At 40.6% G+C, this 470,017-nt stretch overlaps 8 protein-coding genes, 1 long non-coding RNA gene and 1 pseudogene across 18 annotated transcripts; 6 read left to right on the forward strand and 4 right to left on the reverse strand.

The window, feature by feature from the left end:
- Nucleotides 1-6,767: 6,767 nt before the first annotated feature.
- Nucleotides 6,768-24,730, reverse strand: PRPF38A (pre-mRNA processing factor 38A). Its single transcript, XM_014844293.3, has 10 exons — nucleotides 24,373-24,730; nucleotides 22,268-22,427; nucleotides 19,944-20,065; nucleotides 18,219-18,304; nucleotides 12,584-12,694; nucleotides 9,924-10,036; nucleotides 9,294-9,320; nucleotides 9,090-9,187; nucleotides 8,559-8,607; nucleotides 6,768-7,970 (listed from the first exon to the last, which is right to left on the reverse strand). The coding sequence occupies exons 1-10, from the start codon at nucleotides 24,500-24,502 to the stop codon at nucleotides 7,928-7,930; spliced, it is 939 nt and encodes a 312-aa protein (XP_014699779.1). The 5' UTR covers nucleotides 24,503-24,730; the 3' UTR covers nucleotides 6,768-7,927.
- Nucleotides 24,731-24,968: 238 nt separating this feature from the next.
- On the forward strand, nucleotides 24,969-59,779 carry ORC1 (origin recognition complex subunit 1). Its single transcript, XM_044770785.2, has 18 exons — nucleotides 24,969-25,082; nucleotides 28,202-28,274; nucleotides 30,063-30,162; nucleotides 30,809-30,936; nucleotides 32,851-33,029; nucleotides 34,475-34,793; nucleotides 38,501-38,873; nucleotides 40,047-40,151; nucleotides 40,961-41,153; nucleotides 50,118-50,215; nucleotides 50,821-50,922; nucleotides 51,355-51,526; nucleotides 52,141-52,248; nucleotides 52,530-52,679; nucleotides 53,647-53,766; nucleotides 56,882-57,051; nucleotides 57,606-57,693; nucleotides 59,385-59,779. Exons 3-18 carry the CDS (start codon nucleotides 30,089-30,091, stop codon nucleotides 59,577-59,579), a joined length of 2,574 nt encoding a protein of 857 aa, XP_044626720.2. The 5' UTR covers nucleotides 24,969-25,082; nucleotides 28,202-28,274; nucleotides 30,063-30,088; the 3' UTR covers nucleotides 59,580-59,779.
- A 1,133-nt stretch (nucleotides 59,780-60,912) lies between these two features.
- On the forward strand, nucleotides 60,913-75,399 carry CC2D1B (coiled-coil and C2 domain containing 1B). 2 transcript variants are annotated; one of them, XM_014844284.3, is made up of 24 exons: nucleotides 60,913-61,333; nucleotides 62,800-62,882; nucleotides 64,328-64,472; nucleotides 65,475-65,578; nucleotides 65,951-66,109; nucleotides 66,541-66,666; nucleotides 66,860-67,019; nucleotides 67,226-67,407; nucleotides 67,588-67,663; nucleotides 67,774-67,884; nucleotides 67,970-68,097; nucleotides 68,355-68,427; nucleotides 68,634-68,770; nucleotides 69,198-69,315; nucleotides 69,399-69,571; nucleotides 69,978-70,103; nucleotides 70,732-70,790; nucleotides 70,871-70,987; nucleotides 71,367-71,440; nucleotides 71,586-71,644; nucleotides 71,875-71,926; nucleotides 72,397-72,496; nucleotides 72,662-72,752; nucleotides 73,980-75,399. In XM_014844284.3, exons 2-24 carry the CDS (start codon nucleotides 62,817-62,819, stop codon nucleotides 74,106-74,108), a joined length of 2,565 nt encoding a protein of 854 aa, XP_014699770.3. In that variant the 5' UTR covers nucleotides 60,913-61,333; nucleotides 62,800-62,816; the 3' UTR covers nucleotides 74,109-75,399. The 2 variants fall into 2 exon arrangements, with proteins under 2 accessions (XP_014699770.3, XP_070366029.1); XM_070509928.1 differs by lacking the exons at nucleotides 60,913-61,333; nucleotides 62,800-62,882; nucleotides 64,328-64,472 and adding an exon at nucleotides 65,150-65,275.
- A 4,750-nt stretch (nucleotides 75,400-80,149) lies between these two features.
- Nucleotides 80,150-271,932, reverse strand: ZFYVE9 (zinc finger FYVE-type containing 9). 5 transcript variants are annotated; one of them, XM_070509924.1, is made up of 19 exons: nucleotides 271,587-271,932; nucleotides 213,816-213,920; nucleotides 192,339-192,441; nucleotides 179,319-181,390; nucleotides 146,558-146,657; nucleotides 143,923-144,099; nucleotides 142,113-142,282; nucleotides 137,742-137,862; nucleotides 134,488-134,610; nucleotides 132,518-132,673; nucleotides 120,489-120,713; nucleotides 118,359-118,441; nucleotides 105,038-105,142; nucleotides 92,435-92,585; nucleotides 90,211-90,291; nucleotides 87,734-87,896; nucleotides 84,302-84,407; nucleotides 81,809-81,985; nucleotides 80,150-80,371 (listed from the first exon to the last, which is right to left on the reverse strand). In XM_070509924.1, the coding sequence occupies exons 3-19, from the start codon at nucleotides 192,406-192,408 to the stop codon at nucleotides 80,210-80,212; spliced, it is 4,242 nt and encodes a 1,413-aa protein (XP_070366025.1). In that variant the 5' UTR covers nucleotides 192,409-192,441; nucleotides 213,816-213,920; nucleotides 271,587-271,932; the 3' UTR covers nucleotides 80,150-80,209. The 5 variants fall into 5 exon arrangements, 4 of the variants coding, with proteins under 4 accessions (XP_070366025.1, XP_070366027.1, XP_070366026.1 ...); XM_070509926.1 differs by lacking the exon at nucleotides 143,923-144,099; XM_070509925.1 differs by lacking the exon at nucleotides 213,816-213,920 and having other exon boundaries at nucleotides 271,587-271,906.
- Nucleotides 271,195-329,756, forward strand: LOC139045389 (collagen alpha-1(I) chain-like; annotated as a pseudogene).
- On the reverse strand, nucleotides 312,588-333,920 carry BTF3L4 (basic transcription factor 3 like 4). Of its 4 annotated transcripts, none has more exons than XM_014844280.3 (6): nucleotides 333,750-333,920; nucleotides 330,506-330,572; nucleotides 326,900-327,013; nucleotides 316,466-316,667; nucleotides 314,839-314,898; nucleotides 312,588-314,293 (listed from the first exon to the last, which is right to left on the reverse strand). In XM_014844280.3, the coding sequence occupies exons 2-6, from the start codon at nucleotides 330,557-330,559 to the stop codon at nucleotides 314,247-314,249; spliced, it is 477 nt and encodes a 158-aa protein (XP_014699766.1). In that variant the 5' UTR covers nucleotides 330,560-330,572; nucleotides 333,750-333,920; the 3' UTR covers nucleotides 312,588-314,246. The 4 variants fall into 4 exon arrangements, with proteins under 4 accessions (XP_014699766.1, XP_044626723.1, XP_070366031.1 ...); XM_044770788.2 differs by lacking the exon at nucleotides 330,506-330,572 and adding an exon at nucleotides 317,602-317,834 and having other exon boundaries at nucleotides 333,750-333,882; XM_070509930.1 differs by lacking the exon at nucleotides 333,750-333,920 and adding an exon at nucleotides 317,602-317,834.
- Nucleotides 333,921-334,907: 987 nt separating this feature from the next.
- TXNDC12 (thioredoxin domain containing 12) lies at nucleotides 334,908-375,269 on the forward strand. Of its 2 annotated transcripts, none has more exons than XM_044770789.2 (7): nucleotides 334,908-335,169; nucleotides 347,906-347,966; nucleotides 354,320-354,372; nucleotides 355,194-355,267; nucleotides 356,942-357,011; nucleotides 357,722-357,805; nucleotides 359,791-360,649. In XM_044770789.2, exons 1-7 carry the CDS (start codon nucleotides 335,073-335,075, stop codon nucleotides 359,868-359,870), a joined length of 519 nt encoding a protein of 172 aa, XP_044626724.1. In that variant the 5' UTR covers nucleotides 334,908-335,072; the 3' UTR covers nucleotides 359,871-360,649. The 2 variants fall into 2 exon arrangements, with proteins under 2 accessions (XP_044626724.1, XP_070366032.1); XM_070509931.1 differs by lacking the exon at nucleotides 359,791-360,649 and adding an exon at nucleotides 374,686-375,269 and having other exon boundaries at nucleotides 334,937-335,169.
- On the forward strand, nucleotides 349,145-351,206 carry KTI12 (KTI12 chromatin associated homolog). Its single transcript, XM_014844279.3, has one exon. It carries the CDS (start codon nucleotides 349,578-349,580, stop codon nucleotides 350,640-350,642), a length of 1,065 nt encoding a protein of 354 aa, XP_014699765.1. The 5' UTR covers nucleotides 349,145-349,577; the 3' UTR covers nucleotides 350,643-351,206.
- Nucleotides 375,270-381,521: 6,252 nt separating the features above from the next.
- RAB3B (RAB3B, member RAS oncogene family) lies at nucleotides 381,522-438,596 on the forward strand. Its single transcript, XM_044770776.2, has 5 exons — nucleotides 381,522-381,739; nucleotides 390,608-390,835; nucleotides 422,997-423,115; nucleotides 426,104-426,228; nucleotides 438,409-438,596. The coding sequence occupies exons 2-5, from the start codon at nucleotides 390,608-390,610 to the stop codon at nucleotides 438,594-438,596; spliced, it is 660 nt and encodes a 219-aa protein (XP_044626711.1). The 5' UTR covers nucleotides 381,522-381,739.
- LOC123285876 (uncharacterized) lies at nucleotides 415,919-438,526 on the reverse strand. The gene is made up of 3 exons (XR_011503393.1): nucleotides 438,386-438,526; nucleotides 416,685-416,760; nucleotides 415,919-416,376 (listed from the first exon to the last, which is right to left on the reverse strand). It is a non-coding gene; the product is annotated as an uncharacterized lncRNA (long non-coding RNA).
- Nucleotides 438,597-470,017: the final 31,421 nt, after the last annotated feature.

Here is a 470,017-nt window from a genome sequence, read left to right on the forward strand (position 1 = left end):
ATTTCATCTCCTTTCAGATCTTGGAGAACAGGTGATGAGGGGTACAGGGTGTTCATTTTACTCTTACACTTTTGTATATATTTGAAATTTTCATTAAAAAGAAAATCTGGGGGCTGGCCTGGTAGTGTAGTGGTTAAGTTTGCGTGCTCTGCTTCAGTGGCCTGGGGTTTGCCGGTTTGGATCCCAGGTGCGACCTAGCACTGCTTATCAAGCCATGCTATGGCAGGCCTCCCACATATCAAATAGAGGAAGAGGGGCAGAGATGTTAGCTCAGGGCCAGTCTTCCTCAAAAAAAAAAAAAAAGGAAAATCTGCAACAAGAGACTGCCTCCAGCTCAGCCTTCCTTCCTAAGGAAAGGCAGTTTATCACCTGGCAAAGGTATTTATGGAGCAAAACACCACAGTAACCTAGCTTTTACTTATATGGCAGTGTTATATGTAGTAATTTTCGGCATCTCACTTATCCCTCCTTCAGCAGTTGCCAGTGTTCAATAGCTGGTGCTCCAAGTTGAAAAATAGAATACTCTTACTTTGTAATTATACAGTAGTAGCTCAGTTTTATAAGTTTGTAAACTTTTCAAATAAGTTGTAAACTTAAAAAGGTTTTGATTATGAATTGAAATTCATTGTAGAGCAATTGAAAAGTGCAAAAAAATGATCAATCTTAAGCATAGAGAACATACACATTAAGATCATATTGTTTTGAAATGTTTTGTGTAATGTTTAATGACATGGAGAAATTAATATTTTTCCTTGCCATTAAAGATTATTCAAAAATACAAATATTAATGATGTACTAAACAATTTGTTCAGTCCCCTACAGATGGACATTTTTGTTGTTTCCAGTTTTTCTCATATATAAAAAATATATGTAAAATGAAGATGGGGTAAAGCTATATTTGTGTATATTTAATTATTCTATTATGGTGAATTCCTATAAATGGGATTATTAGGTTTTTAAAAAGGATAAAAATTCTAAGGTTTCTGCTAGGTACTGCGAAATAGCCCTCCAGAAAAGTGGTTAACAATTTGCACTCCCAACAAACAATATATACAGTGTGCTGGTACGCTTATTAAAAAGGTTTAAACTCCAAAACAACTCAATTTTCCTTATAAAGGATAATTTAATTGTGTTTATTAAAAAAGAAAAGGAGCATTAAATAAAAGAATAAAGTATTTAAAAAAATCACTCAAAAGTCTATCAACCAGAAACAAATACTATTAGTAGCTGGTAAACTTCATTCATTCCAACCATTTCTCTTAAATACACAAGGTTTTACAAAAGTAGGCTCATATGCTATATTTAGTAAATATATCAGAATAATTTTATTTGGATTTAACAGAAGGAAAATAATGTGAAAGTGAAGAAATGCTCAACTTAAACATTTTTTTCTTTAAGAGAATCTGGTTCTAAAAGATTCCTCCTAAAATAGAGGACAATTAGAGAAAACATTGAAGAGGCTGAAGACATTTTTGTCTATGCATGTATGAAGACATTTTTTCATGTATGTTTTAATTAGAGACAGTATATGACTCCTCTTATGAAAAATGAAACCATCTCACTTCAGAGTTCCTCTACTTCCTGGTTGTATTATTCCTATATAGACAATTTTCAAATATTTAATTTTAATCCTATAATCATTTCCCATTATTTTTATTTAAAGTTCCTAAAATGTTTACTACCACTCTTTTTACTGCTTCCTTTTCTCTAAGTCCTTAGTTTGATTCATTTCTTGTCAGATGAATTTCGTTATGAGACAGTTTTTTCCCAAGTGATTGTATACTTTTAAGTTCTTGCATATTTGAGAATGTTTGTTCTGTTTATTTTTTGCTGAGGAAGATTCACCCTGAACTAACATCTGTTGCCAATCTTCCTCTTTTTGTATGTGAGCCGCTGCCACAGCATGGCTACTGACGAGTGATGTAGGTCCATGCCCCAGGAACCAAACCTGCTGAAGTGGAGGGTCCCCAGCTTAACCACTAGGCCACCAGAGTTGGCTGTCCCTTTATATTTTAAAGACAACTTTGGCTGAGTATATAATTCCTGGCAACTTTATTTTCTTCAGACTTTGGAGCCTTTTGCTTCACTGCCTTATAAAGTTTGCTCTAAGATCTGAGACCATCTTGATCTTTTCCCTCACTATACATGACTTGATTTCTCTGCTTGGATGCCCATATAATTCTTTATTTCTTAAATTCATCAGGATATTTCTTGAGATTGCTTTTTATTACTTCAGGAAATTTTTATTTGAAATTTTTAGTGTGATTTGCTCAATTCTCTTCATCAGGAATGTCAATTATGCATATGCAGGGCTTTGTTTTCACATATTTTATTATCTCTGTGGCTTTTATTATTTTCCATTTTTTATTTCTTCCAGCCTGTTCTCTCTATGCCTTTTGTTTAGTTTATATTTTGTTTTCTTTTTTGAGGAAGATTAGCCCTGAGCTAACTGCTGCCAATCCTCCTCTTTTTGCTAAGGAAGACTGGCCCTGAGCTAACATCTGTGCCCATCTTGTTCTACTTTATATGTGGGACGCCTACCATGGCATGGTGTGCCAAGCAGCGCCATGTCCGCATCCAGGATTTGAACTGGTGAAGCCCGGGCTGCTGAAGCAGAACGTGCACACTTAACCGCTGCACCACTGGGCCAGCCCCGTATTTTTTTTTCTGATAAGGCTTTCATTTTTTCAAATCTTCATTTAAGTTCTGCCAAACTTATTTTCCATCTTTTAATCTCTTCTTTGAACTTGTATACTTGCATTTTTTAAGAGATCACTTTATCTGCTGTGTCTTTTTTGAGTCTGAGAACTTGTTACTTTAACGTTTTTTAGGGGAGTGGCCAGCATTTGTGATCATTCTTTTCTGATTAATGCTTAAAGTTAGGTCAGTCTACTGAAAATAACGGAAAGAGGCAAGGGGAAATGAGCTTTAAGTTGGGTTGTTATGTTGGAAGCCTCTCACCAAAACTATTGTGTATTTCTTTTGCCCCTGAGAACACATCTCCCTTCATTTCTTAGTATTTAAGAGGTCATTGTGCCCTATCGCAAAGCTTTTAAGGCAGTATAATCCAAATTGTGAGAAGTGAAATCAATTTAGTGGTTTGCACCCAATATCAAAAACTATATAGAGGGGAGATCTCTTCAAGATGGTGGCGTAAGCAGACTCTGAGCTCATCTCCTCCCACGAACACAACCAGGTTACAACTATTTTTGGAAAAACTACCCTGGATAGAAAATTGAAAACTGGATAAAAAGAACTCCCACAACAAGGGACAGTCCTGACTAAGGCAGAAGATGCAGAAATTCCTTCTGGAGAGAAAAAAAGCCACCTTCAAGAGAAGCAGAGGACCAGGTGAACTTGTGGGGCATTGGTGGAGAGGTGGGGACCTCTGCAGTGGGGAGTCAGGGTATGCTCCAGGGGATTGGGAAGTGTGCATGGACCAGGACTGTGTTGATGGTGTGTGTTGGGGTGAGGCTTATCAGTGGCAGAAGACCTGTGCTTCACAAATAGCCATAAAAAGGATCAGCCCCACCTTCTAAAACCTGAAACAAGTGAGCGCTCCCGTGCTTAGGGCCAGCCCCACTCAGCTGCCTCCTAAGAGAACTGACAACAGCCTTGTAGGCATGAGGCCTATCGCAACTGTAAACCCCTGAGCCTAGCAACCAGCACCCAATTAAGAGGAAAACTGCAACAGGAGTGTGTTGTTAGACCTTGTAGCCAACGGTGCTGAGGCTCGCCAAAACCAGATTTACAAACAGCTGGCCAGGGAATGAAAGACTAGACTCCCTGCGTACCTGCAGTGGGAGCAACCCTGCCATAGCAGGACACAAGTAGCCCACAAAGGCGTCACTCCTGGGTCATTTGGACTGGTGATGAGAGGGAAGCACACTGCTGGGCCTCAAAAGGTATCTCTTAAATAAGGCCACTTCTCCAAGATCAGGAGACATAGCTGACTCACCTAATACATGGATATAAGCATAGTGAAAGAGGTATAATGAGGAGACAAGGGAATACATTCTAAGAAAGCAAACAGGACAAAACCCCAGGAAAAGGACTCAATGAAAGAGAAATAAGCAACCTACCCGACAAAGAGTTCAAACAAAAACTCATAAGGATGCTCACAGATATTGGGAGGAGACTGGATGAACACAGCTCATCAACAAAGAATTGGAAAATATAAAAAAGAACCAATCAGAAATGAAGAATACAATACTGGAAATGAAAAATTCACTAGAGGGACTCAATAGCAGAATAGAGGCTACAGAACAGGTCAGTGAGCTAGACAAAAGATTAGAGGAAATCACCCAAGGTGAACAGAAAGAAAAAAGACAGAGTAAGAACAGTCTAAGGGAATGCGGGGACAATATCAAGCACACTAACATTCATATTATAGGTGTCCCAGAAGGAGAAGAGAGAGACAAAGGGGCAGAAAATTTATTTGAAGAAATAATGGCTGAAATTTTTCCTAACCTAAGGAAGGAAATAGACATCCAAGTACAAGAAGCACAGAGAGCTCCAAACAAGAGAAGCCGCAAGAGGCCCACACCAAGACACATTATAATTAAAATGTCCAAAATTAAAGAGAGAATCCTAAAAGCAGCAAGAGAAAGGCAACAAGTCACATAGAAAGCAAAGCCCATAAGGCTATCTATCAGTGGACTTCTCAGCCAAAACCCTACAGGTGAGAAGAGAATGGCATGACGTATTTAAAGTGCTAAAAGGTAAAAACCTACAGCCAAGAATACTCTATCCATCAAGGTTGTCATTCAGAATGGAAGGAGAGAGAAAGGGCCTCCTAGACAGGCAAAAATTAAAGGAGTTTATCACCAAGAAGCCAGGTCTACAAGAAATGCTGAAGGGACTTATTTAAGTGGGAAAGTGATGACCACAAATAGGAATAAAAAATTATAAAAAAAACCAAATCACTGGTAAAGCTAAAAATATGGTAAAGGTAGCAGATCAACCACCTGTGAAGATAATATGAAGGTTAAAAGACAAAAGTACTAAAATTGTCTATTTCAATGATAAGAGCGTAATGAATAGACACACAAAACAAGAGACTGGATATGATTTCAAAAGCAAAATGTGGGAGATGGGGAGTGAAAAAGAGCTTTTAGAAAGATAAAAACAAGAAACACTCACATAGCAATGGAGATTGGATTGGTGGTTACCATAGGGGAAGGGGGGAGGACAAAAGGGGTGATTAGGTTCACATGTGAGGTGATGGACTATTTTTTGTGGTGAACATGATGTAATCTACACAGAATTTGAAATATACTACAATGTACATCTGAAAGCTATACAATGTTATAATCCAATGTCACTGCAATAAAAAAAACTATATAGGAAATATTAGGGTGCATTTTGCCTAAGGAATAAGAATTTTTTCCTGAAATTTGTTTCAGTACAGAACATATACTGTGTATACAAAGGTAAGCTGTAAAAATATGTTTCTTAATATAGGCCAAAGTCAAAAGTTCCAAGGCCTAATACAGTAAGCTAGCACATAGATGACAGAAATGGCCCTTCAGCAAAGTTCATCCTTAAGCTCTGTCTCCTTTGCAATTCTTTATCAAAACACTCTCAAGAGTGGTGGTCAACATGTCCCACTATCATCTCTGTACTAATGAAAGAATGGGGACAATATACTTCCTACTATAGGTTGGCTGTGCTGCCCCAATTTGGTCCAGATTTCACCATATGCCTAAATAAGTAGGCTTTAAGTTTCTAGTTTGGGAGGTTTATTTCTGTTTAAATTGTTGGGGGTTTTTGCATCAGTTTTTAAGTTTGTGTTTTAAAGTATACTTTAAAAATAAAAATATACTTTTAAAATAAAAATTCTATTTTTAAAACAACTTTTTAAAGATTGGCACCTGAGCTAACATTTGTTGCCAATATATATATTTTTTCCTCCTTCTTCTTCTCAAAGCCCCCCCCCCCCCAAGTACATAGTTGTATATTCTTAGTTGCAGGTCCTTCGAGTTGTGCTATGTGGGAGGCCACCTCAGCATGGCTTCATGAGTGGTGTTAGGTCCACGCACAGGATCCAAACTGGGAAAACCCCTGGGCCACTGAAGCAGAGTGCACGAACCTAACCACTTGGCCATGGGGCCAGCCCCAATTTTATTTTATTTTAACAATATATTGGTTGACGACTAGGTTGGTCCATAGGTCATTTTAGCCAGAAGACATTTCTTTCCACCTGCATCACTGTGGCAAAGAAACAACTGCTAGGACTAAGAGATGTAGATAGAGGTGCTTATATTTAATTTTTAAAGGCACTCCTATATATAGTTGTATGGTAACCCATAATAGCTCTTATGGACTTTTATTAGCTCAAGTATTATCAGGAGAGGAATCACTGAAGAGTATGAAATCTCAAATATGATCCCAGAATGCCTTAATATTGCTCCAGAAGTCCTTGAGTTTAATAGCAGGCAATAGGATGTTTATCCTATGACCAGATATGGCTTCCCAAGAAACTGGATCCTGTGAGGCAGTTGGGTCTTCCCAATTCTTGCTGGAACCAGAGGTGTGGGAAGTCATTCAATCACTTTTCCCTTTTTAAAGGAGGAAAGGTAAGTACAGGTAGATGGAAATCTAGCAAAGATCCCATCACCCTCTTGCTGATCAACGCCCATGGACAGTTTTCAGTCTTGTTTTGCTTCTGCATCCTTGGCCCCTTGGCTGCTTTAACTTACTCTTTGCTAATGCTCCTACCTTTCTGAATGGTCCATTTCAGTTTTCAGTGATTGCACTTCTTCCTCTCCCTAGTGTTGGTGTTGCCTGTGATTCTCTTGTTGGCTTTTCCTACACACAAACACGTACACACACACACTCCTTGGGCAGTCTTCATTTAATTCTACATCTTCCGCGATTACCTAATCATTATCAATTCAGGGCTAGATCATTATTCTCAACTCCAGTCCCTATTTCCAACTGTCTGGGCTTTATCTAGATATACCATAGCTGTCTCAAATTAAACTTCAAGTTAAACTGATGCATCGTTTTTATTACCACCACAACTTTTAATACCTGCCCCCCTCTAAAACCTCCTCTCTTCTTGCTGTATTTTCTGGCTTTGTGAATGGCACTACTGTCCAGTAATTCAGGTCAAAACTCTAAGTGGTATAGATACTTTTCTCTCCTTCAAACCTTTTCAGTCTTTTTGCCCTAATACTACTGACTCGACTTGGACAATGTCAATGCCTGTAGGATAAAGGCTGAGCACCTTAACCTGTAATTTAAGGCTTGTGGGGAAGAAGAAACAATACTAAATAAGAATGCCATGTAAAAGGCATTCCAAGTTTTTTTTGTTGAACTGTTCAATGCAACTGGACTAAATGATCCAGAAGAAGCCTTACATTTAAATGTCTTCTTTTCTTACAAAGCTGCTGCTAAGCAGTCAGTTTTCATCTTTATTACCACTTGCTGCTGCTGGAGCTAATATGTTTTACTGATTTGATGTCTGAACGTAACAGCACCAGCACAAAACTCGGGATTCTCAGAACAGTTTCAACCTCGGAGCAAACCAAAAACTAAATCACAGAAGAATGGGAAATGGGTGTGTCAAATTTAATAACAAAAGGGTCACCAGGTGGCCACATCCTCTCCTTGTCATTCACATCCTCCACCCCTCAAATCCTTTCTACCCTCAGAAATTTGAGTACAGTCAAGGTGGGTTGTACAAAGAGGTCAAAAGCAGCCCTTGGGAAACATTCTCTCTCAAACGTGGATTATGATTCAAAAAGAGATACAAAACTCAGCACCTCTTTCATTAAAAAAAATGGAGAAACTTGGTAAAAAAAAAAAAAAAAACACTAAGATATTCTCATAGCTGCCTGGGTAGTAGATCTTAATCGTTTCATGTAGACAGAGGCCTTCATATCCACAGGAAGCCATTTGGACTAAAACCAAACTGAGTCCATTACTCATTTCCTCTCCGGCTCTTCTTGTGGCTTTTCTTAGATCTGAAACGGCAAAACATACAAATCATTAAATTTAACAGCTGTTCAAGGAGCTGGGCCAGAACTTTTGAGGAAGACTGGGGTATGCTGACACCAGTGTGGATGGAGATGATACCCAATATTCATTAAACGTGCTTGGTATTTTTATGTTTCAGAGCAATACTCTGAATCAGGCGTTACTATCCAAAATTTACCATTGGGGAAATGACCTCTGAGAAGTGGAGAGTGCACCTGACAGTGTATAGCATATAGAGGTTTCTAATGAAAGCTTATCAAACAAAAGTGACTTGTCCAATGTCATTCAACTGTTAAGTATTAAAAGTTGGGACTCAACCCCAGGTCTCCTGAGACCAAAGCTCATGCCCTTACCACTATCCAAAGCTGCAATCCTACAAGGAAAAACGACACAAAATGGATCAGTAATTCTAATAATTCTCAGGGCAGTAGGCCGATTTTGTCCTGTAATGAAGGAGAATTCCTAAATATTTGTATCAAAACAAGACTATTTCAGGTCCAATTTAATTGTGATTGGGACTTTAATTTCTGAATAAAGAGTGAAACTGTTAAGTCAAAATAGAGGTCAATCCATACCTTTCAGGAGACTTTGAGTGGCTCCTGTGTCTGTGACTACGGTGATGACCTGGTGGAAAAAGCACAATTCGATGAGTGAGACTCTACCCTCCTACTCCTCCACTGTCACTTTCACTTCACCCAGTCCCTTCTACTGGCTTAATTTTTTGGCCTATGCTAAGCACACCTCTCATTGGTGATAGCACCTCTCTGAACTGGTGTGGATGCATGGATGTGGGTGTGCATGCTGAGGAGAGGAGAACTTCACATGCATCCAGGGCTTTATGGCTCATTTCACAAACATCACACTGGGTAATTTACCAGTATTTTGTTACGTCTTATTCCTGTAAGTTCAGATGAAAAAACTGAAGCTCGTCATCTTATCAGCAAAGCTTGTGAGAGTCAAGATGTGAACTCTAATTTTCAAATTTTAAGTCCATTTCCTTTTTTTCTAGGCAATAAAACAGTCAGGCACTCCCGTACTGCAGGAGGCTAATTGCTTCTATTACATGTTTTTAAGACAACCAATAGCAAAAGGCCCAAATACTGTACCTGGGGACTTGGAGCGAGATCTGTGCCGTCTATCTCGGGACCTGCTGCGGTGACGTCTTGGACTCTTGCTCCGATGCCTTTCTCGGCGAGGGGAGGGGCTGTGGAAATAAGTGGTCAGACTCCCATATCTGTCTGACAGTATACTCACAACAGCAACCCTCTCCTCAAATCCCTGTCCTTTATCACAAATCACTGAAGGCTTACCTCCTCCTCTTGGGAGACCGACTCCGTCTATATGGAAAGAAGAGAGAAGAGCCTTAGTAAGTGCCCTAGATGTTGCAGATTGCAAAAACGACCCCAATTCTTCACCCATCTCTGTTATCCACGTCCTTTATCATGTAACTTTTTAGTACCCTCCCAATCCAAGTTGGATTGGCCATGTGACTTTCTTTGGCCATTGGGATATTTGCAGATGTGATACAAGCAGATACTGGAGAAATAATTGCATTGGGCTTGTTTGCTCTTGGATTCTGCCATTTCCATGAGAACATGCCTAACCTAGCCTAGAATGAGACACATAGAGAAGGGATGAGTTGCTCCAGTCATCCTAGCTAAGGCCACCCTATACTAGCCAACAGACAGCTGACTGTAAAACAGGTGAGTGAACCTAACTTATATTAAAAAAACTGCCTATCCTACCCCACCTTAAATCACTAACCACAGACTTGTGAACTAAACGTTGTTGCCTGCTACTGAGGTTTTGTGGGTGGTTGTTTTGCAGCAACTAATAAATTGGGCAAGCAAACATTCTCCATAGGCTGGCATTTTTCCTTCCCTGAAGTCCAGACTTCTGTGTTACAGTGCTAAAGTCTCTGGAAGAGGCCAAGGCCTGACCTTCTGGGAGACCGGCTCCTACTCCTCCTGTAGCGTAATGTGGGAGAGCGACGGGGCTTGTCCAAGTCTCGGTAGCTTCTCCGGCGATGATCAGGTGATGGCACTCTCTCCAACTGTAAATGAGATGGATGGGTCACTGATGAGCTCAGGCTATATTGCAGAGAGCCATCTAGGAACACTGCTTACAGTCTCCCCATCCTGTCCCAAATTCCACCTCCAAGTGACTTTATTTAAAAAACAGTAATTTGAATATATAGAGGGATAACCCTAAGAATGGAAAAAAATTATCCAAGAATTAAACTGTTTCTAATAATCTCATTATTGTTCTGGTGTTGGTACATTATTCTGAGATTGAGAGAGGAGAGAGAGAGAAGCAAGTAAATATGCCTACCTCCTTAAGAAGTTGGATTTCCAATGTGAAAGAGATACACATGTAAGATCGATAAGGTTAAACTACAAAGTCATAGAGTGGTTTAATCTTACAGAAAATTTTCCCCTAGCTCTGCCAACTGTAAAGGCCTAGAAACACCAAACGCCACAGCAATGAGCTCTTCAGGGGCAGAAGCTAACAAGACATAACTAGAATATAACTCCTATCAGAAAGCAAGGAGGCTGAGACTACTATAATTGTTATCACAAAGTCTTTCAACTCAAGTCGAGGGGTCCCTATTGGCCAAAGATGGGACAATTTGAGCATCAACAAGGATAATAATGGTTTGAAACACATCAAATATGCTTAAATCCATGAGTTCACAATGTTACCAAGGACAAAAGAGTATTCATCAACTTGGGAAGATCTATGGAATCAACTCATATTTTAAAAATTGATAACAAATGGAAATAAATATCTTGCCTTTCCTATATAAACTGTACCTATAAAACACTAAATATTGATTTAGATTTCTCTTTAGCAGTGTTACAGGTGAGAAATGATGAAGAAATAATTAGAATATCACCATTTTACAACCTCTAATGGATCTAGACAGAGATCATCAGTGGCTCCTAATATTACAAAAAGAGAGCCAGACTTTGCTCATCCTGGGGGGAAGTACACACTACTACCTATGAAGTAATGTTGCTCCACTCCAAAGGGGATAAAAACCCCAAATCTAATTAAGCCTTGAGATCTAAGAAGTAGTTTACAGGAAATACAAGGGACAAATGAACATGTTAAGAGAGACCACAGGGACACAATCAGAAAAACAGATTGTGAAAATCTGTATAGAATAATATAACCGGATATATTTAAAAATTGAGAGAGAAAAAAGAATGATGGAGGGAACTGACAGATTACAGATACTTAAGAGACAAAAAAGCCAATTAGAGTTTATGGACCTTATTTGAATACTAATTTGAACTAATAATATAGGACAATTGAGGAAATGTGAACACTGAATATTTGATGATATTAAGGAATTATTTTTGGGGAGGTGATGATAGTATCATGGTTATATTTAAAAACAGAGCCTTTATCTTTCCTGAAATATTATGGATGAAGTATATGATGGCCATGATCTGCTTCCAGATAATTGGTGGGGAGCAACTGGGTAGAGATGTAGAGGAAACAAAATGGCTACGAGCTGATCATTGTTGAAGCTAGGTGATGAGTAAATGGAGGCACACTCTCTCCACTTTGGTATGTGATTGAAATTTTCCATTTAAAAAAAAGAATGCCTACTTTTGGTTCACTCACCACATTAGAGTGCTTCAGTCTTGCACGGCTTTCAATTCATGAATGACTGTGCTTCTTTATACACCCCCTAGAGGGAGTCTGCTTGACTCAGAGCTACACTTCCATTTGCATAGTATCCATAAGCCAGCATTTCTTGTATTTCCCCCAACCTTTTTCTATACATAGTTACTTATTGTTTTAATCACAAATATTTTAGATCCTTCTTTTTTAACTCACCTTAAGCATTTCCACACGATCAGCTACTTTTCTTAACAGTTTTAATGGCTGCCTACTAGTCTGTTGAGGTGATATAAGAGTTTACCTGACTGCTCCAACTCTTGGCTGTTTTCAATTTTTCAGCATTATAACTAATAGTGAAAGAACATGACCATGCAGTAGGCATTTTTTTTTTTTAAACTAGGCTTACTTTGTCCGATAGGTTCACTTATGAACTGTAGTATTTTTGTCCCAAGTATTTACTTTAACAAATGTATGCTAAGGGCTTTATGTATGTGTATCGTCTCATTTAATACTTAGAACAGTCCTAAGAGAAAGATATCATTATCCTTGCTTTACAGAGGAGAAAACTTAGATGATGTAATTTCACAAAATTATACCACTAGTATATAGCAGAGCTGAGGTAGTAATCAAGGTCTATTTAACTCTAAAACCCATACTCTTAATGACTAAATACTGGGTTTTTTTGTTTGTTTTTGCTGAGGAAGATTCACCCTGAGCTAACATCTGTGCCAATCTTCCTCTGTTGTATCTGGGTCACCACCACAGCATGGCCGCAAACAAGTGGTGGTAGGTCTGAGCCTGGGAACTGAACCTGGACCACCAAAGTTGAGTGCACTGAATTTAACCACTGGCCACAGGGCCAGCCGCGCTAAATATTGTATTTTTTGGTTAAAGAAAATTAAAAAAGACCATTCTCAACCCCTATAACTAGACCCCCCTCCAACCTTTAAGTTCCCAGGTACCTGACCTTCTCATCCTCCTCTTCCTCCTCTTCACTGGACTCCACGTCATCCATGTCCTCTTCTAGAGCGCTAACTCGAGGCTCCAGCTGCTCAGCTTCCTCTAGCACATAGCGTTTCTACAGAGAACATAGTGAGAGGTAGGGAGCCTTGCTATCTCCTCTATGTCCTGAAGTCCCAACACTGGGCTTCTGGGATTGACAGAAAAACTGTGGAGCAACAGCTGAGGCAATTTCATTTCAAAGACATCCTAGACACCTTAAGATTTTCCTGAGGCGTTTAACATACTGGAATCTGTGTACTCTTTAAAGTTCCCTTGTAAACAGATACACACAAAGCTGAAGAGAACATCTTCATTTTCTACTGGCTCTGTTCCCTGTGATCTTATACTCTAAGGTCACTGAAATATCAACTAGTATAGGTGTAGCCTTTAATAAAAAAATGTAGGCGTCATATACAAGGGCCAATAAATATGTAGCTGAGACTGTGTTGGCTAGTATTTCTGCCAGAAGAGGCTCAGACCAGTCTACCCCAGGAGTGCCTTGGGTCCTGCTCCAGAGTAGCACCAACTCTCTACTAAACCCAGGATTTAGGGAGCTGTCTAGAGTCATGCATTTTGAAATCAGGCACAGGATATAAACAAACAATCCATCTCCTTGTTCCATTTTCTTTTGAGATGTGGCTTAGCAGTGCTTATCAAGTGACTAAGGATGTGAAAAGCAAAGGTGAGTTCAAAACTGCCAAATGGACTGGCTGGGTCATAAGACTCCTTACCATCTTCTTGTGTCAAGGACACAATGTTGGATAGCCCTAGAATAAACAGTAACATTTGTACGCTACTTAGCTCTCACTCTTCTGTAACAAAATTCTATGAACACTGGGAGAAATGAGACAAAGCTACCACTCAATGAAGTCAATCCCTTAGAGAAGGGCTTCTCAGAAAAAGGCTCTCCAGCCACAGGATCACCACAGTTTGGGATCTAGGACTGCATCAGACAGGGAGTCCAGAATCCCTAATGCGCACTAGAATAGGAAGTGTCTAATGTCAATAATTAATTCATAGTATTTGTGCTTGATGAAATTAGAATTCATTCCAGAGCAGCTCCTTGTCAATGTCGGGGCACATCAGAAGCTAAACTGGTAACCATGGGTTGTTTAATAAGAAAAGAATCAGAGCAAAATGTTGTCTTAAGGGTAACTAGGACATATAGAAGCCCACACCAAAACACACTGTTGGTCATAACGATAACATGTGTCAGTCAGATTTCAATTTGTCTCTCCTCAGTGAGGCTTGTTTTGTGGTCTTTCCTTCTAGACTCCATGCAGACCAACCTCATTTACATCAGTAGGCTTGCTTAGAGGTGACTGGGCTTTGGAACCCTTAGCGAAAACCTCATTGCATTTCAAAGTATGCCATTTCTTGCAGTATTCTAAAAATAGCAGCTAAGGATAATATAATAATAATAGCTAATGTAATCCACAATGGGTTAGTGTGAGAAATGGGCCCTGAAAGCAGGTTTTCAGACTTGAAATCTCATTCTCTTCACTACAGTCTACAGTAGCTAATATAGAACAGGAGAGAGAGACCACACTCATTTTCAGGATTTTTATTTTATTGGATTTCCTGTAATTGAGTCACTGTGGACGAACAGTTAGTTCATTGCATGTAGTTTACTAGTTCATTACCAGCTAGTTTACTGCCTTGAGCAAATTTATCTCACCCATTTACCAGGTATCTGCAATCTATTCTATTCCCTACTTTGAAGTTTTTCAGATCCGTCTGCTGTTTTTTATCGAGGTGAAATTCACATAACAATTAACCATTTTAAAGTGTACAATTCAGTGGCCTTTAGTGTATTTGCAATGCTATACAACCACCACATCTCACTAGTTTAAAACCTTTTCCATCATACCAGAAAAACACCCCATACCTATTAAGTAATCACTCCTCATTTTTCCCTCTCTACACCTCAGGGACTAACCACTAATCTGCTTTCTATCACTATGGATTTTCCTAGTCAGGATATATTATATAAAAATCACACACTATGTGACCTTTGATCTTTAAATTATCCCTTTTGGTTTATATCTAGCAAGGAACCAAGCACCTCAGACCAGGTGGTATACAGGAAACTGCTTCAGAATTATTGAGCTGCAGTACCATCACAAAGGAAACCTGAAGTAGTGGATCCTCCCAGTTGGGGTTTCTGTGGTGGTTAAAACATCTAAGAATCTGCTCCCACCCCCCATCTACATCACTGTCTCTGGGACCCACCAATTCTTACACAGACATACAGAATCAGAGAACAGTAGAGCACTAAGAGCCAGAGGCCCTTAGTCTACATCTATCCCAGTGATTTTTGCAACACTTTTTATAGTCTCATTGAGGTAGAGTTGACATATAATAAACCATACATCTTTAAAGTATACAATTTGATGAGTGTTGACGTGTATTATATACAACTGTAAAACCATTACATCAAGATAATGAATATATCCACCCTGCCTGAAAGTTCACTTGTGGTCCTTTGTCATCTCTCCTTCCCTCTCCTCCCCACTCCCTCCCTCTGCACGCAGGCAACCAATGATTTTTTTGTCACTAGTTTTCATTTATTAAAATTTTATATGAAGGGAATTGTACAGTACATAGTTTTTTGTCTTTTTTTACCCACCATAATTATTCTGTGATTCACCCATACTGCTGTGTATCAACAGTTCATTTTTACTGCTGAGTAGTACCATTGTATGAACATACCACAATTTGCTTATCCATTCACTTGATGAACATCTGGACTTTTTTGTCATTTCTGGCCATTACAAATAAAGCTGTTATGATTATTTGTGCATAAGTCTTTGTACTTTCATTTTTCAAGTAAATACCTACGAGTGGAATGGCCAGGTTTATGGTTACTTTCTAAGAAACTGCCAAATTTTTCCAAAGCACTTGTACTATTTTATATTGTTACCATTGGTGTATGGAGACTTGCACTTCTTCTACACCCTTGCCAACACTTGGTATGGTCGGTCTTCCTGATTTTAGACCTTCTCATAGGTATAGAGTGTACATTACTATGATTTTAATTTGCATTTCCCTGACGACTAATGGCATTGAGCATCTTTTTATGTGCTACTGATCAACTGTATATTTTCTCTGGTAAAATGCCTGTTAGAATTCTTTTGTTCATTTTCCCATTGGGTTGTCGTCTTGTTATTAAGCTCAAGAGTTTTTTATATATTCTAGATTCAAGACTTTTGTTGGATATATAGTCTTCCAGTCTATGGCTTGCCTTTTTACTTTGTAATAAGTGTCTTTTGAAAAGCAAGTTTATTGTTATAAAGGCTTATTTTTATTAAATAATTCATGCTTTTTATGTCCTATATAGAAATTTTTGTCAAACTCAAGGTCACTAAGATTTACTCCTGTGTTTTCTTTTACAAGTTTTATAATCTTAGCTTTTATAACTAAGTCTATTATCCCCTTCAAGTTAATTTTTATACATCATGTGAGCTAAGGATGGAGATTCATTTGTTTCCATAAGGCTATTCAATTGTTCCAGTACTATTTGTGGAAAAGATTATCATTTCTCACTAGTAATGCCCTGACATCTCTGTAGAAAACCAAGTGACCATATATATGTACATTTACTTCTGATCCCTTTATTTTGTTCCATTGATCCATTTGTCTACTTTTATGCCAATACAACACTGTCTTGGTTACTAGAGCCAAGTCTTGGAAACAGGTAGTGTTTGTTCTCCTACTTTGTTCTATTTCAAAGTTGTTTTGGATATGCTAGATCTTTTGCTCTTTCACATAAATTTTAGAATCACCCTGTCAAGTTCTACCAAAGTCTATTGGGATTTTGGTTGAACCTGAATTGAAACTTAGCTTAAGCTGGGAGAACTGACAATTCTGTCTTGGTATGAGATAGACTATGGATGTGGTATATCTTTCCATTTAGTTGTCTTCTTTAATTTCTCTCAGTAATGCAATGTTTTGTCATTTTAAGTGTGAGTCTTGCACATCTTTTGACAAAATCATCCTTAATTTATATTTTTGATGCTGTTGTAAACAGTATATTTTGAATAAAATTTCAAATTCCATTTGTTCATTGCTAGTGTATATAAATACAACTGACTTTTGTAGACTGACCTTGTATCCCACAATTCTGCAAAAACACATAAATGGGTAAACGAGTTGTGGTATATCCATACAATGGAATATTACTCAGCAATAAAATGAAACTATTGATACATGTAACAACATGCATGAATTTCAAAATAAGTATGCTGAGTGAAGACAGACAAAAAAGAGCATGTACTGTATTAATTCCAAAATGCAAACTAATCTATTGTGATAGATAGCACATCCATTGTTCCTTAGGGGTGAGGGAGAGAGGTGGGAGGGAGGGATTACACAAAAGGAAAGGAGGAAACTTTCTGGGGTGAGGAGTTATATTCACTTTTTTTTTTAAGATTGGTACCTGAGCTAATATCTGTTGCCAATCTTCTTTTTTGTCCTTCTTCTTCTCCCCAAAGCCCCCCAGAACATAGTTTTATATTCTAGTTGTAGGTCCTTCTGGCTCTGCTATGTAGGACGCCACCTCAGCATGGCTTGATGAGTGGTGTTAAGTCTGCACCCAGGATCCAAACCAGCAAAATCCAGGGCTGCCAAAGTGGAGTGCGCAAACTTAAACACTTCAGCCATGGAGCTGGCCCCTTATGTTCACTACTTTTGATTGTGATGACAGGTTCAAAGTTGTATACCATATGTCAAAACTTACCAAATACTTTAAATATACATAGTTTACTGTATGTCAATTATACCTTAATAAAGCCATTTAAAAGAAAAAAAGCCTTTGTTCAAATGAAATCTCATTCTCAAACCCAATATAGAACTTAGAGAAAAAAGGAGCTGCCCTGGTTGGAAAATATGGGGTTGTCTCCTTATTCTTCTCAGTAGCCTTAAAACAGTCCCACAGGGCAGCTTAAAGACCACTGAGGTAGTCTAATTTCCCCATTTTATAAATGGGAATATAAGACCAGGTCCCACTGCTAGTCAGCTGTAATAACAACCAAGAAACTAAGGTCTCCTACTTCCCTGTTTAGTCATCTCTCCACTATAGACTGTTCCTGTTCTGTTTAGGCTACCTACTATAACTGTTTTCTCTTTATATTTGCCACGGTAGTTTTAAAATTGTACTGTGTAAAACACATTCCTGAAAAGTGCTTCATGGATAATCATTTATCACTAGGAAAGGGAGGCGGGATGATAAAGGTGATATTTAAATCAGTCTCCTGCTCCTGACCCTCTTTTTATCTGTTTTATATCCTAGATTTTTATATGAAGACCAATTTGAAAAAAGCTGCTCATAAAGTTTAAAAACCTACTCTCTATCTACAATTTCCTTGATATAACATTTTAAAGAAGAAAGTTTTCTTGTGCTAATTATTCACTTTTAAAGCCCTACCCTTCAAATACTTTATCTGTTTTCTCCCCAGCCCCTATCCCTTTCATAGACATTAAGACTATTTATTAAGAGGACCCCTGAGATCCATGGGCTTCAGAGGTTTATTAAGTGTATCTGTCTGCTTGCCTGTTTTGGGGGGGAAGGGTGATTCTGATATGAGACCTTTATCTCTTACCTGTAACCGGGGCAGAATGATATCACAGACTCTCTCACTGTGCAGTAGTTCATCAATAAACTCATCGACATGCATCAGCTCAAACTCTGAAAGAAAAATCATAAGCACAACCAACTTGGAAATAAATTGAGATAGCCAAAAAGTAAAAGAAGTCTAAGATTCTATATTTAAAATAACCAAAAGAGTACTTGGTATAGAAAGTGTGAATTCTCTGCAGCTTCCCTTGCCCTGCACATTCACCAGGAAAGCTACTGTAGTGTGGCAATTATGCAGAAGGAACTATCGTCAAACCTGGGCTCAAACTACAGCACTTCATAGCCTTGTCATCAGCACCTATCTTCCTTTGTTCATCTCGCCTTTACTGAAGTCCTCTATGTGCCAGGCCTCTTCTAGGAGTTGGGGATAAAGGGATGAATGAAGCTGTCCCAATGAGCAGGAGAGACAAACCCAAAAGCAAGCACAAATAGTCCTGAATTGTACAGGGGTGATGTCCTTGGATAGATCAAATAACTAAAGTGCAATTTCGTATGTAAACCCACTATGTTTCTGAATATAGAACATGTATCTTATATGGTAAAGGGAGCAATAGCTTTTGAGAATTTCTACAGTAAACATTACCTTAGTTCAGGGGTGATTTTGCCCCTGACAACTGGGATCTAGTAGGAGAGGCCAGGGATGCTGCTAACTGTCCTACAATGCACAGGACAGCTCCTCACAGCAACAAATTATCTGGGCCATAGTGTCAATGGAGAAACCCTATCTAACATAACATAATCAGTAATTCCACGATGGTCATGGCAAAGATGACGTTGGCACTTAATAAGTATTTATTCAATAAGTGAATTAATAAGCTAATAAAAGTTTAAAGTATAATGCCAAATTCTTAACTTTCTACTGCTTAATGATACATGTAGAGGGGAAAGGCAAATGTTACTAATATTTTGTTACAACACTAAGTGAGAAAAGGTTTTGATGGCATTACCCCAAATTCCACTTTACCACAAAAAGTAACTCTCTGTAAAAGGTATGGAGCTGCCCCTTTTGGATATACTTGTTATTTTTCAGTGGGATTCCTACATAAGTATAAATACATTTAGTCTATATACTGTAGTGTGAACTACAGTACTAGAAGAGAGGCCACTAGAAAGAATGGTGAAGATGTAACATATGGAAAACTAACTTTGTGCAGGAGGTCTGGGGAAGGCTTTTATGGAGGTCATTCTGGAGCTGGATGTTGTGGGATGGAGCAAATGATACAAAACAGGGAATAATATAAGATGCTGGGGCTGGCCGGGTGGCCTAGTGGGTAAATTGGCATACTCTGCTTTGGCAGTCCAGGGTTTGCCGGTTCGGATCCTGGGTGCGGACCTATGCACTGTTCATTAAGCCATGCTGTGGTAGCATCCCACATAGAACTAGAATGACCTACAACTAGGATATACAACTATGTACTGGGGCTTTGGAGAGAAAAAAAATATATATATACATATACACATAAGATGCAGTTGGAAAGGTAGGCAGACGGGGGACCGGATAAGGCCAAGAGGAAGCTAGTAGTCTGATGGAGTACTCCCTGTGAAGGAGATGGAGGGGCCTGGATGAAGACAATAACAATACAGATGAAGAGGAGCACTCACAACGGACGCGGCAACGTGAGGGCACAGATACTGGTGAAATAAAAACTGGTTCAGGGATGAACGTCCAGTCACTTGATACCATACTCACCTCCATTTCGGTTCTGGCTCTTGATTTTCCGATAGTCGTTGTACAGAGGCTCCAAGTACTTGTAGCAATCAATTGCAGTGCCTGTCAGCCTCATGTAAAGTGCTCCCAACATGCGGACATACCTGACAGATAGATGACAGTGAAACTACAGGCCATTCGAGAAAGTTCCTGAGTTTTACAACTGGCTTTTCTCATGACAGTAGTGAATAAACAAGTTCTTTCTTCTCTCTGGCAGATGAGGAAGCTGCAATTTTAGAGGCAGCATGGGGCAGGAGAAAGATAGCTAAAATGTGGAGACTTGGGTGCAAGTTCGTATTCTACCTCTTACTGGTGGTGGCCACTTGGAACATGTTGCTCAACTTTTGGAGTCTATTATATCATCTGTAAAACTAAGTTAGAACCTATTCACCTCACAGGATTATTGTAAGAATCAAATGAGATACTGATTTTAATAACAGAAAGTATAACATCTATTTATTAACCATACACGAACTAATACACATAGAAGTAAATATATAAATTGTGGGTAGACAGCGGAATGCTGGTTCTGGATAAATGTCATCTGGGTTCAAAATTCTGATTCCATTATTTACTAACTTTGTAACACTGGGCAAGTTACTTGATTTCTCAATCCTTGTAAAATGGACAGAATAGTACCTAATCTGCTGGCTTGGTGTATTAAGTAAGAAATGTGTGTAAAGTGCTAAGTGCAGCATACAGCACATAGTGAAGTGCCTAATAAAAGTTAGCTATTTCTAGCCATTAATATTTTGTAAGATTCCTTCCTTTTCCCTTTATTCTATATCCAACTACCCACTAAATCTCCACTTGGATAACCACTAGGCATTTGAAACTCAACAGTTTCTTTTATGACTAACAGAAGAGAGTAGTGAAGAATACAGATTCTGAAGCCAGCTTTGCCACTTACTAGCTGTATAACCTTGGGGAAATTACTTAATCTCTCTGTGCCTAAATTTCCTCCCCTGTATACTGAGAATAATTTTACAGGGTTGTTGTGAAGGTTAAATAAATTATTATATGTAAATCCTTCAGACTAGAGGGTGGCACATAATAAGCTATGTCTGTCTCCTATACTTGTCTGCTCATTGAGAATGGATAGTAAAATAATATGAGCAGCAGACATTTTTGGGGTATTTACCATACAACAGCCTCTATGTTGTGAGACTTACCCTACTATCTCCTCTTCTCTTTGCTGAGGAAGATTTGCCCTGAGCTAACACCTGCTGCCAATCTTCCTCTTTTGTATGTGAGCTGCCACCACAGTATGGCCACTGACAGACAAGTAGTACAGGTCCACCAAAGTACTGGGCCACCAAAGTGGAGTGTGCCAAACTTAACTGGGGCTGGCCCTGTACGATCTTCTTCTGTTTTGGTGAGGAAGACTGGCCCTGAGCTAACATCTGTTGCCAATCTTCCTCTACTTTATGTGGGATGCAGCCAGAGCATGGCTTGATGAGCGGTGTGTAGGTGCATGCCCGGGATCTGAACCCGTGAACCCCAGGCCACCAAAGCAGAGCGTGCAAATTTAACTACTACGCCACCAAGCCAGACCCTGTACTATCTTCTTTCAACCCTCATGACAATCCTGAATCAGTATTAGTCTCTATTTTACAGCTAAAGAATGTAAAGCTTAGGAAATTAAGTAACTTTTCCAAGGTCACAGTAATAAGTAACAGGGTCTGGACATGAATCTACATCTAACACCAAAGTTTTCCCTCTAGTCTACCACATTCTGTTGTTTTCTTCATCCTTGAGTGCCCAGTGCTCCCAACATATTAGGCACTCACTTCTGCTTAAAATATGTTCAGTGAGGGGCTGGCCCGTGGCCAAGTGGTTAAGTTCACATGCTTTGCTTCAGTGGCCAACGGTTTCACTGGTTTGGATTCTGGGCGCAGACATGGCACCGCTCGTCAGGCCATGCTGAGGTGGCGTCCCACATGCCACAACTAGAAGGACCCACAACTAAAATACACAACTATGTACTGGGGAGATTTGGGGAGAAAAAGCAGGAAAAAAAAAAAAAGAAGACTGGGAACAGTTGTTAGCTCAGGTGCCAATCTTAAAAAAAAAAAAAATGTTCAGTGAGTTTGTGAAATACTTTTTTGGGGGAAAAGTTACCAGGACTGAGAAAGTAAAGAAGATCAATACAACCAAAACAGACAAAATACAAACTCAAGAGCAAGATCCTAGAGTGGAACTCTCTGTGCAAATGAGATAGATTGTTTTCACTCCTCTTAACCAAGGCCAAATTCTGGACCACCCAAAGTGAAGCTTTGATATTAGCTAGTCAACATTTCACTCACTTGAAATCTTCATTTTTGATAAACTCTACAATGATATCCTTCTCGGGCTGAATCTGAAGCATCTTCAAGGTCAAACACAGAAAGGGAGTTGGCTTTATGTTGCCACCATAGACTCCACCCACAAACCTTAACTCCATGGCTTTATCGACTACAAGTTCAGCTAAAAAAACAAAAACAAAAACAGAGTGGCATCTCAGACATATTAGGGCTAAGCTTTTCCCAGTCTGAAGTGGAGAGAAGTTAGTTCAAAGTCTGGTGCTCCTGAATAATCATCATCATCATCATCTCCTAATATGGAGAACAAGTGTGTATTAATAGTAATAGTAATAAGAATAAGAATAATGATAGCAGCTAATATACACTTAAGAACTACTATATGCCAGGTACTCTGGTAAGCATTTCATATTTTCTCATTTAATCTTCACAATAAGCCATGAGGCAAATTCTAGCACTGCCCTGTTTTCATCTAAGGCAAATGAGGGCTAAGAAAGGTTAAGTGACTTGCTCCAGGTCCACAGTCAGAGAGTAGCAGGGTCTGGATTTAAATCTAAGCAGTCTAACTTCAGAGTCCCCACTTGTCATCATCATGTTAGGGGAAAAACTGCCAGATTACGAGTCGAAAGAAACAAAACAATAATAACAACAAACAACCTTCAATAGCTACACAACCTTGAGCAAACCTCTTCTCATCTACAGAATGAGGATAAAAACCTTCCAACGTTTTTGTCAAAATCAAACCCTAGCTGGGTGAACTAGGGCAAGTCATTTCACCTCTCTTTGAGCCTGTCAGTTCAAATTTGAACAATAAAGGTACAAAGTTTAAGGGCTATAGTGAGAAATGAGACAATAAAAATAAATGCCAATACTACCTGTCATATAGCTAATAATAAATGTTAGCTACCATTAATGGGAAACTGTTTTATAAATCAGACTTCAAGTTCCTTTAGGATAAATTCTATACTAATTCATTCAACATTACAGTCAACAACTTATAGCTAGGTGCTGAGGTACTAAAGATACAGGTACAGGAATAAAGAAGAGGAACATCATTACTACTCTTAAGGAGTTCACAGTCTAGCAAGCTAGAACACATTCAAAAAATAATTGAAAGTGTGAGAAGTAGTACTAAGGAGAGGCAGAATGCAATGAAAATACACAAAGGAACGTAACCTAGTCTTGGGGGAAAAAAGAGGTCACGAGTTCACGTTTGGACACACTGAGTTGGCATTCTTGGAATTAGAGACAGATCTCAGGGAGAGATCTGGGCCAAAGAGACAAATTTGGAGGCATCTACATATAGGATGCAATGGTATGGAGGAGATCATCCAAGGAGAGAACTATAGAATCGGAAAAGGGCCAAAAGTAAACCTTATATGACTTCAAAATTTAATGGCGACTCAGAGAAACAATACTGCTCGTCCAGGGACACACAGCTAGCAGTGGTGGCAGCAGCAGTAACAGCACAGTAGTAGTTAACAGTGGTAACAACTAGCACCATCACTACCACTGATTACTGAGTACTTTTTATTAATAGGTATCTTTAACTATACCAAACACTTTTCACACATTATCGTATTTAATCCTTAGAACAACCCTTTGAGGTGGGTATTACACTCGTTTTACGATAAAGGAAGCCATGGTTCACTGGGGTAACAGAGCTACTAAACAGAGGAGCCGGAATTCAAACAAAGATCGAAAGACTAGCTGGAAGACTTTTTTGAAAAACTGGTATTTATATTAGGACGCGGACGTGGAAATACTGCAAACGGTCCAGATTTAGGGCTAGTAAGGTCACGAATTTGGTTGCTGGCATGTTGATGTTCCTTTAAGACCTTCAGGGTCCCTGAACTTAACACTGGAACCCAGCAAGTTATCATTAAACATGGACTCAACCCGACCGAGACATCCTTCCGAATAAGGCCCTATCAGATTCCTCTGTAACCCCAAAAGAACAAAACAAGCCTAGGCACATAGTAGGCGCTCAGATTTTCCTGAATGACTGACAGATTCCCCTCCAGTCTCAATCCCAAAGGCCCAGTGCTACCCGCGCCGTCAGCCGAACTGAGCCACCGGTCGGCCGGGGGGCGTCGCGCGCTCCCGCTCACCCGTAAGTCCAAAGCACTCCTCTTTCCAGTACTTGGACTCATAGATTCGCGTCCGAATGATCTTCTCCACCAGATACTGAGGGTTGGTGCCGTGGATGCTGTGCGCATCCTTCACCGTCCGGTTCGCCATTTTAGAACGCCTTCAGCTCTATTTCCGTCGGGCCCTTTAATGCGTCACATCCCGGTTAAGAAAACCCGAGAGGGACGGAGAACGGCGGAGGAAGTCTCACTAAATAGCTCAGGCGACCATCTTGAAATCGGAAACGCTGCCGCGTAATGCACTTCCTTCCGCGAACGGCGCCGGCGAGCGGATCAATGATGGCCGCCGCACGTCGGCGCACGCGCGTCACAGGTCCCCGCCCAGGGAGGCGGGGCGGGCGGTGACTGGCCGTGGAGGCCGCCTGGGGGCGGGGCAACGACGTTTGGCGCGAACTTTTCTTTTCTCCACCTCCTTTCCCGTCCTAGCGGGGAGCTGGCTTCGCCGCCGGCTTGCAGACGGTGCTGCAAGAGGAGCCCGACTGGGGCTGTTAGAGTTGCGGCAGCTCCACGAGCTCCTGAAGCGGAGGCGGCGGGAGCGGAGGGCTGCGCCTGCTCCAGGAAGCCTCGGCGCCCGGTGAGTGTGGCGCCCCGCGGGCTGGAGGGGTCCTGAGCCGCGGGCACGGGGGAGGTTGTTCTCTGTAGACTCACTCCGTCATGGATTCAATCAGCAGGTATTTACTAAGCGGCTGTTAAATGCCAGACACTGTTCTAAGCCCGTAAGGAGCATTACTCTTTTCCACATCCGGATTTCTCAAAGGCTTCCCGCTCCGCCAGGGACTTCGAGTTTGCAGTGGGGAAGCCGGAAGCCAACAGCAGAAAAGCGTGAACATTCCTGCTTTCGGCGCCGGGAGACCCTCGGTAACGAGCTTAACCATCTCTTCTGGCTGCACGGAGCTGTGAAGCATTTGCATCTTGTGCTCCTTTGAGCCGTAGTGTAGCAAGCACTACAGGGAAGCCGGAGCAGCAGAAGTTATTAGCCCATTTTACGGATGTAGCAAGTGCGCACAGAGAGAGATTTGTCGAGGTCGGTTTTTCTAACTATGCGGCCTGGGCTCCTTTTTCCAGATGAGCTGCTCTTTGCTGCTGGGCTCTCATTCATCCACCTTTCTAGGATAGAAGTCAAATGGCATCTCTTCTGTCTCCTCTGGTCTAACCCTAGAATGGAAGGGCTTTCTGTTTTGATGGTTGGAAAAAGCCCTGGATTTAAAGGCAGGAGATGCGAGATTCTTGTCCTGAGCTACTATCTGTGAAACTGCAATCATTAGATATGCCAGTTTTCTGTAATTTTAGTTGTCTGTAAAAATGGTACCCTCTTCTCTGCCATATTGGGTGCTTGTGAATGCCAATGGGGGTTCTGATGTGAGAGCATGGTTTTACTGAGTTCCTCTGCAACAGTTTTTAACTGTAACAGAGGGCAGTATGGACTTTAGAAAGTTGAAGAATCTCCTGAAATTGAAGGCAAAAATGTTGTATTTGAGTTTCATAACATTCACCAAATTCGTAAAAAAATAAAATAAAAAAATAAAACCACTATCCCTTCAAATAAATGCAAGGGATTAAGGGAGTAGGGAAGTGAATTTACCATTTTGCATTTCCTCACTTAATCCTTAGTAATCCCAGAATAGTGCCTGGAGCACAATGGATGATCAATAAATATTGGTTGAATAAAAGAAAGATTAATTATTATCCCCATTTTATGGGTAAGGAAATTGAGGCCCATTTGACCTCTCAGTCACTGGGAACCCTGAGTTATTGAATAAGCACACCAAAAGCAAGCTCTCTCCGGCATCTGTTAACATCCACTTTCACACAAGGTGCTGTAAGGTGAAGTGGTTACAAGCACAGCCATTGGAATCTGGCTGCTCAGGGTTCGAATTAAGGCTGTGCCATTCTGTGTAACACTGGGACAAGCTACCATTTTGAAGTGGTAACAGCATCCACCTTTCATTCGGCAAATATTTATTGTTGAGCACCTACTATGCACTTAGTGTGTTAGTGCTGTTCTAGGATTATTGCGAGGATTAAATGAGATAACTATATCAAAGATTTTGGCTCCAGCTTGTGTCATATTGGCTCAATAAATATCTGCTATCATTATTTTTACTGGGACTCTCTTATCTGTTTTCCTTGGATGTGGCCCCTGGACTGGATGGTGTGTATGATCCAGATTCCTGGTATCTGCAGCACTGAGAGCCTGTAGTGGGTATCTCCTGGAAGCCGAAGCTAGGCCAGGTCAGGTCTGCCTTTCTACCCGATTCGTCACCCTTCTTGGGGATTCTCTGTGCTGGTGGTAGATCGAGGATAAGAAAGGGGGGTAACGGTCCAAAGAGGCCTGACATCTGCTATGACTTCCTCATGCTGCCTCTTCAGAAGGACTCCTGATTAATTTTTTGAACTTTTTATTGAAAGATAACATACACAAAGAAAAGTGCACAAATCACAAATGTACAGCTCAATGAGTTTTCTTAAAGAGAACATACCCATGTAACCAGCATCCAGATCAAGTGACCAGCATCCCGGAAGCACCCATCTTCCCCACCATGCTCCCTTTCAGTCACCTTGGTTACCTTCTATTCTGACTTCTAACACCATAGGTTACTTTTACCTGGTTTTAAACTTTATAGAAATAGAATCAATACAGTATATGTTCTTTTGGTGTCTGATTTCTTTAGCTCATTGTTATTTTGTGCGATTTTTTTCCCCATGTTGTGTGTAGTTGTAGTTGGTTTTGTTTCATTGCTGCATAGTGCTGCTATGATTATTCGGGTTCATGCCTTTGATGATATGTGTGTTTTTCTGTAGGCTATGTTCTGTTGGAATTGCTAGGTCATAGGATATGTGTACATTCAGTTTTAGTAGATACTGCCCATTTTCCGAAGTAATTTTACCAATTTACTTGCCCTTCAGCAGTGTATGAGAATTCTGCCTGCGCTACATCCTTACCGCACTTGGTTATTGGCCTAATGTTTTTAAAACCTATTCATTCATTCATTTACCTATTATGTGTCAAATTCTAACCTAGGCCCTGGAGATGCAGTGATGAACAAGATAGACAAGGTCTCAAGATCCCTGCTCTTTTGGAAGTTAATATTCTAATGTGGGAAGCATAATAAATAAGAAAGTAATATAATGGTTATTGCTCTGATAATAGGGTGGTATAATGGAACATGACCCTGAGGGGCAGTATAAGGAGAGAGGGGGTAACTTGCCATTGGGTATCAATGAAGGCCTCTCTGATGAAGTTTCACTGGAGCTGAGACCCGAGCCCTCCTGGCAGAGATATGCAGGAAGAGACGACAGCAACTGCCTAAGTCTGAGGGCACGAACAACCGCCGTCTGTTTGAGGTTTGGAAAAGCAGGCCTGAAACAGAGTGATAGACTGAGAGGCGAGGCAGGTTATGCGGTCCAGGCCCAGATGGCCTTCCTCCCAATACCCCTGCCTCCTGGGCCTAGGGTGCATCACCCACCCTTGCACACATCTAAGCGTGTACTGGTATCATTGAACACAGCTCGTAATCTCCTGGAAAAGAGACATTTGATTTTATCTGGGCTTGGTTTTTGAAGGAGGACGCTGGCTTTAGTAAGCTAAAACATGGTCTGGATTTAAAAGAGTCGAGAGCATGGGTTTTGATGCCTTAGGTATACATGTGTGAAAGTTTGCTGGAGATACCAATTTGCTGTAATGCACTCTCAGTCCAATTTTTTTAATGATAGAGCTTAGTGAATATTGCAATTTACTTGCATCTTTTGTGTGTATCTCAGTAGCCTAATTTGCCTGATTTCATTGTAGAAAGGTGAAAAGTTCAAGTTTGCTTCTGACGGTTCCGTGTTACATCATCCATTAAAAGGCACATATATTGAAGGTAAGTTAATGTTATGTATTTCTTTGAAAATTTATTGAGATGCAAAACTTTCACTAATTTTTACCAAAAGATTATTAGATATTATAAATCCAAATTAATTTTAGATTGATTTTAATAGTACTATGTTGTGAATTCTACTCTTAATATTCTTTTTTTTTAAAGATTGGCACCTGGGCTAACAACTGTTGCCAATCTTCCTTTTTTTTGTTTTTTCAAAGATTGGAACCTGGGCTAACAACTGTTGCCAATCTTTTTTTTTTTTTTTTCCTGCTTTATCTCCCCCAACCCCCTCTGTACACAGTTGTATGTCTTAGTTGCACGTCCTTCTAGTTGTGGGATGTGGGATGCCGCCTCAACGTGGCCTGACGAGCGGTGCCATGTCGGTTGGTGCCCAGGATCCGAACCCTGGGCCGCTGCAGCGGAGTGCGTGAACTTAACCACTGGGCCACGGAGCCGGCCCCCTCTACTCTTAATATTCTTAATAGCAGTCATTCAGGCATCATTTGTAAGCTGTGTATTTACTCATGGCTTAATATCTTCTCTTCTTTCTGCTAATTAGTTTCCACAAAGTATACTAAAAAATACCTTTTTTAAAAGCAGAAAGTCTTATAGGTCAAAATGTCCCCAAGTAGAATGTAGGACATAATGCCACTGAACTTTAGGAAACCAGCTTATTTAATCAGGTTTTTAATATGCTATTCTAATTCTGTTCTCTTCAACATAGACAAATTATTGGTCCTCTATCAGTAATTTGGAGTAATTCTGTCAGACTGGATTTTAAAAAAAATTTGTACCCCAATTTTGTCAAATTTTAGCTCCATAAGAAGAGCACTGAATTTAGAGGAAAGATTTATTTTCTTAATTACTTAAACCTAAGATAATAGATTGTTAGGACTAGTTGATTGCAGTTTCCAAATTATAAACAGGATTGTCAGAAGTGTTTGGATTTTTCATTCACATTTCTGTTTTTGTCAGTAAAAATATCTTTTTTCCCATATGCTTTAATACAAGCATTTCTTTTCAGCTGTTCACAATACTTATATTTCGGACCTGTCAGCTTCAAAGAAAAACACCGTTTCCCACTGCCAGAGCAGTACAGATTAGTGACACTGGTTTTTTTGTTTAATGTAAGCAAAATGATATGATACACTTAATAAAACCCATTGCTATTCCTCTAAATGCTTCTTGCATGTTTTCCTCCATCCCTTGGAATCACTCATTTCATTTCATCTTATCAATAGCTGCTCATTATTCCCTACTCAGTTCAGGAAACCCCTGTAGGAAGCCCTTCCTCCCGAACAGCCGCAAGACCAGTCCTCTAACTTGCAGTAGTCTCTCTGGCTCTTTCTCTTGGTTCTTCATGCTATTAGTTGTCTTTAGTGCATTAATATTTATCCCTATCTAGATTTTAAGTGTTATGAACCACTGTATCGCCACTGTGTCTTTTACTTTCAGGTTGTTAGATGTTTCATACCTGTCATTGTGCCCTGTGCCTGATAGGTCCTTCTAAAGTACTTCTGACATTTATAGTTTCTTTTCTTATGTTTTGACCGTCTTGTTTACTTGGATAGGAAAAGATAAGGCATAGTACACAGACAATACTAAATTGCCTATGTTTGATCTTCATAGAGCTTGACATTTTGCTCCAAGAAAATGTTTTCTAACTTTAAAATGTGTGGGAGTGTAGCAGGGGCAGAAAAGAAGGCTGAACTCATTGAAGTCAGGGACTGTGTCCTAGAATCCATCAGAATGTTGTCCTGAGTCAGAATTAGTGACTTTTGCACACAGGAGCCCTGGCGTACTACTCTACAAGGATGAAGAGCAGACAGACTTATTCGTGGGTTGGCAGGCCATTGCTGGATCCAAAACTACACCACCAAACCTACAGGTGCGTGATGGGGTCCTTTGGTTGTCCTGGAAAAGTGGCTTCTCCGAGCTAAACTGTTAATAACTTGTATCCAGCCTGTTCTAGTTACTGCAGATTCAGGATTGAGGGACATTAAATAGGAATTGATTGTAAGGAGAGGTTTTGTTTGATATAAGAAAGCAATAGCGTAAATACAGCAGTTAGTGATAGAGGAAGAAGTTATTTGAGGTTAGTGAAATTTATTATGTATGATAATGCCATATCTATTTGAGGTGCGTTCTTTGTGGTTCTGCATGGTGACAGGGTAGGATTACATGTTCTTTTTATGTCCTTCCCAGCCCTAGAGACCTCTGAACAATTTGAAACTGTTATCCAGCAGCTTTCATGCCTCGGGAAAGCCTGTGTTGTTCTTTGTCAGTAACTGAGAGAAGTTAGGATTCATATTAAGGCCTCTGGATTAATCACTCATGCTAAAACAATTCATTCAACCCATTTCATGTACTCTTGCATATAACTGGGTGAACTGGCTTCCCAGTAGAATTGGTCAGCAGATGGAAACTATTTAGGGGATTTTCCAGTTGGAGAGTACTTTCCTCCGCGCCCAGAGTGTTTATAGAGCTTGGTCCCTCCAGGTGATTTCCTAACCCCTTTCTCTGTTACTTCCCAGAGAAATGAGTGTGAAGGTAGAAGGTTGCTCGACTGAGCTTCACATCCACGTTGGACAGTTCGTGCTGGTTGAAGGGAATGATGATGAAAATCCATATGTTGCTAAATTGGTTGAATTGTTTGAAGATGGTGAGTTTGGGGCTGGAATGGAAACCATTTCTTGTCATGAATGCTTGTGAGGTGCTAGGTGGTGGGGAAGAGAGGCAGTTGCTGATCCTTCTGTTCACAGCAGCGTATAGGGTGTGAACCCTGGATTCTGAGGTGGGGTGACTTAAGTGCTTGCTGTACCCTCTTCCATCTAGATAACTTTACTCACAAGAGCGGTATTGGGTAAAAATGGCATAGAGGGGCTCAAGAATTTAGCTTTTCTGTTATTTTTAGGAGTGGGTAAGAATAACCATCAAGGCAGGATTTTTGGAGTGGAGAGAAAGGATGAAACAGTGAAGAAGGGGGAAGAAAAAAATAGGTGATCTGCACTCTAATAGAGACATGTCTTTTAATTTTGATGTGAGGAAATGAGTAATGAATTTTGCAAATGCAGCTTCTTACTGAGGGCGGAGGTAAGTTGGATTGGGAAGGTGTGTCAGTTGATGTTCAGTCAAGAAAGCAAAAACACTTTAGTGTTTTACCCAGAGGGACTTGTGTGTAAGTGTTGAAAAGGCTGGAGCAACAAAGGTGGTGTTTCTCGGAGCTCAGTAGGCGCAAAGCCACTACTGGCCCTGAGGCTGGAGGAGCAAAGGGAAGGCAGTGTTGACCAGAGCTTGCAAGCCCACACTCACAGCCTCACTGATTTTTCTGAGCTTTTAACCCTCTGCAAGGCAGGGAAGAGTACAGAAAGGTGGGAATGGGGCAGAGCTCCAAAAGGAGGGTTAAGGGGAAAGATAGCATTTTGAAACAATGCAAAACTGTCTCTTCCAAGAGCTGGAAGCAGAATGACGTGGCAGTTAGTCATGTGGCAGTTTATCTGCCTAAAAGAAGGAACTGACAGAGCAAGTGGATAACGATGTTTCACATTACAAAGATAGGAAGGCTGTTTGACAGGTGTAGGGGAAAACCTCATCAAACCAACATTCACCAGGAGGAGCACGTCAGCACTATGGGCTTTTGTTTTAGAAACTTGGGCCTTTGTGTATAGAGTTTAGAATCTTTGTGTAGTGCTCCACTGGGTGGCTTCAGTTTTTCTCTGAAGAGAGCTAATGAAGAGAGATGCGATGATGATGATGATGGCGCTACTAAGTGTATGTCCCTTCACTTGGAGCTAATGCTGGTATTATAATGATAAAGCTAAAGAGTGCAAGCACACATTTGCCAGAAGTCATCTCAGTCACTGATGCTTGATTTTTTTTTTTTTTTTTGTGAGGAAGATAGGCCCTGAGCTAACATCCATTGCCTATCTTCCTCTTTTTGCTTGAGGAAGATTGTTGCTGAGCTAACATCTGTGCCAGTCCTCTATTTTATGTGGGATGCCGCCACAGCATGGCTTGATGAGTGGGGCTTGGTCTGCACCCAGGATCCAAACCTGTGAACTGCAGGCCACTGAAGTGGAGCCTGCGAACATAACTGCTACGCCACTGGGCCAACCCCATGATGCTCTGATTCTGGCTGGGGTTTTTGTTTTGCTGCTGTTTGAAGGCTTCTTTATAATCACTGTTTTGCAAGTTTTGTTCTGTGCCTGTGATTAGAATTGCTGCTCTTTTGTAGAATTGTAGAATTTAGAGCTGCTTTTTGTAGTTTCTTTGATGACTGATAGCACCTTTAGGAAGTGGAGCAAAGTGAAAAGAACATGGGTGCTGGGTAGAGTCAGATCATTGCTGGTTCGTCCTGTGACCTTTGACAAATTACTTAAGGTCCCTATAACTTGATTTCTTCACCTGTAAAAGGGAGATAGCCATAGTACCTACCTTGTGGGGTTATTGTGAGGATTAAAGATAATATGTTAACCAAGTATTATCAAGTGCTTAACACGGTGTCTAACACATCAGAAGTGCTTAATAAAATGTTCGCGAATTTTCTTAACCTTCCCTTTTCCACTATCCCACCTAGGTTCTGAGCCTCATTCCAGGAAGCGTGCTCGAGTACAGTGGTTTATCCGATTCTGTGAAGTCCCTGTCTGTAAACAGCATCTGCTGGGCCGGAAGCCTGCTGCCCAGGAGATATTCTGGTATGATTACCCTGCTTGTGACAGCAACATTAATGCCGAAACCATCATTGGCCCTGTGCAGGTAGGTGATGCTGTGATCCTCAGTTCTATCTTGAAGCTTATTTCTGGCTGCCTCCTAAACTGTATGACCTCAAAGATATTACTGGCTCTAATTTACCCCACAGAAATGAATTTTTTCATTTGTCATCTTCTCTGCTTGCCAATTTCATCTCAACAAATTTTTTTTTTGGAGGAAGATTAGCCATGAGCTAACTACTGCCACTCCTCCTCTTTTTGCTGAGGAAGACTGGCCCTGAGCTAACATCCATGCCCATCTTCCTCCATTTTTATATGTGGGATGCCTACCACAACATGGCTTGCCAAGCGGTGCCATGTCCACACCCAGGATCCAAACCGGCGAACCCCAGTCCGCCGAGAAGCGGAACGTGCGCACTTAACTGCTGTGCCACTGGGCTGGCCTCTCAACAAATATTTATTGAGAGCACTTACCATGTGTGAAGAGCCTCCTGAAGGAAGTGACATTCAGGTTGTGACCTGAGGGATGAGCAGGAATTAGCAAACGTATCTCAGTGGGAAATTATATTTAGCTCTGATTATGGCAGGCATAAAGCGTCGTGAGGCTGAATAGGCTTGCTTAAATGAGGACTTCAGCTTGTGTAAATCAGTGGAAAGAGTGTGAATTGGTACAGGCAAATTTGTGTTATGGGATTTTATGATAAGTCAGTTTCCTATGAGTTATGGATGAATTGAGACACTGGTTTGGAGACTAAGATATGAGTTATTTCTCAAGCTACTTCAGACTCCCCAAAATGGGATTAGACATGATGTGAAGTGTGGTCACATGGTGACTAGGTGACTGGCGTAATGGCAGTGCAGAGAGACTTGGGTCTCTCATCAGATTTCTCCAATCCGTGGGCCCAGCATAACACACACCACAAAGTAATTTATCTCTGAGTTAAATGAGTGAAGGAGTGAAAGGCAGATGTAGAAGTTGAAGCAGGAAGAGGAGTAGGTTCGGATAGGCAGAGACGGATGAGGGTGTTTAGGTAGGAGCACAGTGGTAGGAACGAGCAGGACTGTGACGAGCAACCTCGACTAGTGATGGAAGGTCGTTTCGAAGAGTGTGGAGCACTCGGGAGGTAAAGTGGGGCCAGATTTTAGAAGGCGTTGAAAATCAGTTTGAGTAATCTGATTTTACTGTAGTGGAGAGCCATTATAGACTGCTGAGGAGGGGGGCATGCTTAGAGAAGTTTCTGTGGGGAAATTTGGCGTGGGTGGATAGAATGGCCTGGAAAAGAAAGCAAGGTGGGGTATGGATACCAGTGAGGAGGAGTCTGGAAATATGCTATGACGTATTTCCAGATATATCTGTGCCTCTTTAGTTGGAAAAGTGACGTTCCAGGTAAGGATGCAGATGTAAATGCTTTTAATTGTGGCTCCCGTGGAACATTCTTTGACTCTTTTGTCTCCATTTCCTCCTATTCATCTATACTTCCTATTATTCAGGTAGTAGCTTTAGCCCCAGATGAAGTGCTACCTACGGATCTGAAAAATGAGAAGACGCTCTTTGTGAAACTATCTTGGAATGAGAAGAAGTTCAGCCCACTATCCCCAGAACTATTTGCACAATTGGAAAAGCTACAAGAAGGCAGCCCTAGATGCCAGAAGTCCGTGGAAGCCAAGACTAAGAACATAGAAAGCCCTTCTTGCACCACAGCAGAGCGTGCGGTCAAAAGGGTTGAATCGAGGCACTCCAGCTCCAAATCTCGCCCAGCTCCTACCCATCCTGTCACCCCCAGGGCGAGGAAGAGACTGGAGCTCAGCAGTAAGTGTGGAATGGGTCATGGTGGGCAACACTAAGGCTAAAGGAATAGGATATTATGAGATATGCATTCATGTACAGTGTTGAGGTATACAAAACATAAAATTTACCATTTTAATCATTTTTAAGTGTACAATTTAGTGGCATTAATTTAGTCACATTATCATACAACCATCGCCATCATTTTCCAACCATTAAATAATAACTCCCCAATCTCCCCTCCCCCATCCTCTTGCAACCACTATTCTACTTTCTGTCTTTGAATTTGACTGCTCTAGGTACCGCATATAAGCGGAATCATACAGTGTTTATCTTATCTGACTAGTTTATTTAAGTTAGCATAATGTCCTCAAGGTTCATCCATGTGTATTATGTGTCAAAATTTTCTTTCTTTTTATGGCTGAATAATAGTCCATTGTATGTATATACCACATTTTGTTTATCCATTCATCTGTGAATGGACACTTGGGTTGCTTCCACCTTTTGACTATTATGACTAATGCTGCTAGGAATATGGGTGTACAGATATCTGCTCAAGTCTCTGCTTTCATTTTGGGTATACACCCAGAAGTGAGATCGTTGGATCGTATGACGATTCCTTTTGTGTGTTTGTGTGTGAGGAAGATTGGCCCTGAGCTAACATCTGTTGCCAATCTTCCTCCTGTTGCTTGAGGAAGATTGTTGCTAACATCTGTTCCAGTCTTCCTCTATTTTGTATGTGGGATGCCACCACAGCATGGCTTGATGAGCGGTGTGTAGCTCTGCGCCCAGGATACAAACCTGTGAACCCCAGGCTGCCAAAGCAGAGTGCGTGAACTTAACTGCTATGTCAACCAGGCCGGCTTCAGTAATTCCATTTTTAATTTTTTGAGGAACCACCATACTCTTTTCCATAGCAGCTGTACCATTTTATGTTCCCACCAACAGTGTACAAGGGTTCTGATTTCTCGACATCCTCACCAACAATTGTTATTTTCTGATTTGGATTGTAGCCATCCTAATGAGTGTGAGAGGGTAGGTCATTGTTGCGTTTCCCTAAGGATTAGTGATGCTGAGCCTTGTAATCAGCTATTTCTTTAAGAGCTCTGAAACTAAGGGGACATTGCTTTTAGATCCCTAGTGGAAGAGCTAGGAAATAGTATTTTAAACTCTTGAATTCATACTGATTCTTCTAATCTATACCTCAGGGTTCCTCCCCTCCTTCCCATCTTCCATAACTGTATCTCCCTTCTCCAGGAAGAAGAACCCTGGTTCCCAAGAGCAATCCTGATGCACAAAAATAGCTTCACAATTGCTCTCCCAATACTGCTACTAGCAGTGAACTTAGCAGTAAAGTTCCACATTTATTTGCAGATCTTTATGCCTTTAGAATATATTCTACTAATAAAGTTCCTTTGATTAAATTTTTTCTTCTGATGGTTATATTATTGGTGATATACACTTAGGTTCTTTTATTTCTGTTTAATTTTAAGGCTTTTCCTATCTTTGATTTAATTTTTCAGACATGTGAAACATTAACATCGTTAAAGTGTCAAAACTATTTAACAAGTGTACTCAGAGAGGCACCATGCTTTCTTTACCCTAGCACCATTTCTACCACATCTTTTGTAGATAATCAATTTTATTAGTTTCTGGTTTATTTTTCCTGTGTTTTCTTTTTGCAAAGATCAGCAGATGTATGTAAATGCACACACTCAGGTATATATACACAAACATGCATATTACTTTATTTCCCATTCTTCCTTACCCAGTAGGGTAGCATCCTGGGTATGTTCTTTTCCATCTTACTTTTTTCACTTATAATGTATTTTAAAGCCACTCCATGGTTGTTCTGAGAGCTCATCCTCATCCTGTTATGTGTCATTAGTCTTTTTCTTTTTTTTTTTTGAGGAAGATTAGCACTGAGCTAACATCTGCTGCCAATCCTCCTCTTTTTGCTGAGGAAGACTGGCCCTGAGCTAATATCCATGCCCATCTTCCTCTACTTTATATGTGGGATGCCTACCACAGCATGGCTTGCCAAGCGGTGCCATGTCTACACCTGGGATCCGGTGAACCCCAGGCTGCTGAAGCGGAACATGTGAACTTAACCTCTGTGCCACCAGGCTGGCACCATGTCATTAGTCCTTTTGAATTTTTGTGTATGTGCCATGTTCGTTGGGTGTAAGTTATTTGTATTCTTGTTGGCTCCTTAGTACAATGTGTATTTAGGAGCTGAATATAGATATATAAGACATTTGGGAAATGCAGAAAGATTACTAAAGAAGTAATTTGTAATATTACCATTTAGAAATAATTGCAATTTTTGTGTGTGTGTGTGAGGAGGGTTGGCCCTGAGCTAATATCTGTTGCCAATCTTCTCTTTTTGGCTTGAGGAAGATTGTCGCTGAGCTAACCTCTGTGCCAACCTTCCTCTTTTTTTTATATGGGATGCCACCAGAGCACGGCTTGACAAGCAGTGCTAGGTCCGTGCCCAGGATCCAAAACTGAACCCTGGGCTGCCGAAGTGAAATGGGTGTGCTTAATCACTAGAGCACTGGGCTGGCCCCAATTGCAGTATTTTTTGACTGTTGATTTTGCAGGACCTTGAAAGTTAGGGTAAGAAATTTAGGCTTGACATAATTACATAATTACAGGAGGGAGGATATAATGAAAATATTTTGGGTGAATTGTTTTTGACAGAAAGATGGGACTATGAGCTATGAGGGAGACCAGGACATTGGGGCATTTTATGTTAATCTAGCCGTGAGTTGCCCTCATATTTACCACACAGGTGTGGATGGTCTTCTAGCCTTATCTGCAGCTCTTCCCCACATGCCATGCACTGTGACTAGAGTGAACTCCTCTGTGCCCGGTGCTTTCCTGCGTCATTCCTTAACTCACATTCATCTCATTGATTTTCCTCAATATCCCCATCCTTCCCCTTTCAACTCTGTTGAAACGTTGCCTTTCTTTCAAGGTCTTTCTCAGAAGCCATAGTTACAAGCACTTAGATACCTTGGGATAATTATTTTCCTTCATATTGTAAGTGTTCACGTGAATCATCTCCCCTTTTAGACCAGATGTCTCGTGTATGGGGACCAGGATGGAGTCTCGTTCACCTTTTGTTTCCTCCTGGCACGTGGCACATATCTTGCCATTTTAACAGCTCAGTTGATATCTGAATGAATGGCTGGGGTTCTTGGTGCCTTTGGTTGTGGCGAGAGAGGAGCAAATCCAGACGTGGTTCTGTGTATTCACAGCACCCAGGTGACTGCCCCCAGCAATCCATCTTCTCTCCATTGGTGGATATAATGTGGGTTGAGAAAAATCCAGGCCTTGGTGTTACTCAACAGAGCCACTGGTATACATTTTTTCAAATGCTACTGAATGGGGGCTGAGGGTGTGCAGTATCACCCCTGGTTGAGAACCACTGTTCTGGTAGATTACTTCAGGGAAGTCTAACTGCTGAACAGTTATCCACAAGAGCTGACCTAACAGTTCACTTATGGTTCTAATGAGGAAAATCAGCCACGGAATTTAGGAGAGAGACTAAAAATAATAAGAGCTACCTGGCCTGAGGAAAGAAAGCATGGAATCATTCAAAATGAGGATAACTCATGTCTTTGTATAACTTCAGTGAATGAATTTATTTATAAAGAGATGGGAGATGTGTGTAGTGCTAGTTATAAAATTCACACATTGTCTATGGTGATTTCTCTTGGGCTTAGGTTCCCCCAGGACACCTAACACCAGGATTTCCCGGCAGACTTCATGGGCCTCGCCGGATTCTCCCAGAAGAACTAAACGGAAAGCGGCCCTCTCTGAAATCACCTCACCTTCTAAGAGGTCTCAGCCTGATGGACTTCAGACCTCGTCTCCAGCTCGGAAAGCCCCCGAGAAAACTGGGGAGATTCAACGACGCTCTTGTGCCAAAGATGACAAGAAAGTTTCAGCTGAACGTCATATGACCCTGAGACCCCGAGTCCCAGCCTTGAAAACCACGGTGCTTAGTGAGGAAAGAAGACTTACCCCCACCAGAGGGCAACGGAGATCCTCCATGCTGCCTTCTGTGATTCTGATACCAGAAAACATCAGAAAGAGGTGACTGGGGACATTACCCTGTCCCCCGCAGAGCAGATTGAGATCCTCCACGTGATGTGAAGTGTGTGGGCCACAGTTGGTAAAGTTAGAGCAGTGGGTCACGAATCTGTGTCACAGAACCACTGGGGAGCTTTTCCAAAATACAGATTTCTGACATGCTTCTGGATGTAGTGACTCAATCGCAGTGTCAGGCCCAGGAATCTGCATTTTTGAAATGCTCGCTGGATGGTGCTGATATACCCAGTGGTTCGTTGGGGGTCACTGCTCCAGAAAATAGTTTCCCAGGGCTGAATTGTTCTACAGTCCTGGATTTCGTTACTTGCTGTGGATCTTTGCCACATTTTAACAGTCAGTTTCTTAGTTTTTTGTTTTCTTTCTTTTTTTTTTTTTTTTTTTAAGATTTTATTTTTCCTTTTTCTCCCAAAGCCCCCTGGTACACAGTTGTGTATTTTTAGTTGTGGGTCCTTCTAGTTGTGGCATGTGGGATGCTGCCTCAGCATGGCTTGATGAGCAGTGCCATGTCCACCACCAGGATTCAAACCAGCAAAACCCTGGGCCGCCGAAAGGGAGCATGTGAACTTAACCACTCGGCCATGGGGCTGGCCCCTTTTGTTTTCTTTTTTAAGTGGAAGCCATTTTCAAATATATACATATACAAGAAGATAGTGCATTTAGAACAAACTTTGCAGTTTGACACTAGATAATGTTTGCCAATAAGGAACTGCACAAATAAGGTGCCAAGCCAGAAATTACACATTTCAGTGTTTCCTGTTTGGAAACTCCAGCTCCTGGCCCATAATAGGTTTGCTTGATAAATACTTTGTATTGAATATATAGCTGCATTTCTGCTAACGTTGAGCCTGGGTGGGCAGTAAATTCGTAGATGGATCAGAAACCGAAAAGGATGAGAAACTCTGCCTGGGATTAGTATATTCTAGTCTCTAGTTGGGGAGGTGGTGAGACTGATTTAAATTATAAGCTTTAGGCAAACTTTGATTTCTGAGTTTGAGTCAAACGTCAATGATCACCTTTTTAGCAAAATGTGACTAGCTCCTTCCAAAGTAACTGTGAGAGGAATAGGAGCCAGTCAGGCCGCCTGACTATCTTCTAGTGCCTGCTGCTGGTCGCTAGTGCCCAGACTGCTGCCTATAACCTTTCTGTGATATCTTGCAGGGAGGCTGAAGAACCAGAAGCTCAGGATGAAGCTATCTTTAGTCGCCATCATACCAGCAGAAAGAGTTCCCTCTTGACTTTAAATCGGATTAAGCAGCAGCTTCGGTAAGACTGCTCGTTAGCAGACACAAAAGCATTTATCACTGCCGTCTATGATACCCATACTCTAATTTCTCCCTCTCTCTTTTTTTTTGGTGAGGAAGATTGGCCCTGAGCTAACATCTGTTGCTGATCTTTTTGCTTGAGGAAGATTGTTGCTGAACTAACATCTGTGCCAATCTTCCTCTATTTTTTTTGTGTGTGCGATGCCGCCACACCATGGTTTGATGAGTGGCATGTAGGTCCATGCCTGGGATCTCAACCTGCAAACCTCAGGTTGCCAAAGTGGAGTGTGCAAACCTAACCACTACACCACCAGGCTAGCCCCAACGATAATCCAATTTCTTAAAACCTCTTAATTTCTTGTCTATTATTTGCTAATCCACTGAATTCCACCTTTTACCTAGTATTCTGTAATTTATGTTACTTTCACATAAATGTCTTAGTTTGAAAGGGGCAAGAAATAGGCCCTGGGCTTAGGTGGCTCCCATAAGCATCACAGCCAGCAGGAATGTTAGTAGGGTGCCTAAGAGCATGAACTTTGATTCTGATAGACTTGGAATTGAACCTCAACTTTGTCATTTACTATCTGTGTAACCTTGGGAAGGTTACTTAACCTTTTTAAGCCTCAGTTTCCTCATCTGTAAAATGGGAATAATAATAGACAAGTCACAAAGTTGTTGAGGGGTTTAATGAGATAATATAAATGAAGCCCTTAGCAGAGCATCTCAGTAACAAGGGCCCAAGGAGGTGGGCGCATCCTATGTTGCTTGGTCGCAGGAAAGACTCTGCAGTATGTCTAATCCACCATTCAGGTTTTTAGGTAAGAGTGAAAGTGACTCAGAAGATGAAGAGTTTCTGCCAGCAGCAGAGATTCCAGACTCCAGCAGTGAAGAGGAAGAAGATTCCACGTCACCGCTTCCAAGGACACCCAGTGGTACGTCCAGGAACCTCCGCTCTTCCACGAAGCTGTCCTTACAGACCCCCTCCAAGACACCAAAGAAAACTGTAAGTTTCTTTTAGGCTTAGTGTCTTATTTTAAAAATTGTGATGGCCCTTAATTAAAATTTATAATTTTAATTTTAAAATTGTGATTGCTGAGGTCACACTATTAGTAACAACTGGATTCTGAGCACAGCTCTATCATGTTCAAATCTATTCCACTTGGAATATTCATGGAGGAAAGGATCCAGGTGAACTGTAGGACTGGAAATGAATCCAGTAGACAGTCTTTTTTGAGCCTTAAGATTTTTTTTAGATATAGGACCAAATGGCCGAGAGCTGAGCCTCCTGAGGGAAGGACAAGAACTGACTCCTCATCTGTGCATTTCCCACGACAGCTAGCAGAGTGCTGTGTGCATAATCAGTGCTCGGTGGGTACTGAGTCCAGGGCCCCCAGCCACGTTGGTGGTGGTGTTGTGCCACTTGATACACCTGAGAGACAGGGAGCACCACTAGAGATTGGTAGTGAACTGTGTAATGGTGAGAGGGAAGGGATAAATGGGCATCTCTTGTCTCCTGCGGAATTTTAGCAGGACGCTGAAAGCTGCTAAGAAAAGAGGGTCTTTCCATGTTCAGATGTGTTTGGGAAGTGTTTGGATTAAACAAAGTTAAACTCGTTTCATTATCACATGGCTTCTCAAGGACATTAATTTATTGTTATTGTGACCTTCCAAGAGAACATTAGTGCATGAGTCTTTGACCAGGAAACTTTTTCATGGAGCATCTTGTTCTTTGGAACACAGTTTGGAAATGCCTAATTAGGAGACTTTATCTAAAGCTGATCTCCATTTTTCCATATCAAGAAAAACGTGATTGGGCTTGAGTTGAAGTCAACAAAAGACCCATAGGGAAGGAAATCCAATAGGTTACATTTGGATAGAGGCAGTCATGCCTGGAGTGTCTTATTATACAAATAGCTCACCAGTGTTCTGGTTTGATTACATCTCCTGGGTCCCACCCAGAAGAAGACATATAGGGTGTTGGGGTTCTTTAGCATAATAAAAAAGAGCAAAAGTCCACCAAGTTTTTTGATACCTTCTCAGCAAGGTTTTGTTCTTCCTTTCCTGTTTTCTCCAAAGTTAATAGATGTAAAACCTCTAAGCAGACCAGGTCTGAGTGCTTTCTGTCTGAGGAAGAGGTGGCAAGATTACCACTCTACAGCTGGAAGTGGAGGGTGGGTGGGTGAAATGCCCCCACAGAAGGGAGTGCTTTGTGGAAACACCTTGAAGATGGGGTATCAGGCCTGCGCTAGTGAGATAGTAACAAGGGAAAAGAGAATAGGGCTGTTAGCCTAGGCTGAGGAGTGACCCTGGGTTTTGGTGTGGGAAAATCTGTTGAGGTTTTTCCAAGTATAGTCATGTGTCGCTTGATGAAGGGGCTATATTCTGAGAAATGCCTTCTTAGGTGATTTTGTTACCGCCTACAAACATAGGTTCTTTACCTGCCACACAAGAGGGGCCAGATAAAACCTGGAATGCCAGGCTTATGGCAAGGAAAGGATTTTTATTTCGGGTGATATCAGCCAGGAAACAAGAGTGAGCCCTCAAATTTATCTCGTTTTATCTCATCTACTCAAAAGAGGGTAGGTGAGGGGTTTTAAAGGTTTGAGAGGAATGTGGCTGCTTGTGGAGAGGTTGGGGGAGTGGTGGTCTTGCTGGTCAGACCTTTCCCGCCAGCCTGCGTTTGGCCTTGGGAGGCTGCTTACATGGAGGAGGAGGAGATGATATAGAATCCAGGTGGCTGTCCTTGGTTGTGTCTGTCTCCATGGCAGATAGTGGATTCTGGAGCCAGGGAGTAAGCAGGGAAAGAGTGCTTTGGTTTTAACCCCACATATGCTGGGTTTAATTTAGGGGAACTGATATCAGGGCCGGCATCAATTCCCCCCTCTTTTATGTTCATTTCTCAATCTTGAGGGATTTGGGGTGATGACCTATCTAGCTACTTCCTCCTGAATTGGGGCATAGGTTGTTTCATCTCATTGAACCAGTCTTTTAATAAGGCAGTGATGCAGGTGGGCTCCCAAAGTTGGGCCTGTACACGTAAGTAAGTAACCAGGTAGTTAATAAGAAGCATTTCTAGAGAAACAAAAAGAAAAGACAATGTTAATGGTTGGAGCAAATTATGAACCAGTTTCTGAGCCCAGGGGACAGCCAATCGAGATTCCTAGAAGTCAGGGTCAAAGCATCTTTTGCAGTTTGAATTGTCTCTGATGGTGTCATCAGGTACTCAGTTACCAATTTTGAGTGGCTTACACAGCAGCAGACATGAATCTCTCTTAAGTTTATATCAAGTTGTCCAGCTCCAGTTTGTAAGGCTTCAGGAAAAAGGGCAGATTTAGTTTTTAATGATTTCAAGTGAAAAGTATGGAAAAAACGGAAAACATTAGTTTGGAGATTTGTTATTTCAGATATTTAAGGAGACTAGAAGAATTCAGGATCTAGTTCAGTTTACAGATATAAAACAAAAACCTCAAAGACAATTGACAGAACCAAAATCCAATATTTATAAATATGCATTATAGTTTTTACTGAAGCATAATTTTTCTCTCTAAAATCACCCTCATTTTTACCAAAGCTAGACAAATTTAAGACCCACTGGTTTACAAAATAAGTCTAGTTTTAATAAACTTGGCCCAATTATTTACATACGTACAGCAAGAATAGCAACTGATCATATAGGCTCTTTTAAATCTGCTTTGCTTTTCCTTTTATAAGGAATATCAGATAGAACTTTAAGGGCCTCTCAAGACCAGGAAAGCCAGACCAAGAACTTGTCATTAGATTTTGCCTATAGTACCTACAGATTTGGGTGAATTCCTCTCTTTGCGAGATCCCCCAAATATCCTGGGGTTCTTTGCACCTGCCAGAGGGAGTGACATTCTTTACTCAACCATACCCGGTTACTGGGAACCATAATCAAGGTACCAGGCCAATATTTCCAAGTGGCTCTATTCCAGAAAGTCAACCTTTGTTCCTCAAAAGCTGTCTGGTCATATCTGAGGCTGTATTTTTTTTTTCAAATATTACATTCCAGTCAAAGCCTTGGTATTATAAGCAGTGTTTCCAGTTGTGTCCTGTTATAAGAACAGATTCTTATTGAACTTATGCAAACAACTATATAGCCATGAAAATAAGAATACTTATTCATCAGGAATTTTTAAATTCTGGAGAGATCAGATAGGGAGAAAAAGATAAATGTCTTAATTTTGTTTACAAATGTATAATTTTATTAAATTGTTATATGTCCTAGCATAAGAGAAAAGAGGAAAAGATTTCCTTAAACCTGACAAAAGAAAATATAAAACATTAAGAAATCAGCAATATTTTAAGCAAAAAGCCATAAAAATTATAATCATCCCTATCAGTTTATTCATTCCTATGTAATTGGTTCTTGATCTTAATCTTCTGTCAGCGGTTTTATGACGTCATCAGTTTTTCTGTTAGAGTTCTGCAATTTCTTACCCAGTGTAGTTTTATGATCTGAAAGTTTATCAGAAACCTGTACTTTAGAGTAAGCACCAAAGTCCTTTCCATGAATTTCTCTGAAGATGAAACATATTTGCAAAGATATCAGAGTAAAACAACTGTCTGTAAATAATAAAGTATTTTAAAATGGCAATTAGCAAAGACTTAACCATTCTTGTGACATATAATACCTTGAGATAATAACCAGAATTGTCGCTGACAATCAGAACAGATCAGAATTTTAGCAATGGTATACAATTTTTAAACATTTATATCAATAACATTTATCCATACAATATCATAGATCCCCATGAAGCAATGTTTAATTATCCCTTTAACCACCATGACAGCTAAAGAATTTTAGAGAATTAAATAGTTGTAAGAAAAGCTAGTGTCTGTGTTTAAGGACCTGATAAAAACAATATAGGAAATTTTATTTATTTATTTTTTGTAGCTTTTGGATGTACATCATATAGGAAATTTATTTTGATTAAACATAATCCTTATTCTGGTAGACTACTCAAAGAAAAAACCTTTTATAATTTTTTTTTTTTTTTATACCAAGAACAGACTAAAAGTTTAGGAAAGTTGTTTTTTTAAAAAAGAGAAGACCAGGGGCTGGCCCCGTGGCCGAGTGGTTAAGTCTGTGTGCTCCGCTGCAGGCGGCCCAGTGTTTCGTTGGTTCGAATCCTGGGCGCGGACATGGCACTGCTCATCAGACCACGCTGAGGCAGCGTCCCACATGTCACAACTAGAAGGACCCACAACGAAGAATATGCAACTATGTACTGGGGGGCTTTGGGGAGAAAAAGGAAAAAAATCTTTAAAAAAAAAAATTAAAAAAAAAAAAAAAGAGACAGAAGACCAAGTTTTAATTTTGTACCAGTTTACTTCTGACATTTAAAACTTATTTACTTAATTGGATTTACTTTAATCTTAGCCAACTTGACCAGGCATAAAACTCCTCAGAGTTTTACTTTCATAAAGCTTTGTAACTTACTTTTTTATATTTAGAATTTGTGCCAGGTTTCCTTTCTTCCCTTCTAGTACTTTAGGACAAATTTATTTTTCTTTAGCCCAACAAGTAAAAATACTTTTATTTTTTATAACTTCTAACTGAAAACATACATTTTACTTTCCTTGAATACAAAGATTTTCTTCTTAATTTTCAGTAGCTTTAATTACATATATTAATTAGAATCTTTAACCCTTAGAAACCTTAATTTCTAAGTAAAATCCAAGTAAGCAATTATAAACTTTTCTTTACATTAGCATTCTGTGGCTTGACAAATACCTTTTATAATTTTTAGAAACATGTTACTTTATAGTAATGAAACACAAGGTGTGTATATTAATAGATCCAAATACTTTAGTTTCTCTCTAATAAGAAGCCAAAGGTAGATAAACTTAGACAGGTTTAGCAATAATGTTTCAGTGTTCCATCCTATCCAAGAATTACCCAGATATTCAACAGGTTATGTCATTTAACTTAACTCAGTAAAACTATAGAGTTTCTTTCCAAAAAGATTTTGGAAGCTGTTTTTTAAGTACACAGACCATGAAACAATTATTGTTAAAAAGTTTCTCCAAAACCTTATCTTTTTACATTTATTTAGTTTACCTGTTCTCAACAATTAGATTTAGATCGTCTATAAAAACCTCATGAGACAATAAACAAAACCAGCTAATATTCTGAGTTATTCCTCTTGCTGACGAATTTTGTAACAGAGATGACGTGAACTCATTTGACCGGTAAACCCAGGCTGTATGTCTGCATCATAGCCAATGCTGATAAGCCTGTGGACATGCTTATTTTAAATCAAACCAGCAAACTTAAACAGGCTTTTATTTACCAAAGATTATTTTATATTATGTTAAATAACTTTGTCTTTTAGAAGGTCCTGTATATTAATTAAAGACTGGATTCAATTATGAGAGATTTTGAATCCTCTCTTTTAAGGGTGACCCTTAAGGTGGACTCATCTGAAACAGAGGTTCCCCAGAATGGCCATTAAAATTCCAAATTATCTCAAAAGTTTACTTATTTTCACTTGTTTAATTTTAGATCAGCAATTTTTGGGAGTTGAAGTGGCGAATCTCAGCAAGAGAAGAGAGAGAAGCAGCAGATTTGGCTTTGGCTGCTGGCATGTTTAATTACTCAATTATTTTTTCTTAAAGAGGCAGTAAAGTATTTCTGATTTGATTTAGAAGCCTGAAAAGATTAAAACAAACCTCCCGTTGTAACGCTTTTTCCAATTGCATACATCAGTTTGGGTAAACTGAAATTGCCCCATTTTGGCCATTCTAAAGTGAGATCTCCTTTAGCATGTTTAATTAACATTGCCTGAAGGGCAGATTTATATGATCTTACAATATCAGGCAGGGGAAACGTTCCCCAGTGAGACATAATGTTTATCCCCACAACATAATCTATAATACAGTGGGGCAAAAGAGATGTAATTATTTTACATAAAGCCCATTTAAATATACCAATTTTACAAAACTATATCTTAATTTTACCAACTCTTTTTTTTTAAAGATTGGCACCTGGTCTAACAACTGTTTCCAATCTTCCTTTTTTTTTTTTCTTTTCCCCCAAAGATTGGCACCTGGGCTAACAACTGTTGCCAATCTTTTTTTTTTTCCTGCTTTTATCTTCCCAAACCCGCCCTGTACACAGTTGTATATCTTAGGTGCACGTCCTTCTAGTTGTGGGATGTGAGACGCCACCTCAACATGGCCTGACAAGCAGTGCCATGTCCGTGCCCAGGATCCGAACCCTGGGCTGCCGCAGCAGAACACGCGAACTTAACCACTCGGCCATGGAGCCGGCCCCTAATTTTACCAACTCTTATGCTTTTAATTATAACATAGAATTCCATTAACAAGTTTCAGTACTACAGTATTATGTAGGGAAAGCATTCTCAGCCAGACATAAACATTTATTCCCCCAAAAAATTCAGGCAAAGTTGACATAACCTCTTCATGTAATATTAGCTTAAACACTTTAATCTTTATAGTTTTACTAACCTTAGCAGCGTAACTGTTGTAATAAACAATTGCTGGTCAGGTTTTTCACTGTGATTTCTGCTTTATGACCTTTTAAAATTTTTTCAAACTGGCATGAATAGAACAGGTTTGTCTGATGTCATTAAACGTTGGGGGACCATGGGGGGGGGCTCCTTTAGGCCCCTCTAACCTTAGGCACTGTTTTAATAAAACCTTTGTTTTAACTTTATTTATGTCTGTTCTAGTTATCCCATTTTCCTTTTTAATAACTAGTTAAAGATTTCCATCCTGTGGGGATGAGTCCTGTGACTCTTCCTTTTTTGATTTCTCTTTGTTAACTTAATGTTTTCATGAGCATCTGTAAAACCACAAGAAGAAGCTGGGACCCCAAGTTTGATTAAGTTTTTAAGACTAGTCATTGTATTTTCCTTTTAATTTGGTCTTTTCATAGGTACCAATAAAACAGCTGTTTATGACAAGAGCTCTCTAAAATTTTCCAACTTAAGAATCCATTGTTTGGCCATTTTCTCTCGGGAGTTTAAAGAATATGGCGGCCATGCAGTGTTACAAAAGAAAATCATCCCTTTTAGATTTTGGTTTATGACTATAATTAGACCATGTACTTGGAATCAGCTCCAGTGGGCTGTACTTGGGGACAGAAAGCATGTTTACCATGCCAATATACAGAGACAGATACACAGATCCAGACACAGAAAAGCCAGGTGCCAGTGAAACAGTTCCCAGATTGAGGGTAGAAAGCCCTACAACTGTTCCCATTCCGAATGCCCACCCAGATGACCCCTCCATGAACAGAAAGGACCCCAGATGGCCCCTCCAAGAATGGAAGGGACCCCAGAGGAGAGGAAGGAAATTCACGAGTGTCCCTGAGGTGACTTATCCTATTTCACAGTCCATCGATTCCGAGTCTGTTGACTCACCGGAAGGAAAAACAAACAAACAAATCTAGGACTTGTTTCCTTGCCATAGGAAAATGTGCCCAGGGTCAGCGGTGCCAGGCCAGACAGAAAGTACTGTGGACAGTCCCTAGGGCAAATCACCTGGGCAGCTGCTAGACTGCTTCCTAGGAAATCCCGGTCAGCCCGGGGGCCACGGAGCCACGGGCAAGAGCCTCCTGGCTGGCTTGCCAGATTGTTACTGCCTACAAACATAGGTTCTTTACTGACCACACAAGAGGGGCCAAATAAAAACTGGAACGTCAGGCTTATGGCAAGGAAAGGGTTTTTATTTTGGGTGATATCAGCCGGCAGATGAGAATGAGCCCTCAAATTTATCTCATTTCATCTCGTCTCCCAGAAAGAGGGAAGGCAAGGCGTTTTAAAGGTTTGTGAGGAATGTGGCTGCATGTAGAGAGGTGGAGGGAGTCAGTGGTCTTGCTGGTCGAGCTTTCCCACCAGCCTGCGTTCAGCCTTGGGACAGGGCTTGTAGGGAGGAAGAGGGGATGATAAGGAATCCAGGTGGCTGTCCTTGGCTGTGTCTGTCTCCATGGTGGAGAGTGGATTCTGGAGCCAGAGAGCCAGGGAGAAAGCAGAGAAAGAGTGCTTTGGTTTTAACTCCACATATGCTGGGTTTAATGTGTGGGAACTGATATCAGGGCTGGCATCAATTTCATCATTGTGCGAACATCATAGAGTGTACTTACACAAACCTGGATGGTACAGCCTACTACACAGCGAGGCTATATGGTGCTGATCTTATGGGACCACCATCGTATGTGCAGTCCGTCTTTGACTTGAAATGTCGTTGTGTGGTGAATGACTACTGTATTGTGGATTGCAGAAGTTCTGAGCTACAGTTTGACCGTATTTTCAAAGAAATCTAGAGGAGGATCCTGTGAATCAAACCCAGTTAATTCCTCCTAGTCTACCCTGGATTTGGGCAGAGTAGTTAGAATTACATAATTTCTTGTCTTTCTTTCAAGATAATATTTTATATTTAAATAATAGTTAATCCATACTTATATTCATTCTTTGCTCAGATTGACATTATTTTAAAATCCTAGTACTATATATAAATTAGAAATAAGAAGTCTTGTTTGGACTATGAACAAAGTGTATGTGTGATGTGAGGAGAGAAAGGGAGAATCTTGGTACTTTATACAGGAAGGAACTAAGAGGAATTCCCCACCTCTTTTTTTGAGGAAGATTAGCCCTGAGCTAACTACTGCCAATCCTCCTCTTTTTGCTGAGGAAGACTGGCCCTGAGCTAACATCCATGCCCATCTTCTTCTACTTTATATGTGGGACGCCTACCACAGCATGGCTTTTGCCAAGCAGTGCCATGTCCGCAGCCGGGATCCGAACCAGCGAACCCCGGGCTGCCAAGAAGCAGAGCATGCGAACTTAACTGCTGCACCACTGGGCTGGCCCCTCCTCACCTCTTTTTATCAGATCATCATGAATCAGATTTGCTGATGTGTTCTGAATGGGGTTTTGCTTTGTTTTTTCCTTCTGAAATATGTTCTCTTTTTTGAATACAGCCCAAGCCTAGAACACCACGTCATGCCACTCCACGGATCCGCAGCCGAAACCTGGCTGCCCAGGAGCCAGCCAGCGTGCTGGAGGAGGCCCGGCTAAGGTGACGCTGCTTGGGGCCCCTTTGAGACAGGCAGAAATGGGGCCTCTGCTTTCATTCACATGAAATGGGAGTAACTTGCAGTCATTCATGTACATAATAAAGGTAGAGAGTAAAATGAACATGTGCGTTTAGAAAGAAGAAACCTCTCAAGCAGTGTCTAGGTGAGCTACGTGGACAGGTTCTAGAAGGAGTAAGTTTCCAGACTACTGCCACCATCGTCTCAGGGATGGGAAGTGATTATCAGGACACTACTTCTCAGTTCTGGTACCCTTTAGAACTACGTGGGGACCTTTCAAAATGCATAAAGCCTAGATCCTGTCTGAACAACTGAGTCAGAGTCTCTTGTGAGATGAGGTCCACCCATGAGATTTGGGGACATCTCCCCAGGGGATATGTGCCCTTGGTTAGAACTACTGAGTTGGGTGATTTGGGTAGAGAAAGGGATTATGCGGGCAAATGAAGAGATTTGAGAATGAAGGCATTGCCTTGCTTTTGTGCTTTAGGTTCCGTATAGTAACTATAGATAAGTCTTTTCCATTTATTACTGAGTAGATGGTGAAATGCTCCTAAAGTCCTCCTTTTCCCTCATTTACCACCAACTGTAGGCTGCATGTTTCTGCGGTGCCTGAGTCTCTCCCCTGTCGGGAACAGGAATTCCAAGACATCTACAACTTTGTGGAAAGCAAACTCCTTGACCAGACTGGAGGGTGAGTCATGCTGAGGCAGGCAGCCTGGTCAGGGCAGAAGGCCCCTGCTGGTACACCGCCTCAGGTGCTGTAATTCAACCGAGGGGTCTGTCTCCAGTGTCAGGAGGACAGGTAAAATCATTCTGGAAGCCTGAAGCTTCTGAAGTAGCTTTTGTTGTCAAAGTAATTCTATGGGAACAAATTCTGTCGTTCAGAGAAAATGAAACTGGCCTTCTTTGGGTGGGCAGTTTGCACAGAGCATTGCTTGTGGAATGCATGATTCTATGTAAACAGGTCCTGCTCTAACCAGCTTCCAGGGTGGCCCTCACTGCCCCCACCTCACATGGCAGGGGTCCCAGTCCTTCCTTCAGCACACATTCCCACACTCCTGCCTGGTGATAGTGTGAGGCAGCTGGCACAGACCTAGCCCACAAGTCTTCCCTTCTTGCCTAGGTGCATGTACATCTCCGGGGTCCCTGGGACAGGAAAGACTGCCACTGTGCATGAGGTGATACGTGGCCTGCAGCAGGCCGCCCAAGCAAATGATGTTCCTCCCTTTCAATACGTTGAGGTCAATGGCATGAAGCTGACAGAGCCCCACCAAGTTTACGTGCAAATCTTGCAGGTAAGCAAAGCTGTTTGGGCTTTTTGGAAAATACGGTTTCTTGGTGGCACGTGAAAGGGAAACGTTTATTTAATTTTGTGCATATTACATGTTTACAACACGCCAGGCATTGCCCTTTGTGCAGAGGTAGCAAGGGCCAGGAAGGCAAAATTCCTACCCTCAAGGACCTTCAAGTCTAGAAGCTGGAAATGCGTTCTTGGAGGCCAGGACTTACCAACATGGTGAAAACCATTCGCACACAGGAGGCAGTGTGGCAAGCTGTGGAAAGAGGGTTAGAGGGAGGCCAGAGTGGGAACCTTGCCCTTCCAGTCGGTAGCTGTTATCTTGGAATGAGTAGTGTCCGGTTATAAATTGAGTCATGTAGCCATGGTTTGGGAGGGGTCTCTGGGGCTAGGCTGTGGCTCATTTGCATTTCAGACACAGACTTTTTTTTATCTTCTCTTTTGGTGCCTTCTCCTCTCCTTGCGGGGTAGGGTGAAGACTAGAGTGGAAGGCAGGGTAGAGGATACTGACGTCTTCACACCAAGTGGCTTCCTCTGTTTGCAGGTTTCACTTTAAGCCCAGGGGAGTAAAATCCTTACAGGTTACCATACCTTTTTTCCCTCCCAATGCAGAAGCTGACAGGCCAAAAGGCAACAGCTATCCATGCGGCAGAACTGCTAGCAAAGCGATTCCGCACCCAAGGGTCCTCTCAGGAAACCACCGTGCTGCTTGTGGATGAGGTAGGGAGGTGCCCCCGGGAGGACTGAAGAGGAAATGGGTAGGTCTTGACTGCAGTATTCTGGGAGCAAATACTGGGCAGGAGGGAAGTCCTGGCTGCCTTCTTCATTCATCTGGGCCGGTTCTCTGGTGGAGAGATGCCTGTGTCCATTGACTTCCTTGCTGCGTTGGTGGTGAGACCTGAGATGCGCATGCAGCTAAAGCAATAGTAACAGGTCTTCACTCTGGGGCTCTGGCTTGGTCTCTGTGGTGGACTCTGCATCTGTCTCCATTTCCCTGGCAGCTCGACCTTCTATGGACTCAGAAACAAGATGTAATGTACAATCTCTTTGACTGGCCCACTCACAAGGAGGCCCGGCTTGTGGTCCTAACCATTGCCAACACTATGGACCTGCCAGAACGCATCATGATGAACCGGGTGTCAAGCCGACTGGTAGGTCCTCAGGCTGTTTGCAAGCTGTTCTTACAAATTCTTAAGCTGGGCCAAGGAGTTCTGCAAAAATGAATATATAGGAAACTAAAATAAATGGGAAAGTAAGAAACATGATTTCTGAAATTTTTTTTTTTTTTTGAGGAAGATTAGCCCTGAGCTAACATCTACTGTCAATCCTCCTCTTTTTGCTGAGGAAGACTGGCCCACAGCTAACATCCATGCCCATCAGCTAACATCCGTGCCCATCTTCCTCCACTTTATATGTGGGACACCTACCACAGCATGGCATCCGAACTGGCAAAGCCCGGACTGCCGAAGCAGAATGTGCCCACTTAACTGCTGAGCCACTGGGCCAGCCCCTGAAATTCTTATAATATCTAAGTTGGAATTAACTGTCACCATTGCATGATTTTCTGGAAACATATCTTCTTGGTGTTCTGCTACCTGTGCGCTCTTAAACGGCACAGAGCCCTGGCGGTTTATTTATTTTTAAAATACTTAAGTACTTACCCTTGCCAGGCAGTGTGACGTGCATGGAGTATCGCAGTGAACAAGGCAGACGTGGTCTCTGCCCTTATGGACCTTGTGGTTCAGCTGGAAGCACAACATCAAGTACAAATAAACGAGGAGTAAAGTGAGGAGCTGAGCCTGCGCGTGGCGTAGAGCTGAAGATCCTCCCAGCCACCCTAATTAGAGCTCCTCTGCTTCTGTCTGCTTCCAGTGACTCTGGTGGAATAAAAGGTTCTTTTAAATGGAATGAATAATAGTTGAGAACTGCTGCCCTGCAGGATACCATTGTCAGTAACAGAAGGAGCTGAAAGCAGTGGTAGTCGACTACCTAGGGTGAAATGTGTAAATTGTTATATGGGTCTTAGAAATTGGGTCTGGGGACTCGCGGTGGCTTTCCACCAGGACTGTCAGAGTGGACAGTCCATGAACTTGTTCCTCTGTCATCTTGGCTTCCCAGGGTCTCACCAGGATGTCCTTCCAGCCCTACACTCACAGCCAACTGCAGCAGATCCTAGTGTCTCGACTCAAACATTTAAGGGCCTTTGAGGATGATGCCATCCAGTTCGTAGCCAGGAAGGTAAGTCACCCTCGGGAGCTCCTCGCCACACCTGCACAGCAGTCGGCGAGTCTTTGCTGAGCAGCACCTGTCGGTGTGACGCTCTGTGCTGGGTGCTCTGGGGATGAAGAGATATTCGGGAAGTCCTGTTAAAACAAATACAAAAAGTACAAATAAAATTCCTTAACCTTCTTATTGTATGATTAATTAGAAGGCCATGACTATGGTGGATTTAGATACAAATGAAGATTAATTGATTCAGGGAGCCAGCAGCTTTGTATAATGAAAAGGGCAGAACAGTCAGGTAGACAAACTTGATTTGAATTCTGGCTCTAATGCTTAAGAGGTATGGGGAAGGTTATAGGAAAGTTACTTAAAAACTTCCTGAGCCTCAGTTTTCTTCTCTGAAAAATGGGAATAAATCTCAGGTTTCCTGCCACGGTAGGAGAAGGATAATCTCCAGGGCAAAGGGTTTTATGAAACAGTACAAATTACCAAGACACAAAATTTTCTCACAGAGCCTTAAATGGTCCCTCAGTGCCTCTAATGTTTACCCAACAGCATGAAATGGGGGAAGATCTAGGGCAAGGGTCAGCAAACTTCTCTGTGAAGGGCCAGGTAGTAAATGTTTTAGACCTTGTGGGCCATAACGGTCTGTCACCACTATTCAGCTCTGCCCTTCCGTCCACAAAGCAGCCATGCGTGACTGTGAATGAATGTGCATAGCTGTGTTCCAAAAATGTGTGGCCCGTAGTTTGCTGACTCCTGATCTAGGGGATCAGTTTCTTAACTTTCAACCAGTCCCTCTTATTCTAGCCAAACACCCCCCTTTACCTCCAGTTCCAGTTCCAGTTCCACTAACTCCTGAGCAATTTGAAGATTTTTAATGTAACTTAGATTTGTTCTTGGATTCCTCATTACTGGCTTACGAATTGGCTTTCTCCAGTCTGCTAAGTCAACCACTACTCTGCCACCTCTTTCCAACTTGTAGAATTAGATTGTTTACTCCTCTCCTCTGGCTTCCCTTCCTTTAAGAGTTCTTATCTTCTTTGCTTGAGGAAGATTGGCCCTGAGCTAACTGGTGCCAGTCCTCCTCTTTTCGCTGAGGAAGACTGGCCCTGAGCTGACATCTGTGCCCATCTTCCTCTTTTTTGCATGTGGGATGCCACCACAGCATGGCTTGATGAGCAATGTAGGTCCATGCCAGAGATCTGAACCCTCGAACCTGGGCCACCAAGGCAGAGTGCACGAACTTCACTGCCACACCTCTGGGCCAGCCCCTAGGGTTCTTGTCTTTTAATAATGTTTCTGAAGGCATCAAATTTGGATGCTGTTATTACCCAAAACTCGACTGTAATTTCAAACATCTCTGTTGTTTCTTTGCATATAAAGAAATGTACCTATTTTATATTTTGAGTCTTATAATTACAATATCTGAAGTTTTTGTGGGTCTAATACATTGATTGCTGGGTCCTGTGCATTCATTGTTTCCTAGTTTTTGTGTCTCGATTTTGTTTTTTCAGGTTTTTTTTTTTTTAACTGTATGCTCATGTTCCTGTGAATTAACCGAGGCCTGGATTGAAATTGAGTTCATTTGGAGTTTTTTTTTTTGCTTTTGTCAGTTACCATGGGGCACTACCGACTGGGACCATTTTAAAACAAAATTCTCCACTTGAAGTTTTTAGTAGACACAACAGAAATTTGGGCTACAAATCCACGTGAAGGCCTGTTGTTGCAAAGACTGTGAGTTTTTTCACGCTGCATCACCTAGCACCCAGGACAAAACAGGCCATTTTTCTTGTCATCCCTGCTGCAGGATGGGTCTCTCATTTACCCTCTTCCTGAGGCTGTTGTGGAGGTCGGGTCCCAGTTTATGCAAAGTTTTCTCCCAGATTCCATGGTGGCTGGGTCCCAGCTTATTCCTCACCGCAGCTGCAGTCAGAAAGGTGCTTATGGTCCCCAGGGTTCACGATACCCTCGGGGCGAGAACTCTGGCTGTTTTCTCGCTTCCCAGGGCCCCCTGCTCACTGTGTTCTTAGGCCTGTGTAGTTACCCACTTCGCGTACTGCTTCACAAGGCAGTGGTAATGGTGATCAGAGGAAAGAAGGCATAGGGCGGAAACAGCCACAGGACGACCTTCCCCATTCGATGTGCGAGATTAGAGGAAGGAAAGAATATAAGCTGATACTCATGTTTCTGTCTTGGGTTACTGGAGAAGTGATTTCTGTTTTGAGTGTCTTAAATTTGAATTCTGAAAACAGAAATGGGCATAAAACATTTCAAAACTCCTATAATCCTACTTCCCAGAAATGACTACTTTTACTGTCTTGGTGTGTTGTGTATATACATGCCTATACAATTTGCTTTTAAGATTTAATGTAGATGCACTTTGGAAGGAAGTAATCGTTTTGGGATGTTGTCACTTGTGATGGTTGTCAGGCAAATGGTGGGGATTGCTGGCAACTACTGAGGATATATAAACAGAGATCTTTATAGGCCACAGTGACTGTAAGAATTCCCTCAGTGAAATTTGGGATGCAAGTGGCCTTTTAAGTCAGCTTTAGAGAGAGTAGGATTCATCTAACCACAGATTCCTCTGGGTCCTCCAGCTTTGTGGCTTCCTTCCCTCTTGATTCTGGTTTGTTTAGCCAATGATCAGGTGGTCTCCCAAATTCACCATGTGCTGTGAGGGAGGCTCGGGCTGTGGCTTTATCTCCAAAGTAGGCTCCACCTCAGCCTCTTGGCTTAGGCTGGCTGCTTCTGGGGGCACATTTCTGTCTTCATGCAAGGAACTAGACCCTTGTGTTTCCAGACGGTTCAACAATGATCTCGGGCCAAGGGTCTCTTCTTTTAGATTTCATTTCCCTAATATTAAGTAATTCTGAGAATTTGTGCCTTTTCCATTGTGGAGTTACCTGTAAAACCAAGACAAAGGTTTGGGCTCGGGGAAGAGTCCCAGGCACAGGAGAATAATTTATATCTGGACTTCCTGCTTCCCAGCCAGGCCTATGGACTTAACTTTAGGCGTAGGTCCATTCCTAGTACTACCTTTCCTTTTTAGCTGAAGATAAAATCTGTTTTTCTCCTGGGCTGAGTGGCAAGGGGACCTCAAGGAATAAAATGTGCCCTCTTGTAGGTAGCAGCCCTCTCTGGAGATGCACGACGCTGCCTGGACATTTGTAGGCGTGCCACAGACATCTGTGAGTTCTCCTGCCAGAAGCCCGGCTCTCCTGGCCTGGTGACTGTAGCCCACCTGCTGGAAGCAGTAGATGAGATGTTTTCATCGTCATACATCACCGCCATCAAGTAAGATGCTTCTGCTTCTGCTTCCTGACCCTGAACCTTCCTCGGAAGACAACTGGAGAGGGCCACAGTCTGGGAAGGCCATGGGAGCGTGTTTCCCTTTCCAACCTTCTACGCATTCAACCTGCATTTGCTGAACACACCGTCCTTTTTCTTAAGGGGCATAGTCTAGTCAGGAAGACAGAAATCTGAACCTAGAATAACAGGAGAGTAATTACCATGTCCTGAGCTACACTATGGGTGTTTAGTGAAATAAAATGCTGTGGCAACAAGAAGATGGAAGCAGCCACTTTTCTCACATGTAATGATATACTCGGCTCATTGAAATGGGGGTGCTGGGACTTCCAGATATAGTTGCTGTGTTCCCTCACTTCTTTTTTCCATATCATTTTGAGACTGGGGAGGGTAGGGGCTGCTTGCTGAATAATATGGGAGGAAGTATTCCTCAGTTTTTGCCTCTCTCTTCTCTAAAGATGCAGAAAAGCTTTTTTTTAGCTTTCCTCTAGGCTGGTGGTACAGCCACTTATGAAATTTCATATCTTCTCATTTTCTTTAAGAAATTCCTCCGTTCTGGAACAGAGCTTCCTAAGAGCCATCCTTGCAGAGTTCCGTCGATCAGGACTGGAGGAAGCAACATTTCAACAGGTGGTTGATCTTCTTTTTTCAAATCCTTCTAGATTTTGGTCTTGTGCCTCTAAGATATGTGGGAGGGGCTGGCCCAGTGGTGCAGCGGTTAAGTGGGCACATTCTGCTTTGGTGGCCCAGGGTTTGCTGGTTGGGATCCCCGGTGCGGACACAGCACCACTTGGCAAGCCATGTTGTGGCAGGCATCCCACATATAAAGTAGAGGAAGATGGGCACAGATGTGTGCTCAGGGCCAGTCTTCCTCAGCAAAAAGAGGAGGATGGTGGCAGATGTTAGCTCAGGGCTACTCTTCCTCAAAAAACAAAAAATAATAATAAAATAAAATGAAATATGTGGGAATTTCGATCACTTTGTAACAGTTTATCTCTATTTTGTGCCAAACTGATTACGCTAAAGAATATCAGAGCAGCACCTATTTTTATGTGATATTTTATTGACTTGCATGAGAAGATACCTTTAGCAACTAGTTTCTGCCTATTAGATTGAAGGTTTACTATGTGCCAGATCCTGTTCTAGGAGTGGGAGATTCCAAGATGAACAAGATAGAAGTTACTGCCCTAATATAGCTTATGGTGTAGTGGGGCCAAGGCTTTCAGAATGAGCTATGTTTAAAAAAAATCACAAAGATCAGTTTGAACACTCTTTGAGCATAGTTTCAGTTATATCAAGTAAAAGGAATCATTAGGGCTTGTGCCTTAGTGGTTTATTTAAAACTAGTATCCGTATATAACAGGTTGCCTTAGAAGATTAATTGTGTACCTGGGAGTATATTTGTTTGTGTCTGTGTATGTTTTAGATGTACAAATAGATCAGGAAAACATTTTCCATCTGTCTACTTTTTTACTTCCTACAGTTTTTCTTTACTTCTTTAAATTCTTTTTCAAATACTTAGTGGCTGGTCATGTTTCTTCTAGAGCCTGAGACAGCTCTTCTGCAGAGAGTGACTTTCATTTTAGTTTGTAAACATTTCCTGAACATCTGCAGTGTGCCATGAACTGTGATGCGTGCCAGGAGCCGGGAGCTGAATTGGTCAATATCCCTGCTCCTGACAAGCTCTCAGGCTAGTACAGGGAGGGGGGAGATAGACTTAGAATTGGAATCTAGAGTGACAGGGAAGTGCTACAGACTTGCCTGACCTTCCCAGGGGCTTTAGGAGTCTGTGTTCCCAGCTGCCCTCCTGCCTGTATTCAGTATTCTCTCTCAGCCTTTGTGCTTTTCTAAGGGTCATGCCTTGGCACCTGCACACTGTATCTGCTAAGGAAAATGCCCTTGTAGCAAAATTTGACTTGAATTATGACAATCTCAGTTGTAGAACTCAGCCCCTGGAGACTAGGGCTAGTTGTGTAACAGTGACAATTCCCAGATATTTTATAGCCATGAACTCATTAGGGATATTGTAGTACATTTAATACATAAAACAGAAGCTCAAAGAGCGAGACAACTTGCCCATGGTTACGTATTTAGGTAATTGGTAGAACCAGGATTGAGACCTGCTGTTCTCTGATTCTGAGATCACTACTGCATTCTGCCCCTGCATTTGTGCCCGAGTGGGGTTCCCATTGATGCCTTCCGGGCTATTGAGTATCCTGGACCAAAAAAGAAAGAAATTATATCAAACACAGACCCAGGACTACCTACCTGTGCTCTTAATCTTCCTAGTGGCTGACCTCATGTTTGCTGTTTGTTTCTAGGTATACAGTCAACATGTGGCACTCTGCAGGATGGAGGGGCTCCCGTACCCCACCATGACAGAGACCATGGCAGTGTGCTGTCAGCTGGGCTCCTGCCGCCTCCTGCTCGTGGAGCCCAGCAGGAACGACCTGCTCCTTCGTGTGCGGCTCAATGTCAGCCAGGATGATGTGCTGTATGCTCTAAAGGAAGAGTGAAGGGCTTCACAAGGAAGAACTGTGATCTGCTGGGGTTCTTTTGTTTTGGTTTGGGGTTTTGTTTTGTTTTGATTTGCTCTTTTTAAAGAGCCTGATGATGTTTTTCTAAGCACATGGAATTATTGTAGCAAAGTATACTGAATAGAAATCATTGTCACATATTTTGGAATTTTCCATTAAATAATTTGCTTTTTCCAGAATATTTGGGAAGTTTATAGTCATTACAAACAGATTGTAAAACTAAACCATGCTTCCTACAGTGGGCCCTCCCTCTGACATATATTTCTCTTAGTAGCCCTGCTATTTATTTAATGGTAACATATCATATATGTAAATATATGCACACAATTACTTGTGTCTATATAAAAGAGTTCTGGGAGAATATGTAACAAATGTGGGTGAAGCATATAAATAGGATTGAGTAGAAAAAGTTGAGGAATACATGCAGTGATACCAATAGTATAATGTTAAAGTTTGCAAAAAAATACTATGGATTGCTTAAGGATATATACATAAATAGAAATAGAAAGAAATGCTCAGGAGTAATAAACACCAAATTCAGGATAGTGGGTATCTCTTTGGGAAAGGGTTGCAGCATAAGAAGTGTACAGATGGCTTCAACTGTATTGTACTGTTTTTTTCTTAAACTTGTGGTAGGTGGCCATGTATTTATGTTAATTTACACTAGAAATAGGAACTATTTATTAAGTGCCCACTGTGTACCATGCACTGCTCTAGACACTGGAGATAACCTAGAGGACAAACAAAACTGCCTTTGTGGAGCTTGCATTCTGGCAAATGTGAAATATTCTATATCTTTGTGTATATCTTAAATATTATAAAATTAAAAAAAATTTTAATGAGAAAAAATATTAAGAGTGAAACTTCAATTTTTAAAATGGTAAAGTCGGTCTCTTTGGGAAATCACCGCAAAGCAATAAGGAGATGGAAAAGCTCTTTGTCCCAGGAAACTGGCAGATCTTTGAAACCGCTGAATACAAAACATAATGAGAATCTAGGAGTGTAGGAGGCAGGAGGAGTAAGGGGGCTGCCAGGCTTGCGGCAGGTGGGGTTCTCTTCCACGCCCGCCCCGCTCACGGCCCTGCGGCGGAGAGCGGTGAGAGCTCGCTGTCACACCCTCGACTGTCCTATCTTAAGTATTCAAACCGCCTTCTGACGGGAAAAAGGACATTCAGGTCTTGAGTGTTTACGAAAACGATGGTGACGCCCCGCCCACTGCCCTGGAGACTCCCGGTAAACAGCACGCTTACGGGGAGGGCGAAAGGTGGAGACGCCCCTCCTCCAGGGCGGAGCCTGCGCCAGCTCCGCCCCCACGCCGAGAGGGGCGGGGCGAGGGCGTGACGGGAGCTAGGCCGGGCGAGCGTGCGCCCGGGAGCCTCGAACTGAGAGAAGCGAACGCTTAAGAGCAGAGGCCCGCCTACTGCGTTTGCGCGAGCCGCGGAACACCCGCGGAACCGCCGAACGACCGTCTCGGCGAGCTTCGCGCTACCTGCCGAACGGCGCCTGCGCGCTGAGAACGCCCACCCTTGGAGTCACCTGTTGGAGCGCCACGCCCGCTTCGCTTTGGGCATGCGTGTTGCGCGCCGGACGGGCGGTGGAGTCACGTGTTAGGGCGCTAGCCGGCTCCCGCGGGGGCGCTTCCTGTGACGCCCGACGCCGCGGCCCTGGGGTGCGGGAGCCCTGGGCGGCGCCGGGCGGGAGAAGGCCTGGGTTGGTTTCGGATCCGCCGCGAGGTATGCAGCGTACCCGCCCCCCAGCGTGGGGAGATGTGGGGACGGCGAGGGAGATGGAGTCGGCTGGGGCAGGGCAGCGCGTCCCGCCGCGCGGGAGTGGGGTCCCCCGGCTTCGCCACCTCTGCGCGCTCCGCCGCCCACCTCTCCTGAGTCCAGGCCCGGGTCCAGCACCGATGCCCCAGCCCGGTGTCCCCGGAGCCGCAGATGTGGCGTGTCTGACCTCGTCTTTTCCCAGAGCCCGCTCCCTCCGTGTCCCCGCTCAGGTGACGGCCTGCCACTCACCCAAGTCACCGAAACCTGACGCCTGGAGTCACCCTGCGCGCCCCTCCTGTGCGCCACGTCCAGTAGCCTGGGAGCCCCGGTGGCTTTACCCCTAACCCCGGACTCCGTCCCCGGCGCCGCCCCGCCTACCCCGCTCGCCCCTTCGCCGGGACCGTCGCAAATGCTCCCTCCCGAGGCGGCTGCCGGCCTCCCCTCCGGAGGGACGTTTCTGAGTCGCTGACCCGACCCCGTCACGTCCGTTGCCCTCAGAGTTGCCCCAACTCCCTGAGGCTTGGAGGTTTTCTCTTTTGCCCCTTGCTCGCAGTTTCAGCTTCCCTTGTGCCGTTTCGTGTCTCACACTTTGTGCCCCGGGAGTCCCAGGTCTTCGCCCCAGCGCCGTTCTCAGGTGGTCCCCTCTGGAATCCTATTCCTCTCGCTGCCCCCAGCTGCTTCGTGACTCAGCACAGGCATCGCCTTCTCCGAGAACCTTTTTCTCTCGGCGCTGGATAAAGGGCCGCCCCTGGAGCAGCCCCGTGGGTTTCTGCCGGCTGCTGAGGCCCCCTCCCCCGTGAGGATGTCCTTTGAGGGCTGGGGCCGAGGCGGGTGCGTCCTGCTCCCCCGGGGCCTGACGCCCTGCAGGGCCTCCGAGTGCCGTGAGGTCCGGGGAAGCAGAACGCTGAGCCTGCTTCCTCCGGAGTAGACCTGTCCGGTGGAACTTTCTGCGGTGATGGAAGTGTTCAGTGTTTGTGCTGGCCAACGGTAGCCACTAGTTGAGGAACTGGAAATTTAATTTTAATTAATTTTACTTTGAAAGTAAATAGCCACATACGGCTACCGTATTTGACAGCACAGCTCTAGAGCCTTTCTGAATTCTACCCAGCCTTGTGCCCGCCCCCAGTCTGCCTTCCGAGGCCCCTCCACACTCACACCTCTTGGGTTCAATCCAGATTTGTCAATCAGTGCAGTAACTTTTTATGGTGTGTCCAAACTCCCCACTTCAACCCTTTAGCAGGTGGTCGCCATCCCTCCATCTCCCGTGTTGCCTGCTTCGGTGCCCTGATTCCAGCGTTAGCATCTCCTTCTTTGGTGTTAGGGTTGCCTTCTTTCTCTGAGTTGGGACTTTACTAGCCGCCTGCCCACAGGTAGCAGTGTCGGGGGCGGGGCTGTAGGCTGCTCCAGGCTGAATCTCTTCCGCTCCCCATCAGGTATCTTGGCTGCCAAGATGCCAGGGCCAAGACCTCGGAAGGGCGCTCAGGCTGGTGGCCAGGGTGTGGCAGTTGCCAAGCAGGTATGGATATAGCCTCCTTCACCTCTGGGCCAGTCTGAGGGTGGGAGGTCCCTAGACAGCTTGGGCAGACTGGGTCACCTGTGTGGTTTCCCCATTAGTCCGGAGACTTCGAGCAGTGCCTCCTGGAGTGGGCAGAGCCCTTAGAGTCCCTCTGACTAGCTCTTGCCGCACACTTGTGGGAAATGAGGCCTGAACTCTCCTGTGTTTCAACCCAGGCCTCTTTCTGTCATTGCCACCTGCATGTCAGTGATACAGAGGGTTCAGGAAACACCAAAGTTTAGGGTGTTCTGATGGGTTCCTCATTTAGGGCCATGACTTTGCTTGCCAGCCAAAGATGCCAGGGCTTGAGGGCTAAGGCCACTGGGAGAGCTTTGCTCCCTAGGGACAGAGGGCTGCGGCCCAAGTGGGAACCTGAGGGGCTCTCTCCTCTAATCTGCTCCCTTTATTTCTTCTGGGCCCAAGTCCTGAGATTTCTTAGTCCATTTTTATTGTCTTAAAAGAGGCAGGTAAGGGATGTGGTAGGCTATAGGGCAGACAGTCAAGTCACAAGACTTTATTTTAAATTCTAGCTTTGCTACTTAAAAGGCTGTCTCAGTTTCATCTGAACATGGAGATAAAAATAGGACCCACCTTAGTTTAAGAGCAGTCAGATTCGTAGGGACAGAAAGTAAAATGGTGGTGACCAGGTGCTAGGGAGAGGGGAGAGTGGGGAGTTGTTTAATGGGTGCAGAGTTTCGGTTTTGCAAGATGAACAGGGTTCTGTGGATGGATGGTGGTGATGGTTGCACAAGGGTGTGAATGTACTTAATGCCACTGAACTCTACACTTAAAATTGGTTAAGATGAGGGGCTGGCCTGGTGGCACAGCGGTTAAGTGCGTATGTTCCACTTCCGCGGCCTGAGGTTCGCTGGTTCAGATCCTGGGTGCGGACCTGGCACCGCTTGGCAAGCCGTGCTGTGGTAGGCGTCCCACGTGTAGAGGAAGATGGGCATGGATGTTAGCTCAGGGCCAGTCTTCCTCAGCAAAAAAGGAGGATTGGCAGCAGTTAGCTCAGGGCTAATCTTCCTCAAAAAAAAAAAAAGGTTAAGGTGATAAGTTTCATGTTATGTGTGTTTTACCACAATTAAAAAAACAAATAGGACCTACCTCTCAGGATTCTGAGAATTAACTAAGATGATCATGCAGAGAGCTAAATTGGCTCCTAGTGCTGTTAGTTTTGCTATAGTGCTGTTAGGCAGTATAGTGTTACTGGGTTGTTTGTAGAGTCACCAGGGAGGTAAGTGTCCCAAGGGGTAATGTTGCAGGCCTCAGTTTCCCTTCCCACACATTGGGCCTCACAGATGGTGAAGGAGCCACTGACCACTGACCGTAGGAGACTGGCTCTGGGGCTGGGCTCCACCCTCTGTCTCATTGTGTGGGGCCTAAGAAAGCTTCTCTGCTCTCAGCTGGGGCTCTTTGTGGAGTTGAGCCCAGAGGACATGCTGCTGGGGATGGAGGAGACGGAGGATGATGGAGACCTGGAGGCTGAGCTGCTGGCCCTCACTGGGGAAGCAGGGACCACAGGCAGGAAGCCAGCACCCAAGGAGCAGGGTGAGTTTGCAGCACTGGGCTGGGCTCAGCGCTGGGACCAGATGGGCTCAGGCAGGTGGTGGAGAGGGTCCTCTCCTCACAGCTGGGAGGAACCGGGCAGATCACCTCGTCCTTCTGATAGCCATGTGTCTTCTGCAGCACTCCCACCAAGAGGCCGTCTTGCCCTGCTCACACACCTGTGTGAGGGGGAGCTCACTCCTTCCCTGGACTGACCCCTCCCTATTGTGGACAGTCAGCAGTCTGATTCTCAGACTGACTCCGGTCCCTATCCTTTGCTCTAGCCAGGGCCTGATATAGAGTCGGGGCTCAGCAAAGGCTGAATTGGGCACATAAAAAGTGCACAGAAATTGTCAAGTAATAAGTGGAATCTCCCTCCCCAGCCTGGAAGGGTCAGGGGGTCTAAATCTTCCTCTCTTCTCACCAGGAACCCTCAAAGAGAACCACCCGCCATCCCTTGTGCCCCTGAGCTGAGGGTCTCATTGGTCGGGGAAAACCATGGCCCTCCCTTCTCTCTCATTCCAAACCTGCTTTGCGGTTAGACGAGTCTGGGTTTGAATCTTGGCTCTGCCACTTACTAGGTTTGCAATGTTAGGAACACTAACATTGGTAGTTCTTAGTTTACTCATATATAAAATGGAGATAATATTACCTATCTTGCAGAATTATTGTGAATCTGAAATGGCCGTTAAAAATGTTTACACATGTGAAAGGTGTGGCTAAGCCGAACGTGTGAATCTGTGTATGAATAGCCACTGCAGCAACAGTACCGAGAAGGGAGGAGCTTGCTGCCTGTGGAAGGCCAGGCAGGTTTCCCTGCTGAGGGTCTTTTGAGCTGGGTCATAAAGGAAGAGCAGGCGTTTCCCAGGTGTGAGTTTGGCTGTGGAAGGGAAGGATTTCTACCTGGGTGGAGAAACGTACAAGTACAGTGGGTTGAAGACCCTCTTTTCCACCTCGTGGACCTTCTCTGAGTTGCCCTGACCCTCTGTGACCCTCTTCCCCCAGCTCCCCTGCCTATGGCCCACATCGAGAAGCTGGCGGCGGACTGTATGCGGGATGTGGAGGAGGAGGAGGAGGAGGAAGGGCTGGAGGAGGACGCAGACTTGCTGGTGCGTCTGCCAGGCTGGTGTGTGAGGGCCCTGTGGTCAGGCCTGTGGAGGGGGCCTGGGGTTTGTGCCTCTGTGTGCTCTGGTGTGGAGTGAGTGCTTTGCCCTTCTTGGACCCGTTTTCCTGACTGTACAGTGTGAGACTGGTCTCCTTTGATGTCTGGTCTGAGCTCTGTACTTGGGTCTTCTCAGATTTCGAGTCTGCACTGTTTCGAGGTCAGCCTTGATCAGATTAAAGAAGTGTTTTGGTAAAGGGGATTTTCAGACACAGTGACTGATGTTGGGAAATAGTGCTGGGGGAGAGGGTCCTTTATTCTCAGATCCTACCATAGCTATGGCCATGAGGCTCCCAATCTGGGACTTGTGTCTCCCCAGACTGAACTGCAGGAGGTCCTGGGTGCAGATGAGGAGGCTGGGCCCCTGGATGGCAGTGAGACAGCCAGCCCAGGTGTCCCTGAGGAGGAGAAGGGACAGGAAAACATTGAACCCCCTGTGCAGACAGCTCTCCTAACAGCTTCAGTCCCAGCAGCTCAGGTAGGTTCTGGAGGGACCCTGTGTGCCTTTGATCGCCCTGCGTGTCCGTGTACTAACACGCATGTAGCCTGGCTTGCATAAGAAGGCTCAGTAACCCTTTCCAGGGCCCTCCTCTAGCAGCTGCCCCACGCAGAGACTGAGCATGAGAAACTCCTTGGTAGCTGGCCGCCTTCAAAGGCCTCTCTGTTCTCCCAGCCCACCCCCCGCAGCCATTTCCTGGCCACCACAGATTGTCTGGGCCTCTCTGTTTGCCTCCGATATGGCCTCTGGCCTCTCCAGTGAGTCTTTGCCTCCCACCCTGAGGCTCTTAGGCTCTTCCTTCTCCTTGAATCCAAGAGCTCCATTTTCTGGGGCAGCTTCCTTGCAGGGAGGGAGCAGCAAGGGCCTAGCTGGCCCTGGAGTGGCCAGGCCCTGAACTGAAGTATCTACAGGCTGGAGGGCCTCAGGGGCTGCAGGCTCTGCTGGAGGATCGGATCCACAACTACCGGGAGGCTGCGGCCAGTGCCAAGGAGGCCGGTGAAGCAGCCAAAGCCAGGCGCTGTGAGCGCGGCCTGAAGGTGGGTTGGGGCCAGCCGGGGAGCAGGGCTAGGAGGAGTGGGGCTGAGGGCGGTGGGTGAGGCAGCAGGAGGTTGGGCTGGTGGAGTAGAGGCCTCCCCATCAGCCTTGTGGAGCTAAAGGGCCCCTGGTCTGTATTCGAGCAGGGACCAGGCCAAGATGGCTGGCTGGGTTTCTGGTTCTCTTCTCCCTCAGACTCTGGAGTCTCAGCTGGCTGCTGTGAAGAAAGGCAGGAAGATCAATGAGGATGAGATTCCACCTCCAGTGGCCTTGGGCAAGAGGCCTCTGGCCCCCCAGAAAACAACCAACAGGAGCCCTGAGGCAGACTCCCCAGGTCCCCCCACTGTGGAGCCAGGTATCTGGAGACACTCGAGTCCTGTCTAGTTCCCAACGTCAGAGCCAGTGGCCTGCCTTCTCATCCTGTCACTGTCCATTGCCATCAGTCGCACCTCCCTTGAGAGGTCCTCGGGCCAACCAGACCTGTGGTTGCCGGGAACACAAAGCATGCACCTTCTTCTTTGAGCCTCATGCCCCCTCTGTGGGCTTTTTGTTTCTCCACAGACAACCCTTCCCAGCCTGAGACAAGCCTCTTGGGCAGCCCTCGCATTTCTGCCCCACCTGACTCAGACCCCAACCCCCGGGCCCTGTTGTTGGCCCGACAGAGAGAATACAAAACAGCTGCCCTGAATGCCAAGCGGGCTGGAGACCTCGACCGTGCCCGAGAGCTCATGAGGACGGGGAAGGTACAGCGCCGGGCTCAGGCCCTGTGTCTAACCTCTTGTTTCACAGATGCGGACAGTGACCTCCTCAAGGTCATGCAGCTAGACTGGGCTTGAGTGAAACTAGCCTGAGAGGGCGTTTTTCACCCCAGGCTCTTGGGGTTCCCTGGCTTATGCCCACACTTGCTTTTCTTTCTACTGCAGAAATTTGGTGCTGTCCTGGAGGCTCTGGAGAAGGGGCAGCCTGTGGACCTGAGTGCCATGCCCCCAGCACCTGAGGGTCAGTATGCGGATGGTGGGGGGAGCCTGCTCAGGCGAGGGTTGGGGAGGAGTTTTAGGGCTGGGGCTGGCCAGACATCCCCATCGACACCTCTGCTCTGGGTCCCCCAGACCTGAAGCTCCTCCCACAGGCTTCCAAGGCCCCCACAGCACCCTCAGTTGTATCCCCAGCAGTGGAGCGAGTGCAGCCATTGATGGCCCCTGACACCCCAGCAACCCCAGGTAGGATGGGATGGTGGGACTGTGGAGTGGCGACCTGGGGAGAAGCAGGCAGAGTTGACGCCATCTCCTTCTTCCTTTCAAACAGCCCCTACTGAGCCACAGACAGTGCTGGATGCACTGCAACAGAGGCTGAACAAGTACCGTGAGGCAGGCCTCCAGGCCCGGGGCAGTGGGGATGAGCGCAAGGCCCGGATGCACGAGCGCATTGCTAAGGTGGGCCCACAGCCACGCAGCCCCCTGCCCTGTGTGGGCCTCTCCCCCTGGCTGGCGGCGCTCTGTCTGTCTGCTCCTGCAGCTAGCCCTGGTCTTTGAGATCCCATCCCGTCTGTATCTCTCTCAGGAGCTCTTGCTGCTTCAGGGGCTCTTTTTCCTCCTGGGGCTGCTGTCTCCTTCTTCCTCTCCCTGTTTCTCCCCGTGTGGAGGCTGCAGACTGCTGCCCACCGTAAGTCCCTCCCTTCCTTCGCTTGCAGCAATATCAAGATGCCATTCGAGCACACCAAGCAGGACGGAAAGTTGACTTTGCTGAGTTGCCTGTTCCTCCAGGTGGGTGGGCCTTGGCCTAGGGGCTTTAGGAGGAGGTGTCTGAGCAAGACGGAGGAGGGGGAAATGATTTCTCATGGATCTGCCTCCACTCTTGTGGGACCCACCCATCCCAGCCATGTCCAAGAAGATACAGCCAGGGCCCACAGCAGCTTAGTGCTTCCCTGAGGCTCCCCTGCCCCTCTCCCAGCTGTCTCTCTCTTCCACAGGATTCCCCCCCATCCCTGGCCTGGAGTCCACCACGGTCACTGAGGAGGATGCAGTGGCAGCTACTTTAGCAGCTGCCCAGAAACTGGCTTCCTCAGAGGATGCAGCCCCAGCAGAGGAAGACGAGGATGAGAACGAGGTTTGGCTGAGGGCCCAGGTCTCCGGGGTTGGTGGGGGGAGACAGCAGATGAGAGGCAAACCCAGACCCTGTTGTTGCCCATACTAACAAACCCAGCAAGGGAGGTATTCTTTCTTCCGTTTTACAGACAAAAAACTTGGCCAAGGGCACCCAGCTAGGAGTTAGCAGAGCTAGATTCAAACCAAGGTCTTTCTGACTCCAGAGCCCAGGTTCAACCCTTTACCCTGCCGTCTCCTGTTGGGAAGGGTAGTTCAGAGCTTTGAGGCTGCTTGTAGCTCTGAGATTCTCTAGGGCCCATGAGGGGAAGCCGTTCATCTCAGGTCACACAGTGAGTTAGTGCAGCGTTAGGAAGACAGCCCAAGTCTGGGAGCGGGCATGGCTGGGGTGGGGAACAGATCGCCTGTGATAGCCTCTTGGGCACCTGCAGGATGAGTCCCCAGCTCAGGCCCCAGTGGCCAAGAAGCCAGTACAGCCTCTGGTTCCTTCATCCCGGTCCCTGCCTGAGCCCAAGGCCTCGAGTTCTAAGGAGTCACTGAGTCCCTCTGGTGAGTTGGGCAAAGAGGGATGGAGGAGTGAAGGCTCTGGTGAGGGGCATGCACGGCTCTAACCAGTGTCCCTCTCCCTTCAGTGCGGGAGCAGCTGGCAGTGCTAGAGACACGGAAACTGCAGTACCAGCGGGCTGCCCTGCAGGCCAAGCGTGGCCAGGACTTGGAGCAGGCCAAAGCTCACATGCGGGTGGCCAAGTGCCTTGAGGCTCAAATCGTCCAGGTCCGAGCTGGGCGACCCGTGGACCTCTCCAAGGTGAGTCCTACCTGGTTAAGCAGCAGGACTTCTCCGGCAGAGAAGGTGAGTGACAGGCTTGATGGGCAGGGCTATGAAGGAGGCACCTGCTTGGAGGAGGTGGGACTTGGGTAGGATGTGGTGACAGCTGAGAAAGAGCCTTTTGCTTATGCCTTTCTCTACCCCATGGCCCCAAGAGAGGCCAGGGGAAGGCCAGGTAGGCTGCCTGTGGTCAGAGATGACAAGGCAAGGCCAATGGGAGGCAGAGCATTGCAGCAGCCTGGGATAGAAGGGGAGGCAATGAGTTCTCACCACTGGAGGTTAGTAGAACCTGGAGAAACATTTAGTTTGGATTTCTGCATTTGTTAGGCTCAGTAGAGGAATAATCTGACTCTTGGGGCCCTGAGGGGCCTTGTGACCTGGCCAGGTGCCTTCACCCTTGACGGATGAGGAGGGTGATTTCATCCTCATTCATCATGAGGACCTGCGACTCTCCCAGAAGGCCGAGGAGGTGTATGCCCAGCTACAAAAAATGCTTTTGGAGCAACATGAGGTTGGTAGACTGCTTGTCTGTCCTCCCCTTTCAGTGCCCACAGCCTTCCTCTGGGGAAAGGCATGTGGCTCAGATGAGAGAGGCATGGATTCAAGTTCTAGCTCTTCCTCTTACTGCTTGTGTGACCTTGGGCTAGGCACTTCCCCTCTCTGAGCCACATTCTTCTCATCTGTAAAATAGGATGATTAATGCCCCTCTTTCAGGGTGGTTATGAAGTTCAGACAACAGAGTAGAGGGGGGAGAGTACTTTGAAGATGGGAGGAAGAAGTGTTAGGGGAGACAGATATATCAAAATATATATGTACATGTATATTTTGTATGTGTGTGTAACTGTCTGAAGTGCTGCCTGCAAGTCGGCCTTCTGAAGTGATGTTTTTATTAGGTTTTGAAGGAAGAATAGGAGTTTGCTAAGTGAATTTGGGGAAATGGCTATCCTCAAGAGAGGAAACAGCAAAAACTTAGGCAGAAAAGTGTGATTGGACTTGGAAACGATGACCTTGGGGTATCTGTTGGGGAAGCAGAGGGGTGAAGCTACAGAAAGTTGTAGCTTTCAGAAGTCAGGCCTCGAATGCCAACCTAGACAGGTCCTGCTCTGGGCTCTGGAGTCACTCTGGACCCCTATTTTCAGAAGTGTCTGCTGTACTCTAAGCAGTTCATGCACCAAGGCAATGTGACTGAGACTACCCGGTAAGTGAGGGGCTGGGGCTTGTTGGGTGGGGAGCAGAAATGAACCCCGCCATGCTGATGTGCGTGCCTGTCCCTATCAGGTTTGAGAAGCTTGCTCAGGACCGCAGGAAGCAGCTTGAAATCCTGCAGCTGGCCCAGGCCCAGGGCCTCGACCCTCCCAGCCACCACTTTGAGTTGAAGACATTCCAGACTGTGAGGTGCCGAAGCCTAAGGGAGACAATGGCTCCATGCAGGGATGGAGCAAGAGGCTGGGAGCCAAGGCTGGAGACTTAGGGCCCTTGAGTGAGGCTTCCCAGGCTTGGCCCTGCTCTAGGCACTGGGGCTGGGAGTGGAGGGTTGGGGAGAGGACATGACACCTGCCTGTGAGGAGCTCAGAGCTGTGGGTGGCTGGGGAAGGAGCTCTGGACTAGGGGTCAGAGCCCAAGGTCTTGTGTACCAGCTTTGCTGCTGCTAACCCAGACAAGCTTTGCCTCCCTGGGCCCCTCCCCTCCTGATTACCAGCCACCCAGCTGGCAGGCAGTCACTGGAAGAGGAGACCTTTCCCCACTGCTCTTTCTCCTTGCTTCCTGGCTGTAGGATCTTCTCAGAACTCAACAGCACAGAAATGCATCTGATCATTGTCCGGGGAATGAACCTCCCAGCACCTCCAGGTAGCCCTAAAGCCACCCTACTCCAGGAGGCTCTTGCCCAGACACTCCACCACAGGCCAATAGGGAAGCTTTGGCTCTCCCTCCACATCAAGCGCTGGGCTCCTGGCTAACCCTTCTGATCCTGACTCCCGTTTCTCTTTCATAGGGGTGACCCCTGATGACTTGGATGCTTTTGTGCGGTTTGAGTTCCACTACCCTAACTCGGTGAGGTTCAGGTAGAGGTAGGATCTTCTGAACCCCGTCTTCCATTCCAGGACCCTGTGCTCCATTTCTCTGCATCCCTGGGAGGTCTCCTATAGGGAGGGGTTTGAAGACCCTTGGGCCCATTCCCTACAGGGGTCCCTTCCCTCAACACAGACTTAGCCCAGAGTTCCTGGCCCTGGATACCTGTTTTTTTTCAAGCTGTCCTGACTTCTTCCTTCTTACTGCTTTAGGAGCAGGCTCAAAAAAGCAAAACAGCTGTGGTAAAGAACACAAACTCACCAGGTGAGGGCCACTTTCTCCTCCCTTCCTCTCTGTCTCCAGCACTTATGTTTCTAGAGTGCTTTCAGATCTATTATCTTACTTGGTCTACTCAACTTGGGAGATAAAGGCAGGTATTATCATCACTCCTCTAATATAGTTGGGGAAACAGGCTCAGGGAGGTAAAGGGTCCCGCCTGGGGCCTCATAGCAAGGAGGTGGTGGGAATGGGACTTGAATCCAGGAATCCGGACTCCAAATTCCAAGTCCTTCCCCCTTTGGTATAATCTGTGTCTAAAAGTATGAGAACTGTCCAGCTGGACTGCCAAGGCCAGGATCTCCATGCTCTACGTCCCTCTGGTGGCAGCCCCTCTGAATTGCGGGCAGAGAGATCAGGATGGGAGGCCAGCTCTAGCCCTCTGTTTCCTCAGGAAATCCCTGGGAGCCAAGTCCCTTCTTGTCTTCGCCCCTTCTTGTCTTCTCCCCTTCTTGCAGAATTTGATCAACTGTTCAAACTAAACATCAACCGAAACCACCGAGGCTTCAGGAGGGTGATTCAAAGCAAAGGAATCAAATTTGAAATCTTCCACAAAGGGTGAGGCCCCCGACCATCAGTCACACTGACTAGTTGGGCTGGAAGGAATGGCCTCCATTGCTGCTGCTCCTGCCCCTGCTACTACTCTTTTCCTGTGCTGGGCTTAGCTGGATCATTCCTGCCTTCCCTGCTCAGTTCAAGCCTCTCTAACTCTTGGCTCCCCAGATCCTTCTTCAGAAGTGACAAGCTGGTCGGCACAGCTCACCTGAAACTGGAGCGGCTGGAGAATGAGTGTGAGATCAGAGAGATTGTGGAGGTAGGGTGGGCGAACCAGAGGGCTTGGCAAGAGAAGAGCCAACAGTCATTGAACATCAGTCCCTTGTGTAGGCTTTTTTGCCCGTTAATTTAAAAATATCCACAAGTGTGCTGTAGAGTAGGTGCTATTCCCATTTCACAAATGAAGAGATTCAGAGGGTCTGAGAAAATGTCATAGTGCTACCCAGACAAGAAGTAGCTGTACTCCTTCCACAACACTCTGGGCCACTCAGGTTCCCAGATGGTGCATTAGAGGGGTGTGATCATTGCTGTCAACTTGGCACACAGCAATTTCTAGGTTTTAGGGGTGGAGTTATGGTTGGGGCAATTGTCTGGCAGCGTGATGAAGCAGAACAAACTCTGGACATAAAGTTGATAAAGTCTGGATCAGGGACCCACCAGAACGCACCTAGTGTTTGGAAATCAGCCCCACACTGCTCCTTAAGCTTCTGTGAACTCATCGAATTCACAGGCAGGGATTCTAAGAGCTTGCCTGATGGATGAGAAAACTAAGATCCAGAGAGGAGAAGGTGTTACATGAGCTCGTACAGTGTGTCCTGGGCAGAGCTCAGCCCAGAGCTTTGTTGATGCCTTTGTAGACTGGGGCTTCTCCCCCTATAGGGTGCCTGCCCTCCACCCACCCCGCCACCTGCTGGGGGGAGTCGTTCTTAAGTGGGGCCTGCTCTGTATTGGTCCCATTGAGAGTGGTCACACTTCTTGAGCCTGTAGGATTGCTTTGCACTCCAGCTGCCCCACCTCATACCCAGAAAGAGGGAAGCAGTGTGGGGGCTGGAAAGGAACCCTTGCTTGGCCTGGCTTCTAGTCCTGGCCTTGCCATACAGTGGCTATATAACTTTACCATCCACTTTCTCTGGGCCATTGTGAAGTGAGGGTTTGGGCTTAGTGGTTTTCAAGCTGTACCTTGAAGCCAGAGCATTTTTTCCAGGAGTTGCCTTGAGGAAACTGAGTGAGCAGAGCTCTAGGTTTCTAGGTGAGAGCATTGATGCTTATTTGGATTTATATAATACTTTGTTTATAAAACTTAACCTAAAACCATCCCCACCTGCACCAAAGAGCAGAAGGGCAGTGTTGTCATGAAATGTGACTTCTGTGTTGATACTGCAGGACGTTTTCTCTCTTCTCATTCTTTACCTGTGACAGAGGGAGCTGCCTGCTCCCAGCCCCTGCCCCCTTCAGTTACCATCTCCCCTTTCTGTGGTCTTCACAGGTCCTGGATGGAAGGAAGCCCACTGGGGGCAAGCTGGAGGTGAAGGTGAGGCTGCGGGAGCCTCTGAGTGGCCAGGACGTGCAGATAGTCACTGAGAACTGGCTGGTCCTGGAGCCCAGGGGCCTGTGAGGTGGGCAGCTCTCTGGGCCCCCTGCTCTCTGCCCAGGCCCCTTCCAGTACTCATATCTGGGGAGCAAGACTAAGAATTTCTCATCTGTGAGGATGATCAAGAGGCAAAACTGTTGGATAGGGCTCATGATCCTCAATAGACCTGAGGAGGGAAGTAAACCTTCCCAGGTCTATCTTTAGGAAGTCCTTTCTAAACTGTATTTGGATATTCACTGCAGTTTACACTCACTTCCCATGCTTTGTGCCCTTGTGCAGCAGATGGTCAGAGTCAGGCCAGCGATTGTGTGCAGGAGCATACTTTTCCCAGCTTTGCTGGCTACAGAACCCTTTGTACCTAAGGGAGATGCTGCTACACAAGCACCAAAGACCTGTTAAGTACGTGCATTACTGACCACCGTCCTGGTCTGTCTTTCCTGTTGCTGACCCCTCCCTGGCCTCCACCGAAGCAGGCAGGAATCCAGGAGTCCCCCTCCCCCTCCCTCTGAGTGAAGGCAAGGCCTCATTGCTCTGTGCCATGGAGTCTTGTAGCCCCGTAACCTTGTGAGCAACTGTGTGCAGCTTTCCCCAGCCCCCAGGTGCAGCATTCCTGGATGTGCCTTTAAAAGATGTAACTGTGAGGGATGGGAGAACTCGAGCGTGATCGGGAAGCCCCTGGCTTAGGGCGGGGCAGGGTTCCGTGACTCCAGTTGGTCAGTGGCAGCCCGTCCCATACAGCCCCGTTTACCCCGGCTCTGCCTGTGCCTTGGTTCCTCACGGCTGCTGCCCCAGCCTCCCTGCTTCCCAGAGCTCTCAGTGGAGGAGGGAGGTTATGTTCAGGACGTGTGGTGGGAAGTAAGGGCAAGTTTGTATCGTGGACTCAGTCCATGCACCTAAGACTAAAAGACTGTTAACTGAAGAAAAAAAATTATATATATATAATAATTTTAAGTAACTTTTTATTTAAGAAACTAGGTCTAAGTCATTACAAGGGTTTTATACTCTACACACAGAGTAACCATCAAAGTCCTAAACAAAAGCCCTGCTCCTTGTCACTTTTTAAAAGCCAGAGTAGCAGTAACATTTAATTGACAGGCACTGCAGCTATGGCTTCCTCTTCTGAGAGAGGGCAGGGGAAGCATCACCTCTTCAGGGGTTCACCCAGGGAAATCCCCCAGTTCTTTCCCAAGAAATTCTCCTTGGCTTTGTTATTCTGAATGGAGACATAGGAGGGATTTGTGGTTACAGTAGATTTAATATTCAAAAACAGCAATATTCTACATTTCTTAGAAATAAACTTTAACATCCCATCTTTTTTTTTTCTCCTTTTTTGAAGCATTAACTTCAGTTCAACACAGCATTCCTCAAGATCATTTTTTAAAGCCTCTAAGTGAAGCAAATACATTCAGCTTCCTTATTTCTCTCGTATTGCATAAGCACAGCTCAGGGTTGAGCTTTCGTGTGTGTCTTTTTCTGGGATAGGGCTGGACCATGCTTTCCTGCCCTTGAGAGAGAGCTTTTAGTGGGTAAGAGCAGGAATGCCAAGCAAATGACTTTTTTCCAAGCGCTTTCTGGCCAGTCTTACCTCTCAGAGTGAACTACCAAAATTTGTCCAGGTGGGAGACTAAACACTTAATTGCAGTCACACCTGTGTGTCAAGCAGTAATCTAGAATGAAAAGGAGGGTCGTAAGCCTCCATAAGGTGGCCTAGAACAAAGGGGTGGCCAGGAGGTTTCCTGACCCAACCTAGTCTTCCCCTCAGGGTTTGTACCCAATCCGGTGCTTACTAAGAGGGCTAGAAGGACAGCTGTTCTCCTTGAATGTTCCAGCCAGCCCTAGGAATTCCTAAACTCAGGCCTCTGCTGGAAATGCCCTATTCCAGTTTGATAGGAAGTTTTCCACGGCTCAAAGATTTGTCTGCTTCATTGCTCTTTGCTTTTTGGAAAACCACCTCCAGGCAGAGGGAAGCAAGACAAAGCCACCTACTGGACTTGGCGACTGAGGTTCTTAAAAGGCCTCTGTTGTAGTCAAGGCACACGGGGGTCAATGGTAGGGGGAGGAGCCTGCCCAGCCTCATCTTGTCCTAAGATTTGTCCAGATGCTGCAATCACACATCAGAGATTAGGGATGCGTGGGCAGCTGGGACCCAGCCCTCACCCAGGTAATTTTTAAATTTTAAATACTCTCTTTGATCTGGTGCAAGGCACACATTCTTCTGAATTAGTGAACTGAATAAAATAGGAAGAAACTTATCTTAGAAGCAGCAAGTCCTGCTTATAATTAAAGGGCAAACTATTTTGTGACTTTAACATTATTTTTCTTTCTTATAGTACCATTCTGAAGCCTGCATTGTTGCTTCCAAATTTTGAGAGCTTGTTTTCCAAATATTTCTGGGCAGCTCCTAAAAGATCTTCCCCCATAAGTAAAGGCAGCTCCTTTTAGGATGAAACTGGTAGGGGCAGCCCGGGGCGAAGCGGTTAAGTTCGCACATTCTGCTCCGGCGGCCTGGGGTCTGCCAGTTTGGATCCCAGGTGCGGACATGGTACCGCTCATCAAGTCATGGCTGTGGCAGGCGTCCCACATATAAAGTAGAGGCAGATGGGCACGGATGTTAGCTCATGGTCAGTCTTCCTCAGCAAAAAGAGGAAGATTGGCAGCAAATGTTAGCCCAGGGCTGATCTTCCTCCCCCCACTGCACCCCCCCCCAAAAAAGGATGAAACTGGTAGAGCCAGGGAGCTTGTGGGGGTCCAACTCCATCACATCACATGTTTCTATATAACAAGCGGATTGCTTGATTATTGTCTGAAATGCATTAAGTGTATAAATTATTCCCGAGATGACTAATTATGATAGAAGTAAATTCAGTTGTAAATTTTGGGCCCACCTGCATTCAGGAACCACTGAATGAGGAAAGACACTAGATGGGAATGTAACACAGGGCAGAGTCCCATTTTCCATAGCCCTGGAGTCTAGTAGGTGCTCAGAAGGTGCTGACAAAAATAAATGAGGGGCTGGCCCCGCGGCCCAGTGGTTGAGTTGGCGCGCTCCGCTTTGGCACCCCAGGGTTTTGCTGGTTCGAACCCTAGGCGTGGACATGGCACTGCTCATCAGGCCATGCTGAGGTGGCATCCCACAACTAGAAGGACCTACAACTAAAAATACAAAACTATGTACTGGGGGTATTTGGGGAGAAAAAGGAAAAGAAATCTTAAAAAAAAAAAAAAGGGAAACTATATTGCCTAGCATTTGGTAAGAATTCAAGAATTTAAAAAAATTTAATAAGTTACCAGAATGGCAATTCTATTCCTCTTTAGTTTATAAGGATCTCATATCTAAGTCTCTATATTTTACGTTTACATTCTAGAAAATTTTGACTGACTTAGAAATGTGATGTTTCAGCTCTCCGCTATATATAATTCTTACAATATATGCTGCATAAAAACAAAGAAGGAAAAAAGTAAACTAGCCTTGGGTATTTTATGCCTAATTCCACAAGAAGATTTTACTAAACATAAAGGACATTTTACACAATTGAGAATGGACCTGACTCTGTAGGGGCCAGAGTTTGTCCTTAGTGGGAGAATTAAAAAGCTTGCACTGATCCAGAAGTACGTACAGTTCCAAGATTATTTAGCTGAGTGAGAAGAAAGACAAACTTCTATAGGAAAATGGAACCAACTCCAAACTTCCGAGGTATATTTACACCAAGCTGGATGTTACACCCCAAATACCTGTTCCTGTTGGGTTTAGGGGGTGGCAGTCCCAGGGCTCAGTCCTTACAAGCTGTTGTTCTATGGGCATGTACTCTTGTTTTCCCTCAGAAGCCCCGAGTACCTCTGAGTCTATGAGAAGGTCAGTCACAGTTTTCTGTAACCACCATCAGCAAAGCCTATGGAGAGGCAGTTGTAGAATGTGGATACCCCACCCATCCCGAAGAGGGATACACCTAGCTAGCCACGCTTCAACGGTCAGGCTTTTGGGCCTCTGGAAAACAGCTGCTGCCCTATTGCCCTCAACAGTTCCACAGCCTGTACATGCCAAGCGCTAAGCCCACCTCTGGCCACTGAGGAGTAGCCTCTCACTGTCCCAGAGGCCTGCATTAGCTTCCAGGGGATTCTTGGAACTGTCCTTTTCCTGCAGAGGGACGCCTGCTTCGCCTGGGCTTTCAGAAGATGCCACTCACAAGGGAGGGAGTTGGCCTAACAGCAGTGTTTTTCAGACTGGGTTATGACATCCATTTGGTCTGTGACCAAAATAAGTTTTTACTGCAAGAGAAAATGATCAGAATGCATCACATATATGCAAACCAAATCTTGGTTCCTCATACCACTCTCACTAAAAGAAACCAGGGCTCCTTGGAGAAATGGCTGACTCCATGGCTGGGCCAGGGTAAGCACAAGATGATCCTGGAGCATCTTGTCAGGCCAGAAAAGAAAGTTTTCCATAACATGATAGGAGCATGTCACCAGGACGTAGGAACTAGCTTAAAAGGGCTTCCTCTGGCCAAATCAGACCATTTGAGCACCAAAATAATGAATTACAACCATTCAAAAAGTACTCTCTAAGCTCATAATGAAAATTAAGTTACAGTGCTAGAATTGGAAAACCATTTTGTAGCCATCATAGAAAAGATCAATTCAGACAAGAAACATCAGTGGACACTAAATCCAAGGGGAAATTGTGATGAGCAAGATATCTGCATAATCTGAAAGTGTCTCTACACATATTGGTTATTCGTTCCAAGGGGTAAAATATACAGTGAAAAAACTGAACAAGACCTTGACCAGGTCATCAAAATTTACCATAATTAATGAAGAGCACAGATGGCTATCAAGTGACCCCAGATAAGATGCCCTAAAAAGGATACAGCATCATTTAGGGAGGCTTCTGGCCAAGAATGCATAAACTGATTCTAATTATCAGGAAACACCAAATTCAAAATGAGGCATTTTCTACTTAAAAAATGGGGTGAGGGAATTCACTAAAAATATCGATGAAAGAGGACAGCTACTTGCCATGTCTGATCCCAGGCTGGAAGCTTTACTGGAGGGAAAAATGCTATGAAGGACATTGGACAGATGATAGCTTAAAGTATCAGGTCAATGCTACATGGACTCGAGAACTGTCTTGCAGTTAGGTAAGAGGATATCCTTATTTTTAGGAAATAAGCGTTAAAGCATTTAGGGGTAAAGGGCGATGATGCATGCGACTTACTTTCAAATGCCTCAGTTTTTATGGAGAGAGAGAAACAATGATGAAGCACATGAGACAAAATGTTAATACTTGAAAAATGGGTGAATCTAGGTAAGGCGTGCATAGGTTTTTTGGTACTTGCAACTTTCCTGGAAATTTAAATTATTTCTCAGTAAGAGAAATAGAGAAGAGGTTTTTAAAAATACCTCTAGTGTATATTATAACTAAAAACGTCTTGGGTGTATCCTGTCAGCTTTCCCAGAAAGCCCTTATTCAATACCCGCCATTCCCTGGGGCACATCTCCAGCAATCCTGAACTCAGCTCTGCCGTCCAAGTGACCTCGTTTACACCGAGCTGCCCTTCCTGGGCTAGACGAGAGACAGTCTGTTGGGTCTTTGATTCACTTCAATGAATAATGTGCTAAAAACAAAAATTTCTGTGTGACTTCTACCTGAAGTCACTGTGGTGTAACTGGGACAAGATCAGTATATCAATTCTGTACAAAGAGTGCAAGACTGATGCTTCATTTTTTATTTCCCCTCTGCCCTCCCACCCACCGTTGGTCATTGTTGTACCCATTGGAGCATTTCCGAGCACAAGACCGTAAGTAAGTCTTAAAACAGAGGAGCAGGATTCTTGTCTAAATAGTAACAGAAGGAGATTAGCTGCAAGGATAGCATAACTGCTGTGCAGTAACAGAAGCTGCCCAGATCTTCTTGGTGGACGATGCATAGAAGACTTAGAATTATGGAACCTCTGTCCCCCCAACCACCCTTTCCCACCCATGACCCCCAAACCCCCACTCCCTCCCCCCATCACCATTAATAGTGTTAACAAAAGCTTAATCTTCCAGTTCTAAAGTGCAAATGATTTGGGTATGACTGCTGTTGCAACAGGTCTGAACAGGAAAAAAAATGAAGTCCTCTCTGTCTATGCAATGTTTTCCAGAATATAAAAGATGAGTTCCATGACGATGGGGCCCTCATTGAGCTGGCAGGCCCCTCCATGGATCACCGGCACCAAAGCGCTGTCCAGATCGTTCATGTACTGCGAGGGAAGGGGCTGGCCATTGCTCCCTGCTTGATAGCCAACCTACACCGCAGAGAGAAGGGAATGACAGGTTACTGGACAAAGCTCTCTCCAGGGGGCTCAGGGCCAAAGAGGCTGAGCAGGAAAGGAGATGTCCTTCTTGGCCATGGGCTAGACACATGGCAGTGAACACAAATTTCTCCTTTTCTTCCCTTAATTGTCATTTATCATCCTGTCCTTTATTCATCCTGACCCTGCCACTTGGTAGCTGTGAGACCTTGGGCAAGACCCTAGTTTCCCAGGAAAGGAAAGGGTCGGGGGGAGTGGGGGAGAGGCATGGTGTAGGGAGGTATGGAATGTCAGAGATAATACAAGAAACTTTGGTTGTGAAAATTAAAATGAGAAACATACTAGGGACAATTCCCTAACATAGCAGGAACTGAACATCTGTTCTTCCATCCATCCACACACCATTTTATGAGCATGTACAAATACAAGGATTCAAAGATGAATGTAACAGGGCCCTTGCCCTCAAAAGGCTCAAACATTTAGCAGAAAAATGCTTGTTCTTTAGTTGTTTATATGAGGTAATTCTCTCCAGCCAGATTATCAGTACCATTCGAGAAAGGACCATGAAACCTCACTTGTATTACCCTGATATGCTTACTACGGCATTGGGCAAGACCTTAAACAGAAAATATATACTTGATGATGACCAGTCAGGAATGGAGCCAGATATATAACCTTTCACATTTTTCCTGATAATGACACAACTCTGCATCAAAGCAGGAGCACTGAGATATGTCACAGGATCCAAAATCCAAAGAAATGTAGAGAGATGAGAATGCTAAACCACAGGAGAGAGACAATGGAACAAGGAATTGGGGCGAGGGGCATGTTCTAAGACTGGATTGTTACTACAAACAGCATACAAAAAAGTTAAGACAGGGAAGGAAGCCTGGCCATAGGAGACCTGAGCTGACAGGAAAAGTAATGGAGAAATAGCTCAAGTCTTAGCCACCAACCAGCATGGAAACGTTGACAGTAAGAAAAATCTTAAGGAGTGGGAGCTGCAGAGCCCAGTCAGCAGAAGCCTGCTGTAGTTGGATTAAGAAAAAACAGGACATGGGACAGCTTAGGACCTGCTCTCTGAGGGAGGCAGAATGATTCCTGAAGGGTGGGACTGGGGGGTTCTCAAAGAGTAGCACTGATACTGTTCACACAGGGCTGGCAGGTCCCTCACACACACTTCCCCTCCTTACCCCACACTACAGACAGTCCTTGGAAGACATTCAGGTGAGGAAGACAAGGTTCAGATGGTTCAGACTCTGACCAACACATGCAGGTGTATTACTAATAGAGGGAAGGCCAGGTGACTTACATCTGGTCAAGCCAGAAGGTGCAGAGAATTAAGCTCTCTGGGTTGATGCAGGAAACCTCATGTCAGAAAATACAGACTGCCCAAGGCCAGCTTCAAAGGCTACCTGAGACTCTTCTTACCTGATCTGAGTCAAGCGTCACACGTAGTCCCAGTTTAGTCATTCCATCTTCCTTCAGAAGCTTCAGATGGGAACAGAGAGCAAGGCAAAAAGCCTTGGCAACGTGCTCAGTCAATCGACTATGATCTGCAGGATCACTCAGGCAATTGTGCTGGTCATCGCTTTCTAGGAAAAACACCTGTTCCCCACACAAAAGAGACTTAACCTTGCGCTCAGGAGATGTGGGAAGAAACAAGTGCATCAGCTCATTGTGTATGAGCACCCTCATCCTCTGAGATGTGCAAGAAGACCTGACCCGCCTATCTCCCTGCTCTTGGCCATGGTCATAATGGTATGTTTTACTCAGAACCCCAAAAGGCTTCCATTTTGCATTGTGCACTTCTAAGAGGTAATCCTTATATGTGAACAATTTTCTTAGAAAACGATCTTAGAGTCTCAGATTATGGCCCTTATAGATTATGTGACCCAACCCCTTTGTATTACAGATTACTCAGAGAAGAGAAGTGACTCACTCAAGAGCTAGAAGTACTTAGATGCAGGGCCAAGCCCAGATCCAAGTCTTCTGCTCCTCACACAGACAGAGCTTTCCCATCCATGGCCCTGCCACTGCTGAGGCCAGAGCTGTGTCAGTGTCCTGGCACCAAGCTGAGCACTGCACTGGGCACAGGCAGAAACACAGCAAACTTGGAACTGAGAGACCCAAGTCCTAGTCACATAGAGGAGGGTCAGGAGCAAGTCCTTTGACTTCTTCATGCCCAATTTGCCTTTGTAAAATGGAAAGCCCCTGTCCTCTCTGGTTATTGTAAAGAGAAAATAATATAAAAGCATTATATAAAAGAGATATGCAAATACACAATGCTTATAGATACCAACTCCTAGCTTACAGCTCAGTAAGGGGCTTATACTAAGAATACTACAAAGCGGGGAGCTCTGAAGTCCTGTGCCCGATGCACTAGTGAGAACGGCAGCACGAAATGATGGGAAGAGCTCTAGACTGGGAGCCAGGAGACCTCTGGCCCTGCTCTGCCAGTAACTAGTAACAGAAAAGTCACAGGGCCTCTCTGAGCCTGTTTTCTCATTATGCAAATAAGATGGGTTGCCTCCCTACTTTTGAGGGAATGGAGGTCAAACTATTTTGTAAGTGATAAAACCGTTTTATATGTTCCAGACCCTGCATTACTCAAAATGTGTCAAAGGGATAATCATTACAAAGCAAGCAGCTAAAAACACTGAGTTGCATATGAAAACACCAAGCCTGGTATGAAAGATAAGTTCCTTGGAACAAGAGCTCGAGAACTGGAGAACCAGGTTCTGGTCTCTTGCTATTAGGAACCAGTCATGTGAACTTAGGCAAGGCACTTAACCTCTCATGGCCTCAGTTACCTTGTGTATAAAATGGAAAAGCTAGACGTCACAGTACTTTTTTAAAAATTAAGACTTTTACATGTGGCATACATATACAATGGAATACTACTCAGCCATAAAAAAGACAAAATCATCCCGTTTGCAACAACACGGATGGACCTTGAGGGTATTATGTTAAGTGAAATAAGCCAGACAGAGAAAGACAAACTGTATAATTTCACTCATATGTGGAAGAAAAACACCAGGGACAAAGAGAACAGATTAGTGGTTACCAGAGGGTGAGGGGGTTGGGGTGGGGTCATAAGGGGTAAAGGGGCACATAAGTATGGTGACTGACAAATAATAATGTACAACTGAAATTTCACGTTATAAACTATTATGACCTCAATAAAATTTTAAAAAACAGAAAAAAAATAGGACTTTTAAAGCTAAAAGGAATCCTAGAGATTTTATAATTTAATGCTTTATTTTACAGATGAGTATAAATGAGGTTGAAAAGAAATTGAGACCCAGGACCTACCTGTTTATTCTCAGAGAATAAATTTTCTGATTTGTATGATATGTACACAGGGTGTCCCTGCTCGCTCCTCTCAGTTCCACGTAAGCCTCTAATACGGCTTTCAAATTAAGGAACAATAGTCTGGAAACAGCTTAGGCGTTGGCCAGATCTGGGTTTGAGTCAGGACTTTGCCATTACTTATTTACCCTGTAATCTTGGACAAGTTACTTAGTCTCTTTTTAGTTTTCTTCTTGGTGAAATAAGTTTATTTTTTAAAGACCGTGTTATCTAAGATAGTTTTATCTGTGAGTGCAGCATAACTAGCCCAGCTTTCTGAAGAAAACAGCAAAGATGGTATGTACCACTCAGAGATGCACCCTTCTTGAATTCCAATACAAACAAATCTCTAAAAGCTAGTGCATAGGAAGGAGGAGACGTCACACTGCTGCAGGCTGCAGTTGGTGGCTTTTCTCCCAGTGAGCTAAGATAGACCAGAAGGAACTGGTGTATAGAAGGTAAACAGAGAGATTTTTTTTTCTCATCCTCCAGAATCAGCCCAGAATGTGTCTCTGGGCCTAGCAAAAAATTGTGCTCAAAAGGGGTCAAGAATGCCAAGTTTCATTTGCTTACCTCTGTCCATCTGATGACTTTTCCATTTGCTTTATACTCTGATCCATGGAATATCTTCACGCTTGTTATAGATTCCATGGACTTCCCATCTATAGGACTTACGACACTAAAACAGAAGCAAAGGAAAGAGATGGAAGCACCTCTTGAAGTTAGGAGAACCCCTTCTCAAGTCTTGCTACTAATTACATTAGGTGCCTTGCTGAACATATCTGTGCAACACATCACAGCAACAATAAGCCACTGCACAAAAATGTATGTGAACAGAGCACAGGAAGGGCTGATGCACTGAAACAATTCGAAGAACACACACAGAAAAGGAGTCATGATTCCAGGAGCTGGTTCTTTTAACATAAAGAAACTGTTTACTCAAACTTGCTCTCTTCTTCCAGCCTTCCTTCAATGAACACATGGCCACCCACCCACTCTCCCTCTCCCCTCTGCTGTCACAGCACTCTGCTCCCGACTGTAGTAACACTCACCATGTTGTATTCTTCATATGTTTGTGAATCTGCCTTACAAATAAACTTGTGAAGGGAAGGGAATATAATATACTCACCCCTGTGTGCTATATTCCCAGTTCTGACACACTGCTTGGAACACAGAGCTTAATGTTTGTTGATTAAAAGAATTATTTGATCAAGTACGTTAATTATGACAGTGCTGGTGTGAACTGGTGAACGAGTATCTATATTATCTATCACAACGAATTCCCTTCAGTGCTAAATTATCATTCCTAGATTCCTAAATAGAATGGCCACTTGTTATAATCCTTTTCTCTCCAAAATATAGCAAGTATAAATATGTGAAGATACACACTCATTCTGACGAGGATTCAAATTAGTTGTCACAGAGTTTGCAAACTCTTCCTAAGTTTTCACACTTGTTTATGTTTTTGAATCTCTAGGTATAAAATATCAAATTTAACTTTAACTTCAGTATCAGGGATTCATTTCATTTGCTTGAATTAAAATTATTTAAACAATGTTAAGTTTAATTTCTAACTCATCAAACAACAATGTCAAAAAAAGGCAGCCTCAGTCGATTAGCACTCTTTTGAGAGAGGATACCCAGACGATGCGGGACCAGCTGGAAAACATTCAATTTATACACTACAGACTAAACTCCTGAGTTCAAGAGTCTGCCCTGAGGGGTCTTGTCCTCTCTTCTAAGATGCTGTCTCTGGCACCTGTTGTAGGAAGGGGCAACCTGCTTGCTGCTACCGATACCTTACAGTATCAGATTATCAATTTTTTGGTCCTAATAACCATTTTCACTTCCAGCTATAACAGAGAATTAAACACAAATTGATTTTGAAATTAAATTTTCCTGTGAAGTATGAGAAGATAAAGGATTATTTGTAATAAGCAAATGCACTCATTGATATAGAAATTGCTTCTTCTTGTTCAATAGCAAAAGTTTTAAAATCTTTGTTTTTCTTAAATCCGGTGTGCCGGGTTGTAAATGTCCTCCATCTGCCTTTGCTCCTGCTACTCCCTCAGACTGCAGTGCTGGCTCTGCCACAACTACGTGGCAAATACTCATCTCACCAGATTCAGCTCAAGCAGCAGCTGTTTCTCTATGAGTTGTTCTTGACCACTGCCCTACCACCTCTACCCAGTTCCTGCTTTCCTTTTTATCTTCAGTGTATCCTAATGAGTTTTCTATGAGCATCTTCCATACTTTGGTGCACTTATTTATAACTATCTTCAAAACCAGAGTGAGCCACTTGTTAGCAGGGACTGTGTGGAATTCATTTTTTGTATTTCCAGAGGCCTGCATGTAGAATGATTGCCTGAAGATGAATGGATGGATGGGAGAAAGCTTAATACAATGAAGTATGATATATTCCTTCAATCAATCAATTTTTTAAAGCACCTACTAGGTGCCAGGCAATATTTTAGGTGCTGGTGATACAGATGTAAATAAACCAGACAAAAGCCCTGCCCTCATGGAGCTTACATCCCAGGGGCAATAGAATCAAATAAGTAAGTAAAACTATATTGTATGTTAGAGAAGTATAAGTGCTCTTGAGAAATGTAATGCAGGAAGTATTGGAGGTGGGACGGAAGAAATGTGCATGAGAGGGTTGTGGGACGGAAGAAATGTGCATGAGAGGGTTATAATTTAGATAGGTTGGCCAGGGAAGATCTTACTAAGAAAATGACATTTAGAAAAAACTTGAAGGCAGTGAGGGGGTGACTCATTTGGCTATCTAGGGGCAGGGTATAAGCTGAGAGAACAGCAAGTGGCAAGGCCTGAGGACAGACATATAGCTGATGCGTTCAAACAAGAAGGCAAGCGTGGCTTCTGAGAAATAAGACGGTAGGCGGAGAGACACAGAGATTGTGTAAGGCCTTATAAGGTCATAAAAGACTTTGGCTTTTACCCTGAATGATAGTGGAAGCCAGTTAGGGGTTTTGAACAGAGAAGTGACATTACTCTGGCTGCTGCACTGGAAACAGATTAGGCTGGGGGGAGGGAGGAGGCCAAGACCAGAAACAAAGTACCCAATTAGGAGGCTACTGTAATAATCCACACCAAAGGAGGGTGGCAGTAGAAGCAGTGAGTAGTAGCACGATTCCGGTTATATTTTGAAGAAAAGCTAACAGGATTTACTGTTGGATTAGGTGTATGTGTGAGAGAAAGACAAGTGTCAAAGATGATTCCAAGTTTTGGCTTGAATCATCAGAATACAGCCGCCATATACTGGGCAAGAGTATAGGATTGAAGCCCAAGGAGGTGGTTTTAAGTCCTAGCCCTGCCATTTCCTAGCCTTGAGGAGTCATTTTGCCTTTTTGGTGCTTGTTCACTCCTCATCTGTATATGGGAATAACAACACTAGTTATTATATCAAATGAAATAATATTAGCAAAAGTGCTTTGAAAATGATAAAAGGCTTAGGTATTATTACTATTATTGCAGTAACTTTAGGATTGTTTTGTTTCATCAACTCCTTCCCTCCTCCTCCCTTCAAAAATATGCACAGAAACTCCTTCATAAATTAAGCCAAGAGGGGCCGGACCCGTGGCTGGAGTGGTTAAGTTCGTGCACTCCGCTTTGGCGGCCCAGGGTTTCACTAGTTCAGATCCTGGGTGTGGACATGGCACCGCTCATCAGGCCACGCTGGGGCAGCGCCCCACATAGCACAACCAGAACATACAACTATGTACTGGGGGACTTTGGGGAGGAGGAGGAGGAGAAGAAGAAGAAGAAAACGATTGGCAACAGATGTTAGCTCAGGTGCCAATCTTTACAAAAAATTAATTAATTAAGCCAAGAAACCAGAAATTTAAAATTCTATGTTATGTATACAACATATACATAACATATTTTTCTTAGGCAGGGCTTTCAGTTATAAAACACCAGTGTAGACAAAACCCAGAGCCTAGCCCCATAACTAAAAGCCACAAAGGGGAAGTTCACTGCATTTACCCCTTGTTGACATTCTTGTCGTCATCCACCCACTGGATGTGGATGTGCTCCTGGGGATCCTCGGCATCTGCCTTGCCACAGGTGATGGTGAAGTCCTTCATCTCCCGCAGCGCCTGTCTTAAGGCATCCATGTTCTCTGCCGTGATCTGGACCATAACTCCATCTGGGAATCAGCACCAAGACAGTACAGATAGAAACACCAAGCCAGGGAGAAGGGCAGATGAAACATGGTACCTGGCATCAGGCAACTCCCTCTAAGATTAAATGTAAAACTCTGCTCAGCTCTCTACAGCTGACAAAGAGGTTTTGTTCTCTGAGCTGAACCTCTTACTTATTGAAAGTGCTATGAGGGGCAAATGCAAGATGGGTTCTGCTTAAAACACCTGCTTGTTGACTTGACTTCAGACACAACTAAAAGTTTTTCCTGAGACTTCTCAAAGGGAAAACTTACACGTGGTAACATCCCTCTTTTGGACTCACACAGCATTTTGTTCCTCTTTCCACTCTTGCATTTAGCATGCTCTAATCATGTGTATTTGTTTGCATCTCAGTCTCTCTCACCTTACTAAGATTGCCTGGCATACAGTGAATGCCCAGAAAATGTTTGTTAAATAAATCACTGAATAAACAACAGTAGTGGGATAGGCGATAAATCTATTTACTAACTAGCAATAAGGCAAACCTACCATATGGGTTTCACATGGGCTACAGATGGTAACTGTTTCTGGGCTGCTACCTACCTGAGTCAAAGGCACACACTGAAACTGAAGGTGAAAGTTGTCACATGCTGAGCAATTACCCTGCTTCACTGACACAAAATTTTGTCAGTTGAAATAATTTCTAAAGAGTTTCAATGAAGATTTCATAAATAGGCTGCCAATTGCTCTACTGACATACACAGTGAAATGCAAGACCTAAGAAATTCCCAACCCAAAGACTAAACATAACTTTTAAACACATTGCCTAGCATTTATAAGGATCTGTGTCAGTCAATTTATCATTTTTGACAATATTTAAAGGGTGTTTTTAAATTATCTTGTAAAGACAATTTCAAAGGTAGTCCATACTCGATCACATAGGCATTAATCTGTCAGTTAAGACCAAATGACTGTTATCGCCTAGATTTCTTAATGATTTCTTAATAACATGTTTCTGTTTTGTAATCAGAGTTGTGAAATTTAGTTGTAAAATACTGGTATACTTTATTCTTCACTGCTGTTTTAAGTTTACCAATAAAGGAGATCAAACCCAATACCTATTAACTTGTGTAAGATTATCTATGCATTTCAATTAATACTCTGGAATCCACCCTCAGGAAGAACTGCTTTCAGACAGGGCCCTGCAGTAAGCCACTGTGGAAATGAAAACCTGCTGTCATGTGTGGCAGATTGTACTTTCCAAAGAAGACGACAATATCTCCTGTCTCACATGCTTTTCTACAATGCTACCCCCTCCCATTTCCCCATCAACAAGTGGAGTCTAATTCCTCTCTCCTTGAATCTGGGCAGGCTTATGACTACTTCCAACACGAGGGTATGGTAGAAGTGACACTGTGCAACTTTCAAGTCTGGGTCACAAAAAGCAATGTGGCTTCTGCCTTGTTGCTAAGACTACGCATGCTTAGATTCCTGAGACACCATGTAAGAAGTCCAACGAGGCTGCCATGCTAAGGAGTCCAATGTATAAGTACTCCAATCATTACTCCTAGTCTTTAAATCATCCTAGGGCAGGCCCCAGACATGTGAGTGAACAAACCTTCAGATAATTCTAGCTCCCAGCCATCAAGTAACCGCCAGCCTTCAAGTTATCCCAATTGAGGCCCTGGACATCATTAAGCAGGGTCAAGCCATCCCTGCATTGCCCTGTCAAGTGCAGACCAGAGGAATCAGTGAGCATGATAAAATAATTGTCTTAAGCCATTAAGTTCTGGCTTAATTTGTTATGCAACAAGAGTAACCAGATCCAAATACAGTGAAGAATAATTGACAAAGAAAATAAACAGTATGCTCATTAGCCTTTCATTAACTTTCATTTAATTAACTTTTGTCAGGATATGTGTCATGTCTAATTATAACGAACCAGCAGGAAACATATCCCATTCTGTACCCCAAACGATGATTACAGCATTCTTGTGCGTAAGAGGGACTGAACTTCATCCATATATTTACAGATCTGCACCCAGTGATATATTTGAACTCAGACTACATCCCTAAGGTCCCTTATCCCAGAGCTCTGAAAAGCCATCTCTTAATTTTTATGTCACTATCCCATGGTATCTCTACCACTTACTCCCCTCTTTGGAGAACTAAGCATCCTTATGACAGTTTTAATTAGCTGAAGAGTGAGACACTATTGAATGAATAAGAAGAGTCAGAAGTCAACGGCAACAGTGTCAAGGCTCCCTTTAATGTCCTAAGTTTTCAGTTGTACAATTAGGATTGAACTAATGCACACAAAGTAAGTAACTCATTCTTTACCTTCCACAATACTGGACTTGGCAAGATATCCTGAAGAGGATTTCAGAGCGCCACTGAACACAAAGAAACTGGCACCAGTCACTAAAATAGCAATAGAAATAGTTTAGTGAAGACATACCCTGAGATGGAGGGATTGAGAACAATAATGAAATGTTTGGTAGTTGAGAACTCCAACCATCATCATACAGAAAACAAAACATCAACTCTAGACACCACAATGTACAAGTAACCAATAATTTTGATGCTTATGATAGCTTTGGGAACGAGGTTTTAAGATATACTCTCCCATTTTGTTTTGCTCCTCTTCCAATCAAGAATCAAAGAATCTTACAAGCAAAGAAATCTTAGTGGTCAAGTCTAGGGCTTGGCCTGCAGCCTTTTTTTGTAAATAAAATTTTATTGGAACACAGCCATGTCCATTCGTTTACATACTGTCTATGGCAGTTTTTAAAGTACGATCCCAGAGTTGAGGTTGGTGACAAAGACCACAGGCCTGCAAAGCCTACAATATTTATCATCTAGCTATTCACAGAAGAAGTTTGCTGATCCCTGATCTTATTCATTGATTTCCAGGGTTTTTTTTTAGATCAAATGTATTTTGAATATGGAGATATGGTTGCCAACTATTTTATTTAACAAGTGGAGCTATTAAAAAAACAAACACGTATTTTTAAAAGACAAACACCTGTTACCAGTATCTCCTCATAAAAGAAAGGATATTTAATTATATTCAGCTTTATGGAAACTTCACTACACTATGTTTTTTCTCCATATCTTAAATGGAACTGAGCTATTCCAACTTCCTACCCAGTGGTCCTACAATAACTCTAACAGGTAGATCATTCAGCCTTTGTCAGAGACTCCTACTGACAGGGACCCCACAATAGCACAAGGCAGCCCATTCTACTTCTGGATAACTGTGTTACAGAATGTTCTCTCGAATTGAGCCCAAATCTAGATAGCTATAACTTTCACCCATTGGTACTGGTTTTGGCTTTTTGCAGCTATACAGAATAAGTTGAATTGTATTTCCACATAACAGAAAATTTTAGGAATAGAGACAGCTATTTTTCACCCTCTTCCAATCTATACTTTTCCAAATTAAACAATTATATTTTATTCAAGAGATCTTCCTTTGACCTAGTCCAGATTTCTCACAGGCCTTGAAACATCCTATGAAGACCCTCTAGTTTTAACAACATATATGATCAATTGCATTAATGACACCTGGAACTTATTCAAATATTTTAGATATGACTTTAATAGGGAGCATTGTGGACTTATCAGCTACCTTATTTTGGATATTGTATTTGAATATACATGTGCTAAGTATCTTTTATGCCTGTACTAAACAACTGATTTAAAAAATACACTGCAGACGGTGACCTAGAGTATGTCTACTAGAGAAGTGTTTGATAAAGCGTACGAAAGAAAGCTGGTTTTGGGAGGTATTCTGAGGGGAAAAAAAGATTCATGGTCAAGTAAATTTAGGAAGGGCTAGGCACTATCCTCCTTTTGGAAAATCACAATACACATAGTTTGTTAAAGGCTCTGAAAAGTCCTGTAGTAAAGAAATTTGTTTAAACCTGTTTAACTCAGGATTTCTCAGTTTAATGTATTAAGCAAGACTGACTTATTTACGTAAATATTTTTTAAAACCGTAGAACCTGATAAGACACTTTAGGAAATGCCACAGTGAGCAGCGCTTCTTAAATTCTAATGAGCACTGGAATCACACAACTTGTTAAAATGAGGATTCTGCTTTAGCACATCTGGGGTGTAGATTCTTCATTTCTAAAAATCTCCTAAGTGATGAGACCACATTCTGAGGACCACTGAACCTAGAAGCCTTCCTTCGGAATCCTGTCAACCTACTAATTTACGTTCTGTGGGCATGGTCATTCAACGAGCTCCAAAGCTCCCTAAGCGTATTCTCACCATGGGGCCTGGTCTCCTACCTTCCAATTCCAGTGCCAATGCCCTGTCAATATCCTGAGGCTGTATTTTCAAAATGTTCCCCTCAAAAACAGAGGTCCCACCTGCAACTGTGAGTCTGGCTACTTGGGGAGTCAACCTAATCCTGGAGAATAAGCTTGGAAAGGTTAATTTAATCAAATTGTTTGTGGTCGCCTATCTAGAAAGTGAGTGCTATGGGGCTGAGAGATCCAATTCTGCAAGTGCAGTACAATCTCCTATTCTAATGTCAATCGGCTCAAATACTCACCCTTCCTGGGCTGACTGTGAATACTGATAGCCTGGGTCTGATAGTTCCCATCATCGTTCTGTACACACACGAGATGAGAGTCTGCCTTGTCATTGAAGCAGGCACCTCCTGCCAGGACATGCTCATTGGACTTGTTCATGGCTTTCATCATCTGCAATCAAAGATTAGGGGTAACTTGCTTATTCTGCCAAGAATGGGCATTTTTTTGGTCTGACATGGCACAACTCTTTCACCTTCTCAAAACCAAAACAGAATATTATTTTTATTAAAGTGTCAAACTGGCTACCAAATAGTGAAAAATCAATCACCATTAGTAAAAAATCAACAGATACAAAAATTCCCTCTGTAGTTTATAGGTGATTTGTATTACAACCTAAGCACATAACAATTTTGCATTCATTTTTTGTCTTTTTATTGCTGCACTAAACTCAAGTAACAAAAATCAGTTTAGCTAATTACAGTAGTTTTTCCCATCCACTGGATTCTCTAAAGATACATACACTGAAATTCTAAGTCAAAAGAATGTCCCTTCTTTTTCCACATCCATACAAAGAAGTGAGGGTTTTCCTCTAGAAATATATGAACTCCATTCTTTCTCAGTTTTACTAACTTATGTTTGAGATCTTCAATAAAATTACTTACTAATATTTTGCTTTGTTCTTACCAAAAGATTTAAGATAATTCTGAACCTTACCTGAAAAAACTCACGGGCCACCAGTTTGCGTCTAGTAAACAAATCTGAACTTATATTATCTCAATGCTAAACTTTGACTTCTGGTTGAAATAAGCTAATAATAATTTGTTTTTATTTCCCATTTTTTCCTTCATGCCATCCCATTTGTCCAACTTTCTGATCCGCTCCTTGAAAATGGCTTTGATTTTTGGAAAATTGATTCCAAAACTTTTATTTTACTTTGTTTTACTTCCCTCTTCCTCCTATATTATAAACTGCAGTAGCACAGTGTGAAAAACACCAGATGAGTCTTCTGATACATTTTCTATTTCTGCATCAACTATTTTAAAGTGAACTATTCAGTGACATTCAGTACATTCACAATGTTGTGCAACCAGCACCTTTATGTAGTTCCAAAACATTCCATCACTCCAAAGTAAAACCCCTTACTCTGCTATTTTATGTTGTCATTGGTTTTTTACAGCTATCCGAGCAGGTGTGAACCTATCGCTGCAGTTTTCATTTGCATTTCCCTAATGACTAATGATGTTAAGCACCTGTTTTTATGTGCTTGTTGGCCATTTGTGTATCTTCTTTGGAGAAATGTCTGTTCAAGTCCTTTGCCCATTGTTTCATTGGCTTGTCTGTCTTTTGTCATTGAGTTATAAGAGTTCTTCATATATTCTAGATATCAGACCTGTATCAGATATATGATTTGCAAATATTTTCTCCCATTGTGTAGGTTGTCTTTTCACTTTCTTATTAATGTCTTTGGATGTGCAAGTTTTTAATTTTTATTAAGTTCAATTTATCTATTTTTTCTTTTGTTGTTTGTGCTTTTAGTTCCATATCTAACAATCCATTGCCAAATCCAAGGTCCTGAAAATTTACCCTCATGTTTTATTCCAAGACCTTTGTGGTTTTAGCTCTTATGTACAGGTCATTGATCCATTCTGAGTTAAGTTTTGTATACAGTGTGAAATAGGGGTACAACTTCATTCTTTGTACATGGCAATCCAGGTGTTCCAACACCATTTGTTGAAAACTATTCTTTCACTGTTGAATGGTCTTTGCACTCTTGTCAAAATGAACTGGCCATAAACATATGGATTTATTTCTGTATTCTTAATTCTATTCCATGGCAGAACCACACTGTTTTGATTACTGTAGCTATGCAGTAAGTTCTGAAATTGGGAAGTGTGAATCCTCCAATTTTGTTCTTTTACAAGATTATTTTGGCTCCAGGGCCCCTTGCAATTCCAAATGAGTATTGGCTTTTCCTTTCCTGCAAAAAAAGCCCATTAGAATTTAGATAGTGCTTGCACTGGATCTATAGATCACTCTTAAGTAGTACTGCCATCTTAATAATATTAAATCTTCTAATCCATGAACATGAGACATCTTCCCATTTATTTAGGTCTTCTTCAATCTCTTTTAGCAATGTTTTGTAGTTTTTAGGGTACAAGTCTTTTACCTCCTTGGTCAAATTTGTTCCTAGGTATCATATCAATACATTCTAAGGTAGCATCATCTATTGTCTTTACTCTAACTCTTGCAAAGTTAATATTTTAATATATTATTATATCACCACAGACATCCAAACAATAATTGAAAGTTCTTCTCACATTGACATTTATCAACCTCACTAATCCAAACCACTTCTATCAGGGTTTTCTGAAGATTACTTTTACATAAGTCCTTTGCAAACAGAGTAAGTCAGCTGGAAGATTCCTACTTAGTAAAGTCAACTGATAAACTAATTTAGGTTCTCATTTGCAATTTACATTTGTATCACAAGAAAGAAACTGACATGATCACATATAGCAATTTTAAAGATGTTATATCCATCATTTCTTCCAAATCATTAGGCTAAAGTCGTTTCTAATTTTGTCTACATTAAGCAGATTAAGAAATATTTTCAATTCAGATATTCTGAATCAATTAGCTAGCCTTTTAAGTAATTGTTTTCTTGGATGTCAATTTTAAGCCGAGTGATATAAACCAACTTCATATTTCTTTAGAAATGAATGAACTGATTTTTTTCTCTTAAAATCATGTTATTTACACCAAGAGAACAGTTTCCCAGATATTCAAAGGACCTTACTGACTATAAAATAAACTTACACTTGTCATATGATGACATAAATAACTTACTTTCCATTTTAGTTGTGTTATTTATCTGCTCTATCAATACAAATTCTGTAATATCTCTTGTATCTATCCCTATCTTCACCATAGCTCAGGACCTAATTACCTCTCTGGACACAACCACCTTACAACTGGCTTTTCTACAGTCAGTCTCTATCAGTTCTGATTCATTCCACACGCTGTTCCCATATTTACCAAAGCACAGCTCTGACCACATCACATCTTCTTCACCTTGTCCTCTACTCAAAACTGCAAGCTTCCTATGTTCCAGCCCCAAACCAGCTTTCCTGCCTTCCTTCCCTTCCTTCCATATCCTTATATGCAGGACTACTTCCTAATGCACTACCATTTACCACATCTGAGCTTTATTATATGCAGATATTTAGCCTCCCTTTTCTTCTCCCATACCCAAGCACCTGAAAAAGTTGCCCCCCAAATCAAGGCTTAGTAAGAATACCAATTCCTGCATGTAGCCTTCTTCAACTTCAGTCAGACAGCAATGTGACCATTGCCTTTGTTGAACTGCCATAGCACCTTATTTGTGTTCCTTATATGGCATCATCCACATTCAGTGTTGAATTATGATTAACAGCAAGGACTCAAGCCAGACTGCTTGTATTTCAATCCTGGCTTTGCTACTAACTGGTTGTGTGCCCTTGGGCAAGTTCCTCGATTTCTCTGTGTCTCAGTTTCCTCCTCTGTAAAACGGGATAATAAAAGTAATTATTTCATATAGTTATGAGGATTAAATTTATATTTATAAAGTGCTTAGAACAGCACCAAAAATGTAGTATCACTGATTAAATGTTTGTTATATAAAATCTGTATGCTTGTCTCCTCCACCCTGCTTACAAAATTGTAAAGCAACCTTCAAACCAGCAACAAATAATTCAAATGAATACCTCTTATGAGATAATGGGATTCAGACCCTTCCTAAGAGCTCAAAAATTAGTGACAATGACACATTGATAAAGGCAGGGGAACCACTGCTGTGACAACAGTATGTGCAAAACAGCTAACACCTGTAGAACGCCACTCATGAGCAAGGCACTGAGCTAAATGCCACATGCGTCTCATCTTGAAAGAACCATTTTAACCTACCAAGTACATAAGCTTTATCCTCCTGTGTTTCCCACCCCCAGAGTCTAACCATCCATGAAAATCATAAGAGCCAATTAAAAGCATACAGTTCTAGAATGAGTGCTGGGAGGAATGGGTGAGGAGTTATAACACCTAATTCACCTCTGAATTAACACACCATGCCCTTCAATTTCCTCTCTGAGATCTCACGTTAAAAAAGGACACTTCAGCCTTTTGATCTGAGTGGAAAGGACGTGCAGAGGAGGAGTTTAAGCAGGGCCTTGAGGAACATCTATAATTTGTATATAGTTTGCAAGGCTTAGCACAGGGCCTTGCTCATAGCAGGTACTCAATAAATATTTGCTGAACACATTAATTAGTAAACCATATAAGTAGGGATGGATTTGGAGGGTTTGTCTTATTCATGGAGTTATACTGAGAATAAGTGTTAGCACAATTTAAAAAAATTTTTTTGGTTCACTTATAATATCACATAGATTAGGTATTTAATAAAGTAAGTTTTAATGATTTAATCCCATAAACATTTATCAAGCGATTAACAATGACCATAGGTAGGAAGATCCATTGCAGAGGCATGGAAAAATCTATGAAAGTAAACCACTGCACCAGGGATTCAATGAAGAATAAAACACATGCTCTGCCCCCAAAGGGCTCAAAATTAAGAACAGGAAGGGATTCATACTCATCAGCTATACATGCTACACAAATAAAGGAAGCTGGGAAAACAGAAGAAAGAAAGATTGATATTGTCTGGGGGATGGAGAATTCTAGGGAGGTTTCTTAAAGGCATAACATTTGAATTGGCTTCGAAATCAGGAACAGAAGAAGAACACTCTGGATAAAGAGAAAAGCATGAGTGAAGGAAGAGAAACAGAACTTAGAAAGGAACACTGAGCAGGATAATGATGGAACAGGTAGAAAAATATCCGTTCCAGGAGATATTTAGGAAAAATATAAATATTAATTCTTCCAGGGGGCCAGCCCTGTGGCTGAGTGGTTAAGTTCTCGTGCTCCACTTTGGCAGCCCAGGGTTTCGCTGGTTCGGATCCTGGGCACAAACATGGCACCGCTCGTCAGGCCACGCTGAGGTGGCATCCCACATGCCACAACTAGAAGGACCCACAATTAAAATATACTACTATGTACCGGGGGGATTTGGGGAGAAAAACCAGAAAAAAATTTAAAAAATAATAATAATAATTCTTCCAGTTAGCTGTAGTTCACTTGCATTCAGAAGCTAACACCCACCTTTCCAGTCCTATGGGTGTACATATCTTCAATTATGAACCTTCACTCATTTGTTGAGCAAATACTTGTTGAGCATCTAATAAGTACCAGGACTATGTTCGTACTTGGTTTATTCAGTAGTGAATAAATCTCTTCCCTCATGGAATTTATATTCTTACGTGTGTATGAGGAGGAAATAAAAACAGTAAGTAAAATACATAAAATGTTAAACATTGATAACTGCTATACAGAAAAATAAAGCATGGACAAAGGACTAGGAGTACTGGGAGGCGCCATTTAAAATAGGATAGTCGGGGGGGCCCTTACTGAAAAGGGAGGGAAAAGTCATGGGAATATCTAGGGAAGAGCCTTACAGGCATTTAGAACAGCTGGTGCAATGGCCCTGTGGTGGCAGCATGGTGGCATGCCTGGCAGTTTCAAAGAAATTAAGGACAGTGTGGCTGTAGCTGAGCAACAGAAAGAGAAGAGATATAAGAAATTAGGTTAGAGAGATAATGGATTACGGAGTACAAATGGCATAGACAACTTCAGTCTTTATTTTGACTAGGATGAAAGATTTCTGGAGGACTCTGAGCAGAGGAGTGACATGATTTAACTTAGTTTTAATAGAATCACTAGGACTGCTGTGCTGAGAATAGGTTGACGGGAAAGGGTACCAACGGGACAACCAGTTAAGAGGCTACTGCACAAATCTAGGGCAGAGATGATGTTACCTTAAGCTAACATTGGTTCAAGGATTGAGAGGTGGTTGCATTCTAGATATATTTGTGAGGTAGAGACAGCAGAATTTCCTGGTAGGTTGGACATGGGATACAAAACAAAGAAGACTTAAAGATGATTTCAAAGTTTCGGGCCTGGTAACTGGAAGGCTGGCACTGCCACTAACTTAGGGAAGGCTGCCAGAGGAGCAGGTTTTGAGGGAAGATCAGGAAGTCAGAGTTGAACTTGCTAAGGTTGAAACACCTATACAAGAGAGATATCAAGTGGGCAGTGAAGACACTCAAGTCTACAAAACAAGGGAGAGACTCAGGCTGGAGGAAGACATCAGTATAGAGACAGTATTTAAAGCCAGAGGACTGGATAGATCATCAAGGAAATGGATCAAGACAAATAAAACATACAAGGACTGAGCCCTTGGGTTTTCCAAAATGAGTGAGAAATGAAGTCGGAAAGGGGGATGTAAAGAGAAATTAAATTGTGGGACATGAGGGATGCCCTAGGAGTCCAGGGCTTCTTGTGGTACTTGAACATAATGAGATTAGAGCTGGTGGTCTCAAGGCCAAAAGCGGCAGCAAGGCTGTGAGTGCTGGGAGATAGGGAAAGCTAGGGGGTTAGCTAGAAGCCACTGTTCACCCCCATTAATGGGCAAGGAGACAGTCTTACTCTAAGCACACAAAGTTCAGCAGTGACCTCCTCTTGCAGTCAGTGGAGGTATAGCAGCCAGGGCTGCTTCTTGGGGATCCTTGCATTTTAATTTATACCTGTGGTAAAATACTATCTTCTATGTTTAACACTAGGAAAACTATACCAATAATCAATGGAACATCACCTCCTTCCTCTGCACTATTCTCCAGAGCACCTTTCACCAACTCCTTTCATTCTTTTGAAAAGAGGACTATCACCTCTTCTTCCCTAAGAGAAGAGAAATGTATTCCTTGAAGGCCAGAAAATAAAACATTCCGCAAACAGACTTTAAGGCCATCTGTTCTTGCTAGCATTACAATGAACTTTTGAAATTATGCTTTTGTAATTTCACATTTCTCTGGAGAATATATGTAGCTTTGAATTAAAATAAACCAAAGCTCCTATTTTAGAATCTTAGAGTGGGAAAGAATCTCAAGAGGCCATTCAGCCTAAATTATACAAGATGGAGAATTGCACAGATACATGATTTCACAGATTCTTGTGTTATATCACAACCAGCATAACCTTTCCTACTCCTGTCTCTTTGGTTTTGAGCAAAGGGTTAATAAAACTTTGTTCCTTTTTGCTTGCAACTTTGACATTAGCTTAATTCTTTGACTCTATTCCCCCAGTGACCTGATAAAAGTTTGAATGTCCACTATATTATTAGAAAAAAAATGCTTTATTTTTTACAGTTATATTTAAAATAATTGACAAAATGTACATTTTCAAGTGTGCAATTTGATGAATTTTGACTTCTGTATACAACTTTAAAAGTAACACTCGAAATCACTCTACTCTGTTCCATTGATCTATATACATATACATTTTCACCAAAACAATACTGTCTTGATTAATCTACCTTTAAAATAAGCCTTAACATCAGGTAGTGTAAATCTTTCAATTATGTTCTTTTTCAAAGTTGTTTTGGCTATTCTAGGTTCTTCGCATCTCCACATAAATTTTAGAATCAGCATCTCAATTTCTACCAAAAAAGTCTGCGGGCATTTTGATTGCGATTGTGTTGAAGCTATGGGTCAATTTGGGAAGTACTGACATCCTAACAATATTGAGTCTTCCGATCCATAAACATAGCATTTCCCTTCATTTATTTGGTTCTTCTTTAATGTCTCTTAGCAATGTTTTGTAGCTTTCATTGTACAGGTATAGCAGATGATCTGTTAAATTTACCCCTAAGTATGTCATATTTTTCATGCTATTATATTGTTTTTAAATTCCAATTTCTGAACGTCTATTTCAGTATACAGAAATACAACTGATTGTTACACAATGACCTTGAAACTTTGCTAAATTCACTTATTAAATCTAGCAGCTATTTTGTAAATTCCTTAGAATTTCTTACATAAACAATTATATTATCCGTGAATGAAGACAATCTTATTTCTTCCAATTTGTATTCATCTTATTTTGTTTTCATGCTTTATTACATTGGCTAGAAGCTTCACTGAGATTTTGAATAGAAATAAGAGTAGACATCCTCTCCTTGTTGCTAATCCTAAAGAGGAGGTATTCAATCTGTCACCATTAGATATAACAATTCTAAGTTTTTTGTAGATGCTCTTCACTAGGTTGTGGAAGTTCTCTTCTATTCTCAGACTGCCAAGATACACACACACACACACACACACACACATATCTTGAATGGAAGTAGGATTTCATCAATGCTTTTGCTGCATCATCTGGTTTTCCTTTTTTATCCTGCTGATATGGTGAGTTACAGACTGACTTTTGAATGTTAAACCAACTAAGCATTCTTGGAATAAACCCCACTTAGTCATGATGTCCCTTATCATTTTGTGTGCCGTTGGACTGGATTTACTAAAAATTTGTTATGTATTGAGGCAACTATCTTCATGAGCGATATTGGTCTGTAGTTTTCATTTCTTTTTTTCTTCTTTTTTTCCTCCCCAGAGCCCCAGTGCATACCTGTATATTTTAAGTCCTTCTAAGTCTTCTATGTGAGCTGCTGCCACAGCACGGCTACCGACAGACAAGTGGTGTGGTTCCGTGACCAGGGACTGAACTCGGGCTGCTGAACAGTGAGAGTGCTGATCTTTAAGCACTAGGCCATCAGGGCTGGCTCTAGTTTTCATTTCTTGTAAATTTTTTTTCCTGATCTTGTTATGGCGTAATGCTGGCCTTATGGAATGAGATTCCTCTCTCATCTCTTCTCTGAGAGTGTTTGTACAAACTGGTGTTATTTTTCCCTTTGTTATTGGGTAAAAGTCACCAGGGAAACCATCTGGACCTGGACTTTTCTTTGTGGGAAGGTTTATAACAATAAATTCAATTATTTCAACAGATACAGGGCTATTCAGGTTATCTATTTCTTCTTGGGAGATACTGGAGAGCTTGATATTCAAGGAATTTGTCCATTTTGGACATGTACTGGCACAAACATGTCCATAATATACCCTTAGTGTCCTTTTTCCTGTCTATAGGACCTGTAATGATATCCCTCTCTCTCATATCTCATAATGGTAATTGTGTTTTCACTATCTATCTAAACACTCTGACTAGAAGTTTCTCAATTTTCTTGCTCTCAAGAACTAGCTTTTGGTCTCACTTTTCTTAATTGTTTTTCTGTCTTCTATTTCATGAATTGCTGGTCTCTATTATTTCCTTTCTTCTGTTTACTTGTGTTTCATTTGCTTTTCATTTTCTAATTTCCTAAGGTAAAAGAATAAGTCATTGATTTGAGATGTCTTTTTCCCTTAAATGTAAATGTTTAATCCTATCAATTTCTCTCTAATCACTGCTTTAGCTGAATCCTATAAGTTCTGATATGCCATGTTTTCACTTTCAATCAGCTCAAAATATTTTCTTATATTCCTTTAGGTTTCTTCTTTGACCCATGGGTTATTGAAAAGTGTGTATTTTGTTTCCAAATATTTGGGAATTTTCTAGAGATCTTTCTGGTATTGATTTCTAATTTAATCCTCTTGTGGTCAGACCTTATTCAGTATGATTTGAATCATTTTAAATTTATTAAGACTTCTTTTATACCACAGAATATGGTCTATCTTGTAAATGTTCCCTGTGCAATGGAAAAGAATGTGCATTCTGCTGTTGGGTAGAGTGTTCTATAAAAATCAATAAAGTCTAATTAGTTGACAGTGTTGTTCAAGTTTTCTACATCCTTGATGACTTTCTGTCTACTACTTCTATCAATTATTGAAGAAGCGTTATTGAAATCTCCAAATGTACTTGTGGATTTGTCTATTCATCCTTGTAGTTCTATCAGTTCTTCCTTCATGCATTTTGAAGCTCTGTTATTAGATGCATAAATGTTTGTTATATCCTTTTGATGAACTGATCCCCTTATAATTATGAAATGTGCCTCTTTATTGCTGGTAATATTGTTTATTCTGAAATACACTTTGATATTACCCTATCCACTTAAGCTTTCTTTTAATTTATTTATTTGGTGAGGAAGATTGTCTCTGAGCTAACATCTGTTGTCAATCTTCTTCTTTTTGCTTGAAGAAGATTGTGCCTGAGCTAAAATCTGTGCCAATCTTCTTCTATTTTGTATGTGGAATGCCACTACAGCATGGCTTCATGAGCAGTACGTAGGTCCACGCCCAGGACCCGAACCTGCGAACCCTGGGCCACCAAAGTGGAGTGCACAAACTTAACCACTATGCCACCAGGCCAGCCCCTCAAGCTTTCTTTTGATTAGTATTACTATGGTATAGCTATTTCCTTTCTTTTACATTTAAACTATTTGTGTCATATTTCAAGTGGTTTTCTTATTCACAGCATATAGTTGAATCTTCATTTACATTTACAGGACATTTATATTTACACGAACATTTACAAACATCTCCTCCATGGAACATGCTGCTCTGGCTGTTGAAAAGTGAAACATTTCTTACTGTTCTATTTATCAGAGCTCTTCCTTCTCTGAACCTTTAGTAAACTTGCAATAAATTTCAGCACTTATTTTCATATTGTTTTATCTATATTAGTTCTGTTTCATGTCTTCATTCAATAGATATTTCTTGTGCAACTACTCTATACTAGTTATTAAGTAAACAAGACAGACATAGTCTCTCACAGAAATAAAAGTCTAGTAGAGAAAATAGAAACTGAATGAGGAATTACAAATGTAATGAGTGTCACAGATAAGATATGTAGAATTCTAGGGATGTTTGTAACAGGGAGAGTTACCCCAGTTGGGAGTTAAAGGAAATCTTATCTGAGAAAATTGTCACTTAAGCTGACACTTGAAAAATGAGTGAGGGTTGGGCAGGTGAAGAACAGAGGAAGTGCACATCAATAAGGAAATAGCTTGTGCAAAGGGTATAGAGCAAAAGAGAACATAGTTTTGAAAATGAAAAGACAGACTATGGGCTATAAACAGAGAATAATGAATGAGAAGAAAGATAAAATACTATGGTGATTAAATGAAATAATGTATAAGAAATTACTTTTTCAACTATTAGACACAATTCAACTGTCCAAGACTGTGAGAGACGAAATTGAGTTGAGTTGAAATAAAAACTGAATTAGAAGAGAAGTCAGTCTGCTAAATCAGATTAAGAAAAATAAGTGATATTAATTGGTAAACTTTATTGAAAATGAAATGTAATAAATGACAAGAAATATAGTTATTGTTTTTAAACAAAGATTTCTGAACTAGCATAACCATAAACCTAGGAGGCAAAATTCAGATAAAGAAAGATAATATGAATGGCAGCTGTTGTCATGAATGTCCTCTGTCAGTAATGAAATAATTATGGAGGCCTCACAGCTTTCATAGATGTAACTGCATAAACAGATCCAACCTCCAAACACAAAGCACCGTCTTGCAAACACTGAGGATAGCAATGTATATTACCTGCTTGGGGATGACATCTGATTATCTTACTTGTAAGCTCCCAGAAGGCAAACATAATGTTCTTATTCATCTTTGTATTTGTAGGGCACAAATTACGTAAAAATAGTTCACTTTAAAGATTTGACTCTACCTAGTCTAGCCTATTACTGTTTGATATTCCAAGGTAAGACTATCTAACAACTAAGACCTGCTAACTGTATCCCAGAAAAAATTAAGCATATATTCTAGCTACTATTTTCTACTGTCCTGAAAAAAGACACTGCATGGAAAGCAATGAGTAAAGGCTTTCTTCACATAGGTCATTCTCATAACAACACTGAGCCCTGAGTTTTTAAGTCCAGCGAGACATTTATGTGATTCTAAGTGCATACCAAGTACAAAATGTTTACAGAATGAATGAGTAGGTGAATACATGGCTGAAGGAAGAAGGCAAAAAAGAAAGAAGGAAGACAGGGAAGGAGAAAATTATTTTATATCAAGAGATAGTGGAAGAAGTAATTAAGAAGTTACTACCCTGCCTAATGAAACAACACATTTTAACAATTCTTATATCAAACTAAGTTTTAAAATAAAATTTCTCTTTTAAACCACAAATGATTATTATGAGACATTTTAGAACTGATTTAAGAAAATTTTTAAATTCAAGAAAGACTTCACATGGCAAACAAGCAAAGAGTATTATTTACATAATTCTGTTAATATGTGCATAGTATACACAATTTCATTTTAGTTACAAAATACATCTTAATTCAAGATGCAATCATTTACTTTTGCAACCTTACATAAGAGCCATTTTGAGACTTACAGTGAGCTGTGCTTAAACATTAAGAACAGTCAAAAACAATATATACTTACAGTAAGAGGGAAAAATGAAAAGATTCTAGCACTAATGTTATAAAGTTAAGTTTATACCTTAACCGAAATGCAAATCTATCACTGATTATCATAGCATCAAAAGGTCAAAAAGCACAACCAATGACTAAATAAATCGCTAATTTAACGTCTTGCCTATTATGAAATTCCCCATGATTGATCTAAGTCATACACTATTATGAACTGATTTCACTGTCAATTAATTAAAAATAAGATTTATATGTAATCATGTATTTTTCATCTTCATTCATGTATTCAATTATGAAAAATAAGCCTTCATGGTAAATCTTACCTCATTGTATCTGTTGCTGGGAATTTTGATGCTGGTTTTCCGAACTTCCATATCAACCACCAAACCTTGAACTACTGGCAATGTATACTGGTAATTTCTGAAGTCCTGGGCAAAAGCAGATTGAAGTGAAATAAAGAATTCATCAATGGAAGGATATGATTTATAGTAATAAAACTAGCACAAATGGAAAGAATGTCAAAGTTTAAAGATCTTATTTGCTTAAATAATAAGCAAATGTGTAATGAAAGTCCCACTATGTGTATTCTAGCTCTCCAATTAGACTGTAACCTCTTATAAGTAGACCAAACAGTTTCATATACCCCTTATATCCAATATTAAGCAAATATGTGAATGCTTACCCTGTTTTATCACCACTTAACATTTTCTGTATTTATTTGTTAACTCCTCCCTCTGAGGTAAGCTCCAAGAGTGTTTTATTCTTGTTACATCTCAAATGCCTGGAGCATCCCAGGCACTCAACAAATTTAGGAGGGTAAAACACATACACACACACACACCACATCCAGTGTGGCTGAGGCAAAGTGAGTGAGAGTGGTTGGAGCAGAGGTCAAAGTGAGAGCACGCAGCTAGGCTTTGTAGGGTCCTGCAGGCCACCATAAGGATCTCTGCTTTTAATCTGAAAAGGCTTTTGACCTATTTTAACAGGTCTCTCTGACTTCCTGGTAAAGAAAGATAGTAAGGGAGCAAGGATAGAAGGAAGGAGATCAAATAAACATAATAAAAATAATCCAGGCAAGAGACAGTGATAAATTGGACCAAGATGTAAACAGTTCAAAAGGTGGTGAGAAGTGGTCAGATTCTAGATATATTCTGAAGGGAAAACTGACAATGTTTGCCACTGGACTGGATGTAGAATGTGGAAAAAAGATAAGAGCCAAAGATGATGCTGAATTTTATGGCGTAAGCCACTAGAAGACTGGAACTGCCATTTACCGAGATGTGGAATATAATGTGAAAGCGAAGGTGGCAAGTCAGAAGGCGGTAGGAGAAGAACCAAGAAAGAATGGTGTCCTAGATGCTAAGAAAAGAAAATATATAGATACCGGTAAGTGGTTGCATGGAACTTTGTGAAAATTGTCTTATGATTGTTTTATTTACTCAGGGAAATTGGGGTTAGGTTATCAGCTGAAAGGAAAGGAGAGGAAGTATCAGAAATTTGAGAAGAGATAATGTACAAATAGTCATCTAGGAGACAAGAATGTATTATGGAACAGGAAAGATTGCCAGGTAGGTCTGAGAGCTTCCTTAATGGTATTGGTCATGAATCTAAGTAAGGCCAGTGAGTACGCTACTCCTTTTGTCTTCACTCATATTCAGGCTTGAATATAATAACGAAGGAAGAATTAGATCACACAGGTATGGTCAAGTGACTTTTCTGGGGGGGCAAGGGGTGAGGAAGATTGGCCCTGAGCTAACATCCTTGCTCATCTTCCTCTAGTTTATTTGTGGGACACCTGCCACAGCATGGCGTGATAAGCAGTGTGTAGGTCCGCACCTGGGATCTGAAGTGGCAAACCCCAGGCCACCAAAGCGGAGTGCACGAACTTAACTGCTACACACCCAGGTTGGCCCCAGCCAATCTTCCTTTTTTTGCTTGAGGAAGTTTGTCACCGAACTAACATCCATGCGAACTTTCCTCTACTTTTTATGTGAGACGCTACCACAGCACTGCTTGATGAGCAGTGTGTAGGTCTGTTCCCAGGATCTGAACCTGTGAACTTGGGGCTGCTGAAGCAGAGCGTGCAAACTTAACGACTACGCAACTGGGCCTACCTCTCAAGAGACTTTTGATACAGGTGCAAAGGCAAATAAATGAAGAGGGGATAGTCTTTTTGACAATCATAGTGGAACATATGGATGTACAAATGGAAAAGAAAAAACTTCAAACAATACTTGACAATCATAGACAAAAATTAACTAACAATGAATCACAGACCTAAATATAAAACTATAAACTTTTTAGAAGAAAACATGGGAGAACACATCTGTGATGTGAGTTTAGTCAATAAGTTCATAGGTGATACAAAAAACAAGCCCCATTAAAAAATTAATAAATTGGACTTTAACAAAATTAGAAAGCTTTGTTCTCTGAAAGACACTGTTAAGAGAATAAAAAGATAAACCCCAGACTAGGAGATAATATTTACAAATGATACAAATCTACCAAAGGACTAGTATTCAGAATATACAAAAAACCCTCAAAATTCAATAATAAAACAACAATCAAATTATTTAAATGGGCAACAATCTGAACATTCTGAACATTCACTAAAATCTGAACAAAAATGTGAACATTCACTAAAGAAGATACAAAGAAGGCAAATAAGTACATGAAAAGATATTCAAAATCATTCATTATAAAAAACATACAAATTAAAATCACAAAAATTAAAACCACTAAAGTCCTATTGGAATGGCAAAAAATAAAAACAAAAAATAAGGGGGACAGTCCAGTGGTGCAGCAGTTAAGTTTGCACGTTCTGCTTCTCAGCAGCCTGGGGTTCGCTGGTTTGGATTCTGGGTGCGGACACGGCACCGCTTTGCAAAAAACTATGCTGTGGTAGGCACCCCACATATAAAGTAGAGGAAGATGGGCAGGGATGCTATCTCAGGGCCAGTCTTCCTCAGCAAAACGAGGAGGACTGGCAGTAGTTGGCTCAGGGCTAATCTTCCTCAAAAACAAAAAAAAAAAAAAAAAAAAAAGAAGAAGAAAACAAATGTAGGCAAAAAAAAAAAAAAGGTGTTCTTGTACTTTACTGATGAATGCAAAATACTGCAGGCATTTTGGAAACAGTTTCACAGTTCCTTATAATGTTACACATCAATTATGGCTCAACTATCCTACTCCTAGATATTTACCCAAGAGAAATGAAAACTAATGTTCATACAAAATTTCATATATGAATGTGTATAGCAGCTTTATTCATAGTCACCCAAAACTAGAAACAACCCAAATATCCATCACCAGGTGAATGAATAAACTGTGGTTCATACAAAGAACTGAACACTTCAGCAATAAAAATGAACGAACTATTGATACTAAAGGGTACCAGAATATGCCATCCCAAAATATGCCTCTTGTTAATCACTCTTTGGCCAATCTAATTTACAGGGCCCCAGGTGAAGAACCTAAGATGAGCAGAGGAAAAAGATTTTATTTCCTCCCCAACATACATATATCACCATAGATGAATTGCAAATGCATTATAAGTAAAAGAAGCGAGATCAAAAAGGCTACATACTGTATAACTCCAATTATATGACAGTCTGAAAAAGCTAAAACTATAAAGACAGAGGATCAACAGTTACCAGACAGTAGGGGTGCACCAACAAATTTTTTGGAGTGATGGGACTGTTCTGTATCTTGATTGTGACAGTAGTAGTAAGATAATTCTATACACTTGTCAAAACTCTTAGAAATGTACTTTAAAAAAGGTAAATTTTACTGTATATAAATTAAAAGAACACTTTTTTAAATAATGAGGAAGGTTTAACCAGGGTCTACATTTTGACAGGACACCACAAGAGAGGGCGAAAGAAACAAAGGAACTAGAATTATCTAAAAAAGTGACCTGAATGATGACACCATGGACGCTTAAGATAGGTAAAGAGAAAAGCAAGGGGAGGGGAGACATAGAAAGGTGTTGGAATCAATAGATTCCAATAGATTCTCTGGTAAGCCAGAGACAGAGAGGGTGGTAATGAGAGCACAATTCTTCAGCAGACAATTCAACATATGTTGTATAAATAAATCGACAGGGGCCATAAAAATCTTAGGCTTTGTTGCTAAATTATGGGATAAATACCTCCTTTTCATTCCAAAGCAGATTAAAGTCAGCAAGAAAAATTATCTTGTCAAAAACATGACTAAAGGAGTGACGTCAGTATCATGGCAGAGTGAGCTCTCCCAGTGATCTCTCCTCTCCACGGTACAACCAAAAAGACATTCATATTGCAACAGAAAACATCCACACAACACAAAAGACGTGTGAGAGACCCACGCAACCTACGTCAGAAGGTGGAGAGGCTGGAGCCCCCCTCCTCGGAGGTGGAATGGAGTAAGAGAAAGTGTTGCTCCCTCCCCAAAGACTGCGATCCGGGGACTGTGTGCAGCCTCCAAGAAGGAAGGAAGGGAGGAGAGTGTGCCCCTTCTCAGCAACATCAAAGATCCCCAAGGTCCCTCGCAGCCTACAGGGAAAGCCCCTACCGAGGTGACTAGTTGTTGCAGGGCTGACCTCATCAAGCCAACACCCCAGGAGAGCAGATAGTGAGGGCAGAACGAGAAAACCCTGCGAGCACAGAGAAGAAAGTGCCCCTCCCCCAACCTGCCCAGTGCCAGCTCCAGCACCTGGGATCCTGGCAGAATGCAGAGAGCTCAGAATACACAGCTCTTGAACCCCACCCAGTAGCAATAGGTGGTAACTGCGACCAAATGACACCACAATGCTCAAAAATAGAGCCACGCCCTCTAGCAGTATCAAAAATTATATTAAATCTCCAGGCCAGAAGGAAAATGGTAAGTACCCATAAATCAATCCTGAAGACACAGAAATATATAATCTAAATGACAGAGAATTCAAAATAGCTATCATCAAGAAACTCAATGAGTTAAAAGAAAATGTAGAGAAACAATTCAACAAGTTCAGGAGGTATTTCAAAAAAGAGATTGAAACTATAAATAAGAATGAATCAGACATACTGGAGATGAAAGACACAATGGATGAGATAAAAAAAATATGGATTCCCTGAGTGCTCAAGTGGATATCATCAAGGAGCGAATCAGCATAATTGAGGACAGACATATTGAAATGCTCCAGATAGAGAAGGAAAACTAAGACTAAAAAGAAATGAATAAAGTCTGAGAAATAGCCAACTCAATTAGGAAATGCAACATAAGAATTATAGGTATTCAAGAAGAAAAGGAGAAGGAGAATGGAGCAGAAAGCTTATTAAAAGAAATAATAGCAGAGAACTTCCCAAACTTGGGGAAGGAGAAGGAAATCCACATGAAAGAGACTAGCAGATCTCCTAAATATGTCAATGTAAAAATATGGCAAGGCATATAGTAGTGAAACTGGCAAAAGTGAATGACAAAGAAAAAATACTAAGGGCAGCAAGACAGAAGAAAATAACCTACAAAGGAAGGCCTATCAGGCTTTTAGTGGATTTCTCTGCAGAAACCTTACAGGCTAGGAGAGACAGGAATGACATATTTAAATCTTTGAAGGACAAAAATTTTCAGCCAAGAATACTCTATCCAGCAAAAATATCCTTCAGATGTGATGGAGAAACAAAAACTTTCCCAGATAAACAAAAGCTAAGGGAGTTCCTAGCCACAAGACCTCCCCTACAAGAAATTCTCAAGGCCATCGTACTTGAAAAGAATAAAGGGAGAAAGGGGTTACAAAGCCCAGAGTAAGGAGATAAATAGGTAGACAAAACCAGAAAATTGTGGCTATACATCAGAACAGGTTGGTAAATACTCAAGAATAACATTAAACATAATGGGAAGGAAAACACCAAAAATAAAGATAATCTTGTCATTCTAACCACAAACTCACAAGAGAAGATGGAATAAGATGTGACAAAAACAACATAGGAGGGGAAGAGGAAGGGGACTGAATCGGTTTAGTCTAAGGAAATAAGAGGCAACAGAAACGGACTATCTTATCTATGAGATTTTGCATATAAACCTCATGGTAACCACCAAACAAAAAAGCAGAGCAGAGACACAAATAATAAATAAGGAGAAAACTAAGAAACTCAACATAAAAAGCTACATAACTCAATTGGTAGACCGAAATGCACAAGACGATAAATAAAGGAAATGCAGGAGAACTGGAAAACAAGTGATAAAATGGCAGCATTAAGCCCTCATATATCAATCAACAGCCTAAATGTAAATAGCTTGAATTTTCCAATAAAAAGACACAGAGTGGCGAGATGGATTAAAGAACAAGACCCAACAATATGCTGCCTCCAGGAAACACATCTCAGCTCCAATGGCAAACACAGGCTCTGAGTGAAGGAACAGAAGATGATACTCCAAGCTGATGGCAAACAAAAGAAACAGGTGTTGCAATACTTACAGCAGACAAAGTAGAACTCAAGATAAGACAGGTAAAGAGAGACAAACAGGGGCAGTATATCATGATCAAAGGGACACTCCACCAAGAAGACATAACACTTATAAATATCTATGGACCCAACACAGCAGCACCAAAGTACATAAAGCAACTATTAACAAACCTAAAAGGAGATATTAACAATAACACAATAATAGTAGGGGACCTCAATACTACCCTCACATCAATGGTTAGATCATCCAGACAGAAAGTCAACAAGGAAACAGTGCAATTAAATGAAAAGCTAGACCAGTTGGACTTAATATATGTACAAAAACAGCAGAATCCACATTCTTCTCAAGTGCGCGGGGAACATTCTCAAGGACAGACCATAAGCTGGGAAACAAGGCAGTCTCAATAAATTTAAGAAGATTGAAATAATAACAAGCATCTTTTCTAATCACAATGCTAGGAAACTAGAAATTAATTATAAGAAAAAAGCTGAGACAGGAACAAAGATATGGAGACTAAACAACATGCTATTGAACAACCAATGGATCATTGAAGAAATTAAAGGAGAAATCAAAAAATATCTGGAGACAAATGAAAATGAAAACATACCATACCAACTCATATAGGATGTAGCAAAAGCAGTATTAAGAGGTAAATTCATCACAATACAGGCTCACTTTAACACACAAGAAAAATCCCAAATAAGCAATCCCAACTACACCTAACTGAATAAGAAAAAGAAGAACAAACAAAACACAAAGTCAGCAGAAGGAGAGAAATGAAAAAAATCAGAGCAGAAATAAATGCAACTGAAATAAAAAAGGGAGTAGAAAGGATCAATGAAACAAAGAGCTAGTTCTTTGAGAAGATAAACAAAATTGACAAACTGCAAGTCAGACTTACAAAGAAAAAAAAGAGAAAGCTCGGATAAATAAAATTACAAATGAAACAGGTGAAATTACAACAGATATCACAGAAATACAAAGGATTATAAGAGAATACTATGAAAAGCCATATGTTGACAAATAGACAATCTAGAAGACATGGATAAATTCCTAGACTCTTACAACCTCCCAAAGCTGAATCAGGAAGAACTAGATAATCTGAATAGACCGATCACAAGTAAAGAGATTGAAACAGTAATCAAAAACATCCCAAAAAATAAAAGCCCAGGACCAGATGACTTCCCTGGAGAATTTTACCACACGTTCAGAGAAGATTTAATACCTATCCTTCTCAAGCTATTCCAAAAAATTAGGGAAGATGGAACACTTCCTAACACATTCTACGAGGCCAACAGTACTCTGAGACCAAAGCCTGACAAGGACAACATAAGAAAGGAAAACTACAGGCCAATATCTCTGATGGAGATACATGCAAAAATCCTCAACAAAATATTGGCAACCCAAAAACAGCAATACATGAAAAAGATCATAAACAAAGACCAAGTGGGATTTATACCAGGCACAAAGGGATGGTTCAACATCCACAAATCAATCAATGTGATACACCACATTAACAAAATGAGGAATAAAAACCACATGATCATCTCAATAGATGCAGAGAAAGCATTTGACAAGATCCAACAGACATTTTTGATAAAAACTCTGAAGAAAATGGGGATAGAAGGAAATTACCTCAACAGAATAAAAGCCATGTATGAAAAACCCACAGCCCACATCACACTCAGTGGAGAAAAACTAAACACCATCCCTCTGAGAACAGGAACAAGACAAGGGTGCCCACTCTCACTACTCTTATTCAACATAGTACTGGAGGTTTTGGCCAGAGCAAATAGGCAAGAGAAAGGGATAAAAAGAATCCAAATAGGAAATAAAGAAGTGAAACTCTTGCTGTGTGCAGATGACATGATCTCATATTTAGAAAACCCTTAGGAATCCATCAGAAAACTATTAAAAATAATCAACAACTACAGTAAAGTGGCAGGGTACAAAAGAAACTTACAAAAATCTGTTGCATTTCTGTACTCTAATGACGAACTTACAGAAAGAGAACTCAAGAATACAATTCCATTTACAATCACAACAAAAAGAATAAAACATCTAGGAATAAATTTAACCAAGGAGGTGAAGGACTTATACAATGAAAACTACAAGACATCATCGAAAGAAATAGCTGATGACATGAAGAAATGGAAAGAGATTCCATGTACATGGATCGGAAAAACAAACATAGTTAAAATGTCCATACTACCCAAAGCAATATACAGATTCAATGCAATCCCAATCAGAATCCCAATGACATCTTCACGGAAATAGAACAAAGAATCCTAAAATCCATATGGGGCAATCAAAGACCCCAAATTGCTAAAGTAATCCTGAGAAAAAGGAACAAAGCTGGAGGCATCACAATCCCTGACTTCAAAATGTACTACCAAAGCTATGGTAATCAAAACAGCATGGTACTGGTACAAAAACAGGCACACAGATCAATGGAACAGAACTGAAAGCCAAGAAATAAAATGGCACATCTACAGACAGCTAATCTTCAACAAAGGTGCCAAGAACATACAACGGAGAAAAGATAATCTCTTCAATAAATGGTGTTGGGAAATCTGGACAACTACTTGCAAAAGAATGTAAGTAGACCATCATCTCATGCCATACACAAAAATAAACTCAAAATGGATCAAAGACTTGAAGACAAGTCCTGAAACCACAAAACTTCTGGAAGAAAATATAGATAGTATACTCTTTGATTTCAAACTTAGGATCTTTTTGAATACCATGTCCTCTCAGACAAGGGAAACAAAAGAAAAAAATAAACAAGTGGGACTTCATCAGACTACAGAGCTTCTGCGAGTCAAAAGAATCTAGGATCAAAATCAAAAGACAGGGGCTGGCCCCGTGGCTGAGTGGCTAAGTTTGCATGCTCCACTTCGGCAGCCCAGGGTTTTGCCAGTTCGAATACTGGGCGCGGACACGGCACCACTCATCAAGCCATGCTGAGGCAGCATCCCACATGCCACAGCTAGAAGGACTCACAACTGAAAATACACAACTAGGGGGCTGGCCCAGTTGCTCAGTGGTTTAGTTCACATGTTCTGCTTCTCGGTGGCCCGGGCTTCACCAATTCAGATCCCGGGTGCGGACAAGGCACCACTTGGCAAGCCATGCTGTGGTAGGCGTCCCACATATAAAGTAGAGGAAGATGGGTACAGATGTTAGCTCAGGGCCAGGCTTCCTCAGCAAAAACAAAAAAAAAAAAAGAGGAGGACCGGCAGTAGTTAGCTCAGGGCTAATCTTCCTCAAAAAGATAGATAAATAAATAAATAAATAAATAAATAAATAAATAAATAAAAATACATAACTATGTACCCAGGGGCTTTGGGAGAAAAACAAAAATAAAATCTTAAAAAAAAAAACAAAATCAAAAGACAGCCATCAATTAGAAGAAAATATTTGCAAATCATATATCCGACAAGGGGTTAACCTCCAAAATATATAAAGAACTCACACAACTGAACTACCAAAAAAGCAAACAGCCCAATCAAAAAATGGACAGAGGATATGAACAGACATTTTTTCAAAGAAGACATACAGGTGGGCAATAAGCACATGAAAAGATGGTCAACATCACTAATCATCAAGGAAATGCAAATCAAAACTACACTAAGATATCATGTCACCCCTGTTAAAATGGCTATAGTCACTAAGACTAAAAATAACAAATGTTGGAGAGGTTGTGGAGAAAAGAGAACCGTTGTACACTGCTGGTGGGAATGCAAACTGGTGCGGCCACTATGGAAAAAAGTATGGAGATTCCTCAAAAAACTAAAAATAGAAATAGCATATGACCCAGCTATCCCACTACTGGATATCTATCCAAACAACTCTAAATGAACAATCCAAAGTGACCTGTGTACCCACCCCTATGTTCACTGCAGCACTATTCACAATAGCCGAGACATGGAAGCAACCCAAGTGCCCAATGACTGATGAGTGGATAAAGCAGATGTGGCATATACATACAGTAGACTACTACTAAGCCATAAAAAAAAGACAAAATCATCCCATTTGCAACAACATAGATGGACCTAGAGGGTATTATGTTAAGCGAAATAAGCCAGGTTGAGAAAGATAAACACCCTATGACTTCATTTTTATGTGGAAAATAAACACATGGACAAAGAAAACAGTTTGATGGTTACCAGGGGACAGGGGTGGGAGGTGGGCACAGGGGGTGAAGGGGAGCAGTTATATGGTGATGGACAAGAAACAGCGTACAACTGAAATTTCACAGTGATGTAAACTATTATGAACTCAGTAAAATAAAATGAATAAACACTAAAGTTACCAGGGAGGGACAAGGGGCCAGGGATTGGAGTAGAAGGAGAGAGAGAGATATATCTTATAGATTAAAATATAATTTTAAAATTTCCTTTCCACTTGTGGCTAAGATGGAGAAAAGGGACCCGATTTACCCTCTTGCCTGAAACAACCAAAAAACTGCACAAAACACATAAAACAATGATTTTCAAGACACTGAATCTCAGGCAACAAAGGAGAGTGATTCAATCAATCATGCCTAGTAAGGCAACTCCAGTAAAAACTTAGGACACAAGAGCTCAAGAGCTTACTCTGTGTATATTGTTACACATTGATATATCAGGAGGGTGACATGTCCCCGAGGACACAGAAGCTTCTTGTTTGGGACCCTCCCAGACACTGTACTATGTGTCTCCTCTTTTGGCTGCTCCTGCTTTGTGTCCCCTTTGTTATAATAAAATTGTCATCATAAGTATAGTGCTTTGCTGAGTTCTGTGAATTATTCTAGTGAATTATCAAACCCAAGGGGGTAGTGGGAACTCCGACATTTGTATCCAGTTAGTCAGAAGTAGTGGGTGACCTGGGAACCCTTTAGCTTGCAGCTGGCATCTCATGTATTGACAGCCTTGTGAAGGATTGTACTCTTACTCTGCAAAGTTTGGTTGAATTCTAAATAGTGCCAAAAATCATCATAAGCACTCAGAAGGGTCTTGCCTTAGTAGTGAGGGAAAACTAGTCCTATACTAAACACAACTTTGGTTTTACCCTACAAAGCTTAAAAGCAAGAGTTGAAAGGATCAAACTGTTTCTAGGTAAATTAATTGTGTTACTTATAACAGAACTCAAGAATATTTATAGAAACAAAAAATATCCAGCACCTAGCAAGGTAAAATCACAATGTCTGGCATCCAATAAAAAATTAAGAAATATCAAGCATGCCAAGAATCAGGAAAATACAACTCAAAATACAGGTGAAAAATAGAAACTAAGCCAGGACTGATACAGATGTTAGAATTACAAAACAAGGACATTATAACAGTTATTATAATTATATTCCAGATGTTCAAAAAGTTAAGTACAGGCATAGAAAATATAGAAAAAAGGCCAAAATAAAACTTCTAGAGATGAAAATTACAATGTCTGAGATTACAAAAAAAAAGAGATGGAATTAATGGCAGCTTAAACATACAAAATAAAAGATTAGTGAACTTAAAGATACAGCTAATAAAAACTGTCCAAAATGAAACATAGAGAGAAAGAAAGATCAAGCAGCCTAATATGTCTATAACATTAGAGTCCCTGAAGGAGAGAAGGGAGTAGACAGAAAAAGTATTTAATGAAACAAAAACCCCATAAATCTAAGAAGCTCAACAAACCCAAAACACAAGAAACGTGAAAAAAACTATACTAAAGCACAAAGTCAAATTTTCAAAAGCAGCAATAGAAAGAAAAATTTTAAAGCACCCAGAGAAGGAAAAAACATTATGGAGAGAGGAACAAAGACAAGAGGGAAAACAGACCTCATGTCTGAAACAACGCCAACTAAAAGACAGTAGAGCAACATCTTTAAAACACTCAAAGAATAAAACTGGCAAGCTAGAATTCTATATCCAGCAAAAATACCCTTCAAATACTAAGGTGAAATAAAGATGTTGTTAGAAATACAAATGCTGAAAGAATTCATCACTAGCAGACCCATACTACAAGAAATGTTACAGGAAATCTTTCAGGCAGAAGGAAAGTGACACCACATGGAAACACAGATTTACACAAAGGAATGAAGAGCACTGGAAATGGTAACTGTGGGCAAACCTACAAGAGTTCTTCCTACTGTTTTAATCTCTGTAAAAGGTAACTGGAACTATAACTACAATTGCATGACAGAGGGAGAAAGTAAACAAATGCAGTTCCCTAAAAGCAACTAAAAAGCTGGGTAAACAGTTTAAACAAAACCAAACATTTCAGTGCTCTGGAATTAGACCAAAAGCATATGACACACTGAGAAATGTTTATTCGTAAAAACTACTGACCTTCAAGTACATACAATAGTGTCGAGTCTGCAACCTTCTTGCCAGGGGCTGTCCCCTAGTCCTGTTAGGAAGTTCAATCAGGACAAGGTAGTTTGTGAAAACAATAAGCTTTGCTACTGAAGGATCATGATTTGGAGTATTGTCAGTTAAAGCGTTAACTTCAGCAGCTAGTGAAAATGGAGGGCCAGCAGCTCTATTAGTCTGAGTTGCTAGCCTGTTTGGGGCAGGTAACGGGTAGGCAGACTAGCCAGAAATTTAACAAGGAAGGTTCTGGGAGGTGAGATAGCCACAGGGAGCTTCATAAATTCTCCAAATATTAAGGATTGACCTTAGTCTGTGCACACGGGCAGCAGAGATCTTAGTGGACCCAAGCCAACCAACATCCTTGGTCAACAGAGTCAGAGCCTGTGCAAGCACAGAGGAGAGATGAAAGAGCCCAGCAGAAAGAAAAAGAAGGAAGTATGAATTCCAGTCCATACACAGAATCCATCAGCAAACAATGGAAGCCTTACTGGTTTGAGATATTTAAACAGAACCTGTGACCAATCTTTAGCTGAACAACAAGGTATACAGAAAGAGGGGACACCCCTAGGATGCCAGCTTTAAAATAAAAAAAGACATAATGATAGGAGTTTTAATTATACACAAACTCTAGTCCTCACAATAACCCCGCAGGGTCATTTAGACATTAAGTGTATAATCAGGGGCTGGAATCCTGTACTATTTCACTCCAAAGCTCCATATATTTTCCAAAGAACATATATGTTGCTCTTTTCCTCCAGCACATATCTTCACCTGCCTGAAGCTGCAGTGGCATTGCTATCAACAAAATAATAAAATCTTTATCTTCCTTCTCCCATACAAACCACAGTGAGGAAAAAGAAAATAAAAATTCTCAACTTACTGCAAGAAGATTCATGATGGTATGCCCCGTCTCTCCAAATAATGGCTTCCGAAATCTGACACTGAACAGTGGGCATGGATAAACTATGGAAATGAGAAATGATCAGACTAAGTACAGCAGCTTAAAATTCTGGTAAAAGAAACATCATGGTTGATACAGTTTTCAAAATATAATTGTAACGGCTCATTAGAACATATGAAACTTAGGGCTCAAAAGGTATTTAGAGGGGTTGGCACTGCGGCCTAGTGGTTAAGTTCAGTGTGCTCTGCTTCAGCAGCCCGGGTTCAATTTCTGGGTGAGGGCCTATACCACTCATTGGTGGCCATGCTGTGGCAGTGACCCACATACAAAACAGAGGAAGACTGGCACAGATATTAGCTAGGGGGCAAATCTTCCTCAGAAGAAAAAAAAAGGTATTTAGAAGAGTAGCATCACAAATCCTGAGCCTCCTACAAAACCACACCAGGGTAAGTCTTTTGATGACTAGAATAAACCTTTTTTTTTTTAAAGGTTGGCCCTGAGCTAACATCTGTTGCCAATTTTTTTTTTCTTCTTCTCCCCAAAGCCCCCCAGTACACAGTGGTATATTCTGGTTGTAGGTCCTTCTAGTTCTGCTATGTGGGATGCCACCTAAGCATGGCTTGATAAGCCGTGCTAGGTTCACACCCAGGATCTGAACCAGCAAAACTCTGGGTTGCCAAAGCAGAGTATGCAAACTTAACCACTTGGCCATGGGACTGGCCTCTAGAATAAGCCTTTTGATGCAGCTGTTTCAAAAATGACCAAAAGGTCTTAGGAAGCACTCTTCTTCAAACTGGATTAATATGATCCAGGAAACAAATATCTCCTGATTCCTCTGTGCTCAAGAAGTCTAAAAGAGTTCTCTCTTATACATCTCCCAACAAGGACCCTCTTTAAGATAGCTAAATACTGGGTGACCCTATATGCTGGCTCACTCCTTGACCTTTACGGTTTGAGCTGCCTGTTTAAGACAGGAAGATACACATGTTATTCCCTCTGCATACCATCCTTCTTTTCCCTCCTTCATTTACCTGATTCAAATGCCTCCTTTACAGTTCAGTCCAGAGGCACCTTGGTCCAAGAAATGTTTCTTATCCAATTCCTTCACTCTTGGTAAGTTAGAGCCCATCTTGGGGCTCCCAAAGAACTTCTGTTAACTTTGAGCATGTGTTTTAATACAACATACTACTATAATCACGATTTCTGTATGGCTTCCTTACAAAAGTTCCCAAGAGCCCATAAGCATGTCTTAGTCATTTCTGAATTCTCAGGATTCATGACACATTGTAGGCCTTTATTAAATTCTTGTTGAATTAAAGAATAAATAAGTGAAAGAATGAAGCTGACTTGATGAGCACACATATAGTTTTATGGTTTAGAAAATAATCTTCATTATCTCATTTGATCCTCTTAACAATCTTATATAATAGAAAAGGCAAGCATTTTGATCTCCAGTTGCAAAAGAAACTGAGAATCAGACAACGTGAGCGACTTGCCCAAAGTTACAGAGAAAGTAACAGAGTTAAGAACCTTATTCAAGTGGTCTGATTCCTAGACCAGGGCACTTTTAATTAGGTGAAGATACAAAGTTTAAAATAAAGCTTGCATTAAGCCCTTAACGTCTGAAAAAAAGGGACAACTTTGTTATACTGCTACAACCACGGGCAAGGTAGCTCTTCTGTTGCTCACCTTACCAACTGAGAATGATTTCTACACCACTAGTTTCCAGTATCTGTTATAGTATGTAAAATATTTGTCATAACTATTTTCCACGTAAGTGACAAAAAACATGCTCACTATATATAGATACTATAAAAAAAGTTACTTAAGTTCAAATTCATTCTTTTCTGAAGATGATTATCTATTTATTAATGTACTATAAAACCAGTAAGCTTACAAGGCAATAAATAATCACTAACTTTCTCATTTGATATTTTCAGTCCTTCCCATTATAGCCAAAATAAGTTGAGAAAATGAGCAAGTTTAGCTTAGCCATTTCAAAAGACTACTTCTGCTGAAGTGTACCACCAGGGGGGCTCTAAATACTTCAAGACTTTATTTAGTCATCATGTGTTGGTCATATGGGTTAGAAGATATTTTACTACTTACGTCGATATTCAGCTCCAAGTCTCAACATTAGTCGGATGGGAAATACTTTAGCCCAAGGAGTTTCCCATTTCTGGATGAGAATCCCAAACAAGTAAGGTGGGGTTGGGAGAAGTAGCTCTTGCAGTGACTGATATGTAGATGTCACATATAAGAACCCCCCATGTTCTTTACTGCCAAGGAAACTTTGACTGAAGAAGGAATGTCCCAAATTGCCCACAACATTCCCTAAAACAAAAAAGTTCATTATTACTTTCTATCAATAAATCAATCATATTTTTAGTAATCATTATCACTCAACACTGGGCCAGACACTACTAAACACTAATTCCCAACCTTTCACCATGAAAGAACCATGTTTATAAAGTTGTTTTTTAAATAAATGGCATTTATTAAATGAAAATTTGTTTTCCAATTTTATCCAGGGCTTGTGGTGATCATGACATAACTCGTATCATCACACTGTAGAAGTTTGTCTAGCTAAAAGCCAAAAATATTGATGCCTTCCTCAGTTAGACTGTCCCACTTTACTGTATGAATTACTACAGAGGTCTCAGGATAAGAATTATTGCCTCAAAGGTCATGAAAATGGTAAGATTAAGTACCTGCTCTCAGAGCTTACAATCTCATTGGGTGAACAAAGTCAATTCATGAACATAAAGAATTAAGACAGTAAGTACAGGTATGTATGAGACACTGAGGGAAGAAGAAAATTTATGGAGAAGGTAATAACACAGATAGGATTTATTCTTTGTAATTTTGGTTGAGACAAACATGAAATGTAAACAACTTAGGGCCTATTTAAATTCACATTAGGAAGGTTCTTTTTTCCTTTTAACTGCAAATGCTCTTTACTAAGCACCTTCTAATTCAAATTTTTTTTAATGAAACAGTAACAAATCAGCCCTTCATGAACGAAACATTATCCTTAGTTTAGAATTACAAAAGAACTTCCTGACAAGAGCTGTTCAACAACGGGACAGCAGATATGTTCGCTAGACATGTGCAAGCTTCCTTTGATATCTCTGAAAGAAGTAACACCAAATACAGAAATCCCCATCAGAGAAGTTAATGCTTACTTTCCTCAAAAACTAGAGGCTGTTCGCAGAGCACTTTAGTGAGGGGCCATAGAATCCTTGGGTCGAGTGAGAATCTACATTGACAGTAGGGTCCACAAGTAAAGGGAACACTCTCCACAAAATTCAGAGAAGCTTTGTGGCTAAGAGCCATGTTCACCTGGACATCATCATCTGCCAAACACATTTAGGGGTAATACTCTTGCCCCAGGATTAACCAAATCTGGCTGCACATTTAAGTGGCTGGGCCAGATCTATAAAAACAAAAAAATCCTCATATCAAGGAAGCACTACAAACTTTGAAAAAAATCACAGATTTTTGAATCACAGAGATAACGGCTTTGAATACCAGTTCGATCACTCACTATTGTGTGATTTTGGGGCAAGTTACTAAACATCTGTGAGCCTCAACATCCATGTAAAATGGGGGAGATTATACTAAATTTCAGGCGTGTTGTGAAGAACAAACAATAAAATATACGAAAAAAGCCTAACATGACCTGCCACACAATGTGTTCCCAAAAAAATGGAATTATTATGTTATAATGCAAATATACATATAATGATCAGCCAAACATCATAGGATTTTCTTTGCTTTATCAAAGATTTTAGAGTAAGGTTTGTATAAATGCTCTCCTTTTTACCTGGGACAGGGAGGGAAGGAGAGAATGAGAGATAGATTTCTTTCCCTCGACAATGGAGAGCACACAACAGCGTTCCTTTAAAGCTCCTAAAGATGGCATAATGTTTATGTTTCATAAGACTGCCCTAGCGAACACAGCTCAGAGGTGAAAACTAGGTTGGTTTGGTACTCAAGGCATTCATTCATTATTCCTTTGGGAGCTCCCTATTAGAGACTGGAGTCTATTACTGGTTATTTTCCCACAAATATTGATCACCTTTCTGTTTCTACCGCCTAACAACCCCCTCCCCATTGCAATAACATCTGGATTCTTCATTATGTCCCCTTACATTATAAAATATATCTTTTATTCTTTAAGGATTTGCTTTCTTAAAAATTAAGAAATCTCTATCAATCCTAATGAGTCATTTAATTTAGACTGTCATTTACCATCTTATCTACAAAAACGTAACACTCCATGGGGGTAGATATTGGCAAAAATAAAATACTGGGTATGAAAATTTGACAGGAAAAGCTTTTCTTTGAAGACTTAATCTGGGGCTCCTGGACTCATAAAGTCTGTTATGTGCTTATCTATAATACAGGCACTTATCTATGGGAACATTCAACACAATGAATCCACTGAATTAATTCTATATACCCCCAAACAACTGAAGAATCCATATAACTAAAATAGACACCAACTCTTGCTTCTGAGTTTAAATGACCTGGCAAGGACATCAAATGCTTTATATCAATAGTTTACAAAGCAATTTTACATGGCATTAATCAGGTAATCATCAGACCAGTGCAACTAGGTTAACAGAGCAGGTACCATTCCCCTGAATTTTGGGTGGTTTATTTTACAGATGAAGAAATTGAAGCTTAGGGGTAGAGGTGAAATGACTCCCAAAAGACACAGGGTAAGTAAGTGGCATAACAACATCTAGAAAGCAGATATTTCGATCTCCTAGTCTTTCCATATATCACATTCTTTAAAAAAACATATATATAGTAATTTGCAATCTTCCATCTTAAATTTGGAATTTAAACTTTGTTTTTAAAAGTACTTGCAAATAGCCATCTTTAAATTCAATTCAAATATGATTTAAATATCTATGTCACAATAGTTTCCTTTTGTTTCAAAGCATATTTATCAATCCTCACATTAACTCAAATGGAACAATTTCCAAGCAAATGGTTCATTTACGTCAAAAAAACAAATATTTTTAAACATTAAGATAACTAAATCTCAAGCCATCAGAAGAATTTAGATAGTCCCTTGGAGTTCTTTGTAATACAGTAAAGTGCAGGTAAGCAGGAGTACTCATATAAGGTAATTGCCTCAGTTTGGAGCATCTGTGAGATTTACCAGGTAACTTCAAAAAGCTCCAGAGGCAGTTTATCGCTTCTCATGGTTCAAAACATGGAATTTAGAGAAGACACAGCTGAATTAAAACCTGAGTTTAACCACTTACTAGCTATGTTTGTGATCTTGGGCAAGTTACTGATGCCCTCAGTGCCGCTCACTTTCCTCATATGTAAAATGGGAACAAGAACAGTATGAATCTCATAGAGTTGTAGTTAGTAGAAATGAAACACTGCGCGTAAAGCAATGAATACACTGCCTAGCATGCATAAGCGCTCAATAAATATTAGGCATTAGTCTTAAATCACGTCTTCATAAATAATTCCATATTATTTTCTCATCACTTGAAAAATTACTTTGCAAAGAAGCAATACCATGTCTCCTTTGCTCACAGAAAGACACAAAATAAATTTACCTAAAAGGTTCACACTTAATTGGAAAAATAAAATAAAAACCTGAGCCATGAGATAACATTCTTTAACTGGAAAAACAATACAAGAAAATTACTGATGATAGCGAAAACACCAATGAAGTTCCTCTTTCCCTGAAACACATTGGTTAGGAAACTTTTTCTTATTTTACAAATAAAAAAGTGACTTGCTTCAGAAATCAAAGATTATAAGCAGTGTGATTTTTGTTGCCATGAGAAATAATGGCAAGCTACTCAAATCTGAAACATCTGGGGCATGAATTGATCTAGCATTTACGATATGATATATACTGCGAGGTCATGATCCAAAAGAGATACACATATTAATAAAATATTTTCTAATACGCACAAAACTTGACTGACTGCTAGTCATTCCACAGATATTTACAGGATACCTATCATGTTTTTACAAATATCCTACCAATTGTTTGTGTATATTCTCTGAAAGGCTACTTTTTAAGAATCTTTTTTTCCCGTCTTCTAATTCACCTGTAGTTTTTCTTTTATATACATGTGAGGATAGAAAACGGGTAAGAGATGGTGGTTTAAAATATTCTAATAGTGAGTATGCACCTATATTCTTAGACTGAGATAAACTTCTACGTTAAAAAATGAAAGCTCAGACTCCACTGTCTTTGAGGTCTATAATTTTATTAGTAACTTTACAAAAATGGTTAATAAAAATAAAATTCAAAGAAGATGATTGCAATTTATTGATAACATACAGATCAGTAATATAGTGCTTTAAAGCTTTGCCTTTTGATAAATCTATGTAAGAAAGAAATTTAAATTAACTAAAAGTTCACCTGAGTTCACCCAAGTAGCCATGACTTAAAAGATAGAAAATAAGTAAGACTTTATAATGAGGGTAGGTAACAAAAAGAAATAGTAAAAACAAACAAGATCTTTCAAAGATCTGAAATTACAGAAACTTCCCAAGTGACCTGCTTGACTGACCAATGGTATTTCTTTCTCAGGGACCAGAGACACTGGGCCTCAAAAACACTCTTAGGGTGACCAAAATGCTATTTTCCCCTGTCTCCAAGTCCCAGCAGGAACAAGAAGTCAGGAGTAATAAGCACAAGCATTTTTATTAACACAAGTGTTCTCCCAGGACCCCTTTGCTCCAGGTGCTTTTCCACCAAATGACGAAAAAATGCTTCCTAGTGATATCACACCAATTTATTAATTCCTTCAATCTACAGGTTTTTTATTAAGCCTCTCCAATATGTCAGACTGTTTGTTCTAAGGGCTGGTACACAGTTGAGTCAGACAGATAAAAATCTTGTCCTCATAGAGCTTACATTCTAAAGGAGGAAGACAAATAATTTCAGGTGGTAAAGTTAGTGATAAATGCTTTGAAGAAAATAAAACAAAGAAGGTTACGTGACAGATTGATGAGGGCAGGGGAGAGAACACTTCTTGAGCTAAGAGGGTCAGGGCAAAGCCTCTGAGGAAGAAACATTTGAGAACAGACCAGAATGAAGAGAGAGCCAATAAAGAGCTTAAGGAATAGCATTCCAGGTATAGGAACAGCAAGTGCAAAGGCCATGAGTTGGAAATGAGTTCAAAGGTCAAAAAGATGATTAACACAGCTAAAGCAAATAGAGGAGGAGTAGGAGATAAGGTCAAAGGGATCTTTAGGGACTAGATCACATAGGACCTGGCAGGTCAAAGGAAGGAGTTTGGAGTTTATTCTAATCACAGTGGGAAGCCACTGGAAGGTTTAAGCAGCTTCAATTTTGTCATCATACCCATCACTATGCTATTATGCTACACAAATATGCTCTCAATTCACAAAGATTAGATTTGGGATACCCAAAGTTTGGTTGAGAGAAGATAAACACGTGTGCAAACATAGAATTGCAAATGACTGAAAGGGAACAACAGTAGTTTTCAAATTTAAAAATGATTTAACTTGCAAAGTCAATAATATTTATTTTCAGTGTTTATAATTATAATTGTCTTCTTGCTTTGTTCTGAACTTAAATCTAAAAGCTGAAAATCAATAAAAGTGTAAACTTTATTATGCCCATGTAAATATGAATTCACATTAATATTTATCTTGAATTAATAATTTTCTTGGAGAGATAAATATTAAATTGGAAGAATTCACTGAAGAACGTAACCTAGGATCCAGCACAGAAAGGCAAAGAGAAAAATTATACAAAAGAGCAATTAAGAGATATCAAAGATTGATTTCACAGGCTCCAACATCAAAAAGGAGTTCAAAAGAAGACAATGTTGGGAATGAAAGAGAAGTAATATTCAAAGAGATAATAGCCAAGAATTTTCCAAATTTTTAAAGAAAGAAATGTGTTTTCAGATCGAAAGTACACTTTGATACTCAGCACTAAAAATTGAAATCCACATATACATACACATATAGACCAATGGAACAGAATAGAGTCCAGAAACAGACCCATACATATAAGGTAAACTAAATTCAAAAGCAGTGCCAAGGTAATTCAATGGCGAAAGAATAGTCTTTTTAACAAATAGTGCTGTTAACAACTGGATATCCATAAGTGAAAAAAAAAAAAAAAGAAAAGAAAGAACTTCAAGACTTACCTCACTCTCTGTACAAAAATTAACTCAAAATGGACCATAGATCTATATATAAGAACTATAACTATAAAACTTCTACAAAAAAAATATAGAAGAAAATTTTTGTGACTTTGGATTAAGGGAAGGATTTCTTAGGAAACTAAAGTATAAACTATAAAAGAAAAACTGATAAACCGGACTTCATCAAAATAAGAAAATGAAAAGACAAGCCATGGACTAGAATATAATATTTACAAAACACACTATCTGATAAAGGACTTGTACCCCAAATTCATAAAGTACTAAAAACTCATTAAGAAAACAACTCAATTTTTAAATGGGCAAAAGAAGGGCTACAGAAGGCAAATAAGCACATGAAAAGATGCTCAGTATTGTTAGTCATTAGGGAAACGCAAACTGAAACCACAATGAGATACCACTATGCACTCATTAGAAAAACAAAAAGTAAAACAAAAAAAAGGCAATACCAGGTGCTGGCAAAGATCCAGAAAAATTGGAACTTTTCATACGTTGCAGGTGAATGGATAAACAAATTGTGGTACATACATGTACTTTTGTGTATAGCAAATTTTTTTTTAAAGATAATTAAGAGTTCAGAAGAAGAGATTACTTCTACCTGGGAAAGACTTCGTGGAAAAAGTGGTCTTTGACCGAGACTTAAGAGAAGTTGTAAGATTCAGATAGCTGGAACACTGAAAAATAGCACAGGGGGTGGGGCTCATGAGTAACGAAGTAGGAAATCATCAGAATATATAAAGAACCAAGAAATGTTTAGTTTGGCTACAATGGAAGTACAGGGAGACTACCTTCCAGTATGTATGCGGATCAGATTATGCAGATGCTGAATGTCAGAGTACGCAGTTTATTCTAAAGACAATAAGGAGCCAACAAAGGTTTTTGGTAAGAAAAAAACAATCAGAGATTAACTCTGGAAAAAATAATCTGGAAGATACAATTCTCATCTCATTCAAACACATGTTCTGAATGTTTGTTTGCAAATAAGTACAAAACGTGGAGGAAGAGAGAGGAGATAGGAAGAAATAATACACAATTTAGAATACTCCCATTGCACTACAATAACCAGAAGGCACCGTGGAACTCTCAAAATGTCACTTCTCACAAAATACAATTTTCCCCCTCACTGTGGAAAGCATAACTAAGAGTGACAAAAATAATTTTTATATCCTAAATAAGCACATATACACACACATATTATTAAATACACATAAACTCGTAGGAAACTATAAAGAAAGTTCATTCAAGGGCTTCTAAGGCTTTTTCAGTGATTTATGGCAGAGTGACCACTAAGCAAGTGATAGAGTATTCAGAGCTTTCACATTCAGGGGAAATTTAAGATACAATTTGTCAATTCTACACAGTGTGCCACACAGACGGAAAAAATAATGAACTAAAATTGTTTTAGAACACTTAAAATATGTTCCACTTATTAAAAAAATCATAGTGAAATAATATATCAAGCTACTACCTTGATTATCTAAAAACAGGATTCTTAACAAAACAGGCATAGCACATGATACTATGCTTATCTGTTTTTTAAAGACTGCTTTACTGGGGGTCAGCCCTGTAACCTAGTGGTTAGGTTCAGTGTGCTCCACTTTGGCAGCCTCAGCTTGGTTCCCAGGCACAGACCTACACCACTTGTTGGCAGCCATGCTGTGGCGGCGATCCAGGTACAAAATAGAGGAAGAATGGCACAGATGTTAGTTCAGGGCAAATCTTCCTCAAGCAAAAAGAGGAAGGTTGGCAACAGATGTTAGCTCAGGGTGAATCTTCCTTGGCAAAAACAAACAAACTGCTGTACTATTAATACACATACAGAGGCTACTGACATAATATAAAGAATACTGGTCTGGCTGCTTTGATTCTAATTCTGCCACCAACAAGTTCTGTGATTTAGGCAAGCTGTTAATACCTCTAGGTCTCATTTTCCTCATCTAAAAAATGAGGAGTTTGGGGCCAGCCCTGGTGGCCTAGTGCTGAAGTTTGGCGCATTCCACTTCAGCAGCCTGGGTTCAGTTCCCGAGCATGGGCCTATACCACTCATCTGTCGGTGGCCATGCTGTGGCAGTGGCTCACATAAAAAGGGGAAGATTGGCAACAGATGTTGGCTCAAGGCAAATCTTCCTCAGCAAAAAAATAAAAATAAAAAATGAAGAGTTTGTACTAAATGATCTAAGATATCTTCTATTCCCAATATTTTATGAGCTGTAAAATTATTCCGTTTCAAGGAAAGACTCTTATAGCTCACTCGCTTATGCTTTTGAAATGTTCTTTACTTAGATATACATGCACATGACTCTCATCCTATATTATAGATAATATTTAAGAGAATTTAGATGTATTATGGTCCAAACTTAGATTATCACCAGTTCCAAGTAATTTCTGTTGTAGAATTTTTCCATTTTTAATTTGATAGTTCAAAATGAACTGTGCTGATATAGAAGGATACTTTTTAAAAATGAATAACCATTTATGGTAAACATATATTTTAATGACTAATGTAATCATTCACATCCTTTGCTTGTTGGTATTTCTCAGAGTTCCACTCAAAGCTCTAGTCTTTTCACATCAGCCTATGCTATTCACAACCACAGTTTCAACTATCACATGAATGCTAGGTCTCCCAAATCTGCATTTCAGCTCAGATCTACCTCCTGAGGCCCATATCCATATATTCCTCTTCCATTTACATATCACCATCTGTTGTCATTATTTCAAATTTAATACACTGAACAAAGAACACATCACCCACTCCCCTGCCAAATCTGCTCCTCTTCTCTTCACTATCTCGGTGAACAAGAACAAAGTCTACTCAGGTGCCCAAGCCAGAAATCCAAAGCCAGCTTTGACTTGTCCTCTCTCACCCCTCACATCCTTAGTTAGCAAACCCAACTGAACTGAAGCATCACTATCTTCCATACCTCTTCAACACTCTTTATTCCCACTGCCATTACTTAAATCCTGATAATTTCTTAATTTCTTCCTGGATCCCTACAGTAGCTTTTTAAAAAATCAATTTTAAAATAACAAGTGTTGGCGAGGATATGGAGAAAACGGAACCCTTGTGCACTGCTGGTGTGAATGTAAATTGGCGCAGCCACTACAGAAAACAGTAGGAGTTTTCTCAAAAAATTAAAAATAGAACTACCATATGATCCTGCAAGTCTACTTCTGGGTATTTATGCGAAAGAAACAAAAATACTAACTTGAAAAGATTTCTACACCCCCATGTTCACTGCAGCATTATTTTCAATAGTCAAGACATGGAAACAACCTTAGTGGTCATTAATAGATGAATGGAAGAAGAAAATGTGGCACATATATACAGTGGAATATTATTCAGCCATAAAAAAGAAGGAATTCCCGCCATTTGTGACAACATGAATGGACCTTGAGGGCATTATGCTAAGTGAAATAAATCAGACAGAGAAAGAGAAATACTGTATGATCTCACTTATATGTAGAATCTGAAAATACTGAACTCATAGAAATAAAGATCAGATTGGGGGTTGCCAGAGGCTGGGGGTAGGGAGCGGTTGAAATGGGAGAAGGTAGTCAAAAACAAACTTCCAATTATCAGATAAATAAGTACTGAGGATGTAATGTACAGCATGGTGACTACAGTTAACAATACTATATTGTATATTTGAACGCTGCTAAGAGAGTAGATCTTAAAAGTTCTCACCATAAGAAAAAAAAATTTGTAACTGCGTGGTGATGGTTTCACAATATATACGTATACATAAATCATGTTGTATACCTGAAACTAAAATGTTATATATCAATATCTCAATAAAAAATTTAAGTCAACTTACAATTTATATATAACAGATTATATATAATTTGAGGTATTATGCATAAATTGAGGTATAATTTACATACAATAAAACCCACAGATTTTAGGTGTATATTTCAAAGGGTTTTGAGAAAGGTAAACACTCATGTACCCCCTATCCCAATCAAGATATAGGACATTTACATCATCCCAGAAAGTTCCCAGAGCCCCTCTGTACTCAAGTCCAGCACCTGCACCCCTCCCTCACCCCAGGTAACCATCAGTCTAATTTCTGTCATTACAGACTTCACTTTGCCTGTTCCAGAGTCATATAAACGGAATCAGGCAATATGTACTTTTTTGTGTCTGGCTTCTTTTGCTCAGCATAATGTCTGTGAGATTCATCCGTGCTGTTGTGTGTATCAGCAATTTGTTTATTCTTATTGTTGAGCAGTATTCTAGTGCTTATTCACTGTGACGTTTGCTCGTTTAGCCACTGCAACTGCTTTTTAACTGGTCTAGCTGCCACCAACACAGACTTTGATCCATTTTCATACTGCTTCTGGAGTCATCTTTCTAAAACGCAAATCTGATTATGTCATTCGTTTCTTTCAGTGACTCCTAAGTGCCTACAGAAGAAAGGATAAGCTCCTAATTAAGACATTCACAAACCTTCCATGCCTTAGTCCATGATGCCCTCTCAAAACAGACATGAACATAGTTACTTCGACCCCCAATGCCATTTCTCTGTTTAGAGTTTTTACACATGAATACATTGAAATTGAGGAGAAAAGTGAATGTTTGTCATTTCTGGAACTAAGTTTAGATCCAGGGTATTATATCACCTGAAGGCCCTAGATGACTTCAAATTAACCCCATACATTTAGAAACTGACACAGTAAATACTAAAGTGTATTTCACAGGTATCATGTGTTCAGTTGCAATGTATCACCTTGTCCTCATGTAATACTACACCTAATTATCATAGAGACTAATTAAGACATAAAAGCATAATCTTTTATGCATAAGCTACAATCACACTAAAGATGAAATTCTATATCCTGCTTTTGTACTTATTTCAAGAGCACTGTTACATTCTATTCATAAATGTTACTTCTAATGGCTAAAAAGTTCTTTAAAAGACGCATGCATCTAATAAGTGTAACAAAGTTAAACTTTCCACCTATAGCTGGGCATTTAGGTTGTCTTTTAATTTTTGTGCTAAATTTAAGTAATGCCACAATAAACACTTTCATGAACAAAGCATACTTCACATTTTACATAATTTCTTTGGCATAGAATCCCACAAGGGAAATTACTGCATTCACAAAGTATGAACAATTTATGGTTTTAATATATTTATAAAATATTATCAAATAATACATGAAAATAGTTTTAATACCCTGGCCACTCTCACCTCCCCTAAGCCTTGTTTCTCAGAGACAATCTTTTTGATTATTCATTTGTTTTAGTTTCGATCATTGTAATACTCTTTCTCTGTTTATCAACCATAGATATTATTTTTTACTTCCTTTTATGATAAATTAGAATTTAGCTCAATTACACCACTTTTTACCTCCTCTGTTAAATTATGGGGAAGTTAACTTTGTAATGTCAAATAATACACAAACATATTTCTTTCTCTCTCAACTTTTAATAGCATGTCTGGATAGTAGTAGCCTTGGTCTTCTCTAACTTCTAATAGCTATGCACTTACTTTTACATTGTTACAATTAATAACATTTACAATTTACTTTGAAACCATAAAAACGTTGTCCATGCTAGTCATTTTTGAAACTTGAAAATTAAGAATATTTACATTATGATTATATAAATATTGTTAACTGAAGAAACAAGTATTAAGTTATGATTATGCTTCCTTCTACCAGGGACCAATATCATGACCACTAAGCCACTCAAAGGAAAATATTCATACATCAAGGCCAATGGATTCTCTTACAACTCTGATTCCAGCCTTTGTAAAATAATCACCACCACACCAGGTGAAGTCCTAAAATTTAGAATTTCCTCAAACCATGGCAAGTTTTAACTTGCCACTAATACCAAAGTTCAATGCCAGGCTTCTAAATTTAAGACTATTATTTCGCATCTGAGTCCAAAAACTTTTATCATCTATAAAGGGTGCGGTCTAAGCCACACAGCATTCCTACCTGCCAGAGCATCCCGATAAAGCTGCACAAAATGATTAAAGATATCCTTTGGCAAACACTTTTCATCTGGCAGACACTGTAGAAGAATGACTATCTCAGACTGACCCACCGCATGCATTCCCTTGGTTGTGAAACACCAGCACTTCCTGTTCACATCTAAAGATGGAATAAAAATAGAAAAATAAAGACATTCCTCTCAATCTTTACCCTTAAAAAAAGGCACAGAAATCTATGTTACAATACAACAAAGAATAAAATAGATCATACTGAGTCTGAATAATTCAACTGTGAACTGCCACTGCATTGAGCCAAAGAACTATTGTAGAAAATAAAACATACCAATGCCTCTGATTCTAAGGAAACACTTAGAAAAACAATTGGAAGGGAAGTAAAAGAAGTAATAGTGAAAGAAAATTAAAACTTTTAACTCTATTATTAAAAGGAGTAATTATTAAAAGAAACAACATTTCCTTAAAGTAAAACTAAACTATGTATCCTAGGCTATAACGATTAAGATGTATTCTCCCAGCTTTATTTTAAAAAAAAAATCACTTTACCAAGGGAAATAATTACTTATGTAAGACTAGAAAAAACAATACAAGCCAATATTATACCTTTGGATTCAGGTTGTGGCCTGAAGAATATATTTTTGTACGTACACATTGAATTTAATCTGTGACTGAAAGATTCTAGCTATTTCAGTTACTACAGTCCTTTCTGAGAGAAAATTCTAGATAATCAGCAGCATAACTTTACTTGGTTTCACGCTGTAACAAGTGGTGAAAAAGATGGCTTATCTGGACTAGTCATTTCTACTTATTTACTTTAAGGCAATGTAGAGTCCCAATCGCACAAGCCATATGTAGTTAAAAATAATGTTCAATCTTTGGCACTTTTATCATTTGTACTCCAATACAATGGGATCCCCAAAGGAGTCAAAAAGGACTCAATTAAAATTATGGATACTAAGATGTAAATCAAAATTAATAAAAGAACCCTTTTTTCATTTTGGGGATTGTTACTATACACCTAAACAGGAGGTGCTCAATTTAACTGTATTAAGATGGTGTACACTTCAGGAATTCTAGGTTACCTGTTTTCTAAGTATGACTTATGAACTAGATATGGTAAATTGAAATTTCAAGCAAATTATTTTAAAATCTGATCCTAGAAGGAAAGGTGGCAAGCATTAACAACTGGCCAAATATACACAGGCGTGATTAGCAAGTAAACCAGAAACCTGCATTTCATTTATGTAGAACCTCTAAGGAAGTAAGGAAGTAGTATAAGGTCAAGTGAAAACAAGTACATAGTGGGAACCAGAAGACTGTTCCCCGGAGCTTCTGTCCTGTCTCTAAAACTCTGCTTATTAACACTCATCCAGAAAAAATGCATTCGCTATTTTCCAATACGTTTGGAATCAAGATTCTAAGTTAACTGTCCTCTCTCTTATTCTGATGCCCAAGACGCTAGCATCAAGAGTTGAGAAGTTCTTCTGAATCTTAACTGACGACGTATTGAAGTTTCTGTATGTTACTTTATTAACACTTCTCCCAAATATGGCTTTATACCATGATTAAGCTTTCTGAGATTTAAACCAGGCATGTAAATTGTTTGACCCTTCTGGATAATTTATCCACCTCCAGTCATTCTGGTGGTGAGTTGTGACTTAGCATACCCATCTCAGGAAGAACTTAACTTAGATCAGTTCAAGTTTTGTTTGGCTTTCCTCCATGGAGAATTCATCTATCTCACTCCTATGAGTAAAAGCAAGAGTTTCAGCTAGTCCCACAGTTGTCCTCTGGGATATATAATTTTATACAAACCAACTTCTTTAGTATCCAAGTTTTCAGTAAGATGTGGTTCTAAATAAAAATACTTGTGTATAATGAATTTGAAAGTTTTATTTACTATCTATGAGCCAGTAAAGTATCTCATTTTAATATCAAAAAACCAAATTTCTAACTTACAATTTACAATTTTAACCATTGACAACAAATTTGCATTTAAAACAAATACAAGTGGGTCAGGGCCACCATCCTCCAACTGCTGCATTACTGAAATCTGTGATGGTTTCTCTTCCACAGCATAGTCTGTAAGGGGAGAAAATAATGTAAGAGATTTGTTAAAAGGACAAATCAAGGAAAAAAATCTGATGAAGGAATGGGCTGATTATTCACAGGAAAGAGACAAGCATTTGATTTATAGAGAGGGTGAACATAGGTTTGTTTGTACCTGCTGTCTCAGTATCATGTTAATAGTGCCCCTTTCACTCTCCAAAGTAACCCAGTCCAGTTTGGATAAAATAGTTATCCTATGTACAGACTTCTCCACAAAATGGTTTGTGCCATAATCTAAAGACAGACCTTCTAGTTAACAAAAATTCTCCAATTATCCTAAAAAGAATTTCACATATTACATGTTCTAAGACCAACATTTAAATAATCTATGATATACAAGAAAGCGATAATATACCAGTTACCTCTGGAAATGTTATCTACGGGTTGAGGTAGAGGGGAATCCTACTTTTGACTCTAAACCCTTTTGTACAGTTTGAGATTTTTTAAAAATTACTTTAAGGGGCGGGCCCGGTGGCACAGTGGTTAAGTTTGTGCAATCCACTTTGGCGGCCTGGGGTTCGTCAGTTCAGATCCTGGGCACGGACCTACCCATTGCTTATCAAGCCATGCTGTGGCAGGCATCCCACATATAAAGTAGAGGAAGATGGGCACAGATGTTAGCTCAGGGCCAATCTTCCTCAGCAAAAAGGGAAGGATTGACAGCAGATGTTAGCTCAGGGCTAATCTTCCTCAAAACAAACAAACAAACAAACAAAAACAATTACTTTAAGAAATGCACCCAGAAAATAAACTAAAAGTATCATAAGTGACTGCTTTTATGAGACAATTCCTCTAAGTACAAGGGAAGAGTTCTGTACACACACATATCACCAAAATCATCAGTAAATCACACATTTCTGAACAGGGACAAGCTAATACTTGAGACTCTGAACAGAACCCTTCCCATTTAATCCCTGCAAGCACAGTATGTAAGATTCAGCCATCCCATTTCGAATGATGGTAGTCCTCTCAGTCAAAATCATGGGTATTAACCGCTGTCGAATCTAAAGCTATTGGAAAGAAACTGAAAACCTGACAGCTGAATGTTGTTTGGTTGGTCTTCTATAAACTGAATCATTAAGGAACAGCCAGGCAGAACAAAATAACATCATTTCCGACTGACCAATGGAAAACAAAAACTGTTTTTTTGGGGTGTAATGGGAAATGATGAAAATATTTATTGGACAGAGAAATACTAAGTGACTTTAGGAAAAAACGAAAAACTTTTTATGAAGTTCTTCCACTGGAACACAAAATTGCAAAATTCTGATGAAGAGATAGTAATATGGTTTAACTAAGCAAACATAGATAACTAGTTATTGTTTCTTGGTAGGAGAGGTTTTGACAATTAGATTTAATGGATGTGACATTTAATGAAAATGGAACCTGCAATCTTATTTTAACAATAGAGGAGGCCACTTTAATTTCTTATTAATCTAAGATTTATTAAAATAACAAAAAGTTGAAACCTAAGTAGCAATTTTACTAACAAAAGAATATTTTTAGGGAGTCCTGGTAAAGACACAAAGACATTACATAATCAAAAGCCTGCTTAACTTTATGTGAAAGATTATCATTGTGCTGTCTGGGATGCAGCTGGATTTCATGTATGATAGATTCAGCCAACGTTGCTGAGAGCCTGCTACCGGCCCAGCACCACGCTAGCAGCAGAAGACATAAACATGAACTAAGATTGAAGGAATGCATGGTCTAAGTGAGAGAATCAGACCTACACAACATCTGAACTACAATGAGAGAAGTATTAATGCAGTAACAATCTATAAGAATTTCTATTAGGACAAAGATAAGAAAGCAGAACACTAGTACTGAGGCAGCCTATGTAAGGATTCAGAGAAAATCCATTAGTCTGGATGTTGAAAGGTTGAGTTCTTCAAGGAGTCTAGAGTATAGAAGGGTATCCTAGGCAGAGAAAAGGAAGAAAAGGAAAATATTAATTACATGCCTACTTTGTTCCAGACTCCTTTCTTGCTATGTACCTTCAGGTATGAAATCTGATTTAATATTCACAATGACACTAAGTAGGTCTAGTCACCTACCTTTTAAAAAACAAAAAGACTAGAAAAAAGATTCAGAAAGGATAAATGACTTGCCCACTGGATCATACAGCTAGAATGGAATAGTACTGGTATTAAAACTCAGGTCTGTCCAGCACTCAAGTCCATTCTCTTCCCCCATAAGAAATTCCACAGCATAACAAAAAAGCATGGAAGTGTGAAAAGTGAATATTCATAAAACAGTAAATAACCTGTAGTACGTGTGTAAGGTACTGGGGTATTGGCTGGAAATAAAGTCAGAAAGGTAAGTTGAGATAAGATTATAAGGAACACCGTATGCTAAGTAATTTATACTAACGGTATTGGGACTCCATTGAATGTTTCTAAGCAAGTGTAATATATGAAAATACCTATATTTGAAAGATAATTGGCAACAACGTGTAAGGTAAAATAAAGGAGAGAAAGACTGAAGGCAAGGAGACCAGGTAAAAGGCTAGGATAAAACCGAGGAGAGATTATTGATAAACTATCTCCTAAAGATGTGCTGACTAGATGCTGATCTGGATACATCAGCAACAAACTTTCATATAAAGTTAAATATTCTTTTGATTGGATAGTAATTTTCCTTACCAGGACTCCCTAAAAATATTTTTTAACAGCAAAATCGCTATTTAAGTTCAGTGCTCTCCACTTATTATATGTACATTTCTGAATGTATATTATACTTCAAAACAAAAAGTTTATTAATGTACTGACATATCAAGTGGGCCAATCCTAGAACCATAAGTAACTCTTCAGAGTATCATGTGCTTTAAAATACAAAGGAAAAACTGCCAATGAAAATATACTGTATTGTAAACATATCACAATTAAAACTTCTATGTCCTTCCAATGAATGAAATGACATAATATAAAAACATAAACCTCTACTCTAAATCAATCAATAACAGCAACAATTGTTTTCACGGCACTGAAGAGTTGCTTTTTTGTTGGAGAAGGATGGTCATCACTCAAGTTCTATCTCCTCTTAATTAGAAGGCAACAACTGAGTATGTAATTATCCCTGTTTAAACACACACGTCCACATACCTCCTTTTACACCAGTGGAGATGAGAATGGGAGGAAGGCCATCTTCAGGAATAAGGTTCATTGCACTTCCAACAGGACTTCCAACCTGAGTTATATTCCCAGAGAACAGAGAAATATCCGTCTAGGAAAAGCAAATCAGTTAAGTGAACATCACAGAGAGTTCAAGACTTTGGCAGAATATAGTCAAGAATATAGGAATTTAAGTGAAAATTTGGAATTCATACTTTTTGAAAGATAGCACAAGATACTCATTAACCTGTGGTTTCCCAAAGGACTCGGCTTAACTATTAAAAATCTTTCTAATTCTACAGTTTCTCCTTCTGGCATCATCACACCATGATAGAGAGAAAAGGCCTTGCAGCGGGGTGAAAGCCTCCTTTACCTAGGTTTCTTTTGCCATATAAGAAAAATATTTTTAAAAACTGCACTGGCAACAGAAACAAAATTTCAATATTATCTAATAATTTCTGAACTTTTAATGCATTTGGGTCTACTTAAAATCTCATTTATATTGCTTTTGCAAATTAACATCAAGGATAGTGGTGATGGTTGTACAATAATGTGAATGTACTTAATGCCACTGGATTGTGCACTAAAAATGGCTAAAATGGTAAATTTTATGTCATATATATTTTACAATAAGAAGAAAAAAATTAACTTTGAGAAAGAAATCAAAATAGACAATTTTCCATTTATTATGCAATGAAATAAAATTTCAAATTCATTTTTCTTTGCATTAATATGCATATCACATTAGCTATACTTAATAAAGTATAATGTTGCAAAACACATTTTGGGCAGGGTTAAGTCCACTTAATTAACAATTTAATAGAATACGCTCAAAGATTAAAATGATGCTCTCTTCTCTACATTCTCCATAACTTAAGAAAAACAAGCTTTAAAAAAGTTAAAAGAAAAGCATTTAAAAACTGGTTTTTGATACATATAAGACTGTTCACAGCAGTCTTATTCATAACAGCCAAAGACTGGAAACAATCCAAATGTCCATTAACAGGAAAATAGATAAATTGTGGTAAATTCACATAATGGAATACTACTCAGCAATAAGAAATATTAATTTTTTGATGCACACAACATGGATAAATATTAGTTTGAGTTTAAGAAGCTAGGGACAAAACATTATATACTATATGTTTCCATTTATATGAAACACAAAAACAGACAAAATTAAGCCATGGCGATACAAGTCAGAATGATGGTTACCCTGGGGAAAGAAGCGCAGGTATTGACGGAAAAAGGGCAGGAGGGAGCCCTGCGGAGTAATGGAAATGCTCTGTATCTTCACCTAAGTGGTGGTTATATGGTTGCATGTGTGCGTGCGCCTGTGTTCACCAAGTTGTTTCCTAAAGATTAATGCTCTTCAAGTACTTTGCTATATATATTTTATTCTTGAATAAAGATTAAAACTATTTTTAAAAAATGCCCATGTCTTGCCATACTTTTGTCTATACTACCTATAAATTAAGACTATAAGCTTTTAGTAGGTATTTGCTAAAATTTTGCAATGTTCCCAGTAGCTCATCATATAAGAAGAAATTTGGAAAATTTTATTAGCAAACCATTATAAACTGATTCGAAGTTCCAGTATAGGAAATAAAGTAATCTATTCTTTCTAACTTGCTACTTAGTGACACATAAATCCACCTTATAATATCATGAGAAGTGGTCATTTGGCCTCTATTTAAACACCATCTGTGAAAATGAATTTATTTCATTTACTGGGCACTTATTAAGTGCCAGGCCATAAAGATGAAAAAAACATATTCCAGTCTGGCCTTAAAGAATTTGTTTTCCCTCATTTTACCAAATAAATATTAAAATAGTACGTGTGTAAGGTTCAACAATGTGAGAGCACAGAAATAAAATAACTAACTTGGTTTAGTTTCTCCTAACTGAGCTGAACCTTGTTTCCCTATAATATGCATTCACTAGAGCTTTCTCATTCATTCGAAAATATCTGTTTTGGGGCCGGCCCAGTGGCATAGCAGTTAAGTTTGCTTGTTCTGCTTCAGCGGCCTGGGTTTCGCAGGTTCGGATCCTGGGCGTGGACCTACACACCGCTTATTAAGCCATACTGTGGCAGAATCCCACATATAAAGTGGAGGAAGATGGGCACAGATGTTAGCTCAGGGCCAATCTTCCTCAGCAAAAAGAGGAGGATTGGTGGCACATGTTAGCTCAGGGCTAATCTTTCTCAAAAAATAAATTATGTTTTAAGAACCTATCATACAATCTAAGAAATGTAAAAGACATGTAAGAGAAACAAAAAATCATCACTGTATAAATACCATAATTATAACTGATTCAGGCAAGAATTGTCAAAGGGCAGGAAAATTATTGACTGAAAGACTGTTGAGAAACAGGACACTCACAGCCTCAAAGTATCACCCCTCATCTTACTTATTAATTGCAAAGAGGAAAAGCCACTTTTGAAGTGGAGAAATACAGGAGACATCAACCTAACCAATTATCAAACTGATATTGCTTGATGTGTTCCACTAAGAAATGACCATCACTTATGTAGTATTATTATTCTTGCCCAAATCTAATCACGAGGAAAAAATCAGACAAATACAAATTAAGGATATTATGTAAAACATGACGAATATGCATCAAAATATTAATGAAATGAAAGACCAAAAAAATGAAAAGTGAGAGAACGGTTCCAAATTAAAGAAATCCAAAGAAACATGATAACTCAATATAATTGTAACCCTGATGGGATCCTGATTTTAAAAAATATATTTTATTTAATAAAAAAATGTACATATATGCACATATGTGTACAAAAAAGCTATAAAGAACATTATTGGGACAATTGGGGAAACCTGAAAATAGACTATATATTAGATAATAGAATTATACGTTAAATTTCTTTCTCATTTGATAACTGTACTGTGCTTGGGTAAGAAAATGATTTGTTCTTAGGAGATACAAGCTCGAGTATTAAGTGATAAAGTGCAACTAATCCTCAAATGGTTCATTAAAAAAAAAAAGCATGTCTGTGAATGTGCACATGTGTTTAGGGGTAAAGCAAACGTGGCAAACACTAATGCCTGGTGAATATAGGTGAAGAGTATGTGGGTGTTCACTGGACTATTCTTGCAACTTTTCTGTGGGTTTGAAATTTTTCCAGATAAACAGCTGGGGGAAAAAAGAAACCTTCTTGACTTAGTAATTGTGCAGATACAAAGACTAAGACATAGTTCTGGCTCTCATCCTCTGCAGCCACAGAAAAGTCCCCAAAAGACCTGGAAATATCTGAAGACAGCTATGGTATGGTTTAATGTTCCTTCACCAAACATGAAATTTAGCTCTGTACAGCAATAACCCTAATCTTAACATCAAGCAATTTCAATTACAACCAAATCCATAAACTACGTAAATTTCTGAAAAAATATTACCGAACATAAACATAAATAAATAGTAACTAACAATTCTATGAAGACTTCAAGAGTAAAAACTTTATCCAAACTTTGATCTTATTTTATTGAAAAAAAAAAAAAAGGAAGCATATAGTTAGAATTAACAGCCTTATTATAACCTTGACCACCATATTCAAGAGGGCAATCAGCGACAGAAAGGGACCTACTGAAAAAAAAGGATCTTATGTATACACTTTCTAATTTTGGTCCTACGTGGCTGTTCTCTGACTGTCTCCAAAAAAAGTAGTTGGTATTTGTCCCCTTCTGAAAACTAGGGCCCAAGAGAATCCCATTAACCCCAAAACCATGACCAGCACATCCTATAGAGACAAGGTAGAGGTGCCAGCACAGTATGTGCTAGTTTCCTTAGGAAAATTATATAAATCTTCCATTCAATAAGTCAGTGATTTTCAACTTATTTTTAAGCTTTGGAATCCTTTTAAAAAAATCTTAAATGGAAACATAACTGGTAGAACAGAAAAAAGTAGACATGCTCAGGTTGAAGAGAAAGGAACAGAGGGATTCCTCAGCTGCCTCCATATTGCCTGGCCTTTCCTCACCACTGCACTCCCGAGAGGCCACTACAGAACCTGGGGAACATGGTTTGAAACCAATGTATCAAGGGCCAGGATTCCTTCTAACACCTCTAGCTACCGAAGTAGCCTGAGCTCACCTGAGAAGCTTCATAAGAATCTTTCTCCTGAACAAACCTCCAACTATAGAGCAGAAAAGGACAGATTTTGCCACAGTTACTTTAACCCTACAGACAAACACAGGCACACACATATATGCACACATACACTAAACTGTATCCGAAACCTATAGGGTTCCACAGAAAAGTCACTCAGCTTAGAAAAAAAGACAGAGGCAGCACAATGCTGAGTAAGGCGGGTACTCATTTTTACTTGCTGTTTTGTTTTCTTACCTCTGCTGGTAGAGGACTGGTAGCTGCTGGCTTGACTGGGTCATGTGACACAGCCAGGGTTCCTGCAGAGGAAGTTCCATTCATTGTTAATTTGGCTGCATCAGCAACTTCTCCATTAGGTAAGATCCCATCAGCAAACCAAACTCGCCTCTGCTCTCTGGGCTGAGCCACTTGAGGAGCCAGAAAAATAAAACAGGAATCAATGTGACATTGGTAGAGTTTCTAACATCAAAAAAGAGAAGGTCACCAATTCCAGATGTGCAAAGAAGTCAATATTTAGCATCTTATAATTACAAATATCAGAACTGTAACTGTGTATATAAGTGGTTATAAATTAATAAAAACACACATTTAAATATATTCTTTACTTCTATAACTTGTATGTAAAGATTTAAAACATTTTGCTTTAAAATACTGAGTTCTTAAATATATCTGTGATTATGCCGCACACTCTGTCCCATATCATTGACAGAGAAACTAAGGAAGGTGTTTTAAGTACCTATGAAATTTAATAGCAGGGAAAAATATCTAGCAATAGACATCCACATCTCCTAAATGTAGGAGGTTTCTACAGGAATTAAATATCTAGAAAAATGATAGGGTATTTTTAAAGGGCAGAGATGCCCTGAAGAATGTTGAAGAATTATTAATTAATAAAGGAAGAGTTGGCACAGATACGTAAGAATTGGGAAGCAAACTGACCAGATCTTTGGCTAAAGTGTAACTGAAGAAGAAAGACTGATCTGGCAGTGCAAAAGTAGTTTGTATTTTAGTAAAAGGACAGGGGAAAAGCTGGGAAACTGAATCTGATGAAATGATCTCTTTAAATCCGGTTTTGGAAATCAATTCAAACAGCCAAAACAAAGAGAGACTAGGGGAAGAATAACAAAAACGACAAATGAAGTAAAGAGAATAAAGATTTTGAGAAAGAAAGCCTGAACTCATAAAAATACAAGGAGTATGACTAAGGGATGATCTGAAAAGAGGGAAAATGGGGAAGAGTATGATAATGTCAATAGAAGTCTTTGCTCTTCAAAAGGGGAGGAGGGCTATTTAGCAAGGGGAAGGCAATATTACTAGACAAAAAGACAAAGTTAATGAAAGAAGATTGATTTAAATAATCAAGGGAAACTTCTTCACAAGATCATTTTAAGGAAATATATAATTGTTATTTTTACTATTCATAATCCCCTGAACTTACAAAGTGCCTTTGGTCTAACAATATCATAATCATAAAGACATAATAAACTAAAATAAATTGAGCCTATAATTTTCTACCTATGATATGATATAACCAGAATTAAAGTTCTGGATTTTATGAAGGTCTATGTACCTAACACAATATTTTCATATTCTTATACGGATAGATTCAAAATGAAAAGAGAAAATGGCAATGTATACTCTAAAAAGTAATACTAGAATGGACTGGTCAGAAGGAAGAATTCTCATTTTTATCACTTACTAAACTTCTACAAAGAGCATTATAGTAAGATGAGGCTAGGATTTTACAGGCTGACTTCAAATTCTGTATCTCTTTTCAAGTATCAGCAGTATAATTACTCCACTCTTAAGTTGGAGAGGGTATTGGGATATTTTTAGAGGTGCCTCCAAAATATCAGGCAACACAATATTATTCTTTACTTGCCCAGAAATAGTCTCGACACATTTCTCACCTTGTTCTTCCACTTTAATAACCACCCAAAGGGACTTATCTGCACTGTTATAAAGACTTGTGCCGTAAAATCACATCAGCACCTTTTTAGAGGAACTTGGTGAGGAAAAAGAGAGAGAATAGCACATGATCCCCTACCTTCTGCTCCAGGGTGCTTTAAAACTCCCACAGGTACCATCACAGTGGGAGGTGGAGAGCTCAGGGCTCCTGAGGCCTGAGCCTGCTGCAAGGGAGGGATAGTAGAACAGTATTCAGCAGGATTGTTAGGGTTAGGGCTCTGGCTTGAGGCACTCATCATGTTCTCCCAGGCTTGAGCTAAAGCAAATACAGACACAATCAATGTGAATGGATTGCAAAATATGGACATCAAGACCTCCACAATATTGGATAAATAATGTAGCTCCTCCTCAGTAACACTCATAGTATGTCTCTCTTCCAGCTAGTGAAGACAGTAAGGAGATATGTGATTTTATCCAATAAAGGAGACTATTTAGTTAAGTAAACTATCTGGATGCAACAAATAAGAACTACATGATAATTCTGATACAGACTGATCGATCAGTCTGAGGTTAATGACTTGGTCCCTGACTTCTTTAAAGGAGACCATACATTCCCTTAAGAGGGACCGAAACAACATCAAACTTATTAAGGATTTGCAACAGGGATAGCATTTAGACATTCGGCAGGGGAGGGGGTAGGGTATGTTTAATATTCAATGCACTTTATAAAGCTCTATAAAGAATCAAAATCGAGGGCTAAGATAGCATAACCCCATTGTATGATATTTTGTTTCATTTCTAGACTTTTAGGCTCTTCTTAGTTCAGGTAAAATCTCATTTAAAAAATTCTGAAGCCTAAAGCTCAGGAGAACACATCTCAACATTTTTGTGAATTCTGATTTTGTACAATCATAAACCTGTGTAAAAATATCCAACAAAAACAACCATTTCACATCTTTGGTGTGTCTCAAAAGCACAGGACCCATTTGAACATGAAAATGTGCCACTATCACATAAGTGCCATCAATCAATATGAATGATCACAAGTGTGTTAAGAATCTGTATACTCTATAATTTTACTAACTAAATACTAACATATTAACTATTGTCTTTAAAAGCAAATAGGATGAAAAATACTACAGAAACGAAAGACAGCAAATTTTATCTTCTAGATTCAGGTAATATCACATGCCCAGGAATAGAAACCACCCAATTTTTTAAGCATCTTTCTCATTCAACATCAAAGAACAATCCATAAGATTTTGAATATTTATTGCCTCAAAACTGCAAGGCAAGGCTAGAAACAAAAACTATGTTCTGTTTGAAAGCTCTGGCAGGAAGAGGGGAGGAAGAGAACAGGAGAAAGGAAAAGGGGATAGGTAACACTGAAAAGCATCAACTTAAATAGTCAGTAAAAGATCAGGCTAAGCCATGCGAGAGGAAAGACGCTGGAAAGACCAGGAAAAGTAGATTATTTCAGGATCCCCTGTTTAGGGCATCCTTGGTTTAATAAAAAGTAAGTATTCCATATGAATCCTCTGCCATTTCCTTCATCTTCAGCTATGCCAAGTTAGGAAAAAAAAAAAAGCTATCAAGTTGGAAGACCTCATCAAATAAAAGAGGTATTAGGTACTGTAACTAAGCAGCATGCTCTTATCTGTGCACATATGTCTTAAAATGAACGCAGGAATAAAAATCATCAATTGAGCAAGAGTGAAATAACCACCATCTAAAAAATGACCCTTAAGAGTAGAGAGAATGATTCATATTTGATCAAAATTATAAGAATTCAGAAATGGGAGGAAACTGAATAGATCAAAGGAGATTAGAACAGATCAGATTAACTGACATGCAATAGGTTAATAAGCCAGCAACAGGAAAACATCACTATGAGCAATGCAGACAGACAGAGCAGGAGGGGCCTCGAGCAGAAGTTCCAGCCTCCAGGAGGCACACTATTCCGGCACAGGCAGCAGTGGCATCCAAGTTTAACACTTTACTCCTATCAGTAATTGTTTTGACAACTGTACAAAGATGCCCTCAAAGAGAAAATACTATAGCCTGATCAATTTTTATTGTATCTCTTTACAAGAATACTCTGAGTTTTTTTCCTTATTTTTTTAACTAAAATGATCTTGTATTCATTTCCAGTCCCGCGAAAGATGAACACTACATAAGGTGTAATTACCTTCTCATGGCCATCTTCTTTTACCATGTAACTAAACTCAAAGCCATTATCATTATAAGAAATCTAAGTAGTATTAAGAAGATAACTGAGAGAAAAACACAATTTTCTACGTGATCCTAGATGCTAAAATATTTATTTTTAACAAGATGAACGGCATAAGGTGTTAAGAATATATTCTAAGTTATTAAGGTATTCCCTAGATGGAGATAACTTCCCTTGAAAGGAAAACCTCAGTCCAATTTTAATATTTCATCATTTAAGCGGTCAAAAGCCCCCCACTCCTACCCCCATCCCATTCCGGTCATTTCACAGGAATATTAACAGCCACCTATCACCTGATTTCCACAAGAACTTCCTGCAAAACTTACCTGACTTCAGCATTCGTTCATTAAATTATGCATAGGAATTCTGAGATGCTAAGATATTTTCAAAACATGGAACTTTAGTTCAACATTTTCAGTTGAAGTTACGACATTTGAGAAGGTGAGCAACTTGTAGAGAGAGGCAGGAAAAAATAGTAGCCTTTTCAGAGGAATTCTCTTGTTCTGTCTCAATAATTGTGAATTCAATCTGTTTTAATACTTACCATTCATTAGCACTGAATGGCAGATTACACATACTCTAGCTTCCTTTCTGTCCATATACAACAGCTTACATTTCAGGCTACAGCAGGAAGCACAAAAAACCTGCAGGAAAAAGAACATACTAAATTTACTTAGGATCACAGCATAAAGGGAGTAAATCAATACTGACCAACTGACAGGGAACCTTATTACTACAACATAAAAACTTCAAAGGAAAATGTAATTGAGGAAGCTGGGCACAAGACCCAATTCAAAAGTAAGAGTGAGATTACGTCTGTAAGCAATAAGGAAAGTGAAAGTGTTGGCTGAAAATAAAAATCTTAGCCAAGATCATACAGCAAATACACAGGAGAGAAAAAAATGTGAGCTGCCCTTAGGCAAAATTCCTATACACAATATCATATAACATGGGCATTTAAAGACAGTTATAGCCACTATTTCTGATTGGGGACTCTGGTTTTTAACTTCTTTTTTTACTATCCTTATGTATGGGATAATGATCATACCAGCTGTTTTCACTGGTTTGCTATGAAGGCCAGGAAAGATCAAAACATACAACTCGATTAAAAAAAGCACAGCCCCAGCTACAGAAAATCAGAGCAGGCAACCAAAATTGTTCATGCCAATTTCTAGCACCTTATTTCCACCTTCCAAAGAGAGTTCCTGATAATCTTACTTTCTTCTCCCTTCCACATCAAGCAACAAGAATCTCCTCAGCTCCCTGTTGATTTCTTTCTTTTTTCTTTTTTAAAGATTGGCCCTGAGCCAACATCTGTTGCCAATTTTCCTTTTTTTCCCCCTTCTCTTCTAAATCCCCCAGCACATGGCTGTATATTCCAGTTGTAGGTCTTTCTGGGTCTGATACGTGGGACGCTGCCTCAGCATGGCCTGATGAGCAGTGCTAGGTCCGCACCCAGGATCTGAACAGGCAAACCCTGGGCCACCGACGTGGAGCATGCAAACTTAACCACTTGGCCACGGGGCCGGCTCCAAGATTTACTTTCTTGAGAACTCAATTAGTCACTTATCTCAGAGAGCTTCATACAGGCAGAAAGTGGTTCCCATAAGGGAAAATTCTACTAATCCAGTTTTTATGACCAAGAAGTATCCTATAACTGCCGCTGCCAATCTCCCTCTTTTTGTATGTGAGCTGCCACCACAGCATGGCCACTGACCAATGACTGGTGGAGGTGAATGCACAGGAACCAAACTCGGGCTGCCGAAGTGGATTGTGCTGAACTTAACCACTAGGCCACTGGGCCTGGCCCTAATTTTGGTATTTTTAATAGAGCAATGGGAAATCACTTAAATGTTTTAATAGAAGAGAAAGACATGATCAGACATGCACAGCTACGGTAAGGGAAAAGAATGGAGGGGAGCAAGAACGGATTTGAGATGGTTCAACACACAAAATCAATCAATGTAATACATATTAACAGAATGAAGGAAAAAGCCCAAATGATCATCTCAGACGATGTAGAAAAAGCATTTGACAAAATTCAATACCCTTTCATAATAAAAACATTCAAAAAACTAGAAGTTGAAGGAAACTACCACGACACAATGAAAGCCATATATGAAAAACCCACAGCAAACATCATACTCAAAGTGAAAGACTGAAAGCTTTTCCTCTAAGATCAGGAACAAGGCAAGGATGCCTACTTTCACCATTTCTACTCAACATAGTACTGGAAGTTCTAGCCAGAGTAATTAGGCAACAAAAAGAAGGCATTTAAATTAGAAAGGAAGAAGTAAAATTATCTCTGTTTGCAGATGACATGATCTTATATGCAGAAAACCCTAAAGATTCCACAAAAAAAACTGTATGAGAAAATGAATTCAGCAAAGTAGCAGGATATAAATTCAACACACAAAAATCAGTTGCATTTCTATATGCTAAGAATGAACAATCTGAAAAGGAAATTATAAAAACAATTCCATTTACAATAGCATCAAAAAGAACAAAATAATAGACTGGATAAAATATTTGTATTACATAAAAATGGACAAAGGACTAAGATCCATAATATATAAAGAGCTTCAGTAAATGAGTAAGGAAAATACAAATACCTCCAAGGAAAAATAGGCAAAGAACTCACACACGTAAATTCACAGAAAAATTAATAAAGTGTCCAATAAATAAAAATATAATAAATATCACTCATGACAAAATTAAAATTAAAAGAATGAGATATTCCTTTTCTATTGTACAGGCAAAGATTCTTTTGGGGAAAAAAATCCTGATATTATCCAATGGTGGTGAGGATATAGAGTAAACAGGAACTTCCTCTCATACCCTCTTGGTGGTAGTATAATTTAGATTAATTTAACAATATTTTAAAAAATTTTAAGTGTTCATTCCCTTTGACTCAGCACTTAATTTTAATTTATCCTACAAAAAGCATCCACATGTGCAGAGATGTATACAAGAATTATCTCTATACAGTTTGCAATAGCCAAAAGTTGTAAACAACCCAAATATACATCAGTAGAGAAATGGTTAAACTGCAGTATAGCTATAAAATGCAACGTTGTTCAGTCTGTAAAAAGAATAAGATAGTTTACTAACTGACATGCAAAAGTAAAGTAAAATAGTCAAGTTGGAGGATGAGAGTTGGATGGAAATAGGGCCTTTTTCTTTCTCTTTTTAATTTATATATATTTTTTAGGTGTTAGATTGGGATATTTTAACTTTGGGTAGAGCTTTTTCTGTTTTTTTAAAAAAAAAAAACAGAAAAAAGAACATTAGTTGGTGTTACAGGTTGAACTGTGTTTCCCCCAAATTTAGATGTTGAAGTCTTAACCCCCAATACTTCAGAATGTGATCTCATTTGGAGATAAGGTCTTTACAGAGGTAATCAAGTTAAAATAGGTCAGTAGGGCGGGCTCCTAAACCGGTAAGACTGATGACCTTATAAAAGGGGAAATTTGGACACAGCACACATACAGGGAGAATACCATGTGAACATAAAGATGGCTATCTACAAGTGAGGGAAAGAGATATGGAACAGATCCTTCCTTCACAGCACTCAGAAGGAACCAACCCTGTCACCAACTTGATCTCAGACTTCTAGCCTCTGGAATTGTTATACAATATATTTCTCTTGTTTAAAGCACCCAGTTAGTGGTAGTTTTTGTTACAGCAGCCCTAGCAAACTAATGCAGTTGGAAACTTTCAGAAGTAGAGGACTTGCACTTTGGGAAAACAACCTCAACTAAGAATGAAAAAAAAATAAAAACCAAAACTGATTTTTTAAGGCCGTATATGAAAAACCCACAGCAAACATCATACTCAGTGGGGTAAAACTGGAATCCAGCCCTGTGAGAAAAGGAACAAGACAAGGATGCCCACTCTCACCACTCTTATTCTTATTCTGGAGGTTTTGGCTAGAGCAATTAGGCAAGAAAAAGAAATAAAAGGAATCCATATAGGCAATGAAGAAGTGAAACTCTCATTGTTTGCAGATGACATGATTTTATATATAGAAAACCATAAAGATCCCATCAGAAAACTATTAGAAATAATCAACACCTACAGCAAAGTTGTAGGGTACAAAGTCAATTTACAAAACTCAGTGGCATTCCTATACTCCAATAACGAACTAACAGAAAGAGAACTCAAGAATACAATCCCATTTACAATCACAACAAAAAGAATAAAATATCTAGGAATAAATTTACCAAGGAGGTGAAAGACCTATATAAGGAAAACTATAAGACATTATGGAAAGAAACAGGTGAGGACATAAAGAAATGGAAAGAGATTTCATGCACGTGGATTGGAAGGATGAACACAGTTAAAATGTCCATACTACCTAAAGCAATCTACAGATTCACTGCAATCCCAATCAGAATCCCAATGACATTCTTCACAGAAACAGAACAAAGAATCTTTAAATTCATATGGGGCAACCAAAGACATCCAATAGCTGAAGCAATCATGAGAAACAAAAACAAAGCTCGAGGCACCACAATCCCTGACTTCAAAATATACTATAAAGCTACAGTAATCAAAACAGCATGGTATCGCTACAAAAACAGGCACACAGATCAATGGAACAAAACTGAAAGACCAGAAATAAAACCACACATCTATGGACAGCTAATTTTCAACAGAGGTGCTAAGAACATACAATGGAGAAAGGAAAGTCTCTTCAATAAATGGTGTGGGAGAAACTGGACAGCCACATGCAAAAGACTGAAAGTAGACTGTTATCTTTCTCCATACACAAAAATAGACTCGAAATAGACCAAAGACTTGAAGGTAAGACCTGAAACCATAAAACTTCTAGAAAAAAATATAGGCAGTACACTCTTTAACATCAGTTTTAAAAGGATCTTTTCAAATACCATATCTACTCAGACAAGGGAAGCAAAAGAAACAATCAACAAGCGGGACTTCATCAGACTAAGGAGTTTCTGGAAGGCAAAGGAAACCAGGATCAAAACGAAAAGACAACCCACCAACTGGAAGAAAATATTTCCAGATCATATATCCAACAAGGGGTTAATCTCCATAATATAAAAAGAACTCATACAACTGAACTACAAAAAGACAAACAACCCGATCAAAAACTGGGCAGAGGATATGAACAGACATTTTTCCAAAGAAGATATACAGATGGCCGACAGGCACATGAAAAGATGCTCAATATCACTAATCATCAGGGAAATGCAAATCAAAACTACACGAAGGTATCACGTTACACCCGTTAGAATGGCTATAATCACAAAGACAAAAAATAACAAACAAGGGAGAGTTTGTGGAGAAAATGGAACCCTCATACACCACTGGTGGGAATGCAAACTGGTGCAGCCACTGTGGAAAACTGTATGGAGATTCCTCAAAAAATGAAAAATAGAAATACCTGACTATCCCACTACTGACCTGGCTATCCCACTACTGGGTATTTATCCAAAGAACCTGAAATCAACAATACAAAGAGACTTATGCACCCCTATGTTCAGTGCAGCATTATTCACAATAGCCAAGACGTGGAAGCAACCCAAGTGCCCACTGACTGACTGTTGGATAAAGAAGATGTGGTATATATATATACAATGGAACACTAGTCAGCCATGAAAAAAGACAAAATCATGCCATTCACAACAACATGGAGGGACCTTGAGTATATTAAGTGAAATAAGCCAGACAGTGAAAGACAAACACTGTAAGACTTCACTGATCTATGGAAGATAAACTTACGGACAAAGAGAACAGTTTAGCGGTTACTAGAGGGAAGGGTTTGGGGGTGGGCACAAGGGGTGAAGGGGCACATTTATATGGTGACTTGACAAATAATAAGGTACAACTGAAATTTCACAATGTTATAAACTATTATGGCCTCAGTTATAAAAAAAAAAGGAAATCTTTAGAAAGATCCATTTGTAACCACTGCCGTGTTCAGAAAAAATAATTCCAATTATGGAAAGAATGCAGATTCCTGTAAAACCTAAATGCAAAAGTGTACAGAGTAGAAGGTGACAGACCTAGGAATTCCAACAAAAAACTAAATAAATAAACATAGCCAACTACTTGACACTGAGCCTGGAGTTGAAGTGGCAACAGTGGAAGTGGAGTAGGTAGGAGTCATTTCTGGGGTGGACTTAGGACCGGATCCCATGAGGTGTGAAAGAAAATGAGCCCTGGAACCTAGGTGAGGGGCGATACCAGTTCCCAGCAGACAGGGTGTAAGAGAGGGATAAGATGGGGATGCAGAGAGGAAAAATAATCTTCCTTCTACCCTCTGAGTTCTTGGCTGAGACCCCTATAATAGAAGACAGGTCAAAAGAGAAAAACAAACAAAAACAAGTCTTTTCTAAAAAGCAAGTTAGGGGGAAGCATAACACAGTTAAACTGAAAGACACAAGAATACTCATCCTTCCCAGTATCCCATGGGCCTAGCAATAGTGTAGAGGGGATCCTTTATGTTTCCAATGGGACTACAGAAAGGCACAGAAGTTAGTTAGAAAAGTGGATGACTTGCCAGGAGACTACCTAGAATGGCAAGGAAATGGGAGACAGGCAAGGGATGCACTTCTGTGGATTCACTCATGCCAGAGAACTACATGGAATCGAATGTAACATACAATACAAAATTACCACTGGACAGTGCCTATGACTGACATAGATAGTGTACCACAATATAAAATAGAAGACACATCTTGAAACACTGGCCCTCATTCTCAAAAAGACAAAGACTGTGACGTAATAAGATCCTCAGGTCATCAGAATTAGTACCATGGAGAAGAGGCGCAGAATCTAAGAGATCTGAACCAACTAAGAGTAGGTTAATAACCCTGGATTTAACATTACTGAATAATACTGAGTTTGCCTGAAAAGAACAAGAGGAAGTTGTCTTCCATGAGCTAGGTTAGTCAATGTTTTTCAATAAGGGCACTCTTGGCATTTGGGGTGGGCCAATTCTTCAACTGGGCAGCACTGTCCTGTTTAACAAAGGATGTTTAGCAGCCCTGGTCCGAGCCTACTAAATGCCAGTAGCAACACCAGTCATTGTAACCACCAAAAGTATCCCACCACATTCCAAACATCATTTAAGTACCTTCCTCAGTTCTCTAAGCTAGAGGCCCAGAGCCAAAAATTAAAATCAGTTCTAGAAATAGAGTTACATATTTGTACATGAACTTAAATTATTATACTGCTGAAAGAGCATGCCATATGCCTTTATTATTACAACTAACAAGATCTATTGTAATCTATTGCATTTACTTAATTTATTCTCCATTTTCCCAAAACAGAATATAAACTCTGTGCAGCAATGAACTAAAGTACTAAAGTACTTTTAATACTGACATCACAGCGCTTGAAATAAAATAGGTACTTGATAAATGTTTATTGTTTCCTTGATTAGTAAACTATTGCACAAATGAATATATGAATGCAGAAACAATGTGCACTTATCTGGAAAGGGCTATGCCATACATGCCCAGATTCACAACTTCAACACGGCAAACACATTTTAAGCAGTTTATTAATACTAGTGACCTCAAGTTTTACAGGCCAAACGGCTATGGATGACCTTAACTGACAGGATCTATATGACCTGCCTTACAGTAGAGAGACAAATTATGATATTTATAATACATGTGCTATACAATATTCCAGATGAGTATTGGTTAAAATGCTCCACTCGTATGTTTACATGTAATTTTCTTTAATGTGGCACTTCTGGGTTCCAATCTCAACTTTATCATTCACTAGCCAAATGACTCTACGGGAATAATTTAAACTCTCGAGTCTCAGTTTTTCCTCATATGTAGAATTGAAATATTAATATCCTCCTCACAAGGCTTTTATGAGAATTAAATGATATAATACATCTAAAATTGGTAACACATAATAGGTACTGGATGTATGATAGTTTCCTTATTTCCCTTTCCTTTCCTTTTAAAATTTCCCACTCATGGCTTTCCATGTAACAAACCCTACTGCCAAATTTATGAACAGCTCTATACTCAAGTACCACTTTGTGCCTATTTATACACCCTTTACAGTGTGAATAACACATACTCCTTTGTAATTCTTGAAAATTCAAATCATCAAATGCTCACTTATTTCTTTCCAAATTAGAAAATGGAAAAAATGATGTCCCAGGTCTTCAAAAAGCCCTGTAATTACGACAAAAATAACTGCCTTTCAAGAACAAAAAACAGGAGAAGAAAATACTTGTGACCGACCAATATCCAGCTATTCACAAGGACCGACAGTAACAATTTGCAAAAATTCTTAAGTGCTGAACAGTACTTTCCCCTTGTTTATTAGCATATACCAAAATCAATGCAGTAAGAGCTAAAGCAGTTCAGTCAGATTCCAACCCTACCTCTGTCCAAACAACTGTTCCAACTTTACTGTTATTAATTGAAAATAATTATGAGAATAATTTTAAGAGTATATCACAGGAAAGGCTACAAAAGGTCTCTAATTTAACCTTTCAACACTATTTCCAAGTGGGGCTATACAAATAGAAAGATACAAGACCAGAATTGTAAGAAAATAATATTCAACATAAAACTTTAAACTTGCTTGAAGTTATCACTCATTTCCTTTAATACACAATGAATTAGTTTTTATATATCCTATTATTATCTTGTAAATAACACACATATTATGTTGTAGTAAGTTTCACGTGTGGGTTAAAAAGTGCTAATTTGTAAAAGGCAAGCAATTAAACATATCCCTATTTTTGTAACCATATTCTGGCCATTCTTCATTTTTTAAACTTTTTATTATAGAAATTTTCAAACATATAAAAGTAGACATAACAGCATAACAAACCCCCAAGTGCCCATCACCCAAGTGAAACAATTATCAAATCCAATCCTTACCCATTTCTCTCCCACTTAATCATTTTGAAATAAATCTCAGATATTATTTCATCATTAAATATTTCAGTATATAGCTCTGAAACATAAGGACTATTTTAACATAAGAATACCATTACCATACCTTAAGAAATTAAGTTTCTTAATATTAAATATCCAAGCAGTATTAACATTTTTAACAGTCTCATATACATATATATTTGTGTGTGTGAGGAAGATTGGCCCTGAACTAACATCTGTTGCCAATCTTCCTCTTTTTGCCTGAGGAAGATGGTCCCTGAGCTAATATTCATGCCAATCTTCCTCTACTTTGAATATGGGATGCTGCTACAGCATGGCTTGTTGAGGAGTGTGTAAGTCCACCCCTCAGGTTTTGAATCTGCAAACTCTGGGCCACCAAAGCGGAGTGCACGAACCTAACTACTATGTCACTGGGCCGGCCCCTCATTTATATATTTTAATAGAACTTATTTTATATAGATATATATATTTTTTAATAGACAATTTTTTAAAGCAGTTTTGGGTTCACAGCAAAATTAAGCAGAAGGTTATAGAGATTTTGGCACATACCCTGTCCCCACACATGCCTAGCTTCCCCCATTATCAACATCCCCTACCAGAGTGGTCCATTTGTTACAATCAATGAACCTACACTGACATACCATTATCACTCAAAGTCTACAGTTTACAGTAGAGTTCACTCTTTATGTTATATATTCCATGGGTTTGGACAAATGTATAATGACATGTATGCACCATTATCAGACAGAGTAATTTCACCACTCTGAAAATCTTCTGTGCTCTACCTACTCATTCCTCCCTCTCCACCAACCGCTATAATCACAGATCTTTTTTCACTGTCTCCATAGTCCTGCCTTTTCCAGAATATCATATAGTTGGGATCATACAGTACATAGCCTTTTCAGATTGGCTTCCTCCACTTAGTAATATGCATTTAAGATTCCTCCATGTCTTTTCACAGCTTCATAGCTCATTTCCTTTAAGCAGTGAATAATATTCTATTGTCTGTATGCACCACAGTTTATTTATACATTCACCTACTCAAGCACATCTTGGTTGCTTCCAAGTTTCGGCAATTATGAATAAAGCTGCTATAAACATTTGTGTGCAAGTTTTTGCAGGAACATAAGTTTTCAAGTTATTTATATAAATACCTTGGAGCATGATTGCTGTTTTTCTTTGTAATGAACTGCCAAACTGTTTTCCAAAGTGGCTGTATCATTTTGCATTCCCATCAGCACTGAATGAGAGTTCTGTCGCTCCACATTCTCACCAGTATCTGGTGTTGTCAGTGTTCTGAATTTTGGCCATTCTAATAGGTGTGTAGCGGTGTCTCATTTTTGCTTTAATTTGTATTTCCCTTATTTATCCTAGGATAAATCCTACTTGATCATGGTGTATAACTCTGTCTATACATTGTTGGATTCAATTTGCTAATATTTTGTTGAGGATTTTTGCATCTACATTCATGAGAGAAATTGACCTGTAGTTTTCTTGTAATGACTTTGGGTTTCGTATGAGGGCAATGCTGGCCTCATAGAATGAGTTGGGAAGTATTCTCTCTGGTTCTATCTTCTGAAAGAGGTTGTGGAGAACTGGTATAATTTCTTCCTTACATCTTTAGTAGAATTCAGCAGTGAACCCATCTGGACTTGGTGCTGTTTTGGAAAGTTATTAATTATTGATTCAATTTCTTTAATAGATATAAGACTATTCACATTGTCTACTTCTTCTTGTGAGAGTTTTGGCAAATCATATCTTTAATAGGATTAGTCCATTTCTTATAGGTTATCAAGTTTGTGTACATAGAGTTCTTCATAGTATTACTCTATTATCCTTTTAATGGGATGTGTAGTGATGTCCCTTCTTTCATTTCTGATATTAGTAACTTGTGTCCTCCTCCTCTTTTCGGCATTGGCCTGGCTAGAGGCTTGTCGATTTTATTGATCTTTTCAAAGAACCAGATTTTGGTTTCATTAATTTTCTCTACTCAGCTCCTGTTTTCAGTTTCATTGATTTGTGCTCTAATTTTTAATATTTTGTTCTTCTGCTTACTTTGGACTTAATTTGCTCTTTTTATTCTAGTTTGCCAAAGTGGAAGCTTAGACAGTTGACTTGGGATTTTTCTTCTTTTCTTTTTTTTCCTTCTTCTTCTTCCCCAGTTCACAGTTGTATATTCTAGTTGTGCTATGTGGGACAAAACCTCAGCATGGTCTGAGGAGCGGTGCCATGTCCGCGCCCAGGACTTGAACCTGAAAATCCCTGGGCCGCCGAAGCAGAGTGCATGAACTTGACCACTCAGCCATGGGGCCAGCCCTTCTTCTTTTCTAATATACACATTCAATGCTGTATTAGTCTTATATTTTTAATATAGCGTATTTTAATAAATTTTTATGAATATATATCAAAATTTTTATTTCATTTAGCTTTTTAACGTAATATTTGAATCAGGAATCAAATAAGGTCCATATGCTCTGATTGTCTTAAGTCTCTTTTATTATGTAGGTTCTCCTTCAAAAATATTTTATTGAAGAAGCTGAGTCCTGTACTTCCCCACAATGTGGATTTTCACTGATTGCCATCTTGTGGTGTTGTTTAATGTGTCTCTTGAACTCTGTATTTCCTATAAATTGATTGATAGATCTAGAAATTTGATCAGATTTGAGTTTGACTATTTTTGCAAGACTATTTCATAGACCTTGAATTGTTTTTAATTGAATCGATATTAAGAATCACTATAAGAATTAAAAACAAAAACGAAAAGAGAACAATTATCCAGAATTCCACCAATTAAAATTACTTGTTTTCAATTTCATATGTTTGCTTTAGGTATACTTGTTTTTATGCCCAAGAATAATTTTTATAATTATAAACAAAGCTTAACTATGAGATTGCATTTTATTTTATTCATATATCATAAGCACTTTTCATATTGCCTTATAATAAGTATTTTTAATGGCTGAATCAAATGTATATATATTTAACTTATTATCTAATTTGGACAGAAATTATTTCAAATGTACTTGCTATTTTAAGTAAAACTAAAATGAACATCTTTTTGTTTAAAGCTCTTTGAGAATTATTTCCCCAAAAAGGAATTATTAGTTCTAAGAATTGATACATATGGGTATTCTTTCTTTTTTATGATTCCCTTTGTTTTTTTTGAGGAAAATTAGCTCTGAGCTAACATCTGCCACCAAATCTCCTCTTTTTGCTGAGGAAGACTGGCCCTGAGCTAACATTTGTGCCCATCTTCCTCTACTTTATATGTGGGACACCTGCCACAGCATGGCTCGACAAGCAGCGCATAGGTCCACACCCAGGATCTGAACTGGCCAACTCTGGGCTGCCAAAGTGGAATGTGCGCACTTAATCACTGCATCACTGGGCTGGCCCCATATATATGGGTTTTTAAATGTATAAAGACACTGGTTTCAACTTAACATCACCTGCACTGAGTACCATCAACATTTTCTATTTTTTGATATGGATATAAATTTTTAATTTCTGCCTCTTCATAGCTAATAAATTGAAATATTTCTTCACTGTTTACTAACCCACTTAAATATCTCTTTTGCACATGTATATACTGAAAATGTGATGGTTTTAACAATTTGTATCGCTGCTTTATATAGCAATGACATTTTGTCAACTGACATTCTGTAACCAACTTCTGATTTGTTCTGTCAAAGGAAGCATTGATTTCAGACTCAATATTCTACTCAGTGATTTTCAAATAATTCTCTTCTGGTTTAAAAAAATTGTGACCAACCTAGATGAAATGGACAAATTCCTAGAAACACAAAACCTACAAAGTCTGAATCAGGAAGAAATAGAAAATATGAATAAACCTACAACTAGTAAAAAGACTGAATCAATAATCAAAAAAGTCCCAAGAAAGAAAAGCTCCAAATCAGATGGCCTCACTGGTAAATTCTACCAAACATTTAAAGAACACCAATATTTCTCAAACTCTTCCAAAAAAACTGACATGGAAGGAACACTTCCTAACTCATGCTATAAGGCCAGCATTACTTTGATATCAAAGCCAGATGAAGATACTACAAGAAAACTATAGACCAACATCCCTTATGAACACTGATACAAAAAAAATCCTCAATAAGATACTAGCAAACAAAATTCAGCAGCATATTCAAAGGACTATAAACCATGACCAAGTGGTATTTATTCCTTGAATGCAGGGATAGTTCAACATAGGAAAATCAATCAATGTGACACACCACATTAATAGAATGGGAAAAAAATCCACATGATCATTGATACACAAAAAGCACTTAAGAAAATTCAACATACTTACATGATAAAAACAATCAACAAACTAAAAATGGAAGTAAATTACCTCAAAATAATAAAGACCACATATAAAAAAACCCATAGCTTATATCATAAGAAACAGTGAAAGACTAAAAGCTTTTCCTCTAAGATAGGAACAACACAAGGACATGCTCTTTGGCCACTTCTATTCAAACTTACTATTTGAAGTTTAGCCAGAGAAATTAGGCAAGGAAAACAAAGGTCACTGAAACAGGAAATGAAGAAGTAAAATCATCTCTTTTCACAGATACATGATCCTATATGTGCAAAACTCTAAAGATTCCACACACAAAAACTGTGTAAGAACTAACAAGCAAATTCAGTAAAGTCGCAAGATACAAAGTCAACACAGAAAAATCAGCTGTCTTTCTATATACTAATAATGAATGAGCCAAAAATGAAATTAAGAAAACAATTCCAGCTCTCAGGACGTCAGCAACATGGCAGAGTGAGCTGTTCCCTTTGTTTCTTCCCCCCCCCGAACTACAACTAAACGGACATTCATGGATCAGTGGACGATACTCACACAGCACATCAGAATGCCTGAGAGATCTGTGCTGCCATACATGTGAAGGTGGATGGACTACCCCCGCAAAGGTGGTGGAGACAGGTGAGCATTCTCCGACCCCCAGGCAGCCCAGCACCCATGTGACTGCTCTCCTGGCTGAAGTGCTCAGAGCACCACAGTGGCCCCTGGGGTGGGTATGTACCTTGGTGCAACTGTGGAAACAGATGATGGCAGCCTTGAGCCCCCATGTGACCACATCCCCATCTGGTGGGAGAGTCCACAGGACCACAAGGTCCATAGGGAGTGGCTCAGGCACAGATACAGTTGGGAAGCCCCACCCACCAAGCACAAAGGCTGGCATGACCTAGGACCAGACAGCAGTGGAGCTGCAAGTCCAGGCAAACGAGCTCCTGGCTGCAGCCATAATATAGCTGCAGTCCCAAAGGGGCAAGCACACCTGAGCAGGACTGCGGGAGCAGCCAGTAACAGCCTGGAGCCCCCGTGTGATTCCTTTCTCATTTGTTGGGAGATCCCACAAGGCCATTACAACCCCAAGAAGTGGCCCAGGCACAGCTGATGGAGATCCTGGTGGGCTCAGATTACACAGCTCCTTCCCCCTTACCCCAATGGCAGCAGGTAGAAGCTGCAGCCAAACACTATCTCTATATGGAGACACAAATCCACAACCTCAAGTAGTATGAAAAAAATACATTAAATCTCCAGACCAGAAGGAAAATGACAAATACCCAGAAATCAATCCTGAAAGCACAAAAACTTATAATCCAAATGACAGAGAATTCAAAATAGCTATAATAAAAAAACTCAATGAGTTAAAAGAAGAGATAGGCAGTTCAACGAAATCAGGAACAAATTCTTCAAAAACGAGATTGAAACTATAAGGAATAACCAATCAGAAACGTTGGAGATGAAAAAGACACTGGACGAGATACAGAAAAATCTGGACTCCCTGAACAATAGGGCTGATATTATGGAGGAACGAATCAGCAGTCTTGAGGACAGAAATACAAGAATGCTTCAGATGGAGGAGGAGAGAGAACTAAGACTAAGAAGAAATGAAAAAATTCTCTGAGAATTATGCAACTCAACTAGGAAATGCAACATAAGGATTATAAGTATTCCAGAAGGAGAAAAGCAGGAGAACAGAGCAAAAATCTTGCTCAAAGAAATAGCAGCTGAGAACTTCCCAAACCTGGGGAAGGAGCTGGAAACACACATGACAGAAGCCAACAGATCTCCAAACTATATCAGCATAAAAGGACCTTCTCCAAGACATACAGTAGTAAAGCTGGCAAGAGCAAATGACAAAGAAAAAATATTAAGGGAGGCAAGGCAGAAGAAAATAACTTACAAAGGAACTTCTATCAGGCTTTCAGAAGATTTCTCAGCAGAAACTTTACAGGCTAGGATAGACTCGAAAGGATATATTCAAAATTCTGAAAGACAAAAATTTTCAGCCAAGAATACTGTATCCAGTGAAAATATCCTTCAGATATGATAGAGAAATAAAAACGTTCCCAGATAAACAAAAGCTAAGGGAGTTCATTGCCATAAGAGCCCCTCTTACAAGAAATGCTCATGAAGGCCCTCATATCTGGAAAAAAAGAAAAAGTAGGGGTTACAAAAGCCTGAGAAAGGAGATAAATAGATAGACAAAAATAGAAAGTTGCAGCTCTCTATCAGAACAGGTTAGCAAACAATTATAACATTGAAGATAAAGGGAAGGAAAACACCAAAAGTAAATATAACCTTGTCATTTTAACCACAAACTCACAACACAGGATGGAATAAGATGTGACAATATCAACTTAGATGGGGAAGAGGAAAGAGATGGAATCAGCTTAGTCTAAGGAAATAAGAGGTTATCAGAAAATGGACTATCTCATCTATGAGATTTTTTATGCAAACCTCATGGTAACCACTAAGCAAATAATTAGAAGAGAGACACAAATAACAAATAAGGAGAAAACTAAGAAAATCAGCATAGAAAACTACCTAAGCGAATTGATAGTCCAAAATACATGGGACAAGAAACAAAAGAAATGCAGAAGAACCAGAAAATGAACAATAAAATGGCAGCATTAAGCCCTCATATATCAATAATCACTCTAAATGTAAATGGACTGATTCTTCCAATCAAAAAACACAGAGTTGCTAGATGATTAAAAAATAAGACCCAAGAATATGCTGCCTCCAGGAAATACATCTCAACTCAAAAGACAAACACAGGCTCAGAGTGAAGGGATGGAAGACGATACTCCAAGCTAATGGCGAACAAAAGAAAGCAGGTGTTGCAATACTTACATCAGACAAAGAAGACTTCAAGATAAAACAGGTAAAGAGAGAAAAAGAGGAGCAGTACATAATGATAAAAGGGACACTCCACCAAGAAGACATAACACTGATAAATATTTATGCACCCAACACAGGAGCACCAAAGTAAATAAAGCAACTATTAACAAACCTAAAAGGAGATATTAACAACAACACAATAATAGTAGGGGACCTCAACACACCACTTACACCAATGGAGAGATCATCCAGGCAGAAAGTCAACAAGGAAATTGTGGATTTAAATGAAAAACTAGACCAGACGGTCTTAATAGACATATTCAGAACACTGCATCCCAAAACAGCAGATTACACATTCTTCTCAGGAGTGCATGGAACATTCTCAAGGATAGACCACATGTTGGGAAACAAGGCAAGCCTCAATAAATTTAAGAAGAGTGAAATAATATCAAGCATCTTATCTAACCATAAGGCTATGAAACTAGAAATCAACAACAACAACAACAACAAAAACGCTGGGAAAGGGAAAAAAGATGTGGAGACTAAACAACATACTACTGAACAACCAATGCATCACTGAAGAAATTAAAAGAGAAATCAAAAAATATCTGGAGACAAATGAAATGAAAATACACCATACTGACACATATGGGATGCAGCAAAAGTGGTCCTCTGAGGGAAATTCATTGCAATACAGGCTCACCTAAACAAATAAGAAAAATCTCAAAAAGCAATCTCAAACTACAACTAACAAAATTAGAAAAAGAAGAACAAACAAAGCCCAAAGTCAGTAGAAGGAAGGAAATAATAAAAATTAGAGCACAAATAAAAGAAATTGAAACAAAAAAAAAGTAGAAAGGATCCATGAAACAAAGATCTGGTTCTTTGAGAAAATAACAAAATTGACAAACCCTTAGCCAGACTCAGAGAGGAAAAAAGAGAGAAGACTCAAATAAATACGATTAGAAAGGAAAGAGGAGAAATGACAACGGACACCATAGAAATACAAAAGATTATAAGAGAATACTATGAAAAACTATAGCCAACAAATTGGACAATCTAGAAGAAATGGATAAATTCTTAGACTCTAATAACCTCCCACAACTGAACAAAGAAAAAATAAAGAATCTAAATACATCAATCACAAGTAAAGAGATTGAAACAGTATTCAAAAACCTCCCAAAAAATAACTCCAGGACCAGACAGCTTCTGGAGAATTCTACCAAAAATTCAAAGAAGATTTATTACCTATCCTTGTCAAACTATTCCAAAAAAGCGAGAAAGACAGAACACTTCCTAACACATTCTACAAGGCTAACACCACGCTGATCCCAAAGCCAGAGAAGGACAACACAAAGCAGGAAAATTACAGGTCAATATCACTGATGAATAGATGCAAAAATCCTCAACAAAATATTGGCAAACTGAATACAGCAATACATTAAGAAGATCATAAACTATGATCAAATGGGATTTATACAAGGGACACAGGGATAGTTCAACATCTGCAAATCAATCAATGTGATACACCGCAATAACAAAATGAGAGAAAAAACCCACATGATCATCTCAATAGATGCAGAGAAAGCATTTGACAATATCCAAAATTCATTTATGATATAAACTCTCAATAAAATGGGTGTAGAAGGAAAGTATCTCAAAAGAATAAAGGCCATATATGACACATCCACAGCCAACATAATACTCAATGGGGAAAAACTGAAATCCAGCCCTCTTCAAAAGGAATAAGACAAGGGTGCCCACTTTCATCACTCTTATTCAACATAGTACTGGAAGTTTAGGCCAGAGCAATTAGGCAAGAAAAAGAAATAAAAGGAATCCATATAGGCAATGAAGAAGTGAAACTCTCATTGTTTGCAGATGACATGATTTTATATATAGAAAACCATAAAGATCCCATCAGAAAACTATTAGAAATAATCAACACCTACAGCAAAGTTGTAGGGTACAAAATCAGTTTACAAAAATCAGTTGCATTTCCATACTCTAATAATGAACTAACAGAAAGAGAACTCAAGAATACAATCCCATTTACAATCACAACAAAAAGAATAAAATATCTAGGAATAAATTTACCAAGGAGGTGAAAGACCTATATAAGGAAAACTATAAGACATTACAGAAAGAAATAGGTGAGGACATAAAGAAATGGAAAGAGATTTCATGCACATGGATTGGAAGAATAAACATAGCTAACATGTCCACACTACCTAAAGCAATCTACAGATTCAATGCAATCCCAATCAATCTCAATGACATTCTTCACAGAAATAGAACAAAGAATCTTTAAATTCATATGGAGCAACCAAAGACATCCAACAGCTGAAGCAATCATGAGAAACAAAAACAAAGCTCGAGGCACCACAATCCCTGACTTCAAAATATACTATAAAGCTACAGTAATCAAAACAGCATGGTATCACTACAAAAACAGGCACACAGATCAATGGAACAGAACTGAAAGCCCAGAAGTAAAACCACATCTATGGACAGCTAATTTTCAACAGAGGTGCTAAGAACATACAATGGAGAACGGAAAGTCTCTTCAATAAATGGTGCTGGGAAAACTGGACAGCCACAAGCAAAAGAATGAAAGTAGACCATTATCTTACTCCATACACAAAAATAAACTCAAAATGGATCAAAGATGTGAAGGTAAGACCTGAAACCATAAAACTTCTAGAAGAAAATATAGGCAGTACACTCTGACATCAGTCTTAAAAGGATCTTTTCGAATACCATGTTTACTCAGACAAGGGAAACAAAAGACAAAATAAACAAGTGGGTCTTCATCAGACTAAAGAACCTCTGCAAGGCAAGGCAAACGAACATCAAAACAAAAAGACAAGCCAACAATTGGGAGAAAATATTTGTAAATCATATATCCAACAAGGGGTTAATCACTATAATATATAAAGAACTCACACAACTCAACAACAAACAAATAACTCAATCAAAAAATGGGCAGAGGATATAAACAGATATTTTTTCAAAGAAGATATTCAGATGGCCAATAGGCACATGAAAAGATGTTCAATGTCAGTGATCATGAAGGAAATGCAAATCAAAACTACACGAAGGTATCACCTTACACCCGTTAGAATAGCTATAACCATCAAGACAAAAAAATAACAGATGCTGGAGAGGTTGTGGAGAAAAGGGAACCCTAATATACTGCTAGTGGGAATGCAAACTGGTGCAGCCACTGTGGAAAACAGTATGGAGATGCCTCAAAAATTTAAAAATAGAAATATCATATGACCTGGCTATCCCACTACTGGGTATTTATCCAAAGAACTTGAAATCAACAATTCAAGAAAGCTTATGCACCCCCTATGTTCATTGCAGCACTATTCACAATAGCCAAGATGTGGAAACAACCAAGTGCCCATTGACTGATGATTGGATGAAGGAGATATGATATACATATACAATAGAAGACTACTCAGCCATAAAAAGAGACAGAATCATCCCATACACAACAACATAGATGGACCTTGAGGGTATTACGTTAAATGAAATAAGCCAGACAGAGAAAGTTGAAAACCATATGATTTCACTCATATGTGGAAAATAAACACACAAAGAGAACTGTTTAGTGGTTACCAGAGGGAAGGGTTTGGGGGTTGGGCACAAAGGGGATGGGACACTCTTATATGGTGACTGACAAATAATAATGTACAACTGAAAATTCACTATGTTCTAAACTATCATAACCTGAATAAAAAACAAAATTAAAAACCTCTCAAAAAAAAGTTCCATTTATGATAGCATCAAAAAGAATAAAATACTTAGGAAGTAACTTAACCAAGGAGGTAACAGACTTACACACTGAAAACAACAAAAGATTGCTGGAAAAAATTAAAGATGACATAAATCAATAGAAAGACATCCCATGTTCATGGATTGGAAGACTTAATATTGTTAAGATGTCAATACTACCCAAAGTGATCTACAGATTCAACATAATCCCTATCAAAACCCCAATGGTTTTTGCAGAAATAGAAAAATCCATTCTTAAATTCATATGGAACCTCATGGGATCCCAAATAGCCAAAATAATCTTGACAAAGTAGAACAAAGTTGGAAGATTCATACTTCATGGTTTCAAAATTTACTACGAAGCTACAGTAATCAAAACAGTGTGATACTAGCATAAACACAGATATAAAGAACAACAGGTGGGCCGGCCCAGTGGTGCAGTGGTTAAGTGTGCACGTTCTGCTTTGACAGCCCAGGGTTCGCTGGTTCGGATCCTGGGTGCAGACATGGCACTGCTTGGCACACCACACTGTGGTAGGCGTCCCACATATAAAGTAGAGGAAGATGGGCATGGATGTTAGCTCAGGGCCAGTCTTCCTCAGCAAAAAGAGGAGGACTGGCAGCAGTTAGCTCAGGGTTAATCTTCCTCAAAAAAAAAAAAAAAAAACAGAATAAAACAGAGAGCTCAGAAATAAACTCTCACATATACAGTCAAATGATTTTTGACACGGGTGCCAAGACAATTCAATGGGGAAAGAATAGGCTTTTTAACAGATAGTGCTGGGAAAACTATATATCCACATTTAAAAGAATGAAATTTGACTCTTACATTATACCATATACAAAAATGAATTCAAAGTGGATCAAAGACCTAAATGTAAGTACTAAAGTTATAAAACTCTTAGAAGAAAATACCTCAGAGATATGGCGGGTTCAGTTCCAGACCACTGCAATAAAGCAAATATCACAATAAAGTGAATCACACAAATTTTTAGTTTCCCAGTGCATATAAAAGTTATGTTTACACTGTACTGTAGTCTATTAATTGTGCAACAGCATTATGTCTAAAAAAGCAATGCATACATCTGAATTACAAAAATATTTTATTGCTGAAAAATGCTAAACATGGGACCGGCCCGGTGGCACAGTGGTTAAGTTCGCATCTTCCACTTCGGCGGCCCGGGGTTCACGGGTTCAGATCCCGAGTGTGGACATGGCACCACTTGGCATGCCATGCTGTGGTAGGCGTCCCACACATAAAGTAGAGGAAGATGGGCACGGATGTTAGCTCAGGGCCAGTCTTCCTCAGCAAAAAGAGGAGGACTGGTGGCAGATGTTAGCTCAGGGCTAATCTTCCTTAAAAAAAAAAAAAAAGCTAAACATCACTGAGCTTTCAGCAAGTTATAATATTTTTGCTGGTGGAAGGTAAAAATGCTGGTGGAATTATAAAAAACACAATTATCTGCAGAGCACAATAAAGTGAAGCATAATAAAACAAGGTGTGCCTATATAGGGAAAAAGTTCCATGACATTTCGTTTGCCAATGACTTCTTAGATATAAGACATAAAGCACATGCAATAAAAGAAAAAATAGATCAGTTGAACTTCATCAAAATTTAAAACTTTCACTATCAACAAAGTGAAAAGGCAACTCACAGAATGGGAGAAAACATCTGCAAATCAGATATCTGATAGAGGATTGATATGCAGAATATATAAAGAACTCTACAACTCACCAACAAGAAATACTTTATAAAGAAACAATACCCAATTTTCCATAGAGATATATTTGAAATAATGAACTACCAATTAATGACAATCCACTATGCAGTGCTAGGTAACACACTACTTCTAATACTTGTAATTCACTCATTCAATCAATTTTTATTATATACAATTGTGCAAGTTAAGTATTATTACCACCATTTTACAGATGATGAAAGTGCATTGCCCAAGATCATGAAGAAGCTAGTAAATGGCTACAAGGTCACTCTGAACCTAGGTTTGTTGAGAAATATTGATCTCTTTTGCTCTTTACAATGCTCTTAACACCACATTTCAACCAATGTTCAGTGTGAGAAATTACTACCTCTCTGCTTGCCAAGGAGCAAAACCAGAGCCCATATATTAGCAGAAGACAGACAAACCTTGAGAAAATTGATCTCCGAAGTTGTAAGCCAAAAGATTACCCTAATGTGCTTCTAATTCAGGGTCTTATGAAGGTTATTCTATATTCACTAACAAAATCCTCAAATGTTAAACAAAAATGACTGTAACTCAAGTTATTAAAAAATAAATTGCAAGTAATTTAACATATAACTTTATTTAAAATAAGAAATTGCCTTCTAATAAAATAAATTCCAGACATTTTTCACCTTTCTTTTTGAAGTAAGTGTAAAATTTACTTTGAAAACAGGGTGTAAATGCAGACATTCCTCTCAGGAATGCTAAGGAAAGAGAAATCACCACAAAACCTATTATTTTATTTTTATCCTCTCAACTATATTTACAGGAAAAGAGCATGAGTCATATAGCCAAGAAAACTTTAGTTGGTTCCTAGTTCCACCATCTCAGTTTCTCCAACTGTAAAACAGGGATGGTATCACCTTTCACATAGGTTTACTAGGAAGATCAAACTAGATAATAAACAAATCACAGACTACGTACGTACTAAACAAATGTTAGCTCCCTTCTGTTTCCCTCTTAGCTGGCTGCCCAGGAACTCTGTGGTCATAGTCCAGGTGTGGCTAGAGAAGTGGTCCTGTCAAGTACCTCAATTTCATCACTCTCTTATTCTTTTTTTACCTGAAACCACTGCACACGTTTTGGAGTGTGGGCTCTAGAAGTCAAAGTGCCTGAGTCTGAATCCTAACTCCACTTATTGGCTGCGTGATTTTGAACAAGTTACTTAATTTTTCTAGATCTATTTCATCACTTGTAAAATGAGCATTATAACACTAGCTACACCTCATAGGGTGTTACGTATTTTTAAATAAGATAAGCAGCATTTATAAACGTATTTGGCACATAGTAAACAAATATTCTCCTCACCACCACTACCACCATCAGCATCACCCCATTGCAGAGCATTCGATGCTTTGTCATTGCTTTGTTACTTGCTTCATATATTTAAGTTTGTCATCTACAGAAACATGAGCAGTATGTTTCAGTAGGGTGACCATTTTTCTACTTCTTTTGTACCTCTTTGGTTATAAAACAGAACACTAAGCAATAAGTAAATGCTCACTGAATCAATGAACGAACAAATAAATGAAATGGATGGATAGATGGTGCCATACATTGGCCCTTTAGAACTTTTCCTGCTTGCCCAATCCAAATTATCTGTATTGCAAAGATAACTAATAACTCAGAATGTCTCCAAAGACAAATACTAAGCCTATTCCATGAAACCAGGACTGGACTAGCATAAACTGACTGAAGGTTTAATACCAAATCTCACGGGGCTATCAAAATTTCAATTCTCTACTAGGCGTTACTTTCCCACTCCAAGATAACTATCCCTTTCTTCTCAAACCTTCATTATTTATATTTCACTTTCCTCAATATTTACATTTTCCATGTGAAGTATCAGCCAAGCAGATGTAAATTTCTTCATGCTTTCACTGCTAAACCCATAAACCTACTTCTGTCTGTTTTCACCTTCTCTTCCTTCCCCATTAAAGAGCAAACTCTCAACATGCGCATAGATCCCATCCCTTGTGCATTTTCAAGGATTTTTCTCTTCCTTTGATCAATCTCACTTTTCTCCTAAAACAACTTGTCTAGAGGATAATTCATGGCATTATATTAATAGAATAGTATTTCCTATCCTTAAAAAAATTCATCCATAACCCATTTTCATCTAATAATTGCTCCAATTTTTTTCTGTTCTCACGGCAAAACTTCTTGAAAAAGCCATCTCCAACTCCTCATCTTTATTCCATTTTCAACCCATTCCCCATTTTCAACATTCTGGCTTCTGTATCCACAGCTCTCCCAAGTCTGCTTTTATCAGACTTGGATCCCAGTGCAGCCAAGTCCAATGGTCCCTTTCCTATTCACATCTTATTGACCTCTCACCGGCATTTTACATAGGTGATAATCCCCTTCCTTTGACAAACTACATTCTTCTTTTGACTTCCAAGATACCACATTTTCTTGGTCTTCTGCCTACCTCTCTGGCTACTTCTTCTCAGTCACTTATACAGGATCCTTCTTCTCCACTTGACCTCATTGGCTCAGCCCTGGCACCCTTCCCTTCCCCCTGTATACTCTTCCCTAGGTGAGCTCATCCATTCCAACAGCTTCCCATCATACTCCTTACATGTCCTGCAAAGCCCAACATGATCTATTCCCTGACTTCCTCTCCAAGCTTTTTAGGTAACTCTTCCCTTACTCTCCATATCTTAACCACAATGAATTCCTTTCAGTTTCTTGAATAGGTGCTTTCCTACCTCAGAGGCTTTGTCCATGCTGTTAATTCCTCCTGAAGCAGTCTTCTCTGTTCTTTGAATGGCTGATTCCTCAACTTTCATGAGTCATCTAAAATGTCACTTCTCAGAGGACTTCCCAGACCTTCTTCCCCTCCCTATTTTTTATATTACCCCTCCTTGTTTATTTCCTTCATAGTCGGTATCACAATTTGTAATTATATGCTTGTCTGATTTTGGTTATTCCCACTAATATTTACATGAAGGTAAGTATTACAATGTCATCAGTGTAAACTCAGCACCAAGCACAGTGACAGACAAATAACAAGCACTCAATGTTTGTTGAATAAATTAATGATTTAGGACTCATTCATTCATTAACATTTATTGAAAAATTGGAGGTGATAGGTATTGTGCTAGATGCTGGGGATACGAAGATAAATCAAAACCAGTCTCAGGATCCTTATAGCCCAATGAGGGAGAAAGACAAAAATAATACTGTGTGATAAGTGCCACAACATAGGTGAGGCCGAATGTTAGCCAACACAGCCTTTTCAAGGTCTGAATGGAAAACTCTTCCCTAATTTCATTAGAGTCCATGTTTAATCCAAATGCTGATCCTGTTTTTATCATGCCAGAATAATTAAAATCATAATGTTAATAACAAGAGACAGGTTTTCAGGCAGAGTATGAGTGAAACTGTGAATTACCATGCAACATTCTAGTTAAAGCATCCATTTCTTACTCTTATATCTACTGGTTCTCATCAATAGGTAAGTAAATAGGAAATTAGGAAAATAAACTTGTTTTGATTTGAATCTGTCCTTAAATAGAAAAAACATATACAACTAATTTAAAATATTTTCCAAAGTTTATATCCACTATATTCTGAAGTTGATACTATCATCTAAAGACTCAAGGTGTTGCATAAAAAGATGTACTGCTGCATTAAGAGACAGTATTCACTCATTTCTTTGTTTATCCAACAAATATCTGGTGAGTACCCACTACATGCTAGGGCTGAGGATATAGCAGCAAGGCAGGCAGAAAAGATCCTTATCCCCATGGAGCTTTAGACATGAATTGGAGAGACAAACAATAAACAAGAAAACATGTAAATAAAATCATAATTGAAATCTCAATAGATCATTTCTAAAATTGATAATCAAGAAAACATCTAGGGGTCAGCCCGCTGGTGCAGCGGTAAGTTCTCATGTTCCGCTTCCACGGCCCGGGGTTTGCCAGTTTGGATCCCACGTATGGACATAGCACCACTTGGCAAGCCATGCTGTGGCAGGCATCCCACATATAAAGTAGAGGAAGATGGGCACAGATGTTAGCTCAGGGCCAGTCTTCCTCAGCAAAAAGAGGAGGATTGGCAGCAGACGTTAGCTCAGGGCTAACCTTCCTCAAAAAAATAAAAATAAAAATAATTTTAAAAATTTTTTAAAAAGAAAACATCTAAGTAATTCTATTGAAATGCATTATTTAGAAATGTGTTGTTAAATACTTAGAGATACTTCTAAAATAATTAAAAATGGATATCTAAGAGAATGAATGGACCACAGACCAGGAGAAAATATTTGCAAAAGATACATCTGACAAAAGAACTTGTATCTAAAATGTAAAAAGAACTCTTAAAACTCAGCAATAAGAAAACAAACAGGGGCCAACAGGTGGTGCAGAGGTTAATTTCACGTGCTCTGCTTCAGTGGCCCAGGGTTCACTGGTTCAGATGTTGGGTGCAGACCTACGCACTGCTTATCAAGCCATGCTGTGGAGGTGTCCTACATATAAAATAGAGGAAGATGGGCACAGATGTTAGCTCAGGGCCAATCTTCCTCAGCAAAAAGAGGAGGATTGGCAGTGGATGTTAGCTCAGGGCTAATCTTCCTCAAAACAGAAACAACAAAAAAAGAAAACAAACAACCTGATTAAAAAATGAGTGTCTGAATGGATACCTCACCAAAGAAGATACTACAGATGGTAAACAGGCATATGAATAGATGTTCAACATCGTATGTCATTAGGGAATTGCAAATATTTTTTAAAATGAGAAACTACGACATCTATTAGAATAGCTAAAATGCAAAACTGACAACACCAAGTGCTACCAAGGATGTAGAGCAACAAGAACTCTCATTCAATGCTGATGGGAATGCAAAATAGTACAGTCACTTTGGAAGACAAATGGGCAGTTTCTTACAAAGAAAACCACAGGCTTCCCATACAATCCAGCAATCATGCCCCTAGGTATCTATACAAATGAGCTGAAAACTTACATCCACACAAAAACCTGCACACAAATGTTTATAACAGCTTTATTTATTTATGATGGTCAAAAACTGGAAGCAATCAAGATATCTTGCAATAGCTGAATGAATAAACAAACTGTGGTACATTCATACAATAGAATATTATTCAGCAATAAAAAGAAATGAGTTATCAAGTCACAAAAAGACATGGAGCAAACCTAATGTATATTGCTAAATGAAAGAAGCCAGTCTGAAAAGGCTACATATTGTATGATCCCAACTATAAGACATTCTGGAAAAGGTAAAACAATAGGGACACTAAAAAGATCAATGGTTCAGGGAGAGGAAAGGGGAGATGCGTAGTTGGTACACAAAGGATTTTTAGGGTAGTGTAACTGTTATACATGATACTGTGATAGGATACATAATATGCATTTATCAAAACTCACAGAACTGTACAACACAAAGAGTGACCTCTAATGTACATTACAGTATATATTTCTTATATAGGACTTTAGTTAACAACACTGTGTCAGTACTGATTCATCAATTTTTTCTTTTTTTTAAAGACTGGCATCTGAGCTAACAACCATTGCCAATCTTCCTTTTTTTTCCTTCTGCTTTTTCTCCCGAAATCCCCCCAGTACATAGTTGCATATTTTAGCTGTGGGTCCTTCTAGTTGCAGTATGTGGGACACCGCCTCAACATAGCCTAACGAGCGGTGCCATGTACGCGCCCAGGATCCAGGGAACCCCTGGGCCACCAAAGTGGAGCACGTGAACTTAACCACTCGGCCACGGGGCTGGCCCCTGATTCATCAATTTTAACTAAAGTACCACACTAGTGCAAGACGTTATTTGGGTCAACCAGGAAGCGGGGGGGAGGTGGGGGAGGAACTCTGTACTTTCCGCTCGATTTTTCTACTCTAAAAAATAGTCTACTAATTTTTTTAAGTGAATATGTCTAGGACATTAGACTAGGGATATGTAGAAGCAGGAGGCTGCCTCTTCAAAGTATATATATTACTTGGTGTAAAAAAAAGAAAAATGGTACCGGGTCTCTCCATCCCTTCTCAAAATGTGTGTTTTATTCTCAATTTTAAATTTGAACAGTTATTTTTAATGTATTTTAATTCCTTAAAGTATTTTTTTCACTTAAACTAAAAATATGTTATAATGAATTAAATATCAAAATATTATTATATAGTTCTGTTATATACCTTTATAGATAAAATTACTCCTGATTTTACTGTGGAACACTAATTCAAATTAAAGGCATAGACGCTCACTATAGTTTGCCATTTTAAACATATACATATTATATAAATTATATAAATATAAACTTATGAAATATATATGTTATAAAATATATATATGTTATAAAAATATAAAATGTAACATTTTATAATTACATTTATAAATGTTAAATAAATGTAAAATATCTGTAACTTCAAGTGTCTGAAGGAGGAAACCCTTCTAGAACTATATTAAAAATTGATCTAGATCATTTTTCAATATGTCACTTTGACATTATGTATGTCATCAAGTTATTTTTTTTTAAACTGTAAGTGATTAAGATCTTGTGTGCCTAAAGGGATCTTGAAGAAATAAGTATTGGAAATGAAGAAAAAAGGAAACAGTGATTGTAAATAAACCTCTCAGTGTAGCCTCCTAAAACGGTACCCTGACAAAGAGCATTGCAGTCTAACTGAGATGATTTTCAAAAAACACTTTAAACACAGCACATTTCAAAATTAAACAAAATAAATGGTATACTCTTCCCACAAAGTGATCTCAGCTAATCAGTAAGTTTAGTAATAATTTTACAGAGATAAATCAGTGCTAACACAAATCTTTCCGGTCCTGTACTTTTTTTCAAACAAAGAAGTTCAAACACAGAAAGAACACAGCTCTTTCAGAGATGCAAAGAAGAGGGATAAAGTCTATTCTTTCCTTTTACAGAAGAGGAAACAGAAGCCCAGAGCTTTTTCATACCCATTCCAGTACTCTTTCCCAGACTATCTCTCCTACAGTTTCTAATCACTAATGCAGTAAAAACTCATCTATTTTGAATTATATTTTTTTAAGTCAACTACAGTGGAAAAATAGTGTGAGTAAACTGGAGCGGTATACATATATTACTGTGACTAAATCTCTCCTCATTCAATGAGTTGGCACCCATATTGTTCTTTTCCTACTTTGTAGTTCAAGACCTGATGGGAGAAGGAAAACCTAAAATCCTGCTAACTTTGATAGGTTCCCCATCACCTGATAGCACCACTCAACATTTTTGTCTTCCTTAAAAATTCAAATACTCAAATTCCCAATCCTTTACCACTGCCCAAAACGTATGTTCACCAAAAGACAATGACTTACATTTTTAGTAGGCAATTCTAGTAGATAAATTTTGTTGCTATGTCCAGTGTAGTAAAAAGAGCGTGGGGCTTTCGAGTCAGATCTGTCTTAAAATCCATACACTCTCATTTAGAAACTCTGAGAATTTAGGCAAATTACTTGAGGCGTACTTTTCTCGCTTGTAACTGTGTCTCAGAAAATCGTGATGTTAGACTAGACAAGCCTAGCATAAAGTGGGAGTGTTCAAAAATGGTATTCTATTCTCATCTTTCGCACCACTCCAAACAAATACAAAATATCTAAGTTATAAGTATAATTTCAAGAGGTTTTTCTTTTAAAGGCTATTTTTATGTCTACTTCTATCAAGTAGTAGACAGAACAGTTTACCAGCTGGCACCTAGTGAACAATAACTGGCCACATCAGTGACAGTAATCGATAAAGTGTGGCAAAGACTTGCAAATGACCAAATAAAAGACATCTTCTTTTCTTTTAGAAATTCTTCTCCGCTTTCAAAAAAACTCCTCTCTCTTTTACTCTTAAACTTAATGGCTTTCACAGCCCTTTGAAGTCAAAAGATCAAATAAAAAGGGATCAAAATATTTGTGGCAAATGGAGCCCAACAGAAGATAACCATGGTCTGCTGGAATCAGTGATTTCCATAGGCGATTAATAAGGATACAGAATAATGGTGATCATTTGAACCTAGAGGGTACCTTTTGAGGAAGGAGTTCTCTACACTCTATTCTCCAATTTATCACCTATCGTACAGGAGAAGTAAGGATGCTGCTATTTAAAGTCATTATCTAAATAATGTATGAAATAAAAAACTCACATTTGCTGAACATTTTAGAGAGTGTGACATGCTTTTCCAATTAACAATGAAGAATGGAATCCAGGAGTCTTGATCACCATTATAGCAATATAGGAAAAAGTGGCAATATTTCAACACTTTCATAAACTCTAGTGCAATTATTTTATATTTCACTTAATTACATTATACCAAGATGAATGCTATAACAATTATAATATCTACTACTTATCAAGAACTGAATATAAGCCCTATACTCTGTTAAATAATATTCCACATTTTCTATTAACTCCTTCTATATTCAAGTGTGTTTTTATCTTGACGCTACCGATGCTCCGCTGAGATCCCATTTTTCTCACATACTTTAGAACTTTGTTCCATAAATTATACCCACTTTTTTTATAGCTCCCTTTCCAAACAGTCTTTTTGTATCATGACTCCTAACTCCCTCTGCCATTCTTGGAAAAATTAAGCTCTCATTCCTCAATGATCCTAAAGTATTTTGTTCATACTGCTAATATGAATAAGGAGATATTCTAGGGGAAGTAGTATGACTGAAAGAAAGAGTACCAGCTTCAAAGTTGACTCTAGCATTTTCAAGCTGTGTGACCTTGGGCATATTCCTTGACCTCTCTGAGCCTCCGATTCTTGATCTGTCAAATAGGAAAAAATTAACAACCCATTCTACAAGACTGTGATAGAGATTAAATAAGAATGAATGAATATAAAGCACACATAACTGGTTCTTAATACACTGCATTATAATTTGTTGTGGGATGGTCTGTTTGTCTACTCAGATCAGTGGTTCACAGTTTTTTCAGGATTTTTGAAAAACTTCAAGAAATCCAAATATTCCTCGCCCCACTCACTGAAATTACTGCCCTTGATTATAAATTCCATGAGGTCATACCTCCCCATTTATGTATCTCTGAATCTGCAATACCTCGCCCAGAACCCTTCATATATTAGATGCTCAATATATGTTTGTGACGCTTAAGAGAATTTAGCTGTAGATGTTAAGTAGAGAAATTACTGGATATGCTTACTTTCTATTACAATTTAACAATTTCTTTTTTCAACAGTAAAAACTATTTTACAAAATCACATTTCCTGGAGTATTTTTCTAGCTACATTCCCAGTATAATCTGATTAATACCTAGAAAAAGTATACCTATGTTTATAAGCCCTTTCCTTCTGAGAAGCTCAAGGATTTTTATAGACATTATCTCATCAATCCTTAGAACATCACTGAGGTAACTGGAGATGGAAAGGTAAAAGATGGAATATGAATCCATAATCCATATGAATTCATAAATTCCACTTAGCAAAAATTCTATCTAATTTTTCAACTTATGTGCATTTGCCACCATTTTCTTCTTGAATCCATGTAAATTACCTATTTACTCATTGCATTTGGATATGCTGGTCTGGAGCAAAAGTGTTTTTACTATTTGCTTAAGAAAGCAAAATTTTCAGGAAATGTTAAAAGTAGTAAGTAAAACATAGAACAATATAAAAATGACATCTCTAATACCCCAACAGAAGACTGTTCAGGTTACCGACCATAGGTTTACTTCAGAGTGCAAAGTATTGAAGAATTAAACACATTATTTTCTTCAAACTTTAATAATTACAGATGAACAGCCCAGTCAAGCTTTAACTTCTTTCTGCTCCCCATCATTTGATTCTTTTGTGCTAGGACCCTACGGTAGGCCTTGCTGATTTCCCATCCAGGAGCCACGCTCCCCCTTTTCCTTCTTAACAGAATCCTACTTCTATTCAGGCAACACTGGGCTGAGCCCCCGGAGATGAATCATGATTGATCTTAGCCAATCGTGGTAGTTCTGCTCCCCTTTGTCAGTAACTGGTCTAAGATTGAACCTGTAGTCTAGAACTGGCCAATAAACGGACATTAGTTGCTGGGGATTCTTTCCTCCCAGATGAGAGGGCAGCAAGAGGAATGGGCTCTTTTGCCCCCAACCAGTTTCTTTGCACTTGGGAAGCTGCCAGGTTGGACCTGATGCTTAGAGTTGTGCCACTATATTGAGACCATGAGGGGAAGACCAAGAGGAGTTCAGTGATCTTGACTCTGTATCCAGACATAACAGGGTCTCTATCTTCAGGCTTCCTGTTATGTGAAATAAATGTTATTTTTGTCTGAGTCACTGAGGGTCAGGTACTCTGTTCCTTAAAGTTGAAAGCATCCTAAGTAATACAGACAGATCAATAAATCAAGCAAGAAGGGAAACAGAGGTTAATTATTGAGCACTTACTATAATCTCATTTAGTCTTCACAGCAGCCTAATAAAAATGATTAATATTTTTGTTTTGTTTTTATTAAAAACTAAGGCTTAATAAAGTTATATGGCTAACAGCAACAAAGCTGAAGTTCGAATCTAGATCTGACACCTAAGCTTGCATTCTTTTTAAAAATTCAAAATCTGGGGCTGATCCCCTGGCTGAGTGGTTAAGTTCATATGCTGTACTTTGGGGGCCCGAAGATCACAGGTTCGGATCCTGGGTGTGGACCTACACACTGCTCATCAAGCCATGCTGAGGCAGCATCCCACGTAGAAGAACTAGAGTGACCTACAACAGGATATACAACTATGTACTTGGGCTTTGGGGAGAGGAAAAAAAAGAGGAAGATTGGCAACAGATGTTAGCCCAGGGGCAGTCTTCCTCAACAACAACAACAACAACAACAACAAACAGCATTAAAAAAAAGCTGGCAATTTAAAAAAAATAAACACCGAAATCTCCCTTCCTCCTTGTTTCTTAAAAAACAAACAGCTAGTGACATACTGGTTGAGTTCACGTGCTCTACTTCAGCAGCCCAGGGTTCATGAGTTTGGATCCCAGGTGCAGACCTATATACTGCTCATCAAGCCATGCTGTGGCGGTGTCCCATATACAAAAAATAGAGGAAGATTGGCACAGATGTTAGCTCAGGGGCAATCTTCCTCACCAAAAAACAAAAACAACAAAAAGAACCAAACAAATAAACTGATGTGTTACTAGCTAACAGAATTTAGGGAGAGCTAAGGAATATCAACTCTTCTTATAACCTTGTTACAAGGATCTATAACCTTGAACTCTATTCTGTATCAAAGTTATATGAGGGAAAAGACAAAAATATGTGTGTGTGTACATATATAAAAAGTTCTAGAAAGTCTAGCGCAATGGCAAAAATCCTACACAAAAAACTGGCATGGATTCTAAGTGTAATATTCAATTTATCAAGAACTAAAAAATATGAAGTCAGTCACAAATATTTCTTAAACGGAGTGAGTAACCTCCTTATTTCAAACTATTTCATTAACCAAATATCTATCAATATAGAAACCACAAAGTTAACACTTCCTCAATTCTCATCTCTTCATGAAAACTGATTCAGCTTAAGTCTTGGCAACAAAAAAATCACATAAACACTAAGAATCAGCAAGCTCATTTTTTATTTAGAAATTTCCTAGCACTGGTTTTCAAAAGCTATTTATAAAGCCATCTCAACCAGAAGTATGTTCACCTGATATTGCCTTTATTAATTTCTAATTGAAAATTAGAGCATTACAAAATGGGCATGCCAGATTTCTGACCTGATACACACAACTTACCTTTCCACATGCTCTGCAGTGATGCCTCCTTTTGGTGAATGTAAACCTGGCTTCACATTTCATGCAATTTGGAGCCTGAGAATCCGGTACCCATACTGGAGCCACCTCACCCAGAGTGGTAAATGGCTTTCTGGCAGAAGTTCCAAACTGACCAGCTCTTAGATCATTATCTGGGCTATCTGGAGCTAATGCAAGGCACGGTCTACTGGATATCCCAGCCTCATAACTTTCTAAATGTTCCCCATTTGTGTCAGCAATAGAGATGTTTCCCAAAGAGGCATTGCATACATTGGTTGCTGAGTTGTCCCCTAATTTTGCTTTCCCAAGAACATCATTTTTGTTTTTAATGTTATTTCCATTGTTTGCAGGAAGGTCATTTTGTAAATGCTCTGATAATGGCTTTGGAATTTGAAGTTTAAGATTAGAAGGTTGCTTAGGTCTTGCACCACCAAAAGGAACACTGATAGACTGCAGGTTTGCCACTATCTTGGGTGAAGATTGCCCAAGCACTGATGGAACCTGACTACAGAAACTGTGTAAATAATTTTTCTTCATTAGGTCACCAGTGCTGTTTGAAAGTAGTCCACTCCCTTCAGTGGCTTCATTTCCTCTCTGTTCATAAATATTTGAGTAGCATTCTGACTTGCTCTCCTCTATTTCCTTTTCTTCCGTTACTGAATCTTCTTTGGAGGGTAAAGTCTTTGGAATAAAACAAACAACTGGGCTCTGCATTCCATAGGAATCACAACAATTAGATAGAGAATTTGCTGCTGGTGTATCCGTAACAGTGGAGAAATCACATCCTTCACTTTCATTCATACAAGTTCCTTTTAAATCTAGACCTGCTTCTGCCGTTCTATCACTCTCTCCTCCCCTATCATTGTAAGTGTCCTCAGGCTGATTCAACTGCAGGAACTTCTCATTTTCTTTATTTACCTGGCTGTCATTCATCTCATTTAGTTTAGTCAATTTCCAATTAGTCATCTCCTGAGATTCAGAGAAATGCTCTGTCATATTAAGAAGTTCTGTAGTGCCAAGAATTTCCACATGTTTAAAACTCTCATTTTCATCAGCTCTAACTTCAGTGGGCACAAGGCAATCTGAAAACTGTTCACAGCTATCATCCCTTCCAGACCCATTAGGCGTGTCTGGTTTGAGAAGCAAAGGTAAACCAGACTGCATGGATTCTTCAGTTGTTCTCTCCTCTGCTGGCTCTTTTTTCATGAAAATCGCCTCACTCAAGCAGGAAAAGGAATTTGGACTTTCCACATCTGTCCTAGGAGAGCCGTTTTTGCCAGTGAGAACCTCATCTGGTATATAGTTCTCTTGCTTTTTAACAGCAGGACTTCCATCTGTTCCCTGGGAAGAGATCACTGAATCAAATGCTAAACTTGTAATCGCAGACATGGAGGGGTCTCTACCTATATTTTCATCATCCTCTAATTGTGACGTGGAACAGACACTGGCTAGATTATCAGATGAAGTAGTACATACACGTTTAACAGGATCCTCCTCTGCATTTGGTCTATTCAACAGATCCATTTGTTTCTCTGAGTTTATATCTTTTTCAGTGGACCCATTTATACTAAAATTAAATTGATCAGTTTGTCTGTATTCGTCATCCAGTGAACAGCTAAAAGTATCCATGAGGGATTGACTATTATAATTATTACAATCCTGTAAATCGCTTTGTAATGTCCTTTTATCACAGTTATGCATGACGGCTACAACAAGAACATTCTTCTCTTCTGGCAGATAAGTTAGGTTCCCACATTTCTTCTCTCCTACTTCGACAGCACTGCATTGATCATCTCGACTACAGTTCCTTTTAATTAACTGATCTTCTGCAATAGCATTTTCATCAATCCACATCGTGGTGATCTCTGGATTTAGACTACAGTCCTGTCCATTAGCACAATGGTCCTCTCCCTCTGTAGTGAGAGTAACTGAATGAGCCAGGGAGAAGACTTTCAGTTGTGGCTGTGACTCATGAGAAACCGCAGGTTGGCGAGAAGGGGAATCTAGAATCTTATTCCACTTTGTATCCAATAAAATAGGAGAAACTGTTTCATCTGAAAAAATAAATAATTACAGTAAGATTACTGGTAATACTGGAAAAGCTAGGACTGAGTCAATCAACTACATTTGCAAATATACTCTGAAAATAAAATATTCCTAAGACATCTGAAAACAGAGTATTCTTAGGATATGAAGTTTCTAATTTTTAGCTAAGAATGAGAAAATATATTTGACTGTTCCCTGTATTATATGTCGTCAAATGGTAATATCCCAGAAGATTCCAAACAACCAAAGAATTCTACCCCAATCTAGTAACATAATTAAAGTGGCCCACAGGCTGTACTAGAGAGTGGGGGGCTGGAGGAGGGGGTGTCCAGCAATGTGGAAGGCCTTGGATTGGCCCAGCACAAGGCAGACTAGAAGCTAATCTAAGATAGAAAACAAGTCAGAACCGTGAAAACAATGTAGTAAATGAGCGGAGAGGAAAGCAAAGGAATTTTCTGTAGAAGTAGATAGATGCTCTATAATCTACATGATGACTAAGATGTGGGTTACGTGGCTATATCTATTTGTCAAAACCATATCGTTAAGATCTATACTTTTTAATGTATGTAAATTTTATCTTTAAAAAATATAAAAAAATAACAATGAAGCAGGGAATGAGGAGTGGCTGAAGATATATATGAAACAAAAATGACAGCATGTCAATCACTGCTAAAGCTGGGTACTGGGTACACTAGAGCTTATTATACTATTCTGTTTACTTTGTATGTATTTGAAATTTGTCCACACTAATAAGTTTAAAAACAAGTTTGCTATAGGATATGAAATTCTACTCATAACCATGTCATAACACATTATTAATTAGGTTCATATTTACATTATTATCTGAGGACATTTGGCAAAAAGTATTCATTGTCTTATTAAGTCAACCCACTTATATTCTATCTAAAACATAATTTCCCATAATGTTTCCATTTACTTTTTAACAGATCATGACTATGATGGTTATTTTTCCAAGTTACAGTGTTATGTGTATGTTTAATTAGAGAAATAAGAAATACTACACTTATTCCTTTTTCTGCTTTCTTCCTACAATAAATCTCATCTCCACAGTCCTGATATTATGCAAATATATTTTCCTCTCAGCAGTAACGTTAATCTTTAATGCTCCCTTAGCACACTGTTCCTATCTCTGTTAAAGCATCTGCTACACTGTAATGCAATGGCTTATTTACCTGACTCTTTCAGGCAGAAACCATTACTTTCCATCAATGTAAGTCCTCACTTTGCATAGTGCCTGGTACGGAGGAGGTACACAATAAATACATGCTAAGTGAGTATCTACCACAGTGAGTGTGAGGAACATGAAGATTAAATGATAGCTCTGGCCTCCGAGAAGTACATAATCTAGTTGGAAGAATAAGAAATAGATAGAATACACATGAATATCTAATTAGCAGTACAGGACAACATAAGTATTTGAAAACTGTTATGCAGTAGTAGAAAATAAATTCAGAGGAGAAGGATATTTTACAGGCTGAGGTAGCAAGCTTGAATTCATGGAGGCAGGAGGAAATGGGCTGGGCTTCAAAGACAATTTTATGTTAAGCTTGGAAAAGAGGGCATTCACAAGGAAGGGAACAAGGACAAGTATAATCCCAAAAACAACAATGTGAGAGAGCAATAAGTAAATCGGTTTGGGTTGAAAAAAATTAGTTTAAGGAAGTAGTTAAAAAAAAAGCTAGAAAGGGCAGACAGTAAAAGCTTTAAAACATCAGATTATGTGGAGATGAATTTAGTATACTCTGAGTGTTAAATCCCAAGTTTACCAAATTTGGGCTAGCAGAGACTTGAGATTTAGCAACATGTGCTTCCTTTAAAAAAAAATAGAAATCTTATTTCCAAGCTGGTTTCTAGAAACAAAAAGGAAAGAGTGCTTCTTACAACAATATTTAATAATATTCAAACAGGAATGCTCAGGTATTAAAAACTTCATTTTTAATTTTAATTTAATTTTAACTTTAATTTAATTTTAATTTTAATAAATTATTCAACTACCTGCTGTCTGGGCATAATGTTTATTATCTAGTGTCATCACAGTCTGTGTGTGGTATATTTTTCATTTAAAGGAGGAAATTAGGGGCCAGCCTGGTGGCACAGTGGTTAAGTTCGTGTGCTCTGCTTTGGCGGCCCCGCATTTACAGGTTCAGATCCCAGGCACAGACCTACACACTGCTCATCAAGCCATGCTGTGGAGGTGTCCCACAAACAAAATACAGGAAGATTGGCACAGATGTTAGCTCAGCGACAATCTTCCTCAAGCAAAAAGAGGAAGATTGGCAACAGATGTTAGCTCAGGGCCAATCTCCCTCACCAAAAAGAAAAGAGGAGGAAATTAACACAAAATGAGAAATCACTTTATTTAAAAAATACTTGCAAAGGCATCAGGCCAGAGGTGGTAGTTTTAATGCATCTGATACTGAGATTAAAAAAGAAAGTTACAAACAAGTAGCTGGCTTCCGAAATTTTTCTCCTTCTAAAGGAGTTATCTTTTTGTCAGCAAATGCTATATTTTCAAACTAAAATGACAATTTTAACTGATTCAACAAAACTGTATTGAAAATCAACTATATACAAAATCCCTTCCTAGAATCTACAGAAGTCACAAAGAGATTGATGTAATGAACTAAGTTTTATTAAGTAGAGTCAGTGGGACTCTAGCAGTATAGAATTCACATGATTAGATGTAGCACCTTTGTAAATATCTCATGACTTAAATAACTGTGATACATAGAGGGCCAACCCAAAGAAAGGATTGAGAAAATACTGGTATAAATGATCGAAACTCAGAGGAGAATACATCTTCCAAAGCCCACCTAGATAAAATAAAATCCCAAATGATTAGATTTCACATTTACACGAATCAGGAACGAGCCTGGGTTACAGGTAGCGTTGGGTCATCAATGGTAAACCATGAGAAGAAGAGGCCATTCCAGGGATCCTTCGTCTCCCTTTTCCCTACTACCTTCTCTTCAGGGCTTGCTCTATCATACACTTAAGACAACAAAATCAAAACTAATCTCTCTTCCCAACTGCCATCAAAGAACCACCTGAATCACTGTATATAATAAAGGTTTGGGGACCATTACTAAAATCATGGACTTTAGATGGAAATATATCACTTTGTAAACTTGTTCCATGCCATGCCATTTCCCATTAGAACAGAGAACACCAGGCAAGAGGGTAAAGTGAAAGACAGAGATTTAATTATGGCTTATCCATTCAAGCCATACCGAGAGGGGAATTTAAGGAAAAGCTTTACCTAAATGAAGTGAATTTTAAGCAGACACTTTTACACTGGGCCTTGAGAATGTGTAATTTAACAGTTTTAGAAGTTACTTAAAAATGTAGGATCCAAGATGGCGCCGTGAGTAGTCCTCTTTGTCTCTCCCCCTTCGAGTCTACAATTATTTGGACACTTATCGCTTAACAAAGGATATCCAGACAGCATCTCAGGACGTCTGAGATACCCACGCGACCATACATCGGAAGGCAGACGGACTTTCCTCTGGGAGGATGTGGAAATAGGTGAAAACTCTCCAACCCCGACCAAGCAGCCTAGTACCCGCAAGCGGCTTTCTTCCAACGGACGCCCCCAGAAGATCTACACACATCTAGGGCAGGAGCGAGCACACAACAGAGGAGCGATGGTGGAAACAGGTGACCAGAACCCTACCTAAACCCCCCGCAATTACTCCTAAACGCAGAGGGAAACTTTGGAGTTGCACACCTGGGCCCGCGGGGAGAGTCTCTCCCCGCCATTGGCGGGGAGATCCCACCTGGTGTTCGCGGCACCCGGAGGGTCCCAGAGAGAGTCGCTGAGGGTATGGAGGTCTCCCGGCTGCCACTGCCGGCACGGTGGGGCTAGGGATTGCCGGAGATCTCCGAGCGGACTGGGACTGGGTGAAGCTCCAAAGGCCGACTCCACGCCCCGGAGGGGAAGTTACAGAATACTGCCCAGGCAGCAGACAAAACTCTCTGTCTGCCATTGGCGGAGGAGCCACGCCCAGCACTCAACTCCGGGAAAGTCCCAGAGAGAAGCCCAGAGGGTGGGGCGACCCCCAGCTGCCGTTGCCCGCCCTGTGGGACTAGGGATTGCTGGAGATCTCAGAGAGGACTGGGGCTGGGGGAAGTTCCAAAGGCCGGCTCTGCGCCCCGGAGGGGAAACTCCGGAGTTCTGCCCGGGCAGCAGACAAAACTCTCTCTCTGCCTTTAGCAGAGGGGCAACGCCCAGCATTCAACTCCAGGAAAGTCCTGGAGAGAATCCCAGAGGGCGGGGCGACCTACAGCGGCCATTGCCCGCCCCATGGGGCTAGGGATTGCCGGAGATCTCGGAGAGGACTGAGGCTGGGGGAAGCTCCAGAGGCCCGCTCTGCGCCCCAGAGGGGAAGTTACAGAATTCTGCCCGGGCAGCAGACAGAGCTCTCTGTCTGCCATTGGCGGAGGGGCCACGCCAAGCACTCGGCTCTGGGAAAGTCCGGGAGAGAATCCCAGAGGGCGGGGCGACCCCCGGCTGCCGTTGCCCGCCCCGTGGGACTAGGGATTGCTGGGGATCTCGGAGAGGACTGGGGCTAGGGGAAGTTCCAGGGGCCGGCTCTGCGCCCCGGAGGGGAAGCTCCGGAGTTCTGCCTGAGTAGCAGACGGAACTCTCTGTCTGCCTTTAGCGGAGGGGCAACGCCCAGCATTCAACTCCGGGAAAGTCCCGGAGAGAAGCCCAGAGGGCAGGGCGACCTCCAGCTGCCATTGCCCGCCCCATGGGGCTAGGGATTGCCGGAGATCTCGGAGAGGACTGGGGCTGGGGGGAGTTCCAGAGACCCAGCTCCGTAGCCTAGGGGGAAACCCTACAGGCTCACAGCAGCCTTAGGGAAAGCCTCTGCACAGCACCAGTAGAAAGCACCCAGCCGGCAGCCACAAGGCTGGAAGACCCCAGGGCAAAAACAGCATAGCTAGGTGAACTAACCACAGACTGTAGAAGATGCCAATAGCTCTCCTGCGACCCATAGAGGACAAGTGAGATTTTGTGGGTGCCGACAGCAACGGAGCGACAAATATAAGTGATCCCACCCCTGGCCGCTGGAAAAGCCCATAACACCGTTGCAGACCCCAAGGAGGGAGCACATCTAGGTGGGCTGCAACAGTAGGCACCAGCAGCCTGAAGCCCCCCTGTGACAGCCCCCACAGCAGAGGAGGGAATCCAAAGGACCACTGTGACTACGAGGAGGGGCCCAGGCCCAGTTAGCCAACTGCAGACAGGGTTCCTGGTTGGTGCAGTATAAACAGCTGCTCCCCCACCGCAGCAGCTGAAACAAGTGAAAGGAGCAACTAAACTCTATCTCCATGCGGAGGCACAAATCAACAACATCAAGCAATATGAAAAAATACATTAAATCTCCAGAACAGAAAGAAAGTAACAAATACACAGAAAACAATCCCAAAGAAAATGAGATATATAACCTAAATGATGATGACTTCAAAACAGCCATCATTAAAATACTCAATGAGTTAAGAGAGAATTCTGACCGACAACTCAACGAGTTCAGGACCTATGTCACAAAAGAGTTTGATACGATAAAGAAGAACCAAACAGAAATATTGGAAATGAAGAACACAATAGAGGAGATTAAGAAAAATCTAGATGCTCTGAACAGTAGGGCCAATAATATGGAGGAAAGAATTAGCAATTTGGAAGATGGCAATATAGAATTGCTGCAGGCAGAGGAGGAGAGAGAAGCAAGACTAAAAAGAAATGAAGAAACTCTCCGAGAATTATCAGACACAATTAGGAGATGCAACGTAAGGATTATAGGTATACCAGAGGGAGAAGAGAAGGAGAAAGGGGCAGAAAGCCTATTCAAAGAAATAATGGCCGAGAACTTCCCAAATCTGGTGAGGGAGATGGATCTTCAGGTGACAGAAGCCAATAGATCTCCAAACTTTATCAATGCAAGAAGACCAACTCCACGGCATATAGTAGTGAAGCTAGCAAAAGTCAACGACAAGGAGAAAATACTAAGGACAGCCAGGCAAAAGAAACTAACCTACAAAGGAACCCCCATCAGGCTATCAGCAGATTTCTCAGCAGAAACTTTACAGGCTAGAAGAGAGTGGAATGATATATTCAAAAATCTGAAGGACAAAAATCTACAGCCGAGAATTCTCTACCCAGCGAAAATATCCTTCAAATATGATGGAGAAATAAAAACTTTCCCAGATAAACAAAAATTAAGGGAGTTCATTGCCACAAAACCTCCTCTACAGGAAATCCTCAGGAAAACCCTCATTCCTGAAAAATCCAAAAAAGGAAAGGGGCTACAAAACCAAGAGCACAGGAGATAAGTAGAAGGACAACAACAGAGAGTAGCAGCTCTACAGCAGAACAGATTAAACCATGGGACAAGTAACAAAGGAAATTGAAGAAAACTGGAAAACAAGACACAAAATGGTAGTGGTAGGCCCCCACATCTCAATAATCACTCTAAATGTAAATGGATTGAACTCCCCAATCAAAAGACACAGAGTGGCAGGATGGATCAAAGAACAAGATCCAACAATATGCTGCCTCCAGGAAACACACCTCAACCCCAAAGACAAACACAGACTCAGAGTGAAGGGATGGAGAACAATACTCCAAGCTAATAATGAACAAAAGAAAGCAGGTGTCGCTATACTAATATCAGACAAGGTAGATTTCAAAGCAAAACAGATAAAGAAAGATAAAGAGGGACAGTATATAATGATAAAAGGGACTCTCCACCAAGAAGACATAACACTTATAAATATATACGCACCCAACACAGTAGCACCAAGATTTGTAAAGCAACTCTTAATAGAACTAAAAGAAGACATCAACAACAATACAATAATAGTAGGGGACCTCAACACACCATTAATACCAATGGACAGAACATCCAGACAGAAAATCAACAAGGAAATAATAGAATTAAATGAAAAATTAGACCAGATGGACTTAATAGATATATATAGAACACTTCATCCAAAAACAGCAGGTTACACATTCTTCTCAAGTGCACATGGAACATTCTCAAGGATTGACCATATTTTGGGAACCAAAGCAAACATCAATAAATACAAGAGAGTTGAAATAATATCAAGCATCTTTTCTGATCATAATGCTATTAAACTAGAAATCAACTACAAGAAAAAAGCAGAGAAAGGTGCAAAAATGTGGAGACTAAACAACACGCTTCTCAACAAACAATGGATCATTGAAGAAATTAAAGAAGAAATCAAATTTTATCTGGAGACTAATGAAAATGAGAACACGACATACCAAATCATTTGGGATGCAGCAAAAGCAGTCCTAAGAGGGAAATTCATCGCAATACAGGCTCACCTCACTAAACAAGAAAAAGCTCACATAAGCAACCTCAAACGACACCTAACAGAACTAGAAAAAGAAGAACAAACAAAGCACAGAGTCAGTAGAAGGAGGGAAATAATAAAAATAAGAGCAGAAATAAACGATATTGAAACAAAAAAAACAATAGAAAGGATCAATGAAACAAAGAGTTGGTTCTTCGAAAGAATTAACAAAATTGACAAACCCCTAGCCAGACTCACCAAGAAAAGAAGAGAGAAATCACAAATTAATAAAATTAGGAATGACAGAGGAGAAATCACAACAGATACCAATGAAATACAAGAGATCATAAGAGAATACTATGAAAAACTATATGCCAACAAATTGAACAACCTGGAAGAAATGGACAAATTCCTAGACTCCTACAATCACCCCAAACTGAATCAGGAAGAAATGGAGAATCTGAATAGGTCAATCACAAGTAAGGAAATAGAAACGGTAATCAAAAACCTCCCCAAAAATAAGAGTCCAGGACCAGACGGCTTCTCTGGAGAATTCTACCAAACATTCAAAGAAGACTTAATACCTATTCTCCTCAAACTGTTCCAGAAAATTGAGAAAGATGGAGAACTCCCTAACACATTCTATGAAGCCAACATCACTCTGATCCCCAAACCTGACAAGGACAACACAAAGAAGGAGAACTACAGGCCGATATCACTGATGAACATAGATGCAAAAATCCTCAACAAAATTTTGGCAAAACGAATACAGCAATACATCAAAAAGATTATACACCACGATCAAGTGGGATTTATACCAGGGACACAGGGATGGTTCAACATCCGCAAGTCAATCAACGTGATACACTACATCAACAAAATGAAACAACCACATGATCATCTCAATAGATGCAGAGAAAGCATTCGACAAGATCCAACACCCATTTATGATAAAAACCCTCAGTAAAATGGGTACAGAAGGAAAGTACCTCAACATAATAAAGGCCATATATGACAGACCCACAGCCAACATCATACTCAATGGACAAAAACTGAAAGCCATCCCTCTGAGGACAGGAACAAGACAAGGGTGCCCACTTTCACCACTCCTATTCAACATAGTACTGGAGGTGCTGGCCAGAACAATTCGGCAGGAAAAAGAAATAAAAGGAATCCAAATAGGTAACGAAGAAGTAAAACTCTCGTTGTTTGCAGACGACATGATCTTATATATAGAAAACCCCAAAGAATCCATAGAAAAACTATTAGAAATAATCAACAACTACAGCAAAGTAGCAGGGTATAAAATTAACGTGCACAAATCAGTAGCATTTCTATACACTAACAATGAACTAACAGAAAAAGAACTCAAGAACTCAATCCCTATTCACAATCGCAATGAAAAGAATAAAATACCTTGGGATAAACTTAACCAAGGAAGTGAAGGATCTATACAATGAAAACTACAAGACTTTCTTGAAAGAAATTGACGATGACATAAAGAGATGGAAAGACATTCCATGCACATGGATTGGAAGAATAAACATAGTTAAAATGTCCATACTACCTAAAGCAATATACAGATTCAATGCTATCCCAATCAGAATCCCAAGAACATTCTTCACAGAAGTTGAACAAACAATCCTAAAATTCATATGGGGCAACAAAAGACCGCGAATTGCTAAAGCAATCCTGAGAAAGAAAAACAAAGCCGGCAGAATCACAATCCCCGATTTCAAAACATACTACAAAGCTACAGTGATCAAAACAGCATGGTACTGGTACAAAAACAGGTCCACAGATCAATGGAACAGAATTGAAAACCCAGAGATAAAACCACACATCTATGGACAGCTAATCTTCGACAAAGGAGCAGAGGGCCTACAATGGAGAAAAGAAAGTCTCTTCAACAAATGGTGCTGGGAAAACTGGACAGCCACATGCAAAAGATTGAAAATTGACCATTCTTTTTCACCACACACCAAAATAAACTCAAAATGGATCAAAGACCTAAAGATTACGCCTGAGACAATAAGTCTTTTGGAAGAGAATATAGGCAGTACACTCTTTGACATCAGTTTCAAAAGAATCTTTTCGGACACTATAACTCCTCAGTTGAGGGAAACAATAGAAAGAATAAACAAATGGGACTTCATCAGACTAAAGAGCTTCTTCAAGGCAAGGGAAAACAGGATTGAAACAAAAAAACAGCCCACTAATTGGGAAAAAATATTTACAAGCCACTTATCCGACAAAGGGTTAATCTCCATAATATACAAAGAACTCACACCGATTAACAACAAAAAAACAAACAACCCGATCAAAAAATGGGCAGAGGACATGAACAGACATTTCTCAAAAGAAGATATGAATATGGCCAATAGACACATGAAAAGATGTTCATCATCGCTAATTATCAGGGAAATGCAAATCAAAACTACACTAAGATATCACCTTACACCCGTTAGATTGGCAAAAACATCCAAAACCAAGAGTGACAAATGTTGGAGAGGTTGTGGAGAAAAAGGAACCCTCATACACTGTTGGTGGGAATGCAAACTGGTACAGCCACTATAGAAAACAGTATGGAGATTTCTCAAAAAGTTAAAAATGGAAATACCCTATGACCCAGCCATCCCATTACTGGGTATCTATCCTAAGAACCTGATATCAGAAATCTCAAGAGTCCGTTGCACCCCTATGTTCATCGCAGCATTATTTACAATAGCCAAGACGTGGAACCAGCCTACATGCCCAGAAACTGATGATTGGATAAAGAAGATGTGGTATATATACACAATGGAATACTACTCAGCCATAAAAAAAGACAAAATTGGCCCATTCACAACAACGTGGATGGACCTCGAGGGTATTACGTTAAGCGAAATAAGCCAGTCAGAGAAAGACGAACTCTATATGACTCCACTCATAGGTGGAAGTTAGTATATTGAAAAGGAGATCTGATCGGTGGTTACCAGGGAAAAGGGGGGGTGGGGGGAGGGCACAGAGGGGGAAGTGGTGTACCCACAACATGACTAACAAAAATGTACAACTGAAATCTCACAAGGTTGTAATCTATCATAACATTAATAAAAAAAAAAAAAACGTAAATCTTTTAAAATTAGGTTTAAAATGTATCTTTACTTTATTGGCCAATCAATACACAACAGGCTATTTTTCTTAGCTTAGGAAATACAACCACACATTCTAAAACTTTTCTTGACCATAAATTTGTTGTATAGAGTAGAGAGAGCTCATGCTCCACTATCATACTGCCTGGATTCTAATCCCAACACTTAGTAGCCAAGCCACTCTGGAGAAGTTGCTTAACCTCTCTGAACCTCTATTTTTATCTGTAAACTGTAGATAAGATCTACTTTCATTGGATTATTTTAAACATTAAATAATATAATCCATGTAAAAATGGTTTAGCGCAGTATCTAACACACAGTGCTAAAAAATGTTAGTTCTTCCTCTGGACATTATTATGTAATAGTTTTGTCATTAAATCATTGGCCCTGATTTTATTTTTCTTAAAGTACTGCATCCACTCATAACCCCACATTCTCCATATCATAAATACATTCAAAGAGATTCACCAAAGTAAATTCTCACCTTCGTTTTGTTCAAATTCATCTAACACCTTGTCCAGGTTGTAAGCTTCTGCTTGGAAGTAATTCTCCATCGGTGAGAAAACACCACTCAGAGACGTTTAAACCTAGAAAGTAGGTCAAATTTGTATTATACTTTCAATTATTAAAATATAATTTATACACATTACAACCGATACAACAGAAATACAAAGGATCATAAGAGACTACTATGAACAGTTATACGCCAACCAATTGGACGACCTAGATGAAATGAATAAATTCCTAGATACAAACAACCTACCAAGACTGAATCATGAAGAAACAGAAAATCTAAATGGATCAATTATTAATAAGGAGATTGAATTAGTAATTAAAAACCACCCAACAAAGAAAAGTCCAGGACCAGACGGCTTCACTGGTAAATTCTACCAAACATTTAAAGAAGAATAAATACCAACCCTTCTCAAACTCTTTCAAAGAACAGAAGAGTAGGGAACACTTCCAAATTCATTTTACAAGGCCAGCATCACTTTGACACTAAAACCAGATAAGGACACTACAAAAAAAGAAAATTATAGGCCAATATCTCTGATGAACAAAGATAAAAAATCCTCAACAAAATATTAGCAAACTGTGGGAGGTAAGGATGATTCAACATCCATAAATCAATCAATATGATATACTGCATTGACAAATGAAGGATAAAAATCATACGATCCTCTCAACAGATGCAGAGAATGCATCAGACAAAATTCAACATCCATTCATGATAAGAACTCTCAACAGAGTGCGTACAGAGACAACGTACCTCAACATAATAAAGCCATATGTGACAAGCCCACAGCTAACATCATACTCAACAGTGAAAAGATGAAAGCTTCTCCTCTAAGATCAGGAGTAAGACAAGGTTGCTCATTCTCACCACTTTTATTCACATAGTACTGGAAGTCTTAGCCAGAACAATCAGGCAAGAAAAAGAAATAAAATGTATCTGAATCAGAAAGGAAGAAGCAAAACTGTCTCTAGGCCAGGTGACATGATATTATAGTAGCAAACGCTAAAGATGCCACCAAAAAAACTGTTAGAACTAATAAATGAATTCAGTAAAGTTGCAGGATACAAAGTCAACACAAAAATCAGTTGCATTTCTATACACTAACAACAAACTATCGGAAAGCAAACAGTTCCATTTACAAGTGCATCAAAAAGAACAAAATACCTAGGAATAAATTTAATCAAGGAGGTGAAAGATCTGTACACTGAAAACTCTAAGACATTGATGAAATAAACTGAAGACACAAATAAATGGAAAGATATTCCATGCTCATGGATTGGAAGAAGTAATATTGTTAAAATGTCCATAATACCCAAAACTCAAATCTCCAGATTCAGTGCAATCCTTATCAAATTTCCAATAGCATTTTTCACAGAAATAAAAAATAATAAGGGGCCAGCCTGGCAGCACAGTGGTTAAGTTTGCATGTTCTGCTTCTGTGGCCCGGGATTTGCCGGTTTGGATCCCAGGTACAGACCTACACACCACTTGTCACGCCATGCTGTGGCAAGCATCCCACATATAAAGTAGAGAAAGATGGGCATGGATGTTAGCTCAGGGCCAGTCTTCCTCAGCAAAAAAGAGGACTGGCAGCAGATGTTAGCTCAGAGATAATCTTCCTCAAAAAGTAAAATAAAATAAATAATAAAATCCTAAAATTTATATGGAACCACAAAAGACACCAAATAGCCAAAGCAATTTTGAGAAAGAACAAGGCTGTAGCCATCACACTTCCCAATTTCAAACTACATTACAAAGCCATAGTAATCAAAACAGTATGGTACTGGCATAAAAACAGACACACAGATCAATGGAACAGAACAGAGAGCCCAGAAAAAAACCCACACATAAACAGTCAATTAATTTACAACAAAGGGGCCAAGAACACACAACGGGGAAAGGATATTCTCTTCAACAAATTGTGTGAAGAAAACTGGACAGCCGCATGCAAAAGAACGAAACTGGATACCTATCTTACGCCATACACAAAAATCAACTCAAATGGATTAAAGACTTGAACATAAGACCTGAAACCATAAACCTCCTGCAAGAAAATATAGGTGGTAAGTCCCTTGACATTGGTCTCGGTGATGATTTTTTAGATCTGACACCAAAGAAAGGGCAATAAAAGTAAAAACCAACAAGCGGGACTACATCAAACTAAAATGCTTCTGCTCAGCAAAGGAAACCATCAACAAAATGAAAAGGCAACCTAAAGAATGGGAGAAAATATTTTCAAATCATATATCTGACAAGGGGTTAATATCCAAAATATATAAAAAACTTATACAACTCAATAGCAGAAAAAAACAAAAAACACTGATTTTTTAAAATGGTCAGAGGAGTTAAACAGATATTTTTCCAAAAATGACACACAGATGGCCAACAGGTATACAAAAACCATCATTAATAATCAAATAAAGCAAATCAAAACTACAATGAGATATCATCTCACACCTGTCAGAACAGCCATTAGCAAAAAGACAAGAGATAAGTGTTGACAAGGATGTGGAGAAAAGGGAACATTTGCACACTGTTGGTGAGAATCCAAATTGGTGGAGACATGATGGAAAACAGTATGGAGATTCTCCAAAAAGTAAAACTAGAACTACCACATGATCCAATAACTCCACTTCTGGGTATAGATACCAAGGAAACAAAATCACTATCTCGAAAAGATATTGGCATCCCCATGTTCTTTGCAGCATTAAAGCATTAATATATAAAATATTACTCACCCATAAAAAGGAAAGAAACCTTGCCATTTGTAACGACATGAATGGGCCTTGAGGGCATTATGCTAAGTGAAATAAATCAGAGAAAGACAAATATCGTATGATCTCACTTATATATGGATTCTGAAAAAACTTCACTCAAGGAAACAAAGAAAAGATTGGTGGCTGCCAGAGGCAGAGAGTGGGGAGCGGGGGAAATGGATAAAGATGGTCAAAAGGTGCAAACTTCTGGTTATAAGATAAATAAGTTCTGGAGATACAAGGTACACCATGGTGACTATAGTTAACAATACTGTATTTTATATTTGAAAGTTGCTAAGAGAATAAATCTTAAAAGTTCTCATTACAAGAAAAAAAACTGTAACTATATGAGGTGATGGACGTCTTAACTAAACTTATTGTGGTAATCATTTCATAATATATACATATATTAAATCATTATGTTGTGCACCTTAAACTAATACAATATTTTATGTCAATTATATCTCAATAAATCTGGAAAAAGTGAAAAAAATACAAAGATTTAAGAATAAAATTTCTTATAAATCTACTCAGATCACGATAAACTATAAAACCTGACATCTCTATAAAATCTGTCACCACATTAGATATATTATAAGATCTTTAAGCTAATAAAGTCTAGAAACCTGTAAGCTGATAATCATTAAAATGTAACTAAATGTAGAAGGCAGACCCAGTGATCATTTCAATAGGACATGCCTCTAAAGATAAATTTCAAATGCTGAGAGAGGAATCACTTTCTTTGGGATAAAACTACCTTTCTACTAGAAAAGAAAGCCCACAGAATTTTTTTTTTTTTTTTTTGAGGAAGATTAACCCTGAGTTAACATCTGCCACCAAGCCTCCTCTTTTTGCTGAGGAAGACTGGCCCTGAGCCAACATCCGTGCCCATCTTCCTCTACTTTATATGTGGGACGCCTTCCACAGCATGGCTTGCCAAGTAGTGCCATGTCCGCACCTGGGATCCAAACCGGGGAACCCCAGGCCACTCAGGCGGAACGTGTGAACTTACCCACTGCGCCACCAGGCCGGCCCCTTACAGGATTTTTTTCAAATGGAAAATGACAAGAAAGTTCAAGCAAGCATGGGGGTCAGCGCTATTAGTTCCAAAATGCTCTGACTTGGTTATTCTTTCTAAACTTCTCCCTTTCGAACACCATTTCTATGTCTTTCTTGGTATTAATTGATGTATTCTGTGGGCATAAACACTAGATGTATCAACTATTTAATGGAACATCAAGAACACACAGTGGTTGTTGAATAAATTGTCCCATTTTTTCCCCTCCATTACCACGATCCTAATGCTCAGTAACGCCTTAATTTCTCGAAATTTTCCTTTCAAACTGAAAATTCTGCTTGGCTTCTTACTGGTATATATACAGGCAGATAGGATAGGAGACAAGATTACAATTCCCTCAACAAGTCTGAGTACGGAAAACATGAAGAAGAGAGAAAATCGAAAATGTAATATCCTGCTATTACAAAATTTAAGTCAAATATAAAAAGTGGTGAATTTTCTTTGACCTATGGCATTTCTTCTTCTCTGATGCATATAAAAGTATCAATATTGTTTCTCTCATTTTACTAATAAATACAAGCTCAGGAGATTTAACTGACTTATTCAAGTATTTCCCCATGATTATTAATTTAGTTAATGTTTATTTATTGACTGACTCCTGTTAGGCAATTTAAGTTTAGGTCAACAAATAGGCTACATAATCTATGAATGGTTTTTCTTAAATCTATCTTTTGTATCTAGTCATTTACAGTTCAAAATCATTTTCATATACATGCCATTTTACTTTGATAAAGACAACATATTTAGACCATCCAATGCTAAGAGCATAAAAGAAATTTCTCACAACACATAATCTAGCACATTTATTATACACCTCCAACACTTAGCATTCCATGGTCATTATATCTAAAATATTAGTAAACAAATAATCATATCAACTTATCTATTGTGCATAAATAAATGCAGGGTATTGTGATCAACTCAAGTCTCAGACATCATCCCTACCATAAAGCAGCTTATAATTTACTTAATGGTAAACAATGCTAAATAAGAAAATTTAATAATAATAAATTATTTTAATAACAACACAGCTCAAGAGACACACAGTACTTTGTCAGATAAAATTAAAAGGTAAGTGCACATAAAAGTTCAAGAAATGGGCCAGATCACAGTCTGGATGGTCGAGAAAGGCATTATTTATAGTTGAACTGGGTCTAGAGAATGGATAAAATTTTAACAGATATTCCAGATGGGAAAATGCAGAAGTAAAATTTCAAACACAGGGAGACATACAAGGAGTGATCTAGGGACCAGCAATTATTGAGGGATCAGAGAAATTGGAATAAGGATTTATTTACATGGATAACAAGAGGACACTGAAGAGGTGGACAGGCAGTACATTATGGAAGCCCTGGAACGCCAGTCTGAGAAAGGTATTGTATATACTTTAAGAAACGGGAAGTATTATTGTATGATGGATAAGAACATGAACTCTAGGACTAGACTGCCTAAATTCTAATCCTACTTCCTGCCACTTACTAACTATATGACCTTGGGGAAGTTAATTTACCTATACTTAAATTTTCATCTGTAAAACTAGGTAATAGTAGTATCTATCTCAAGATTAAATGAATTAATATAGGTAACATTTAAAACACTGCCTGGCACATAATAAGCAACTGTTTAGGTTTCTAAGCCTTGGAGTTGATCCTTTTATTATAAGATAATCCGGCAACAGTAATTACCAAGGCTAGTTTTCAGTTCCATCCTCCTTCTACTAACAGTTATTGAACACCTATTATAGTAGACACTATGCTGAGTGCCTGGACACTACTTGAATATACATTTTTTTCAATGTACCATGCTTTTTCCCTCTTCAGGACCTTCTACCTAACTGCCACCAACACCCTACTCCTTGCCCATATAACTCTACATCTTTCAGCTCTTAGCTCATATATTACTTTTACAGGGAAATCTTTCCTGAACTCCCCGAAAAGGTGAATTCTCCCCTTATAATCTCTCACAGCACTCCATTCTCTTCCTTTATAATAGTTATCACAATCTATAAGTAGACATCAGTGTGATTATTTGATTCATGTCAATCTCTTCCATCAGACTATAGGCACCACAAAGACACCAGCAGATGGTGTTCTGTGATTAGCACAGAACCTGATGTAGTACCTATTCAATAAATACCTGTGGAACAAGTAAATAAACAGTGTATAAAGAGCTGGTCAAGAAGCTGTACTGAACTCCAATTACAATTATTGATTCAGGCAAGCAACAAAAATGGACGCTAAAATCTTTAGGTAAAATGGTTATCAGGGAAGAAAATATTCACGGTGCCTCAAAGTATCATTCCACAGACAACTTATTAATTACAAAGGAGAAAATGTATGTTTACTGGGGAAAGATACGGTAAGCACTACCTTAACCAAAAGATCAAACTTAGCATTACCAATAATTTAACAAGCTGACATTATGCACCTCCTGATACAATGCAATGAGAAGTTTAAAATATCACCCATACAGTATTCTTGCCAAAACTGTTTAACCTGAATTGAATCATTAGGAAACAAGTAGAAAAATCTAAAATGTGAGGTATTCTATGAGACAACTGGCCTAAACGCTTCAAAAAGCTCAGTGTTAGGAAAAACAAGATCATTCTAAATTAAAAGATACTAAATAATCAAATGCCATACACGAACACTGGCTGGATCCCAGGTAAGAAAACACATATATACACATACACAGCAAAAAATGACATTTAGGAGTCAATCAGGGGAATTTGGACTATACATCAGGTGACACAATGAATTAATAATCATTTTCTTGGATGTGATACTGATATTTTGATTTTGTAGGAGAGTGTATTACTTTTAGGAGATGCCTGCTGAAGTGTTTAGGAAAGATGTGTTATCTGCAACTAACTTTCAAATAATTCAGAAAAAAAAAAAAGTATGTGAATGTGAGTGTAAGTGAGTGGGGAGAGGGGTGCTCAAAAAAAGGAGAAATGGTTAAAAATTGATGGATCTAGGGGAAGGATATATGGGTCTTATTTGTACTATTCTTTCAACTTTTTCAAAAGAAGAGAAAAACAAGTATACTGAGCTGGTAGTCGGAAGCATTCCTTCCCACTTTGAATATAGAAATTCCAGACAAAACAGATTATTTTAAAAGAATATAACAGTTAAATTCAGAAGCAAGAAAGAAGTATACAGATGCCATAAACCAAGAAGAAACCAAGTCACAGCAATGACTGAGAACTGAAGGATGGCAGTCCACAGGGGTTACAAAACTAGACAGCAATCTTCAGGCCTGAGATTTGAAAGAGAGTAGAAGGATGGGAATTAGTGGCTGCAAATTTAATGAAAGAAGTTTCTGCGCTGGAGGGGGCTCTAGGTTCTCTCCATTAAGCTAGGAGCTGGAAAAAAAATGCCCCCAAGTGGCCTCAAGACTCAGCAACAGAGCAGAACAGAAGAGAGTGCCAATAAAATAAATCTTCAGAGATCAGAATTCCCAGCCTGGCCCTCACTCAGGAGTGGGAATGATATTAAGTCTCCCCATTCATAAACATAACATGGTTTATCTCTATGCTTACTCAGCTTTTCCTCTTACAAGTTCTTGTGACTTGTAATAACGTTTTCAATTTTAAAAAGTCATTAAATACAGGATAATGGAGAGAGAAGGGTGCATATGGCTATAAAGGAGTAGCAGAAGGGAGATCTCTGTGGTGATAGAATTGTGCTGGATCTTAAATTGCAATGGTAGTTACACAAATCTACATGTGATAAATGGGAGAAAAATATATATACCTCCATGAATACGCTCACAGCAGCATTATTCTTAACAGCCAAAAGGTGGAAACAATCCAAGTATCTATCAACTGATGAACAGAATAACTAAAATATCAATTTCCTGGTTTTGATACTTTCTAAGGTTATATAAGATATAACCAATGAGGAAAAACTGGGTAAATGAGGGTACACAAGAACTCTCTATACAATTTTTGCTACTTCCTGTGAATCTATAATTACTTCAAAATAAAAAGTTGAAAAAAATTTAAATAAAAGTTAATTAAAAATTAAAAGTGAATCCCCACCTCAACTCCATGCAGCAATGAGGATACCTAGCACCACATTTGGTTTCTAAATATTGTTATCTACTAAAAGGAACCAGGGCTCCATGGAGAAATGGTTAATTCCAAAGCTGGAGTAGAAAAAAATACAAGAGCTTTGATGATAATACAGAGAAATATGAACCCTCACACATTGCTGGGGGGAAAGTAAAATGGTGTCGCACCTTTGGAATACAGTCTGACAGTTCCTCCAAAAGTTAGCCAGAGTTACCCTATGGTGTAGCTATTCCACTCATAGGTTTATACGCAAGAGAAATGAAAACAGACATTCATAGAAAGACTTATCCGTGACTGCTCCTAGCAGCATTATTCATAAAGCCAAACGGTGGAAACAATCTAAGTATCTATCAATTGATGAATAAATAAAATGTACTACGGTATACTGATAAAACAGAATAGTATATGACAAAAGTGGATGAAGTACTGCTATTTGCTACAACATGGATTATTCCTGGAAATATTATGGTAACTGAAAGTAGTAGACACAAAAGCCACATATTATATGACTCTATTTAGATGAAATGTCCAGAATAGGCAAATCCATAGAAACAGAAAGTAGATTAGTGGTTGCCAGAGGCTGGGGGGAATTGGAGGGAAACGGGGAATGACTACTAATGGATACAAGATTTCTCTTTGGTGTGATGAAATGTTCTGGAATCAGGTGGCGGTGATGATCGTCAACTCTGTAAGCCAGTGAACTATATACTTTAAAAGGGTGAATTTTATGCATATGAATTATATTTCAATTTTTAAAAAAAGGAAGAATCTTGAATATCTTGTGTACTGGAAAGCAAGGAAGTACTGCAAGAATGAGTGGATGTGTCAAAAAGACACAGACACCAGCTTGAAGGAGCTCCCACAGGCCAAATCAGACACAATTTGAGCACAAACACAAATGATAGCAATGGAGTACAACCCACTGAATAAAAAAGAAAATCATGAGCCCTTACAATATGAATGAATGAATCCCAAGTGTGATGAGGAATGAGATCTTCACACAGTTTCAAAGTTCCTCTCCACAAAAATATTAACTAATTATCAAAGAAAAAAGAGTAACTTCAGAGGCAAAGTCTGGCAGGCACCACCTTACAAAAGCGATCAAAGCAATCATCAGTAATGGAACAAACAGAAATCCATGCTCCCTGACGGGTTGCAATGAAAAGCCACAGCAATAGTGATACTGGAGGAGGTTCTGTGTGTGGTGGGGACAAGGGGATGTGCGAACCTCTTGTACTTTCTGCTCAATTTTTCCATGAACCTAAAACTACTCTAAAAAAATAAAATTTATTAAAGTCACGCATCACTTAACAATAGGGTTGTGTCCTGAGAAATGTGTCATTAGGCAATTTCGTCACTGTGTGAACATCATAGAGAGTACTTACACAAACCTAGATGGTAAAGCCTACTCTACATCTAGGTTATATAGTACAGCCCATCGCTCCTAGGCTACAAACCTGTACTGCATGTTACTGTACTGAATATTGTAGGCAATTCTAAGTATTTGCGTATCTAAACATAGAAAAGGTACAGTAAAAATACTGTATCAAAGATAAAAATGGTACACCTGTGTAGGGAACTTACCATCAATGGAGCCTGCAGGAACGGAAGTTGCTCTCGGCGAGCGAATGTGAAGGCCTAGAACATTACTGTACAGTAGACTTTATAAGCACCGTACACTTAGGCTACACCAAATTTATAAAAAAATTTTCTTTCTCCAATAAGAAATTAAGCTTAGCTTACTGTAACTTTTTTACTTTATAAACTTTTTAATTTTTAACTTTTTGACTCTTCTCTACTAACATAGCTTAAAACACAAACACATTACACAGCTGTTCAAAAATTTTCTTTCTTTATATCCTTATTCATTAGCTATTTAAATTTTTTTTATTGTTTTTACTCTTTAAACTTTTTTGTTAAAAACTAAGTGAGTGGCCCAATGGCATAGTGGTTAAGTTCACATGCTCCACTTTGGCAGCCCAGGGTTCGTGGGTTTGGATCCTGGGTGCAGACCTACCCACGGCTCATCAAGCCATGCCATGGTGGCGTCCCACATACAAAACAGAGGAAGAATGGCACAGATGTTAGCTCAAGGTCAATCTTCCTCAAGCAAAAAAAAAGAGGAAGATTAGCAACAGATGTTAGCTCAGGGCCAATCTTCCTCACCAAAAACAAAAAGCAAAAGAAAACTAAGACACAGAGCCAGCCCTAATGGCCTAGCAGTTAAAGTTCAGCCTGCTCTGCTTCAGCAGCCTGGGGTTCAGTTCACAGTTGTGGAACCACATCACTCATCTGTCAGTGGCCATGCTGTGGCGGCAGCTTGCATACAAGAACTAGAAGAATTTACAACTATACACAACGATGTACTGGGGTTTTGGGGGAGGGCAAGGAAGAAAAAGGAGGAAGATTGGCAACAAATATTGGCCTAGGGTAAGTCTTCTCCTGTGGAAAAAATAAACATACATATGTATTAGCCTAGGCCTACACAGGGTCAGGATCATCAATATCACTGTCTTCCACCTCCATATCTTGTCCCACTGGAAGGTCTTCAGGGGCAATAACATGCACGGAGCTGTCATCTCCTATTATATAACAATGCCTTTTTTCCGGAATATCTCCTGAAGGACCTGCCTAAGGCTCTTTTGAGGAAGTGTCACTCTTTTCAGAAATACGTCCATGGTGGTTTGCTTCGTTTGTTTCTTTTCTTCACAGATTTGCTTGTAAACATATAAGGCATCGTGAACACTCCTCTTTACTAATGAAAACCTTTCGGTGTTAGGGTCCACGTTTCCAAACTTCTCTTGCAGTTTCCTTTTCTCTTGACTCTTCTTCAGCTAGGCATTCCTGTTCCAGTTCCAACAACTCTTCATTAGTCAGTTCCTCAGGAACCATCTCTAAGAGTTCCTCAGTTTCATCCTCATCGACATCCAGGTTAAAGCTGTAGACCATCTCAACCATAGTCTTGTTGATTTTTGCATCTTCCTCATCCCTGGCAAATCTTTTGAAATCATGGATGAACCTCTTGAGTGTCTTCTTCCAGGTGCCACTCATACACTCCTTGGTGATATCACCCCAAGCCCAAGAAAGGTTCTTGATGCAGTCATAGACGTTGTAATCCTTCCAGAACTGCAACAGCGTCTTCTCGGTGTCTTCCTCAGTTGCAGCAACAGTGTGAGCAAAGGCCCTCCTCAGGTAGTAGGCCTTAAAAGCTGCTATAACTGCTTGATCCAACCAATGGGAGGGAGAAACACTGCTGTGATATTGGGATGAAAATCAACAACAAAAGGAGGATGTCTGCGAGCATTATTAACAATAAGCAAAATCTTGAAAGGTATGTTATTCTTCAAACAGTACTTCTCCATTTAGCTGGCACAGCAATTCAGGAGGGCATCTTGGAAGAGGAGCTGGGTCATCCAAGACTTCGTATTGCTCCTGTGGTATACAAGTAGTGTGTGTTTATTGACATGCTTGAAGATCCTGGGTTTCTCACTGTGCTTCAATTTGTGACCTGCAACACTGCTACCAAGCAAGACAGTTATCCTCTCCTTAAAAGCCTTGAAACCTGGCATTGACCTGGCCTCCGTACGAATGAAAGTCCTTTCAGGCATCCGTTTCCAGAATAAAGAGGTTTCATCCATAATAAATATTTGCTCTGGCAAGTAACTTTCCTCCACAATCAGCTTATCTCAAGTTTCCAAAAATTCTTCAGCTGTCTTCACTTCAGCACTCACAGACTCACACTCACTTCCACATTATGTAATGAATAATGATTCTTGAATCATTTAAATCACCCAGAGCTAGCAGTAAATTCAACATCATAGTTGAGTCCAGACTTTTCTTTTGACATCGCAAACAAACTTTTTGCTTTGCCCGTGATTGTCTTGGTGCTGAGAGGTATACATTTCTGTGTCTGGTCTTCAATCCAGGTCATTAGAAGTTTCTCCATGTCTGACATAGGCCCTTCTCAAATTTGTGTTGGTCTCGTTGCCTTCAATGAAGCAGATCCTTTAACAGCTTCCATCACTTTGTTCTTCTTCTTCAAAATCATAGCTATGGTGGAATGGGACACGCCTGACTGGTGAGCAATAACTATCAGTGATTTCCCACCTTCATATTCCTCAATCACTTTTAGTTTCGTTTCCAGGTCAATCACTCAACATGGCCTCTTTCTGGCAGCATTAACAGTGGATTTTGTACACTTAGGTGCCATGATGAACAAAACAACACAAGATTAAATCAAACACAAGAGAAAACAATGCAATCAAGAGATACAGTAAACACGAGATGTATGAGGCTGCTGCCGGCATAAACATGGCATACTGTTTTACAATAAACTTTTTTTTAATAAGTAGAAGAGTAACACTCTAAAATAATGATAAATAGTATATAAAATACATAAACCAGTAAAAGAGTCATTTATTATCAAATATTATGTACTGTACATAATTTTATGTGCTATACTTTTACACGACTAACAGCATAGTAGGTTTATTTACATCAGCATCACTACAAACATGTGGTAACACATTGTGCTACAATGTTACAACAGCTACAACACACTAGGCAACAGGAATTTTTCAGCTCCATTATAATCTTATGGGACCACTGTCATGTATGTGGTCCATTGTTGACCAAAATGTCATTATGCAGTGTGTGACTGTATTTAAAAAAAAAACAAAAACCTACCACCACTTTTGTGATATTCTCACTAAAAATGCATAACCTGAATCTAGTCATGAGGAAACTTCAGATAAACCAAAATTGAGGAACATTCTACAAAATAACTGGTCTGAAATCTTCAAAAGTGTCAAGGTCAAGAAAGTCGAAGACTACAGAACTGCTCAAGATGGAAGGAGACTAAAGAGACATGACAACTAAATGCAACATGGGATTCTAAACTAGATGCTTTTGGTATAAAGGACATTATTTGTACAATTGGCAAAACCTAAATAAGGTCTGAGCACTAGATTGTGGTAATGCGTCAATTTTAATTCCCTGATTTTGATGGCTTGTACTGTGGTTATGTAGGAAAATGCCCTTGTTTGTAGGAAACACACAGTTTCAAAGGTGATCGGGCATGCAGCTAGCAACATACTCTCAAAAGGTTCAGAGAAAAAATGTTCTTTGTACTATACTTGTGACTTTTTTATAAGTTTGAGATAGTTTTAAAATTTTTTAAAATGCACCAAAAGTGTCTATCATATTTTTAATTTCCAGAACACTTTCTTTTTCTGATCCTTTTTATGGCATCTTGATCTCATTTCATGGATATAATTTCGTCTCTTACCTCTTTGATGTAATTACAAACAGTTTGGGTTTTTTCTTTTTTTCAAACTTTCTTCTGTTTCCAATATTATTTCCTCAAAGTTCCTCCTTTGTACTTTTGTGTTTTGGTCTCTCTCATATTGAAGGCTTTCCCTAAAAGCGTATCTCCTGAACAAATAAGTAGTGCTAAAAACAAGACAAGAAGCTCAAAATGGAGTCACTTATGCTAAGCCCATATCACCAAACCAAGACTTAATTACAGTTTTGGCCTCTCCCAGGAATGAAATCTTAATCCAGTTAATCTGGAATTACCTGGTCAGCGTTAGTGAGGTAATCCATCTGATAAACCCCTGCCATTCCCTAAAGGAAAGCGACCTTGCCACAACCAAGCTGCTTTTGCTAGTATAACTTCTTTGTCCCGCTCCTCTGTCTATGTCTTTCATTTTGTATAGCTCCTCAGAGCTCCCTTCTATCTGCGATATGGGATGCTGCCCAATTCGTGAATCACTGAATAAAGCCAATAAGACCTTTAAAATTTACTCAGTTGAATTTTTTTAATAGTATCATATCGGTGGCAGTAGTGAGATCCAAAGGAAACTTCTAATGGTTTCTGGGACAGCAAGAAACACAGGCACTGGTACCAGTGAACCCTTTGAGTTCTCTTTCTTGTGGTTTCTGAGAGCCATGGGTAAGTTCCTCTTGGTTCTGAGCTCCACCCTCTTTGCATCAAGCTCCCAGTCTAACTGGCTTGCTAGTGCAAGCAGGTCGGCGTGAGCTAGCAGATGGTTCCACCTGGAACTCAGGCCCTTAGCCCTCAGTTCAGTCCGTAGATCCCCACTTGATGGGAATCCTGAGTCCTTGGTTTAGTCCCCAGATTCTGCCCTGGCAACGAACAGTGGTTCAGTCCGCAGTCCCCATTTGATTAGAATAGCTGTCTGCAGTCTCCATTTGTTGGGGTCTTCTGGTTCAGTCCTTTCCCCAGCCCCCAGTCCCACGCTAGGAATTGCTGGTGGTGCATACAAGGCCTTCTCTTGGCCTGGTTACCGTTGATTTCTGCTGGTAAATGCACATGAGGTAAAGGCTACTGCTAATGGGAATCTCAAAAGCCAAAAGCTACAAAATTGGTGGGCATGGTCGTGCATTTAACAGCTGTTAGAGCGCTCACCACCTAACTCTAACACTCCCATGTTAGGATAAGTTGGTCACAGAATGGGTTAGATTAACACCAGGTTCCCTGTCAACCTCAAGAAAATTTCCATGCAACAAAGTATACTGTAAAAACACCACACAGTCCCCAACCCAGAGGCATATTCCTCTTAGGTATTAATTTAGCTCCAAGAGACCCAAGGCTTAGCAAAAGAAATGGGATCCTTAAGTTTCAAAGAGTTGAGCATGCCACGTTCCAGCACATCTGCTTATTTTATGTCTAATAACTATGGTCCTGGAAGTGGTAGATATTTACAAAAATGGCAAAATCTTACTAAAGACAACCTAGAAGTACAATGGTCAGTATAGGGAACATTCCAATTAGATAAGATTATTCATTTAAGAAGTGCACTTGAAAGCAAGGGTTCCCAAATCAAACAAAAAGAATGGGATAACTAATTTAATTGGTATGCAGAAGCTTCCAAAAGGCTTTAATATTCCAAAATAGCTTCACTGAGTTATTCCTTGCAAAACACTATTGAAAAATTAAAGACAAGAGGTACCTAAATCGAAATACAGTAAGATTGACATGACTCCTACTGTTCCCCTCTATCCTCCTCTACCCGAGTACTCACATTCTACTCTCTGTCCGAATTGCCTTTCCACTCTAAAGAGACTACTAAACAGCTACCTTTTAAAATGAGACCATCCAAGACTTTAGGTGATCCTTTTCACCTCCTGGTTCAAAGACGGAACTAAGGATCATAGTTAAAGAATTTTCAAAACCCAGGGAGGATCCCCATACGTTTTTTGAAGAATTTAGAGTCCTCATCAGGGCCTATGATTCCAGGCTGCTAGAACTTTATCAGCTTGTGCACATGCCAGTAGGACCTGGTGAACCCCAAAAATGGAGCAGACTGGTGTAACGTGGAGGATGACGTTCAAGATCCTCAATCTTCAACATGGTCCCCTTATGGACCTGAAAAAGCTCACAAAATAGCAATCTTTTAAAAGCTATTCCCAGAGTCTTCCCTGGCAGCACACTGAGTGGTCTATTATTCAAACATGCAAACAAAAGAAAGATGAATCTTTGGCCGACTTTAAAGCCTGTCTGAAAGCTCCCTTCCCACGGCATTTTGGGTTCTATACAATACATGATGTCACACAACCTGCTCTAGCTGCCCTATTTGTAAACAGATTATCTTCCAAGATTAGTGGACGGATAAAAAGGCAGAAAATAGGATGAGAGGCCACTGGTCTGACTGAACTCGTGACCACAGCTGAGCACTTCGAAAGAACTTTGGAACAAGACCATAAACAAGTCACCAAGCTATAAGCCTTACAACTGCAACAGCTCCAAGATCAGAAACCTAAAAGAACACCTGGGGCTCCCCCATTGTACTCTCCTACAGATCCATCATCAAAACACTGGCCCAGGGATCAATGTGTCATCTGTAATAAACTGGAACACTGGAAAAAAGATTGTCGTCAAAGGTTTAATGCAAATCTTTCAATATCAACTCTACCGCTCCCGTCTCTACCCCAGAGGGAAGGACCCCAAATGGACCCGTCCCAGAGTTGACACGACTCTGAGGGATTCTCTGGTAAACTGCTACCAGTAATTCCCTTAAACAGCCAAAGGGAGACTAAAATTAAAATTAATTGGAAACCTCACCAAATTCTGGCAGATACCAGAACTACTCTCTCTACTTTAAACTCCGCTCTCATAGGATAACGAACCCTTTCCAGTGAAAAAGAAGTTTCTACAGTGAGGGTATCTAATACAACTCAGTTTCTAGCTCAACTAGTTCAAATGATTCTGGGACCTTTCTCTGAAAAACATTTCTTTTTGTTAAGTGATACAGCTCCAGTCAGTCTATTAGGTAAAGATCGTCTTTCTAAATTAAAAGGGCTAATACACTTGGCCTCTAAGGAAGATCTCACCTTAGAATTTCCTGACTAACCTGAACCTGATCTTTTATGTTCCTTACAATCTGTCCTTCATACAGAAGAGAAAGAATTCCAGCAAAAGATCCTTAATTTAATCAAAGTCCCAAAAATATACGGGCACCTCCAATACTGACAATGGAAGAATAAAAAGTGCTGAACCTATAAAAATTTAGATAGACATAACTAAACCTTTTCCCAAATTGTCTCAATATCCATTTAAGGCCCAAGTCATACGAGGCCTCACACCAACAGCAGAAGACCTAATCGTCCAGGAGCTAATCAGTCCCTGTAGCAGACCCTGCTACAGGCTGATCTCGCCAGTCTGGAAACCTAATGGGTGGAATGGCAATTTGTCCAGGACTTGAAAGCTGTTAACAAGATAAGTTATTCCCGGTTTCCTAGTTGTTCTAAACGCTAACACCCTTTTATCGAAGTTTCACCATGCTCAAAATAGTTCACTGTTGTGGACCTCCCTTTAGCCTTCCTCAGCATCCCTGCAGACCCCAACAGCCAGAATCTATTTGCCTTTACTTGGACCAATCAACAATATACCTGGACAGTCATGCCTCAAGGGTTCACTGAGGCCCCTTCTTATTTCTTCCAAGTGCTGCACCAAGATTTAAGCATGCTCCAGTTTCCCAGGAAATCAACCTTCTACAGTATGTAAATGACCTCTTGCTATGCTCAATTACCAATCAGGCGTCCATACAGGATTCATTTATTTGCTGCAACAGTTAGCTGAAAAAGGACAAAGTCTCTAAGGAAGAATTACAATTATATTTAGACATTGTTCATTACCTAGGTCATAATCTAAGCACTGAAGGAATCCAGCTATTTCCAACAAGAATTAAACTAATCCAAGAATTCCCTATGCTCACAACTAACAGACAGCTTCATGGATTCCCAGGTCTGGCTAGCTAATGTAGACTATGAAGTCTTAATTTTTCTCTGTTGGCTTCCCCACTCTATGAACTTACTAAAATTTCAGTCTTTGAGCCCTTTCCTTGGGAGGATTAACATAAGCAGGGCTTTATAAGACTAAAACAAGTGCTGCAGGAACTGCGGGCCCTAGGGCTACCTAACTATTCAAAGCCTCTCATCTTATTTGTTCATGAAAGAGATAACCAAGCCTCCAAGCATAAAAAGATCTCACCAGCAGCACCCATCTTTGCAAGGAATTTAGAACTCCTTATTTCAGGCTAGGAGATTTACTTCCTAAATGTGTTGAAAACAAACTGACCCCTAGCTTTAACAGGCAAATGCTACAATCCCTGCAAATGAATCTATTAACAGTGCCACCTCAGCAGAAGTGGTTTGTGCCCCGAGATGATTTACCTTTGTGGCGATTATCATTCTCCTTAGGCCTGTGAATGCCTAGAGAGCTGGTACATAACTGGACAAAGCCTCTCAGGTTATCTAACTGTTGCCTCTAACTGTCCACAATCAAACTGAGACACCTCATTGGTCAACTCCCCTGAATTTACGTTGTTGAGTTAGAAAGGACCAACAAGAGCCGGTCATGATGTAAACTTGCTTCCTGTGGCAGTTCCCTACTCCCCTGGCTAGGAGTAAGTGCAAATGAGGCTATGATCAGGAACTTCTCCTTAACTCTTAAAGATACTGCAGAATCTGCTGCTAAAGCAATAACTCCCCAACAAAAATTTCTAGACTTTCTCTGCCTAAAGTTATTCTTAATAATAGGATAGCCCTTGATTATCTTTTAGCTGAGCAAGGAGGTGCCAGTGCTATGGCCAACATCACTTGCCGCACAAGGATTAACACTTCTGGGGAGGCTGAAACTCAGCTACATAAGATAACTGAACAAGCCACTTGGCTTAAGAAAGTGACTACTTTGATGGACTCTTTCTTTGACTTACTTGATTTTGATTGCTTTGAGTATTGGGGACCATGGCTCCAAAGTGCACTCCAGACATTGGGAATTATCCTGCTCATATTCATCACAGTAATCTCCCTGGGGCACTATTTTCTCTCAAAAGCTTTAAATGCATGTTTGCAGCCACTAACCACCAACCAAATGATCTCCCTAAGACCAGAACGTCAGAAAAGGAACGAAGAGAATGAATGACTTAAAAAATGTGAACTTGAAGTTACGACCTGTGAATACCACACCGAGGATCAGAAAAAAATGTGAGAACTTCCGAGTGGTAGCCGGGAGTGGCACTAATGCCTTAAATTTTTATCACCTCTCTCAGGTTGAGAGTCTGATCAAAAAGGGGAAATTGTGAAAAACAAGACAACAAGCCCCAAATGGAAGCACTTATGCTAAGCCCCAGGTCACCAAACCGAGACTTAATACTTAATTACACTTTTGGCCTCTCCTGGGAATAGAATCTTAAATCAGTCAATCTGGAATTACCTGCTCAGCACTAATCAGGCAACGTGCCTGACAGACTCCTACCATCCTCTAAAGTAAAGCGACCTTGCCACAACCAATCCACTTTTTGCTAGTAAAACTTCCTTATCCTGTCCCCTCCTGCCTATAAGAGTCTTTCATTTTGTAGAGCTCCTCTGAGCTCTTTTCTATCTGCTAGATGGGATGCTACCTGATTCGTGAATCATTGAATAAAGCCAATAAGGTCTTTAAAGTTTACTCAGTTGAATCTTGTTTTTTAACAATACTAGAAGCCAATTGGAAGCTTGGTATGTGTGGCTTCTCTAGTGGGAGGCTTCCACTGCCTGGTGATTGGGTGGGAACACAGCTATTTCACTGGGAGATCTCCAGGTCAGTATATGTAGGTCTTTTCTTTGGACTCCAGAGAAGAATCATATAACCTCCTGTAAGGGGGTACAGAGATGTAATACCAGGCAGCCACTTTCTGAAAGAAGAGTAGAGGAAGGAGTGATGAGAAGAGTCTCAGTTGTCAATATATAGGATATCCCTCAATCCTCCTTGTTGCACTGTGGTGTCTCATCCCTGATCTGTTAATGTCTAATGTCCCCAAATCTTGAGCCTCTTCACTTTCATTTTCCAAAGTAGAACCTGTGGTCTTCTGAGGACTTGAGAGAGGGGCAGTCTTCTCACTGCTTAAGCTGGGCCTCTCAGAGGATTTAAACTTTATGTCAGAATTCTTTACTTATCTTCATATAAAAACATCCATCTCTTACTCAAAATAGAAGTCACTAAATATTATACATGTATACCTCAAAAAGGAATATAATTACTTAATTCAGTACAGTTTCTTCCTGAAGATCTCTTCTTTTGTCTTTGGACTTCCAGAACTCTTCCTTTTTATTCTATTAACCAGAGTCCTTTTGGACGCTCTCTTGAATCTCAGTCTTAGGGGGTCCCACTTTCACAGCACTGATCTGATTGCTCCTTTCATGTCTCCTTCACTGGCAATTCCTCTTTATGCCATACACCCTTGACAATGAAAATGTGCATATTCATGCTTCAAAGATTACTAAGCATCTACTATGTACCAGGCACCATCCTAGTCATTAAGTTACAAAGACACATAAGGCAGTGTCTTTGACCTAAAGATGCTCAATGTTTCATAGGGGAGATGGATGAGTAAACTCAAAAATATAAAACACTGTGATACGTACTAATCAATATATACACTGGGTGCTATGGAGCCAAAGAAGTGAATCCCAATCAGACTGACACAGGGGTATATTATTTGGGGTAAGGTAGGCTACTGTAGTAAATATTCCAATAATTTATTACTGCTGATTATTTATTATTATTATTATTTTTGAGGAAGATTAGCCCTGAGCTAATATCAGCTGCCAATCCTCCTCTTTTTGCTGAGGAAGACTGGGCCTGAGCTAACATCCGTGCCCACCTTCCTCTATTTTATATGTGGGACGCCTGCCACAGCATGGCTTGCCAAGTGGTGCCATGTCTGCACCCAGGAACCAAACTGGTGAACCCCGGGCCACTGAAGCGGAACATGCGAACTTAACCACTGTGCCACGGGGCCGGCCCCTATTTATTATTATTATTGATAGTCTTTGCAGTGGATTAAAAACTTCTCAGCGGCCCGGGTTCACCGGCTTGGATACTGGGTGTGGACATGGCACCGCTTGGCAAAAGCCATGCTGTGGTAGGAGTCCCACGCATAAAGTAGAGGAAGATAGGGCAAGAATATTAGCTCACGGCCAGTCTTCTTCAGCAAAAAGAAGAGGATTGGCAGTAGTTAGCTCAGGGCTAATCTTCCTCTAAATAAATAAATAAATAAATAATAAATAAAAAATAAAAACTTCCTATAGAGGTGATGCTTGAAGAATAAGATTTTACCAGGTGAAGGTAGAGAAGGACACTCCCTTCTCACACTCCCATGTATGAAGGCCAAGGCACAAGAAATACCTTGCCATCTGCAGGTCCAGAAGTTTTGGTGAGGACGGCACTACTGCTAAGTGTCTATGCTCCACTCTTAACTGAAGAAAAAAGGAGCTCAGTCTTCTGTCACACACTGTCAGACCCATGCCTCTATCCTTGAAGCTTACATGGAAAACCAGAGAACTCAGTCAGAGTATGCAACACTCCACTAGTGAGTGGCATAATTAGTTTCTGAAACCGATCCTGCCCACACACCCTCCACCCCCCACTGCCATCTTCTATCCCTTAAATAATCATAAGACCTGCAAGAAATCAGACATGACTCCTAGTCAGGAAAAAGTCAATGATTCTTGCTCTACAAAAACTAACAAAATACTTCCAATTTTCTGCTGGAAAATATTGCTCTTCACAACTGGTCTAAAAATACAAAATAAAATAATGTAATTAAATTTCTATTTCTGATTCCCTGCCCCAAATTAGCTTTGTTTAGCTCTTATATTATGACTAAGAAATATAAATGACATTAATTGAGTAGCGATATCACTATTTTCTCTTAACAATATTGCTCAAATTCATGTTCTCTTTCATGCTGAAATTAGCTCTCTATGCTCAAGGTAGAAATTGACTCTAAAAGAGAAGAGCCAAGCACTGGTAGAGAAATTAGCATTTTGACATAATTTAACAGTAATTTAAAAATACTCTTTTGCTCTAGATTTAAGTCAAATCTTTTTAAAAACTACACTCCTGATTTATCAAGAGGCAACGTTATAAATGAAGCAAGCAGCATATATGCACGAGCATTACTTTCTATAGTACTAGTTGTTTTCTTAAATTCAATCTCTAAGAGAAATAAGAACACTGGTTTTCCTACCTTTTCCTCTTACACACGTGCTAAGGAACAGACTTCTCTGTGCTTACTCATGATGCTTGCTGCACCACCAGCCAGTCCTGCTGACTCAGTATGCTCTGTTTGATCCTAAAGAAAAAACACATTGCTCATTACATTTACAAAAGCAATAAGCCCTAATTTTCTTCATATAAATCTATCATATCCAGACAAAGAAAAGCTATGGGGCTTAAATAATAAACTACATCTTCAGATTTAAAGACCTAGCCAGCATGGAATGCAGCAGCAGCCACATTTTATTGTACAAGAAGGCCAAAAGTTAAACGTTTCAAAGAACAGTTAAGAATTTTTCCACACTTCTTATTTTCAATGCATATACAAAGCGAAACATCAAAGGCAGGCACTTTCTACCCAATGTCTTTAAGTATGTCAATTCATAAAAATGCCACTTATTTTATACTACAATAGGCCCTCCAAGAATCCAAAGCTAACAAAACTGCCACTCCACAAGAATGTCCTGTCAAGTGTGATTTTTTTTCTATACATACAGCATTTTTGTGGGTGTGAGGAATACTAGCTTGGAGTGTTGAACATCTACTGCCAATCTTCCTCTTTTTACTTGAGGAAGATTGTCACTGAGCTAACATCTGTGCCAATCTTCCTCTATTTTGTATGTGGGACGCTGCCACAGCACAGCTTGATGAGCAGTGTGTAGGTCCACGCCCAGGATCCAGATCTGTGAACCCCAGGACACTAAAGCAGAGCACGCAAACTTAAACTACGCCACCAGGCCAGCCCCCACATGCAGCATTTTTAAATTGAAATACAAAAGCTTCCTGCAAAGATTTTTATTGCCACACAACTGTTTTTCCTCCAAACAGAGTCTCTTACAATTCCAGTCCTCCTCCACTGCTTAGAAGCAACCGATCTACTAACCCAATATTAACCTTTACTATCAGGGGTATGCAAGACAAAGCTTCCTCAAAAGTTATTTCCTTCTGAATATCTGACAATATCCTTCAAGCTACAGTAGTCCATTTAAATATCTCTGTAACGGCTCAGAGACAATCTGAAATTCTTTAAGAGCCTAATTTAGCCTTGAACAAGATTAGCAGTTGAAACTAATCAGAACAAAATTAAGAATCTCATATTATCTGTATATAATATCCAACATAATCACAGTATTTTCAGAACAAGAAAGTATCTTAGAGATGATCTAATGAACACTACTTAATTTTAAGGATAAACTGAGGTACTAAAAGAAATTTCCTGACATTATTACAAGTATAATTCCATTATCTGATGTGAAAATGACGTGCTTACTAAAAAATAAGAAAGTAAGAATAAGGCCTAAAATTCCAGTTTCCAGAGACCAATAAAAAATAAAGAATGAAAATCACTGGTGAAGGATTTCCCTGTCTTGAGAACTTGAAAAAATACATACATGCTATATACTCTAAATGAGAGGAGATGTTGATGCTAAGAAATAGACTTACATCTAACAAATAAAGGACAAAAATCATATGAGAAGTATGAAATAGCTGTATGGGGTACAAGTACCAAGGTCAAAATGAGGATGAACCAAAAGTAAGCTCCTCCCCTCTAATACCTACTTAATTGAAAAATTTTTTAAACAAATAAAATTAACTCTATAGATATTCAAAGTTAAATCCTGTATATGTGTATTTTAGTGTGTGAGGCAAGTCCAATAATATTATGTAACTGTCCCAGACATCACAGGTTTTTCTTCTGGAATTATATCTCTTTGACCTTCCAGCCTCAGCTGGCAAAGTCTCAAGCTTGGTTAAGTCCAACTGCCTATACCATCCACGCCCACAAGCAGCTTAAATATGGCTAGATGAAAATTACACAAGATGGTAACCGGTCTCAACTTTACATTTACGACTTCACACCACATTTTCCTTCGTCAATCTACTTTTAACTCCTCATCCCTACCTTCTGATATGCCTAGAATGTCAATCTCCCTCACTGGACAGTGAGTTCACTGAGAACAAGGGCTGTCTTCATTCTCTGTAACCCAGGGCATAGCGCATAGTGCTCAACAAATGTCTCATGAAGAAATAAACTGAATGAAATTAATAAAGTCCATATTTAAGTAATCAACCTTACAATGAAGATTTCTTCCTCCCCTAGGAATAAATATTCGTGTATGTGTGTGTGCTATTGAGGGACAGTAAGCAAATGCAAGAGAGAAACAAAAAACAGAAAAATTCTCTAGTGGGAGAGAAAAAAAGTGACAAGGATTTAAACAGTTGGGGAATTTTATCATTATTATATAAACATAGGCCCTTTGACATAATAATTACCCTTCTAGAGATTTATCTTAAGGAAATAATTGGATAAACAGAAGAGACTGAAATAAGTTAACTTGTTGGATTGACAGATTACTGGGGCCAGCCTGGTGGTGCAGCAGTTCACACGTTCTGCTTCAGCAGCCCGGGGTTCACTGGTTCAGATCCCAGGTGCAGACCTACACACCACTTGTCAAGCCATGCTGTGGCAGGCGTCCCACCTATAAAGTAGAGGAAGATGGGCATGGATGTTAGCTCAGGGCCAGTCTTCCACAGCAAAAAGAGGAGGATTGGTGGCAGATGTTAGCTCAGGGCTAACCTTCCTCAAAAAAAAAAAAAAGTAAAATACTGGGAAAAATCTAAATGTCAAATGAAAAGAGCAACTTACAAAAATGGTACAAATGGTAAGACTCCACATTGGGGAAAAAAACTTCAAAGTCTTAAAAAATATACACCAAAATATAATAGAGAATCTCTCAATAGTGTTTGAGTGATTTATATACTTTGTAAGCCTCTGTAGTCCTAATTTTTCTTAGGATGAATGTATATTATTCGTTAATAAAGGGAAAGAAAATTGAGGACACATGAATTTCAATTAATAAAAATCTAAGCTATTTAAATTTTTACTTTCAAATATGACAACTAAAAAAGGAAAGGAACAGGAAAGACAAGGATTTTAAAAGATTATCTCCCTAGGATGTGTAACAAGATTAAAATTTTAATTATAATATGGAGAAAGAGAAAGACTCATCATCTAAGAAATCAAGATTTAATTTTTTTAAAATAAACTTATAAAGAAAAATGACAGGCATAAAGACGATGTTTAAAATATAAAATGTAGGGGCCGGCCCCGTGGCTGGGCGGTTAAGTTCGCACACTCTGCTTCAGCGGCCCAGGGTTTCACCAGTTCAAATCCTGGGCGCGGACATGGCACCCTCGTTAAGCCATGTTGAGGCAGCGTCCCACATGCCACAACTAGAAGGACCCACAACTAAAAATACAGAACTATGTACTGGGGGGCTTTGGAGAAAAATGAAAAATTTTTAAAAATCTTTAAAATATAAAATGCAGGCAATTTAAAGGAATCTCTGATGTGGACATGTTTATAACAGAAGAGATTTATGAAGGTAATAATTTCCAAAATCCTGGCCATAGGTTAAAAGAAAAGAAAATAAGGAGGATAAACTAGAAAATATTCTCAATTAAATACTGTTTCCTTTCTTGGCTCCGATTAATACTATTCACCACAGAAATATTCCATATCAGCTTAGTAACCAACTTCTTAGTAACATTTCCACCAGGAAGTCTGACAAGGACTTAAACTCAATACGTACAAAACTGTATTCAATCTTCCAAAGTCCTCTTTCTTGGTTCCCTATCCTAGGCTGGGTGGGGTTCTCAAGGTAGGTGTGGCAGATTATACAGTCATGTGTTGCTTAATAACAGGGATATATTCTGAGAAATGTGTCCTTAGGCAATTTTGTCATTGTGCAAACATCAGGGTATACTTACACAAACCTAGATGGTATAGCTTACTATCTATACTTAGGCTCTATGGTATAGCCCTTTGCTCATAGGCTACAAATCTGTACAGCATGTTACTGTACTGAATATTGTAGACAATTGTAACACAATAATAAGTATTTGTGTATCTAAACATGGAAAAGGTACCGTAAAAAAATACTATCAAAGACAAAAAATGCTACACCTGTAGAGGGAACTTACCATGAGAGGAGCTTGCAGGACTGAAGTTGCTCTGGGTGAGTGAGTGAGTGAGAGGTGAGTGAATGTGATGCCCTAGAATGTTACTGTACAGTACTGTAGACTTTCTAAGCACTGAACACTTAGGCTACACTAAATTTATAAAAAATATTTTCTTTCTTCAAAAATAAATTAACCTTAGCTTACTGTGACTTTTTCTACTTTATAAAATTTTTAATTTTTTTAACGTTTTGACTCTTTTTGTAATAACACAGCTTAAAACACAAACATTGCATACCTGTTCAAAAATTCTTTTTTTATATCCTGATTCTATAAGCTTTTTCTATTTTTTATTTTTTTTTTTACTTTTTAAACTTTTTTTGTTAAAAACTAATATACAAACATACACATTAGCCTAGGTCTACACAGGGTCAGGATCACCAATATCACTGTCTTCCAACTCCACATCTTGTCCCACTGGAAGGTCTTCAGGGGCAATAACACACATGGAGCTGTCATCTCCTATGATAATAATGCCTTCTTCTGAAATACATCCCGAAGGTTTGTTTACACCAGCATCATCACAAATAGGTAAGTAATGCACTGCACTATGATGACATGAAGATGGCTACGATGTCACTAGGTGATACGAATTTTTCAGCTCCATTATAATCTTGTGGAGCTGTTGTCATATACACAGTCTGTAGTTGACCAAAATGTCGTTATGTGGTGCATGACTGTATTTCTAAAAACAGGGGCTATATTTCCTATCCCACATGATCTTCCTACAAGACTGGTGAAATCTTTGCCCCCTTCCTCTAAAACTGGGCAGACTTTCAGGACTTCAACTAATAGAGCAAAACAGGAGGGACACTATGGTAACTTCCAAGGTAGGTCATAAAAGGTAATACAGTTTCTGCCTGGTCTTCTTGGGACACTCAGTCTTGGAATCCAGTTATCATCTGGCCCATGTACCTTCACATATACGAATGAGCAAGCCTCAAGATGACTCTAGCCCTAGCCACTATCTGACTACAACTGCATGGAGACCCTAAGAGAGAACCACCTAGCAGGCCCAGTCAATCCCCAGAACCACAAGAGATAGTAATTAAGTTGTTTTAAGCCACTATGTTTTGGTGTAATTTATTACATAGCAATAGGTATATGTAACAGTAGGTTAGTAATTTGATACTCTTCAACCCAATCTTATATAAATATTCTAAAGAAAAAGGTAAGAACCATAAGAGGGACATGCCAAAAAAAAGACCCAGTGATGGCAGCCTCTCCTCTGTTGAGCTATTTAGCTCTGACTCCAAATTTGAATATCCCATTCAATAAAACAGCCTTTGGGCTTCTTAGAGTACAGTTTAGGAAACACTTCATACTCAAGCAAGAAGCCAGGTGAGGGAGGAGGTTTTACCTCCTTCTATAGTAGCTTATCAAATTTTCCTCTAAACAACGTACGGTACTCTACGAACAAGTAAAGAGTTCTGGTAAATGCATTTTTTCCCTGGTTAACTTTCCAGTACCATTTTAGTTCTTCTCATAGATTGGTACTCCAGGAACTCATCTAGCTAGCTAGCTCCTTAATGAGTCTATGCATCATCACCCACCTGGCTCAAAAGCTTGAGTGCCATTCTAGGTACTACCTCTCATTCTCCCCGCCTCTACATTCAATCTAAAACCAAGTCTTTGTCAACTTTGCCTTTTAAAACTCTCAAATCCATCCACTTCTCTCCATTCCTATTGCCATATCTCACATCACCAACATATTTCTGTTGCCTAGATTTTTGCAAGAATCCTCACTAGTCGCCCTGCCCCCGTTTTGTATCCATCTAGCCTATTCTCTACACAAACACAAAACACAAGTCTGATTATATTATTTTTGTATTTAACAGCATTCAATGGTATCCTATTGTCCTAAAGTCCACAGCTCTGTTTGATTTGGTTTCTGCTTACCTCTGAAGTATGACACCTTCTCTCTACTCTCAAATTCTTGCTCTATGTACTTGTCATCCTGATCAACTAAACTTTCAATTCTCAATCTTGCTCATCTCCACTCCTCAAAACAGACCCTGAAACTGATACATGCTACAACACGGATGAACCTTGAAAACATTAAGCTAAATGAAAAAAATCAGTCACAAAAGACCACATATCATATGGTTCTATTTATATGCAATGTCCAAAATAGGCAAATCCTTAGAGACAGAAATTAGACTAGAGGTTGCCAGGGGATAGGGAAAGGAGAGAACAGGCAATGACTGCTATTGAGTACAAGGGGATTTTTTTGGGGTGATGAAAATATTCTGGAATTAGATAGTCGTGATGGTTGCACAACTCGATACTGAAAACCACTGAACGCATCCTTTAAAAGAGTGAATTTTATGGTATGTAAATCATTTCTCAATAAAACTGTTGTAAAACAAAACAAAACAGGCCTTCATACATTATTATTTAGGCCTGGAATACTCTGCCCCTGTGACTGTTACTTGACTAATTCTTACTTATCCTCCCTTATCCTACCCTACACACCACATCTTTCGTGAAGCCCTTTTAATCTAGGTCTAGGACAGGTGCTCCTTTTTTCTCATGTATCTTTTACTTCCTCTATGATAGCACTTATCAGCTAAATTATGAATTTTTAACTGTTTGTCTCCCCCTTCCAGGCTACTGAGGTGTTTCAGGATAGAGACAGCTTCTGTCTTATTTATCATTGTATCCCTGGTATCCAGCACAATGTTTGGCACAGAGTAAGTCTACTCACTACTTGTGATACAAAGTACAATAACTAAACGACTAGCTTTCAAAGCACTTCCACCTAGGAAATTTTTCCCTACAAAGGATCCCAACAGTCGTGCTGAGACTGCTAAGACTCTAATGTACTTACTATTTCAAAGTTTATTAATGCCAATATATAATTATTAGTTTGTATACTGAAGAACAGTTCAAACTTAAACCATGTTTTATCACGGTTTTCCATCCATAATCAGAACTCTTCAGATAGTTCCTATTATATTTTGATAACTTGACTTAACTTTAAAGAAAGAAAAAATGTCACCTGAAAGTTATATACCGTTATAATCCAATGTTACTGCAATAAAAAAGAAAGAAAGAAAAAATGTGATTCAAGAGCATCTATGAATACAATCATGGGATATCTAACAAAACTGGGGTCAGAATTTCAAATCAACCATTACCAATATTTAAGATTTGCTTCTCTGATGTTTAATCCAAATGAACATTTTTTATAAATAGTCAGCAGAGTTTGGTGAAGGAGCACTGGCTCAGGACTCTGGCAAATCCAGGTTTGAATTCATGCTCTAGCATTTAACAGCTGTTGCTGCGTTGAACAAGTTACTTAAGCTTTCTGAGTCTCAGTTTCTTTATACTTTTTATGAAAGCTATACTTTGCAAGATAGTTTTAATGATGAAGAACCTGTTTATATAAAGTGCCTTGCTTAGGTATAATAATAAGTGCTCAATAAATGATAGCACCTATTATTTGTCAAAAAGCAATTTATTGTGGGGCCGGCCCGGTGGCACAGCGGTTGGGTTCGCACGTTCTGCTTCTCGGCGGCCCGGGGTTCGCTGGTTTGGATCCTGGGTGCGGACATGGCACTGCTTGGCAGCCATGCTGTGGTAGGCGTCCCACGTATAAACTAGAGGAAGATGGGCACGGATGTTAGCTCAGAGCCAGGCTTCCTCAGCAAAAAGAGGAGGACTGGCAGTAGTTAGCTGAGGGCTAATCTTCCTCCAAAAAAACAAAAACAAAAAAAAGCAATTTATTGTGAAAGAATTACAAGAGAAAGGCAGAGTGTGATTTGAATCATAAAACCAACCAGTAGTCTGGTTTATATATACAATTAATAATCCATCAAGGTCATCGGTCTTAAGTGACCAATTTAAGTCCAAACAATGAAAAGAAACCCAGGAACAAAAACGTAACCTGACTATTCAACTTTCTGAAGAGGTAAGCATCTCTGATTCTAAAAAAAACATGCTTTCAATAGGAACACCCTCACTCACAGTGGCAGAAAAAAGAAATGAGATAGTCTTTGAGAAGAGCTTTATTTCTGTAGTTCAAGACCAAAGTACATTAAGGGAGCAAGATCTGAGAAGCTGACATTGTTGCTACCCCATGTTCACAAAGGGCTTCAATTTCCAGGATATCAATCCAGCATCTTTCACAAACACTGAATTCTCAGTAAAGAGCTATTAGAACCAGGTGGTTGTTTTCATTTAGCACACACTAAACAAAAAGCACAGTTTAACAAACATTGGGAAACATGAAATCAGATGGATCAAATATACATATGCACTGAAACCTCTAGAACAGCAAGTGATCCGAGACTGGCACTAAAACAAGGAACATGTATAACTCTCATTTCTGAAGTAATAAGACTCAAGATTATATAAACAAATTTGTGTACACATAATATAGGTCCAGAGACTTTTCAGATATACAACATCTCTAAAGTAGTAAATAGATTATTTATCCATGACTAGAATCATAAATTAAGACTATATTAGCTTAAGTCCCTATCTTTAATTTCTAGAAAGTATATATCTATTGGATTATCTTTACCAACAGAATTCTAGAATTGCCCACCTCTTACCCCATACATACACATACTTTTCATTAATATTATTTTATTGAGGTCATAATGGCTTATAACACTGTGTACATTTTCAGGTGTACATTATTATATTTCAGTTTCTGTGTAGACTACATCGTATTCATCACCAATAGTCTAGTTTTTCTCCATCACCCTACATATATGCCCCTTTACCCCATTCTCTTTCCCCTCATCCACTTCCCCTCAGACAACCAGTAATCTCTTCTCCTTATCTATGTGTTTATCTTCCATATATGAGTGAAATCACACAGTATTTGTTTTTTCCTGACTTATTTCACTTCGCATAACACCCTCAAGGTCCATCCGCATTGCTGCAAATGGCATGATTTTGTCTTTTTTTATGGCTGAGTAGCATTCCATTGTGTATATAAACCACATCTTTTTTATCCATTCATCAATTGATGGGCACTTGGGTTGCTTCCACATCTTGGCTATTGTGAATAATGCTGCAATGAACATACGGGTACATACATCTTTTTTTTTTTTTTTTAAAGATTTTTATTTTTTTTTTCCTTTTTCTCCCCAAAGCCCCCGGTACATAGTTGTATATTCTTCGTTGTGGGTTCTTCTAGTTGTGGTATGTGGGACGCTGCCTCAGCGTGGTTTGATGAGCAGTACCATGTCCGCGCCCAGGATTCGAACCAACGAAACACTGGGCCGCCTGCAGTGGAGTGCGCGAACTTAACCACTCGGCCACGGGGCCAGCCCCCATACATCTTTTTGAATTATTGATTTCATGCTCTTTGGGAAAATACCCAGTAGTGCAATAGCTAGATCATACAGTATTTCTATTTTTAATTTTTTGAGAAATCTCCACACTGTTTTCCATAGTGGCTGCACCAGTTTGCATTCCCATCAGCAGTGGATGAAGGTTCCCTTTTCTCCACATCCTCTCTAACACTTGTTATTTCTTGTTAATTATAGCCATTCTGACAGGTATGAGATGATATCTCATTGTAGTTTCAATTTGCATTTCCCTAATGATTAACGATGTTGAACATCTTTTCATGTGCCTGCTGGTTATCCATATATCTTCTTTGGAAAAATGTCTGTTCAGATCCTCTGCTCATTTTTTGATTGCATTGTTCATTTTTTTGTTTAGCTGTATGAGTTCTTTATACATTTTGGAAATTAACCCCTTGTCGGATATATGATTTGCAAATATTTTCTCTCAGTTAGTGGTTGTCTTTTCGTTTTGTTCATGGTTACCTTTGCTGTGCAGAAGCTTTTTAGTCTGATGTAGTCTCATTTGTTTATTTTTTCTTTGGTTTCCCTTGCCTGAGTAGACATAGTATTTGAAAAGATACTGCTAAGACCAATGTCAAAGAGCATACTGCCCACGTTTTCTTCTAGGAGTTTTAAGGTTTCAGGTCTTACATTCACTCAAATCTTTAATCCATTTTGAGTTAATTTTTGTGTATGGTGTAAGATAATGGTCTACTTTCATTCTTTTGCTTGTGGTTGACCAGTTTTCCCAACACCATTTATTAAAGAGACTTTCCCGTCTCCACTGTATGTTCTTGGCTCCTTTGTCGAAGATTAGCTGTCCATAGATGTGTGGTTTTATTTCTGGGCTCTCAATTCTGTTCTATTGATCTGTGTGTTTGTTTTTGTGCCAGTACCATGCTTTTTTGATTACTACAGCTTTGTAATATATTTTGAATTCTGAGAGTGTGATACCTCCAACTTTGTTCTTTTTTCTCAGGATTGCTTTGGCTACTCAGGGTCTTTTACAGTTCCACATAAATTTTAGGGTTTTTTATTCTATTTCCATGAAGAATGTTGTTCTATTTCTGTGAAGAATGCTCACACATTTTCATTGCAAGATAAAATGCCATGTTCCATGGAAACCTATGAAGTTAACTAGTTGACTAACCTGGTGTGAACTCCTGATTTAAGCTGAATCAATTACAGACCCTTCTACACTACTCCTGAGAGAGACAGCTGCAATCCCTGCCTTTGGATTCTGTGAGATATCTTGGTATCCTTATAAAACTCCCCTGTTTTCTTAAGCAAGCTCCAGCTGGTTGCTTTAACTTACAACAAGAGTCTTAATAAATACCACATGATCCAGCTATTGCACTACCGGGTATTTATCCAAAGAATATGAAATCAATAATTCAAAAAGATATATGTACCCCTATGTTCACTGCAGCATTATTCACAATAGCCAAGATGTGGAAGCAACCCAAATACCCATCAACTGATGAATGGATAAAGAAGATATGGTATATGTACACAATGGAATACTACTCAGCCATAAAAAAGGCAAAATCATGCCATTTGCAACAATGTGGATGGACCTTGAGGGTGTTATGTGAAGCAAAATAAGTCAGAGAAAGACAAATATCATATGACTTCACTCATATGTGGAAGATAAACACACATGTAGATAAGGAGAACAGATTGGTGGTTACCAGAGGGGATGGGAGTGAAGGGAGGGTGAAAGGGGTAAAGGGGCACATATGTATGGTGATAGACAAAAACTAGTCTATTGGTCAAGTCAATCAACGTGATACACTACATTAACAAAATGAGAAACAAAAACCACATGATCATCTCAATAGATGCAGAGAAAGCATTTGATAAGATCCAACATCCATTTATGATAAAAACCCTCAATAAAATGGGTACAGAAGGAAAGTACCTCAACATAATAAAGGCCATATATGACAAACCCACAGCCAACATCATACTCAATGAACAAAAACTGAAAGCCATCCCCCTGAGGACAGGAACAAGACAAGGGTGCCCACTTTCACCACTCCTATTCAACATAGTACTGGAGGTGTTGGCCAGAGCAATTCGGCAGGAAAAAGAAATAAAAGGAATCCAAATAGGCAATGAAGAAGTAAAACTCTCGCTGTTTGCAGACAACATGATCTTATATATAGAAAACCCCAAAGAATCCATAGGAAAACTATTAGAAACAATCAACAGCTACAGCAAAGTTGCAGGGTATAAAATCAACATACATAAATCAGTAGCATTTCTATACACTAACAATGAACTAACAGAAAAAGGTCCACAGATCAATGGAACAGAATTGAAAGCCCAGAGATAAAACCACACATCTATGGACAGCTAATCTTCGACAAAGGAGCGCAGGGCCTACATTGGAGAAAAGAAAGTCTCTTTAACAAATGGTGCTGGGAAAACTGGACAGCCACATGCAAAAGATTGAAAATTGACCATTCTTTTTCACCACACACCAAAATAAACTCAAAATGGATCAAAGACCTAAAGATTAGGCCTGAAACAATAAGTCTTCTAGAAGAGAATATAGGCAGTACACTCTTTGACATCAGTTTCAAAAGAATCTTTTCGGACACTATAACTCCTCAGTTGAGGGAAACAATAGAAAGAATAAACAAATGGGACTTCATCAGACTAAAGAGCTTCTTCAAGGCAAGGGAAAACAGGATTGAAACAAAAAACAGCCCACTAATTGGGAAAAAATATTTACAAGCCACTTATCCGACAAAGGGTTAATCTCCATAATATACAAAGAACTCACACAGCTTAACAACAAAAAAACAAACAACCCGATCAAAAAATGGGCAGAGGACATGAACAGACATTTCTCCAAAGAAGATATAAGTATGGCCAATAGACACACGAAAAGATGTTCATCATCACTAATCATCAGGGAAATGCAAATCAAAACTACACTAAGATATCACCCTACACCTGTTAGATCGGCAAAAATATCCAAAACCAAGAGTGACAAATGTTGGAGGTTGTGGAGAAAAAGGAACCCTCATACACTGTTGGTGGGAATGCAAACTAGTGCAGCCACTATGGAAAACAGTATGGAGGTTTCTCAAAAAGCTAAAAATAGAAATACCTCATGACCCAGCCATCCCACTACTGGGTATCTATCCTAAGAACCTGAAATCAGCAATCCCAAGAGTCCCATGCACCCCTATGTTCATCACAACATTATTTACAATAGCCAAGACATGGAAGCAACCTAAATGCCCAGAAACTGATGATTGGATAAAGAAGACATGGTATATATACACAATGGAATACTACTCAGCCATAAAAAAGGACAAAAATGTTCCATTTGTATCAACATGGATGGACCTTGAGGGTATTATGTTAAGCAAAATAAGCCAGACAGAGAAAGACAAACTCTATATGACTCCACTCATAGGTGGAAGTTAACATATAGACAAGAACTGATCGGTGGTTACCAGGGAAAAGGGAGGGTGGGGGGAGGGTACAAAGGGTGAAGTGGTGTACCCACAACATGACTAACAATAATGTACAACTGAAATCTCACAAGGTTGTAATCTATCATAATCTCAATAAAAAAAAAAAACTAGTCTACTGGTGGTGAACACGATGCAGTCTATACAGAAACTGAAATATAATAACGTATGCCTGAAATGTACACAATGTTTAAGCCAATATGACCTCAATAAAATAACTTTTTTAAAAAAAGAGTCTTAACAAACATATCCCAATGGTATCACATAAACTGAGACAAACGATCTCAAAATCAGTTTCAACCTTAATTGCATCCCGAAAATTTCAAAGATTAGACACTAACCCAGATGTACTCTGATGTACAAGTGGATAATAAACAGATAAATTCATTGAGGGGAGGGTCTTATCTTTTGGATTATTCTAGGTAGCAGACTGACAGTAAGATACAATTTGTACATCACAAATTGTTGCATCAAGGGTAATGACAAATGTATAGAAAGCAGTGTTATGACTCACCACTAATCCAGTCACAACAAATGACACATTTCACATACAAAGTACCAACTATTGGAAAACTACACAAATTGGTAAGTTCATAAAGTTGTTTACCTTAATATTTTCAGTAAAATTAGATACCATGTATGCTCCTACCTTGACATCTTTGTGAGCATTTAAAGCATTATATCTTACTTTCAACAATGTCAAATTTAAGAAGAGCAAAACCTGAATTGCCTCAGCCAAAGCTTGGAATAGCTGAGTTGGATGAAAGAAGCCCATGCTCAAATTACTAGTATTATAAACACTATGAATATTATATGACAATCCAAAGAAAATCTCTAATTGCAGTGCTCTCCCAGTTCTATTTTTCCTCCCTTATTCTTCCAAAACTTCAAGTACTATCTCCATGTGAAAGACCCTCAGATTTCTCTAACTCTCACCTCTTACTCAAATTCCAAAGCCCCAGCTTCGCCTACCTGACATATAATACTTCTCCATCTGGATGTTCCACTACACCTCAAACTAAAAACAGTGAATCCTTCACATTCAAGAGGAATATTTTCTCAAAAGAGTTGTCTCTCTTAATGTCTCCCCTTCACCTCCCACACATGACCCCACTCTTTTCTGGCTTCTTTCTCCACCTTAGCAACATTCAATTTTAATAGATCACATTCTCCACCTTTATGAAACTCGTCTACCATGACTTACATGAAACTAAAAATTATGATTTTTCTTCTACTTCTTTGACATCTCCCTCTCACCTTTATCTCTGACTCCTCCTCTTCTTCCCAACCTTAGTTGAAATTCCTCAGATTCCTATACTCAGTCATCTTCTTTTCTTGATTTATATTCATTTACAAGGGAATTCTATCTACTACGTTTGCCTTAAACAACATCTGTTAACAAGTCCCAATTTCCTTTTCTCCACTTCAGAACTTCTCTGGGTTCCACCTGTATATATACAAGAGATTATTCAAAGTCTCCATGTTTCATAGACATCTCAAACTCATTATGTACAGCTACTCTCATAATAATCAATTCTGTTTCTTCTCTGTTCCTTATATCATCATCTACACAGTTGCTCATGATATAGTCATTCTGCATCCCTCCCTCTCCATGATGCTCACCATCAACATTCAATCTCCTAAAATTGACGAAAATCCCTTTACTCTGTCCACACCCACTACCTTGGTCCAAGTCACTGTTATCTCACATCTGGATTACTGAAATAATCTCTTCAATGATCTTCTCATATCTATTTTTGCCACCTCCTCCCCCAATCGATTCTCCACTCAGCAGTAAAAGTAATCTTCAAAATGAACTAATCAAAGGTCAACAAAGAAACGAAAAGAGAAAACAAAAACTACCTTGAGATGAATGAAAATGGAAATACAAAATACCAAAATTTATGACATGCAGCAAAAGCAGTTCTAAGAAGGAAGTTCATAGCAACAGAAGCCTATCTCAAGAAATTAAAAAACTCACAGAAACAACATAACTTTACACTTCAAGGAACTCCAGAAAGAAGGACAAAGCCCAAAGTTAGTAGAAGGAAGGAAATAACAAAAGATCAGAGCAGAAACAAATCAAATAGGATGAAAAAGGCAACAGAAAAGATCAATGAAACTAAAACCAATTCTCTGAAAAAATAAAAGTGACAAATGTTTAGCTAGACTCACCAAGAAAAAGACAGAGTTCAAATAAATAAAATCAGAAAGGAAAGAGGATACATTACAACTGATATCATAGAAATACAAAGGATCATAAACGCTTTCAGAGTTGTAGCCTGGGCTGTTGGAGTGCCCACCGTGCTGCAGTGGCCCCACACATGGGAACACTCTCCACCAAGTGGCGTGGCTCAGCCTGCACAAAGGAGCCCCCACAAAGTACAGCAACTCAGCCAAGTCAGCTGCACAGAGCTGACTCACACATGAAAGAAAGCACCCCTCCCCTCCCACCCAGTGCACCAGCTTGGCCAGTCCCATGCCAAGTACAGTGGTGCTGCACCAGAGCAACCTGCTGGCAAAGCACAGAGGCCCCACCTACACATGTCTGTGTGACCTGCCAAGAGGCTGCAGCCAGCGTGCAAATGCAGAGAAGCCTTACTGGCACAACTTCCAGCAGAACCCAGCAGGATGAGAAAACACAGCTTCTTGCACACCTCCCAGCACTGGAAGGTGGAATCTGTGACCTGATACTAACACAAATGTGCCAGCAGAGGATCACTTCATCAAACACCATGAAGAACTACATTAACAATTTAGAGAAGAAGGAAAATGACAAGTCTCCAGAAGCCAATTCTTAAGTCACAGAAATTTACAATCTAAATGACAGAGAAGTCAAAATAGGTTTCATAAAGAAACTCTACAAGTTACAAGAAAACTCAGAAAATTCAAATGACCTCAGGAATAAAATTAACAGGCAGAAGGAATACTTCATCAAGGATATTGAAACTCTAAAAAACACACCAAACAGAAATTCTGGATATGAAGAACACAATTGATGAGATAAAAAATAATCTAGAATCCATAAAAAATAGAGCTGACATTATGGAGGACAGAATTAGTGATTCAGAGGATAGAAATAAAGAAATGACTCAGGTGGAGGAGGAGGGAGAACTAAGATTTTTTTAAAATGAGGAAATTCTTCGAGAGCTAGCTGACTCAATTAGGAAAAGCAACATAAGGATTATAGGTATTCCACAGGAAAAAGAAAGAGAGAAAGGAGCAAAGAGCTTGTTCAAACAAATAATACCTGAGAACTTCCCAAACTTGGAGAAAGAACTGGACCTTCAAGTATATGAAGCCAACAGAACTCCTAATTACATCAAAGCAAAAAGACCTCCTCCAAGGCATATAATACTAAAACTGGCAAAAGTCAATGACAAAGAGAAAATATTAAAGGCAGCAAGACAGAAAAAAAGTAACCTACAAAGGAACCCCTACCAGGCTTTCAGCAGAAATCTTACAGGCTAAGAGAGAATGGAATGATATAGACAAACTACTGAAAGACAAAAACTTTCAGACAAGAATACTCTATCCAGTGAAACTATCCCTCAGATACAATGGAGTAATAAAAGCTTCCCCAGATAAACAAAAGCTAAGGGAGTTCATTGCCACTAGGCCTGCCTTACAAGAAATATTGAAAGGAGCCCTCCCATCTGAAACTAAAAAGCACACACCTCAGCTCTAAAGATAAACACAGGCTCAGAGTGAAGGGATAGACGATGACACTCCAAGAAAATGGAAGGCAAAAGAAAGCAGGTGTTGCCATACTTATATCAGACAAAGCAGACTTCAAGACAAAACAGACAATGAGAGACAAAGTAGGGCAGTATAGAATGATAAAAGGGACATTCCATCAAGAGGACATAACACTTACGAACATATATGCACCTAACACAGGAGCACCAAAGTATATAAAGCAACTACTAACAGACCTAAAGGGAGAAATTAACAGCAACACTATAATAGTAGGGGACCTCAAATCCCATTTATACCAATCGACAGATCACGCAGATAGGAAGTCAACAAAGAAATAGTGGAATTAAATGAAACACTAGATCAGAAGGACTTAATAGATATACATAGAACATTCCATCCAAAAACAGCAGAATACACATTCTTTTCAAGTGTACATGGAACATTCTCAAAGATAGATCATATGCTGAGAAGCAAGGCAAGCCTCAACAAACTTAAGAAGTAAGTATCATATCAAGTATCTTTTCTGACCACAGTCCTATCAAACTAGAAATCAACTACAAAAAAAAGCTGGGAAAGTCACAAATATGTGGAGACTACACAACATGCTAATGAACAACCATTAGATCAATGAAGAAATCAAAGGAGAAATAAAAAAATACCTAGAGACAAATGAAAATAAGACATACCAGCTCTTGTGGGAAGCAGCAAAGGTAGTTCTAAGAGAGAAATTTATAGCAATATAAATTGAGGCCCACCTCAACAAACAAGAAAATCTCAGATAAGTAATTTTAAACTACACCTAACGGAACCAGAAAAAGAAGAACAAACAAAGCCCAAAGTCAGCAGAAAAAGGGAAGTTATAAAAATTAGAGCAGAAATAAATGAAATTGAAACAAAAAAAAAGTAGAAACCATCAATGAAACTAAGAGCTGGTACTTGGAGAAGATAAACAAAACTGACAAACTCTCAGCCAGATTCACTAAGAAAAAAAGAGAGAAGTCTTTTATTAGTATAATTTGGAATGAAAGAGGAGAAATTACAATGGATACCACAGATAAAAAAGGATTTTAAGAGAATACTACGAAAAACCATATGCCAACAAATTGGACAATCTAGAAGAAATGCATAAATTCTTAGACTCACACAACTTCCCAAAACTGAATCAAGAAGAAACAGAGAATCTGAATAGACCAATCACAAGTAAAGAGATAGAAACAGTAATCAAAAACCTACCAAAGAACAAAAGTCCAGGACCAGCTGGCTTCTCTGGAGAATTCTACCAAACATCCAAAGAACATTTAATACCTATCCTTCTCAAACTATTCCAAAAAATTGAAGATGACAGAGCACTTCCTAACTCATTCTATGAGGCCAACTTTACCCTGATATCAAAACCAGGCAAAGACAACACAAAGCAGGAAAATTATAGGCCAATATTGCTGATGAACATAGATGCAAAAATTCTTCAACAAAATACTGGCAAATCAAATACGGCAACACATTAAAAGGATCATACACTATGATCAAGTGGGATTTATACCAGGGACACAGGGATGGTTCAACATCTGCAAATCAATCAATGTGATACACACATTAAGAAAATGAGGAATAAAAATCACACGATCATCTCACTAGCTGCAGAGAAAACATCTGACAAGATCCAACATCCATTTATGATAAAAATCTTCAATAAAATGGGTATAGAAGGAAAGTGCCTCAACATAATAAAGGCCATAAATGACAGACCCACAAACCACATCATACTCAATGGGAAAAAACTGAAAGCCATCCCTGTGAGAACAGGAATAAGATGAGGGTGCCCACTCTTGCCACTCCTATTCAACACAGTACTGGGGATTTTGGCCAGAGCAATTAGGCAAGTAAAAGAAATAAAAGATATCCAAGTTGGAAAGGAAGAAGTAAAACTCTCAGTGTTTGCAGATGATGCAATACTATACAAAGAAAATGCTAAAGAATCTACCAGAAAACTAATAGAAATAATCAACAACAACAGCAAAATTGCAGGGCACAAAATCAACTTACAAAAGTGAGTTGCATTTCGGGGCTGGCCCCATGGCCGAGTGGTTAAGTCTGTGCGCTCCGCTGCAGGCGGCCCAGTGTTTCGTTGGTTCGAATCCTGGGCACGGACATGGCACTGCTCATCAAACCACGCTGAGACAGCATCCCACATGCTACAACTAGAAGGACCCACAACGAAGAATATACAACTATGTACTGGGGGGCTTTGGGGAGAAAAAGGAAAAAAAATAAAATCTTAAAAAAAAATGAAACCTTTAAAAAAAAAAAAGTCAGTTGCATTTCTGTACACTAATAATGAACTAACAGAAATAGAAGTCAAGAATACAACCCCATTTACAACTGCAACAAAAAGAATAAAATATCTAGAAATAAATTTAACCAAGGAGGTGAAAGACCTACACACTGAAAACTATAAGACATTATTGAAAGAAACCAAAAAAGATGTAAAGAAACGGAAAGCTATTCCATGCACATGGACTGGAAGAATAAACATAGTTAAAATGTCCATATTGCCTAAAGCAATCTACATATTCAACGCAATCCCAATCAGAATCCCAATGACATTCGGATAGCTCATCTTCGACAACGGAGATACTGTCGACAACGACAACATACAATGGAGAAAGAAAAGTCTCTTCAATAATTGGTGTTGGGAAAACTGGACAGCCACATGCAAAAGAATGAAAGTAGACCCTTTTCTTACACCATACACAAAAATTAACTCAAAATGAATTAGACTTGAATGTAAGACCTGAGACCTTAAAACTCCTAGAAGAAAATATAGGGAATATACTCTTTGACACCAGTTTTAGTAGCATCTCTTCAAATACCACATCTACTCAGGCAAGGGAAACAAAAGAAAAAATAAACAAATGGAACTATATCAGACTAAAAGCTTCTGGAAGGCAAAGGACACCATCAACAAAATGAAAAGACAACCCAGCAAATGGGAGAAAATACTGGCAAATCATATATCCAACAAGGGGTTAATTTCCAAAATATATAAAGAACTCACAACTCAACAACAAAAAGACAAAATCTGATCAAAAAATGGGAACAGGATCTGAACAGACATTTTTCCAAAGAAGATATACAGATGGTCAACATGCACATGAAAAGATGTTGAATGTCACTAATTATTAAGGAAAGGCAAATCAAAACTGCAATGAGGGGCCAGCCCAGTGGCACAACAGTTAAGTTCACACATTCCACTTTAATGGCCCAGGGTTCACTGGTTCAGATCCCAGGTGCAGACCTACACACCACTTGTCAAGCCATGCTGTGGCAGGCGTCCCACATATAAAGTGGAGGAAGATGGGCACAGATGTTAGCTCAGAGCCAGTCTTCCTCAGCAAAACGAGGAAGATTGGCAGCAGATGTTAGCTCAGGTCTACTCTTCCTCCCAAACCCCCAAAAAAAGAAAAGAAAAAAAAACCTGAAATGAGATACCACCTCACACCCAAAAGAATGGCTATAATTACCAAGATAAGAAATGATAACTGTTTGAGAGGATGTGGAGAAAAGGGAGCCCTCATACACTGCTGGTGGGAATGCAAACTGGTGCAGCCACTATGGAAAACAGTATGGAGATTTCTCAAAAACTTAAAAACAGAAATACCATATGATCCAGCTATCCCACTACTGGGTATTTATCCAAAGAACATGAAATCAACAATACAAAGAGATCTTTGCATCTCTATGTTCATTGAAGCATTATTCACAATAGTCAAGACATAGAAGCAACCCATGTGCCCATCAACTGAGAAATGGATAAGGAAGATGTGATATATATATACAATGGAATACTACTCAGCCATAAAAAAAAGACAAACTCATCCCATTTGCAAGAACATGAATGGATCCTGAGGGTATTATGTTAAGCAAAATAAGCCAGACAGAGAAAGACAAACACCATATAACTTCACCCATATGTGGAAGATAAACACATGGATAAAGAGAACAGATTAGTGATTACCAGAGGGGAAGAGGTTGGGGGGCTAAGGGGTAGGGGCACATATGTATGGTGACGGATAAAAACAAGACTAATGGTGATGAGCACAATGCAGTCTATACAGAAACTGATCTATAATAATGTACATCTGAATTTACACAATGTTATAAACCAACATGACCTCAATAAAAAAAAAATTTTAAACAAATACAAAGGCTCATAGAGACTACTGTGAACAATTATATGCCAACAAATTGCACAACCTAGAAGAAATGAGTAAATTCCTAGAAACATACAACCGCCCAAGACTGAATCATGAAAAAATTAAAAATCTGAATAGACCAATTACTAATAAGGAGATTGAATCAGTAACCAAAAACCTCCCAACAAACAAAAGTCCAGTGCCCGATAGCTTCACTGGTGAACTCCATCAAACATTTAAGGAAGAACTAATACCAATCCTTCTCAAACTCTTCCAAAAAATAAAAGAGGAGGGTACACTTCCAAATTCATTTTACAAGGCCATAGCATTACCCTGCTACCAAAAGCAGACAATGACACCACAAGAAAAGAAAATTACAGGCCAATATCCCAAAGGAACATAAATGCAAAAATCTTCAACAACATATTAGCAAATAGAATTCAACAATACATTAAAGGATCATACGCCATGATCAAGTGGGATTTATTCCAGGGATGCAAGGATAGTTCAACATCTGCAAATCAATGTGATACACTACATTAACAAAATGAAGGATAAAAATCATATGATCATCTCAATAGATGCAGAAAAAACATTTGACAAAATTCAACATCTCTTCATGATAAACATTCACAACAAAGTGGGTATAGAGGGAATATACCTAAAACATAATAAAGGCCAGTACAATGAAATATTATTCAGCCATTAAAAGAATGAAATCTTGCCATGTGCAACAACATGGATGGAACTTGAGGGCATTATGCTAAGTGAACTAAGTCAGAGAGAGAAAGACAAATACTATACAATTTCTTTATATGTGGAATCTATGGGGGCGGGGGAAGCTCATAGATAGACTGGTGGTTACCAGAGGCAGGGGGTGGGAGGTAGATAAAATGGGTGAAGGGAGTCAAAAGGTACAAATTTTCAGTTATTAAACGAATAAGTCATGGGGATGTAATGTACAGCATGGTGACCACAGTTAATACTGTATTGCATATTTGAAAGTTGCTAAGAGAGTAAATTTAAAAGTTCTCATCACAAGGAAAAAATTCTGTAACTATGTATGGTGATGGATGTTAACTAGACTTGTTTGTGGTGATCATTTCAAAATATACACAAATATCTAATCATTATGTTTTACACCTGAAACTAACATAATGTTGTATATCAATTATACGTCAATAGAAAATTAATCAAGTGATTCAACCTGAAACTCTTCAATTATTTTCCATTGTACTTAAAATAATATCAAAACTCTTTACTATAACCTTTCAGAGCCCTCATAATTTAACACCACCTAACTCTCTTATTCTTTCGCCACTTTTTTTCTTATTTACTTCTCTCCATCCACATTATCTTCCTATTCCTCAAGAGTTTCATCTTCTTTCTCGCCTCTGGTCCTTTATCCATGCCCTCCTTGGATACCCTCCTTGGATACCCTCCTAGGATTATTATTTCCTACTCTTTTCTTCTGACTCTCTCCTCCTGGCTAACACAAACTCACTCAACTTTCAGGTCTCAGATTAAATCTCAATTCTTCAAGGAAGAGCTCCTTTTATCCCTCAAACTAGGTTCCCTGCATAGTTCTCTTATAATTCGATAACTATTTTTGTAACATCGCAAAATATCATCTGTATGAGGATAGGATCCATGACTATCTCATTCGCCAGAGTATTGACAGTACTTAGCAAAGCACACAGTAGGTAGGAAACAAGTATTTGTTCTACAAATACATGCTGAGATTTTGTAAAATTCACAAATTAATATTTATTAGTAATATTAAATACAACTACAACATTTAATTTCTCTTATTAAATGCTATAAAATTATTAGTCAATCCTCCCAGGCTTCATTGATGTTTATAATGACCTTCAATTTACCAATCTTAATAATCTGTTCATCTCTGCCTTCTTGATCTCTCTACCGTTTCCATCAAGACTCCTTAGAATCACTGTAAATTCAACATCTAGCACACTCAAAATCAGGGTGGCAGAACACTCATTGGCTGAGAGCTTTTGCAACATATTACATAAGGTTCACTGGCCAGTAGTGTATAGTACAATCTGCCAAGTTAGAGCTCCATGACAGAGAGTTAATGAGAGCACCCAGAATGAAGACAAATATAAGAATACACTGAAATAGACTGTTTCATATATCCTTTAGTGTCATAATATTTAACAAAAACTTCCATAAAATAATTACTAAATCAACACTCTGTGTGTTTATTGGGGGTGGGTGGGAATAATATTATTTATTGTCCACTTACTATGTACCAGATACTGTTCCAAGTGCTTCACAGGTATTAAATGCTTAATCTGCTTAACAACTCTAAACAGTAGGTACAGAAATAAGCCCTCCAGAATGTACATATACCACAAGAAGGCAGAGATTTTGTCTTAATCCTCCTTGTTGCATCGCTGGCCTCCAGAATAGTGTCTGGTTTATGGTAAGTACCCAAATATTTGTTGAATGAAAAATGAAGAAATGGAGGCAAAAATAAGTTAAGTAACTTGCACAAAGTCACAAACAGTGGCAGAGCCAGAATTTGAACCCAAGCAATCTGGTTTCATATCGCAGACTCTTAACCACTGGGTAGCTATATATTTGGAAACAATATTCTTCCTTCACTTCTCCTCTTTATCTCATTCCACTACTCCTGCAGTGTAGAAATGCCTCCACGAGCTAGAAGTTGTCCTTACTGTTTTACTAATAAAAGAAATTCTAGTTTAACAACATAAAAACACTAGACTATAGTATGTCTGAATTTATCAATGCTCCCACTACAGATAATAGTACTCAGAGCAGGGAAAAAGACATAGATCAACAGGTTATTATAATAGATTTTAAAAATATACACATGTCTACTGTTACGATATATTCATACATATGTTATTTAACATGGCATTATAATCAATCAGCACTACACAGAGCAGAGTAAAATGAGATATGTAGGTACATCTAGATTTGCCACAGTCTTTTTAAATAACTGAAGAGCATTCCACTATATAGATGGATTACAATTTAACTCTCATACCTATCAATGGACATCTAGATTGTTTTCCATATTTTTTTACCTATACATGATATAAGGAATATCTTTGTACATGTATCTTTATACTTTAATATACAATAAATCCCTAAAAGTGGAATTTGAGACAAACGTAGTATATATTTTAAATTTTAATAAATACTGCCAAAATTTCCACCAAATATGCTGTGCTTATTTATATTTCCCCCAAGAGTATATAAAAATTTTTTCCACAAGCTTTTGTCATTACTATTATCAATCTTTGCCAATCTCACAGACAGAAAATAAGACCTGACTTTCTAATTTGTGTTTTTAATTATGAGTAAAAGCTGAACATCCATTTGAATCTTTCATATGTTTATTGGTCTTTCCACAAATTGCCTATAAATATCCTTTATATATACATATCATGTTTAAAATCTTTGTCCCAGTTTAATGTTTGTTCTTTTTTTCTATGTGGAAATCTTTCATTTTTATGTCGTCAAGTTTATCAATCTTCTCCCTTTATGGCTTCTACACTTCACATCATGCTTAGAAAAGCCTTCTTCATTCCAATGTTATAAAAATACTCACCCATGTTTTCTCTATTTTCATGGTTATTTTTGTTTTACTCTTTCATCATCTAGAATCTATTGTGGTAGGAAAAGTTCTGTAACTTGCTTTTCTCATTCAATAATATATCCTAGATTATCTTTCCAGATGAACTACTTCATTTAACTGTGCATACAGAATGCTAAAAGATATCTATAGCATAATTTTATTTATATTTATTAGTTATATATAGCTATATATAACTTGTAAGTTTATCAGTTATTTATAGCACTGATGAGCATTTACATTTTCCCCTATTTTTCCACAATTACTAAGAATGCTACCACGAATACACTTCTATGTGCCTCCTCATATACACGGTTTTAGTTTTCTTAAGATACACATTAAGAAATGGGGCCCAGCTCCGTGGCCGAGTGGTTAAGTTCGCACACTCTGCTTTGGTGGCCCAGGGTTTGCCAGTTCAGATCCTGGGCGCAGACCTGCACACCGCACATCAAGCCATGCTGTGGCAGCATCTCCCATAGAAGAACTAGAATGACCTACAACTAGGATGTGCAACTAGGTACTGGGGCTTTGGGGAGGAAAAAAAAAAGAGTAAGATTGGCAACAGATGTTAGCTCAGGGCCACTTTTCCTCACACACACACAAAAGGAATTACTAAGTCTTGAGTGCTTGTCCTTTTTGATATTGACAAATTACCCTCCAAAATGAGATGCTTAATACATTTTCATTTTAAGAATTTATTCAACAAATATTTAAGTGCTTTCTTTGTGGTTGGCACTGTTAGAGAGGCTGAGTATACAGCATAATGGTAACCAACCCAGACAAGGCACCACTTTGGTGATTAAGAGTGCAGGCTCTAGACACAGACTGTCTGAGTTTGAGTTTGGGTTCAACATGTGCTAAATGTCTGACCTTGGGCAAGTTACTGTATCCTTGTGCCTCAAGTTCCTTATCAATAAAACAGTAATAATAATAATAGTACCTACCTCACAGGATTGTTATGAAGATTGTTGTGCCTGCCAGAGAGAAGTACTCATTAAAGTTTTCTTATCATTATTAATTAAATTTGCTATCATCAACTTTTACTTTTGCCAAAGAGAGGAGTAAAAACAGTATTTCATTATGTAATCCTCATTTTTCCAGTTACTAGTAAGACTGACATACTTTTACCTCTTATATTTCCTATTCTGTGATCTCCTGTTCAAATCCTTTGACCATCTTTTTCTGTTGGGATGTTTGGACTTTTCTTAATGATGTGACTGCTAAATACGATGTAAGTATTTTCTACAACAATACCTAAGCTCTGACACTCAAGCTATCGGGTTCTATTTGTGGCCAAGTCACAAGAACAGCAGTATTGACTGCTGTTTTGCTAAGAGAATTTCAGGTCCTAGTCTCTACTTTAAAAGGTTTCCAATTGCTTCAACTTAGGAGGAGGAAGTAAGGAAACAGTCTTCAAGCAATGGAAACTATAAGCTAAAGGCTTAAGGGTAGTTTCTATCTTATTCACTCTTGTCTCCTAAACACCTGTACAAGATCCGGCGCTAAGAGACTCTAGATGAACACGTACTCTTTGAATGAATGCAAAATCTCCTTAATAGGCTACAAGCTTTTTGTGGGCAAGGATGGTGTCATACTTATGTTGGTATCACTCCCACAAGGCCTAACAGTGCTTTGTTTTATTTTGGTTTGGTTTTTTGCTGAGCAAGATTTACCCTGACCTAATTTCTGTTGCCAATCTTCCTCTTTTTTTGCTTGGGAAAGATTATCCCCGAGCTAACAACTCTGTCTTCCTCCATTTTATATGTGGGCTGCTACTGCAGCATGGCTGATGAATGTTGTAGAGGTCCGCACTCAGGATCCAAACCCAGGCCACAGAAGCTGAACTTAACTACTACACCCTGGGGCCAGCCCTTGCCTAACAGTGCTTTTACACAGAAGAAGCACTCAAATGTTTTTACTGAATTGATTGCTATCTCTGTACCTGCATGAAAGTAGCTGAGGTAATCAATTTAAAACAAGCAATCCCTTCCTCATGTAAAGATCACACTCTGATTTGCAGCTGCAGACAGCTCTGTACAGAGTCATGTTGTTTGGGTCTCTGACTTAAATTCACTATCTGTTTCAAGCCTTTGTTCTAGAAAAAGAAAATGCCCCTGACAGTTATTGTACCTGAGTTCATCTAGGTGCTGCTGAAACCATGTCTGTGCAATATGTGTCATGTTTTAGTTTGTCTCCAAAGCATTTCTTCTCACTACATTATTTACAAATAAGTCCATTTCAGCACACTAGACACAGCTGTTTCGGTCTCCCGATTTCTCCTCCCCATGCCCTGCCTGATAGAGCTCTCTTTTGCTAAGTGCTGCTAGACTTGTTCCTTTTCAAGATATCTCTCTTGGTGATCTAGGCTTGTAGTTTCAAGTGAAACAATGAGACAATGTGGTATAATGGAAGAAGTGCAGGATCCTTGGAGTCAGATAAACTGGGTTTGAGTACTAGCTCAGCCATTTACTAACTACATGACCTTAATATCCCTAAGTCTCAGTTTCCCTGTTTCCAAACGGGGATAATATCTAACCCACCTGGGTCACAAGACTGCAATAAGAATTATAAAATTAGGGGCTGGCCTGGTGGTGCAGTGGTTAAGTGTGCACGTTTAGCTTTGGTGGCCCAATGTTCACGGGTTCGGATGCCAGGTGTGGACATGGCACTGGTTGGCACGCCATGCTGTGGTAGGCAGCCCACATATAAGGTAGAGGAAGATGGGCACGGATGTTAGCTCAGGGCTAATCTTCCTCCAAAAAAAAAAAAGAATTATAAAATTAAATAACAATGCAGAAATACTTTATAAACTATCCTACAAATATATGTCACTTCTATATGAAACATGGCTCAAAGACTCAGTAAAAGGACTCTAGCAGATAATTCACTTCGTGAGAGTAAGGATCATGTCTGACTGGGTCACAGCTACATCTCCAAAGCCTGGTGCATTTGTTGAATGAAAGACTAAAAAAGTGACAGAAAATGAAAAGAGCACTCATCAGTGACCTTAGTCAAATTAATAAATCTCTGAGTTTCAATTTGTTCATTTGTAAAGTGAGAGCAACACCACCTGCGTCAAAAGATTACTATGAGGATTAAAACGAAATAACATCCATAGAATATAATACAATGGATACTTCTCTATTTGATTCTTCCTCCTAAGCCAGATACGGTGCAGGACTTGGTTGTACAAAAGGCAGATAACTGTTAATAGTTTAATAATAATGGGTACTAACTCAAACTATTCTAGGGTTAGTCAAGGAACATTATGCTATCATCTGCCCTTTATTCTCAATAAAAATTAATACATTGGCAAAGTCATCACTTAAATACTTTATCTCAGCCATGTTTAAACTGCTACAGTGACTCACATGTGCATAAACACAATGAACCACTACCCCAATGAAATGAAGTCTTCTCAGAGACAAGTGCTTCTTTATGTAATCCAGACATAGCAATTTACCACTAGTCAAAATCATTTAAGCATCAAAGCCATATCAAAACAAATTCCATTTATTGGTCACAGCATATAAGATGGGAATGATGTTTTATTTAGTTATCAATAGTGTTTGCACAGGATGGCCCCATGGCCTAGTGGTTAAGTGTGGCATGCTCCGCTTCAGTGCCCTGGGTTCATGGATTCAGATCCCAGGCGTGGACCTACACCACTCATCAGCCATGCCGTAGCAGCAACTCACATACAAAATAGGGGAAGATTGGCACATTGTAAGCTCAGGGCAAATCTTCCTCAGGAAAAAGAAAAAACAGTGTTCACCTACACAGAATCCAATCCATACTATGCATCAGAATTAAACCAGAGTACCTAATAACAGAGCCCCAAAATACGTGAAGCAAAAACTGACAGAACTGAAGTGAGAAATAGATAATTCAATAATAACAGCCGTAGGCTTCAATATACCACTTTCAATTATGCACAAAACAATGAGGGAGAAGATTAGCAAGGAAATAGAAAACGTGAGCAACAATGTAAGCCATCTAGACCTAACAGACATCCACAGAATACACCATCCAACAACAGCAGGATATACATTCTTCTCAAGTGCCCATGGATCAGGAGAGACCACATGTTAAGCCATAAAACAAGCGTCAATAAATTTAAAAGGACTGAAATCACACAAAGTTTGTTTTCTGACAATGATGGAATGAATTAGAAATCAATAACAGAAAGAAATTTGAAAAATTCAAAAATAATGTGGAAATTAAACAACACACTAAATAACCAACAAGTCAAATAACAAGTCACAAGGAAAATTAGAAAATACTTTGAGACAAATAAGAATGCAAACACAACATACCAAAAGTTACAGGATGCAGTGAAAGCAATGCTTAGAGGGAAATTTATAGTTATAAACATCTACATTACTAAAAAAATCTACAATTTCAAATAACCTAACTCTTTACCCTAAGAAACAGAAAAAGAGGAGCAAACTACACCCAAAGCAAGTAGAAGGAAGGAAATAATAAAGATTAGAATGAAAACAGAAAAAAATAGAGAAAATCAACAAAATCAAAAGTTTGTTCTTTGAAAAGATCACCAAAATTGACAAATCTTTAGCTAGACTGATCAAGAAAAAGAGAGAAGACTCAAATTAGTAAAATCAGAAATGAAAGTGGGGACATGACTACTGACCTTACAAAAATAAAAAAGATTACAAGAGAATACTATGAACAATTGGATACCAACAAATTAGACAGTCTAGATGAAATTAACAAATTCTTAGAAACAAACTATCAAAACTTACTCAAAAAGAAATAGAGATTCTGAGCAGACCTATAAATAAGAGATTCAATTATTAATTTGAGAACCTCCCACAAATTAAACTTTAAAATTTCCCATCCAAGCCCAGCTGGTTTCACTGGTGACTTCTACCAAATATTTAAAAAGCAAATTAATACCAATCTTTTACAAACTCATCCAAAAAAATGAAAAACAAGAACACTTTCCAATTCTTTTGTGAGGCCAGTATTACCCTGATACCAAATCAGATTAAGACGTCCTAAGAAAACAAAACTATGGACCCATATCCCTTATGAATATACATGAAAAATCCTCAACAAAATACTAGCAAACCAAATCCAGCAACACATAAAAACGATTATACACCATGAACAAATGAGATTTATTCCACACATTCAGGATTGGCTTAATATATGAAAATCAATCAACATAATACACTATATTAATAAAAAAACCAAAAACTACATGATCTTCTCAATAGGCACATTCAACAAATAGAGTATTTGACAAAATCCAATACCTTTTCATGATGAAAACACCCAGCAAACTAGGTACATAAGGGAACTTCCTCAACCTGATAAATGCTATCTCTGACAAACCCTAAATCTAAATGTAAGAGCTAAAACTCTTAGAACAGCAAATCTTTGTGAACTTGGATTAAGCAATGATTTCTTAGATATACACCAAAAGAACAAGTGATGAAAGAAAAAACTAGATTGATTAATCTTCACCAAAATTTAAAACGTTTGTGCTTCAAAGGATACCATCATGAAAGTGAAAAGACAACCCACAAAATGGGAAAAAATATTTGCAAATCATATCTGATAAGAGACTTATAGACTACAAAAAGACATACACGATATATTTTTTAAAACTCTTACAACTTAACAACAGACAACCCAATTAAAAAACAAGCAAAGGATTTGAAAAGACATTTCTCCAAAGTAGATATGCAAACGGTCAATAAGCACATGAAAAGATGCTCAATATCATTAGTCACTAGGGAAACGTAAATCCAAACCACGATGAGATATCACTTCACAACCACTAGGATAGCTAGAATCAAAAAGACAAACAATAGCAACTGTTGGTGAGGATGTGATGAAATCAGAACCCTCACACGCTGCTGATGGGAAGGTAAAATGGTGCAGCTGCTTTGTAAAACAGCTTCGTAGTTCTTCAAAAAGGTGAACATAGAGATATCAATTTGATTCAGTAATTTCTCTCCTAGGTAAACACCCAAGAGAATATGTCTACACAAAAATTTGTACACAAATGTTCGCAGAATTATTCACAATAACCAAAAAGTGGAAACAACCCAAATGTCCATTAACTGATGAATGGATAAATAAAATGTAGTATACACAATGGAGTATTATTCAGTAATAAAAAGAAATGTGCACATACTGATACATGGTAGAACATGGATGAACCTTGAAAATATTTTGCTAAGTGAAAGAAGCCAGATGCCATTTATATGAGATGTCCAAGAACAGACAAATCCATAAAGACGGAAAACAGATTAGTAGTTGCCAGGGGCTGAGGAAGGGTGATGAGGAGAAACAGGGTGTGGCTGCAAATAGGAACAGGGTTTCTTTTTGGGGTGATGAAATTGTTCTAAAATTAGATAGTGGTGATAGTTGTACAACTCTGTGAATATACTAAAAATCACTGAGTTGTACATTTTAAAAAGATGAATTTTATGAAAAGTACATTGTATCTCAATAAAGCTACTTAATAAACTAAAACTAGAAATAACTATTATTTCTAATCTGCCTGACCCTACCATGCACACTCAGCCATATTCATCAATCTACCATATAGCATAGAACATTCTAACGGATCTTCAAATATAAAATGGAAAATTTAGCAACAGTCATCTCACAACAAATTCATTTTAAGGGCTACAAAACTATTATTTTCAATGAAATCATACTCTTCAAAACAATTCATTAAATGCCAACTACAATAACTACTGAAAAAACTAAGCAATTTTATTTTTAACATAGGATTTTAAAGTGTTTAGCAAAGCACAAAGCTCTATATTAAAATTTCTAACTCAATAAATAGCATATTTTATTTGTTTGGTTTGTTAATTGGGAACTAACACTCTATAATTGCTTAGCGAATCTAAGCAACAGAATTTTAGACATTCCTGAACAACATTTCCCAAGCTTGTAATTTCATGAAAGCACCCACAATAAGCGTTGATAATTTTGTCAGAAAAAGCTTTCCAGGGGCCAGCCCAGTGGCAAAGCAGTTAAGTTCACATGTTCCACTTTGGCAGCCTGGGGTTCACCAGTCAGATCCCGGGTGTGGACCTATGCACTGCTTGGCAAGCCATGCTGTGGCAGGCGTCCCACACATAAAGTAGGGGAAGATGGGCACAGATGTTAGCTCAGGGCCAGTCTTCCTCAGCAAACAGAGGAGGACTGGTGGCAGATGTTAGTTCAGGGCTAATCTTCCTCAAAAACAAAACAAAACAAACAAGCAAACAAACAAAAAAGCTTTCCAAGTGAATTTACACTCTTTCAGCATGGTGTGACCTTACAAAAGTAGTTTAACTTCTTTTTACCTATTTATTTCTCCTTCTAAATGGGGAAAATAAAAATACCTGCCCTAAATCTCTAATCAACTGCTATGAAAATCAAGGCAGAAAGCACTCTGTAAGGTGCAATTATTACCTCCTCCTAAATGAAAAAGCTGAACAAGTAGATGATTAAAATATCGAATACGTCTTAAGAAGAGGATAAACCTGGGACAGAGGTGAGCACGTGGTACTGGGGAAACAGATCTACAGATTCCAATCCCAAACAACAAAAAACAGTATGTTACTGGATTTGCAAATCTTTTATCAATTCTTTTCTACTGAACATCAGCAGTTCTTTAAATCAAAAGGATCGTTATCAGTGATAATCTTCCTGGACAGTCAAGAAAGAATTTGTTTTTGTGCAGGACAAAAAAAAAACAAACACCTGAAAAGGCTGACTTTAAAATAATTTGCCTTAGGGGCCGGTTCCGTGGCCAAGTAATGGTTAAGCTCGGGCGCTCTGCTTCAGCAGCCCAGGGTTTCACCAGTTCGGATCCTGGGCGCAGACCTAGCACTACTCATCAGGCCATGCTGAGGCAGCGTCCCACATGCATAACTAGAAGGACCCACAACTAAAATATATAACTATGTACCAGGGGGTTTTGGGGAGAAAAAGCACACACAAAAAAAGAAGATTGGCAACAGTTGTTAGCTCAGGTGCCAATCTTTAAAATAAATAAATAAATAAAAATAATTTGTCTTAAAGCTTTTTAAGTAGTAACAAAAATGTCACATTGACCTGTTTAATATTTTAAATAGTACAAATAATATTTGAGCAAAAGTAACACTTTCGCCAACACCCCTCTAAACAAACTATAATAAAAACACCAGGCTAGGGAGGCATCCATACTTGTCATTTAAAAAACCCCAAAAGGACAGAACCATGAAATAACTTAAAGTTGCCACTTAGAAAGATAGATTTCCCTAGAAACTGTGTCAAATTGGGGCTGGCCCCGTGGCACAGTGGTTAAGTTCGCAGGCTCCACTTCAGCAGTCTGGGTCCACAGGTTCCGATCCCAGGCATGGACTACATACAACTCATCAATCCATGCTGTGGTGGCATCCCACATTTATAAAATAGGGAGAGACTGCCACAGACGTTAGCTCAGGAACAGTCTTCCTCAAGCAAAAAGAGGAAGACTGGCAATAGATGTTAGCTCAGAGCCAACCTTCCTCTCTCACACACAAAAAAACCATCAAATTATGTGACAGTTGCACGAGTTTATAAAACTCCATGATGTCCTGTCTGAAGCCCCACTCCACCCCTACTTTAACTGTCTTTTAAAACTTATTTTTATAGGTTCCAGCCCCATGGCCGAGTGGTTGGGTTCGCGTGCTCCACTGCAGTGGCCCAGGGTTTCGCCGGTTCAGATCCTGGGCACAGACACGGCACTTCTCGTCGGGCCACGCTGAGGCAGCGTCCCACACGCCACAACTGGAGGGACCTGCAACTAAGATGTACAGCTGTGTACCGGGGGGATTTGGGGAGATAAAGGAGAAAAAAAATTATTTTTATAAAAAGAAAAACTCTCATAGCTTGTACTGAAGACAGAGCTGAAAGAATAACAATAAAAGAGGGAAAGCTCCTAACAATAAAGGAATTTTGAAATTTTGAAAAACTCAAACACATTTTCTGGTCAATCTTCACAATAAAAGATAACTCATAACTGTAAAGAAGACATAGGTTTACATCAATTATATCTTTGAAACATCCAGTATAACAAATTTGGAGTCTGAGGGAAACAACTCAACAAACACAAACGATTATGATGCTTCAAAGTAGGGGGGGAGGACTACACGTGTACTAAATACTGAAAATAAAGCTTATCAATTCAAAGACTGTTGAAACTCATCCAGAGTAAGACTGTTACATCTGTAGGTATAATAAGTTTCTTTTCGTAAGACACTGGTAAATTTACGCCCGAACAGAAGGAAAGCCTATCTTTTTGTCCAATCTATGAATTCATCCAAGCACATATCTACTCAAGCATATATTTACTGATCATCTACTATGTATGCTCAAGACCTGTGCTAAGAACTCTGACAGTAAGAAACTTCCAGCCCAGTGAGGGGAGAGGCCAACAATGCAATATAATCCATGACAGATGGGTGCTCAGAGATGCAGCATTTAATTCAGCTGAGAGAAAGTAAGAACAATCAAAAGAGATATCTGAAGTGAATGTGGAATCTCAGGAATGAGTCTGCTACAGAAGTCATTATTTTTAAGATTCTCTTGTTGACTTGTCTAAACTGGTCTCTTGTTATTATTTTTAAAAGTTATATATGTAATTAGAATATCTTTAGAAATGAATGTATTTTATCTACACAAGCATATGTGTAACAAAAGACTGGTCCTGAAACAGGAAATTCAAGTATATAAGCTTCTAATTTAAATAATTTTAGAAAAATAAAATTAATAACTTAAAAAACAAAAGTATACAAAAGTACCTAGGTTTCAATTCACCTACCTATCCAATGAAGGGACTAGTCTAGAAAATCTCTAAATACAATTTCTAAAATTGACTTTCAGTGTTCTATTTGTTGATGGTTGCTGTTCCAATAAATTACAACAAAAATATATCCCAAACATTCATAATTAGTCTAGCCAACTGGAGATTAATTTATCTCCCAATATATACGTCAATTAATTTTGAAACTAGTCTACATTTCGACATACACTGAGTGCCTATGCTTTCTCTTTTCAACTTCTCCTTCTTGTGGTCTATAAATATCTTCAGATACCTTTTAATCTTTTAATTACAAACATTAAAACTTCTCCTTCGACTCTACATTCCCTTCTAGTTACTGCCTTTTCACCTTCCTTTCACAGCCAATTTTTGTTTTGTTTTGGTGAGGAAGATTGGCCCTGAGCTAACATCCATTACCAATCTTCCTTTTTTTTTTTCTGCTTGAGGAAGATTAGCCCTGAGTTAACATCTGTACCATTCCTCTACTACTTTATATGTGGGCCACCTCCACAGCATGGCTGATGAATGGAGTAGGTCTGTGCCCAGGATCCAAACGCACAATCCCTGGGCCGCCAAAGCGGAATGCACAAACTTAACCACTATGCCACGAGGCCAGCGTCCCGTAGTTCTTTAAAAAAAAAAAAAAAAAAGATTTACTGATCCACTCTTTCATCTCCAATCCACTCAAATTGCTCTAGTGAAGTTCATCAATGACGTCCTAACTGCCATGCCCAATAGACACTTTTAATCTTCATCTCAGCCTATCGATAATAACCAACACAGCTGACCACTCGTTTTTAAAACTCTCTTCCCTTTCTTCTACAAAACTTGATACTTTTTACTTATTTTCCTCTTCTGTCTCCTTTTGTGGGCTTTCTCCCTGTACATCTCTTAAATACGATTTTTATCCAGTCATGTTTTCAGACCTCTTCTCTCTTCATTCTACTTCTTCTCACTGGATGGTTTCATCCACTCTCGTGGCTTTAACTCCTTCTCCCTAAAACCTATAATATCTCCTGCATTCCCTCTCCTAAGTAAAGGTTTCACCATACATTCAACAATCCAAGGCCAGATATCTAGGAACCATTCTCCTCATCAACAACGTCCAATCAATCCTAACAATTCTAACTCTTAAATATCTCTTGCATCCATATTTCTTCTTTATCCCAGACGTTATTACCCTAATTCATACCATGATCTCTGGCTTAGATTTCTTCAGCAGTTTTCCAAGTGATGTACCTGTACTCATTCTGGCCTTCCTCCAACCCATCTGCTACACTGACACTAAAATAATTGTTCTAAAAGCTCAAATATGACCAACTAGTCAACTATTTTTAACTCTTCATTGGTTCCCCAAGCCCTACCTAAAAAAAGAAAATCTAGGGGCCAGCCCCGTGGCCGAGTGGTTAAAGTTCCACGCACACTGCTTCAGCAGCCCAGGTTCACAGGTTCAGATTCTGGGTGCAGACCTACTCGATTTATCAGCCATGCTGTGGAGGCATCCCACAAACAAAGTAGAGGAGGAATGGTACAGACGTTAGCTCAAGCTTATCTTCCTAAAGGAAAAAAAAAAAAAAAGAGGAAGATTGGTAACAGATGTTGGCTCAGGGCCAATCCTCCTCACCCAAAAAGGGAAAAAATCTAACTCCTTTAAATAGTATATGAAGCTTTTCATCATCTGGCTCCATGCCTAGATCTCCACCTTACCTCCTGCCCTCACTCCTTTTCAACCTACAAAACTGCCATACCATACTATTTGCAGTTCCCCAAATAAGACACGTTGTTCCACATACTTCTACATGTTTGTGCCCAGGCTTACCTTTGCTTAAAATGTCCCACTCTTTTGTATCCTCCTGGTGAACTCCTACTAATTTTTCAATACTGAAGACAAGCATCACCTCTTTGGTAAAGCCTTGGTGGAACTGATTATCCTCACTGAATCTTGTGCATTTACTTATGTCCATATGTGCCTTGCCAACTAGCCCTTTAACTCCTTGAGGGCAAGGACGCTTTATTCCTCTTTCTATCTCCAGCACTTAAGCACCATCTTGCCTGAGTAAATGTGTCAATAACTGTTATTAAATGAACAAATGAATGAATGTAAAGTACTTTACTGGGCACACTAAGAAATACAATTTTTCCTTTCTCAAAAAGCTTATTGATATGTAGTGGTGGATAGGAAGATATATATTCATGAAAAGTTAGGTAACAATACAAAACACAAGTCAGAATTCAGAAAAATTACATGATATTAAAATGCAACATGTACAAATATTAATATGTTATAAAAACTCAGAGGAAACAAAAATCATTACAGCTTAGAATAATCTGAGAAGGCTTCATGGAAAAGCTTTGAAATGAGTATTAAAAGAGAGAGAAGATTCGGTAGAATTAGAAAAAAAGAGAAAACAAGTATTTTTTTTTCTTAAGTAAAAATCAAAACTAATCCTAGGCTGTTTCAATGTATACAATTGCTACATTATATAACAAAAATGTTTCTGAAAAAAAAAAACTGAGCTTTCCTGATTGACAAATCCATTCAATGAATATATATTTGAGCTTACTTTAGGTCAAGATCAAATAGAGAATAAGAGAACAGGGAGCTAGGATACAAAGACTTCATAACAGCGAGCTTTTTGGTCAAATCTCATTACAACAAACATAATTGCAATAAAAATCTCCACACCATTCATATTTACATGATATAAATATTTGTTTAACCAATATTTGAGCCCCTGCTGTGTTCTCGGCACAAGTCTAAGCACTGGAGCTAAAGTAGCAAGTAAAGAGGCAAAAGCCTGGCTCTCGTGGAGCTTACATTCTAATGGGTAGAAATGAATAAAAAACAACATAAACATGTAAAATATGTGGTATGCTAGATGATACATGCTAAGGAGAAAAATAAAAAAGAAAAGCAGGGGCCGGCCCGGTGGCGCAGCGGTTAAGTGTCCACTTTCCGCTTCAGCAGCCCAGGGTTCGCAGATTCGGATCTCTGGTGTGGACATGGCACCGCATGGCATGCCATGCTGTGGCAGGCGTCCCACATATAAAGTAGAGGAAGATGGGCACAGATGTTAGCTCAGGGCCAGTCTTCCTCAGCAAAAAGAGGAGGATTGGCAGTAGATGTTAGCTCAGGGCTAATCTTCCTTAAAAAAAAGAAAAGAAAAGCAACAATTGGAAGTTACAATTTTAGATAGGACAGCCAGAGAAAGTATCACTGAGAAGGTGACAGTTATGTCAAGACCTGAATGTCAGGAAGCAACTCTACAAATAACTAGGGGAAAAGAGTTCCAAGCAGAGGGAACTGCAAGGACAAAGAACAGATTCAATAAGAGGAAGAGTAGTAGATGAGCAGAAAGAGTGTATGGTGGGATCAGATTAAGGATGGCCAAATGTCAATTATTTCCAGCAAAAATCAATACAATAAAATTTCAATATACTAAAAGAATCTTGATAATCCATTAAGAATTTGCTATTAAGGAATCTAATCTGTAACACAAACTTAATTTGTTTCTATTTTCAAATTTCCCTTAGGAGAGATTTTACTAATAGTTTCCTTAAACAAGGAAGGCACTAAATGAAAGCAGTCCCACCTCTCTTCTAAGGCAGCCCCAAATTTCACACATAAACTACGGTATGATATGACAAAACGCACATAATAGCAGAATGCAACTAAACTTCTAATTGCTTTCAAGAGTCTGCTGAGAATATTCCACTAATGCTAAATGTATTTGTCTTTTCTCAAAGGAATTAAAGAAAGAAAGATTTTTGTTGCAAGAATCTCACAGGATTTAAATGTCAAAATATCAACTGCTATACTTTAAGAGATTTATTCAGAGTAAGGAAGTATGAAATGCAAAGCTTAAAACTATTTTTTTTTCAACTCATCAGAGTAGTATCAGTACATATGAGCAAGCAGTATTCAGACTAAAAACAAGGAAGCATGCAAATTAAGCTCTATATTATTACAACATTTTTTAATGATGAAGTCAGTTAAACACGAGGAGTTTTTATCTAACCAGGTTGTTGAATTTATGGAAGTTTAAAAACAAGCTAGGTAATCTGAAGTAAAGTCAGGCTGCTTGAAAGCATCCAAGCACAAAATGGGATGAGTTCAGACTACTCCAAGTGGTTCTCAAAGGGTGGTCCACAGACTCCTGGAGATCTCCAAAACTCTTCCAGGAAATATATAAGGCCAAAACTATTTGCACACATGTATCAAATCATTATGTTATACACCCAAAACTAATATAATGTTATGTCAATTATATCTCAATTTCAAAAACTATTTTCATAAAAACACCAAGACACAACATCTTAGTATACTTTTTTCACTGTGTTGACATGTGCATTGATGGACACATTTGCACAATGCAAAAGCAATGGTGGATAGAAGTGCTTGCACCTTAGCACAAAGCAAGGCAGCAACACCAAATTGTACTAGTAGTCATAATCTTCACTGCCATGCACTCAGTTAAAAAAAAAAAAAGCCAGTTTCACTTGATTGATGAAGCAATGAAAATTATTAATTTTGTTAAGTCTCAATTCTTGAGTAAATGTCTTTTTAATATTCTGTGTGACAAAATGGGAAGTATGAATAAGGCACTTCTGCTGCATATCAAAGTGTTATGGTTGTCTCAAGAAAGTGCCTGCACCATAGTTTGATATGCAAACTCAATTAGTCACTTTTTCCATGAGACATAATCTTTACTTCAAAGAAAAGAGGGAGTTAAAAAGAGAGCATGAGAGGCCGGCCCGTGGCCAAGTGGTTAAGCTTCCACGCTCTGCTTCAGCGGCCCAGGGTTTCGCTGGTTCGGATCCTGGGTGAGGACATGGCACCGCTCATCAGGCCATGCTGAGGCGGCATCCCACATGCCACAACTAGAAGGATCCACAATTAAAAATACACAACTATGTACCAGGGGGCTTTGGGGAGAAAAAGGAAAAGTAAAATCTTTCAAAAAAAAAAAAAAGAAACCATATTTAAAAAAGAGAGAGAGAGAGAGCATGAGTAGAAGGGGATTCAAAGGAGAGGAAATAGGGAAAATATAAGATATGCTTCCAAACCTCCAATAATCGATAGCATAGCCTAGAAGACAACTACATTTACTATTATTTATTTATATGTCTGTCTCTTCACTGATTCTTCTTATAATCTCAACCATCCTGTTATTCTAGGAACTATGCTGAGTACTAACAACTGAACTGAACCTGAAATATTAAGCTTTTCTGTTGGAAGAATCCACAGGCTTCTAGACCAATGCGGTCCTATTAGCAGCAGAATCCCAATAGTAGCACATACAGCAGTAAGTGCTCTGACTGGTTAGTGGCCAGAAGATCACTGCAGATACACGCACCCCATGAACTCGTTCTGTACTCGTTCTGTGTCTCTCCTTTACTCATTTTCAATAGTGATTGTGTCGACCCACTGATCTAACTCAATCATATTTTTTTCCAGGTTTCAACTGATTTATTCTGTTTCCTCCCACACATGCACACATATGTATTCACACAGGCACACACACAACACCCTCCTGAGCAGACTGTTCAGGGCTCCCATAATCTTTCCAGCGGGACTTTTATTACTCTAAAGCAGAATCAAAGGAGATCAATAGGGCCCCTCCATCAAGTTGCTTGTCTTTTTTTCCCCCAATGATGTCTTTTATTTCTTTCTCTTGTCTAATTACATTGCTAGTTCCTCCAAAAGCAATGGCAATGGACATTTTCTTTCTGACTTTAATGAGAATTGTTTCAGTGTTTCACCATTAGGCTTGATATGGATTTTTTATTATATGTATATAATTAAAAACAACACGATGCCAGAAGCTCCTAACAAAAAACAAGAGGAGGCCAATAGCTCCTTAACATTGTTGTTATTATTGTTCAATATTGGCCTATTCTTTTATTTTTTGGATTCCTTTTTTTTTTAACATGGTAAAATACTGGTAGTACAAAAATTTACCATTCTGACGATTTTTAAGTGTACAGTTCTGTGGCACTAAGTATACTCACATCGCTTTGCAACCATCATCTTCATCCATCTCCAGGACTTTTCCATCTTCCCAAAATGAGATCTGTATCCATTAAACACTACCTCCCTCTTCCCCTCAGCCCCTGGTAACCACTGTTCTACTTTCTGTCTCTATGAACTTGCCAATCATATCATTTTGCTAGTAAGGAATCTCAAGTTCTGAAAGGCCAAGTAACCTTCCCAAGGTCACCCAGCTGATTTCTGGCAGATGAAAGTCAAAAGTAAGCACTTACTTAGAAAGGAAAGTGGTGATCATCTGTAGCCAAACAGATCCACTTCATTTCTTTTTCTGCCTGAGGGTTTAGCCTTGGTCTGCTAGATTTCTGCAAGGTATCCATTTGACAGTCTCTCATCTTTTAATGGACAAATGTCAAAATTTGGGTTATACATCAACATGGTAATGAATTCCTAACAGGCTGAATAATGTTGACCATAAATACCTATCCATCTGAAGGCAAACCTCAATGGCATGGCCTAGGGCTTGATTCTTGGTCTTTTCCTGTTCAATATTTTTATTAATGATTTGGATGTGGTCATTCGTGGCACAATGATGAAATCTGTAACATGATATGAAGAAAAGTGTGACAGCTGGATCTGCTAGACCAAAGAATCAGTATTCAAAAGATCTAATCAAATTAGAATAATGAACTAAATCTATCTAACATGACGCTTTATAGAGATATATAGTTCTACATTCATGCTCAAAAAGACCCAAACTATTGAATTATCTGTTATAGAAAAAAGCCATCAGGACACAAGCTAACATAATCTCAGGCTGCACAATTAGAAATGTCTAAAATGGAGGGGTTTGCAAAGGGGGATTACTCCTTCCAGGCTGTACTGAGCAACAGCACAGTTCATCTCAGCCCACATTCACTGAGTACCTACTGTGTGTGGACCACATTCGAAATACTGTCTTTAGTTTCAGTTCCAATCACAAGCCATGTCACATCTTGACAAACAAAAACATATCTAAGAGAAAAATAATTAAGAAAGTAAGATGTCTAGAAGTTTTTACTTATAAATGATAAAAGTAACTTAGAAAAATTTAATCAGAAGATAATTATAACACTAATACCTAACATTTCCTTAGCACATATGTGGACAGTCATGGAGGTACGTCGCTTGTATCTCCCTTCAAGAAAGAACTTGCTGTTCAACATGCAGTTAGCTGACAGCCTCAGCTACAGTCCCTTCAGGACTCAAGCTGAGACCACTCTCCTCCTGGGCAATGCCCGCCAATGAGCGATCACAGCATGGCACTAAGGCTCAACCATTTCTGTCAAATGCAGGACTCTCTAATGAGGAATTTTTGCTCCAGAGTCTTCATTGGGTCTGAGACTCAGATCTGAACTACACTCTGAGGCTCTCTCTGCCAATTCTGTTTCCTCCCCTTTTCTTTTCGTAGGAGTCCACCCCTGGCCCCATACACCTCTTGTATTCCTAACTCTGTCTGGGCATCTGCTTCCAGAAGAACTCAAATTGGCACAGTTGGTACTCCAAATGGACTGGGAAAGAGGAAGGAAAGAATGGAGTGTGAAAACTAGATCACTTACTGTCCTACTGGCAATGAGGATCTCATCCTGGGCGATGTGTAAGGCACGGACAGTCCCTGGCACAAGCCAGTGGCCCAAATGTTAAAACTTTCTTGAGAAAAGTGCTAAAACTTTCTTGGGAGAATGTTCCCAAAGAGGAACACTCTGACTGGTATAATAATTCCAAGTTTGAAAAGTATGAGGGGAACAACGCACCTAAGAACAATGAACAGGCTGGCTGTTAGGCTGCGCTGACTCCCTAGAGAGGGCAGCTAATGAACAACTGGAAACTCAGCGTGAAAGCCAGGGTGCTCTCTGGTAGCTCACAGAAAGGTCTGTATCACTTATGGTAGGAAAGCAGGAAAAGATGAAGACCAAACTCAGGACAGTTAAGGACTGCAATGCTTCAAAGATGACTGAATGCTCAGTAGGAGCAAGTTTGTTATGCCAAGGTCAGGGTCCTGCTGTGGAAAACATGGAAGCCTGAGAGATGGGACAGGGACATCTAAGATGGTTACCCCGAAGATTTTGATTCTCCAGATTCCTCTGAACCTCAAAGCCTGCAGGGATGACGTTAGCACTTCCCACTGTACAGGAACACACTTCAGAGGCCCTCTCACCTGCGAGGTAACAAGGGCTCCTCTCAGCATCTGTTCCCCACCTCCACTACTGATTACCATGATAATAGCTGTTAACCCTGCTAAGGACATCTTGGGCTTGATAAGGGAGAAAAGAGACCAAAGCCCAAAGTTGCTGCAAAAATTAACTAGCATACACCAGCAGGATCAGGGGAATACTGATGGTCCTGGATTTTGAGAATACTTCATCAAGGAAGCCAAAACACTAGAGTGAATAAGGTAAAGTTAGACTGGGGGTGGGGAAGGCTACTGTCTCAGGATATGGGGATTACCACTGTGACAAGGACCTAGGGTTTGGTATAAACTCACTGCTAGGATGACTCACAGAAGCCTAGAAAAAAATGGCCCACAGTGAGTCAAGCTGAAATGCCTGAACTGACATGGCAGAGAGTGGAGAATGGGATTAAAAGGCTCAGGATAGTGGGTATGCTAGAATGGACATATTATGTGAGGTCACAAGATCCACCAGAGAATTATGTTCCATAAGAAAGTCCATAAGGCTCACAACTAGAAAGACCTGCAACTAAGATATACAACTATGTACGGGGGGGTTGGGGAAGATAAAGCAGAAAAAAAAAAAGGAAGAAGATTGGCAACAGTTGTTAGCCCAGGTGTCAATCTTTAAAAAAAAAAAAAAGAAAGTCCATAAGACACACCATTCACCAAGGCCATCAGGAACACACTGGTGAGAGGGGCACTAGCATCAGTAAGAAGTGGTGGCTCTCCTCTAAAGTAGAGACTATCACAGAATTTGGCTCATTGATAGCAATAAGGATGATGGTGCTATGAAGCAACAGCAACCAAGTGGTGGCACTTAAAACCAGAAGCTAGTGGACCACAGTTAGCATCATGACTGGCAAGGTGGGAGAGAGCCAATAAAGCTTGACCCACAAGGAGCTATGGCGACAGTTAACAGAACACGGTGTCATTAGAGCAAAATAGGTAGGCAATCAACAACAGTGCTGCTTAATATATACAATCAAAACAAGGCAAGAACGGATAAGCACAAGGCTAAGAGTGGTTGCTTCAATAAAAAGCTACTATCCCTTGCCTAATTTCTGGACCGGAGTCAGTTTTCAGATCAGATCCACTGACTTAAGGAGATGGCTAAGTCCCTCCCCAAAGAGATCTATGGCTATTTACTCAGGTGACTATATAGTGGGGAAAGGAAAATACTCAGACATCTGAAGAACTATTGGTCACAGAATCTGAGTTGAAATTGATATCTGGAGACCTGGAACATCATTATGGCCCTATTATAGGTGAAGGAATAAGGAACTAAGCAATAAATGCAGTCCTGGCCAAAGTCTAGCTTACAATCAGTCCACTGGTCCACAGACCCAATCAGCAGTCATTTTCCCAGGCCCTGGATATAAAAATGGGATTGGCATACTTGCTAGTTGGGTTAAACACGACCCTGGGTCCTTGGCCTGGGAATAAGAACTATCATAGGGGAAAAGGCCAAGTGAAACCTGAAAATGTCTGCCCACCCCTTGGCCAAAATAGTAAATCAAAAGCAGTATTGTGTAGTGGGTAGAGGTAAGAGGAATGGCAGAGATAGAGCTACCCTTAACAACTTCAAACATGTAGGGGTTTGGGCCAGCCTGGTGGCCAAGTGGTTAAAGTTCCATGCGCTCTGCTTCTGCCGCCCAGGTTCACTGGGTGTGTACGTACTCCACTCATCAGCCATGCTGTGGAAGCATCCCACATATAAAATAGAGGAAGACTGGTACAGATGTTAGCTCAGGGCTAATCTTCTTCAAGCAAAAAAAAAAGAGGAAGATTGGGAACGGATGTTAGCTTAGGGTGAGTCTTCCTCACCAAAAAAAAAAGCATGCAGGATGAGTAGTCCCTTTCATACGTTTGTTTAATTCACCAGTCTGGCCTCTGCAAAAACCAGCTGGATCCTGGAGAATTATTAGAGCCTATCACAAGCACAACCAAGTAGTAGCCACGACCACAGCTGCCATTCTAGATAGCATGTTTGCTACAGCAGATAAATGCAGCCTCAGGTATATGGCACGCAGCCATCGATTTGGCAAATGAGTTCTCTTCTATCCCAATCAGAAACAGTTCCTTTGACATGGAATAAAAAGTAGTATACATTCACAGTTTTACCTCAGGGCTATATTAATTCTCCTACTCTGTCATAAAATAGTCTGAAGAGATCTGGACTCAGAACAGCACATTGGTCCATTAAATCAATGACATCATGTTGATTGTGTAAGACGAGCAAGAGATGGCTAGAATGCTGAAGGACATGATAAGACACGTGCTCCAAAGGGTAGAAGAAAAACTCTACAAATATTTGGAAATCTGCCTTTTCAGTGAAGTTTTAGGAGTCTAGTGGTCAGGGTCATGCTAACACAACCCCTCCAAAACAAAAAGACAAGATTGCTGCATCTTGCAACCCCCAGTTAATAAAAAAAATCACGACATCTGGTAGGCTTCTTCAGATTCTAGAGGCAACACATTCTATACACAAGAATACTGCTGTGGCCCATGTCCTGAGTGATATGAAAGGCTGCCAGCTTTGAGCGAGGGAAACAACAGTGCAGCAGGTCCAGGTTGTAGTGCAAGCAGTCCCTATGCTGTTGGAGGTATAAAGATGCAGTATAAAGTTTATAACAAGTCGCAGTGGGAAAACCACAATCCAGGCCCCTGGAGTTCTACAGGAAAGTCATGCTATTAGAAAAACAGCTCCTGGGGCTGGCCCTGCGCCCCAGTGGTTGGGTTTGCACGCTCCACTTCAGTGGTCCCGGGTTTCACCAGTTCGGATCCTGGGCAAGGACATGGCACCACTCGTCAAGCCATGCTAAGGTGGCGTTCCACATAGCACAACCAAAAGGACCTACCTCTAGAATATACAACTACGTACTGGGAGGCTTTGGGGAGAAGAAGAAAAAGACCAAAAAAAAAAAAGATTGGCAACAGATGTCAGCTCAGGTGCCAATCTGAAAGAAAAAAAATAACAAAAGAAAAACAGCTCCAAGTCTGCCACTGGGCTCTGGTAAGAGAACGCTTGACCACTGGGCACCATATGCCCAGAAGTGTCCATAATGAGCTGGCTTCAAGAGGACTCTCCAAGTCATAAAGTCAAGCGAGCTCAGCAACAATCCATTATGAGATGGAAATGGTGCATCAAAAATCAAACCCAAGCAGAACCAAAGGGTGCAAGTTAGCTACATAAATAGGCAGCCAAGACTTCCCTGACACAGCACCCTTTCCTCAGCTCACATCTACAGCTGTTTGGGGGATCCTATATGACCAACTCAAGGAGGAGATAAAAGCCAAAGCTTGGCTTACAAACAGGTCAGCTCAGCATGTGAATGCAAGCTGAAAAAAAAAAAACAACAGCTTCATATACCCACACTTAGGGGTGATCTTGACAGTGGACAGGGAAAATCTTCCTAACGATGGAATTTCAAGTGATGCACCTGGCCATGAATTTAGTGTATAAAGAAAAGCAGCCTGAGGTGAGAATATATACAGACTCACGAGCAATGGCAAATGGACTAACTGGTCAGAGGCCTTTAAGGAAAAAGACTATACAATGGATGCAAGAAGGTATGAGTGGAGACAAACATATGAACATACAGGAGTGGGCATAAAGTGTGAAAATCTTTTTCATGTGTTCATGCCCATCAGAAAACATCTAATGCAGAATGAACAACCAAGTAGGGAAAGTGACTCAGACAGTTCACATTAGCCATCCCAGAACTGGTAGCATGGGAACATGAATAGAGAAGCCACTCTGGCAGAAATGAAGATAGAAGCAGTGAAGGAGGCATAGACTCCCACTTACCCAATCAGGCCACTGACGCCTCTGAACATCCAACCCATGAGCAACAGAGACCAACAATGAGCCCCCAATATAGCACTAGGCCTCAAGCTGATCAACCAACTACTCCGTGGGAAGGTGACCACACTGTGTCCTTCCACCCTGGAAGGACCAGCAATTGATCCTCACGGGTATTCAAAAGACACATATTCCAGGTATGGATTTGCCTTGTCTGCCCAGAGCTCCAGCCACACCACTAAAGAAGGGCTTACAGAGTACCTAATCCACAGACATGGAGTCCCACATAACATTGCATCCAACCAAGGGGATCATTTCATAGTGAAGGAATTGTGGCAGTGGGCCCATACCATGGGATCCAGTGGTCTTATCACATAACACCACAAGCCTTATAAAGTATTGGAATGGCCTACTGAAGACATACTTGATGCACCAGCCCAGAGACAAGCATGGTGTGCTAGCCTCTAGGATGCAGTATATGCACTGATTCAGAGCTATGTTCCCAGCAGGAAGAACACATGGTTCCGAGAACCAAGGGGTAGAAGCAGAAAAGGCCCCCACTTACTGTCGCTCCCAAGGATCCACTGGAGGACTTCGTGCTTTCCATCCCCACAACACTGGGTTTTACAGAGTTAGAGGTCCTGGGCATTCTTTTGTCAGCAGATCACACCGAACTACAAGTTACACCTGCAGCCTGGGCATTTGGGACTCTTTGGGTCCCAGGAGCAGGAAGCAAGAATAGGAATCACCATCATGCCAGGGTTAATTAACCCTCATCCTCAGGAGGAAGAAGAGCTGTTGTTACATAATGGGAATAAGAAGGAGAATAAGTGGAACTCAGACGATCCATTCAGGTACCACTTGATACTCCTTGCTCAATTGTGACTGTGAAACGACAAATGTAACCACCTGAGCTGGAGATGAGTATGGTTCTCAGACCCCCTCAGAAACGAAGGTTGGGTCATACCACTAGGTAAACCACCAAGACCAACAGAAATTATTGCTAATGGCAAAAGAATTTAGACTGGATAGTGGAGACAACGAGAACCATTGTGTCCTGAGACCAGCTACAGAGAGAGGGGCTAAAGCTCATCTCATTAACCTACTTCTAAGTTTCCCATCAGGAAGAGAGGTCCATGGAACCAAGGAAGAGCTGCTCTCAGAAAATATTTGGAGACACAGATCTGTTAGCCCAAGAAATGTACTGTGGCAATCACTTGCATCTCCCTTTGGAAAAGAACTTGCATTCAGGTGCAAGGAGTGCAGTTAGCTAACAGCCTCCTGCTGCAGCATGTTCAGAATTCATCTTGGCTTTCCAGTCGAGGCCATACTCTTGGGCAGCTACTAGCCAGTGACTAAACATGGTGGGGGTACTAGAACCTGGACATTTCTTCCCAATGCAGGACTCCTCTAACAGGCAATTTTTGCTCTGGAGCTCCCTACTGGGTTGGCTGAGATGTTTTTTTTCAGATCTGCATCACAGACTGAGATCACTGAGGCTCTCCTTGGTCAATTCGGCTTCCTCTCCCTTTCCTTTCACACGCATTCTATTATCTACTCCTCATAAAATCTCTTGCACTACTAACTGCATGTCGATGTCTGCTTCCCAGGGAATGAAACCAACACACTATGTAATTAGTTCTCTATAAGAATCATCTCATTTAACCCACTACAGTATTACTGTTACTCCCATTTTATAGATGAGAAAACTGAGGCACAGAGAAATTAACTGTCTTGCCCAAGATCACACAGTAAAAGCAGTGGAACTAAAATTTGAACCTAGGCAGTCTGATTCCAAAGTCCAAGCTTTTAATCGCTCTGATAGTAAAGCTAAGATATTATCTTGTTGCCTTCAGATACTAAGATGAGAGTAATTATTCTGTATAATTTTAGACAGAAAAACAACAAAAGGATAGATATTAAACAAAAGCAGATCTTTGGCTAAATACAAAAGAAATTTTTTTTTCTAATAATCAGCACTAACCAACAACAGAATGAGGTCCTTCGGGAAGTAATCAGAGCCTGTCACCTAGGGGTTCAAATAGTCACAGATATTGTGAGGGTGAGGCTTTATAAAACAGATAAAAGTTGACCTAGACCAGCAAAAAGTGTACTATTTAAGTATTAAGTGGAAAAAAAAAAGGTTTCCACAGCCAGTAAGTCTGAGTGACAGACTGCTAAACAAAGTTAAATAAATTTCTTTACTTTTACACCTCAAGTTTTTAAAATACTAATGTGTATTTGTAAATCTCTACCTGAGGGATATGGTATGCTGAAAAACGTAAACTTGTTTGACTAAAGAGCACTCCCTTGATGGGGCCGGCCCAGTGGCCAAGTGGTTAAGTTCGTGGGCTCTGCTTCGGGGGCCCAGGGTTTCGCCATTTCAAGCCATGCTGAGGCAGCATCCCACATGCCACAACTAGAAGGATCCACAACTATGTACCGGGGGCTTTGGGAGAAAAAGGAAAGATAAAAAATAAAATCTTTAAAAACAAAAAGAACACTTCCTTGCTCCTAGCCTAGGATGATTTCTTTCCAAAGTCAAGATTCACTGATCCAAGGACTCCAGAAGAAGCTAACGAGAAAAAGGATGAGAATTTTCTAGCTGGTTAACAATTTTCCAACTAGTCAAAACATCACCTGTCTACCTACATGTCAATACTAGGATCTCTAATACCTTGAGGGTGGGAAGGCTATATAAAAGTTTTGTCACTAAAATGCACTTCATTCTTTTTTAATGCAAAACATACCCTCCTTTGTTTTATCAACAAACTCTCTGAAGATCTACAATAACGGGTCCACATTTGAATTACTGAATTCTCACTTTATGAACACAATAAAAGCTTTAATTATTTCAAGTATGCTACTGATGACCCGATTATTTTCATATAACACAGCTCTAGATGGATTTTTCTCAAACACATACACATTATTGGAAGAAAGGGGAGAAGAAAGCAGGTGATACGTAGAGAAGGAAGAGGCCTCAGTCACAAACTATCCAGCTAATTACCAGTTTCTGTGTTTTTGTTCAGAAATATATTCTCTTTATTTATTACAGGGAAAACTTTAACGTAAATTACAATTCTTTGGTCTTGATTCTGCTATCTTCCTCAGGCACGACCCACAGCCACTGTCCCCCTTCTGTTACTTCATTAATAACATCTAATCACTATTGCCTAGAGTTGTCTACATGCTATCTATCTTTTCATTCGGTTCTTCTTTAGAAATACTGAATAGAATATTAACTGTGGAAGGGGCCTTTACATCTAGTCCACCACTCATTTTCAAATCAGAGAAATGAGGTCCAGAGATCAGTTATCACATTTTTCTAATAACAGCAAGGCAGACATTTATCTACCTCAAAAATATGTACATTAAAGCCGAAATTCCCAAAATACATGCAACATACACATCTTTTTCTTATACAAAATGCTACATGCCAGTAGTCTACTTCAAAGGCAAATATCCACCACAGTCAATCAACTAAAGCTGTGCTCTCCTAATATGAATACTTCCTAAAGCACTATGGAAAATCTTAAGATAAAACAAATACACAACACATGGGGAGGGTCACATGAGTAAAAAGTGTGGACTTTGTAGTCAGAAAGATATGGTTTGGATGAATGATGTGGACTTAGGAAAATCAATAAAACTTTCCAAGCCTCAGTTCCCTCAGCTGTAAAACAGGATACTATAGGATCATTTTAAAAATTAGAAATAACAGACGTGAAACACCTGACAGAAAGATGGCACACTGTTGACAAAGCTTTTAAATTACACAAATAAGTAACACAAGGTAAAAGAAATCAATGAAAACCTGGTAAACCCGGAATCTTGGAAAGACTGGCTAGTGGGGCATGCAGAAACAGGAGTGAGGAATGATCAGAGTGGAACAAATCATGAGGAGCTGTGCCAGATTACAGACTCTCAACCTTGTTTTTTAGACACTGAGCAGAAAGTTCCAAAAGTGACCTCACAATAACCTCAAAAATAATTTACTTCAGCTACTAATTTAAAAAAAAACAAAAACTATGGGCAGTTATTACATCGCTAGAATCACAAAAAGGTCTAGATGATGCATTCTACAGTTTCAAGGGTTTTCTCAAACTGGCAATGTTTTACTTCACTTACTTTTAAAGAGGTATTTCTCTCGTGCAATTGAAAATACAAATGGAGACTAAAATTTATATAAACACTGACAGAATGTTTTCACAAAATTTTGTTAGTGCTTGCTCATTATTTTAATAAGGAGAATTTTGAGATAGGCTCTGTCATGCTTTGAAATAATAATAAAAACATATACCATTTACTCTTTCTCCATTTTATTTTTTTTTTACTTTTTTTTTTTTTGAGGAAAATTAGCCCTGAGCTAACTGCTGCCAATCCTCCATTTTTCGCTGAGGAAGACTGACCCTGAGCTAACATCTGTGCCCATCTTCCTCTACTTTATATGTGGGACGCCTACCACAGCATGGCTTGCCAAGCGGTGCCATGTCTACACGCGGGATCCGAACCGGCGAACCCTGGGCCACCAAAGTGGAACGTGCACACTTAACCACTGCGCCACCGGGCAGGTCCCCTTTCCATTTTAATAAAAGGAATTCTGGCAGATAAACCACCAAACCTTAACCATGAAAGGTTCGAAAAGAATCATATGACAAACAGAAATGCTACATTAATCCCAGCAAAAAGCCTCCAGAACTGCTGTTTTTTGTAACCTTATAAAGAAATTATGGCATCCAAAGCAACTAAAAGACTATATAACAAACCAGTGGAAGCCTTTCAGCCCACTCAGTTCAAAGTCAGCATTACAGGTTCTAAAAGTAATCATAATCAAGTGGGAAAATACCGTGGGTGATCCATTGTATGTAAAATGAAAGCCCAAAATTTGCACTTAGTCTACTCAAACAACAGTTCCCTGCAGTAATTCCTATTTTGAAAAACTTTAGAAATATTAGTAAGTCATTATTGCTGACTTTGAAACTATGTCCTACAGAAACCTCATACGAAAGCTTTAACACCTAGAATGAGAACAAACAATAGGAGACTATACCACATATACAGTAAAGAACAATGACTAATCTGTATTTTTTTTTTGAGGAAGATTAGCCTTGAGTTAACTACTGCCAATCCTCCTCTTTTTGCTGAGTAAGACTGGCCCAGAGCTCACATCCGTGCCCATCTTCCTCTACTTTATATGTGGGATGCCTACCACAGCATGGCTTGCCAAGTGGTGCCATGTCCACACCCGGGATCCGAACCAGCAGACCCCGGGCCACCGAAGTGGAACGTGCGAACTTAACTGCTGTGCTACCGGGCCGGGCCCAACTAATCTGTATTCATATAGAATCATATATCATGGAGAGGTAACGGTAATCCTTAAAATCTGTCAGACCTGAGTGCTTAGAAATGTTAATAGTCAAATATGCAACTGGACTCTAACTTTTTAGAAATGTTTTAGCAGTTAAAGGAAAACTAAACCTAAGGCTTATAATTGCCTTTTGTTAAGCAATATTCTTAGAAGACAACCTTTTACAGTTGAAGTCTCCACAACCACTACCCGCTTCACCACCCAATATGGTTAACCAATTCCACTGAGTTCACTGTTTACTAAAAAGGAAACTAGAAAGTTCACAGCTTTTGTCCTCAAGCCAAAAGAAAACTCATTATCAAAGAATCTGGCAATTTATCTGCAAGTAAAAGCTTCAACAATTTACCTAATGACTGCAAACAAAAGTTATAAACCTCAGATAGAGCCTTAACTTACTTCTTTACACCTACTAGGATGGCTATAATCAAAAAGACAGATAATAACAAGTGCTGGTGAAGATGTGAAGAAACTGGAACCCTCATACACTGCTGCTAGGAGGAATGCAAAACCGTGCAGCTGCTTTGTCCTCAAAGGTTTAAACAAAAAGCTACCATTTGACCCTGGCAATTCCACTCCTAAGTATATACCCAAGATAAAGGAAAACATTTGTACAGGAAATGTTCATAGCAACATTATTCATAATAGCCAAAAAGTGGAAACAACCCAAACTGATGCATGAATAAATCAAATGTGGTATATCCATACAATGGAATATTATTTGGCAATACGAAATTACTGATACATGCTACAACATGGATGATTCCTGAAAACATTATGCTAAGTAGGGGCTGGCCCCGTGGCCGAGTGGTTAAGTTCGCGAGCTCCGCTGCAGGCGTCCCAGTGTTTCATTGGTTCGAATCCTGGGTGCGGACATGGCACTGCTCATCAAACCACGCTGAGGCAGCGTCCCACATACCACAACTAGAGGAACCCACAACGAGAAATATACAACTATGTACTGGGGGGCTTTGGGGAGAAAAAGGAAAAAATAAAATCTTAAAAAAAAAAAAAACATTATGCTAAGTAAAAGAAGCCAGTCACAGATTGTATGATTCCATTTATATGAAATCTCCAGAACAGACAGGCAAATCCAGAGAGACAGAAAGTACATTAGGGGTTGCTTAGGGCTGGCAAGACTAGAGGAAATTCAGAGGGACTGCTAATAGTAATGGGTTTCTTTTTAGAATGATAGAAACGTCTAAAATTAGATAGTGGTGATGTTTGCACAACTCTGTGAATATACTAACAGCCACTGAATTTTACGCTTTAAATGGGTAAATTGTGTGGTATGCGAATTAGATCTCAATAAAGCTGTTACCAAAAAAATAGAGCCTTATGTAATACTCTAAATTTAATTGAAAAACATGTGTTCTTCACTTCACATTTCACAGCCTCTCTACAGTTAATATTATCTCAAACTGCCAGAAGAACCCAGGGCTGAATATATCCAAATTCCCTAATTCACGAAAAATTCTGGACTCATTTTATCATTTCCTTAAGTCTTACATCTTAAGACTCCTTCCCTCAAAAGGCAATAAATTTCAATTTAAATCTAATTTTTAAAAATCTAGGGCACGGATTTACTACTTCTGTATTTTAAAAAATGCAACAGGGCTGGCTCAGTGGCGCAGCAGTTAAGTGCGCACTTTCCACCACTTCGGTGGCCCGGGGTTCATCAGTTCAGATCCTGGGTGCAGACATGGCACTGCTTGGCAAGCCATGCTGTGGTAGGTATCCCACATATAAAGTAGAGGAAGATGGGCATGGATGTTAGCTCAGGGCCAGTCTTCCTCAGCAAAAAGAGGAAGATTGGCAGCAGATGTTAGCTCAGGGCTAATCTTCCTCAAAAAAGAAAAAAAAAAAAGCAACAGAACTACCATCATAGACATTCACATATCCTTAAGGATATATCATCATAAGTAATCAGAAAGATGATAAATCACTATAGAATTATCAACCAAAGAAACTATTATAGTCAAAAGCCTAGGGCTGCAAAAGCATGTTTTAAGCTTAAGTAAACAAATGTAAGGATTTTAAACAAAAAAACAATTTACAGAAAAAGTTTTAAGATTTTTTTAAAATAGTTCTGTAATATAAAATTCCAAATGCCTTAGGATCCCCATCAACATTAAGTTCTCCCTTTCCTTTGCGCAATATGAACTCAATGATTTTTTCTTGATTTCAATGTGTCCATAGAGATTTCCTCTTCTTTACCCTATTTTACTAAAAGTTCTCAAAAAGTATTTCATAAGTACAAAATATTACATACTGTTCTAATTTTTCTAATAGTTCATTTCTAAAAATGGGCTATTTACAATAATTCAAGAGAAAAAAATTTTAAGTACTCCTTAATTTGTAAAATAGCAAATATTTTTAAAATAATATTTTTGAATTATTTTATTAACTAAATTTATTGAGTATTATAAAGTATAAGGCATTCTACTAACTACACATAAAAAAATTCTAACTCTACTGACACCTTGGTTCTCCTTAATTTAGTAATCTCTACTACTTCAAAATTGATCATATTGATTTTCTTTCTTAGCAGTAAACTGTATAAATAATTATCTTTCAAGCTCTTTCAAACAGAAGTAAACAAGAAGTATATTTTCCACTTCCTGAGTAACACTGATTTACCAGGACTCTCGGGACTGAACTGTAGCTCTGATTTACATATTATATGATTTAATCCTCACAATAATCCCATAAGGTAGGTATTATCAGATTCATTTTATACAAGAGTAAATTGAGGCTTAAAGGGGGTAAGAAACTCATCCAGGGTCACATAGGTTATAAGAAAAGACTGGAACCCATACCTGACAGGTTATAAAATCTAGTTCTAATCATACTGCAGATTGTAAGAAAAAGTCTATGTTTGGAAGATTCTTCAATTCTTAAATAATGTTAGCTTAATAAATTGATATCATTTTTTGAAAACTAAGTACATGAACTATTCTCTTCAGTAACTGCAACAACCTTTCACTGATTACTATATACTAAAAATGTAGCTTTACATTATGCAAGTCGGGTACACAGAAGTAAAATCAAAGATCACATAAAACTCTAAAAATGAATAATTTGTAACAAGTGTACCCTATACACAGGGAATAGCTAATTTTTAGCTAAAAATGATATGGAAAATATGGGTGTGTAATAAGATCAAAATTGTTTTCTATCAAAAATTTCAAAGAATTCCAAAAGTAGGCTCATTCTCTAAAAAAATTAAAGCTACCAAGTTTTAGGCCACATAGAACTCCAACGTCTGGTTTTTGTTTTCCCCAAAAGCAGGAATGGAAATGAACATTTACTGAGCACGTTCTATGTGACAAACACTGAGCTAATTGTTTTTGATTGCTTTTATCTCGTGGACCCTGTTCTACTTCCCAGTGAGGGGTGCAATCACTCCAACAGTAATAAGAAGAAACTCAGGATCTAAACGTCACATTGCTCTAAGAGTTGGAGTAAGGATTCCTGTCCACATCTGACTCCATACTGTGCACCACCAACATGCAATTAACAACCCTAAAACACACAACACACACGTACACACACCATTCCTTTAGAAACCTAAGAATTTAAGTTAAAATCCAGGCAGTTATCCTTTAAACAAGCTTTGTGCCTTGCAACTGGTCTGTGGCCAGCACATAACAGGTACCAAACAAAAGTTTACTGCATGGAATGAACAGTGGTAACTTAGCAACAGAGGAAGAAATCGGATCATCTCCACTGATTGCGTCATTCTAAAGGAGTTAATACAAAACTATCACTTACCAGGAAACATATACAATTATCTCCTTAAAGAATAAAACACCGAATCAGGAATTAGAAGAGAAAGGAAAGACCATACATAAAAATTATTACTATCCTTAGAAGGCAAGCTACTGGATTCAACATAGGAGGCTTAAAGAGAGATCTAGCACGTTCCACTCAATTACAACACGTCTGACCCTGCCTTGTAACAGTTAATTAAACATGTCCTGCTTCCACAGTTAGCTAGTTGCTAGCAGAGACCCTGGTCATTTTTGTGTTTTTGTGTTCCCAGAACACCAAACACAGGACCTGGCGCTTAATATTAATAGCTAAAATTGTATAAAGATCTGTTACAGATTACAAAACTTTTTCAGATGTATTTACCCTAAAAACCTTGCAAGGTAAGTATAGTAACTATCTGCATTTTACAGACAACAACAGTGAGGTCCAAGGAGATTAAGTGCCAAGACAAGTAGCCAGCCATCCTTCTATAACACCACAGCTACCACAAAAGGCTCTCAATAAATGTTTGTTGATTGAATCAGCTGTCCCTCAAAATATCATTTTTCTTTCTAAGATTATAACACCATTATCTGTTGCCACGAGAAATGATTGTATTGCCACTTAAAATTGATAGCTTTGCTAGAAAACAGACAACTTTCATTCAACTTGCCAAGGTTAGTTCACTTTAAACTTTTATATCAGTGATTCTCAAACTTTAGTAGGACTAAGAATAAGGGAGCTTGATAAAAATGAAGACCCTTGGGCCACCATCATTCCTAGAAATTCTGATCCAAGGGGCCAGGAATCTGCATATTTTAATCAGCACTCTCAGCTGATTCTAACGTTAGTAGTCTTTAGGGAAACTGAAAAACTGAATTAGATTTTTTAAAACCTAAATTAATGTACAAAAAAAATTAAGCCAACTTTTTACTATTATAAATATTTAAGCAAAATCTTACAAAAACAATACAAGGGTACCACATATGACAGGACAGGTCCTCAAAAACATTTACTACACTAAACCTCCCTAGACCTCAGGAGCTTCCCACGCTACACACGAGGCAAGTCAGGGGTCTTCTAAGTGGTTACTCTTGTTCTTCTATTTTACTGACGAATTCAACTGTGATTGCAACGCAATTTAGTAAAGCATTTTTATAGGTCTTACACACATAACTGAATGTTAAACAGTAAGATTAAACAGTCAACTTTGGACCTAATATATAGAAATAATAATTTAAAAATCACCAACAGTACAAGCCAATTTTAAATTTTATACGACCATCAAAACGTACTAACTGTGAGATTATGGGTTCCTTTCCCCCCATTACTAAATATTTATTGAGAGTCAACACAGTAGCTTTCTGTACTTTCTGAATTTTCTACAATAAGCATATTTTTTTCATGATTATAAAAGTTTTAGAAGTATTTATCAATCGTACGACCTTCAAATACATAACAGGAAAACAAGAATAACCTGTAACCACATCTATCATAAACCATAAACACTGATATACCTGACATGGTATCAAATTGTAATCACTAACTTTTTTTACATTAACACCAGAACAAATCACTTAACTTGTAAAATTTAGAATATGTTCCATTTCCATCAGGCATCTGTTATTAGGACAGTTAGCATGACTTTTTAAAATCCTCTTGTCATCCATTCTATGTATCTAGTCAGGTGGAACATTTTTGTAGCGAGAATGGAGGCATTAAAATATTTACACACTCTTATTGGGAGACAAGGGGGAACAGACCTTTGCAATTTTTTCTTAAAAAGTATTTTTGTAATTGTATTTATCTAGGAATCTTAACATCGCAAAGCTGGGACGGGGCTTTCTCCAAGGCAGACCACGCTTAGGGGCAAAATGTAATAGACGAAGGCCGGGAAGAGCGACCGGCAGGTGATGAAATTTCACCTCAAATAAGACGCCAAAGGTTGTTTTCAAGCCAGTCAGCTCGGTGAATGACACTCCAGGGGTACCAGGGCTTTAGGGGCCCGCACGTTCTGCTCTCCAATCCCCATCCCGCCCTCCCGCCCTTCCCCCCGGGACTCTGCGGGACTCAGGATGGGGCGCGGAAAAGCCAAAGCTGTTTGCAAACAGGCGCCCTCCGCCTCCCTCCGGGATGTACGTGCAGGGCCCGGGGTAAGAGGCTGCGCTCTGCCCGGGGCCAACCCGAAGGGTGCCAGTGCCCCCGCCCGCCCCCGGCTCCACACAGCGGGCTGCGCCGGAATCGAGGCCGGGCGAAGGCTTCTCGGCGGCGCGGGGCCTAGTCGCCCCCCATGCGCCTCCAGCCTTTGGGGGACGCGGGGAGGAAGGGCTGAGGCTCCAGAGCTGCGGGGTGGGGGCGGCGGCCATAGCGGCAGGACGCCCCGTCAGCCCGGCTAGAGGGCTGCCGCCAGGGCCCTCCCGGGAGGCCGAAGGCCAGCGAGCCCGCGACCGCGCCGCGCCACACTCACCTCGAGCAGCGGCCGCCGCCGCCTCAGCATGGCCGGGGGGATCGTCCCCGAGCCGACAGCCTCCTCCGGAGGGCACCGGCGCGGCCCCAGGCGCCGCCGCGAAGCCTCCCACTCCTGAAGGGGCTGTGCTCGCCGCTGCTGCTGCTGCTGCTGCTGAGGCCCAGCGCCCGCCGAGCCGCATCGGGCTCCCGGGCCGCCGCAGCCACGCGGATCCCGGAGGAGCGCCGCTGAGCCGGGCCGGGGGCGCAAGGCTCCGGCGGGACGACCGAGGCGCTGCAGGCGGGGATCCTCGGCGAAGCCTCCAGCGTCGCCGTGGCCGCTCCTGCCGCCGGCGCCGCTGGGCCACAGCGCCCCCTGGACCCCGCGCCCGGCTACGGCGCCGGGACTGCGGCGGCCGCCCGGGCACGAGCGTCCGCGAACGCGAGGGAGCGCGGCCTGGGGATGGCGGGGCCCGCGCGCCCGGAGCCGCCCGCGGCCCCCAGCCCGCCGCTGAGGACGCCTCCCGGGGGCAGAAGCTCCTCGGTCCCCACAGACCCCAGCGGGCCCCGCCCCGCCCCGACCCCCGCACCCCCACCCTCAGGCCCCGGGCACCTTTGCTCCTTTTCCTTCTCTCCAGAAGGTACGTGAACGTTCCTGTCGCTCGGACCTCACCTGAGAGCAGGAGTGTGAGGGAATCTCCTCGTTTTCATCCCTTGATGATTCGAGGGGGAGCCCCTCTAATCCCTTCAGTGTCGGGGTGTAAGAAGAGTGACCCAGAGCCACCCCTTTTCCCCGCACACGTACAAAGTCCTCTCCTAAACAGATGAAGGAATTGTCTTTGACCTTAACTTCTTTTGGATCTACTGTGCAGATCATTACAGAAATTTCCTACAGATACCAAACCCTTAACCGTCACCTCCCCCAAAATAGAAAAAGATAATAATATGCCGAGCAAGAGAAGAGACTAGCCAACGGGTTGTCCTGAAATTCATAAACAACTTAAAGGTAAGAAAAGAACCATCCATCTTTTCTAACTAACCCCTCCACCCCTGCCAAATCCCAGGTAAGGCGCTGAAGGAAGGAAATTGTTTGTTTATTGAAGTATAGTTGATATACAATATTATATTCGTGTAAGGTGCACAACATAGTGATTCGACATTTATATACGTTATGCCATGATCGCCACAAGTCTAGGAACCATCTGTGACCATACAAAGTTATTGCAATATTACTGACTATATTCCCTATGCTGCACATTACATCCTCATGATTTATTTATTTTATAACTGGAAGTTTGAAGAAATTGTTATATAGCAGGGGCTGTGGAATCATTCTGTTTACTGATACCCCATATTCTATCTCACTCAAATTCCAGAGTGCAAATATCAGAACTGAAAAGAAAAAAAGACTGTCAGAAGGGAAGCAGGGAAAGAGAGAGATTCTCCAAATCCTCTGGTCCCAAATTTTTCCAAATACGTTATTTTATCATAGAGTAGTATAATAGAATGAGCAGGAATTTGGTACCAGACAGATCCTGATACTACCAATTCCAGCTCTGTCGTATTTAGCTTTATGACCCTGGGCAAGTTACATAATGTTTCTGAACCTCTGTTTTCAAATGCCTACCTTGGGAGTTGTTGTGAAGACTGGAGATAATTCACGTACAGGAACTGGCCCATGGAAGGTATTCAGTAAGTGTTAGTTCCAGTTATTGTTGGTTCCAAAACATCCTCTCGGTCTTTCTTAGATTCAAGATTGTTCCCATCTGCTTTTGTTCTTTCTCCCTCAGTGGGTGTGTGTGTGAATGTATTCCTGTCAAAAGACAGGTGCAGCATCCTTCATCATCCTCAGTCTGGGTAAAATTTCCCTAAATTTCACTAATGGATTTATGTAACATCCCTCCACTGAAGAATAATGGAGTCTCATACACTGGATCCTGTGACATTCTGTTGAATAGCAGATATTGGCATAGAACCGATATGTTTTTCTATATAGAAAGAATTATAAGGCAGTGTCACCGTACTTTAGGTTGTGTCCTAATAATAATAAATGTTAATGAGAAAATTATATAAGGTCTCTGGGAACTTTCAAGTAATAATTGAGCAGCCACCGTGGAGAAAATATAACCTAACAGCTCTCCTCCAATCAATCATACAGCTGTTCCTGTACAATCCTGAGCGTGCCTTCACCACCTACTTCTGAGTCACATTACAAAAAAAACACTATCCCCTTTTTATGACAAGAGAAACTGGGGCTCAGAGAGAAACTATGATTCATCCTGACAACAACTCTATGAATTAAGTACTCTACTACCACACTTGTACATGTGAAACACATCCAACCTAAGGAAAAGCTGGAAGTAAACCCTGAGATTCCTTCAGTCTCCTGTCTGATCCCCTAACACTTCCTTCTGCTATATTCAGAAAATGCTATAACAGTAAGTCACTCTTGCTAAAAATTTTCAGTCTAGAGAAATGGGTCCTTTAAGTTAGATCGGTTTGACAACCTAATGTTAGCTCTGTGTTTTCCAAGCCTAATTCGCTACCACCCCAGGAAATCTGCGATTGTTTATGAATAATCTTGCTACCCAGGGTGTAACTACTACATGAAGATGATTCATTTGTTCCCAGGACCAGTTTCCTCTTGCTTCACGCTTTCTCCCCTTATTCAAATTATGTTGCTGAAAAGGCTGCCTTTATCGTCACTACCACCTCCCTGATCATAGTAGGCCACTTTAAATCCTTTCTACAGTTTCATTTCATTGTTTTGACTTTTCCTACCCAGTATGCTCTCTGCTCCCGAAATGTCTCTCATCTGTTTTCCTCTCCTCTACTATAAATCTCTTGTTCATTTCAATCTACCTTGATTTGCTGTCAATTGATTTGGTTACCCCACTCTCAATTTTGTGTTGATTTCCACTACTATCCAATGACTCTAAAATATCTCCTTATCGGGGCTGGCCCCGTGGCCGAGTGGTTAAGTTCGCGCGCTCCGCTGCAGGCGGCCCAGTGTTTCTCCGGTTCGAATCCTGGGCGCGGACATGGCACTGCTCATCAAACCACGTTGAGGCAGCATCCCACATGCCACAACTGGAAGGACCCACAATGAAGAATATACAACTATGTACCAGGTGGATTTGGGGAGAAAAAGGAAAAAAATAAAATCATAAAAAAATAAAAAAAAATAAGTAAATAAAATATCTCCTTATTCCCAACCTGGTAAACCTCCTCACTTCCATTTTTATACCATATACATCCCTAGAAAGCCAGTATTCTAAGGATGGTTTCTTCAAGTGAGTTTAAGGTGTAGCGCCCCAAACAAAATTTTCTTTGCTATTTAAAATTCAGGTCTTTTAGGGGCTGGCCCCGTGGCCAAGTGGTTAAGTTCGAGTGCTCTGCTGCAGGCGGCCCAGTGTTTCATTGGTTTGAATCCTGGGCGCAGACATAGCACTGCTCATCAAACCACGCTGGGGCAGTGTCCCACATGCCACAACTAGAAGGACCCACAACAAAGAATATACAACTATGTACCGGGGAGCTTTGGGGAGAAAAAGGAAAAAAATAAAGTCAAAAAAAAAAAATTCAGGTCTTTTATTTGTCAATTATACTTCAATAAAGCTGGGGAAAAAAATTCAGAACAAAAATTTCCTGGCTTGGTGAATGGCACAGGAGTCATCCTTAACTCTTGTGTCTCTGTCCTGGACAATTGGTCACTTAGCATGATAAATTCGACTTCTTGCTTTTGTTGAATTTCTCTCCTCTCCAACTCCACTGCCACCCTCTTTGGTCTAGGGTATATGCTCAATAAATTATAGGTGCACTGAATGAAAAGAGGGGAGGGAGGGAGGAATGGATGAGTATTATATTTATGTACAAGAGTGTATATTGTATAAAAGTTTGTTTAAAAGAAGGCACAAAACCTCCTCCATGCTTCCAGTAATCCTTGTGCTTCCCCATTTATAAGTACTCATCCCTGCACTGTCAATATCTGTTTCCTTGTATGTCTGCCCTTTCAGATTGTGAGGCCTATGAACCAGGTTCAGTGTTTGGTTCCTCTCTGTATCCTCACAACCAGTCTCAGCACAGAGTAATCTCACAGAACGTTAAGCTGAACTAAGCTGTGGCTTAGCCTGATGTGCATCAGGCTAGTGCATCCCACCCTCTCAGCGACTTTTTACGCCTTTCCTGTTAACTTTCAGGGCCCACCAAAGAGTAAGCCTCTCCTTCAACAGGTGATTATTCTGCAGCCCAGAACTGACCCCAGGTGGCTGCTACCAGCTATGGCCTCCCAGCCCTCAGTAATCACCAGCCACAGCCAGGAGTCAAACCCAGAATTCACAGTCTGGGACATTTGAGATCTTGTTAGGTCGCTAGAGTCATTTAAAAAAGAACAAAGCAATTCCCATTTTAGGAATCAAGCATAAGAAAATAATCAAATATATGAACAAAGATATATGCAAAAATGTTTATTATATATTTTACTGTAGGTTTATAACATACAAATGTGAGGAAATGGGGGCCAGCCCAAAATATGAAGAAAATCTTAAATAAGTTAAATGAATTACTGTACTTGCATGCAAAAAGAATATTATGCATCCATTCACAATTGTGTGTGTTTTTTTTTTAGATTGGTGCTTGAGCTAACAACTCTTGCCAATCTTCTTTTTTTTCCTACTTTTTCTCCCTAAATCCCTCCAGTACATAGTTGTATATTTTAGTTGTGGGTCCTTCTAGTTGTGGCATGTGAGATGTTGCCTCAGCATGACCTGATGAGCAGTGCCGTGTCCATGCCCATGATCCCAACCGGTGAAACCCTGGGCCACTGAAGCAGAGCATGTGAACTTAACCACTCGACCATGGGGCCGGCCCCCACAATTGTGGTTTTTGGGTTTTTTTTAATTAAGATTTTATTTTTCCCTTTTCTCCCCAACCCACCCCCCCCCCCCCCGCTGTACATAGTTGTATATTTTTAATTGTGGGTTCCTCTAGTTGTGGCATATGGGATGCCACCTCAGCATGGCTTGATGAGTGGTGCCATGTCCACACCCAGGATTCGAACCGCCAATACCCTGGGCCGCCGAAGTGAGTGTGCGAATTTAACCACTCGGCCATGGGGAAAGACCAACCCACAATTGTGTTTTTATAGAATTTTAAATGACATTGAAAACTGCTCATGTTTCTGTATCAAATTAGGAAAAACAGTGTTAAGTTAAAAAGACTATTGTGTGATCTGAATTACATTTTTATATACTTATTTGTAAAATATATAAATATATTTAGAAGGAAATACTGTGAAATGTTACATGTTTGTGGGATTTTTTGACTTTTTATTTTGAAATAATTTCAAGTATAAAGGTGCAAAAATACTACCAAAAATATCCCACATATATTTCACCCATATCTAACCACATTTCCCTTATTATTCTCTCTCTTTCCTGTGTGTGCATGTGCTCTCATTCTCACTCTGTTTTTCTATCTCTCTAGAGAGAGAGATATAAATATGGTTATATAAAGAAACTATTATAATTATTTTCTGATCCATTTATCCCTAAATATTTTTCAGTGTATTTCCTCAAAACGAAGACAGAGTACAAATAGCACAGTACAATAATCAAAATCAGAAACTTAACATTGACATAGTACTGTGATCCAATCTATGACCTTTTCAAAATTTTGCCATTTGTCCCACTAATATTCTTTATAGAAAAAGAAAATAATTTTTTTTTATGGCCCAGGATCCAGTGCAGGATCACACATTATAATTAGTTGTCAAATCTCTTTAATTTTCTTTAATCTGGAAGAGTTTCTCAGTCTTTGTCTTTCCTGACCTGAACATTTTTAAAGAATACAGGCCATTTATTTTGTAAAATATCCCTCAATTCGAGTTTGTCTGATGTTTCTTCATTATTAGATTCAGGTTATGAATTTTTGGCAGAGATACCACAGAATTGACGTTGTGTCCTTCTCAATGCATCATATCAGGAGGCATGTGATACCTGTATGTCCCATCACTGGTGATAGCAACTTTGGTCACTTGATTAATTAAGGTGGTATCTGCCAGGTTTACCTAATGTAATTATTTTGCTCTTTATAATTTATAAATATCTTGTGGGGAGATCACTTGTGACTACTCACAAGTTTTAACATTCTTGATAATTCTTGCTTGAGACAATTTTTACTGTAGTGGTTACCAAATAGTAGTTTTCTAATTCCATCATTGTCGTTCCTTATACATTTTTTATTTGTCTTCCTACTGTATGGGAGAGCTTTTTGCTTCTCCCCTATTTGTTCATTTATCAATTTATTGATTTATATCAGAATGAATTCATCAATTTTTATTGTATTCTGTGAATTATGTAATTGTTATATCTTTGTTTATTTTGATGTACAAGTTCTTTCAGATTTGGCTTGCTATATGTTCTTTTATCATCTGACCATCATTTTTTAAGCATTTCCCTTTCTGACACTACATCTCAGGCTCACCTTGTGCTTTCCTAGCCCCACTCGTTTTCCCTAAAAGCTATAGTTCCATTTTGTGGAGAATGGTATTTAGAAGTCAAGATCTAGGTGGTAGGTGTGCTCATTGCCATTACAGTGCCATTGCTTCCAGGCTTTCTCAGTGAAGAGAGCTGGAAAACACACACACACATACACACACCACCTTTACTTGAATATCATTTTTACTTTAAAGAACAACAGATAAACTATGGTTATTCAGACTTGGGAATTTGGCAGACGTTTTCTAGAAAATGAACGAAATGAGCCTGTCACTTCAAGGAAAACAACTAACAGTATTTGTTGCCAATGATAAAATTCAAGCTTTCAAGTAAATATTAGAATTTTTAAAAACTTATATTCACCACTATGAACTTAACAGCTTCCCAAACTTTTCTGAAGAGGTGGGTGGTGATATTAACAAACATTGTGGAGTGATTTTTTTTGTATTGTATAATGAAATGTGTCAACATTTGGAAGATCTGCATAACTCAGTGAACTAGTATTTTTTCAAGTGACCAATGCATGATGGTACAAAAACAAAAATAGTAAAATACCCCTGAAAGTGTAATATTGCCCAAAGGATTTTAATAGAACAGAGTACAAAAAGTTCATTGATATGGTTTCAGATTCCACATTGTAGCTAACTTTAAGAAATTGTCACTTGTCAAGTTTTGTTGTAGTATCAAAGAAAATATCCACAAGTATCTGAAATGGCTGTTGAAATACTCCTCATTTTTCTAACTACATATCTGTTAAGGACAGATTTTCTTCCTATACATCAACTAAAACATCGTATCCCAACAGATTGAATGCAGAAACAGATGTGGTAGTCCAGCTGTCTTCTAGTACACTGACTTTAAAGAGATTTGCAAAAATGTAGATAATGCCTCTTTTCTTAACTATGTTTTTTGTTTTGGAAAATACAGTTATTTTTCATTAAAATAATTATTTATGTTAACCCATAATGAGTTCACTATTGTTATTTTAAATAAATGAATAAATATTTTAAATGTTTTCTCAGTTTTAATTTCTAAGATAATAAATATCAATAGATATAATCCACATAAACAAAAGACCTCTGGGGTCCTCAATAATTTGTAAGAGTGTAATGAGGGCCTTTGACCAAAATGTTTGAGAACCACTTCTATACTTTATTCAGTCATTCTCCTATGTGTGGGTATTTTGGTTGTTTCCAGTATTTTGTATTACAAACAATGTTGCAACAAGTGTGTTTTTCTAATGTTGTAGATGTATCTTTAGGGTAAATTTTTAGAAGTAGGATTTCTGGGTCAAAGATAAATGCATGTGTGGTTTTGTTAGATATCACCAGATTCCTCTTCCAAAGGGTTTTGCCTCACTGCTACCGTTGTCTCTCTCCCCCACCAACACCTGTATTTTCTGTCAAACCTGATACTATAAGAGATATAACACTTTCGAGATTATATAGTGGAAAAAGCTTTGAAACAAGATAGACCTGGATTCAATCCTGAGTAACTACTGGATATGAATCAAAGAACCTGTTTTCTCATCAATAAAATGAGTCTGATGTCTGCTATATATACAACGAATTAGCACATATTAGGTGCTCATTAAATGGTGACTGTTGCTATTATCTGAATCTCTCTGAGCAAGTAGGAGTGGTGCTCAGGGTTGACCAGCACAGATATCCTGGATTCCTTGGGAGTAAAGAATGGCCTATCCTAACTGGAACTGCAGAGGATATGGAAAATAAGAGAGAATATACAGGGCTGAAAGTCTTAGAAGTTACCTAGGGTGCAAGAAGAGAACAGGTCACCTAAACCAGAAAAGAAGGCTAGAAGCATTTGCTGAAACCTAGGGTACAGGGCCAGGAGTCTGGGCAGTGAGAGCGCAGAACAGTTCATTAATTCGGTCAGTTGGTCAAATATTTATTGAACACTGCTATATACCAGGCACGATGTTCTGTGGTAAGCAAGATATGTCTCTGCCCTTAAGGTGTTTAGACTCTACTGGTAGAGGCGAATGAGAAAATAGGCAGTTATGCTTTTAGGGGGTAAGCACAGTGTGCTGTAGGAACACAAATCAAGGGCATATAACCCAAACTTCAGGGTTGGGCAGGAATTTTTAGAGGAAGTGATACCTAAACAGAGACCTGAAGAATGGCTAGGACTTAGCTAGGTAGATTGGGAGGAGCAGCGGGAAGGGAGTAGATAGGGAAAGAGCATGTTCCAGGCAGCAGGAATAGAATGTGCAACAACAACCTAGAGGCAAGAGAAAACATGATACATCTGAAGAACTGAAAGAACGGTGTTGGTTGAGGCAGAAGGGACAAGTTTGGGGAACAATGACAGCTAAGGCACAGGCCAAATCAGGAAAGGCCTTATAATTCATGTTAAGGACTTTGGATTTTGCCTTATGGGCAATGGGAAGCCATTAGAGCTTTTAAGCTGGTCGATGACATTTAACAGTTTTGATTTTAGAAAAGATGGCTCTAACTGCTGTGTAGAGAATAGGTTAGAGGACACAAATTTGGAGATAGGGAAGCCATTTATAAATGACTGTTGCAATAATCCAGGCAAAAGTGATGGTGACCTGAATTAGGGTAGAATAGAGAGAATGGAGGTTTCAGGAAGCCAAATCATCAAACTTATGATTGAATTGGTGTGTGAAAAAATGAGAAGTCAAAGGTGACACTTGGGTTTCTGACTTGGGCAACTTGGTAGTTCACACTATCAGGCACAGAGACAGCAAGGGAGGAAGAACAGGCTTAGAGAAAAAACAATGAGTACTTATTCAACATACTGAGAGATTAGGAAACTGAGGTTCAGAAAGGTGAAGTTACTTATCCAAGGTGACTGTAAGTGGCAGAGCTAAAATTCTAACCAGGTCTGTCTGACTACAAATTTCCTTGTTGCTTCAGCACTGCCACACCTCCTCCCACACTCAGGTGGGAATGTGCACCAACCAGCAGGGAGGGGAAAACCACTGGGAGCATTTATAATGTAAGTGAAATACCTTCATATAAGTCAAATTTGACTGAGTAATAACACAAGAAGGTATTTCCTTAAGCCTAATTATTATTATTATTAACACTCTGTCCATGATGATTCACACTGCCATCCTCTGGTCCTGGAAGGAAAGTATTAGGACACACTTGATACTGGGGAATGTTTATGATGTGTTTTTCTTAAAAATTACATATGAGGCAGCATGACATGTGTGGTACAATGGAAAGACCCAGGGTTAGAGACTGGACACCTGGGTTCTAATGATGTAAACATGGACTGGACTGAGGAGGAAAGTTGTAATTTAGGCATTTGAATCTCTGGGCCTTACCCCAGGGTGTCCAGTTCAGTTAGGACTCCTTTAGCCTACCAGCCTATTCCACACAACCCACCATGTACAGAAATAGTACAGTACAGTGGAAACAGCATGCGCTTTGGAGTTAGCAGATCTGAGTTCAGTTCATAGCTCCACCAGTTTCAGGCTATTTGACTGAAGAAAGTCGCTTATTCTTTCTGAGTCTTTATTCCTCATGTGTCTAGTACATGGTTGTAAGAGTATCAAGAAAGTGCCAGGTACGTGGTAGGCACTCAAAGTTAGTTATCTTCCCTTGCCTTTTCTCGTCTTTATAACCTCAAACACTATTTCCTATCTCTATATCTACAGCTCTAGAAAAGAGTTAACAGCTTCTTTGTACCCTTTCCTATTCTTTCCAAGGTACGTATATTCTCTCATAATCAGAAAGCCAAATAAACAAAAAATATTTTGGAGCACAGAGTAGATCAGCCAAGTAGTCAGCATCCATTACAGCCTGATGACTCACAAGGTTGATTTTATTTGGGCGCGCTATACCCCAATTGTGCATAAGAGCAAATAATGTAAACTTATTTGTGCTTTCTTATGTGAATGTGAATTCACCTCAATTCTACAAATACTGAGCTCTAACTATGATTCAGCCACTATAGGAATACAGAGTTAAAAAAATGTTTTTGCTTAGTTTTGAATGTATTTATATATACGTGTGTCTGTGTTTTGGCTGAGAGAAGGAAGTATTGGATTCATAGAGTTGAGGAATATATGAGCTGAAAGCACTGATGGGCTGCAGCCACTTCATATTGGATCATGAGAGCCAATTGTTGAATTTTAAGAAATTTTGTGAGCCAATTGTTAAACACGGCCATTTAAAAACATTAAATTATATAAACTTAAATAAATTATATTAAAAACAGAGTTAACAAATATAGGCAGCCCTTGCTTTGCACATTTCTGAAATACTCAAACTTTAGTTAAATAACGTCAGTCCCCCAACAATACAATTCAAGTTTCGTTTATCACGTAAAGTAACTATAAGTAATTGCACAAAGTACTAACTTTGCCGCTACCTCTCCAGTTCACAAATCACTATGTAAATAACAGATGCACATCATGATGAGTGATCAATCACACCACTTCTTTCAAAGTCTCTCAGTGACTTGTCAGTGTACATCTGCTATTCAATTCTTGCACAGATGATAAAGAGTATATTGTGTTGCCTCTTTTTCTACCAGTGAGAAAACCCACATGGTGTTTTATAGAAATGAATAATCAAAAAAGGGAATTGTCAATAAAAGATCAAATGAAGCAAAGAAACAAAAAGTGATAAGGCTGGAAGTAAAACTTTGATTGAATGTAAATGAAATTATAGAAGAAATAGTTGAGCATGGGAATATTGACACTCCTCCCATTTGAAAGACTCTAGATGTGCAGCCAGAGGAACTTAGTGAAGGCAAACATTGATATAAGTGAGGAAAGTGGTTATGACCAAAAGAATGAAGATATCTTAGAGAAAATAACCCCAGCAAAGAAACTTTACATTAAAATTTTTGGAGATACTTCACAGTGTTGAAAGCACAAAGAATAAATGTTGAAAGCTGATCCAAGCTTGGAAAGAAGGAGGACCATGTTCCAAGCATAGAGAGCTTGGTCACTCATTGTAACTTATACAATAAGAAGGCAAGCACTGTTCAAATTACTCCTGATAATTTTTTACAAAGAAATAAAACTTTAATTCTCAGTGTTTCAAATATTATAAATTACAGTGCACTATACCACTCAATGGGCAAAGAATAGTCTTTTCAACAAATGGTGCAGGGACAACTGGATATCTACATGTAAAAGAATGAAGTTGGAGCCCTACCTCACACCATATATAAAAATGAACCCAAAATGGATCAAAGACCTATATGTAAAAGCTAAAACTATGAAACTCTTAGATGGAAACATAGCTGTAAATTTCGTGACCTTGGATTAGGCAGTGATTTCTTAGATATGACACCAAAAGTACAAGCAACCAAAGAAAAAAACAGATAAATTGAACTTAAACGTTTGTGAAATTGACCATGGTAGGAATATTTATACCACAGAAGTTGGCAAATGCTACATATAAGAACTTGTTTTAATTGTCTAGACTAAAGAAAGTGATAGAGGAAATCATAATAATGCAGATTAAACTTAAAATTGTGTTGTGCCTATGACTGTTACATTGTGAAAAGCACAGCACAAATTGAGGAAATATTCTTCTAGCATTTGAAAACTATTATCTGATTCTGGGACCAGCCCAGTGGCACAGTGGTTAAGTTCGCACGTTCCACTTCGTCGGCCCGGGTTCGCTGGTTTGGATCCCAGGTGCAGACTTACGCACCACTTATCAAGCCATGCTGTGGTAGGTGTCCCACATATAAAGTAGAGGAAGATGGGCATGGATGTTAGCTCAGAGCCAGTCTTCCTCAGCAAAAAGAGGAGGATTGGCGGCAGCAGTTAGTTCAGGGCCAATCTTCCTAAAAAAAAAAAGAAAAGAAAACTATTATCTGATTCAGCAAATAAGTCATTCATATTGTTGACAAATGAGTGAAGTTCAAATAGGTATCTTCGTTGTTTCACTTTCATCTTATTCGTTAACATAAACTAAAATATTAACCAATATTCGTGTCAGAACTATACTGGGAGAGCCAGTAATTAAATATTTATCAGCACACCACCAACTGGAGGGGACATCAGTGATCGTAGAATCCAGCATCTCTTACCATTTTACACATTTGGGGCCTGAAGCCCAGGGCATACCCAAGGTCACAAACAAGTGAATGGATGGATGGCCAACGTTTGAATCATGTGCTGTTCTTTTACGTTTTAGCACCACTTCCCTGGACATCCAGGAAAATGTGTTTTCCATGAAGTGCCAGAGTGAGGATAAACAGTGAAAATGTGTGAAACAGCTGTTATCAGTGATAGTTATTAGTAATAAAAAGTAGCTACCATTTATGAGCATATGAGTTTAGCTAATAGTAACTTAGTAACTTAGTGATAGTTATTAGTAATAAAAAGTAGCTACCATTTATGAGCATATGAGTTTAGCTAATAAAAAGCCCTTCTCTTCAGTGTTCTAACAATGTTGTGTACCTGCCCTGGGGGAATGAGGAGCTAGAAGAATCAGGACATAAGAGACCTGCCAGGTCCCTCTCCTTATCTGGGCAGACAGTAATAGGTCAGGCAAACAAGCCATGTCTTATTTTTGGATTTTTCTCTCCTGTCCTTACACTCTGAGGCAGTGAAGAGATTGGAGAGATATTCAGGGTTCTCTCTTCAGTCATGGATTAAACAGAGGCCTGGCCCCATGGGAGAGGATCGAGTTCGAACTTTGCCTCCAAAGCAAAGCTCTCCCCTTGGCCTCACTCACTTGAAACATTACTTCAGTATTATCTCATTTACCCAGAGTTTCCTTAGGAGGTGAGCCAAAGATTATTAATAATAATAGATCTTTACTTTTACCTACAGCCCTTTACAATTTACAGGGGCTTTGTATAAGCACCATCCCGTTTGAGCCCCATAATACCCCTGTATGGAGAGTAGGGAGGGATTATTAAACCTACTTTATAGGTGAGGAAATGTGGCTCAAAGAAACAGGGTGCCCAAAAGCTCATGGAGCCAATTCAGGACTGAAACCCAGGTATACTGACACAAAATTTAGTCGTTTTCCATGGCACAAAAGTACTATAGCACAGGCCTAGAAGTATCCAGAGAATTATTATTAGTGATAGTTATTAGTAATAAAACGTAGCTACCATTTATGAGCACTTACGTGTCTCACTGCACTACGTGCTTCATATGCCTTCTCATTTACCCTTCATGACAGCCTTTTGAGGTGGATGCTAACTTATCCATTTACTAAGTAAGAACCCGAGGTTCAGAAAGTTTAAGGAATCCGTCCTGGATCACATAGCATAAGTCTTCAGAGCAAGGATTTGAACCCAGATTTCAGTTTCCAAAAATCATACTCGTAAGCTCTTAAGATAAATGAATGGCCCCTGACACATGAAACAATATTTTTATTGTTTGGAATATTGCTGTGGAATATTTCATTGGGTGTCTCTGATAATAAAATAATGAAAGAAAGAGAAAGAAGAAAGGAAACTAATTGAGCATCCACTCTTGATTCACTAAATATTCCCTAACAACTACGTCTTCAGTATTGTGCCAGGTACTAGGGATAGAAGGGTGCCAGGCAGACTTGGTCCCTACACTTAAAGTGCATGTATTGGGGAAAAGATATAAAGGATTAAATAAACACAAGTGAATGTATAATAACAAATTGTGGTAAGTCCTAGAAAATGAGATTGTTAGGAGAGAGAATAGTGGGGGCAGGGAGATCTTTGAGAAGCACTTATTCAGGAAGGTCCAGGAAGCTCTTTTTGAAGAGGTAACATATAAGTTGAGACCTGAAGGCCAAGTAGCAGTTAGCCAGGAGACAGAGTGTGCAGTGGCTGGTATGGAAAAGAGCCTGGGGAACTGAGAGTCAGCCTGTGTGGCTGGAGTGGCCTGAGCAAGGAATGAGCGGCAAGAGATGAGACCAGAGAGAGAGAGGCAAAAGTCAGATCATAAAGGACTTTGTAGCCCAGAGTAAGGATCTGGTGTTTTATCTCAAGAACAGTGGGAAGCTCTGGAGGGTTTTCAGTCAGGTGAGGGATGTGATCCAAATTGTATTTAAAATATCGCTGGGGGCCAGCCCCGTGGCCGAGTGGTTAAGTTTGTGCTGCTCAGCTTCAGCGGCCCAGGATTTAGCCGGTTGAGATCCTGGGCATGCACGTGGCGCAGCTCATTAGGTCATGCTGAGGCAGCGTCCCACATAGACACTCACAACTACAATATACAACTATGTACTAGGGGGGCTTTGGGGAGGAGGAGGAGGAGGAGAAGGGGGAGGGGGAGGAGGGGGAGGAGAAAAAAGAAGATTGGCAACAGTTGTTAGCTCAGGTGCCAATCTTTAGAAAAAATAAAAAATAAAAATAATAAAAATAAAATATCACTAGCTGTTGAGAGGAAATGGAAGTGTAGAAACAAGATTCGAAACAAGGAACTGGAGGCTGTTTCAGAAATCCCAGCAAGATGGCGACTTGGACTAGGCCTCAGGTAATAGCAGTGGAGATGAACGACTTTGAGTGGATGAATTTGAAATGTGTGCCAGATACTGTCAAATATGTTTTCTTATTTAAGCCTCACAACAACCCAGTGATGTAGGTAGTTTACAGAATTTTTTATTTTATAGATGAGGAAGCCGAGATTCAGAGGGGTTCAGCTTCCCAATCTTACTTCCACTTCTATAACAAGGATCAGTCATCTCATCTGCCAAGTGAAGAAACTGACATTGAGAACGCAGTGTCAGGGTGATTAGCATGATAAAGCCCCTGTCTAAAAGGCTTCAGTCTTTTCCAGATGAAAGAGGTCAGCCTTGTTAGGGAACTTCTGTGGTTAGACTAGATTATGTCAACTACAAAACTGTGTGTGACATAAGATCAGGCCACCAGGACCCCTCAATTCCAGTCAGTGTGGAGCTTTCTATTGCTGGGCAAAAGGAAAAATTTAGGCCCTAGAAAGCTGTAACTCTAGATTGACAGAGTTTGAAAGACTCCTTACAGATAGTTGGATACAAACGTCCCAATTCACAGATGAGAAAACCCAAAACTAAAGCTCAGAGAGGGGGAGAGGCTTCCTCCGATCACCTAGAATAACAGTGGCAGAGCTGGTACTAGAACCAGGTCTTCTGGTGTGGCAGGCGTCCCACATGTAAAGTAGAGGAAGATGGGCACGGATGTTAGCTCAGGGTCAGTCTTCCTCAGCAAAAAGAGGAGGATTGGTGGCCTTACCTTTCTCAAAAAATTAAAATTTAAATTAAAAAAATGAGGTGATGCCATCTAACAGCTTGTTTTCTAAAAACGAAATGCAGCGCTAAGGCTTTCTTGTACATGCCTAATACATAATTAGTGCTCAACACATTTTTATTATCTGATAATTACAATTGTGGATTGGGAGTCCAGTGACTCTACTCAGAAGGTTCTGAATTTTCTCTAAAACAGAAATTTGATTCAAAACTCTCTTAAAATCTTCAGTGGCTCCCCATAGCCTATGCAGTGTAAAGCCCAAACTTTATACTGTCAGAGTTCTTACACTCTGGTCCCAACCTGCTTTTGCAGTCTGGAGTCTCAGGTATAAAAAGAAAAGCATAAGATTTGGCATGCCACCTGAGCCACTTAAACTTTTCCTCCTCTGCAGTACTGGGACAGTAATTTTTACCTTACAGATTAAGTAATAGTATCTTATGATAGTTACTAATTATTGCATTATTAAGTGCTGGCTAGTATATAAGAATTTGACAAACATTTAATCCTGACAAGAGTTCAGTACTTTTATTTTCGGATGAGAAAACTGAAACTTAGGTTAAATAATTATCAAATATAACACTGACTTAAACCCAGGTCTCGCTGCCATCATGGTCCATGGTGTCAACCATTTTGCTGTAAAGCCTCCCGTGAGGATATGTTTAAAAGGACTTTGGACACAGTAAGGCTGTCAACACTGGCTATTAGTCGAGGTCACTACCTCCTCCTTCCTTGGATCCAATGCTCTGAGCAATTTACCATTCTAAAGGCACATTTACAGCTCTGTACTTTGCTCTAATATTGTTCTTTCAGCCTGAAGTGCTCTTATTTCCCTCTCAAAATTATACTCCTTTCACGAGACCCAGGCAGGAGATCACCTATTCTGTGAAGTCTTCCCTCACACACTGGCATATCCCTCATCCCCTCAATGGTGGGTGTTAAGACTTCTCTCTCCTTGTCTCCTTGGTCCTTCCCACTTGGTAAATGTTCAGTAGATAATTGTTGAACTCATTAATCTTAAATCACTTATTATAAATTCAGTGAAACCAGTCAAGGACGTTTTCTTTCTTAAGGGTCTTCAAGTATGCCAGAGGAAATCTAAAGTGGTTGTTGAGTGATGCTTAGAAGAAAAACAGAAGTGTAATTTAAGCCATGTAGTCAACGCAGCCAGGGATGTGCACTTTTGAAAAGGAAGAGGGATAATAACTAACTAATATTTACATAATGTTCACCAAGCTCTTTTATATATATTATCTACATGAATTTTTATCCCTGTTTTACAAATGAGGAGGGAAATGGGGGAAATTTTCCAAATCCCAGAATCTTTTCAGACCACAATATCAATCAGTTAGGTAAGGTGATTTCAAGGGCCACCAGAGGCCCTGTGATTTTCCTTCCAAATTGCCTCCCTCATTCCTTGAAAATGTCACTGTAGGAGCTTCAACTCTTTGGCAACTCTTCAACTCTTTTATTTATTTTATTTTATTTTGTTTTATTTATTTTTTGTTGTTGTTGTGGGAGACTGGCCCTGAGCACACATCTGTGCCCATCTTCCTCTACTTTATATGTGGGATGCCTGCCACAGCATGGCTTGACAAGCGGTGCATAGGTCCGCACCCAGGATCCAAACCAGGGAACCCTGGGCTGCCAAAGGGGAACTTGTGAACTTAACTGCTGCGCCACTGGGCTGGCCCCTACATTTTAAATACTTAAATGGGGGTGGGGGTGGAGTATGAAATATTTTTATTCATTTGCACTTTGGTATAAAAAATTTCAAATATATTCTTGACTGCCATTTGACCTAAGTGGGTGGGGTGGATGAAGTGAGAGTGAATAAGGGCACTGGGGACCTGATGAAGAGCCACAAAGATGAGACGGTGGAGAGCGGGAAGAAAGAGGAACTGTAGGAAGTTTCATTTTCTTACCACTTTTGCCATGGGCCAAGTTGGTTCCCTATTGCTGTAGGCATTGCCAGAGGACTCCATCCATCAAGGGATTTGTTGTCCTAGGAATTTGAGAGCATAATTCAGAACAGTGTATTATCAAGTAGTAATGCCTGGGAAATTCTCAAGAAACGTTTCTCAACATCCTCCAGATAGAAGGTGGAAAACTGGGGGGGCCGCCCCGTGGCCGAGTGGTTAAGTTCGCGTGCTCTGCTTCGGCGGCCCAGGGTTTCACCGGTGCAGACATGGCACCGCTCATCAAGCCATGCTGAGGCGGCATCCCACATGCCACAACTAGAAGGACCCACAACTAAAGTACACAACTATGTACCGGGGGCTTTGGGGAGAAAAATAAAATCTTTAAAAAAAAAGAAAAGTTTAAAAAAAAAAAAAAGCTGGAAAACTGACGGCCAAATTTAGGATTATAAGAATGAAATCTGGAATAAAATTGTAAAGTCTGCAATGCCGAATTTGGCCCCTGGAGGTCAGTATCAGAATCTCAGATTTTGATAGAGCTTAGAGGTCAAAAAAATATATAAAAGTAACAGACTAGAACTTGGTGTTCCAAAAATAGAATCTTGAGTTGCCATTATTGAAATGCCGAAAGTAGAATTTCTGATTGTGATTATGGACTCTAATTATAGGATTCAAGTTCAGAAAGTAGAGCCTAAACTTCCAATAGTAGAATTTGGGGTTCCAAGTAGCAACTGAGTTCTAATAGTAGAATTCTCAGGTTCAGAATAGAACCTGAAGTTTCAATAATAGATATTGGAGTTCAGTATTCAAATCTCAGGCTCTGAATCTGGAGCCTGGAGTTCTAATGGTGGAATCTCAGGTTATGAGAGTAAAATCTAGAAATCCGATAGTGGAATTTCAGTTTCAGAGAAAGAACCTAGAATTCCTGAATTATATCTGGAGTTACAAGAATAGAACATGAAATTATATTATTAGAATCTTGGGTTTTGAGATTGGAACTCTAAGTTCTGATAATACAATGTTGAAGCTTGAATTCTTAGCCTGAAATACAAGAATAGAATATGGAATTCAGAGAGCACATCTTGAGTTCCAGTAGGGAATCTTGAGGGGCCGTAGTGGAACCCTGAGGTACAATATTAAGTTATGAAATTCTAAAATGGGAATCTAGCATATTAGATCAGTATTAGAATCAGCCTTCAATAGTAATAATGCTAACGGCAAACATTTATTAAGTGCTTACTATGTGCCAAGCATTATTCTAAGTGCTTTACATGTATTATTATTATTACATTTAGTGTGCACAAAAAACCTAGCAGGTGAGTACTATTATAATCATCCCTATTTTACAAATTAGGAAACTGAGGCACAGAGAGGTTAAATAACTTTCCAAAGGTCACACACCTGGGAAGCACAGAGATGGTATCTGACCATAAGCAGTATGCCTCCAGAGCTCATGCTTTTAACCACCATGATAAGTACCTCCAGATTCTAGAGTCTAAAAGAACTTTGAATTCCATAGGTAAAACTCTTTTTTTGTGTGTTTTGGATTTTTTTTTTTTTTGAGGAAGATTAGCCCTGAGCTAACCTCTGCCACCAACCCTCCTCTTTTTTTTTTTTTGCTGAGGAAGACTGGCCCTGAGCTAACATCCGTGCCCACCTTCCTCTACTTTATATGTGGGACGACTGCTACAGCATGGCTTGACAAGCAGCGTGTAGGTCTGCACCTGGGATCTGAACTAGCAAACCCCGGGCCGCCAAAGCAGAACATGCGAACTTAACCGCTGCACCAGTGGGACGGACCTTCCATTAGTAAAACTTGAGGTTTAACAAAATAGAATAGAAACCCAAAATAGAACCTGGAGTTACCATAATAGAAACTATATTTCCAATAGTAGCATCTCGAGTGATCTTTATGTTGAATGATAGAATGAGGGGCTCACACAATAGAATCTGGAGTTCTGAACATAAGTTATTCAATTCTGAAGTTAGAGTTCCAAATGAAGAACCTCGATTTAATCTCAATAATTGGAGTCCAGAATTCTGTTATCAGCCTCAATTCTGAACCTTCAGGTATAATTCCAATAATGGAATCTATGTTTCTGAGAGTAAAGTGTAAATTCCTACAGTAAAATTACAGTTTCTGAGAGTGGAACCTTGAGTTTTAGTAGTAGAATCTTCTGAGGAGATGAAGAACTGGGGTTTTGATAGTAGAATCCAAAATTATTAATGTAGATCTTTGAGTTCCAAGATTGGAAACTGGGATTCCAGTAATGATATCTTAAATAGTAGTACTAGGATGTAAGGTCCAATATTAAGATCTTGGTGTCAGAGAGTATGACATGATATTCCAAAAGTAGGATATGTGATTCCAAGAACAGAACCTGGAATTTCAAAGTTAGAATCTTGGGCCTTGACAATAGAATCTGGAATTTAGGGAAGAGAACCTGGAGTTGCCAAAGTAGAAACTATAATTCCAAAAGCAGCATCTTGAGCTTTAATAGTGGATAGTGGAGTCTGTTTGCCCAATAGGAGAATGTGGGACTCGCAGAATAAACCTGGAATTCCAAACATAAATTATTGGGTTCCTAGAGTAGAATCTGTAGTCCAATAGAATAATTTTATAGAATGATAGTAGAATATGGACTTCCATTAGTAGAATCAGGTATTCTCAGAGTAGACTGGAGGTCCAATATTAGAATCTGGGTTTCACAGAGTGCAACCTGGAAATTTTAGTAGAACAATCTAGAGCTGCAATTGAAGAATTTGGGGACTGAAAGTAGAACTTGGAGTTATGATGGTGGACTCTTGATGTAGTTAGTTTTCAACATTTATCCTGCATTGACAGTAGATTTGTTGTGCCTCTGCAAAAATATCTGTTTCCTGTTCAATGAGAGACGGTTCTTTTTTTTTTTTTTTTGGAGGAAGATTAGCCCTGAGCTAACTGCTGCCACTCCTCCTCTTTTCACTGAGGAAGACTGACCCTGAGCTAACGTCCGTGCCCATCTTCCTCTACTTTATACTTGGGACGCCTACCACATCATGGGTTTTGCCAAGCAGTGCCACGTCCGCACCTGGGATCCGGACCAGCAAACCCCAGGCCGCCGAGAAGCGGAACGTGTGCAGTTAACCACTGCGCCACCGGGCCGGCCCCCTGAGAGATGGTTCTTAATCAGTCAATAGGATTTCAACTGCCACTGTCAGACGTGTGTAGAATTGAATGTAACCTCCCAATATTACTGAAGGCTCTTTGGCTCTAGGTGACAGAAGTCTTCCAATCAATGGGCCATGTAATTAGGCCTGTGTTACATGCTCTGAGGCATTCCAAAGAGAAGACCCTGTCCTTGTTCTTAGAAGCTAACCATGAATAAGACAATACAAGCTTAATGTAGGACAGAGTGTAATCTGGAGCTAAAATATGTGGGCTGGCATTATTCAAACAGGGGAAAAGAGATCAGTGTAGGCTGCAAACGTCACGGAGGCTCCGTAGAAGAGGCATTTCAAGGGATGGGTAGAGTTTAAATAGGCAAAGAGGAGGTAGGCATTTCAGGCAGGAAAATACTCGAAGAAAAACATGGAAGTAGGATCTAAAATGGTGTGCACTAGAAATTTTTCAGCAAAGAAATATTCATGGAGTGCCTACTATTCACCAGACATAATGTAGGCCCTGGGAAATAAAAAGAAATCACAAGTAGTTTCTGCCCCTGAGGAAATCATGTGGAAAAAACAATTACAATTACTTTGGTGTTAGGCATACCTGGGTTTGAAAAGCAGGCTCATTAACTTACTAGCTATGTGACTAAGCAAGTCCCTTTATATCTTTGAGCCAGTCTCTCCATCTATACGAAGGGGAGAATGATCCCTTCCTTGAAGGGTTGTTATAAGGATTCATGATATTCTGATAGTGTGTGTGTGTGTTTCTACAAAGAGACACATGGGGGATGCTCGTGATGATGATGATGATGATGATATGCTCAGAGTTACATACAAAGTGTTGTGAGGGTAATGAGGAGGTGACATTTGAGCTGAGTCCTGAATAATAGTAGGATGCATCTGACAATCAGAGAAAAGAAAGGGCATTTGAGGCAGAGATAACAGGACTTATAAAAGTATAGAGGCATAGAAGGAAGAAGTATTTTGGAAGACCTGATCATAGATGAGGCTGGAGTAAAGAGTTTTTAGTGTCAGCCTAATGGCCTTTAGGTGATGGTGAAGTACTGAAGTGTTGTTAATAGGAGATTTAATCAACAAAAATATATTGGATAGATTCGGGGCCTAACTGAATAATAGACCAGCATTGAAGATGGTCTCTGCTTGCATATACCTTATAAAAATTTAGATGGGGAGAAAGCACATACACACGAGATAAATAATGATATTAGCATAAAAGGAAAAGGATGAGCTTTAAAGTTAGAAATTCCTACCATCTTTCATCCATCAAATTTACCCTTATTTACTGACCCCCTCCTTCAGTGTGTGAGTGCCTTAAGAATAGAGACTGTCTTTTTCCCCAAAACTCTTTATTGTGGAAAAATTCACACATACAGAAAAGTTTAAATAAATACCCATATACTCAACTTCCTAGGTTCAGTAATCAACATTTTGGCTTATTCACTTTGTGTATATTTTTTAACTATATGAAAGTAAGTTACAGACACTGTGACATTTTACCACTAAATGTTTCAGCACAAAGCTCTTAAAAATTAGCGTATTCACCTGCAGAACCACAATACCATTATTTCACTTAGTTGATTAACAATTCCCTAATATTATCTATAATTCAGCCCATATTCAAATTTTTCCAGTTGCCCTTAAATGTCTTTTATAGTTAATTTTTTTGGTTTGTTTTTTTATTCTGTCTTTTTTTGCTGAGGAAGATTCGCCCTGAACTAACATCCGCTACCAATCTTCCTCTGCATGGCCACTGACAGATGAGTGGTGTAGGCACCTGGGGAATTGAACCCAGGCCAATGAAGTGGAGTGCCCCAAACTCAACCACTAGGCCACCGGGGCTGGTCCTATAGTTAGTTTTGTTTGAATCAATTTCTAATAAAGGTTCAGGCACTGCATTGGATTATTGTGCTCCTTACATTCTTTTAATCTAAAACAGTCACCCAACTTTTTTTTTTAATAACAATGACTTTTTAGAAGGACAAGCCCTAATGTCTTAAAGAATGTCCCATTCTGGATTGTCTGGATTCCTATAAAGTAGAAGGTAAATCTAAGGGCTCAATAAATTTAGGTTAGACATTTTTGGCGACTCTATTTCTTAGGTAATACTGTGAACTTCATATTGCATTGCACTGGGAGGCACATCATGTCTAGTTGGCCTACTCTTAATGACGCTATGATAATTTGGTTAAAGGGGTGTCAATCACTACCTCTCCCTACACACACACACCTTTGCAATAAAGTAATCTATGGAGGTGTACTTTGGTACCACATAACAACCTTTCACCTCATAGTTTTAGCATCTATTGAAAGGCTTTGCATAAATTAGTTATTTTACTGGTGGTTGAAATATAGTGATTTTCTAATTCTATCATTCCTTCTACATCTGTTAGCTGGCATTCTTTTGAAAAGAACTTTTTACTGCCAAATGGGGATGAACTAGAGTTCTTCCTTAAAAGGCATGATAAAATGTCAAATTATTTTCTCTTTACTAAGTTTTAGACTAGTAAGAATTGGTGTTGGGCCAGCCCGGTGGCGCAGCAGTTAAGTTTGCACGTTCCGCTTCTTTGCCAAGAAGGCAAACCCCAGCAGCCTGGGGTTTGCTGGTTCGGATCCCAGGTGCGGACATGGCAGCACTTGCCAAGCCATGCTGTGGTAGGCATCCCACGTATAAAGTAGAGGAAGATGGGCACAGATGTTAAAGTAGAGGAAGATGCGCACAGATGTTAGCTCAGGGCCAGTCTTCCTCAGCAAAAAGAGGAGGCTTGGCAGTAGATCAGGGCTAATCTTCCTCAAAAAAAAAAAAAAGAATTGGTGAAATAGTCACCTCCAATTGTGGCAAACAAATTTTTTCTTTTACTTTTTTTATAGCACCACTGTAGGTTTGTAGATTTTCTTTTTTTTTTTTTTTTAAAGGTTGGCACCTGAGCTAACAACTGTTGCCAATCTTTTTTTTTCTCCCCAAATCCCCCCAGTACATAGTTGTATATCTTAGTTGTGGGTCCTTCTAGTTGTGGCACATGGATGCTGCCTCAACATGGCCTGATGAGTGGTGCCATGTCTGTGCCCAGGATCTGAACCAGTGAAACCCTGGGCCACCAAAGTGGAGCTCGTGAACTTAACCACTCAGCCATGGGGCCAGCCCCTAGTGTTTGCTTTTTAAATAATATTTTGCATATGTAACATTTTACATGACTTAAAAGTCAAAATATTTTAAAAGGTATATTTAGAGAAATCTTTATTTCATCTTCTCTACCTCATTTTTCCCTCTCTTAATAGGTAGGAATTGCTAGTAGCTTCTAAAATTCTTCCAGTGTTTGTGTTTATTTCCTATTTCTTTTTTAAAATTATTTTCTTCAAAAAATTTCAGATCTACAGAAAACTTGAAAGAATAGTTTACTGAACTATCCTTCACCTAATTCATCTATTATTAACATGTCTCTATTTGATTTCTCTCTCTCTATTCATAGTATTGGTGATGTTATTATTATTAGTTGCTGAAACATTTGAGAACAAGTTGCAGACATCATGACCCTTTACCTCTAAATACTTCAGCATTTAGTGTGATGAATGACATTTAGAAGCATTTAGAAGATCCTAAGAAAAAGGACATTTAAAAATATATCATGATGACAGTGATCAATTTTAGGAAATTTAACATTCAGTCAGTATTTTCGTCTAATATATACTCCATATGCAAATTTCACTCATTGTCCCGCTAGTGTCCCTTAGGTGAAGAAACAACCCTCCACAAATATTTTCACATTTCTGCATGGATATAGGGCTTTCTGAGAAAAAAAATTTTGGCCACCTGGGTTAAATGGTCATTGAATAGCAACCCTAAAGATAGAGACTTCTGGAGATGTAAAAAGTCTTATCTCTCCCCAGAGCCATTTGTTTACATTCCATGAAGGTGAAGTAGAGATCTTCCCCATCTCTCCCAGATAGCATTTGTTAACATTCCAGAGCAAAGATGTGTCTTTTCCTCTCTGGAGGGAAGGATGGGCAGCTGTGGAGGCCATTCTAGATAAGCTCTGAGATTCATAATTTTGGAGTTTCTCTTTTGTGTACAAACTCCACTGTATGTGCCGGTGATGTCAGCCCCTCTTTCTATCATCCCATAGGAAAACTGGTGCTAAGATTGCTATGTCAGTAAAAAGTTTTATCTCTGCTCCAGATCCAGAGGTTTCATGTTCCTATGTGTGTGTGTGCCTGTGAGTGTGTGTGTGTAAAACTGTGCAAGTAGGGTAACATCTCAGATCCTTTATAGTTTAGGACTTAACACTTTATAGCTTTTTTCCTCCCTAGATCCAGGATCCTATTTTGGGAAATCACATGTTGCATTTAGTTTGTCAAGTCTCTAGTGTCTTTTAATATTTACCCTTTAAACTTTCTTTGTCATTCACAACACTGACATTTTTGAAGAGTTCAGACCATTTGTTTTATAGTGCCCTTCTTTCTTACACATTAAAAAGTGTACTCTACCCTTCCATACCTTGCTTTTCCAGCTAACAACATATCTCGAGATTACACTATGTCAGTATATTAAGATCTTCCTTTCTTTCTTTCTTTTCTTTTCTTTCTTTCTTTCTTTTTTTTTTTTGCTGAGGAAGATTCTTCCTGAGCTAACATCTGTTGCCAGTCTTCCTTTGTTTTAGTATAGGTCCACACCTGGGAACCGAACCTAGGTGGCCAAAGCAAAGTACACCAAACTTAGCCACTAGGCCACCAGATCAACCCCTTCCTTTCTTTTTCTTTTCTTTTCTTTGTCTTTTTGTTTTTCACTGAGGAAGATTAGCCCTGAGCTAACATCTGTACCAGTTTTCCTCTATTTTGTGTGTGGGTTGCTCCCACAGCATGGCTGACAAGTGGTATAGGTCTGTGCCCAGGATCTGAACCTATGAACCGAAACTGCTGAAGTGGGGTGTGAAACTTAACCACTATGCCATGGGGCCAGTCCCTTCCTTTCTTTTTTATGGCTGCATAATACTTCATTGGCTGGATATCCTGTTTCCCTAGGATACAGCATATGCAGAAGGTACTTAGTGAGTGTTTGTTGAGGAAGTAGATGGTTAAAGAAAAAAGAAGTGAATAGGGAACAATTGAGCAGAAGAGCAATGTATGGCCCGGACAGAGAATAATTTGGAGTCAGACAGACTTGGGATGCAAATCTAGCTCTCCTGGCATTAGGCAGTTTGGCATAATGGTTAAGGTAGCAAGCTCTGAAATCAGAGTACCTAGGTTTGAGTCTACCACTTTTAGCTGTGTTTCCTTGAGAAGGCTACTAAACCAATTGTGCTTCAGTTTCCTCATCTGTAAAATGGCAATAAGAGCACCTACTTCATAAGGTTACTGTGTGAGCTCAATAAATATTAACTACACTCCATAGCTATAATTTTTCCAAACCTTAGCTTCTTCCTATGTAACATACAGCTAGTAATACCCATTCAAAAGGGAGGTTTGTTGAGGACTAAGTGAGATAATATCTGTAAGGCACTTAGCACACTGACTGGCACAGAGAGAAATCAATAAATGGTACCAAGGCTGCAGGGCAGAGGAGAAACATGATTACCGGGAGGGGAGGATTATCTACACTGTAAACTCCCTGAGGGTTGGACTGTTTATCTTGTTTACTAACTCAGGCCCTAACACAATACCTGTCACATTGACTTTAGAGTTAGACAAACCTATTTGTGTTTAAATTCCAGCCAGGTCACCTGTGAACTATGTGATATTGGACTTATTCAACCTTTCTGATCCATATTTTCCTCATTGATAAAACAGGGATAACAATAGTGCCTATCTCAGAGTTGTTGGAATTAAATAGAATGCTGGCGGGGGCTGGCCCCGTGGCCTAGAGGTTAAGTACGTGTGCTCTGCTTAGGCGGCCCAGGGTTTCACCGGTTCGAATCCTGGCGCAGACATGGAACTGCTCATCAGGCCATGCTGAGGTGGCGTCCCACATTGCACAATTAGAGGCACTCACAAGTAGAATACACAACTATGTACTGAGGGGCTTTGGGGAGACAAAGAAGAAGAAGAAATAAAGAAGATTGGCACCTGAGCTAACAACTGTAAAAAAAAAAAAAAGAAATAGAAATAGAATGCTGGGTGTAAAGCTATCTGATCTCACCTTAGACGATGATTAAAAAAAAAGTAAAGAGATGCCTGTCCACATATGTATGCATTACAAAATATTTTTATAATTATCTCCCTGTGGTGGCCACGAGAAAGCAACTTGCAGACTCCCAACTACAGGGAGGGTAATTGACAAAGGCTCCAACTGCTGGACTGTGAAATCCATCATTGCGTTTGTACTGAGGTCATGCCTCCCATGGGCTCCCCCCATCAATTACTGAGTGTGGCGGGAATACTAAGGCAGACCTATTTCTGGGAGACTTGGAACTCCTCCGATCATTGTCTTTGGCTTGGGGATCCCCTGAGGCTTTGCCAACTCAGACTGCAAGGCAGCCTCGAGTGCGTCTATCCAACCTCTTCTCCCTCTCTCCTTCATCCAGGGTCAGACTTGCATGGCAGTCTACAGCTCTCTCAGCCTGTTCCAGTTCCCTCCCTGCCTGTTTTCTCTTACACAGGAATTTCCCCTAATAAAATCCTTGCGTGATTAATCCCATCTTAGAGTCTTCAAGGACCCTAGACCAACACACCCACCTTGGAAAAGGAGCACTTAAATACAATGAGCATGTGATTTTTCAAATGCTGGAGTTCATGATGAGTGTATGTAAGTCCAGATATTAGCTGAGTTTTATTTTGGAAGGAAAAATGACTCAGAGAGGAGAGGAACACTGTAAAAGTTCTGATGCTCAGTCACTGACTACTTCTGTTTCTTCTCTCCATCTTCCACAGTAATTACCCCCAATAAATTTATTGCATTTCATGTCTGTCTTGGTGTCTGCTTCTTCGAGGACTTGAACTGATACAGCCAGCAGAGGGGGAGAATTCCTGGCTCTCAAAAAGTGTTCTGTCTAGAACTGGGGAGAAAAGCAGGAGTCAGGGTGGAGGAAGGTATGTGTGCAGATGGGCTCTCGGCGCCACTTCCCATTTCGCCTCCAAACAGGACTTTTAAAGTGCCTGGAGATCAGTATGTGCAAACTTGTGAGTTGAAATAAGCCAAAATTAAATTCTTCTAATTCATTGAGCAAGGTCATCAGTGACATAAAAAGTGACTATATAGTTTAATAAATTAGAGGTCGTGATTGGATGATGTCCTGGGGGATAGAGCACAATCAAGGCTGTGGAAAACTTCACATTCTTATGCCTTGGGTTTTGGTCCTGTTTTATTAGGCCCAAGCAATAAGGGTTAAGGAAATGACTCTCAAAATCAATTGCCAAATGACTTTCATTGTTCTGCTTTATTACCACCACCCAAAAACATGCTTTAAGCCCCTGAGGGAAGGAAGAAAAGACAGATAAAAGGCAAATGATACAAGTGGCAAGGTAAGAACCTTCTTGTACCCTTTATGAATGTCAGGGCTGGGTGGCTCCTGGTGCAGGCAACCAGTGCCTCTGGCAGCTAGCAGAGTTTTGTTGAGGAAGCCTTACAACACAGCCACGTGTTCGACTTGCTGTCCCATTTGTTCCAGGAGCTGCGAGTGGGCAAGATATCTCAATGCCACTGTTTGGTCAAATCAGATAAAACGAGCTTTGGGAAGCTTATCAATGGCCTAGATTCTGGCTGCCTGAATTCAGTCATGGTCAAGATAAGCTGACCTTGGTCATCAGGCATTCCACAAAGAATATACAAGATGTGAATGCTCTTATATCCATTTTGTAAAAAAGGAAAAAGTCACACTTTCACATTTTTTGCTATCTACAGAAAGGAACTTTGATTTCTTTTATTACTTGGTATATATTTTGTAAAAATTAAGAAGACATATATTAAAATTCAACATATGGGGGCCAGCCCCGTGGCTGAATGGTTAAGTTCGCACACTCCGCTGCAGCGGCCCAGGGTTTCGCTGGTTCAAATCCTGGGCGCGGACATGGCACCGCTCATCAGGCCATGCTGAGGCAGCATCCCACATGCCACAACTAGAAGGACCCACAACTAAAAATACACAACTATGTACTTGGGGGCTTTGGGGAGATAAAGGAAAAATAAAATCTTAAAAAAAAATTCAACATATGGTGTTCAGTCATAATAGAAGCCTGACAATCAAAATAGGAGCCTGATGACCAACTTTCCCCCACATCTCACAGTGACATAGTCTCTTTGTCTGTTATTGAGTGAATGAAGTGGCAAAAACTAAATCTGAATTTATGTCTAACTCCCAAACCCATTTTCTTTTCACTTGGCCAAAATGTACTCATAAGCAGTCCTTTCTCAATCCACGCAAATTATTCTGTGAGAGGAATAAATGCCAGTAAATAAAATAGAAAGCTGTCATTTTTATGCCAAGCTAAAGCACAGACCTTTCATAAATGTTAAATAACAATGGTAGTAATCCACCAGTGGCAGTGTGTTTGGAATTTACAGTCACATAGAATCCCACAGGGTAGAAAAGACCATTAATGTCATCAAATCTATGGATTTTCACATATGCTCAGAGAGTAGAGCTCCTAGAAGTCATATTGCTCTTTGCAAAGCATCACAGATTACTGGGCCAGCACTGGTGGCCTATTGGTTACATTTGGCGTGCTCCATTTCAGTGGCCTGGGCTTGGTTCCTGGGTGCAGACCTACATCCCTGTCTGTCAGTGGCCATGCTATGGTGGTGGCTCACATACAAAAAGAGGAAGATTGGCAGTGGATGTTAGCTCGGGGCAAATCGTCTTCAGCAAAAAAACAAAACAAAACCCCCCAAAATCAGATTGCTGACAGCTAATATCATTACATAAACTAGAAATGATTTCACTAGCAGACACAGCATGGTGTAATGGGAAGGTGCAGGCTTTGAAGTCTCACAGATCTGGCTTTTCCATTCACTAGCTTGTTAACGTTTCTGTGCCTCTGATCCCTCATCTGAAAAATGAGGAAAGCAAATCCCTGTTTCAGGGTTGTTAAGAATTTGACATATGTAATGTTTACGTCTTGACAAATGGTAGCTACAGGTCCATAATTCCATATCCAAAATGCTTGGAGCCAGATGTGTTTCAGAATTAGGAATTTTTTTTGGATTTAACAAATGTAAAGTGGGACATATATAAGTAACACCCCCAGCTAAGTCTGAGGTACTACCCTATAATCAAACTCTTTTATATTTCTGCAGAGTTTATACCAAATTTATTAAAAATAGGCTTTTTTTTTTTCAAACCATCTTGAATTTAGCTGGGGTTTTGGACTGTGGATAAGGCATTGTAAACATGTATTATTTTTGAAGATAATATGACTGCTATGTGTATGCATATGTCTCCATAGCTTAAGAAAATATGTATTTTTTATGAAGGATGCTGTCGGTGCTATACCCAAACCCCTTTTACCAGTTGATGCACCCATCCTCCAGCTACTGCCAGTGTTGGTTGATAACAACTCACAGTTGTTCCTTTCCTGGAAATTTGCCCTCAACCAAACAGGAGCCATCTCTCTTGGGGGTGAGGGAAGTGGGGAGAAGACCTGTCATTGACTGTCTGACATAGTCCCTTGTCTCAACAGACTAATTTTGGGGTACAGTTCTTGTTTCAGAGTTTCCCTCTGGGATTAGACTGAAGCTAGTCTTTGAATTCACACTCTTCCTTAGTTTTTCTCCCCTCTCCTATGCTCCTTCTTTCTCTCCTCTTTGCCTAAGAGCAAATCCCTCAATAAGTCACTTGAACCGGAATCCCTATCTCATGCTTGCTTCTAGGGAACCTAACCTAAGACATTTGGTGTGAAGCAGACCTAAAGGACAGGATTCTGGAGTTGGATCACACAAGGACTGTACGGCAATGTGGTAGACGGAGTATGCGATTCTCTGACATACTATAGATGTAGTTGCAAAGACTTTCAGCTGTAGTGAATTGGGGTGGGATACAGATGGAAGGAAAGGAATGCTCAGTCTACCTGGTACAGTGTCTTGGGCATTTGAAAGATATATGGGAAATAGCAACTATAAGGCTTGAGGAAGTGAGTGACTTGCTAAGAGTCATTGACTAACTGATGAAAGAAAGTGACAGTCTCAGATCTCTTAATCAACAATTTAAAGCACAGAACCTCACCGTTAGTATTTAAAAAGACCCTCATCTTTTGCAGCCAGTGGTCAGAGACAGTTACTTATCTGGTAGAATTGTAAGAATGGGAGAACTTTAGAAAAGGCCGAATTCTTAGTGTAGGAGAGTCTCCTCATAAAAGTTAGGTCCTGGTGGGGAAGAAGTAGGACCCTGACGTTTGGGGTGAAGATATCTAGGTAGGGGCATTTGAGAAGCTTGAATCCCAAGATTCCTCTGAATCCTCTAGGAATACAGAAATGACCCACTGTTCCAGGTAGGAAGATAAAGGCCCATCTCTTCCCCCTTTGTAGGTACCTCAAAGGACAATGCAAGTCCTCCTCAGCATCTGCCCTGATTTCTCCTTCTGGCCACTAGACTCATAAATAGGATCAAATAGCCAACAAGATTATATCCCAAAGTAGCTAAAGCACCTGACTTACATGTAATGGCAAGTACTAGAAGAGTATGCTTGAGGACTGGATAAATGGGGATGGAATCTAAAGCTGGATAAGGGAGAGTTCATAAATATTGGGGCACTCTGCTGTGACACAGGATTTAACACTCTGCAAGGGCCCCAAAAGATGGTTCTATACACTGCTGGAATGGCTCTGTGAGGCTTGAAAAAAAGTGATAGCCCACATCCACATAAAATAAAGTAAGGATGCCAGAACTGCTATGGCAAACTGTGGCGAAAGGAATCAAAAGGCTCAAAGAAGGGGGCCTGCTATAATGGGTCTATTATCTAAAAGTAAAAAATCCACTAGTTGATCATGCTTCTTGGAAGGGCCTGGAGGACCCTCCATTTATCAAGGCAATAAGGAATGCACTATTTAGGGAAAGTACCAGCATCACTGAGAATCTTGTAGCTGCTGTTGTCTCTAAGTCAGGACTGATGGTAGGAGATGGATTTCCTAGTACTACTGGGGATAAGATCTCAGACTAGCAGAGCCTAGGTGGCAGTACTTAACCATCAGAAGGGTGGACTTAATGTCAGAATGGTAGCCGGGAGGGTCTGGCCAACAGGGATTTTGGAGATGGCTCAAAGAACACGGTGTTCTTAGGGCCAAGATAGAGGGACTGCCCATTATATGTAAGAATGAATGAGCAGACAAAAAGACAAATACTGCATGATTCTCCTTATATGTGGCATCTAAAGTATTCAAGTTCACAGAAACAGAAAGTAGAAGGGTGGTTGCTAGGAGCTGGGAGAAGAGGAAAATGGGGAGTTGAATGGGTATAGAGTTTCAGTTTTGCAAGATGAAAAGTTCTGAAGATCTGTTGCAATAATAATTTGAATACACTTAACACTACTGAACTGTACACTTAAAAACGGTTAAGATGGTAAATTTTATTTTGCGTGTTTTTACCACAATTTAAAATGTTAAAAATTAAAAAAAAAAAAAAAAAAAGAATGAGAAGGCTGAGATCAGCTGCCCTACAGGAAAGTCACAAATCTTTGCCTCTTGTGAGACCAGAAGCCATCCAGGTTCCGCTGAGGAAGGACCTTGCAAAACCACAGCAAGCATATATAGTAGTGACCCCCCTAGTCCTTCCCCAGAGACAGATGGGCACTTATTCAGGTAACTCTACAGCAGAGGAAGGAAATTACCCAGATCTTTCTAGGGGTGTTGGATACAGGGTCCAAGTTAGCACTGATACCTGCGGATCTAAAGCATTAGCATGGTCTCCTTGCTGGAATAGGAGCATGCGTGAGATAGGTAAAAAATGGAGTCTTGGGCCAGGTCTGTCTCACAGTGGTTCCACTAGGTGCATGGACCTACCCAGTTATTTCACTGTTCCTAAATGTATGATTGTAATGGGCATACATAGAAATGGCAGAACCCTCACGTTAATTCCTTGACCTGTAGAATAAGAGCTACTAAGTAGTAGTAAGAAAGGCCAGATGGAAGCTCCTGAAACTTCCTTCACAGTGGCCAAGATAATAAATCAAAAACCTGTCAGATTTCAAAGGAATGGCAGAGTTTAGTGCCTCCCTCAAAACCTTAAAGAATGCAAGAATGATGGCCCCTGTCATATTCCTATTTAATTCACCAGTCTGGCCTCTGCAAAACTGATGGATCATGGCAGATGACAAGTAGACTAATACAAACTTGATTAAGTAGTGGCTCCAACTACACCTGCTATGCCAGAAGTGATATCTTTTCTTTTTAAATTTTTTAAAATTGCTTTTTCTCCCCAAATCCCCCTGTACATAGTTGTATATTTTAGTTGTGGGTCCTTCTAGTTGTGGTATGTGGGATGCCACCTCAGCATGACCTGATGAGCAGTGCCATGTCCTTGCCCAGGATCCGAACTGGCGAAACCCTGTACTGCTGAAGCGGACCGTGCGAACTTAACCACTCAGCCACAGGACCAGCCCCTAAGAAATGATATCTTTCTAAAGATTAGCAGAGCCTCAGTTAATGGTGTGCAGCCATTGATCCAGCAAATGTATTCTTTTCCACACCTATCTGGAAAGAGGATCACATAGGATGGGCAACAGTATACATTCATGATCTTGCCCCAATGTCTTGTCAATTCACATGATCTCTGTCATAATATAGTCCAAAGTGATCTGAACTGTTTGAACATTTTGCAGAACATCATATTGGTAATCAATACCATCATGTTAATCATGTGATAGGAAGTAAGTGGCAAGCACTCTGGATGCCTTGGTAAGGCACATGCACTTCAGAATGTGGGGAAGAAACTATACAAAGATTTAGAGGCCTGCCATATCAGTGAAGTTTTTAGGGGTTCAGTGATCTGGAGCATTCCAGGACATTGATTCCAAAGCAAAGAACAAGCCATTCACAATGCACCCCTTACTACCAAGAAGGAAGCACATTGTTAGGCCTCTTTGGGTTTTGGAGGCAGCATATTCTCCACTTGGAAATGCTGCTATGACCCATTTATCAGTGGATACAGGTTGCTACCTTCGATTGAGGCCCAAAGCAAGAAAGGACTCTGAAAGATCAAGGCTGAGATGTGAGCAACACTGCTGCTTGGGCTATACTGAGCTCTAACTACATCTGCAGATCGACAGATCCCATGATACTTGAATTATCTGGGGTAACGAATGACACTGTGTGAGACCTCTGATCACCACTTACCTCAAATATTTGGTTATTCACATTTCTAAATTTAACTGATTCAAGTTTACTTAATATGTACTTACCATATGCCAGGCCTTGTCCTGGACACTGAAGATACAAAGATGTAGTAAAACCTATTCCCTGTTCCCAAGTAGCTCAGAGTCTAATTTTACTCTACCTATTTGCACGCTATCTGACTCATCCGTTCTCTCTACCACCCAGCATCTGGTAGGATTCAGGTAGTAACAAAGAGGGGCCAAATGGGGGAAAATCTTGAGAACAATTCTATTAACTAAAGACATACTACAAATTGGGCCAAGACCATCATGATTTGATTTGAAGAAGCCATATTAGTCATACTTTAACAATAAAAACTCACTGAGTGCCTACTATGTGCCACATACTTTATATACATTTATTTTCCCCAAGAATTCTATAAAATGTCTCTCCTTTTCCACATGGGAAAACTGAGGTAGGTAAATCATCCAAATCACATGTGGAATGGTAGAGCTTAAATGTGAATGTAGGGCCACTGCTGGCACCTCAAATCCTCTTACCATTACACCATACTACCTTCATGCTACTTCCAGTGATCCAGAGTAATCTGAAAATACCTTGGTCTATTCTAATCCTTCATTTAACATTAAATTCCCATTTGAAGCCCTCCAGTGGCAGTGAGCTCTTCAAAGCAGTCCTTTTCATCTGCGATCAGGAGATTCTTGGAGAGGAAATTCAACTGTTCTCTCTAGGATCATTTAGTTGCCAGGAATACTCACTCAAGCTAGCTTAAACAAACAGTAATGGTGGCAGAGGAAGGTGTTTTAAGAACACAAAAATCTCAATGGCAAGTTAGCAACCCAGAGACAGAAAAATGACAGCTAGGCATTACGGGGACAGGAATTTTTTTTTTGAGGAAGATTAGCCCTGAGCTAAATCTGTCGCCAATCCTCCTCTTTTTGCTGAGGAAGACTGGCCCTGAGCTAACATCCATGCCCATCTTCCTCTACTTTATATGTGGGACGCCTACCACAGCATGGCTTGCCAAGCGGTGCCATGTCCGCACCCAGGATCCAAACCGGCAAACCCTGGGCCACCAAAGCGGAACATGTGCACTTAACTGCTGTGCCACCAGGCCAGACTGGGGACAGGAATTTTGAAGGCATTTTCTGAGGCTGCTCTCTCTCTAGGGTTGTATAGCTTATTTCTGCTTCATTCTTACCAGCTTCCACTGCTTGCACATGGCCCAGTGTTAGTGCTTTAGCCCCCACCTACTTTACCTTTCAGTTTAAGGGTCCATTATCATCTGACTCAATCTGTTTTTAGCACAAAATCCTTAGAAACAAATGGGTTGGACCAGCCTAACCTATGGATTGGATCTCAGATCAGTGTTCTACCCTTGTTCTGACCACCTGTAACTGGGGTGGAGTCACCTTGAAAATATGGCTTGTCTGGGCTTGAGCAGAATCCGTGGATGTAAAATAATTTCAGAGGGGGCATGAGCTGGGCTTAATACACTGTGGTAACCACCTTCTCTAGAAAACATAAAGATGGGATGAATACCTGCTTCTATGACATTTAACCAGAGTCTGTAGCACATACCTGGTCCATGGTATGATTTTATTTTTTGTTTGCTGTTTTTTGTTGTTGTTGTTGAGGAAGATTTGCCCTGAGCTACCTTCTGTGTCATTTTTCCTTTATTTTGTATGTGGGTTGCTGCCACAGCATGGCCACTGACAAGTGGTGTAGGTCCATGCCTGGGAATCAAACCTGGGCTGCCAAAGTGGAGCACACAGAACTTAGCCACTAGGTCACAGAGTTGGCCCCTACATTTGCTGTTTTTTAACTGTAAGTACCATGGAGGCAGAGATTGGTTTCTATCCATTTCTGACCCTTCAGACCACCTATCCAAGGGCTCTAAACACAGTGGCCTTGGGAACAACTTGACGCTGAGGTAAACTATCCATAGTATTTGTGACAGGGTACACTTACTGTGGCTGATGTCTCAAACACGGGGTACCGAGAGGCATGCTAACAGTTTGATTTTTTTTTACTGTGGTAAAACATACATAAAATTTACCATTTTAACTATTTTTGAGTATACAATTCAGTGGCATTAAGTACATTCACAGGCAACCACACTATAATCCATCTCTGGGACTTTTTCATCATCCCAAACTGAAATTCTGTACCCACTAAACAATAACTCCCGATTTCCCTCTCCTTCCAGCCCTTAGTAACCACTGTTGTCTCTATGAATTTGACTATTCTAAAATACCTCATATAAGTAGAATCATACAGTATTTCTACTTTTGTGTTTGGGTTATTTCACTAAGCATGTTTTCAAAGTTCATCATTTTAGCATGTATCAGAATGTCATTCCTTTTTAAGGCTGAATAACATTCCATTGTATGTATATACATTTTGTTGATTCCTTCATCTCTTGATAGATGTTTAGGTTGTTTCTACTTCTGCTATTGTGAATAATGCTGCTATGAACATGGGTGTACAAATATCTGTTCGAGTCTCTTTCAGGTGTATACCTAGAGGTGGAATTGCTGCAACATGATATTTAATTTTTCAGGAACCACTATACTGTCTTCCTCAGTAGCTGCATCATTTTACATTCCTACCAACAATGGACAATGGTTCCAATCTCTCCACATCCTTGCCAATTTTTTTTTTTTTTAAATAACCATCGTAATAGGTGTGAAGTTGTAGCTTATTGTGGTTTTCATTTGCATTTCCCTGATGATTAGTGATGAACATCTTTTCATGTGCTTATTGGCTATTTCTATATCTTCTCTGGAGAAATGTCTATTCAAGTCTTTTGCTCATTTTTGAGTTAGGTTTCCTGTTGTTGAGTTGTATTTATTTATACATTGTGGATATTAATCCCTTATGAGATATATGATTTGCAAATATCTTCTCCCATTCTGTAGGTTACTTTTTCAAACTTATTTTTTAAACATTGGCACCTGAGCTAACTGTTGCCAATCTTCTTTTTTTTAAATTCTTCTCCCCAAAGCCCCCAGTACATAGTTGTATATTCTAGTTGTAGGCCCTTCTGCTTGTGTTATGTGGGATGACACCTCAGCATGGCCTGATGAGCAGTGCCATGTCTGTGCCCAGGATCCGAAACAGCAAAACCCCAGGCTGCTGAAGTGGAGCACGTGAACTCAACCACTTGGCCACGGGGGTGGCACCTTCACACTCTTAATATTGTCCTCTGATGCACAAAAGTTTTTAATTTGGATGTAGTCCTCTTTATTCTTCTTTTGTTGCCTGTGCTTTTGGTGTTATATCCAAACAATCATTGCCAAATTCAGTGCCATGAAGCTCCCTTCTATGTTTTCTTCTAAGAATTTTACAGTTTTAGTCTTATGTTTAGGTCTTCGATCCATTTTGAGTTAATTTTTTGTCTTTGGTGTACGATAAGGGTCTAACTTCATTCTTTTGCACATGGATATCCAGTTTTTTCAGTACCATCTGTTAAAAAGACCATCCTTTCCCCATTGAATGGTCTTGGCACCCTTGTTAAAAATCATCTGGCCATACATGTAATGGTTCATTTCTGGGCTGTCTACTCTATTCCAGTGGTCTATATATACGTCTGTCTTTATGCCAGTATGTTGTTTCGCTTGCTGTAGCTTTACTAAGTTTTGAAATCAGGAAGTGAGTCCTCCAACTTTCTTTTTTCAACTCTTGGGTATTCAGAGCCCCTTAAGATTCCATATGGATTTTAGGATAGGTTTTTCTATTTCTGCAAAAAACTTTGTTGGGGTTTTGGTAAGAATTGCATTGAATCTGTAGATCACTTTGGGTAGTATTTACCTCTTAACAATATTAAGTCTTCCAATCCATGAACATGGGATGTCATTCCATTTATTTATGTCAATTTCTTTCAGCAATGTTTTGTAGTTTTCAGTGCACAGGTCTTTTGCCTCGCTGGTTAAGTTTTTTCCTAAATATTTTATTCATTTTTATGCTATCGTAAGTGGAATTGTTCTCAATTTCTTTTTTGTTTATTGTTAGTGTACAGCAATGCTGCTGATTTTTGCGTCATGGTTTTGTATCCTGCAACTCTGGTGAATTTGTTTATTAGTTCTAACTTTTTTTATGGACTAGTTTGATTTTTAAACAGAAAAAATGTGGCTGCAGGATACATTAATCACCACCTTTTCCAAGTTTCTAGAATGTTTTTCTTTGACAAGGTATGCCTAAAAGGTAGCAAAATTTTGAAAAGAAACACCAGTGTCAAGGAGATCAACATATGTAACTTAAAATTTTTGTCCAAATACTGCCATCAAAGATCCTGTCCCAGGTATGCAAGATATCCAATTATTAAGTTTATAAAAGTCAACTCCTGAATGTATACAAAAATTACAAGTCCTACTTCAAAAAACCCTCAAACCTGAGTAATTCTTTTTTTTTTTTTTTGAGGAAGCTTAGCCCTGAGCTATAACATCTGCTGCCAATCCTCCTCTTTTTGCTGAGGAAGACTGGCCCTAACATCTGTGCTAACATCTGTGCCCATCTTCCTCTACTTTATATGTGGGACACCTGCCACAGCATGGCTTGACAAGCAGTGCCATGTCTGCACCTGGGAACTGAACTGGCAAACCCTGGGCCACTAAAGCAGAATGTGCGAACTTAACTGCTGTGCCACCTGGCTGGCCCCCTGACTAATTCTTAAGATAGGTTTGACTTTCGGGTTAATATTGACATTTGATGAGTGTATCTGTCTAAAAGCCACACACATATAATTTTCATTTCAATAAACATTCCTTGAATGGTGTGGGGTGATGTTTAGAGTTTAGACTCTGGAATTTGATAGATCTAGATTAGAATAGTGTTTTTCCCAATTAGCTGTGTGACCTTTGGCAACCTCCCTAAACCATTTTTTGTTACTCTTTAAAAGTAGGATTATAATATCTGCCCCACTGGACTGTTTGAAAGTTAAATGAAATAACTGTGTATTCATAGTAAGTACTCAATTTAGTGTTAAGTTATTATGATCATGAGTTGACTACATGTTGGGCACTATGCTAGACGCTGGAGATAAAAGATGTATGACACACCATCTGCCATCAAGGTACTCGTGATCTAGATGGGAAAAGTATAAGGAAAATAAAAAAATCTTAATATTGTTCTATAGTAAAAATATGTGCAAAGGAATGGAAGCTTGAAATAGAAATGGTATGTTGGAGATACGTGAAAGGCTATGACATGCTCAGATATGAAATTTAGATAGTTTGGCTCCTGTGTAGAGGATGGATTGGAAGGAGTGAATCATAAGTAAGACCAATAAGGAGGCTATGATAATCCAGGCAAACTCTGTGGCAGAGCAATACAGGTTGAACAGGAGGGCGGCAGTGTAGAACAGAGCCTCGCTATGCCTAGAACTATGAGCTCCTTTCTGCAGTGGCTTAGGAGATAACACACTTTAATCATTTTTCATTTTCACCGTCATCATTTACGTGGTTCTAACAAACCCTGTTTGACTCAGGCACCATTTTACAGAGGAGGAACTAGGCTCAGAGAGCAAGGCCTTCATTGCTCTATTACCGAGGCACTGTTCACATTGTATTCTATGAAAATGGCACCCCCTAGAATACAACAAATATGAATGGTGACCCCTAGAGTTGTGCATTGCAGCAGCCCTCTTGGGAAGGTACAGCATGGTAGGTGATGGAACTGATCTGTATCTAAAAACCTGTGCATTTCCTACTATCCCATACTATGTCTTATCATGATATCTTATTTAAGGATATATAGCATACTTAACTAGAGTTAAACACTGAATTAAAACAAATAAATCAAACACATCCCAATATAGGTTTTCACAAGAATCTGGTAGGCTTATTAAAATTAATTTAATGGAATCCCGTAAGCAATAGTTACTTAACAACAAATCAAGGTGCTTGATATATTCTTAAACCATTACTTAATAGTAAAAAAAAGGATAAAACAAATATAAGGTCCCAACTATTTACTTTGGGCTTCCCCAAAACAGATAAACGAGGAGCTTTACAAAAACTGAAAGAACAACAAAAAAACCTGAAAAGACTAACCACAAAAATTAAGACCATGAATCAATTTTCTGCAGACATTTCTTGAATTATCCCAAAATTTTAAGGTGAATTTGCCCAGAAAATGCTTCTACAGTTATCTTGGCAATACATAACCTTAGTAAAAAGTACATATTTAGTAACTACTTCATATCTTAAAAAAACTATATAATTCATATTTATGCCAAGAACACTACAATTTACAAAAGTGTCATCCATACTCTTACCTATACCTACTCACTCTAAAGGCAGGAACATTTCTTTGGGTTGAGTCAGGGTCTTAATATGCTTTGTCCAGGAAAGGGGAAGGTATGAAAATATAAAACAAAAAAGAATATTGGCTCATTGCACACAAGAGAGGCAAGTCATTAAGAGTTGTTGTCACAGGATAAAAGGAAATATTGACTAGAGCTCCTCTAGGTGAGTAGTGAAAATGTGATCAAAAAGGAAAAAGAGGAATAAGTATATACATGCAAAAAAGCTTTATGGGTATTGATAAAAACAGACATCTCTGAAAAGATAAAATCACCTCCATGAGAACTTTCAGAAATGAGATTCACAGAACTGCGGGAGTGGTGGAAACATTAAGATTTAAAAACATCTCATTTGACTGATGATGAATTTCAGAGTAGTTAGGTGACCTGTCCAAGGTCACATAGTTAATGCCAGAGTCTGGATTAGGACCCAAGTCTCCTGACTTCCATATAAGTGCTCTTTTTTCATTCACTATACTACCTATCTCTTATATGTCTCTAACCACTTCAAGTCCCCTCACTCTCTCTGCCCTACAACGTGCCCCCTGGGGACAGTCAGAGGAAGAGAATTCTGGATTATGTAGGCCATTTAGAGCTACTGACCTAACAGCAGATAAAACCTTATTTCAAATAATGACTGGCCTGAAATTCATTTGGGGGTGGGGAGTTGAGGGGACATACAAAAAGAAATTCTGTAGACAACAAAAAGTGAAGCACAAGAGGAAACATTATCCTCTGTTGTTGTTTTTATTATGTTACTTCATTTTGTAGTTAGGTCCATATATTATATAAAACATAAGAGGAAAAATGAACAAATTTATAAAATGAGGTTTCTGGATAAAAAAACACAAGACCTTTGCCTTCATGTCTATAGCTCTCTTGATATGTTGTTGGTCTTGTACTTTAGATATCAAATAAAGATATCTAGCTCGAAACAAAAGTTGACATGCTGCAAGGTTAAGCCATAGTTAGTTTGATGCTGGGCCAGAAAATGATAGATTTCCTAAACCTTATCCTTAAATATTGGCTATAACAAATGTTGATATAGCAAAATGCAAGCTTTTATCATCAGACAGCAAGAAGGAAACTTGAATGAATGAATGCAACTTACCTCCAAGTCCTCTGAAAGGAGGTGAAAAAATAAATACTGTGTTTTATCGGTGTTCCCCCCAAAGCATTACTCTAAGCATGCACGAAGGATGCTGTGAGCAGCTACAATAGTAAGATCCAATCCAGAGGTAGGTTCAAGGCCAAGAGTAGGAGAGTGGTTGAAGAAATCCTCCTGGCGCCAGTACCATTTCATACAATGCCCATTTGTGCTGGGGGATGAGTCTACGGCCTATTTTTTTCTCATTCAAAAGGACATTCCCAATTTCAACCTTGCTGAAAAAGAGACATTTTTGCACCTGCTTTTGGAACAGCTAGGATAAAAGATAAGGCCAGCATAAAATTATTTAGCAAGCACATGCTAGCTATTCCAGTTTGAAATCTACCCAACTGTAAAATCAAGGGGGAAATAAAAAGTTGGAGATGGAGCTGTTGTTCAAGATGAGGGAACAAAGTCTTACAAAAAGAGAGATTAGGCACTCATTTAACCCTATATGGAGAACACCCTCCTCAGGCTAGGTGGAAGATGAGAAAGAGCCTTACTAAAGGATGACCAGGCCATCTGGAGACCAAAAGGAGAGGAAAAAGGGCATTTAGGAAGAAAGCTAGTAGAAGAAATTCTTCTGGGTCTGACTAGGTAAGTGAATCTAAGGCAACCGCATCAAAGATATGCTACCCATTATGCCAGCATGAAGCTGGTGGCAAAGTATCTCAAGACATTTCAAACCCAGAGAAATCTATGAAAAATGTTAACCAAGTAAATTAAAACCAAACCTACAAGCGTGAAATCTCCTTAGATTTGAAATCCAAGATACTGAATTTTCATTAATTCTGTGTATTACTAGAAGAAAATAAAAAGTAACAAATGTAAAGATTTGTTTTATTTCTACTGGGGGAAGGAGGAGGATAAATAGAATGTTTTCCAATTTGTTCTCCACTGTATACACACATACTCACACGCATACATACACATACACACACCAAAAATACCCCAACAAAAAACCAAGAATCAAAAACCAAAACACCCTCAAACTGCACCAATACTTCGTATTTTGACCAAAAGAACAGATCCTGGGAGGAAGTGCAAAATGCAAAATCAAATGACCGAAAAATGCTGAACAAACAGCATTATCAATATACAAAATATTTATATTACTGAACTAGTAACAGTTGATGTTCTCTGTGTCTGTAAAACTTTGGAACCACATAGCTGATTTGTTGAATCTAGTCCATGCCAGCTTCCAAAAACCAAGAAAAGATTTTAGTTAGCTTCATTCTTTGATGCCTCATCAAAATTTTCTACGAGATCTGGAAAAAAAAAGTAAATGAGTTAAAGATACAAAAAAAAGAAAAGAGGTAAATGAAACTCCTAACTTCTAATCCCAATGAAAAAAAATGTTGCTATAGGAATTAGCCTGAAAATACATAGGACAAGAGGCAGAAATGAATTGGTGGCATCTGACTAATAGGCTTCATTTATCTGCTTAAAACAGTAATCCTAAGGAAATGTTGTTCTTTTTTGTCTAAGCAAACTATTAAGGTGGACAACATTTTCATATATCAATCATAATTCCCAGAGAAATGTTATAACAATAACTATGCAAATTTATGATCACAGTGATTCCAATTTAATAAATGCAGGCAGCAGAGCTTTGTGTGATAATTTCCAATTCTGAGTTCTAAATGGGAAGACTTTTATTCTTTTTCATTAGATCGTATCCACTGTCCACACTGTTGTGAATCAATTTAAATTCATGAGCTTACCATCAACAAAAAACTGAAAGTTATTATGCAATGAATTAACTTAGATAAACAGGATGCTAAAATTTTAAAACTAAAGAAACGTCACTTACCTGGAACGTCATCATCTTCCTCATCAATGTCTTCTGGTTTTGGTGCTTTGCTATCCAACACTACAAAAAGTTTATTTTAAAATTAGTCATGGAGAACAAAGACCTTTACAGAACACTTATAATGTTTATCTTTTTTCCTATTTAAATCTTACATAGTTGTTCAGAAAAAGCTAAATATTGTTTAACCTAATGCCATATTTTTTACTTAATACTAAAATCAATAAAACTTTAACTTCACTAGATACACACTAAATATAGCTGGCAATTTTTTTTGGCTTTCACAATTTTTATTTGATCTTCTTACTTGGTCCTGTGATGTAGTTTTGGCAGGTAATATTATCATTTACTTTTAAATTTATTTAATTTTTATATAAGTAATATAGTCTTCTAGTTTAAAAATCATAAGTATAAAACATATGCAGTGAAAAATCTACTTTCACATCTGTCCTCTATCCACCCATTTCCTTCTCCACAGTAGGTAACCTATGCTATTAGTTCTTGTTTAACTTTCCAGACAATTTAATGCATAATCAAGTAAATACGAATACATATTTCCCCTCTTTTTAGACAAATGCTAACATCCCATGCACACTACTATGTCCCTACTTTTTTCTCTTAAAACAAAACTTAGAGGTATTTCCACATCTGTACACAATGAGCTTCCTCTTTCTTTTTGTCCATCCATAGTGTTCCATTGTATGGATGCACCATAATTTGTTTAACTAGTACACGGCAGGTGGGCATTTCGGTTGCTTCCAATATTTTGCTTTTGAAACCATACTGCACTGAATTTCCTTGTAATTTTGCACCTGTGCCAGTTTATCTATATTGTCCCTGTTTCATAGACGGGGCAGCCGAGGCTCCAGGTGATGAAATGATATGTCCAAGGTCAACAATGATCATCACAGCAAGTTCTGCAGCCCAGCTATGAGAGTCTCCCTCCACTATGACATGGAGCCTAGATTACAGTTCAGCAGCCAATGTTTCGTGCTGCAGCTGGCAATTTCAATGGGTAGTAAAATTTATATGCAAAATGGAATAATTCAGATGAGTCTGAATAAAAAGACATTATAGTTAATTTATTTTCCAAATCAAAAATCAATATTCAAGATTTTTTCCATCTCTTTTGGTATAAGAAAATATCTAGCTATGTAGTATGAGCACTGAAATAATAGCCTCTTCGATTTTTAGGGGTAACAAGACACATTTGAAACCAGAACTATTTTGGAAATTAGAACTTATGGTTTCTGCATCTACTGTACAATCAACATTAAACAGAAATACAGTTCTGTGATAACACTATCCTCTTGTTGTCATTACTGACAACAAGAAGTGAATATCAAATTAACTGTTTATTAAATGTGGCCTGCAGATCCTGATACTTTCCTTTTAAGTAATTACCTCTCAAGTCTATATTACTACCAAAACATTTTGAATATTCTATATGCCACACTGCATAATTATTAGAGATACAAACTCAAAAATTTATGAAGCATACAAGTAATACTATAAAAAGTACAATTTACATATAGGCAAATCCTTCCAGTATAAAATGGGACACCTTTTAAATCACTGGGTTCTTTAATTAAGGTGGGGAGGGAAAGAGATAGTAAATTAAAATACCTACCTTGCCGAGGGAACTGTTCAGCTAATTTCCTAAGACTTGTTAAGCTGTCAGCACCAAGCTGACTTAATATTCCAGGAAGCATTTCTGTGATTGGTTTGGCTTCTGCATGACCAGTAATTGCAAAGGTGTTAGCAGAAAGGGAAGCCTGGACTTTGGGATTGTTGAAATGAATAACTGTCCCATCATCTTTAATCATGTTCACCTGTATGATCACGGAAGAAAAACTTCACACATTTGGTACAACTAAAACACTGTTTAAAGAATAATTTAACCAGTTATGTTTTTTTACTTGGTAGTTATGCAATCCCAAGGTAGTAATTATCTAAGCAGTGGATATGGGTGGAAAAAGACTTTGGCAACAAAGTAAAATGACATAGATAGCACAAATTACTAGGATGGTCAAGAAATAGTCATTTTATTATAGAATCTAGATTTTAAATTCAAAGATTTCTACTATGAGAAAGAAGTTCATGCCCACATTTTTTAAAAAATGAAATCATCAGCCAAGAATTGGCTTCTTAATGAAATTACCCGTTATCTTACTCAATTTACACTATCAAACTAAATCAGTACAGATACTATTTGGTGGATTAGCATCTTACTTAGGGGACAGGTTGTAAGTGGGTAACAGCGTATGGTAAAAATAACCACTGAAAATCCATAAAGAACACTCAGAAATTTAATCAATCAGGTGGTTCGCTCCTTTGAAGACTTAGTAAATTTATAAAAATTTCAACTTATTCTCATCATGTCATTCTTTGTAGAAGATTTTGTCAGTTCCTCTAATTCTTAAGTGTACCTTTTCAACAATCTGCAATAATCCTTGTAAATGTCAAAGAAGCTCTCCCACCCACTTGCCTGGTCACCTGGACATGCTTTATCAATTACTCGGAAAACTTTACAACCATCCTCATATTCTTTCTATAGCTTTCACCACTATGAATCAACTGTTTCAGATTTGATTTCATCCACTGCCTGGGACTTACTGAAAAGGAAAGCTGAACATGTGCTATTTAAAACGTTTATTTTTTTCTCTTGTGCACTTTCTTTCTGTGTTTTAGTAGAGTTGAATTTGCATAAGTTAAATGTGTCAATAATGTGATTCCACTATGTAATTGATTACACTGGGAAGTTACCTTGGTGGTAACATGCTTATTATATAAAAAGGTTAGGAGAGTTAACTCTTGGCTACTTTAGAAGCATTTCATGATCCATCCAAAAACTGCCCTTGTCACAATCAAGCAGAGATGCTGAGTGTTCTCCATGGTCAGTGGAAGTGGGCTTTTCTTCCTCAGAGGTGATCACCACCACTGACAGACAGCACCAGAAAGGAAGGGGAAGAAAGGGGCTTCTAAATTTCAGGCAAGACCTGGAACACAGAGAAAATAAAGGCAAATTCCCTGGAAAATTGTAACTAAACCCCACAATTTCCCAAATTTTCTCTGACAAAAATCACTATTTCAATTCTATACCCTTCCCCCTCTCAGTATTGTACTTAAGGTTCTATTATGTATGTTACATACAGTAAGCATTCAATCAAGCTGTTCTGAATAAATATCATGAGTTAAAAATAATTTATATTAACTTTAGAAAAAGATAGATTACGTAGTTCTGAAGGTAATTATAGTTTAGGTAGAAAAGTTTAATGTTAAAGTAGCTGAAAATCTGGGAGAGGAATGGCTTGAGAAGGAAGTGGCATAGTGAATACGAAATGAGATGCTGCTCTGGATCTATCCTAGAATCACATAATTTTAGTATGGGGAAAAAAATAAAAAAATGGTAGAGCTATATTTTCCAAATCACATAATTTAGTAAAGGATTTCTACAATATTTCCAGGCATGAGAAGAGTCTCAAATATTGAAATTGCAGACACTAAAGTCACAAGAGATTTGAAATCAGTATTGTTCCAAAAAAGTCAGCCCATATATTTGTTGAGCTTAGAGATCTTCTAGTTCAAATCTCTTGTTGAAGAAATAAACACTAAAGACAAGAGCTCTTGGTTAAGCAACATTTCCAAGGACAAACAGCTAGTTACATGTAAACCCAGAACTTGAATCTGCATTTCTAAACTTTCTGGTTTATTTTCCTTCCTACGATGTCATTCTCATTCTTAAAACATTCGTTTGCCTATAAAAATTCAATTCCCCACGGCCCCATGAAAGCTCGCCAAAGAATTATCTCAGAACATAAGCTAAATGCAGAATGCAAAAGAAAAACAGCAGATATATAGATAATAATAAAATAAATAAGAGGCTAACATGGGGCCAAAAAGAATAAACAAATTCATGAATTTTCCTTCTGTTCAAGCTTCTTTTCCAAAGACTAAATGTTAAAAGTCATATTTTACATCCTGATGCAGGTCTTTGTAGTTTGAAATATGTTGTTTGAGTCTAGTGTGAAAAGCAAGATGAATTCCATCTCAAACTGTGAAACAGAAATAAATTTATTAATGGTTGTTTTAAATGGGGTTGTATAAAAGATGCAGCTTCATGAATAGAAAAAGGTCCAGAAATGGGTGGAGAGCTAATTTTAGAATAGAGAGTATTTTATTCTTAGAATAGAGAGTATCTTATTCTCTATTCTCTAGAGAAGAATAACTTCTCTAGAGAGAAGTTAAAAAAGCCAGAATATTTTATTTCTTTTTAACATTCCTTCCTCCCTACTGAGCAAATGACAGTTATATAAGGCTCCTAGACACAGCAATTAGAAACTATCAAAGGATGAATTGTTGGGCTCAACAAGATCAGTCAGACACCTCCATCACTCTTTTAGAGGCAAAAGAAGGGATAAGGAACGTGTTAAATTCATAAAGCAAATTGTATGCATTTCATATGGAGACGTGATTTTACTGCTGTTTGGTTTAAATAAGTCATGCCATCTAGATACAGTATAAGAACAAGGAGCAGACAAGTAAACAAAGACTATTAAACTAACTACTATACCAGCCCTCAGGTCCCTTTTTCACTCAATCAAACATCCTCTTTATGTCAAAATGTTTTTTCTACTTAACAGGTAGCTGAAGGTAAAGAACGCTACTTGAGCTATGGAGGACAAGGCATTTTTGAGACCCCAGTCCAAAATGCCAGATGCCACTGCTCTTATTTTTTGCTCTGACAATACTGACATGTCTTGTAGTTATCAGAAAATATTTTGTCCTCTCATGCCCAGTGCATTTACATACGCTGTTTTCACTTTTTAAACGAACCTTTTCCTGCTTCTCCACCTTGAAAATTCCCATGCATCTAAGACTTCGGTCAGATGCTTCTTTGTCTGTGAAAACTTAAGGTGGTTTATGCACCCCCTGCACTTCACGGGTATTGCAATTAAACAGAATTGTCTCATAGTATAATTGTGTTTGTAAGTCTCTGACCTTAGTAGACGGTGAACTCCTTGAGATGAGAGACCATGCCTTACTAGACATAGTATGCTCCCAAGTGTCCAACATATAACAGTCACTCAAATCTGCTGAATGAGCGGACACTTCCTATACACCTTATTCTAAAATCATAGATGCTGTTAGACCTCAATTCCCCAAATGCTAGATGAGGGGTCATCTCAAGGTTTAGAAATAGTACCAGTAGTGCCCCCAGTGAAGGTGCCCAGAACCTCCTGGGCTGTATCTTTGGCCTAACTTTTCCTATTGTTCGGAACTTCCAGAATCTGCCCAACTGCCCTACAGAATTCAAGGCCATTTTAAGTTATTCCTGGCAACTGCTGGGTGGCCCCCTTATGATGCTATCAAAACCTTAACCCCTGCCTTCAATGGCCTCTGAGTAGGGCATATATATTAATTGTAAATTTTATGCTCACTTTATTCCTACACAGCAGTAAGTTTTTACGGATATAGGAGGCTCACAAAGTTATACTTGACTCCATAGCTCTTGTGGATAACTGCCCTCTCAGTTCAGAGAGGTTTCAATTCTTCTGCTATGTGACTTTTTTTTGTATGCAAGTCCCCAATAGGCCAGCTAGCTGTAGTTCTGAGAACTGACAGTGGTCTTAAAATCAAGTTTTACTGCCACTTCTTCCTGCATGTAGTGGCACTTAAATGTTTATCAGGAAACTCATCTTTCATTACCTTCCTTCTCTATCCTAATGGGGTGAAATAAAAGACATTTTAAGAATAAGGCACATCTAGGGTTTTGGAGGCTGTGTTGTCAGATTTTGAGGATTACAGGCTTTGCACACACCCCCTAAGTCAGTATCATTGACATTCAATCCTTCATAGCTCAACATCTGCTTATTTCTAAAGGCTAATATGAAGCACAACCTATTATTGTTGATCTGAGCTAAAGCTAACAGCTGTCATTAGACTATATGATATGCTGAGATCATTTTCTCTTATGCTCTGGTGGTAAGTCTGATGAGATGGATAATGTAAAATGGCATATACTTTCTGAAAAGCTATTTGGCAATATGGATGAAGAATTCTAAAAATGCTCATGCTCCTTCAGCCAGTAACTTCATTTCCAAGAATCTATCTGAAGGAAATCAGAGATGAAGATAAATATTTATGTATATAAAAGTCCAACATGTGATTCTTTTATGATCAAAGCATTATAATGTAAATAAATTAAAAAATGTTAAATTATGGGATATCCATATATTAGAACATATGTAGACATGTACACTGATAATTAAGAAGAGTTTTTAATGATATGAAACAATTTTGATAATATAATGCTATTTGGGAAAAAAAGGGTTCCAAATTGTACATCTAGCTAGTCTCAGATGTGTCAAAAATATATGTATAGAAAGATGGGAAAGAAATATAAGACTAACAGTAGTTATTTCTGGTAGTGGGACTATGATTGAATGTTAATAGCTTCTTCATATTTTCTGTATATCCCTAATTTTCCACAGTAACAATATATTTTTATATTGAGGGGGGAAAAAGGTTGTTTTAAACAAAAGATGTTCATGAACAGATGAATGGATAAAATGTGGCATTATCCATACAATGGAATATTAGTCAGCTATCAAAGGAGTGAACTTCTGATACATGCTAAAACATAGATGAACCTTGAAAACATTATGCTAAGTGAAGTAAGCCAGACATGAAAGGACGAATATTGAAAGATTCCACTTACATGAAATATTTACAACAAGCAAATCCACAGACACAGAAAGTAGGTTAGAGGTTATGAGGGGCTGGGTGAGAGGGGAACAGGGAGTTATTGCTTAATGGGTATAGAGTTTCCATTTGGGATGATGAAAAATTTTGGAAATAGTTACTGGTGATGGTTGTACAACATTGTGAATATAATTAATGCCACTGAATAGTACACTTAAAAATGGTTAAAATGGCAAATTCTACGTTATATATATATTACTACAATAAAACAACAGTAAAACACAAAACAAAAAGCCAGAAGAGCAGAATCTTAAAAGATAAAGTAAGGCTGCAGTGGAATGATAAGGTGAATGGGTGCTTCCCTTTCACCCTCCTGTACTGAGCTGTCCACCCATCAGCACCCAAGGTTCTAGCTGGAGGAGGAAGAACTGTGACAAGGGTCAATCAACAACTTTTGGTCTTCCTTCTGTACAAGTGGTTCCGGAAAAATAAGAACCAGGAAGAGAAAAATACAAACAGTAAAACTTGTGTGTACAATTACAAAATTTACATTCCCAGCCCTAAGCTTTCTCCTGAGCTCTAGCTTCCTATGACTAACTTCTTACAGAACAATCAGTATCTCTTAAACTTAATGGCCCAAAACAAACTTATCATGGGAGTCAATACCTTATTAGACTCTTATAATCTACTGAAAACAGATTACTTGGTTAATAAGTAACCATTATACCTCACAATATGAAGTTGTAATGATAAATGTATTATAGCGACTTAAGCTAAGGGCAGTGGAAGTACAGAGAAAGGGTTGATTGATTATGCCTGGAAAGATTGGGAAGTTTTTATGGAGGCAGAATTATACCCTAGTTAAGATAAAAGCTATCCTTTGACTATAATAGTAAGACTGAAGCAGGTAGGCCATCTGAAAAGAGATTCAGATTTCTGGTGACATTTCTTACCAAATAAATCTGATAAAATCAATTATCTTTGAGAAATGGAATAGATCTTATTGTTGATAGATTCATGTTATCAAGGGAAGAAAGGTGACAGCATGGTCACTATATTCAACTAGATTACCAAATAAGAAGCCCAACCAAGTATCTTCAAATGTCAGAGAACATAAAACATTTTCAGAAATTTAGTTCTGGATTACATTCTGGGACTTTGCCTATGAATTCGTTCCTATAACCTGGCTATTTACTTGGCTTCTGTATAAAACAGTCTCTGACACTCCCTTGCCCTTGACTTTTTGACAGCTTTCGATTTCTCTGTCTTTGGTAACAAAGAAATCTATATATGGTAATAATTTATTACACGAAATCAACAACAAACTAATGAATACATCAAAGACCAGAGAAGCTTGTCTTAATCCAAATAGTCCTTTAGTTTTTAAAGTTTCTGAAGAGGACATAAATTAAGCTTTGGGAGGGGAAAAAAATAACCAATACTGACAGCCTAGAGAGTAAACTTGGCAAAAAGGCATTCAGTGAGTTTTTGAAACCCACCACTGATCTTCCTCTGCTCTCTACCCACAAACTGAGTACCTTCTACTTGTTTGATGTTTTGAAGGTCTAAGGACAGAAAACAAAGTAATATTATTTTGGTTTTACAACAATGGCAACAATGGCTTCTCTTTTCAAAAGTTTTCATCTGCTTTTCTTAAACTGCCAAAAAACGCAAAGACAGTATATTCCTCAGAATTCAGCACTTTGAAACAAGCTTAAAACATACGAAATTAAAAATAACAAAATTTTAATTGTTTCTTCTATTCTAAGACACATATGTTTTTACATATCCTAGTGTTTCTGAAAACTGTATATATGTTTTCATGTATACATTTAATGCAGTAATATCTTTTTTCCCTCTAAGAAGCTGTTTTTAAACCATGTGTGTCATCATTCTTTAAAAAGAAACGTTGAAAAAAACTCTACCTTAAATATAGTAATACAAAACATAATGCTTGAGGCAAGCCGGACTATATATAGTTTACTGGATATTTCTATACAAAATTATTTTAGATCTGAAAAGTGTTATATACAGTACAAATACCTTGGTTCTCAAAAATATCAATTTTAGAAAGAGGGAAAGAAGGAAAAAAGTAAAACTCCCCATCTTAGGTTCAAATATTCAGAAATTTTGCAGCTGTTACCTTGCATTTTAATTATCTTTATGCATATTTTCTCTGTACAACTAGACTATGAGAGTCGAAAGATATCACACACACCCACTCACACACAGGGTGGGGGGCACAATGAGAGTGTGTGCGTGCCTATTACGTACTACAATTTTCTATGCAATATTTTACAGCTATGATTCCTCAAAAAGTTGGAATTGCCTTGGCAATACCAACAAAAAGGAATTCACAATACAATGTAATAAATGCTACAATAAAAGTAAATACAGAGCATTATGGAGGTACATAGGAAAGGCACCTGACCCTTCTTTGCACAAATGTGTATATGTGCTATCAGGAATGCTGCTGAGAGGAAATAACACCTGTATTAAGACCTGAAAAGGGAGAAACAACGACCTTGTAAATACTGTTGGGGATTTCTTTTATCTATAATGGCATAAACAATGAATTCCGCATGGTGGGTGCTCAATAATACAAGATATAAGGCAGGTACTTTCTCCTTCTTTGGTAGGGGTTTCGGGGGATGGAGAGGAAGGAGGGGAAGGAGGAGAGAAAAGGCCAAGAGTGGATATAAGAAAGTATAACTGAAAAGACCAAAACAGGATAAATTAATGAATAGAATGAACTCTGGTTTTGACACACCTTAGTTCAAATCTAGAATCCAGCACTTACTAGCTAGGTGGTCTTGGGCAGGTGCCTAACTCTCTAAGTCTCAGCTTTCTCATCTATAACCAACAACAACCAACTCAAAGGGATATTGTGAAATGGAAATGGCATAATACATATTTAGTTATTTGTCTAGTTGTCTAATTAGTTTCCCTACTACCCTATAAGCTGCAAAGGACAGAGATTATGAATAATATCTTATGTACTACTGTCTAGCCAGTCCTTGGCAAAATGCTGGGCACACAGCAGATGTTCACTAAGTGTTGACTGTCATCAAATACTTTATCATCACAATTTCAACTACAAAAATACCATGCTCTCAGCACAGCATCATAACAAGTTTGACTGTATTCTGAAGAGATCAAAGACTGCTGACTGGTTTCTTATTTCACTATAAAACATTTATAAAATTAATGCTACCTCACCACTAAAAGTTTTATTAATTATAAGAACCATAAAGTCTTCCAAATCTGAACAAAACCCAACAATTAGAAAAACATCCCCTTGGAGATATCACATAGTTAAATCTATACTTCAAGGAGGTGTAAATACAATCTTTTCCTCTCTATCAAGAAGTGTTTTCAACCAAGGGTGATTTTGCCCTCCAGGGGATATGTGACAATGTCTAGAGATATTTTTGGTTGTCATAACTGGGTAAGGGGGTGCTACTGGCCTCTAGTGTGTAGAGGCCAGAGATGCTGCTAAACATCCTACAATGCACAGGACAGTTGCCACAATAAAGAATTATCTGGTTCAAAATGTCAATAGTACTGTGGGGCGGGGGGGGAGTCAGAGAGTAGAAAGGTAGGCAAAGAGATAAGATTGCCTAAACACTTATAAGCAGATTAGGTTTAACATTATCAGAGTTCATGTCTACTATTGCAACTTAACTTTTTTACCAAGCTTTGGATTTTTTAAGAGAGGCTTAGATTTGTTTTTTCTGAAATATACCCCAGATAAAGAGAACAATATCTCTAAAAATTATTTTAGGTCGATGAAAATATATGAAAGCTTTCAGTAGCTCAGGGAAAAAAATGCATATAAAATGCTTAATTTCAATACTTGCAAATGAAGTTCTAATCTTTATCAGAGTAAGAATGCATTGCCACATCAAGCTGAAGATAAAAAAGATACATGTGGCTTACATTTTCTACTATTTTATCAATATACTGCTATATTGAAAGTACAGGGGCTGGCCCTGTGGCCAAGTGGTTAAGTTTGCATGCTCCGCTCTGCAGCCCCGGGTTTCACAGGTTTGGATCCCAGGCACGGACATGGCACTGCTCATCAGGCCATGCTGAGGTGGTGTCCCACATAACACAGCCAGAAGGACCTAACAACTAGAATATAGAACTATGTCCTGGAGGTGCTTTGGGGAGAAGGAAGAGAAAAAAAAAGAAAGTACAAAGCCAATGTGAATCATGTATTAATATTCACTCATATCTGCATGGGGGAAGAAACATGTGGCACTTTGCCATTTCACTGCCTTTTCTTTGGTATTCTGCTATTTCTTTATTAGTGATCCTCACCTGCACATTATTTCTGATCTATGGTTTACAGCACATGAGCATTAATTATCTATTAGAAATTGTGAGGCAGTACCACACATAATAATGATATAATTAAATCTAACTCACGGCAGTGAAAATTTAAACATTTGTTACTAGCAGAAATGGAGGGGCCAGCCTGGTGGCACAGCAGTTAAGTTCGCGCGTTCTGCTTCTCGGTGGCCTGGGGTTCGCCGGTTCAAATCCTGGGTGAGTACATGGTGCTGCTTGGCATGCCATGCTGTGGTAGGCATCCCACTTATAAAAAGTAGAGGAAGATGCGCACAGAAATTAGCTCAGGGACGGGCTTCCTCAGCAAAAAAGAGGAGGACTGGCAGTAGTTAGCTCAGGGCTAATTTCCCTCAAAAAAAAAAAAAAAAAAAAGGAAATGGAATCACCAGCTAGAAGCGGATCTTAGATGGTAACAGATCACAAACAGTTGATGCTATTATAATTTTTCTTGACTATCTTTTGAAATAATATCATTCTTTGGCTTCACATTTGAGAAAAGTAGTATAATCAAAATATAATAAAATGATTAAAAAATTTTAACCAATAATTTTTGCAAGAGGTCTAATAAGAAATCCAATCCATGTAAAGCTATTGCTAAAGCTTGTTGGGTAAGGTAATAATTAGAGACTTTGTAGAGAAGAAAGGTGCTCTTACGGGGGAAAAAAGTCCACCTTATTTGAAGAAATTGTGGGGTTTCTTTATTTCTCTATTTTTAGGAAAAATATCTTATTTTACATTAAAACTCAAAAGCAGCTCCATAATTTTGTCATATATGCAAATACTTTGAGTCTGAAAGTAGGATGAATTCCTTCACTACTAAAATCATTTTTTTTGACAATCACTCAAATTTATACAATGAGCAAATTCAACAGCTATAGTCCTTCAGACATCTGAATGCCAATATCAGATTCTTTTAAACTGATATTTTACACTTGAAAAGTATGGATAATTATTTGTGAATATGCTATTTGTCCACATAATTTAACAATTTACAAAGTGATCATACCTCTTCAATACCAGCTATATTATTCACAGCCAGTTTCTTTAGAGAACTCTGAAGTTTTTTGTCATCAGCTGTAGCTGTTCTATGTACCACCTTCTTCTTTCTGCGAGCTGTACCCTGAAAAGAAACCAAACAGAAGTGTTAGCATGCCTTGCATCTGGCAACTACAATCACATGTCTTCCTATCCACAATACTCTAGCTAAAATCCACATAAGAAATTGCTGACTTAACAGTAATGATTAATAAGACTGCTCAGAGTTGTGACTAATCTAGCTTTTTGAAGGTCAGTAACAGCCAGTTTTTATTCTTTCCAATAACCAGCCTTTATCATTTCAACACGTTATGTTTTAAAAGTTTTCTAACAAAAATAATTTATAACTTTAAGACAATTTAGTGTGCTTTATAACAACTTTCAAGCATTATGAAGAAAGCTTTCTTATAGCCCCTGACAATAAAGTTAAGTCTAAAGATATTCTGCAACTTTGGAGATTATGAGATAATTAAAAATCAAATGTCTACTATGTGAGTGTTCCAGAGTCCCAGATGAAAAATGAAAAAGATCAAGTTCTTACTTGTGGATCAAATACTTAGAGTGGAGGGGAAAAGGCAGTAAATATATAAACAAATTAGATAATTTCAAACATGATAAGGGTATTAAGAAAAAAAACCCAACAACACAGTGATAAGAGTATTGGGTGGGGTCAAGCATTACTTTATTTGTATATTCAGGGAAGGCCCCTCTGAAGAGGTGACATATCCTGAAACCCATTGGAAGATCTAGGGAAAGAGAGACCCAAGCAGAATGAAACAAGAGTGAACCTATTGTTTCTAAAATGAGAAAGCAGGCCAATATGACTAGAGCAGAGTGAACATCAGGAAAGGAGGAGGAAAATGAAATCAGAAAGACAGGCAAGGGCCAAATCATGTAGCCTAGAACGCCACAGGCAGGAGTTGGATGTTATTCCAATTGCAATAGGAAGCCATTGGAAGGTTTTAAGCATGGAAATGACTTGATCTGATTTATGATTTTAAAAGATGACTGAGGTTGCTGTGGAAAATGAACTATAATGAGATCAATCAGAAAGCTACTATAGCAGTCCTGATGAGAGATGGGAGTTGTGGCAGTGAAAATGGTGAGAGCTCAGACTATCAGAAGAACCAACAGGATTTGGGGATGGACTGGATATGGGATATGAGTGAAAAAGCGATCTAGAATGATGCTTGGATTTTGGCCTGAGAAAAGAGGTTGAAAATTATACTATTTACTGAGAAAGGAAAAAGCTCATTTCTAAATGGATACTTTGAAACTCTAAATATATTTTTCCACTGAAAAACTATTTAAAATAATGGATTAAATTCCTGGGCCAATTTACAAAAATGTAACTTAAAGGAGAGGTGAAACACTACCAAAAGCAGCACAAGTCTTGAGAGCTAAATCTTGCTGAGACCTCGCAGGAGTAAGGGGAAATAACTGGAGATTTCAAACTCTGGGTAGCTCCTGCAGTAGTACTCAGGGAATCAACATTATAGAAGGTAGGCAGTGGCTTCAGTCTCAGCAACTCTGGTGGGAGTGGAAGAGAGCTCTTTGAGTTGCAGTAGAGATTGTGATGAAATCCAGTTGCTGAAGGATGGACTAGGAGTGACTATTTACATAGATGGTCATTTATTTGTAAAGTTTTCCTCACTCAGGGATAGCTCAATTGCTTGCTGGATACCTCAATGCAAATGATCCTCAGGCACCTCAAATTCAACACGTCTAAAAGCTTATCAGTCCACCAAATTATTCTTCCTATATTTCCTAAGTGTTGTTGCTGGTAGTACCACCATACACCCAGTCTCTAAAACCAGAAATTTGGGGGTCATCTTATACTCTTTTCTCCCCTTCATCCCCCATATTCCATCAGTCATTAAGTCATGTCAATTCCAACCCCTCTTGATTGTTCTCCTCTCTGCTAAACTTCTATTTCATTCCATTTTCCACATTGCCAGAAGTTACCTTTCAAAAATGACTGTTATTTCTGTCTTAAAATCCTTTAAAAGTTGCTCCCTGCCTATAGGATAAAATCCTAAGCTCCTTAGTATGGCATACAAGACTATGATCTAGCCCCAAATTACCTGGTTGTTTCAATTCCTACCATTCTTTATCCATTATATACTCTAAACTCTAGCTATACCAAATGGAAGAAAGCCATTCCATTAAGCATCGTATTATCTCAGCATCCTCTGTGCCTCTGCATGTGTGAGAATAAAATTCCTTTTCACCCTACCCACTCAACCTCTCACTTGTCTGCCCTCACTATTTAGTGATAAATTCTTGTTTATTCTTCAAATCACAACTCAGTGATGACTTCCTTGTCTCTCCTAGGCAAGAGCACCTTGTACCTCATTTTAACATTTACTGTTCTGTAGTGTAATTGCAAGCATGTCTCTTCCAAGCTGAGCTGTGTCGAGAGCAAGAAACCTTGACTTGTTTATCTCCTATGTGCTTGACACACAGTAGGTGCTCAATAAACTAGTTACATGAATGAACGTGTCAATGACCTGGTTTAAAACATTTAATAGTGCTGTGCTGCATCAAGCTCCTCCAGGTATATCCTATGGTTCTTCACTATCCCTAGTTTTTGCATTGGTACATTACATTACACTTGATGCTACAATGTGACTATTTTGGTTACATGAATGTGTTAATATGACTCCAGAGTCATATAATTGTATCACTTTGAAAGGAGAAAGTACTAATCACTTCTCCTCTTCTTCCTCTCCTGTCCCCATCCCCAGGAGCTGTGGTTATCCTCAAAGTAAACGACACAGTGGGGCTGCTACATAGTGTCTTACCTACCCCCTCCCCATGTCTGAGGTAAGTACTGTTCTTGCTTTTTCTTTTGCGAAGACTGTATTGGGCAGAGATGAGGACAGAATATTCTCCTTGAGCCTAAGGCCAGAGCTGAAGGGAACCAAAAATTCTGGCGCTCAGAACTAGCTCTTCCATAGTTTTCAACGTACATGGAATAAGAAAGCTTAGGTTCATATTCACTAACATAGAAGAATAGGTAGGAATTTGAGAGGAAAACCTAGCAACGAAAACAATGTACAAACAGCTTGAGTTAAACCTCCAGTTAAACTACTTGTAAACCTAACTGTAGCAGTAGGTGTATCCAGTCAAGAGAAGGTAACCTCAACACCTGGGAAGCCTTACAGGTGAGTCTAACACCATCATAGCTATCATTAAGTATCTACTCTGTGCCAGGCACCACATTAGGTGTTTTATAAATATTACTCTAATCTTTAGAAGCATCTTATGTAGGATTATTTCTATTTTGAAGATGCAAAAATGGAAGCTTAACAAGGTTAGGTAACTTGTTCATGTCACATAACTGCAAGATGTTAAGAGGATTCAAACAAAGGTGGCTATTTCCATTGCACCATCTGAGAGAAAAGTCTTCTAGTTACCTATTTTACATCTAGACAAGTTATTTTCAAATTGGAATGTGGTTTGATCTTGATTATTGAAAGGATTTTAGATTTTCAACAACCACAAATCCAAAATAATAATGATGCTATCTGGTAATAATACATTCTCCTATCAGTTTTTCTTATGCCACACTCACCTTGCCCCCTATCCGGACCTGAGCCTGAAGTTTGGCTAACTTTTCTTGATTCATGCTGTTGGTAAATCTAGGGGGGGAAAAATAGATTTGTTAAAGTCACTGTTTTACCAAATAAAATAACTGTTTATGCAACAGTACCTTTTGGTTCACTGAGCTTACATTATGCATCACCACTACGATCATATTAATATTGTCTATATTCTTAATAAATATTAATAACTTGTTCTAGTTTCATAAACCAGACATTAAAAGAACCAAAATTAATAATACCATGAAGAAGTTGAATATACAAACAGAAAATAGAATGGGATTCAAAGTTACCTATTTGAATTTCCCTCCTGAAAAGCATGATTCAGTACTTTGGCATTCAGTGAAACCTAACCAATTATAAAATCTCCTAGGCAAGCCAGTTTTTTCCCTCAAAGATTTTTACAGCAGAGAGCTGTTATCAAATATTATTAGCACATCCTTCAAGCAGACTTTTTTCTCCCAAATCACATTCTGTATTTCTTGCAAACCATAAATGAAAGACAAAAAAAAAAAAAAATCTGGACAAAGAAGAAATTCAACAATAGGCTGTCCACCTGTCAAGATATGAGGTAGTCACATCCTCTATTCAAGGTCATATGGTATGTTAATAATAGGGAAAGAGAACCAGATGTTCAGATATTCGGCGCTTCTGCAGCACCTTCCAGAGAGTTCATTCAATACATGCATTGATAAAGTATGTCATACTTGTCAAGATATTCTCACATACAGGGTAAAATGCCTCACGGCACAATTTGAGAAAACCATATCTCTGCTACATTAATACTACATGTTTTGGGGAGGAGGAGGAGAGGAGCTTTTTAAGACAATCTTGATTTTGAAAAGTCTAAGAACATTATAAAATCATGAATCCTAGTCTGGTCAGTAATATTCCTACTAAGGAAAAAAATGTTCTGAAGTTTATAATGGGTCATAACATTCCACACCACATAAACAAATAAAAGCCATTGTTAAAAGTCTGGTCTTACTTGTTCTGTGGATCAACATATCATTACTGAGATGCAACAGAGGGAACTTTTTGGCCAATTCTCTAACCTCTTTATAATCATCACTCAGATGAAAAAAGATACTGTTTTCTTCATTTGAGATATGAAAGGGAATGAAATATTATATAAGTATTAACCACTATGTATTCTGACACTGTACTTAGGCACTCTAAGTGCCTGTATATATCTCTAAGGCACTGTATATATCTCTGCTTTTTTCCAAATAACATTTAGAATTTGATTCCTCAATCTTTGCTCAGCACTGTATCACCATGCTTAAGCAGCTATAAACACTCTTTTATAGGAGGAAGTGTGATTAGAGTACAAAACCAGAAGGCTCGGGTGCGTGCCAATCTCAACTCGCCATAGACAAATTTGTTGATGCAAATCCCAATCTCTATATTCAATATCCCACAGAAAAGGACCACTATTCACTTTTCTCAAAGGAATGTGAACATGAAGGTGCAGTGAATTAACAAAGAGCCTAAGGAATTTTTTACAAAAAAGGAGCTAAGTGAAAATATTAGAACTAGACACAGGGTAAACCTTTTGGGACTCTTCTGCATTTTTGAAGTAACCACCACAAGAGAAGAGATGGATGAGAAGATTCAGAAGTAAAGATAAAGAGTCCTGACTTGTTTGAGACAAAGAACAAAATTAACTCTTTATATTAATGTGTAGATGAAAGAACATATTCCATTCCAGATATTCAGGACAAACAGAAACCTTGTTCCCAAAGAGTATCTCAGAGAAAAAGCATCTTAGAGAGGTTGGAAGCTCAAGCCGGTAGAGGAAGAAGGGTGTTCCTTTGTCTACTAACAGTGAGGGTGTGTGGAATTGAAGTAGGAAACAGGATTGGACTTAGTCTATGTGAGACAAGATGTCAAGCTCAGAATGTGGACTAGAACTCAAAAGATCACCTGGTTTAATTCCCTATTCCTCAATCAACCTTTACTTTATTGTACCCATTATTCTTATCTCGTATGTGAGGCCATCTCAAATACCTGCAAGGAGCAGCAGGGTGTAAGTTATAAATAAATAAAACAGTTCACCTCCCTCCCAATTTAACAGATTTGGAAATGAAGGCCCATAAGGGAGAAGTCACTTCTTAGGCCTAAAAGGGAGAAATACTTCGTAAAGCCGTATGATTAGTGAGTTCTTCCTTAGGGATCCTAGGATCTTTTAGCCATTTCCTCGAGGACTCAAGAAAGGGTGTTAATAATGTTATCATCAATATTTATTGAGTGCCTACGCTCTAAGCATTATGGTAAGCACTTTCATATATATCATATTTACACAGAGATGAAATAATCTCAACCTTTAGTCCCCGAGTTTTTACTATGTGGGGTTTCTCTAAGAGAGGCACAGGCTTTGGAATCAGAAGGTTCAAGGTTCTACCACTTAGGGCTTCGGAAAGATACTTTCTCTGAAATTGTGTTCCTTCTGTATTAGAAAAGTAAGGGTTAACGGGTAAATTATCAAGCACAGGGTATGGCTCACAGTAGATACTAAATAACTGGTAACTATTGTTACCACTCCGGAGGGGACAGCTATGGTACATATAGTGAAAGAACGTGGGAACGGAAGTTGAAACCGCCATTCACTCGCTGTGCAACACCGTGCCTGGCGGACAATCCTCAATTTCCTGACAGCCTACTACGCATCAGGCAGTGTGGTGGGGCTATAAAGAAGGGCAAGGCAACGAATCTCTCAGAGAGAGAGGCAGACTTGTAAACAAATACTGCCATTACGAGGTGAAGAGCGCTGCACTGGAATTCGGTCCCAAGCGTTTGGGGGCCGACGGGGCTGCTAACCTCAGTTTCCCTATCTGTAGAGTGGGAGGATCAAATGAGATGACCACAGATCGGCTGTAGAAAGCGCAAAGCTCACAGCACTGCTGCTGTGAAAAATGAGGAGTAACAGGACAGAGGCAGAGGACCACCCGCCTCCTAGGACTGGATCTGGGCGGCAACACCGCGGACTCGCTCGCCTGCACAGGGGGCGGTGGTGCTGGGACCTTCCCTCAGGTGCCGACCCCCAGCTGCGCCGCCGGTAACCGACAGGCCAAGCCAGCCGCCTCCGCCCCCACTCGGCGCGCCACGGCGGAAGTGGCAGCCCAAGCGGTTGGCGGGTGTCGGAAGAAGAGGGCGGGGGGAGACCGTGCGCAGCGGCCTATGGCCGTGGAGTGGCGGGACCGCCGGGGGTCTCACCTGAAGCAGGGAGGGTCCTCCAACACCAGCACGCGGCAAGAGCAAGATGGCTGCCTCAGTCGAGACAGAGAAAGACGACGGCTGCCGCGGCGGCGGGAGCGGGGCCCACGTGACACAGCCGGCCCCGCCTTTCTCTCACCAGGGCAGCCTATCCGGGGAACGCAGATACGAACTACAAATCCCAGCCTGCTCTGTGCCTCCCAGTAGAAAGGCGGCAGGTGCAAGTGGCCACGCTGCATTCTGGAGCTTGCAGTCTCCTGAACGTTTCATTGTGTCTGGTCCTACAATTTATAGGGAGCCTAATCAAAGCGAGGTGTGTATTTTTGTTTGGGTGTGTATTTTGTTGGATGTCTTTCACTAAGCCTTAAGTACGCACTGTCGGACTCAACTAGTGTGGACTCTAGTCTTCACACAGGAGAAGAGACGGGAAATTTGATCTCTTTATTATGTATCAGAGAGGAAAAACTGAGGAGAAATACTCAACCCACAAAGTTTAAAAACAAATAGATTTAGCCAGAAAGGTTTACACTTTAAATGCCTTCAGTGACTTATGTCCTAGTTCCTTGAAGAGTTAGGTCAGTTTTGCAATAAGAGATCCCAAGTTTGGTTTTCTTGGAGCTTGCATCAATTGGTTGCATAATCCCTGCGTGGAAGAGTTGCGCTTGCAAGGAAAAATAAGGTCCAGAGCTCTCGTCCAGCAGGAAGGGGCATTCTTGCAAGGCACGAGACCATGCATCACCGCAGAACAGGTTTGCCAGGTCTCCTGGAGAGCTGAGCAGGATCCTAAGAATGAAATCCTGTTGTGTAAGTCTTTTTTATTTGCGGAGGGATAAGGGGGATCCGATGCCAATGGGCAGTCCGCCCATTGTTGGGAGGGGCTGGCTTCACCGATCAATAATTTGCGTTGCGAATATTAAATACAGCGATTCTTGGAGGGGGAGGGGCTAGCCGGCTGGCCAACGCAATCAGCAACGGTTCTCCCGAGCTACCTCCCCACCCCCTATTATCTCGGCCCACCTTTTCCCTCTCAGTGCTCAAACTGAACATCCAGAATCCGGGGAAAGCTACTCGCGCTGGAGATAAACTCCCGCACCCTTCTACGTGATCTGCACCTTTAAACTCACTCCATCCCAATCCGGACCCCGGAGGCACCACCCACATCCGTCTAACATCACTTCCTTCAGGGTTAAAAAAAAAAAAAAAAAAATTCTGGAAACGCAAGGGATTGGGCTGAGCGAGCCGCACTTGGGGAACCGCACGGACCTTCTGCTGGGACCCCGGCCCTGCGTCTGCTTAGCCCGGTGGCCCCGTCCATCTACTACCATGGAGCTGCGGACTCGTCTCGGGGCCACCTGTTTGCTGGGCTTCGGTTTCCTGCTCCTCGTCACCTCTTCTGATGGACATATTGGTCTTGGAAAGGGTCAGACCGCCTTCTTATCTTAATCTTTACTCATTCCGGGCCCCAGCCCAGTATACCCCTCTCCTTGTCCTAACACACTCCCCATCTCCTTCTATCTCTGAGGCCACTGCAAATTTCTTTTTATCCTCCCTAACCGCTCCTGGAGTTTGAGGAAAATTTCTCGGGGTCTGGGCAATGTTGAGATGGGAAAGTTGTACTTCGGGCCTCCCTAATCTTGGGTTGAGGTAAGGAATGGCCCTTAAATTAGGAAAAGCATATTTAAAAGACCAGCATAGTGCCTACCACTTGGTAGGTCCTCAGGAACGGTCACCTTCCCTCCTGGGAGAAATAGGGCCTTTGGGGACCTGCATATGCAGAGACGCTTGCCCTGGGTCTGAAGATTCCCTACCTCACCTCTTTCCTGAAGAGCTAGGTCACTGCCTACTCCTTGCCCCGGGGGGAACAGCACCTGCATCCCAGGGAGGTGTGACTGGTGCATAAGGAAGGGCCAGATTAAGGGTAGAAGTTCTGATGCTAGAGGGTCACCAACAATTGTCCTTGGTGTGGTTCAGTCAGTGTATCTGTCTGAAGAAACTGATTTTTTTTGAGGCGTGTGGGGACAGCGGTTATGAATGGAGGAGATGAGGTAGGACCCCCTTCTCCATCCCATTACCTACATCTTCATTTGAACTCAGGTTTTATGCTTTTCTAGGTGGGTGAGTGATAGCATGGTTTCCCCTCTCCTTCCATTTTTTATGCTTACCTTACTGTATGGGATGATTCTGCTGCAGTCCTGCTGTTTTTATCTTTGTTTTCTCTTATCCTCCCTATTTGCACATTTATTGGTGGTGATGAGATTGGGTGGACATTCAGTGTACCTGAATGCAGTCACTCCTTCATTCAGTAAATAATTTTTGATCACCTGCCATATTCCAGGCACTGTCCTAGGCACTGGGGATCTAGCAGTAGACAAGACAGAGAAGGTTCCTGCTCTCATGGACTGTGTATTGAAGTCAGAGAGACAGAGTAGACACATGGACAAATTCATAAAACAAGACAATTTCAGCTAGGGATAAGTGCTGAGAAGAAAGTGAAACTGTGATGGAGTAGAAAGGCTGAGGAGGATGAGGGAGCTGGCGTTACCTGAGCTAGGCAGGTCAGGGAAGGCTTCTCTGAGAAGGTGAAATGTGGGTTTCCATCTCAGTGATGAAACTGCACGACCAATTCTACTGGGCCAGAATACTGACAACCCCATTTTAAAACAGATTACTGTACCGAGGGAGATAGAAGAGTATTGTGTTAGGAGTGTGGGTTTAGATCTGAGTTTTAATTTAGTCTACCGCTGACCCACTGAGAAGCCTGGGGAAAGTTGCTTAACTTGTCAAAGCTCAGTCCTTCATCTGTAAAATGGATATAATAACAACTACCTGAGACACTCAACAAATAATTTACTCTGTTCCAGTCACTGTGTTAGGTGGAGGCAATACCTTGGAGTCACGTATTCAGTATCTTTATTCTTTCTAAATATTAAGCTCTGTGTGATTGTTCCAGTTATTATTGCTGCATAATAAACTACCCCCAAATTTAGTGACGTAGAGAAAGTGTTTTATTATGCTCACCATTATGTGGGTCAGGAAGTCAAACAAGGCACAGTGGGGATGGTGTATCTCTCGGTTCCATGATGTCTGGGGCCTCGGCTGAGCTGGTTACTTCTCCATGTGGTCTTTCTTCATGGATAAGTGTGGGCTTCCTCACAGTATGAAAGCTGGATTCCAAGAGCAAGTGCCCCAAGAGAACAAGGTGGAGATGCATAACATTTTTATCATCTAGCCTTACAAGTTGCATAGCATCACATCCACTATACTCTGTATGGGCATGTTTAAGGGGAGGGACATTCTCCTTCCAACCCGCCCTAACCATCTTTGGAAAGTATATTTGGCCCCAGTAAACCAAGACCATTTCTGTCTTATGCATGCTTAGGAATATTTGTTGAAAGAAGAAATGAATGGTACACGTGATCATTGTGATCCCTGTCTTTTTTCAGCTTATAGTCTGAAGACTGTCAAGACAAGTAAGCAGGCAATTACATGACACTACATGACACTGTGATATGTACTGTGAGCAGGAAAATACCAGGTAACTGTAGGAGCACATAGGAGGGCAACTTGAGGCGGGGGGGCTGTGTTGTGAGGATTAAATGAAAAAACGACAGGCACTTAATATTGTGTCACAAACTTAGAAAGTATTTATTAATGTTTATTATTATGTCTTCCTAAGGAAGAATATTTAATCGTTCCTGAAAGGAATTAATAATATTTCAAACTTTTATTTTTTCTATCTCTTGGGGAATGAATTCTTAGGAACTAGATTACAGCCCACCCATCCCACCTCCCAAAAAAGTGCTACCCAAAGCAGTGGTTCCTGAAAATCTTGATGAGGAAGATTTCTTCCCAGATGTTTAAGTAGCTCTGGCTCTTACCAGAAGATGACCTGGTGGTTTGCAGAGAGAAAAGACTGAGTGACCCTACTGTTTTCATTCAGAAGAAGCAGTACGGTGGTGGTACAGGTGCTGGATAGAAATCAGGAGGCCTAGGTTTTAATCCTGGTCAGACCATGTAGCCAGCTCTGGTCTTCCCCAAGGACCATTTACTAAATGAGAGAGTTGGACTAGAAATGATTCCTAAGAGTCCTTCCAGCTCTAACATTCTAGAGTCCTAAAATAATCTTGTTGTTCTCCGCGTGCTTGAAATTTGGAATGTATCACCAATGGGGAGAAGTGTCATGACTAACATTTACTGTACATTTACGCTATTCCAGGTACTGTTCTGTGCACTTTTTGTGTATTGATTGGTTTCATCCTCATAATAACCCTCTGAGATGGATAATATTTTTTATCATTATCCCCATTTCACAGATGAAGAACCTAAATTGGGGCCCAGGAGTCCCACAGCTAGTAAGCGGACTAGCTGGGATACAAATCCCAGAGTGAGCGCTCTTAACCAATACGCTCCTGCCTCTGAATGCAGAAACTCCTTTGAAGACTTTAAAGGAGAAACGAGAAAGCTGTCAGTGGGGGCGGTTCATAAGCTCTCCTGCCTGAAACAGAAATGGATGGCTTTGTCAAGTCTCCGGATTAAAAATTTGGCGCTGACACATATGAAGTGTTTACCTTCCACACTGTGTCCTATTCACATTCACAGCAACCCTATGGGATGGATATTTTTGTTAGTCATTTTTTGCATTTGTGAAAACAGTAAATGGCTGAACTAGGATTTCCAATCCCTGTCTGATTGCAGACAGAGTTTATTCAGCCACTAGGTTATTCTACCTCACAGGTACAGTGTTCCCTGTTTTGGAGGCTTGGCTGTCAGCTCTGACACTTGACCTTTTGTTTCATCAACTGAGAGGGGATGGATAATCCTTTTCTGATGTCTTTCACTTATGCTCGTGAAAACAATTTTAGGATGAAGGGCTTGGGAATTCTGGTGTAAATGCTGTGTTTAGAAATGGTCACTCCCCTCCCCACCTTTATTTATTAATGATTTAGAGAAAGAGCTGTGATGTGGGAGCCTTCAGCTTACTTGCAGATAGCCAGCATAAATTAAGTGGCTGTGCAGTGATACTTTAGGAAACTGGACTGTCTTCAGAGGTTCCACATTGGCGTGGGTGTGAGTGTGGATGGTGTTGGGGAGTAGGTGATTTTAGTAACAAGGTAAACACTGTGCCCTTTAACTTATTTTTGAAGGGAAACGAAAAGACCCAAGTTTTCAGATCTGAAGTCAGTGATTTCCTTCTGCTTTAGTGAAGCCATTTTCCTTCGTTTATGCATTTAATCTTTGCTAGAGAGGCCATAAGTGTAGGGAGTTAAACTACAGACTCTGGAACTGCACCACGTAGGTTCTAATCCCGGCTCTGCCACTTACTGGCAGTGTAATTTTGGCCAGGCTATTTAACTTCATCTCTGTAATTTCCTATCTGTAAAATGAGGAGAATTAGAGTTTCTACCCCATAAGTTTATTGTGAGGGTTAAATAAGTTAATACATGTAAAAGCATGAAAAACAGTGCCTGGCATATAATAAAGGCCATATGAGTGTTAGTCATTATTAATATTGTTGTTATCATTATATTATTGTAATACTATATAAAGTAAGTACTCAAAAAATGATGGTGGTGATTATTACTATTATAAAAGATTCCAATGTACATTTTAATATGAATTTTCAAAGAAATTTTGTACATGTAGTGAACTGTTTCAAATTACACCTCTAGACTTACTCTTAGGGATAATGCAATAGGTCAGTGAGGGAGGTGTTGGGGTACTGGAAAAGCATGTTAATTAGGCATCAGGTGACCCGAATTCTGGTTGTGGCTTCCTTTGTGGTCTTGGATAGCCTCTTCCCTTTTCTAGGCCTTCATAATATGAGAGGGTTGGACTAATCTCCAAGTTTGTACTTTCTAATATGGTAGCACTATCCACATGTTACTCTTAAATTTTAAATAAATTAAAATTAAATAAAATTAGAAATTCAGCTCCTCAGTTACATTAGGCACATTTCAAGTACTCAGTAGCCCCCTGTGTCTGGTGTCGACCATATTGAACGGGCCAGATGTGGAACATCCCCATCATTGCAGAAAGTTCTATTGAGCAGCACTGCCCTAGGATCTCTCTTAGCAGTGACCTCCTGTGACTTCTTTGTAAGCTTTGTCAGCCAGCTTCTGAGTACCCCAGGTTTACAGAGAAATTTTATTTTACCTGATATTAATCTGGCTTCCCTGACTTTCTCTTTTTTTTTTTTTTAAAGATTGGCACCTGACCTAACATCTGTTGCTGATCTTCTTTTTTTTTTCTGTTTGTTTCTTCTACTCCCCAAGGCCCCCCAGTACATAGTTGTATATTCTAGTTGTAGGCCCTTCTGGTTGTGTTATGTGGGATGCCAGCTCAGCATGGCCTGATGAGCCATGCCATGTCCGCGCCCAGGATCCGAACCCTCGAAACCCCAGGCCGCTGAAGTGGAGTGCACAAACTTAACCACTTGGCCCCTCCCGACTTTCTTTTGGCTACATTTGCCTGGTATATATTTTTCAATCATTTTATTTTCAACTTTTACAAGTCTTTCTGCCTTCGATGTTCTTGTAAACATCATAGAGGTATTTTTTTTTAAACCAAAATCTGACAATTTCTGTCTTTTAACTTTAACTGGCAAGTTTAGTCCACTTGTGTTTTGGTGATTATTGACAGAGCTGGTCTTATTTCTCTCATCTGATTTCCATCACTGCTGTTTTTTCTATGTTTTTGTTCTCTTTTTTTGCACTTTTTTTTGGGGGGGGTTGAGTGTTTGCTTATTGTTATTTTATCTCTTAGTTTGGAAGTTGGCACTGTAGTTCTTTCCTTTTAGTGGTTACTCTTGAAATTTTACTTGCATACTTAACAAAATCTAACATTAACATCTAACCCCCCCATGGGTAAGAGGGCCTTAGAACATTTTAACTTCAGTCACTTTCTCTTTACTTATAAGCAGTACATTGTCCAGTAGTTTAGTTCTGTCTTTTTTTTAACTCTACAAATTGAACAATAAAAGGTTTTATACAGGGGCCAGCCTATAGCTTAGTGTTTAAGTCCAGCATGCTCTGCTTTGGTGGCCTTGGTTTGCAGCTTCAGATCCTGTGTGTAAACCTACGCCACTCATCAGCCATACTGTGGTGGCAACTCACATACAAAGTGGAGGAAGATTGGCACTGATGTTAGCTCAGGGCTAATCTTCTTCAAGCCAAAACAGAGGAAGATTGGTAACAGATGGTAGCTCACAGCGAATCTTCCTCACCAAAAAAAAAAAAAAAAAAAAGTTTTTATATGGATAGTATTTAGATTTATCTCCATTTTTACCAGTTTACTTGCTCACTATTCCTTGTGTCTAGGCTTCTTCTAGAGCCACTTCCTTCCTGAAACATGCCCCTTATTTACCCTTTTAGTTTCTCTGGTTCTTCTCTCCTGGGGGCTATTTCATATTTCCTCTTGCCTCTCCAAACCTCCACTAATTCCTCTACAATCCTTGCTCTCAGCTGGTGACCACACTTCCCGTTTAACAGAAGACACAAAGAATCCGAAGAGGCCTTTCAAAAATTGTCACCACTAGATTTATCCACCTTCCAACACCAGTGTCCATATATTCTTCCTTTCCTGCCTCTACTGGATAAGATATTGGTGCTCCTAGCAAAGGCTAATTCCTCTACTTGGACACTAAATCCCATCTCCTTTAACCTGTTAAGATATTTTTGACTCTCTTATCCTGTATTATCAATTTTGCTACCTTTATTGTATCATTTCTATCAGATTTCAACATCCTCTACTTTCCTCCATATTGAGTACAAACCCTTCCTCGACTCACACCTCCCTCTAGCAGCTGCCACCAGTACAGCAAAATTCTTTGAAAGACTCATTCTCTACATCTTCCCCTGGGCTATCTGGATCTTGCTGTAATCATGCTTTTGTCCTCACTCCTCTGTTGAAACTGGTCTTGTCAAGGTCAGTATTGCTCCAATTAAAAATCCAGTGGTTATTTCTGATTTAACAAGAGCACTAGAGTCAGTTAATCATCCTTCCTTCTTGAAATACCTTGGAAACTTGGACTCTAGGACTCCATGCACTGCTGGTTTCCTGCCGATCTCACTGGCAGTTCCTTCTCATATCCTTGGCAGGTTCTTCTTTATCTCCCCTAACCTGGGAGTGCTTCAGGGCTCTTGGACTCCCTCTCCATCTACACTCGCTCTTTTGGTGATCTTATTCAGTCTCAGGCTTTAAAGAACATCCATGGCCCGGCCCCATGGCCAAGTCATTAAGTTCACGCACTCTGCTTCGGTGGCCCAGGGTTTTGCTGGTTTGGATCCTGGGCGCGGACCTAGCACCACTCATCAAGCCATGCTGAGGTGGTGTCCCACATGCCACAGCTAGAAGGACCCACAACTAAAATATACAACTATGTACTGGGGGGCTTTGGAGAGACGAAAGAAAAATTTAAAAATCTAAAAAAAAGAAAGAAAGAAAATCCATATGCTGATAATTCTGCCTTGAATTCTGGGCTCAGATATTCAGTTGCTTATTCAGCTTCTCTGCTTGGATGTCTAGTAAGCATCTCAAAATGAACTTATTCAAATCCAAACTCATAATGTTCCTTTCCAAAACTCATTCCACCTGCTCTCTTTTGCATCTCTGTTAATAGCAACTCCATTCTTCCAGATGCCCAGGCCAAAAACCTTTAGAGTCATCTTTAACTTCTCTCACCCCATATCCATAGCAAAATCCTTCAGACTTTGCCTTCAAAATGTATCCAGAATCCGATATCTTACTCCCTCTACCACCACAGCTGGTCCAAACCACCATCATTGCTTGCCTGGATTCTTGCCATAACCACTTGACTAGTCTCCTTTGCTTTTCTCCCCTGTATTAATTTGCTAGGGCTTCAGAGTACCAGCAACTGAGTGGTTTAAACAACAGAAATTTATTGTCTCACAGTTCTAGGGGCCAGAAGTCTGAAATTAAGGTATCAGCAGGCTTGGTTCCTTCTGAAGGCTGAGGGAAGGATCTGTGCCAGGCCACTCTCCTTATAGATGGCTGTGTTCTCTCTGTGTGCACATCTGTGTCCACATTTCCCCTTTTTATGTGGAGCCCAGTCGCATTGGTTTATGGCTCACCCTGATGACCTCATTTTATCTTGATTACCTCTGTAAAGACCCTGTTTCCAAATAACGTCACAGTCTGAAGTACTGGGGGGGGGGGGGTTAGGACTCCACATATTTTTTGTGGGGGACACAGTTCAGCCCATAACACCCCTACAGTCTGTCTTCAGCACCGAAGCCAGAGCAGTCCTGTTAAAACATAAATCACATCACATTACTACTCTACTCAAAACCCTCCAGGAGCTTAGTAAAAGCCGGAGTCTTGGCAGTGGCCTCCCAGGCCCTGCATTGTCCGTTCCTCACTTGTCCTCACCTCCTTCTACTTTGAAGGACAGCATTATGTAGTGCTTAAAAGCAAGGAGTCTGGACCCTGACTGCCCAGGTTCAGATCCCGGCTCTGAAGTCACCAGCTATGTGAACTTGGGAAAGTTACTTAAACTTTGTGCCTCAGTTTTCTCGTCTGTAAAATGGGATCAATGAGAGTACCTACCTCTAGGGTTGTTGTGAGGATCAGTATTTGTAAAGTACTTAGAATACTGCCTGGCATATTATATTAATAGCAAATACCTTGTAGCAAATTCTCCAGTCCCAGACACTGTTCTAAGCTCTTTAATATACTCATTTATCTAGTCCTCAAAGCAACCCTCTGAGGTGGGTGTTATTGTTAGCCTCATTTACAGCTGAGGAAACTGAGGTTAAGTAACTTGCTCAAAGTCACACAGTTAGTAAGCTACAGAACTAGAATTCAAACCCAGGGAGCCTAGGTTCAAAGTCCGTGCTCTTAACCGTTACACAGCACTGCTCAATAAATACTTATTTATTGAAATAATAACTAGTGGTGAATATCTGATGGTGGGAAAATATCTGTTTATCTGAGAATGTCTATTTTTCCCTTGTTCTTGTAAGATAGTTTTGCAAGGCACGTAATTCTGGGTTTGGAGATGTTTTCTTTCAGCATTTTGAAGATGATCGTCTGCTGTCTTCTGATTTCTAGTTTGTTCCTGTCAGTCTAATTACTGATCTTTTGTAGGAAATATGTCATTTCTCTTTGAAATGCTGTTAAAATCTTAATATTTTTGTTGTTCTGCAGTTTCACTACAATTTAAGTGTGTGTATTTTGTTTTTGTAATTTGTCCCAGTTGTTATACATTGTGCTCCTTACACCTACAGATTCATGTTTTATCTCAGTTCTTGAAAATTGTCAGCCATTATCTCTTTTTTTCTTTTTAAAAAGTGTAAATGTATTTTGAGTAGGTAATGTTTTAAAATGGTTTAATACTTTAAACCGTGTATTTTTTCCTTCCACTGTTGTTTCCCAGTCACCCAGTGCACAGTGATATTTTCTCCTCAAAGATGTCCTTTCCTTCATCTTTTCATTCTGAGACTACATATGCTAGTCTTTCTTAATCCACCCTATAACGCTTGGCCTCTCCTTCCCCTTAGCTCTCTGTGCTGCATTCTGGATAATTTCTGATCTCTCTCCACCTGTCTCTAATTTGCTGTTTTAGCCTATCTGTTGAATTTTTTTTTAATTAATAGAGTTTATTTTTTGAGCGATTTAAGGTCTACAGAAAAACTGAGTGGAAAATACAGAGTTTCCATGTAAGCCCACCTCCCTCCACCCGCAGTTCCCCCTATTATTAACGTCTTGCATTGTTGTGGTACATTTGTTACAATTGATGAGCCGGTATTGATACATTATTATTAACTAAAGTCCATGGTTTACATTAGGGTTCACTCTTTCTGCTGTACATTCTGTAGGTTTTGACAAATGTATAATGACATATATATTAATTTGCCAGTGCTGTCATAACAAATACCACAGACTTGGTTAAACAACAGACATTTATTTTCTCACGGTTCTGGAGGCTAGAACTTCAAGATCAAGGGGTTGGCAGCGTTGGTTTCTTTTTGTAGACGGCTGTCTTCTTTCTGTGTCTTCACATGGTCTTCCCTCTGTATGTGTCTGTGTCTTGATCTCTTTTTGTAAGGACACTAGTCATATTGGATCAGGGCCCACCTAATGACCTCATTTTAACTTAATTACTTAAAGATCCTGTCTCCAAATACAGTCACATTCTGAGGTACTGTGGGTTAGGACTTTAACATATGAATTTGGTGTAGAAGACACAGTTTAGCCCATAACAACTATATCTGCCATTACAGAATCATACAGAATAGTTTCATTGCCATAAAAATTGCATGTTCCACCTATTCATCCCTCCCTCCCCCCTGAACTTTTGGCAGCCACTGATTGTTTTTACTGCCTCCATAGTTTTGCTTTTTCCAGAATGTCATATAGTTGGAATCATATACTGAATATATCACCTTTTCAGATTGGCATCTTTCACTTTGCAATATGCATTTAAGCTTCCTTCATGTCTTTTTGTGGCTTAATAGCTATTTTTATCACTGAATATCCATTGACTTTGTATTTCAACAATTATGTTTTTAATTTCTTTCTTTTTTTTTTTTAAAGCTTCAGTGCATAGTTGCGTATCCCAGTTGTTAGTTTAGTTCTCTATGTGAGCTGCAGCCACAGTATGACAACTGACAGACCAGGAAACAAACCTGGGCTGCAGTGGTGAGAATGCCGAATCTTAACCACTGGATCACCAGGGCTGGCTCTGTTTTTAATTTCTAAAAGTTCTATTTGGTGCCTTTACAGATTTGCCTATTTCTTTTGTGTGTTTTTGCATGCCCATTTTTGTGACCCCCCCCATGTGTTATTTCTTTAAACATTTATACATAGTTATTTTTGTATCCTTTGGCTGATAATTCTAATATCTGAAGTCCTTAGGGGTCTGAATCTATTGGTTGCTTCTGCTGACTCTTCCTTGTGGTGACTTGTTTTTTTACATGTTTGGGGATCTATGACTGTAATTTATAATGGTTGTTCATCATTGACTATCTTGGAGGCCTAAAATGAGGAGTGCTTTCCTCCAGAAAGGTTTAGCATTTGATTCATGTGGAAACCAGGGGGTACTACTAACCTGGAGGCATTCTAGTCTCCTTTGACAGTTGAGTTAATATGGAGTCTCAGGTTCACCTCTTCCATTTTGCCACATTGTAATGGATATTTTCTTTCAGGTCAGCCTTATCTTTTGCTTGTTGCTCACTGTTCCTCATCTGGTTTTAGCTTACTTTGTGTTTATTGCCCAGTGAGTACATTTTGAAAGTCCGTTTTATCTGAGATGTCATCATTTCGCAGTGGGATATCCCTCCAGACTGTCTAGTCAGGCATCCTGCCAAAGCAGGATTCAGTTGCATGAGTTTAGGTATTGACAGATAGAATGATGTTGATCACATTAGGCACCTTCCAGTTCTCTGGGGCATCCTTCTGATTTCACTCTCACTTAATCATTCACTCTTCAGGATTAGACTTTGGGCCCTAGGCAATTGACACATTTTCTCTTGGCCAGCAGCCCATGCTGTTGGGAATGAAAAGTGATGATGGTTGGTTTGGATACTGTCTCCAGGTGCTAATCTGGATGAGCTGTTTATTTCCCTGTGGTAACACTGATAGAAATTTGAATTTATTTCTGGGGAAGAAAATCCTGGAAGAGAGCATAGTAACTAAAAATGATAAAATTAAAGGTTAAATCCCAGCTTGACCATTTACCAGCTATGTGACCTACTACAGGTCTTTGAGTCTCAGAAGTCTCAACTGTAAAGAATAACAAAAGCTGCTATTTACTGATCATTTATAATATGCTAATCACTGTGCTAAGTTATATATATATTTCTTACTCAATATTCAGTAACAATCTTAGGAGATATAGCCATTATTATAACTATTTTAGTGATGATAAAGCAGAAGAATAGAGAGGTTAAGTAAAAAAGGGTTATTGTTAAGGCCAAATTTAAATGAGGTAGCGTGTGTGGTGTACCAGACATATATAAGGTGGTCAATAAATAACAGCCAACATTATTAAGTTCAGTAACATTTTCAAGATATAATATTAAGTAATTTATGTGATATGGCCTAAATAATATCCATTTACTCAATAAATATTTATGGAGCACTTACTATGGCCAGGTGTAGTGCCAGATGCTAGGGAAACAGGAAGGAATCAGATAGATATGGTCCCAGCCCTTAGGGAATTCCCTTTAGAGTGAGGGAGACAGATGCATAAACACTTACAGTTCAGCCTGGCAAGTGCTGTGATGGGGCAAGAATAGCGTGCTTCGGGAGTCAGGGAAGATTTACTGAAAGAAATGTCCTCTAGGTTTATACCTGAAGAATGATTTGGAGGTGAGGGTGGAAGGAAAGGCAGAGGAAGCAGTGATTATCAAGGCTGGAGCCAAGAGAGCACATTCTGCATTTAAGGAAATGAAAGTAGTTTTGTGTGTACGTTTCTAGGAAAAGTGTGGAAAGTGAGCCTGGAGAGGTAGGCAGGTGCCACATTGTAAAGGGTTTGTAAGCCCTACTACAAGAGTTTGACCTCTCTCTTTAGGGCATCGGAAATCTTCTGAAAGGTGTGATTTTTAAAGATCACTCTAGTTGAAGTGTGGGAAATAGTAACGAGAATAGCTTTAAATATATTATCTCATTTAATCCTTACACCAACACCTGCAGGTGGGTATTATTATCTTGATTTTACAGAGAAGAAATTGGAGGGCTTACTTCATTCACACAGTTCACACATTTTATAGGAAGTGGAGTCATGTACCCATTTCTTTCTGACTCTAAAGCTATATTGCTGTATTGTCTCCAACTAGTAACGATTTGTTGTGACCTGTTTTATTTTTACTCTATGGAAAATTCTCATTCATTCTTATACTATTCTTTGCATGCTCTGTGTTAGTTTACAAAGCATTTCACAGCCTTTAATTTAATCTCCTTAAAAACTATAAATTAGGTGATGTTATTTCCATTTTACAGGTATGAAAACTGAGACTTGAGGTCTGGGACTGTCTCTGGCTCCATACACCTAGAAAGGGGTGAAGCCTGGACTTAAACACCATGCTCTTGACAGAGGAAAGCCGACTTTAGGAGTATCTTGTGAACAGGCCACACTTCTTTCATGGGTCTTTGCCTTTTGTTCATGTGTGAATGTTTATAAGGCTCTTTCCTTCCAGGTTTTGGAGATCACATTCACTGGAGGACACTAGAAGATGGGAAGAAAGAGGCAGCTGCCAGGTACAAGATATGGTTTTAGGTTATTTATGGTGGTAAAACACTTTCCAGCCATCAACTTAGCATTAATTTCAGGCAAAGGGTTATGCCAAGGCAGAGCTTGAACTTAGTAGTTGCCTGATAACAACAACAACAATAATACTAACATTTATTAAGTGCTTACTATGCACCAGACATTGAATTATGTGAAGTAACTTGCCCAAGGTCACCCAGCTAGTAAGTGGTGGAGCCAAGATTCTGACCCAGGCTCTCTGGCTTCAGAGCCTGCGCTCAACCAGTAAACTATACTGCTTAATTAATAGTCTCAAGTTGAATAGTCTCAAGTTCCAAGGAGGTTTAGCCTATTCACAGACAATTGATACAAAGGAGGAGAAAAGGCAGGGGAGGGGAGGGAAGGCTAAACATTGATCTAAGTGCTTTATCTGCATTAATTTATTTAATCCTCACAACCTATGATGTTAGTTCAGCCTGTAAAATAAGAACTGTTGTTGTTCTTATTTTACAGGAGAGGAAATTGAGACACAGAATGTTTGATTAACTTGACAGTAGTTTACAGCTAGTAAGTGCCAGAGCCAAGATGTGAATGTTCTCTACTATACTGTACTGGAGAGATACAACGACCCAATATATGTGCACCTACTTTATACACCCACATACTTGCACAGAAATACTCACACTTCTGCACCTACCAAATGATAGTGCTTGCTTTTGCTAGGGCAGATCCCACAGCTTCATGGCTCTGAGTCTCACACCTTCTGCGGGAGTAGGGTTGCCTGATTCAGCCAATAAAAATAAGGATGCCCAATTAAATTTGAATTTCAGGTAAACAATAAGTAATTTTAAATATACCCCATGCAATATTTGAGACATACTTATATTAACAACATTTTTTTGTTGTTTACCTGAAATTCAAATTTAACTAGGCATCTTATGTTTTGTCTGGCAGCATTCTCAAGAGAAAAATTCCTTAGTTTTTCAAGTTCTAAGTCAAATGACTCTTCTTAAAGTCTTCAGCGATTTTTCTGGGCAGTTTGTTTTTCTCTTCTGTACTTTTACAACCTAACCTACGTCTATCCATTATAGTATATATTATTCTGCTTATAGGTGCCTAACTTCCCATTCGACCCTTGACCTCCTTTGGGGAACTGTTTTATGTTCATCTGTAAATCCCCAACCATGGAGATGCTGAATGATTGAAATGGTTATTGAATAAACAGTTACTGAGAGTCACTGGGTATAAGGAATGAAGAGGAACTAGCATTCGTGAATTGTCTTCTACATGCTAAATTTATAGTGCCGATTGTTTTGCATTATTTAATGCTCATTAAGGCCCCATTATAAATGGATGGGCATAGTCTGGCGGAAGGGAAATCACATTCTCCTGAGGCCTTTAACATTTGACTAAGTAACTGACGCCATTCCAGCCTCCATCTCCTTTCTTAGAGCGCAGGATCTAGGTCTAATTGGCGTAGAACTCCTGTTTCCATAGCAGCAAGAGGTCCTTCACGGGTCAGGGGAAGCAGGAAGTGCAGTTTGCACTTCCGGTTTGCGTCGGGGACGCCGACACGCCGGAGGTTGACGCGGCGTGGCTGCACATGGCCGCGTGGCGGGAGGATGCCGCTCGTGGTGTTGTGCGGCCTGCCGGGCAGCGGCAAGAGCCGGCGCGCCGAGCAGCTCCGCGGGGCGCTGGCGGCCGAGGGCCGCGCGGTGCACGTGGTGGACGACGCGGCGGTGCTGGGCGCGGAGGACGCGGCAGTGTACGGCGATTCGGCTCGGGAGAAGGCGCTGCGCGGCGCCTTGCGAGCCGCGGTGGAGCGGCGCCTGAGTCGCCACGATGTGGTCATCCTCGACTCGCTGAACTACATCAAGGGCTTCCGCTACGAGCTCTACTGCCTGGCGCGCGCGGCGCGCACCCCGCTCTGCCTGGTCTACTGCGTCCGGCCAGGCGCTCTGGGCGGGGGCCCTCGGGTGGCGCGCGCGGAGGAGACGCGGAGCCAGACCGTCAGTGTGAGTTGGAGGCCGCACGCTGAGGGGGGAGGGAGCCATCTGGCGGCCGGCGCCAGTGTCCTCCGGGAGCCGCAGGCAGTGCAGTCGGTAGTAGATGGGAGAGCGCAGGGAGACGCACCTAAGGAACTGGAGCGGGAGGAAACCAGCGCGCCAGATCTTCCAGCTCTCGTGACTCCAGAATTCGAGAAATCTGCAAATCATGTGTCCAGTGCCTTTTACCCTCCCGAACTTCTGGAGGCCCTAACGCTGCGCTTCGAGGCTCCCGACTCTCGGAACCGCTGGGACCGACCGCTATTCACCTTGGTGGGGTTAGAGGAGCCGTTGCCTCTGGCAGACATCAAGGCTGCCTTGTTTGAGAACCGGGCTCCCCCACCCCATCAGTCTACACAGTCCCAGCCCCTTGCCTCCGGCAGCTTTCTGCACCAGCTGGATCAGGTCACGAGCCAGGTGTTGACGGGACTGATGGAAGCTCAGAAGAACGCTATCCCCGGAGACTTGCTTAAGCTTCCCGGTACCACAGAGCACCTGCGGTTTACCCAGCCCTTGACCATGGCAGAACTGAGTCGCCTCCGTCGCCAGTTTATTTCCTACACCAAAATGCATCCCAACAATGAGAACCTGTCTCAACTGGCCAACATGTTTCTGCAGTATCTGAGCCAGAGCCTTCTCTAACCAGAGGGGTTGGGGGAAAACCATGGCGCTCTATCTAGCCTCCACTGCACTGTTTCTCTGGCAAGAAGAATCTGAAGGTCTGCAGAGTTTATTGATGTGTGGTACTAGAGCTGTTGTGACTGATTCACTCACGCTTTCCTGAATGCCTCTGTGCCAGACCTTGAGGTTACAGCGTAAATTTGGAACTAGAGAGAATGGAGAAACAGTTTGGAGGATCTTGGCAGATTTCTCCAGAGGACAGGCCTTGCTTAGATTGGGGTCTACTTGAGATATTGCACACCTCTGATTTTCCGCATCTAAGTTGTGGGAGAACAAACCGGATGGATGAATTGTTTCAAAAGAATTGTGAACAGTAACTGAGGATGGCCCAGTTCTGTATCTGCACTGGCCCTTCTTTCATACCATAGTTTTTTGAGTACGGTGCATACTTTTTGCTAATCTCTATCCTGGGGCCTGGGGTCACAGATAAATCTACAAATTTCTGTCCTTGGGAAGCTTTGGTTCTAGTGAAAGTGAAAGACTTAACCACTAGATTATTTCATCTAATAAAATCTTTTAGAAGAACGTCTGCTGGAATCTCTTTTACTTAATGTTCTTCATGTAATTTACTTAATCTAACATTTTAGATACACATGTATCACTATTATGCCTTTGACTGAAATAGTACTTTGATAGTGCATAGTGAGAGACTAGATGTTTTGGTCCAGCCTAGAGTGGTTATATTATGACAACTTCTGTAACTTCTGCTTCATTTTGTATTTCAAGGCAAATACCACTTTAAGCTTGTGTTTCATTCCTTCATTGATTTCATTAAACAAGTGGTAAATGCTTCCCTTACCAATACTTGTGATTTTCAAAGATGAGTTAGATACAGTCTTTGCCCTTGAGAAATTGTTTGGTGAGAAATATAGACAAGTAAACTGATGATTCCAGGGTGAAAAGGGCTGGTGGTTAGAGGACGAGGACAGAATGCTTTGGGAACCCAGAGGAGGAAAGGAGTAAGTAGGTGTTGAGAGAAGGTGGTTTGGGGAAGTCTTCACATTTGAACTGTCACTCTAGAACAAGGGTCAGCAAAGGCCATATAGTAAATATTAGGGTCTCTGTTGCAGCTTATCAACTTGGCCATTGTAGCACAAAAGTAGCCGTAGACAGTAAGTATACAAATGAGTGTGAATGTGTTTTAATAAAACTGTGTACACTGAAATGTGAACTATATTTAGTTTCAACATATCACAAGGTACTATTCTTTAGATTTGTTTTTCAGCCGTTTGAAAATGTAGAAAACATCCCGTATCTCAGCCCTACAGAAGCAGGCAATAGGCTAGATCAGGCCTATAGACCATAGTTTGCTGACCTCTGCTCTGGAAGGATCAATAGGAGTTTGATTGGGAGAAAGGGAGCAAGACGTTCTGATCTGCTCTGTTATTTCCTGGACTTGTTAAGAGGATGGGCTGCTTTGGGTGGTGATGTATTTCTTGCTCATCAGGCAATCTGGGCCACCTTCTTGTTTCTTTTTTTTTTTTTCCTTTTTCTCCCCAAAGCCCCCGGTACATAGTTGTATATTCTTCGTTGTGGGTCCTTCTCGTTGTGGCATGTGGGACGCTGCCTCAGTGTGCTTTGATGAGCAGTGCCATGTCCGTGCCCAGGATTCGAACCAACGAAACACTGGGCCGCCTGCAGCGCAGCGCGCGAACTTAACCACTTGGCCATGGGGCCAGCCCCGCCTTCTCGTTTCTGATGTAAGAGAGGCTTCCTGTGTAAGATGGAGATTTGGACTAGGCAACCTCTAAGGCCTTTTCCAACCTTCGTTCTCTGATTCTAAGTTAGTTGATTAGTGATTGAGTTGGGTTTAAACCTGTGAATTCTGGATTACCATTCTAAATTGAAGTAGACTATAACGATCAGAAAGCATTGGTTTTAGAGTTAGACTTAATGAATTAGTAAGTGGCAGAACTTAGGTTTTATGTGGTCAAATATTTAATCTCTTGGGAGTGTCAGTTTCTTCATTTCTATTATGAGACCATTAATATTATCTACCTTAGGATTGTGAGGATTTAAGTGAAGTAATGCACATAAAACACATCTCACAATGTCATGTAATAAATGTTTAGCACATTTTGCCTATTATTATGGTTACCTGGATCCCACTTCTCACCTAAGCTTGCCCTGCACATTTGGTTTATAGGCTCTTACAGGTATTAGAGGCACAAATCCACCCCAGATTTGTAGTAGGCCTATGATAAGGGAGCTGAATAATTCATTTGACACATTAATTAGTTTATGTATCTTTAGAATAGTGCTTGGTACATAGTCACTGCTATGTAAATGTTTACTGTTAATAGCATTCTATGTGCCAGGGCTGGCCTGGTGTCATAGTGGTTAAGTTTGTGTGCTCTGCTTCAGCAGCCTGGGCTTTGCTGGTTTGGATCCCAAGTGTGGACCTATACTGCTCATCAAGCCACGCTGTGGTGGTGTCCCACATACAAAATAGAGGAAGATTGCCACAGATGTTAGCTCAGGGCAAATATTCCTCAAGCAAAAAGAGGAAGCTTGGCAAAGGATGTCAGCTCAGGGCCAGTCTTCCTCACCAGAATAATAATAATATTCTATGTACCAGATGTAGGGGATATAGAGACAGTTGGTTCCCTTAGGAAGCTCAAAGTCCAGTGGAAGAGATGGTAAATAATAGATACAGTTCAGGGGGCCAGCCCCATGGCGCAGCGGTTAAGTGCACACGTTCCACTTCAGCGGCCTGGGGTTCGCCGGTTTGGATCCCGGGTGTGGACCTGGCATGCTGTGGTAGGCATCCCACATATAAAGTAGAGGAAGATGGGCATGGATATGAGTTCAGGGCCAGTCTTCCTCAGCAAAAAGAGGAGGATTGGCAGTAGTTAGCTCAGGGCTAATCTTCAAAAAAAAAAGAAAGAAATAGATACAGTTCAGTGTGGGAAATGCAGTGGTAGTATTATACAGTGTATGGTGGTGTGGTGATACAGGAGTTGGATGATGGAGAAAGCTAATAGCTGCCTACGTAGGACCCTCATACAAACTGGCATTTGAGCCTTGAGAGCTTAAGAGCTTCATCTAGCCAAGACTGGTTCAGTTGGATTATATTGCTCATTATTTTAAAACAGAAAAGGCTTTTTCCTCTCTGGTTATAAAAGTTACATTTAATTGTATAAAAATTGGAAAATACAGAAAAAATATAATAAAATCCACAATCCCATTATCCAGAGAAAACTACTCTTATGTGTTGGTACATTTCCTTTTAGTCTCTTTTCTCTGTATATATTTGTATAATTAAAAACAAACTAGATAATTTATATTCTAGTTTTTAATTTAACATTATAACAATGAAAAATTTTATTAATATTTTCAATGGTTATATAACCATAACATTTAGAAATACTGTAATTTGATGTTTTCTTCTATAATCTTTTCTCCCTACCTTTAAAGCCCAAATATGTAGAATTTACAGGAATGTCAGAATTTACTAATAATTTTGTTATAGTAATTTACCCGTATTCAATTATTGTCTTAAAATTTTCCCAGGTGAAATCATTCAGTGTGAATGTCTTTGTACATTAATCTGTGTCTTCATAGGTTGGTCATTTTATTAGGATGGATTTCAAGAAGTGGGATTTCTCAGATTATGATTTCTTTGTTTTGTTTTTAAGTGGATTGCCCCTGATGGTGATTATCCATAAGTCCTGGTGTGGAGCTTGCAAAGGTAAGTGCAAATGATCAAACCTCAGATGTGTTCTCAAATATTAACATGTAACAAATATTAACACTTACTTTGGCCTAGCACTGGTGATTGCTTTAAGAAATACGTGACATAGATTCCCACCCCGCATGAAATTTACAGTTATATTTGCAAGGGGTTGGAGGATGAGGCAATTAAGATAGAGTTATGTAGAGTGTGGGATTAAGTGCTGTAATAGTTGTGTGGATGGTAGTAAATATTAGATGAAGCTGAAATGTACAGAGAGAGACGAGGAGTGGTTAGTGAAGTCTTTCTGGAAGAGGTGGGAACCAAATTAGAGCCCAGGGTTATCTTACTTCGTAGCATGTATTCTTTCTGCTATACCACCCTGCCACTTCCCAGTCAGATATTTTCTTTTGTATGGTATGCTATACTTAATAAAATTCCTAGTTGGAAAAAGAGTATAAAATTATTGTAAATAGTTAGTGTAATAATATATATACATTAGTGGTAGAGTATTTTTACTTTATTACTTCTTCAATAGAAGATATTAAAATGTGTAAAAAAGCAAATAGTAATACTTTTTTCATTTGTATGCCATTATCCATATTTTATAAATGAGGTAAAAGCTTCAGAGAAATGAAGTCAGTCATTCAAGGCCACATGGCTATGCAAGTAAGTGGCAGAAGCAAGACCAGAAGTCAAGTGTCCTGATTTTTGATTCTTAAGATTAAAAAAAAAAAAAAGGAAAAGAAAGGTCAGTTTTATGAATCAATTCAGCAAATTAGGGTTTGGATATGACAATGATGTTTTCTTCTATTCCAAAATCTTTTTTTCCCCCCTAGCATTAAAGCCCAAATTTGCAGAATCTACAGAAATTTCAGAACTTTCTCATAATTTTGTTATGGTAAATCTTGAGGTAAGACTTCTGGAGTTTCTCCTTTCTGCTATGATTTTAAGTCTTTACTATTTTAGAATTAACATCATTAATGGTATAAAATCTCTGTCAGCAGAGCTGGCTGTGTTTGCGTTTTTCTCTTGACCTCTAATACTAAGGCTTGCATCAGATATGGTAGAAAGCCATCCAGCCTCCACTTGTGGGAGGAAGTAGGAGAGGAGAAATTGGAAAAGATGACTAAATTGTAAGGTGCCTTTATTTTTAGTGTCTGATTATGACATGTTTTTACGTCTTTGTATAGCCGAACTAAAGGTATAGTCACACATGTAGGCCGCAACTCCTGTAAAGTGTGATTCAGTTGAAAACCTACTCTCTGCTGGGTTTATATGTACAACCTTCCTATTTCTTTATTAGATATCCTTTATGTGTTTCACATAGACCAGAGTTCTCAGAATCCCAAATCGGAATACCAGATCTTTGAGTTAGAAGGGATTTTTAGGCTATTGGTACTATCCTCATTTTACAGAAAGAACATCTTAGACTTGAAGGAGTTAGGTGATTTAGTCAAGATCATAGAGCTTTAGAAGTGATGAGAATACATACTATGGCCTAGCTGTGCTGCCTTTTAGACTATACTCTTCAAATGTGGGATCCTTGGATGCTCTATAATGATACTTCTAGCCCTGTGTTTCTGTAAAATAGCAGTCTATCGCCTTAACCACTTGGCCGCCTTGTCACATTGTTTCTGTAAAATAATATTTACTTAAACATAGAGCTGGAAATCTTCTGAACACATTAACAGTTAATGTTGAGGCAGTAAAGGGATTGCTTATGTAGCTGCTGGATAGCCTGAATGCTGATACCCTTCACTCAAGGCAAAGTTACATGACTGTTTGAAGAAATGACCCCATTTAACTTCTGAAATGGGAACCACACATAAATGACAAAATTACTATTGATTCCTATGCATATGAACTCCTCACCACTTTCTATCGTAAGTTAGAATCACCACTCAAAGGAAACAGAAATGTCTTCAGTGAGATTCTCCAACTTTGGAGATTGCTTACAAAGAAAGCTAGTTGTGTGGTCACATCTCCTGAGAGGACTGTAACTCCACAGTTATAGCTAAAATGTCAGCCTCATTAATTCGTGCTTTCAAGAAGTACTATGTGTAAGTCAGTGATGTAGGTATTGGGAATCAACAATGAACAACACAGACAAAATTTCCTGCCCTCATTGAAATTACATATGGGGAATTGAATGTGGGGAGACAGACAAATAAGTAAAATAAAATATGTCAGATGGTGGTAAATGCTATTGCTAAAAATGAAGTGTGCAGGGGATAATTTGCAATTTTAAATACGTGGTTAAAAAAGAAGGTGACATTTGAGCAAAGATTTGAAGCATAGAAGGGAATGAGCCATGTGGATAATGGGGGAAGTGTATCCAGGCAGAGGGTAAGAGCAAGTACAAAAGCCTAAGTTAGGAGCTGCCTGGCCTGTTGAATGACAGCAACAGCGAGCAGGTTAGTGTGGTTGAAAAAGACTAAACAAGATGTGAAGTTAGAGAAGTGCCATGTAGGGCCTCGTAGGTCACTGCAAGGACTTGGGGTTTTGTCCTGAGTGAGAGAGGAAGCCACTGAAGGGTTTTGAGGAGAGAGGGAACATGATCTGACTTAAGGCTTACACTTAATAGGATGAAGAGGAGCCCAAGGATGAAGATTTCAGCCCTGATGGGGGTTATATTCCACGAATCCTTTTCCTGGGTAAGGCAAAAGATCTTAATCTGGGGATCCATGATATGGAAGGAGAGAGAAATGAATCAAGGCACTGACTCCACTTAGTGAAACTGTACTGGGATGGCTAAAAACAACAAAAACCGGTTTCAAGAGAAAGTAGGGAGTTCTGAATGCCAGAACTTCAAGTCTAAGGGAAAACTTTTCCCATTAACTAACTGCTTTTGTGAGCAGTGACAGAGTATTGATCATCCATTTATTCGTTAGGCAATCATTTGTGCATCAGCCATATGTCAAGCACTGGTGCTAGACATTACAGAGACAGAGGTAAGCCACAGTTCCCACACTTGACCTCACAGTGCAGCTGAGGCAATGGAATACTATAACCAGACCAATGTCTTTCCACAAACAATTTTATAACATATTTAATGACCACCTAATCTTTGCTTAGTATTCTGCTAGATTCTGTGGGAGATACAAATAAAAATATGGTATCCCACTACCACCACATAGAAAAGGAACATGCCAGGGAGAGGGAACAGCACATGCCAAGGCACGGGGTAGGGATTGTGTTCAGGGAACTGCAAGGAATTCACTGTGAGTGCAACATCAAACACAAGGGGTAGGGTGGTGAAAGATGGGCAGGTCTCGTTTTCCAGAATGCCTAGTGTACCGTATAGTGTTTGAAGTAGTTTTCTGTTGTAATTATTGCAACCCCTGTGCCATTTTGTCTATAATAGATCCCAGTGGCAAGGTGCACCCTGAAATCATCAACGAAAATGGAAACCCCAGCTACAAGTATTTCTACATCAGTGCTGAGCAAGGTATGGTTATGCTGAAAGAGGAGGGAGGGTTGCCAGTAGACGTGACTAGGATGAACCGCATGCAGAGCCTGTGATGGGAAACTCAGTTCAGCCTGTTAGCTGAGCATCTCCTGCATGACTAGCTTTTGGCTAGATCCTGTGTAGCGTATAGGAGAAAGATAAGACTGAGCCCCTTCCCTAGCTACTTAACAATCAAGTTGGGAGCTAACTGACCCAGAGGAGACTCTGAAGAACTGAGGCTCACAAAGATAGTCGCGTGCCTGTGGTCTCATGGTTAATAAGTTACAGAGCCAGGATTTTAGTCCAGAACTTAGGTTTTTTTCCCACTGCACTAATTCTACTACTCTTGTAAGAATTCAAAAGAAGGGGAATGCCAGCTGTTAGCTGATCAAGTCTAAAAGACTTGATGGGTAGTAAACTTTAACTGGACCTAGAAGGATAAGAATTGTCTCTATGGACAGATATGAGGAGGACATTTGAAGCTACAGCAAGGGGGATGGGTGTAGCCCAGCATGGGGAGTCCGTAAGCCTTGCTAGAATAGGTGAGGACTGGATGGAGTCCAGAAGAGTGAGACCTAGCCAGCAGAAGAACGTGAAAAGCATATTCCAGGCGGAGAGAACAGCATCAGCACAATCAGGTGAAGGAAGGTTGAAATCACAGGACGGTCATGCTTTCTGTTCTCTAATCCTGGAGCACAGTCATTCTAGAGGCAGGGGTTGGAATTCATGCTGTTTACTGTCACTGTTTTCCTTCCAAAGTTCCCCCTGCCATCTATAAGGGAGTAGTTTGCAAGTTGCCTTGTGTCCCCCATTGCCATGCTGCAAGGTTGTTGATTACTTTATGTTTTGAGTACCCGGAACTCTTATTTCTCAGAATAGGGAGAGGAAAGAGATCTGGAGAGGTCATCCCCTTCCCCATGGGTAAGGAGAATGGCATCTTCCTTATCGAAATGCAGATCACTGGAGGTTGGTATTAGAGGGAAATTTTTCACATGGAGAAGGGCAGCTGGACTTAGGCCCCCAACTCTCGACCTTGGAGATTTACCATCCGTTGAGAATTTCATCCAAGTTACCTCTGCCATCTCCACACTGGCATCATCCGTTAACACATTAGTCCAAAGGTGGACACAAGACCCTTGTCTGAATCCCCCATGGCTCAGCTGACATGAAACTGGAGCACTCAAACCTAGCTTTACCAAAGGCTTAGGTCAAACGAAAGGGAAATAACAAACCGTACTACCTGGCTCTTATGAGGTTATAGGCTTGCTTTCTGAGATTCAGAGACTCTGACTTAACGTAACTCTGGCCTGCCATTGCACAGGGAGCCTGTACCAAAACAGCTGCCCTCCTTGAAGTCTAAATCCACAAGATGAATGCCCTGAGATAGACAAGAAGTTTCATCTCCCATCTGCTTAGGGCCTGCCTTCCAGGTTTCTCTTTTGCCTGAGAACTTGGCTTCTTCCATATATAACTGATGCTAGAAATGACCGCCTCCTTCAGTGAAGAACATCCCCCCTCCCAGCACACACACACGCTCACATATTGGTGTAACCTGTAACCTCCACAGAAAATGAAATAAATGCAACATTCATCCAAAAGACGTGATGGGGATGGGAGGAAGGTGTTTTCTACCCCCTTAGTGTCACGTGACAGGGGTTCAACTCGAATCCTGGAGGGTAAGCCAGAGTAACTACTGATGTTTTTGTAGGACCTCATAGTTTATAAAGCACTTTTATTGTCTATTCTCTCATTTAATTTTTATGGTAATCTTGTGTGAAACAGTGGTATTATCTCATTGTATAGATGAGGAAACAAATTCAAAGAGGTAAATGACTTTCCAGGGCTAAAATCCAGAATTAGATCTTGAGTCCAGATCCTGTGCTTCTCTCATATTTCTCCTAAAATATGAAAATCTATATTGGATGTTAAATGTCAAATATTAAAGACCTGCTTCATACCTTTTCACCCCAACTCTTACTTCACAGTGGTCCAGGGAATGAAGGAAGCTCAGGAAAGGCTGACAGGTGATGCCTTCAGAGAGAAACATCTTGAAGATGAGTTGTAACATGAATGTATCCCTTCTTTGGTCAAAGTCAGTGTTCTGGAAGGAAAACAGCAGGGGAGGAAATATTGAGGAATCGCCCTGAACAGTTAAACCGACCAGGAGACCTTGTTCCTGCCTGCATGGGAAGGAGCTCTCTCACTGTGGAAGAGTTTTGCTAACAGAGGCTGGCCTCCATGTTCGTGGACCCAGCAGAGTGTGGCAGACTTCCTTCTCCTAGCACCTCTTACCTAAATGTCTGTTTGTCATTGAATGTAAAAGAATGACACCTTTTGACGCAAAAGTTGAGCCATTTGGAGGTTTACTCCTCACACTTAAGTGTTTGAATCTTTTTCCATTTCCTCCCGCTTTACTCACCTTGGTGAAAGGAAACCAGTAGCATCTTTTCTACAATGTTAAAATTGCAGAAATAGCTTTATCCTTTAAAACCACAAATCCTAAATGTAAATCAGTAATTCTACCCCCACCAAGGAGACTAGCCTGTTTCTTCTCTTTTTCTCCTGGGAATAATCTTGGGCTTCTTCCTGAATCCCTGCGACTTCCCTTCTCTTCTCCTGCTTGGGCTTCCCTGTTTGCACGACGTGTGTGCAGGAGTGGCTGTGTGCTTGACTCAGCCCCAGCTGGAAGCATGCTTTCCCCGTTACTGTTGGAGAAACTTAAACCTTCAAGCTCTAGGTGGAGCCATTTTTGTCAAGTTGTCAACTGTATTTTTGTACTGGGGTTAAAAAATGAAAAAAAATATTAATTGTTCCATTAAACTTTAATAAAACTTTAAAAGGAAATATATTGTGATGGCTTTTTTATTATTGGAGAATAGAGGGAGAGATGGAGGTCACTTCAGGAAGAAAACTAACCTTGAGGACCTAAGGTAGGAGCCCAAATCTAGGACTCCCCCTCCTGCTTCTGCGCCTCCCACATTCAAATGGACATCAGAGTTCATCTCTTCTGCTTTTTAAATACCTGATTTCTCTCCATCCGCACTGTCGCTGCTTTAGCATAGGGCCTTCTCTATCTCCTAGACTATTTATTGCAACAGCCTCGTCACTTGCCTGCTTGCCTCCCATATTCTCTCCAACAATCCATCCTCCTTACTTCCCCCAGAGCGATCTTTCCAAAACACAAATGTGACCATGTCACCGCCCTGCTTGAAACCTTCAAGGTAATAGAATTACCATTAGGAAATATTCGGGCTTCAGTATGTGCCAGGCATTCTTCTAAGTGCTTTACGTGTGTCATCCCATTTCGTTTGCCTCTAGTCCCAACAGCCCTGGGAGAAAGGTAGTAGTAGTATCCCCATTTCATAGAAGAAGAGTTTGAAGCATATGAGGAAACCAAGGCACAGGATAAAGTCAAGATCTTTACCGTGGCCTTTTAGGGAGCCGCTTACTTCTTCAACGTCATTTGTTCCCATTCACGTCTTTGCATTTTGTGTTGTGGTGACACCAGATTGCTTCGTCACCCCTCACAACATGTTCTTCTATTCCTTGTGTCTTTGTTCACACAAAGAAAGTTTGCTTCCTCTGCCTAAAACGTCTTTTCTTTTTACGCATTCTTCACATTTTGAACCACCTCTTCCAGAGACTTTCCTGACGTTAATTATGGCAATAAAATGCTCCTCTCCCCCAGTACACCTGTGTTGACCCTGCACCACATTGTATTGTAGTTACCTGTTTGCACATCTGTGACTTTGATCAGGTCGCCATGCTCTAGGGCAGAGGCTATTCCTCTGTCCTGTGTACCAAGGTCTTAAAACAGTGTACTTTCAAGTGAATTGCCAAGCTCTGTGGCAGGCTCTTTTCATTCTCTTTAAGTCCCATCCATGGTCCTATGGGATAGGTGTTATTAGCCTCATTTTATGGAAAAGGAAACTTTGGAGAGGGAAGTGGCTTGCCCTCAGTTTTTAGGCTAAGCACTGGGTTCTGACCACCCCTATCTTACTCCAGACTCATGCTTTTCCCACCATACATTGCCTCGCATGACTTTATGTTCCAAGGTGTGACTCAGAACGGTTTTCAATCTGGGGTACGTGAAGACTTTACAAGAGATACACGAGCACAGAAACTTTAGTGAATTGATATCCAGATCTTCATTTTCCCAAAATTGATTTCTCAGGATTCCTCAAAAAATTAAACATAGATCCAGCAATTCCATTTCTGGGTGTATACTCAAAAGAATTGAGGGGCCAACCCTGTGGCTGAGTGGTTAAGTTCGTGTGCTCCACTTTGGTGGCCCAGGGTTTTGCTGGTTCAGATCCTAGGCACGGACTTAGCACCACTCATCAAGCCATGCTGAGGCGGCATCCCACATGCCAGAACTAGAAGGATCCACAACTAAAATATATATATATATATTATATATATTTATGTATATGTATATATACATGTACATATATATGTATTATATATATACACACAACTATGTACCAGGGGCTTTGAGGAGAAAAAGGAAAAATAAAATTAAAAAAAGAATGCAGGGACTCAAATAGATACTTGCACAACCGTGTTCATAGCAGCGTTTTTCACAAAAGGCAAAAGGTGGAAGCAACTCAAGTGTCCATCAATGGATGAATGCATAAACAAAATGTGGTGTATACATATAATGGAATGTTACTCACCCTGAAAAAGGAAGGAAATTCTGACACATGCTACAAAATGGATGATCCTTGAAGACGTTATATGAAGTAAAATAAGCCAGTCACAAAAGGACAAATATTGTATAATTCCACTTATATGAGGTACCAGTCAAATTCATAGAGATAAAATAGAATGGTGGTTGCCAGGGGCTGGGGGAGGGGAGAATGGGGAATTAGCATTTAATGGGTACAGAATTTCAGTTGGGAAAGATGAAAAAGTTCTGGAGATGGACGGTGGTGATGGTTACACAACAATGTGAATGTACTTAATGCCACAGAACTGTACACTTAAAAGTGGTTGAAATGGTAAATTCTATGCTATATATATTTAACCACAATTTAAAAAAAATAATTTGCAGGAAATGTCATCAGGATAGTTCATTCCCACCTCCCTTTTCACTATTCACCTTTTCCCACTTTACAGAAGAAAGGCATAGCTCTTACCCTGAATTTTGATATAGTGTATTGCTCTATTATGTAAAAACTTCTGGGGTACCAAACAAAGGGAAACTGAAATAGTACTAAGCTTCCTTGATTAAAGGCTTTTTGTCTTGTACATAGTTCTATCTTAAGCATAGTTCTGTCAAGAGCAAAACCTGACATTAGAAATGGACAGTTTGCACCATTTGGAGATGTTTTGAATTCAGACATATTACAAATAGTGGAAAGTGATGAAAATTGGTTTCTTCCAGTCCCCACTTACTATTAAAGAAGGCATCTCTCCTGAGATGCCTAAGAGAGTATCCTCCTAAGAGAGTATAGGAAAAAATCTGAAGTCACCCAGGTGACAAACTCATGACAAGTCTTCACCTCTTAGAATTTGAAATTAATCTTAGAATTAGAATTTGGAATTAAGATAGTTGTCGTAGAGATTCATGTTAACATGTTTATTTAAATTGAAAAATGGAGTTACAATGTTGCCTCTGGGCAAAAGACTTGAACAAATATTTCACAAAAGAAAGTATATGAATGGCCAATAAGCACATGAAAATGTGTGATATTATTACGCAACAGAGAAATGCAGATTAAAACTAGTGTGAGATACCATTTCCCTCCTGCTGAAATTGCTAAAATTAAAAAGACTGATGATAGCAAGTGTTGCAGGGGATGTAGATGGAACTCTTGTATATTGCTGGTAGGAATGTAAAATGGTCCAAGCACTTAGGAAAGCAGTTGGGAGTGTTTTATAAGGTTAAATATCTTGAATGTCCTTCCCAGCAATTCCAGGATTATGAGACTATGTGGGTTATATGAAACAGAGGTCCACAGAAACCAAAAACTTGTACAAGAATGTTCATAGCACCTTTATTCATAATATTCAAAAACTGGGAACAACCTAAATGTTCATCAGCAAATAAATGGATAAATTGTGGTGTATTCATACAAAGGAATACCACTGAGAATAAAAAAGAACAAACTACTGATACGTGCAACAACATGGATGAAACTCAAAAATGTGCTGAGTGAAAAGATAGACCAACCCAAAAGAGTACATTTATATGAAGTGTTAGAATAGGCAAAACTCATCTATAGTCTGAGAAATCAAATCAGTGGTTACCTGAGATTGGGGGTGGGAGTGTGAGGGAATTAACTGCAATGACTCAGGAGGGAACTTTCTGTGGTCTGGGAAATGTTGATTGTGATGGTTACATGGGTGCATACATTTGTCAAAACTCATGAAGAATAAACTAAATGTGAGCATTTTCTTGCATGTAATTTATATGTCAATACATTTGATTTTAAAACACTATTCCAGCTGTCCAAAATGAAGTCTTTCTGAAAGAAAGTCTGATGTGGCTGATTGGTTTAACAATAAAGACTGACTTGGCCATTTAGGTAATATCTAATACTTTTCCCATAAATTGAATGAGACAAGTGTTTGGTTAAAATATACTTAAAGCACATGATAAGATAAATGCACTTCATGAAAGTATATTCTATTGGCAAAGATTTTCTTAGCCCTTTCTGAGGAATTTGGGTTATGCAATTTACCTCTGAGGCAAGTGAAAAAGTCTGAGATATAGTTAACAAGTATTTGATAAGTCTTTGTGGTACACCTCCCAGAAATTGAGAAAGTGAGTGACTCTAATGAGTGGGTAACAAACGCTTTCACAAGGTAGATGTTTCCTATCTCTTTGCTTACAACGTGATTGAAAGAGGACCTAATTGAATTATCAACTTACTTATCATTTAAAATTTTTGATGTTAGATCACTGTGATTTTTGGGCATAACTGAGTAAGAGTTCAAAGAATTTAATGCCATTGCAATAACAAAACTCCTTCTATTCTCATGTAATTATTTATGTGAACATTTCTCAGCACTTATATCTCTAAAAGTAATAACTAGTGTTAGGAAAAATTGTTTAATGTCATTGTAGAGCACTGATGTAACAAGCCTGCCTAAAGGGTTATCTGACTTTCCAAGAGAATACAACTTAGTTTGATTTACTTACTATTAACTAGGGTACAGATGTGTTACAACTCTATATGTAGAATTAGATGTTAACTTATAGAAAACTAATAAGATGCAAATGATTTCCTTCCCAGGGAGAGAGAACCTCAAAGGTTATGGCTTTATTGTCTTTAGGTCATTAACTAGTTTTTTCTCTGATTTTGCAATCTTATTTCAGGATTCCTTTTGGTCACTGACAGTATGTGTGTACGTTTCTTGTATCCTCCTTTAAATTGGTTTTGACATCTTGCTGGTTCTCATTAATGGGTTAAAATTTTGGCATGTGCTCAGAATCTGTTTGAGAATTAAGTTTTTAACATTTAGAGAATGACTTTTGATATAAAAAATAGAGTTAATGCTGAATCCTGTTTCATTCTAGCCGTGAGTAAAATTCTTCCCACAGATAACATGAATCACATTTCTAAAAAGTCACATCACTAAGAGATGCATTTTCAGTAAAATTTTACTTTTTATGTTTAATAATTATCAGCATTTGTAATGTTTGTTGTTTTGATTGACATACTAATAACCCTTGTAACGACAACTGAATTTAGAAGAAAAATTTTAAGTCTTATGTTTTAACTTAGGCTCCCCTTTTTAGGGCCTTTTGTACAGGTCATCTATTTTAGGAACAGATTGTGGGGAACAGGAGTAGGGGATCGGGAAGAGTAAAGCACAGGAGAGAGAGCCAAAATAGGATTTACTATTGAACTGGTTCTCCCATTGATCAAGGGTTACCCCAAAGGAGTTAATTTCCTGAGAAATTAACATACACACAGAGATGACAGAGAGCCCTTGAGGCAAAAAGCAAGAGATAAGGCAATGCAGTTCCAAAAGTAGCTAGTTACAACAGCGACAGCCAAAGGGGGAAAAAATCAAGAGGTTGTAAAATAGAGTGTGAAACTTGTCTAACATAACTTAGACACTTATAGTCAAATGGAATTTTAACATTTTAATTCCAATTAAATACAGATTTTTACTGTAGAGAAATATGGCGTGGTGATCAATAAGAGACTTCTAAGCATATAAATTCATTACATTAGGTTAAAAATCTGTGGGTAGAGTGAAAGAATGAAACTCAAGGAGAAACAGAATGAGATAAAATTCCCAACTGTTAAGAAGAGCTTGTGCACGTATTAGTTTTAAGCAGATAAGGTGGGTATAAAATTTCTATGGCACGTAGATTCTAGCAGATACATTTTAAAAAGTGACATAGTTTTATTTTTAAATGTTAATGTTTATAGTATGCCAGGGGTTATGTCCTTTGCAGTTATTTATTTCTTCCTGGGGAAGATTCACCCTATGCTAACATGCATGTCAATCTCCCTCCTTTTTTTTCTTCTTCCCCTCAAACCCCGGTACATAGCTATGTGTATAGTTGTAAGTTCTTCTAGTTCTTCTATGTGAGCCGCCGCCGCAGCATGGCTACTGGCAGAGGAGTGGTGGTGTTCCGTGCCTGGGAACTGAACACAGGCTGACAAGGTAGAGTGCACTGAACTTTAACCGCTAGGCCATCAGGCCTGGCTCTGCAGTTATTTAAATGATGAAGCTCTTAGATGTCAACTTGAAACTGTCAGCTTTAAAGTACATAGTTTTCCAGAATTCTTTCAGGGATCATTCAAAAAGACCACTATTTCAAACATTCCTCACCTGATAATGCAAATGTATAGCATTATGTGCCAGGAACTGTTCTAAACCCTCCAGTCATATTAACTCATTTAATCCTAACAACAACCTGATGGATTTGGTTCTATTACCATCATCATCATCATCTCTGCTTTATAGAGAAGGAAACTGAGGCACACAGTGGTAAGTAATTTACCTAAGCTAGTAGGCTTCAGAGCTGGGATTTGAATGTGGGCAATTTGACTCCTGAATCCATGTTTTTAACGACCACTGTACCAAACTATGCAATTTGTAGTCAAGTCAACAAACTCAAGGACAGCATCAATGCCTTACGCTGTGTAGCAATAACCATTCTATAGATGAGACAGAGATAAAGTAAGTTTTACTGGAGCCAGGGTGAGGATTGTAACCTGGGAAGGTGGTTCCAACAAAGGAAAAAGCATTCCGGAGAAGCATGGTTTTCAGTATAGTATACAGTTTTAGAACAAAGAGCATACATTAAACGCATTCAGGATACATATTCATCAAAGTTTCCCAGAGGTGTTCAGTTGCAAATTAGCAGGTCAACACAACCCTGATGTTGGTTGGGAAAGGGACTAATAAGGGAGTTACTGATAGGGTGTGACCGATACTGACTACTGCTGTAGGAGGGAGAGGTATGCATTCTTATCTTGAAAGAGTGTCTTTTTTTTTTAAAGATTTTATTTTTTCTTTTTCTCCCCAAAGCCCCCCCCCCCACCCCGGTACATAGTTGTATATTTTTAGTTGTGGGTCCTTCTAGCTGTGGCATGTGGGATGCCGCCTCAGCATACCTTGATGAGCAGTGCCATGTCTGTGCCCAGGATCCAAACCGGCAAAACCCCGGGCTGCCAAAGCAGAGCACGCAAACTTAACCAGTCGGCCACCGGGCCGGCCCCCACTAGAGTACCTTCTTTACTTTAATGGTTAAAGTGGACGTACAATGTATGTTTGATAGGCCGTAAGTCAGGCTTCTTTAGTTCAAGTGGAATCAGTTTTGAACCAGAATAGTTACCCCATACACCTCAACCATATACCTCAATATGTGAAAATCACTTGTCACAGGTATAAATTTTCAAGCCTACTAATACGGTTGCAGAAAAAGGAATGTAATTTTGTATTCCCATAACAATTCTTTTTCAAACCACCATTCTGCCTTAAGACCGAGAAACCTTTCATAGTGAGGTCCAAGGTTTTTCAGGTATTTGAGGTTTAAACTCGATCAACTTTAGGATTTTTTTCTCTCTTTTCTTCTCCCCAGGGTGGCATCTAAGTCTCAGAGGATTGTAGAGTCATGACATCAGAAAGGAGACATTGCCCATGCTAGCATCTTCTGAGGTATAATACATCCTACCTGGTCCTGGCACATACCTCCATGAAGGCATCTGCTGAGATGTCTATTTTTCTATCAGCCTCCAGTGGTCAGTCCACCCACTCTGCCCCTTTATCCTGTTGGCACGGCCCCTCCAGGGTCCATCAGCCCCTCAGTGCCACTTCTACTCCCTTCAGTGGGCAGGAAATTGGGCTGTTCTCCCATGCCACTCTAGGCCTTGAGGAGCAGTACAGCTTCAGGGCTCCTGCTCACAGTGATGCAGCCTCTCCAAGGCTGACCTGGCACCTGGCACCATTGGGTGCCTAATTTGCCAGCAGTGGCAACTGACACTGAATCTCTGGACTTGGTACCACAATCCAGAGGCTGCAGCCAGGCGCCTAGTGTCAGTTTGATTATGCTGGGTTCCTTCTATCGTGGATGAAGCAGTGATTTCACTTCATTGGAATAGGGTCTTAATCTAGATATTCTCCCACCAAGCTTCTGCTGTAGTACCACTGTCTGTGGACTTACAGGCCACCTTACTCACCATCATGCTCTATCACAATCTTGACTCTGAGCAGTGCTCTCACTTTACATTGATGCTTTCACATGAGACCTGAATGGGGAACCGTTGGGGAAGACCTGCCAGAGTGTGAGGCCTCCATTTTGTTGGCATGACCTCGCAGGTATAGCATGGCTCTGGAGCCAACAGTTCTGGCAGCAGCTTTCTGATCCCAGGTTGTAGCTATGGCACTGTGTTCCAGGAGGACAATGGCTTCCTTATTCCCAGATGGTGGCCAAGATGGTATGACCTGGTACCAGGACTGGGGAGAGCAGATTACTGATTTTCCACCTTCCCGATTGATGTAAAGCTTTCATTTTCCCTGTCAGAACAGTCTGTAATGTTGTTCTGGGGGTCATTCATTGAGACCCAGATCAGCAGCTGTTCCTTTAGTCTTTTTTTGGTACCTAATTCCCTGTATTAAATGCTTTCTGATTAAAATAGCTGGAAAAGGGGCCATGATGGTGCCATAGTGGTTAAGTTTGCATGCTCCACTTCAGTGGCCCAGGGTTCACAGGTTCTGATCCCGGGTGCTTGTCATGCCATGCTGTGGCAGTGACCCACATACAATGTAGAGGAAGATTGGCACAGATGTTGGCTCAGGGACAATCTTCCTCACCAAAAAAATAAATAAATAAAAAAGCTAGAATGGTTTCTATTGTTCACAATGGAATCTTCCTGGTTATAGTGGTGAACTTCTTAATTATGATATCATAGGGGCCTCCTGGTGGTATAGTGATTAAGTTTGTGAGGTCCACTTGGTGGCCTGGGGTTTGCCTGTTTGGGTCCTGGGTGTGGACCTAGCACAGCTCATCGAGCCATGCTGTGGTGGCATCCCACGTAAAACAGAGGAAGATGGGCACAGACGTTAGCTCAGTGACAATCTTCCTCAAGCAAAAAGATGAGGATTGGGAACAGATGTTAGCTCAGGGCCAATCTTCCTCACATACAAACAAAATAATAAAATAAAATGGCAAAAAAAAAAAGATATCGTAAATACAGATGTGATTCCAAGGTCGTCACTAGATTTGTAATGCATGTAGCAAATGACGAGACTTTAGGTTGCACCACTTTTGATGATGGGTAATTGCACTTTGAGTTACATTATATTAATTAGAATTTTTTTAAGTGTAAATATGAGGAAAAAGGGATATAGTTCATGGAGGGCAAAGAAATTGGTGGATTATGTGGATATTTTAAAATTGTTTTCGGCTACTGCATTAAAATCTCCTTTTAGGTGCAGGAAAACCTTCAATATACAAATTTTGGAGGGAGTCAGACCCCCTTTCCATTTTAGAAGTTAGAAATGCCAGACAATTGCTTTCCCAGCCTTCTTTGCAGCTAGATTCTAGGTACATGAGCTAAGCTCAGCCAATCAGATATAATTTCTTGAGCCTTCTACAGCTGAGACAAGCGCATTTGCAGGAAGATTGAGTTCCTGGGGGCAGTGGTGGTTGTGGTGCCCATCGGTGGTGTCCAGTGTTGGAAGCTAGTGGTGTCGGCAGTACAAGCTTAGGACTTAGTGTCAACAGCAGTGGTATCTTCCCCAGCATGTCTGCAGCATGTACCCCCAAACCTGGTTCACCAGCTGCCCTGGATATTTTATGATCTATTCAGTGTTATTTAATAAATTCTTTTCTTTCTTAAGTAAGCCAGAGTAAATTTCTGTGGCTTGCCACCAACTGTGACTGATGTAGTAGTCAGTAACTCTTGTTTAACAAGATTATAGCAGCATCTTCCAAAGTACATTCCGTGGAACGTTAGTCCCTCCTGAAAAGGATTCCGTGGTAAAATAAGTTTGGATAGCAATGTATCTCTTGGAATGATTCATAATTCAAATTAATATTTTAGAAATTCTGAGAGGTCTCACAGGAAAGAAATTTTTACTTGCTACCAGACTGTGTGAAGCTGACACACGGAGGCGGAAATACTGAGAAAACTGCGGCGAAATATGGTTGGAGGCTGTGAATTAAGTCAGCCTAGGACCCCACTTTGTTTTGGGACTATGAGATATGTGAGCTAACATTCCCTTATATTTAAGCCGTCTGAAGCTCTGCTTCCCATTACTTGCCATGAAACACCATGAAAAACATCATCTAACATCTTGGCCTCTCGTTTATTTGACTTCTTCGTCACCAATGACCTCCACTCTATCTCAGCCACCTGCTCCAATGGTCTCATCTTGTTATCACTCAAAACTGTTCTACCTTTGAAATCTCAAATTCAGAATTCCATTCTCTGACCACAACCACCTATTTATCCTTTGAAGCTAATGGGGCAACATCTCCACTGCACTTTGATCTTATACAGCCCTTCTGATGTAACTCCCTCAGCTTCCCACTGGTAAATCTACAGACCTCCCCTACGTCTGCCACATCCTCTCCTCCTTTCCCCTTGTTCAGGGGAGGAGATGGCCCCTACTTATCAGAGGCTGACCCTTCCATTAAGCTTTGGAGCCATCCCCTCCTTGTCCTCAAGTTAGGGAGTTTTTTTAACCATAAATGTTCCTTTCTCTCTCTTTTATATCATTAACCTCTCTAACTCTATTGGATAATTCCTAAACAAACTTAAACAAGCACTGGTATTTCTCATCTAAAAACAAACCATCCGTGGACTTTATGTGTCTCTCCAGCCTGACCCATGCTGTCAGCCTCTCCTTACCTCATTCTCTATTCAACCTTCTACCTGTTGCACCCTGCCTTCTGCCTTCACAACTCAGCCTAAATGGCTCCCATTAAGGTAATGGGAGGAGATGTGGGATTGGGAAGTGAAAGAGGGAAGTTTGGCTGAGAGAAACATTTTTGAAAGTTCTCTTTCTAATTCAGACTTGCATGGATAATGCTTGATCCAACCCCCTATGCATATTTGTTATCATGTGCCAATAAATATTCTGATATGCTGTTGGTCAAACAACTGTATTCTTTTTTTCATTTTCTTCTCCCAAAAGCCCCAGTACATAGTTGTATATTGTAGTTGTGAGAGCCTCTGGTTGTGCCATGTGGGATGCCACCTCAGCATGGCCTGATGAGCAGTGCCATGTCCACATCCAGGACCTGAACCCACGAAACCCCCGGCTGCTGAAGCAGAGCGCGCGAACTTAGCCACTTGGCCACAGGGCCGGCCCCTACAACTGTATTTTGGTACATTCATTTAGGACCCCCAAAGGACTACAGCTACTGAAAAAGAGGAAATGGATCCTGGTGGGCCTAACAGTGAACTTTCCTACAGTGTTCCCCATCAAATAAGTAAATAGCACCACCCTCCATTGTTTTACAGTCAGAAACCTGAGACCCATCCTTGACATCTCTTTCTCTCTTACCCCTTAATCATCAATTACTGTTCATTCTCTCTCCTAAATATTTTTTTTTATCCATCCACTCCTTGTTATGGGCTGAATTGTGCCTCCCTGCCCGTTCAGTTAATATTTTGAAGTCCTAACCCCCAGAACCTCAGAATGTGACTGTATTTGGAGATAGGGCCTTTAAAGAGGTAAATAAGTTAAAATGAGGTCACATGGGTCGCCCCTAGTCAAATATGACTGATGTCCTCACAGGAAGAGATTAGGACACAGACAGAAGGAAGACCACGTGCAGACACAGGGAGAAGGTGGTCGTCTACAAGATAAGGGGCGAGGCCTTGAGAAACCTCATCCCAGATTTCTAGCCTCCAGAACTGTGAGAAAACACATTCCTGTTGTTGAAGTCACCTAGTCTGTGGTACTGGGTTATGGCAGTCCAGGCAACAAATACACTCTTCTCCAGCCCTGTCATCACCACCATGGTCTAAACCACTAGCATTTGTCGCCTAGACTTTTGCAGTGTAAGAAGGCAGGACTTTTATCTATCTTGTTCGCTGCCATATCCTCAAAGTCTCGTATAGAATCTGGCATGTAGTGGGTATTCAATAAATATTAATGAGACGGCTAAGTAAATGAATAGCTGTTTAGGTGCTTTCCTTGCATCCATCCTTGCCCCTCTCTCCAAATGTTCTCCACAGGGACTGCTCTCTTGATAATATAATTCTGGTTCTATCATTTCCCTGCTTGAAACTCTTCATTGTCTCTCCTCCATTACACTCAGGATAAAGTCCAACATCAATAATATTGTTTAAATGGATGGTGTGATTTGGCCCCTAGTCTCTCTCCAGCTTCTTTGCATGTTATTCTCTCATTCTATCACATATTCCAGCCCCATTTGTGTGTTCTTTCCGTTTTTCAAAGTTCCTCATGGCCTTTACACATGCTGTTCCCTTTACTTGGAGTGTCTTTCCCCATATTTTTGCCTAATTCATTCTTCAGAAATCCCATCTAAACGTCATTTTGTGAAACCTTCCCTGATCATGCCACCAAAACAGCCTTTTCTTTTATTTCTCCACTGTTTTTCCTTCAAAACAACGATCAAATGGTAATGAATTATTGATGTGATTATTTGTTTGACGTCTGATTTCCTCGTCAGAACGTAAGTTCTGTGAGTATAGGGATGGTATCTGTTTTGCTCATTATTGTATTTCTAGAGCTCAGTACCTGCAGCCACGCCTGTACACCGTAAATGAAAAGTTGAATGAAACCCTGGGCAGTGTTAATTTCCTGGGGCTGAAGCTTTTCCTCTAGTCATCGTCTACCCACTGCAATCCTAAATCCCAGAAGTAGTACAATGGAGGGAGTGATTAAAGCCTCCCCAAGTACGAAGAATGGGATGGACGGCAGGATGAGCAGGAAGGAGTTTTCTAGATAAAGGAGAGGTGTTCAGGAAGGCACTCAAGGTAGAGACAAAGGGCTATGTAAAACCCTCGAGGTAAAATGCAGTTTCTGGGAACCCTAAGTCGTTCTGCGTGGCCAGAGAACAAGGACCAAGGGGGTTAGTGGTGGGAGATAAAGCTGGAGGGAAAAGAACCTGATCGGGTTTGCTATGGATGTTGGATTTTATCCTATCATGCAATACACATCACTAACTTTTCCAGTCCTTTCCTTTTTTGGGTCTGCCATGTCTCTTATTTTCCATGAATACTTGGAAATGTCACTTAACCTTGCTGAGCTTCAGTTTCCTCTTGTCAAGTTATGATGAGAGACATGAGATGGTGTATGCAAGGCGCTTCAGAAGGTCCCTGGGATGTAATAGGTGCTTCCCAAATGTTAGTTCCCTTCCTTTCAGCCCTTAACACTTGGGCTGATTTCAGTACAGTGGCTACAAGTCAGTCCTGAGAGAATGCAGTTCCCATTTTGAGCACAAGGGGGAGAAAGAGACTGAACCTTTGCAAAGGATCACTGGGCAGCCTTAGCTGCCCTTCTTTGCAAGCCCTCCGAGAAAGAGGAAATAGGAGCTGTTCTTCCAACATCAGAAAGGCAGCCTGACTTATTTTACAGATTCTAAACAAGTAGCAACTGTTCTTCGCTTCCGTGGGCATGTATTTGAAGGGGGAGATCACTGGCAAGCATAATGTCAGATATAGTTACAAGAGCTGTCAGATCCCTTAAAGTAGCTGTTATTGAACATCCTATCACGCACCACTTATTTTACATACATTTACATACTTATCTACATACATACATTTAATTGAACTCTCTTAAAGAGTCAATGACATAATTCTCATCACCATTTTACAGATGAGCAATCTGTGTCATCAAGAGAAATTCGATTACATAGCTAGCAAACAGTGGAAGTTGTATTTGAACACAGACCTCTCTGATTCCAGAGCTTATGTCCCTTTCGTTATCTCACACTGGTTTACCTTAGAAAGCCTTGGAGTTTATTTTAATTGAACTCCCTTATTTAACAGAGATGGTCCAGAAAGGGGACTGGTCAGCGGTGAGTGATGACAGGTGAGACCAGGGGGGTAATTTTTGCCTGGGGTGGGCTTGTGGATACAAGGACCACTGACCACAGATCAGAGCTGTGCCCACGCCACTACTGTGTAAACACCCTGCAAGAGGGGGAGCCTTCGGAGTTGGTCATTTAGCCACAGTCTCACACTGGGAGAATCTCCTGTCCTCCCTGCCCCTTAAGCGTCTGATCTTTAAAAAGGGGTCACTCTTTCTCTTCCATCAGGTCTCGACTCAAATGTCACTTCCTCAGAGAGGCTTTCCCTGTTTGAATCATTCTAAAATAGTTCCCTTTCCGAGTCACATGTTGTTGGAATATTTCCTTAAATGTGCTCATCATCAACTGAAATTATGTCATATATTTTGTTTACTTATTTATTGTTTGTCTCTCCTCCTAGGATTCATAACCTCCATGTGAGCGGGGGTTCTGTCTATTTCATTCACGTGTGTGTACTCTGTGCCTGGAACACTGCTATGTGTTAGCACATAGTAACTGATCGACAAATCTTTGTGGAATGAATGAATGATATAATGATGCAGAACTAAGACCACAGGGTGAAAGCTACAAACAAGCAGATTTCAGCAAAGAAGAGGACTTTCCTAACAACAAGAGTTGTGCAAAGACAAAGCAGCCCGCCCTGGAGAAGGCAGTCTCCTCATCCTTGGAAGGGCACACCAGGGCTGTAGAGGGGACTCCCATGTTGGATTGGTGGGGATGGCTGATTTGAGGTTCCTTTGTCTCCTCATAAAATCTTAATTAGGTTTTGAACTAAAACCCTGGTAACAATGCTCTCTTGTCATTGTGTTAAAGACAGGGTATTCTCTATGTAATAACCAGGGAAAGAGAGGACCAGAAGGTAGGGGAGGCGGAAACGAGGGGTTGATGGTGCCAAATTCTTCTTCTAGGCTCTGGGGGAGAGGCTTGACTGAGACAACTGGTGGGCTTGCTTAAATTTGAATAAAGCTGATAAAGACAATTGTGAATGATCGTTTCCAGCTCAGATGCTGCTTTAACCACGCGCTTTTGTTCAGCTTCTTCCTGACCCCACTTCCCCCACTGCTGTCTCTTCTGTTCCTTTGCTCATAGGGAATGACACCACCCAAGTCAGAAAGCTCTCCTAGTTGCCTCAATTTCCTTTCTCCCTGTCTACATTCAAATAGTCACCAAATCTTGTCCTTTTCGTCCCGCTAATGTCCCACTGCATCTCCCAGCTCAGGTCTCATAATGTCCTTTGAAGTCACTTCATCGCTCTGGCCTCCTTGTCCCCTGTTTTGTAACCTCCAGTCCATCTCCCATTGTGCAAGCCGAGATCTTTCTAAAGAATGAATTTGGCCAAGTCTTCCCCATGGATAAAGCCCTGTAACAGCTCTGCATCACCCTGTCATTGAGTCTGTCATCCTTAGCATGGCTTCCCCAGCCCTGGCTCACCTCTGACTCCGACTTATCCTCCCATCTCACTCATCACCTGTGTCGTGCCTGTCATGCCTCTGCTTCCAGAGACTCACAACCTCTGTAGTTCCCTGAAGACTTCAGATCACTTTACACCTTTGGGCCTTTGCTCACTCTGGTCCATCTGCCTGGGTTTCTTCTCCATGAGTTTAACTCCTACTTATCCTTGAAGGCTCAGCTTAAGTCTCAACTTTGCATCCCAGGACCTGCATCCCAGGGGCCTAGCCTAACTCTCAGGCTCCTCCCTGATGACACATCCCACAGTGAGGAAACAGCTATGTCTTGCCAAAGTCATTGATATGGCTGATTGCAGTCCTGGCTTTCCCTACTTTCAGTAGCTAAGAAACCACAGGCTAGTTATTTCTTCCTCACATGCAAGATGGTTTGAATCAGCCTCCACTTCTTGGGTTTAATTGTGAAAGTTAAATGAGATGGGATGCAAGAAATCCTTTGTAAATATTCCTATGCCTAGTTATTCAGCAAATATCTCCGGCCCCTTCCAAGAAGGATCCAGAAGGCACCCTGTTGGGTAGTAGTGTGGTGTTTGCACTTGTGGAACTCAGACAAGTGCATCTTATAGCCTGCTATCCTGCACCAGACACTGAGCAACTTCAGATCAGGGACCGTTTGTTATTCATCCCTGTGCATAGTAGGTACTCAGGAGATATTTGCTGTGTGGGTGAGTGAATGAATGAATGAATGAATGAGTGAATGGCATTCCAGGTAGAGGGAGAAACAGATGCAAATTCATGGAGATGTTATGGAGCACTTCACATTTAGAGAACTGCAAGTAGTTTAATGTTGTTGGAGCTTAGGACGTGATGGGGAAGTGTCCAGTAATGAGGCTAGAGGGTAGGTGGGGCCAGACCAAAGGGGCCATATGTGCTTATTAAACAGGTGGGCTTCAGAATAGGGCAAAGGGGGGCATTTTAGACTGGGTTTAGGAAGGGTCCTCTGATGCAGAGTGCAGTGTGGATTACAGGGGAAGACTGGAGGCCATCGTGGGGGTAGGACAGTGAGGAGGTTGTAGCCGTGGAATGGAGAGGAAGGAATGACATGGTCTCAGGAGGTAGAATGAAAATGCTTTGGAGAAGGATTGGCAGGGTGGGAGGGGGAGAGGTGGGGGAGGATGGGTGGGACCTGGATTCTGACTATTGACATATTGAATGTTTCCCTTGTGTGTGTGAGATTCCACCCCTGATGACAGTGGTGTGCCCTGGGGTGGGGCAGTGTCCTCAGTATGTCTTTGAACAAGTTTCACCTCATAAACGGATGCAGGTGGAGAGAATGGACCCAGACACTCAGTTATTTTATGAATAAAGAAACTGAAGCACAGAGAAGAAGGAGTGATTAGTGCATGAAGTGTCATTTGAGATAATTATTTTTTCTCATTGTCCACATCTGTTCTCACTCCTGTGGTAGATTGGTTAAAAGCCATAGATTCCTCCCTTCCCTGGATCCATGCCGCTTTCTGATGCACCTTTGCACTTCTTCCTAGTCAGAGGTGGAGTTTATTTCTCCACCCCTTTGAATCTAGGATGGACTTGTGACTCGATTTGGCCAATAGAATAAAGTGATGTTATGCATTACTGAGGCTAGGCCTTTAGAGATTGTATCTTCTGCATTTACCCTCATGGAATGCTGCCCCAAGACCACAGTGTAAGCTGGTCTAGCCTCCTGGTGGATTAGAACATGGAGACGAACCACGATACCCAGCCCTCAGCCAGCACCAACTGCCAGACCTGTGAGGGAGGCCATCTTAGACATTCCAGTGCAGCTGACCTTCCAGCTGAACGCTGCTCATGAGTGATCCCAGGTAAAACCAGCAAATGAGCCCATTCAGCCACCCACAGAATTGAGAGAAATAATAAATTATTGCTGTTTTCAGCCACTGAATTTTTGGGAGTGGTTTGTTATGCAGCAATAAGTAACTGACACAACTTCTGCGCCCCGTTATCAATTAATGGCTTCAATGTCTACCTGGTTATTTATGCCGGTTCCCTTTCCCTCATATCTCACATTTAATCTGTCACCAAGCCCAGCGGATTTTACCTCCTGATATTTGTAAATATCAAATCCCTCTACTTTCCACTTTCCCCACTGCTATGACATGAGTTCTGATCTTCTTCATCTCTCACCTGGATTGTTACAGAAATCTCTAACTCTGTCCCCTATCTCCTGTCTTCCTGCTCCCTACCCTTCCCATCCCAGCTGTCATACCCACTACTGTCAGAGCTATCTTTCTTGCATGCCTTTGTAACCTTTGTTTAAACCTTTTGCTTGCAAGGTAAATTCTCAAATCTCTAACATGATTTACGGACCTTAGATCATATGGCCCTTACCTCTCCTTCCAGGTCCATCCTCGCCACTCCTCGCATGGAATCCTATGTTTCTAGAGCTGCTTCACAGCTTCTGGTGACCTTCCGGCACCAGCTCCAGCTCCCCGACTGCATGAGGCAACTCCCTGAAGGGGTCAGATGAAAACACTTGACCTGTCAACACATCTAAGTTCCTAGACTGGCCATGAGGGACTCACTCTGGGGTGTAGACTTGAATCTTGTAAAGATTTGGACATTCCAAATGACATCCACGCTTCTGCTACTACCTTTTCTAAGCGACTGATTTTCATTTCAATAAAAAGCATCAATTTTATATTTCATGTAAAAACCAGGAGCTGGAGAAGGCTGATTACTCCGGCAACTAGAAAAGATTTAAGGAAATTTTTTTTGTACAACTCAATTACAATGTCTTCACTGAGCAGTCAATATTCTGGGGTCAAATAGAAAGAACCCTGAACTTGGAGTCAGACAGACCTGGTATCTGGTTCTACCATTTACCAGATGTGTGACCTTGGCAAGTCACAAACTTTCTGACTTCTGCTTCCTCATTTAGAAAAAGGGGATGACAATCCATACCTTGCATGATTGTATTGAGGACTAAATGAGATAAAAGATGTGAATGAGCCCAGTATATTTTGAGTCTTAATGATTATCATTGCTATCTAATCTGATTCAAACAAAGGTAGAATTTTGTCTAGCTTCCTATTCTTACTTGGGCCTTTGGATCTGGAAGTGAAGACAGTCCAACATAATTTGATTTATTTTGTTCTTCCCTCTGGTGGTCACTTGCTAGTCAATAGGAGGGTAGCACTGGGGGCGTAAATGATACAGCCCAAAGATCAGATGTGGCCTCTCTGCCCCTTTAAGATCTAAGTGCAATGGGTTTGAACCTCAATTTTCACATTTTAGAACCCTTGTAAGTTTGAAGCCCTCCTGGAGATTTCTGCAAATTCCACGAGGGCTTGTGCTCTCATAGTCTCTCTCTCTGGTCTCCTTTTTCAACTCAGAAAAACAAAGCGCATTGCTCAACATCCCTACTCACTCACCCTCACAACTCCCCTCTCTCAGAAAGCATTCCTGAGTGTAATGGCCTTTTCCGAAGTCTTGAGTGTCACAGAAAGTGGTTACCTCATTGTGCAACAAACAACTTACCCCATTTTGTGCATTCCAGTGCTTAAACACTCTTTTGTCCACCTGCCATGGGCGGGTTTCCTCTGACCTTTTACCCATGTAACACCTACCCTTACGCTGATTTTCTTGCTCTCTTTTCCTTTTCTCCTCCTACCTCTCTTTATGATCTCTCCCTCCTGTTTTGCCAGGTCAATTCCAAATTGTTCTCCCTTTTTCACACAGAGTATTTAGTGTTCCCCCCTCTCCTCCCACACTTACGTATCCACACCCCTCAAGTCTCTGAGTAGGACAAAAGGACCTTTTGTGCATTAGGGTCTATCCTTCTTGGAAGGCATTTGTGGTTAAAAATAGAATTTTGTTGTTATAATAACCAATGTTTCCTGTTTACTGAGTGCTTACTGTGTGCCTGGCTCTCTATCACATGCTTGCCAGATGCTATCTCATTTTCTTATTTGATCTTCTCAACAACCCTGAGAGGTAGCTCTCATTATTGCTATTTCTACAAATTCAGAAAAATGAGATAATTTGCATAAAGATCACACACCAAGCAAGTGGAGGAATAAGGATTGAGAACCAGATCTGTCTGGCTGCAAGTCTGTACTTTTTCCACTTTACTACATGGCCTTTCAGGGGAAGGAGAAGGGGAAAGAAATCAGAAGACCTAAGGCCACATAAAGGCAATGTCACCTGTTCTCATAATGTCTCACGACTTTAAAAGGATGGTTTTATACGTTATCTCATTATTCCTGTGAAGAATGAACCATTATCATCACACCCATTTTGAAATGAGGAAAGTAGGCCTTGTGGGAGAAAGGGAGTGAGGGAGCAGGCAGGGGAGGATACTTGATTTTGAGATCACAGAGTCACTAGCTCTGGGTGATTAAGAGTTCAGGATGTGACCACGGGAGTCAGTGGCCAAGGTGATGTGAAGAGGAGACCAAGACTGAGGAATCAGGAAACCACATGGCTACTGAAGTCGCCGGGAGCATGGCAGGACAGGGGCTAATGAGGACAACTGTGGGCCAGGGGCTGAAATTTTCAATGCATAAGGAGCAAGTGGGCGTCAGTGACGTCCTCGATGAGGGGGGTAGAAGGCCGTATGGCTGGAGAGCAAAGGGGAAGGAATTTTTGTGCTAGGGTGGAGGTAGCAATGCTGACCCCACCCCCTGGTTTTATGGTGTGTGGGGAGTGGGATAGTAAGCCTTCTTGCAGAGGGCTACTAGAGGTCCCAGAGGAGGTTCAAGTTTCAATAAAGGCAAAAAAGTTACCTGAGTACTCTCTGAAGAAGCAGAGGGTGTAGGAGAGTTTGTTGACAAAGGAACAGGGTTCTAGAGGGCACAATGGAAGGGTCTGCCAGGGAGGTGGGCAGTGGCAAGGTGAGTGAAAGGGAGGGAGAACGGTATGAGACTGAGAGAGAAGCCAGACAACCAGAGGGGCTGTCAGTTGGGTGGTTCCCCACGTTGGAGAAACCAATTGTGGACAGGGTAACAATGGAACTTGGGGAAAAAGTGGTTTTGGTATCTCACTCAGACCTCCAAGATTTGGGATGGGTGAAGAGTGTGTGGAAGGACAACGATTCTAAACCAAAGCTGGCAGCTGGCTCCTGTGACCTCAGGAAGACCTGTGTGAAGCCCACGTCAGTGGAGCGCTAATTGCCTCCATGCCTACCTCCCCTGGCATAGCTGGGACTTCTTAAAGACCAGGCCAGAACGTTTTCTCACTCAAGCAACTGCTCCTAATGAGGAGCCATTGAAAGTTTTTGTTTTGTTTCAACAACGTTTCTGGTAACATGGTCACATGAGAACAATCACTCAGCCTGCTGGTGTAGGGGATGGGGTGGAGGGTGAGGTTGTTACATTAGTCCGGGCAAGAAGTGATGAGGCCCGAATGAGGGTGAGAGCGGTGGAGATGGAGAGGAAGGGCAGGACAGGGTATGTTGAGGAGGTGTTATTACTAGACTGATGGGATGTGGGGCGTGAAGCGGTGCACAGGGTGGAGGACAATGCCCAGGTTTCTGCCTTAGTTTCTTCTTGTCGTCAGCAGTCCAGGTTCCACCTCTTTCCCTGGGCTTTGTGAGGATGAAGTGAGATGACGGACAGGAAACTGCTTTCGAGATGGCAAAGCTCGGTACCCATGATCATCTACGTTATCATCAAAACTCTCTGATCACCCCTGTAAGTTCAGCCTATGGAACGAGGGCGGGAGAATGAACGTGAATCACGATAGTCACCCAGATATTGGGGAGCTCGGGGCCTTCAAGGTACCGAGGATTCCCTCCGTCTGCCCTGCTCCGTGGCCGGGGCGGGGCGAGCACGGACTCCGCCCCTGGGCGGGGCGTGGGTGGGGCCTGGAAGCGGCTGGAGCCGAGCCGCGCAGGAGCCCGAGCCTCAGCCCTAAGTCGCCGCTCTGGGCGCCAGACCCGCCCCGCCCCGCCGTCTCCGCGAACCCCGCCGCGCCTGCCGCCGCCACCAGGTCCAGCGTCCCGCTTTGCTGCCGGGGAGCGAGCCGCTCGTCCCGCGCCCGGAGTCCCAGGTGAGGGGCGCGGCCCCGGCGCCCGCCCGGGAGGATCGGGGACCGATCCCGGCGCGGGGCGCTGCGGACCGCGAGCGGCGCTGAGAGGGAGCGCAGGGCGGCGGAGGGGCCCCCGAGGAGAAGGGGCCGGGGGAGGCCGCTAAGGAGGGGGCGCCGCGGCGGTGAGCGAGGTGCTTGCCCGGGGAGGGGGCGCTGGGTGGCCACCCGGACCGGGGGAGCCGCCGGGGCAGGGGCAGCGAGAGTAGGGGGGCCAGAAAGAGGGCGCCCCGGCTTTGGGGAAAAGGGTGAGCAGCCACCGGAGCGCAGCGAGGGATCGCAGAGGGGGAAACCCGGGGCGCTGGGGTCGGCGGAGATGGAAGGAGGGAGCTGAAGGGGGCGGCGCGGGGAGAGGGGACCTGGCCGCCGAGGGGCGAAGGGGGTGCTGAAGCGAGAGGGTTGAGGGAGCCAGGCAAGGGGGAAGCGTGCAGGGGAGGAGACTGGGTCGACGGGGGTCGTTTTGAGCTGGAGAGGAGTGAGGTGACGAAGGGGCGCGGGGTGGGAGTGGGGTGCTGGTCGGGCAGAGGGTAAAGGGGAGCGGGGACGTGAGTGTGGAGAGCAGGGAGCGGAAAGGCTGCGGAGCCCAGCTGCCGACGGGCAAGGCGGGTAACCGTGAGTCGGGGGCGAGGGGTGGGGCTTGGAGGCGAGAAGCCTGGAGGAATGGGAGGGTGGGAGGCAAGCCTGGGTCTACCCCAACTGCAGAGGAAGGGGGCGGGGAGCTGGTGGAGGGAGAGGGCAGTGGCCTTGGATATGGGCGGTGGGCGCCCGAGTTGTGGGCAGGGTGCGGGGCGGAGAGGCGCTGGAATAGAGCAGGGGTCTGGCGGCCGGGAGTGGAGGATCTGTCAAAGAACCTGGAGAGTTTAGGGTGGGGGCAGCGCTGGGTCAGGTTGGGGAGGAGGCCAGGTGTGGGTTGTGGGGTGAGAGTGGAAGGATAATGAATGGGAGCCCGGAGTGGAGTCCGTGGGCACCCAGGTGCTGGCTGTGTCTTAGCTCTTCAGAAGGTTGAGGAGGGCGCACAGGCACTGGACCTTGTCACGCTGCCACCTGGGATCATAGACAAGAAGAGAATCGTGGAGAGAAAAATTCATCCACAGGCAGCTCTGTTCTGGAGTCCAAGTGTGAGAATGGGCTTTAGGGGGGCCGGGTGACAGCCTCTGGAAGCTAATAGAGGTGTGGAGGAGGGTGGGAGAAAGACAGGGCCCTCCAACCCAACCTCCTGGAATCCAGATGGAAAGGGTGGGGGAGGGTAAAAGGAGTGGATGTGTGTGTGCACAGGTGGATGCTCACCTCTTCTCTGCCTATAAAGGGAGGAAGACAATGGAAGTCCATGAAAAGCCCTATCTATGGTAGTGGAAGTCCTGGCACTGTGTTAGCCAGAGGAGAGACATTTTGCCGAGGGCCATGGGTAAGGGAAGCCTTCCTGGTCATGAAGGGTTTAGCTAGCAGCGAAGGAAGACGTATTCTTATCAAAGGAAACACTATGGGAAAAGGCAAAAATCTAAAGTAATCTCTAGTCCAAGAAATCTCCATTTTCTTAAGGATTATGATCTGAAGGGAAGCATCAGTAACCTGTAGAGGATGTTAAACAAAGGTTTCTCCTCTCAGCTCAGAACTTCTAAGGTTCCTCTCCGTCTCCCCAGAGTGCAGCACAGGGCCTGGCGCACAGTAGTGCTCAGTGAATGTTGATTGAATGAACAATTGACCCCTGGTGGTGCTCCTGCCTCAGTTTCCTCATCCACCCCCAAGAATTGTTGTGAGAAGCAAATATGATAATGTGAGTGAAAAGAGTTTTGTGGACTGTGAAGGACAGTACAAAAGAGAGAGGCCACTAATATTATTATGCAGGTGTGCCTACATTCTATGCAAGAAAGAATGCACCTAGTAGAGTGGCTGGCATTCAGTAGGCGCTCAATAAATGGTAGCTATTATGATACTGTTTCTGTGGCTCTAAGAGACCTGGGGAAACCATGAGGAGGTGAGCTGGTGGTGAGAGGTTGGCAGTGGGGAATGGTATAAAGAAAGGTTGAATTAGAAAAGTTAGTAGAATATGGCTTTAGAGAGGAGGTTGCATATTGTAGGGTCAGGTCCACATTTGCCCAACTCCCTCCCTATGCTTACTAATAAATGTTCCCAATAGGAAGATGAATTACATCTATTGAGCACCTGCTACATATCATATACCATCTAGATGCTTTACCCACATTGACTATAATCTTCCCAACAATGCTTGTTTTACCAATGATGAAACTGTGTCTCATGTAAAATTGCCTGCTAAGGTCCCAAGCTAATAAATGATAGACCTGGAAAGTGAATCTTGTTTGTTTGATTTGGAACTCCAGGCTATTTCCACTACCCAGCATGACTTGGTAGGAGAAAATATGAAGCACACAGACAAAAATTTCAGGGGTTTATAAAGCACTCTTCCATATACTGGTTTTAATTCTTAGAACAGTTTGCCAGGAAGTCATTTTATTAACTTTTTATAGATGAGAACTGATCTGCCTAAGGTTATACAAGTGCCGAGAGAGCCAGAGCTCAACACTGGTCTCTCTGACTTAATCTTGTGCTCCTCTCATCAAAAGAGAAGTTCATCCATTCACTTCACTACTTGTCTTCAGTTGATCTCTTCTTGCTGGATTTTAGGGCTCTCTCCGCCTCTTCTCCCTCTTTCCTGCCTGAAGTTGGCTTCTTCCGTAGGTGCTTATTTCTGCTGCCTATGAGACTGAAAGCGTTGTTTGCTTTTCACATCAACCCTTGGAGGAGCCATTTCCTTCTTTCCCCTAGCCTGGGACCAGGGACGACTTCCCAGATGGTCCCTAGGCCTTCATCTATCTTGCTTGTCACGGAGACAGTGAGCTACCCAGCTCTATCATTTATGTGACTGCCACAAAAGAGAGGGAAGATCTGATTGATGCTTATCTTACAAATGCGGTTCTGCACGCACCACTGTGCAGTGACCCATCTGCTCAGATCCGCCTCAGGCAGCTGCCTGCTGGGATGCTTTTTGCCTCGCTTGGAAATGTCTGTGCAGCCCCTGCCCCCACCTCCTGAGAAGATCGCCTTGGGGGCTTCTGTCTGAACGTGCCTTCCGACTGAACCTCTAGGCCCTGTGCCTCTCCGTGTTCTCACACCACTCCTGGGAAGGCTATGCTGTGTGCACAGAAACAGATGTTGACAGCACAGTGTGGCAAGTGCTAGAAAAGAGATGCTCAGGGTGCTGGGGATGCTTCTTTACTCATCCTAAAATTGTTTTTTTTCCCCCAAGGAAGATTAGCCCTGAGCTAACATCTGCCAATCCTCCTCATTTCTCTGAGGAAGACTGGCCCTGAGCAAACATCCGTGCCCATCTTCCTCCACTCTACATGTGGGATGCCTACCATGGCATGGCTTGCCACTCGGTGCCATGTCCGCACCTGGGATCCACACCGGAGAACCCCGGGCCACTGAAGTGGAACATGCGCACTTAACCGCTGCGCCCCCAAGGAGGCCCCCTGTTGTGGTTTTTATTTTCCCTAAACCCAGCCCAATCTGGAAGTCATTTGATAACAAAAGTTCTAGTCATAACACTCCGACTGACTTGCTGTGTGACCATGGACAAATCATTTCTCTTTGTGGATCCTTAATTTTTTTTACTTGTAAAATAAGGGGAGTGGATCAGACCAGGCATTGAATCTATTTTTTACTCTTGCCTCACGCCCCACTCTCACAGCTGTAGCCGATGTTGCTAATAAAGACAGGCATGTTTCCTGCTAGTCTACATGAGGCCATGTGCATTTTTCTCAACACAGTGTACAAAGCACATTTATAGACATTCTCTTATGTAAAATTCAAGGCAGCCTTGTGAGGTAGGTATTTTTATCGTGTCATAGATGAGACACTGAGGCTCAGTTTAAGTGACTTACCCAAGTCCATACATTGAATTACCGGGAAAGCTGGGAGCAGCAGCCAGTCTTTAGTATGATAAAGCTGCCACTCCAAAATCCCTTATAGTTCCAGCAATCTAAGAGTGTAAACAGCTGCATCACAAAAATGAAGACCCATCGTACGACATTGACGTCAAAAGTCTGGTGCATGGCAAAGGCTCAATAAATGTTTATTGAAAGGAGTAACATGCCCTAAGTATTTACTATAGGTCCAGTGATGACAGGATGTAAGGATGGATAAAACTCAGCTGAATCCAGAAGGGGAGGCAGACAGTTAATCGTAAAACAAGCTCAAATAATGGAGCCCAGATTAGGGAGAGGGCAGCTGAGCAAGATTGAACAAGATTTGACTGTAGAAGTGAATTAAAGGGGCCAGTGAAGTAATATTTGAGTCCTTCCCATGGGCCAAGAAATCATGCCAGGTTATTTCCATATGGTAACTGCTCGTTCTACTTGTACCACAGCTTTGTGAAGTAGGTGGTATTTTCTCTATTTTAAGGTAAAAATGCTGTGGCTTAGAGAGGCAATATTTCTTGCCCAAGAATTCAGCTGAGGAATAGAGCAGTGATTTTGAACTTTCCCATAACACTGCCCGGTATTCGATCTAGTCTCAGCTGTTAGCTGTGAGTCTGGGGCAAATCCTCTTAATTCCTGGCCCTCAGTTTCCTTCTTGGTCAAATGGGAATAATAATTACTGTCCTTCCAGTTTTATCTCCCAGGTTTATTTAGAGGGTAAAATAAATAAAGGACATGAAATTGAGGTAAGGATCAAATCTGTGTTTTAGTAAAGTTACTCTTTGACCAGGAGTTCCATTTCTAGGGATCTCTCCTAAGGAAATAAATAGGAAAGTGAATAAATATTTATGTAAAGAAATGGTCATTGTACTCAAATTTATAATAAATTAAGAATAGAAAAATAAATGTACAACATTAAAGAATCAGTCATATAACACAGCCATAGGATGGAATATAATGTAGCCAGTTGAAATGATATTTATGAAGAGTTTTAAAATCTCAGTAAAATATTCATGATATAATGTTAAGTGGAAAGGAGCAGGATACAAAACTAATGAAAGTTATTAAAATATACTTAATATTTAAGTATATTTTAATTTAAAGCTATTAAAATATACTTAGAAGATATAGACTAGAATGTATGGTATACTATCATTTATATATAAATAGCAAATGTAAACAGAACTCTATGCTTTTATATGTAAAAACTATTTCTGAAGGATACATAAATGGGTAACATTTGCCTCTGGGGAGGGGAACTGGGGATTGGGAATAAGGGCAGAAGCAAGACTTACTTTTCACTGTAAACCTTTAGGTTCCATATTATTTATTTATTTTTTTATTTTATTGAGGTCATAATAGTTTATAACATTATGAAATTTCAGTTGTACATTATTGTTTGTCAGTCATCATAAATATGTGCCCCTTTACCCCTTATGCCCATCCCCAACCCCCTTTCCCCTCTGGTAACCACTAATCTGTTCTCTTTGTCCATGTGTTTGTTTATCTCCCACATATGAGTGAAATCATATGGTGTTTGTCTTTCTCTGTCTGGCTTATTTTGCTTAACATAATACCCTCAAGGTCTATCCATGTTGTTGTAAATAGGGTGATTTTGTCTTTTTTATGACTAAGTATTCCATTGTGTATATATATGCCACATCCTTCATCCATTCATCCGTTGATGGGCACTCAGGTTGCTTCCACATCTTGACTATTGCGACTAATGCTTCAATGAACATAGGGGTGCATAAGTCTCTTTGAATTGTTGATTTCAAGTTCTTTGGGTAAATATCCAGTAGTGGGGTAGCTGGGTGTTATGGTATTTCTATTTTTAATTTTTTGAGAAATCTCCATACTGTTTTCCACAGTGGTGGCACCAGTTTGCATTCCCACCAGCAGTGAGGGTTCCCTTTTCTCCACAACCTCTCCAATGTGTTATTTTTTGACTTGGTAATTATAGCCATTCTGACAGGTATATGTGATATCTCATTGTGGTGTTGATTTGAATTTCCCTAATGATTAGTGATGTTGAACATCTTTTCATGTGTCTGTTGTCTGTGTATCTTCTTTGGAAAAATGTCTGTTCAGATCTCCTGCCCATTCTTTGATCAGTTTGTTTTTTTGTTGTTGGGTTGTATGAGTTCTTTACATATTTTGGAGATTAACCCCTTGTTGGATATATGATTTGCAAATATTTTCTCCCATTTGGTGGGTTGTCTTTTTGTTTTGTTCCTGGTTTCCTTTGCCTTGTGGAAGCTCTTTAGTCTGATATAGTTCCATTTGTTTGTTTTTTCTTTTGTTTCTCTTGTCCGAGTAGATATGGTATTGGAAAAGATGCTTCTAAGACCAATGTCAAAGAGTGTACTGCCTGTATTTTCTTCTAGGAGTTTTATGGTTTCACGTCTTACCTTCAAGTCTTTACATATTATTTATTTTTTATTCTAAAAATTAAGATAGTAATGCAAACTACAGATAGTGATAAAGTAATACTTGCAAATAGTAAAAGTGTGTTTGAATTATTTTCAATGTGTTACCTTTTAAATGAACAAATAATAAGCTATAATTTAAATAGATGGCATTTTGTTGCATGAAAAAATAAGGGAGGAAATACACTTAAAATGTTAAAGATGGCAGTTTCTGAGTAGGGTAGGATGTCTGGTAATTAAAAAAAATTTTTCTTACACGTGTTTTTTTCTAATTTTTCATAATGAATATATACTTTCAAAATAGAAATTTTCTGTTGTAAACAAACAAAGATGACTGGCAACAGAGCAGAGGGTGGTGTGAGGTCGTTGTGGTTGCTTCCCATGTTTTAGGTAGAAAAAAGCAAAATTCCTTTGAATCACCAGTTCTTGAAACAAGTTCTGCATCTTGTACCATAAAAACTGATGTCAGGAAAATGAGACAGTTTAGCAGGCAATGGCACCCTCCTCTCCAATCTCATTTTCTTCTTCCATGGAAATGCTTCGCCTCAGTTTCCAAGTGTCCTGGGCATGTTCCACACCCACCTGGTGAGCCTTGTCACTGGGCAGATTGATACAGGGATGGAGCTGAGGGTCTCAGATAAAGGCTTGGAAGCTGGGAGGAAAGAAAAGGAAAAACAGAGGCCACCAGAGGCTAGTGTCGGCATATTCAAGGAAGTGTTATTAAAGGGCTGCTAATAATCCCACGTGTGTCTGACCTTTCTTCAAGAGGGCTTTAAACCTTCTACATTTGTCAGCTCCTTGTCCTTACAGCTCACCTGAGAGGCCGATAGAGCTAAATCCACCAGTCTCACTCTCTTTTCCTTTGGGGAAAAAAGCAGGAATTCCTAAGGAGAGTGACACCTTGGGCACTATCTCATCTTAGGGCTGTCCTTGCATCCTCCTTACCACTCACCCAGCCCATCCATGTACCCAGTGCTGAGCACAAAGAGAGTCTGCAGGTGGAGAAGCAGGGTACCTGTGGCTGGTAAGATGTAGAAGATACAATTTAAAGACTCAAGACCATAGGACCAAGTGCCAGATTATGGAGTTCAGCTCCAGAGTGTTCTAGGAAAGGAGAGGATGGTCGCAGGTCTGAGAGGGCTGGGGTCTCAGGGAAGGCCTGGCACATAATAAATACTTGCTGGGTGAGTGAATGAATGAGCGAATGAACAAATAAATAAAGGATCTAGGCTTTGAAGGATTTGGAATAATAATGAGTTATGTTCACAACTGTGTGGGATTTACCAGTTTATTAATGTCTTAATCATCATTTTCTCATTTAAGTACTGTGATAGCCCTGTGGGAAAAGCAGGGCAGAAGTTGTTCTCCCCATTTTCCAGATGATGAGTTTGGGCCCCCGAGTGATGATATGACTTTATTAATTCAGCACACATTTACTGGGTGCGGACGTGGATTAGGTGCTGGGACTTGTGCTAGAAGCTAGGGAGGCAGAAATGAAGTATATTAAGTCTTAGATGCTCAGTCTAAGGAGGAGCCGGAATAGTAAACAGTCTGAGATGATACACGTGCTGTTAGAGTGCCCTGGCTGCACGGGCAGGGGTGCGTGCCTCTTCATGCACAGGAAGGGGGACGACGTGGATCTCCAAGGATGAATCGGAGTTGATTAGGAGGAGAAGAGCTTTGTAGGCAGAAAGAAAGAATACACGTCTAAAGGGACAAAAGCGAAAGATAACATGGCACATTAGGAGTAAAGTGTGTAATTTGGTATAAAATAGCACAGGTTGGTGGGAGAAGGCTTAGGGGAAAATAAATTTTAGAGAGTTTATTCTTTTGTTAGTTGGTTCTTTGTCAAGTTGAACAGTTTGGGCTTCATCTTTAGAGCTGTGAGAAGGTACAACCGTTTTTGAAGTGGGAATGATGGCCCTATTCTGGGCCTTTCCTGAAATGTTCATGTGTTTGCTGTTTTGGCTTCTCTTTTTTCAAAACTCCTCAGCTCAGGAGCTGCCTTCTGCAAGAGCCTCTCCTTGACTACCACGCCTCCGGGTCGGGTTAGGTGCTTCTTGTGGGCTTCTTCAGCCAAGGCTTCCCTCTGTCTTTATCACTTATCTGCTGCTTTGTGACTCTGCATTTACATGCTTTTTACAGTAATCTGGAACCACTCAGAGATCAGACACCATGTCTGATTCATATTTGTATTCCTCATGCCCAGCACAGGGCTTGACCCAGAGCAATGTGCTCAGTAAATATTTGCTGAAGAAATGAATGGGAGGAGCTGGGTTCCACCCCAACCCTGAGACAACATTTGGGGCAGGTGCAGTGATGGGGTGATCCTGAGTGGTGCGTGTTTCCTCAGTGATACTGAGGTAGGGAGTGAGTGTGTGAACGGTGGGGTGACCATTAAAAGATTGATGACTCAGGGTGACACCGGAAGTGTGTTCCTGAGTGACCACAAGTCTCTCCTGCAGATGGCTTCAGTGACTGATGGTAAAGCCGGAGTCAAGGATGCCTCTGACCAGAATTTTGACTACATGTTCAAACTGCTCATCATCGGCAACAGCAGTGTTGGCAAGACCTCCTTTCTCTTCCGCTATGCTGATGACACCTTCACTCCAGCCTTTGTCAGCACTGTGGGCATCGATTTCAAGGTGAAGACAGTTTACCGCCATGAGAAGCGAGTGAAGCTGCAGATCTGGGTGAGTCCTGAGCATCTTGGGCAGGATTGTCCTAAGAGGTAACTGGTCTGCCAGCACAGGGGCTGGGAGTTTGGAACTTCTGGGTCATATGGCCTCTGGCGCCAATGCTGCTGCCAGTCTGGCCCCTGGGCTGCCGCTTGCTGGTTTTATACAAATTGACTCTCCTCTGGGGGCTCGGTTGCTTCTGCTGCTTAGCCATCCAAGAATCTTTACCCCGGCCTGTGTAAATGAGCAACCAAGAATCTGGGCTTTTGAGTTAGGGACCTGTTCAAATTCCAGTTCTGTCACTTACTGCTCATGGAAACTTGACCAAATCATTTAACATCTCTGGGCCACCATTTTCTCTTTGGGCATTATAATAGCGTCTACATCATAGGGCTGTTGAGTGCTTAGCATAGTTCCTGGAACATAGTAAATATGCGATAAATGTTAGCTACTGTATCCGTAATCTACCACTGTGTAACAAATCACTTCAGAGCTTGCTGGCTTAAAACAATGATAATCATTATTGCACAGTTTCTGTGGATCAAACATTCGGGAGTGTCTTGGTTTCTGGCTTGTGGCCTCTCAGGAGGTTACAGCCAGATGTTGGCTTGGGTTGCAGTCATCTGAAGGCTTGAGTGGGGCTGGAGGATCCCCTTCCAAGGTGATTTATTCACATGTCTGCTCCTGGCTGTTAGCAGGAGGCCTTAGTTCCTTCCCAGTTGGCCCTCTCCACAGAGCTGCTTAAGTGTCTTCATGGCGTGGCAGCTGGCTTCCCCGAGGGAGAGAGCAAGGAAACCAAAGAGGAAGTGGCAATGTCTCTTATTACTTAACCTTAGCGTATTCTATTGGTCACTGATTCAGTGGAGGAGGGATCTACACAAAGGTATGAATACAGGGAGGTGAGGATCATTGGGAGACCATCTTGGAAACTTGCCACCACAGTTTCTATTATTGGTGTCTACCAGTGTACTAATAAAATATGTACATATTTGAGATGATACAGCAACGTGTAGATCATATACTTTTCGGTAATGAATTTTAACACTGGGAAAATCTGTCATTTAAAGTATTCAAATCATGTTTGTTTATAATCTGTCCACTCTACCTGTTAAATGTACATTAATATATTGTGCATATATCTTATTGGTATAGTCTGTATAGTACTTTTTCTTTTAACAAATTATTTCCATATATTATCCCACAATTGACCCCATGAGGCAGATATTATTTTAATACACTCTGTTTTACAGAAGAAAAAAATTCAGACTCAGAGATTAATTAAATTGCATTAGTTCGACCACACAGCTACAATGTGGCATTCGAATTCAGATCTCCTGATTCTAAATTATGTGGTCTTTTCTCTACACTGTGCATGTTAGGTCATATAGAGCCCACATTTCCATTTATGATGATGTTAAATATTAATTTATATAGAGGTAAAGTTTGTTTTGTTCATTTAAACTCTATCTAAAGCATTGGGGAGTCATAAATTATTAGAAATGCAAGAAGCTATGCAGACCATTTAGTTCAGTGGTTCTAGAAGTGTGGTCTCCAGATCAGCAGCATCAGCGTCACCTGAGAATTGCTTAGAAATGCAAAGTCTCAGGCAGCCAGACCCACTGAATCAGAAACTCTGGGGCAAGGCCAACAATCCGTGTTTTAACAAGCCTTCCAGGTGGTTTTGAGGCAGGCTAAAATTGAAGGACCACTGACCTAGTGTAACTTCTTCAGGTTGAGAATCCGTAAGCATTTATCAAGTACCTATTATATGTGAGTGCTTCCACTGTGTTATCTGACATCCCCCTTGCAGCCAGTGCACAGAGAGGGTGCGAGCACAGGATATTTGCGGCATGGTGAGCAATATAGTGAAACTGGAGCAGGGCTGTGAGAGAGCAGGGAGGGGGTGCTCAGAGAGAAATTTGCTGGAGAGGCTATCAGGTGGCAGCTTGCAGGTCAGGGGGACCTTGCACAACTAACAAAAGATTCTTGCCATGGGCCAGAGGGCACGTGCCTGAAGACTCCTTAGGGAGCTGGAGAAACAGAGTTTACTTTTATCTATGAATACAAAATAAATTTTTGCTCATGTTTACTATATGGATTAACACAGATGTCTTCATTGATTTCCACATCAGATGGTCACATACCTTACGCTTGAAAATTCTTCAGGTAGGGGGAGACATTCTGCCCTCCTGAGGGGTTGGCAGTGGTGGCTCCTTCACTCCTTCATTCATTTTCAGCCCACCGTGAGCTTTTGCAGTTTTCCTGTGTCTGGTTAAGTGGATTTATTGATTATACTACCTAATTTTAACTAAATGAACCCTCACAGTGGATCTATGGCTTTAAGAGTCTTGCAAAGAAACCTCTGATTGAAGACAATGCTAATTATAGTGAGCCTGAGTGAGCCCAAGAAAATGGCTGACGTTTCTCCAACTCCTGGCACAAGTTCATTGTCAGCCACATTTTGAGGTAAAATCAATGATGATCTAATTAGAGCTGACATGATCAATCACATTGCTTTTGCTAAAAAAAAATTAGAGTTTTTGTGTGTGTGTGTATGTGCTTTTCCATAGCAAAAAATAAAGTTTTCTGTACTATTCATAGATACATTACATAAATGTATTAAAATGTGTTAAAATGTAAACATTTAAATATTATTTATGTCATTTTAATGTATTTTAACATCTTTTGTGTACAGAAGTAGATATATATATATATACATATATATATATATAATCTAAGTAAATATACAAATATTGTGGGTGCTGTGCCTACATTTTTCTTACTTAGAGGGATATATTTGGAGACCACTACCATAAGCATTGGGGAGCCATAGAAGGGTTTTAAAAAGATCAGATTTGGGCCGGCCCGGTGGCACAGCGGTTAAGTGCTCACATTCTGATTCAGTGGCCCGGGGTTCGCCAGTGCAGATCCTGGGTACGGACGTGGCACTGCTTGTCAAGCCATGCTGTGGTAGGCGTCCCACATATAAAGTAGAGAAAGATGGGCACAGATGTTAGCTCAGGGCCACCCTTCCTCTGCAGAAAGAGGAGGATTGGCAGTGGATGTTAGCTCAGGGCTAATCTTCCTCAGAAAAAAAAAAAAAGATCAGATCTGCATTTTTTAAGATGCCTTCAGTTTGGAGGGTAGATGAAAGTAAGACAAAGAAACCATTGGTTTGGGTAAATTATAAGGGCCTGAACTAAGGGTATAAGTCTGCTCAGACTACTACAGCAAAATATAAGAGACGGGGTGGCTTAGACAACAGAAATTTATTTTCTCACTGTTCTGGAGTCCGAGACCAAGGTGCCAGCAGGATTGATGTCTGGCGAGAGCTCTCCCCTTGGGGTTGCAGACAGCTTCCTTGCTGTGTGCACACATGGAATTTCCTTGGTGCATGCACATGGAGAGAGACTGAGAGAGCTCTCAGGACCCCCACCCTTATGAACTCAATTAACCTTAATTACTTCTGTAGAGACCCCATCTCCAAATATAACTACACTAAACCTTAGGGCTTCAAAGTTTGAATTTGGGGAGACACAAATATTCAGTCCGTAACACTAAGACAACGTCAAAATAACGTAAGAGATGGAAATGGGGAGAGAGATTTGAGAAAGATTTAGGACTAGAATTTACAAGTTTTGATGATCAATTAATTGTGTAGAGAGAGGGAAGAACACATATCTGCTTATCTATAGCTACTTATATATATTTATTTCTGTATACAAAAGTTCCATGATTTTACCAAAGCTGTGTGAGCTTTGCTAAGTCACTTCACTTCCATGAGCAGACAACATCCTCAACTGTAAAAGTCTCACAGGTTTGTTGGCTGGAGCGGGGTGGTGCACTACACGTGATGACACAGTCTTGTGCCTGGCAGGTATTAGGAATGCAGTAATGTTAGGCTCCTGATTCACATGCAAAGGGTGACCAGGTCCCCTCCCAAGTTTCCCACCTGTGGTTCCAGGAGTGCTGGAGCAGCATCCAGGGACTCACCAGCACTGTATGAAGTGTTCAGTTAAATTCCTTCATCCCATTTGATTTCTCCCAGGGGATTTCAGAAAGCCATTGTCAGGGTAGAAGGTGGAGAGGGAGGAAGAGGAGGTTATGAGCAGCACCATTCACAAAAGGAGATTCTCTCATCTCTGGGGGATGTTGGATGCTGAAGGCATTGGTAATGCCTTGTTCCCTGGGTTCCTTCACCACATAGGTCCCTGGGAGCCCCCTCTGTTTCATGAGAGGTTAATTATGGTAGATCAGAGAAGAGAATCTTACTGGGGAGGTGGGAATTGGGGAGAAATCTCTTTAGTAGGGAGTGAGAGCACACACAGGTGCAAAGGGAGGGAGATTCGGTAACTCCACAGCAACAGACCAGATTAGAGGCCACTTACTGCTGGTTGCTGGTTGCCAAGCAACCCCTGGAGCCCTGTGGGAAGAGAAGAGTGGGAGAGGGACGTCCACTACAATGGTCCATGTGGGGACCATTGCAGAGGCTGTTGTGTCTAGTGCTGGTCAAGGGAAGAATTGGGGCTCTGCAGGAGTACTGAGCTGACCTAGGACCCTGGGGACCTGAGTTCCAGTCCTGGCTCTGCCTTGCAGTCGTTGTGTGATCTGGAGTGACCCTTCCCCTCCATGGGTCTGTTTCCCCAGCTATCAAGTGGACAAAATAAGCCTTGCTTTTCTTGCCTCCTGGGTTGTTGTGAGGGTCAGGTGAGGAAATAGAAGGGAAAGCCCAGGAGAAATAGGAAGCCTTGGGTAGATACAAAGGACTGTGGATATCGTCAGCTACATGTGAATGTGATTCTTCTTGTGTGTACTTTAAATCGTTCTTTGTGTCTTTCATACCTTCCCTCTGACCAAGAGAGGTAGTTATCTCCTTAATGGGTGGTTGAGACCAGAGAAGTCAAGTTACTTGAGTGGAACCAAACAGTAAACTTCATTCTTCCATTCATTCAGTACACTTTTATCTGGTGCTCACTCTGTGCCAGACATTGTGCTAGCTGTGGGGGAACACCCTTCCTGCTCTCATGGAGTGTACACTCTAGTAGGAGAGATAGACACTAAGTATGAGAATAAAAAATATCTAATTTCATCTGTGATAAAGGCCCAGAAGGAAAAGAATAGATTTATTTCAAACTCAGGCACTGGGACTCAAAGCTCAGATATCACTGAACTTGACTTAGGTCTCATCCCTGGGCTTGCAGCTGGGGTTCAACATCAACTCTAATTATGGTTTAAAAGGCTAGCTTAGCCTTTTATTTTTTATTTATTTATTTTTTAAAAGTCTTTTGTTTTTTATTTTTTATTTATTTTTTTGAGGAAGATTAGCCCTGAGTTAACATCTGCTACCAATCTTCCTCTTTTTTTGCTGAGGAAGACTGGCCCTGAGCTAACATCTTCCTCTACTTTATACGTGGGACGCCTGCCACAGCATGGTTTGACTAGTGGTACGTAGGTCTGCACGTGGGATCTGAACCGGCGAACCCCAGGCCACTGAAGCGGAATGTGTGAACTTAACCACTGCGCCACTGGGCCCGCCCCAACCTAGCCTTTAGAAAGTCATCACCCTTCACCACACCGGCTCACCCCAGGCCTGGTCCCTGTCAGAGGACATGGTGGTAGGACCCTCTATTGTGGAAAAACAGAATATCCTCCTTTCCAATCTCACCAGTGAGGCTTTTTTGGTGACCTGCATATCAAGGAGACTTTTAAGACGGGAGTGTCTCATGTGTCTGGCGATACTTGTATAAAACCAGGGAATGGACTGGCTGATGTCCAGCATTCTTCTATTGAGGGTTCAAGAACTCTCTGTTTGTGAAGGACTTATAGACCACTATCCTCCCTCCTGGGCCTGTCCTGGTATCGCTGTTCTCCTTCCTCTTTCTTTCTCTTCAACTCCCTCCTCTGAAGCCCTCAGTCACTGTGCTACTTGTGTGTACCTCCTTTATTCTACATGTTTTGCTGTGTTGGTGATGATTTTTAAAAGATAATGTGTATAAAGCACCAACATAGTGCCTGGCACGGAGGCAACACTCATCAAATAAGAGTTTTTATTAGGGTTCTAAGAAGGGTCAAGAATTGATACTCCTTTTCTTCCCCATTTAAGTTTGAAACCAACTGCGAGAGAGATGCAGGAGTCAGAGAGATGGGAAGTAATGTGGCAGCCTTATTATTGCTGAAAGCTAGGATGAAGCACATGGCGCAAGTCTTCAGGGAAGTGGAGCTTGCTAATACTTCACACTGGAGTCAGACAGACATACAGACCCAATCACAGACCACCGTGGGTTGCTAGCTGCAATTAGCTCATCCAACATGCTCCCAGGGTCAAAGTCCGTGTGGCCCAGAACTACTAATGCTTAAGGCCTGAAGCCTCCCACCTAGGTCTGCAGTGGAAGTCTCTATCTCCATGGACAGTCTTCCTTATGGAGGGGGAGGGGAGGGTCCTTCCTCCAACAGCTCTTTTTATAATTAAAGAGACAGGTAGAACCAAACATCAAGTCTAAGGCAAGATTGGGCATAATGGCAAAAGCTGGGAAAAATAGGAGTCTTAAGAGAGTTCGTGGGAATCTTAAATTCCGCAGTGAGAGTGACTCTCAGTGTAACCTGGAGCTAAGAATAAGACCAGGTGAGATGGGGCTGTGGGAAGTCAGCTAGGTTCACTCAGTAGCCAACCAGCTTATTCCCATACAGCAGCCTTGATGAAATTAGGTCACCATATTGTTTTGGAGTGTCACTTATAATATTAAATTAGTGAATATTAAATCTGGGGATGTCAAAGACCTGTATCTTAGGACGAGTAATATGAGAGTACAATAAAATGTAATAGAGCTTAGAAATATGGAAAGATAATAATACCAGAAACCTAGCCTAAGGAGGATTGTGGCTCTTGAGCAGTCATTTAACAAATATTTACTATGCCAGACATTGGGGATAGAGAAATTAATATGACTACGATACATTCTTTGCTCTTCAGGAACTAGTGAGACTGAATTTACCCTGAGCTCCAAAAGTGAAATAAAATGAGTAACATAGTTCTCTTGTTCTGGTTAAGAGAAGCAAACTAGGACACCTAGAGAGATTGACTTTCCCCTAGACTTTAAGAATATGGAATAATATATTATTCTGTGACATTGGGCAGCTGTGTAATGGGCATCTGTATTAGATTCCTGTTGCTACTCTCAAAAGTCACCACAAACTTAGTGACTTAAAACAACACAAATTTATTATCTTACAGCTCTGGAGGTCAGAAGTTCAAAATGGGTCTCACTGGGCTAAAATCAGGGTCTGGCAGGTCTACATTCCTTCTGGAGGCTCCAGGAGAGAATCTGTTAACTTACCTTTTCCTGCTTCTAGAGGCTGCCTGCACCCCTTTTCTTGGGGCCCCTTCTTTCATCTTCAAAGTCAGAGGTGTAACATCTACCAATCTCTCTCTCTGACCTTCCTGCCTTTCTCTTGTAAGGACCCTTGTGGTTACCATGGGCTCAGCTGGATAGTTCAGGATAAACTTCCCATCTCAAAACCTTAATTTAACCACATTTGCAAGTCCCTTTTGCCCTGCAACGTATTTACAGGTTCTGGGGATATCCTTGGGGGCCATTATTCCGACTACCATGGCGTCTATTGATAACGTGGAAAAGATCTAACATAAATTCTCCCTATCCTTCAAGGCTGTAACTCAAGTTCTGTCCCCTCTGGTGATAGCCCCTCTTGCTAACTACCTGAAACAGGTGCTGTTTGTGTCTTAGGCTCACACTGCCCGCTGAGAATGCCTGTCACCTTGTTAGGTGCCAACAAGCCTGTGAGTTTAGAGCTCATTACATCTTGGGCTCTTGTGTTCTAACCTGAGGAGGCTGAGGTCCAGAGAGAGATATGCACTGTACTAAGGGCCCACTGCCAGGTTTCCTAACACATTCCAGTGCTCCTTGCGCCACCTCAGGAAGGTAAAAGCTGACCACCTGCGCATAAGCTGGGGCCCTACAGAGAGGCTGATGGGCAGCACAGAAGAGGCTCGAGGCTGAGCAGGGACACGGGCTCTGACAGGTCCCTGTGGCTCCAGGAATGTGGAGACAGTTCCTGTGTACAACATCCCATACTTAGTTCTTATGATAATCAGAATTGATTTTTCTAGGCAGCAAGTCTCCTGGTGTGGCTGCAGAAACATGTTGACACTTTCATCTCTCCAAGCCTGTAGGAGCCATCTGCTGGAGGAGGTTTAATCTGATTTTTAAAATCACAACAAAGACTATGGGAAGTCAAATCAGAATTGCGGGCATAGTCTGCCTTTGTAATATGCACATGAATTAACCTGCAATCCTGATTGGTTTTTCAAGGGGCCTCCCACTCTTTGGGGCCACCACCCCCTTCCCTCCACCCAAATTGGTGTGGGAGAAAAAGAAATAACCTACCAGCCATTTATACATTCATTCGTTCATTCAATAAATGTGTGTCATGTACCTGTTATGTGCCAGGCACTGTCATAAGAGGGCAAGTAAACAGCTACAATAAAATATAAACCATACAAAAAAGACATGAAGAAAGTGCTGTAGGAACTCAGGGAAAGGGGGGGAAGGGATCGAAACCTTCACAAAGGAGGGGACATTTGAGCTGGGTGTTGGCAAATGAGTAAGTTTTTTTCAGGTTAATATTAGGGAAGATCTTTACAAGCAGAAGAAGAGACATATGCAAAAGCACGATTGCTTTCAAGGACCCATTATGTGCCTGGCTGTGGTGGACTCTGCAGAGACTGGTGAGACAACATCCCTACGTCTAAGGGGCACTCAGTGTAGTAAGAGATCTGTTATAACAGGTACACAAATATCACTGATGCTACCGACATGAATGATGCCTTGAGAGAGATACAGAAAGTTTTAAGGGAGTTCAGAGAGGGAATGCCTCCCTCTCAGCTTGAGAGCATCAGGGAGGACCCCGTGGAGGAGGTGGCCTTAAGGTAATGAGCGTTGGTTCTAGCAGATAATAACATCCTCAGAGGCCTGGCTCTCTGTCTCATTCTTCTGGCTCTATGGTCCGGGTGGACCTCAGTTTTGGACTCAGGCAGTATACTGACATCTCCTGCAATGACCTACGTGTTCAGGAAGCAGTCTAGCATGTGGTTAAGAGCACAGCCTTTGGAGTAAGCCAGACCTGTGCTCCAAACCCCTTTCTGCCACTGTCATCTTGTTCAAGTCCCATTGCTTCCCTGTACTTCACTTTCTTCTTTCTAAAATAAGGATATTTTTAGTAACAACCACATAGTGTTGTTGACAGAATAAAATAAGATAATGGTTAGCCTAGTGCCTGCTACATAATGGTAAATGATCATTAATTGGTAGCTTTTATTATTATTAACTCCGTTCCTCTCAAGAGTTGATTTGTGGTAGCCAAGAGTCCGGATGTGGTCTGAGCTAGACTCTGCATCCTTTTTAGGAGTTGACAAATATCCAGCTGAATTCTTTCGCTGAGTCCTGAACTGAATTTGCAGTGGTTGGTGGCTGACCCCTTTGGCTGAGCCCTGCCCTGATGGCACATGCAGTTTAGCTGGGGAGGTAAAGCAATTTAGAAAACAATAAGAGCTAAAATGTGTGGTGCTCAGTGAATGCAGTAGAAGTTTAAAAGCAAGAGTTCAGTATTGGATAGATTGGGTAGGAAAGGCGTCTGGGAAGAAGGTGGGGAGCAGGGGAGCATTGCAGGCTGGGGAGAGAGGGAGAGGGTGTGATCGAGACATCCTAAGCAAGGGGTGGACAGGAGCTGAGTCTGGGGGCAGACGTTAAGGGAGGGGGTGAGCATAGTGTGCTTTGTGCAGTGTTCTTGCTGTGAGGTGATTAGCCTCCTCCCACGTGTCCTTGCCACAGCCCCTGCCTCTGCTCCATGTACCATGTGCTCTAGCCATTCCGGGGACACCAAGCTTCTCTTCTATGAGTTTGTTCATTGATTTACTCATTCATTCAGTAGTGTTTACATTGTACACACCAAGCATTGTTCTAGGTGCTACAGAAACAGCAGTAAGAGCAAAAGACAAAATCCCTAGCCCACATTCTGCTGGATTTAAGGGGGAGACTGGCAACAAACAAGTAGAGTATACAGTGTGTTCTCTGATGATAAATGCTCTGGAGAAACATATAGCAGGATAAGGGAAGGAGGAAGGGGGGTGTTTACAAGTTAGTCAGGATGGTCAGGGTAAGCCTCACTGAGCAAGGGACTTTTGAGTAAAACCCGGAAAGAGGTAGGGTATATTTTGGAGGAAGAGTATCCCAGGCAGAAGGAACAGCAAATGCAGAAACCCTGAGGCAGAGCTATCCTGGCACATTCCGGGGACAGTAGGAGACCAGTGCAGCTGGAGCAGGGCCAGCAGGCGAGAGCAGTCAGAGATGAGGCCAGAGAGTTAGTGGCAGGACCAAATTGTGTAGAACCTTGGAGGCCACTGTAAAAGCTTTGGGTCTATTTTTTTTAAACAGCTTTATTGAGGTATAATATACAAAAACACATATTTAATATACACAATTTGATGAGTTTGGACATATACAAACACCCGTGAAACCATCACCACCATTCAGATAATAGACATAGACACATCACCTCCAAAAATTTCCTTATGTCCCCTCTGCCCCTTTATTTTGATGGTAAGAACACTTAACGTGAAATCTACTCTCTTGACAAAAATTTAAGTGCAAATACTGTATTAACTATAGGCACTATGTTGTACAGCAGATCTCTAGAACTTATTCATCTTGCATAACTGAAACTTTATACCAATTGAACAACTCCCCATTTTCCCCTGCCCCCCAGCCCCTGGTAACCACTGCTCAATTCTCTGCTTCTGAGTTTGACTATTTTAGATCTCATATAAGTGGAATCGTGCCGTATTTGTCCTTCTGTGAATGGCTTATTTCATTTAGGATAATATTCTCTAGTTTCATCCATGTTGTTGCAAATGGCAGAATTTCCTTCCTTTTTAAGGCTGAATAATCCATTGTGTGTATATACCACATTTATTTTATGCATTCATCTATCAATGGACATTAGCATTGTTTTCATATCTTGGCTCTTGTCAATAATGCTGCAATGAACATGGGATTGTAGATATCTCTTTGAGATTCTGATTTCAATTCTTTTGGGTATATACCCAGAAATGAGATTGCTGGATCATGTGGTAGTTCTATCAAAGGACTTGAATAGAAGAAACATTTCTCCAAAGAAGACATACAGATGCCAACAGTATGTGAAAAAATGTTCAACATCACCAGTCATCAAGGAAATGCAAATCAAAACCCCAATGAGATATCACCTTACACATGTTAGGATGGCGGTTATCAAAGAAAGAAGAGATAATAAGTGTTGATGAGGATGTGGAATATTTGGAACCTTGTACATCGTTGATGGGAATGTAAAATGGTGCGGCCACTGTGGAGGCTCCTCAAAAAAATTTTAAAAGACTGGATTTTACTCAGAATGAGATGAGAGAGTTTTGAACAGTGGAATGACATGATCTGACATGTTTTTTAAAGTAAACTTTGCTTTTGGATAATTTTAGATTTATAGAAAATTTGCAATGATAGTACAAAGAGTTGCCATGTATTTTGCCCAGTTTCCCTAATGTTAACATCTTACATAACCACAATACATTTGTCAAAACTAAGAAATTAAAATTGTTACAATATTACTAACTAAACTATAGACTTTATTCAAATTTCAGTAGTTTTTCAACTAATGTTCTTTTCCTGTTCCAGGAGCCAATCCATGTTGCATTTAGTAACCTATTTTTTTTAAATTGAGAGATAATTCGTATATCTTAAAATTCATCCTTTTAAAGTATACAGTTCAGTGATTTTTAGTATTCACAAAATTGTGCAACCATCACCACTAATTCCAGAACATTTTAGTGACTTATATTTTAATATTTAACAGGACTGCTCTGAGGCAGGATTATGTCTGTTTCAAGAATAAATTATAAACAGGCAAAGGACAGAAGCAGGGAGGATCAATTAGGATTTGCAGTAATCCAGGCTGAGAATGATGGAGACTTGAAGTAAGATGGTAGTGAAAGTGTCCAGATTCTGTGTATATGTTGAAACAGGATTTGCTGATGAATTGGATGTGAGAGAGAAGGAAGGGGAAGAGTCAAGGATAATAGCGAGGGTTTAGGCTGAGCGACTGAAAGGTTGGAGATGCCTCTGACTGAGATAGGAAAGACTGCGGGAGAGTAGGATTTGGGGAGACAGTTGGGGCCTGAGTTTTGGTTATGTTCATTTTGAGATGCGTGTTAGATAACCAAGTAGAGGTATAGAATAGACTGTTGGATGAATGAGTCTGCTGTTCAGGGCAGAGGCCCTGGCTGGAGATATAAATTAGCAAGTCATCAGCGTGTCGGTGGTATTTAAAACCACGAAGCCAAATAAGATCAACAAGGCAAGGAGTGAAGATAGAAAGAAGAGTTCTAAGGACTGAGCCCAGAGACATTCCGACACCAAGATGTTGGGTAGATGACGAAGAATCAGCAAAGGAGACTGAAAAAGAGCAACTGAGAAAGGAAAGTGTGGTGTCTTTGCAGGCAAATAGAGTTTTACAGAGGAGAGATCAACTGTGTCAAATGCTACTGCTAGGTTGTGAATATGAGGACTGAGAACCCACCACTGGATTTAGCAATGTGGAGCTCATCGGCATCCTTGATACAAGTCGTTTTAGTGGAGTCATGGGCATGAAAGCCTGGTAAGAGTGGGAGAAGAGAAATTGGAGCCACCAAGTATATATAGCACTTTTGCCCTTAGGAAAAGGAGACAAACGAATGGTAGCTGAAATGAAGGGGGAAGTGAGTCAGAAAAGGTTTTGGTGTGTTGTTTTTTAAGACAGGAGAAGTAGCAGCATGTTTGTGTGCTGGTGGGACAACCCAATAGAGATCAACAAACCAAGCAACCAACAAGGAAACAAACGAAAAAACAAGACACTATAGGAGAGAGAATTGCTGGGACAATATTCTTGAGTTGGTGAGAGGGGATGGGATCACAAGCGGAGGGTGAGTCCTTCTAGGAGCACAGATCCTGCATCCGCATTAAGAGGGGAGAGAGCAGAGGCTACGGGGTGTGGCTAGGGGCTACATGTACTGGTGGAATTCTCTTGGACACAGTTTTCTCATGAAGTAGGAAGTAAGGTCATCAGCTGGGAGTGAGGATGGGGGAGGAAGTGTTGAGATTCAGAGAGAGAGGAGAATGTCGTCTAGGAAGACGGGAGAGTGAATAGACGAGGGAAATGTAATTTGATTGCTGATTAGCATTAAGGCTCCACTTGAAATTAGTGATCATAAATTGGAATTCATGAATTTGAAGCATGGTTGTGTTTTTCTCCAACCCTGTTTTGCTCTGTGGACACAGTCATAGAAGAGGCAGAGAGTTGGCGTCAATGAAAGTATTGTTTTGCTGAGTGAGTACGAGAAAGCACTAGAGAGCCAAAGGAGTCAGAGGTGTGTGCATGGAAGCCATCGTCATAACTCACCATAGAGTTCAAGCTGGGCAGAGAGGGAAGTGAGGACGCAAGGGGGTCAAGGACAGTGAAAAGATGGTGGGGGTTGAAGACTGTTGAAGCCGGCAACCTATAAGGAATGAGCTGGAAAGGTCATAGAGGGTCTGAGAGGGGGAGGCTTGAAGTCGCTCTTGGTAATGCCAAGGTGCAGGGTATGACTGTGTGAGTGAGCGGCTGAGGGAAGGTTGGAGATCAGCATCACTGGAGGGAGAGCAGTTTGAGGAAATGCAAGTCAGGATGTTGGAAGTCTCGTCTCTGTGGATTTTGAAATCACTCAGAACTATGGAGAGAGTAACAGTGAACCAGGAGCCGGTCACTGGTCAGTAGAGGGATGCACGGTGGCCTCATTTCATGAGGTGAGATTCAAAGCTGGAGGGGTTTTATTTTTTGAAGGAGGGAAGGGGAAGGTTGGAAGCAGGAGTGAGAAGCAACAACATGTATCCCACCTCCTGGCCCAGAGACTCTAATCTGGTGAGGGAGGAAGTAGCAATCAATCTGGAGGCTTTAGGGGAAGCCCCGTCCTCCGGGGGAGCCAGGTTTCAGTTACAACAAGGAGGTGAAGAAAACATTCAGAGAGGGTGAGGAAAAAGAGACTTTTCTGATGACAAACTGTGGCTTTCAGAAGGCCCAGGGAAAGGTTCCGGTTGGGAGGGGAGGAGATAGATTAGAAGAGATGAGGTACAGAGCTCTATGGGAATCAGAGTCCAGTGTCCAGGACTGGAGGGACTTGCCATGACTGACATGAATAGAGGGAAAAAAGGGGCAACAAAATGCATTACAGTACAAACAGTGGTTGTGTGTGGGGGCCGTGAGAGGAGAGGTGAGGGCCTTGCTGCCTCTTGATCCCTGCCTTTAGAGGCCCAGAGCTGGTGGAGGAGCTCTTCTTACTCGGAAGGTCTGGGGTCCCTCTCATTTCATGCATCAATAATTATTGTGACAATAAACAGCAACTACTATTTATGTAAAATATCCTTCCCTGTAAAATGGGGTTGGTATGAGCTGACAGTGGCATGGGCTAATGGCCAACACTGTGCTCTGTGCTTTTATCAACTCGGTTCATCCTCATAACAACCCTATGAGCTAGGTGCTGTTATTATCCCTGTTTTACAGATAAGTAAACTGAGGTCCAGAGAAATTAGGTAGCTTACTCAAGTTCACACAATTTATAAGTGGTGGAATCCAGTTTTGAATTGAGATCTATTGGACTTCAAAACCCGTGCATGCACCATGCCCTGTACCTCTCCCCTCCTTGTTATGTCTTCACATAGGTAAGGACTTGGATGCTTAGACAGCACTCAATAGATGGTGAAAATGTAGAGTTATCATTTCTTGGGCAGCAACTCTATATTGTGCAGGTGCTTTACATGCATTTTTTGTTTTTTTATAATCATCACAGCTATTCTGTGGAAACTAAGGTGATGAGGAAACTAAGACTCAGAAGTTCAGGAACTTGACCAAATCCTACCAAGACTAGGAAACGGCACAGCTAGGGTTCCAAAGGAGGATTCTCTGCCTCATTTGGGCTCAGAGCCTGTGTTCTTTTCACACCCAGCTGCCTTCCCCACTCTTCCCACTGCCCTGTGATACCCTAGGACCTCACAGGTGGTTGAGAGTCAATGTCACAGCTGGAATTTGGGGACTCCAAGCAAACACTCTCAGAGAGGGATGGGTTATCTGTTGCAAACTATCTCCTGTTTTCTTTCCAGCTCCCCTCCCTTTCTACTAGCCATCCTCTCTCTCGACCCCACTACGACTTCACAGGTGACTCTAATGCCCATCCAAGGTTGTGCAACACTGATATATAAGTATGTAAATAAGTGACTTGGCCCTTAGTGTAGTGGTCTATAAGGAGCTGCTGCATATTCTGACACAGGATAAGAGAGGGATGGGAGCTTGGTTTGTCCAGTTGTGTTATGCATAGAACGAACACATGACACCAGCAGTGTGACAAGTAATGATGTCTCTGACTCTCAGTTTCCTCAGCTGTGAAACAGGAATAATATTAATGGCTACTTCTTAGTGGTGCAGTAAAGATTAAATGAGACAGTATGAGGAAAGGTGCCTGTAACGTAGTAAGTGCTCAGTAAACTTGCTCAAAGTCACACAGTGAGTGGTAGAGCCAGGATAAGTTCATGAGTGTTCTATCGTGCTCTGCTGCTGTGACTGATCTTGCTTACAACCACTTCTAAGATCGTGAGCTGTGGGGTTTCCAGGGTGAAATTCATAAGCAGAGAAATCAGGTGTGAGTCGTGGCCCTTTTACCCCCATTTTCAGTGGGTGGAGAGAGCAGCAATACTCTGCCCCTGAAGATGCCCACTTACCTTTGAAGGTGGGAGATTCTCCTAGCCTGCTTGAGTCCTGCCTAATGGGTTGCTAAGGGCAGGAATGGGAGTGGGGAGGCCATTCAAGTGAGGATTTATAATTCCTTCCTTCTGCGACTCCTCCTTCCCCGACACCATTGCCCCACACCTTGGGTTGCCAGGTGCCAGATGGAAACTTTTATCCTCTCTGTACTCTTGTGCTTCTCACCTTCCTCTGTGAAGTTTGTTGACTCTGTGCTAATGACGCAGAGGCTCTGAGCTCCAGCCCAGGGTGGAGGCGGGGAGAGGGGAGATGGATGGGAGGTCAAATCCAAGGGGATGTCTATGCTCCCTCTCTTGAACACCCCAACCACTGCCCCCAGCTCAAAACTGAAGGTCCTCCTTTATTTCTCTTACCTCTTGTCCTACTCATCCACTTGTTCATAGGAACTATCAATTCTATCTCTCAAATTTTTCTTCAACACATCCCCTCCTCAGTTCTGTTCCATTAATATTTATTGAGGGCCAACGGTGAACCTGCCTCCCCCTTCTGCCCCTTTCCTACCTCAGATTCTGTTATCTCCTCCTTAGACTGCAGCAGCAGCCCAAATGGATCTCCCTGCCCTCAGTCTTGCCCTCTCCGTCTGCTCTGATTACTGTCGCTGCACTGCTTAAAGCCCAGGGAGGGCTGTGTGTGGATACACAGTAAATGCCTTTTCCTGGCACTCCAGGACCTTCCTTGCCTTCCCAGCTCCATGTTCAGCCACTCACCCTTCAGGCAGTGCATGCTCCACCCACATGTTCTCCAAACCCCCAACCCAAACCCAAACACGGGATGTGCTTAAAAAAAACTTTATTTTTTAGAGCAGTTTTAGATTTACAGAAAAATTGCAAAGATAGTACAGGGAGCCCTTGTTTATCTCATACCCAGTTTCCCCTGTTATTGCCATCTTACATTAGTGTGGTCTATTTGTTCTAATTAACCACTACTGATGCCTTATTATTAACTGAAGTCCACAGTTTATTCAGATTTCCTTAGTTTTTATCTAATAACCCTTTTCTCTTCCAGGATCCCATCCAGGACAGCACATTGGACTTAATTGTCCTGTCTCCTTGGGCTCCTCTTGGCTGTGAGAGTTAGGATGCACTTTTTTGCTTCCTGCTTTCCTTTCTCCCTAGTGCTTACCCCTTGTCCCCATTTTCCACCAATTTCCATTTGACTTTAATGACTCAGTTCAAGTGTAACCTCTTCTGGGAAACCTTTCCTCACTTGCCTCTCTGCCAGCCTGGGTTTAGGGCCCCTCTTTACTTCCCACACTTACCAGCTATATTGCAAGTGTGTGGAACTTGCCTGTCTTCCTCCCCGATTGCAAGCTCTCTGAGGGCAGGGGCCAGGTCTGATTCATGTCTACAGTTCCAGCACCCAGCACAGGGTCTGACAAAGAGTAAGCGTTCAATAGAGGCGATCAAAATGAAAGTGAGTGCTCAGGCTGTGGCTTTATACCTCTTGAAGTCGAGGCCGGCTATTCTCCCTGCACCTGGAATGTGACCCTTCTTCTGGACCCCAGATCAGGTTTTCCCTCCCCCAGGAAGCTCCTCTGAGCAGTTCTGCCCCTCAGTGGCTGGGAGGTCTGAGGCTTCTCTTGGGTTAGCCTCTCTGTAGAATGGGCATGCTGCTTTCTTACGTGGCTATCCTCTCAGAGCTCTGTGTGTACCAGTCCAGTCAGAACATCTGCTACATCTGTGATCTCATTTGATCCTGAGAAGAGATCCTGTCATTCTCATTATACCCTTGAGGACACTGAGGCCCAGAGAGGTAAAGTGTTTGTACTTTCCCAGAGGTCACACAGCTGGGAAATGGTTAAGTGAGACTTGAACCCAGGCTTTCACGACTCACTCCCAAGCCTGGGCTTCCCACTGGACCGCACTGTTTCTGCATGTTAAAATAGGAGACCTAACTATGAGCTACAATTAAATGCTGTGCTGGAGCCGTCTCAGTACATCCCAGCCTTCTCTGCAAGGACCATTTTAAATAGGGCTCCAGGCTGACGCCACAGCACCATAAACTGGCTGAACCCTTTAGTTTCCTCAGCTAGGACTTTGGGAGGAAGGAAGAAGGGACATAGGAGAGAAGAGAGAGAGTGACTAGAGAATATCAGAGGTGATTCTAAGGTTGGACATTGTGTTCAGGCTCCCACGAGGTACCATTTTGTGAGGAGAGAAAACGCCCTCTCAGGATGCTGTCCCCCAACCAGTGTGTTCCTGTGTCAACTGATTGAGCCCAAAGGCTGGCCTGGAAATTTACCACCAGTGGAGGCATAATTAGCCCTTGAATTTCCTGCCGGCAGAAGTTTGCTCAGGCAGTTACCAGCCATGCTTTCTGAGGTTCCTCCCTCCTCACACTTTCATACACCTCCAGCTCTCTGGGTATCTGAGGCCTGTCCTGGGTGTGGCACCAGGGGAAGAATAGAGTATCGAGGGCCAGCTGTAGCCGGAATGAACCTGACTAATGTTTATACAGATCTTTACAGCCGCTCAAGCACTGTCACCACACCGATCTCATTTTAGCCCCCTAACAATACCAAGAGAAGGATATTGTTATCAACCCCATTTTGCAGCAAACGAATCGGCTCAGAATGTCAGATAACTGGATCAAGGTGACATGCCAGGAAGCAGCAGAGCTGGAGTTTGCATTCAGATGTGCTTGACCCAAAATCCATACTCTTACTGCTTCCCCTCACAGTACCCACTCATTAAATGCTTACAGTGTTTAATTAATTGACACATAAGTGCTGAAGGGACACTAAAATTGAGGGGATGATGGGAATGAGGCTTTTAAGAGTCTTTTTGGAAGAGGTGATCTCACCCATGAGATGGGAACAGAAGTGGAAGCCAAGATAGAGAATTTTTTTTTGGTCTTGTTCCCAAAGGGATTTAAAGTGGCAAAGAAAGGTTAGACAGAATGAGGGACTTTATCTTTTTTTTTTCTTCCCCAGTTTGGTTCTGACTCTAGCCTGATGTTTTTCACCCAGGTATGTTGCTCCTTATTACCTCCCAGTAGTTCAGTCAATCATAAAAAAACCCAAACCAAAACAAAACAAAAACCAAAAAACAAGAGTTTATAGTCTGGTGGAGGAGACAAACGCCTTGGCAGTTCATATGGTGTTTCTTTAGAGAGAGTGTAGAAGAGGGGTTAGGAAGGCTGTGAGGTCAGACTGTCTGGTTCGGATCTTTACAGCTGTATGACCTTAGGCAAGGTATTTAACCTACGAGTCTCAGTAACTTCATCTGTAAAATGGGTGTGATAATGGAACCTCTCTCAGGAAGTGGTAGGAATTAGCACAGTGCCTGGCACACTCTAAGTCTCAGCGGGTGGCAGTCAGTCATCACTTCTGCCTGTGGGTCTTGGTGGAAATGTGAATCATCGAGGAGGAAGCACTTTGGCTGAATTCTGAATGGTAAGGAGTGACTTGTTCAGCAGGGAGGAATCAGGCTGTTCCAGGCAGAGGGAACAGCATGAGCAAAGTGCAGAGACTTTGAGGAGCACAATGTTTGGGACCTGAGGAGTAGCCTAGGGTGGTTAGAATCTGGGGAGAAATCACAGGGAGGGGTGGCATGAGCTGAAGGCAGTGAAATTGTTAGGTTAGAAGACCAAGGATAAGTTTAGCATCCTGGCAGGTGTATAGCACGGAGGTTAAATTCCTGGCTCCAACATTTGCTATCTTTGGCAAGCACTTAACTTTTCTGTGCCTCAATTTCTTTGTCTTACCCACCTGAAAGAGCTAGTTGTGAGGACTGATGAAGTAATGCATGAAAAACCCTTGTAAAAGTGCCTGGCCCTTAGTAAGTACTGGCCCTCAATTCATGTTAGCAATTATTGTTATTACTATTTATCCTGACTCCTAGAGCTAGAAGGAGCCCTAAAAATCATCTAGTCTAATATCCCTATCTTATTTTTATTTATCTATTTATTTAAGATTTCCACCTGCAGTATTTTTTTTTTAAGATTGGCATCTGAGCTAACATCTGTTGCCAATCTTTTTTTCCTTCTCCCCAAAGCCCCTCAGTACATAGCTGTATATTCTAGCTGTGAGTGCCTCTCGTTGTGCTATGTGGGACACCACCTCAGCATGGGCTGATGAGCGGTGTTAGGTCTATGCCTAGGATCTGAACTGGCGAAACCCTGGACCACTGAAGCAGAGTGCACAAACTTAACCACTCGGCCATGGGGCCAGCCTGTAATTATCCCTGTTTTAAAGATGGAAAACCCAAGGTCCAGAGTGGGGGTTATTCATAAGCCCATGAAACAAGTTAGTGGCAGAATTAAATCTTACCCAGGCCTCCCTGACCCCCAGCCTGCATCGTGTAGCTCCCTTACTGTTGTCAGGCTGCCTCTCACAGGTTCCCCACTCTCTTCAGATGATCGTCTCTCCTCCCTTGTAAATAAATTTCATGGCATTTGCTTTGTGGAGCTGAGTGTTTATCCTATTTTTAGAACACTCTGGCACCTGTATGCAAATGATACTCAGGGGACTTGTCTGCTGTGGTGACTTGGGCCAACTCCCAAAAGAAAGCAGCTATGAGACCAAAGGGAAAGCACAGCCCAGGGTGGGATGGAGATCCTGAATTATCTTTCTAGTTAACTCCCTGGGGAGATCATTCTAATCTCGTACCTGCCCTGTGTGTGTTAACTCCTTGTGTCTCTGTTTGGAAATGAGTTCATAGGAGGTCCCTGGGCCAGGCTCCAAGCCGAGGTTTTGGGCTTTGAATGTCATGTCAGAAGATGCCGTGGAACCCAGGCCTGTGGACATTCATATCAGCTCAGGTTCTGGGGAAATGTTTCCTACTATCAGGAAAATGGAAGTAATGTGGGGAATTGGAGGGAGAAAGATAACTTTATCAGACAACCCAATGGTTCTGCCCTGCAGAGCGGGGGAGAACTGGGACTCGAGATGACAAGAAGAAGGGGAGAACAAGGCCTCGAACACTTCCCTCCTAAGAGTCAATGTCCCCTGCCCCTTTGGCATAAGCAGCAGAGTCCCCATCCTCAACGGCCTCTCCATTTAGCACACACTTGACCTCCAGGCCATATGCCCGATGTTGGGTGCCACTAAACCCCTCAGTGGCTCTCTGTTCTCTTTAGGACAATGTCCAAGCGCCTGGCCTGGCCTTCTGGACCTCCATGATCGAGCTCCAGCCTCACTTCCTACTTCCTCCTCCACCTAGTATTTTAAGTACTGTGTTTCAGAGAATCTAAAATGCTATCAATTATAAGTATGTCATATTTCAGAGTTTCTAATGTGAAAGTGTGGACATCTTAGAATCCGTAAAATATGGTATTTTACACTCCCGAGAAAATGGAACCATTTGTACTCTCCCCAGACACCATGCAGTTTCAGGCCTTACTATTTTTTTTTTTTTTAGCTGTTTCTTAGGGAACATTTCAAACATACACACACTCAAGTAGGGAAATTAAATTGTACTTGAACCCCATCATCCATCTACAACAGTGATCAAATCATGGTTTGTCCTCCATGTTTTTCCCATATTTCCTTCTTCCTGAACTATTAATAACAATAGCAACTGCCAGTACTCACTATGGGTTTAGTTTTTCTTAATTACAAAAGTAATATATGCTCATTTAAAAAAATACTTTGAAATCATAGCCAAGCATCAAGAAGAAAAATGTTATTGATGTTTTGGTTGGTTTCTTTTCAGTTTCTTTTCTATGAATTTTTAACGTAGTTGAGGTCATACTGTATATTCAACTTTATATCCTGATTTTTTTTTAATGTAACATTATAAGTATAGCTAAAATTCTTAGAAAATCTTTATGAATATGTTTTAATGACGTTATACGGAAGATTACCATATCTAGTTATTAATTCATTCATTCAGCAATATTTGTTGCACTTACTGTGTGTTGGGCTCTTGGTAACAGTGGTCAAAGAATGAGGCATGGTCCCTGGCCTCTGGAAGCTTAATTGTTCTCCGTTGTTTGAACATTTAATTATTCTCAGTTTGGGGCTGTTATGAATCACGTGGCAGTGATCAGTGATCATCCTTGTGTGTAAAACTTTTCCTGGGTTTCAGATTATTTCTTCTAGACACGTTTTCAGTAGTGAAATTCCTATTTTACTCTACCTTTGTCAGCATCAAATATTATCTTAGTTTAATTTCAGCTAATTCAATAGGTAAAAAATAGTATCTCATCATTTCAAATTTCATTTCTCTGATTGCTTATTGAACAATCATCTGTATATTTATTAACCATTTGTTTTCTGCAAATTGTCTGACAAGGGTCCTATTTTTATCACCAGCAGTTTCTCAGTACAAGACCTGACTCTCACTTCCTTTTACTTGCTGTGACCTGGGGATGTATTAAGTATAATCTTGTTCCAAGCTTCTCTTTTTCCTCCTGCCCTCTCCCACCTCACTTCTTCCCTCACCTCTTCCTGTCTTGAAGGGGAGTTGTGTGAGTCATGTAAAGGGTGCAGCAGGTGGCACATTAAGCGAATTCCCAGAGAGACTTCTCAGGATGTAGTGAATGGTGCTGATGTCAATTGGAGGCAAAAAGAGTGAAGAGGAAATGGGTTGGCAACTCTGATGCTAAATTTGTCCGTATAAAGCCCTGGTGTTAGGGATGATGGGTCATTCAACAGGCATCTTTAAAATACCTGCTGTGTGCCCAGATCTGTGCCGGGTCCTGATGAGGGCTTATTAGCTGGAGAAAACACAAATGAAGTAGCTTGTAATTAAGAGCCAACTATGTACGTGTCAGAGGCATTCAGACTAAGTGGAGATATCCAGCAGACAGTTGGAAATTTCCATCTGAAATGTGGAAGTGAGGGGCCCAGGAGAGGATAAAGAGCCAGTGTAGGAGACAGTAGGAGCAGGAGGAGATGAAAGGAAAGAACTGGTGAAGTGGAGGAGGGGCTTCAAGAAGAGAAATGTGTGTTTAGAGGATGTCATCTCTGTTGTTTAGGGCAATAGACAGATCACATTATCCACCCTTCTCTCATTCATTCATTCCTTTGTTTGTTCAGTATTTTTGGAATACCTGCCAGGTGCTGGGCATTGCTCCGGACATTGCTGAAGGTACAGAAATGAAAGTCACAGTCCCTAACCCACAGTCTAAATGAGGAGATAGAGATGCGAGTGGAAACAAATCCCTGCTGTAGGTGCTACGATCCATTCTTTCAAGAAATATTTATTGAACACCTAACATATGCCAGACACATTGAGGAGCAATGAAAAGAAGCCCTATGACCTTTAGTTTATCCACTCAAAGTAAAAGGTAGCGCCCATGTCTTAGTGGAAATCATGGAAATCAATCACCATATCTGTGAGAGGTTTTGAGTGTTGAGTGTTTGAGGGTTTTGTGTGAGAGAACAATGCCAAAAATAAGAATTCAGGGCACTCATCTCTCTGGGTCTTGGTTTCCCATTTGTAATATGAGGGAGTTGACCCTCTATGTACCTATCGTAGGGTTTGTCACATGTGAGGTAACTTCCCAGCTAGACTGAGAATTCTGAGGGCAGGGATCACATGCGTCTTGTTCACTGGCACAGTGTGGACTCAGTAAAATTTGTGGAATTGATCACTCTCACACGGGCCTTCTAGCTCTAACATTCTGTGCTATCGCTAAAATAAAGGCCCGAGTACATCCTGTGGAAGCCCAGAGGGAATGACGAATTTTGGTGCTGGATCTCAAAGAACTTCCCAGAATAGTTGCCCCTTGACCTGGACCTCAAAGGTTGGTTAGGGTTACAGTGGGCGGGAAGTGCTTTATAATCCCTAGTCCTGGATTCCAGTGACCTTTTTACCGCCCTCTGCTAGCTATGTGCCCTGGGACTCCTGTTTTCTCACCTGTAAATCAATAGTGACAATAATACATGGTGTGTTGGAAAGAACACTGGATGTGGAGTCAGAATATTTGGATATGAGCCCCAGCTCAGCCAAAAAGTAAGTAGCTGCAAGACCTTGGGAAAGTCACTTTACCTCTCTGGGTCTCAGTTTCCCTACCGGCAAAATAAAGCAGTCAAATTGTTTGAGCTCTAAGATTGGTTTCTTCTGGCTCTAAAAAGTCTGCGTCACAGGTCATTGTTAGGATCCAATGAGAGATGCAACAAGAATGCTTATTAACTGTGGGGTGCTCTACTGAGGACAGATGGGTATAACACCAATCCTGCTCCAAGGGGTCACTCTCTCCATTCGTCTGTCTTCTGCTTCTCCCTGGCACCACTGAACCTCCCTGGAAAGCTCTGGTCCTCTCATTTCCTCCCATCCCCCTAGGACCTAACGGCTTGGCTACCAGCTGCTGCAGAATACAAAGGGCTTGGAACTTGGTAGCTGTGGGTCAGGGGGTGGGGTGTGGGGAGAGCCAGCCTGGAAGGTCTCATTACCTGCTTCCCTGGTGCTTATCATCCCCGCCCCCAACCTGACCTGGAGGGAGTGAATTGAAGAGGGGCAGGGAGGAGTTTGGCTGGGGGAGCAGGGATGCAAGAGGGCAGGATCCAGGGATGGAGGCTCCAGAGATAACCTCTTACTAGTTGTATGACCTGCTAAATCTGTCAGTGCTCTGGGCCTCCAAATCAGAAAGAGGAGCTGGTTTGTATGATCTCACAGACCTTTTTCCCGCCAATCCTGAGGTTCTAAATGAATTTTCCCTATTTGGCACATAGTCAGCTCTTGAGTTTTATTCACTAGTATTCTTATTAAGTGCTTACTGTGTTCCTTGTGCTATAACTGAGGGCCTGGGATTTAGCTAAATATAAGATTGGGTCTCAGGATGCTCATAATCTGAAAGAGGAAACAAATAAATAAACCAGTAACTATAATAAACGTGATGTATGCAATGATATACTGTCAAACCATAAAAGGGCAGAGAAGAAAGTTACTTTGTGGAGAGAGAGATCAAGGAAAACTTCAGAGGATGTGACCTTGAATAAGGTTGTAAATTATAGAAGAGAAGGGGATTCCAGGCACAGCTCAGCATGTGAACCTAAGGCTCAGGAGCAGTGTGTTTGGGAAACCACAAGAAGTTAGGCAAAGCTAGAACTCATTGGTTCAGGGGAGGAATGAGAAGGAAGGAAGTGGAAGGGAAGCCTGAGCTAGATCCTGAAGGGTCTGTACATTCTACTGAGAAGCTTGGACCAACCCCATCGTGTGGGCTGTGTGAAGCCGGGGGAAGGGACTTAGACCGACAGGGAGATGATGAGATTTTGATTTTAGAAAGACCCATCTGACATTCAGTGGCTCTATCAAAAATGTTGCAGACACCCAAAAAAATCCACCCTTTCAACAGTATTTATTGGAAATCTCCTCCATCCCATGTGCCAGTGCTGTGCCAGGCAACGGAGACAAAATAGTAAGCAAACCCAGACATCCTGTTCTTATGGCACTTGCAGTTTGGCAGGGGAGACAGACCTTAATCAAATAATTACACAAATAAATGCAAAATTGCAGTGGGTGTGGGTGCTACAAAGGAGAAGCACGTGGTGCCAGGAAAGCATGTAGTGGGAGCATTTGAGTTTGCCAAGATGGTCAGGCCAGGTTCCCTGCTGAGCTGAGATCCAAAGGAAGAGTGTTGCCTCAAGGAAAGGCTCTAGAAGGCTCTGTGGGAATGGACCTCTCCTGCTTCAGAATCCCCATCCAATGCACGTTTACCTTCTCTGATAAACAGATGCTGTAGACTTCATGCAGGTATCGTGTAGTATTCAACCTTTGATCTGTAAGTCCTAGTCAACGCTTGCCACAGAATCAGCGCCCAGTGAGGATTTGAAAGAAAAGAAGGAAAACTTCTTAGGCACTTTAGATATTTGAAGATAGCAGTACTGTTCCCCAGAGTACTACACATCTTCCTTCCTTTGGTTGTTCCTCCCATGATACAGTTTCAATTTCCCATTGCTGTTCTGGTCATTCTGTTGGTTGTCAAGGTCCCTGTGACAGGTGACTTAAAACATCCAAGATACAGCCTTGAGCAGAGAGCGCTGGTCTCTTGGAGCCGGAAGACCTAGCTTTACTTAGCCCCCTTTTCATCATTCCCTGTCTTTTACCTTTTCAAGCCTTAGTTGCCTCTTTCGTGGAATGGGTATATTGGTCGTTCTCTCACAGGATTTCTCTGGAAATTAACTGAAATAAGAAAAAAAAAACTTTGTAACTCTAAGAGCTAAACAAACATAGGATTTAAGTATTTGGAGGGCTGCCACGTGAGTGAAAATTAGATTTATTCTTTGTGTCTCCAGAGAACAGAATTAAATCAATGAATAGAAAGTACCACATGCAGATTTCAGCTTAACAGAAGGAAGAAACGTTCTAATATCGGAGCTGTCCATCAGTGGAATGGCTGCCTTTTGAGGTGGTGGGCATCCAACGTCGGAAATACTCAATGCAAGTATGCTGTGGAAGGAATTCCTATTTTGAGTGAGAGGGTGGGTTGAATAACTTTTAAAGTTTCCTTTTAATTTTAGAATTCAGCAATCTGATAGTGGAGGAACTGAGAGAGGGCATATTTGGCAGAGAGAGTAGCATGAACAGAAATATGGAGCAGAAATGAGTATGGCATGTGTGGGCGACCATGAGGAAACTCCAGAAAGAAATGAAGGGTCTGTGTTGGATTGATGGTTCAATGGAAGATGGAGAAGATAACTAATATTGGTTGAGCGCCTGTGTGCCAGATCCGTGTGATTCCATTTAAGCTTTGTGGGTGATTTCCAGCATTACCCTCTGATGGAGGGGAGGTTGACCCCAGGAAGCCTTAGACATAGTTGGAGGACCTCTTGTCTGGGAGGCTGCAGAGTGGGCTGGGTCCTGCCCTAGCAGGGGAAGGTGGTTAAGAATACACAGTCTGGTTGGGCTATAGGCTGTGTTGAAAATGCACAGGCTTTGGTCAAAAGACAGAATTCGAATCCTGGCTCTGCCTCCTTATGCCTTGTGACTCTAGCAATTTACTTAACCTCTGTGACCCTCAGTTAATTTATATGTAAAATGGGGACTCAAACTTGTCTGCTTTAGGCTGAAGTAACAATTAAGAGAAATAGCGTAGAGTAAAGGGCGTCCTGGGAAGAGCACATGCTTTAGAATCAGATAGACCCAGGTTTGAATTTCAGTCTGCCATGAACTGGTTGCAAGATCTTCGGCAAGTTATTAAACTTTTTCTTATCTGTGAATAGAGATAACAGTATTTTGAGGCTGCTTTGAAAATTAAATAAAATAGGAAAAATGCTTGGCATAGTGGCTGGCATGTAACAATGCTCAACTAGCAGTTTTATTTTGTTATTACAAATAATAGATGAGATCCTGTATATAAAGCACTTATCAAAGTGCCTGGCACACAGTAGGAATTCAGTTGACATTAGCTCCTTTCCCTCTCCCCATGTGTTTGTCTGCCACACTGACAGGGCTGCTGGAGGCCAGGGCAGTGGCTTGCTTACCCTGGTGTCCGCTCTCTGGCATAATGCTCTGCCCATATGAAGAGCTCAATGAAGTCTGTTTTGTAGAAGTGAATTGATTGCTCTTGACGACATGGTCTCCTTCCTCAAGTAGCCAGTGAGTCATGCCTCTTTCTTTCTCCTCCTTCCTGTCTCCTCTTTGGTTCTATTTCTGACTCTCATCAGTGGGAGGGGAATCAATGTTCGTCAAAGGGATTTTTAAAAATAAAGATAGAGAGAGGGAGGTTCAGGAGAGATTCTCTGGGCTACTTTCCGTTGAGCACAGGATAGTGAAAGCTGAATTGTTTCCAGCCTTGCTTTTCTTTTGCTGAAATACAATAACAATAGTATCAACAGTAATAACAGTAGCGCCTATGAGCTTTATTGAGCACCTACTATGTGCCTGGCTCCCTGCCAGGTTCTACCCATACATTATCTCTAATCCTCACACAGCCATTTCACCATTGGTATTATTATCATCACTTTAGCTATGAGGAAATTAAGGCTTAGAAAAGTGAAATAATAATGAAAATGATGAATACTCCTGTATTTGAGTTCCTATTATAAGCCAAACATTTAATTACAAACACCCTACAAAGTAGGCATTATTATTTCCATTCCAGTCATGAGGAAACTGAACCTCAGAGAGATGAAAAAATCAAGCTGTCCAAAATCACACAGCTGATGAAAGGCAGAGCTGGGAGTCAGCCCAAGGCCGGTTCAACTCTTACACTCGTCCATTCCCTTCTATCAAACCATTTGCTACGCTTTGAGGGAAGCATCATATTGAGATTCCGGCTGGAGACAGCCCTGGGCAGATTTGAATGAGAGGAAAGTCACTCATGGCATAAGACTCATCCACTCCAGCTGGGCAGACCCTGGGAAGCTGGCCCTGCTCCTGGGGCTGACTCTGGAAGTACAAAAACGATAACTGATGCCTGTATGGTACTTACTATGTACCAGGAACTGTTCCAAGCACTTAGATATAACAACTTTCTTAATCTTCAAAATAACTTGAAGAAGTAGGAATTATTATTATTCCCATTTTATAGATGAAGAAACAAAGGCCCTAAAAGGTAAATTGCCCAAGGAGGGGTTTACACAAGAGCGTGAAGACCAGGAGACAGTGATCACTGGGAGCCATTTTAGAGGCTGCCTACCATAGTCACACAGTTATTAAGTGGCAGAACAGGGCTTCATACCAGAAGTCTAACTGCAGAGATCATGCTTTTAACCTCAACACTACATGGCCTTTTTGTTTAACAAGCAATGATTGAATTCCTACTGTGTGCACAGCCTTGTGCTAGACAGTGGGAGTACAGAGATGAAACTGATTCCATATCCAAGTTGATTTCTTGTGCCATACCAGGATTTCCAATTAATTTGGCACCAATTGGGTGACAGGACTCTTCTGTCAAAGAGCTGGGGCACAGGGCCAGGCTCCAGGCAGAGATGAGAGACTAGAAACTCCCACAGAGAAATGGCATAACAGGTAGAGTGAGAAGAGCTGAGACCTGGTCACAGTACAGGAGCTCAGAAATCCTGCCTGGGCCTCTAGATCACCAGTCTGGAAGGGTGGCTTAATTCTAAACCCTAGAGGACAAGATTTAGGGTCAGAGCCCTGTAGATTGGTGGGAGGAGCCTCATCTGTGGTATTGGTTCTGAGGAGCTCAGGAAGCAGAGGCAAGGGCGTGGGAGGGGTAGACCAAATACTGCTGCAGTGTTTCATAGGTGCCCACACGCAGAGCTTTTGTGTAGATATGGCAGACAGTGAATATTTTCCTCAGTAATGCCTAAGATTCCCAGCGTTGCATGTTCACTCACTCATCCATCTCTTCATTCATTCATTAATTCATTCATCCACTCACTTATTCTTGAGCTGGAGAAAATTGTATTTGCCAGAACTCTTAGGGAGAAGTACTGTGTGTGGTCAGAAGGAACACTCTGATAAGCTGCTTGAGGTGAAGAGGAAGACACCCAAAGACCATGCTCAATGAACAGGAGATGGCGATTCACAAGCTCTCTAAGGATGGTGGGTGTGTTAAGTACAGATTTTGTCTTGCTGCATAACGTTGTGCAAGTCTGAGCCAGAGCTGAATCGCTGAGGACATGGAAAAGCTGAGCCCTGCCAGAAACATAACTGTTATCTTTGATTTCTCATCGCTTCACATCTAATCGTTATCAAGCCTTATAATTCACCACTTAAATACCTCTTGAATCTGTTTCTACTCCATCCTGGTTGCTACAACTCCGATTCAAATCCTCATTGGGTGTCACCTGAACCCCTGCCAAAATCTTCTAACAAGGCTTCCTGCTTCCCATCTCCTCTCCTTCCAGTCCACTGTCCACATCACAGTCATAGTGATCTTTCTAAAATTCAGATCTCATCCTGCTAATTCCCTGCCTCAAAATCTTTGATCCTAAAAGATAAAGTCCAAACCCCATAACACAGCATTCAAAGCTCTTTCTAGCTTTATTGCCTACCCATTTCCCACCATTCCTTAAGTTCTTCTGGAGTACTCGCTGGCAAAGATTCTTCCTTCTGCCAGAATACCTTTCCTTCACTTCTGTGCGTGGAAAACTCATCTTTTGAAAAGTTTCTGTTGTCCTCCTATTGCCAAATAAGCACGTCTTCAGTGATGATCCTGGGTTCGGTACAGATTCTACCTGTGGGAGTCGTTATGGGGTCTACCACATTTCCAGTTCTCTTCTTTTTCTCTTGGGTGTGACCATGTGGCTTGCTTTGGCCAGTGAAATGGAAAAAGTGTAAGTTTTAAGGGCAAACACATGAGGGGCGAGCCCAGTGGCGCAGCGTTTAAGTTCGCATGTTCCGCTTCTCGGCGGCCCGGGGTTCGCTGGTTCGGATCCCGGGTGTGGACATGGCACGGCTTGGCAAAAGTCATGCTGTGGTAGGCATCCCACGTATAAAGTAGAGGAAGATGGGCACGGATGTGAGCTCAGGGCCAGTCATAAGGAGGCCTCAAAAAAGGCCTCAGCAAAAAGACGAGGATTGGCAGTAGTTAGCTCAGGGCTAATCTTCCTCAAAAAAAAGAAAGAAAGAAGGGCAAACACATGACTCACACACTTTCTTTCCCTCTGGTAGCTGCTTTGTCAGTCTTTATCCTGGAATAAGAAGACAAAAAGCAGAGCACGCAGCCAACTCTTAATGGATATGTAGCAATAGTGAAAAATAAAACCTTGTTGTTTAAGCTGCTGAGATTTTTGCTTTTTACCTAATGACCCAGTCTATCCTAACTGATGCACTATCTCTGCTTTGACGTCTTCCTTAACTACTCTAAACCATCACGTTTCTATCTCACCCAGCTGTGTGCCACATTTTCTTTATGCTATTTATCTGGTAGAGATGACTACTGCCGCATATTGCCTTAGCCGCCTCTACGCTTTCACCGAAGCTTCCTAGGGCAGGGATGGTGCTTGTTCCATTTTTATATCACGCAAAGTATGGTTCGTGGCCAAGGCAGGATACTGTAATGGGTGCAGGAGTCAGACAGACTTGTTTTGAATCCCAGTTCTTACACTTAGAGGGCAATCTCTCCGAGCCTCAGTTTTCTCATCTGTGAAATGTGAGTCATCATATGTACTCTACAGGGTTGTTCTAACGTTTGTGGCTGACAGGTGCAGCATATGTACATATAGTGGCATGCTGTAATTATCGTTTCCATGATTTATTTTTCCGATCATTGTAGATGGTGTTCAGTAAATGCTTATGGATAAGTCTTTCATTGATTGAGGTGTAGTGGTATGTGAGCTGGACTTGGAATCAGAAGTCCTGGATTTAAGGCATAGCTTTTGTCACCAGCTTTGTGACTTTGGGAAAGTCACTTACCCTCTTTTGCATTCTCAACTATAAAATGTAAGTACTGAGATCTACCTCACAGACATTTCATAAAATTTAAACGAGACAATATATGAGGAAATGTTTTATACATGCTCAAGCATCACACGTCTCAAAGTGTAATGACACAGAGAAGATTGGCTCGTCCCTCCATAAGGACCATGTGGACGTGTGTGTGCTCAGCACCCAGTGTTCTCCGATACACTTTATTGTTGGTCTTGTCTTTGCTTCCTTACCTTTCTTCTTTCTGACTAGACTGTGAGCCGCTTGAGATAAATAGTTGTCTTAGTCATTTTTTTAGTAAAAATGTTTCTTTATTTCTCTTTATGTAAGAATAGTACATGCTTATTGTAGAGAAAATAAAAGTACATGAAGAAAATAAAAATCCTGGTAATTCTTGTCTCTCATACAGAGGTATTCACTATTAACTTTTTGATGTGTTTGTTTCCAGTTTTCTTCTCTTCATATATAGTTACAAAATGGATATTATATCATACATACAAGCATTGTCTGATATCATTATTCTTATACAAATACACATAAAAAATTCTTATATTTTAACCATTCTCCTATTGTTGAATAAATAAGTTGATGATACTTTTTGACTGTCGAAATAAAGTGGTAACAAACATTTTTGTGCATAAGTATTTGTCTGATTTTCTATTTTTGTAGGAAAAATTTTTAGAAGGAAAATTTCTGGGTCAAATGGTACAAATATTTTTAATGCTCTTGTGACTTCAAAATTGATTTCCAAAAAGATTGAACCGAGTTCCACCCCCACAAGCATGGTGTGAGGTTGCACATCTCACTACATCCTCGTCTGTAGTGGGAATTATAATTAAAAATAAGATTAAAACCTTTTTTATAATAATTATCCATTTACATTTCTTCTGTGAATTGTGCATTTCTCTTGCCCATTTTTCTATGATGTTTTAAAAACCATTATATTCTAGTCACCACGTACAAGATGCATAATAGATACTCCTTAAATATACCTTGGATTATTAGTTAATTGTCCTGGGGACTTTTTAGGAACAAAAGCCGACTTTCCAGGAGGCTGACTCTTTCCTTTTCCCACCCAGGACACAGCTGGGCAGGAGCGGTACCGGACCATCACCACAGCCTATTACCGTGGGGCCATGGGCTTTATTCTGATGTATGACATCACCAACGAGGAGTCCTTCAATGCTGTCCAAGACTGGTATGAGAGTCATTCATTCGTTCATTCATTCATCAAACTGTTCATGAAAACCTAATGTGTGCTAGGCCTTGTGCTGTGTGCTAGGGAAACCCAGGTGAATCAGACATGGCACCTGTACTCAAGGAGTTCACAGATGAGGGGAGGATAGATAGTAAGCTGGCCATGAAAATATCGTGTGACTGGTGCAGTGAGGAAGAGAGGCACCAGGGGCTGTGGGACCCAGCAGAGCGCTCTGACCCAGCTTGAGGAGTCAGGGAAGGTGTCCTGGAGTTGCTGACACGTAGGCTGCATTTTGTAAGATGAACAGGAGTTAGCCAGAGGGGTGAATGGGTAAGAATGCTCCAGGAAAAGACGACGGGTGGGCAAAGGCACGAAGGTAGGTGAGAGGATAGGAAGAGCAGAGGTCATAAACGATGTTGTGTGTTGGGGAAGGAGTTTGGATTTTATCCCATAGGTGGTGACATTTGAATGAGGAAACAACAGGTTCAGATTAATGTTTTAGGAAGATAGATTCTTAGAAATTTTCTATCTTAGAAAAAGATAGATTTCTTTAGAAAGATAATTCTGGCTACAGTGGTGAACAAATTCACATACTGCTTCCCTATAAAGTTTATCCGTGGGCTGGGCTGGGGGTCCAAGAGCAAGTCCAGTCCACGTTCATAAAGGTTCAATCTACAGTGGACATCCGCACACCTTCCCAGAGGTAGAACCTCCAGGCAACTTACATCTTTCTTCCTGGAGCATTACTCACAGGGAGGAGGGAGCATGAGGGCAGGGACAGGTGAGAGGGAGGGACCAGGACCCCCTGCCCCTAATCAGTGGAAAGGATGAGAATGGGGGCGGGTGGAGCATCTGTGCCCGGCTCTTCTTCAGAATCAGAGAGGCTTAGCAGGCCGGGCACACAGCAGCAGTGCTGGCCAGTCCAAGCTTTTCTCCTGCTCCCTTCTAACCGACAGCTACCCTTCGAGGACTTCCCTTCTCCCAAGGAACAGTTGTCAAGACTATAGGGAGCATTGTTGGTGTCTTGGAGCCTTGAGCTGAGAGTGACCTTACAAGCTGTCTGCTGCACCCCTTGTTCTGAACAGCAGTGCAGGATGCCATCCTCGTATCTGTCATTCATGGTGGTCTATGTTCTCCTTCTCAGACTCTCGGTCATCTTCTTCTTCCTCCTCTCTCCCCCATTCCTTTTAACAACTCCTTCTCTCTACCTTCCTTCTTTCTCCTTTCCTTCCTCTCTTTTCTCTTTCCTCTTCTTTTCTCCTCCTTTTTCCTTTTCTTATTCCCTCTGTTCCTTCCAGTCATGATTTTTCTCCCCTCCTCCCATCTCCCTCCCATCTTCACCCCCCGCCCCCCCCCCCCCCCGACCCCTCTCACCATGAGTGATTAGCTGTTTCTTTAAGCGTCTCCACACTGCTCATTCCTTGTTGGGCTTGACCTCCTTCCCTTTCTCAATCAGTCCCTGTACATTCTGCCTCAGGAACATAGTGACTTTAACACCTGGTGACACTTCCTCCAATAATAACCTGAGTTGCTAATCTGAGAGCTGAGAGTGGATGGGGGTGGGCGGAGGGAGGAAGATGACAGGAAGAGTAGCCTGGGAGACATGGAGAGTTGGCTCCAGTTACCTGCCTTGAGGCTGAAGACTTAGTGCCCAGCTCTCCCAAGCCCTAGCCTTTGAAGTTTGTCTCTGGGAAACTTGGTCCCAGAGTGGCCCCTGCCTGCCATCTAAGCAGCAGTGCCCAGCGAGGAATCTGGCTCTTTGTCAGCCCACAACAAATGGAGGTTGAGTAAATTGCATTCTTTGAGGGAATGGCTTCTCACCCTTAAAGAGAAGGCTCCTGGTGAGATCAGCTTTAGGAGCAAGGTCGGTAATAGGTCCAGACTGTAGATAGGATTGAGTTAGATTGGGTGTCAGTGTCAGGATAGGGTCATATTTTAGCTCTGCTTTAACCATTTGCTGTCTTATGCATTCATCAGATGTTCACTGACAACTTCTCTGCTCTGTGCTCTGTCCTGGGGGCTGGCACCCCAAAGACTAATAAGCCTGTTCCTGCCTCAGGGAGGGACAGATCAATTCAGCCAAAGGTAACAGGTGCCGTGGTAAAAGTACAGGGAGCCAAAAGGAGAAGTAATCGTTTCTGCCTGATGGGGTAGTTGGGGACAGAGTTAAGCCCATCCCCACAAAAAGATGTCTCCACTATATAAGGGTCCTATTTTATTCCCTATGTTAAAATTTTGTTTCTAATTATAGAAGTAATATATTCGTACTTTCAAAAATTTGAAAAGTACAGAAAGGTATTTTTTAAAGGTTTAAAAATCATCCTATGTGAAGGAAACCACTCCTGACATTTTGGTTTCTACAAATAATCATAATCTAAGGCCTCAGTAAAGGTTTATGAATCACAGAGGAGGGAGAGGCTGCGGGGCCCAGGAAGGTTCCCTGCAAGGGATTGTGGGATCAGCCCTGGGCCTTGGGGCTGAGTTAGTGTGGGGAAGGGATTCCCAGTATAGCAAAGGCACAAGCCGTGGGAGAACATTTGGGGAATTGTTGAGAAAGTTTGTGAAGTGGGAGGAAAGATGATGAGCTGGAGAGACAGGACATGAATGGTCATGAATGCCTAACGGAGGGATCTCGACTTCATTGAACAGCTAGTCAGAGGGGGCCAGAGAAGGCTTTTAAGAAAGGACGTATCATGGTCAGATAGACATTTTAGAAAAAGCTCTCTGCCCGGTGAGGAGAGGGATGGCCAGATGCATTAGTGGAGGGCTCGTAGGAGCTTGGTGAGGTTTGCAACTAGAGCTCAGGGGTCAGCGTCTGTGACAGCCAGCAGGGGCATGTATCTGTCTGTCTGTCCTCAGCTGAATTAATTGACACTAACTTGGGTGTGGCCAGCTCCGTGGAAGGCAATTGGCTTCTTCAAACTTCGCAGGGTCCTTTTTAGCCTAGGAGCGTGTCCTTAACAGAGTCCTCTCTCTGTCTCTCTTTAGGGCTACTCAGATCAAGACCTACTCCTGGGACAATGCACAGGTTATCCTGGTGGGGAACAAGTGTGACATGGAGGAAGAAAGGGTTGTTCCCACTGAGAAGGGCCGGCTCCTCGCAGAGCAGCTTGGTATGTGCACAGCACGTGTGTGCATGCATATGTGCATGGGAGTGTGACATGAAGGGTGTGTTGTGATTGTGAATTGTGTGCATATGTGCTCTGTGTGTATTGTTTTATATGTGTGTGATATACATATGGGGTTTGTGCTAGGTAATTTATTATTTACGATACATGTATATTTTGTTACACTGAATGTATAAATAAAGCTTAAATTTATGAACTCCTTTTTTTTTTAACCAGCTCCTTCCACAAAGGATTTGAGGTGACTTATAAAAATCATTATAGTACATCAATAAAAAAACTATAAGTAATCGAGAAAGTTGGAGGATAAGAAAAGCAAGGGTAGGAGGAAAATAAGAGGAAGCTGGGGGTGAGATAAGTATGTATGTTGTAAATTCTTGGGCATGTGCAAGACTTGGGCCAAAATATTGGCTTTGAGCTCCCTCGCAACCATTGCAAAGAGGGAAACATAATCAGTTACATGATTCAGAGATGGTCCAATATAAAAGCAAACCCGCTATTCCAGAGAAGCACTCCTCTTCATTGGCGACTGTAGAGCAGCCTCTATATGCTGCATGTGACAATGTCCTTAATATCAAACATCCTTACAGCAACCACAATGCTGAACATTATAGGCGGTGTCTTACCATTTCTCTCAATGTAAACTGATGCTTCCTCACCAAACATAATTCACAACAAAGGTAATTGTATGAAGGGATGAAACAATGCGGTTTACGTATACAGCCCTGGGATGCTCTGACTTTTCCCAAGATTAAAGCATCTTGACCCTTGTGCTCCACTGAGATGCAGGTGCCTTAGGTGTGTCTCAGTGGCCCCACGGCAGACTCCTACCTACATGTGCTTAAATAGCAGCTTTTTTCTTTTCTTTTCTCTATTGGGGTTTAACGCAAAATCCCCTTGGAGGAATTTTCCTCTAAAAGGATGGATGTATTGCTTAGCTTTTAGCCAGTCTTCCTAAGTAGCTCTCACAACCTAGGTGTTTAAGTATTGAGGAATGGGGAGTTTAGAGTGATACTCTCTGACAGTTTCTGAAGGACAGATATTTGGGCCGGTAGGTGCAGAAACTGTATAATATACAAGTGTGAATTGTGTGTCGTATATATTTGTATTGTGTGTATTATGAGTAGGTGTTGAGGGGGAGAGTCCTAGATTTCTTTCTCCCCTCCCCTGCTCCCCAGGGCGGCCTTGGCATAGAAATTAGCAAACTGTATGTGCTTAATAAATAGGGAGGTCGGGTCATTTTGGGTCTGGCTGTTCTTATGCCGTCACAGAGGCTCTCCAGTGCAGAAAGTGCCTCCACCCATCCGTGGTTCACAGAACAGTGAGCATGTGGTGAAGCCCACACTTGGGTGACCTCGGGATGTCTCCTTATGCCTCCAACCTGCTGTCCCCAGGGAGACACCCAGCACTCTCTCTGGACCCACCCTGCCCCGTCTGTTTAGAATGCCCTCTCCTACCCTCATCCAGCCAGTGAACCCCCACTCAGCTTTCAAAATAGCTCAAGCTTCACGTCTTCTATAAAGCCTTTCCTGGCCCCCCCAGAGCTCTTTTCTTTGTGTCCCCATTTAATGTACCCCATACACACAACAGTCAGAGGACCCATCACACTTGCCTACTCTTGTTTTCTTGTCCGTCTCCTGAAAGCCCCATGAGGACAGGAAATGAGTCTTGTTTATCTTTATACCCACAGTACCTAGCATATGGCCTGACACTACTTTTGAGTAGACGCTGCGAAAAATGTTTTGATTAAATTTTTATTATGTTAAGTATTTGGCTACTTCCTTTTATTTCAATCCAATTAAGATTTCCTAAGCACCTACCCTGTGCCTGGTACCGTGCTGTGAAATAGGATACATTCCCTGGTGTGAAGGACAGAAACAGTGATACCTCAATGAGCAGTGTTGTGACCGAGTGGTGTGCGGGGGTGTGGGAGCACAGAGGAGGCACCTAAGTCGGTGGGGGTCAGAGAACATGATGCCAAGCTGAGTCTTAAAGACAAGCCAAGTGAGGAAGAGAGGCAAGGGCCTTCCAGGCAGGGAGAATAACACTGCAGAGGCGAGGCCCAGCACTGTGGGTCCAGGAAACCATAAATCAGGGGATTGTGTGAGCCTAGAGTAGCGATTGCCAAAGAGAGAGACTCATGCCGCTGGAAGTGTGCAAGGTGATTTTATGAACGTATTTTGATGTACATTAGGAAAAAATATAATCAGTGTGTCAAGCCCTTAGAGTTAAACAAGGCTAGGTTTTAAAAAGGTTTTAAAAATGTGAGTTAGTTTTATATTAGGAAAAAATATAGCCAGCGTGCCAAGCCCTTATGACTAAGATTTTAAAAAGACAAGTTAGTTAAATATTTATTAGGTGTTTACCATGTGCCAGGCACTATTCTAAGTGTTTTTAAAGTATTACTCATTTAACTTAATACCCATAGAACCCTATGAGACACATACTTTTCTTATCTCCATGTGTTTTTTAGCAGATGAGAAAACTGAGGCACAGAGAAGGTAAGTAACTTGCTTAAGTTCACATAGCTAGTAACATGTAGAGTCAGAATTTGAACCCAAGCAGTAGTCTGGCTCCAGAGCCTGTGCTCCTAACCACTTAACCTCCCTATACAGCAAATATGGTAATAATAGGTGATATATATCGAGCATTATATGCCTTTTATGCTTTGCATATACTCATTTGATTCTTATTATAACCCTTCAAGATAGGTATTCTAGAATATGTCCAATACTCTGAAAAATGAAATTCAGAGAGGTTAAATAACTTGCTCAAGGTTACACAGTTAGGAAGTTGTGAAGTCAGTATAGATCTACCTTTTTTTTTTTTTGGTGAGGAAGATTGGCCCTAAGCTAACATCTGTTGCCAATTTTCCTCTTTTTTTTTCCTCCCCAAAGCCCTAGTACATAGTTGTAGGTCATTCTAGTTCTTCTATGTGGGATGCCACCACAACATGGTTTAATGAGCAGCGTGTAGGTCCGCGCCCAGGATCCAAACCAGTGAATCCCGGGCCGCCGAAGCGGAGTGTGCATACTTAATCACTCAGCCACAGGGCTCGCCCCAGATCTTTCAAATCTATTTAGGAACATAAATGCAAGTGAGATTAATTCTTAGTACAGGGTTTAAGGAGGCACTTGAAGAGGACCTTAATGAATTGGTCAGATTTGGGCAGGTCAAGGTAACCCATCTCTGTCCTATACAACTTCCTCAGCTTTCCCCTATTGCTTACCAGAACTTGCCTATTTACATGTCTGTCTCTCTTGCTAGAACTTGAGAGCAGTTTGGGTTATGTCTAATTTGTTTCATTATCCGAAGCACCCAGCAGAGGGCAGATCTTCATTCATTCGTACATTTATTCACTTATTCATTGCAAAATATTTATTGAGTACATATTCTGAGCCAGGTTCTGTCTTAGCACTTAGGATGTAACGGTGAATAAAACAGCTGTGATCCTTACTGCCATGGAACTGATGGGGAAGGAGGCATAAATAAATAACTGTACAAATAAATATATAATTAAAAATTGTGTAAATGAGTTAATGGTGTGGTATGTAAAATATGTCAATAGAGCTGTTAAAAATTAGAAGTTCTGCATGAGTTAGGACTCTTGTTATGGCAAGTGATAAAAATCCCAAATCAAACTAGCTTTAATTTAAAAAGTGGAATTTATTAGCTCATCGCTGAGAAGTCCGCTAGACCCAGGACTCAACGGCACTCTCCATTTCTCAGCTTTGCCTATCCTTCAGCTTCCTTCTGTAGCCAGACTCTGCATGGGGAAAAGACGGATGAGGGCAGCTCCAGATTTATGTCTTCCCAACTTCCGCGGGAAGAAGCCTTCTCTCTCCAAACTACCATATACCGATCTCAGGGAGGACTGTGATTGGCCACCTGTGAGTCCCATGCCTGTCCCAGTAGCTGGGGGAGGCAAGTATTGTCACCTGTGGTCCCAGCACAACTGTTTAAAGTCGTGGTTCCCTAAGGGCAGGAATGGTGGGCAGATAAGTTTCATAAGTCCACCACAAATGCCATGAAGAAAGTGAAAAAGAGAGGCCTAATTTTAGACTGGAGAGTCAAGATCTTCTGAGAAAGTAACACTTAAGCTGAGAACTAAAGGATGAGAAGTTAGCCAGGGGAAGAATCGGGGTGGGAGAGGGGAGGGTTGCACATCAAGAATAGTCCTATTGTGGGTCAGAGCTTGAAACACTCATGAGACTGAAGGATGGCCACATTGCAGGGACTGAGTAATCAAGGGGAGGGTAGTGTGAGATGAGAGTGGAGAGGTAGGCAGGGGCCAGATCATTCAGGATCTTGCAGACCGTGTTAAGAATTTTGCAAGAGGGGGCTGCCCGGTGGCATAGTGATTAAGTTTGTGTGCTCCGCTTCAGCAGCCCAGGATTCACTGGTTCAGATCCTGGGCCTGGACCTACACAAGGCTCATCAAACCATGCTGTGGTGGCATCCTACATAGAAGAACTAGAAGGACTTGCAACTAGGATATACAACTATGTACTGGGGATTTGTGGAGAAAAAAAAAAGAAGATTGGCAACAGATGTTAGCTCAAGGCCAATCTTCCTCAACAACAACAACAAAAAAAAAGAATTTTGCAAGAACATGATCAGATCTAGGAACAGTGAGGAAGGATGCTCAGCCTTCCTCATCCCACTCGAGTCCTATCCCTCTGCTATGCCAGCCATTAAGTAAGTTTCAGTGGTCATCTTGCCACTGCAGTAGTGCCATTCTCTACTCTATGGAATTCCTCCTCAGGAATCCCTTTCTTCTTCTTCTTCTTCTTCTTCTTTTTTGGTGAGGAAGACTGGCCCTGAGCTAACAACATCTGTTGCCAATCTTCCTCTTTTTTTTTTCTCCCCAAAGCCCCAGTACATAGTTGTGTATCCTAGTTGTAGGTCATTATAGTTCTTCTACGCGAGATGCTGCCACAGCATGGCTTGATAAGCGGTGCATAGGTCTGCACCCAGGATCTGAACTGGTGAACCCCAGGCCACCGAAGCGGAGTGTGCGAACTTAACCACTTGGCCATGGGGCCAGGCCCCAGGACTCCCTTTCATGTAGCTTTTCTCAGCTCGCTCAGCCAAGACTATTGATATGGCCAGCAACTAGCATTTATTAAAGCTATAAGTAGCAACAGGTCTTCCATGTCCTCAAAGTTCCTGGAACATGGGTGAGACTGTAAAGGCACTGAGGCAGGTGAGTATATGGGAGGATGGAGGAGTTTCAGGGACTTCTATTCCAGGAAGCATGACATTTTAGGGCTTCTGCCTCCCTGTGCCCCTCAGAAAGGGGCTTCTTCTCCCTTCCCTGGATCTGACTGGGAATGGGTCTGGCCAGAGCCCAGGGAGGCTAGTAAAAGAGAAGTGCATGTCTGCCCACAAGGGAAGGAGAGACCTATTTAAAATGTGGTTTTGAAACACACATACACTCATTCCAGCAAAGTGGTGGGAAGAGCACGAGACTAGGAGTTAGGAGACTGAGGGTTTCATCCTGCTTCTACCACTACTTTACTATGTCACCTTGAGCATCTTGTTTCCTGATTCTGAAAAACAGGGGATTTGGATTCATTGAGTGGAAAAGTCTGTTCTGCTCCATCCCTCTTTGATTCCATGATTTTGGTTCACACATCTCTCCACTTACCACTCAGCCCGCAGACCCTTGTACACTGCCTTGCTTATTTTAGGTGCTCCATAAATGTTTTTTGGATTGGGATGAGCACTTGAAACCTTGCATTACTGAGCCTGGTTGCAGAGAAACAAAGACCTAGTTGGCGTTGATAATAACTAACTTTGATGCAGTGACTTAGAGTTCACAATGTATGTCACACCAGTTCTCTTGTGACCTCACTCTCTCCTAGCCTGGAAGGCAGCATTATCATCAGCTCCATTATACTAATGAAGAAGCTGAATCCAGACCACTTGTGTTTTTTTGTACACAATGTACTGTGCCATACTTCAGTGTGGTTTTTTCTTCACTTAAAGATTATGTGGGCCAGCCTCAGTGGCCTAGTGGTTAAGTTCAGCATGCTCTGTTTGGCAGCCCAGGTTCAGTTCCTGGGCACGGACCTACACCACTTGTCTGTCAGTGGCTATGCTGTGGCAGCAGCTCATGTACAAAAAGAGGAAGATTGGCAGTGGATGTTAGCTCAGGGCAAAGCTTCCTCAGGGAAAAAAAAAGATGTAACTCTTCTAAGCCATAGAGGAAGTAGGTGGCAGGCCCAGTGCTCAAACTCAGCCTTTGGACTCAAAATTCTAATGCTCCCAGTATATCACCCAACAGTGTTTTTCCAAAAGCCCATAGTTTCCCTTCAAAGTTCGACCCTCAGTCACAACGTTAGTGAGATTTCTTTAGATTATATGTGGTAACACATAACCTGAGTTAGGAGCTTAGATAATAAAGGTTTATTTCTCACTCACGTTACATGCCAGCTGTAAGTCAGCTGAGACTCTGTTCCATGTGTCTTCTTACTCTGGAATCCAATCTGGGATGGCTAAACCACACAAAGGCTCTTAAAGCTTCTGTTGGGACTTGGAATGCCCATATCCATTGACCAAAGCAAGTCACATGATCAAATCTGACGTTGATGGAGCGGGGATATATCCCTCCCACAAGGAGGCACTGCCAACCACATGGCAATGGATGGGGATGTAAAAATCCTCTACAGAGAGGGCAGTGAATAATCTGCCACAGTCACCGAACACAAGATGGACCCTGAGTACACAGGGTTGAATGGGTTCCCTGCCCTCAAGATGCTCATTGACCAGGGAAACAAGATCATAGAGAATTTCAACATCTTTTGATGGCTGTGCCAGTCCTTAGCCTATTATCATTCTTCACCCTTCTCTTGCTCCCTCTCTCTCCTGCAACGCCCTCTGGGAGGTTGACCTTTGCAGGCTGTGTTTCCCAGGCTCCTGTGACAGTGGCTTCTGTCTGGGATCAGCCGAGGAGAGACACTGGCAGGTATTGGAGATGGGGAAAGTGAGAAACTTGTGTGTTCCCCGCAACCCACCCCCTACCTTGGCTGGCTCCTCCAGCAGAGGCTGCTCCTCTTCTGACTCCTGCTCCCATGGTTCTAGCTTCCTTTGGCTCTAGTATTACTTTTTTTGCTATTGATAATCTCTGGGTTTCCTCACTATTCTATTTGTCCTCTCAGTTCTTCCATCACCTTTATAACCAATTCCTGCTGGTTTAAATGTTAAGAATAGTTCCCGTTTTCCCGTCGGTGATTGTGTGAGGTGCCATGGGAGTACAGGGGAGAGGTACATGTGTGTTCTGAGTGGTGGAGATGGGGTGCGAGGAGAAAGGGAAGGCTCCCTGGAGACAGTGATTCCACAGGTGGGTAATGAAGATGATTAGGGATAGGAGCTGGAGAGTAACAGTGTGAATAAAGGCACCAAATGAGACAGTGTTGTTTCTGGAGCACAGTGTGAGCCAGGAAGTTGGAGCTGGAGAAGCAGAGAGAGGCCAAGCCATGCAGGGTCTTGGTGTTAGGCCAATGAGCCTGGATATTGCATTGATTAGACCTCTTTCAGATACCGTGACACAAAGCCAAGTCAATATCGTTGAAGTTATCAGGACAGGGACACAGCTGAAGCAAAATGGAAGAGAAGATTGCTGGAGATGAGATGATCAAGAAACTAAGAGGCCAGGGTGTTGGATGGATTGTCCACATGAAACCCAAAGTTCCTGAGAATGAAAACAAACCTGGAAAGGAAGACAGCAAATCCCTTGCTAAAATCATCAGTGACCAAAGAGACATGAGCTGATGGTTGATACATGACGGAGATGAAGAGGTGTGAGAGCGGAATGGAGAAGGGATTTGAACATTAAGGTGGAGGGGAAGCGTTTTGGGGCAGTGTCAGGATAAAGAGAGGTGAGTTTAGCTGGTTCCAAGTTTCTGAATAGAATCCTGAGGTCAAATTCAGAAGCAGGCAGTGTGGACATAGTTTATGGATTCATAACAGCTGCCTTTGGACAGGATAGGTAAACATGATCACTCTGGGGTGTGGGGATCATCTCAGATTCAGTTAAAAATTGGGCCTCATTAAAGACAGCAGAAATTCCATTGTTCCGAAGCCAATTAGAGGGAGGAAGGTACTGGGGGCTAATCTAATTAAATGGTTGTCATCTTCCTGACCTCACTGGATTCTCAGCTCCTGAGAGTCCTTACTAATGAACCTGAGGAAAGGTTACTATCTGGGCCTACTAATGAAGAGCCTTCCAGGAGTCTGACAGTAATTGGATGGGGATGCGTTTGCAGCAGAGGAGACCCTTGAGCTGGTTACTTGAATCAGTGTTCTCATTCCTTGGGTACCTTTGAGATGACAGTGAAGACACCTCCTTGGCGTGACATATGAGCTCTGCATAGTAGGTTTGGCCACCTACTGCCTCATCTCTCACACTTTGAGCTTTCTGCTCTAATGATAGCAAACTGCTATGGTCACTCTAGCGTATACCAAGGCAGTTTTTTCCCATTATCTGTTCTCATGCTGTTTTCCCCATGTGATGTGCTACATGTGCATTTGCTCACACATAGACTCACAGTCATGTAAAGAAACATGTCTTTCTCTAGCTGATATCTGCTTAGGATTCAGCTTCTCCAAGAAGCCTTCCCTGGCCCCCAGATTCATTTAGGTGCCTCCTTTGTGCCCTGAAAACCCTCTGGCTTCCCACCATTGCAGCATTTATCACTGTAATATTGTCAATGCGTCTATCTCCCACACTAGACTATGAGCTCCTCAAGGGTGGGAACTGTGTCTGATTCACCTCAGTCTCCCGGTGCCCAGCACGGGGTCTGCCATGCTTATTCAGCTGAGCTCTCACAACCCCCACTGTCCACATCCCCTCAACCACCCCTCCATGCTCATTCCAACCTCCTTCATTTGCCTATTCATTCAACCAACACTCACCAAGCACCTATGCCTCCAGCTGGTGCTGAGGCTAGGATGAATGACATGGTCCCTACCCAGGGAGCTCCTTGTCAAACAGACTTCTACCATGCAGGTTAATACATGCTGTGAGAGACGTAAGCACAAAGGAGAATGAAGAGGCCACATCTAAGCTGAGTCCTAAAGAATAAGAAGTTAGTTAGATGAAGAGTTTTGCCCAGTTCTGGCTTTAAAGGCTCCCATCCCCACTAGCTTCTGGAAGCTTCCTCTCCCTCTCCTCCTCTGCCACTCTCTCCTTCCACCACATTCTTGCACAGCCTCTGATTTGCTCTACCTAGATTAGAAACATTATGGTGTGTTCTGTCACTGTTCCAACTGAGAGTGAGACAAGGGGGCGTAAGGGATAGAGCCCTGGTTTCTGCCCCATCTCGGAGCCTCAGTTTCCCTATCTGTAAATTACAAGCCTAACCCTTGCCTTGCCCTAACCCCCCTCACAAGGTGGTTTTAAAATTGTAATCATAGACTATTAAGGACCATGCACATGTGAAGGTTAACACTCTGATTGGTGCATCTTTACAACTAGATTTGGTTTTCCTTTCTCCCTGACACTCAACACAAGACCTGGCACAAAGTCAATATTCAGTAAAGACCTGATTGACCCTGAAAGATGAAGAAAAAGAGGATTTACCCAGAGGTCATGGGAGATGATGCAGGAGCAAGGAAGCTGGGACTAAAGGAGGCTGGAAACATAGGGGAAAGGGACTTGCCGTGTGTTCCTCATGCTGATCACTTCAATATTTATATGCATTTAATTCTCACTTTCACCGCATAAGGTAGGCAATATTCACCCCATTCTATAGATGAGGAAATAGAGGCTGGGAGAAATTAGGCAACTTGCCTAAGGCCACACAGCTAGTAGCTGACAGAAGCTATATTCATATCCAGGCTGTATGACTCCTCTGCCTGTTCCCACTGCCCACCTGCACAACGTGGCCAATCCTTTCCTCAGTGCCAGTTCCTCAGAAAGGATTTGTGCCCCTGGCCTTGACCTATGTCCTCATCTTCATCCAAACTGATAGTTTAAGCCTATTTACTTCTTTACCCATTTGCCCCTTTTCTAGGCTAGCAACACACTCCCCCCACCCTCCCAAACACGTCATTGGGGATAAGCCAGTCAAAGGCCAGAGAGTCCATTTTTCTTATATTCATGAAGGAAAAGCTACACGCTGGAGGGTCTCTGAAGCTAAGTCGGTTTCTAAGGCCTGAGGATAAAGAGCCAGCAACCCCCTCCTTCATCACATGTCCACAATTAGCGGGCACCTCTCAGCTTGCCTTTCTCAGGTCGGGCAATAGGCCGCAGGAGAGGCTGTCAAGCAGAGGTGGGCTGGCAGGAGCTGTGAGTGCCTTCAAGCCGGGAAGGCCAGGGGAAGAGGAGCCTTGTTTGTACCTGGGGGCTTCAGCCCTCTCTGTGTACGGTGGGATAATAGGGAGAAGGAGGAAGAAGGACAGAGACCCCCTTCGTTGTGGGAGATGATGACAAAAGAAGGAGAAAAGGATGAAGAGGAGGTGAGAGGAGCAAGGTGAAAGAAGAGCAGAAAGAAACTCGTTGTAATAGGCGACTTTTGTAGAGCAATTTATCCATCTTCTCTCTCCTCCCAGCCGTTCTCAGCAGGAAGACACTGTTGTTATTCCCGTTTGACAAACGAGGAGTCTGAGACTCAGAGAGGTTAAGTGACTCAGAAAGGTGAAGTGACTTGCTCAGATTCAGACACTGTAGTGGTAGTCAGATAAAAGCAAAGGAGGTCAAAGAGAACTGTAAAGGCAGAAGAAGATACAGTTAGAGAATCAAAAAGGAAAGAGAAAGGGAGAAAGAGGAAGAAATGGGAGGCAGGGCTGTGTGTGGGCTTTAGAGCCAGCCAAACCCAGACCAACCCAATTTCCACCCATACAGCCATGTGACCTCACACGAGGTGTGCAATCTCTTAGAGCCTTCGTTTTCTCAATAAACTGAATATGATTATATTTACCCAACAGGCTTTGAGGGGATTAAGTAAGGTGAGATTTCTAAAGCTCCTAGCATAGCATCTGGCATATAGTAGGTATTTGATAAATATTAGAGATCCCAAGGAGAGTATGAGGAATAATGGAAAAAGAAGGAGCTAAAATGAAAAAAAAGGGAAGAGAAGATTTGAAGAGCAATACAGATGGATTCAGAAGGAGGAGAAAGAGGAAGGTGGATGGACAGAAGAGAAGGGAGTAGGCTGGGCAGGGACGTGATGGAGAAGGCAGCTTATGCTTCTACCCCTCAGTTGGGAAGCAGCCACTTTGTCCGAATCAGGAGGGCCTTTCTTGTGTCTCCTGGGACAACCAAGTTCTGTTCATTGTCACAGAAAGTGTCGTTAAGGATCTCAAGGTTCAAAACAGACAAGACTGTCTCATGCTTCAGGGGCAGTTTCCCCTGGCCTTTTGTTGGGTTTGTGTGGGGAGGAAAGATCCAGGGGTTCAGGGAGGAGGAACCCCACGGAGTGGAGCTAAGCCACTGTGTCTATGGGTAGAAAGAGCAAATGAAGCTTTGCTTATTCATCGTGGATCTTGAGGTGCCTCCCAGAGCCCAGACTAGAGCTGGCCAGCCTGGGGTGAGTGGGAAGCAGGGGAAAGAGCAGGAAAAGCTCAGTCAAAAAGGCCAGAGCCCGGGCTTCTCGTACTGCTGCCTCTACTTCTCTTGGGCAAGTCAGCTTCCTTCTCTAAGCCACAGTGTCTACATTAGTGAAATGGAGAGGGTCTGCCTGGACACTCCTTCCCCTGGGGTGACATGAGGATCAAATGAAATAATGGATATGATAAATGCTTTGGAAACTGTGAAGTGGTGTGCACACATTGAAGTATTTGCTCTTTCAGAAAACACGTAATGACCCCCACACACACCTGTGTCAGGCACAGGGCTATACATTTTACATGCATTATTTTATTTAATTCTTAAAATAATTCTATGAGATAGGTCAAATTATCCCTATTTATCAACCAGGGAATTGATTCATGACTTGCCAGGGGTTACACAGCTGATCAGTGGTAGAGCTAGGATCTGTCTGACTCTAAAGCCAGTGTAGGTAATTCCTTCCTTGGACCGTCTCCTTGGAGCAGAATCCTCTGCCCGTGGATTGGGCCTCCTTGCTTCACTCCTGAGCACTGGCTGTATTAATCCAGCGTTCTGGCCAGGAGACATCAAAGGGAAAGGAAAAATTCTTACCTGCATCTCTCTTCTCTACTCAGGGTTTGACTTCTTTGAAGCCAGCGCCAAGGAGAACATCAGCGTGAGGCAGGCCTTCGAGCGCCTGGTGGATGCCATTTGTGACAAGATGTCTGATTCGCTGGACACGGACCCCTCCATTCTGGGCTCCTCCAAGAACACCCGTCTCTCTGACACCTCGCCACTGCTGCAACAGAACTGCTCGTGCTAGGCAAGGCCCACCCTCCTGATCGCCCCTCGTTGTGGCCCCCGCCCCCTCTGTTCCCCCATTACACCCTGTCCACTCCCAGCCCCAAGCAAGCTGGGTTGTTGCTGTTCTTTGCGTGCAGCCTGGGTGGAAGCATGTCCCTGGGATTCTCTGCAGATGGCCCCACTTCCAGACACTCAGCACTAGACTAACAGCCAGGTCACAAGTGGGTGGAGATTCACTTTACAAAAGAAGGCTCCATTTTACGAAGGGGATTTACTACAGGGACTTGGAAAGTGAATTCCTCTTCTGCCTTTACAATAAGGTTTCCTCATGTACCAAAATTTGACACACACGCTTTTCACAGATTGCCAACTGTGTCAAGTGAGGCCCACCTGCACAGCTAACCCTATTAAAGAAAACCTCCTGATATACAACATGCTAGTTTCCTATCAGGCTCCCTGTGGGGCTTTCTCTCACTGCAAGTCAAGCTTTGGCTCTCAAAGCCCTATGCCTGTTACCACGGATGCCCGCAGGGCCTGGGCAGTTGCTGTGGTGACAGGCCAGAGCTAATCTCCAGGGAGCTCAGCCTCTCTAATGATGCTGAAGGAGCAAAGACTGAGTCAGAAACACTCTTAAAAGAAAAAGCTTATCCCTTGCCAAATGTCAAAGGTTCCTGCCAAATGAAAGAGCAAGCGAGTGAGCTCAAGAAAGACAAAAAGAGAAACACAGGCAAGATAAAGAAACGGGTCATGAATTTCTGATTTTCCTGCTTTTCAGCTGGTTCTTAACTGTGGGAACTCCATAAAATTGGTCTTTGGTTCTTAGACTCCTAGAATCTGAAAAATTTAGAAGTGATGGGATCCCAAATTTTCCCTAGTCCAACTAATCAATTCCAATCTTCATATCTCTGACAAGTGGCTGTCAGGCCTCACAACCAAATCCCTCTTCTAAAGCATACCTTCTAGGCAGGGATGGGAGCTCAGCATCCGCACCATCTTTGGGCAGCTCTCATAATCAGAAAGTTTTCCTTGCTTTAAGTTGAAACCTGCCTCCTGGAAATTCTTCTTCCTCTTTCCACTCCATTTGTACCAGCTGTGTTGTCAGAAACCCCACGATTTCTGCTCCTTCTGCCCTGTGACACCCTTAGATGATTTAAGAACAAAATCATGACCGTGGGTATCTGCCCTTTCTCTAAGTCAAATAGTTCTAGTTCCTCATAGGAATTCTTTGTAGGGCCTCCTCCCCTCTTGCCCTTTCCTCCAGCCCATCTTTCACTCACTGCTTAGTAGTCCAACTGGGAAACATGATTTGAAGCAGAATAAATCTAAGGGGGCACGACCCTGAAAAAATTGGGAAAACTGAACTCAGAGGTCCCATCCTAACCTCACTCTCCTGGGAGTGAAACCTTAGTTTCTAGCAAAGAGCAGCTGTGAAACTACTCCTGGTGGAAGCCACTTAATTAAATACCTGAAGAAAAAACAGAAACAAACACCAAAAACCATCTGAAGCCAGAAACAAACTAAATGGATTAGCTCATAATTCTAGCTTGTTTGGACACAGCACATGTTTGATGTTTTGCTGACATAATGACACAGCACTAGCAATGATTTCTAAAAATCTTTCCTCCCAGCCCTGGCCTGAATCCCCAGCCTCCCTCTGCACTAACATGGGGGAGGGAGGAGAGTCTCTCCCAAGTTTTCTCTCTGTTTCAAATGGAACAGGTCCAATGAGAACATAAAAGGACCCTCCAGAGTCAGCCCTATGGAGATGATGCTTTCTTTGATGGAATGCAGAGGATGGAGCTTTGACTTGGAATCAGGAGACCTCGACTCTCCCCTTAATCCAAGTGTGACTGTGGACCACTTATTCCCCATCCCTGACTCTTGATTTCCCACCTATAAAACGAGGGGGGTTATTTGTAATCTTTAAGGTCCCTTCTGGCATGACTAACTCTGAGACTCTTTTTTTCACCATCATTTCAGTTGATCTCCAAAATAAACCCGAAAGATGAGGATTATCACCCCAACGTCATTGTAGCTAACACTGATGTCATGCTTACTCGGTACTAGGCATTGTTCCAAGCACTTTACATGTATTAACTCATTTATCTTCCCAACACCTTTGTGAGGGAGGCGCTATAATCAACCTCATCTAAAGAGGAGGCAACCAAGGAACAGAGAGGTCCTCTAGCTTGCATAAGGTCACATAATGATAAATGGGAGAGCTGAGGTTTAGACCCAGGCAGTCGGCTCTAAGGTCTGTGCTCTTCACCACATTCTGCACTACATTTCTTATAGATAAACTGTGATCCAAAGAGGTTAAGAGAGTTGGCCAAGATCACACAGCTAGCAAGCGGTAGAGCCATGTTAGGATTTAATCCCAAGGCCATTAGATTCCAAGTCCACTGGAGAAAAGACAAGTCTCTAACCTATTAACAAATTGCACTACTATTCAGACTAATCTGAGGTGATGGATGTCTAAGGCTTCTGGAAAGAAGTCAGTCTCTGAGGCAACTAGGTCCACAGGCCCGAGCAAAAAATGTCCAGTGTTTCTCAGGCCCAAGTTCTGGCTTTCCGTGTATCTGCCTCTGTCAGACAATCCTTCTCTAGCTCTCAGGCAGTGCTCTGAGCAGCCTTTCTGCTCCAGCAATGTTTTTGGGCAGCCACTTAATTAACTTCTCTGACCTGGAAGGATGAGGTCCCATCACAAGGCAGTGGTTCTGGATGTGCTTTTTATACTACGAAGTCCCATACAGGTCGGAGATAGTTGCTATTTTTCTGAGCAGTAACATCCATCTACCCTCATAGTGGGATTTCAGACTCAGCTCCTCATGATCCCTGGATATTCAATACATATATCAAATAATCTTTTCTCTCCTACTGGGTGTCCAAGCAAAGATTGAAATTTTCACTTAAAAACTGTCAAATTCTTTAAAACTCAGGAGCCAGTTCAAAGGAGCAGGCATCTTCTCAGCAGATGGAATCAAGAGCTAAATGTAATAGTGGCAAGCTTTTCTACTGGGCAAGAAACAGCCCTGCTTGTTAGATGGCAGTTCAGCAGCTCTGCTCCGTGACCTCGTTTCTGCTGAGTGGAAGGCAGCAGCTTGCAGCTGATTGCAGTGCAGTGCTCATCAATCACGGTAATAGTGCAGTTAGCCCCCACAGTTCAAGCTGCATAATGTGTGTTAGTGGCAATTTGTCCCAGTTTTCATCTTGCTTAACAATCCAAATAAAAGAAGATTAAAAAACTCTTGACCTCTAAAGAGGTAAAGGTAGGGCAAAAGTGCAATACAGTATTGTAGCAATTTACAGAATCTGTTTTAAATGCATGTGTATCTGTAAATACAAAGTGATTCATGACTTATCGTCTCCTTAGTCTGTAGCATTGTTAACTTCTAGGAGCAGCAATGGGGTAGAATGTACTGAGCGGCCACAGACTTGTTAAATATTAGATATGGAATGGAACTAAGAGAAAATCTTGTCCAGCCTCCTCATTTTGCAAAAAGAAAGCTTGAGGACCAGGAAGGGAGAGGAAATTTCCTAAGGTCACCTTGAGTGCTGGGGCCATTTGTGACAGAGCCAGGACTAGGTCTTGGATCACCTCTAGGAACAAATTCATCTGTTCTATATCTACTACTGGCCTGGCACTATTAAACATTCGATAAATATGGATGAAAACAAATGATCCCTGCCTGCCATGGAAGTGTGTTTATAAGATAGTATCATCCCAATTTGGCAGGCAAGAAAAAGTAGCCTTGGAAAAGTTAACATGCCTAAGTCATCCACTAGGATCATTTGAACCAACCTCTGTCTGACTCATGCTTTTTCAGTTTTCCTCTTCATATTGTTTCTCAGGTGAAGAGTATATAGGATGGTAGTAGTGACAGACTCCCAAGGATTCTCAGAGTTAATTTAATAACCTCAGTTGGGACATTGGTTTCACAATTGCTTTGTGACTGCAACCTTGTAATGTCCACAGGATTATATGAACATCCTCCAGACCTCACTCTCCAACTCACATCACCTGCTCGTGCCCCAAAGCTCCTTGCTTGGGCATCAAGTTTCCTAGGGTGTTTTAAGGAATGTTTGTTTGCCAACAGTTTAGGATAAGGGGAAGGAATTACAGCAATCAGTATCCTCGGATCTCATCAATTTCAGATTCCCCATCCCGAACCTGCACTTGATTACCTGCCAGAGCTGGAGCCTGTGACTGGGAATGCATGCAAGAGATGGCCCATGAGATACAAATACTGTTAAGTGATGTTTTTGAAGCCCTATTTCCCTTATATGAAGTAGGCAAAATTCAAATTCATTCATTCAACAAGGTAGTGTCTAGTATGTGCCAGGACACAATTGGTGGCAAATGAGACACAGTCCTTGCTTTGATAAAGCTTATAGTCTAGTAGCTTGTGATTTAGTCAGATATTATAAAGTAATCACCCAAATATAATTACAAAGTGCTCTGAAGGAAAGCTACATCTTTCTATGAGAACACATAACTGAGAAACCTGAGTTGCCTTTGTGGAGGTGTCTCAGGGTCCTGGGAAGACTCCACTGCCCCCTAATACCTTCACTACGCACTGGCCATTGCTTTACATTCCTGAATTAAGCTTTAATCTTTTAGTTCAAAGCTTTGATGGTTGATCAAACATAAATCCTCCAAAAAGAGTAAGGGTGAGAGAAAGAATATCTGTACCTGTGAAACATCTTTAGACTGCCTGCTTCAGTTAATTGTTGTCCTCTGGGGGATGTAACAAACCACTGCAAAACTCAGTGACTTAAAGCTGCAAACATTTATTATTTCTCATGATTCTGCGGGTTGAGTGGGTAGTTCTGGCTGAGGCTGGATGGTTTAAAATGGCTTCATTCACATGTCTGGGGGCCCAGTTGAGATGAGTGGAGTGGTTGAGGCTTCTCTCCATGTGGTCTCATCCTCCAGAAGCTTTCGCAGACTTGTTCACGTGGTGGTGAAAGTTTTCCCAGCAGCAAGAGAAGGCAAGCTCCAACGCAGAAGCACTTTTCCAGCCTCTGTTTGCTAACGTCCCACTGACTAACGCAAGTCACATGGCCACACCCAATTTTAAGGGGTGGAGAAATAGATGCCATCTCCTGATGGGAGGAACTGTAAAATATTGTGGCCATTTTTTCAATCTACCAAAAGAAGCAATCCTAAGTCATCTGAAACTAAGTTTGGTAAATTTCCCTGGGTCTCAAAACCTGGTTCTGAAGATATCCCCAAAGACAAATGTCAAAATGGTTTAGAGCAGGGCACTCTCATCATTTGTTTAGTTGTCCAAAGGGTCTACTTTGGAGGAATCAAGCTATATCTAGATGGAGATGTTTTGATGCTTAATAGTCCATTTGGTTACTTCTTCCCTACTTCTTGGGGGCTGAGTCTGGCTTTTCTTCCATGAGGTTCACCATAGTAATAGTTGTGATTCCCTCCTGAAGTTCTTGGCCAGAAACCCAGCAGCAAGATTAACTGTATATAGAAAAGATGGCTCACAGAACACTTGAGTCCTCTGCTCTAGCTGTTCTCTCTTCCTTGGAGACCTCATCTAGTCTTGAGGCTTTAGATGCCAAGTCTTTGGTCATGACATGCATACCCTAGTGCCTACTAGAAATCTTCATGTCTCAGACTTAACATGTCCACGTTGGAACTCTTGATTCTGTCCCAAATTTATTTCAACTCCAGTCTTCACAGAAACCTAGGTGTCATTCTTATTTTTTTTTTTTTTTTAAGATTGGCACCTGAGCTAACATCTGTTGCCAATCCTTTTTTTTCTTCTTCTACCCAAAGCTCCCCAGTACATAGTTGTATATTCTAGTTGTGGGTGCCTCTGGTTGTACTGTGTGGGACACCACCTCAGCGTGGCCTGATGAGCAGTGCCATGTCCGAGCCCAGGATCCGAACTGGAGAAACCCCAGGCCGCTGAAGCGGAGCGCGGGAACTTAACCTCTCAGCTGTGGGGTTGGCCCAGGATTTTTTTTTTTTAACTACAGCTATTTTCTTTCCTTTTGAGTAGCAAATATGTGAGGATGTGTGCTCTAAAACTGTGATGGCTTATCCTCAAGCCAGGTGTAGAATGCTGATCTGTAGTAAGAGAAAACAAGTCCACCATGCAGAGAGAAGCAGAGAGACAAGATGAGGGGGTGTGTCCTGTGGCTTTCCCGACCCGGATTCTGGCTTCTTGAGGTTTGGCTGGTCACCTCTTCCTTTGATTCTGCCAGATACCTCAGTATTTGTTTCTAATAAAGCCCCTATTCAGTTTTGCTCATTGGGGTTAGGTTCTTATCACTTGCAACCAAAAATGTCTTCTTCCCTCTTTGGTTCTCAATTTTCTTACTGCTTCAAAGTGCAGTAATTCTAATTTTTAAACCAAGTCTTTCAGAACATCCTGCTTCATGGACTTTCTGATCAAGGCTTTGTATAATCTGGGACAAAGCCTACTCTCTTCACCATTCTCACACCTTGTACCTGAATGCATGAGGAAGAGGGATTTTGCAAGGTGAGAAGCAGTTCTCCAGGATTGCTGATGACAGCACAAGCAAAGTTTCCTATGATTAGGTCACTGGTCCACACAGGGTCTGGCTTCCCAGCTACTCAGAAGCTAGACAAAACATCTAACACCACTGCAGCGATTTCTCCACATCTGTTCCTATTTCTCCGCCAACTTGGCAACACCCACCATCTTGAGAGAATACCATTGATTAGACTGAGTTGTGTGGCATTTGCTTTTGCCTGTTTCTGTCCTATCATTTTGAAGTGGTCAAATATCAAATACCCAAATAGGAGGTCTCTGGGAGTCATCAATAAAAGAAAAGTTTCCTTTGCTTGGTATAAAATCATGTCATAGAAATACTAATGTCAGGCAAAGTAAATCAGCAAGTCCCTGAGGGGTGTGATTAGGATTCCCAGCTCCCTTGAGATTCTAATGCATCTCTGCATGGGGTTTACCAATGGACTGGGATAAAGCTAATAGGCTGTGCAAACTTGGTTAAATCACTCCCTATCTCTGGGCTTCAGGAGCTTAGATCAGATGGTTTCTGCAGCTCTCTTGACAGTAATGCTCTGTGATTTTATGCCCATTTTCTGTAAGAGCTGTAAGAGGCAAACAGGATTTTAGCAGGAATCCCTTCACTATGAAAGCCTCCTTTCTTCTTGGGTACAATGAAAACCGCCAAGTCTGTGTGATCCCCTCATCACTAAGCCAGGCTGGAGGCCCTGCTTTCTGAGGCTGCCAGAAAGCATCTTAGCAATTAAGTCCATCTGGATGGTCCATGACTGCCTGGCCCAGGCCAGAGGTTCCTAATGGGGAACAAGAGGAAGAGGATAAACAAAAATGAGGATACTGGTTGAGAAGGGAACACAGACCCATGTGTTTGAGAAGAGAGACCAGGCAGCCGTGTTTAAGAGCCAGAAACGTATTCCGCTTCAAGGATGACTTAATTTATAGAGCACTAAGCATGTGCCAGGCTCAACTGGGCAAGATCTTTCTGAGGACAACCTCTGCCATGCAGCTGGAAGCCTTGAAACTAAAGGGCTGAGAGATTTGCACGTGCTGAACTATCTTCCAATCCCTACAAGCATCAGACCACAGGATGAGGACTGAGAAGATAGTATGGTGTGGTTAAGAGCGTAGGGCTTGAAGTCCGACAGATCCGAGTTCAATTCTTGTTTCTTCATCACTAACTAGTTGTCTGACTTTGAGCAAATTACTATCAGATCCTCAGTTACTTCATTTATATACAGAAAAATAATATTTACCTCAAGAGGTTGTTGAGAAGAGTAAATGTGAGAACAGGTGTGAAGCCCTTAGTGCAGTGCCTGATGCACAATAGGTCTCGAACATGAGGTGTTGACTCTTGTACTATGGAAGGGCATCCCAATCAGGCAGAGCCAGGGAGGCAAATCCAATCCAAGATGTTTGTAAAGGCACTAAGAACAGAGACTGCCGAGACCCAGGGTAAACACCATGAGCAAAAGAGCAATAGAAGGGGAGTTGTAAGTAGGAGATGGAGCCTGGACTTGGAAAGTGGATCAAGGTAGAATCTTGTCAGGAACAAGGGAGGAGAGTCCAGGAAAATGGCCTTGAATGGCTCTGTTGCGTGAACTTACTGGACTGGCTGCTGCCAGACACCTGACGGAATGATACCTCATGTACTTCCTCCTTCTCCCCAGAAACTAGCCTCCAAGAGTGAGGGATAAGCCAAAAATGAGGGTTTAGAGTGTTCTGGAGCCTTTCTTAGAGGTGCCCTCCAATGCTCAGAAAACCAGGATTCCGGAGACCTGTGTTTGAGTCCTGCCTCTCTAACATACTAACTGTGTGACCTTGGACAAGCATATGTTCATCTATAAAATGAGATTAATAATCTTGTCTACTTCACAGAATAGTTCTGAGAGTCAAATAAAAGAGCATTTTAGAAATTGTGGGATGTTGTGGACATATAAGACGGAGCCATTGTGAGGGGCTGGGGTAGGCGGCATTCAGCCTAAAGTGAAAGTGAGCATACCCCTCCTGGAGCCATTTCCAAGGGTCCCTCCTCTCTCCACCTCCTCTCCACACTCCCCTGACGTTTTGATCCCAGGAACCTAACCTCACATGGAAATATCAGGGCCAACATGCCTTACACCCAGAGATTTAGTTGCCTTCAGCGAAATTTTGGAGGCTAAGAGCAGCCAAAGAGAATCATCCAGTGCATGCTGGGACTGGAAGAACAGAGCAGGGAGCTGTGATGGGATTGGAGCCCAGGAGGTGCAGACAGTAGAATCCATATGCACTATGATTAGAATACCATAAAAAAGGTCATCCATCATATGTTTGGCGCGTCACAGTTCCCAAAGCACTTTCTCATCGAAGTCCCAATGATCTTTGACACAACCCTGTGCTATGGGTTTTATTATGCCCAGTACTCAGAGGAGGAAAACTGAGGCCTGCATCAGTGAAGCACCCTGGCCAAGAGTACACAGAGAAGGTAACAAAAGGCTTGGTCAGTCTCAGAACAAAGTAGGGTCTGCCCCCAAGAGTGGGCAGTCCTCATCCTGAACTTTGCCTACCGGGGGTCGGGGAGAGCTGAAGAGAAAAGTATCGGTTGGGTCTACATCTGGCTTATTCTCTGCTTGTGAGAGAGAAAGGAGACAAACACCTCCCCCACACCCTCAATAAAATTAAACTTTGGAGCAGGGTTGAGCACCAGAGGCCTTCTTCATATCACGGGGCCAGGGGCAGATGGTCTCTGCAGTCACACACAGAAATGTCACCTTACTCAATTTGCACACCATCTTCAATTCCCCCAATTTCTAATTTATTCAACCAGGGATAGAGCTGGTCTCATGCCAGCCTAGAAGATGTACCATAACAGGCTGAGCAGAATTCCTCAGGAGGCACAATTAGGAAAAATTAGAATTAGCCCTCTATAGGACTGAGCAGAGAGAGGAAGAATAACCCTCATGTCTCTCCCCATCAGAGTCCAGCTAAGCAGATGTTTTCATGCTTTTTTATTCTTCTATATTCTTTTTATTCTTCTGTATACTGACACCTCTTCTCAGTGACATATGAAATAGAAAATGTCATGTAGTGTTGTAGTTTGTATAAATATAAAGAGATATATGGGTGTATAAGGGTATACACAGTAATGAAAGGAAAGATCTCATTTGTGAATATCTGTGGTGTCTCTTTGTTCTGTGTTGATATGTGTTATTGCTACAAACTGGCTTTTCTTAATGTGGTCCCTATCCTTATTGAAGTGCCAATGATGGTATGTGCATTAAAGTTTGTCTGAACGATGCCTCATTTACGGAGTGACTCTTCCCTGAGTTTGTGCTAAGAACTTCGGGAGGAGACTGCTGCCTTCTGAAATGTTAGGAACTGAGAAAACAGGTCCAGCACCAATGCAACAAAAGCCACAATACAAGGCAATAGTTCATGAATGACTCAGAAAAGGGGGGAGATCAGAGTGGACTATAACAGTCAGGGAAGGCTAGGTGAATGAGGGAGGATGGGGGCTGCAGGAGGTCACGGACAGCCATCCAGCTTGAACTTCTGGATACCCTCTGGGTCCTACTCCTGTGCTGGGTGACATAGAGGATGCAGAGAATCACAAGGAGCAGTGTGCGCCTCCAAGCAACTTAACTCAGCATTAACTCCCAATGGAGGGTTAGGATACCCTGCTGGACAGCCTGTGAGGAGTGAGGCTGCTGAGCTGGAGAGAAAGTGCTTAGCCCACAGGAAAATGAATCAAAATGCGGACAGAATTGGCAGTTCTGGGAAGGGGCAGAACCCACTCCCCACCACCCAAAAGTATAACAAGTCTAAGCAGGTAGCGTATTTAGTCCAGTTTTTCACCCATCCCCACAGCGTGGTGGGGAAGCTTCCCCTTTGTTTAACCTGGTTAACTCCTGCTCAGCTGTCGGGACTCAGGCATGGAGACCCTGGTGGCCAGAGAAGATGCAGAGCTTTGAAAACGCAGAGCAGAGGTGATAAAAGTGTCAGATATTGCATTCTGTCAGGATTCTTTTGATTATGAGTAACATATACCCACTTTTAATGATCACAAGAAAAAGAAAAAGGAAGAGGTCATGATGGGAGGGGAATTTGTTAGCTCATGTTACTGTAAAGTCCAGGGATGGATCTTGCTTCGGAGTCAGCTGGAACCAGGTGATTAAATTATATTATCAGGATTCTCTTTATCTCTGTTTCACTCTCCTCTAGGTTGGCTTCATTCTAAGGCCGCTCCAAGCTTATCCCACCAATGCAGACATCTGCACAGAAAGACAGTGCCTTTGCTTCAAAAGTTTTGGCCAAAGTCCAGGGTCATGTGCTTGTTCCAGGATCAGTCATCAAGCTAGGAGGTGAGGTGTTCTGATTGGCTAAGCCTGGATCTTGTGCCAATCTCTGGATTTGGAGGGTGGGGTCAGTCCCACTCAAACCAGATGAACTACAAGTGGGAGAGGAGTGTTTGCCCCAAAGGAAACTTAGGGTGCTGTTTCCAGAAAAGAGAATGGGTGCTGGCCAGGCAAAAACGCCAGCTTTTCCCAGGAGATACAGAATCAGATCATTCCACAAAAGACTTCCAAAAACTGAACAGAGGAGAGCTAAAATGATTTCTACCTCCAGGATGTGGGGGTGAAAGGAACAAAGTGGGCAGGAATTCGGGGGCAGACCTGAGGCAGCCAGCTGAGTACAGAGCAGGCAGGGTCAGTATATACGATTGAATAGGCCGTGTCCTGCCAAGGGGAGCAGTGGGGGCTTATTGGGGGTTGAAATCCAGCCTAGCCTCCAAGTGCCAAGCTTTGTGTCCTGGCGTGGAGCTGTCTCCACCGAGAGGAAGGGTTCTTTTGTGCAATTCACACAAAGGTGCTATCTGCTCACTAAGCCATGAGCAGCATCCTCCCGAGGGGGCACCTGTCTCCAATTTGCACCTAGGTGCTGTAGTGGGTTGAATTGTGTCCCCTAAAAGATATATTAGAGTCCTGATCCCTAGTACCTGTGAATGTGAGCCTATTTGGAAACAGGGTCTTCGCAGATGTAATCAAGTTAGGATGAGGCTATCCTGGATTAAGGTGCGGAGACTGGTGTCTTTATAAGAGAAAGTAGAGGGAGATTGGGACACGGATACAGAAGAGATGCAGGGAAGAAGGCTAGGTGATGATGGAGGCAGAGATTGGAGTGATGCAACTACAAGCCAAGGAATATAAAGGATTGCTGGCAACCACCAGAAGCTAGGAGACAGGCATGAAACAGATTCTTCTTCAAAGTCTTTAGAAGGAACCAACTCTGCCAACATCTTGATTTTGGACTTCCAGCCTCCAGAGCTGTAAGAGAATAAATTTCCGTTGTTTTAAGCCCCCCAGTCTGTGGTACTTAGTTATGGCACCCTTAGGAAATGAATACAGACGCTATATGGACCAGCAGCAGCCCTGAGAGTGTTTCTCCTCTACCCCGTGTCCTAGTGGAAGATACAGAAAACCCAGGTGCTCAAGAGGTCCTAGCAGAAGTATTTGGGCTTCCTCATGGGTACTACCACCTAGAATTAGCCTGGAAGTGCCTGCTACCTCCACCTTCACCCAGGAAGTAAACAATATTTTCAAACTATAGTAGTTCATAGAGCGAAGGCTGCCAATAAAATGAGCAGCAACCTCTCCTTGGTTTGAGAAGAGGACTGGGGTACACTTTGGATCTGAGCCTCTGCATAGGCTGTTCTTTCTACTCCTGTCTCCCGAGCTCAGTGAGGTGCCTCCTATGGAAAAGCACGTCCCCCTTTATTTTCCTTTGCCGTATTGTAATTTTCTGGTTACTTGTGGGAGTAGATTGTCCAATGATACAGAACACATTTTTCTGTGAAATAAACATATTTTTCTTTGAAATAAACCAGGCAAGAGGCAGGCAAATGTGCATAAGGAGTCTGGAGACCTACTTAAATAAAGGAAATGAGACTCCAATAGTTTCACTAACAAGATTCAGAATTATTGAAATGTGTTGAGGTAAACCAGGGTGGCTCTGAACACAGGCCGGTGACAGGGAAGGGCTGTGAGTCCCTGGAATGTCATTCCTCAGAGAAGTGTGCCCTGACTCTATCTCACCCCCTCATCTTGTTTTATTTTCTTCATTGCATTAATCATCATGAAATTATTTTATTTCTTTAATAAAAGTTTCATGATAGCAGGAACCTCGCCTGTTTTGTTCACTGCTGTACCCTCAGAGCCTTGCACAAGTTACTTTAGCTCTGTTTTACTTAAAGCCTCTGTTATGAACCTCTCATTTGTGCTTGCTATCTTCCAGGCAGTATTCAAAGCCCTTTACATATACATTAATTTAATCCTCACAACAACTTTGCAAGATAGTTTCTATTATTATCCTTACGAGATAGATATGTACTATTATTCTCCCCATTCTTATAGATGAAGAAACAGAGAGGATATTTCACTTGCCCAGGGCCACATAGTTAATAAATCCAGAGTGGGGATTGAAAACCCGGAGTCCCTGCCTTTAACCACGACACTGTACTGGCTCCAAATATAAATCCTTTTCGAATGAATAAAATCACTGAGAGAATGAAAAGAGATGGACCAAGTGGACTGGCTCAAAAATCAAGACAAGTATTGAAGGGGAATCGTGGTTTGAGGTCTGTGACGCAGCCCTCCTGGAATGTGCGTCTGTTTTGTCCTCCTGTGGGCGGGCTTGTGCTTGGGGAACTGCCGTGAGGGTCAGTTTATGAAGCAGTAAGGAGCAAGGTACTTCTTGGCTGAGTGTAGCCCTGGGATGAGGTGCTGTGTTCCCCCACATCCTTAAGAGCCTCTGAAGCCTGATCAGGGATTTGCCCGAGTGGCAAGAGCCCAGACTGGTACTGTAGCCCCAGCCCCCATCACATCACAGGGGACACACCCAAAGCAACCCACTCCAGCAGTAACAGAAACAGAGGAGAGATCTCTCTCAACTGCCCATGTTTCAACCCTCTCTGGCTTTGGCAGCTGTACCAGTGCTTTATGGGACACTACTGGGGCATTTTTTAAGAAATAAAATGTTAAGGGACCCAGCCAGTTTGTCTTTGGCACCACCAAAGAATAAGTTCTTGGAGGTCAGGGAAGTGGGTTTTCTTTCTTTCTCAATCCTCAGAACCCCCACAGGTTCCAGCACATTAAGGATGTCCAATAGCCATTTGTTGAATGAAGAGAATTGAATGCTCATTCTGAACAGGTGGGATGATGCCCGGACAAGGCAGCTGCTGGTATCTTAGATCTTTAGCTGAAGGGTGGTGGTGGTGATGGTGTTTTGGAAGGGCACTGAGAGGTGGGAGAAATCACCGTCAAGCTAGTTCTGGAGGGGGCCATGAAGGAGACGGTTTGTTCAGATGCTCACAAGTTTAAAGCCCTTCATGGCCAAAGGTCTTATTTAAATTCTTTCCTAAAACTTCTGTGGTCTGCTTAAGTTGGAGAACTTTTTTTCCCCGTTTTTCTTCAAGGATACTTTGGCTGTATTATTTAGAGTCCACTATCAGGTACCTATGGGAGGCTGTTTTTCCAAGCTGCCAGCTTTTGCAAGAGCTGCCTGGATCACAGTTCTGCCTAATGAAAGGGAGGCCTCTACACCTTCCTTAATGTTATGTTTCTGCTTTTCATAGTGGATATATAGGATGCCTGTGAACCAGCTGGTGATTGTCTAAATTAAATACTTGCATTGTCTATGCATGACTCAATAAACCGACTCTTTAAAAGAACAGCTAAAAATATAGGTATGTATATATTTTTTTTTACTCATCACATAAGCAGATTTCTTTACATTATATTGAGAATATGATTCTAGAACTACTTCTGCTCCACAAACCTGCTCATCTTCAGCACATTAGATCTGCATGGGTATCCTCGGCTGCTAGGATCAGGTCACCCCTCTCTATCTTCCTTCATCTGCTCCCCTTTGCAAAGAGCACCGCTCTTACAGGTGACCAGCGTCTTCACGCTGCCTTAGAGCCTGTTCTGCCTTCCCCCAACGTCAACGTGACCACACTCTTAGATACTACTAGATAATAAGTGCTAATAAACTATTTTCCCGTTGAGATGATCTGAAAATAATGACTTAATATGTCATTTCCCCAGGGGGAACTAATATCAAATAAGAGTCTTCATGAGCTGCAGTCCCTAATGGTAGACTCTTGGGCGCTGTGGCAGGCTAGCAGAGTACACAGGAAATACAAGAAAAAACTAACGTATATATGGAAACAAAATTTTTGCCACAGAAAGCATTTACAGATCAGTTGGGAAAAGATGGACTCTTCAATAATTGGTTATCTATATGGAAAAAATTAAAACTGATCCCTATCTTAAACGATGCACAAACATCAGTTCCAGGTAGATTTAAGACTTAAATATGAAAGACCCAAAGCTTATAGTATAATGTAAACCAAAGGAACTTTTAGAAGACAAAATAAGAAATATCTTTATGACCTCAGGGTAGAGAAAGATTTCTTAAAGGGGAACCAAAAGTGCAAACCATGAAAAATAGTATAAATTCAATTATATTAAAATTAACAACTTCTGTGCACCAAAAGATCCATATTATGAGTGAAAAAAGCAAGGCACTAAAGGAAAGAAGATGTTTACAACATATGTAACTGACAAAAGAAAGGCAGAAAAACTCAGTAGAAATATTTCTATTTCTACTCGTTTTTCAATGAGCAAAAGAAAAAAAATCATCGTATGTATGGCCCATAAGCATGTGAAAATATGTTCAACTTTGTTAGAAACAAAGAAATGAAAATTAAAACCAAAAGATACTATTTCCCACCTACCAGACTGACAAAATTAGAAAGTTTGATAATACCAAGTGTTGGTGAGATTGTGGAGCAACAGAAACCCTCATTTAGTGCTAATTGGAGTGTGAATTACGGTGACTTTGGAAAATAGTTTGGTGTTATCTATTAAAGTTTAACTCACACTATCCTACTACCCAGAAATTGCACACTTACATGCATTCTTGCATTTGTGCACCAAGATATAGATAAGAATGTCCACAGCAGCATTGTCTATAAAAACAAAAAGCTGGAAACAGTCCAAATGTCTATCAACTGTAGAATGGATAAATATAATGCGGTAGATGCATGCAATGGGATATTATACAGAACTGAACATAAATGAACTACATCTACACACGAGTTACTCTAATGAGTAAACAAAAAAGGCAAGTCACAGAAGAATACAAACCGTATGATTCCACTTTTGTAAACTTAGGCAAAACTAAGCAATGTATCTTGGCTGGATATCTTCAGTTTGTCCCTCCAGATTCACTCTTCACGCTTTAATTCCAGGAGGCTGAGCTGTGTCGATGAAAAATAATCAATAACCATTCTGTAGATGAGAGAGAGATAAGGCGAGTTTTACTCAAGCGCAGGTGAGGATTATAACCTGGGAAGGCAGTTTCAACAAAGTAAGGAAGACTTCTGGAGAAGTGTGGATTTCAGTACAGCCTTATACCTTTTCAGAACGAAAAACATACTTAAACATGCCCAGGATACATATTCATCCAAGTTTCAAAGAGGTATTTAGTTGCAAATTAGCAGGTCAACATGACCCTGATGTTGGGAAAGGGACTAATAAGGGAGTTCCCGGTAGGGCGTTAGCTAACCGGTGTAGGAGGGGAGGGTATGCATTCTTATTTTGAAAGAGTGCCTTCTTTACGTTAATGGTTAAAGCCCATATACCATGTATGTTTGATAGGCCATAAATCAGGCTTCTTTAGTTCAAGCCAAATCAGTTTTGAACAAGAATAGTTACCCCATATACCTCAACCATATATCTCAATGTGTGAAAATTGCTTGTCAGCTGCATGAACTGAATCAAAGTGTTCTTTTGACTTCTGGCTTTTGGTTAGGTTTGGCTGATGGTCAGCACCAGTGGAAGACTGGGGAACTAGAGGAGAGTGGGGTTGGGTATTTACTCTTTGGTACTCTCACTGGGGGTTGCTGTGGGCTAGTTGAATTCCCTCAACTGATGGTCTTGGCTCCTATCAGGTGGCCTTCTCCCCACAGCCCACTGTTTCTGACTTCCGGTAACCACTCCCTCCTTTCCCCTTTAAGCCTAGGATGGAGAGCACTGTTGCCAGCCTTAAGACAATAAATACCCATTGTGTTCTTACTACACCCCGCCTGCACCTTAGTAAATTGTTCCTTTCATAAACTCTCCTCAAATTATCCTAATTTGAGTGGGCCATCTGTTTCCCGCAGGGCCCTGACTGATACAATATTGTTTAGGGATACACAGACACTGTGGTAAAATGTATAAAGAAAAGTAAAGGAATTATTAACACAAAATTCAGGATAGTAATTACTTCTGTGGGGGAGGGAAATGATATAAAAAAGTCACATGAGGGACTCATTATGTACTGGTAATATTCTATTTCTAAAGCGAGGCTGTTTGTAGATGTGTATTTGCTTTATGATTATTCTTTATATGGTCCCATATGTTGTAGATAACCTTTCGTATGCGTGATATATCTTACAACAAAAATAAAATATAATAAACTCCCACTAGAATGAAAGGTTGTGAGGGCAGAGATTTTTCTCGTTTTTTTGCTAGAATGCTGTTAACACATAGTAAGTACTAAACAAATGCGTGTTGAACAATTGACCAAATGGATATCTAACTGTGGCCCAGGTCCACCCCATCCGTGATATGGAGTCAAGGAATCTTCACTCAGACTTTTTTTTTTTTAATTCTAAATTCTACTGCACAAGCCAGAAAGAGCTTCCTCGTTACAAGCACCACAGACTGTGTCTCTTTCTCTCTCTTCTTGGCGGTTACCACCACACACTCCGCATTTGGGGTACTCTGCCACTCCTTCACCCCATCCCTCTCTCAATCCAGCTGCAGAATTAGATGCTCTCTCTCTTCCTTTTTCTTCTTCCTCAGACAGCAAGCTCAGAGTCATGTTGTTTAGAGGATTTTATTACCAATGATTTTGGGGAAATAGAAAAGGAATGAAAGACAGGAAGTATTTACAAAGGTCTTGGTTGCCAGACTCTGGTTTGCCTTCCTTGTAGGACATCAGGTTAGATTTTAGCCCTTCTCTTTTAACTATCTTCCTTTGGCCTTGGTCATTACAACTTCTTACTCTGGGTTGATCCTTGAAGAAATAAGCTTGGTGGAATGACTGTAAATAACTTTTTCTCTGAGGACCTCCAGGGAGGGTCCTTCCCCATTCCAGGAATGAGTCATTTGAAGCATTGTTTAACATACCCCAGACTGCCTTCTCCAAGGTTCTTTTTTAACATCTGTCCAGATCCTGATGGTAGGTAATGGGATAGTTAAGAACAGGCAGATCAAGATAAGAAAAACAAAACTATAAATAAGCATTTTCCAAATTGTTTCCTACAGAATACTAGTCTTGTAAGAATATGCATTGACTGAAAAAAAAAGTTGGACCGGGGGGGTCCCATGGTCAAGTAAGTTTGGGAAATGCTGCATATTATATTGTCCTCTTGGAGAATCAAAACACATGTTAGCAAATTAAAGACCCCAAGAATCAGCTTTACTTTGTTTAACCCTGTGTTTCTCCAGTTTGTTTGACCATTGAACAACTTCTTTTCTGGACCTCCATTAATATTCGGCTGAAGTTCCACTAACTACACTTTGGGGAAATTCTACTCTCATTAGAAAGTAGAACAGGCTCTATTTTAGTTTGCTGGGGCTGCTGTAACCAAAATATGACAGACTAGGTGACTTAAAGAACAGAAACTTATTTTCTTACAGTTCTGGAGGCTAGAAGTCCAAGATCAAGGTGATGGCAAGTTTTGTTTTCCCTGACGCCTCTCTCCGTGGCTTGTAGATGGCCAGTGTGTTCTCACATGGCCTTTCTGTTGCATGCATCCCTGGCACCTCTCTCCTTATAAGGACACGAGTCATATTGAATTAGAACCCTACCCTTATGACCTCATTTAACCTTAATTATCTCCTTTAAGGCCCTATCTCCAAATACAGTTACATTGAGAGTTGGGGCTTTAACATATGAATTTTGAGTGGACACAATTCAGTTCATAATAGTGTCATACCTTTTTTAATTTTTATTTTTTTGGTGTGGAAGATTGGCCCTGAGCTAACATCTGTTGCCAAACTTCCTCTTTTTGCTTGAGGAAGATTGCTGCTGAGTTAACATCTGTGGCAGTCTTCCTCTATTTTGTATGTGGGACACCACCACAGCATGGCTTGATGAACTGTGGGTAGGTCTGTGCCGGAGAGCCAAACCTGTGAACCCTGGGCTGGCAAAGCAGAGTACGCGCACTTTGCCACTACACCACCTGGCAGCCAGATAGTGTCATATCTTTATCCTTTCCCTTTCTTCTCATGTTTACACCATTCATCACATAAGTAAGATCATATTCTCCAGGCCTCAGTGGGGCAAGAAAATCAAGAATTTGGATTGGCAGGCCATGATTCAATTGTACACATATTGAGTACCTACTTGGTGCAAAGTATTTTCCTAGGTACTGCAGGAGATACAAAGATGTTGGTGACAAAGGCCAGGTCTGGCTTTCAGGGAACTAAGACCCTTGTTCTCCCTAAAACAGATTGTTTTGTCTGCCACCATACTTTTCCTATTCTTTGACAGAAACTCTAGGTCAAAACACTTGGACTATTATATTAGTTTTCAGTACAAATATCACATGGGCTCCTTAGTTTCACGTAGACTAGATGCTCACAACACAGTACAGCTTTGGAATCAGCTATAAGATTTGTGATCGCAACCCTCTTGGTTCACTAATATAAGATGGATGCCCTTCTGGAAAATAAACTTGGAAAGACCTTATTTTTCATGGAAATCATTCCATTCAATCTTAAAGCAGTGTTTGAAGGAAGCGCAGATGGACAAGCAAGGAATGATGGAGGTTATTTTTCTCAGAATGGGGAGGAGAGAGGCATACAACTGAGATAGCCAAGGAGGGCTTCTGAGGTGGTGCATGTGATGAGCCAGCATGGGAGGGGGATAGTTTGAGCTAAATATTGATGGATGGGAAGAATTTGAATAGGAAAAAGCTGGAAAAAAGGCATTTCAGGTTGAGGAACTAGACAAGGTGAGGAGATGGAAGCTAGCATGTTGTTTGGGGTAGTGAGCAGAAAGGAAACATCTGGCAGGAGCAGATAGTATTATACATTGGTTGTGCAGCAGATCATGAGAGCCTGAAACTTAGGGCTAACTGAGGTCGATTCTCGAGAAGCAGGAAAAGCTCAGTCCCGGGGTCAAGGACAGAGTGGCAAACGTCAAACCAATTTTAACTATCAAGTTCATCTGTTAAGGGCTTAGTGCAGTGTTCCTCAAAGTGTGGGCCTAAGAAGCTGTATTTCTGATTTTTAAACTATCTCCCTAGTTGTTTCTTAAGTCCTCTAAAGTTTGAGACCTATTCGTTTGTTTAGTGTCGAGGGGGCCAGACTCAAGAGCAATGCCCTGAGTACTAGGCTTCTCATACTAACTTAAAAAAAAGAAATAGTGGATAGTGGTCCCACCTTCAGCACTATGTAGACAACATTTGTTAAGCCCTCACTATGAGCCAGCCAACCTTAACTCATTTAGCTCTCACGATTCTTTTATGTCTATGAGACAGGTTCTCTTAGCCTCATTTTACATATGAGGAAATCGAGGGACATTGAGAATATGTAACTTGCTCAATGTCTCACAGCATTACAGCCAGGATTTGAATCCAGCTAATCTGACTCCACAGCCTCCACTGTGCTAGGCTGCCAATTTACTGTAATTGCTTGACGTTAGTTCATCCATTTAAGAAATATTTACTAAGCACCCAGTGTGTACCAGGCTTTGTGAATAAATAATAAAAGTAATCAATAAAACAGCATGGTAATTTTCTCATCTTCATGACAGCAGGAAATTGAAATAAAACTCAGGGAATAATTTCCTAGGAGTATTGAGTCATTCATTCACTCAACAAATATCACTGAGCACTTACTGTGTGCTACATATTATTGTATTAACTAAGGATAAGAATATGAATCAGGATTCTAAAACTCTGTTCCTGACTAATGTAGCTTGACAGGGGAGAGAGACATATAAATGATTAAATCTAACATCAGATCGAGTTAAAGACATGCCATACAGATGACCAAAGTACTGGGGGTGCCCAAAGGAAGAAAAGGTCCAACTGTGTTGTCATGAGTAGCAGGATTTCCCTCTTTTGTATGGCTGAGTAATATTCTTTTGTGTATATATATGTGTGTGTGTGTGTGTGTATATATGCATATAAGTGTGTATATATGTGTGTATGTGATATGTATATCACATTTGCTTTATCCATTCATCCGTTGAGGGACACTTGGATGGTTTCCATGCCTCGACTACTGTAAATAACGCTACAGTGAATGTGAAGGTGCAGATATTTTTTCAAGTTAGTGTTTTCATTTCCTTTGGATAAATACCCAGAAGTGGAATTGCTGGATTACATGGTAGTTCTATTTTTAATTTTTTGAGGAACCTCCATACTGTTTTCCATAGTGACAGCATCGATTTATATTCCTACCAACAGTACACAGGGTTCCTTTTTCTCCTCATCCTTGCCAACACTTGTTATTTCTTGTCTTCTCAGTAATAGCCATTTGACATGTGTGGGGTGATATCTCATTGTGGTTTTGATTTGCATTTCCCCGCTCATTAGTGATGTTGAACACTTCTTCATGTGTATGCCTTCTTTGGAATAATGTCTATTCAGATCCTCCGCATATTTTTTTATTGGAATAGTTGGGGTTTTTTGCTGTTGAGTTATGTAAGTTCTTTATATATTTTGGTTACTAACCCTCTATTAGATAAATGATTTGTCAATATTTTCTCCCATTCTGTAGCTTGCTTATTCATTTTGTTGATGGTTTCCTTTGCTGCGCAGAAGCTTTTTAGTTTGATGTAGTTCCACTCATTTATTTTTGCTTTTGTTGCTTTTGCTTTTGGTGTCAAGTCCAAAAAATCATTGCCAAGAACAATGCCCAAGAGCTTACTTGTTATGTTTTTCTCTAGGAGTTTTATGGCTTCAGGTCTTAAGTTCAATACATTTTGAGCTGTTTTTTGTGTATGGTATAAGATAGGGGTCCAGTTTAATTCTTTTCTTTTTTTTGAGGAAGATTAACCCTGAGCTAACTGCTGCCAATCCTCCTCTTTTTGCTGAAGAAGACTGGCCCTGAGCTAACATCTATGCCCATCTTCCTCTGCTTTATATGTGGGACGCCTACCACAGCATGGCTTTTGCCAAGCGGTGCCATGTCCACACCCAGGATACGAACCAGCGAACCCTGGGCCACCGAGAAGCAGAACGTGCGAATTTAACTGCTGTGCCACCAGGCTGGCCCCAGTTTAATTCTTTTGGATGTGACTGTCCAGTTTTCCCAACACCATTTATTGAAGAGACTGTCCTTTCACCATTGTATATTCTTAGCCCCTTTGTTATAAATTAATTGACCATACAGATGGTCCCCAACTTACAATATTTTGATTTGAGATTTTTCGACTTTATGGTGGTGTGAAAGCCATATGCATTCAGTAGAAACCGTACTTTGAATTTTGAATTTTGACCTTTTCTTGGGCTAGCTATATGCAGTCTGATCCTCTCTCGTGGTACAGGGAGTGGCAGCGAACTGCAGCTCCCAGGCAGCCATACAATCACGAGGGTAAACAACCAGTACACATTCCACCATTCTGTACCCATATGACCATTCTATTTTTCACTTTCAGTATAGTATTCAATCAATTACATGAGATATTCAACACTTTATTATAAAATAGGCTTTGTGTTAGATGATTTTGCCCAAGTGAAGGCTAACATAAGTGTTCTGAGCACATTTAAGGTAGGCTAGGCTAAGCTATGATGTTTGGTAGGTTAGGTGTATTGAATGCATTTTTGAGTCATGATATTTTCAATTTACAATGAGTTTATCAGGATATAACCCCTTTGTAAGTTGAGGAAGATCTGTATATGTGTGGGTTTATTTCTGGACTCTCTATTCTATTCCATTGATCTAAGTCCTTTTTTTTGCCAAAATCATATTGTTTTGATTACTGTAGCTTTGTAATATAGTTTGAAATGAGAAAGTGTGATGCCTCCAGATTTGTTCTTTCTCAAGATTGTTTTGGCTATTCTGGGTCTTTTGTGGTTCCATACAAATTTTAGGATTGTTCTATTTCTGTGAAAAATGCCATTGGAATTTTGATAGGGATTGCATCAAATCTGTAGATTGCTTTGGGTAGTATGGATATTTTAACAATATTGATTCTCCCAATCCATGAGCACAGAATATCTTTCCATTTATTTGTGTCTTCTTCAGTGTCTTATAGTTTTCAGTGTACAGATCTTTTACCTTCATGGTTAAATTTATTCCTAGGCATTTTATTCTTTTGATGTAATTGTGTATGGGATTGTTTTCTTAATTTCTTTTCTGATAGTTTATTTTTAGTGTATAAAAATGCAACTGATTTTTGTATATTGATTTTGTATCCTGCAGGTTTACTGAATTTGTTTAGCAGTTCTAACAGTTTTCTGGTGGAGTCTTTAGGGCTTTCACTATATAAAATCCAGTCATCTGCAAATAGAGACAGTTTTATTCCTTCCTTTCTGGTTTGGACACCTTTAATTTCTTTTTCTTGCCTAATTGCTCAGGCTAGGACTTCCAATATTTTGTTTAATTCTTACAGCAACTCTACACGTTATTTGTCCCATTTTACAGATGAGGAAACTGAAACCCAGAACAGTCAAGTGACTTACTCAAGATCACCCAGGTAGTAAGATCCAAAATAGGAACCTGGGTCCATGTTATTCCTAAACCAATGCATTTTATTGCCTCTTCATCCCAACTGTTCCTCAAAATTATGCTCAGATTAGCAATAATATCTCTTAAACCCTTTCATTTTTCTCCATTCCACTGCCATTGCTTCAACTTACAACATCAACACTTACCTCACCAAAGTAGCATAGTGGTGAAGACCAAAGACTCTGAAAACAGACTGTGTGGATTTGAATTCTTGCTCAGCCCCTCACTAGCTGCGTGACTTTGGGAAGATCCCTTCATCCCTCAATAGCTCCGATTCCATATCTGTAAAGGAGGGATACTTCATAGAGTTGCTGTGAGCATTAAATGAGTTAATGTATGCAAACTGTTGAGAATTCCTGGAACATGATAAGTGTTAGCTACCAACATTATTACTTGTTTCTTTCTATACCAGTTAGAGTCCTGGCAGGAAATAGATGGCACACTCAAAATAGAGAATTTGTGGTATGTTTAATAAAGGAACTGTTTACAAAATGTGTTCAGGCTTTAGGGAGACCAACACGGGATATTAAGTTCCCCTGGTGCTAGCAACAGTGGGAATCACTACTAGCATGAAAGGATAAGGGGAGGGAGTGACTACCAGAATCTGAAGAGGGCAGTTGTATGGAGGGTGCTGCCTCATAAGAGGGAAGAATCCTCACAAGGCGACTCAGTAGGGAGGGAGGCAGCTGGATCTCTCTGTCCTCCTGACCCCTGATCTCCTGCTGCTATGTCCCAGTGCTGGACCCAACCAGAAGCCAGAGAGCCCACATAGATCAAACTTCTGGGACATAGAACAAGTGGAGTAGGGTAGGGGGGTATCTGGAGAGGTAAACAGAAAATATCTAGCACACTTTCCATCTAGTCTTGCCTTCCTCTAATTTCTATCTTGCAGCCAGAATGATCTTTCTTTTTTTTATTTGTGTATATATATATATTTTTTTTTTCCTGAGGAATATTAGCCCTGAGCTAACATCTGCCGCCAATCCTCCTCTGTTTTTTGAGGAAGACTGGCTCTGAGCTAACATCTGTGTCCCTCTTCCTCTGTTTTACGTGGGACGCCTGCCACAGCATGGCTTGACAAATGGCGCATAGGTCCGCACCTGGGATCCAAACTGGCAAACGCTGGGCTGCCAAAGCGGAATGTGTGCACTTAACCACTGCACCACTGGGCCATGCCCCAGAATGATCTTTCTGAAGCATGGGTCTGATCTTGTCTTGCCTCACCTTGATGTCCTGTGGTGGCTCCACATTGCCCTCAGATAAAGTCCATTCTCAACATAAAACACAGGGCCTACTGATTTATCTCCATCTTACCCCTCCAGTTTTAACTATTGCCATTCTCCTCTCAACCTATACTGTTGAGCTGTATGTAACTACTTTCAAAGCTACAAGAGTATAACTTTCTCTCCTCGACCCTTTGCATGTCCTGGAACTCAGCCTGGAGTGATCTTTCCTCTTTCATTCTCCTTCTCTTGGCTAATGCTTATTCATCCTTTGTTTATACATAGAAATGAAGGGGCTTCTCTTATCCAGTGAGATTTCCAGGGAATCTAAGCTCTGTTTCTATAACAATGCTTTCCTGAGTCCTAAAAGTAGTGGCACTTTGAGATCAGTATTTGATAGTACCTTCATCTTTTCAGTGGACTTCGTGATTTTCTTGAGATTCTAATTATAATAAGTACATAGCCTATAAGATCATGCCTGAAGGTAATGTGAGTTGAGTTTTTAATGAGCTTATCAAAATGTACCTTCAAAGTGATCCTCTGAGAACAACTGAAGCCTAATCTACATCCTGAGAACCCTGGGATGCTAAGATAAACTTCTAGGAGTCCTATTTTCATGGGGACCCAATGAGCTTCTTGGGAGAAATGATAAGTACGTCTTTTGGAGCAAAGAGTGTAGACAAAAACTGCCTCTGGTCTCTGGACTGAGGAAGGAGAAGAAAAATGAAGCATTTCTCTCATTACTGTACTGTCACCTCCTCTGTACCAGATACCACATTTTCTCCAAGTGGAAGTAAAATTCACATTATTAAAGAATGTCTTTTGAAAGCTCCTTTGTCCGACTTTCTCTTTTTGAAAAACAAAAACAAACAAACAAACAAAAAAAACAAAGGCTGTCAAGATGGAGGAACATGAGCGGTGGCTTAAAGGGAGATAGGATCTGTTCTGTCAAGACTCAGATGGAAAGGCTACTTCTTGCCCCTTGCGTCCAAAATTCCTGTTGAAGAAAACATTCATTCCTATGTCTCTAGCTCCACCTTGTGGTTGAATAAGAAATCACCTATTCTAGAATCGACAGGTGAATTCCATAAAGCCATCAGCATCTTTACACTTGCCAACAGTTCTTGAGCCCATCCTTCGAGCCAGGCTCTGTCATAAGTGCTCTTCAAGAATTATGGCATTTAATCCTCACAACAACCCTATGAAGGATGTATTTTACGGATGAGAAAAACCAAGGTTAAGACAGTTTACCAGAATTTAGGACTTGTCCCTGATCATACAAGTGGCAGAGTCAGGACTTGAACCAGCCTCTTCTAGGCCTTTCATTTCTTTCACAACTGTTTGTGTATACACTAATGCACACATCTATCACATATATTTTTCTTCCGCTTTACAACACACAAGTACATCTATCATCTTATTTAATCTTCCACTGGAGGGATTTGCATTTTCAAGGCAGTCCATAAGTGGATGACCCAAAGAAATAAATTAATGTTTAAATTACAGGTATTAGATTAGGGCATCAGACCCTAGGAGGAGCTATTGTTGGTGAGAAAATGGTGAAATGGAAAAGCTGTGAGTTTTGCAATAGGACCTAAATTTGAATTCCTGCTCTGCCACTTAGTACCTGTGTGTTCTTGAGCAAGTTACTTAATGTCACTGGCCTCAATTCCCTTATTTGCTGTATTAAGAACCAGTGGACTCAGAGAATACCAATTTTTGTAAACCAAACTCTGGCTTATTTTTCATACAAACTAATTTCTCAAAGTTAACAACACATCAGTAAGACCAAAGTGTTCTGTTGGAATCTAATGATTAATTTTTAGTAGATGGAAGAATGATCCATATCATGAGTTAAGATGTTAAAGTGCTCAGTGGATCTTTGGGAATGAAACTTTGAAGAATACCCACGTGATAGGGAGGATAGTGGCCCCCCAAACATGTCCAAATCTTAATCCCTGGAATCTGGGAAGAAGTTACGATGCATGGCAAAGGGGAATTAAGGTTGCAGAAGGGATTAAGGTGGCTAATCAACTGAACCTAAAATAGGGCTATTATCTTGGATTATCCAGGTAGGCCCAACTTAATCACAAGAGTTCCTATAAGTGGAAGAGAGAGTCAGAAGATGTACTTATAGAAGAAAGGCAGAGAGACATGCACTGTTACTTGCTTTGAAGACAGAGAAAGGGAGACGCAAGCCAAAGAATGTGAGCCACATTTAGAAGTTGGAAAGGGCAAGGAAATGGATTCTCTTCTAGAGCCTTTAGAAAGGAACGCAACCCTCCTGACCCCTTAGTTTTAGCCCAGCGAGACCTGTGTCAGACTTCTATCATACAGAACTGTAAGATAATATATTTGTGTTGTGTAAGCCACTGTTTGTGGTAATTTGTTACAGCAGCAATAGAAAACAAATACAACACCAGGAGTGTGTCCAGACTCATTACCTGTTTCCTATGGTGGTGTGGAAAAGGCACTGGACTTGGAATCTGAAGAATTGGCATCCCAATTCTGCTATTAACTTGCTGTGTGACTTCCAGTAAATCAGTTCCTCTCTGAACGTGTTTATCATGTGGCAGCACCTACCTCACAGAGCTGTTATGTAGAACAAACAAGATAATGAATGTGTACATGCTACATAAATTGTAAAGCATTCTACACACATAAGGAATTATTATTTACATTGCCTAATGCATAGTTGGTATGCAAGAAATATTTGCCAGGTGAGATTAATTATTTTTTGACAGTCCTTGGGACGTGGAAATGTAATTTAAAAACGTATGCTAAGTACTTTGGGAAGAAAAAGATCATATATGGTACCTGCTCCTAAGCTGATTACAGCATAATTATGGAGATAACATATTCATGAGAAGATTTAAACAAGAACTTGAAATTTATATAAGACAATAGTACCAGAGAAGTCCCAAGATTATACATGATTAAGTGCCAAAAAAGTGATACAAAAAATATGTATCCTGAGTTCAGATGTGGAATGAATGATGAGCGTGGACTGGAAGAGACTCAAAGAAGGCTTCTAGGAGGGGGTAGGTCTTGAGCAGGTCTTGGAGGGTGTGGTTAGATGGAAAACAATTGCTATTGTTACATTCACAAAGCACTGTTTTTTACCCACAATTCCAGGAATCATATTTACATTTAAAATATTGGCAGTCAGTTCCAATGTTTCCAATGGTACCCTTTTGGACCCTCTTGCTAATACTTTTTCCTTTTAAAAAATTTCAAACTTACAAGAAAGTTACAATAAAAGTATGAAAAAGGCTTTTTTCCCCTGAACCTTTGAGAGTACGTTGCCCATATGATGCCTCATCATCCACATATTATCAAAGTAAAGAAATTAACATTGATGCATTACTATCATCTAATCCACAAACTCCATTCCAGTTTAGCCAATTGTCCCAATAACGTCCTTTATAGTGACACATTTAATTATCACATCTCTTTAGTCTTTAATCAAAACAGTTCCATAATCTTTTTTTGATTTTCATGACTTTGCTACTTTTAAAGATTATAGGTGAGTTATTTTATAGAATTTTCCTCAATTTGGGTTAGTCTGAGGTTTCCTCTTGATTAGATTCAGGTTATGCATTACTAGCAGGAATAGCACAGAAGTGATGCTGGGTTTTTCCTCATTACACACCATCGGTGGTAACACTTCAATTGGTCCTATTATTGATGTTAACTGTGTTCACGAATTAAGTGGCATTTGCTAGGTTTTTCCTTTATAACATTGTTCTTCTCCCCTTCTTAGTTAATAAGTATTTTGTAGGGAGTTATTTTTAGATGATGTAAATATTCCATTCCTCATCAAATTTTCACCAAGTTGCTTAGCATACATAGACATTTCTTGGTTGAATTTATTATTATTATTATGGTTGCCAAATGGTGATTTTTCTAATTCCATCATCTCTTCTACATTCAGTATTGGCATTCCACTGTAACAAAAAGCTTTGATTTCTCCCTATTTATTTATTTATGTCAGTTTCGATGCATGGATTCTTATTTTATACAATAGGTATGATCTGTTGCTATTCTTATTTAATTCTCAAATTGTCGCCATTCTGGTCCTGTTGGGGGAGTGGGAGCCTTTCAAACTGGCTTCTGTGTCCTTTTGACATGTCCTCACCATTCTTTGAATACTTCCTTACTTTCTGGCATACAGAGGAGCAGATGTAATGGCCCTAAGGCAAGAACTACCCTAGTGTGTTGAAGGATATGAAGAAAGCCAGTATGAATGGAGCAAAGGGAAGAATGGTAGATGAGACTGTAAACACAGAGGGAGGAAGAACTTATAAGTGAGCTTTACTGGCTACGGTAAGCGGCTAGAGTCTATTAAAAGTGCAAAGAGAAGCCACTGGTGGGTTTTAAAAAGGGGAGGAATATGACCTGATTTCTGATTTATATATTTTAAATACCATTTTGTGTCTTCACATTCTCCATTCCAGGCAGAGTCTCAGTATCTGTATCTTTAGATCAGAGATGAGGAGCACCTAGCTGGATTTGTGATAGAATAACCTTTCATTTGACATAAAAGTAGTTTTTAGAGTCACTCCTAATTTATTTTGAAGTTTTAATACAAAATTCTTCCTAGAACTATGTTTATAGTATAAGAGAAAACTATTTTTATGGTCACACAACCTCCTTGGTATGCTGTGCACACATTTGCTCTCCCAAGAAAAGACTCTGTAAGGACATGCCCACTTCTTAACCTAGATACAGAGCTACCCAATGTGAAGAGCCATCGGTAGGCAGGACACTTAATAACTAGGGCTCCAAGGGTGTAATTGCTTAGAGCGTAGGCCCAGGGCAAACTTGTAAAGTAAATGACATTTCTCTTGTGATCTACCTCCACTTTCTGTGCCTTTCCTCCCACATTTAGCAACCTCTTCACCCACCCTAGCTTCAAGGTGATCTCAAGTTGCCCACAGTATGCTTCAAAAAAGGGGAAATAAATTCATTCACAAAATGGTGCTAGTTTTTCATTCCTTTCAAGGGTAGAATTTTAGACACCAAAGTACGACCTAATTTTGGGCTTGAGACTTTAATAGGCTTACAGCACTTCCAATCTACTCAACCTAGAATCAACATTCCACAGTTCTGACTTATCCTGACTCTCAAATATAAAGGCAGATAATGGGGTTAATAAAATAATTTACCTTTGAAGTTTTAGGAGTAGGGCTCAGATTTGTCCCTCTGGGAGGTAGACAGCCATTGCATTTACTAAAATAACTTTCAGAGGCAGGCATCAAACAAAGAAATGAGATGTTTTTAATTTTCACTATTTCTGACCTCTCATCAGAAAAATAGGGAGAGAAGGGTCGCCAAGCCTGATGGGAGGGAAATCCTTGAGGTAGAAATGGGAAGGAGTGTAGGGTGGCTGAAGATGGAAAAAAAGCACTTAAATACTCTAAGAGAGACTGGGTAAGTGAGGCTAAGAATTATAATCTGAACTCCTCAGCCTTCTTGGGGATCTCAAGATCTTTTTAACTTTCTAATGTCTCAATTTCCTATAAAATAATATAGTAATAGCTTAATTTATCTGTTTTCTCTGAGGAATGCTCTTTACAATAATCATGAATATTCAAATGGAGGATGACAAATTTCTAAATTATTTCAAATGGGAATACAGTATTTCTGGTTTGGAAGTCCTGGCTGTGCCACAGGTCACTTGTGAGCTTCGCCTCCCTGGTTAGGTATTTCTCCTCATGTCTGAAGGGGCCAGATTAAAATACTTCTGTGATCCCCTGCTAGTTCTCATATTTTATACGTCTAATCTGACACTTTCAACACGTGCCATGGAGTAAGAATTGTACTGGGCCAAACATCAAAGAGGTATTCTGCCTGTGATGTTAAATTCTTCTGGTTTTTCTCTTACCATTCTGGTAGTTCCTTCTCACTCTCTTTTGGGAGTTCTTCCTCTTCTGTAAGCTCCTCATAGCTTGGTCCTTGGGCCCTTTTCTCTTTTCACTTCACAATCTCAGTGTAGGTGATCTCATTCAATGGGCTTTGGTTACCACCTAGAAAGCTGATAAAGTTCAAATCGACCTATCCAATTTAGGCCTCTTTTCTGAGCTCCAGACCTGGTCTTCCTTTTGTATGGCAAACAAATGACTCAAACTTAACATATCCAAAACTGAGCTTATTCTTTTCTCCTTCCAAACATGTTCCTCTTTCAGAATTTCTAGTTTACTGAGATACTAGTACCACCATCTATCCACACAGAAGACCAGATACCATGGAGTTATACTTGACACCTCTCTCTTCTTCATTCTTCCACATCAAATCAATTATTATCCAAAACCGGTCAATTCCACCTCCTAAATATATGACCTATCTGTATATATCTCTCCATCTCCCCATCACTCCTCAAATCCAAGTTATCATTTTCTAGTGTCTCTATTACTTTAATACCCTCTTAACTACTCTCTTTCTTCTTATTTCCACTCTTGCCCTCAGCCCCACCATCCAAACTGTTTTTCACACATCAACCAGAGTGATCTACTTGGAAAACACTTGTGATCATAACAACTGTGATCATGTCTTCCTGTTTAATTTGTTCAACCATTATTTACTGAGTACCTATAAGGTATTATTCCAGAAGCTAGGAATCCAGTGATACACAAAAGAAGGCAATGACTTCTTCTTTTTTGGGGGGGAGGGGGGGAAGATTAGCCCTGAGCTAACATCTGCTGCCAATCCTCCTCTTTTTGCTGAAGAAGACTGACCCTGAGCTAACATCCACGCCCATCTTCCTCTACTTTATATGTGGGATGCCTACCACAGCATGGCTTGTCAAGTGGTGCCATCTCCGCACCCGGGATCCAGAACCGGCCAACCCCAGGCTGCCAAAGCAGAATGTGCGCAGTTAACTGCTGCGCCACCCAGCTGGCCCATGCAATGACTTCTTTCTAGTCTTAGGAA

This window comes from Equus asinus, chromosome 5 (genome assembly GCF_041296235.1).
Source record: "Equus asinus isolate D_3611 breed Donkey chromosome 5, EquAss-T2T_v2, whole genome shotgun sequence".
NCBI classification, from domain to species: domain Eukaryota; kingdom Metazoa; phylum Chordata; class Mammalia; order Perissodactyla; family Equidae; genus Equus; species Equus asinus.

What these genes read in the sequence shown, in the direction of transcription:
- CC2D1B (XM_014844284.3), top strand. Translation starts at nt 62,817, where the DNA reads ATGCCAGGGCCAAGACCTCGGAAGGGCGCTCAGGCTGGTGGCCAGGGT. An exon ending in CATGCCCCCAGCACCTGAGG is followed by an intron (nt 67,664 to 67,773) that starts GTCAGTATGCGG and finishes TGGGTCCCCCAG; the next exon opens with ACCTGAAGCTCCTCCCACAG. An exon ending in TGACACCCCAGCAACCCCAG is followed by an intron (nt 67,885 to 67,969) that starts GTAGGATGGGAT and finishes CCTTTCAAACAG; the next exon opens with CCCCTACTGAGCCACAGACA.
- ORC1 (XM_044770785.2), top strand. Translation starts at nt 30,089, where the DNA reads ATGAAGAGCAGACAGACTTATTCGTGGGTTGGCAGGCCATTGCTGGAT. An exon ending in GGTTGAATTGTTTGAAGATG is followed by an intron (nt 30,937 to 32,850) that starts GTGAGTTTGGGG and finishes TATCCCACCTAG; the next exon opens with GTTCTGAGCCTCATTCCAGG. An exon ending in CTCCTTGACCAGACTGGAGG is followed by an intron (nt 50,923 to 51,354) that starts GTGAGTCATGCT and finishes CTTCTTGCCTAG; the next exon opens with GTGCATGTACATCTCCGGGG.
- KTI12 (XM_014844279.3), top strand. Translation starts at nt 349,578, where the DNA reads ATGCCGCTCGTGGTGTTGTGCGGCCTGCCGGGCAGCGGCAAGAGCCGG.
- PRPF38A (XM_014844293.3), bottom strand. Translation starts at nt 24,502, where the DNA reads ATGGCGAACCGGACGGTGAAGGATGCGCACAGCATCCACGGCACCAAC. An exon ending in ATCTCGCTCCAAGTCCCCAG is followed by an intron (nt 8,608 to 9,089) that starts GTACAGTATTTG and finishes TTTTTCCACCAG; the next exon opens with GTCATCACCGTAGTCACAGA. An exon ending in CACTCAAAGTCTCCTGAAAG is followed by an intron (nt 7,971 to 8,558) that starts GTATGGATTGAC and finishes TTGCCGTTTCAG; the next exon opens with ATCTAAGAAAAGCCACAAGA.
- BTF3L4 (XM_014844280.3), bottom strand. Translation starts at nt 330,559, where the DNA reads ATGAATCAAGAAAAGTTAGCCAAACTTCAGGCTCAGGTCCGGATAGGG. An exon ending in AGGTCCGGATAGGGGGCAAG is followed by an intron (nt 327,014 to 330,505) that starts GTGAGTGTGGCA and finishes GTTTCTTTTCAG; the next exon opens with GGTACAGCTCGCAGAAAGAA. An exon ending in ATATAGCTGGTATTGAAGAG is followed by an intron (nt 316,668 to 326,899) that starts GTATGATCACTT and finishes GTGATCATACAG; the next exon opens with GTGAACATGATTAAAGATGA.
- ZFYVE9 (XM_070509924.1), bottom strand. Translation starts at nt 192,408, where the DNA reads ATGGAGAATTACTTCCAAGCAGAAGCTTACAACCTGGACAAGGTGTTA. An exon ending in TGAATTTGAACAAAACGAAG is followed by an intron (nt 181,391 to 192,338) that starts GTGAGAATTTAC and finishes TTATTTTTTCAG; the next exon opens with ATGAAACAGTTTCTCCTATT. An exon ending in CCATCATGAATCTTCTTGCA is followed by an intron (nt 105,143 to 118,358) that starts GTAAGTTGAGAA and finishes GCTTTTGCCCAG; the next exon opens with GACTTCAGAAATTACCAGTA.
- RAB3B (XM_044770776.2), top strand. Translation starts at nt 390,608, where the DNA reads ATGGCTTCAGTGACTGATGGTAAAGCCGGAGTCAAGGATGCCTCTGAC. An exon ending in TTCAATGCTGTCCAAGACTG is followed by an intron (nt 423,116 to 426,103) that starts GTATGAGAGTCA and finishes GTCTCTCTTTAG; the next exon opens with GGCTACTCAGATCAAGACCT. An exon ending in GCTCCTCGCAGAGCAGCTTG is followed by an intron (nt 426,229 to 438,408) that starts GTATGTGCACAG and finishes TTCTCTACTCAG; the next exon opens with GGTTTGACTTCTTTGAAGCC.
- TXNDC12 (XM_044770789.2), top strand. Translation starts at nt 335,073, where the DNA reads ATGGAGCTGCGGACTCGTCTCGGGGCCACCTGTTTGCTGGGCTTCGGT. An exon ending in ACATATTGGTCTTGGAAAGG is followed by an intron (nt 335,170 to 347,905) that starts GTCAGACCGCCT and finishes CTTTCCTTCCAG; the next exon opens with GTTTTGGAGATCACATTCAC. An exon ending in CTGGTGTGGAGCTTGCAAAG is followed by an intron (nt 354,373 to 355,193) that starts GTAAGTGCAAAT and finishes TTTCCCCCCTAG; the next exon opens with CATTAAAGCCCAAATTTGCA.